The sequence below is a fragment of the Schistocerca serialis genome, chromosome 9 (genome assembly GCF_023864345.2).
Source record: "Schistocerca serialis cubense isolate TAMUIC-IGC-003099 chromosome 9, iqSchSeri2.2, whole genome shotgun sequence".
Lineage (NCBI taxonomy): Eukaryota > Metazoa > Arthropoda > Insecta > Orthoptera > Acrididae > Schistocerca > Schistocerca serialis.
Window position 1 is genome coordinate 406,682,931 of NC_064646.1, and position 466,946 is coordinate 407,149,876.

The 466,946-nt window shown below is 40.8% G+C and overlaps 1 protein-coding gene across 1 annotated transcript; it reads right to left on the reverse strand.

The window, feature by feature from the left end:
- Positions 1-37,453: 37,453 nt before the first annotated feature.
- LOC126418683 (uncharacterized) lies at positions 37,454-450,387 on the reverse strand. The gene is made up of 29 exons (XM_050085576.1): positions 450,291-450,387; positions 434,220-434,350; positions 422,321-422,578; positions 380,717-381,071; positions 372,069-372,177; positions 346,280-346,423; positions 335,216-335,313; positions 311,094-311,523; positions 303,687-303,739; positions 288,491-288,637; positions 275,712-275,852; positions 271,352-274,324; positions 259,331-259,453; positions 230,676-230,725; positions 219,968-220,114; positions 186,816-187,017; positions 182,265-182,476; positions 178,622-178,821; positions 177,293-177,474; positions 171,559-171,622; positions 168,729-168,850; positions 157,346-157,494; positions 139,226-139,421; positions 133,460-133,627; positions 114,849-114,991; positions 90,977-91,154; positions 74,328-74,460; positions 42,599-42,747; positions 37,454-42,185 (listed from the first exon to the last, which is right to left on the reverse strand). The coding sequence occupies exons 4-29, from the start codon at positions 381,044-381,046 to the stop codon at positions 41,979-41,981; spliced, it is 7,050 nt and encodes a 2,349-aa protein (XP_049941533.1). The 5' UTR covers positions 381,047-381,071; positions 422,321-422,578; positions 434,220-434,350; positions 450,291-450,387; the 3' UTR covers positions 37,454-41,978.
- Positions 450,388-466,946: the final 16,559 nt, after the last annotated feature.

The following is a 466,946-nucleotide window of genomic DNA, read 5'->3' on the forward strand; positions in this document are numbered from 1 at the left end:
CTTTCAATAATCCTCCACTTTTGCATCTCCTGCAACTCTCTTTCCTCAACCTGTCTTCTACAAACAGGAACTGAATAAGGTTTTATAAAGACAGGCTGGTGCTCTTCAAGCCCTAACTTACATGCATAGCTATTTACTCTACCTGGTTTCTCACTAAATATATCTTTATAGGATCTCAATACTTCTTTCAGTTCTGACTTTTCATCTCCAATATGCTTCTCTGCTTCTTTTACCATTTCAGCTTCAAGTTGATGAAAATACCTATCAGTCGTACCATTACTTGATAAATCATCACCATCTATATAGCCTCTTCCTACTGCAATGTCAAAACCATATATTTAATTAGCAGATGTGTCACCAGCTCTTAAGTGTAACCTAGTATAACAAAAAAAAAAGTGTATTGTTGTTAGGAAAATTTACTCTGAACTGTATCTAGTCAAATATTACAATGTCTTTCAATATCAAATCCATGCCTAGCAATATCTCCTCATTCAGATCACTGACCATGAAGCATCCTTGCACAAAAACTGCATTGTCAACATGAAATGTAATTAAGGCTTGTTTGTTTACAACTTTACTAAACTTATTTGTAGCACCTTTAATCCTAAATCCCATTATAGGAAATTCAATGTAACTCAGAACTCTGCTTAACTCTAACACTGAACTTTTCAGAAATAGTAGAAATTGCACTGCCTGTGCCAATCAAACAATAACCATGCCAGTCGCCAACTGCGTTTTTGATGTATGGTCTACCATACAAATCCTCTTGTTTGCTAATACACTCCTGGAAATTGAAATAAGAACACCGTGAATTCATTGTCCCAGGAAGGGGAAACTTTATTGACACATTCCTGGGGTCAGATACATCACATGATCACACTGACAGAACCACAGGCACATAGACACAGGCAACAGAGCATGCACAATGTCGGCACTAGTACAGTGTATATCCACCTTTCGCAGCAATGCAGGCTGCTATTCTCCCATGGAGACGATCGTAGAGATGCTGGATGTAGTCCTGTGGAGCGGCTTGCCATGCCATTTCCACCTGGCACCTCAGTTGGACCAGCGTTCGTGCTGGACGTGCAGACCGCGTGAGACGACGCTTCATCCAGTCCCAAACATGCTCAATGGGGGACAGATCCGGAGATCTTGCTGGCCAGGGTAGTTGACTTACACCTTCTAGAGCACGTTGGGTGGCACGGGATACATGCGGACGTGCATTGTCCTGTTGGAACAGCAAGTTCCCTTGCCGGTCTAGGAATGGTAGAACGATGGGTTCGATGACGGTTTGGATGTACCGTGCACTATTCAGTGTCCCCTCGACGATCACCAGTGGTGTACGGCCAGTGTAGGAGATCGCTCCCCACACCATGATGCCGGGTGTTGGCCCTGTGTGCCTCGGTCGTATGCAGTCCTGATTGTGGCGCTCACCTGCACGGCGCCAAACACGCATACGACCATCATTGGCACCAAGGCAGAAGCGACTGTCATCGCTGAAGACGACACGTCTCCATTCGTCCCTCCATTCACGCCTGTCGCGACACCACTGGAGGCGGGCTGCACGATGTTGGGGCGTGAGCGGAAGACGGCCTAACGGTGTGCGGGACCGTAGCCCAGCTTCATGGAGACAGTTGCGAATGGTCCTCGCCGATACCCCAGGAGCAACAGTGTCCCTAATTTGCTGGGAAGTGGCGGTGCGGTCCCCTACGGCACTGCATAGGATCCTACGGTCTTGGCGTGCATCCGTGCGTCGCTGCGGTCCGGTCCCAGGTCGACGGGCACGTGCACCTTCCGCCGACCACTGGCGACAACATCGATGTACTGTGGAGACCTCATGCCCCACATGTTGAGCAATTCGGCGGTACGTCCACCCGGCCTCCCGCATGCCCACTATACGCCCTCACTCAAAGTCCGTCAACTGCACATACGGTTCATGTCCACGCTGTCGCGGCATGCTACCAGTGTTAAAGACTGCGATGGAGCTCTGTATGCCACGGCAAACTGGCTGACACTGACGGCGGCGGTGCACAAATGCTGCGCAGCTAGCGCCATTCGACGGCCAACACCGCGGTTCCTGGTGTGTCCGCTGTGCCGTGCGTGTGATCATTGCTTCTACAGCCCTCTCGCAGTGTCCAGAGCAAGTATGGTGGGTCTGACACACCGGTGTCAATGTGTTCTTTATTCCATTTCCAGGAGTGTATTACTTTCTGTGAGCAAATCATCCTCTTATACGTCAGTAGCTCATGGCCTAGTAGCTAGCGTTTCTGACTCTGGACCACGGGGTCCTGGGTTCAACTCCCAGCTGGGTCAGAGATTTTCTCCGCCTGGGGACTGGGTGTTTGTGTTGTCCTCATCATCTCATCATCATTTCAGGAAGTGGCGAGATTGGAAATGGAAAGATTGGGAGGTTGTATGGGGACTGATTACCATGATGTTGAACACCCCCACAAACCACCACCACCACCATCATCATCCTCTATATCTTCAAAATATAAATCTTTCTGCAAATGGATCTCATTATCATTAGATAGCTGTATAGGGAAAAGTGGTACCTGTGTGCTTGTGTCATGAATAACTTCTAATGCTTTATTGCATTTACAAGTTGGACTTCAATAGGTGTGCTCATTAGTGTTTCAAGTAAAATCTGGGTGGGAATGATCAATAGACTGACTACCCAAACTGAAATCTGACACATCCTTTCCAACATCTTGAAATGTCCAATAATCCTCTTATTTACCACAAAATGCTGTGTTCTAATGTCCTGGCATTCACACAAAGTATCACTAATGTTGATTGGAATAATGTGACTCTCGTGAGCCTCATCACTGGTCCGGTCATGATCAATTACTCCAACATAAACCATACCATCCAGCTCTTCTAAATTAAGTGTATCAGCTTCATTAGTACTGACACCACTCACCTAAGTGTCACACACTTCCACCAGCACTGACTCAGGATAAGCCCCTCCTCCTCATCACAATTAGCTACAGATATCTCCTGTTCAGGGTACATTAAAATACGAATACCAAAGTAATCACTATCAATATCTGCATCTTCCACATAACATTCAAAGTTAAACAATTTTAGAAAAACTCCCTCTTCAAGTTCATAAGGAGCCAGAGTATATTTTTACCACTATATGTCTGTTTAATTGTAACATCCCAAAACTTACTATCAAAAATCAGTTGCTTTAACAAGATAGTTAATACATTCTTATCATCACACTCCTCTTGATATGAATTTGTTATTGCCTGGTCATGAAAATTATTTACCTCCTCCACCTGACAGGCTCCAAGTTAAGGTATTGACAGTTTTCCTGGTTCTGGCTACTGTGGTTTCTGCTCTGACTATTACCATTACCATTTCTATTATTACTTTTATGTTGTCTTGTTGTCTCTGTAGGCTTATACCAAGGGAGTAAGGAGAGGATGTTGTTAAGCGGCTGATATCCTCTTTCTATAACACAAACTGGACACATATATTAACTAGGTTCTTTATTCATAAGAATATAAATCACTTAACTCTAGATATTCATTGTGGTACAAGCCCTTCTGTTCTAGTCCATGTTAGCCTCACTGCTGGTGAAGTACAAGTCCACCACGTACACTGTTCTGGTCACTACGTGCTGCCTGTCACTGAGCTAGCAGCGGAGCTAACTGCTACTGTGACTCCCACTGGGCTGCGACTGATGACAGACTGGCCCTCCATTCTGCAGAGGCAATCTAAATATTAATGGCCGAGAGGGCGTTGGCAGTGCATTTCCTGTGAGTCTGTCATTGGCCTCTGTCGATCTTCTTGCAGCCTCTTTGGTGCCTGGAATTCTGGCGCAAGCTTACACCAGCACATTCCTCCTCTCCCCAACCCACCACCAAAGTGCGTAGTGAGGCTGCGTATGACAATGGGGAGGGAGGCAGGATGCTGAACATAGAGATGGGTCAGGAGCCGTAGCTTTGGAAGACAGTGTACTCCCAGCTGTACCCCACCATCTGGCTTGTGAGGCAACAGGAACATCCAGAGGAAAACAATTGTCAGGGCACACGTCCAGGCCTGAGGGAGTGTGCTGGGGCAATGACAGCAATGGTGATGGCAATGGCAATGGTGGATCCAGGTCTATGGGGTCAATGAGGAGGGACGGCGGGGGCGAGGGCACATTGTACATCTGCTCCCCATATGTGGTGCCCTGGTGGCACCAATGGACAGCTGCAAAGCTCATGCAGTCCCATGAACCTAGGGGATTAAAAGCAGCAGAATCACAGAGCAAATGACATGGGTGAATTTAGTTCTAGTGGTGGCACGGCAAACTATCGGGACCTGCAATTAAGTACATATAATAGCCAGTGCATTCCTGGATCATGCCTCTTTCCCAGCACACACTTGCTATAAACCCTAGAAAAGAACAAGGTAGTGCAGCATAAAAGTGATACTTGCAGACCATTGGCGGCACCAGATGCTGTGGTGAGTGTAGCAGCGTCCGATGGTGGTGGCCATGCAGAATTTCCACCAGTGATAGTCCGTCTCATGGGTGAGAGCGACAGGAGGCAGGAAAGGGTTGCAGCACCTGTTCCCATGTGTGGGTAGTGTGAAAGTTGGCCACCTGTTGCTTGAAAGTGCGTATGAAGCATTCTGCTTCTTCATTGGACTGTGGGTGAAACAGAGCACTAGTTAGATGACGAATGCCGTTGCGTTCACGAAACTGTGGACTGTTGTCTGACACAAGAACTTCTGGCAAACCTTCTAAGCAAAATATGGAGGACAATGCTTGAGTGGTGCTACATGATGTGGTAGAGTTCATAGGCACTGCAAATGGAAACTTGCTAAAAGAGTCTACCACTATGACCCAATGGGTGTTCCAAATGGTCCTGCAAAGTCTATGTGCCATGGTGATTGAGTCTTAGGGCAAGCTGAGTAAATTTTTTGTGGAGCGGATTGGTTCTCTGCGCATGTGAGACACTGTAACATCATCTGTTCAATATGAGCATACATGCCCTTCCAAGTATAGTGCTGGCGCGCTAGCTGTTTAGTGTTAACAATTCCCCATTGTTTGGTGGAGCAATCGCAACACATTCTTTTGCAACAATTTGGGAATAAGCACAGGTGATTGTCCATTGTCATTTTGAACTAGAATCACACCTTGTTGAGTTGAAAGGCTATGCCTACGTGCAAAATATCGTCACACAGCTGAGTTCTGGATACTGTTCAATGAAGAAGCATTGACTTGCAAAACTATTGGCTTGGAGGGGTCAAAATGCACTAAACATCTGTCACCAAGCAAAGCATTTTTGAGTTTCTGAAATGCATCTTGACAGTCTTTAGTCCACACAAAGGGTATATTTTCGCAATGCAAGTGATGCAACCAAGCCGTGATCTGAGCGGCATGCAGTATGAACCGAATGTAGTATTTCATCTAGCCTAGTACTGACTGCAGTTCAGACACATTGTGAGGAACAGGCAGTTCACAAATTGCAAGCAAATGAGATTGGAGGGGATGCACAGTCTGACTATTTATCACATGACTTAAGTACTGTAGTTCAGCTTGAAAAAAGTCACACTTCTTGAGACAACACTTGAGCCCTGCTTCTGACAGGACTTGAGAAAGAGTACACAAATTGGCAACGTGTTCCTCTTGGGTACGAAATGAGATGAAAATATTGTCAAGATAGTTTGAACAAAATGGCACTTTTGCAGTCAGCCATTCCAAGTAACTTTGAAAAATGCTGGGTGCGGAAGCACAGCCAAAGAGCAAACGCAAATACTTCAACAGTTCTAAGTGTGTATTTACAACAAACACTTTCTGTGATTCTTCATCCAATGGAACCTGCAAGTAGGCATCACAAAAATCTGTCGTAAAAAAGGAACATACTGCCACGAGTTCCTCAGGGTGAGGTAATGGAAGTGCCAACTACTGCCTGCGGATTGACTGTAGACCTGAAGTCAACACAAATGCGAAAGTGACCAGAAGGCTTAGGCAACAAAACTAGTGGACTTGCCCACTGACTAGCTTGAATGGGAGCAATTACACTGTTATCCTGAAATTCTTCCAGTTCACTGGCTGCTTTGTCTTGTAAATCAATTGGAATGGGGCAGGCTCGAAAAAACTTAGGCTGTGCATTGTCTTTCAATGTAACATGCACTAAAAAGTTATTAGCTTTTCCCACCCCTTCTGAAAATAGTTCAGGAAATTATTTAGTAAGCTAGTGACACTGTCTTTTGGATCACAAGCTGACATGGAAAATATGTTGTCGTGGATGCTAAGGCCAAACAAATCAAAGGCATCTAAAACAAAAATGTTCTCACTGTCTCTGGATTTCAACACAGTAAAATTCTAAAATGTAGACTTTCACAGCCGGAAATATCATGTCCATTGTAATTATCCAGGCTGTTATGCCGTGGTCGGTTGATGAATTCTGTGTCGATTCCCAACGTTTCGTCTCCGACTGTGGGAGACATCTCAAGGGGGTCCATAGCTCAATGGAAGGTCCAACACACCCACTGGCTCGCTACTGACTGCCGCTAAATTCCGTGTCCGCGCAGTCCCACGTCAGTGCAATTGGCCGCTGTCTGTCACCGTCGATCGCCGTTGCCACCACCCAGTAGTGGATGGGTGGTACACATCTTCTTTAACACCGGCATCCATATACCGTTTAATTTCACCCCCTCCTCCTTTCGGTTGAAATTATTTGGGTGTTTAGCGATTTCGATTGCCTCCCTGTAGAGCCTTTCGTAATATCCGCTAGCGGCCGCTAGTACTTGTGTCTCCTTGAAATGAATATTGTGGTTCCCTGGCTGGAAAGCATGCCCCGCAATAGCTGATCGTTCCATTTCTCCTCTTCTACAATTTCCCTTATGCTCTTCCAAACGTTTAGAAACAGTTCTTTTAGTGGTACCCACATAAACATCACCACAGCTTCATGGGATCCTATACACTCCAGCTTTTTCCAGTGGTTTGCGAGCGGCCTTGGCAGGCTTAAGGTATTCCTGTATCTTCCTGGTGGGCTTGTAAATTACGGTAATATTCCGCTTCGTCAAGATCCTCCCTATTCTTTCCGTTACATTTTTAACAAACGGCAGGAAAACCTTAGATTTTGCAGTAGCCTGTACGTCAGTATGATTTCTGCGTGGCTGCCTCAATGCACATTTTATTTCGGCAGACGAATATCCGTTCTTCATTAGTGCATTATGGAGATGTTCCATCTCAGCATCGAGCAACTCAGGTTCATAAATATTTCTAGCTCTGTCCGCTAACGTCTTGATAACACCCCGCTTCTGTTGTGGGTGGTGGTTTTAATCCCGGTGCAAATAACGGTCTGTGTGCGTGGATTTGAGGTATACTGAGTGGCCCATACTACCATTTTCGTTTCTAAACACAAGCACATCGAGCAAATGTAACTTGCCGTCTACCTCCTCCTCCATTGTAAACTGAATTCTCGAGTTGATACTGTTCAGATGTTCGTGGAACCGGCTTAGTTCCTCCCTACCATGTCTCCACAGCACAAACGTGTCATCCACGTATCGGAACCATACATTTGGTTTTTTGCTGGCAGTACCTAAGGCCTGTTCTTCGAATTTCTCCATGAAGAATTTTGCAATTATGGGTCTTAGGGGGCTTCCCATAGCCACACCATCCATTTGCTCATAAAACTCTTCATTCCACTTGAAGTATGTGGTCATCAAACAACACTTAAACAGTTCTCAAATATTGGCAGGAAAAATTCGATCCAGCTGTTCCAATACATCATTAAGTGGACCCATGGTAAACAGCGATACCACATCAAAGCTGACCAATATGTCCTCCGGCTGGACCACTATGCCATTCAATCTGCTGATGAAATGTGTCGAATTCTTTATATAAGAGTCCGAACGGCCCACATGTGGTTTTAGCAGCATAGTCAAAAACTTGGCTAACGAGTAGGTGGGCGAGCCAATGGCACTTAGTATCGGTCTTAACGGCACATTTTCTTTATGAATTTTGGGCAATCCATAAAGCCTCGGTGGTAGCGCAACCGAATAGCAGACACCTTTCTGTACACTCTTTTCAATGGAGGACTTTTTTATTAACCGTGACACAGTTCTGAGAACGCTGTTAGTGGGGTCCTTATTCAGCTTCCTATATGCTTGCGGATCCAGTAGATCAGTAATTTTACTCCGATAGTCGGCCACATCCACAACCACCGTTTTGCTTCCTTTGTCAGCTGGGAGAACCAAAATACTATCGTCGTCATTCAGGAATTTTAAAGCACTTCTCTCACCCACAGTTATATTACTTTTCGGCTGTTAGTCCGCGTTTTGTGCCCACGGAAGAAATTATAGCCAGTGTAGAAGCAGGAATTCGCAGTGTAGATTCTGTAACAGCTGAAGAAATCCGTATAGAAACAGTAAGAATAATAGCCAATGCAAAACCGCCGAAAAGTAATGTAACTGTGGGTGAGAGAAGAGCTTTAAAACTCCTGAATGACGATGATAGTATTTTGGTTCTCCCTGCTGACAAAGGAAGCGCAACGGTGGTTATGGATGTGGCCGACTATCGGAGTAAAATTACTGATCTACTGGATCCGCAAGCATATAGGAAGCTGAATAAGGACCCCACTAACAGCGTTCTCAGAACTGTGTCACGGTTAATAAAAAAGTCCTCCATTGAAAAGAGTGTACAGAAAGGTGTCTGCTATTCGGTTGCGCTACCACCGAGGCTTTATGGATTGCCCAAAATTCATAAAGAAAATGTGCCGTTAAGACCGATACTAAGTGCCATTGGCTCGCCCACCTACTCGTTAGCCAAGTTTTTGACTACGCTGCTAAAACCACATATGGGCCATTCGGACTCTTATATGAAGAATTCGACACATTTCATCAGCAGAATGAATGGCATAGTGGTCCACCGGAGGACATATTGGTCAGCTTCGATGTGGTATCGCTGTTTACCATGGGTCCACTTAATGATGTATTGGAACAGCTGGATCGAATTTTTCCTGCCGATATTTGAGAACTGTTTAAGTGTTGCTTGACGACCACATACTTCAAGTGGAATGAAGAGTTTTATGAGCAAATGGATGGCGTGGCTATGGGAAGCTCACTAAGCCCCGTAATTGCAAAATTCTTCATGGAGAAATTCGAAGAACAGGCCTTAGGTACTGCCAGCAAAAAACCAAATGTATGGTTCCGATACGTGGATGACACGTTTGTGCTGTGGAGACATGATAGGTAGGAACTAAGCTGGTTCCACGAACATCTGAACAGTATCAACTCGAGAATTCAGTTTACAATGGAGGAGGAGGTAGACGGCGAGTTACATTTGCTCGATGTGCTTGTTTTTACAAACGAAAATGGTAGTTTGGGCCACTCAGTATACCGCAAACCCACGCACACAGACCGTTATTTGCACCGGGTCTAAAACCACCACCCACAACAGAAGCGGGGTGTTATCAAGACGTTAGCGGACTGAGCTAGAAATATTTGTGAACCTGAGTTGCTCGACGCTGAGATGGAACATCTCCATAATGCACTAATGAAGAACGGATATTCGTCTGCCGAAATAAAACGTGCGTTGAGGCAGCCACGCAGAAATCATACTGACGTACAGGCTACTGCAAAATCTAAGGTTTTCCTGCCGTTTGTTAAAAATGTAACGGAAAGAATAGGGAGGATCTTGACGAAGCAGAATATTACCGTAATTTACAAGCCCACCAGGAAGATACAGGAATACCTTAAGCCTGCCAAGGCCGCTCGCAAACCACTGGAAAAAGCTGGAGTGTATAGGATCCCATGCAGCTGTGGTGATGTTTATGTGAGTACCACTAAAAGAACTGTTTCTAAACTTTTGGAAGAGCATAAGGGAAATTGTAGAAGAGGAGAAACGGTACGATCAGCTGTTGCGGGGCATGCTTTCCAGCCAGGGAACCACAATATTAGTTTCGAGGAGACGCTAGTACTAGCGGCCACAAGCGGATATTACGAAAGGCTCTACAGGGAGGCAATCGAAATCGCTTAACACCCAAATAATTTCAACCGAAAGGAGGAGGGGGTGAAATTAAACGGTATATGGATGCCGGTGTTAAAGAAGATGTGTACCACCCGTCCACTACTGGGTGATGGCAATGGCGATCGACGGCGACGGACAGTGGCCAATTGCACTGACGTTTTCAAAACACGTGACGTCACGCCGCGGTGTGGGAGCGAGCGTACACAGAATTTAGCGGCAGTCAGTAGCGAGCCAGTGGGTGTGTTGGACCTTCCATTGAGCTACGGACCCCCTTGAAGATGTCTCCCGCAGTCGAAGACGAAACATTGGGAATCGACACAGAATTCATCAACCGACCACGGCATAACAGCCCGGATAATTATAATGGACATGTGCATGAGTATAACTCAGAAGAAGACTTTGCTTGCTTCTCTTTTCCATCACACAATTTACATTCAGTGGATTTTCTGCACCACTATAGAGACAGTTTTGTGTCAGGCATGAATGACACTCAAAATATTAAATTTGTGAAACGATGTCTTGAAGGTGAAGCTCAATCATGGGTAAATTTAAATTTAAGTCAGTGGGAAACATGTCAAAGTTTTGAGAAAATTTTTTTAAATAAATTTTGGTCAGAAGCTGAACAGGGGAGAATTGAATTTTTGAATGGACCTATTTATAGGAATAGAGACAGTACTTTGATAGAGTTTTGTAAGGACCAGCTTAAAAAATTAACACACCTTGACAAACCATTTGACAAAATGACATTGACTGAGGCACTTAAAAGGAGATTACCTGAAAGCTTGCAGTGGGACTTAAGTTCACAGACCTGACAATTGTCTTGAACAATTTTTACGATATGTTGACAGGCTGGATAGGGCAGTAGAAAGAAATATGTATCATAATAATCAGAATGCTAGAAGTCACGAAGGGATAAATTACAGAAACAGGGATAGTGGTAACTTCTATCAGAATCAAAATGTTAATAGAGAGAGAAATTTTGAACATCAGCAGTATAGGAATAATGGGGATAACCATGGGCAATTTAATAGGAGAAACAATCATAGAAGTAACTACTCAGGAAACAGCAGTCTGCCTCAATGAAGGTCCACAGTTTTGGGGCGAGGAAACATAATTAACACAGGATCCCCCAAGTTGCACTTGCAATTAGACAACAATAACAGCGTTAATGATATGGCACATGTATCTCAAATTTAACAGAATAAATATCAAATTTCTCATTTATGTTTTGATCAAAAGTTTTGGGATACTATGTTCAATTATAGTGATGTAACTGCTAGTCACAAATTGGACTGTGAGAGTAGTGAGAATTTTGATACAGTATGTACTAATGATCTCTTCTCTTGGTCACAAAACAGTGTTATTAGTGTATGTAAATCAGGTGATGACTGTATTGGATCTGAACTAGGTGGTATTTTTTATGTAAATGTGAATCAGAGCTGTGAAATAATGGAGATTGGTAAGTCTGAGACTGGTAGCTTCTTGCAAATGAATGTAGATGAGGTATGTGACTTTGACAGAGATGAGACTTCTGTTGTTAATGATGTTGTTGATGAAGTAATTTTGGAAGAAAAAGATGATAATGATTATCAAGTATTTGTGGAGTTTAAGAATAATGAAGTTTCAGAGTTATTTGTGAATGATGTTGACCATACAAATAAAGTATGTGATATGTAATACTGTAAGTCAAATTCATGGAATACCAATCCAGTCAAAGCAGTTTTTCATTAATGTCTTAATGAATAATGATCCAAACAGTAAAGGTGTGGTATCTATAAACCTAGAGAATGAAGGTGAAAACTTTTTGAAGTTTGTTTGAGACTAGATTGACGATAACATAGATAAATGTGAATTTTGGAATAAGTTAGCTGTGGTTAGTCTGAATTTGTATCCCAATTGGTGGAATGAATTGAAAGAAGATCTAAGCAAGAAGTGTAATACTGGCATTAACATATTTTGTGTTCCATCTGTAATAAGTGATATTAGTGGTACCATGGAGTCCACTCATTGTGTTCAATATTTACCTGACAACATGAGTAACCAAAGTAATTCTATGATAGCAGTAAAGTTGGTAAAATGCAGTAAAAATAGTGTGGATCTACCATTTGATGAAGTTGAAAGTGATCTTTTACATGAAGTGTCTGACAACAGAGATGATGATTCAGATTTTGGGTTTTCTTGCATTAAGATTAAGATTTATCAGTGTGAAGAGAATTGTTTGCTTGTTACGGGAAGCCTGATTTGTGGTATATCTGAACAATTTTAGAGATGAGCTCCAGTATAGCAAGAATTTTTCTGAAAATGCCCATTGTAGGTGTAAAGATAAGAAGAGCTACTAGTAAGCAAAACAAACTGGTAAAATGTCAAGTACTGTTAACTTTTAGTATACAAGACAAGACGTTTGAACATGGATGCATAATGATCCCAAGTCTGCACAAAAATATACACTATGTTTGCAGATTTATACAATTATGTAATTGTGTTTTATTTATCACGAATGTAATATGTAAGATGATGTGATTTCTAAAGTTCTGTCTTATCTAATGACTGAGTTTAAATCTAAGATACACTGTACAATTATGTTTTGTAATAGACTTGTGCTTCAGAATTTGATACGTTTATGCCATGAGATAAATGAGTAGATCCTTTTGCAATTTTCAAATGGGACAATGTTCATAATTTTTACTGTAAAATTAGGAATAGTATCTTAGTATATCTGTTTGTATCACTTTATTAGTTCATTTTTCACTGCATTTGTAGCACTTTATTAGTTCATTTTTCATTGCATTTAACCCTGTTTACTAAAGTTTCATATGTGAACACTTTTTAATCCTATCTGACGTAAACCCTATATACTTGCTTTTGGAATATAAATAGAGAACACATGAAGTGTGATGTGAATGCAAGACAGGAAGTTACCTATCTGTTGGAGCATATGATGACAACTCTAGGGAGGAAACTGAAAGATGTGAATGGATCCACTCCCCCACACTGCTGAATGGCTGTAACCTCGATGGTCCAGTCAACTTACAAGAGATCATAGGTGCTGGGTAACGTACTCAAGCATCTGACAACTACATCAATGTTGTAACTGAGATTTGTAAATTGTTATCCAAGACTGCAAAAGACAGTGTTATTCCACAGAAATGTATTTTTTTCAGATTTGGAACTCCTAAAGGAACTTAGTTCAGCCAAATTTGTGCTTAGAATCATTGAAAAACTTGGGGAGAGAAATCAGTGAATTGACATATTCTGCATATCTTCATTCAGTAACATCACAAGGAATAATGTTTTGGGGTAACTCAGCTTTAAGAAAGAAAGTCTTCATTGCACAAAAATGTGCTGTGAGAATAATATGTGGTGCTCACCCACAATCATCTTGTAGACATCTGTTTAAGGAGTGGGGCACTCTGACTACTGCTTTACAATATATTTATTCCATCTTGAGGTTTGATGTAAATAACCCACCAGAGTCTAACAGGAACAATGAGGTATATATTTATAATACCAGAAGGAAAAAGACAGTCATTACTCCACATTAATATTGTCTTTAGCAAAAAAAGGGGTCCACAATGATGCAACAAAAATTTTTGACCACTTACCTACTGACTTCAGTTGGTATGACTGGAATGGGCAACATTATAGGATAGGACAAAATCTTGATCATGTATTCTTTTTTATATGTTACACACTATATCAGTTTATTAGTTGAATAATGTTTCTGTCATTTCCTAAATTAAATATTGTTAAGTGTTGCTTTACAAGTTAAGCCCTGAAAGTTGCCCTAGGGATAAAATACCACTTGTAGCTATAAATACCATACTTACCAGAGTAAAAGATGACCCTGAATATAAATAAGATGTCCCCCAATTTTTTTTTTAAAGAAATTCCTCGAGAAAAATTTATTTTTAACAATTTACGACTAACCAAAATTACAAACAGTTTTACTGATATAAAGGACCTACCCAAAAAGTTAACCTAATATAGACTTATGCCATTCATTTAACTATCTACATCTAGATAATCCAAGGAGAAATAAAATAAACAAAACAAAATGATTTACACAGATTTCTATCTTCCCTAGCTTTCTCGCTTTCTCAGCCTCTTGTCTGTGTTATCTATATTTTTTATCATCACAGCACAGATATGAAATTATATCTTCATTGTCATAAATATTTGGCTGTTTCTTCTGAACATGTTGTGATTTCCGTGATTGTGGTTATGGTGGCAGCTGAGAACACAACTGTTTTTTCCAATTGTATAATGCATTTTATTTTTTTACTAGCACGACAGCAATGTCTGTTGCTTTCAAAGATATCATCTGCCTGCCGCTCTCTCCTCGGCTGCATAGAACCAGTAATTATAACGCTGCTTAATGTTACCACTATACCTCATGAGTGTCAACAACATTGCTGTATAAAAAATACAACAAGGTCATTAGAGATGGAGCACAAGTTCAGATTAGGGAAGGGTGGAGAAGGAAAGCAGCAGTGCCCTTTTGAAGGAAGCATCCCAGGCATTTTCCTTAAGCGATTTAGGAAAATCACGGAAAACCTAAACCAGGATGACCAGATGCGGGTTTGAACCATCGTCCTCCCAAATCCAAGTCCAGTGAGGTGTAGAGCTGTGCTTGAACAACTGTGAAACACAGACTGCAATATCTTCTAGAGTGCAGGTCATATGTGACAACAGCAACTAAAACATAAATAAAAGATAGCAATCACGATTCAGTCCCATTCTCAAACTTTCATTCACTCCACTATCTAATGACATCTGTTGGCACTATCTCCATGATGGGTTTTGCTGCTGTAATTTCTCCTCTTGATAACAACTACAGTCAGTTTATTTCATTTGTTAGGCATTTAATTAAGGATCAATTTTCTTTCTTGGTTCATCTAAATATTGCCATCTTGTTCTAAAGCCAATTAATCACTGGTAATGTTTTTACCCACTATTATGATGCATGAACAGCAACCGAATTTCTCCTTCAGAACCCAGCTTGTAAATCATTACAGTCTCTCATAACCCAATAAAATGTTGACTTGGGTTCACAATCAAGTAATGTTTTTAGAAGGACAACATTTTCACCATTGAATGTTACCCTTACTTAAAAGGCTGCACAACTATTTGTATGTGACAGGGCCAGCCACAGCATGCCAAACTTCATGTGGGCTGGCTGCATGGGCCAAGGTTCTTCCTGTCTTGGTTTTGCTTGTTCCTTCCTGGAAGTACCTGGTACAGCACAACAATTCATTCAGTATTATAGTGTGATATTATTTCGTCAGTGCAACTCACTTCAGCTTGACAGAATTGTGGTGTCAGCACTGTTTACCTGTCTATTTGTTAGTCATACAAAGGATGCTCACAGGTCCAATGGATGTCTGCACAAAAAGAAACAATCTAGCAGCACATTATCACAAGCAGAGGCAGCTCATGAGTATACATTCTGGGTGTTCATAAATTTTTAGATTCAGGTAAATTTGAGATTGTGAAATTAATAGCATCTGCTGTAGAACAGTTATGCTTCTCAACAAGTTTATACAGCTACAGCCACTGCCAATGACAACATCAATGGCAATAATAATAATAATGATTATTATATGTATAACTTACTTGACAAAAGGAAGAATTGTTTTGTGGAATTTTGTTCAAAAAATGGCTCTGAGCACTATGGGACTCAACTGCTGAGGTCATTAGTCCCCTAGAACTTAGAACTAGTTAAATCTAACTAACCTAAGGACATCACAAACATCCATGCCTGAGGCAGGATTCGAACCTGCGACCGTAGCGGTCTTGCGGTTCCAGACTGCAGCGCCTTTAACCGCACGGCCACTTCGGCCGGCGGAATTTTGTTGTTTTGAACATAATTAAGTACACGTTATGGCAATAATGACACAATGTGCAAGCTTTTGCAACTTTCCATTTCGTATTTTTGAGTAAGTGGGAGTTTTTGTGCTTTTCCATTTTTTTGGACAAATGTACAAGATCCCTAACAAGTTCAAATGGTTCAAATGGCTCTGAGCACTATGGGACTCAACATCTTAGGTCATAAGTCCCCTAGAACTTAGAACTACTTAAACCTAACTAACCTAAGGACATCACACACACCCATGCCCGAGGCAGGATTCGAACCTGCGACCGTAGCAGTCCCGCGGTTCCGGACTGCAGCGCCAGAACCGCTAGACCACCGCGGCCGGCCCCCTAACAAGTGTATTAGTTCACGAATTTACTTCCGGACGGAAAATCAGATATACTTATGCTGCACCCACACAACAACTTGTACGAACTATACATTTCCTTGTTACGTTTGCTTGTAGTCACGCTTATTTGGTTTTGTCATTCTCTCAATCGAATGATCTGTTCTCGGAGGCTAAAGTTCCTTTGGGGCGAACTTTTCTTGGTAATTTACTTTTATGTTCCCAGAATGAGATTTTCACTCTGCGGCGGAGTGTCCCGATATAAAACTTCCTGGCAGATAAAAACTTTATGCCAGACAGAGACTCAAACCTCGGACCTTTGCCTTTCGAAGGCAAGTGCTCTACCAACTGAGCTAAGCAAGCACAACTTGTGACTCGTCCTCACAGCTTTACTTTTGTTTAGCATTTAAAATAGATTCAACATAATTCATGTTTACACTGCACACAGACGCCAATTCCTGCACAGTAAACAACCAACTACAAACACAAAGTGTTATTTGTAGAAATGATTAAACTCAAGTATTAATGTCTACCAACATGGCCACTTGACTACAATACAAATAAGGCACTGAGATCCATAAGTGCCTAAAGCACACCACCGTCAATCCAACATTTAAGCCAATATCGGAGAAACCAGTGATACAGCTTTTCATGAATTTTTATATATACGCTGTGGGTCTACAGTACCGATAAACCTGACTCACCATAAGATCAACAGATTTCAGAAGCATGAATAAATGCTACAAAGTCACAATCGACTGTGATACGCTTTAGGCCCTTTATGACTCTCAGCGCCTCAAGTGGATTACTGTATGATAAAATTCATAACTTAATATACTATATAACTCATTCAGAAATCCACAAAATAGGTTTACTGTCAGTACAACTTTAACACATACTGACATCCAATCTAATTTTACAACGGCATACAGTGAATGAATTATCATATCTGAGGATTAACACCGAGCAAACGAAAAGTCTGCTGCAGTGTAAACTTCTAGATGAGTGGGAAGGGCTAGTTGTGCACATCGTGGACAGTGCACATTGTTTATCAAATCCATATGTATTTAGTCCATTTTGTCATGTGAGTTGTGCATGCGCAAAAGCTGCGTAAAATCTGCACAACTGAAGGTGTGTTCGTGACCCTGATGCCATGTTTCATGGAGTCTAGAGGAGGAGTAGTGTAGTAGATTTAAATGTCGTATCTTTCAGATCGCAGAATCAGTGTTATGTTGAACAGCATTCAAAGAAAAATAATCAATAAATCCGCAGGTTCCCAAAAGTTAGGGTGTTCACGTGCTATTCTGCTCTTACACAGCAGTTGCCACTGCGCATAAGTGACAGGTAGTGCAAATTTGGTATGAAATAATATTACAATACCATGTAGACAGAATTTAAAAATTTAACTGACAATGAAAGAGCAAAAGATTACAACAATCAACAGACAAGTTCATTGTTCTGTACATCGAGAAAGACTTAGTACTAAATTTTCAGGCATGCAGCACATAAAGAAATTAGTGGTACTGTGGCAAAACAAGCTCTGTATCATTTGAGAGATACAGAGGCGATCATATATTCATAATACCAATTGCCATACCTTCTACCCTACCACAGGTGTTCCCTAGGACGCAGTCTTTTCTCCTTATCTACATATTCTGTACACTGCTGATATGCCCAGACCATCCCCACCCATCCAGAATGAATAAAAATCTCACATTCAACTGCGACAAGCTTTATGACCTTATGACTCTCAGTGCCTCAAGTGGATTACTGTATGACAAAATTTCATAGTGTAATATACTATGAAACTCATTCAGAATTCCACAAAATAGCATTATGCTGACGACACCACCTTCCTTGTCCTTTATCCTGTCCTTTAATGGTCTCAGCACTCCTTCCAACCCATCTAAACAAGTTTACCGCTTGGTGCAATCAGTGGCTCCTTTGAATAAATCTTTCCAAAACCCAGGCAATCATTATAGGATGAACCAGCCCCTCCTTCCGGATTCATGATTTCTACCTCACCAACTATGCCTGCCCTATCCAAATTACCCCCACCTCGAAATACCTTGGCCTCATTCTTGACCATCACCTCACCTGGACTCCCCATCTCCTTACCAATCAACACAAAGCCCACAGTAGACTCCGCCTCCTAAAACTCCTGTCCTGCCGGACATGGGGATTCCACCCTTCCGCCATCCTTCATACCTACAAATCCTTGATTCGTACTTTGTTACACGAGTGTTGCCTGGATCTCTGCCCCTCCTAAATTCTATAAAGCCCTCCAAATCCTTGAACACCTCTTGCTCCGCCTCACTTTCTGAATCTGTCTCCTGTCCCGACGAGGATCCTCTATGCTCTCATCCCCTTCCCACATCTCCGCCTCTTCTGTGAACACATCTGTATCCTGTTCACCAACCATCACTTCTTTCCACATTACCCACTGGTGTCACCTTTCCTTTCCATTCCCTGCCTGATATTTAACCTTCCTTCCAAGCTGTAAAATTTCTGCATCTGTCCATATGCTGACAGGTCATACCACATAAAAATTACTTTATGTCTTCAGCATGCCAAAAATAATTGAGTAATACTGAAAATTTGTTTTGTTTGTGATCTATGTCATTGCAAAATGTGGGATGTTTGCAGTTTTCCACTCCTTGCAGTCTGACAGTGTGGTGTTGGTGATGGGGGAAGTGTGCATTGCAGCTGAGTTCTACAGGGTGCGGCAGAACTGACTAAGCAGTTTCTATCAATTACCACTGGGGCTGTGGTGGGGATAGGCAGTTGCATGTGGTCTGCCTTTGTTCAGTCATTGACCCCATTTCAGCAACCAACAAAGGTCTGGACCGGTGAACATCGCAGTTTTGCCATTCACGCTTATTATGAAAACAACAGATCTGTCATCACTATATGAGCTTTTCGGTGACAGTTGAACATTCCACGCAACAATGCTGTTCCTAATGCAAACACAATTCAGTCCTGGGTTCGTAAGTTGAGAGGAAACTACACTCCTGGAAATGGAAAAAAGAACACATTGACACCGGTGTGTCAGACCCACCATGCTTGCTCCGGACACTGCGAGAGGGCTGTAGAAGCAATGATCACACGCACGGCACAGCGGACACACCAGGAACCGCGGTGTTGGCCGTCGAATGGCGCTAGCTGCGCAGCATTTGTGCACCGCCACCGTCAGTGTCAGCCAGTTTGCCGTGGCATACGGAGCTCCATCGCAGTCTTTAACACTGGTAGCATGCCGCGACAGCGTGGACGTGAACCGTATGTGCAGTTGACGGACTTTGAGTGAGGGCGTATAGTGGGCATGCGGGAGGCCGGGTGGACGTACCGCCGAATTGCTCAACATGTGGGGCGTGAGGTCTCCACAGTACATCGATGTTGTCGCCAGTGGTAGGCGGAAGGTGCACGTGCCCGTCGACCTGGGACCCGACCGCAGCGACGCACGGATGCACGCCAAGACCGTAGGATCCTACGCAGTGCCATAGGGGACCGCACCGCCACTTCCCAGCAAATTAGGGACACTGTTGCTCCTGGGGTATCGGCGAGGACCATTCGCAACCGTCTCCATGAAGCTGGGCTACGGTCCCGCACACCGTTAGGCCGTCTTCCGCTCACGCCCCAACATCGTGCAGCCCGCCTCCAGTGGTGTCGCGACAGGCGTGAATGGAGGGACGAATGGAGACGTGTCGTCTTCAGCGATGACAGTCGCTTCTGCCTTGGTGCCAATGATGGTCGTATGCGTGTTTGGCGCCGTGCAGGTGAGCGCCACAATCAGGACTGCATACGACCGAGGCACACAGGGCCAACACCCGGCATCATGGTGTGGGGAGCGATCTCCTACACTGGCCGTACACCACTGGTGATCGTCGAGGGGACACTGAATAGTGCACGGTACATCCAAACCGTCATCGAACCCATCGTTCTACCATTCCTAGACCGGCAAGGGAACTTGCTGTTCCAACAGGACAATGCACGTCCGCATGTATCCCGTGCCACCCAACGTGCTCTAGAAGGTGTAAGTCAACTACCCTGGCCAGCAAGATCTCCAGATCTGTCCCCCATTGAGCATGTTTGGGACTGGATGAAGCGTTGTCTCACGCGGTCTGCACGTCCAGCACGAACGCTGGTCCAACTGAGGCGCCAGGTGGAAATGGCATGGCAAGCCATTCCACAGGACTACATCCAGCATCTCTACGATCGTCTCCATGGGAGAATAGCAGCCTGCATTGCTGCGAAAGGTGGATATACACTGTACTAGTGCCGACATTGTGCATGCTCTGTTGCCTGTGTCTATGTGCCTGTGGTTCTGTCAGTGTGATCATGTGATGTATCTGACCCCAGGAATGTGTCAATAAAGTTTCCCCTTCCTGGGACAATGAATTCACGGTGTTCTTATTTCAATTTCCAGGAGTGTAGTAGCATACTAAGAATAGATACACATGGCCGGCGCAAATCCATCAGAACACCAGAAAATGTGCAGCAGGTGAGAACAGCAGTTCAACAATAGCCGCAACATTCTGCTCGACGACTTGCTGTTGCATTGGGGATTTCAGACCACAGTTTGATTTGGATTCTTCAATGCAATTTGAAGTTCCATCCTTTGAAAATAATGACTGCTCAAGAATTACGCCCAGCAGGCTATGCCAACCGTCAACATCTGTGTGAGCAAATGCTTGCTCAGTCCCTCAGAAATCTTTTTTCAATGTTGACGAGACACATTTTGATCTTAGTGGGTGAGTGAATAAGCAAAACTTTCACTACAGGGTTGAAAATAACCCCAAATTATTCATGAAAGACCGGAACATTCTCCTAAAGTGACAGTGTGGTGTGCCATATCACAATTTGGCGTGGTAGGCCCTTGCTTTTTTGAGGAGGAAGGAGTGACCGTGACAGTGAATTCCACATGTTATGTTTCAATGTTGTAAATTTTTCTGTAACACAGAATGGACGAGATTGTTGAAGGATTGGGGGACTTGTAGTTCCAACAGGATGGACCTACTGCTCACACTGCTCAAATTTCACTTGATATTTTATGAGAAATGTTTCTGGGACGCCTTGTCTCTTTGAGTGGTGATGTCGGGTGGCTGGTGGGGTCACCAGATTTGAGCATTTGTGACTACTTTCTTTGGGGATACCTGAAGGAAAAGGTTTTCAAAAGCCACCCTGACAACCTACCAGCGTTAAAAGAGTGGATTATTGATGAAGTGAATGCCATACCGTGTGATATGTAAGCAAGAGCTGCTTGAAACTTCAGGGATCGTCTACAACATTGTATTGATGCTAACGGCTGCCATCTTGAGGACATTATTTTCAAAACTAAATGAATGTAAAATGATATATTGTACTAATTTAGAAAACAAAAATATCTTTTCTCTATACATCCAGATTTACTTTTTACTGCTCCTTAAAACTGCTTAGTCAGTTCTGCCACACCCTATATGATACTCGTGCCAGGGCGCGACTTGTGAACCAAATTCTTGGCTGCCCCTGATACACGACATCCATACATGTATGAGAACTTTTATTGAAAACCTGTTAACATACAACAAGAGTTTGTATGATTATGGTATTTATTGCTATTTCTTCCTGTGTTTTACAGCATTGACAAATTTTAAGCAGAAAAATAGACTGTGGTAACTAGTTCATAGTTTCCTGCTTATTCCGTATGCTGGACGATTCAAATGATTGTTCAAGCAAGGTGGATATTGCATCAAGTGCTTTGGTGTATCGGGAAATCTCAAGCCTTTAAGTACCACTTGCCCAGCCCTACCCTTCCAAAGTCTTCAAAATATGGGGTGTCTCAAAAGGTACTCCACAACTCCAGTGTGTTATAGCACCCAAACGAAATAAGAAATTTACATCATGTTTGGCTTATGTGACAAAAGTCATAAAGTTTTGTTTGTGTGCATTCCAGGTTGTCAAGAGTGAAGCATAATGACAACAGTTCAAAAAAGGCTCAGTTTGTGGATTAGTTTATTCAGACACAGAGGTTCAAAGGAACTTCCAAACACAGTATAGGAAGTACCTATGCTTGAGTATGTCGATATGCCAATGGTATAGAAATTTTACAAAAACAGGAATCGTAGATTTCAAGCATCACATCAGATGGCCTGGAACATCAGAACCCAACACAGAATGGTTATGGTTGGCTTTTCAGCGTTCACCGTAGAAGTCTGATCAGATGGCGTTACAGGAGCTGCTGATCTCTACGGCAGCAATGCACTGAGTCCTTCAGAATCAGTTGTAGATGTATCCATACCCACTGCAACTGTGCAGGCATTGAAACTTGGTCACAAGCCACAAGGTATGTAATTCACTGTGGATAGTCTTCACCATTTAGGAGAGGATGGAAATTTTCTAAACAATCAAGTATTTTCTGCTGAAGCGACATTCCATGTGTTTGGTAAAGTAAACAAACACAATGTTCACATCTGGGTCACAAAAAATCCACATGCTGTCACAGAAGAGGTACGTGACAGCACGAAAATGAAAGTGTGATGATATTTCATGGTTGATCGCATTGTAGGACCACTTTAAAAAAAAAAAAGGTCAATCCTGTCAGGGACAGAGTCTACCAAACACATGTTAACTACATCAATGATGTAAAGAACCAAATCATTGCTGCCACTGTTACAGATGACATGGATATTCTACACCGAGTGTGGGTGGAGCTTGAATAGAGACTGAATGTTGTGCATGGTACTAAAAGTGCACATGTTGGAATTGATTGAATGGCATAAAAACTTTTTGAGATAGTGTGTCGCATATGACAAACATGGCGTGAATATCTTTTAGTTTGGGTGCTATAATAGATTAAAGTTAACTGAACCCTTTGAGACACCCTGTAAATCTGCACTTGGCCTCAATAGCCAAAGCTTCATTTGTAAATGTTAAAACGACTCCGATATAAATCTATTAAATGATGTAAAAATGATGATCCGTGATTATATGATGAACCTGTTGTTTTTTAAAATATAGTCCAGTCAAATAGTAGATACACCTTGCAAAAGGTGGGGTAGAAGAGTTTATTTTTTCAACTCGTTCATATGGTTGGAAAGATTAGAAAACCGAGTTTTACCAACAAAATTTCGCTTGGGAAAACTTTCTGCAGTCAAAAAACTTGGAAAATTTTGGCCTTTTTTGTTCTTTCAAAATATCTCAGTTTTTTTGCTCCTATCACTTTAACGTCTAGTTTCTTTTTTAAAGAGCACAAAATTCTCTACAAATTTGATTCTTGCCATTTTTTTTTCTACTCCCATTATCTAAGGCGCTACAGCGCCTCAAAAAATATCAATTTTTCAAATTTTGAGCATTGTGGCAAGGTACATTATTTTTTAACACTATTTTTTCAGTTTCTGTTTGTGTAGTATAAATAGATTATAAATAATGTTATATTTTGGAATTAACCACCTCACTTTCAGATATTCAATTTCTCTGTATGCAACATGAGGATTGCTGGGCACCCAACTATTGTGATTCTTACATCACTACTTGAAGTTGACTATGGGCCAACTCAGCCCTGGTATTTGTAAAACTATAAATATAAATATACATCATTAAGACACACACACACACACACACACACACACACACACACACACACAAAATAAATTGTCTCAGGATACTGAACTATTATTAGCTGCAATAGGCAACCTAATTAGGTAGGTAATTATTCTTGTGTATAAAAGCCACACAGTTGACATTAAAAATAAGTAGCATTATTACAATTAAAATGCATTGTCAGTTACTAAAAAATGTTGACAGTTCTGAGTGTGTAATACTAGTAATATCGCACTTTAGCGCACTTAAGACAGATATGAGTATCACTTCCAACGTTTTGATGGGCCAGCTTCCTCAGTGTCACCAGAAATACCTTGAGCTACGGATTCAGGGTCTGTACATAAGAGTTGATCCCAGATTGACCTCTTCTGTACACAGCGAGTCAGCCTCAGCAAGTTCGTTGATTTCGTCAGCGGTTTCCTCAACATCCTCCACATCATCTTCTTCACTGTCTTCATATAAAGATTTTGGCACGTTTTCACAGTTGACCCCAATACATTTCTTGCAAATTGAAGAACATTTCAAACCCGCTTTTCTGCAGGAGCACGCTCCGCCACAGTTCAGCTTGCATGAACATGAAACAATGTGAAGAAGTGCTTCAGGTGCTGGATCTTGGCTCATTATAATGGGTATTGGACTGTGGTCACTGTGATTCCAACCCCATTTCTCAGGAGGTTTCTAGTTTCCAATCCAACTTTGGACTTGTTGGTAAGTCCACAACGAATGATGTTGTGCAGCATCTTGTGTAGGTGGCAACCGTGCAAGATTCAGTTTGCTTTTTGTGGCAGACTTGGCGAATAGCTGGTACTGCAAATGGTCTAGTGTGTGGGAACTGCTGACACCTCCACTATACAATGCGATAGTAACCTGTTCTCCTGCTGTTATTATTTCTTCACGGGTAGCATGTTGAACATGCAAAGTGCTGAGGTTAGGTGTTCATTTTTCGCAACAATATTGCAGCACTTAATTTTTCCTTGACCAAAAAAAGCAGATGATGTATCGCATCCGCTAAAGGCGTGAGTGAACAGAATATATTCACTGTCAAACTTGTAAGATGCAGTGGAAAACCACTTGTCTTCTGCATTTCCTCTTCCTGGCTTTAAGAAAAATAAGTTTTCAATGCCTTGCCCCAAACCGGTCATGAGCACAAGCAGGTCAACATCATCTCCTACAATAACACTTCCAAAATCTTTGGTTCTTGAAATGGCAGATGTTACAATCATAACGTCAGCATCTTCTTGTGCCTGGTGCACTTCAATGCTACACTCCAGAAATTCTCTTTTAAGTAGTGTGATCAAATGCATCTTGTTTCATTTGTTGTACATCAACTTGTCCTGTGGCACTTGGTTCACCATCTCTGATTCAACCACAACGTCAATTGAAGAATGTTTTTTGGACCTACGAATCCTCTCAGCACTCTTTGTCCTACATTTGTCTCCCTCACATGGATACCCATCAAATACAATAGCAAATTGAGATCCAAAATGACATTGCAGGTAAGAAACATAGCTTTGGGCTATTGACTTGAAGCAAACATTTCGAGTCCAAGTCACTTTGTGGATAAGGTACCCTCCATCACTGACAAAAAATTTACTCGGTCCACCTGACTTCACATCTTCCACTGGAACGAAGGCATTATAGAATGAAGATTTTGGTCCTTTTCGCATGCCTTTTTCTGAGAATAGGGACATTGGGTAAGGAGCAAGTTCATATTTCAGAAAGGCTTTTAACTCTTCTTCACTTTGTTTCATTAAACAAATCCTTTGGAAAAGAATTAAAGGATCAACAGGAATAATTTTAGTGCTCCCAGCTTTTACAGAATTGAACGCAGAAAGGAGAGTCACAACTTTATCTTTTCTACGGAACTTTACATCATGGAAATTGTCACCAACTATTCTTTTCATGCCGTTTTCCTCCCTCTTCGTGACACATATGACAATTAACATCCTCCGTTCCGACAACACCATTGCTGATAGACATTATAAAATCACTTTCAGGGAAGGGAGGGTGCACTGAAAACCAATCACGCAGCTTACGCAAGTCTATGCCATCTCATTCGATGTGACAAATTCTTGCATCTACATGCTGTTATGATGTAACTGCGCTCACTCCGCAATACAACTCAGTTTCTTCACAAATGTTCTGTGTGTGAATCATACCCAATTTCCATCTGGTTAATACACTATCCGTAATTCCTCGGCCAGAAGTAAGTCCTCCAGAACTCTTCATGGTTCTCATCAACATTTGTTCTATAGTCATGTCAGAAGGAACCCCTGACCAATACTTTTCTGATCACCGGATTGTAAAATGTCCTTTGTGAACTTCTCATATTCTGATAAATCCATTTTTTCCTCGAGTCTCAACATATCTTGTAAGCAGAGGTGGCCACTTTTTCTTATAACTGATCATCAACGTCAATCAAGTGTAGAAAATGTATGGCACCTGCATGCAATCGCATTACATATTGTAACACAAATAAACTTCACGCAATCTGACGTGAGTGTGTTCATAGTTATTGAATATGATGCTGTTTGTCCTGGCCCTGCAGCAGAGTGAGATGGTAAATTCCAATGAATAACATGATGAGTAGTATGTTTATACGACACAAATAGAAACTGAAATAACAGTGTTCAAAAATTAGGTAATTTGCCACTTTGCTCTAAAGTTGAAAAATTGGTATTTTTTGGCGCGCTGTAGCGCCTTAGATACTGGGAGTAAAAAAAATGGTAAGAATCAAATTTTCAGAGAATTTTGTGCTCTTTAAAAAAGAAAATAAAGCCCGAAATTTTCGAAGTTTTTTGATTGCAGAAAGTTTTCCCAAGAGAAATTTTGTTGGCAAAACTTGGTTTTCTAGCATTTCCAACAATATGAACGAGTTAAAAAATAAAATCTTCTACCCCACCTTTTGCAAGGTACCGGCTTTTTTTCTGACAGTTTCACTGGACTAATTAGTGAATTTGGTAAAAAACCTCATCTCATAATTAGGTAAATATGTTAAAAAACTTTGTGAGTGCAGTACACAAACAGGCCAGAGAATTAAATGTCTCTTGTAGAAGAAAACTAAATTTAGGCACAAAAGTATGCCTAATACCATGGCCTATTTCCCAAAAACCACACTTCAGCACAGAAGTAAACACAGTCCATAAAAGCCTGAAATGTACAAAAATATGAGTTTGACTAATGGCACTAAGGGGTTTTACAAACAGCTTTTTAGACAGCATTATCATTCACAACACTGCTTAATCTTGCTTAATTTATTTTAGCAGTATCAAAAGGAAAATACACTCAAGAAAACTAGAAAAGTTATGAACCTTAATTACTTGTCATCATATACTTCAGAAAGCAAAATATTTGTTACTGTTGAAAGTTGTAAATAATGATGTCATAACATGTTGCAAAATTAAAATAATTTAACTTTCCTTACTGGATTTTAGTTCTACTTTTACTTGATGAATTTAATGTTTTTTTGTTACATTATGTAAATTCTGTGTACTGTTCAAAGCAGACATTTTTAATAAAAATTTTAAATATTGAGGAATGAAGAAAGTTAGGACTTAATCACTCATCAAGAAAGAGATGGAGCACAAACTCGGATAGGATATGAATGGTTAGTATTATATTCATGAATGTTACTGTTGTCTTCAAGCTTTCATCGGTTGTTCACAACAGTCAACATAAGGGAGTATGGGCACCACACATTGTCTTTTTGACAAGCTTCTGTGCAACAAATATTTTTTCCTCAATGACGAATTACCTCAGGATATGATGACGTAGTGAATGGAAAGTAAGTCAACTTTTACATCCAGTGTTATCCATGACAAAAAAGTTGCAGTGAGCCAATTATTAATTTTCAAGAAAATGTTATTTACATGTTCATGTGTCAAAGTTAATGCACTAGGCTTGATTATAATTATGGCATCATAATGAAACATCACTATTTCTGCTTCTTGGATATACAGGATGCATCATAACTAATGGTGTAAACACATACAGTTGAAAGTACACAACACTAGAGGCAAAAAAGTCTCAGTAAACATAGAGTCGAAAATGCATACCTTAAGAGCTACGAGCAATGTTTCATCTTCAATGCTGCAAAACAAATCTCTTCTACTGCAACTTCTTTGCTTTCCATATTCTGGGAACAGGTAGTATGGACCAAAACAAGAAAAAAAGGTCCAATAAACATGTGCTCCAAAAAGCATTCCGTAAGAGTTATGAGCACTTGTTCATCTTTGCTATTTTGAAACACATCTCTACTAATGATCAAGGGTTGGTAACTTTTAAAGTATGTGTTTTAGAACACATGTTTGTTGGACATTTTTTTCTTACTTTGGTCCATACTACCATTTCTCAAAATATAGACAGCAAAGAACTTGCAGTAGAAGAGATTTGTTTCAAAGTATCGAAGATGAAAAATTGCTCATAGCTCTTAAGCTACACATTTTCAACCCTGTGTATAATGAGACTGTTTTGCTTCTAGTATCGTGTACTTTCAACTGTATGCATTTACGCCATTGATTATGATACAGCCTGTATAATGAAAGACTATTTATATGCTACATGTACAAGAGTGCACCTAATATCAGTCTCTGAGGAACACTCATCAGGAAGATGCTGTTTTGCTGAGTACACTCACTGAGTTTCTTAATGCAACACTCTGCATCTTTTTAGTTAGGATGAAAACTAATTACAAGCAAGATTTCTGATTTCATATTTGACCTTTCTAGGAGAATTCTGTGAATTGCACAATCAAATGCTTTTGACAGTTAACAGAAAAAAATTAGACAATAACTGCTCATTCAAATTGTGCATGATCTGATTTGTGTATTGAAAAGTAGCATGCTATGTAGTGACTCTTTTGTAAATCACATGGAGATTGCCTAAGTATCTTATTTTGGGATATGTGCATTACAGTTTCAGCATACATAATTTTTACCAGTATATTCAGGAAGGAGGTAAGTAGTGAGACTGTTCAATAGTGATTAATATCTATCTTTCTTGTAAAGGGGCCGGGTAATAGTATTTTTCGTGTTGTCTGGAAATATCTCCTGTGATTGTTAAGTGTTACATACGCAGCTTAAAACATTGCTTGTATGTGAATAATATAATTTTAGAACTTTAATTAAAATATTATCAATTCCATTAGAGTTTTTGATTTGAGATAATTAATTAATTTCTTTATTTGTTTGCAAGAGCACAAAGTAATTGTAATTTGTCCGTATATATGAGGCATTGCTTCTTGCGTATATTCTACAGCTTGAACTGTCCATGCCCGTCTTCTGAGCTATTTCAAGGTAGTAATAAGGGTTTCTCAGTCAGTTAAAAGAGAAACCCTTATAGGATCGCTCTGTTGTCTGGCTGTCAGTATTTTTGTCCGAGTGTTAAGGCCTGTTTTTCTCAGGAATGGGTAGACATATCAAGTTGAAATTTATGTCACACTCTGAGGTCTATGGTCCCTTGGCAGTGCAGAAAAAGTAATCTTCTAAGTCAATGAAATCAAAAGATCGGCGATTTATATACTATATTTTGATAGTCACCTATCAAAACCCATAGAGTACATCCTTTTGATCTACAATAATGAAACTTGGCAAGAAGCTAAGTTTCACAGTACCTGTAAGGGGAAAAGAATCCAAAAATTGTTTATCTGTAATTTAAGCACACACAAAAAGGTCATTTGTTATCTGATTGTCTGTCTGTCCATCTGTTAAGATCACTTTCTCCCAGGAATGGTTAGACATACCAAGTTGAAATGCCTATCACACACTAAGGTCTATCATCCCTTGGTGGTGTAGAAACTGTTAAGCTAAGCTTGTAAGTCAATGCAGTCATAAGACTGGGCACTTACGTGACATATTTTGGTATCTAGCCAGTATCAATATCAATAACAGTCAAAAATCACTGGAATTCTTGACTCCTGGGATGGATGAATTATCTATATACAGAATTTAAGTCTGAACAGAACCCTCCATGTGTGAGTCCTAGTCACACTTACCCAACTTTTTTCTACATACAATCACTACCTGACTACTATCATTTATTATTTGGCTGTTTTCGTTAACAACAAAGTCCTGACATTTCTTGGCTGATTTTGCAGTTTTTCTTTCAACTATGGACCATATAGATTTATTTTGTTATCAAAATTATTGAGTCTAGATAATATACAGCTACCTTAAGGCAATAGAGTATTTCCTTTAATATGTAATAGGTCCCATACTTATCCTAACCATTTCAAACAATTTCTGTTTCTTTCCACATAGTATTTTGATTTCTTTTGTAATTCAGTGACTATTTGATATAACAACAAAAACAATCAATTTTTCACAAAATAATTTAACTGGATGGATACAAAATCAACTCACTAAGTGGCAGCAGAACACACACATAAAAGAAAGTTGTAATCAGGCTAGCTTTCAGATCCAGTCGCTCCTTCTTCAGGCAGAAAGGTTGAAGGGAAAGGAAGAGGGGTGAAGGAAAAGGACTGGAGAGGTTTCGGAAATGGGGTAGATTTTGGGAAAGTCACTGACAACTGTGGCTCAGAGCAGATTTACGGCATGGGATGAGAAGGAAAGACTGATTGTTGGGGACCTCATCAGATGAGATTTAAAACCTGAGAGCTTAAAGGTGGAAGACAGGGTAATATGCAAGACAGAGATTACTAATTAAACATCATGCATGAGTCAATAAGAGCGAAAAGCTAAGTACATTGTATGTAACAAAGGTGAGAGGGGGCGGTGAAAAATAGACATTAAGACAATAAAAGATGTAGAAAACTAAAACGTAGTGAAGAAAAGAGTAGTTACAGTGAAGCAGTGCTGAGACGGAAGAAATTAACATAATTGCGATGTGGTTAGATAGAACCAAGGACATGTTACAGTGCTAGTTTCCACTTGCAGAGTTCTGAGAAATTGATGTCTGGGGGAAGAATCCATGTGGTGCATGTGGTGAAACAGGCATCGAGGTCTGGACTGTCATATTGTAGAGCATGCTCTGCAACAGAATATTGCTTGTTGCCAGTATACACCCTCTGCCTATGCCCATTCATCCTAATACATAATTTGGTGGTAGTCATGCCGATGTAAAACGCCAAACAGTGTTTACATAACAGCTGGTGTAAGAGTGGTGGCTCTCCCTTCAGCAGTACATGTTTTGCCAGTTACAGGGCTGCTGTAGGTGATGGTAGGAGTGTGCAAGAATACTGTGGAGATTGGGAGGGTGACGAAAAGCTATTCTAGAAGTGGTGGGCAAAATTTCAGACAGGATTGATCTCATTTCAGGGCATGATTTTAGGAAGTCATTGCCCTGCCAAAGTAGGTGATTAACACATTCCAAACCCAGAAAATACTCAGTCACCAGTGGCGTACTCCAGGGATGTGCAGCAGTACCAGGATTGGATGTGATGTCCCGGGAAATCTGCTTTTGAACTGTGCTGTTGGGGTAATTATGTGCAAAGAAGATTGAGGTGAGAACAGCGGTTTATTGCTGTAAAGAGTCTGTATCTGAACAAATATGTTTGCCTTGGATGCCAAGGCTGTATGGGAGGGAACATTTGACATGGAAAGGATGGCAACTGTCAAAATGTAAGTACTGTTGTTTGTTGGTAGGTTTAATGCGCACAGAAGTGTGTAGCCGGCCTTCGGTGAGAACAAGATCAACATCAAGGAAAGTGACAAGGGATTCGGAATAGGACCATGCGAAATTTAATTGGTAGAAGGTATTCAGAGATTCCAGAGATTATAACAGGTCAGCCTCACCATGGGCCCATATGGTAAAGATGTCATCAATGTACCTAAACCAAAACTGAGGCTGAAGACTTATGGATCCCAGGAAAGCCCCCTCCAAGCGACCCATGAAAAGGTTGGCATAGGAAGCCATCACGGTTCCCATGGCCTTACCCCTGATCTGTTTGTATATCTGTCCCTCAAAGATGAAGTAATTGTTGGTAAGTATAAAGTTGATTGAGGTGAGTATGAAGGATGTCATTGGTTTGGAATCAGGCGAGTGCTGACAGAGGAAATGTTCAGCAGTGGGCAGACCATGTGTGTGGGGGATGTTGGTGTATAGGGAGGTGGAATCAATGGTGACAAGCAAGGTGTGAGGTGGGAGTGGGACGGACATGGATTTCAGACAGTCTAGAAAATGGTTGGTGTCTTTGATGTAGGAGGAGAGTCTTTGTACTATGGACTGCAGGCACCGATCAACCAAGGCAAATATAAGTTCAGTGGGTGCTTTGAAGCCAGCAAGTATACGATGGCAGGATGGTTGGGCTTGTGGATCTTAGGAAGAAGGGGGTTCGTGGTATGGGTGGGGTGAGAAGCTTTATGGATTGAGGTGTTAGTCCTTGTGAGGGGCCTGAGGTTTCAAGGAGTGACTGCAGGTCAGTTTGAATTACAGGGATGGGTTCTTGATGGCAGACACTGTAGGCAGAGGTGTCAAGACACTAAGAAACTCCTTTCCATCAAGTACTACAGTGATAGATCCTTGAAGTCATCAGTTTGTAGGGAATGTAGAGCCTGGAGTTCTGTAGAGGACAGGTTAGGGTCATGTTGTATGGACCTGAGGAAGGATTGTGAAGCAATGCTGGATGTGAGGAGTTCTTGGAAGGCTTGTAAGGGATGATTTTGAGGTAGTGGATCAATCCACCAATTCCAATCTCCGCAATATTCTTGTCAGATCCTATGCTCCTCCTGCACCCATCTCCCCATCCTAAGGCTCCTACCCCTGTGACTTTCCCCACTGCAAGACTTGCCCTATGCACCCTCCTACCACCACTTACAGCAGCTCTGCAACTGCCAAAACATATACTATTAAAGGGAGAGACACCTGTGAAACAACACGTCATATACGAGATGTTATGTAAACACTGTTCAGCCTTTTATATCAGCATGACTTCCACAAATTATCGATTAATATGAATGGACATAGTCAGAGGGTGTATACTGGCAACAGGCAATATCCTGTTACAGAGCATGCTCTACAACATGACAATCCTGACCTTGGCGCCTGTTTCTTCACCACATGTGCCATCTGAGTTCTTCCCCCAGACACCAATTTCTCAGAACTCCACAGATGGGAACTAGCACTACATGTCCTTATTTCTCACCATCCACCTGGCCTTAATTCACATTAATTTCTTCTGTCTCAGCATTTCTTCACAGTAGCTACTCTTTTCTTCGGTCCGTTTGTTTTATACATCTTTTGTTGTCTTACCCATATATTTTTCACTATGGCTTACATATTTCCCTTGTCTTCAATCTTTAAGCTCTCAGGTTTTCAAATCTCATCCGATGCAGTCCGCAGCAATCAATCTTTCCTTCTCTCCCCATGCGGTAAGTCTCCCCTGAACCATGGTTCTCGAGGACTTTCCCAAAAGCTACACTTTTTCCTAAACATCTCCAGTCCTTTTCCTTCATCGCCCTTCCTTCCCCTTCCACCCTTCTACTTGAAGAAGGAGCCACTGGCCCTGAAAGCTTGCCTAATTGCAACTTTCTTTTATATATGCCGCTGCTTGGTGAGTAGATATTTTTATCCATCCAATTAAATTATTTTGTCAGAGGCTATTTGGTGTATTATTAGCCACATACTTTGTTTTCTTGTGAAAACTGACGTTAAAGCCTGATAGAAACTCATCTTTAAATGCACTGTATTTGGAACTAATGTCTGTCACAATACACACATCCCTACAGTCAGCTTCCTGTAATGTTGCCTTGAAGTTTTCCACTGTATATTCATTAATTCATCTGTTTTCATTTATGCAGCTTCAGATTAATCAGATAAGATGTTTAATTGGTTAGTAATATGACAAGGTCACAGAGGCCATTCGCTACTTTACATCACTGATTAAGTATTCTACAAAAATGCTGTAGTGTACATTTTTCCGTGTAATTCTGGCAGGAAAAATTAACAACAAAACACATGTTGTGTTAAGTAACACTTAAAATTGTTCCCTTTCCTTAACCTTTCAGAAAACTAATATTCAAATCTCCACAGACTATCATTTGCTTTCTTTTTATGATAGGTGGTATATAATAAAGACCTAAATTTTTGTAAGAACAGTTGAAAATTTTGCAGTGGTATCTGTTTACTGTAACAATTACAAATGACTTTGCAAGCACAGACATCCAATTACTGATCTAAGCAGAAAGTACTGTTATCAACAGATTTTTAACTTGATTTTATTTACCAAATTCATGGCAACTACTCCTTTCCCTACATAAATCAAATTTATGGTCCTCTATGTTTAACATATGGACTCCTGTACTAACATGGTGCTCAGACAGATATTATACATCAACTTCCTTTTGACATTCTAGATCACAGGTAGGCAACCAGCACCCCATGGGCCACATCCAGCCCACGACTGGTTTCCATTTGGTCCACAGAAGAAATTTGTGGGAGAGAGCAAAGCACTGCACTATTTTGCAACAGAAGTTTTTGTAAAATGTCATAAGTAAAGAAAACAAACAATGGAAACTCCAGGTAGGAATATCAATAATGTAGGAAAAGACAGATCGCTACTTACCATAAAGAAGACATGTCAAGTTACAGACAGGAACAATTAAAAGATACTTACATAAATCTTTTGGTGACAGCCTACCATCAGCAAAAGAGAAACACACAGCAACCATACACACAAGCAAGCACACCTCAATCACACATGACCACCAACTCCAGCATCTCAGGCTGGAATATAAGTATCACTTGGGATGCAAGCAGCAATCTGGAGAGAGTGGGGAAGGAGAAGGGGAAGGTGAAGGGATAGTATAGGTGTGTTGGCAGAGGGCAGCAAACAAAGAGGGTGGGAGATGAGAATGATAGGACAGAGGGGGTGGAAAATGTTGGTTGGAGGGTGTGGGGACTATATGTTAGTGTGGGTTGAGGTCAGAATAATTACGAAAGTGGGGAATGTGTTGTTACGATAACTCCATTATACAAAGTTCAGAAAAGCTGCTCTTGGGAGGAAAATCCAGATGGCTGGGGTAGTGAAGTAGCCATTGAAATGAAGCAAGTAATGCTCAGCTGCATGTTGTGCAACTGGGTGGTCTACTTTGCTCTTGGCCACAGTTGGGCGGTGGTCGTTCATCCTGGTGGACAACTGGTTGGTACTCATAAAAATGTAAAAAGCTGTGCAATGATTGCAGTGGAGCTGGTAAATCATATTTCTGCTTTCACACGAGGCCCGGCCCCAATGGAGTAGGACAAATGTGACAACGGGACTGGAACAGGAAATACTGCGTGGCTGGACTGGGCAGGTCTTGTACCTGGGTCTTCCACAGGGATATGATCATTGTGGTATTGGGAGCAGCATAGGGATGGAGTAGGATGTTGTGGAGGGTAGAAGGCCAACAGACCACCACTTTAAGAGGGATGAGAAGTATCTCAGGTAGGATGTCCCTGATTTCAGGGCATGGCAATAGGGAATCAAAGCCTTGGCGAAGGATGTGGTTCAGTAGTTGCTTCAGTGTGGGATGTGCTGAGTGCCACCGGGGGGGGGGGGTCACTCCTTTGTGGCTGATTCTTGGGAGTGGTGAGGGGAAATGACATAGGAGATCTGTTTGTGGACTAGGTCTGGGGCTGGGGGATAGTATCTGTATGTGGAGGTCTTAGTGAGACCCTCAGTATATTGAGCAACGTAGTTCTCATCACCTCAGATACACTGCCCCTGGGTGGCTAGGCTGTATGGGAGACATTTTTTGGTGTGGATGGGATGACAGTTGTCGAAATGCGGGTACTGTTGATGGTCGGTGGGCTTAATGTTGACACCTTAACCAGACTAGAGGCTTGGAGTTTTGGGAGGCTAGGAAGGTCTCATCTAAATGGCTCATAAGCAGGTTGCCATAGGATGGTGCCATGCAGATGCCTGTGGCTGTCGCACAGATTTCTTTGTATACCTACCCTTCAAAGGAGTAGTTGTTTTGGGTTAGGATAAACTTAGTACGGTGCATGAGGAATGAAGTAGTGAGTTTGGAGTCTGAAGAACATTGTGAAAGGTACTGTTCTATAGTGTTAAGACCATGGGCATGATGATGCTGGTGTATAGGGAGGTGATGTCTTTTTGCTTATCTGGAACACCTATTTTGCCCATTTCTCCATCATTCCCACTTCCTTTACATCATTCCTGCTGCAATGGACCCCTGCTCCATCTTTCTGCACCAATTCAGAAAAGTATCCCTTTTCCCGGCTAAAACCCAGTCCCACATCCCACTTCTCAAATGCCGCCTAAACCATCCTCCCCCCCTTCCCACCCAATCATCCACTGGTCACCTTCCAGTAATTCCTTACTTCCAACCTAGCCTCACTATCTTTCCCCAGGTCCCTTCCAACCCTTCAGTAAAAGAAAGAACATCCATACATAGCATCAAAACAAATCCTGACCTAATCATCCTACCTGCAGGTGACGGTTCTACCATTGTTGTTACGAATCGCAGTGACTATCTGGCAGAAAGTCTCTAACAATTATCTGACACCTCTACCTATAAACTCTGTGAGAGTGATCCCATCCCAGTCATCCAACACAATCTCCAATCCCTGCTTAAAGCCTTAGGCCCTTCCCAGAATCCATTTCCCTCTTCATCCCTAAGACACCCTGCACACCCGCCTTCTACATGCTCCCCAAAACCCACAAACCCAACAATCCTTGACAACCCATTGTGGTTCGTTATTGTGCCCCACTGAAAGAATTTTGGCCCTCATTGACCAACACTTCATCCAATTGCCCGTAATCCAGCCTCCCACATGAAAGACACCAACCACTTCCTTCACCGACTCCCCACTAACGGCCTTTTACTTCCTGGATCCATACTCATCGCTGTTGACACCAACTCTCTCTACCCCAACATCCCTCACGTCCATGCTCCTATTGCTACTGAACATTAAAATCCCCAATGTCCTTCAGACTCCAGACCCACTACCTTATTCTTCATGTATCTTACTAACTTTATCTTAGCCCACAGCTACTCCTCCTTTGAAGGGAAGGTATAAAAACATATCCATGGTACAGTCACAGGCACCCTCTTATTCCAACCTGAATATGGGTCATCTATAAGTGACCTTCCTAGTCTACCAAAATGCCAAAACTGTAGTCTGATTCAGGTTCACTGATGATGTCTTCATGATTTGGACTCAGGCCAAGGTATGCTATCTTTGTTCCTCCGCAACTTCAACATCTTCTCTGCCATCCGCTTCATGTGGTCCTCCTCAACCCAGTGTGCCACCTCTCTATATACTGACCTCCTCCCGTCTGATGGTTTCATCCACACCTCTGTCCACATTAAACCCACCAAACACCAGCAGTACCTGCATTCCAACAGCTGTCATCTCATCTACACCAAAAAATGTCTCCCATACAGTCCCGCAACCCAGGGACAGAGTATCTGAGGTGAATCAAGCCTGTGGGCCACCAAAGGCTGCCCATGCCTGTCCTAGAAGGTGTAAACAATACCCATTTCATGAACTTCGTTCTTTTCGAAACAGCCATCCCAGCATTTGCCTTTAAGAGTTTCAAAAACCATGAAACTGTTGGACCTGGATGTCCAGAAAGGGAGTCCTTCAGGAGTGCAATGACTCTGCCACAGCATTTTCATATATCAGTCAACACGGTGATATATGATCTTTGATGTGACAATAGAAACAATTTGATTAAGCACTAAATAACAATAAATTCAATTATTTTTTAATTTTATATTTATTTTGTATAGAAACCCACCAATATCAACAAATGCACAATAAAAAACTGGCAAAACAACCATTGCAAATTTCTCTCTCTCTCTCTCTCTCTCTCTCTCTCTCTCTCTCTCTCTCTCTCTCGCGGGTGCGCCCACACACACACACACACACACACACACACACACACACACACAATAAATAATACATCAAAGACAATGAAACCCAGATTTTATGCAATGCAAAACAAGAAAGTAACATCCAGCTGGAAGTAGTAGAACATTATAATGCAAAGTTATATATCAAAATACTTGCACAGAATCCTTAGAGCAAATGTTGCCATGTACTGATTACAAACACCATCTTTGTCAGTTTCTGCTAAGGTTAGTGCAGGCTAAAACAAGGACTTATGACACAAATTCAATAATGTATGCTATTTAAAGCATGTAACAAAATTAAATAAGTAGTCACAATAATTTAAAACTCAGACTGTAAAAATGTTTCTTGGAGCTTACTGCTTGTCATGAGTTGTTAACAATCAACTGAAAACACTGGATGATGACACTGATATCACCAGTCCTTTTAGAAACACAGATAAGTGACAAAACATAGATGTGTATTGGCCTCTGATAGTCATCCAATTGATGAATTCAATGGGCTAAAATTATTTGTCTGTGCAGCTTACTCATAGATATCATTTCAAAATCCACCTACAAGACATTGTAACTTGGGCATCTGATAGGCAAAAACATCAGTGAACCACATACAATGCATTAATTTACCATTTTGAAAATGTATGAATACAATAATCAGTTCATCTATGCCACAACATAATGACCCATTCAAATTTTTATTTTTTGCACCTAGGGAATAACTTTATTATTAAATTAAGTAAATTTCCAAATCTTAAATATTCTTATTATGAATAAAAGTACTGTAAGAATGTCAATGTATCTTAAGCAAGGACTGGATACAGATATAGCTTAATTGCACATAAATTAATGGGCAGAAAATAGTATAAAAATAAATCATTCAAAAAAATGTAACACACAATATCATAAAATACAGGTTTCATGTTATTACGCAGATCAACCTTATAGTATTTTGTACTTAGAGCTTTTACTTCTATTTTTATTACTTTCCAAGGATTTTTTTGTTGCCCCACAGTGCTTGTTTTCATACTCAAGACCTATTCCCATTCATCCCGAATACTTCTTGAAACATTTATTCTAATGCTGTATTCACTCACTTGTTAGATGAACGATAAGAAAGTCTTAGTACCCAACATATGGTCTCTTGTTATTGTTATATTAATAAGAAAGATATTGTATCAACTTTGCTTTTTCAAAGACAAGTATAATAATTTCTGCTGCTAGCACTGCAAATGTCAAAGATGAATCAAATTTCACTCTCAAATGTCATACTTTTTTGAGGTATTACAATATGGAGAACTTAGGAATTATCTGTTTTTAACATCAAACTAACCGCTGACTAAAATGGAAGTTTGAGGGGAAGGAAAGAAAGAAAGAGAGAAAGAGAGAAAAAGAGAGCTGCACCATTGCGACACCAAGGGGCAAATATAGGTTTCTATTCTATCTGTGTAGTTCAAGTGTCTCAACTATGGAATATGTTGAGAAAAAAAATCTCTGCAACAAACCATGAAAAACTGAAAACTCTTAAAGGACAACACAGAAGGAAAGTGAAGAGGGTAGCTGAGCTGTATGCCTACAGGTGTCCTAACAGACTGAATGATAGTTCAACTAATGTGCAAAAAATTGTTATTGGGAGGCCACTGGAATGCTTCACAAAAGGTAAGGGGCATCCTTACAACGAATAAAGTGAATTAAATTGATTTTATGCGCACTGATGCTCTATGCAAACATTAGCTCCAAAGATATTGTGAGCATATCTGGGGTATGTCAGTCCAGCATTGCCTGCAATATGCATGCAGTTTCCATGTGTACAATGTGTCACTTAACTGGAGGTTTAACCAACGTAAGTAATTCTGCTGTTTGTTCTAATGTGACACCAGGGTGGGTAGTATGTTCTTTCTACAAAATTTTGCTATACCAATGAATAAACCTTTAAAAATAATGAAAAGCTGAATGTAAGAAACATGCACTGTTGCAAGAAATATGCACTATTGAGGTACTGATAATCCACACTTGCTAATGCTTGTACAACATCAGAGGCAGTGGACTATGAATGCCTAGAGTGGGGCTATTGGAGACTACGTAATACGGCCTTACTTCACTGAAGAGACCTGAAAACATAACAGGTATACACAATTTCTTACAGAAGCACTATCAGCTTCTATAGAGGAAGTAATGCTTGAAATATACAGCACAGCAGGTACCCAGCTGAATACTCACTTGTGACTACAAGCTGCTCACACAGTTCTTTCTCAATCCCTGGACGAGATGAGTAGGAGTTATGTAATTTTACAATGTAAGTGTGTATCTCAAAATATTTTTTTTCATGCAGTGTTCTTATTTAACATTCTTTAGACCTCAATTTCATGTTTTATAAATTCATTCATTTGTAACACATACCTGTCTTTCAAAACTCTGGCAGCAACAACAGCAGAACTGTTACCGTAATTAAAGCATGAACTATTCTTCCATGCCACATCCTTTGCCTTCCTGGTGTTGCATTGGTCAAACAATATGTATTGTGAATGGTACCAGTTTCAAATTAAACTTGTTTCAATGATTACTAATTAGTAATTACACTATCTTAGCTTTGCCATAATGGAGCACCGTAACAGCTGAATGTAATATTTCCTTATGACAACATTAACTTTCACATAGGACAGCAATCGGTTTGATGGTTCCAAAACTATAGACTAATTTTCAGAGAGTGAAATGCAGTTAACTACAATATTTGCAACAGTAATTACCATACTTCCATTTCAAAAAGCAAAGTTAATACCAGTACATTTGTAATTATTATAGCTATGGCACTTAATGATGACTTTCTTATGATTAATCTGGGTGCAGACAGTTTAAGATGAACAGTTTAGTTGAACCATCCTGTACATGTGCAGTATGCAATATTTTTATTGTTACCATGTATTTGTGAGGACAATAACTTTTTCATAAATTCAATGCACAGAGCAAAAAGCATTAATAGTCTAGGCTAAATAAATGGTTAAACGGTAGTGGATGAAGCTGACAACAATGAATAGAAACATGAAACTCTGCAATGCTATTATAAAGTGACATACATACTGTTAACACACAGATAAATGTTAAGGCACATGATATAATTCAGCACACTCAACACACAACATTATTCAGAATTTGTTATTTTGGTTTCATACTTATCATCACAGCCATTAAATTCAGAGTGACCTATTTGATACTTCAATAGCAAATTCCTATTCACTTACAACAATCTATTCACTGCAAAAGACTATCATAATTTTGTATGAAAGGCTCTCAGTGTTTTACCTACATCAACTGCAAATAATACTCAATGTTTTCAAAAGTACCATCATCCTCTCCACCTAAAAGAAGAATATTATTACTTCTATTTATACTCTACATCACTGGCTAATTACTTCCATTTGGTGACAAGGTGAGGGACCAATTGTCACAACAAGATTTAGATACAGGATGATAAAACATATTAAGACCTCAGGGAATAACTTCCATGGTACTATAGAGGTCTGTAAATGGCAAAAGCTGTAATAAGTCAGTGACTGGAATGTATACAATAAATAACTGAGGACTCTGGATGTAACAACATCTTTGACATGAAGAGGTTCACATAGGTGAGGATGTAAAGATGGACCAAATCAAACCAATTAGAAGAGTGATGACAAAAAAGACATGGATAGTATCAGCAATCTATCATTTTATTGCTGACAATGAAAATAGGATAATTCTTGAAACATTGAGCGAAAATTCACAATTGATATTGCTAGAAAACTGAGTATGTTTTATACAATAATGCTTGCAGCAGAAGATTTCTTGAAATCCTCAAAATTTTAATCGTGTTGAGCACACTGCTACATTATGAATGCATTGTTATACAAACTGTTTACTACTCATTTCACAGTATCAGTGGTAAATACATAACACATTTTCACAGAAAATGTATGGATAAAGTTACATACACATTTGAAAAGCCCATTCATTTAATTTCACTGAACACAAAGGTGGCCAAATGCGTAAAAGTAATGAGATTTTTAACAGCTTTCAATAATAACCTATGCTAACAATGTACAATACAACACAAAGTAATACACAATGAAAATACTTATAAGCATTCAGTCATCGTATTTTCAAAGTCAAGACAGGTCATGTGATAAAATGTAGGAATCTTTGTTTCTACAGCTAACTACAAAGATAAAGCTGTTTCTGTTACATGAGTAAACTAATTAATCAAATGATACTGAAACAGTTACACATAAATATTTGTTCATTTTACATTTAAATTTGGTGAAATAATAATCACAGAATTCACTTATGAACACATTACTCAAAATATATATACATATACATATATTTTTAAAGAGAGCGAGCTCCATGTGACCGGTTATCTTCACAGCATAATACTGCAGTTCTTTATAGCAACCTGCCCTGACAATTTGTCTCACCACATTTACAAATGATTACTCTCTCTGGAACACTGTCCACATCATAGCCATAGTTCCATGTTAGCTCTGTATTGGCTGGCACAAATGAATTAGTAAAAAATGCTACCCATGGGAATCTCAGATCATGCGTGTCCACAAAGACATTCTGGGCAAACAGGTTTGCATTACACGAATGCTGCAACATGGATAATAAACAGAAGTTTATTAATAACAAGTCACTTAAGAAGCACTTCACGATTAATATTAACAGCATGGCTACAACCCCTAAAAAGAGGTATAAGACAGACACACAAAAAACTTGTTGTAGATTGCCTTAGGGGCATACATCACACTGTTCTCCACACAAAAGCCAATAAACAACAATATTGCTCTCCGCGCACTTCCACATCAAAAATCTTGTTAACAACAATTAACAGCAAATTATGCATTCTCTCAAATTTACGTTAAACTGGAATCAACATAAAAAATTGCAACACTAACTGTATTAAAAGGCAGCAAATTATTTCATGTTATTATGTAATTCTATAGACAGTGATGCGATTCCAAATTATTGGTTTTCACTGATAAGAAGAACGGATGACTACTTACATTGATAAATCGACCAACATTCCCACAAGTTTTAGCATCCAGGATATATCTTCCATTCCGGCCAAACAGAATTCTTGTAGAGGGTGCCATTATTTTATGCTGCTTCCCAGTTGGCTTCCGAGAAACTGTGGTTTGTCCTCTGTGTTTTGCTAATAAAGAGCATATTGTGTTTTTATAATGGGATAACGGTAGAAAAAGTGAGTAATGGGTTTTAATTAATTAAATTCTAAAAAAATTTAACACTTAGTATAATTAATACTGTATTACCTATTACTCCTGCTTTCTGCAATATTCACACACCAGATAGCTGAAGATACAGTGTATTTTATTTATAAACATATTTAAAACACAGACTGCTCAGTTTTTACATTTTGGTAGACTTCTTTATGCCACATAAATACCAATGCACATCCATGGGAAGTAATTTGACAGGGTCTTTCGGCACAGTCATTACAAACTTTCAGGAGAGAGAGAGTACACCTAGATGATGGAAAATCACATAGCAATGCATGGTCAGAAATGCTTTCCTGGTGTGGTAGTGACAACACAAAACACAAGTAACTAAGGGAAGGAACAGGGTTAAAAACATGTTTATTATGCTTCGTGCAGCAGAAACCAAGAAATAAGAACGAAAACAAACAAGGATCATTATCAACAAAGGTGTTTGAAATTACAGCTCGAGACCATGGTGAAGGCCTCACATCTCCGGCGCAATGAAGAACATCAGATCTTCCGTGCACTGGAGATGTGAGGCCTGCATCACGGTCCGGGGTTGTATTTTCAGACACCTTCTTTGATGACAATTGTTGTCTGTTTTTGTTTTTCTTTTCTTGTTTCTGTCGTTGGTTGGTTGGTTTAAAAGAGGGGGGAGGGACCAAACTGCTAGGTCATCGGTCCCTCGTCCTAGTTAAAATACTTCCACAAAGGTGGGAGCAAAATAATAGACACATACACAACACAGTTAGAAGAAAGGAGAAAACCACAGGAATGAGAGAAGGGCAACAAACACTAAAACAGACAAAATCAGACAAGAAAACCACTGAGACTCAAGAAACATGTACAAGAGATCAAAACAAATGAGCACATTATCATGGCTGGCTGACCATGAGAATAAAAAGGAGAAGCCAGGCACTCTGCAACACATCAAAACCTCCACCCTAAAAGTGCTAGGGTGGAGGACACAGAGGGACAAAGGACATGTACTAAAACTTTCATCAAATGATAAAACCCACCTTCACAAATAAATTCTAAAACTAAAGCTGCTGCTGCTGAGACATTGTCATCCAACACCAAAGGTCGGGTGCTGGGAAAGTTAAAAAGTCCGCTGCAGAGCGGCTAAAAGTGGGCAGTCCAGAGAGAGGTGGACGACCATCATTTTTGAGCCACAGCAACACGGAGGTGGGTCTTTGCAACGGAGGAGGCAGCCATGGGCAATGTGGAACTGGTAGAGGGCAACTGATTCCCTGCGAGAGGACCACATGGAAGACTTCCACACTTTCACAGTCTCCTTAATGACAAACAGTTTGTTGTGCGTTATGCCATTCCGTCTCCCAAAGCCAAAAAAACCCCATGGCATAAGACAGAACGCAGGTAAATTTCAGAGATGCCCATCTCCAGAATTGGTTTCCGCGTAGCCTGTTTGGCCAGCCTGTTGGCAAGTTCGTTGCCTGGGATTCTGATGTGTCCTGGGGTCCACAGTCCACACAAACATCCCTGAATGGCGGGACTGTTCCAGGGCATAGATGGACTCCTGAATGGACAATACCAAAAGACAGCGAGGGTAGCACTGGTCGATAGCTTGTAGGCTGTTCAAGGAGTCAGTACACACAGGAGGAATGACTCACCAGGAAATGAGCAGATGTGCTCAAGAGCACGAGATATAGTCACCAGCTCTGAAGTGAAAACACTGCAGCCATCTGGCAACGAGGCTGTTCAATATGTCCTCCATGAACAGACACAAAGCCTAAGTGACCATCAGCCATTGAGCCATCGGTGTAAACCAATTCATGGCCCCGGTAAATGCTGAGAATCAAGAGGAAGTGATAGTGGAGAGCTGCAAGGTTAACGGAGTCCTTAGGGCCATGTGAAAGGCCCAGAAGAATCTGCGGCATAGGTGTACATCATGGAGGTGTACGTGAATGGACCTTGAGGAGAGGTGGTAACGGGAAGGACTCCAGTTCAGACAGAAGGGACCGGGCGCGACTGCAATCGTAAGCCCTGACCTGGTCCGCCGATGCGGGAGATGAAGTGCAGTAGTTGGGAAAAGGAGATGCTAATTCGGATACACAGGAGAACTATGAACGTGTGCAACGTAACTGGCGAGCAGTTGTGCATGCCTAACCTTCAATGGAAGGGCTCTGGCCTCCACCAGGACATTGGCCACCGGACTCGTTCTAAGCTCCTGTCGCTAGGCGAACTCCACAGTAGTGCACTGGGTCAAGTAAACACAATGCTGAGGGCGCCACCGAACTGTAAACCAGACTCCCATAGTCAAGGCAGGATTGAACAAGAGCTCCGCAGAGCTGCAGAAGCCTAAAGCGATCTGCACCCCAGTTGGTGTTCCTCTGGCAGTGGAGGGCACTGAGGTGCTGCCATCACTTCCGCTTAAGCTGGCGAAGGTGAGGGAGTCAAGTCAACCGGGCGTCGAAAACCAGTCCTAAGAATCGGTATGTCTCCACTATAGTGAGTGCATCGTCATTAAGGTAAAGTTCTGGTTCTGGATGAACGGTGCAATGCTAACAGAAATGCAAGACACACGAATTCACAGCTGAAAACTGGAAGCCATGGACTAGAGCCCATGACTCAGCCTTGTGACTGGTTCGCTGTAGGCGCCTCAGTAACACCAGTAATGGAGGAGCTGTACGAAATGCAGAAGTCATTCGCATACAGAGAAGGTGAGACTTACAACCCTTAAGCTGCTGCTAGACCATTAACAGCCACTAAAATAGAGAGACACTCAATACGGAGCCCTGCGGAATGCAGGGGGAACTAGGGGAGGCACCGACTTCGACATGGAAAGTATGGGGTGACAGGAAGTTTCGGATAAAAATTGGGAGCGGGCACTGGAGACCCCACTCATACAATGTGGCAAGAATATATGATGTTGCCAGGTCATGTCGTATGCTTTATGTAAGTCAAAAAAGATGGCAACCAGATGTTAGCATCGGGAAAAGGCTGTTTGGATGGCAGACTCAAGGGACACAAGATTATCAATGGTAGACGGACCCTGGCAGAAGCTGCCCTGACATGGAGCCAGTAGGTCATGTGACTCCAGGACCCAACCCAACTGTTGACACACCATATGTTCCAGCAGCTTACAAAGTAAGTTGGTGAGGCCGATGGTCAGGTAGCTATCCACGTCACGTGTGTTTTGACCGGGTTTGAGCACCAGAATGATGGTGCTCTCCCGCCATTGTGAATGAAAGATGCCATAGTGCCAGATCTGGTTGAAGATGATGAGGAGATATTGCTTGTAGTCAGATGAGAGATATTTAATCATCTGACTGTGGATCTGATCCGGCCCAGGAGCTGTGTCGGGTTTATGTGAAAGGGTGCTGAGGAGTTCCCACTCTGTTAATGGGGTGTTATAGGATTCACTGTGGCCTTTAGTGAACGAGAGGACTTTCCTTTCCATCTGCTGTTTGAGGGTGCGAAAGGCTTGAGGGTAGTTCTCCGACGCAGAGGCTCCAGCATAGTGCTCAGCAAAGTGCTCGGCAATTGTGTTTGCATCGGTAGATAACACGCCATTGATGTTAATGCCAGGGATACCTGTTGGGGTCTGGTATCCAAAAAGGCACCTGATCTTCATCCAGACTTGGGAATGTGACATATGGCACCCAATGGTCAACACGTACCTCTCCCAACACTCCTATTTCCATCGTTTTATAAGCTGGCGAACGTGGGCACAGAGTGGCTAAAAGCCTATTAGGTGCTCTATGGAAGGGTGCCACATATGTCACTGCAGAGCTCGCTGATGCTCTTTAATTGCTTCAGCGACTTCCAGCGACCACCAAGGGACTGTCTTTCGCCGGGGGCACCCTAAAGAATGAGGGATCGCATTTTCTGCCGCAGGAACGATCATTATAGTGACATGCTCAACGACAACATCAATGGCACCATGTGGGAGAGATTCAGCAGTGAAAGCAGGGGTGAACGCTTCCCAGTCTGCCTTGTTTAAAACCCGTCTGATTAGATGTCCATGGAGTGACAGGAAGATGGGGAAGTGATCTCTACCACACAGGTCGTCATGTACTCTCCAGTGGATAGATGGGAGAAGGCCACCAGGACTGCAAACTGAGAGATCAATGGCATGGCCGAATACGTGCCATGTGCCTCACTGAAATGTGGGGGGTGCTGGGTGGGGTGTTATGTGCGTTAAAATCTCCCAAAAGTAGGAAAGGTTTAGGGAGTTGATCAATCAGTGCAGCCAATACGTTCAGGTGTATTGCACCATCTGGAGGAAGATATACATCGCAGACAGTTATTTCCTGTGTCGTCCTTATCCTGACAGCCACAGCTTAATGAGGGGTTTGAAGGTACACAAGTTCACTGCATACTGAGTTCAGGACATAGAGGCAAACTCCACCTGACACTCTATTATAGTCGCTACAGTTCCTGTAATATCCCTTACAGCTGTGGAGGGCAGGGGTCCGCATTGCCAGGAACCAGGTTTATTGGAGGGCAATGCAGAAAGTAGATGTAAAGCTCAACAGCTGCCGTAGCTCAGCCAGGTGGCAGAGAAAACCATCGCAATTCCGCTGGAGGATTACATGATCGTGAGACTAGGAAGGCATGAAACATTCAATGAGGCAGTCTATGCCTCAGGGTCACCTACTGCCACCTGATGAGTACCTGTGCGATCAACATTCAACATCCATTGTGTCTGAGGATCCAGTGAGATCTAGGTCCTCAGCGGATGCCAGAATCTCCACCTCATCCTCAGACACAGAGCTTGTAGGTAGTGGTGATGTGCGTGCCACTGCTGCCTTGGTTCTTGGGGGTCTTTTTCTTTTTATGTTTCTCTCGCTGTTCCTTAGGTTTGTCCAGCTGGGAGGGCTTCACTGTTTCAGTCTCAGGGACTTAGGAGGACCATCAAGCCCTACAACCAGCTACCTGTGGTTGCTTCAGCTACTGGCGGGTGTCAGCTTTGCCACTGGTAGGAACCTGGGAGGGGAGTGACTCAAGGGATCCCTTCCTGGCAAGAGGAGCCAAAGAAGACTTACGCTGTGGGGACTGCCGTCCCCGATGGTTGGAGGGGTGTTGCTCCTGAAGTAGGTTATGCAGGAGCAACAGGGAGGGAAGTGCCCCCCCACCATCAAAGGGGCAGATGGAGTCTGAAGGCTCTGAGAGTCAACTGTACACAGAGGAACAGAAGATGGTAGAACTGTTGTTGTAGTGGCGGCATAGTCTGACTTCATATGTACAGGATGTAGCCTCTCATATTTTCTCTTAGCCTCAGTGTTGGTCAGTCGGTTCAGGGTCTTGCATTTCATTATTTTTCTTTCTTTCTGGAGAATCCTGCAGTTTAGCGTGCAAGACGAATGGTGCTCTCCGCAGTTGACACAGGTGGGAGGAGGGGCACAGGGAGTATTGGGATGTGAAGGACGTCCACAATCCCGACAGGTGATGCTGGAAGTACAGCAGGAAGACATATGGCCGAACATCAAGCACTTAAGGCACCACGTAGCGGGAGGGATATATGGCTTCACGTCACACAAAGGTAGACCATCACCTTGACCTTCTTGGGTCATCCTCGAAGGCCAAGATGGAGGCACTGGTGGCAACTTGGTTATCCCTCAGACCCCAGTGGACGAAATGGATACCTCGCCGCTCTAAAATGGCGCCCAGCTCATCGTCAAACTGCGAAGGAAGGTCCTGGACCATATTTAAGCTCTTATGGGACGTGATGGAAACAGAAATATCCCCCAGCTTGTCACAGGTGAGTAGTGCCCGTGACTGGGCAGTGGATGCTGTTTTGATCAAGACCGACCCTGACCACATTTTGGACAAGCCCTCCACCTCCTCAAACTTGTCCTCTAAATGCTCCACAAAAAAACTGAGGTTTCATTGACAAGAAAGATTCATCAACTCTCGTACATATGAGGTATCGGGATGAATAAGCTTCACTGCCATCCTTAGCCTGACGTTCCTCCCATGGTGTGACCAGGGAGAAGGGGGAGGGGAGGGGGGGGGGGGGATGGGATGATTTGGGGTCGTTATTTCATAGCACTGAAGTTAGATCTTGATCGCTTAGAGACTGCTGGTGTTTGACCACCAGCAAGAGATGACTTACTATGCTTGATGGTGCGTCATCCGTCCTGATGCCACCAACTCCGACCAGGGGCCCTCCCCACAGGCTCCACCCAGCCACAGCAAAGGTCACCTGTCAGGATGGCCATTGTCGGGAGTCCCGATGCCCCTGGGTGACAGGCAACTACTCCTTGGCACAGGCATCAGCAGAGCGATTCCTGTGTGGTCAGGGGGCTACAACCAAAAGGGTATGTGGCGGCCTCACAACAATGGACTGGCTACCATGCTGGATATCATGTGCAAATGAGCTAAGAAGTCCATTATCGTTGACAGCGCAGAAAGCAATTCTGCACAGAGGATGGAGGGTGACCTCGCCCAACAGCTGGAGAATGAGCAAAAGTGCAGATCCACGCTGACGAAGGATGCGAGAGATCTCAGCGCATGATGACACTATGCACCATGTAAGGCGTCCTTCACCAATTGGCTCGCTCTTCAAGAAAGTTTTGAAAAATGAATTCTTTAACCTGTTTGTGTCCTCTTATTTTGTTTTGTGTCATTACTACCATGCCTGGAAAGTGTTTCCGACAATGCATTGCTACTTGATTTTCCATCGTTTAGGTGTATTCTATTTCTCCTTAAAATTTGTATGCTGTGATGAACCACGGGCTGGCTACAGCTGCCAGAGACTGTGGGTTTTGTGTGCGCACAGGCGTGTGCGCACGCATGTGTGTATCATTTTTGACAAAAGTCTTGTTGGCCGAAAGCTAACTTTCCGATAGCCTTTTGTTGTGCCTTTCTGCGACTCAGCATCTCTGCTATATGGTGAGTAACAAACATTCTTTTCATAATATTTTTACATTCCATCCTGGATTTTCCATTGTTTTACTATACACATGTTGTAGAAACAGTTCATAAGAAGAAAAAAGGAGATGTATATTACCTGTAGGAAACAATTTGGTTGCATACTACAGTAATAAATATTCTGAGAAGAGCAAACATCATGAATCAATACAGAAAACTAGCTATGTAAATTCGTGATATGTTGGGTAAAGTAAATGAAGTAATCAAATGGTAATTTTAAGAAGTAGGAAAAAAACATGTAAAAATCATATACCTTTAGCGAACAGGTATGTTACACAAGTTAAGTGACATCTTGAACTAATTTATAATGAACAAGAGGGAGGGGAGGTCTTAGCAATGGATCCACTAAGACGCTTGTCCAATATACATGGTGGCGCATGAAATTTGTTACCAATTGTTTCTTTCACAATTTACGACGCACATTAGATATCCCACTGGGATCTCTACAGCAGTACCAGCAGAGCTTGGAAATACAAATGAGTTACGAAATGACGTGTAATTCACGATACTGCCGCTACGAGACTGGTAAGCAGTAATGGCTAACAATGGAAGACTGACAACACAGCAACGATTGGCAATTGTGTTCTTTTTCATTAAACGAAAAGTATTATTGTGACTCAGAGGCATTTTCGACAACAGTTTAACACATGATGGGTCCCTTGCAAAAAGACCATCCATAGGTTGTATGATAAATTTGTACAGGAAGGAACAGCATTGGAAGCGAAGCGACCTCCACCTAAGCCTGTTTGTTCGCCAGAGAATACTGAAGCGGTACGAGTTGCTGTACAGAGAAGTCCCGGGAAATCGTGTAGAAAGGCAGCAGTGCAACCGGGAATATCCAGACACTCCGTTCAATGCATTCTTAAAAGTGACCTCCATACAAGATAACCTGTGTACAGAAGCTCACTGAAGAACACAAGCAGCAGTGGGCGGAGGATAGGGAAGAAACCCTCAACAACGTTTGGTTTTCAGACTAGGTGCATTTTCATTTAGATGGTGTGGTTAACAAACAAAGTGTACTCTTTTAGGCCACTTAAAACCCACAAGTGCTTCATGAACGACAACATTATGCTCCGAGGATTACAGTGTGGGCAGCAATTTCCAGTCACGACTTACTGGACCGTTTCTCTTTGAAGAAACTGTGAACAGCGAGCGTCATTTGAGCACGCTTCGCAATAGCTTCATTCCACAGCTTCTTGCTACTGCCTTGCCCTTCAACACGCAGTGGTTCATACAAGATGGAGCAAGGCCACATACTGCAAACACTGTGTTGGAGTTTTTACACGAGCATTTCGACATGTAGATCATTTCACTCAGGTCTCCAGGTCGCATCAATGATGGACAAAATTGGCCCCACAATAGTCCAGGCCTCAATCCATGTGACTTTTTTCTTTGGGAGTACCTAAAGGAAAAAATTTTCCCGAAATGTCCACGTGATTTAATGGAGCTCAGAAGACTCATTCTTCAAGCTTGCAGTGAAATTATGGAAGACATGTGCCGTAGGGTAATCACTAACTTCAGTTTTCGTTTGAAGGAAGTTAGGAAACTAAATGGTGGCCATATTGAGCATGTGCTGAGTTAGAACATATCTCCATAGACGGCTCTTCATTGTAGTATACGTTCCTTTCAGATTGTATTGACAATAAAGTTTATATTCAAAAACAAAATGGTAACACATTTCGTGCGCCACCCTGTATATGAAGCAACCCAAAGACAAATTTTCCATCAAAGAATGTTACGCAATAAAATTCAGTATCAACAGTTTACCAGTTGTAACAGTTTTTAATAATGATTTTCTATTGGGAACACAGAAAATTGGTTCATTAATACCATGGATAAGAAATCTTATCAATGTTACATCCAGCACCCTACATAAAACTACAGAAAAAGTAATGCCTATTAGGAATATACTCGCAACAAGTGAGTCAATCAGAACTTGGGGTCTGAGTGATCTGCTTCTGCTTTCTAACCTTTCCAAAGCCAACCTTCTTTCCTTCTTGGGGCAGGATTAATGATTCCAGAAGCTTGGTATAGTTTCTTCTACTTTTACATGTTAATGAAAGTATCTGCCTGGAGTGTAGCCTTAGAATATGGAAGTGACGTGCTCATGATAAACAGTTGAAACAAGACAAAAGAAGCTTTTGAAATGCATTGCTACAGAAGAAAGTTGAATATTAGATGGGTAGAGCAAGTAACTAATGAGGAGGTGCTAAATCTAATTGGGGAACAAGAAATTTATGGCACAATTTGACTAAAAGATGCGATTGGTGGATAGGACATCATGAGAGATAAAGGAATTGTCAGTTCAGAAATACGGGGAAGTGGAGGTAAAACTGTAGATGGAAATCGAGGTTTGAACACAATAAGGAGGTTAAAATGGATGTAGCTTGCAGTACTTGTATATTTTCTTCACTGAGTGTACCACAGCCATACACTTACTGTTAGCCGCCCCCCCCCTCCCCCCCCCCAAAAGTTCAGTTCAGGCTATTATTTATTAGATCCTTTCTTTTGTTTCACAATCAGTAGTTTTGGTTTTTTAAGCCATTATCCAGTGATTATCTTTACAGAAAAGAACACTATATAGCCAACGCAACAATGTAACACAGTGTGCTTTTGTATACAGCTAACTGCTTAAAAAGCAACAACTGGTTGTGAAACAAGAAAAAGTTTAAATAAGTAACAGTCACAGTGCAAAAATAGCCGCATTTGTTCACTGCAGTAGTTAGGCAGGGATGATGAGGCTTGGACAGGATGAACTAGCATGGGGAACTGCGTCAGACCAATGACTGGACTAAAGACAGCAGCAGCAGCGAATGCGAATGCGACAGCAGCAGAAGCAGCAGCAGCAGCAGCAACAACAACAAATTTGCTGCATCAGTATTGTTAGGAATTTCACCTCCGGAATGCAGTTCTTATAATTTTACAGTTTTCTGAAGCAAATTTTCATTATGATATACAGTAGGGAAACATGTCGATCCCATGCAGGCATTAATGTGCTTGCATATACAACCATGTTCTGAGTTAGCTGGCTAGCTACTAGGTTATTCACACACTTTGTTGGGACCTCTATGAATGGCTTCCCAGGAAGTTTATGTGCTGATTACTTTTGTCAGTGCTGGTAAGTTTTTGAATGAGTTTGTTTGACAAGCACCAGAAATGTGCCTTAATCTTTTTTCTTCAATGAGATGCATTTGGTTTAGAATGGCACTGAAGGTAGAGAAAATTGGGAAAACTGAGTTTTTGATTGTGATCTCTATCAGTCTCTCAAATGTTACACACTACAGAAATCATACAGAGGCTTTTTGAAAACAATGTATGCTAAAGTTTCGGTGAATAGTAATGTAATGAGGTCACACTGAAAGACCGTGGATGGATTTGCATCATATGATGATGTTAAGTTTTGTATAATTACAACAAAATTGGAGAATGAAGGCACCTGAACAGGACAGCAGAAATTTCTACAAACTTGAGAGTATTTATTCACTAGTGAATACGGCAATGCTTTGCGGTTGCTACCTATGTATGGGAATTGTATATACATCCTAATTACCTTTTCCTCCCGTTCTCTATCCACCTCCTCCCCCGTCCCCCTATTTTTCCATCTCTCTTTCTCATCCCCCCTATCTCTATCCACCATATGCTCTCTCTCTCTCTCTCTCTCTCTCTCTCTCTCTCTCTCTCTCTCTCCATCTCCTGCTCCCCATTCTCTCTGCCCATGTCCTACTTCCCCAAGAATGACGTATGAGAGAAATCTGTGCAGCTGCTGGCTGGATCTGTCAGGATTCATTCAATGCCAAAACACCCATATTATTACATAGTGTAACCTCCATGGGTGGCATGTGCTGACTCTAGCATCCAGTCAATCATACACATGGCGAATTCTGTCCTGCCTGCTCGACCTGTTCACGTAGTTCTGCAACAGTTGTTGGTTGACGAGTTGCACATGTCACTTCTTGTCCCATCATATGAGTCCTGGGATCATACTGGGCAGGCAAGCTGCTGCACGTCTTGTACAGGACGTTGAGTTTCACAGGCAGTATGTGAGCGAGCATTACCCTATTGGAACAACACATCACTTTCCTGTTTTCAAGAACGGCAACAGAACAGATGTGATAACATTCTGCAGATACAAAGCACTGGTTAGCAACCCCTCCAGAAACACTAAAGGTGAATGAGAGTTGTAGCTTATCACATCTCAGACCATAAGGCCTGGGATGAGGCGAGTGAGTACTGGATGCATGCACTCTACGTGACAGCGCTCACAAGGTCTACATTGTATGCAAAAATGACCATCACTTGCATGCAGGCAGGATCTGCATTCATCTCTGATCACAGCATGCCACTCCATCTTCAAAGTCATCCTGTGACAGTGCCAGTTGAGCTGTGTATGTTGATGCTGTAGCATGAGTGGAAGATGGGCTATAGGTGTGTGTGCCTGTAGTCCCACTATCAATAACCTGTTCACAACAGTTCGTGTTGAAATGTCTCAGCTCTCAAGGCCTCTTATCTGTGCTGTGACAGCTGTACAATCTGCCACTACTGTCCTTCCAATATGACAATCCTGGCAGGCATCTGTGCTGAGTAGACACCCAGAAACTAGTCTATGTGTGTGAGAATGTTCAAATAGCCACTGATACCAGCACCATTGCACAACTGGCACAGCACATGCAACTTGTATGGCTGTTCTCGGAAAGAACCATCCTGCCACTCAGAAGGCCATTATTTGACCCCTTTCAAAGTCGCTCTGTTGGTTGTAGAAAACATGACTGCATCTCTGTGGCTTGGTTGCCCGGTTGCTTCACATGTTTGCATTACACTGAGCCTTCTGGCTGGGAGCATTCCATATTTTGGGTAGACACGGACGTTGCTGTGGTAGCTAGTCCGCTATGCTATTTGTTGGCAAATGACAATGAAACCATTATCAGTACATCTGCTATACCCAAGGTGGCATAAGCTGTCATCAGATAAAAATTGACGTCATCTTTCCAGGTGTACTAATTTTTTTCCGGCAGCATATATGTGAGAAGCAATTTGTCAAGGGTTGAAATGCTCTGCTATCATAGTTAAAATGGACTATGAGAAAGAAAATGAAACTGTGCATTTTCACAGCACAGCCTAAGTCTGTGAAAATGTTTATTAGAGTCTCATGTAAAATTATGAAGTAAATCGATGAAGAACTTTGAGACTTTTGCTAACATTTTCCCTTTATATATTACATATCTATTTATGTACCACATATATTTAAGAAATATGCAACTTATGCCATCCCATGTTTATTACAATAATGTGTAAAAATCCGAAGTAAATCGATCAAGTTTTCGAGATTTCTGGTAACAAAATTAGTCCTTTATATATATAAGGACCAGAGTGTAGAATGTTAGACCCCAAAATCAGGCAGATAGGATAGAAAATTTTAAAAGGGAAATGGATAGGTTGAAGTTAGATATAATGGGAATTAGTGAAGTTCAGTGGCAGGAGGAGTAGGACTTCTGGTCAGGTGAATACAGGGTTATAAATGCAAAATCAAATAGTGGTAATAATGAGTAACAAAACAAGAGTGCGTGTAAGCTACCATGAACAGTGTACTGAACACATTATCGTTGATAAGACAGACACAAAGTGCATACATACCTCAGCAGTACATGTTTACATGCCAACTAGCTCCGTAGATGATGAAATTTAGTTGTGATGGAAAAGTAGGAAAAGGAAGAGAAGGAAAAATACTAGGTGACTATGGACTGGGGGAAAGAAATGAAAGAGGAAGCTGCCTGGTAGAATTTTGCACAGAGCACACTTTAATCATCAATAACACTTGGTTTATGAACCATGAAATGAGGCTGTGTACCTGGAAGAGACCTAGAGACACTGGAAAGTTTCAGACTGATTACATAATGGCAAGACACAGATTTCAGAAGTTGATTTAAAATTGCAAGACATTTCCAGGGACTGATGTGAACTCTGACCACAATTTCTTGTTATGAGCTGTAGATTAAAATTGAAGAAACTGCAAGAAGGTAGGAAATTAAGGAGATTGGACCTGGATAAGTTGGAAGAACCAGATATTGTTGAGAGTTTCAGAAGTTAACTAGAACAGAGGAAAGGAATACAGTAGAATATGAATGGGTAGCTTCAAGAGATAAAATGATGTAGGCTGCAGAGGATCAAATAGGTAAAAAGAAAAAACCTAGTAGAAACCATTGGATAACACAGGATAAATTGAATTTAATTGATGAAAGGAGAAAATATAAAAATGCAGCAAATCAAGAAGGTGAAAGGGAATACAAACATCTAAAAATGAGATTAGAGGGCAAATGTAAGGAATTATAATCATGTTTCACTAGGGGAAAGATAGATAATGCCTGCAGGAAAGTTAAGGAGACTTTTGGAGAAAACAGAAGCAGCTATATAAATATCAAGTGCTCAGATGAAAAACCAGTTCAAAGCAAAGAAGGGAAAGTTGAAAGGTGAAAAGAGTATATAGAGGGTCTGTGCAAGGGAGATGAACTTGAAGGCAATATTATAGAATTGGAAGATGCAGACAACTGATTGACTGATTAATTGAGAGGAGTTATGGGACCAAACGGCGATGCCATCAGTCCCACAATTCGGAAGGTAGTCAGAGAAGAAAGAGGGTCCGCTAAAAGCGGACAGGTCCAATCAGGGGAATCAAATTATAAAATAATGAACATTAAACACACACAGAAAAAGTCATAATGGGTAGAACCAAATCCAAAAACTGGAAAAAAGTAGGCGGTCATGGGGTCACAGACCGAGAAGACTGGGAAAAAAACCCACAACCAACCTGCCCCTAATCCAAGACAAAAGTAGAACCTTATACCTGGAAATAAAAACCACTTTCACGGAGGAAACTGAGGACCAGTTCAACCACCCGTGGATTGTCTGCTAATATTAAATTTAAGGAATCGGAAGACTATACTTAACACAAAGGGCCAAAAGAAGGGAACATTCCTCCAATATGAGGGATGTCGTCAGTCTGGCTTCACAACCACACTGTGGGGTTGGGTCACTATGTAGGAGGAAACAATGGGTGAGCCAGGTATGACCAATGCATAAACAGTATAACAAAGTGGACTTCTTCTGAGAGGAGCAGAAGGAAGAGTGCCAAACTGCAGTAGACTCCTTGATTGCGCGGAGTTCATTAATATGAGCAATAGCGCTCCAGATGGCATTCCACTTTTGGGCAAAGAGAGATTTGATGTAGATCACATATCTGCAACTGGAATCGTGAAAGGGAATGGGGGCTAAGTATCTGCTTCTCTAGCCCAATGCTCAGCCAGTTCATTTCCTGGGATGCCCATGATTTGGGACCCAGAGAAAGACAGCTGAGCAGGCGGCACACTCAAGGGCAGAGAGAAGGTCATGGATAGCAGAGACCATAGGTTAACGAGAGTAAGATCGGTCAATAGCCTGCAGGCTGCTCATTAAGCCTGAACAAAGTAAAACACTGTGGAGGGAGGCCTGAGGAACAAAAAGGAGGGCCCTGTGAAGGGCTACAAGCTCTGCTGAGAACACACTACATGAGCCCGGCAATAAATGGTGTTCTAAGCCAGTAGGAGACATGAAAGCATATGCCACTGTATCAATTGTCTTAGAATCACTAGTGTAAGAGATGGTGGCACCCTGGAACTCTGATAGGATGGCACACACAAGACGCTGGAAAAGCATAGGAGTGACAGAGATCTTAGGACCCTGGAATAGACCAGTCCTACTCCATGGTCTAGGCACCATCTGGGGGGTGGGGGAGGGGGGGGGGGTTATGAGAGGAAAAACAAGGGGCGCAGTCCAGTGATTGGAAGTGGAGATCCTGGCAGAGGGAAGTGAGACGCATACCAACCAGCAATCCCACTCAAGGGCGGGTATTAGATGGAAGACATCCCTCACTGGCAAAGAGCACAGGGTAACAGGATGGTCAGGGAATTGGCGAATGGTGATTACATAAGAAGAAAGGAGTTGGCTACACCGTATGTGTAAAAGGGGAATCCCCACTTCTGCGAGGAGACAATCAATGGGACTAGTGCGAAAAGCACAATAGCCAGATGCACCCCACAATGACGGACAGGGTCGAGCAGTTTCAAAGTGGAAGAAACTGCTGAGCCATAAACCTGACTACCATAATCTAGTCTGGATAAGACCAGAGCACGGTAAAGATGGAGAAGAGTGGAATGATCTGCACCCCAAGATGTGTGGGCCAGGAGATGGAGAGCATTAAGCTTCTGCATACATGTACTCTTTATGTGGCGAATGTGGGGCAGCCATGACAGTTTGCTACCAAAAATAAGGCCCAATAAATGGGACTTTGCTACAACATCGAGGAGCTAGTTACCTAAAGAAAGTTCTGGATTGGGGTGTACTATAGGTTGACGGCAAAAATGCATAACCCGTGTTTTAGAGGGAGAAAATTGGAGGCCATGGGAGGTGGCCCACGCAGAGGCCTGTTGGATGGCACCTTGGAGCCGGTGCTCAGCAGATGCTATGGAGTGGGAGCTGCACCAGATGCAAAAATCGTCGATATACAATGCCCGGGGTTGGGGTGGGGGGTGGGGGGGGGGGGGGGTGGGGGGGGGGAGTGTGACACTTAGTACAGAACCTTGTGGGATACCATTCACCTGAATCCGAGGGCGCTGAGTGAAGTGCCAACTTGAACCTGGAAGAGCTGGTGAGATACAAACTCATGGATACAAATCAGAAGGGGACCACAGAAGCCCCAGTTATGGAGGGCAACTAAAATGTGATGGCGCCACACCATCTCATATGCCCTATGTTGGTCAAAGAAGACTACGAGAAGGTGCCAGCGGTGAGAAAGCCTGTTGGATGGCTGATTCCAATCTGAGTAAATAGTCAGTTGTAGAGCATCCTGCCTGGAAACCATACTGTTATGAGAACAAAAGGCCCTGAAATTCAAGTACCCAACATAATCTGAAGCTGACCATCCTCTTGAGCAGTTTACAAAGTACATTCGTCAGGCTACTTGGGCGGTAGCTGCCGAGAGACATTGGGTTCTTCCTGGGCTTAAGGATGGGCATAACTATACTGTCTCGCCAATGTGACAGTAAAGCACCTGCGAGCCAAATGCAGTTGGAGACCCTGAGGATATGTTGCCTCTGGGGAACGTCCAAGTGTTGGATCATCTAGTTGTGGAAGGAATCTGGGCCTGGGGCCGTGTATCAGGAAGAGGTAAGAATCTGCAAGAATTCCCATTCAGGGGTGCGTTATAGAATTCAGCTTGGTGTGGCATGAAACAGAGGGGGATCTGTTCATCTCTGTGTTTCTTCTGAAGAAAGGTAGTAGGACAGGAATAGGAAGCCAATGCCGTCGGGAAGTGTATCGTGAGGTGTTGCGTGAGGACCAATGGATCAGTGCCCAGGGCACCTTGGAGGTTAGGACCCTGGACATGTAGCTTGGACCACACCTGCGATGAAGAGGCATACGTCTCCAGGGAGGAAACAGAGTGCTCCCAGCATTCATTTTTACTCTGCTTAATAAGGTATTGCCTTAGAACTGAGACACTTAAAACCGAGGATGTTTGCCTGTGAAGGGTGTCGCTTAAATCGCTGCAGCACCTGTCGGCAGTCCTGGACAGCGACAGCAACATCCTTGGTCTACCATGGTACCAGTCAATGATGAGGGCACCTGTGGATAGGGGGATAGCAGTGCCAGCACCATGAAGAATTGCGGCAGGGATGCCTTGCATGTCTACATCAATGGAATTCGAGAGGGAGATGTCAAAGTGCACAGTAGACATACATAAAGTCCAATTGGCCCTGCAGGATGCCTGGTGGCAGCAGGGGAACAATAGAATCACCTGAAAGTGGTCACTTTCACAAAGGTCATCATGGGATGACCAATGTAGGGAAGCCACGAGGACACGGGAGGAGATTGTGAGATCGATAGCAGAGAAGGTGCCATGAGCGGTACTGAAGTGGATAGGGGAACTGTCATTGAGGAGAGACAAATTGAGGTCTGTGATAAGTTGGTCAATTAGGAGACCTCTGCCCATTGAAGAGACACTCAACCACAGTGGGTGGTGGGCATTGAAGTCCCCAAGGAGGGGAATCAGGGGCAGGAGTTTCTGGATTAAGGTAGACAGTTCAACGTAAGGAAGTGACCTGCCTGGAAGTGATTGCCAGAGTTGTTCGGACTTGAATCATTATTGCTTCCAAGTTGGTATATAGGGGGATCCAGTCACTAATGACATTGGAGCGAAGCAAAGTGCAGCCTCCACCAGATGCTACCTCAGTGCCGGCATGATTCCAACAGAACGTCCGATAACCAGGAAATGTTGGAGACTGGTCATCAAGGAAAAGTGTTTCTTGAAGAACAAGACGGAATGCAGAATAGGAGGAGACAAAACGTTGCATTTCGACTGCATGATCATGTGGCGAGAGTCCAAGTTAGACATAAAGGTCAGTACCCATCACCAACAAGGATGGGGTGACATCCATAAATCCGTCAGACTCAGGTTGTGAGGAGTGAGATGGCACCTCCAGGGGCATCGGGGGTGCCTTGTCTTCGGATTTATGTTTTTTCTTCTTCTTCTCTTTCAGAGGTGGAGGAGGGCAAAGCACAAAGGGAGTACAGGCATCTGCAAGAACTGGAACTGACAGAGAGCGGGTGACCTTCGGGCACACAGATAGTGCGTCTCGTGGCCAAGTGGTGGCAGGAGTCATCCAGCCTGAGACACACCGGGGAGATGAGTCCAGGAGGGATCCCTATCACCGGCAAATGCTGAAGAAGGGGGGCACTTCTTTGATGAGGTGAGGGGGAGGGGGAGGGGAGAGGGGGATGGGACTGGGGTAAGGAAGAAATAGGAGGAGGAAACAAAGTAACAGAGACAAAAGTTGAAGATAGTGACTCTAGATGGAGTCTCTCACACTTTTTGCGAGCCTCAGGATAAGACAAGCGATCTAGGGACTTGTATTCTTGGATCTTCATTTCTCTCTTGTAAGCAATTTCTCTCTTGTATGCCAGGTAATCCGGTGAGCAAGAGGAGTGGGGGTTAGCACAATTGACACACACAGATGGTGGAACACAGGGGCTTCCCTCATGGATTGGGTGTCACAGTCACTATGCAGAGGGTCTGCCATACAAGTGGAAGACATATGCCCAAAACACAAGCACCGAAAGCACCGCATAGGTGGAGAGACGTACAGCCTCACGTCACATCTGTAGCATATAACCTTGACCTTCTCTCGGAGGGTATCCTCCTTGAAAGCCAGAATGAAGGCACCAGTGTTGGTGTGGTTGTCTTTGTGACCCTTCTGGACACGTCGAACAAAATGAACACCAAGCCACTCCAGTAATAGACACCAAGACATTGCCAAGATGATTACAGGCATGAAGAGCTGCGGAATGGGTGGCAGAAGCAGCTTTGATCAACAGGGAACCCAACTGCATCTTACTGAGACTCCATTTCACCAAACTTGTCCTTGTTATTTTCCAAGAAAAACAATGGCTTTGTGGCGATCTGTGTGTCCCCATCCGTCCTAGTACAGACGAGGTAACAGGGACAGGGTTTCATCCCAAGACGGCGACCCTGGCCCTCCTCCCATGGTGCAGTCAGGGAAGGGAAGGTTGCTGGGTCATACAAAGCAGCATTCAATGATCCTTCACCATTCAAAGTGATGGCCATTTGAGAACGGCCAGAATTTTGCAGCTTTATGCGCCAAGCCTCTGCTCTCATACCACCCACTCGGACCAGGGACACTTCCCATGGGCGCCACCCAGCCACAGCAAGGGCCGTCTGGCACGACGGCCAATGTCGGACGTTCTGATGCTCCAAGAAGATAAGCAACCACTCCTTGGCATACATGGGGAGGGAACAGCTCAAATATCAGTAGTGTGATCCCTGTGTTGTCAGAGGGCTCAGGCATATGGGTACATAACAGTCCCACCACATGGACTGGCTACATGTGCTGCAGGGTGGAAGGGGCTACAGCGGAGGAGAGAGAGAAGGAAAGGAGAAGAAGAATCCAAACAGTAGATGCTAGGGTGGGAGTTCTTCCCCAAATGGCTCACACTAAAAACAGCAAATTTTGAAGTGGAGGTCAAACCTCAAGTGGGGACCTAAATGCCAAAAAGGACGAAAGAACAGGCAAAAGGAACAAAATTTTAACCAATACAGGAAACCAGGTGGATAGGCAGGTCAAAATAAATCAGAACATTGAGAGATGCCAGTGTTTTTTGTGGAAAATATCGAGGACAAGTTTGGTGAAGTGGAGTCTCCCAAGTAATATGCACTCGAGCTGCCTGTCGATCAAAGCTTCTTCTGTCAATCAATCTGCAGCTCTTTGTGCCTGTGATCATCTTGGCAATGTCACGGTGATTATTACTCCTCACCAATCCCAGAATATGGTCCAGAGAGTGACTTTTCATAGGGATCTCATCCTGCAAACTGATGATGAAATCCGAGCTAATCTGGAGCGGCATGGCGTTCATTTTGTTCGATGTGTGCAGAAGAAGTGAGGATAGGGAGGGAGGACACGGTGAAGGGAATGCAACCGGGGGCCACTTGTGCGCCACGCACGAACTTACAAAAGAACCGTGAGTCATCTGGGTGGTAAGATGTAGACAATGCTGAAATGGGAGACAGGATACTGTGAGAAGAATTTTACAGAGCACTGAAAGACCTAAGCAGAAAAAAGGCTCAGGGAGCATGAAAGGGAAGCAGTGATTGAGAAGGGAGTGTGAGAGGTTTGTACCCTATCCCTGAAGCAAGCAGCAAAGTAAACCAAAGAAAATCTGGAGTAAGAAAGTTCTGGGAGAAGAAATAAAAACTTTGATGTTCACCAACAGCCTTGTTATTCTGTCAGACCTAATGATAGCCTTGGGAGAGCTAGCCATGACAAAACTCTTTCAAAGGTGTGCAAGATGAGTGAGATTGACGAAATAGCCCCAGAATTCAACTACAATATAATAATTCCAATTTCAAATCAGGTACTGACAGGTGTCAATATTCCGAACCGTCAGTTTAAATAGTCATTGTTGCAAAATACTAAAACGAATTCTTTACAGAAGAATGGAAAAGCTGAACTTCGGGAAGATCAGTTTGGATTCTGGAGAAATGTAGGAACACATGAGGGAATACTGATCCTATTGACTTATCTTAGGGGATGGATTAAGGTAAGGCAAACCTAAGTTTGAGAAGAAATAAAAACTTCGACATTCACCAACAACATTGTTATTCTGTCAGACAGAAAAAAATTGACTTGGAAGAGCAGTTGAATGGACTGGACAGTTTTTTTAAAAGGAGGATATAAGATGAACATCAACAGAGCAAAACAAGGATAATGGAATGTAGTCAAGTTAAATCAGGTGATGCTGAGGGAATTACATTAGGAAATGAGACATTTCAAGTATTAGGAGAGTTTTGCTATGTCATCATCAAAATAAATGATGATAACCAAAATATAGAGCATATAAGATGTAGACAGCAAATGGCAAGAAAAGTGTTTCTGAAGAAGAGAAATTTGTTGACATTGAGTATAGACTTAATTGTTGGGAAGCCTTTCTCAAGGTATTTGTCTGGAGTACAGCGATGTTCAGAAGTGAAGCACGGACAATGAGCAGTTTTGACAAGAGGAGAATAGAAGCTTTTGAAATGTGGAGCTACAGAAGAATGTTGAAGATTAGGTGAATCGATCATGAAACCAATGAGGAGTTACGAAACAGAACTGAGGAGACACAAAATATGTGGCACAACTTGACTAAAAGAAGGGATCGGTTGACAGGACACATTCTTACACATCAAGGGATCACCAATTTTGTACTGGAAGGAAGTGTGAGGAGTAAAAATCGCAGAAAGAGACCAAGAGATAAATACAATAAGCAGATTAAGAAGGTTGCATTAGTTATTCGGAGATGAAGAGACTTGAACAGGATAGACTAACACGAGGAGCTACGTCAAACAAGTCTTTGGACTCAAGACCACAACACATATATATTTATGTATCATATATGTTATAAAAACAAACAATGGATAATCCAGGATGGAATGTAGCAATATAATGAAAAGATAAGTTGCTAATCACCATTTAGCAGAGATGATGGGTCGCATATAGGGCACAACAAAAAAACTGTCACAAATAAAGCTTTCGGCCAGTAAGGCCTTCATCAAAAGTCACACACACACACACACACACACACACACACGACTGCACACAATAAGTGGCTTCAGTTACCTGACACTGCAGTCGTGTGTGTGTGTGTGTGTGTGTGTGTGTGTGTGTGTGTGTGTGTGTGTCTTTCTGTCATTTATTTTTGACAAAGAGCTTACTGGCCACTGTTGTGCCTATCTGCTACTCAGCATCTCTGCTGTATGGCAAGTAGCAACTTTCCTTTTCATTACATGTTATAAAATGTAAGACTATGTCCAATCAAATGTCTATTTGAGCACCACATGTACTGTGCAAAAATTGAAGTAAAGGGGTTAAGAACATTTCAGTATTTTTGGTAACCTCATTAAACATCAACATGTCTTTATACAGTAATACAGATTTGGCGAGGTGTTAAAACTGTAATGCAGAGGGTGTGGACGTACATGTCCACTTCCAAGTCACTTGCAGGTCTACAACATTCAATTTTGAAAAACTGAGAAGTGTTTAGCATGACAACACATTATACATGAGGTTGTCCTACAGCAACTGCACACAATGTGAATGCCATAATTTTATACGAGTTTAAAAGTATCGCGATAATCACTGACTTGTTTAAGCCGGGAACCACCATCAGGATTGCCACAAGTTTCCCAAGTGAAATTCCCTGATATTTCCCTGATTTCCAGACAAGTTTTAGCATTTTTCCCTGACAAATTTTGAGATCTCAAGTGTAAGTTAAGACGTAAGTTGACAATCTGTCTTTGTAGTTATCATAAAAGAAACAATAGTGCAAGTGAGGAAATATTTAATAAAGCTAGCAATCAGATTGGGTTTCCTGATGTGAACAAAAATCTCAAGCACTAACATCAACATCTTATGTAATGAACTGTTTTACATGGAGAAAGCAAGCCAAATAGTATGTGTGTTTCATTAAGACCACTGAACGTTATTTTAATTCAATAAAACAAAACATATTTTGTGATAAAAATATGCATTTCCTTGGAATCACGAGACAGATTTAAAATACCTTCACCGATTTCAAAAATAACTTCGGGGAAAAAAATAGGACTCTTGCAAGAAGTGTATAAGGGGGGAAAGAATTGTGGAAACCAGCACAGCAGGTGACCACCAATAAAATGTTGGCTCTACTATGTTCGTTATTGTCGGTTATTATCCACTGTGCTGTATCTATTATTTTAAAGGTATTAATATAATAGAGGGAAACATTCCACGTGGGAAAAATATATTTAAAAACTAAGATGATGTAACTTACCAAACGAAAGCGTTGGTAGGTTGATAGAAACAATAACAAACACAAACACACACACAAAATTCAAGCTTTCGCAACCCACGGTTGCTTCATCAGGAAAGAGGGAAGGAGAGGGAAAGACGAAAGGATGAGGGTTTTAAGGGAGAGGGTAAGGAGTCATTCCAATTCCGGGAGCGGAAAGACTTACCTTCGGGGGGAGGGGGGGGGGGGGCAGGGTGGAGGGGGGGGGGCAGGACAGGTACACACACACACACACACACACACACACACACACACACACATCCATCCGCACATATACAGACACAGGCAGACATATGTCCGCTCCCGGGATTGGAACGACTCCTTACCCTCTCCCTTATAACCCACATCCTTTCGTCTTTCCCTCTCCCTCCCTCTTTCCTGATGAAGCAACTGTGGGTTGCGAAAGCTTGAATTTTGTGTGTGTGTGTTTGTGTTTGTTATTGTTTCTATCAACGTACCAATGCTTTCGTTTGGTCAGTTACATCATCTTTGTTTTTAAATATATTTTACAGGTATTGTGTGATTTGTCTTTCAAGAAATATATGAGTGCATAGCATACAAATAACCAGCAATTGACAATTTTCTTCTTCTTACTTTCCGTACTTTCTAACATATAAACTGCTTTTGAAGTGCCATAATGAACTAGTACAAATAAAATGTCTATAAAATGCTGCATTGTACAACATACTTGTGGTGAGACCGTCACAAATCCTGAAATCCATCGCTCATGCTGAGGAACACCACAGTCTTGGGTCCATGAATAAACCATGAAAGTCTGCTGCATTACACCACACACAGACAGACAGGCAAATTGGTGAGACTAGATGCAATGGGCAGGGCCTGCATATTAGTGGGAACCAAATGGCTTTAGATTGACAGGCCCGATCCATTAGATATACCCGCAGAGACAGCCTGTGGTTTCAGCCCATTTCAAAAATTCACTCAAGTGGTCAGCTATTCACGAGCCACAGACAGCTAGTTGATGAAATGAGACCATGGTGATCAATCCATGCAACAGATAACTTGTTCAAATACTCTGAGAATCAATAACAATGAGGATAAGTAGCAACTCACCATAAAAATGACTGCTGAGCTGCAGGCAGGCACGTAGAAAAAACAATCACACTCTCACAACTACAATTTCAGCCATAGCATTTGTCAGAAAACGAGAGCACACACACATTCACACAATCACTCAGACACAACTCAATCTCACATAATCACCGTCTCCAGCCACTGTATCTACAGTCTCTGAGAATCAGAGCCAAAAACACCACTCCTCTTGCCTCCCTGGCTCTCATTGGCAGCTGCTAGGCTAGTGGTAAAAAGTGGTGGCAGCACTAACTGCGAGCTGAGGAGAGTGGTGGGAAGGGGAGAAGCAGTAGGAATGAGGGAGTAGGGAAGTGGAACACATACTGAGCTGCACCCAGCCAGTGACAATGCATGACACCACAGTAAACAAACTATTTCATCTAATGAGACATGTGATTCTTCGTGTGTGTGTGTGTGTGTGTGTGTGTGTGTGTGTGTGTTTCTTTTTTTCCATATTTCCTTGATTTTTCTGATGCGTTTGAAATTCCCTGATTTCCAGAGCCTGTGGCAACCCTGATTATTGCTGGTGTGTATTATACGAACAGCAAATGGAGCTGGTACTTTTACAGGACATCTGATCTAACTATAGCTCCCACATTATGATATGTATGTCCTTTTCTCCAGTCTCTGAGTTACATGAATAGAGACATTATTTCTTTGATTTATCCACCATGCCAGATGACTTCCAGACACATGGTTGTAGAAAAAGGATACAGAAGAATCATACTCTCAGATTACATACTAAATAAGTCAAATGAATTTCAGGGATATTAAATATTTGTGACAGCCCCCCAAACAAAAAATGTAGAATCACCAACAATAATTACAATACTGGCAGAAAATATTTTCTGTAATTTCTGAATAAATTATTTGCTAACAGCACTGTATAGGAAGTACAGAAAGGGCTTGTACCTGACCATCATAGCAGATGCAATAATTGGGTTTTTGATCTGCTTACTTAACTGTTTCATTACCTGTCTTATTTTCTGTCAAATGAATCAAATACATAATCACTTTATTAAAGAGCTGTATCACAGAGATAATTATTCAAAATGTCGTATTTGGCTCAAAGTACAATGCAGTCACGAACCATGGGCCACAGCTCAAAAAACAACAAGTCAAATACTATGAATAGAATTTACTGAGAACATAAACACAGAGCAAATACACAGTACATCCGAATAAAAACACATAAAAGTAACTTTTCTGTTGTAATAAATCAGGCCTGAAAATTCAGGCTAATGAACATTTAAAAGCAACAAATTTTTCGGATTGTTTTATGCCTATGTAGCATTTCTACATTGTTAACCTCTATTGCCATATCATTAATGTCTATTACATAGCATTAACTGATGCTATAACGATGGATATGAAGAGGGAATCTGTTTACCACACGTTCCTAATGCTGATTCTGGAACTGATCTGAGAACATGATCTTGCAAAATTTCACCTACATCATCTACTAAAGGCCATATAAATGTTTCACTTACTCTTCCCTTTCTTGGAAATTTCTTCAGTCAGATCTCAATAATTTAAAGTAACAATCTTTCCCATGAAGTGCTCTTTTTTCCCCCTTTCCCTCCCATTCTCCAGAATTAGTGCTTTCTGTAAGCCTTTGCCAATATCAAATGAAATATCATCCAATTTATTTTCTTCTGTCTCACTCTGCAATAGGAAGCCATTCAAACTCATGTTGCTTTCACTATCATCACACATATCAACTGGACTGGAGTCACTTTCTGAAATAATTTTCTATAATTTTCTTCTTAGTTTTCCTTCTTTTTGGTGTTAAAGTTATTTTGCACAATGTTGATGAACAATGCAGCATCATGCCTATTAAAACTTGTTGAATGAGCTAGGCTCACTGCTTCAGGTGTTCTTAGGTTCATTTGTTCACAGCATTTCAAGAAGTCTAGGTACCAATGTTTACCAGCTTCTCCATTTTGTTCCCCAGGATAGAGGCTTGCTTTTATTCAGTGATGTACCAAAATGAAATATCAATTTTCATAACTCTATTCAAGACAATCCATAGTGCGCTCTGAAGGCAATTATGAGGTACTCAACCAATTAATTTTCATCCTGAACAATTTTTGTAAGAAGCATAATCAGTTTTTTTTTAACATCTCTGTAGAGTGGCTCTTGAAACATCAAAGTGTTTTGCTCCTTTTCTCACTGACATCCCAGCCTTCATAACAGCTGCAACTTCTGTCAGAGCTCCCAAAGTAGTTGGTGGTCCTGTCAACCCCTCTCCCCTTCCTCCCCCTTTATCCTTGGCAACTGTCAAAATTAACAGGACAGCTACTGTGACAACGTTTGTTATGTACCTAATAATGAACTGCACCTTGGGCCATGATCATGGTATGATACCACCAAATGGCTCAACTTATAATTTTCCTCCCACTTTAATGGAAGGTTTGTTGTTGCTGCTGTGGTCTTCAGTCCAGAGACTGGTTTGATACAGCTCTCCCTGCTACTCTCCTGTGCAAGCTTCATCTCCAAGTACCTACTTCAACCTACATCCTTCTGAATCTGCTTACTGTATTCATCTCTTGATCTCCCTTTACAATTTTTACCCTCCACACCGCCCTCCAATACTAAATTGGTGATCCCTTGATGCCTCAGAATATGCCCTACCAACCGATCCCTTCTTCTAGTCAAATTGTGCCACATATTTCTCTTCTCTCAAATTCTATTCAGTACCTCCTCATTAGTTACGTGATCTACCCATCTATCTTCAGCATTCTTCTGTAGCACCACATTTCGAAACCTTCTATTCTCTTCTTGTCTAAACTATTTATCGTCCATGCTACAATTCCATGCTGGACTGCTCTCCATACAAATACTTTCAGAAAGACTTCCTGACACTTAAATCTATACTCGATGCTAACAAATTTCTCTTCTTCAGAAACGCCTTCCTTGCCACTGCCAGTCTATATTTGATATCCTCTCTACTTCGACCATCATCAGTTATTTCATCTTCATCTACATCCTCTTCCATTTCCATCATATTGCCCTCAAGTACATCGCCCTTGTATAAACCCTCTATATACAGGGCGTTACAAAAAGGTACGGCAAAACTTTCAGGAAACATTCCTCACACACAAATAAAGAAAAGATGTTATGTGGACATGTATCCGGAAACGATTAATTTCCATGTTAGAGCTCATTTTAGTTTCGTCAGTATGTACTGTACTTCCTCGATTCACCACCAGTTGGCCCAATTGAAGGAAGGTAATGTTGACTTCGGTGCAATCGCGTCATCAACACAGATTTTCTGTGAACGTTTGGGCAGGCATTGTTGGTGATGTCTTGATTGGGCCCCATGTTCTTCCACCTACGCTCAATGAAGCACGTTATCATGATTTCATACGGGATACTCTACCTGTGCTGCTAGAACATGTACCCTTACAAGTACGACACAACATGTGGTTCATGCACGATGGAGCTCCTGCACATTTCAGTCGAAGCGTTCGTACGCTTCTCAACAACAGATTCGGTGACCGATGGATTGGTAGAGGCGGACCAATTCCATGACCCCCACGCTCTCCTGACCTCAACCCTCTTGACTTTTATTTATGGGGGCATTTGAAAGCTCTTGTCTATGCAACCCCGGTACCAAATGTAGAGACTCTTCGTACTCGTATTGTGGACGGCTGTGATACAATACGCCATTCTCCAGGGCTGCATCAGCGCATCAGGGATTCCATGCGATGGAGGGTGGATGCATGTATCCTCGCTAACGGAGGACATTTTGAACATTTCCTGTAACAAAGTGTTTGAAGTCACACTGGTACGTTCTGTTGCTGTATGTTTCCATTCCATGATTAATGTGATTTGAAGAGAAGTAATAAAATGACCTCTAACATGGAAAGTAAGCGTTTCCAGACACATGTCAACATAACATATTTTCTTTCTTTGTGTGTGAGGAATGTTTCCTGAAAGTTTGGCCGTACCTTTTTGTAACATCCCGTATTCCTTCCACCTTCCTGCTTTACCTTCTTTGCTCAGAACTGGTTTTCCATCTGAGCTCTGGATATTCATACAGGTGGTTCTCTTTCTCCAAAGGTCTCTTTAACTTTCCTGTAGGCAGTATTCACCTTACCCCTAGTGATAAGTGCCTCTACATCGTTACATTTGTCCTCTAGCCATCCCTACTTAGCCATTTTGCACTTCCTGTCAATCTCATTTTTGAGCCGTTTGTACTCCTTTTTGCCTGTTTCATTTACTGCATTTTTATAGTTTCTTCTTTCATCAATTCAATGCAATATCTCTTCTGTTAACCAAGGATATCTACTAGCCCTCGTCTTTTTACCTACTTGATCCTCTGCTGCCTTCACTATTTCATCTCTCAATGCTACCCATTCACCTTCTACTGATTTCTTTCCCCCATATTTGCCAGTTATTCTCTAATGCTCTCTCTGAAACTCTCTACAACCTCTGGTTCTTTTAATTTATCCAGGTCCCATCTTCTTAAATTGCCACCTTTTTGCAGTTTATTCAGTTTTAATCTACAGCACATAACCAACAATTGTGGTCAGAGTCCACATCTTCCCCTGGAAATGTCTTACAATTTAAAATCTGGTTCCCAAATCTCTGTCTTACCAATATGTAATCTCTCTGAAACCTTTCAGTGTCTCCAGGCCTCCTCCATGTATATAGCCTTCTTTCATGATTCTTAAACCAAGTGTTATCTATGATTAAGTTATGCTCTGTGAAACATTCTACCAGGTGGCTTCCTCTTTCATTCCTTACCCCCATTCCATATTCACGCACTACTTTTCTTTCTCTTCCTTTTTCTACTATCGAATTCCAGTACCCCATGACTGTTATATTTTTGTCTCCATTCAGTATCTGAATAATTTGTTTTATCTCATCATACATTTCTTCAATCTCTTCGTCATCTGTGGAGCTAGTTGGCAAATAAAATTGTACTACTGTGGTAGGCATGGGTTTCGTGTCTATCCTGGCTACAGTAATGTGTTCACTATGCTGTACGGGGCCTGCGTTCCTATTTTTTTATTTATTATTAAATCTACTCCTGCATTACCCCTGTTTGATTTTGTATTTATAGCCCTGTATTCACTTAACCAGAAGTCTTGTTCCTTCTGCCACTGAACTTCACAAATTCCCACTACATCTAACTTCAACTTATCCATTTCCCTTTTTAATTTTTCTAACCTACCTGCCCGATTAGTGATCTGACATTTCACACTCCGATCTGTAGAACTCCAGTTTTCTTTCTCTTGATAAAGATGTCCTTGTGAGTAGTCCCCACCTGGAGATCCAAGTGGGGGACTATTTTACCTCCGGAATATTTTACCAAAGAGGACGCCATCATCATTTAACCATACAGTAAAGTTGCATGCCCTCAGGAAAAATTACAGCTGTAGTTTCCCCTTGCTTTCAGCTGTTCACAGTACCATCACAGCAAGGCTGTTTTGGTTAATGTTACAAGGTCAGATCAGTCAATCATCCAAACTGTTGCCCCTGTAACTACTGAAAAGGCTGCTGCCCTCTTCAGGAAGGTTTATGTAACATAAAATAATAAAAGATGTGAAAATTCACAGTATGAGAGAGAGAGAGAGAGAGCTGGAACGACAAATTAAGAAGAGAAAACTTATTTTAAGGAGACAAAAACAATGATATACGTAGGAAATTGAAATAGTTGCTTCTGGCTCCCGTAACAACAGCTGGCAAAAACTGAAGGTAGAAACTAAAGAAGATGTATAATATTGGTTCAAGGTACATGCCAGCTCAGGGTACAAGCCTCTCCCCTATTGTCCACAGAAATGCTTGGATAATAAAGACTTTACAAATACATTAGTGAACAGTTTAGTCAAATTCTAGAGTGATAAAATATTACCAGAAACATTATTTTAGGAAATACACATTCTGAATTGTGAAAGGGATTGGCAACTGAAACCTCTAGCTTCAACTTTCTATAGATTTCTGATAGTTAAATTGATCTAGATTATCTCACATGCAGACTCTATAAAACTTACTAGGCTTCACTACATTTTTGACAACAAACTCAAAAAGCCCCAAGACATCATATCTCTAGATCGTATTCCACCAATGCTGGCCATCTCACAGTAGCTATTTACGGTACCAAAAAGAAACTTCAATTATGAAATCTATAAAATTATGAGCAGTTACTATAGTCAGTAATTCTGTGTTGTATTTTTATAGTAGCTATTTAGAAATAGTTCCAATGAACTTTCCATGCCTATATAGGCATTGCTGTATTTAATTATGGAACGAAGTTCAGGAGCATTCCCACAAACACACTATTGGGTAAGAAAATTATTTTTCTCAGCTAATCTAAAGACACAAAATATTTGTCTTCTGTAGTAAATTAATTTTCTGCAGAGACTTAAAGACTGGACAATTCCTCTCACAGCACACATATCTTGCTTCCATTCTACTAAAACTACATTAGACGATAGTTTGATAACTATATGTATGTCCATTTGCTAAGCGATCTTACAGATCCATGCAACAATACTGCAACATTGTGTGGATTAAACTGTGTCCACAAAATATTTACACACCAGAAGTTGATCATAATCCAAAGCATCATTTTATGGTTGTGGAGAGAAATCCGGCTGATGAGGCACTTTCAACAGCACTATGGAGGTGTATGTTGTCAGATTCAAATAGTTCTTCTTTATGCTTAGTGAATTGCCAGATGAATTCTCCTTTATGTAAAGGCACTCCACAGCTCACAAAATGTGGTGTCTCATGCACTTCGAAGGGTTCCATCTGACAGACGATAATGCCTCCACACACAGGGTTTACTTTGTGAACATCCTGTCAACATCAAACTTCTATAGCTGCTGACTTGTCTCCTGGACAGACTTGTATATCGTAAAATAGGGATGGGAGACATTCCAGGCCAGTCTGTCCCCATGAACATGGGCATCTGCAAGCACCAGTCAGCTTGTCCACGGACAGTTGCAAGTAATTTAGGCTACCCTTTAGACTTGCTGTTGGCATGATCCACAGTACAAGGAGTCATTGTACAACCTGTACTGTCATGTAGGGTACAAAATCTTGTATTTACAGTCTGTCACTGATAGAGGGACACCATGCATGGTAAGCGTCACCTATAGCCAATTCTCACAGTATACTTGTCAAGTGTCACCACATTACCTTTTAACATATACATTACAGCCACAGCTTACTGATGGTGGATTTTTAAGATCTGCCAACTTATGGGCACAAATATGCTACAGTAATATGGCAAGATATTTGCAGTCAGGGTGGCAAGCAGTACAGTATGAGGAAAGTGCCCTGTGCGCATGCTCAACATGAGTCATGAAGTTCTTGTGGCAAACATCAACCGTCTCATTGGTGGAATGGTAGGAGGGCAATGCCGGTAGTTTTGGCTATAGCATTGGCTCCAAATAACATATCTACAAGTTGTTACACATTTTCTTGTGCATGTACTGTACAATAGAAAAATTTGTATAACTAAGTCAAGAAGAATGTACGACTTTTTTTAGTTATATATGACACCATCACCTTAGGAGATTCACTATTTTTAAAAGATATGTTTTTATGAGTTCTGATCTAGTCATACTTTATATGTTGTAATGACTCTTCATCTATGACACATTATGAAAACTAATATTTCTTGACAGTTTACATGTAGCCATCTGCCCCTGGAAACAAGGATTTTCTTTAAGATTCAACGTTTTTATTCTTCTCATCCATTTGCAAACAAGCACATTTAAAGAAATGTTTCTGGCAATTATTTACCTCCAATTAAAATGACAGTCCATGTTTTAAGTTTACCAATGATTTTACTTCTACTTTTGAATGTTATATAATCTAAATTTGTCGCTTTTCAATACACACTGTAACATAATTTTAAACTTTTTCATGTCTGAATAATGTTCTCTAATTCACCTTCAGATTTTTTGATGACTGTATGACTATCCTCTTTTCATTCAGCATGCATATTATACAAACACTGGACGACATGAAAAAAATAATTTAATTTTCATAACTTTTATTGTTAGGATCCATATATTTAGTTTTCAGGTTCAAGTACTTAATTTACTGCAATATATTCTTTTACTTTAAGTGCTGATTATGTAGGACCTACAAAATTACTTACAATTCTGCTTCTTGCCACAATCTTCTTCTAATTCACTTTCGTATGCATTCTCCTCATAGTCTTCCTTTACTTTTTCTGCAGATTCTATATAATCCAAGTCAGCTTGATATTCATCACCAACCTGTTTTGCCAACTAGACAAACACAAAATTTGTAAATAAGAATACTACAATAATTGTATACAAAACTATGACAACATTCTCTACTCACTGTCAAAAAACATTGAGCTGCCAATAACAACACATTAAAGAACTTCAGTAAGAGAGAGACAGAGAGAGAGAGAGAGAGAGAGAGAGAGAGAGAGAGAGAGAGAGAGAGACTACATGGCTGCAAGAACTATTGCTACCTAAAATTACAGCAAGGTGAAAAGTTATCTGTGAGTCAGCTTAAGATGGACAAAGACAATTATTTTCTGACATAATAGCCTTTAAATCAATCCAGTCTACCCAACATTTTTCTAGATATGGACATCCCTGACATGCATACCTCAATGTCTACAAAATTCCCAAATATGGCACGCTATATATTCCACTTGACTCAAAATTTTCTTTCCAGGCACAAATTTCTTCGGAATAAGTGGATGTTAGGGTGCCAGATTTGGTAAATAAGATGTATGTTGCAATAATTTGAACTTTTATTACGGCACAGTATTCCAGTTTATCCGCATGAAAAGGAGATATTCAACATCGTAACTACTTTAAAACATAGCACAAACAAAACTATTCTTCGTATCAAGTCGACACTTCTCCTACTGTTCTAACCCATGAACACTGTCTGTAACTTCATTAAATGAAAAAGCATAAACACATGAGAAAAAAAATACACCACAGACAACACCGAAGTGGCTGGCGGAGCCCTGCGTTCTGGCCTATGTAGTAATTAGTTCGAATAAACGGTGCAGCAGACAGACTTCGCATGCAACTGTTGCCATACTAGCAGGTCAGTTGGGCTATAGTGGCCAAACCAAGAACAAAGTTCATACGTGAACTATGTCAGTTGGCCTACAGTGGCCAAACCAAGCACAAACTTCACACGTGAACTATGAAGTACCACACACACAAATTTAATACTTGAAGCACTAACATTATTGCATAGCATGTACCAACACAAGAAAAACGAATATTTGTTGGTATGGATACCATACTGGTGTGAGGTGGATAACATACTGGTGTCAGGTGGATAACCTTTCACCTTGTTCTCATGCCTGTTACTGCAAAGGTTACAGACTCAGCTCACAAGACAAACTTAATATTCTTTTGCATGACAGTGTATTACAGCCACATGTAAAAGGCAAATAGTATTTTTCAAAATCTGTTGCTATGTAATGAATAAATTTTGTATTCAGGGCACTTCATTACTTTGTCCCTAGTCCACAATGTTTCCATTGGGAGATGAGTTTCTTTAAAATAATAAAATCAAACAATGAATATCCAGGATTGTTACACTGTTTAAAATATCTTTGATCAAATTGGGAAAGTTACTCAGGATGCAAACACATACAGTCAACATAAGTTAAAACCTGAATCTTTGTGAAAATTTACACTATGGATTAAATGGTAAAAACAGTCAAAATATTATCATTCCTTTTGTATTTAAGATTATTAGCTATAATTTGGTTTTCTGAATTTGAGGTTCTCAAAGAAACATATTAATTGCACCATTTTGATGAATTCAAAGACCTTTAAATTGTCCATAATGTTAAACTGTCTAGCATACACAACCATAAATTGTGTAAGTGTAACAGTACAACACAAAGGGCTCCTGGTTATGGAAGAAAGTGAGATTTAAACAAAATAATGAAGGAGTACTATGTCTACTTAAATGATGTCAAAGTATGCTGCAATACATAAGATGTTTTATCACATGATATCATATGGAATACGAAAGTACAGGAACAAATCTAATATTTATGTAAAAATAGAGGGTGCCTTTTCTTTTTGGAGAAAAATGATCTATCCTTGGATACACATTTTACAGCTTAATATAACATACTTTGCATGTATCATCCAATTTAAGAACCAATAAATTGTACATCGAACACAGAGGCAAACTGGAAGATACATCACAGTAGGTACTAAAATGATTAATAAACTATACTGTTTAAGAAAATTTCAAACTAAGAGTAATTTTTTCACAACAGAATTGCTATGTAGGTGGGTGGAAGATATCTACTTTTTGTCAGCTGTTATCTTCAGTTGTGATTCTGGATATTCTGAACAGTCTGTCTCACGGAATTGATACAAGGACTGTCTGGACAGTAACTCCTATTGAACAACGAACAAAGTAATAGAATGATTACAGCAAATTTATTAGAAAAATCTTAAAAGTAGAAAATGGTGTTATTTTTCTGAAGAATCACTATTCAGATTTATGACTATATCTTATCTCTTAATAGTTGACAAATTCCCTCTGGGTAAAATACTGTCACTTAAGATTGCTGTGGACCTTTAACGTTCTTCACTAAAGGACTGGTGGAAAAACAAATTTTTCATGTGCACGTCAAGGAGGAAAAAACTTTAGTCACGTGTAGGATGTTTAGAAAGTCCCATCTGAAATGACACACTAATTATATGTGCTGGTCAGAGCATGGCCAAACACGTTTGCGCGAAAACATGGCACCAGTAGTGAAAGGATTACATTGCTTGCTTTGAATAGATCTCCTCAGTTTTCTTTACCACAACAGGCTTTAGAATTTACTGTCCTTACACATAACACACTAACAAGAATCGTTTCGCATTCAAAAAATAATAGCTATAATCTGTCTAGTTGACTGCTGTTTTATTTCTGTATGAGCATAGAAAATCGTCACATCACCAGCCACAAGCATTTTCAGTAGGGATTCTCCTTCCACGTTGTAACAAAAGAGAAAATCTGAAGAAGCAGTTATCTGTTGAGTTTTACAATTTTTGGGTCAGTGTTATGGAACACAAAGAACATTGAACTTATATTAGTAGGATTTTATTTTAAACTCTCAGGGAAATCTGTAGAAAGTAGTCTGACAGCTGAAATACTGGGAAATTTTAGGTCACAAGTCTTTTTTCTATCTATTTTCTGTCAGTTTTTTGTTGACTACAGAAGGACAACCACTTCTGTTACTCTAAAACAAATGGCAACACCAAAGCACAAGTTCCTTACCTATCACATTTGGTCCATACAAAGCACAAATTTCATGATGAATGTTAACAGCTTTGAGATCTTTTGCTATTAAAAACCATACCATGAATCTTGAAATTTTCTCAGCACACTGAACACACTGCAATTTCTCAGGAGTTCAGTCAGTCATCGTCTTTTATCAAGCACAGTATTTCATCTGGGCAACTGCCAGCATCTACAGGTGAGCCATCAAATACTGATATCATCTACCTATGTGGCATAGTTTATTAGTATGTTGTACATGTTTGCACATCCATCATGATCATAATTCCAAGACAAACCACACTGTCAATCAGCAGCATTCTTCATGGCAGAACTGCAACACTCAGCTATCCAGTGAGTTGTCATTCACTGTGACCCTTGGTTGTTTTTGCTGAGAGCAAATCAAGAAGATAATGGGATTCCATGCATTACCTAATTGAAGGCCTACCATTATGGGTGACTCTAAACAATACTGGTGCGCCTGCAGATGATTTAATTATGGTTTGAAAATGTTCGCACCACATCTAACTTGGCAGACTTCATCAATAGATCTGGAGCACTTCATCTAAGCAATCAGGTTACTTCGTGAAATGCTTCTGGAGATTGCTGTGACAGTTTTGCTGTGTAATACCACATGTTAACTGTACGGTAGGTTTCTAATGTCAAAAAGCCTTTTTTTTATTTACCTGCGTCTTGATTTGAAAACTCTCTCTCTCTCTCTCTCTCTTTAAATCAGCATCCAGCTATAAAGTGTATGCCTCATATAGTTGACTTCTTCATCTTTTTGGTGTGCCATCGCATGCTGAAAATTTGACAACAGACCACTTCTCTCGCATGCTACTGAATGTGACAATTTTCTTCTTTCATAAACTACATCAATTAAACAACTTTTTTCATTCAGGAAACAACTTCAGACAATTCTCTGTCTGCTTGATAAGTGCACTTCAAATATACACTCCTGGAAATGGAAAAAAGAACACATTGACACCGGTGTGTCAGACCCACCATACTTGCTCTGGACACTGCGAGAGGGCTGTACAAGCAATGATCACACGCACGGCACAGCGGACACACCAGCAACCGCGGTGTTGGCCGTCGAATGGCGCTAGCTGCGCAGCATTTGTGCACCGCCGCCGTCAGTGTCAGCCAGTTTGCCGTGGCATAAGGGGCTCCATCGCAGTCTTTAACACTGGTAGCACGCCGCGACAGCGTGGACGTGAACCGTATGTGCAGTTGACGGACTTTGAGCGAGGGCGTATAGTGGGCATGCGGGAGGCCGGGTGGACGTACTGCCGAATTGCTCAACACGTGGGGCGTGAGGTCTCCACAGTACATCGATGTTGTCGCCAGTGGTCGGCGGAAGGTGCATGTGCCCGTCGACCTGGGACCGGACCGCAGCGACGCACGGATGCACGCCAATACCGTAGGATCCTACGCAGTGCCGTAGGGGACCTCACCGCCACTTCCCAGCAAATTAGGGACACTGTTGCTCCTGGGGTATCAGCGAGGACCATTCACAACCGTCTCCATGAAGCTGGGCTACGGTCCCGCACACCGTTACGCCGTCTTCCGCTCACGCCCCAACATCGTGCAGCCCGCCTCCAGTGGTGTCGCGACAGGCGTGAATGGAGGGACGAATGGAGACGTGTCGTCTTCAGCGATGAGAGTCGCTTCTGCCTTCGTGCCAATGATGGTCGTATGCGAGTTTGGCGCCGTGCAGGTGAGCGCCACAATCAGGACTGCATACGACCGAGGCACACAGGGGCAACACCCGGCATCATGGTGTGGGGAGCGATCTCCTACACTGGCCGCACACCACTGGTGATCGTCGAGGGGACACTGAACAGTGCACGGTACATCCAAACCGTCATCGAACCCATCGTTCTACCATTCCTAGACCGGCAAGGGAACTTGCTGTTCCAACAGGACAATGCACGTCCGCATGTATCCCGTGCCACCCAACGTGCTCTAGAAGGTGTAAGTCAACTACCCTGGCCAGCAAGATCTCCGGATCTGTCCCCCATTGAGCATGTTTGGGACTGGACGAAGCGTCGTCTCACGCGGTCTGCACGTCCAGCACGAATGCTGGTCCAACTGAGGCGCCAGGTGGAAATGGCATGGCAAGCCGTTCCACAGGACTACATCCAGCATCTCTACGATCGTCTCCATGGGGGAATAGCAGCCTGCATTGCCGCGAAAGGTGGATATACACTGTACTAGTGCCGACATTGTGCATGCTCTGTTGCCTGTGTCTACGTGCCTGTGGTTCTGTCAGTGTGATCATGTGATGTATCTGACCCCAGGAATGTGTCAATAAAGTTTCCCCTTCCTGGGACAATGAATTCACGGTGTTCTTATTTCAATTTCCAGGAGTGTATTTGCAACTAGAGTTACAGTTCATAGCATATCCTACTAACTCTAATTTCTTTTATTCCACAACTTTTACATCCACTGTCACAGCTATCTTCCTCCATGGAGGCTGGTGCAACTCCAAGGTGGGGATTCGCTGTTTGGAGAGAACACAAAAAACAGCAATCAAGCCACACGCATTCCTCCACCAGCATGTCCCCACTTTTTTTAAAAAAGCACCACACACACACACACACACACACACACACACACACACACACACACACACTACATAAATTTTCTTCAGCAGTCATGATCATTTGTTGGCCCAAAACACCAATAATAATAAAGTGATTTGTATAAACAGGGAATAACTAGTTAAAGCGAGAAATCAGCATTCAGACAAGAAGGCAAAAATAACACCCTTAATACAATGGCAAACTCCACAGCTTTTCTGCTATTTGTTAGCAATGTATTATCCAAGCTAGACAGGATTCTCTGTAAATTACAATTTAAAGTGGTTTTCCATTCAACATCTAAGGTAACACACCACCTTGGATTGATGAAGGGTAATTTACTGATACTGAAAGCTGGAGTATTCAGTATGAGTCAGGAGAAAAGGTACATGCTTTGAGAGCTGATAAGTCTTAGTGAGTCTGAGCAAAACCTTCATATGCACATATGCCCTGTTCCGAATGGTTTCCAAGATAGAACATATTTAATATCACTTTTGAACATTTCTCTTGAATAACTTGAATACCGCACCCGTCAGTGAAAACGTGTCACAGTACAAAATCAAATTACATTAAATTTCTTCAAGAAAGGTCCTATTCATTTTTTTCTAGGACTAATAGTTTGTGTGAAGAGGCACAAGAACATCAAAAATCTCGTGTGACATGCATGCATTGTACCTTAGGTAGTTTTTGCAGGCCTATTTGAGGTAGTTTTCCAACTTGAAAGACCACAAGTGTCCTATAAGGAACTATCCATCTCTACTGCCTCTACACTACTGTGGTATACTATAAACAATGACAATGTTTGAATAATGGAGAAAATAAATAACAATGCACATTAGATGTGTTCTCTCTAAGAAACCATTTGGAATAGGACATATGTTTCTATGAAGCTTTTTGTTCAGGAGCATTAATACCATTATGCCCCCCCCTCCTTCCCTGCCCCAAGAGCATGTACCTCCTGACTCACCCTGTACAAAGTTTCATGCCAATGTGGTATAGCTTATGTAGGTCAGACCATACCCATATACACCTTTTAAAACCCACAAAGTCCCCCATCCACCAGACATACAACGGAATATGATAAAACAACAATTTTAGACACTGCTAATTATTTTGGTTTTCTCTAGGTAAAGTGTCGATGGCGACCTACACGGCAGAAAAATTTGTTTACTGAGACTGTGCCTTTCAATTGGTTCTCAGTAAAGGTATAACACTTCACTCACTCACACACACACACACACACACACACACTGGTGATCTCTGAGCCAGTTTCTGTACTGGAACTTCCCATTTGCTATCCTGAAAAACTGAGTCAGCATCCCTCCACAATGAGATTTACTCCTCGTATACAATACTTTTTTTTACAAATAATTTATTAAATAATGTAATGCCACACTGTTCACTCGTATCTCACTATCAGTCACTGCACACACTATATACACGTTGTTTCATAACACTTCACTCACTCACTCACTCACTCACTCAACCCCCCCCCCCCCTCCCCCACGCACACGCGCGCACACGCACACACACACACACACACACACACACACACACACACACACACACACACACACACACTGGTGATCTCTGGGCATTTTCTGTACCGCAACTTCCCATTAGTATTGTGCTATGCATAGCTTGGGGGTAAGTATTTCTAGAAAGGAAAAAAGAAGGAAAAAAGCATAATGTGAAGGTTTTATGTGGAATGTTGTATATTTTATTATTATTATTATTATTTATTTATTTGTATAACATTTTTTATCAAACCCCTACTCTGTTTTAGCTAAGTAATCCTTCAATGTATAAAATGTATTGCACAACAGGTACTTTTTAGCTGCCTTTTTAAATAAGTGTATTTTTGCAATTTCTTTAATCTCTTTTGGTGATTTATTGTACAGTTTTATTCCTTGGTAGAAAATGTTGTTTTGATTTTTATGTTTATTTTTTTCTTGGTAAATGTAATTTGAGTCTATCACTTGTTGCATGGTCATGGACAGAGCTGTTCTTGCAGTAATTACCAATGTTATTTTTGATGTGTACAACTGACTCGCAAATGTATTCACATGGAGCAGTTAAAATCCCCAGTGTTTTGAACAGATCTTTACAATGAGCTTGACTAGTATTTTTGGTTATTACTCTTATGGCTCTTTTCTGGAGTTTGAAAATTGTGTTCATATTTTGTGCATTTGTTCCCCAAAAAAGAATTCCATAGCTAAGAATTGAGTGTACATATGAATAATATGTAACCAAAAGACACTGCATGTTACACACTGATGACAGGATTCTAAGGGCATAACATGCTGATGACATTCTGTATGCAAGTACCTTCGTGTGTTCACACTACTTCAACTGATAATCAATATTCATTCCTAGAAATTTTGCATTTGTTACACAGTCTATAGAGGTGCCATCTACATTTAATTTAACATCGTCATTTTATCTTCTTCAAACTGAAATTCATGGCATTCGTTTTCTTTATGTTCAATGTCGCTTTACTGCTTATTGAACAATCATAACTTCCTTGAGAGTTTCATTTGCTTTTTCGGCAAGAAGTTCTCTTTTTTTCTCAGTGACTATAAATATTGCTGTCAACAGCGAAGAGAAATTTTTCACTGTCAGTAACACTACTGGGAAAGTCACTGATGTGTATCAGGAACAGTACTGGTCCTAATACGCTACCTTGCGGAATCCCTATATTAATGTATTTTGGTTCTGATAGGTTTACTAAATGCTTAGATCTATTTGAAGTATATGTTATCTCTACTCTTCGTACCCTATCTGTTAGGTATGATCTAAACCAGTCATTAGCTACCTCCCTTATTCCTAATGCTTCTAATTTATTTAATAACATCTTGTGGTCGACAGTATCATAACCCTTAGAAAGATTCAAAATATGTCTGTGACACACTCATCTTTATCAAGAGCATCACGTACAACTTTTGTGAATTCTACTATGGCTGACTGTATTTTTGCCACTTCGGAAACCAAACTGTGATTTGCTTAAAAGATTGTATTTATTCAAGTAATTCATTACTATGTCTTTCATAATTGCTTCTATTATTTTTGAGAATGGTGACAGTACGGAAATGGACCAGTAATTTTCTACGTCTTCTGCATTACCTTTCTTAAGCAACTGTACAACACTTGCCTTTTTTAACTGCTCTGGAAATGTCCCTGATGTGAAGGATTCATTTATTATATTTGTTAAGGGGTCTTGTATAATCCCTATGCATTGTTTCAGTACACACACTGGTATTTCATCAAAGCCTACTGACTTTTTTATTTTTTATTTTTCGAACAGTTTTATTGTCTTCATCCTCTGTGGTTGGAAGTAACATCATTGTATTTAGTGCAACATTATTTACAGTTGTTATATTTGTTTGGGGGAAATTTTGCTGTAACTTCTCTGCAATATTTGAAAAATGCTCATTTACATAGTTTGCTAAGTGTTGTGGATCATTTATTACCTTATCCCCCTCCCTTAGCAGTATGTTATTCTGCATTTGTTTGCCTCTCCCCATTCCCTTTTTATGACATCCCAGTTAGATAGTTAGTACTATTATTTACCCCATTCCCTTAAATGGCACATAATGCATATACTATATTTACAGTTTTATTTATTCATATTCAAGAATTCATCTACGGTAGAGAAGGAGTTGCCAAGGAGATATGATTTCAATTTATTTTTGAAGCAATTACTGTTGTCTGTCAGACATTTTATTTCATCTGGTAATTTGTCGAAAATTTTTATATCAGCATATTTTACCTCTTTCTGTGCCAAAGATAGGTTGAGTAAAGGATAGTGTAAGTCTTTCTTTTTTTCTGGTATTATAATCAAGAATGTCACTGTTGTTTTTAAACTGGTCCATGTTGTTCAGAACAAATTTCATTAGTTAGTAAAGGTACTGTGAGGCTGTTGTAATAATTCCCGATCTTTTAAAAAGATGCCTACAAGATGGGCTACTAAGAACCTCACACACTATTCTAACCACTTTCTTATGAGCAGTGAATACTTTTTGTCTAAATGTTGAGTTACCCCAAAATATTATTCCATACAACATCAGAGAGTGAAAGTATGCAAAGTATGTTAGCTTACTAATTTCTATATCCTCAAAATTGGCAATTATTCTGATTGCAAAAGTTGCTGAACCTAGTCGCTTTAGAAGATCCAAAATATGAATTTTCCAATTAAGATTCTCATCTATATGTACACCCAAAAACTTAGTATGCTCTACCCTGTCTACTGACTTCTGTTGATGTGTTATATTTATTGAAGAAACTGTACTTTTTGCAGCAGAAAATTGGATGCACTGTTTTATTTGTATCATTTTCAATTGGAGTTTCTTTTACTGGATTAATAATTATGCTTGTATCATCAGCAAATAGTGTCAGTTCAGCTTCCTGTTTCAGATAGGAAGGGAGGTCATTCACATATATCAAGAACAGAAGGGGACCCATAATTGAACCCTGTGAAACACATAATGTAATTTCACCTCAGTTAGATGAAGTGGCAAACTTATTTAAGTCACTTGACCAATATAAGGAAACTTTTTGCTTCCTGTTCTGTAGGTATAGCTTAAACCACTCATATGCTATTCCATTTATGCCATAGAATTGCAATTTCTGTGACATAATGTCATGGTTCACACAATCAAATGCTTTGGACAAGTCACAGAAAATTTATGTGGGTGGCATTTTACTACTTAAAGACTCTATTATGTGGACAGTGAAACTGTATATCACTGTCACAGTATTTTTGAAATCCAAACTGTGATTTACTAAGTATCCCATTACAGTTGAGATGGCTAACCACTCTTGAATACATTACCAGACTGCTTTGCTTTTATTCTCTGCATTAGATATTATTTGGTCATTAAATGACTTTTTTTGCAGCAATCAGCACCTTAAGAATTCTGGATCATTGCAAATCTTTTTCGTGGAACTGACGTGTTTAAGTGTTTGGAAGGACTTCTTAATACCTGCCGTCATCCATCTGTTTTTGTGAGATGTTGCTATAGACATGCACACTTTTGGAAACGCCTTTTCAAAGTTCAATTTAAACAATGTGGAGAATTTAGAGAAATTCATATTCACATTGGTTTCCTTATACACTTCATTCCAGCTTTGTTCTTCTAGTCCTTTTGAAAAATCTTTTATTTTGATTTGAAACAAGGTCAATTACTGATGAAGTCGTCGTAGTAACCCTTATTGCACTATTGACCAATAGTGACAGGTCAAAACTTTGAAAGATGTTTATGAAGGTGCTGCTGGATTTATTTAGTGTTGATGTTAATGTCCCCACAGAGAATTGTGTTGACCTTTGTACTTGAGACTTTATTTAGAACCTCTGTTAACTTATTGAAAAAAGTATCCACACTACCACTGGGAGATCTATACACACACAAAATGATTAATTTCTTGGTGATATCAAACCCTGTTAATTCAATAGCTGACATTTCAAAGTGTTTGTCTTCACTTACTGTACTGAGGTCATGTCTTGATTTGACCTGTGTTCCTTTTCTGATATAAATGCATGATCCTCCACCTCTTGAAGTAGTTCTGCAGTAAGGGCTTGCCTTTTCATACAATGATAATACTACATGTTGGATTTCTGTCTCTACACCAGTGCTCAGTAATACAAACTACTGTGCAGTTCAAAGATGGAGCTCAACTTCTAATAGTTTTATTTTATTTTTTATTGATTGCATTTTTTGATGGAGAATAGTTAAGACTGTGAAATGCCTCATGTTACTCATTCCAATGGTTTGTTTTTCTTTGTGACTGGTATATGTGATATTTGAGGTGTTAAAATCTGTCTTGTGAGTGATTGTTTCAGTATTTTTTAAAGTGCTGGAGATACTCTTTCGGCAGGGGACCTGTTGTCTGGATTTATCCTAAAAAAAGACCTACTTTTCCTATCTATGACAACAGGTGTTTGACCATATGTGGCCCGAGATCCACTCCCTATACTTTCATATCATCAATGGAGGGTATTTCCTCAAACTCACAGAAACATAGCATTGTTCGACTTCAATATAATGAAGGTGACTTCATGGTTGTCATTAACTACCACTTGTTTCTCTCTCTCTCTCTCTCTCTCTCTCTCTCCTCGTAGTATTAACCATTTATTTTTGAAAATGTGATGTACACAAGGGTTGTGAAATCTGCTGTGAGATAATGGTATATTTGGTCAACCAGTTTGGATTTCAAATGGGATCCTTTAATGAGATGGCTATTTATGACTTCACTTAGGACTTCTCCCCAATGATATTTTAATGATGTCTGTCATAACATTCCACTATAGAACTTATGATTTTTATGCAATACAAAGTTCAGCAAACGTTTGGTTTTGTTCTTATTCAAGAAGTAAGATGCCGTAACTTACAGCACACTGTTGAAGTATTTCACAAAGGGACACACCATTTGCATGGTGAAAAATTACACTGGACATTCCATGATTCTTGCTCTATACTAATAAAATAATTTATTTTATTTAACCTGCTCAGCTAGAACGGTCTGTATGGAGCTGATACAAGCATTCAAATAATTTCATTTTGTTGGCAAATGAAACCATTACAAATGTAGCACAGAATATAGTATTTCCCCCACTTCCATGGAGACCGGTGCAACTCCAAGATGGGGATTTGTTGCACGGAGAAAACATTAAGAACAGCAGTGAAGCTAAATGCAGCCCTCCACCAGTATTACCCCATCCAGAAGCAATGATGTCTCCACTGTGATTCAATCAACATCCACATACAGAGAAACACTATGAAACATACAAAATTAATGACCCAGGGTGCCATCAAACCAAATATTGCTGTGCAGGGTGTTTCTCAGAACCCACACATAATGGTGCATGTTTCTGTTGCTAATGTCCATATGACTGAAATTACCTAGTTATGGCAACATATAGATATAATTTGTTTCAAGGCTAAATGTTGACTGTTATAAAAGCTTTTCAGTATTTATGCTGAGAAACTAACAGAAAAAGCTTTAGAAAAGTACAAGGCATAATAGTAGGATGAGAAACAATAAAGAGAATTAAGTTTGTAGATGATCAAGTAATACTGACTGAATCAGAAGAAAAACAGTTTATGATGGAGAGGTATGTAAAAGTGGGGAAAAAGAGCAATGAATGAGGACAGCGGTAAGAAAGACCAAAGTGTTGAGAATCAGCAAGTATGAGGTCTGTGAAAACATGATAACAAAGAAAGACCTTGGAACAGGTAAAATCTTTTAGACATTTGAGAGTTTGGTGACAGAAGATGGAAGCTATGTGGAGGAAATAAGAAGAAACATGACCTATGCAAAAGCAGCAAATTCAAATGATGAAATAAGCAGCAAAATATTTATGGGTAAAAGGTTTTAAAAATATGCCAGGTTCCTTGACAGCAAAAACAATACTGATAGAATTAAGAAAGATATTTGGTTGGGGTGTAGTATCAAATGGCAGTGAATAATGGACATTCAAAAGGAAAGAGGAAGAATACTTGGACAGTTTTAAAATGTGGTTGTGAAGAAAGTTAGTAAAAGTTGAACTGTGTGACAGAATGATGAATGAAGAGGTAATTTTAAGAATAGGAGAGGAAAGAAAGCTAGTGGAACTGATGAGAATGAGAAAAACATCTTGGCTAGGACATGCACTGCAAGGACATCGCCTTCAATGAAGAGCCGCAACAAAGAGTACCTGAAGGAAAGACAGCAGGTAGAAGATGACTTGAAGTGTTGGGTGAACTAAAAATGGTCAAAGTTACCAGTAGATTAAGGGAGAGGCACAAGACAGAGGAAAGTGGTGAGCATTCACAGGTGCTATGTGTCTTTCAGATTCAGATTCTTTATTAGTCATTCAGCATTATTACATGCAACAGACTTCGTCAGTTCACTTAACATATTAATTTTATAAAATACATTTTTGCATATTTAAGTTGATACTGGGCATTTATAAAGATTCTTCTAATGAACAGACTGGATTAGTTAACAAGAAGTTGTGTAACTTTTCCTTAAATACTTTGATTGGCTTGCTTGCAGCATGTTTAGACAATTTGTTATTATGTTAATTGCCATGTACTTATGACTATTGTTAGTTTTTGCTAATCTGTTTTATGGTAAGAGCAGAGAAGTACAGATTCTTGTATTGTAGTTGTGCCTTTGATTAGTTACATCTAAATTTGATAGTTCAGGAAATATATAGTTAACACTGTCAAGAATATATAGATTAATAACTGTTAATAGTCTATATTTAATGAACAAGTATACCAAAGAAAAATGTCAGAAATGATAATATGTGAAGAACCATGTCCAAGATACACATGAATGGAAAGGCTGATACAGGAACTAAGGCACTTTCTTTTTAGATACGTCTATGTGCTTCCCTTTGTAAGACATCTAAAACTCAAAAAGCTTTTACCATGTATTCTTAATGCATGTATCAGCTTCAAGTATATTAATGATAGCATCTTTCTAAAGAATATACATTGCTGTGTGGAATCACGTTAGATATCATTTTCTTATTTCTGTGCTTCTTCCAAGTCATTAGAGTTGGTCACCCCAGCCTTCAGGCTTGCTCGTAGCTCATTACTGCCTTGAGTCGTACTCGCAGTCACGATGAGCAATGGGGCCAGGCGAGCCTGCCATGACTCGCCTGTATGAGTTTCCACTGCATTTATGAGACTTGTCAACACTCCAGCGTCATTTCTCACAGAGCAATGACAGTGAAAGGGGACAGCAGACAGAGTGTACTTTCTGCTGGGCATATCCGGAACAAGCCAGTGTAGTTCCTGCTGGGATAAGTTCAAGCACCAGTTTAATTTTATTAGGAATTTGTGTCTTTTCATGTTAGATGAACAAGATGTCCACAATAATAATATCCGATTTTTCTGAAGTTTATCATCACAGCCATGTCAAACAAGAGTGCTCAAGATTTACTTTCACATCTCTTATACCTTCTGAACAGAGATGGATTAACACTTGTAGTATATTATTAGAGCTTTCAGTTTATCTGCGAATGTGAATACAAACTTTGTGCACCCATAACAGATATCCTTTGCAGGTAAGTGAACCAAAGATGCCATGCTCAGTTAAAACTTTTCTATTGCACACTGCTAATTGCTTCCACTTGCTGACAGAAAAATCTAATAAAACTAATTTTCATTTGATCGCTTACTTACTTCCAGTGTTTGCTTCGTCTGTTTAAGACCTCATAGTAAAGGTGCGATCTGTTTTTAATAGTGGAAATAAATCAGCGTGTACTGAATATTTTGAAGGCATGATTTAAATTATCATATCATCACGTAAGTTATATTAATTAATGATGTACTTCACTGAATGTACAGTTTTTTGAAGGGCTATAAGCTCCCCTGAATGAATGTTTATCAAAGATCCTCTTGCTATTAAAGTCTAAATTTCCTGAACTGCCTTCTGCTTTAATGGACTAATACTAATGTGGTGTGTAATGCAACATTAATTTATACATTACAATAACATGACACAATTTAGAAACTGCGCTATGCTTTTATGGGTCTAATGCCAAGTTTATTTCAATTTCATTCAAGCTTTAGAAAACATGATTAATGCCAGACAGTCAGGACGTTGGATGTGCACACTAAAAATTATAAAAACAGATTCATTTCTTTAACTCATAGTCTAAGTTAACTCAGCTCCACATAAAGCTGAAAAAGTCAGTCATGGACAAAGGTTGCTGTTAAAAATTAAAAATAAAATAAAATGGACAAAACTTTTTATGAAAGAAATTAGAAATTGTGTTCCTTTGACTTCACTGAGAGTCGCACACGCATGTGCTTTTGTGTGTTTTTCTTCATCTGATGAGAAATTTGTCTGATGGCTGAATAATATCCAACAGATTACTTCTAACTGAGCCTATCTGCCACTCAGTCCTCTTGTAGCTGTCGAGTAATGGACACTGACATGAAAAGATTTGGTCTGATTTTTTGGGAATTTTCCTTCTTTTTCTGTGAAAACAGCTTCAAGTGTGATGTAAACTGGAATACCACTACTCTGTAAAAAATATTTCCACCAGATTGGAGTGTGATATTGCTCTCCTTTCAGCAAAGTGTGGCGCAATTCTTAATTTACCACACTCATAACTACTATGGCCAATAACGAAAATATACCTAGTTCATTATACAGCTGCAATTCCACACTATAAGATGCAAAGGAGTAGAATTTTTTTAACTCAATAGTTATTTTCCAATTGCTTGATAGGCATTGTGAATGTGAAAACAATAGTTTTCAATTATCTGTACAGAAGTGGAAATGTTTACAAAAATACTAACTACCGGATCAGATGTAGCTTTGATTTTTTTCCATGTGATTACTTTTATAGTGGCAGAACAGATAACACAAAAATTAACCTAAATTTGTCTCTTCTCTCAACACCCGCACAATCTGCTACACCCCGCAAGACTCTGTAAGCATATCAGGAAAGAGAAGTGATTTGCAGCCAATCACTTCTCTTCCTTGAGATGCTTACTGAAACGTAAGTCACACAAAATTATTTTACTGAACTATAAATGCCCTTATCATTTCTTCCAGTAAATAGTTAATTACTGGTATGTAGTAAAAGTCCATTATTCCTTATTTCTGCAGCTACGTGCTTTCGGTGGCTCTGAACTATGTTGTATGAAAGAAGTATAATCAAACTTGTTATTACATGTAAAAAATGTGACATTAGAGCCAAAATAAAAAGTAATTTTTCAGTTTGTTCAACGCACAGCTACTGCCTGAAAAAACATTATCATCAAAAAACAACAGCAACAACAATTCTCTCTCTACACACACACACACACACACACACACACACACACACACACACACACGCACACAGTACTCAGAATAAGTACCTGAAAGATGCATTACAAGAGAGTTTGAAATGATTCTGTTTTAGATTTAAGAGCACGTTACTTACGGCATCTCCCACTTTTTCTGGAAGTACATGCCCAGCGTATAAACAGATGAAATTGCCTTTTGGTATGTCATGGAGAGCACGTATTCCCCATCCACGGTTAGGTGTCATGAAAACCTGAATCTTGCACTTCATGGGAAGTTGAACCAGCCTGTTCAGGCAAGTTGATGAGCATTTACACCTGAAAATAATAATAATAATAATAATAATAATAATAACAACAACAATAACAATAATGAGAAATTAATTAAATGAAAACCAAGATATGACATTAAAAGAATTCAAGATTCAATGAATAAAAAAGGGGGACTGGGGGAGATAACTGAGAATGTGAAGAAGAGAGACATTCACGAATTTCAGTGGCCCTTACTACTCTAACTCTGCTTATGCCTTTCACTTGGAATGAAGCATTGTTCAAATACAAGTAGCATAAGAAACATATTATAGGGTTTAACATTTTAATATTAAACACAAGTAGCATGAGAAACATATTAGAGGCTTTAATATTTTAATAAAGACAAAGCTTACTTCAACAGTCTTTCATATTTCCCAGTAAAGTGAGATTAATTCTGAATGAAACACTTTGTCTATATGATACAATAATGGGTGTTGCATATGTCAAAATGGTGGTGGTGCTTCTAGTAATGAATGGATGTATTCTCATGCACTAAGATACAATTGTGAATATTTCTGTCCTAAAAAAATTCATCATATTTTCATAAGACCTTTGAATACCATTAACACTTGAAGTGCCTCAGGAGCTGTACCAATAGATGAAACACCAACTGAGATGGCGTGGCCATATCATACACATGGACTACAGTAGACTTCCCAAAGCAGTATTCTACTCAGAACTCTCGTGAGGAAAGCGGCTGCAAGGTGGCCAACACCTGCGATATAAAGACACCATCAAATGCCACCTCACAGCCTGTGACATTCCGAGCAAATGTTGAGAGGGGCTCGCATTGCACCGATCACAGTGGTGCTCAACTGTACACAAGAATGTGGAACAATCTGAGCATATCCACCTAAGGAACCTGGACAAAAAACGAAAGCTCAGCAAATCTAAGCCCAAGCCTAATTACACCTATACGTATAACTCCACTGGGCAACTGTATTGCAATTTGTGCAAATGGATCTTCAAAGCAAAGCTCAGTTTTGCAAGCCACTTCCGAGCCCCACCACAATACGGACTAAATGACTGATGGAGTCGCTGTCACTGGACACGCAAGGAGGACATCATGTGTGGGAATTGGATGCGTTTGATAGTCTCCTCCTTTTCCCTCTGTCTCCATCTCGTGTTCCCCCTCTTTTTGTTCATCTACTCATCCTCCCCCTTCTCCCTGTCCATCACCCTCCTCCTCACTCTCTCTGCCACCTCCATCTCTCCCTCTCTCTGTACATCTCCTCCTCCCCCTCCTCCTCTTCTTCCATCGCCCTCTCTCCATTTCCTTCTCCTCCCCCTCCTCTTTCCATCTCTTCCTCCCCCACTCTCTGTCCATCTCCGCCTTTCCCCCCTCTATGCAGAGATGCTAAGTTTGGAAAGAGTTTATCAGTAATCGAGGAATGGGGGCTCGGGACTTCAGAAGCAACTAGTCACTGGCTAGCCGTCGACAAGTGAACACATGCTAGTGGTACTCTTCAGATTTTGTGTTGTGGGAAAAGGACAGAAAAAGTGGAACTATGTAATTGCATCAAGTTTTGTTTTATGCCTGATGATTCTCAAGTTGAAACTATCTGCAAGATTCAACAAGTGTTAGGGATGAAGCAATGGGTACAACACAGATAAAGAAGTGGTACAATTGCTTCACACATGGCCACTCATAAGTGAAGAGTAAAGCACATTCAGGCAGGCACTCAACATCCACAAATCAGGGTATTACTGATCACATAAGGACCCTGGTGATACACGATACACAAATCATGATCAGAGAACTTGCGGATGAGATTAAAATTAGTATTGGATCCATACATTCCATTTTAATGGAACAGCTGGACCTCAGGAGGTTCTCAGCAAAATTTGTACCATAGTTGTTAACAAATCAGCAGCAGTAACTTTGTTTGGAAATCACACAAGACCTTGATACTACAAACAGTAACCCCAACATTCTTAACACAGTGATCACTGGTGATGAGTCCTCGAACAGGTATGACCCAGAAACAAAGTTCTGTGACCACAATGAAAGCATCCACATCCTAGAGACCCAAAAATGCAAGGCAAGTCCACAGTAATGTGAAAGTAATGTTGACCATTATTTTTTACTCCAATGGTGTAGTCCATCACAAGTACATCCCAGAAGGTATTAATGTCAATAAGGAGTACTACCAAGAGGCTCTGCATTGCCTTTGTGAAGCAGTGCAATGCAAATGCCTGGACTTGTGGGTAGCAAGCAATTGGCACCTCTGCCACGATAACAAACCTGCTCATCATTCTCAATTAATTCACGATTTTTTGGCCAAACACAACACAGTTGTGGTTTATCAGCTCTCTATCCCCCTGACCTAGCACCGAGTGACTTCTGGCTTTTCCCTAAACTGAAAAAGACTTTGTTTGAATGGGGCTAGATTTCAGAACAGACAAGACATTATGCAGACCATAGCTGCACACCACAGCAAATGAGGCTTTCCAACGATGCTTCCAGCAGTGGCAGCATTCGGAGACGCACACAGAAACTGAAGGGGGCTACTTTGAAGGGAACTAGTGTCAAACAACTGTACCTGAATAAAGACTGCTTTTATACATAGAACTCTGATACTTCTTGAACAACCCTCAAACAACTTTTTTGTCTTCTGTGAAAACAGACTGCGAGGTAGAAAACAAAACAGCACAGTGTTGCGTAGGATATACAATTTTTGTTCAAAAATACATGTAACAAGAAAGAATATGTATGGGAGAAACAATTTTTCTTATGACTTAAATGCCTTACTATGATAGTTAAAATACACATATCTATGGCAGAGTAAAGTACAGCATTTTCTTTCTTACAGTCGGTTTTAACAGAAAAACTGTACTTGTAGTTTAAAAAAAGTATGCAGTATATGTCCCTATGAATGTTTGTAAGCGAGTTCCATAAAAATTTGAAGTGAATTGGTCAAGAACTTTTCAAGTTTTTTGGTCAAAATGTTTCCCCTTTATATGTTACATATATATTTATATGCTGCATATATTAAAAATATATAGCCAATGTCCATTCCAAAGTTCATTAGAGTATCATGAAAAAATATGAAGTAAATCAGTTGATAACTTTTTCCGCACTTCAGTAGGTATACAGGATAGTCTGAAAATGTATGAAACATCTGTAAGGCTGTTGCGGAGTAGTCTGTGCTGAGAAATTATTGTTGAGAAAAAAATTCAATAAACTGCACAGTTTTCGAGTTGATTAACACTGAAGTTAACCAATCAGGCTGTTTCACCCACAAATTGCAGCAGCTTTCTTTGTTTGGTTTCCTAGAACCAAAGAAGAGAGTGATACAAAAATTGGATGTGGGATGGTAGCAAGGAGTGAACCTGAACAAAGGCTGAGCCATCTCAAGCACTATCACCTACGCTATGAGAACAACTGACACTAATTGCATCTGATGGTATGCTTGAATATGTGCACACAATGGTCTGACTGGCTAACTTTGATGCTAATGAGCTCAAATGGTGTAACACATTTAATTACTTATTAACAATTATTTATCAGCACAACCTACTCTGCAACACCCTTACAAGGTTTTCAGACTGTTTCTGACCAGCGTGTATAAAAACGATCACATATTTGAATGCACTATTGTACCAAAATTTCAAATCAATTGGTGAAGAACTTCGAGACACGTAAGATTTTGAACCAAAAAGGTTTTACACTTTAATTTTTATAGAATAGACGGTTACTTGTTAGCAAATAGCTATTGCAGGAATAATACTGGTGGCAGTGCAGAAATTTATGTTAGTAAATGTATAGTAGCTAAAAAAAAACCTCTTCTTGAACACCACACCACACCACAGTATGTCCGGTAAAAATGATATGATGGTGTGCTCCACATGAACAATTTCAAATTAGCTAAGCATAAAGTGATTGAGTTATCTTATCACCCACCAAACAAAGATGTTACGTACTTTATGGATAGGCTTAGTAGGATAGCTGGCTAGACTGGTTCTAAAGATCTTTCTGTAATTGGTCACTTTAGCACAGATGCAAATTCTAATAGTACAATAAATTTTAAGCTCACTGATGTATTAAGTTAGCATAATGTTGTAAATATGGCAAGCTCAGATACTAAAGTAATGGACACTTATTCTACTAGAATATATTATGTTTTAAACAATAGAAATATTACAGGTAAATTAAAGTAGCCTAGATTTTCATTACTCTGACCACTTTTGTAGGTGACAGAGTACATAAATTCAGCTGTGCCAAAAAGAACAAAGACTGTTCTGCAGAAATTATCAGATGTTAGTGCCTTTAAAGACAAACTAGCACAGGAGAAATGGGATCTATGTTCCAGGTGAAAGGGATTGATGACAACTCTATTGCAACATTATAACTATTGCTGCCTTGTCAGAGAAACTCGAAAGGTAGTTAAGCACTGCTAAAATGGAGGTAATCTACGACTGCAGATCCCACCAAGTCTGATTGGGCTCAGGCAGAGTATATATGATCTAAACCTACTGTATAAAGCTACACTACGGGCTTTTAATAGAAATACAATAGGGCAAAGAAAACTATTAAACTGGAATTGCTGACTTCTGGAAGCAGAGTAACAGCAAAGGAATACACTCTGATGATAAAACTAAAGCTTCCTAGGAGTTAATTGACAAATCCTGTAAAGGTCTCAAATGGTGAACATGGAACCATTCAGCATTAAGTCAGGATGGTAATACAGTAAAAAACCAAAATACTATATGCAATATTTTAATAACTATTTCACTACTCCCACTGACTATTCAATCCACACTACAGACGCACACCATATGACTTTAAGCCACCTAACTGAATGTACCAATTTTGAATTTATGAAAGTGTATGAGCATGAAGTTGACAAGGTAACATGCATACTAAAGAAAAAAAATTCATCTGGATGGGATGGCATATCCAGTGCAATTACTAAGGAGTGCTTAAAAGAAATCTAAAAGTCTCTTACCTATCTGATTAATTGCAGCATTAGAGAAAACATGTATCCAACTGTACTCAGAATGAGTATTGTGAAAGTAGTGCACAAAATGGGAACTACTAATTCCCACCTTTAGTAAGATATTCGAAATTATTATCCCACCCCAGCTAAGTTCCTTTTTCATGAAAACACAAACTGCTTATAGATTCTCAGCATTGCTTTAGAAAAGAGCTATGCAAGACCACAGCAGTTACAAAGTTCTTCCATGAAGTGCACTTCGTGTTGCAGCAGAGGACACAAATGCAGCTATATTTCTAGATCTGACAAAAGCATCTGACACAGCAAACCATAGCTTACTTCTACAAAAACTGAAGACATATCGTATAGGGACACCATCCATGCATCTTATAGCAACATGCCTCTTGAATTGTAAACAATGCACTGAATTGAGATGCAAATTACATGAAAAAATTATGAGCTTTCTATCCACCAGTGAAACAGTAGTGCAAGGTGTACCTCAGGACTCGATCTTTGGTATCTTTCTCTTCCTCATGTATCATGCTGACCCAAATATATGACACACTTTTTCTCCAAATTTCACCTTTGATAAGTTAGGGTGGGGCTTACACTTTTTATCCAAATTTCACCCCTGATAAGTGACAGTGCAGCTTATACCATCTACTACCTTGTCTTTTTACAAACAATTGCTGTGCAAACTTTAAGCACATATGTAACAATGCAACTAGTGTCTGAAGCTGAAACTGGCAACAAGGCATTTTACTGCATAACAATGCACTTTTATCGATGTCTTATTGGCACTAACATTGTATAAGTCTGCCAGTATTGTTTCGTTAGCTTATAATCCAGCTGGTAAGACAGCCTGATTTATGACCATTTAGAGTTTACATGAAAAGCATCATCAAGCCAAGGAATTTGGTGCAATTACAACCCAAGTTTCAACCTTACAGTTGTGGCAAAACCATAACCAACAGAGATCATAAGAAAATATGGATAAGACGAATCTAATGTGCAACACTGGGACTGCTATAAAGGAGGAGTCATAGTACAACCTTTACATAATCAGCTTTGGAAGGCAGAAGTAATTATTTTATTCTTTTCTTTGTTATCCTCTGTTTTCATGCCATTATGATTAACAAGCTACTTGGCAGATGACTATGATTCATTCACCTTCTGCTTGTTGACAGAGCAGAAGGTAAATGAATTTTGACAAGGTTTGGCTTTCTTTAAATATCTGATGAAGCTCTTTATTTTATCACAGTAATTTCTGCATGTGGCTATTGAACCACTGTAGATATTTCGCATCCCTAACAACCTTGTATGATAAACACTTGTCTGAAGTGCATTGTTCATTATTCTTTGATTCCTTGTGAACAATCCCTCACAAACTTGAGTGTGAGTTATTGCTATATTTCCCTATACTTAAAATAAAATAATTATTTTATCTAAACGGGAAACTTTTTCTACAGACTTGACAGTGCTGCACAGCTATTTGGTCTTCAAAGTGCACGTGTGGGCTTTCAATAAAGTGGTTAAATCAAAGTGTAACTGAACAAAAGCAATATCCTCACATTAACATCACTTCTGCATTCAAACAGACTAACATCAAACACCACACTAATTACATTTTCAAATAACAATATTGGTATGCTAATGCAAGACTCCACCATTTGGCAAACATACTGTAACGTAGGCTTGCACTTTGATGCAGAAGGTTGACTGTTGCTGGCTTTCAGTCGTGATATGCAAACTGCCGAAGGTGAAAATAGCATCCACCTATAGAGGAGCGAAAACACTGAGGCGTAGCCATAGAGTCGTTTACAAAATTGTGTTACATTATTGCCTGACGTATGTGCGAGAAGCTGCCACACCCAGCCCACTGCAACTGTCAGGGATTAACTTAGGTTAACTCAACTATAAATTAATTATGCTTCTTGTGTAGGGCTTTTATTGCCAAAGAAGTACACATCAAGATTTTGGCAATATTTTGCTGTCTTTGTAGCAATATCTTGAGTGTAATATCCTTGTGTGAAAAACTTTCATGTGATAGAGGACACACATCTTTATGGCCTGCTCAAGATCACTCAGCAACAGGCTCTGCACATTGTTGTATGCATTTCACTAAGGACTGTACTTAGAAAAATTCTCATATGTTTCTTCATTGTGTTTACACTTTACTTGCCTCCATACTTATGTGCTTCTTTGAAACATTTGGGTCAAAAGTGCTTTGTGAACCTCTAAACTAGTTATAGAGCTTGTTAATTAATGTACCCCTCACTGTAAAATCCCATCAACTGTACAGGTGTGTGTACAGACTGCAACACACCAACTGTATTTTTCTCTCCTCTATAAGAGAGTGTTTACAATGAAGACATTTCATAACTGAATTGACATTGGTCACTGTTCCAAACATTTTCTGTGTCACACTCCACTCTGTTACATATTTCTTCACATCCTCCACACACCCTTAAGACTTCTGATGAATAATATGATGATCTTGTAGGTCCTTATATGTGTATGTGGCAAATGTAGGAATATGGTTGGAAGAAATGCTGTATTCAGTATTAAGTTTGTTGATGAAAGTAATCACAGTTCTGAAATTGTCCAGGTCAACCACTTTGACACTTACATATGCCACCAGTGAACAGGAGATCCATAAGGTCTAGCCCTATCAAATTGTGAATTTACATACTCCTTTCAAGTTTTTAATTGCAACAGTCCATTTCCCTTGAAGTAAGCTCGATCTCACCTTCTCCTAGTCACATAATCTAATAACCTTGTAATTTGATTTGCTTCATATGCACTTAAAGCACTTTGGAAGTTTGCTACAGGAGTTGAAGCTACAACTGTAATAGTCTTTGTATTTTTTTTCCTGCACGTCATCAATGTCTTACAATATACTGGCCCTCAGCATTTTGGGTGAAAATGGTTCACACTCAGTGACAGCTGAAGATAGCCAAGTCTTGTACTTCTGGATGAGACAACTTCAGATAGGGTGTCTTCCTGTCCAAAATAACTATACCCGTCTAGCACATTTTCTTGCAGTTCTGTGTCATCTCCATTGTAATTGTTACTTTTTATCCTAAATAAGATATTCAAAAACTCCATATCCCTTACTCTGATTACATTTCCATATTCTGCAAGTCGCAGCTTTGCTGCTAACAGTTTGGCAACATTTGTGAAACTAATTTGCATCACGACACCAATGTACACTCTTTACACTGTAACCCACAAACTAAAACCCCAAAAGAAGACCTCCTACTGCAGCTACACTATTCGTACAATTAGAGCACTTGTTAGTGCAGGCACAATGCGCCACCAACAAATAGAGCCAGCAAGCAAAAGATGCATTTTGAATGTGAATGGCTTATATAACCATTTATGATATGAGCAATTTACTGTATTTACCCTATGATGATAAGACAATGTTTTTCCCCAATTTGTCATTTGAAAAATATGGGCTGTCTTATATTCCCTTCTGAGATCAATGTTTTTACAATGCTTAATACATTAATATAGGGCTTGTCTTACATCTATAGATGAAGCTTTGGCTGTTGAGGTTTCATACAAATTTATTTTGAACAATCCCAAAGGGTAACACAACACTTTCTCTTGACCAGGCTCGAGATTTCCTTACACACCAAACCACTCGATACATCACTGGCCTTGGTCAAACAATCAAGTGACATTTGACTCATGGCACTAGTGGAAGGGATATGCAAGAGACTATGAACTGACCTCTACAACAATTTAATGCTCTGCTTGAAAATTGACAAATCTGTGAAACAGGAGGAAAAAACATTGAATTCTGTCAACTTCCAAACTTTTGTTGTATTGGAACAGATTTGTACTAAAAATTCTAACATACGTACAGATATCGTACATATACATTTACGCTGCTTTTTAAGCAAAGGTAACATTCAATTATGAATATCTTATCTTTCAACCCCCCCCCCCCCCCCCACCCCCCACCAAATGAACCATGAACGTTACTGTTGGTGGGGAGGCTTGCGTGCCTCAGCGAGCGATACACATAGCCATACCGTAGGTGCAACCACAACGGAGGGGTATCTGTTGAGAGGCCAGACAAATGTGTGGTTCCTGAAGAGGGGCAGCAGCCTTTTCAGTAGTTGCAGGGGCAATAGTCTGGATGATTGACTGATCTGGCCTTGTAACACTAACCAAAACGGCCTTGCTGTGCTGTTACTGCGAATGGCTGAAAGCAAGGAGAAACTACAGCTCTAATTTTTCCCAAGGGCATTTACTGTATGGTTAAATGATGATGGCATCCTCTTCGGTAAAATATTCCGGAGGTAAAACAGTCCCCCATTCGGATCTCCGGGCCGGGACTACTCAAGAGGATGTCGTTATCAGGAGAAAGAAAACTGGTGTTCTACAGAACGGAGCGTGGAATGTCAGATCCCTTAATCGGGCAGGTAGGCTAGAAAATTTAAAAAGGGAAATGGATAGGTTAAATTTAGATATAGTGGGAATTAGTGAAGTATGGTGGCAAGAGGAACAAGACTTTTGGTCAGTTGAATACAGGATTATAAATACAAAATCAAATAGGGGTAATGCAGGAGTAGATTTAATAATGAATAAAAAAATAGGAGTGCGCATAAGCTACTACAAACAGCATAGTGAACGCATTATTGTGGCCAGGATATACACGAAGCCCACGCCTACTACAGTAGTACAAATTTATATGACAACTAGCTCTGTAGATGATGAAGAAATTGAAGAAATGTATGATGAAATAAAAGAAATTATTCAGATAGTGAAGGGAGACGAAAATTTAATAGTCATGGGTGACTGGAATTCGGTAGTAGGAAAGGGGAGAGAAGAAAACATAGTAGGTGAATATGGATTGGGTGTAAGAAATGAAAGGGGAAGCCGCTTGGTAGAATTTTGCACAGAGCACAACTTAATCATAGCTAACACTTGGTTCAAGAATAATGAAAGAAGGTTGTACACATGGAAGAATCCTGGAAATACTAGAAAGTATCAGATAGATTATATAATGGTAAGACAGAGATTTAGGAACCAGGTTTTAAATTGTAAGGCATTTCCAGGGCAGATGTGGACTCTGACCATAATCTATTGGTTATGAACTGTAGACTAAAACTGAAGAAACTGCAAAAAGGTGGGAATTTAAGTAGATGGGACCTGGATAAACTGACTAAACCAGAGTTTGTACAGAGTTTCAGGGAGAGCATAAGGGAACAATTGACAGGAATGGGGTAAAGAAATACAGTAGAAGAAGAATGGGTAGCTTTGAGGGATGAAGTAGTGAAGGCAGCAGAGGATCAAGGAGGTAAAAAGACGAGGGCTAGTAGGAATCCTTGCGTAACAGAAGATATATTGAATTTAATACATGAAAGGAGAAAATATATAAATGCAGTAAATGAAGGAGGCAAAAAGGAATGCAAACGTCTCAAAAATGAGATCGACAGGAAGTGCAAAATGGCTAAACAAGGATGGCTAGAGGACAAATGTAAGGATGTAGAGGCTTATCTCACTAGGGGTAAGATAGATACTGCCTACAGGAAAATTAAGGAGACCTTTGGAGAACAGAGAATCACTTGTATGAATATCAAGAGCTCAGATGGAAACCCAGTTCTAAGCAAAGAAGGGAAAGCAGAAAGGTGGAAGGAGTATATACAGGGTCTATACAAGGGCGATGTACTTGAGGACAATGTTATGGAAATGGAAGGGAATGTAGATGAGGTTGAAATGGGAGATATGATACTGCGTGAAGAGTTTGACAGAGTACTGAAAGAGCTGAGTCGAAACAAGGCCCCGAGAGTAGACAACATTCCATTACAACTACTGACAGCCTTGGGAGAGCCAGTCCTGACAAAACTCTACCATCTGGTGAGCAAGATGTATGAGACAGGCGAAATACCCTCAGACTTCAAGAAGAATATAATAAATCCATTCCCAAAGAAGGCAGGTGTTGACAGATGTGAAAATTACCGAACTATCAGTTTAATAAGTCACGGCTGCAAAATACTAACGCGAATTCTTTACAGACGAATGGAAAAACTAGTAGAAGCCGACCTCGGGGAAGATCAGTTTGGATTCTGTAGACATATTGGAACACGTGAGGCAATACTGACCCTACGACTTATCTTAGAAGCTAGATTAAGGAAAGGAAAACCTATGTTTCTAAAATTTGTAGACTTAGAGTAAGCTTTTGACAATGTTGACTGGAATACTCTCAAATTCCAAAGGAAGCAAGGGTAAGATGCAGGAAGGGAAAGGCTACTTACAATTTGTACAGAAACCAGATGGCAGTTATGAGTCGAGGGGCATGAAAGGGAAGCAGTGGTTGGGAAGGGAGTGAGACAGGGTCGTAGCCTCTCCCCGATGTTATTCAGTCTGTATATTGAGCATGCAGTGAAGGAAACAAAAGAAATGTTAGGAGTAGGCATTAAAATCCATGGAGAAGAAATAAAAACTTTGAGATTCACCGATGACATTGTAATCCTGTTAGAAACAGCAAAGGACTTGGAAGAGCAGTTGAACGGAATGGATAGTGACTTGAAAGGAGGATATAAGATGAACATCAACAAAAGCAAAACGAGAGTAATGGAATGTAGCCGAATTAAGTCGGGTGATCCTGAGGGAATTAGATTAGGAAATGAGGCACTTCAAGTAGTAAAAGAGTTTTGCTATTTGGGGAGCAAAATAACTAATGATGATTGAAGTAGAGAGGATATAAAATGTAGACTGGCAATGGCAAGGAAAGTGTTTCTGAAGAAGAGAAATTTGTTAACATCGAGTATAGATTTAAGTGTCACGAAGTCATTTCTGAAAGTATTTGTATAGAGCGTACCATGTATGGAAGTGAAACATGGACAATAAATAGTTTGGACAAGAAGATAATAGAAGCTTTCGAAACGTGGTGCTACAGAAGAATGCTGAAGATTAGATGGGTAGATCACATAACTAATGAGGGGGTACTGAACAGAATAGGGGAGAAGAGGAGTTTGTGGCACAACTTGACTAGAAGAAGGGATTGGTTGGTAGGACATGTTCTGAGGCATCAAGGGATCACCAATTTAGTATTGGAGGGTAGCGTGGAGGGTACAAACCATAGAGGGAGATCAAGAGATGAATACACCACGCAGATTCAGAACGATGTAGGTTGCAGTAGGTACTGGGAGATGAAGACGCTTGCACAGGATAGAGTAGCATGGAGAGCTGCATCAAACTAGTCTCAGGACTGAAGACCACAACAACCACAACAACAACAACATCTTTCAAAAGCCATTACTTGATTCTGAGCCCAGGTCAATATTTTATTTCATTATGGTTTACCAAGAGGGTTGCAAATGAGAAATTTGATCGATGTACACGCATCAGAATACCAGCGAAAGTCTTTGTAATCAGATTTAGAACACAATGATGACATTCAGATGAAACAAAAAGGAAAATTAACTCTGAATGAAATGTTTAACAAATGAAATAAATCATTTTAAACAGGGTAACTGTCATTGTCCAAATAAATTACAGCAACCAGACCCGTTGCGGAGATAGTATGAACAGATGTCACTAGATCATGGGACAAGCGAAAATTACGGAATGGGACTGAAAGTGATTGCTATCTTTCATTTACATACTAGGTGTTGTTGCTCATACGACCTGAAGCCTAGAAGATATTGCTGTCCATGTTTTACAGTCAGTCAAGCATAGCTATACTGAAAGTTGGTAGGGGAACAGCACCCAGCATGGCTGAGAACTAAGATGAGTGTGGGGAGGGGAGTGTTGGGCAGGTAGAAATTTCATCGTGCAGCCAACCATGTGAATGTATTCTACATACTTAGGCTTTCTATAAACATCTACCATGCTTCAACTGCAGTTTGTCTGAATCCGTTTGCACTCAGAATCGAACTGATTTTAAAATCGGACAAACACTCAACAATAACATACATTTTTGCAGGACACGCTAAAAGTCTAGGTGGGAGCCAGTGGTGTACTTATGTGTTTCGTGCAGCAATGTTGTCAACACTCACTGTGAGGTATGGCGGGAATGATTGGGGGTTTGTCAGCTGCTGGTTCTACACAGCCAATGAGAGAGTGGCAGGCAGACAACATGTTCTGAAACAAGGGTCATTGAAACATTCTCACATCAGGATAGAAGCAAAATCCACTGTGTGTTCACAAAAAAACAGATATGTTCTCAGGTCCCACAGTATCCACAACCTCAGAAATCACAACATATTCGGAAGAAACAGCCAAATATGTGTGACAACAGAGATTCACAGCAGTCCTGTTAAGATGACGACAGTGATGTCTAAAAACAGTGATACCACAGACAACAGGATAAGTAAACCAAAAATGCAATGAAGATAAAATTTCTTTTTGTTTATTTCATTCATTCTTGTATTATCAAAGTGTAAACAATAAATGGTATCAATTTAGAATAGGTGTAATGTTAACTTTATGATAGACATACATTAATAAAAGTTTGTAATTTTGATCAGTCAGTATGTGTTAAGAAATATAATATTCTCAAGGAGCCTCTCAAAAAACAGGGGAGGGTCGTCTTGTACTCCAGTAAACACGGCATATTCCAAGTACATTTTTGTGAGGTTCTGAGTGTTTGAGGTCATACACTTCTCTTATAAGTAAAAATACTGTTTTATTTTCCATAGCATCCCTTGCACAATCACATGTATGAGACCAATGCTGCTAGTGTGTCTCTAATGTGCTTCTATACAGTAGCTGCAACCAAATGATACTGGTCTGTTTGGCATGATTTACAGCTGGCTGGGTTCAGTGCATCCAATACCCAACAGTAGAGCTTCATTCATTGTGGTATCGATAGCAACGATGCCATGGCATAGTTTCAAAGGTTGGCACTACACGAGACACCAACGACAGTGCCCTCTAACTGGTGCTGTGCAGCTCTACGAGCTCCGCTACAGATTCTGCTCATTTTCATCAGATGCAGCCAGCCAGGAAACTTCACTTCAGCTTTGCTCTACATACGATGGGTCTAAGACTTCACATCTGTACAAAGTTATGTATTCTTTCTTGCACCAGTAAACCATTTTTACTCACTGCAGTACCAACGTATTTTTCCTGCTCCTGCTCCTACCCATGCGCCGCCTTCCAAGCGGGATACAAAATTCATATCTAAGAAAAGACCCACCCATTAACATATTAAATGGCTAAGTTCACTAGAAAGAGAAACCTAATGTCATTTGATACTCTGCAATTGCTGATCACTAGCATGTGGTGGGATGAGGTGTATCTTCCAGCTTAGAATATCATACAGTATCTGGTATCTGCATAACATGTCTCATTATCATCAATTGCAAACTGCCATATCACATGCTGTAACAAAGAAACACAGGTCATGTACATGAAAGAACTGAGAAATATTTATCCCTGTACTTGTATTATATTAATATTTAATAACTGAAAAAAAATCTACAAGTGTAGGATGCATCAACAAATTCAATTTTATTCTATACATAAAACAGAAATTAAGAGTCTACTTAATTTAATAGTTGGGTGCTTGTTTCTGTTTCCCTTGTATTAACTAAATTGCACGAAATAGCTGACAGAAAAATACAGCAAAATACATCAGAATGAACTCTTACATTTAGCTACAGGGAAAGATAATACCAAATTTGTAAGAAGAAACTGTCTGGATACAGTCTCTAGAAAATATTTTTATATCACAACAATGGCTGCTACATATTACAAGGTGTGTCAGTCCCTATTCAGGAACTAAAATACACTGTGGTATAATATTCTCACTTCAAGCTATCAAATACAGTTTACTGTCAGTACTTTCTTATTCTTTTTCTTTTTTTTTTTCAAACATATTGCTATGTGGAAGCCAGAATCAATTTTTATTGTCTGCCATTTAGCATTACTTGAATTTCTACATACTTCTGATTTATTAATGTAACAAGATCATTAATGTAATGGGGCATTATTATTATGAACAGCACTGGCAGTACTACTCTGCTGCTAACTGCTGGTTACAATTCTGAAGTCCCCATCCAAAACAATAGGAAATTTTATTTGGTACCTCTGATTACCATCTGCTATGATAACATGTTATTGTACACATTGATTTCAGTGTTTTTTTCTCTCTATACTCTGTTTTATTCTGCACTGAAATTCGTCTCTCGAGAATTAACAACAATCCATACAAAATATTTATAAATGCAGTAGTGCACCACACAGCAGGAGGCTTTTCTGTACTACAGCTGTCAACATCTGTATGCCAGAATAAACCAAAGAAGTTTATCTTAAGTATTTTTTTAACTAATCCCACTGCAATGAAAGGCATACGGCAAAATGTTAAATAGTAAGCTAATTAGAATTTTCTTTAAATATAGATTCTCTGGATGCACAGCTCCACCTCTGCCTCATTATACATCAGATAACAACTGTGTTCCACATTTAATAACATACTTAATACGAGGTCTATTCATAAAGTAAATCCATTTACCTTTCTTTCTTTCTTTTCTTTTGCTTTTTTTAATGTCAATGAAATTACAGAATTTGCTTGTGTCTCTGTGCGCGCGTGTGTGTGTGTGTGTGTGTGTGTGTGTGTGTGTGTGTGTGTGTGTGCGCGCGCGCGCGCCTGTGTGTGCGCGCGCGAGTGTATACATGTCCTTTTTTCCCCCTAAGGTAAGTCTTTCCGCTCCCGGGATTGGAATGACTCCTTACCCTCTCCCTTAAAACCCACATCCTTTCGTCTTTCCGTCTCCTTCCCTCTTTCCCAACGAAGCAACCGTTGGTTGCGAAAGCTTGAATTTTGTGTGTATGTTTGCGTGTCTATCGACGTGGCAGTGCTTTCGTTTGGTAAGTCACATCATCTTTGTTTTTAGATATAAATTACAGAATTTGTTTTATATACTGTGAAAGTACACTAACATAAGCTAAACAGTGTCCGAACAGGCCTCAGAAGGTCCAATGTTCAACCGATCACAGTATCATCCTCAGCTAATCCGGTCGTTGTCAGTTTTCATGACTGGAGCTGCTACTTCTCAGCCAAGTAGCTCCTCAACTGGCCTCACAATGGCTAATTCACCCCACTTGCCAAAAGCATTCAGCAGACCCATACGGTCATCCACCTAAGTGCTATCCAAGCCTGACAGCGCTTAACTTCGATGAAGCAACGCAAATCTGTGTTACGGCTGCGGCAAGGTCGCTGGCTGTGAAAGTACACATTCTAGTTTATTTTTCCACATACTTCCAGCCACACTGTCTTTTTGTTATAGCATTTGACGACATTTGAAATTCCACTATCATAGAATTCTGCCACCTGAAACTGAAGTCAATCTATGATGCTGGTTTTCAAGCCTTCATCATTGCCAAAGCTCATTGAGCTAAGCCAATTCTTCAAGTGCATGAAGACGAAGTTGACAGTCAATAGGCATCAAGTAACGGCTGTAAGGAGAGTGATTCAAAACTTCTCATTTGAACTTCGGCAGTTTTGTTGCAGTATGTTGTGCTGTATGTGGGTGGGAGATGTCATGCAGGAAAATCACGTTTTTCGCACCAAGGTTTCTGGTGACACTTTGTCAGTTTTTCCAGTGAACTAGTATAGTCATACTGTCTTGACTGAAGTTTTGTTTTTGCATTCACATACCGCACACGTCTCATCTCCTGTTAGAATCTGGTCGAGTAAAGCTTCAACTTATCAATCGTAATACACAAGACAGCACAGTGCTACTGCCATACACTGAGCCTTTTGTTCTTCAGAAAGGAGTTTAGGCAAGCACTTGGCATTAAATTTCCAGTAGCCCAAATCTTTGGTAATCATTATGTACAGAAGAGTATGACTAATGTGTGGAAAAATAAATACAAAGCTCTGAGATGGTGACTCTCCAGTTTTCTCTTAGGTTTTCATCAACCAAAGGAATCAGATCTTCATTCACTCTTCTCTTCATCACCAGTTCAACCATTTTTGAACATATGACACCATTGTCTTACACCACCTTTACACTTGACCCCTAAACTACACCAAGTTTGCAATGGGTTTCACCTGCATATGTTGATGACTCAGTAATGAATGGTAATGAACAAGTTGATAGGATGGCCAGTCAGGGACGATGACTCCACTTGTTGGACAGGAACCTGCCTCCACCATCACTAGGTCAAAGGAAAATCAAAACTACATAACAAACTGCCTATTGGCTTCTGTCTCGGGTTCTTTGGCCAACGTTCATCTAATGATTTTTCTAACATTTCGCCAGCACGGGTGGCTGGCATTGTCAAAGCTTCACCCTCCATTGCCGGTGGTGAACTGGAGCCGAGCTCGTGGGCGCAGACTATATGTACCTGGCGCGCCAACGTCCGAGGGCTTCTCCGCGGTCATTTCTGGTGCGGTTCTCCTCTTGCTACCTGCGACGGTCGTTCACTGCAGTACGGGAAGCCAGGATCTGTTTACCTTAAGGCTACATAGCTGGATCAGGAGGCAGCACACAGAACAGAGGACTAAGATACAAAAACAAAAAACATGACAAGCTAATGGTGCTGAAACCATGTTTTAAGAGAAGTTAATGCAATCCTGGGCTCGAACAGGAGGCATACTAAACTCATGGAAGGTCTACTGACTGGCCATTATAACTACAGAAAACAATTGTACACAATGGGTATGGAGAAAGATTCCCCCAGGTGCTAACTATGGGATTTGGTGAATGAAACTACACCACATTTAGTATTTCAATGTGAAGCACTGGAGGCTAAAAGGCACCAAATATTTATGTAATTAATTCATAAAGAGATTGTATGTAACTAAGACCAAGTAAAAGGGCTTCTACTACTCTTCAAAGATACTCGCTGGCTACACTAGAATGCCAAGGACATATCCCACACAAAAAACTTAGTTTCAATATGGCCAACAGAGTGTTAAGTCTACTGCTGTTTTGTCTACCTAATGAATTAAATAAAATCAACAAATACCAACAAGTTGCCCAGATAGCCACACGCATTAGCATGCCACTTCCGAGATTCAGGAAGGCATACTGGTCCTGGATTGAATCTGCTTGGCAGATTAACAATGAGGGCTGCAGTGCTGGCCAGTCTAGATGTGGTTTTTAGGCAATTTCCCACATCCCCACTAGGTGAATACCAGACTGGTATCCACATACCACCTCAGTTACACAATTCACAAACAATCAGAAAACATTATCACAATTTCATATGAGATACCACTGATGCAGACAAATGAGGTACAAAAGTCACATTCTGAGGGGGGGGGGGGGGGGGGGGCAGCAATGTGACAGAAACCCTCTACAACTAATATTGCCAAATTAAATAAATAATATGCCAATCCGGTGAAGATAGGGGGACAAGGCCAGGAAAAAGAATATGAAGAAAAAGACTTAAATTTTCTAGAACATATACTACCTATGGGGCCATAGTTTTTAACATCTAACTTACATGAATAGATTTTCTGCAATGCCCAACATTATGGACAGTATCATGGAAATGACAGATTGGTGTCAAAATTTGACTGCTGCTATTCTCTCCACACCAAAAATTCCCTCCTATATGGCCTGCCCAGCCAGGGATGCCATATCTACTGGACAGGAATTCCCTTGTCCAGTATGCTGAGGGCCTCACAAAGGCCTTCACAGACAAACACTATACCCCAAGACATAGTCTGCAAACAGATTTCTTGTTTCATATCTTCACACTCCAATCCTCCCACTGCTCCCAAGGACCAACAACAGAGGAGTGCCCCCCTTCATCATCCAGTACCACCCTAGACAGGAACAACTGAACTGCATCCTCAACAGGGCTTTGGTTATATATCATCATGCTCTGAAATGAGGAACATTCTACCCCTCCTAAAGTGGTGTTCCATTGCCCATCCAATTTCCACAACATTCTAGTCATTCTGTATGCCACTCCCAATCCCAACCCCTTGTTGCAGAGCTCATATCCCTCGGGAAGACCCAATCCACCAATCCAGCTCTTCCTACTCCATTCCTATCACAACCTCATTCCACCCCATCAGAGGCTATGCCATCGGTGAAAGCAGACATTTCATATACCTCCTCTGCTGCAATCACTGCACATCTTTTTATATTGATACGACTAACAACCAGCTGTCCACCAGGATGAATAGCCACCACCAATCTGTAGCCAAGAGCAAAGTGGGCCACCCTGTGGCACACCATGCAGTTGAACATAAGGCACTTGTTCAGTAGCTGCTTCACCACATGGGCCATCTGGATCCTCCCCTCCACTACCAGCTTTACTTAACTGCACAGATGGGAGCTGTCCTTACAACACATTCTCCACTCCTGAAATTATTGCAGCCACAACCAATGGTAACTGACTGTCCCCAAATCCTCCACCCAACAATTTTCACCCCCTCTGTCCTATCACTTCCTCACAATTCGTGTCCCCTCACCTTCATAGTGTACTGCTCTCTGCCTGTGCACCCACTAGTCTTTTTCCCTTCTCCTGCTCCTCTCCTTTTCCACACCCCTCCCCCACCTACAGCCTCCCAACACTACATCTGGCAGCCTTGTCCTGCCGCCACTAGTCCCATGCACACCCCACCAGACAGTGCTGACTTCTCTAGACCCCACCGTACTCTGCTATCCCTCCTCCTTCTCTGCCCCTCACAGGAAAGCTGCTTTTGTTCAACGTGGCAGTTGCATTCTGGCCACAGAAGCCAGAGATAGCAGTCATGTATGTGTGTGTGTGTGTGTGTGTGTGTGTGTGTGTGTGTGTGTTTTTCTGAAGAAGGCTGTGGCCAACGCTAAATGTGTAATAGTCTTTCTTTGTGCCTGTCTGCAACTCAATGTGTCAACATTACAGTGAGTAGCAGTCTACCCTTTTCATACCTAGTTAGTTAGTTTCATATTTCATGCATAATTTTGCACAATAAATTGCAATGATGTAGAATGAGTCATTTTATATTCCACTGTAAATTAATTTGTAAATATCGCTATATGCTCAACATTTATAAGTTAAAAAAAAAAAAAAATAATTTACAGTTGGAAGTAGATTTCCTACCCACCATCTTTTACACATTCTAATAATCAAAATACTAAAGAATGAAAGGAGTTCTCATGGAGAAACTTTTTCTATTTGTTTTGTAATTTTACTTTGCTGTCTGTCAGACATTTAAATCACTGGGTAACTGACCAAAACTTTTTGTTGCAGCATTGTGTACTCCTTTTATGCCAACGACAACCTTAATGTGGAGGAACGTCACATTTCCTTCTAGTATTGTAATTACATACATCATTGTTCCTTTTTAAATGGAGTGGAATATTTGCAATAAATTTCGCAAAGGAATAAATATACTGTGAAGCAGTACTAAGAATGCCCAACTCCTTAAACAGATGTCTACAAGATGATTGCGGGTGAGCATCACACATTATTCTTACTACACATTTTTGAGCAACAAAGACTTTCTTTCTTAAATATGAGTTACCCCACAACATAATTACAAACAACATTATTGAATGAAAGTATGCAAACCACGTCAACTTACTGATTTGTCTCTCCTCGAGATTTACAATGATTACCAAGTGCAGATGCGGCTGAACTAAGTTGTTTTACAAGTTCCAAAACGTGATTTTTCCAGTTTAAATTATCTTCAATATGCACACCAAAGAATTCTGAAGCTTCCACCCTATTTATTATTTTCTCATCATGTGTTAAAATTATGACTGGTGTAGCACCCCTAAATGCACAGAACTGAATATGCTCTGTCTTTTTAAAATTGAGGGGGAAACCATTTGCAGAAAACCACATTGATGCCTTTAAGAACACTGTTAACCATTTCTTCTGTTTCTGTATGTACACTCTTTATGTATGATAGATCCCAAAAAAGTCACTGTGTTGCACAAAGAAACGTGCTTGGATATCTTCCAAAAACTTTGGATTGCCGTGGTAACAAACATGATGTCTTCTTAGACAGAATCATCACTGGTGATGAAACATTATCTACCATTATGAGCCAGAGAGTAAATGGCGGAGTATGGAATGGAAACACCCAGAATCATGCTGCGAGAAAGTTCAAAACACAACCCTTGGCAGGAAAATTGATGTTTACCGCTTTTTGGAATGCACTAGGCTCAGTATTGGAACATTATCAGGAGAGTGGCACAACAATGAACAATGCATATTACACTGAGTTGCTTACCGACATGCTAAAGCCAGCAATTCTAAGCAAATTCTGAGGACTGCTGTCAAAAGGTGTTGTGTTGTGTTGTTGCTCGACAATTATCATGCATATACCGCTACCCACACTGCTGAAACACTCTGGAAACTCAAGGTTGAAGTAATGGCTCATCTCCCGTGTAGTCCTCCACTTGCCACCTTCCAACTACCTATTGTTTTGTCCATTCAAATAGGCATTAAGGGGCCCCTGATTCACCTCGGACCTAGAAGTGAAGGACACAGTGCACGAGTGGCTCGCTGCTCAACCAAAAACCTTCCTTTCTGAGGGTATCAGGAAGCTTGTGCAACGGTGGACCAAGTATGTTGAAAAGCAAGTGGAATATATTGAAAAAGATGTGAACATACATGTCCTATTTGTACTGCAATAAAAGGTATCGCTACATCAAGGATAATTTCTGACTTACCCTTGAACATATATGAGGAACAATAGTGGATCTAAGATTGAACCTTGGGGAACCCCACACAATTTCTCCCCATTCTGAATTGAGTTCCTGGACCATATTGGTTGAATTACTAACTACAGCTTTCTGCATTCTTTTAGTTAAGATATCTACTATCCACTGGTTGGCTATATTGTCATCCCACAAACCTTCAAACCTTCCATATAGAAAAATACTGTTATTCAGAGTCAAATGGCTTAGATAGGTTGCAGAAAATACCAACTGGCTCCGTTTTATTATTTAATATTTGTAAAATTCTGTGAGTGAACATGTAAGTGGCATTCTCAATAGAGCAGCTCTTCTGAAACCCAAACTATGATTTTCTGAGCAAAATACTGTTGCTAAGATGAGATACTATTCTATAATATATCACCTTCTCAAAAACTTTGGAAAATGATGTCAGCACCTAAACAGGTCAGTAAGTAAGGTCAGTAGTCACTGGCATCTCTCTTACCATATTTCTTAAAGAGGGGTTTAACAATGGCATATTTCAATCTCTCTGGAAAAACACCTTGGGTTATTGATACATTACATATTTCAGATAAGACCAGGCTTATTATATGGGAACAAATCTTTGGTACTCTATTGGAAACACCATCAAAATCTGTTGAGCTGTTATTTTCAAGAGAATGTATAATTTTCTTAATTTCAGATGGAGAAGACATTCAAATGATTTAACTTTCTGAGTGTTTCTTTTTCATTATAATGCTGTGATTTTTCTCTTGATCTGTCTGTCCCTATAATTCTACTATATTTAACAATACAGGGTGATTCAAAAAGAATACCACAATTTTAAAAATGTGTATTTAATGAAAGAAACATAATATATCCTTCTGTTATACATCATTACAAAGAGTATTTAAAAAGGTTTTTTTTCACTCAAAAACAAGTTCAGAGATGTTCAATATGGCCCCCTCCAGACACTCGAGCAATATCAACCCGATACTCCAACTCGTTCCACACTCTCTGTAGCATATCAGGCGTAACAGTTTGGATAGCTGCTGTTATTTCTCGTTTCAAATCATCAATGGTGGCTGGGAGAGGCGGCCGAAACACCATATCCTTAATGTACCCCCATAAGAAAAAATCGCAGGGGGTAAGATCAGGGCTTCTTGGAGGCCAGTGATGACGTGCTCTGTCACGGGCTGCCTGGCGGCCGATTCATCGCCTCGGGTAGTTGACGTTCAGGTAGTTACGGACAGATAAGTGCCAATGTGGTGGCGCTCCATCCTGCTGAAATACGAATTGTTGTGCTTCTTGTTCGAGCTGAGGGAACAGCCAATTCTCTAACATCTCCAGATACTGTAGTCCAGTTACAGTAGCACCTTCGAAGAAAAAGGGACCAAAAACTTTATTGGCTGAAATGGCGAACAAATGTACAACTAAATGAAACTTTATAGCTCCCTTAATTCGCCGACAGATAGTGCTTAGCTCTGCCTTTTGTCGTTGCAGAGTTTTAAATTCCTAAAGTTGTGGTATTCTTTTTGAATCACCCTGTATTGTTGATACTCCAACCTGGACTTTTCATCGTTATGAACGTCCGCCCCAGTAGCTGAGTGGTCAGCGTGACGGATTGCCGTCCTCTGGGCCCGGGTTCGATTCCCGGCTGGGTCGGAGATTTTCTCCGCTCAGGGACTGGGTGTTGTGTTGTGTTCCTCATCATTTCATCCCCATCCGGCGTGCAGGTCGCCCAATGTGGCGCCGAATGTAATAAGACCTGCGATATGGCGGCCGGACCTGCCCCGCGAGGGGCCTCCCGGCCAATGACGCCAAACGCTCATTTCCATTCCATCGTTATGAACAATAGACAAAAATATCATCATATCCATTTATACTGCGCAAAAGAAACAAACACTCATATCACTAGCCTAGATAAAGTAGATAAAATTTTTATTAAGTATCAATTAGCACATTTGTCAATTTCAGAAACTAATAAATGTTCACACTAAATTATGTGTCTGTTTGCTTCTATTTGGCCCATTTTATCTATCTGAAGACTCTTCACAATAATTCAGCAGAGTTTCTACACAACAAATTCAAAAAATTAATTTTGTAAGCCACTGAGGATCCCTCCACCCCCGATTCATTACTGGATAACAATAGGAGTCACTGTTAAATAAGAAAGTTAATATTCTTACCGTGAATTACATTCATAGATGCCTGTTACAAGTGGTTCATACAGTCGCTTGTAGTAATAACCCTCATGGTTGGGTGACTCACTTTCTGGGCCATATTTAACTCCTTCCATTGTCTGTTGCCAACATGCACATTTTTCCTTGTCCTATAAAAAAGCATTATGAAAGAACAATTATTAAAGTGGAAGGATGAATGAATTTATTAAAGAAAAACAAGAACAACAATTTCTTTATGGACTGGCAGCATAGTGCATGCTATCAAGTAACAGTGTCACTCACATCCTCTCAAACAAGTGATGTGCTAGTAACAATTCAGAGCACAATATTATTTGGCAAGAAGTCAAAGGCTGCTGAGAAAAATAAATGACAACAATTTGTCCCTATTATATTTCATTTAAATGTTTGTATGTAATTTAACATTACAACGAGACAGAACAACTGACCAGTACTTATCTTTAGACGTCAAAATGCAATGTGCTCCTGACCCACACATTTAAAAGTAGAAATAATTGTTCCTTGCTTTCGAAACTGTTAGTTTCTTTGCCAAAGACAAAAGCGGGATATCTTGGGGTACTTATAATGGAAGGCCACATCATTAGGACCCAAGGTTGAGACGGATCCATATGTTGTGAGAACAAGGAGAGAGCAAGATGTATGGAGGTGTGTGTGTGTGTGTGTGTGTGTGTGTGTGTGTGTGTGAGAGAGAGAGAGAGAGAGAGAGAGAGAGAGAGAGAGAGAGAGAGGGTGGGGGGGGGGGGGGGAGGGAAGGAGAGGGGGAGAAGGTCAAAGAAAGCACTATGCCAGCTTCAGTACAGAGATGACACAGCAAGACGTTAAGACGGATTACAAGGAAGAAAATGAGAAGTGAAAAGAATAGAATTAAAGAGCTAAGATGCAAGTGGAAAAGGAGACTGAAAAAATGTGGCAGTGAAAAGGGGGGAAAGGGGAGGGGGAGGGAATATGAAGATGATACAGCAATACCACCACTATCACCAGCACCACTGGTTTTCCAATAGAGTTGCAGTGTGTGGTTTACAAGCACTCTCCACTTGTTTCTATCGACATACGTGGTCCAGTCACATAATGTGGTCACCTGTCAAAAGCCGGAATAATTTTGCAGTGCGGATCACTGCGAGATGTGCAGGAACAGAGCCTGTGAGGTCTGAAAGGTACTGACAGGTACGTAGAGCCATGCTAACTCCAGTGCCATGACCAGCTGTGCTTTGTTTTTCAGCTGAGGATCCATGGAAAGAAAAGCCTGATCAAGGTAGTCAAACAGGTTCTCCATTTACTTTAAATCCAGGGTGTTTTGTAGCCAGGGAGTGTGGTGAGCTCATCCTGGTGCTGTTTAACCCATGCACGTCCAATGCAAGCTGTGTGACACATCGCATTGTCCTGATGGTAGATGTCATCATGCCAAGGAAAAACAAACTGCATGAAGTGGTCGAAATGGTCCCCAAGGATAGATGCATAACTGTGTTGATCCATTTGCCTTCCAGAATGACCAACTAACATAAGTGAATGCCACAAAAACATTTCCCAGATCATAATGCTCCCTCTTCTGGCCTGAACCCTTCCGATGATTGTTGCAGGGCCACACATGACAATGGTCTTCTGTTCAATGGAGCATAAAATCTGAAAAGGCCACCTGTCACCACTCAGTGGTCATCAAGTTGCAGTATTGGTGTGCAAACTGCAGCCTTCACTGCCGATGAACAGCAGCCAGCAAGGGTGTATGAAGCAGGTACACGCTGCAGAGCATCTTACGCACCGTTTGTGGAGGAGACACTGTTAGCAGCCCCTTGTTCATATGTGCAGTCAGTTGCTTAACAGCTGTATGTCTATCCACCCGTACACCTTTCCACAGCTATCGTTCATCCCGTCAGCTATAGCCCATGGTGGACCACAGTTGCCTTGGCACTGATTTTGGATTTTCACGTTTTGCTATGTAGGAAATATTTTAAGCGTGGCAACATGCGAACCATTTACAAACTTAGCTATTTTGGAAATTCTTTCATCCTTGGCCAGACGACCAACGATCATGCTCTCTTGAACATCATATAAATCTCTCCATTTCCACATTACAACAATGACTGCTATGTTTTCCGTGTCCCCCTGACACGCTGTATACACCCTCCACTGATATTGTTGACACCTGTTGGCTGTGAGTGCATACAGCATGTTGACATTGCATTGAACGTTGGCAGTGGTCACATTAATGTGACTGGACCACACACTACTATTCTTTCATATTGTTTTAAGAATGTATACATTCCAGCTTCTATCCCTGTTTTTTTTCCACTTCTTAGTCTATCTTCCCTTGTTTTCTGGACTATAGGTCCTACGAACTTCATTTCTGCAGCTTGTAATTTGTTTGTCAAACTGCTTGATTTTTGTGCAGATTTCTGAGTCATAAGTTATTTTGGGAATAAAGTAAGACTGAAGGAGACAGTGTTTCGATCGTAGGGGGATTGCTCATTCCAGAGCAAATTCCAAATCTGATGATACAAGTGAGCTGATTTTTTAGTTCAGTTATTGATCTTATGCTGTATATTGTTAGTGCCTGAAATGATGTACCCAAGATATTTATACCTGTCTGGTGTTTCTAGCTGTGTATATCCCATCCTTATTTTTCCTTTCTTTTTCCGTTTTTGGATTGATATTCAGCCAGTTTTTTATTTATTTACTGTTAATTCATGTGTCTGAGATGGTAATTGCAAGTGGTCAGGTTCTCCTCTGCTTCTTGCTCTTACCCCCAAATTGTCTGTAAATGCAAATGTGTTGGTGAAATCATTGTCTTGCTTCATTTCTCTCATGATTTCATCCATAACAGTGATAAAAGGTAACAGGGGAAGGGCACCATCTTGTTGAACTCTTCTAATTATTTGGAATGATCCAGAATTATCATTTCCTATCTGTATGCAACTGCAGCAGCATTCATATAAATCATTTTAACTTCCTGAATTAGCCCAGTGGATAAATTTTTCTTTCTTAGGCCCTCCCATATTGTCTTTCTTGGGATACTATCAAATATTTTTCCAAAAACTAAGTTTTAAGTCCCTCCCCCTTTCCCTGTGTTTCTCTAGCAGCTTTCTTAGTGCAAATATGCAATCTATAATTGCACAGCATTCTCTGAATCCATACTGCTCTTCCTGTAGTTGTGGATCTATTATTTTCTTTAGCCTTTTCTCAAGTATTTCGTCCAATATTTTACATACTATGAGACACTTGTGTGTTTGCTCTATAACTATTACATTTCTTTCATCACTTGTGTGCATTTTTCATCACTTAGGTGCAGGAGATGGCAGAGGTTAAGTCAAAACAGAAGGGACAGATAACATTTCCCTTGAATTTCTAAAAAAATCACTGTGGGAAATTTCAAATGGATGTTTAACTGAGTCAATGTGCAGGATTGTCATGCAGGAGAACACCATCCATACAATCCTGATAACCTCATGTATTGATTAATCCAAGAAGCATCACACAATTAGGTTGACAACTCATGTATACAGAAAAATCGGAAAGAAAATTGAGCATCTGTAAGATGAAGATCAGTTTGGCTTTAGGAAAGATACAGCCATCAGCAAGGTACTTCCACGCTATTCTCCATTATGGGAGCAAAACTAGAGATAAGTAAAGAGCTGAGATTAAAAAGAATGTAAGGTAGGGATGCAGCATCTTCTATATCACTCAGTTTGGGTATCAAAGAAGTAATGAAGGAAATAAATGAAGGTTCATAAGTGGAATTAAAATTCAGTAGAGTGGAACCTCGCATAGTGAGTGTAATTCGTTCTGGACTCTTATCTGTAGTGCTAAACACTCATCAAGTGAAACAATTTATTACGTATAAATCAATGTAAAATAAAATAATGCAGAAAGAGTACTAAAAATTTTATCTCATTCACGCCATTTATTCAAACAAAATTATACATACAGTATTATGTTCTTTACTACTCACCCTACATAACAAACTCTTTTCTATTAGAAAGTTATCCATCGTTATTCATTTCTGCTGACACTTCAACAATTGGCAAGTTTATGACACAACATTACTGTCAGATAAATTTGTAGCGTGCATAGCCACTGCTTTATTGGGGTGATGATTTTCAATGTAAGATACAACTGATTCCCATGCTTACAGAATTTCTCTTATTGTGCCAGAAGATTGTTGCTTTGCTGTTATCACCTCTTCCTCCTCTGTAGAACTCCTCTCCACAACTTCCTGCTGAGAAACACACTGCAACTCCAAAAGCTCTTCAGTGGCCATTCCTTGGCTGTGATTTTCCACAAGGTCATCGATGTCATTGTTATCCACTTCTAGTCCCATCTCTTGGCCAAAGACACAATCTTGTTGACTACAGGCTCCACAGGTACTGATTCAAATGCCTCAGAGTCACATTCAACAGTGCACTCCAACCAATGCTTCTTCCAAGCAGAAGTGAGAAGTCTCTTGGTAACCCCTTCCCACACCTTTTTGAACACCCTGATGCAGACAACAATGTTGAAGTGATATTTCCAATGAGAGTTGAGATTAGTAGTTTCAGTCAACTCAAAGAAATGCTCGAAGAGTGTTTTAGCATAGAGCTTCTTAAAGTTAGAAATAATCTGCTGGTCCATAGGCTGGAGAAACCGAGTGGTGTTGGGAGGTAGAAATTGGATCTTGATGAATTGAAATTCTTCAACAAGGTGGTCTTGTAGGCCTGGAAAATGGGGAGGAGCATTGTCCATAACAAGCAAGACATGGAGTGGCAGACTGATCTCAAGCAAATATTTTTCCACCAAAGGTCCAAACACTTACTCGATCCAATCACAATAAAGAGCACGTGTCACCCAAGCTTTGTTGTTGAACCTCCACATCACATTTAACCTGCTCTTCTGAGCTTCACACTTCGTGAAAGCTCGTGGAGTTTCTGAAAGGTAAACAAGCAGCAGTTTAATTTTCGAATTGCTGCATGCATTGGCTTGTAACTGTGCAATGCATTCTCCTCGGCAGTTATAAAGGCATGCTTCGGCATCTTTTTCCAGAACAGACTCGACTCGTTACAATTAAAAACCTGTTGCGACAGATAACCCTGAGACTCTATGAGCATGTTGAAGTTGCTCATGAAATTCTCTGCAGCCTTTGTGTTGGAGCTGGCTGCTTCACTGTGCTTCACAATGCTGTGGATGCTGCTTCTTCTCTTAAACTTCTTGAACTACTCACTGCTTCCCTTAAACACTTCTTCGGCTGTTGATGATCCTGGTGGCATCTTAACGCGGTTGGTGAAAATCATTCTTGCCTTCTCAAAAATGATGTTCTCAGTAATAAAATCAGCTTGCCATTGCTTTTCATTTATCCACATAAGGAGCAATCTTTCAACATCAACCAGAATACAAAACTGTTGTTTAGATATTCTTGTACCTTTGAAGCATCTATCTCCTTAATCTTGTCCTTGTTCTTCAGGATAGTGCAAACAGTTGATGAAGACTGATCACATGTGTACGCTAAATCAGCAACACTCACACAACATTCACATTTTTCAATGATTTTACATTTCATTTCTAAGATCATTTTCTTTCTCTTGGTTGTCTTCTTGCAGCTTTAGCTTCGAGGACATTTCTACAAAGGTTATTAAAATTTGCACACGAAGAACCACTATACGATTACAAGTTACGAAAAATGTGTGATCACAAGCTGCGCTACGAAGACAGCAGAAAGAGTATTAAACCCAAACTGCAGTATGTATTAAAGTCATTATTCATATGCTGCTGCCGACAATAAACGGTGTTCATATTGTTGAACATTTCTCTCTCCACGTGCGTACAGCTGGTGATGTCACACTAAATCGTTGTCATTTGTTATGCGAAACATCACGCTTCAAACAAGTAATTTATTACAATTTGTTTTGCTCGTTGCATGAATTGTGCATTGTGGGAGGTGCTCATTAAATGAGGTTCCACTGAATAAATTTACATCAATGATAAGATTTGATCTTTCTTTTCATTGGTAGAATTTCATTATTTACTCTATTACTTTTTCTCCTTAATTTTTCTTCTGTTTCCATTTTTATTTTTTACCTGTGTCCAGTTCTGCTCTGTTGTAAGTACACTGTTCATTTTACTTCTAATTATTCATCCTCTTAAACCGTCTTTACTTCCTATCCTCTCTGAGCTGAAGGTGGCACAGTATTTCCCAATGAGCTATCTTTGACCTCCTTCTCTGTCTTATGCTTCCACCTTTAACTTTGTCTACCATTGTCCTCACAACAAATGGGTCCCTCTATGGCCCGTCTTTCCAATCTTCCCAAACCTGTCCACCTTTCCTACACATGAAACAAACTAACAGTTCCAAAAACTAGATCTTATTTCTACTTTTAGACATCTCTACTGGCAGTGCATAGATGTTCGTTTCTTATACTGATCAATCATTACATCTCCTTCCAATTTTAAAGTTCTGTCCACTGAATTTCCCTTTTTGTAATGCTGCATGTGCTGTTCATAAAATGATTCTATTCTTCAATATGGTATTGACTGAAGTATCTATGGATGCCAATTGTCAGGTGTTATATCAAAGAAATTTTACAAGTTTCAAATAGTGCCACGTGATATCCTGTCCTGTGGAATATCCGACAATTACCTGAGCTCCTTCGGAATTTCTTTAAGAGTATATATACATGTACATGATTACTCTACAAATGAAAATAATCAATTTTTGACAATATAATGTAATTAGATGCATAAAAAAATCTACACACCAAGCAGCAGCTGAAGAAAATACAGTTGTCCACAACTGTGAGTCAGGGTAGTCTTACAAGATGGGATGAGAAGGAAAAACTGATTGTTGGGAACTACAGCAAATGAGATTTGAAAATCTAAGAGCTTAAAAGTGGAAGATGGGTAAAAAGCAAGAGAGATATGTGACAAAACATTGTGCATCATATGTCGTAGTGGGGGGTAGAGTTAGAAGGGGGGAGGGGAGGGAGTGAAGAAATGAATAGTTACTGAGAAGGGATGGAAAGATCGAAGAAATTAAATAAAATAACTAACGTAAATTATGGCCAGGTAAGCGACAAGAACCAAACACATGTTTCCACACGAGTTCCCAAGTGCAGAGCTCTGAAAAAGTGGTATCCGGGGGACGAAGCCAGATGGCACATGTAGTGAAACAGGCATCAGGGTGACAACTGTCATGTTCTAGAGCACGTGTGTTCCCAGTATACACCCTCTGTCTCTGACCATTCGTATCTTGGTGGTAACTTCCCCACCATGTTATAGTTCCGGGTGGAGAATTTAATTTGCCGGATATAGACTGGGAAACTCAAACGTTCATAACGGTTGGCAGGGACAAAGAATCCAGTGATTTTTTTTAAAGTGATTTATCTGAAAACTACCTTGAGCAGTTAAACAGAGAACCGACTCGTGGCGATAACATATTAGACCTTCTGGTGACAAACAGACCCGAACTATTTGCAACAGTTAACGCAGAACAGGGACTCAGCGATCATAAAGCGGTTACTGCATTGATGATTTCAGTCATAAATAGAAATATTAAAATAGGTAGGAAGATTTTTCTGTTTGGCAAAAATTACAAAAAGCAGATTTCAGAGTACCTGATGGCTTCGTACAATATGCGTTAGATGAGTATGTGCCAAGCAAGATCGTAAGAGATGGATAAGAGCCACCGTGGTACAACAAGTGAGTTAGAACACTGCTGGGAAGCAAAGGGAACTTCACAGCAAACATAAACATAGCCAACGCCTTGCAGACAAACAAAAATTACGCGAAGCGAAATGTAATGCGAGGAGGGCTATGTGAGAGGCGTTCAATGAATTCGAAAGTAAAGTTCTATGTACTGACTTGACAAAAAATCCGAAGAAATTTTGGTCTTATGTCAAAGCGGTTGGTGGATCAAAACAAAATGTCCAGACACTCTGTGACCAAAATGGTACTGAAACAGAGGATGACAGACTAAAGGCCGGAATACTAAATGTCTTTTTCCAAAGCTATTTCACAGAGGAAGACTGCACTGTAGTTCCTTCTCTATATTGTTGCACAGATGACAAAATGGTAGATATCGAAATAGACGACAGAGGGATAGAGAAACAATTAAAATGGCTCAAAAGAGGAAAGACCGCTGGACCTGTTGGGTACCAGTTCGATTTTACACAGAGTACGCGAAGGAACTTGCCCCCCTTCTTGCAGTGGTGTACTGTAGGTCTCTAGAAGAGCATAGCTTTCCAAAGGATTGGAAAAGGGCACAGGTCATCCCCGTTTTCAAGAAGGGACGTCGAACGGATGTGCAGAACTATAGACCTATATCTCTAACGTCGATCAGTTGTAGAATTTTGGAACACGTATTATGTTTGAGTATAATGACTTTTCTGGAAACTAGAAATCTACTCCGTAGGAATCAGCATGGGTTTCGAAAGAGATGATCATGTGAAACCCAGCTCGCGCTATTCGCCCAAGAGACTCAGAGGACCATAGACACGGGTTCCCAGGTAGATGCCGTGTTTCTTGACTTCCGCAAGGCGTTCGATACAGTTCCCCACAGTCGTTTAATGAACAAAGTAAGAGCATATGGACTATCAGACCAATTGTGTGATTGGATTGAAGAGTTCCTAGATAACAGAATGCAGCATATCATTCTCAATGGAGAGAAGTCTTCCGAAGTAAGAGTGATTTCAGATGTGCCACAGGGGAGCGTCGTAGGACCATTGCTATTCACAATATACATAAATGACCTTGCGGATGATGCTGTGGTATATCGAGAGGCTGTAACAATGGAAAATTGTACTGAAATGCAGGAGGATCTGCAGCGAATTGACGCATGGTGCAGCGAATGGCAACTGGATCTCAATGTAGGCAAGTGTAATGTGCTGCGAATACATAGAAAGAAAGATCCCACTCCATTTAGCTACAATATAGCACGTCAGCAACTGGAAGCAGTTAATTCCATAAATTACCTGGGAGTACGCATTAGGAGTGATTTAAAATGGAATTATCATATAAAGTTGATCGTCAGTAAAGCAGATGCCAGATTGAGATTCATTGGAAGAATCCTAAGGAAATGCAGTCCGAAAACAAAGGAAGTAGGTTACAATACGATTGTTCGCCCACTGCTTGAATACTGCTCAGCAGTGTGGGATCCGTACCATATAGGGTTGATAGAAGATATAGAGAAGATCCAATGGAGAGCAGCGCGCTTTGTTACAGAATCATTTAGTAATCGCAAAAGCGTTACGGAGATGATAGATAAACTCCAGTGGAAGACTCTGCAGGAGAGACGCTCAGTAGCTCGGCACGGGCTTTTGTTGAAGTTTCGAGAACATACCTTCACCGAGGAGTCAAGCAGTATATCGCTCCCTCGTACGTATATCTCGCGAAGAGACCATGAGGATAAAATCAGAGAGATTAGAGCCCACACAGAGGCATACTGACAATCCTTCTTTCCAAGAACAATACGAGACTGGAATAGAAGGGAGAACCGATAGAGGTACTCAAGGTACCCTCCGCCACACACCGTCAGGTGGCTTGCGGAGTATGGATGCAGATGTAGATGTAGATGTAGAACCCTAACCTACCAAAATCCAAAAATTAACATATGTTATAGAGACAGTTGCAAATATGACATTGTTTTAATTTATGTTTGAATTTATGGATTTTTACAGAATCCAACCTGATGCCAATAGGAAACTTGTTGAAAACTACTGCTTTTGAAAAAAGCATTGTGTTTATCATCAATCTTTTGAGAACTAAGATAAAACTTCTCAGCCTAGCACAGGGAGATGTTGATATCAATAACTTTTTTTTCTCTTCTCAACTGTTACTTGATCTGCAATATAGTTTTGCTTTGACAGTGTTTTGAGGTAGCTGTGCGCATTTCACTGGAATACCAAGATGCTGAATATTCTTTGTTTTTAGACTGTTAATTCCCAACCAATGAATTCAAAATCAGTAACCATTTGTAAGAAATATGCTAATTTATTCTGAACATCTGAGAATTCAGTAGCTCAGTTCAAATACGGCCACACTTCTCTTGAAGATGATACTCGTCAATGTTGTCCCAAAACTGCAACCACGTGTGTAAGTATCAACAAGGTGCAATATAGTATTGGATGATCAAGGATCAACACTGTGTCAACTACCTGGAACATCATAAAAGGTATCTGTACATTTTTCATGAAGAATTCATTACAAGAAACCTTTAAGAAAACAAATAATGGAAAATTTGGGGTGAAATAACAACAATGAAATAGGGCAGATTGATACTCTCGACACAGAGGAAGAACTGAGTGGCAAACACACACATTTGAAGTACATTTCAAGGTAGACTAAGCTAATGAACAAAGAGTCCTTCCTCAGACATAGAAAACAACAACAAAACTACACACACACACACACACACACACACACACACACACACACACACACACACACACAAATATTCAAACGTGCACAACTCATACTCACATGGCCATTGCGTTCTGTGTGTGCTGAGACCGGAATACAGTTATAAATGATCTCGGCCAGTGTGGATAGTGGGGGTACAGAAGAAGCTTGGGATGGGAAGGGGAGGGATATCAGGATAACTGCAGCATTAGTAGTCTGTGCTTGGGGGAGGGACTGGGGGGTGGGGGAGAGGAAGGATTGTAGGAGGGGTTAGCAGGCAGTGTGAGACAAAAGTGGGAGCAGCAGAGGGGACAGAGGCAAGTGGGGACAGGGACTGGCAAAGATTGTGCCCAGAGGATTATGGGAACAAAGAATATATTGTAGGCAGAGTTCCCATCTGGACAATACAGAAAAGCTAGATAGCAAAGGCTGTACAGCAGTCATTGAAGTCAAGCACACTCCCACAGGTAGCACTACGTATTCTTCGCTCATCCCTACCCTGCTAGCCCGGTCACTTCCTGCCTCACACCATATCTGCATTCCCACTACCCACCCCAGCTGGGATCGCTGCTCACCGCTTTTGGGCCTCAGTGCCTGGAGTATGTGTGTGTCATTTGTGCATGTATGAATGTATGTGTGTGGCTTTTTATGTCGAGAAAAGACTTTGCCTGATAGCTTACTCTACTTTTGAATGCCTTTTTACAAGCTTTAAAAATTATGTGGTATTTAAATTTCACCACAGTGCTAGAACAGTTAAACTGTATAAAATAAAAATAATAGCTGGCAGATACCACTACAGTGTTATGGAGCATCAGGATGAAAATTCATTTGAGACACCCAAACTATAACAGAAGAAAATTTGCTCACAAAAGTTCTTTTGAAACGGAAAACATGAGGGAATATTAGTATAATGGATTAAAATATCCCTCCTATTCACTAGATTTAGCATCCACTGATTTCAACATGAGAAACTTGTGGCTTGAAATCATTTTGTGATACAATAGTTGTAGATGAGTAATTTGCAGACTTTTCAGAATTGCACATCAAAGACAGAATCTACACACTGGAAAAATACCAGACAAGTGTGATGCCGTAAGATAGGACTCCAAAATATAGTTCTGCTTATTAAAATTTTATTCATAAATATAATATATGTTACTGGAGATAGTGGAAGAACTAATTCAATAAAGCTCCGCACTACATTATAGTGTGTTAAATAGTGGTATCTGTGGCCAAAATATAATGAGCATCTTTCGAATTGCAAAATACATGTGGTCTGGTTCAGTGTGAGATGCTACCATCAAGTTGAAGCTTTCACTCAGCCCTCGAGGTGTGTTTATAGGACTTGAATGGCAGAGTCCTGCCTGTAACAGACAGGTATTTGGGGTTTAGTCCCAACTTGTTCACAATTTCAACTTGTGACATTTATTATTCACACAGGATACACTCTGTAAAAAGTAAAATAATTCCATCTTGAGATTAAGTTCACAACAACTTACAGGGAACAACTTACAGGGACAGCAGTGTTGAATAAAAACACACACAAAAACTAAAAATTATTTTTTTATTATTTAGCTTGGAAAACCATTGTAATTATTTGCCATAAGACAATGAGAGTGACAGTGATCTAAACTTCACAGAATTTCAACACGGGCTTACATCTGCCCAAGAAGATTTCATCAGCAGTATACATTGGAAACTCTACATTCACATGTTTTAATTCCATTTCAAGGATGGAACATTCAAACTTAAGGCATAAAAATCTTCACTTTGATTTCAATAATCTATTCATTGCTCGGAGCTAGTTTGCAAGGGAAAATTTTTTATGTTACAATACTAATAATACATAACACTTGCCTGCATGAGCTCAAATGAATTAATTTCATATTAGCATCAAAGTATTAACGAGAGAGATTCTAACTAGTGCTGACATTTTAATGCTACTCATCTCGGCATTTGCCCTTTGTCAAAAGCACTTACAACAGAATACCTGTTTCTCTGTAAGCCCTGAAGATTGAATGCATTCTCTCCATACCTGAACTTAGGCCTTTCTTACCAAATTCCATTACCTTTGAGACATAGCAAGCCAAGTGTCCTTAACCATCTACTATGTTCCTTCCTTCCAAAAACAGCCAATTTTTTTCCAGACTTATTATATCTTTGATAGAACCCCGAAAGTAATATGTTGTATGGATATAATGCCAACCCATAATTAAGCCAAATTCTGCTCAAATTCATTAATCATTACATTCTTTTGGTTACTCTGAATCCATTAGTATATACAGTTTGCCTAAAGACCATGTTAATTACAAAATATTAGTTTTGTTATCATTGTTCATATATGAACATATACAAGTTTACTGCCATCGAGATAAAGCTGATGAAAAAGATGCAGAAATAAATACGGTATTGATACGATCATCAATGAAAATATGTTAACACCACCTGTGCTCAATTAATTCCCAAGTACTTAACACCTTTAGGTAAAAATTTGTTACCGACAAAGAACTGCATATTTATGCAAACTAACCAAAGTAATTCTACATCTACATCTACATCCATACTCTGCAAGCCACCTGACGGTGTGTGGCGGAGGGTACCTTGAGTACCTTTACCGGTTCTCCCTTCTGTTACAGTCTCGTATTGTTCATGGAAAAATTCAATAAAATTATCACTGCAGCTGGAAATTCATATTTAAACAAATCTCTATCCACTATTCAATTACTCAGAAATGTATACCTTTAATTGTAAATTATGAAAATCTAACATACAAGAATACATAAATTCAGTTTAAAATATTGTATATAAGAAGCAGGACAGTTTTAGACCAGTCTGCGGTGAGTTTTGAAAGGAGCTAGGTCTATGTCTGCTAATAAGAGGAAATGTACTGCATTGCAAGTTGGGGAAATGTAACGTGTTTTATCCGAAGTTCCATGTCTGGGAGTTTGCCCAATGATTCAGTGATTGTTTTTCATGATCGACTGTGAACTCATAACTATTTTCATTGAATGTATAAATCTTCCAATAATGGCTAGTGCGCACTGTAACAGTAATCATCAGGCTATAGACAATATTTTTTCCAAATGAAATTTACTGCACACATCTTGTTTGTACTGATATGATTATTTGATCTGAAGGACAGTGTGTTATATGTTTCCTTGCCGCACATTAATACTTGTGTTTAATTACATTATGGTTAGGGTATTGCACTCAAACAATATTGCATTGATTTATTGTTCTATCAGTTCTTGGTACAATATTTTATACACTGTGAATGAAACACACACAACAGTGGTGTAATATTCTACAATATTTATTATTTGTTTCGTAAACTGGTTTTTGTATGTTATGGCAGCATCACATACAAAGATAAGTGGTACAGTGAAATTTTATGGGATCAAAGATATTAAACTAGTGCATCTACAGAGTATCTCCATTTCCAGAGATGAAAAATGTTAATATCAGAATTAGGAATAAAACAAGAATGGTTATTTCAGTGTAAATGTGATGTCAGATTATTTAACTAACATAAAATATGAGTCACTTTAACTAATGAACTATAGACAAATTACAACAATTGTTCACAGAAGAAAGTAACTCAACAATTAACTTTGGTGACATATTCCAAAGATGTGGCTGAACGAAATAATCTGTCTTTAATAGCTTCTGAATTACAAACAGGTAACAAACAATAATGATGTTAAGCAGGTGAGTGAAACAGTTGTGATTACACTAAGTACACTTTTTTAAAACAGTGAGAGAAATTATAGTAACTGAAACAATGAAAATGAGACATGTGAGTAAGACAGATAATTTACAGCATGACCTGAATGGAATTATGAGTCGTATCTGCAGTTAGAAGTGGTGAGGAAGGGAACTGTGTCTGGTCATTCAGTATTAAGCTTGGGCTCTTGGACATATGTTTATTAATTTCCATTATTTCAAGATAAGTCTGCCCCTGGTTGCTGTGTGGTCAGTGCAACAGAATGTCATGCCTAACAGCCCGGGTTCGATTCCCAGATGGGTCGGAGATTTTCTCCACTCAGGGACTGGGTTCAAATGGTTCAAATGGCTCTGAGCACTATGGGACTCAACTTCTGTGGTCATAAGTCCCCTAGAACTTAGAACTACTTAAACCTAACTAACCTAAGGACATCACATACATCCATGCCCGAGGCAGGATTCGAACCTGCGACCGTAGCGGTCGTGCGGTTCCAGACTGTAGCGCCTTTAACCGCTCGGCCACTCCGGCCGGCTCAGGGACTGGGTGTTGTGTTGTCCTTATCATCATCATTTCATCCTCATCTACACATAAGCCGTCCAAGTGGCATCAACTCGAAAGACTTATCACAATCACAAGTAATTTTATACATTCCATTCTTTTCAAAAGCTGGAATGCTGTGTTTACCATTGGACAAAAAGTGTCCAACAGGGTTGGGCACATAAAATGATGCTTTTACGCTCCTGTATTTATGATCTCTGGCTACATCCAGTGAGACTTTTCCTAAATTGTGCACCATTAATTGTGTTCCTGTAGTGGGTCAAGAATATGGTAAAGAAGAGAGTACATCTGTTGTTTCTGGTTTTTGTGCATTATGGAGTTGACTAAGCTAGGAGGATAGCCACGTTTGATACTGTTAAGTTTGAATGTGTTTAATTCCATTTGGAAGTTGTCTTCACTCACAGGAATGGATGTTAGATGATGTATCATTGAATGTTTATGGGTCACTGGGGGTTGAGAATTGGCCAGCATTAGCATATATGTCGTGGTAAGTTTACTATAAAACTTGAACATACCACTACAGTCACCGTTGTCTATGGTTAAATCCATGTAATTTACACAATTACCCCAAACTCCATTGTTAGTTTTATACTGTTTTGTTTAGGATTTAGCTGCTTGTGGAATTTTAGAAGTTGTAGTGTGGTAACTGTCCATAAGCACAACACAGAATCAATCTACACAAACCAGTATCCAACCTAGGAAGAGAGTGTATTATTTTCCAAGAACTGTGTTTCAAAATTGTCCATGAAAACTTCAGTAAGGACTGGACTGAGGGGAGAACCCATAGCTAGACCATCCAACTACACTACTGGCCATTAAAATTGCTACACCACGAAGATGACGTGCTAAAGAAGCGAAATTTAACCGACAGGAAGAAGATGCTGTGATATGCAAATGAGTAGCTTTTCAGAGCATTCACACAAGGTTGGCACCAGTGACAACACCTACAACATGCTGACATGAGGAAAGTTTCCAACTGATTTCTCATACACAAACAGCAGTTGACCGGCATTGCCTGGGGAAACGTTGTTGTGATGCCTCGTCTAAGGAGGGGAAATGCATGCCATCACGTTTCCGACTTTGATAAAGGTCAGATTGTAGCGTATCGTGATTACGATTTATCGTATAGCGACACTGCTGCTCGCGTTGGTCGAGATCCAATGACTGTTACCAGAATATGGAATTGGTGGGTTCAGGAGGGTAACACGGAATGCCGTGCTGGATCCCAACGGCCTCGTATCACTAGCAGTCGAGATGACAGGTATCTTATCTGCATGGCTGTAACGGATCGTGCAGCCACGTCTCAACCCCTCAGTCAACAGATGGGGATGTTTGCAAGACAACAACCATCTGCACAAACAGTTCAATGATGTATGCAGCAGCATGGACTATCAGCTTGGAGACCATGGCTGCAGTTACCCTTGACGCTGCATCACAGACAGGAGTGCCTGCGATGATGTACTCAATGATGAACCTGGGTGAACGAATGGCAAAACGTCCAGGTTCTGTTTACAGCATCATGATGGTCACATCCGTGTTTGGCAACATTGCGGTGAACACACATTGGAAGAGTGTATTCATCATCGCCATACTAGCATATCACCTGGCGTGATGGTATGGGGTGCCATTGGTTACACCTCTCGGTCACCTCTTGTTCGCATTGACGGCACTTTCAACAGTGGACGTTACATTTCAGATGTGTTACGACCCGTGGCTCTACCCTTCATTCGATCCCTGCGAAACCCTACATTTCAGCAGGATAATGCACGACCACATGTTGCAGGTCCTGTACGGGCCTTTCTGGATACAGAAAACGTTCGACTGCTGCCCTGGCCAGCACATTCTCCAGATCACTCACCAATTGAAAACGTCTGGTCAATGGTGGCCGAGCAACTGGTTCATCACAATACACTAGTCACTACTCTTGATGAACTGTGGTATCGTGTTGAAGCTGCATGGGCAGCTGTACCTGTGCACGCCATCCAAGCTCTGTTTGACTCAATGCCCAGTTGCATCACGGCCGTTATTACAGCCAGAAGTGGTGGTTCTGGGTACTGATTTCTCAGGATCTATGCACCCAAATTGCGTGAAAATGTAATCTCATGTCAGTTGTAGTATAATATAGTTGTCCAATGAATAGCCGTTTATCATCTACATTTCTTCTTGGTGCAGCAATTTTAATGGCCAGTAGTGTATTTGTACATCTTGTGATTGAAATGGAAATAATATCGTGTTAGACAAGTTTGTGTAGCTAACCTTATATCATCTGTGACAACTGGGTTAACTCTTCACTTTAGATAAGTCTTTGAGAATGTTTAGTGAATAAGTTGCTAACATCAAAAGAAACTATCTTGGCACTAGGTGGAATTTGCATGTCTTTCCAGTTGTTTGTTAAGTCAACTGAATTCCTCAAGCAACTAAATTCTAAACACAACATTATATAATTCAAAATGGAGTTTGGGGGTAATGGCATAAATTATTTAGATCTAACCACAGACATTAATGACCATATTCATACTTTCAAGAGTTATAGAAAACTTATCACCACAGGTATAGTAATACCGACCAATTCTCAACACCCAGTGAACCATAAACATACTGTCTTTCATTCAAATCACCTAACGTCCATCCCTGTGAGTGAAGATAACTTCCAAATGGAATTAAATGCATCCAAATAAATAGTATCAAACATGGCTACACTCTTACCTTAGTTGACTCCATACTTCACAAAAAGCAAAAACAACTCTGCTTTACCATGTTCTTGACCCACCACCTCAAGAACACAATGAAAGGTGCACAATTTAGGAAAACTCTCACTGGATGTGTAGCCAGAGAGCATAAATCCAGGAATGTAAAAACATCATTTTATGTGCACAACACTATTGGACACTTTTTGTCCAATAGTAAAGACAGCATTCCAGCTTTGGAGAAGAATGGAATGTATAAAATTACTTGTAATTGTTATAAGTTATACGTAGGTCTATCTGGCAGGGCAATATGTTCCCACTTGAAGGAACTCCATGGAAGTTGGAAACTTAAAAGGGGATTCTTATTTGCAGACCACCTGCTTAAAAGAAGACCATAGTTATAAGATGAAACATTAAGTATTACATCACATCTACAAAGGAATGAAGATGAACTACCTTCGAATTAATAAACATATGTCCATCAGCCCAAGCTTAATACTGAATGACCAGACACAGTTCCCTTACTGACCACTTCTAACTACAGACACTACTCACAATACCATTCAGGACATGTTGTAAATTACCTGTCTTACCCATATGTCTCATTTTCATTATTTCAGTTACTATAATCTCTCTCTTTGTTTTATAAAAATTTACTTTGTATAATCACAGCTCCTTCACTTAACTGCCTAATATCACTACTGTACCTCATCTGTTTGTAATTCAGGAGCTATTAAGGACATGTTTATTTTGTTCAGCCACATTCTTTATATAAGTCACTAAAGTTTATTGTTCAATTATTTTATTCTATGAACAACTGCTGTAATTTGTCTACAGTTCATTAGTTCATGTGAACATATTTTATCTTAGTTAAATAATCTGACATCACATTTTATCGTAGAACATAAAATGAAGCACAATATGTGTTTACTCATTTATCTGTGCATAATTAAAGTAAATAAGACTCGAACCGATCTTAAACAGTAGTTCATTCAGCATCCAACTGCAAGGAAACTGTCTGAACTGCAATTTTGATGAGGACTACATTGTTAACAGTAGACTGTTCCCACCACCAACTTTTCAGCCAGTCCTTACAGAAGTGCTGCTACCAAGGAAAACTGTGCAGAGAAATTGGGTAAGCTACTCTATCATGTGACCTACTCATAGTAAATCCAAAAATGCAGAGGTGGCCATAATTTTCTGCTTGGAAGCTCAAAACTATTTCAGTTATGTTGTGCTTAATAAATGTACTAAAAATGATTTACAAAACATACCAAGCAATCATCAGTGCACTCACAGCATACGAGAAATTCTGGGTCAGTTTCGATGTATGTACCATTTGTAGGTACATGCTTGGTGACATATGTAATGTCATCTGGCTTTCTTGAATCAACTGTATTAATACACGGGACAGGAACGGCCTCTACACCATTAGAGATATCCTATAGCAAAGACAAAGATCATTGTGATTTGTTAATAACAGTAAAAGCAAATACTTTCTGAAAAATAAAATGAATGTCAATATAATTATATGAATCTGTCACTAGATCTGTCACACTGTTACAACTGGCACAGTAATAAGAAGGAGCATTTGAAGTGTAAGATAATTTTTGTATCATCATATTTTTGCCAACAAAAGTATATTAGTATGGAAGAAAGACATACATTGTCAAAGAAAACATGTTTTGAATCAAGAAATTCTTCAGGACCAGATCAACTCATAGGAATGTAATTAACAATTTCTAGTAAATCACTGTATGTTTTCCCAAATGTTTCCTTAGATTGTGGCCACAAGATTCAAGAATAATTCACAATTACAATACGGTTCAATTATACAAATGTACAAAGTTAAATGTTTGTATAATCAACACTAAATAAACAGATTTTATGCTCAGTAGATATGCACAGAGAATAATATAATCCTTCAATTAGGCTTCTTGGAGGTCAAAGCACAACCCGAACCTTTTTTCCTTTGATTCTGAGCTCCCTGGCCCACAAACCATGTGATCCATTGTCATTAAACACTTTTTATTACGAATAGGTCACAACACTACTGTTTGATGAATGTTACTCTTTACTTGCAGTGCTGCATTTCTAGTAATTTGAGACAAAAGTATAAAGCAGCTCCAAACCCCCCCCCCCCCCCCCCCCTCCACCCAGAAGCACCACCAATATCTTTTCCTCTAAAAGCAGCTCCCATTCATTGTTATATTTCCAGCAAAGGTGTATAGTAACAACAACCTAGGTTTGCAGTTTTTGGAAGCTACTTTTTTGGTTTATACAGGCCTACATATGGTATGCAAGATAAGCACCCACTAGTAGCAACTGCAGGCTTCTCACTGTTCAGGCTATTTCATTAAATGGAGACTGTCACCTGTGAGACAATCTTCTCAGAGCTTTGTCCCTGCTTCACTTAACATTTTTAAAAAGAAGTATGTGAAGTATGGCTTCACAGTATATGTTTGGCCCTAGCAACACATCATATCTCAAATTAAATCACACTTTTCTGTTACTTGACACATCCTTTCTCCTCTGTGCCTCTCTCTCTCACTTCATTTCAGCTATTGTTTTTCCACTCCCATAGCATTTTTTGCTTTCTGTTTTTATATCTCTTCTACATTATGATCCTTTACCGTCTTTCTTTCACCCTTGGCTGGCCTCCCACTAACATTAATTACTTCTTTTCTTTTATACCTACAGCTGCCCATTTTTATGTTAGTTATATATTAATTTTCAAATTTTCAGACTATTCTTCCCTAATCTCTGTCTTTTCAACAACATTCTCTACAACCTCTCAGATTTTAAAATCTGATCTGTTGTTGGTATTGGCTATAGATTTCATTCTACTATTCTGTCCTGCTGTCTATTTCTTAGCTCAGAGTGCTTGATAATTATCCTGTTTCCTGTATACTCTTGATTCCTTGAACCTTTGATTTTCTTTTGTAAAACAAATTAGCCCTGTGAATCTGGAAAGGAAGTTCATTGTGCTCATTATTTTTCTTGTAAACGTTTAAATAAACAGTTACTGTCATAACAAAACTGCTCATTGAGCATTTCATTTGCTGTATAAAAAATTCCATGTTCCATCATCCCGACACAAACTGTTTGATTACAAAAGTAGTTACCAACACAAACAATTACCTGCCTAAGATTTTTATAGATGTCTCAATGTTTTCACTTTACTATCACATCAACATGATGAATAATTGAGGTATATGTGACTGAGTACAAACACAGACTGGGAAAGGAAATCAGCCATGTTCTTTTCAAATGAACCATGTCAGCATTTGCTTTAAGCAATTTAAAGAAACCATAGAAAAACTAAATCTGAATGGATGGATTGGGAATTGTATCTTGATCCTCCAAAATGCAAGTCTATTGTCTTAAAAACTATGCCACTTTACTCAGAAAAACTGTGAGGGTTTGGTTAAACTGGCTTCAACACATTTATTGCATATATGTAAATCAGTAACTAAACTACAACAAAGTCTCAAAAATGGGCATGGGCTACAAACATTTTACAGACCTCATACTACATGCAAGATCTTAGTTCATGTATGTCCAGGTAATAAATAGACACCTTTATAAGGCCACATAATTATAGCATAATCAAAAATTAATACTTTCAACAATATTATGAAAAGAATAGACTTCTACTCACCAAAGAGGAGGCATTGAGACATACATGCACAATGAAAAGATTGCTAAATGTTTAAGCTTTCAGACAAAAAAGTCCTCCTTCAGAAACAGAAAACACAAACACACACACACACATTCAAACAAGCACAACTCACACACACATGGCCACTATGGCCCAACTGCGGACTGTGACTGTATATAACCAGAGCAGCAATCTGGTATGGGTTGTGGGCATAAGAGGGAGAGAGTGCATGGTATGGGAGGGGAACTGTGCTACTTGTGAGAGGGTGCAGGAATGTGGTGGGGATGTTCTAGGGCTGCTGGCTGCAGAGTCAGGAGGCTGTGTGGGGGGAATGGGGGAAAGGGATAGCAATAAAGGGAGACGGAAGAGGTGTGAAGTAGAAAAGGTTGTATGTGCACTGGCGGAACAGAAGGTGTGTGTAGTGCTGGAGTGGGACACGGAAGGGGCTATGTAATTGGAGGACAGGGATTAGCAAAGGCTGAGGCCAGGGGGGTGAGGGGAACGAAGGACATGTTGCAGAGAGAGTTCCCACCTGCATAACAGACATATGTCTGCTTGTGTCTGTATATGTGCGGATGGATATATGTGTGTGTGTGTGTGTGTGTGTGTGTGTGTGTGCTACCTGTCCTTTTTCCCCCCTAAGGTAAGTCTTTCCGCTCCCGGGATTGGAATGACTCCTTACCCTCTCCCTTAAAACCCACATCCTTTCGTCTTTCCCTCTTCTTCCTTCTTTCCTGATGAAGTAACTGTGGGTTGCGAAAGCTTGCATTTTGTGTGTGTGTGTGTTTGTGTTTGTTAGTGTCTCTATCAACATACCAGTGCTTTCGTTTGGCAAGTAGCATTTTATTTGTTTTTAGATATATTTCCCTAATGTGGAATGTTTCCCTCCATTATATTCATTACTATGAAACTTTTCGCAAAATTTAAAAAGCCCAAATGGTTTGTTTATAATACCAAGATTTCCATTTTCAATTGTTCTCAATAAAAAAATTAATCTATGATTCAGCACACTATAAATCTGATTTTATTGTTGCCTTACTACAGTACATAAACAATGTTAACCCTTTGACTGCTATGCACAACACTAGCGATCACGTCTTGTGTGCTGCATTGTCGCGGTGCTCGCCGTGCACTGTGTGCTGAATACTTCCGGTGCGCTCACCACTTGCAATGCTTACAACAAGCTTGCTGTTTTTCAGTTTTCTATTTTGTTCTGGTCTTTAGTCTGGCTTTGGAAGAAATGGGGGTATTTATTTACAATATTTACACTTCATTTTCAAGTGAGGGGTATTTTTATTATTACGTATATACAAATAAAGATGTGTACAATAGTGACATGATTCTATGCTCTCTCAAAACAGGGTTTAATGGTTTACATTACTGAAATTGTGTGTGATAAGTTTTGTAGCAAGGATCAGCACAAAGAGTTACATTCCATTCCTTACAGCACAATTTAGTTTGTTTCCCGACACCAATTCAAGCAGAGGCTATGCATGTCTTGTACTTTTCCCACTGATCCGGTAAATGTGATGACATGTTTAGTCTTGTAGAGTACTCTTGATGTTTAACACCACTTGCTGCCTTGGTATCAATGTAAAAAGTTGCAAAACTTTCTCTAATTACATTGAGATGAAACTTTTCACAATTCACTTTCATCCCACATTTCTGGTATTAGCAAAAGGCATTGAACATGCAATCAAAACACGTAAATTCATTACACAAACACAAGTGAATAATAGACAACTGATGTCTTAACGAAGAATAGTGTCTCACAGAAAGGTGTGAAACTACAGTTCGGCAGAAATCACAGTAGCGTCATGTTGTGTCTAAAGCAAATTACTCACACAAGTGCTGTGAAGGTCCGCCAAAAGCACTGATATCGACTTATGTAGTCATGTTCAACATATTGAAACGTCACCTGTTGCGGTTAGAGCAAATGATAAGGTGTGGCGCGAGTCCGCCAGTAACGCTGCAAACAAACAGACCTCTTATTCAGGCACAGCTAAACAATAGGCAAGTGGACGTCTCAGAACTTCTACAGCAGCTGGCAGCACCTAGCACACAGCAGCACTGAACTGCTGTGGCAGTCAGCCGCACCCAAGGCACGGCACGCTCAGACTGCTGTAGCAGTCAGCCACAGTCAAAGGGTTAACGATGAAACTTCCTGGCAGATTAAAACTGCGTGCCACACTCTGACTTGAACCCAGAACATTGCCCTTTTTTGATCTGCCACATACTTTTAATTTGCCAAGGAGTTTCAAAATAATGCAAGCTAAACCGAAAAGTTAAAATTTATTATGGAAATGTCTGAATTTGCTCACTCCATTACTGAAAATATTTCTGTAGTGGTTTTTAATGAAGATGTGTATGAGCTCCATCTTTTCTGCCTCCCACCACAGGATATGAATACATCTGTAGTTAACTGCACATCCACTGCCACAGAGTTGATCAATTTTGGTGGAACTATTCACAATGACAGGGTTCAGATCATGAGCAAGACAACTACATACCAAAAATTTAATTGGTAATGCAAGCAACCTCACTTCGTTTGTGCTGCAGTACAGTTCTGCAGTGGCCCACCAATGATGAAGTCATTACAGTGAAGAACAAGCTTAGACTGGACAAGAATAGCTAACATAAGTGATTATCATTTTCTAATCAGCTGCTACTTCAAATCATTATCCCCTCAAAATTGGATGTTATTACAACAATTCAAGCTATTGCTAGCTTCTTTCACATTTCAAATTCTCCAGGTCTCCAGGAACCCACTTCATAATTCTCCTCCTACAATTTCTTCCCCTTTATTTTGTCACTGTATTATGTCTGTAGACTAGGCTGTTCCAACACTGCCCCATGGGACAAGAGCACCCATTATCATGCTAGCAATCAGGTGCAAGTTGTGCAGGGTACTCTCTGATTGACCTATTGCATGTTTTCTGTGCACATGTGAGCTGCTTGGCTGCTCCTATCCATGTGCACTCAGCCAAAGCAGTACAATCGGGTAACTGCAGCTCGTCTGCAAGACTGCCCATGCTTCAACTGTTTTCCCATCCCTGCCCAACTGTTCTCAGACCACTTGGCTGCCACAGAAGCTTAAACAGCCTGCTGTAGACCATCCTTACTTTTCTCAACAGCTCAGAGCATTTTCAGGTACCATGACAGGATGAAATTATAAAGTTTTTCCTTGTAGCGTAATTGTAATTTGCCCTTCCCCTCACCCTGCAGACTGAAAAATAAAAATACATCCCAGACAAGCAATTACATGTAATTACTACTATTACTACTACTACTACTACTACTACTACTACTACTACTACTACTACATATACTAGGTTTCATAAAAACAACTAGCATCACTTAGGAAATAAGTGCACCATACCTCAATTTTTACGAAGTACTTTTCATTAATTCCTTCAGTGAAGCACCTCACCCAATGGTCAAAATCAAACTGGTCAACAGTTAACTTGGATTTAGTTAACAACAGATATTTATGCAACTCTTCAATATTACGCAATCTGCGTTTGCAAGGAGCTCTATAGTACACAGAGACATAGTCTGAATGTTTCACCTTCTCCCTGTATGAAACAAATAATAATGATAATTTCCTTAAATAAAATTCAACAAAAAAATAAATTTCAATTTTGAACAATTCCTAACTGAAATACCTTATTTGATTGAGTACTTATTCCACAAGGTATGACAGAGAGTTAGAGAGAGAGAGAGAGAGAGAGAGAGAGAGAGAGAGAGAGAGAGAATAAACAGTTGTATTGCACACATTAATATCTGTTGGAAGGAAAACTGTGAATACCATTAAAGCAGAGAAGCTAAATTACTTTTTTAACAAAAAAAGAAAAAAAGGCTTCTTAACTATTCTTTAACATTTTAAGTAAAAGCAACATCAATGGTAATCCAGTCACAAAAATGGACAAATAAAGGGGCTGCTGTTCACTTGTTGAATTCTTTAACATTCAACCTCCAACCCCTCGAAATGATATTTTAAAGTAACCTCGAAATGATATCTAAAGTAGCCTATTGTATATCTTTTGAATTATTTCCTCATGTGACTGCTTCATGATACAATAATGGTTCATCATTGTCTCTTCTTTTCATAACACTTGTTTGTGCTTCTTCAGTAATGCCTTCCGTTTGGAATGAAGTGTCATTTTCATGGAGTCCTGTGTGTTTCAAAAGTTCCTGATTACTAACAATTAATAAAAGAACTTCTTCCAAATTGTCTTCCAGATGTGAAAAACGATAAACTTCCTCTTAGTGCTGAAATCTTCTCTTTCACTTCCACTTTTCATCTTCAATACTCGGAAATGGTAATGCTTCATCATTAGACAGTTCAATAAATTCTTTCTGTTTACTATTTTCTGTTGAGCATCAGCCAATCAAAAATTCTTTGAATTCCTCAACCTGTTTTGTTTCTGGCATCCAGATCCTGTAACCATGGCCATGTAGAGTGTATACAATAAGAATGCTTATTCTACCCTTCTGGATAATTTTGAATGATGACTTTGTTTGGGTATGTGACTGAAAACTACGCATCCCATCACATGTAAATGTCATACACTAGGCTTTCCTCCTGCTCACAATTCATAAAGCATTTTTTCATCGTTGTGGTTATTTGTAACACGATTTTTTTTTTTTTAATGTATGTTGAATTGTAAATCATCTCAGCCCAAGAAATATTTGGTAAATCACTTCGTAGCACCTGTGACCTTACCATATCTATTAACATTCTACTGAGACATTCAGATATAGCCATTTGTGGTGGTATATGTTACATACTTCATGGTGAATTCCTTCAGATTCAAAGAACTATGACAATTTGCATGAACAGAATTCTATGCCATTGCCAGTGCAATTCTCTTCAAGTATTACCTGTTTGTTTTTCTGTTTGAATCTTCCATTTCCTAAGTTCTGAAATATTTCATCCTTATTTTTTAAGAAACACACAAATATGTATCTGCCTGTATCATATAAGGTACTCATCAATTACCTATTGCCTCTCAAACCACGAATATCAAAGGTCCCATGAGGTCACTATTAGTCATGCACAGTGCTGGTACGAGCCAACCTAACACGTGTCTCGCGGCCTGGCCCGTACGAGCCATGGCGGCCGCCTGGCCCACTGGGCTGGAAATCTAAGAACAGGCCGCTGGACCACAGGCAGTGAGTTGTCATGGCCTGGTGGCCCATCTCTTCCCCAGCCTGTCGGAATGCACGCAGTGCTTAAACACTGGTCCAGCATTTTCTTTGCTTCTGCTGTGTTATGGTCATAGACACGATGTCCACCAACACGGTGTAGCAAGTGATATGGTGCATGTACAGGGCTATTACAAATGATTGAAGCGATTTCATAAATTCACTGTAGCTCCATTCATTGACAGATGGTCACGACACACTACAGATACGTAGAAAAACTCATACCGTTTTGTTCGGCTGAAGCCGCACTTCAGGTTTCTGCCGCCAGAGCGCTCGAGAGCGCAGTGAGACAAAATGGCGACAGGAGCCGAGAAAGCGTATGTCGTGCTTGAAATGCTCTCACATCAGTCAGTCATAACAGTGCAACGACACTTCAGGACGAAGTTTAACAAAGATCCACCAACTGCTAACTCCATTCGGCGATGGTATGCGCAGTTTAAAGCTTCTGGATGCCTCAGTAAGGGGAAATCAACGGGTCGGCCTGCAGTGAGCGAAGAAACGGTTGAACGTGTGCGGGCAAGTTTCACGCATAGCCCGCAGAAGTCGACGAATAAAGCAAGCAGGGAGCTAAACGTACCATAGGATGGTGCTCCACCGCACTTCCATCATGATATTCGGCATTTCTTAAACAGGAGATTAGAAAACCGATGGATCGGTCGTGGTGGAGATCATGATCAGCAATTCATGTCATGCCCTCCACGCTCTCCCGACTTAACCCCATGCGATTTCTTTCTGTGGGATTATGTGAAAGATTCAGTGTTTAAACCTCCTCTACCAAGAAACGTGCCAGAACTGCGAGCTCGCATCAACGATGCTTTCGAACTCATTGATGGGGATATGCTGCACCGAGTGTGGGAGGAACTTGATTATCGGCTTGATGTCTGCCGAACCACTAAAGGGGCACATATCGAACATTTGTGAATGCCTAAAAAAAACTTTTTGAGTTTTTGCATGTGTGTGCAAAGCATTGTGAAAATATCTCAAATAATAAAGATATTGTAGAGCTGTGAAATCGCTTCAATCATTTGTAATAACCCTGTAGTTGTGGGAACAACTGAATGAAAACAATCGATTCAATCATTGCTGGAAAACAATGGACTCATTCATTTGTAATTTTACACATCTGATAAATTATTAATTCATTCTTTCGGCTAAATCCAATCTATGGGTGTAACCCAAAGAACTTGTCTGGTGTAGTCTTGCAAATCGACAGAATTATTCATTGTTTCTTTTCAAGTGAAACCAGTCTGTAGGTTTTCTGTCAGTCGACACATGTATTCCTTCTTTCACCTCAAACTATTTTTTAGTGTTTCACGTCATTGAGCTATCCACTGATTCTTCTGAGTGAAACCAGTCTGTAGAACTTTCATTAGTTGAACTAAAGCACTGATATATAACCGGGGTACACAAACCACCGGAGGATAGCCCTACCCTTCAGGAGAATGTGGAGACAGTTCAGGGGGAATGCCAAAGTTAAAATAAGCACTATACATATTCATTTTATTATGTGCTGAATAGATTTATTATCATTTAAGACATATTACTATATTGCTATGGATTAAATTGTTTCAGATGTGATTAACAAGGATCATTGAGGGTTCTAATTTGAGCATGAAAGTTCTCTTTGGGATACATGGAGAAAAATGGAACACTGTCAAATGTTAGCAACTCTTTGCATTCCATTTTGCTGAAAAAAAAAATGTGACATCCACTAATTAAAAATAATATGAATTTAGCCTTTAAAAACTTATTCAGCCACTTTTTTTGTGGAAGGTAAACAGATCGTGCAGAAAATTACATTACCGCTATGAACCTACAAATCATACCCATGCACCAGAAACCTGCTTACATTTTATAGCCTTTGAAAAGTAGGAGGTATAGTATTTACCTATGTCTGTGTTTACTTCCTAATACGTAATACTGGGAATGCGGTTCTGCCTTGAGTAAACACAAATTCTTCTTGTTTAACAACCAAACCTGTTTTGGTGAAGTTTCACCATTCTCAGTGCGTTCCCTAGTCATCTTAGCGATGTTTGTGTGGCACTCACACACTTGCAGCCCAGATGATACAAGTATTTTGCTCATGTTTGTAATTTTTCATTAATTTTGTTTTTTCTTGCCTGTGTAGTGTGTGTAAAATGTCCTTCCTAATACACACTGTGTCACTATGTATCAGATATTCACGCATTTTGAAGTATATTTGGGTGTTAAAGAAGAACAGTTTGTGTTTGCTCACAGCAGAACCACATTTCTGTAATTAGCTCCTATTGAGAACCCTCATTAATACCCCAGAAAGCAACACAGACCTACAAATGATTCTATGGTATTGAGACTTTGGGTCTATAGTTCCTTTTTTAACCCAAATGGAGCATTGTCTTCGCAGTACAAAGTGTTTAGGTAGCTGTGTACTGAAAGGATCTGATATTACATATGGCTAACCAGCAAAAAGATTTGCAAACATGTTTAGTAGAAAACATTATGTACTTCTAATCACTTCTGTATTTCTTTCTGTTCCAAAATTTCATTCGCTTCATTTCAAATATTACACCTGCCTCTGGTATTCCGATGTCAATCCTTTCCCATTCTTATATCTTTTGTGCTCATGTTGTTCTATTCATAACTGTTGTGATTGTAAACATATGGATATTTGACTTGTTGAGTTCTTGGGTGTCCACTCATGTCACATCGCAATTTCTCCACAATATTTTGGCAAACATACGCATTGCCATTTTCAGACAGCCCCTGATAACTGCTGCAGGAACCATGTGAAGTTGGCAATGTGCCTGTTTGCCAAAATAATGTGGGAAAATTACAATGTGACCTAGGGGACACCCGAGAATTCTACATGTTAGAAGTATGCCGGGAAAACATCAGATCGTGTCACATAGATATTTCTCCATCAAAATGAATACTGAACTCAAGATTGTCCCTCATTTTCCTGGGTACAGAGAGAATTGCACCGCTAGTACAGACTTAAGAGTATGTCAAAAGTGGAGCATGCCTTATTCCTCTAGCAAATAACGTGGTATGCCAGATGACTTATTTTTGTCACATCAGTCTGTTAGGTTCTGCCCCATTACACTGTGTTTTTCCATCTGAAGTTGCAAGCCAGGTGCAAACATTGTGCCACGGCACGTGCCACATCATTCCAGTGGACGCCCCCATCTAACAACTCAGTGTACGTACAACTCATGACCACTCTTAGCAACAAAGAGTTTTTGATAACTCTGTATGCTGAGCTTCACCTGCAGTTGCCATCCTCGACTTTGACATCTGTGTGAACATCACCCGCCATGTGATTTTGTTTACTGCTTCAAGAAATGATCACCAACTTCAATGTCAATCAGGCACAAATGTGTTAAAAGTGAAAAACTCTTGAGGCTTGGAAACATCCCAGCAATACCTTCACGAACAAAATCTACTGTTGTTAGTAGCTGTGTTCGACTGTGTGCCCAGGCCCCACATACCTATAAAATCATTAAAGGTGAAGGGATCAGTAGCTTATGCCAGGATCTTTTAGACAGGTGCACAGTATGCAAAATCTGCCCCCGTCAATGTTCACGATGCCCTTCCTCATCTTTCAACGATTTCACAAAACATTTCCAAGCCAGCTGAAAAAAGATTAAAGGAATATCGAATTCAAAATAGAATGGTATGATTGATAATTATAAGAAATATAAAAGAAAAGAAAATGGTAATAGTAAATTCACGACAAATACGAACTGAACTGAAAGGAGCATTTATGTAAGTCCCAAGAGCATACAAAATGACATAGTATCATATTTAGCAAACATAAAAGTTAAGTTGAAGAGTTGTCTTATTGTAAATGGGTTAAGAGTTCTTAAAATTAAGGTAAGAAGCACGACATCCTTCATCCAGGGTGTATGTGCTGGTAAGAAAAAACACATTTGGGATTTTTTTGCAGATTTTAGGTTAAAAATACACTTTTTTCCAGGTGAAAATAAACTTTTCCTGTGTCACTTTACGAAATGAAATGCAGCATAAAAACAATGTGTTTTGGGGAAATCTTTGATGCGCAGCAACATGAATGCTGTGTATTTTCTTATTACGAAAGTACAAATATTGATTCCGCCTAATACAGCACATTAGTTTCCAAAGGTTGGAAATTTAAATGGCAATGCACTTTTGTCAGACACTCATAGCTCATGTCATGTGATCTCGCCAGCCAATAACAACAGATACTTAGATCATACAACACATGATGTAGGCAGACAATAGCAACATCACTGTTAAGTAGCCCAAACATACAAATACGAAAAGGTAATGGTTTAAATCAATATACAGGGTGGTTATAATTAAAGTTGAACCTTAAAAACACTGTAGAAATAACACCACTGGTCAGAATCATGTCAAATTGCAACAGAATATTATCGGAGAAGGGAGAAAACATATGAAAACAAAAGTGCAAAAATTGATCAGCAGATGGCGCTGTATGTGTCAGAGCACGTAAATGACAACACCTGTCATTCGCATGACACACTGAAGTTGGTATAAACACGCTGGGTACACAGCTTTTCCTCCTTTCGTGTCTGTGATGTTTGCCATGACTGTCTCAATGCATGATCGTGCTCTGCTTGTAAAGCTGTATTACAAGAATGATGACTGTGCACATGTTGCTGTGCAGAAGTTCCGGACACTGAAGGGTTTAAAGAAAGGCGTTGATCCGATAACTGCCGTGGGTCTAGAGAAAATGATTCGGAAATTCGAAAAGAGGAGTTCTTTTGGAGTGCAACCTGGTAGAGGGAGGTAACTAACTGATTTGACGTCAGTGGAAGCAGTGGCCACAGTAAACCAGGAGGAGACGAGTGGTGATGTGCAAACGTGTAGTGCACGGAGAATTGCTCGAACATTGGACATGCCTGTGAACGTGGTGCATAAAATCCTACGAAACACCCTTCTTTACAGTCCATTCCAAATTACCCATGTGCACAAGTTGCTTCCTGTTGACCTGCCAGCAAGAGAGACTTTTGCTTTAGAACTTCTTGCTCACATGGAAATGGACAATGATTGGTCGTGGAAGGTTTTGTGGACAGACGAAGCCTACTTCCATCTCCCAGGATACGTCAGTACACAGAATTGTCGAATATGAGCAATGTAAAATCCACACGCAAATCAATTAGAACCACTTCATCCTGAAAAGGTTACTGCGTGGTGCAGATTTATGGAATCAGTTATCATAGGGCCATGTACCTGCATCAAACCAGTCTCTGGACTGAAGACCACAACGACAACAACAACAACAACATGCAGTTCTTGGCCTCAGGACAATAAAAACTGATGTGAGTGATGCTTTTTATGTGGTTTTTAGCCTCAGGACAATTAGAAACAGATTTTACCCAGCCAATGTGATATGACCTTGACTTGTTAGATGGGCTTACGTAACTAACAGTATCATACCTGAACATCCATGCACACTGCCTACTACAGTTTGTTTAATGTCAAACGTACACCTTAGGCATTGTTGTATGATTCATTTGTCATTTGTAGTCGAGCACTATTATGATGCTTACAGTGCCATCTATTGTTACATTTTGTAACTATTTATTTTTCTTCTGCCATACAGTCTCCCTTCTCTGATAATATTCCGTTGCAATTTGACATCATTCTGAGCAGTGGTGTTATTTCTACAGCAGTTTGAAAGTTAAACTTTAATTATTATCACGCTGTGTATACCGTATAGCATAGCTACAAGCAAACCTAAGCTTTCCTGCACAATATTGGTCCTTCTTGGCATGTGTTACCCTTTAAAATATATCAAATACAAATGTGCCAGCATAATTTTTAATAATGATATAAATGGTTGCTCTTCAGGGCCCAGAGTTTATGTAGGTGGCTGGTTTTCAGAGTGTTAAGTTCTGAATGATAGACAAATGCTCTGTGATTTAAGAAATTTATAGCACATTTTCACACTTAATATACTTCATCTTGGAGAAAAGGAAATTTACTCTGAAAATAATGCTTTTCAAATCCACTATTCACAATATTTTCCTTCAACCTGTTACAAATAAGTTAGTTTGAGCAGTTGCCACCAGAGAGCACCAGGAAGCAGTTGTTACTGTGCATGTGCAGCTACGCTTACAAAGCAAGCCCATGCTCAGTGTCTGCTCCGCTCATACGCTTTTTTGCATTTCTGTTTGGAATTTCATGCATAGTTGGGCATCACATGACTGTGCAGTTCAGTGACATGTTGTTCAGAGGGGCTGTAGGGAGCTATTGTACTCAGGGTTATCGTTTTATCATATCCTATCCAGATAAGGATTTCAAAACAAGGAAGCAGTTCTTGGCATAATACACACACTAAAAAAAGTTTTGCATCACCTCGGTTCCGAGAGTTACGGAACCTGTACAGAAAATTGGAATAGAGATCAACATCATTTCCGCCCTTTTTATTGCTCATGAAAACCACACATTGCATGTTGTACCCCCATACAGCGAGACCTTCAGAGGTGGTGGTGGTCCAGTAGCACGTCCTCTAGCATAGATGCAGGCCTGTATTCGTTGTGGCATACTATTCACATATTCATCAAGGCACTGTTGGCTCAGACTGTCTCACTCCTCAATGGCGATTCGGCGTAGATCCCTCAGAGTGGTTGGTGGGTCACATCGTCCATGAACAGTCCTTTCCAATCTATCCCATGCATGTTCGATAGGGTTCATGTCTGGATAACATGCTGGCCACTCTAGTTGAGTGATGTCCTTATCCTGAAGGAAGTCATTCACAAGACGTGCATGATGGGGCTGCGAATTGTCATCCATGAAGACGAATGCCTCACCAATATGCTGTCGATATGGTTGCACTATTGGTTGGAGGATGGCATTCAACTATCCTACAGCCGTTCGGCGCCTTCCATGACCACTAGCGAGGTACGTCGGTGTCACATAATGCCACCCCAAAACAGCAGGGAACCTCCACTGTGCTACACTTGCTGGACAGTGTGTCTTAGGCATTCAGCCTGACCGGGGTGCCTCCAAACACATCTCCGACGATTTTCTGGTTGAAGGCATATGCAACACTCATTGGTGAAGAGAACGTGATGTCAATCTTGAGCGGTTCATTTGGCATGTTGTTAGGCCCATCTGTACCGCGCTGCATGGTGTCGTGGTTGCAAGGATGGACCTCACTATGTATGTCAGGAGTGAAGTTGCGCACCACACAGCCTATTGAGCACAATTTGAGTAGTAACACGACGTCCCGTGGCTGCACAAAAAGCATTATTCAATATGGTGGCATTACTGTCAGGCTTCCTCTGAGCCATAATCCATAGGTAGCGGTCATCCACTGCAGTAGTAGCCCTTGGGCAGCCTGAGCAAGGCATGTCATCGACAGTTCCTGTCTCTCTGTATCTCTTCCACGTCTGAACAACATTGCTTTGGTTCACTCTGAGACGTCTGAACACTTCCCTTGTTGAGAGGCCTCCCTAGCATAACATAACAATGCGGACGTGACTGAACCCCAGTATTGACCGTCTAGGCATGGTAACTACAGACAACACGAGACATGTACCTCCTTCCTAGTGGAATGACTGGAACTGATTGGTTGTCGGACACCATCTGTCTAATACTCTTTGGGCGGGTTTAGTGACATCTAAAATGGTTCAAATGGCTCTGAGCACTATGGGACTTAACATCTGTGGCCATCAGTCCCCTAGAACTTAGAACTACTTAAACCTAGCTAACCTAAGGACATCACACACATCCACGCCCGAGGCAAGATTCGAACCTGTGACCGTAGCAGTCACGTGGTTCCAGACTGAAGCGCCTAGAACCACACGGCCACATCGGCCGGCTAGTGACATCTCTGAACAGTCAAAGGGACTGTGTCTGTGATACAATATCCGCAGTCAACATCTATCTTCAGGAGTTCTGGGAACCGGGGTGATTCAAAACTTTTTTTGATGTGTGTATTTATTTCAAAACTAGTCTCTACAGCTCAAAGTACCACAACATTGTGCAATGTGGTGACTTTAACACAGTTTTTCTTTATAGTCATACTATGCAATAGTCTTATCTAGCATTTCCAATCAGCATCAACACAGCACTGAAAAAAGCTAATAAGAAGGAATGTAAATTTCTTGCAAAAATAAACAGCTGTTTGCATAGGTCGGAACTAAGGACAATAAATTTGTCATGACTTTTTTCAAATGTTATAAAAAATTACCAAGGTTATCTGTGAAGTCAAGAACCCGTATTAAAGGCAGATTATATTGTATTCCAGGAGTAAATATAAAGCCTTTTGCAGAGTTACAATGATAAAATATGGTTTGCTGCCAGTCTACAGTTTACCAAAGAATGGCATTCTGTAAATTTAAGATGTAAATAACACAAATTAAGAAACAATGGCAAGCCCAGATGAGGTACCAGACAAGTGGTGAAACACATCCAGTGATTGGGAGACACTGTGTTTCACAGAATGCAGATTTGTAAAATTCTGCTATAGCTAATAATATATTTGAAACAAAACATTACATTCAATAATCCTGACCACATTTTAATCCTGACCACATTTGGCCAATTAATCATCTTCCACTGAACATTTATTTATGTTCATACATTAACAGATCTTACATTATGTCATAAAAGAAAGAGGACATCAGAATACTCAAAGAGCATTGGAATTTCGTAAACCATACGAAAATACATAATTTGGCTTAAAGTGCACCTTTGTATGCCTAGATTAACACTGAAGTAGGCCACCACCTTTTATTAAGCTTTTCAGTGTGGTTTTTGGGATGCCGGTTTCTTGGAATACCAGTACTGAACTACCTCATGTTTGGGTCTTTGTTGTGGAATTATGCCATATATGCCAAAAGATGAAAACATGCACCTGAAATACAGCATGCAGTTTAGAACAGCCAAGAGTGGTGAATGAAACACTTCATTTAGAAAAAAAATTGGCTGCCTCTATGGAAAAGATTGCAAGACGATTAATGCTCGGTTGCCAATAATGTGGAAATAAAATAAAACCAGAAAGAAAACTAATAACATTTTTTAGTCTTCCATAATTATCTGAATGTATTTTAGTTCACTTGATATCTCCCGGCCACAGAAATCAGTTTTACTGTCATTTGACGTGATAGCTGTAAACAAGAGAAAACAGCAAACTCATGAAAGATAAATGCTGGTCACATGGAGCTTTTACCCCTACTCCCACTACAACTAAGACTGCTCTGCATATGCATGAATCTGGCAGCTCAGGTACACTAGTAAAATGTTTCTGGCTAACATGTGGCTGCTTGCTGCTATTACTGATACAGCTAACAGCCACTCTTTAAATAGCCAGAAGCGGAAAAAGATGTTGCTTGTACATGACTTCACTTCTGAACAAGTGCATGAAGCTGCTGATGTCATGCTCATCAAATGCAGATTTTGTTATGAAGTATTGCACAGTTTTCATCGTAAAGCCTTTGAGACATTTTCTGTCGGCAGATGCTTGTGTGTGCACTGTGTTTTGTTGTAAATGGTATATTTTCCTTGCAATTTAAGTTTCATTTTGGTATTTTTCTTTTGTTTATGCTTTTCTGTTGCAGTATTATTCTGCAGTAGCAGGCTAATGTAAAATTCTTTGTTAGAGTACAAGTTCTTATCAGTCAAAATTACAGTAATTTATTTGAAAAGTAACACAATGAAAAATTCTCAGAATTCTAAAAAATTCCAAGGTTTCCCCAATTTTCTCGCAGATGAAAAACTTCCCGGAGTGTATACCCCTGTTCTCTCTCTCTCTCTCTCTCTCTCTCTCTCTCTCTCTGTGTGTGTGTGTGTGTGTGTGTGTGTGTGTGTGTGTGTGTGTGGTCATTCTGTAATGAGGTGCCCCACTGCCCTGCACTCTGCAATAGATGCATACGAGTTAAGTTAGTTACTAAGCAGGAAAAACCGCTTTCTCAGGAGGTGTTTCATGGTCTACACAGATCAGAGTTACATCAATCCCAAGCTCTCAGCAAGAGGTTAATATGAAAATGAGGAACCACTGCAGTTGCTGACATGGTGGAGTACAGGAAGAAGTTCCCAAGGTTCTTCAGATGAGCTCGATCTTTGCTCATAATTCCCATTACAAGTGCACCTACAGAAAGCAATTTTAGCCAAGCAGGGTTGATTGCCAATGAGAAAAGATCAATGACCAGTCCACAAAGCATTAATGAGCTGCTGAATCTGCGTAACTTCTATTTGATACAGTTAATTCTGCAGAAACTGTTTAATTTCCAGGAGTGCTTCACTTAAATGGCGCAGTCCTTGTTTTTGCACAATAATTCATGGTATCTAATGCTTTATTCTTACTGTTTGTTTTTAGAAACAAAAGAGATTGTAACAGCCAGGAAGTTCCACTCGGCAAACATTGCGATTTATTTTATAGTGCAGCAAACTGGTGTTCATAAACTGGTTTGTCAGCATATTATTTTCCGTGATACAATTTCAATAAATCTGCAACTCAAAATGCAGTGATTTCACTTTTCTAAAAGTCTGCACACAAATTATATTCACCATTTCAGGAGAAAGAATCCGATCAACTGAACATCAAAATAATGTTCTGAATTCTGAGTTCTTCAGAACTGAATACCAGTACTGGACTTTCACTGCTCATCCATTTAACTGACTAATGTGTTGGATTACAGCATTTTATCTATTCATTTTATATGCAAACATCATGAAAGAAAATACTCTATCTATGAGACAACTGCAAGTTTCCCTGTAATGCCAGCTTTTATTTATTTCCAGTCTGTTACAGTATCCGCACATGTTATAGTTATAAAGAGTATTTGTGACACTAGTTAACATTATGGAATATATTTACTGTGGACGCATTCTTGCAATCATGTGCCTTAATATCAAACAGTGGAAATCAAACGTATGTTGACAGAATTAAAGGCACTGCAATCTCACAGGAGGAGTCGTTGACAATCACAATTATTCTAATAACCAACTGACTCATGGTAGCAATAACACAGCACAGAATGTGTATTAGTGATTCTCTCCCCATAAGTCTTAAGACATTGAAAACAAACCCAGGATGCACAACAGCACAGCCAACGGAATACAGCAGTGAGTACATCAAACAGAGCACATGGCACAGCAGGCTGTCTCTGGGCTGGCCGGCTGCTTTCAGCTCATCAGCCATGTGGGCCAGCCCATATCCCATAAGGGCAAGGCTGCAAAACATGGGCTGAGCAAGCTGAAACTAGCACTGCGAACAACTCTAGTCACTATGAACAAACAAGTTCTAAAGTGTTTACTCTTTCTTTCTTTGTTTTGTAAATTGCACTCTTACTGATCTGCATCTTTCAACGATGCCACAAGTCTAGTGATTTTATGTTAAATTCATTATCTCTCAATACGTTTCTTAATCCTCTGTTATTTGGCTGTATATTTATGTAATATAAAGGACTCTTCTGTTATGTTGTAATGACAGTTTTCCAGATTCGTTGTAGATCTTGCAATTTTCTGTATTGAAAAAACCTTTCTATCATTTTAACTGAGCTGCTTTACGAATAAGATTGCTTGATTGATCTCAAGTACACGTAGTGTGTTTTTAGCAACAAATTCTTTAGCCAAACCTTCAATGTTAAATATCTTCACCCTTATTGTCCCTTTCCCCATGGTTTCAGTTGTCTGCCATCAATAATGTTATTTTTTCAATTAAAATATTTTTATCAACAGCAGATCAATAATTTTCATTCAGAACCACGTGATGAGTTGTCCCATAATCCACTAGCCAGCTGTCACTATTCAATGTAACTGTGGCACAGGAAGTGCTCACACTGCCAGTACCTCTTTTCTTTTGCTCTCCTTTAAATATCTCTTTTCAAGGCAATTTCTAGATATGTCACCCCTCTTGCGACAGCTGTAACAAACAAAAGTATCCTCTCAGTTTGCTTTTTTTTCCATTTGTAATATTGTTCTCAGGGTGTATACGGGGACAAAGAAAAAAATTCACAGATAATTCTCGGATTTCTCCTGGCTATCCCGTTTAAAAAATATGCTTTTTCCCAAGCGAAATACACTTTTTCTGTGCTAAGTGAACAGCAGGTTTTCTGTAGATTTTCCCTCAGAACTGTAAAACTTATGAATCCTTTGAATCGTTCACGTTTTATACAATCGCGTAGAACTTCTCGAAAAAAAAAGTAAAGACGGGGGAGAGAAGTTTTGGAGAGACTTTTGATAAAAAAAGGAGAGAAGTTTTGGAAAGACCTTTGACTTGCAGCAACATATACGCTGCATATTTTCATATTATGAAAGTATAAATTCGAATTGCACCAAACACAGCACATTAGTTTCCAGAGCGTTGAAACCGAGGTTGCGATGTCCATTTGTAAGCCAGTCGTATCTCAAGCCACGAGATCTCGCCAGCCGATGACAGCAGCTATTCGGAGCATAGGACACATGTTATAGTCAGCCAATAGCAAGATCACTGGTTACATCGCACGAACACACAAGAGGAAAAGTTAACGGTTTACATTAATGTACACAGTACCGTTTACAAGAAAAGCTAAGCTTTCACATATTATATTGGTCTCTAAGATTAACACGCTACAACAGAAACTAAGCTTTCACATCTAATATTGATCTTTTTTGTGTGGGTTATACTTTAAGACACATCACACAAATGTGCCAATAAATTTAAAACTATGACATAAATGTCTCGGCTCGAAATTCTTGTAAGTGGCTGGTCCTCAAACTGTTCAGTTTCGAATGCTCTGTGATTTAGAAATCCATCCCACTTTCTCACACGTAGCACAATTCATCTTGCGTAAAAAGAAATTTACTTTGAAAGTAACACTTTTGTAACCATCATTCGCAATTCTATCAGGAGACTCTTAGAAATAGGTTTGATTAACCAGTTGCCAGAGAGTGCCAGAAAACAGGCATTATTGAGCATGTGCAACTGCAGTGGTGTAGGAAGCCCGCATGTTAGTGTGTATAAAGCACTAAGAGAGCTTACATTACACCATAAAAGAAACAGGGCATCAGAGGATACTCCAAAGCGCATCGGAATTTCGTAAACCATACTAAAATGCACAATTTGGCTTGAAGTGCAAATTGGCTTTTTCCAGTTTCACTATGAAGTAGGTCCCATCTGATATTAAGCTTTTCAGTGTGTAAATTTTCTTGGAGTACCATTACTCTACGAACTCATTTTCGGTTCTTTATTATGGCATAATGTCATACATGGCAGAAGATAATAACGTGCACTTGAAATTGTACTTGAAATTCAGTAAACATTTGGAACTAGCCAATACTGTAGAATGAAACATTTCGTTTCAAATAAAATGATTGCCTCAGCGGAAAGATTAATAAAGCTAAATTTCATTAGCAAACTTGCAAAAATAACTTCACTGCTCTGCAACTAACTTGGAAATAAAATAAAATCAGAAAACTGAAACTAATAATATATTTTTGCCCTCCATAATTATGTGAATGAATTTTAATTTACTTGATAGCTCCCGGCCACAGAAATCTGTTTTGTTTTCATTTGACATGGGAGCTGTACATGAAGAGAAGCTGCGAAATCACTTAACGTAAACACAGGTCACATGGAGATTAACCCCCTCCCCACTACAACTCAGACAACTCTGTGTATGCGTGAATCTGGCAGCTAGGGTGCGCGAGAAAAAATTTTTCTCGTTTGCATCTGGCTGCTTGCTCCTACTGCCGATACGGCTAACAGCCAAACTTCAAGTAGCGGGGAGCGGGAGAAGGTACTGCTTATATGCGAGCGAACTGCGCATGCGCAACAGCCCGCTGGCAACTGGTCAAACAAACCTAATGTTAACAGTTGTGACGTCATTCTCATAGCAAGCAGTTTATTGTTACGAAGAATTACATAGTCTTCGCCCTACAGCCTTTGACATATTTTTGCTATTTGCAAACGCTTGTGCGTGCACGGTGTTTTGTTGTTGTAAATCGCTGCAGTATCATTCTCCAGTAGCAGGATACAGTAACATTCTTTGCTAGAGAATCAATTCTTAAAAGTCAAAATTACAAAAATTTAACTGAAAGCTAAAACAACGAAAATTTCCCGGGATTCCAGAAAATTCCCGGTTTTCTCCGGAATGAAAAAGTTCCCGGGTTTTTCCTAGATTTCCCGGTTGTCCCGGGTCGTATACACCCTGGTTCTACAAGTGGCATTGATAAGTACTTTTCGTTACTGGTATTAGTTTTCAAGGGCATTTCAGAATGTTTATCTTCTTTACATTCATGATGTATAACATGGTGGGCAAGCAAATGTATTTTTACTGTAGCACCTAACCCCTGCACTGCAATTGTTTGGAAGTCTATGTAGAATATGCATTACTACAGCTCCTTCTGGAATTTCAGCTCTGTCAGTCAAGTTAATTCCCACAGATTCACAATTCTTCATTTTCAGCGAATTCCATCTCAGTTACACAGAGCAGAATTTGCTATCCTTTGGGTTGTATAGTGTTGAAACACTTGTCACACTATGACACAAGATGGTGAATGGCAGTCTCATAAAATTCTGAGGGTTGTGATGTGAACCAGTTCCGCACATACAGTTGGACTTCATAGTCCACACGAGTGCAAGAAAAGTTATACTGACATTCTTTTTCGATCAAGTTGGCCGCCTTCTGATTCACTTCCTGCAGCAAGGGACAACAGTGAATGCCCAGCATTACTCGCAAACCTTGACCACCTTTCACCAAGCGATCCAATCAGAACGACCAGGGAATCTCACCCGTTGGGTCATTCTGCTCGACGACAATGCAAAGCCTCATACGGCCAACACAGTCGTGGCACTCCTGCAGAAATTCAAATGGGAGGTTCTCAACCACCCTCCTTACAGTCCGGACCTCTCTCCCTGTGATGATGCCATTTTTGCTCTCCTTAAAAACGCTCTTGAGGGGCAAACGATTCACCTCAGATGATGACATCCAGCTGTGCGTGCAGAATTGGTTCACACCACAGTTCCGGGAATTTTATAAGACAGCCATTCACCGCCTTGTGTCACAGAGGGCAAGTTTCTCAACAGCCAGGGTCAGTACTTCTTACATACAGATACTGGTTTCTGAAATTATGCCTCTGGCTTGTTTCTTTTTGAACGCCTCTTATAATTTTGTATGTGCTTTTGCTGCTCCCTGCATATGAAAAATATAATTTTTGCTAGTGGCTTACACTGTGATGCTACGTATGCCTTTTTATCAGCAACTGATGTATCTTCACCTGTTTCCCTCTCACCAGGTTTGATTATAGTGAACAAATCAGAATGTTTTAGAATCATTTTCTTTTGGTACAACCACAGAGCATCATTCACTCCATGCAGTTTCTCAACCCAGTGTCCATTCTCTGTTTTAAAGAAAGAATACATTTTCTTTCCTATGAAATTCACAAACACAGCTCTGCGTCACTTAATGTTTTCAAAAGGTGTCTCACAAAAATACTTGATCTGATAGAAAAATGTTTCATCTTTCCCACATGTGCAAGTTTTAGATTAGCTAACTCACATTAAACACTGTTTTCCAGTACTTTTTTAATAGTACGACTTGGCCCCTAACCATTGTTGAAGTGGTATAAACAGCTGTATCGCACACATTAATATTTATTGAAAAAAAAAGCTGTATATACCTTAAAGCAGAGAAACTAAACAACTTTTTTTGAGTAGTCATTGTCTTTTTAAGAAACAATAATGACACAGGTAATCCGGTCACAAAAACATAACAAATAATGGATATGTTGTCCACTCGCTTATATCTTAACATTCAACAGGTGGCATAAGAAAATTATAATGAGAAAGACTACTGTATGAAGTGAGAAAAATAATAAGCAAAATGGCTTCTGCTATTCTTACTTAATAATCATCCTGTGGAACTTGCACGGGAGTGATTCAGTAAGACATCCAAGAACAGTAACCAAATGAGAAACAGACAAATGTCTTGAAATGCCTTTTACTCAAATATTAGCCCACGGCAGACTTATTGGAAAATATTAAATGGCACAAGCCACTAGCACATCCTATCTACTAATACTGCAAAAGAGTTGCTAGATTTCACAGCAAAGAAATAGCTGAGATGTAACATATTTCCCCAACCCCACCTCCTCTCTCCACTCCCTGTCTCTATGGCCATGAAATTACTGCTCCCTCATTTCCTCCTTTCCCCTTCCGTACACAGTATGTAAATTACTTTATTTACTAAAAAAAAAAAAAAAAAAAAAAAAAAAAAAAAAAAAAAAAAAAAAAAAAAAACCATCTTCAATCCAAAGGCTGACAGTCTTTACTGCAAGGAAAAGGGGAATGACAAGTAGAGAAACTACACTTATTACTTACCTCGTCCAGCCATGTAACATGGGTTCCGACAGATGACTTAGAAGGTTTCGATAATTGGAAAAATCTTTTTCTGAACTTCCAATCACCAGACATGAAGGCTTACACTTGTGTGTACTATAGGTCACCTGAGAATAGCATGGGTAAAATATCTGCAAATGCAAAGAACAAAACTTGTAAGTGTTATATTTATGAATTAAAATGTCACTTAGAGTCAAGTAGTTCATCTGACTGGCATAACTGATAAAATTATATCCGAAAATATATACTGACAAATGACATTGACCAGCATAATTTACTGAAGTCAACAATGTGCAAAAACATATCATCCAAAGTGAAGCACAAATAGTAGCACGAATAGTAGGCAGATAGGTGTAATTTGGTTTGTGTGTGTGTGTGTGTGTGTGTGTGTGTGTGTGTGTGTGTGTGTGAGAGAGAGAGAGAGAGAGAGAGAGAGAGAGAGAGAGAGAGAGAGAGGTAAGCTATACCACACTACAATAGAAAAACAGCAGGTTATCTTCAGAAAAGACAGGAGCATTACAGGATAACATGACACACTCAACCTAAACAGCCAGTTAGTTAGTACAGTTAATTTTGGTACAAAATCTGGGGATATGTGCTAACAATTTACAATAACAATGAATCCTTCTTAACATTGTTAATTGTGGAAACAGTACTTCTATTACACGTCTCCACTTACACCAAAACCTCCAGATGTCAGAAAGTCAGATCAGCCCCAAACATTGTACATCAACAGAGTATCAACCAAAACTCTGATATATTTTGTGCAATGTGCTGTCGTCTAGGAGAACATGCATAAATGGGATTTAATAGGTAACATTTGACCCATGGAGCAAAGGAAAAGCATAGCTGTGAGCGTGTGTTACCTAGAGTTCCCGTGTAGAGGTCAGTAGAGCATCAGTTGATCGTACCAAGAGACCTGAGTTCAAGGACTGGTTACACCAATTTTTCTGCTTTAGCACATGTAAAACTGTTATATGGGACAACATATTCCTGAAATGTGAAAGGACTGTTTGGAGTTTATAGTAATGTTATATTGGCAGTGCGCTTTCACTTCATTTATTTGAAAGTGGAAAACCTATAGAGTACCTTTGTAGTTTCATAGAATAAACATAAACAAATCGTACAGAAGAAGAACAATTGCATCACACATGCAAAAATATTAATAGTAATAATAATAAAAATAACAATAACAGTAATAATAATTATTATTATTACTATTAACATTTCCACATGGGTGAAGCAATTCTTTCTATATTTTTCTGTTCTGATTGTTTATGTTCATTCTCTGAAACTATAAATGTACTGAATAAGTTTGCTGCTTTCAAATAAATGAAGCGAAAGCAGACTGCCAATAGAACATTGCTATAAAATCTGAACAGTCATTTTACATGTCAGGAATATGTTGTCCCATATAACAGTTTCACACGTGCTAGAGTACAAAAACTGGCATAACCAGTACTCGAACTGGGGGATATTTGGTACAACAAACTAATGCTCTACCGGCTCCCCACAGGAGCTCCAACGACAGATGCCCAGAGTTACACTTTTTGTCTACTCTGTAGGTCAGGTGTTACTTATTACACATGTTCTGCTGGACAATAGCACATAGCAGAAAATATATCACAGTTTTGGTTGACATTCTGTCAACATACAACTGTTGGGGCTGATCTGTCTGACACCTGGAGGTTTGGGTGTTAGTATTTTTCCACCTGTCTGCACTGGGTGTTATAAATGTCACATTCCTGACTACAACAGCCTTTAGTAGCACTACATTTTGTAATCTCCATAAAAATTTTTAGTGTATTTTTAGCTGCTTCATTAGCGTGGTTTACTTATGCAGTGAATAGACTAGAACATTTTTAATGAGTGTGACAATGGCTGGGGGAGCCTATGCTCTCACATATTTTTTAACATTTGTGCAAACTCTGAAAGATATATGAAAATGCACCTGGTATAAAATATTTCATGTCAAACAAGGTAACTTTGTGGTTAAGTGTCAAACTACAAAGCCAAAGGTTCAAGGTTCAATTCCTAGGATTTTTTTCTTTCAATTATCTCTTCTTTCATCTCTGGAAATGAATTGTGCACAAGAAAGATACTGAACTGCACCATAATTTGTAGTCCAGATTCAACTACAGTTCCCCTTATAATGGGCTGGTTAAGTCAGCTCAAAAGTTGGAGAAGGCAAGAGCATAGCACCTCCAAGGACCATTCTAGTAAAGCTCGGTGGCATTCAAAGCAATCACGATGTTGAAGTCAGTCATACCAGCTTTTAGAATGGGATGTAGCAAAGCCAAGCATAATTTATGCAGCTGTTTTCAGTACATAAAAGACAGAAACTGAAGCCTCAAAAGTCTTCTATACAACAATAACCACTTAAAAAATCATTTGTAAAAGTAAAAGTAAAGTATGTGGTGCAAGATCATGATAGGGTTATAGACCTGACCGCACAGGCAGCATGCATCCTTTCTTCCCTGCAGCACCAGAAGGGGGAGGGTTGCAGGCCCACTGCCCCAGCTGTCTTTTACCCGCAATAAAGACCCCCGGTGTTCTACGATAGCAGGCTGAACGGACCTGTGGCCACTCTGGAAGGACTTGTATGAGGGAAATTCTTGCCCCTGTCCAGAATTGAACCTGGGAACTTCACAGCCAGAGTCTAGTGCTCTACCTGCTAGACCACCACAGCAACAAGAAGTAACTTTTAATGGAATATAACAGAAATAAAATTCAAACAGCAGTGATTATTATAATAATGAAAACAATCAATTATTGACATAATTATTTAATTGGATTCATTAAAAAAATCTACTCAGCAAGCAGCAACAGAACACACACATAAAAGAATGCCACAATTGGCAAGCTTTTGGAGCCAGTGGATCCTTCTTCAGGCAGAAGTGTTGAACGGGAAGGAAGAAGGATGAAGGAAAAGAACTGGAGATGTCTAGGAAAATGGGTAGATTCCAGGAAAGTCACCCACAACCATGGATCAGGGGAGATTTACCATAAGGGATGACTCAGTCTTTCCTTCTCATCCTGTACAATAAGTCTCCCCTGACCCACGGTTCTGGGTAACTATCCCGAAATCTACTCCTTTTCCTAGACCTCTCAAGCCCTTTTCCTTCACCCTTCTTCCTTCCCCTTCAACACTTCTGCCTGAAGAAGGAGCCACTGGCACCAAAAGCTTGCCAATTACAAAAGTCTTTTATGTGTGTATCTTGCAGTCGCTTGGAGGGAAGATTTTTTACTTATCCCATTAAATAGCTGTGATTATTAGGAATATAGGAAAATTCATACAAGTTGCTTTAATTACTAAAGTCACAGATTGTGGCTGCATCTGCAGATTGGCTGCACTATGTGGAGGAGAAGGACCATACGTGTTTCATTCCTTCCTTCAACCATACTGTGTTGAATATTCCAATTCTGTCAGAACTGTAATGAGGAATCAATGACTCCCCTCCTCAAAACCTTACACCCTACACCAGGCTGTTCCAGCTCAAGTGCCTGAGCACAGGAGGCCAGATGCTGTGTCTCTTGGCAAAGCATCTACAGGTAGGTGTGGGCAAATGGTTCATGCATGTGAAACAAAGGCATGAATATGCTCCAATAGTGCTGCCTGGCAGGTAATACTTGCGATTGCAAGAGGTCACCTGCAAATCTCAGGTTGTTAAGACAATTCACATTGATTCTAATTCCTTTTTATTCTCAGTTTAATTCAGTCACTGTTATTTTCAGAACAGCAGAGAACACCTTGGCAGAGAAAGGAGCACCATGTTTTGCTCCTCTGTGAACTGGAAACTTTTGAGTTAGTTCCCAGACACTAACAAATGTTGTTGAAGTTTTGTATATATGGTGCAGGATTTTAACATAAGCCATCTCCAACCCTTGCTCAAATATGACTTGCACAGCAGCAGGCTGGCTAATTGAATCAAGGCCTTCTCAAAATCTACACACAGAGATACTTTGCACTAGTCTCCTCTGCTTATTAAGTCCCAGAGAACAAAAATATCAAATACAGTGCTGAAGCTACTATGGTTCCAGCCTGATCAAATAGTTTGAGCTGCATCAAGGATGGGGCTGACATAATTTAATAATATGCTTGTAAAAGTTTTGTACAAAACACAACTTAGGCCTGTAGGACGATAGTGATAGTTTTTTATGAACAAAACTGCCGATCATAGGAAATGCTGGGAACTGTGACTTTGTTGGACCCATCAGTTGCTGTCAAATGTCTGCACATGTGTATCTCCCAGAGGCTCTGACCCAAGTTCCTCACAGAGTCATTACATTTCAGTGAGAGAAACGAGCTGACACATTTAATGGAAAGCTGAATGTAATACAAAATGGTGCTCAACAATAAACAGCATGTATTCATTATCAAACAATTCACAGAAAATGTGTTAGTAAAAGAGTTTAAGACCTCAAGTGTTATAGCAAAAACATCTGCAATACAAGACTTGTAAGGGAACATTTCCAAGTGTAAATAAACTATCTTGATGAAACTTAATTTCGTTCATCATATTAGATGTTTCAGAAAAGCCTGAAACTGTATCGTTCATGATTTAAGTAATGAAAACAGCACAAGTTACTTATTCTCTCTCTTACCCCCCCTCCTCCGTGACACCTTTAGCGCAACGTGTTTCGAGGATTTATTCTCATTTTCAAGTGCATTTGTTAACATGAATATGTCTGCATGTGTGATTTTCTACCTCCTTTGCATCTTTTTGAAGTTAGACTGCAATCGGAAAATTGGACAAAATAAATCTTTGAGTGTTTTTAAATGCTAATGTTAGAGGTGGTATTTTTGTTTGTCTGCTTACAGGTATTGTGTCTCCTCCACTATACAGAATATCACACACAGGCAAATCATCATTTACACTGTTTGTTTAGAAAACATGCTACAAAGATGATATGACACTATGGCTTCTCAAAGAGTTTGTACAGCGAGTTGTTACAGTGTTTAAGAATCAAAAAATAAGTAACTCACGCAGTTTTCATTATTTAATTTGTTACAGTTATCATATGCAGAAGAAACATTTTAAAAAATTAACTGATTCAGTATCTAGTTTGTCATTGATAATTTTTTCTCTTTGCTTTTTGTGGTGTACAAAAATTCAAGTTCTTCTGTTACCCATTTCTTCAAATGTTTCTCCTGCATATGACAACTGTAACAACTTTCATAAATATGTACATTTCCTCATTAGGAAGAAAGTAATCAATAATTTAGTAGTCAACAGCGGCAAAAATACATTTCATAATTTACAACCTTATACACATAGATAATGTAATCCAAAAAGAATGTAACAACTGTGACTGTATATAAACTCTTTGTGAAGACATACTTTGTAAACAAAAAGCTGTGTGTATGTGATATTCTGTATAATGGAGGAGGCACAATACCTGAAACTAGAAAAACAAAAATACTGTCTCTAACATTAGCATTTATAAACACTCAAACATTTATTTTGTGTGATTTTCCACTTCCAGTGTAACTTAAAAAGACACAAGAGGGGCAGAAACACTCATGCAAACATCACCAAACACACTCATGTACACAAATGCACTCGAAAATGACAATAAGTTCTCAAAACACATTGTGCTAAGCATAAAAAATAAGTAACTTGTGTAGTTTTCATTACATCTTGATGAAACTTGGCTAGTGTGTAGAGGGGCAAAATAATGCAATATGTATTTTTTTGTTTGTGTCCAATTTCACTTAAAAGTGGGGAAACACACTCCAAATGGTAATTTGGCATATTACGTTTAGAGGGAATATCTTCGACATGATGACATATAAAAATGTTTCTCATATAAAAGTTGGTACATAACATTTTTGATAACTCTTAATCAACTTTTGTAATAATTTGGAATTTTGCAAAAAACTTCACCACCACTAACTAATTTTGAAAAATGGAAACTTCTGTTACAACATAAATGAAAGAAGCTCTCGACCTAATACATCCATGTATACTAAAGCTAATTTCTGAAATACCATTTTTGGAAAATAAGCTGTACACGATGTGTTGTCAGAATATTTTCAACATACCTAATCAAAATCTAAACATTTATTATTATTCTAATTATTTATTTTACTTTTTGTGATTCACATATTTGTTTTTCATTCACTGAAAATAATAAGTAACTCACTATTATGATATAAAATCATTACAATAATAATAATCTGTAAAAAATGCTTAAAACATATTTTTTACAGCATGCACATAAAATGAATGAAATTTCTTCAGATAACATACATGACAGAGAACATAATATAAAACAAAATTCTGCAGGATTTCAAACTGTCATGGGTGATTCTAAATATCCTGATTTGTATCAGGTATATTTCAGTAGGTTTGTAAGCAAAACATTGAATGCCACATATGTCCAATTGCTGTACCTGTCCTGTCGAGCCAAGTGAACAAGTTCCTTCTCCTCAGGTACAATGCTCAAAATGGTTATTTCACATTGACCACCTCAAGAACATAACAGTAATACAGATTTTTCTCCCACTCTGGGAAATAAAACTTCTCTCAAAGATCTCCTCACAAGGGCAAATGTTAGTTTACCAGATTTTGATAATGTCGCAAGGTCATTTGGGAACTTTAAAAAGAGATTTTCGAATTCTCAGTCCAAAGTCATCATTATTTTCTTTTAAAACTATAAAGAGACAGGTGGCCAGTGTGTAAAAACTGTTTTGAGCATTGCACCTGAGGACAAGAAACTTATCCATCTGATCATCTCAAAATGCTCAAGGGCACAGTTACAGCCACAGAACTCAGGTGACCTTTGATGCTGGAAGAACTTTGTGGGAAGATCAATAATTACGAAAAGATAGACTGCTACTCACTGTAAAAATGACACACTGAGTTGCAGACAAACACAACAAAAAGACTGTTACACATTAAGATTTCGGACAAAGACTTCATCAGAAAAGAAAAAGACACATATGCTTTCACACAAGCAAACACACATGCATCCACACTTCACACACGACTGCTACCTCTGGCTGCTCCTCGGGCCACACTGAAACTAAAGTGCATTGAACAGTAGTAATAATCAATAGTGGAGCAGGGAAGGGGGAGGGATAGCAGGGTACGGGTGTGGCAAGAGGAAACAGTGCTGTCTTGTGGAATGTACAGGGGACTAGAGGTGGCAAACAAGGCTACCTGGCACAGTGTTGGGAGACTGTGGGAGTGGGGTGCGGGAATGTGGGGCGTGGGAAGAAGGGAGTGGAAAGGAGATAAGCAGAAAAGGGGAAAATATTATGGGTGCACCATTGGCAAAGAGCAAAGCACACCAGGGTTTATGGGAGTGAGTTGGGGTGAGGTGATAGGACAGAGGGTGCAGAAACCAAGGGGATGGAGTGTGTGAGGACAGCAGGTTATTGTAGGTTGAGCCAGGGTTGGTTTTGGGAGCAGAGAATGTATTGTAAGGATAACTCTCATCTGCTCAGTTCAGAAAAGCTGGTGGTGGAGGAGAGGATACAGATGGCTCGGCTTGTGAAACAGGCACCGAACTCGAACATGTTATGTTCGGAACATGCTGTGCTACAGGGGTGTCCTCTTTGCTCTTGGTCACAGTTTGCCAGTGGCTATTCATCCTAGTGGACAGCTGGTTGGTTGTCATACCAACATAAAAAGCTGAGCAACGGTTGCAGCAGAACTGGTACAACACAAGGCTGCTTTCACAGATGGCTCAGAATCTCATGCAATATGATAAGTCTGTGACAGGACTGGAATAGGGTTTGCTGGGTGAGTGGATTGGGCAGGTCTTGCACATGGGTCTTTTCCGAGAATACCATCCCTGTGGCAAGGGGTTGGGATTTGGAGTGAATCTCATTTTGGTATGATTACCAACCAGTTATCCACCAGTATAAATGGCAACTGAGAAACTGTGGCCAAGAGCAAAGTGGACCACCCTGTTGCACAACATGCAGATGGGAGTTATCCTTGCAAAACATTCTCTGCTCCCGAAATTACCCCGGCTTCAACCTATGTTAACCTACTATACCAACATCCTACACCCAACAGTTTCCACCCCCTCCATCCTATTATCTCCCAATTGAGGTCCATTCACCTTCATAGTGCACTGCTCTCAGCCAATGCACCCACCTGTATTTTCCCTTTTTCTTCTTCTTTCCCTCCCATTCACTTCTTTTCTCTTCCTTTCCTCCCCCATGGCCTTCTGACACTGCATAAGGTAGCCTCGACTGCCACCTCTAGTCCCTGCACGTTCCGTCAGGCAGCACTATTTCCTCTTCCCCACCCGTACCCTCCTATACCTCCCCTTCCCTGCTCCACAACCGATCGTTGCTCCTGTTTGACACATTTCAGATTCAGTCTGGCCTGAGCAGCCAGAGACAGCGGTCATTTGTGCATGACGTGTGCTTGCTTGTGTGAATGCATGTGTGTGTGTGTTTTTTTTTTCTTTTCTGATGAAGGCTTTGGCTGAAAACTCAATGTGTAACAGTCTTTTTGTTGTGTCTATCTGCAACTCAATGTTTCATCTTTACGATGAGTAGCAATCTATCCTTTCCATAATTGTTAATATTCCAAACTGTCCTTTCCATTGTTTGTGAGAACAATTTCAGATTTAGTTCTGATAAATGTTTATGATGTCAGTCTCCACTTTAAATACAATATAATCAAGCTGCAGTCACTAGTACATAATCAGTTCTCTTTGCCAAGGCTTACCAATGTACTGAAATAAGTATGATACAAATCACAATACGTACAGTATCACCGACGATATTCTGAAATCCTGCTGAATTTTGTATTATATTGTGTTCTCCATCATGTATACTATGCGAAGAATTTACACTCACGTTACGTGCATGGTGTAAAAAAACACGTCATGTTTTAAGCTTTTTTTTTTACACATTATCAAATTCTGCAATAATTTTGCATAATAATTAGTCACATATTACTTTCAATTAACGAACCCTACATATGAAGGAGGGAAAAATAAATACATAAATAAAATGGAAAATAACAATTTAAAACAGAAAACAAATATAAGTAAAATAAATAATTATAATAATAATCAATATTTAGATATTTTAATTGGGTATGCTGAAAATTCTTTGACAGCACACTGTGTACAGCTCTTCTTTTTCCCCATGAATGGTATTTCAGAAACCACCTTTATTACACGTGGATGTATGTGGCTTGAAAACTTCTTTAATTTATGTTGTCAAACGTCTTCATTTTCAAAATTAATTAGTGGTGGTGGGGTATACCATAAAATTTCAAATGACTACAAAAGTTGATTACAGAGTAATCTAGAACGTTAATTAAATATCAATTTTTATAAAACATAATATGTCAAATTATCTTTTGAGGCATGTTGTAATCCTTAAAAGTGGAACTGGGCACAAACAAAATAATATGTATGACTTTACTCTGGTCCCTCTACAAACCTGCCAAGTTTCACCAAGATGTTTATTTATACTTGGGAATGTTGCCTTGTTAGTGATAAAATCATGGCCATTTCCAGCATCTTCTGTGTTGTTCATTACCAGGGATGAATTGCACAGCAATCTTGTTGTAATTTATTATTAACAAGTTGAGCCTCTATGGAATGTGTGGTAACAACCAAATTAATTTTTAGTGTCTAGGTCTTGTTCTTGTTCCAGCTTTGACTTCCTGCCAGTATCTTATGAGCCCAGCAGGAAGTGCCTGTTTATGCTCTTCGGATAATGGTCCTCTCTGTCTTTTGGACATTGATGCCATTTTAAAACCTTGGTACATGTTCACCAATCTTCTAAATTTATTCCTGTCAGGAATTTCTCTTTCTGAGATAGCAATCTGCCAAAGCTCTTTTTCACATTCTTCAAACCATCTTGACCTTGTTTTCTTAGATTGGCTGAAACTCCATATTCTTTTAGTTAGTCGGTCACAGCCAATCCTCATGAGATGACGTAAAATAACAATCGTCTCTTCTTAATGGATGCTGTGACAGGTTCTGTCTCACTGTACAAGTCCTCATTTGCTCTCATTCGCCATTGTCCATCAACCTATCTATTACCTAGGATTTTCCTTAATATCCTACGCTCTTGCCTTTCCAGCCACTCAGCTTGACCTAGAGTCTATTCATGATCAAAGTTTCGGACGCATATAAGCCCTCAGGTTTGACAACTATATAATAATGTCGGAACTTGGCCCCTATACTCATAGACTTTTTGTTACAGGTATTCTTTGTCAGTTGGTATGCTTGGTCTAACTTCCTCATCCTGGCATTAATTGCTGCTTCTTCTAATCCATTCTCCTGGATGACTTCACCGAGATACCTGAAATTCTTAACTCGTCTGATATTTCCAAGATTGGTGATCAGCCATTCATGTCCATCACAGATGTTCGTCATATATTTTGTCTTTTGAATAGAGATCTGGAGTCGGACTTTTTCAGCAATTTCTGACAGCCTATTGATCTTGTTGACTGCTGACTATGTTATTATCAAAAACGGCCAGATCATCCGCAAAGGCCAAGCATTCAATGTACACCCATTTGTTCTTAGGACCAAGTCTGAACCGCTCTTCATTTGTTTCTTCTTGGGCTAACAACTTTCTCCACTCTCGAATGACCTTTTCCAAGATGTAGTTAAAAAGGTGTGGGGATAGTCCATCTCCTTGTCCTATGCCTGTTCTGATTGTAAAGGGTTCTGATATCTCACCCACAAATTTTACTTTTGACACTGTGTTAGTGAGAGTTTGTCTGATCAGCTTTCTTGATGTATCATCTACCCCAAGCCCTTCCAAAATATGCAGTAATGCCTGTCGGTCAATGGAGTCATATGCCTTCTGAAAATCAACAAACACAACCATGTAGTTATTTCCTCCAGTTTTTTTGCACCTGATGTTTTTCCTCAGATTAAAAATCTGTTCTGGGCAAGAATGGCCCTTTCAGAAATCAGGTTGATATTCCCCAATCAGTTGGTCAAGATGACCTTCTATTCTGTTCTGTATCGTTTTGGAGAGAATCTTATATGGGGCAAATTGTTGTAAATATTTTCTGGAACAGTTTTATTTTACATTAACAATACTTATAATACACTGAAAATGGAGAAAGACAAAAAATGTTACTTTTGCAGAGGTCAGCAAGCATGCGTAGAAAAAGATACCTCTCTGTTCCATAAACTTACAAATGGGAAGAGTTCAACCAAGCTAAAAGTAAAGGATTAAATAGCAAAGTCATCCAAAACCACACAATTTGTATGTGCTTCCTAACCATTTACTTCACTTTTGGAATTTACAGCAATACAATAGTAAAAAAATAAATAAATAAATTTACACCACTGTAATTTAATTACAGTACTACAGCTGGAGTATCTTTTATTGTACTTGTGTTAGAAAAGATGCCAGACTTACCCTTTTTGGAGCTTTTACTGAAGATGATAAACGTGGATACTGGGCTGTTATCTGAGAAGTGCTCTTACGAGCTGTGGAACGATGGGTAGGCTCAAAGTCCTCTGTGACTGCTTCACGATCATCTGCACATAATTTTAAGAAATAGATCATATTCAAAAGAAAATGCAGTTATTAAATGTTCAAATTTAATTTCCTCAAATGTCATATTGTGTGAGTTATCTGTATCTCTATCTGTCATCTCCCAATCTGATTCCCTGTCCTGCAAGTTGGCAGAGTTGGCAAAACTACACTTGCAAACAAGAGAAAGAACAGTCAGCTTTTGAACTGGGCTGTTCCGCACCAATAATGATATGGGAAGGTAGAATATCTCTGAAAGCAGAAAAAGATATGATACTCTCCAACCAACAGCATTTCTGATACTTTATAACTATGCTTACAGTTTGACTGGAAGAAGACCAGGCAAAGGAAGACTGTACACAAGTATCAAATGTCCTAAGTCTTTTGTTTTCTGTTGATTAAAAATAAGAGAAATAAAGAAATATTGCCAACATTGCATATAGTGTAACTAGTCCTGATGTTCACCACTTCAAAGCACCACAGCTAAGGAGGGTGGTTACCACATGAAACAATTCATGGAACAGGTACATTCCTTCCAAACTTAAGGGGGTCTCCCAATTATTACAGGGGCCTGGATGATTTGGTGATAGGTGAAAGCATAGGCAATAATCCTGTCCATACTCCGCAAGCCACCTTATGGTGTGTGGTGGTGGTTACCTTGTACCTCTACTAGTCATTTCCTTTCTCAATCCACTCATAAACACAGCTTGGGAAAACAATCATCTATATGCTTCCATGAGAGCCTTAATTCCTCTTATCTTCATGGTCCTTGTGCGAAATGTATGTTGGCAGCAGTAGAATCATTCTACAGTCAGCTTCAAATTCTGTTTTTCTAAATTTTCTTTATAGTGTTCCTCAAAAAGAATGTCACCTTCCCTCCAGGGGCCCCCATTACAGTTCCTGAAGTATCTCCATAATAACAGTTCCTGAAGTATCTCCATAATACTTGCATTTTGATTGGCCCTATAAGTAAAAAATCTAGTAACCCACTTCTGAATTTCTTTGATGTCTTCCTTCAATTCGACTTAGGTGATATCCCAAACACTTGAGCAGTGCACAAGAACAGGGGAATATCCCAAGCACTTGAGCAGTGCACAAGAATGGGTCACACTAGTGTCCTATATGCGTTTTTTTTTACAGACCAAACACATTTTCCTAAAAGTCCACCAATATACTGAAGTTGACCAATCAGCTCCCTACAATTCTTATGTACTAGCGTCTTTTCATACTGTTTTGTCTACATATTTGACTGTCATAACTGTGTCAAGCAACACACAACTAATGCTCTATTCAAACATTATGGGATTGTTTTTCCTACTCATCTGCATTAACTTACATTTTTCTGTGTTTAGAGCTAGCTGCCATTCATCATGCCAACTAGAAATTTTGTCTAAGTCATTTTGTATCCACCCGCAGTCACTCAATGATGACACCTTCCCGTACCCAACAGCCTCATCAGCAAACAGCTGCAGACTGCTGCTCACCCTAACCCTCAGATCATTTATGGATATAGAGAATAAGAGCACCTCCCTGGGGTACTCCTGATGATACCTTGTCTCTGATGGACACTCACTACACTGAATTGGACACTCTGGTCAGATGAACACTCACTCTACTGAATTACTGTATTTTACGGACTAAAAGACACACTTTTTTCCTTGAAAAATTGCCTCTAAAATTTGGATGCACTTTATATTCAAAATTAATATAAATTGTCCAGTGTTTGATTTAAAATTTCTGCCAGTCTTACAAATGGCCATATATTCAATGCCGTGGGAAACCTATCTCTATCTGGCAACAATGGAGTCAACTGGCAGCAGCAATGCACTGATGGGACGAACATGAGCTGCAGGGTTCAGGGTGTACACGGGGCCGAGGAAAAAAAATTCCTGGATTTTTCCTGGATTTCCCAGTTAATAATACCATTTCACCTGGATGAAAACACATTTTTTCCATGTTAAGTAACAGTATACTTTTTCTCGAAACCGTAAAACTTATCAATCCTTTCAATGGTTGTGGTTTTATACACCAGCGTGGAATTTACCGGCACTTTAGAAAACAAAACCCGGGGGGAAAAAACACGTTTTGGAAATATGTCTGATGTGCAGCAACATGTACACTGCATTTTTCGTATTACGAAAGTATAAATTCGAATTCCACCAAACACTGCATGTTACTTTCTGAAGGATTGAAATCAAGACTGCGATGCGCTTTTGTAAGCCAGTTGTAGCTCATGTCAAGTGATCTCACCAGCCGATGACAGGGGATATTCAGAGCATAGGACACGTGATGTAGTCAGCCAATAGAAACATCACTGTTAAGTAGCGCGAACACACAAATAGGAAAAGGAAATGGTTTAAATTAATATTCATAGTATTGCTACAAGAAAATAAAAGCTTTTACATATAATATTGGTCTCTAAGATTAATAAGATGCAAGAGAAGCTAAGCTTTCACACATAATGTTGATCTATTTTGTGTGTGTTACACTTAAGATACATCACAGTCGTCCTGAAGCCTTTGACACATTTTGCTGTTGGCAGACGCGTGTATGAGCACAGTGTTTTGTTGTTGTATATGGTGCATTTCCTTTGCAACTTAAGTAGCAAGAAATATGCCATCAAATAATATAAATGTAACTGAGTAATATTAAAGAAGCTAGTACAACAACAACTTTTTCTTACTTTCATGTGTATGAAAACGTTTTAGCATACCTTTTATCTCTTTGTCCAATTCTTCTTCCTCTTTCAGAGTGTACTGAATATATGGATCACCTCTCTAAAAAGAAACAATACAGAAAATGAACAAAAGATATTAAATAACACATGGCTAGGGACAGGAAAAAATCATTTTATTTTGTGGACAAAGTCAGTATTATCTTTTTCCAGATTTTTTTTTGTTTGTTTTATTCAACTGTAATTCTTTGCCAAATTCACTGTTTTTACCAAACATGGTGTGGTTTTGTGTCAAATTCAATTTATTTTTGCCAAATTCAGTTTTATTATTTCCAAGAGTTGTCATTATTTTTCACATTCAGTTGGTTGGTGGACTGGTGTGTGTTGGTGGTGGAGGGGGGGGGGGGGGGGACGAACAGTGGTCATATGTCCCACAATCCAATCTGGCAGAAGTTAAGGGAAGAACAACACCAACAACACAGTCCAGTCCATGGGAAAGAAAAACAAGCAAACAAAGAAGCAGAAGGAACATCAGGGCAGCAGAAGGAATGTCAGGATGGTAGGAAAAGTAAAGAAAGGGAGGGGAAAAGGGACGAGAAGAGGGGGCCACCCCAGACGCACTACATAATCCATCCCAATCCCAACATCATACCATGATCATGACACAATGGGGACAACACTAGGGGAAAATGTCAGAACAAACAGGGATAGCACAAAAGACTAGGCAAAACACATGGGACATGGAGGCAAGACCAAAGGCCTCTCAAACCAATGTCAACGCTAACTGAGGGACTCCGCCTCCAGAAAGAAATTCAGGTGCTTAAACTGGGAAGACAAACCACTTTCGCATAGAAAACTGAGGACGAATGTAACCATGCAAGTGTTAGCCATTAACACTCGGGACCAAGATGCAAGCGCCATCCATTAACACTCAGGACCAAGAAAGTGGGAGAGCACATTTAGTGCGAAGGGCCAAACCTGTCCAGCGACATGTGGATCATTGTGAGGGAGTCCCCGCAACTACATAGGGGGTTGGCTCATTATAGTGTATTTAAAAAGAAACAACGTGGGTCAACCTGAATCTTCGAAAATAAAGTAGCAAATGATTGTAGATTCCCATTTGGAGAAGCAGAGGGAGGAGCGTCATGTAACAGGAGTCTCCTTAATCACATAAGTTTATTAGATGGGCAGGTCAGGGAGTGTGGGAGAGAGTGGGGGGGAGGGGGGGGCGGCAAAGAATTGGCCCAAAACTTAGCGAAAAGGGATCTGACATGATGCCACAAATCCACGCACAAGGGGTGAGCATGGGAAGACCAGATATCAAAGACACAAATAACCAGGAGCTGGGATAGCCAAACCACAAGGAGGGATCGCAATATCAACCGGAATACTATCGACAGGGCTAGTACGAGAGACACTGATAGCCAAACAGAAACCACGATGATGGACCGAGTCCAAAAGAAGCAGTGTGTAAAGGACAGCTGAGTCTTAAACTTGATAACCATAGTCCAAATGGGACGGTCGTAAGGCCCAATAAAGGCAGAAAAGAGTTGAACGATTCACACCTCAAGAGGTGTAAGCAAGGAAGCTGAGGACACTGGGTTTAGGCAGACACCCAATCTTTGGAAGGCAAAGCTTGTTGTCAAAAATAAGACTCGAGATACAGAAATGGGGGACTATGGTCTGGTCTTGGGCATCAAGGTAGAGATCTGGATCAGGATGGACCTTAGTACAGAGACAGAAATGCACTGCTGGTGATTTACAGGAGCAGAATTGAAAACTGTGTGAGAGAGACCATGCAGAAGCGAGCCCACTGCCATCCTGTAACTGCTGCTTCGCAGAGGCTACTGAGTGGGAAGTAGCCCACATACAGAAATCATACACATATGCAGGGGAAGCCACAAGTCCATTAACAGTGATGAGTAAAAGGACACTTAATACAGAACCTGTGGAATGCCATTCTCCTGCGTCCATTGAGAGCTGAGAATGGTGCAAACCTAAACTCAGAACAACTGGTGGGACAGGAACTGACAAATAAAAAGACACAACTTATGGAGTATAGTAAGATGTAATGGTAGCATGCCGTGTCATAGACCTTATGAAGAGCAAAGAAAACTGTGACAAGATGGCGTTACTGTGACAAGGCCTGCCAAAGCGCTGTTTCCAACCACAGCAGATGATTGATCAGAGGCCATCCCTCCAAAAACCACAATGCTAAGGAGACTAAAGGTCCCATCATTTGGGACCCAAGCTGACGAGCCACCATCTGGTCAAATAACTTGCAGGGGACATTAGTCAGACAGACTGGGTGGTAAACATCAAGTATGATGGATCCTTACTGGGCTTCAAGAAAGGAACCACAATACTGTCTCTCCACTGAGGGGGAAAACACCTTGGAGCCAAAAATGTTTAAATGCCTAATGGAGATATTGTTGTTGTGGTGGATTGAGGTGTTGAAGCAATTGGTTTTTAGGGATGGAATCAAAGCCAGGGCTGAATCACAGGGAAAGAGGAGATGATCAGAAGCAGCTCCCATTCAGTAAAAGGTTCATACAAAGGCTATCTGGGAGGGCAATGTCCAGGATGGATGGAAGATGGCTGTTGGCCACCTTGGAGGGTGCAGAGCATAGTCCACAACTGTGGCGAAGGGACAGAAAAATCTAAGGAGGAGGCAAAACATTCACAACACACTCACTTTCTCTGCTTGATTAAATAACAGGCTTTGGTGAAAAGGCATTTAAAGGTAATAAGACCGGCAGAGGACAGATGCTGCTAATGCATTGTAAGGCTTGATGGCAATCAGAGACGGTGATCACTATGACTGGCAGTTTAAGCGGTACATCGAGTTTGGGACAGCAATGCAAGCAGTGTGAATAATCATATCGGATATGTCACAGACAACTTCATCAATACAACCTGATAAAGAGTGGGCAACACAGCGTGATGCCAATCAGCACAATGGAAAGCCCAGAAAGGTAACCTGGCCATCAGGAAGTGGGAACAGAATAAGAGAATTAAATGATAGTAGCCACTATCGCAGAGGTCATCGTGCAGCAACCATTGTAATGAAGTGGAAGGTGAGGGGAAGAGAGCGAAAGATGAATGGCAAAGAAACTGCCACAAGTAGCACTAAAATAGGTACGGGCACCATCACTAAGAAGGTACAGGTCATGTCCCACAAGAAACTGGTCTCTGAGGAGGACCTGAATAGATGAAAAAGCATTGACGCAAAAGAGGTGATGGGCATGAAAATCCCCACGGAGGAGCAAGCAGGAGGGAAGAGTTGCTGAATGAGGGCAGTTAGGGCTGTGGGCATAGATAGCCTGTCAGGAGGGAGACAGAGAGTCCAAACTGTGGCAGCAGGGTCCAAGTTGAATAAGTAAAATGAGATTCCTGGAGAACAATACAAATTGTGGAGTAAAAGGAAATAAGGAATTGCAACCTTGGAAGATGGTGGTAGTATCCATTACAATTCTACTGGATAAGCAGGGAACGGGGTTCCAAATGGGAGGTGAACAGGCCAATGCTGGTCACGCTGCTGGGTCACCACCCATCAAGTCATCAGAGGTTGGTATGGAGTAATAGATGCCACATTGTTGCCAAAGTGGTCAAAGACAGGAAGGGCCGTATTTTGGGTGGCAGAATAAATTTTGATCAACAGCGGACCTGACTGCATCTTAACTCCACGGGTCTACTTTGCCAAACTTGTCCTTCATAATTTCCATGAAAAATAATCAGTTGGTGGTGGTGAAAGCATCCCCGCCAGTCCTGGTGCAGACCAGGTAGGGGGAAAAGGTTTCATCCCAAGCCATCGAGCCTGGTCCTCCTCCCAGGGAGTAGCCAGGGAAGAAAAGACCACAGCATCATAAAAAGCTTCATTAAAAGATCCATTCCTAACTTAAGAGACATCCATAGAAGAATAGTCTGTTTTTTGGAGCTTAATGTGTTTCATACACAAAGGAGTTGCCCTGATACCACCCACTCCAATCAGGGGCTCTCCCTGAGGATGTCACACAGCCACAGCAAGGTCAGTCTGTGATGGTAGCTGTAGACAGCAATCACTCCTATGCATGGAAAGTTAGCAGTTCATGTATCAGAAGTGTGATCCCTGCGTTGTCAGAGGGCACAACCAAAAGGGTGCCTACGATGGCACCACATGGACTGGCTACTGTACTGGCTAGATAGAGCTAAAGGACAATGGTGTCAATGAAAAGATGGGAGAGGAAGTAAGACCACATGTAAAAGATGCTAAGTAAGGTGTTCTTCCCCACCTGATCCACACTACGGAGACAAAATTAAAAAGAAACTCCAAAAGGAGACCAAAAATGCCAAAAAGGCAAGTTTAAGGGACAGGGACAGGGACAGGGACATGGACATGGACATGGACATGGACATGGACATGGATGGATGGACACACACACACACACACACACACACACACACACAAGGACTAGTTGATGAGGTTGGAGGGAGGGGTCGCTGGGGAGAAGCAAAATCAGAGGTCCATCCCCCTCCCCCCAAATGCAGTGGTAAATCAACCATTATTTTAAGATTATACACAAACTTCGGCCTTGAGGAGATTATAACATGGAATGTAATTTTATCATTTAACAACTACCACTTACAAATATTAGTACACCACCCTCCTCTTAATTACAACATTTTTATACAGCTAAATTGCAAATTTCAATATATTTTGTAAAAATCACTGATTTTGCATTATTCTGCTAAAAACATAATTTTGCCTCATTTTCCTTATTAGCATTTTTGCGAAATTTTCCAGCACTACACACAGCCTCTTTCTCTTGTAAACACCTTATAAGTTAAAACTTGAGAATAATTAATCACTGTAAGCTGCAACATAAAATTAATTCACAGTCAATACGACTTACAACTTTACTGATTAAAATTTAGCATATTTACCATACAGGAAGGGGCAAATAAAAGTGGCCTGGATGAGCGACTACAACTGGATGTGAATGTATGCATATAACCACACCATGTGAAACACACACCATTAGCACGCCCACCACGTGATCTACACTAGGTTCAGAGCATAGTGTGGGCGGTGTCAGTGTGAGGGGCGCAGTGTAAAGGGGACAATGGTACTCACAGTGGAGCAATGGGTGATCACTGTCGAAAGTTACGGGAGAACAAAGTCACACAAACGTGTGGTCAGCTGTTTGATGGCAAGTTTAATGGTATCAAAGTGCAAGCAAAGAGTGCCATGCAATGCTTAGTCCAAAAATGGCATCAGGCAGGATCTGTATCAAACAAGTCAAAAAACATTCCAAATGGAGGTGGGAAAGACCTACAGTTACTTCCAACAGGATGGAGCAACTGCCCATACAGCCAGCCGAACGTTGGAGACATTTACACAATCTTCACGTCTGACAAAGTTGGTAGCAGGGGTCAGTCTGGTTATGGCCCTGGCTGGCTAATTAGATCCCCTGGTCTGTCAGTGTGCGATTAATTTGTGTGTCGCAACAACCCTCATAATCCTCAAGAAATGTGGCAGAATGTTTTGGATGAGACAGCAGCAATTCCAGCAGTCCAGCTTTGATTTGTCTTCAGCAACTTGCTGAACATGGCCCGAAAGTACTAAGAGATGAATGGTGATCATTTTCAGCACATGTTATAGTCATGTTAGTACTGTATTTCCTTTCCTCTGCTGTGTTTCTTTGTTCCCTGGAATTCCAGGCCACTTTTATTTGCCCCACCCTGTATTCAGTGTCCGAAATATTTACAACAGTAGGAAGAATACACTTATTACCTTCCTCGCAAATGCTTTTGAGCGAGCAAACTGTTCCTTACAAGTCCTGTTATGTGCCTCAAAAAGTGGGTAAAAGCGAGCAGAGCCCCTGTAAATCCACTCTACATGTTTTCCATAAGGCGGGAAAGACATTCGAGCAAGAGATGCATCTACTTCTAAGACTTTTGCATTGTACCACCTCCCTAGAATTTTTAAAATACAGGTTCATGAAAAAAATAAGGCACAATATTTTATGATTCATTCATGTTTCAAACATCTTTTGCATTCTATAAAAATTGACTCCACAATAGTGTGAGAAATCACAAAGGAATCATTAAAAATGAATTAAATTTAGTCTACATGAGAGATAGTGACACAAAGCTAAATACATAGAGTTATAACTTTATTACATGCCATAAATTAGTGTTTGTTGAGGACACTACATCGAGTAAAAAGTCTACATCTCAAAGCATCAAATAAAATCAAATTGAGCAGGACCTAAATAGACCTCTATTTCACCACAGTTTCCAGTCAAGTTCAAAATTTAATTATGTTGGCAACTGGATCAACGTGTCATGCTAAATGATAACCATTTTTCTGTTCTGGAGAGATTTGTTTCAATTTTGACTACAGCCTGGTCAAGTACAATTGACATTTGGTAGAGGATTAGTATCCTTTTTTGTGTGCCCAAGGCACCATTGTGTACCTTTGCAGTCCCTGAATTCTGTATACTCTCCACAGCAATTGCTACAGCAGGGATGCCATAAAGCAAAAATGCATTTTAACTGACTGACATCCACATGATGCATGAGATTTCACGATTTCTTTGCAAGACAGATAAAACATTTTCATAATTGACCTACAAAGATAACAGGGGTTCTGTTGATCAGCAACATACTGGATCTCAGTTTTAGAACAATATGATGTTCAATGCTTACAGATGACAATTGCACTCACAACACTCCCCTTTGATTTCTTTATGCATATTCTGTTGCTCTCTATATGGAATAATGTAACTTGTGCCTTGCTTTAAAAGTTGTATTAAATTCACACAAAGTAAATGCTTCATTCAAAATGCTATAATAGCTTCATTACAACTGTGAAAGCTTTACTGTATACATACAAGAAAGAGTTACAGCACATTGCTTCTCACTGAGGTGTAACTGTAACAAGACAAATGCTCTGTAACTTATTTATCAGATTTTCAAACTCATTCTGCAAATTTGCAACACATATGGCTGCAATGAAAATAAACAATAATAAACATTAATAATAATAATAAACTGAACATCAAATGATATAACTATGGTTGATTGCATACCAATTACTAGATGTTCAAGGATTACTTACTATTCCACTCAGTTCTGACATCTTGTCCTTCTTGCACCTTAAGCAAAGCTTTTTCTGGGTACTTTTCCAAATAATTCTGAACAAATTCTCGAATCTCAATATGAACATCCTCCCACACATTCTGAGAACTTTCCACAACAAGACGTATATCTTCATGTTTAACATACTGAGAGCCACCATTATCAAAGAAGATGAGATACCTAGAAATTGATACAGCACACTTAGACAAGGCAACTTCTCCAATATGACATCTGCATCATCAGGCTACAAACACCGTAACTACATTTTTTGACAATTTCCTTACAAATTTATACCAGCTCGTCTAGTTCTTAAACATGTGTAACTTTAAAGGCTCATTTAGCACACAAACCGACCTCGTAACAATGTAATCTCTATGTTACTAATTCCTTTCATCTTTGGATTCTCTGCTAACTTGCCTTTAAACATAAAGTAGATGGGGGTAGGGGTACAGAGTGTTATACGGAATAAAACAAATGCCATATGGATTACTTGATAGATGGGCAAAGATTTTGTGCAGCAAATAATTTAACTAACTACTGATAGCTCGCTCAGAATTGTCATGCCTGTTTGGTAGTCTTCTGGCACAGTTCACATTGTCATGAATGAACCACTATATGCACAACTTTTGTCAATGACAAGGTAACAGCTTTGGTGGAAAAACTAAGGACTTCTACAACTGTGGATACAATATGACGCGTGTATGCACACATGCACATGCACACAGATACTGATGGGTCCTAAAAGTAAGTTTCCAGGGCTGTGTGGTACCAGATGTATACACACAAATTACGCAACTCATCATAAATAACAGGGTAGTGGTTTGAGAGTGTGGAGCTGGCGTTCAATAGCATCCAAAATGTGTTGCATAGGGTTCAGATCATGGGAATTTGGTTGCAAATCTATCAACATGAGTCCATTATCATGCTCTTCAAACCACTGTACATGATTCTGGTCTTGTACATGGACAGTTGTCCTGCTGGTAGATGCCAAACCCATCAGTGGAGACCTCAAGCATTAATGTATGCAGATGTTCTGCAATAATGTTCAAGTAGCCCACATCTACCATGGTGCCTCTGATTACTGTCACAAGTTCCAATGGAACATCAAGTGAATGTTCCCCATATAGCATAATACAGCCCCCACTGGCATGCATTCAAGGCATAGTGCACTTTTGAGCAGACATTCACCTGGATGACAGCATATTTGAAGACGATCATCAACCTAGTGTAACAAGAAACATGATTCACCAGACCAGGGAACAGCTTTCCACTGGTCCAATCTCAATGGTCTCGTGCTCACTGCAATCTTAACTTACAATGTCCTTGTGTCAATGCGGGAACAAGGAGGGGGCATCCAAAGTGGAGTCCTATCTTCCAACAGTATCCACTTGGCAATATGCTCCAAGTCACTTGTCACTGCATCAACACTGCTGTAGATCACTGACAATCCTGCTTTACAGTGTGTGCAAGCCTCCAACTTCCATGTTCCGCGATGAGGCATGGACGTCCAACACCTTGTCACCCACTAACAGTTTCACCATTCTCCGACCAATTTCCATAGAAGATCACGACAGTAGCACACAAATAGCTGGCCAGTTTCATCATTTCTGAAATGCTCCATCCCAGGTGCCAAGCCATAACCACCTGACAGTTTTCAAATAATGAAAAATCCGGAATGGAATAAGAATAGCAATATGAATTAAGATAGACAGCTCCTTACCAAACACAAATACAACACAGTCTAATGGATATGAAAGACAAACCATATATACGTGGCAATAAATTATTAATACCATGTTATGACATGAGCTATGCTAATAAAACTGAGACACGCAATAGGCAAGAGAATGATCTTAAGTTCAGAAGAGATAATAAGACTGACACTGGAACAACTGCCAAAATTTTCCTTTGGTTCTTAAGAGAGGTACCAAGAAATCAAAAATTCAATCAGTTTTTTGATTGACAGTAGACATCTGTCTTCTGCAATTTTATTTGCCTCAACAGGAAAAACAGTGCACAAGTAGGGTTAAAAATACCACGTACCATGCTGTAGGTTCCAAATTCCACAATGACTACAAACTATAAAAGAAGGATACAGTTTCTTTGAAGAGTATTTTGTCTAAGTTTGTAGGGATTGCCTAAATACAAAGTTAAGCACATGTGTGGTATTCTATGAAAACTTAGATCTAAGAGACAGAGAAGGGAACACCCAAGCCTTCAGTGTCTATAGAAGATACCAGAGAAAAAAAAAAAAAAAAACTTATGTATACCTCCCACAAATGTACACAGCAATACCCTGGCCCATATCCAGGTAAAAGAGAACAGCACAGGCTCCACACATGTACAAGACCTTTTACACTTTGTATAGCACATGTAGAATACCCATTCTGTAGCTACAAAAGTATCTGAGATACTGCTGATGAAATATACGACTGACCCTATTAACTTTAAAAATTAATAACTTCTTAACGACTTAAGTGATCTTGAAGACCACAAAGTTCACAGATAGCACTTTAACAGCTTCAGTATTTTCTTAATGCTATGCAAATTCATATAAGAGTAGGATTGTTGATCCTGAGGATTAAAAAACACATTTCAATGCAAAATGAACTGCAAAACAATAAGTTAGCAGCAGTATTAGACAGTAAACTAGAATAACCAGCAGCAGACGCATCATTTTCTTTACATCTGATAGCAGACAATAGCAGATATTGGTAATATTAAATATCTCACCGATAAAAATGTAAACAATGCAAAAACCAAGTGCCCCATTCATGTGTAATATGTGTGATAGTAATGGAGCACAGACACAAGTTTGGTACACACCATACGGCAGAGATGCTGAGTTACACATAGGCACAACGAAAAGACTGTTAGAAAGTGAGCTTTTGGCCAACGAGGTCTTCATCATAAACACACACACACACACACACACACACACACACACACACATTCATGCACATGCAACTAGCACGAACATGACCACACACTCTGCCTGATGAGGACCTGTGTATGTGTGCCTACTTCCGACAAAGGCCTTGTTGATCAAAAGCGTACTTTCTGACAGTCTTTTTGTTGTGCCTATCTGCAACTCAGCATCTTTGCTATATGGTGATTAGCGACTATCCTTTTCACAATATTGTTACATTCCAGTCCGGATTTCCCATTATTTGATTTAGATACTACTTTGGTGCGGAATTACTAGTTAATGGCTTTATACCATGAGAGTGCTGACTGTGCCTAGCAGTGGGTGACATGCGCAACAGTCCTTTCCCATGGAAGTAATGAAATGCAATCTCTTGCTCTGCCTCCAACACTTCTTACTGACCTCCATCACACATTCCGTCCCTGATCTATGTCAATGATTTGCCAATCAATGTTAACAATCCTTCCATGGTAATGTCTCTCGTTTGCTACACATGAACCTTCTATTGAATGAAATTTATTTCCATTACTGACATAGTACACATACAAGTAAGTATACAGTGGCATATTACATTATTAAGAAACACTGTATTTGTGAGCCTCCATTGGTTTTTAAATTCATGAAACACAATTAATAGAAACTACAAACTGATTTTCCCATTACATAAATTTTACACTCATTAACAAATGCAACTCACCTGTAACGGTTTATAGACTTGGGTGGCTCTGCAATCACACCAGAATAATACTCTTCATCTGAAATTCCATCCCGAAAGATAGAGATAATGCGATGACCGACAGAGAAACGAAAATTTTGCACCTGGGAATAGGCTAGCTGAAAGCCTGCAACTTTTTTTATTTCCTTCATGTTCTTGTTTTTAGAATTCAAGAACTCCACAGCGTACAATGTCTGAAAACAAAACTGTCACATGAAGTAAGCATGATAGCATGGAGCCTTAATAAAAAACATAACTATGAAATAACCTGATCACCACTACTGATAATGACAAAGAACAACTAGATAAAAACATCACAGGACAGTCTTGGGTCTAGTCATTGCTATTGCAGTATTTTTACCATAAAGGTAAATTCACTGGTGTAAATTTCTACTACTTCAACAACATAGAGTGATGTGTCAGTTGTTTACTTTCACTTGCATTCTTAAAAATGAGGTGGATGAATTTACTTCGCTAAAAGTAATTTATTCTTCACTGTAACATTAACACCCAATGCTCCAATCTAACGTCCTCCTAATCACAGTCTACTTTTATGCAGTAACTAATATAAATATTCCACAAACCTTTTAGTTCTTTAGCAAGATTTGCAAGCTATGACACACATTAAGACTCATGAGGCCAAATAATGACTGGGTATGCCAGAACAGGCAACGGCAAAGAGCAATGAGGTTTGAGCATTAAATGATGCAATGTGCATGTGTACTCTTGGCTCATTAAACGATTCATTCTGGAGCTAGCATAGTTTTCATTCTTTTCTGTGTGCCAGTTGATGAAGCAATGCTTCTACTATTTGGTGAGTGGTCTCATTTACTACTCAATTACATAAATCCTGCCAGGACTTTTCTTACAATATGAGCCATTAACAATTCAGAGTAGTATGGTCTAAAATACTGAGCTCTTATCACCCTTCCAGAATCTATAACGCTTAGAAAATTAAAGTTTACAATGTGACCACCCCAAACCAATTCTCCGTAGATTATATCACGACAGGCACAAAAACGGTCAAAAGTTCAGTTACATGAGACTTATGGAACTGCGCCAATGTGGTGTCACTAGTGACAATAGTTACTGCCCGCCATCCACGTGGAGCTCGTATTGGTCACACCACGGACTTCTAGTACTCAGCCACACACAACTGATTTCATCAAAATGTATGGGCCTGAAGATGGCGTTAATGCAATGTCGAAACTAGTTGCCAAATAAATATAAAATCTTAAGTACAGCTGGAGGAGTTTCATTTTTAATAAAAACAAGTAGGTAAAAAGACAAGGGCTAGTAGAAATCCATAGGTAACAGAAGAGATATTGAATTCAATTGATTAAAGGAGAAAATATAAAAATGCAGTAAATGAAGCAGGCAAAATGGAATACAAACATCTCAAAAATGAGATCGACACGAAGAGCAAAATGGCTAAGCAGGGATGGCTAGAGGACAAATGTAAGGATGTAGAAGCACATATCACTAGGGTTAAGATAGATACTGCCTACAGGAAAATTAGAGAGACCTTTGGAGAAAAGTCAACCACCTGTATGAATATCAAGAGCTCATATGGATAACCAGCCCTAAGCAAAGAAGGGAAAGCAGAAAGGTGAAAAGAATATATAGAGGGTCTATACAAGGGTGATGTACTTGAGGGAAATATTATGGAAATGGAAGAGGACGTAAATGAAGACAAAGATATGATACTGCGTGAAGAATTTGACAGAGCACTGGCACTGAAAGGCCTAAGTAAAACAAGGGCCCGGGAGTAGACTACATTCCATTAGAACTACTGATATCCTTGGGAGAGCCAGCCAACACAAAACTCTTGCATCTGCCGAGCAAGATGTGTGCGACATGAGAAATACCCTCAGACTTCAAGAAGAATAAAATAATTCCAATCCCCAAGAAAGCAGGTGCTGACAGGTGTGAAAATTACCTAACTTCAGTTTAATAAGTCACACTTACAAAATACTAACACTGTTTCTTTACAGACAAATGGTTTGTATGGAAGCTGACCTCAGGGAAGATCAGTTTGGATTCCGTAGAAATGTTGGCACATGCAAGGCAATACTGACCCTACAAATTATCTGAGAATGTAGGTTAAGGAAAGGTAAACCTATGTTTCTAGCATTTGTAGACTTAACGAAAGCTTTTGACGATAATGACTGGAATACTCTCTTTCAAATTTTGAAGATGGCTGGGGTAAAATACAGGGAGTGAAAGGCTATTAACAATTTGTACAGAAACCAGATGGCAGTTATAAGAGTTGATGTTATTCAACCTGCATATTAAGTAAGCAGTAAAGGAAACAAAAGAAAAATCTATGGAGAAGAAATAAAAACGTTGAGGTTTGCTAACGACAATTTAATTCTGTCGGAGACAGCAAAGGACCCGGAAGAGCAATTGAACGGAATGGAAAGTGTCTTGAAAGGAGGATATAAGACGAACACCAACAAAAGCAAAACGAGGATAATGGAATGCAGTTGAATTAAATCAGGTGATGCTGAGGGAATTAGATTAGGAAACGAGACACTTAAAGTAGTAGATGAGTTTTGCCATTTGGGGAGCAAAGTAACTGATGATCGTTTAAGTAAGGAGGATATAAAATGTAGACTTGCAAAGGCAAGGAAAGGGTTTCTGAAGAAGAGAAATCTGTTAACAGTAAGTAAAGATTTAAGTGTCAGGAAGTTTTTTCTGAAAGTATTTATATGGAGTGTAGCCATGTATGGAAGTGAAACATGGGCAACAACTAGCTTAGTCAAGAAGAGAATAGAAGCTTTCGAAATGTGGTGCTATAGAAGAATGCTGAAGGTTAGATGGGTAGATAACATAACTAATGAGGAAGTACTGAATAGAACTGGGGAGAAGAGGAATTTGTGGCACAACTTGACTAGAAGAAGGGATCAGTTGGTAGTACACATCTGAGGCATCAAGGGATCACCAATTTAGCATTGGAGGGAAGCATGGAGAGTAAAAATCATAGAAGGAGACCAAGAAATGAACAAACTAAGCAGATTCAAAAGGATGTAGGTTGCAGTAGTTATTCGGAGGTGAAGAGGCTTGCACAACAGGATACAGTAGCACGGAGAGCTGCATCAAACCAGTCTCTGGATTGAAGACCACAACAACAACGACTTACAGAATGAGTGTCTATTGTTAATGATATCATCTTATTTAATATGTCTTCAGTTGAGTTGCCTCTGCTAAGTCTTTACTTCAGAGGACTGATCTCATGTAGTAATCTATGACCTTGTAAGTTTTTGCATAATAGGTATCAAATACCTTATTGAGAACTTTCAGGAAACAAACTGGTCTTTAGGAGTTAGGAATCTTGTCTTGCTCTTTACTAATAATCATCAGCTCAGCAGAGAAACTTGCTGTACAGCTCACGCATTGGAAATTTTTCTTTTTCAATTTTAAAATTGTTTGTAGAATTACTTGTTGTGTGAATGGGTACAAAAGATGATTATTTTTATATTTTTGCCATACGTTGTTAGTAATCTGCATTGATACCTGTTTTGTCTCTGGCATCATCAGGAAGCAGTGTTTCCATTAGCGGGGCAGCTGCCTGTAGTCAGCATCTGTTACTGTCCCATCATTTCCTTTGAGTGTGGACAAGACTGTTGACGGTTGTATTTTCTTGCTGACTGTTTTGTATGGTATTCTCCAGTGATCAGTTTCTAAGTTCATTTGTATGAATTATCTCCATCATTACATTTTGGCTTTCCAAATTCTTCCTTAAAATGTTTAACCTGGTTGTATCTATGCAGCATTTGGATTCTTTCCTCTTTTGGAATGCTAATCTGATAGAGCTTTCCGGGTCTCCTCCTTTCATATTCTAATTTTTGCTATGTCCTAGAATAAATTCAAGGTACTCCTCTCCAACGACCTCTCAGAACAGGTATTGACACCTCTATTGGTCTACTATCCACAGCCATTTTATTTTGTTGTGCTTTACTGTCTACATCATCACCCAGTGATAGGCTTCCTGGACAATGGAACACCCTTCCCAATTCTTTCCAGTTAGCTTTCTTGATGTTGCAGTTTGCTGATATAAGCACATTATCTGTGGTGTCTTGTTGACCACTATGTCATTCCACTGTCAGCCTTCCAGCCTTTCCCACAGCATGTCACTGTCCAAATCTGCTAGTGTGACATTTATGTTTTAAGTTGTTCCAATTCTCTCTCAGTATGTTGGTGGATTGTGAGGTTTATTCAATACCTCTGTGTTGAGTTCTATCATAGATTCTTTGTGTTGTCTTCCACACTCATCAGTTAGGCAGCTACGCCACAACACTGATTTGGCATTTGCATCAATGGATACACAAGAAGCTTAGTTTATTCCAAGTGAGTAACATCTTTCAGCCTTAGTAAATACTCATCAATCTTGCCATTAAATTGAAAATAGACAAAAACCAAGATGCAGTTCTGCTTTTATACCTGGTGCAGCAAATACAAGTCCCCTCTTACTTTACAAGTCTCTCTTACTTAAGTGAAGACCGAGAATTAATATGGGTGCAATTAACTGACCTGATTGTTTGGTGACACAATATCTTTCACTGTAGCAAGAATCCATGGACGTTTTATATCATTCATGATATACATAGAATCTCCAACAGCCACAGGAGGACGATTTACCAGCCCCAAAGGAGGGAGATTGCTTTCTTTGATAATGACATTTCCAACAGGAACAACATCCTTCTCTGCACACACACCAATGGAATCTGAAACACTGCCAGAAAATATGTGACACACAATGATTGTGTACAAGCAACATAGTTTCTAGTAACCTGATGGGTTACTTGCCTCCAAGTGCCATAGATTATGTTCCAGATATCTTGTTGTAATGTGTAACATGTGAGATGATTAACAAAGTGAACATTTCCAGTATTTATGTTCTACATGACATGAGTGGTTGTCTCACAAAGTACATTTACAACACATCTGATTAATGTATAGAAGAAACAAAAAGGAAGATATATGTACCTGGACAATCAAAATAAAACAAATGACTAACAACCATACCGTAACACTAATATTTGATATAAAAACACATAAAAAGGAAGATTAGGGTTTAACTTTCAGTCAATACTGAGGTCATTAGAAATGGAGAACAGGCTCGGTAAATCTCAAGGATGGGGAAGGCAATCGCCTCTGCCGTTTCAAAGGACTCATCCTGGAGTTTGCCTTGAGTGATTTAGAGAATTTACAGAAAACCTAAATCTGGATGGCCAGACAGAGCTTTGAACCATTGTCCTCCTGAATGCGAGTTCAGTGTGCTAATCACTGCACTGCTCAGTATAGAGCAAGTAGATAATGATGTTTACAAAATTAGACAAATAATAAGCTATTTGCTGCTCAAACATCTGCTTATTCTTCATCCCCCCCCCCCTTTTCCCTACACACACACACACACACACACACACACACACACACACAGCTTGTAAACTGTAAAAAAACTATTTAAACAATGGAAACTCCAGCTTGGTATATCTGCAATGTAGGCAAATATAGATTGCTACTTACGATAAAGATGACATGTTAACTTGAAACAGGCACAAATTATAAGACACTTACATATAAGCTTTTGGCCACAGCCTTTGTCAGAAAAAGAAATACACATCATTCATTCACACAACCAAGCACACCTCACGCAAAAACAGCCACCAACTCCTGCAGCTTGGACCATAATGCAACTGTGGCATGGAACAGAAGCAGCAACCTCGAGAGCATGGGGAAGAGAAGGGATAGCAGTGTATGTGTGGGGAGAGCGAGCAGCACTGTCTGGCGGAATGGGCAGGATCTAGGCTGCCAACAAGTGCAGTGTCGGGAGGTTGTGGGGCAGGGACCTACCGATGCTGTGCCTGTTGGCAGTCTAGACCCTGTACACTCCGTCAGGCAGTGCTGCTCCCCCACCCCTATAAATACACTGCTATCCCCTCCCCTTTCCCACCCCCTCCAGATTGCTGTTTCCATGCCATGTCACAGTTGTATTCTAGCCTGAGCTGCCAGAGTATGCAGTCATGTAAGTGTAAGGTGTGCTTGCTTGTGTGAATGAATGCTATAAGTTTCTCTTTTTTTTCTGATGAAGGCTGTGGCCGAAAGCTTATCTGTAAGTGTCTTTTAATTGTGCCTGTCTACAGCTTAAGATGTCATCTTTACAGTAAGTAGCAATCTATCTTTTATAAGTAGCAATCTATCTTTTCTATGGAGCAATCTATCTTTTCTATGGAGCAATCTATTTTTTTCTGCATTGTTAGAAAAAAGTATTTCATTGTTTTAGAGCTGGTAGTATGAACCAATACAATAATAACAATAAAAATAATTTTAAAAAAACGTAGACATGGGCTCAAGAATGGATAACTTTGAGTGTTGTGAGCAATTGTTCATCTTTTTTACTGGAATCTCTTTGCTATTATGGTAAACCAACAAAAGCAGTGAACAAATGAGGACGCATTCCATTGTTGTTGTACATGGATACAGCATACAGTAAACATATGTTAGTGTTGTTACTGTTAACTGTATTCAGAGTTCTGAGTGTCATTTACACATCAGTTCTAATGGAAACAGTTTGTCTTTTGATAAGTTTGTGAAATGCTCTTACATTGTAGTTTTGTCTTTGCACTTATCAGCACAAAGGGAAGCATAATATTTTACATGTGAAATATGTGAAATGGCAGACATGATATTCTGTTATGGCCTGGCAAAGGAAAGCAATCATCAAGCCCATGTACTGTGTGCTGAAAACTGTTGCATGCATGGTGTATACATGGACAATAACAGAAGAATGTGACTTCATTTGTTTATCGCATTCTGTAGATCATTTGAAATAGGAAAATCTTTGCAACAAAAGAGATGTGTTTCAACCAACAAATAAGTGATCAAAGCTCTTAAAGTGTGCATTACAGCACATGTTTACTGGATGTTATTGTTGCATTTTGGCCAGTCAACCAACTTTCAATTTACGGAATTCTTTTTTAAGTCCACCCCCCCCCCCCCCTCCCCAAGTATCAAGTTCATTTTCTCTGGTGTTTCAGCAGGTATCTGCAATTTCATTCTTGCAGTGCGCAGGTGGAGTCATCCCAAACAAATACTGCTAATCAGGTGCTTCATGCTCAGTGTCGACAAAAAGCATTGGTTTTTTTCCTGTTATAAACAAAATTATTTTTAAAGCACAATGTTACAAGTCCACTCAATAGATTGGTTCCAAATTAGTATAGTGCAATATTCTGTTTAGCAATATGCGTTAACAGGGACAGTAAAACATAAAGAATGACCAGTACAGGATGCTGATTGGAGGGATTGTGTATAATTTGACAGATGTTAATTCCAGATGATATATATTTGTTTCTTTCAGTCTTTAATAGCAAATTTACATATAAGTAAGTATAGCACTAACAAGGTACCAAAAAAGTCTTGGATCACAAAAGGAACTAAACATCATGTGCGAGGAAAATGAAATTGTATGAAACAGATAGGACAAACAGAGAAGTAGGATTGACTAATAGTATCGATTTCATAAATAAATAAAAAAAAAAAAAAAGAGTAAATCAGTTTTAAAAATGTGAGGACTTTGCTATTATAGGAAACAGCGAATAACAAATTACAGCACCCAGGTAGCCACATTTTAATAATCACTTGACAATACATTAAAGATGCAATGCCATATTCATAGAGGAAAATCATTATTATTCCATGCTCTGCCAAAGAAATTAAGAATGTAAATGAAATCAACAAAAGTAGAAATGCCCACAGAATTGATAATATCTCAAGAAACTTAATAAAATTCTATTTTCCATATATATATGTAATGTATACACTCACATATGCAATATGCATCACCATCACAGGGGATATCTTCAGACAGACCGAAATATGCTATTTCGGACCCCTTTACAAGAAATGTAGTTAAGACAAATAATATTTAATATTGACCAGTCGTACTAATTAAATCCTCCTCGGAGGTAATAGAAAAAGAGTATGTACACAAAACAATTCTCTGAATCTGGATTTCAAAAGGGTCTCTAAATAGACTGTACCCTTTTCAATCCACAAATATGATTCCATAAAATTTTTGAGACAAATACTGTGAACAGTATTTTCTATGACTTATCAAACGCATTATTTGATTGTGCAGCCCACAGTACTCTCTCAGAGAAGCTCAAATATTATGGTATCAGGAATCTTGCTAGTAACTGGTTTTCACATCTAACAAAAATGTTGCAGAGTGTGTCATTAAAAACTCAGTGTATGCACAATGAAATAATATTTTCAGAATAGAAAAGAAACACTCATGTTTACCACAGGGATTGACATTAGGTCCACTTTGTTCTTGTTATACATAAATGATCACTCATCATATATACGAGAAGCAGAAACGGTACTCTTTGTTGACAATGCAAGTACTACAATCAAACATTATGGAGAAACTCGACACCTGAAAATGTAAATAAAATTTTCTTGAAAATTATTAACTGGTTCTCTGCCTATGGACTGCTGCTGAAATTAGATGAAACAAAATACGCGAAATCCTGTACTGCACAAGGCCTCACTGCACCATTAGAAATAGTGAATGAGTAATAAACCAATAAATGAAACAGTGTATGATATGATGCGTTTTCGAGCCAACAAATGATGATTACCCCATTAGATAATCTAATTTTTGGATATGTGTTTTATTTATGCGCATGTAACATGAGATGAATGGATCCAGTGTATCTGCAAGCCGGAGTGACGATAATCATCATACCATGTTTGCAGTACCTGCTGATTGGGCTGTTTATTCCATGTCATCGGTTCATGCCTTGGAGATATAGTGTGCACAACAGAGGAAGAGCAGTCGTGATAATGCCTATGAAGTCACAGATACAAGAGAAAATTTATTATGGGGATGCATTCAATTGGAGTCTATTAATTAAGACAGAACTGTTTAGACTTTGTCCTTATCAGTGTTTTTGCAATTTTCCAAATGTAACACAGCTATTATCAATAATAGCACAATATACAAGATGTTGTTAATGAGAAGCCTCTCATTTATTTCCAGAGTTGGATGGTGGATTTCTACTTGCTACTTACAGCAATAGTTGCAGCACTTTGAGAAAAGAGGTTCAATCAGATCAGGTAAGTGAATGTGCTGAAGTAACATTGTGAGCAAGATTAAATAACAGGAAGTCTTAGCTCCCAATCAGACTTTACTTTGACACTCGATAGCACAGTAAAGAACCAGTAGAATATCACAAAATTCTAAATTCTTCACTGTTTGTACTGATAATAACATGAACTGAAAGTCAAACGTTGCAGATATTAAACATCTAAGCTCTGCAACTTCTGTGTTCTTGTAAATATCTGAATTTGGAGTTGAAAATGCCAAAAAGTTAACATAAATTTTGCTATTTTCAATCACTTACATTTGCTATTTCGTTCACTACAGTCTAATGGCAAGCTGTTCCAGCTCAAGAGCCCACTCATGCACAGCTGACTGCCTGTGGACACGTGTCATATCATTATAACACGTCGTATTCAGGATCTGTGGAGCGAGCACTCATGTAATGTAACAATGGCAGGTGGTGAGGAAATATTTAACGAATGGGCAGTCAGGCAACTGGATCGTAGCTTGTTGTTGTTGTTGTGGTCTTCAGTCCTGAGACTGGTTTACTGCAGCTCTCCACGCTACTCTATCCTGTGCAAGCTTCTTCATCTCCCAGTACCTACTGCAACCTACATACTTCTGAATCTGCTTAGTGTATTCATCTCTTGGTCTCCCTCTACGATTTTTACCCTCCACGCTGCCCTCCAATACTAAATTTGTGATCCCTTGATGTCTCAGAACATATCCTACCAACCGATCCCTTCTTCTAGTCACGTTGTGCCACAAACTCCTCTTCTCCCCAATCCTATTCAGTACCTCCTCATTCGTTATGTGATCTACCCATCTAATCTTCAGCACTCTTCTGTAGCACCACATTTTGAAAGCTTGTATTCTCTTCTTGTCCAAACTATTTATCGTCCATGTTTCACTTCCATACATGGCTACACTCCATACATATACTTTCAGAAACGACTTCCTGACACTTAAATCTATACCCGATGTTAACAAATTTCTCTTCTTCAGAAACGCTTTCCTTGCCATCGCCAGTCTACATTTTATATCCTCTCTACTTCGACCATCATCAGTAATTTTGCTCCCCAAATAGCAAAACTCCTTTACTGCTTTAAGTGTCTCATTTCTTAATCTAATTCCCTCAGCATCACCCGACTTAATTCGACTACATTCCATTACTCTCGTTTTGCTTTTGTTGATGTTCATCTTATATCCTCCTTTCAAGACAATGTCCATTCCGTTCAACTGCTCTTCCAAGTCCTTTGCTGTCTCTGACAGAATTACAATGTCATCGGCAAACCTCAAAGTTTTTATTTCTTCTCCATGGATTTTAATACCTACTCCGAATTTTTCTTTTGTTTCCTTTACTGCTTGCTCAATGTACAGATTGAATAACATCAGGGAGAGGCTACAACCCTGTCTCACTCCCTTCCTAACCACTGCTTTCCTTTCATGTTCCTCGACTCTTATAACTGCCATCTGGTTTCTGTACAAATTGTAAATAGCCTTTCGCTCCCTGTATTTTACTCCTGCCACCTTCATAATTTGAAATAGAGTATTCCAGTCAACATTGTCAAAAGCTTTCTCTAAGTCTACAAATGCTAGAAACGTAGGTTTGCCTTTCCTTAATCTAGCTTCTAAAATAAGTCATAGGGTCAGTATTGCCTCACGTGTCCCCATATTTCTACGGAATCCAAACTGATCTTCCCTGAGGTCGGCTTCTACCAGTTTTTCCATTTGTCTGTAAAGAATTCGCGTTAGTATTTTGCAGCCGTGACTTATTAAACTGATAGTTTGGTAATTTTCACATCTGTCAACGCCTGCTTTCTTTGGGATTGGAATTATTATACTCTTCTTGAAGTCTGAGGGTATTTCACCTGTCTCATACATTTTGCTCACCAGATGGTAGAGTTTTGTCAGGACTGGCTCTCCCAAGGCTGTCACCAGTTCCAATGGAATGTTGTCTACTCCCGGGGCCTTGTTTTGACTCAGGTCTTTCAGTGCTCTGTCAAACTCTTCACGCAGTATCATATTTCCCATTTCATCTTCATCTACATCCTCTTCCATTTCCATAATATTTTCCTCAAGTACATCGCACTTGTATAGACCCTCAATATACTCTTTCCACCTTTCTGCTTTCCCTTCTTTGCTTAGAACTGGGTTTCCATCTGAGCTCTTGATATTCATGCAAGTCGTTCTCTTTTCTCCAAAGGTCTCTTTAATTTTCCTGTAGGCAGTATCTATCTTACCTCTAGTGAGATAAGCCTCTATATCCTTACATTTGTCCTCTAGCCATCCCTGCTTAGCCATTTTGCATTTCCTGTCAATCTCATTTTTGAGACGTTTGTATTCCTTTTTGCCTGCTTCATTTACTGCATTTTTATATTTTCTCCTTTCGTCAGTTAAATTCAATATTTCTTCTGTCACCCAAGGATTTCTACTAGCCCTTGTCGTTTTACCTACTTGATCCTCTGCTGCCTTCACTACTTCATCCCTCAAAGCTACCCATTCTTCTTCTACTGTATTTCTTTCCCCCATTCCTGTCAATTGTTCCCTTATACTGTCCCTGAAACTCTGTACAACCTCTGGTTTAGTCAGTTTACCCATGGTCAGAGTCCACATCTGCCGCTGGAAATGTCTTACAATTTAAAACCTGGTTCCTAAATCTCTGTCTTACCATTATATAATCTATCTGATACCTTTTATTATTTCCAGGGTTCTTCCACGTAAACAATCTTCTTTGATGATTCTTGAACCAAGTGTTAGCTATGATTAAGTTTCGCTCTGTGCAAAGTTCTACCAGGCGGCTTCCTCTTTCATTTCTTACCCCCAATCCATATTCACCTACTACGTTTCCTTCTTTCCCTTTTCCTACTGCCAAATTCCAGTCACCCATGACTATTACATTTTCGTCTCCCTTCACTATCTGAATAATTTCTTTTACTTCATCATACATTTCTTCAATTTCTTTGTCATCTGCAGAGCTAGTTGGCATATAGACTTGTACTACTGTCGTAGGCGTGGGCTTCATGTCTATCTTGACCACAACAATGCGTTCGCTGTGCTGTTTGTAGTAGCTTACCCGCATTCCTATTGTTTTATTCATTATTAAACCTACTCCTGCATTACCCCTATTTGATTTTGTATTTATAACCCTGTACTCACCTGACCAAAAGTCTTGTTCCTCCTGCCACTTCACTAATTCCCACTATATCCAACTTTAACCTATCCATTTCCCTTTTTAAATTTTCTAACCTACCTTTCCAATTAAGGGATCTGACATTCCATGCTCCGATCCGTAGAACGCCAGTTTTCATTCTCCTGATAACGACGTCCTCCTGAGTACTCCCCGCCCGGAGATCCGAATGGGGGACTATTTTACCTCCGGAATATTTTACCCGAGAGGACGACATCATCATTTATTCATACAGTAAAGCTGCATGCCCTCGGGAAAAATTACGGCCGTAGTTTCCCCTTGCTTTCAGCAATTCGCAGTACCAGCACAGCAAGGCTGTTCTGGTTAGTGTTACAAGGCCAGATCAGTCAATCATCCAGACTGTTGCCCCTGCAACTGCTGAAAAGGCTGCTGCCCCTCTTCAGGAACCACACGTTTGTCTGGCCTCTCAACAGATACCCCTCCGTTGAGGTTGCACCTACGGTACGGCTATCTGTATCGCTGAGGCACACAAGGCTCTCCACCAACGGCAAGGTCTATGGTTCATGGGGGGGTCGTAGCTTATGTGATCGTATTGTCCTAGCTGAGAGCCCGCTGACAATCATGTCCAAGAGGCTCACATTTGCATGGAATACATGCCTCAGGCAAGCCTAGATGTGCCCATTCTACAAGGGGCAGTGCTGGAACAGACTGTCTTATCACATCACAATCTATAGTAACTCATCATTGAGGAAAGTATTTGTTACACACAAGTGTGTAACAAAGACAACATGTAATGGCCACTCTAGAGTCTCTTACAGACAGTTCTAAACAGTTCGGCATACTGACGACGTCCTCACCATATATTTAATCCCTTGTGAAGTTTGCTGTCAACAGTCAAGCACAGTTTGAAAACAACAGTTTGGTTCACAAGTAAAATATTAGAATTGGAAGTAACTTATACAATCCGTCACTCAATCTTAGTGCAACACAGAAAGTAGTGAGTTATGGACCCATAAAAATATAAGAATTTATTACATAATAAAATTAATTTCAAACCAAAACTAAAATCATATCTGCTGGAGAACTTCTGCTACTCCATAGAAGATTTTCTGAATGTTTAATAAGTGAGTGTGTGCTGTGAGAATTTGAGTCACAGACTCCACTTAAATATAATACACAGTCACAAATGTGGTCAGAGATATATTTTACATTGGATTAATGTAGTGAATGCAACCTCTGTAGCTCGCAGATGGGACATTGGTCAAGAGGAGCATGGAACAGCTCTGAGAGTGTGGAACATTCATTCTTTTGTTGACAGCTGTAAAGGCAAATGTTTGTATAGCGTGGGACTAGCCAACATGTATCTGTACAAGTTTTATTTGACCTATAAAGTTAAATATACAAATATTTATATTGTTATTTTAAAAGCTATTCTAATATGCATGAAACCAAAGGCAAATCTAAAGTCATGATTTAGATAATGAGTGAAGTTAGAACAGTATTCAGGCAGAGAGAGATTCAAGATGTGTATGGTGTACACTGAAAGTCATCTAAGATTTACGATAACGTCAGTAGCTGTGGCAGGTGCCATTCCCTGAGCAACAGCGACAGCATTCCACACCAGGCAGTTGGGAACACAGTGAGAGATGGCTTTGGCTGTGTGTTGGCAGCTTCATATGTCTTGTGGGAAGCAACAGGGCTCCAAAAGATAAGTTTAAACAACAGAAAGTGAACGATCTTGTGTGGAGGTGTGTGCGCTGGTGTACGTCTTCGCTGGCAGACCGGTCGGCACTAGGAAACATTGTATAGCAGCCACTGTAGTATGCGCACTTATGACAAGCGAAGAGCAAACTTGCCCCTAGGCTACGTGCCAAGAACACGTCCTGGGCAGTGTGCATACAGGCCATCACAGCTGACCACGCTGTCTCAGTCTTTCATTCTCAGTACGTCGCATCAGGACTTAGTTCCACTGCACCTCAATTTGTCGCACTATGCTATAGTCTTCCACAGTGATAGTCGTCACCTCACACCTTAGCTAGCTGTGAGGGAATGTTAGTCATTATATATAGTTGTGATATGGCCACAGACAAGATTCAAGAATTAGTACATGGAAGTTGATTGCTGTTAACCACAGAACTTTAGACTGGACGTCATTGAAATTAAGTACTCAATTGGTTCTTGTAATAAAGTGTATTTTAACCGCATGTGCAATTTATGTTGTTGTGAGAGGAAACCAGTCTCTCGTCTATCATACCACACTCTCCTCATCCAGCCAGGAACCACAACACATTACAAGATAGCACAGCCACAACAGTGTGTTTATGAAATTTTTGTTAATTTATTGAGATTGAATAAATGAAAGTAAACTGTTTAAACACAGTCATCAGTCATTGCAAATCTGCAGAGAATAAAACGGGTGTAGGCACACTGAATAGCTCCGAAATGAAAGTGGATCCTGTAAATACAGTATTGCAAGCCCCAAGAAAAGCCAATTAGGTGAACTTAAACCGAGTATATAAAACCAAGGAGCTGATTTTAAGAAAAGTGCCCAATCAATACGAAATATTTTGTGAAAGGGAGAAACTGACACTGAAAACACGTTGAAGTCAGAGATAGAAAGTAAATAGTCAGAAGCTTAATGTTCCACATTAGAGCAAGGTAATATCTGCAGCAGTCAAATAAACTGAATGAGAGAGAGAGAGAGAGAGAGAGAGAGAGAGAGAGAGAGAGAGAGAGCAGGGGGTAATGTGCATACTGAAGTAGATCAAAATTCTGTAGTTTCACAAGTAAGAAATATTTTTTATAAATGTAAATCTGATTGTATTTATGTTGGTGACAATATTATTTGCTAACAATGAAGTAGATGGAAATGACATTTCAATGGTGGAGTTGGCAGTAACTCAGAAAAAAATTGTGCTGAGTTTTTTGATAACGCAGAATATTTTGACAGGGCAAGATCTTTCAAGCTGTAAAATCAGATACAACAGCTGAGAAAGAAGTATATGTTATCATGGAAGCAAGGGGATTAATATCAAACATGGATGATCTTGGTAACTCTGCACAATGTCAAGTAAATAACACCAGATGTCACTGAACTGACGGAAATGGGTGATTTTTAAGAAGTAATTAGGAAGTTGCAAGGAGGAGATGACACTAAAGTAGGGGATAATTGGCTTTGCAACGATTATTATTGCAGGAAATGGAAAGAATTTGCCTATCTATTTTGAATTATTGGAAAGTCAATAAATTAAAATTCTCCAGGTAGTTATTATGCAAAGGCAATGAGAAAAGTTCATCGAAGTAGACATATAAAAAATCATTTGGTGGTGATTTGGAAACAGAGTCACTCGAGAAGTAATGCAGAAAAGCAAAAAATACAGCCAGCTGCTTCTTCGAAGGAGACATATAAAAAATCATTTGGAGGTGATATGGAAACAAAGTCACTGGAAGAGTAATGCGGAAAAGCAAAAAATACAGCCAGTTGCTTATAAATACATCTTTTTACGAAATTCCTTATGAACTGTTAATGTTAAGAAATGGGCTGCAGGAACGAACAGAGAACATATAAAAAAGGTAAAACAGACCAAGTTTGAATCGAGACAAAGTCTTAACTCAAATTAAAGAAAGACATATATTTTATCTTTAGGTTTTTGAAAGTCATTTACCATACTTACCCGAGTATAAGATTACCCTGAATATGACAACCCGCATTTAAGATGACCCTGAATATGACAACCCCCATTTAACAGGCTCCTTGAGAAAAATTAATTTTTTAACATATTCTAATTAAAAGTAAAAACTTTTGTTGAAGTATGGTATCTGCCTGAAAAGCTAACATAACACCTATTCTACAGTTATGCCATTTATTATTGTCTACATTTTGGGAAAAAAATGGTATACATTAATTTTTTATCTTCATTATCTTTTTTGTTTACTTAGCCTACCATCTGTGGTATCACTATTTTTAATCATCATCATCATCGTCATCATCCTAAACACATAGTGGATTTAACTTCTATGCTGACGTGAGGATATCACAATGTCTCTTGCTTCCAAACATATCATCTGCCCACCGCTCTCTCATTGGCTGTGTAGAACCAGCAGCTGACGCCCCCCATTGTTTCCATCATACGTCATGGTGAGTGATGCAACATTGGTGCACGTAACATTTAAGCATGCCAGCGGCCCCAATCTAGCCTTCTAGTGTCTCTTGCAAAACTGTATGCTGTTGTTAAGTATTTGTCCAATTTTAGCGCCAATTCATTTCTGAGTACAAATGAATTCAGGCAAACTGCAGTTTAAACATGGTAGATATTCATAAGAAGCCAAAGTACACAGTATAGGTTCACACGGTTGGCTGCACAACAAAATTCACTGGCTGCTCGACAATCGCCTCCCTGTACTCATCATATTTCCAATGAAAGAGGTGTCACTGCCCTCCCCTCCAACCTTCCCATAGTGCTGTGCTTGAGAATGTAAAAATAAAAGCTTGCAACCATGATTCAGTCCCGTTATTGCTTGTTGATACTATCTCCACAGTGGATCTTTTCGCTGTAATTTATTCTCAGAACAACAGTTACAGGTCATGTTAATATGATTTATTTTGTTGCTTAGACATTTATTTCTGGATTAATTTTCTGTCTCATTTCATCTGAAGGTCATCATCTTAAATGCAAGTATTATTTGCTAAGCCCTATCTTTCATGATTATTCAAAACAATTTGTGCAAAACCTCAGAAGCCAAAGCTTCCTCTGTAAATGCAAGACGAGTACTGTATTAATCTAGGAATCAATGCAAAAATGTTGACCTCTGCAGCAACAATAACGGTCAATTTATGACGACCCCATAATTTTCGAATGACAAATTTGGAAAAAAGCCTCATCTTATAATCGGGTAAACAAGGTAATTGGCTGAGTGTATGCTGAAGTGTCTGAGTGTGGATGGACTGTGAATGAAATACAATTAACAGTTTATTGATGTGTGTCTGCCTGACATCATTTTATTAAGTGGAAGTTCACTTAACATTTTTTTTTTTTTTTTTTTTTTTTTTTTTTTTTTTTTTGGAGGGGGGGAGGGGAGAGGGGGGGGGGTGTTTAGTGGCATTTACTGTTTTCATAATTTTAAGAGTTATAATGATTTGTTTATTCTGGAGTTATGTAAAATGTGACAATTAATTGCGTGTGAGACTGAGATACTTGCGTGAGCTTTATGTGTTATGACTGATGAGATATAGGGGGCCCTATTTGTGTCAGTCATGTAGATGCCAAATTTGTTTGCTACCATGCAGAATACGTAATGTATATTATATAACGGTTGTCATTCTTGATGACACAAAACTCAATAAAGTAGCTACACTATTTCATTGACCTGATAACCAGTCATGTAGTAGAAAAGCACTTAAAACTGTTTGTGTTTGTGTGTGTGTGTGTGTGTGTGTGTGTGTGTGTTCTTGCACCATCTGGAAGTTTATACCTACATCAACAGTGAAATGCTTTGCCACAATAGTTGTTGGATCATTTGTGTATAGCAATCTGATGTATCTTAATGAAGTAAACTGTAATCAATATCTACACATATGAATTTGTTTCGTCTTATAGTGTCATTAAAAAAAGCTTGGTTTGGTGACAGCTAGGGAGGAATCTTCAAGCCCCTTCCTGCTCCTCTCCCCTTATGGGCTTTTCTGAATCTACTCTCTTCTGATTCCATTGTGAATTTAATATTTTGATGGACCTTGTATAAAAGTGCCAAGGATATACAGCCACTCATGTGATTTGGTCAGGAATACATTGGACAAATGCAGAATATGTCAGATGTGTGTTTCCTGGATAGAGAGAGATATCAATTTTGGGCTGGGAGGGGGGGGTTACACACTCAACAAAGAACACTTATTTGATTTTGAATATAACAATTTGCTACCCAGTGGCAAATGCTACTGGAATAGTATCATAAATTAATCAACAGAGAAGGATTCACAACACTATTGTCACTAGGGGTAAAGGCTTTCAACTTAGTTCACAATGGTACCCACATTAGAAGCTATATGCCTAGAGACTCCGCAGCACATCAACAACACTCACAGGAAGAATAACCCTTTGGCCTTGCTAACACTCATTTTCCTGTCCAGTTCACTCTGTATCTCTGCACCCACACACAGGGGAAGTGGCCAGCTTTCTGACACATATAGACAGTGGGACATCCACAATGTCTGAACACTTCGACTTAAAATGATGAGAATGATGTTTGTCCAATCATCACTGTTTCTCAACAAAGCCACCACCTGCCAACCTGAGCGCTTTACTTAAATTAATATAACACCCAGCATAACTGTAAGAAGTACTAGCCTTATCACATAATATAATTTGCATAGAGATGATCAAAGAAATTTATCTTCTATTGCTGCATTATTTTCAATAGGCAATGCACAGCTACAATATATTGTATTAAAGTCATGTTGGAAGATAAAGACAGACAACACTTAACAGACCTTTCATTTTGAGCTATCTATTTTGATCTGGAAGATATCTCAGGCCATATATCATCTTGTTTAGCATCACCTTAGCATACGTATTCCACCATGATTCCATTAATGACCACTTTGCATGTAAGATCAAACCAGTTCTGAAATTTCTACCTGATGTTTCAAATATAAATTTCAATGCAGATTTGACTTTTATTTGTTTTGGTGAGGTGAAATTTTGCAAGCTGATTATGATATTTCAGATCGATACTCACAACAAAATACTACAAAGATTCGCTTATCAGTCATTTTTACGTCTTTGCTTTGAAATCTAAGAATATAGCATATTCAATTTCAAGCTCCACAAAACTTATTGCTGTCATTAAAACTAATGAGCACATACGAATGAATTGCATTTGGAGAATGTTCAAACCTTTTGTGTTACATATTTATGGGAATATAATGAGGAACAATGAATTTGTGGATTTTTTAAAATAGTTATAATAGAGGGAAACATTCCACGTGGGAAAAATATCTAAAAACAAAGATGATGGGACTTACCAAACGAAAGCGTTGGCAGGTCGATAGAAACACAAACAAACACAAACATAACACACAAAATTCAAGCTTTCGCAAGCTACGGTTGCTTCATCAGGTAAGAGGGAAGGAGAGGGAAAGATGAAAGGATGTGGGTTTTAAGGGAGATGGTAAGGAGTCATTTCAATCCCGGGAGTGGAAAGACTTACCTTAGGGGGAAAAAAAGGCAGGTATACACTTGCGCACACACCCATATCCAACCGCACATACACAGACACAAGCAGACATTTGTAAAGGCAAAGAGTTTCGGCAGAGATGTCAGTCGAGGCAGAAGTATAGAGGCAAAGATGTTGTTGAAAGAAAGGTGAGGTATGAGCGACGGCAACTTGAAATTAGCGGAGGCTGAAGCCTGGCGGATAACGAGAAGAGAGGATATACTGAAGGGCAAGTTCCCATCTCCGGAGTTATGACAGGTTGGTGTTAGTGGGAAGTATCCAGATAACCCGGACGGTGTAACACTGTGCCAAGATGTGCTGGCCGTGCACCAAGGCATGTTTAGCCACAGGGTGATCCTCATTACCAACAAACACTGTCTGCCTGTGTCCATTCATGCGAATGGACAGTTTGTTGCTGGTCATTCCCACATAGAAAGCTTCACAGTGTAGGCAGGTCAGTTGGTAAATCACGTGGGTGCTTTCACACGTGGCTCTGCCTTTGATTGTGTACACCTTCCGGGTTACAGGACTGGAGTTAGGTGGTGGTGGGAGGGTGCATGGGACAGGTTTTACACCGGGGCGGTTACAAGGGTAGGAGCCAGAGGGTAGGGAAGGTGGTTTGGGGATTTCATAGGGATGAACTAACAGGTTACGAAGGTTAGGTGGACGGCAGGAAGACAGTCTTGGTGGAGTGGGGAGCATTTCATGAAGGATGGATCTCATTTCAGGGCAGGATTTGAGGAAGTCGTATCCCTGCTGGAGAGCCACATTCAGAGTCTGATCCAGTCCCAGAAAGTATCCTGTCACAAGTAGGGTTCTTCTGTGGGAGGTTCTGGGCTTGAGGGGATGAGGAAGTGGCTCTGGTTATTTGCTTCTGTACCAGGTCGGGAGGGTAGTTGCGAGATGCGAAAGCTGTTTTCAGATTGTTGGTGTAATGGTTCAGGGATTCCGGACTGGAGCAGATTCTTTTGCCACAAAGACCTAGGCTGTAGGGAAGGGACCGTTTGATGTGGAATGGGTGGCAGCTGTCATAATGGAGGTACTGTTGCTTCTTGGTGGGTTTGATGTGGATGGACGTGTGAAGCTGGCCATTGGACAGATGGAGGTCAACGTCAAGGAAAGTGGCATGGGATTTGGAGTAGGACCAGGTAAATCTGATGGAACCAAAGGAGTTGAGGTTGGAGAGGAAATTCTGGAGTTCTTCTTCACTGTGAGTACAGATCATGAAGATGTCACCAATAAATCTGTACCAAACTTTGGGTTGGCAGGCCTGCTCTAAGCGACCCATGAATAAGTTGGCGTACGAGGGGGCCATCCTGGCACCCATGGCTGTTCCCTTTAATTGTTGGTATCTCTGGCCTTCAAAAGTGAAGAAGTTGTGGGTCAGGATGAAGCTGGCTAAGGTAATGAGGAAAGAGGTTTTAGATAGGGTGGCAGGTGATCGGCGTGAAAGGAAGTGCTCAATCGCAACGAGGCCCTGGACGTGCAGAATATTTGTGTATAAGGAAGTGGCATCAATGGTTACAAGGATGGTTTCCGGGGGTAACAGATTGGGTAAGGATTCCAGGTGTTCAAGAAAGTGGTTGGTGTCTTTGATGAAGGATAGGAGACTGCATGTAATGGGTTGAAGGTGTTGACCTACGTAGGCAGAGATATGTTCTGTGGGGGCTTGGTAACCAGATACAATGGGGCGGCCGGGATGATTGGGTTTGTGAATTTTAGGAAGAAGGTAGAAGGTAGGGGTGCAGGGTGTCGGTGGGGTCAGGAGGTTGATGGAGTCAAGTGAAAGGTTTTGTAGGAGGCCTAAGGTTCTGAGGATTCCTTGAAGCTCCGCCTGGACATCAGGAATGGGATAACCTTGGCAAACTTTGTATGTGGCGTTGTCCGAAAGCTGACGCAGTCCCTCAGCCACACACTCCTGACGATCAAGTACCACGGTCGTGGAACCCTTGTCTGCTGGAAGAATGACGATGGATCGGTCAGCCTTCAGATCACGGATAGCCTGGGCTTCAGCAGTTGTTGTGTTGGAAGTAGGATTAAGGCCAGACTTTTGAAGGCCAGACATACCAACAATTAAAGGGAACAGCCATGGGTGCCAGGATGGCCCCCTCGTACGCCAACCTATTCATGGGTCGCTTAGAGCAAGCCTTCTTGGTTACCCAGGCCTGCCAACCCAAAGTTTGGTACAGATTTATTGGTGACATCTTCATGATCTGGACTCACAGTGAAGAAGAACTCCAGAATTTCCTCTCCAACCTCAACTCCTTTGGTTCCATCAGATTTACCTGGTTCTACTCCAAATCCCATGCCACTTTCCTTGACGTTGACCTCCATCTGTCCAATGGCCAGCTTCACACGTCCGTCCATATCAAACCCACCAAAAAGCAACAGTACCTCCATTATGACAGCTGCCACCCATTCCACATCAAACGGTCCCTTCCCTACAGCCTAGGTCTTTGTGGCAAAAGAATCTGCTCCAGTCCGGAATCCCTGAACCATTACACCAACAATCTGAAAACATCTTTTGCATCCCGCAACTACCCTCCCGACCTGGTACAGAAGCAAATAACCAGAGCCACTTCCTCATCCCCTCAAGCCCAGAACCTCCAACAGAAGAACCACAAAAGTGCCCCATTTGTGACAGGATACTTTCCAGGACTGGATCAGACTCTGAATGTGGCTCTGCAGCAGGAATACGACTTCCTCAAATCCTGCCCTGAAATGAGATCCATCCTTCATGAAATGCTCCCCACTCCACCAAGAGAGTCTTTCTGCTGTCACCTAACCTTCGTAACCTGTTAGTTCATCCCTATGAAATCCCCAAACCACCTTCCCTACCCTCTGGCTCCTACCCTTGTAACCGCCCCCGGTGTAAAACCTGTCACATGCACCCTCCCACCACCACCACCTAACTCCAGTCCTGTAACCCGGAAGGTGTACACGATCAAAGGCAGAGCCACGTGTGAAAGCACCCACGTGATTTACCAACTGACCTGCCTACACTGTGAAGCTTTCTATGTTTTTTTTTTTTTTTTTTTTTTTTTGTTTGTGGTTTTAGGGCGCAAAACTTCTATGGTCATTAGCGCCCAGCCCGTGACGTAGAAAACAGGAAAAAAACGAAATTTAAAATCAGCAGCAATGGAAACATAGTCAGAAAATTGGAGAAACTAAAGGCAGAAGGAATGCTTAAAAGTCCACTATAGAAAGGGGTTGGTTGTCCACAAAAAAAAAAGCTTCAAATGACTGACGTCATTTCACTGTCACTAATAAACTGTAGAACGCGGTCAGCTGAGCGCGTGTCATCTGCTAAAATCGACGATAGATCAGGCGATAGCTGTAGACGGGAGCGTAACGGATTAAAATAGGGGCATTCAATTAAAAGGTGTCTGACCGTCCACAGCTGAGAGCAGTGGGGACAGAGTGGGGGAGGATCACCGCTTAAAAGATGTCGATGACTAAAAAGACAGTGCCCTATCCGGAGTCCAGCTAAAATTACCTCCTCCCGACGACGCGTTCGGGAGGAAGAGGTCCAAGCGCAAGGAACGGCTTTCACTTCCCGCAATTTATTGTGGGGAAGTGTTGACCAATGCGCATGCCATAAATGAGTAACTTGGCGACATAAACCGCTCCGTAGATCGGTAAACGGAAGAGACTGAAGAGCTGGCCGAGGAAGAGAGACTGCAGCCTTGGCCGCTATATCGGCCGCCTCATTTCCACAGATACCAGCGTGTCCCGGGAGCCAGAGGAACGCCACTGAGACGCCCCCCAGGTGGAGCAAGCGCAGACAGTCCTGAATCCGGTGGACCAGAGGGTGCACAGGGTAAAGAGCTTGGAGACTTAGGAGAGAGCTGAGAGAATCTGAGCAGATTACGTACTGTATCCGCTGATGGCGGCGGATGTAGTGGACAGCCTGGAGAACAGCGTAAAGCTCTGCAGTATAAACCGAACACTGGTCGGGAAGCCGAAAGTGATTTGGGGTGTCGCCAACAATATAGGCACTCCCTACACCTAACGATGTTTTCGAGCCATCGGTGTAAATAAATGTGGCTTCCGTCATTTGTGCACATAGAGCAGCAAATGCCCGACGGTAAACAAGTGTAGGGGTACCATCTTTGGGAAATTGACATAGGTCTCTGAGCAAGTCGATCCGGGGACGGTGCCAAGGCGGTGCTGTACCCCAAGTTGTCAAGAAGGTTTTAGGAAAGCGGAAGGAAAGAGAATGGAGCAGTTGACGGAAGCGGACTCCCGGGGGTAGTAGGGAGGAGGAGCGGCCTGCATACCCGACATCAAAGGAGGCGTCGAAAAAAAGGTTATGGGCTGGATTAGCAGGCATGGAAGACAGATGGCTAGCATAACGACTCAGAAGGACTGCCCGCCGATTGGACAGCGGAGGTTCAGCAGTCTCAGCATAAAGGCTTTCCACAGGGCTGGTGTAAAAAGCTCCAGACACTAAACGTAATCCACGGTGGTGGATAGAGTCGAGACGCCGAAGAATAGACGGCCGAGCAGAGGAGTAGACTATGCTTCCATAATCCAATTTCGAGCGCACTAAGGCGCGATAGAGGCGGAGAAGGACCACCCGGTCCGCTCCCCAAGAGGTACCATTCAGGACACGGAGGGTGTTAAGGGAACGCAGACAGCGAGCCGAAAGATAGGAAACGTGGGAGGACCAGCACAGTTTTCTGTCAAACATAAGACCCAAGAATTTAGCGACGTCGGAAAACGGAAGGTTGACAGGACCTAGATGTAAGGAGGGCGGAAGAAACTCCTTACGTCGCCAAAAATTAACACAAACGGTCTTACTGGGTGAGAAACGGAAGCCGGTTTCGATGCTCCACGAGTAGAGGCGATCGAGACATCCTTGAAGACGTCTTTCAAGAAGGCTGGTCCTTTGAGAACTGTAGTAGATCGCAAAATCGTCCACAAAGAGGGAGCCCGAGACATCAGGAAGGAGACAATCCATAATTGGATTAATGGCGATGGCAAACAGTACAACACTCAGCACGGAGCCCTGGGGTACCCCGTTTTCTTGGGAGAAAGTACGGGAGAGAGTAGTGTTCACCCGCACCCTAAATGTGCGCTCTGCCATAAATTCGCGAAGAAAAAGGGGCAGCCGGCCTCGAAAGCCCCAAGAGAACAGTGTGCGGAGGATGCCTGTCCTCCAACAGGTATCGTACGCTCTCTCCAGATCAAAAAATATTGCTACCGTTTGGCGTTTCCGGAGAAAATTGTTCATGATATAAGTGGAGAGAGCAACAAGATGGTCAACAGCAGAACGATGCTTTCGGAATCCGCATTGGGCTGGTGTTAAAAGACTGCGGGACTCCAGCCACCAAGCTAAACGGTAATTCACCATACGCTCCAAAACCTTACAGACACTACTCGTGAGAGAAATGGGGCGATAGCTAGAGGGGAGATGTTTGTCCTTTCCAGGTTTCGGAACGGGAACGACAATAGCTTCCCGCCATCGCCTGGGAAAGGTACTGTCGGTCCAAATTCGATTATAAAGGCGAAGGAGGTGACGCAGGCTATGGGTTGATAAATGCAGCAACATTTGGACATGGATACCATCCGGTCCTGGGGCGGAGGAGCGAGAAGTAGAGAGTGCATGTTGGAGTTCGCGCATGGAGAAAACAGTATTGTAGCTTTCGCGATTTTGAGAGGAGAAAGCAAGATGCCGCACTTCTGCTGCACGTTTCTTCGGGAGAAACGCTGGCGGGTAATTTGAAGAGCTCGAAATCTCAGCAAAGTGCTGACCCAATGAGTTAGAAATTGCGACGGGGTCCACTAAGGTATCATGCGCGACAGTGATCCCAGAGACCGGGGAGAAACTAGGCGCGCCTGAGAACCGTCGAAGCCGACTCCAAACTTCCGAGGAGGGAGTGAAGTTGTTAAATGAGCTAGTAAAGAATTTCCAGCTTGCCTTCTTGCTATCGCGGATGACGCGACGGCATTGCGCACGGAGCTGCTTATATCGGATACAGTTGGCCAAAGTTGGATGGTGACGGAAAATGCGAAGAGCACGTCGCCGCTCACGTATTGCGTCACGGCAGGCCTCGTTCCACCAAGGAACTGGAGGGCGCCGGGGCAATTCGGAGGTGCGTGGTATTGAACGTTCCGCAGCTGTGAGAATAACGTCGGTAAAATGTGTGACCTCATCGTCGACGCTGGGAAAGCGACGGTCATCGAATGTCGCTAGAGACGAAAAAAGTGTCCAATCGGCTTGGGCAAACTTCCAGCGTCGCGAGCGCATATATGGCAGTTGAGGCTGCAGTCGAAGAACACATGGAAAGTGGTCACTCGAGTGTGTATCATCAAGGGCGAACCATTCGAAGCGCCGAGCTAGCGGAACAGTACCGACCGCAAGGTCCAAATGGGATAAATTTGCCGTGGAGGCAGACAAAAAGGTAGGGACCCCAGTGTTGAGGCAGACTAGATCCGCTTGGTGGAAGACGTCTAGCAATAGTGAGCCACGTGGACAAGGATGTGGAGATCCCCAAAGCGGGTGGTGGGCATTGAAGTCCCCAACCAGCAAATAGGGGGGTGGAAGCTGATCAAGAAGATGAAGGAGATCAGCTCGTGCCATTGGTGTAGACGATGGAATGTATACCGTACAAAGAGAGAACGTGTATCCAGAAAGGGAAAGACGGACGGCGACAGCTTGGAAGGAACTGTTTAAGGGGATTGGGTGATAATGGAGAGTATCATGGAGCAGAATCATGAGTCCTCCATGGGCTGGAGTGCCTTCAACTGAGGGGAGGTCATATCGGACGGACTGAAAATGAGGGAGAACAAAGCGGTCATGGGGACGCAGCTTTGTTTCCTGAAGACAGAAGATGACCGGCGAGTAGGATCGTAAGAGGATCGACAATTCCTCCCGATTGGCGCGAATGCCGCGGATATTCCAGTGGATAATGGACATAGGGTGAACAGAAAATGGAGGAACGGCACCAAGGGTGCTGTCAACTCAACGACTGCTCAGAGCTTGCGACCGACAGCATGGAATGGCATTCAGTCGAAGGCAGAAGATCCTGATCCATAGGTTGGTCAGGAGCAGCTCCTGCCACCAACGATCGGCCAGTTGACCGGCCACCAACAGTGCGCCTCGGCGACACAGAAGATGGCCGAGGGCGATTTCCGCCAGGTGGTGCTGTAGATGGGACACGCCTTGGCGGAGAAGGAGAGGAACTGTGTTTCTTCGTAGCCTTCTTGGAGGTATGTTTAGATGAAGGAGGAACCGATGGTTGTGAAGTTGCAGTACGTAAAAACTCTTCACGAGAATGCTCTTTTTTTGTAGACTTGGCGTCTGACTTTTGGGCTCGAGATTTAGCAGAACCCGACGAAGGGTGAGCCATAGAGTGGGCAGGCGAAAGAGGTGAGGTTGAACGGGCGATCTTTGCGCTGGCCGATCTGACGACCGTGGTACTAAATGTGAGGTCGCAAGTCTGCGTGGCCGCCTCCTTTGTTGGCCGAGAAGAAGCAAGGACAGCGCTGTATTTTCCTTTCTGAGGCACGGTGGGCTGTCGACTGGCGAGTAACTTTCGAGCAGCAAAGGTCGACACCTTTTCCTTCACTCTTATTTCCTGGATCAGCTTTTCGTCCTTAAAAACAGGGCAATCTCGAGAGGAAGCAGCGTGGTCACCCATACAGTTGATGCAGCGAGGGGATGGAGGTGGACAAGCACCCTCATGGGCATCCCTGCCACACGTAACACATTTGGCCGGATTGGAACAGGACTGGCTGGTGTGATTAAACCGCTGACATCGATAGCAACGCGTAGGGTTTGGGACATAAGGGCGAACGGAAATTATCTCATAGCCTGCTTTGATTTTTGATGGGAGTTGAACTTTGTCAAAAGTCAAGAAGACAGAGCGGGTTGGAACGATGTTCGAGTCAACCCTTTTCATAACCCGATGAACAGCGGTGACGCCCTGGTCAGACAGGTAGTGCTGAATTTCTTCGTCAGACAATCCATCGAGGGAGCGTGTATAAACGACTCCACGCGAGGAATTTAAGGTACGGTGCGGTTCCACCCGGACAGGGAAGGTGTGGAGCAGAGAAGTACGCAGCAATTTTTGAGCCTGGAGGGCACTGTGTGTTTCTAACAACAGGGTACCATTCCGTAATCTGGAACAAGACTTTACAGGACCCGCAATTGCGTCGACACCTTTCTGAATAATGAAAGGGTTGACCGTGGAAAAGTCGTGACCTTCGTCAGACCGAGAAACAACAAGGAACTGTGGCAACGATGGAAGAACCGTCTGTGGCTGAGACTCAGTGAACTTACGTTTGTGAGCAGACATAGTGGAAGGTGAGGAAACCATTGCGGAAGAATCCCCCATGATTACCGGCGTCTCCGATGGCGCGCTCCTCCCTTGTGGGGGCCCTCACCGAGGGCACACCCGCCTTAGGTGATTGTTCACACCTCAGGTCACACCTCCCGACATACGGACGGAGGGACCAATCGGCACTTTCGGAAGGTATCAGCTCGGGTAATCACCCCTCCCTGGGCCTGGCCTTTACCAGGGGGTACGTACGTGTCCTACCTGTCTACCCGGGGCGGGGAATTACGCGTTACCCCGTCACCGGCTACGCATGGAAGTGCGTGGGTCGGCCTTCAGACACGCACAGGGAGGAAGAAAGAGAAAGGGAAAGGAAAGAAGAGGGGGTCTCAAACGCCGCAGCGGAGAAAAGGGTAAAGAGAAGAGGTAAGGAAAGGAGATGGACAAAGGAAGGAAGAAGACATACAAGCAAGGAAGAAGAAGAATGCGGTACATTTACAAGCGTCCGTCTCCGGACGTAGGCGCAAACCATACTCCCAGAGGGGGAGAAAGTGAAGGAAAGAGCAAGAGGTGAGGGGGGGGGAGGGGGGGGGGGTGAAGACAGGGGATGGGGAAGGATGCGGAAAGGGAAGGTATGCAGCCCGGAAAGGAAGGAAGGCCACATTAGCTCGGGGCCCCGTGCTCGCTACGCACGTATCCACAAAAGAGTTGTGGATCCCCTGGGGGGAGCTTTCTATGTGGGAATGACCAGCACCAAACTGTCCATTAGCATGAATGGACACAGGCAGACAGTGTTTGTTGGTAATGAGGATCACCCTGTGGCTAAACATGCCTTGGTGCACGGCCAGCACATCTTGGCACAGTGTTACACCATCCGGGTTATCTGGATACTTTCCACTAACGCCAACCTGTCAGAACTCCGGAGATGGGTGGTGGTTGTTGGGATGATTAAGGGGGACTAAACAGCGAAGGTCATTGGTCCCCCATCCCAAAAACAGGCGAGCCGAAAATTTGCGGAGCAGGTAAAAACCAAAGGGGGGAGGAGACTCCCCCACCCCCCCAGGCACTAAAAGAACACAAATGCAACAACAAGCACTACAGACTAGAAGAGTACAGATGGACACCAGACAGAAAGAAACAGAAGAAAAGAAGATGGCCGGAGACTGGTTGACTGACCACAAGAACAAAAAAAAAAAGGGAAAGAGTCAACCATCCGACGACACACCAAAACAGCAACAAATATTGAGAGACGTGAGGACAAAAGACACAGAAAGGGAAAGGTGCAGGATCGCCCTAAATGGAACCATAAAAAGGACTGCCACGGATAAAATTTAAAACGTTGTCAGCCATGGAGGCATCGTCACATAAAACCAAAGGCAAAGTGCCCGGGAGATTAAAAGACTGCCGGAGGGTGCGCAGTCGGGGACACTCCAGCAAAATGTGGGCGACCGTCAGCCGGAACCCACACCGACACAGGGGGGGTTCCTCCTGACGCAAAAGATGACCGTGCGTCACGGAGCTATGGCCTATGCGCAGCCGACACAGGATGACAGAGTCCCTGCGAGAAGCCCGCAGGGAGGAGTGCCACACAACGGTCGTCTCCTTGACAGCGCGCAGTTTATTTGGGGATGTCATGCCACGTCACTCAGCAGTCCACATCCCAAGCACCTTACGGCACAACACCAGCTGCTGATCGCGAGCCGTGAGGCCGATTTCCAAAGCTGGGGCATCGATCGCCCCTTTGGCCAGCCTGTCGACACGTTCATTCCCCAGGATGCCAACGTGATCTGGCGTCCAAATAAAGACCACCGAAAGACCAGAGCGGGTAATGGCAAAAACAGACTCCTGAATAGAGGACACCAGAGGAGAAGAGGCATAGCAGCGGTCGAGGGCCTGGAGGCTGCTCAGGGAGTCACTGCAGATGACGATGGACGTACCTGAGCAGGAACGCATATGCTCAAGAGCGCGCATTATAGCAACCAGCTCTGCAGTAAAAATACTGCAGCCAGCCGGCAAGGAGTGCTGTTCAACATGGGCAGCATGAGCAAAAGCGTAGGCAGTGGGACCATCAACCAGGAAACCATCAGTGTAGACAGTCTCACAGCCCAAAAAGGAGGCGACGAGCGCAAGAAAACGGCGACGGAGGGCCACAGGCGGAACCGAGTCCTTGGGTCCCTGCGCCAAGTCCAGACGGACGGACGGCCAGGGCAAACACCATGGAGGCGTAGGTGCACGGACCCGGAAGGGAGGCAGAAGAGGGAATGACCCCAGTTCCGACAGCAGGGACTGGACGCGGACAGCTATGGAAAGCCCAGACCTAGGTCGCCGTTCGGGCAGATGGAGGACCATGGCAGGGAAAAGCAGGCGATGATTGGAATGGCCCAGCAAGCAATGCACGTGGACAGCATAGTCGGCGAGCAGTCGATGGCGGCGAATCCGCAGCGGGGGAACTCCGGCCTCCACCAGTAGACTATCCACGGGGCTCGTACGAAAAGCGCCAGTTGCAAGCCGAACCCCACAGTGGTGTATGGGGTCTATCAACTTCAACACTGAGGGTGATGCAGACCCATAGGCCAGGCTCCCATAATCAAGCCTGGACTGCACAAGGGCTCTGTATAATCGCAACAGCGTGCAGCGATCCGCACCCCAAGAGGTGTGGCTCAGGCAGCGGAGTGCGTTGAGGTGCCGCCAGCACGTTTGCTTCAGCTGAGTAATATGAGGAACCCACGTGAGCCGGGCATCAAAGACGAGTCCTAAGAAGCGGCAAGTGTCCACCACGTCAAGCAGGTGGCCGTCGAGGTAAAGTTCAGGATGAGGGTGGACCATCCGATGCCTGCAGAAGTGCATAACTGCAGAGAACTGAAAACCGTGAGTCAGAGCCCATGATGCTGCCTTGCGAACGGCTACTTGCAGCCTGCGTTCGGCGACTCCCGTAGTCGTGGACCTAATTAGGATGCAGAAGTCGTCGGCATACAAAGAAGGAGACACCGACGACCCCACGGCTGCAGCCAGACCATTAATGGCCACTAGAAATAAGGAGACGCTCAACACCAAGCCCTGCGGGACCCCATTTTCCTGTATATAAGATGAACTAGAGGCGGCACCCACTTGCACCCGGAAAGAGCGGCGCAATAAAAAGGTTTGAAGAAAAGCCGGGAGCTGACCACGAAGACCCCACTCATGCAACGTAGCAAGGATGTGATGCCTCCATGTGGTGTCATATGCCTTCCGCAGAACAGAAAAGACAGCAACGAGTTGCTGACGTCAGGCAAAGGCCGTACGGATAGCAGATTGCAGCCGCACCAAATTGTCCGCAGCAGACCGGCCCCAACGGAAGCCACCCTGGGATGGAGCAAGGAGACCGCGCGACTCAAGGACCCAACACAAACGCCACCCCACCATACGTTCGAGCAATTTGCACAAAACGTTGGTGAGGGTAATGGGACGAGAGCTGTCCACCGCCAGTGGGTCCACACTGGGCTTCAAGATGGGGACAATAAGACCCTCTCGCCATTGCGACGGGAACACGCCCTTGCTCCAAATGCGGTTAAAGATGGTGAGGAAGTGTCTCTGGCAGTCCCTGGAGAAATGCTTCAGCATCTGTGTGTGGATGCAGTCTGGTCCTGGTGCCGTATCAGGGCAGTCGGCAAGGGCAGCGAGGAATTCCCTCTTGCTGAAAGGAGCAATGTATTTTTCAGAACGACGCGTGTGGAATGATAACGGTGTCTGCTCGGTTCGCTCCTTTAGAGAGCGAAAGGCGGGGGGATAAGTTGCAGTCGCAGAGCTCTGAGCAAAGTGTGCAGCAAGGTGTTCAGCAATGGCGGCAGCATCCGTGCAGACAGCGCTGTCCAAGGAGATCACAGGGACACCCATAGGGGTCTGGTATCCATAAATCCGCTGGATCCGGGACCACACGAGCGAGGGGGAGACACGGGAGCCCAAGGATGAGACATACCTCTCCCAGCACTCCTGCTTACGTCGTGCGATAAGGCAACGGGCCAAGGCACGGAGCCTCTTAAAGGCGATGAGGGTCTCTAGAGACGGGTGCCGCCTATGACGCTGGAGAGCCCGCCTACGGTCGCGAATAGCCTCAGCAATCTCCGGTGACCACCAGGGGACAGCCTTCCTCCGAGGGAGTCCAGAAGAGCGGGTGATGGCAGCCTCGGCCGCCGAAATGATTGACGTGGTTAAGACACGGACCACCTCGTCAATGTCACCCTGTGGGGGAGACTCAATGGTTGCAGCGGAAGTAAAAGCCGGCCAGTCAGCCCTGTGGAGAGCCCAGCAGGGCAGGGGCCCAGAAGAATGACACTGAGGCAGTGACAAATAGATGGGAAAATGGTCACTACCACACAGGTCAGGATGCACTCTCCAGTGGAGGGATGGGACAAGTCTGGGGCTGCAAAGAGGGAGATCGATGGCCGAGAACGAGCCGTAGGCCACACTGAAATGTGTGGGAGCACCGGTGTTCAAGAGGCTAAGGTCGAGCTGAGCCAACAAATGCTCCACGGTACGGCTGCAGTCATCAGAGACAGTCCCACCCCATAGAGGGTTGTGGGCATTGAAATCGCCCAGCAACAAGAAAGGTGGCGGCAATTGGGTTATCAGTGCAGCCAGGACAGGCAGCGCGACATCACCATCCGGTGGAAGGTAAAGACTGCAGACGGTAATAGCCCGCGGCGTCCACACCCTAACAGCGATAGCCTCTAAAGCTGTTTGTAGAGGGACAGACTCGCTGTGAAGAGAGTTAAGAACATAGAGGCAGACGCCACCAAACACCCTTTCATAAGCTGCTCGGTTCCTATAATAACCCCGATAGCCACGGAGGACGGGGGTTCGCATTGCTGGAAACCAAGTTTCCTGCAGAGCAATGCAAAGGAAAGGATGAAGGCTGATAAGTTGGCGGAGCTCAGCTAGATGGTGGAAGAAACCGCTGCAGTTCCACTGGAGGATGGTATTGGCCATGGATGGGAAAGGTGTGAGGGGACTGGGGAGGCAGATTACGCCTCCGGGGCCCCTGCTGCTACTGAGTCACCACCTGTACAACAGCAATCGATTGCGTCCGAGGGACTGGCGAGATCCAGGTCCTCAGCGGACGCCAGGATCTCCACCTCATCTTCGAACGCAGAGTGAGAAGATGGCGGTGGGACAGGTGCCACCGCAATGTCAGTATGCTTGGGAGCCTTTTTCTTGGTCTGCTTTGCGCGCTGTGCCTTAGGTGGTTCTGGCTGGGAGGGCCGCACTGGGTCAGTCTCAGGGACTGAAGACGACCGTGACACCCTATGACCAGCGACCGGTGGTTGTTTCAGATACTTGCGGGTGTCTGCTGCGCCGCTGGTCGGAACTTGCGAATGGAGGTCCCCAAGAGACCCCTTCCTTGGGAGAGTAGCTGAAGAAGTCTTACGCTTCTCCGGCTGGGAAGGGGGAACTGATGTCCCCGATTGTTGGGGGGGTGTTGCTCCTGAAGTAGATGGAGCAGGAGCAACAGGTTGTGAAGTGCCCCCCACAAGCAAGGGGGCTGGTGGATGCTGACCGATCTTAGAGTCGAGTCGGGATGATGGAAGAACCGTCGTTGCAGCAGCGGCGTAGGTTGACGTCATTGACACAGGATGGTGCCGCTCGTATTTCTGTCTAGCCTCGGGGTAGGTCAGGCGGTCCAGGGTCTTATATTCCATTATCTTCCTTTCTTTCTGGAATATCCTACAGTCCGGCGAGCAGGGGGAATGGTGTTCTCCGCAGTTAACACAGATAGGAGGCGGGGCACATGGAGTATCAGGATGCGAAGTACGTCCACAATCCCGACACGTGATGCTGGAAGTACAGCGAGATGACATGTGCCCGAACTTCCACCATTTAAAACACCGCATCGGAGGAGGGATATATGGCTTCACATCACAACGGTAAATCATCACCTTAACCTTTTCGGGTAAGACATCACCCTCAAAGGCCAAGATGAAGGCACCGGTGGCTCCCTGATTATCCCTCGGACCCCGATGGACGCGCCGGACGAAGTGAACACCTTGTCGTTCGAGGTCGGCGCGTAATTCATCGTCGGACTGCAGAAGAAGATCCCAGTGGAATATAATACCCTGGACCATGTTGAGACTCTTATGCGGCGTGATGCTAACTGAAACATCCCCCAACTTGTCACAATTGAGCAACATCCGGGACTGGGCAGAGGATGCCGTTTTGATGAGCACAGAACCAGAGCGCATCTTGGACAAGCCCTCTACCTCCCCGAACTTGTCCTCTAAATGCTCCACAAAAAACTGGGGCTTGGCTGACATAAACGATTCCCCATCAACTCGCGTACACACAAGGAATCGGGGTGAATATTCTCCACTGCCTTCTTTTGCCATACGTTCCTCCCATGGAGTGGCCAGGGAGGGAAATGATCGTGGTTCGTATTTCCTGCCGTTGAGGTTAGACTTCGATCGCTTAGAGACTGCTGGTGAAGGCCCACCAGCGAGAGATGATGTACCACGCTTCATTGCGGGTCATCCGCCCTGATGCCACCTACCCCGACCAAGGGCCCTCCCCACGGGCGCCACCCAGCCGCAGCAATAGCCACCTGGCAGGATGGCCATTGCCGGGAGTCCTGATGCCCCAGAGAGATGGGCATCTACTCTTTGGCATATGTGGGGAGTTAACGGTGCAGGCATCAGTAGAGCGATCCCTGTGTTGTCAGGGGGCTACAACCAACAGGGTACATGGCGGCCCCACCACAACGGACTGGCTACCATGCTGGATCTTAGGTGCAATAAAGTCAAAGGTCGTTGTCGCAGTTAAAAGCAACACTGCAGAGTGCAGCGTGGTAATCGTACCCAAGAGATGGAAAATGAGCGGGACACCACTGCAACAACGAAAAAGCCGGCTAAAGGTCTCAATGCATGACGGATACAGTGCACCATGTAAGGCGCCCTTCCCCAATTGGCTCGCTCTTCGGAATAATTTAGAAAGATGGAGGTCAAACCCGAGAGGGGACCATCACATAAGGCCGAAACATTTGAGACTCCTTTTAGTCGCCTCTTAAGACAGGCAGGAATACCGCGGGCCTATTCTAACCCCCGAACCCGCAGGGGGACCGGAGATGGGAACTTGCCCTTCAGTATATCCTCTCTTCTCGTTATCCGCCAGGCCTCAATCACCGCTAATTTCAAGTTGCCGCCGCTCATACCTCACCTGTCTCTCAACAACATCTTTGCCTCTGTACTTCTGCCTCGACTGACATCTCTGCCGAAACTCTTTGCCTTTACAAATGTCTGCTTGTGTCTGTGTATGTGCGGTTGGATATGGGTGTGTGTGCAAGTGTATACCTGTCCTTTTTTCCCCCTAAGGTAAGTCTTTCCACTCCCGGGATTGGAATGACTCCTTACCCTCTCCCTTAAAACCCACATCCTTTCGTCTTTCCCTCTCCTTCCCTCTTTCCTGATGAAGCAACCGTTGGTTGCGAAAGCTTGAATTTTGTGTGTTATGTTTGTGTTTGTTTGTGTGTCTATCGACCTGCCAGCGCTTTCGTTTGGTAAGTCACATCATCTTTGTTTTTAGATATTTTTAAATAGTTAAGCATATTTACCTATGTCATAACAATAACAACCAATTTTATGTACACAGAATAATATCATTATTGTTATTATTGTCATCACTATTATTGTTATTACAATAATAATAATAATTATTATTATTACTATTATCACTATTAGTAGTAGCAGCTGCAGTAGTACAAGCACTGCCAGTATTAACTTTATTAGCTCATAGTATTATTTACTCACATTGTCATTTCAGACACTAAAATTATTTTCATACTATTTGCCGTATTAAAATCGTTATTTCTTAAGTTATTATGAGATATTCATATATGAAATCTTGGTCTGATGTAAGAAAGGGCCTGATGGCCTCTATCAGATCAAGTTAAATTAATTAATTAATTTCTACACCTCTCCTTTTTCACTTCCCATTTTTCGACCACACCCCGTGTACAGACAATGTGCCTAGCAGTCTCTACTAACCTGCACACCCTGCCAGACAGCGCTCTTCTGTCTCCCCGCCCACACCCTGCTATCCCTGCCCCTTCCCCACCCCACTACTGACTGCTATTCACGTGACAGTCACATCTGGTCGGAGCTGCTACTGATAGCAGTCACTTGTGCGTGAGGTGTGCTAGCTTGTGTGAATGTGTGTGATTTCTTTGCTGAAGAAGGCTTTCACCAAAAGCTATAGCATGTAACATTCTTTTTGTTGTGCCTGTCTGCAACTCAACAGGTCATCTTTACGGCTAATAACAATCTGTCCTTTTCCTAATATGTAAATAAATAAATACGTATTCCGTATTCCGACTACATCCAGTTATGCATACCATACAGTTTAATATTTTGGAAGAACTCCACAAGGCAAAACGGATTCAGTTGGACAAAGAAAATTACAACTGCATCTAAGTTTTGAATGGATGTGTGTAGATATCCAAGAATCTGAAAAGCAACCTCACAGCACTTTAATTCACTGATTGTTATTGCCAACCCTTTTCAATTTGGGAGGAACTGTGACATACACAATAAGCATGCTGGATGTAAATATAAAAAAAAAATATTCATAGCTGTAATTTTCAGCAACTTTAGTGTAGTCCATGAGACAAGCACGAATAAAATAATTGGTTTGGAATTGCCTGAACATTTTTTGTTTCCCCATACCTCCACAACAGGTGGGCCATCATAACTTGGAGTCTGAGTAACCTGTTTTCCCTTTTAATATTTCTGAACCCTGTCTCTCCTCCATGAGGAGGGAACTAATACTTCTAGCAACTGGTATAGTATCTTGTACATTTGTTGAGTTTATCGGCAGTGTCGCACGCTTCGCCCTCTGAAGGTAATTATGGCCAGTAACTCTGTCTCACAATTTCATAGAAATATAATTATAAGCACATTAAAAACAATGGAAGGAGGACTGTTTTATCTGAAAACTTAAATGTTTAGCAACCTTTCCATTGCACTTATCTGCAACTCAACACCTCCTCTTTGTGGCGAGTACTGCTCTATCCTTTTCATATTGTTGTTATTACATCCTGGTCTTTGCGGTTTGTTTCACAAATATTTTTCTTTGACAAGCCATCCTATGTCATAAATGAGTTCTTTAATAAATGTAGTAATTTTCTAAATCTTTGTTAATAGCTAAATTTTAAGCAAATATGCACAATTTATACATGAATAATACATTTCCCATCATAATGTTGATCATCAATATATATATATATATATATATATATATATATATATATATATATTAATAGAGGGAAACATTCCACATGGGAAAAATATATCTAAAAACAAAGATGATGTGACTTACCAAACGAAAGCACTGGCACGTCGATAGACACACAAACAAACACAAACATAACACACAAAATTCAAGCTTTCGCAACAAACTGTTGCCTTATCAGGAAAGAGGGAAGGAGAGGGAAAGACGAAAGGAAATGGGTTTTAAGGGAGAGGGTAAGGAGTCATTCCAATCCAGGGAGCGGAAAGACTTACCTTCGGGGGAAAAAAGGACGGGTATACACTTGCACATGAGTGTATACCCGTCCTTTTTTCCCCCGAAGGTAAGTCTTTCCGCTCCCGGGATTGGAATGACTCCTTACCCTCTCCCTTAAAACCCACATCCTTTCGTCTTTCCCTCTCCTTCCCTCTTTCCTGATGAGGCAACAGTTTGTTGTGAAAGCTTGAATTTTGTGTGTATGTTTGTGTTTGTTTGTGTGTCTATCAACGTGCCAGCGCTTTTGTTTGGTAAGTCACATCATCTTTGTTTTTACATATAAGTTAATTCACAGTCAGGTTGACACATAGTACACAATAACACAGGGATAGCAGAATATAACGCAGAGCATAAATGAAAAGAAAATGAATGCTAATACTTGATTAATAAAAGGTGGAACAATTTCTACCTGATATCAGAGTCTGTAGAACTCAGAGTGGAAGGAGACGTACACATCGAGCTTTTTGTTGGAGTGGAAAAGGGAGTTAAGCTGTCTAGAGGGGACTGGCACATGGATTCTGTATCTGATATTTCATTCCCATCTTTGTCAGGCAACCTGTAAAATCAAACACAATATGATGCATCTCAAATCAAACAGCACAGAAAAGCAAGTTGGACACAGTGGAAGGGGACTGGTGGAACAACACCAAAACACACACACAAACACACACACACACACACACACACACACACACACACACACACACACAGAGAGAGAGAGAGAGAGAGAGAGAGAGAGAGAGAACAAATAATATTTGAGGGACAGTCAAATAGTGAAGGATATGTTGACCAGTGGGTGGTAATCTAGGGTACAAACTTTTCATGGTGCTAATGGGTAGCTTGTGACAAGGCATTGGGCCTGGAGAGGCTGGGTTTCATCAAACTTCTAACTAAGAAACCAAACCACTAAGATCATTGCGTAGCCACTGTGAATTCAGAAAATACAATGAATTCAAACTAGGACAAAAATAAATGCTTACTTTGAAGTCATTGAATGTTTCTCTTAAGCAACAGAAGATAAAAACATCTAAAGAGAAGCATTAAATTTTTTATCCTATACAGGCATGGCATTCATTGTTTCTTATAAGAGTTTTAACTATTTGTCAGTTTCTCATTGTCAGTGACAAAACCGGAACAACACGGTTGAGTTTTACAAATAAAACTCATCTGCTCCATCATTACGCTCTAGTTCCAACAGTAGAATTTTTGAAGTATGTTGTACGTTGTAAGAAAGAAATTTTTGCTAATTTTCAGTAACCATAGTACGTGACTAGTTATGAGTGCTGTCCATGAAGCAACCTGTTTCCATGAAGCAAGGGAAGCAGTGGCAGGAACAGAACAGTCACTATGCTAATTCACACATTAAATCATTGTGCTTAGAGCTGGGATAAAGAAAAGCCACATTGCCCCCCACTAATCTTCATCAATTATTCAAAACGAATACTGCAATTGAATATACTGCCTAATCTGAACTCGATTCGAAATTTTTTTTTTGTAGCAAAAAAATCTCAAAACTAGTAGACATTTTTAACAAAGATTTGTGTTGTATATGAAGATAAATGAAGAAACTGTGTGAGAATAGTATCTTTTGTTTGGTAGTGGAAAGACAAACATCCACGATTCTCCCTAATGATGGATAATCACTTCTGTCTTCAGCAAAACACTACAGAAAATTGACAAAAAAAAATTAATGAAAATCAGTTTCTCAAGATATCTCAGCCATTAGACAATGTTCCTGAGATTTCTCAGAGTGACTAAACAATCATGGTCAACCAAGTTTCTGAAATGCTAAAGAAATATTGTTTGTGGCCAAGGGGCACACACACAGTCAGTCAAGTCTGAAATACACTGTGAGCCACTCAAAACAAGTGACATAGACTCTTGACTATTGATATCATGTTTCTGCACATTGCGTTCCTGCACAACTTGGCCATACTCAGCTCAGAAAACAGAAGAAGTCTGGCACCACTTTTAAAATGCTTTTTTTGAGAGAGATCACTGAAAGGTCCAAACTTAGCTCCCAGTCATTTCCATTATTAATGCTTATGAGGAAATGAACTGGTTCCCAAAGCTTTGACTCCAACGAAGAACGTCAGTATGCTACCACTGACTATCTGCAATTTCAGGTGGTAGAATTTTATGCAGAGAGAATTTGTCAATTCTTTAAGAGGCATGATAAATGTTTAAACCTGAATGGAGATTATGTAGAGGCATAATTCCAAAGGATATTTTTCAGACTTATCTAGTAAATTGGTTCAATACTTTTCACATTTTACTTGTGGCCTAATGGTGGTTACATTCCTGATAATCCTCACAAATGTAAGCATTTTCTAAAATTACTGTTAAGAGTTGTATGGTGTTTTCCTCCTAACTCAGAAACTAGCTGTATTTGAACCACAATCAAGTTTTCTCCATTATATTTCTTCTTAACATAAATAGAAATTCACTGATCATGAGTCTATCAAAAAAGGATGAAATGTTTCAATCATATCCGAGATTGGACACACTTCAACAGCTGTTTTTCCATATCGCTGAGTACGTAAACGTTTGTTTGCCGCTTGAAACCAGTAATTCCTCAGCTTTTCTAAGACCTAGTCTCATGTTCCTCATTGTTGGGGCTCTGAATTCCTACTCTGCAGGAAGATGTTCAGTCTCCGGTCGAAATTAGTTAATGTTAGTCCTCTTGTCTCATTATCTTTGCTTTCTTCTTGGCAGGAATACAATTTCTGTTCTTTGCTGGTGCTAAAACCTTAAGGCCACATAATTTCATTACTATCATGATCTGTTGTATTTGTGACTTATACATAACCTTGTTTATATAAAAGAGGATAAGTGCTTATTCACAAAAATAATGTGTCAGCTAGTGGTAGGACATACAGATACATCCACCGACTACCACACAACCGGAACGCCAGAGAGTGATTTATTAGCCTGTAGGGATCTTTGTACACATAAAAGAAGCCAAATGAGAAATTTTTAGTCATCTTTATTCTGCAGCTGAGTGTGCTCAATTCATGTCTTTGCTTAGTGTCTCTGTGTAACTGAAAATGTTTGCCACCTGGGATACACAGTCTCTACAAGGCGGCATTTATTGCACTGCAACAATAGGTTACTCAACAATTTTCAGGACATTTATTCATTAATTCTACAGATAAAATGGGTACTTTGTGGCTGTCCATATAAGTGATTTCCCCAGGTGACTCTTTTTATGTGAACCAAACACATCCATTGTACAGCATTTTTCAGGTCATTTATTCATTAATTCTACACATAAAATGGGTACTTTGTGGCTGTCCATATAAGTGATTTCCCCAGGTGACTCTTTTTATGTGAACCAGACACATCCATTGTACAGCATGTAGTTAATAAATTAGGTAATCTAGGTCTTCAAACAGATAGACTGAGAGCATGCCACTTAGCCAAAGTTCTTATAAACAGAAAAAATTGCTGGTGTCATAAAATCCCTTTTCAACCAGCCCTCCCAGAAAATTTCTCAACCTATTCAATTAATTCAATACAGGGTTGCTTACTTGGTGGACAGACATCTATGGGTGTATTTCTTTGTACTCCTCTTTGGTCAAAAAGTATGAGTTTAAGGTTTATTTCTTTCTTTATAGTCTAGTTTTATGTTTTCTATTTTTTTCCTAATCATATGTTTTCTATTTTTTTTCCCTGCTGTCAACTGCCTACAAATGCTCACCAGAGAAGGTGAACCACCGAAACACGCAACATCAATAATTCAGAACTGTGAAGACTGAAAAAAAGAATTACTTCCAAGGGATAAGACTTGTAGTAAAGCCCACAGAAAGCATTTGCAACTAATGATTAGTTGGCATGCCTCTGCTGTCAGTACTACCACCTACATTATCCTCATTTTAAAACATGTAAATGATATTCTCACAAATAACTACATAGTTTTAGCACAATTCACTGATACTAAAGCATTCCTAGCATGCTACAGAAACCATATCAGAAACAAAATATATGGTCAGAAAGTTATCTAATGAAGAAATAGTGTAAACAAAACAAGATAAAAAAATTAGCAGTAATTTATTTTAATAATTTTAATAATTAAAATGCAGTGTTTACATACACCACTAACTAAAATAAAACAGTGAACTAATTATGAGTGATTTTTGAATAGATAATACCATTCAAAATATATATACAGAGAAAAATGAATAAATCATTAGGAATGTCATAACACCTATGTCCACCATCCTTGAGTGCAACGAAACTTACACTTTACTAAGCAACTATGTCACCTGAAACAATACATAGCAGAACACTATCGAGACTGAACTGTGATAGCTGGCTGAAATCCCTGGATGTGGTACAAAATTATTGCCCCATGTGGATTTCAAATGTTACAATCCTCATCACAAAAACAGACCTTCACAACAGTGAAATTAAACTCTATGAGAAGGAATTATGGAAATACCTAGGCAACTAAACAACAAAATAAACTTGTTATATACAGCAGTAAGGCATATATGAGAAAAGAAAACAAGTGTGTCAAACACGACACACTTTTAAAGTTCTCAAATCCCCTTTGGTAAAAAGAATTTAAAAAAACAGAAACACTCATCTTTTGAAAATAACAATGGGGAAGGCCAGTGGACCAACAGTGACCTACAGAATACGTATCCAAAAAATATTTACCCTCTACAATCAACCCACAAAAATTCTGACACAAAATTTCTACAGCTGACAAGTCATTGTACAAATAGGATATTTAAAAATGTCTTGCAAAACTTTTCATTCTCTGGTGTCAACTAATAAATTCTGTATCCTGCATAGCTTCTTCAGTGCAATTCATGTCAAAAATTATACACCAACAACAACTTCACAAAGCAGTATGCATTATCCACAAATATTCTTCTTTGTTTTTTGGGAAAACATAAAATAAAAGTCAAATCTAGAGAATAATACAAATGTACTAATAATAAGCCTTCTGTGTAGCTCAGGGTATCAACGTATCAAGCAGCAGTATATGAGGATTAACCGTCACAGTGCAGTGGCAAATGACCATGTTCCACCCTTTGTCAATGAATTTTCCACTAACTGAACATAACTGAATGAGGGAAATCTTTGATGCTGTGTGTTATAATCACTGCACATCAAATTATCAAGTGACAATGTTCCACTGTACATATTTGTAAGTCAAAAGATTTTGCAAATTATATTTTCCTTGCTGACAGACATGGGTTATTGGAGGAGTTATTACCAATTTCAATCAATTGTTGTGCAGGATTTTGGGAAAGCATTCCAAAAGGCTAATTGCCTGAAGGGAGTGCAACAACCTTGCCCAAATCCACAAATAGCACAGCTCTCAGGAATAGTTTCACTACAGGTGGTATTAAGAATGTTTCCCATGACATGACAGGAATTTTTTTGATTGTTATCTTGCCAAATATGGCACTAAGTGTGATAAGGTTATTAGGTGCAGAGAGAACTGAATCCATGATAATGTTCTTTCGGACAGAAACAATTCAAGTGTCCTGCAGCTACTGTACTGTTTGTGTCAGAAGCCTAAACAACGAATTTCAGACTGGAATTCATGAAAATGGGTGTTAGTTGCAGATTGTCCAACAGGGAATAAATTAGAGTCATTGGGACTTGGGTAAGAACTTTATCATAGTTTTGAGTACTACTTTGGTTTTGCTTTATTAATAGTGGCCCCTCAGTTGTGAATTCAGAGATCAAGTGTACAAGCATCTAAGTGAAGCTGATATTGCTTTTTTGTGATAGATTTGTGTTAGATAAGGGAGCTTAACAGTTGGTTACGGAAATAGGCTTGGAAAGGTTTATCAAAGTGGAAATAAATTGGTGTTTCTGTGGAAACTGGAATGGTGTAGTACTGTAACCTCCTTACCTTTTAAGTGTTACCCTGATTATTTTGGGGGGAGGAAGGGGCGGGCTAAGGTTGTTGAGCGCAATGGGAAGAGCCGGTGCTGAAGAGAGACTGTTAATCATATATGTTTTCAGTACTTTGGTCAGAATTTGGAATTTGCCTGATTGGTGTCAAATAACTATGGAGCAGTAATCACACGTATCGAGAGGGATGACTTAAATAATCTTGTCTCTGCAATTGTTGAAAGGATGTCTGGTGTGTGATATGTACAGGGCTGGCTTTCAGGTGTAGTAGTCTATAACAGAGTGATTTGTGTTTTTATAGGAGTTCAACTTGCTTGCAGCTGTTATAATTTTATTTTGCACTTTCAATTTTGGCATTAAGCTATTTTCAAGTGTCTACAAAACATAATACAACATAATGAGAACAATTTACAGTGAATGATTTGCTACTGTTCTTGGGTTAAGAAGGGTCTTCCTAAAGTTTGAAATGTTCATTCTACTAGGAGCATATAACAGTGACAAGTCAAATCAGTGAAACGAAGGATAGATGCTGAAAGATAATACTTGAAGATGAAAGCAAGATGAAATCCTTTACAAAATTTAAAGAAGCTGTGTTCCCATACTACAAGAAAATACCTGACCAAGTGGCATCTTCTAATGATACCCTGTTTCAATGTACTCCCTGTTTGCCACTGACACTCTCCCATAAATAGTTTTTGATGTTGATATGTTATGGCAGGATTTAAGACATCCTCACATAGAATGCTTCTGATCTGTGTTGCCTATTTGTGTTCAGAATACAATTCTGGTGTTGTCTCTCAGATGTAAGTATACTTTCAATCTCTATAGACCAGCTTTGAGTATTATCTTTCAGCATCTATCCATGGTCTCACTGATTTGACTCATCACTGTTATGTGCTGCTACACTCCTGGAAATTGAAATAAGAACACCGTGAATTCATTGTCCCAGGAAGGGGAAACATTATTGACACATTCCTGGGGTCAGATACATCACATGATCACACTGACAGAACCACAGGCACATAGACACAGGCAACAGAGCATGCACAATGTCGGCACTAGTACAGTGTATATCCACCTTTCGCAGCAATGCAGGCTGCTATTCTCCCATGGAGACGATCGTAGAGATGCTGGATGTAGTCCTGTGGAACGGCTTGCCATGCCATTTCCACCTGACGCCTCAGTTGGACCAGCGTTCGTGCTGGACGTGCAGACCGCGTGAGACGACGCTTCATCCAGTCCCAAACATGCTCAATGGGGGACAGATCCGGAGATCTTGCTGGCCAGGGTAGTTGACTTACACCTTCTAGAGCACGTTGGGTGGCACAGGATACATGCGGACGTCCATTGTCCTGTTGGAACAGCAAGTTCCCTTGCCGGTCTAGGAATGGTAGAACGATGGGTTCGATGACGGTTTGGATGTACCGTGCACTATTCAGTGTCCCCTCGACGATCACCAGTGGTGTACGGCCAGTGTAGGAGATCGCTCCCCACACCATGATGCCGGGTGTTGGCCCTGTGTGCCTCGGTCGTATGCAGTCCTGATTGTGGCGCTCACCTGCACGGCGCCAAACACGCATACGACCATCATTGGCACCAAGGCAGAAGCGACTCTCATCGCTGAAGACGACACGTCTCCATTCGTCCCTCCATTCACGCCTGTCGCAACACCACTGGAGGCGGGCTGCACGATGTTGGGGCGTGAGCGGAAGACGGCCTAACGGTGTGTGGGACCGTAGCCCAGCTTCATGGAGACGGTTGCGAATGGTCCTCGCTGATACCCCAGGAGCAACAGTGTCCCTAATTTGCTGGGAAGTGGCGGTGCGGTCCCCTACGGCACTGCGTAGGATCCTACGGTCTTGGCGTGCATCCGTGCGTCGCTGCGGTCCGGTCCCAGGTCGACGGGCACGTGCACCTTCCGCCGACCACTGGCGACAACATCGATGTACTGTGGAGACCTCACGCCCCCACGTGTTGAGCAATTCGGCGGTACGTCCACCCGGCCTCCCGCATGCCCACTATATGCCCTCGCTCAAAGTCCGTCAACTGCACATACGGTTCACGTCCACGCTGTCGCGGCATGCTACCAGTGTTAAAGACTGCGATGGAGCTCCGTATGCCACGGCAAACTGGCTGACACTGACGGCGGCGGTGCACAAATGCTGCGCAGCTAGCGCCATTCGACGGCCAACACCACGGTTCCTGGTGTGTCTGCTGTGCCGTGAGTGTGATCATTGCTTGTACAGCCCTCTCGCAGTGTCCGGAGCAAGTATGGTGGGTCTGACACACCAGTGTCAATGTGTTCTTTTTTCCATTTCCAGGAGTGTAGATGAAATGATCATTTCCAACTGTAGCAACACCCTTCTAAACTTAAATACCACTACAAACTACCTACTTGCAATATACCTGCAAAGAAAACTGACACATTGCTTTATTCATAACTCAAATGGCCGATTTACCAGTACGAGATAAGAAAAATGTTTGAAAAACAAAAATTAGCTATGAATATAATAGAGGGAAACATTCCACGCGGGAAAAATATATTTAAAAACAAAGATGATGTGACTTACCATACGAAAGAGCTGGCAGGTCGATAGAAACACAGACAGACACACAAAATTCAAGCTTTCGCAACAAACTGTTGCCTCATCAGGAAAGAGGGAAGGAGAGGGAAAGATGAAAGGAAGTGGGTTTTAAGGGAGAGGGTAAGGAGTCATTCCAATCCTGGGAGCGGAAAGACTTAACTTAGGGGGAAAAAAGGACGGGTATACACTCGCACACACACACATATCCATCCACACATATACAGACACAAGCAGACATATTTAAAGACAAAGAGTTTGGGCAGAGATGTCAGTCGAGGCGGAAGTGCAGAGGCAAAGATGATGTTGAATGACAGGTGAGATATCAGTGGCGGCAACTTGAAATTAGCGGAGATTGAGGCCTGGTGGGTAGCGGGAAGAGAGGATATATTGAAGAGCAAGTTCCCATCTCCGGAGTTCCGATAGGTTGGTGTTGGTGGGAAGTATCCAGATAACCTGGACGGTGTAACACTGTGCCAAGATGTGCTGGCTGTGCACCAAGGCATGTTTAGCCACAGGGTGATCCTCATTACCAACAAACACTGTCTGCCTGTGTCCATTCATGCGAATGGACAGTTTGTTGCTGGTCATTCCCACATAGAATGCATCACAGTGTAGGCAGGTCAGTTGGTAAATCACGTGGGTGCTTTCACATGTGGCTCTGCCTTTGATCGTGTACACCTTCCGGGTTACAGGACTGGAGTTGGTGGTGGTGGGAGGGTGCATGGGACAGGTTTTACACCGGGGGCGGTTACAAGGATAGGAGCCAGAGGGTAGGGAAGGTGGTTTGGGGATTTTATAGGGATGAACTAACAGGTTACGAAGGTTAGGTGGACAGCGGAAAGACAATGCCACTTTCCTTGACGCTGACCTCCATCTGTCCAACGCCCAGCTTCACACGTCCGTCCACATCAAACCCACCAACAAGCAACAGTACCTCCATTATGACACCTGCCACCCATTCCACATCAAACGGTCCCTTCCCTACAGCCTAGGTCTTCGTGGCAAACGAATCTGCTCCAGTCCGGAATCCCTGAACCATTACACCAACAACCTGACAACAGCTTTCGCATCCCACAACTACCCTCCCGACCTGGTACAGAAGCAAATAACCAGAGCCACTTCCTCATCCCCTCAAACCCAGAATCCCCCCACAGAAGAACCACAAAAGTGCCCCACTTGTGACAGGATACTTTCCGGGACTGGACCAGACTCTGAATGTGGCTCTCCAGCAGGGATACGACTTCCTCAAATCCTGCCCTGAAATGAGATCCATCCTTCATGAAATGCTCCCCACTCCACCAAGAGTGTCTTTCCGCCGTCCACCTAACCTTCGTAACCTGTTAGTTCATCCCTATGAAATCCCCAAACCACCTTCCCTACCCTCTGGCTCCTATCCTTGTAACCGCCCCCGGTGTAAAACCTGTCCCATGCACCCTCCCACCACCACCTACTCCAGTCCTGTAACCCGGAAGGTGTACACGATCAAAGGCAGAGCCACATGTGAAAGCACCCACGTGATTTACCAACTGACCTGCCTACACTGTGAAGCTTTCTATGTGGGAATGACCAGCAACAAACTGTCCATTCGCATGAATGGACACAGGCAGACAGTGTTTGTTGGTAATGAGGATCACCTTGTGGCTAAACATACCTTGGTGCACGGCCAGCACATCTTGGCACAGTGTTACACCGTCCGTGTTATCTGGATACTTCCCACCAACACCAACCTATCGGAACCCCGGAGATGGGAACTTGCTTTTCAATATATCCTCTCTTCCTGTTACCCACCAGGCCTCAATCTCCGCTAATTTCAAGTTGCTTCCACTCATACCTCACCTGTCATTCAACATCATCTTTGCCACTGCACTTCCGCCTCGACTGACATCTCTGCCCAAACTCTTTGTCTTTAAATATGTCTGCTTGTGTCTGTATATGTGTGGATGGATATGTGTGTGTGTGCGAGTGTATACCCGTCCTTTGTTCCCCCTAAGGTAAGTCTTTCCGCTCCCAGGATTGGAATGACTCCTTACCCTCTCCCTTAAAACCCACTTCCTTTCGTCTTTCCCTCTCCTTCCCTCTTTCCTGATGAGGCAACAGTTTGTTGCGAAAGCTTGAATTTTGTGTGTATGTATGTGTCTGTTTGTGTTTCTATCGACCTGCCAGCTCTTTCGTATGGTAAGTCACATCATCTTTGTTTTTAAATATAAAAATTAGCTAGGAGTATTTATGACAGTTACTAGATTCATCATAAAGGGAAACATAGCATATAGATATCTCATGAATTAGATATTTAAGTTATGACAATCATATACCATTTACTGTAACGTGTAAACTTGTCCTTCATGTTAGAGGTTTGTGCTTGCAACACTTTCGAAACCACTTTCTTTATAGACATGCTCCAACTGGGGTCAACAAAGGACTAGGTCTTGCATGAGTATTCACCGAACTCACAGCATACTGCATTGAAGTTTCCATTGTTTGATTTTACATAAGTTCCTGCTACACAAGGAATTTGGCACAGATCTTACATAATGAAGAAGATTAGAAAGTGAAAGTGCAACATTTGTGCACATTAGTTGTGGGACCTATTTTTACTTAATAAGCTATAAAGTCACATTAAAAATATTATGTAGCCTACTTTATAGACTATCTTACCTTACATTACTTGGATTTGCTGTTGTCTTTGAATTTTTCTCCTGTGATGACTGAAAAATAAAAGACAATGAGTAATGTAAATCATAATTTGTGATGACTGAAAAACTAAAAGGTAATAAGTAATGTAAATCATAATTTGTGAAATAGGTTAATAAATATCCTGATGCTGCATATAATGTATGTCTCATTTTAAAGGTTCACTGAATTCAAATTATACTACACAAAGTGAAGAGTTTTGGCACCATCATCAACACAAAGTGATGTGAGTTTGATCTAGCATCTGAGAATACTTGCATCGGATGAGTAAACCAAGTCAAATAATAAGCGACCTGCAGCAGTCTGTCTGTATATTAGGGACCAATTGTATAAAGTGGTTAATCCAAGTTTAGCACGAAAATTACCTGGATCAAGCTGAACTCAGAAACCTTCATTGTTTAAGCATTACGCTCATTTTGTTTGGGTATGAACTAAGATCAATTTTGACCAGTAAAATTTTGTGGTTTAAGTAAAATTCAGTTGCAGTCATCATTTACAACCTAGTGAAATTAAAATAAATGTATTTTGTATTGCACAAATACAAGCTTAAAAATGTAAAATATAAATAAGTTATTAACATTCTCACATGGTTAAAATTAAAATCCTTTTTTCAATCTTTAAAGGTTAAGTTAAATAAAAAAAACCGTGATACAGGTAACGAGTGCTGGTAATTGATTCCATATGAATTTTTTGTAGACACCTCATACTTTACATGAAAAAGTTTATACATATTTCACATATCTTAACAGCAGTGTAAGAAGGACAAATAAGAACCATTTGCAGTGCACAGTTAGGCATATGGAGTTCAACTGCAGCCAATACTGCATAAACATACCTTACAAAAAAAAAAACTCAAAAAATAAAGATGCTGTTACTTACAAAACAAAAGTGTTGGTATGTTGATAAGAGACAATAAAAAACACACACACACAAATTTCAAGCTTTCGCAACCCAAGGTTGCTTCGTTAGAAAAGAGGGAAGGAGAGGGAAAGACGAAAGGATGTGGGTTTTAAGGGAGAGGGTAAGGAGTCATTCAATGTCTGCTTGTGTCTGTATATGTGCGGATGGATGGATGGATGTGTGTGTGTGTGTGTGTGTGTGTGTGTGTGTGTGTGTGTGTGTGTGTGTGGGCGCGCGCGAGTGTATACCTGTCCCTTTTTCCCCCGAAGGTAAGTCTTTCCGCTCCCGGGATTGGAATGACTCCTTACCCTCTCCCTTAAAACCCACATCCTTTCGTCTTTCCCTCTCCTTCCCTCTTTCCTAACGAAGCAACCTTGGGTTGCGAAAGCTTGAAATTTGTGTGTGTGTTTTTTATTGTCTCTTATCAACATACCAACACTTTCGTTTGGTAAGTAACAGCATCTATATTTTTAGATATATTTTTCCCACATGGAATATTTCCCTCTATTATATTCATTTACAAAAAAGCTCTATAGACTTGAATAGTAAACTTACAAAATTTCCATTAAATCTGTAACTACTGAATACCCATGTGTGCTTAAATTGCTATGGATAGTAATTAAGTAAAATGAGTCTATAAAAATCAGAATTCTCTTCATGGAGTTGATGGACAGAAATAGTAAGACATGTAGATCAATTAGTTAAGTTCCTTTCGTAAGCCAACTAGAAAATGAAATGGTGTTCCGTGGCTTAGTGGTATGTGGCCGGTTGTGAAACAGAGGGTCCAGGAGTTCATCCCATGCCAATCACAGGACGTATATCTATCTGTCTCTATATCTCCCCCTCCCCTCCCCCTCCCCCACCCCCACCCCCACCACCCGTCCCCTCTTTGTTCCACTTCTTTTGCTTCTGGCAATGTTTGTTAATATGTGAAATTCTGAATTACATTGTGGTTTGGAATCCAGATTAAGAGATAAGCTCCCATACATCTCAATGAATCTGTCTGTTTGAAAGTCTAAGGAAGACAAGGGTATAATCATCTCCAAAGTGACCACGACCAGTAAGTTACTGTGGTGTCAAACTAACCTTCATGTTTATAGCAACTCTACTTTAGCAAACAATGAAAATCTACATCTCTGCCACACTCTGCATTGATAGTTCCTTTCACACTGAATATTAATGACTTCAAAACCTGTGAATTACAGAAACTTCAGTCAATTTTGCCTTAAATCCATGACTAAAGATCTATAATATGTAAGTTTTGATCAAGTCCAGCAACACTGCATGTTCGCAGTAAACTTAGTTGCACCAACTAACAACCAGCACCAAGTGACCCTGAATTAGAAGCTGCCAAATGATGTTTTCTTTATGGTACTGGGTAAAAGATGATGTTACAACACAACTGTTTGAAACCATATCATCTAAACATGCTACTTGCTATTTTTAAAGTGTTCTGGGCTACTGTGGTGGACAGCTTTTTGTGTTCAAGAGCACTAAGCACGAAGAATTATATAGAATTATATTGTTTCCTTACATCTACTTGGAGGATTTCTGATTATTTCGATGTTATTTACCCATGGAAAAGTGTCATCCAGTTACTTTCCTCCTCCTTTACAACAGAAAAGTTTCAATACCAAATACTCTGTATCTACAATGTACAATTAATATCTGCAGTTGATGTGTGATAATCATGCTGACAGCTGATTTAGCAGTATATTGTACTGATTTGGATCAACACTGAACTTCATTTAGTTAGTCCAAGTGTAGTCTTATACAACATAGCGAATAATGTTTTTTTTTATTTAAAAAAATATGATTCTATACCTATTAATTCAGGTTTATATTTGTTAATAATTACGGAAATGTAAACTTTTATGGCCAGAAATGTCACAATTAATAAAATTTTCAGACTATTACCCCGTGGTTGGATGAATTTCAAATTAAATTCAATGTTTGGTACCCATCTGTATAGGACAGTTTCAAGGGGGATCATAACTACTTTAAGCGTCAGTTTCACACTCTGGATACAGACCAACTACAGAAAAATTCTGTTTGCACATGCTATCATGCAGTGGCGTGACACCACATGCTATGAATACCTGGGCGCAATTGGCCCTCATTGGTTGCCACTGTCCACTGTTGCTATCACTCCATGGACTCCATGTGCTCACCTACTCCAGCACCCGCGTCTAGATGTCATTCAATTTCACATCCTCCGCCTTCCTACTGAAATTCCTGGGGTGTCTCCCGCTCTCTATGGCCTCTCTGTACATCCTTTCATGACATTCGGTTGCCAGTATTTGACTCATATCAAAATTAGTGTGGTGGTCTCCTGGCTGCAAAGCACATTCTGCAACAGCTGATCTGTCAATCTCTTCCCCTATACAGTTGCCCTTGTGCTCATCTAGCCATTTTTTTAGCATTCTTTTTGTAGCATCCACATACACCTCCCCACAACTACGAGGAATTCTACAGATTCCTGCTTTTTCCAGCAGTTTATGAGCACCCTTGGCCAATTTTATCTGGTCCTGTATCTTCTGGGTGGGTTTATCACGAACAAGCATCTCAATGGGATTAATCTGAAGATCCGGGTTACCGTTGAAGAGGAGACAGGTGGAAGATTAAATTTTCTTACTGTGCTAGTTTTCAGGAAAGAAGATGGTCACTTAGGCCACACTGTTTACCAAAAACACACGCACATCGACCATTACCTACACTGAGATGGGAAAAATCACCCTCAATAGAAGTTAGACGACACAAAAATGTTGGCGGACAGAGCAACAAACATTTGCGAACCAGAACTGCTTGAAGCGGAATTAAAACGCCTCACCAATGCATTGCTCACGAACAGTTTTTCATCTGCAAAAGTAAAAAGAGCATTAAGACTTCTACGCTATCTGCTAATGTTTTGATGTTATCTCGTTTTTGTTGACAGTGATGCATCACATCCCGGTAATGGTGTGTGTGTGTGTGTGTGTGTGTGTGTGTGTGTGTGTGTGTGTGCTTTCTTGAAAACTAGCACACAAATGAAAAAGTAATCCTCCACCTGCCTCCTTCTCCATGGTAAACTGAATCTTCAGATTAACTCCACTGTAACAATGATGTACTTCTTCTTTGCCATGCCTCCACAAAACAAACATATCAGCTATATAGCAGAACCAATTTTTTTTCTTTTTTTGTTGTTATTGATTTCCAATGCCTGCTCCTCAAATTTCTCCAGACAGAAATTCACCATAACTGGGCTTTCAACAGGCTCCCATCGCCACACCACCACACACATTTCTCAGAAATGTTCCTCTATTGAACAGAGCATTCTGAAAGGTCTGTTCAATTCAGATGTGTTAACACCAAAATTTCATGGGTTGCCTAAGGTGCATAAAGAACATGTTCCTCACAGACCTGTAGTGAGTGCCATTGGTTTGCTAACCTATTAGGCTGCTAAGTTCTTGACAACATTATCATCACCAAACGTGCACCGGTCAGACTCCTATACCAAGAAATTGCCACATTTTATCAGTAAATTAAATATCATAGCAGTCTAACCGGAGGATACGGTTAGTTAGTTTTCAGGTTTTTAGTTTACTGTGGTTCATTCAATGAGGTGTTGCACCAGCTGAAACTGATTTTTCCTCCAGATATAGTAGAACTATTCAAAATTACCTCACAACCATGTATTTCAAATGGAATGAAGAGTTCTATGAAAAGATGGATGGTGTGGCTATGGGAGCCTGTTAAGACCAGTTATGGTGAGTTTCTTTTTGGAGAAATTTGATGAGCAAGCAGTGGAAACTGACAAAAAAGATTATCCACTTCTGGTTGGCTATACAGCTGATATGCTTGTTTTGGAGGCACAGCAGAGAAGAATTACACTGTTTTCACAAGCATCTCAAGGGGATTAATCTGAAGATTCAGTTTGCCATGGAGGAGGAGGAGGAGGAGGCAGGTGGAGGATTAAATTTTCTTAGTGTGCTAGTTTTCAAGAAACATGATGATCACTTAGGCCACACAGTTTACCGAAAACACGCATGCAGTCCATTGCCCACTGGGATTTGAGCCACCACCCAAAACAAGTGCAAGATGAGAAAAATGTTAGCGGATAGAGCAAGGAACACTTACGACAACAGAGCTGTTTGATGCTGAATTAATACACCTCACCAATGCATGCTCAAGAATCATTATTCATCCACTGAAGTAAAAAGAGCATTAAGACAGCTACGCAAAAATCTTAGCAATGTACAAGTGCTTGTGAAAATGAAAGTTTTGCCGTATAAGATAAATCTTGACAAAATGGATCATCTTGCTAATCTACAAACCCACCCAGAAGATACAGGATCACCTAAAATTGGCCATCATTGCTCACAAACTGCTGGAGAAAGAAAGAATTTATAGGATTCTGTGTAGTTGTGGGGAGATGTACATGGGTACTAAAACCATAGTCAAAAAACAGCTAGAAGAACACAAGGGCAACAGTAGGAGGGGAGAGACTGGCAGATCAAGTACTGCAGGACATTTGATAGGACTCAAGTACTGGCAACTACATATGGATATCACAAAGGGCTACACAGAGAGGGCATAGCAGTTGTTTAAAACCACATGAATTTGAATAGGAAGCAGGAGTGTGTGAAATTGCATGACATCTGGATCAATGTGCTGAAGTAGATGTGTATGTATCTTCCACCATGGGGTGATAGCAACAGTGGATGACGGCAGTCAGTCACTAGTGAGCCAGCGTTTGAATTGGACACTCAAAGAAGCTATGATTCGCCTTGAAAATGTCCTCAGCACCTGAGGACAAAATGTTGGGCTTTAATGCGAAATCCATCTGACCATGACATAATAGCCCAAAATATTTTTTAACTGTGAACAAACATGGGATTAAATTTTTAAAAAAGCATGCTACTAGCAAAATCCGAAGCACTGACTTTACGATAAAATCCCATTCTGGTACACATTGACTTACCGACAAATTTGTTAATCTACAAATTTTCAATAATTAACAGTCATTTGGAAACCTTTTAACTTCAAAGGCAATTTTTCAGTGTGTGTGTGTGTGTGTGTGTGTGTGTGTGTGTGTGTGTGTTTTAGGAAACTGATATTTGGGCACTGATCTTTAAATCGTGTAAATATGAGGAAAACTGGAGAGGGCACACAATACGGTCCTATTCTAAGATCAAAACAGATCTCCAGTCAGTAACGTTTCTACTGCTGGCTCCAACTGTAGCTGCCAACTGTATAATCTACAGCTGAATAATATACTGCTTGAAATATGACTTAACAGGTCAAGAACTGATTCCTGTATATATTACTCTGTTGATAAATCAATAATGTTATTCTTTTCAGTGTGGGTGGATGTGTACTAATTCTTGCTAGGCATCAGCAAACTAAATCAGAAATCGAAGAAAAGTTAAGAGAGAAGTTTTGCATGACCAGTATTGACGAAGTGAAGCAACACATTGGCATGAGTGTAACCACAAATCACAAAATAGTGGGATTATGCTAGACCAAAAGTAATGCAATCATTGGAGTAATACATAATTTTGGAATGTCAGATTGGTGACCTGTCTGAACTCCCACTGAAGTGAATGCAAAATATGATAAAAATCTCTACTATTGGAGAAAGAAAGTACCCTATAGACAAGCGATACGAGGTCTATCTAGAGGTGTACAAATTCCCCTTGCAGCCTGCTTGCCCCTAGCTCCTCTGCAACCATTCATGCAGGTCAGCCTGCCGCGACGTAAACACAAGAGTGTGTGTGTACTGAGGCATAGTGGGTAATGCGGCCGACTTGGGTTCCCCCAAGCCCGGGCTACCTGGATTCCCGCAGGCCTGCCAAGCTTCACGGGACCCGCTCAGCTTGCTGCGCCTGACAACAGGTTGAGCTGTCAAGCTACCGTGATTAGAGTATCCAGGTAGTTAGCCCGCAGTTCATTTATCGCAACGGTGGGGGCAGCATAATGAATAGGTCGAACATTAGTGAGATTGAAAAAAAATTGACAACTGTCGAATACATGCCGGTAACGAAACAGAGCACAAGTGCCGCACGGGAAACGTTTTCGTGTGTTTATGAGGCCGCTTCAAATAAATCGGTAGGTGTGTCTCAATGCAAACTATGTAAAAAATCTCTTAAGTACTTATTCGGGAACCTCCAGTATGTTACGACATGTGTGCAAATTTATCAAGCAGTTCCCTCACTCCGTAAATATCTTGAAAGAGGACAAAGATTTAGTGGCCGAAAAGTGCATCGAAATGTGTGCTAAGGACTTGAGACCATTTAGCAGTATAGAGGGAGAAAGATTTCATGGTAACCCGCAAACGATGTCAAAATCTTTTGTAAGTTACTCTATTCCATGCACTGTCTGAAATATTATGTAGACAGTGATGTTCCTCTTGATGGTTAAGTGTGCAAAATTCCTTCAAGATCGGAATAAAACTGTAGGTTGGTGTAGAAGTGTGTAAGTAAAGTACCCTCCCCCATGCACCATTCAGAATTTTAAGCAGACATCGCCCTTCATTCTGCTTTGAATATCAAGTGTGCCAAATTTCATCAAGATCGGAATAAAAACGTACAATTTGTCTAATTCCGTTAGGTAAAGTAACCTCTGCCATGCACCCTACAAAATTTTATGTAGACTGTGACCTTCCTTTTGGTTTCAAGGTATAGTGTGCAAAATTTCATCAAGATTGAATGCAATACAAACACACGGACACAATGAAAACGCACTTTCAGTTTTTGTCAAATTTTCCAATTTTTCGGTCGATTTTCCAAAAATTTTATTTCATAAAAACCTCGTGAAATATACGTGTAAAGGAAGAATGTACAAATAAAACCCAATATTTTTTGACCTACCTGAAATGTTGGAGTTTATCTTTTGGTGCTCAGGTAAAATAAAAACTTTTAATTAACATTCATAATACGACAATGACGAGCGCAGACTAAACGGCTGCATAGCGCAGCTAAGCGGTAATATGGGCAGGCAAGCAAGTTTCCCGCAGCCTGCCCGGGATGGGTTCTGCTTGGCTTGGCTGGGAGTGAAGCAGCCTGCCCATTCTGTTGACAACGCGTGGCGGCCTGCCCGCCTGGCCACCGGGCAAGCATGAGCGGGTTAAAAGCGGAACGTGTACACCACTGGCTATATCTTGCACCAGTGACAAGACCTGATATTTCATATAGTGTAAACAATCACAGAAATAGCTGAATACTGTGTGTAGAATGGGTTAGTGATCATGTAGATAGATCGTCATGTACTGGCATCAGTAGTTCAGGAAGCTCTGTAGCTTCGACAGCTTCAAACTGAACTCAGTAAACAAGGAGATAATGTGCTATTCTTACATTGCAACAAACAATGTCCAATACGTTGCCACCTACAAACTGCTATCATTCAAGGCTGAAAGATACATATTCATCTGCACTTCATTAGAGATGGTATAAGGTCAAAAATGAAGTTTGTGTGCATTATAAAGTGTGACAAGGTGACTGAAAGTTTCACTAAAGATCCGAGTTGCTGAAGATGGCGGTCGTATGTGCATGAGGTGTGCTTGCTTGTGTGAATGAATGTGCGGGCTTTTATTTTATTGCAAATAACCACACAAAATTTCCTGCAGACACTAATAAAAATCGATACAAAGAAGTTCGCCTAATGCCACCAACAAACGACTGAGGACACATACGGAAGAATTATTTAAAGTTTAACTTTCTGTCAAAAATTGTGTCATTATAGAGTTGGGGACCAACTTCAAATAGAGGAAGGTTGGGGAAAGAAATTGGCAGTATCCTTTTTCAAAGGAACTGTCCTGATTTTCACTCAATTACTTCAACAAAACAATCTAAAACCTGCCTATTGGCAGTCTAGTCCCTGCACACTTCATCATACGGTGTTCGTCTCTCTCCTCACCCATATGTTGCTATCCCTTCACCTTCCCCTTCCCCGCCCCCTGCAGATTGGTGGTTGCATCCCATGTGATGTTGCACTCTGACCCGAAAGCTACCATGTGACTGTCTTTTAATTGTTCCTGTCTGCAATTTGTCATGTCTTATTTATGGTAAGTAACAATCTGTCTTTTCCTACACTGTTAAAACCTCAATAAAGATGACCAGATAAGGATTTGGATTCCACTTCTCCCAAATTTGAGTCCAATATGCCAATCACTGCACCATGTCTCACGACGACTCAAAGATGAATTCTTGTTCACTTTTGTCTAATCACCAGTTTTTTTAAGTCACTCCTGTCATCTCATGGAGAGGGTGCCTGGGTTGTCCTCAGATAGACAATTCAGTGCAGTGGGCTGTCCCCTGCCCTCGCTGCAAGGAGAGGTGGGAGGGACTGCACTCAAATCTTGGCACCAGATTCCACCTCATATGCCATTCGAATATAATAATTCCAATCCCAAAGAAAGCAGGTGCTGACAGATGTGAAAATTACCGAACAATCAGTTTAATAAGTCACGGATACAAAATACTAACGCGAATTCTTTACAGACAAATGGAAAAACTGGTAGAAGCCGACCTCGGGGAAGATCAGTTTGGATTCCGTAGAAATATTGGAACATGTGACGCAATACTGACCCTACGACTTATCTTAGAAGCTAGATTAAGGAAAGGCAAACCTACGTTTCTAGCATTTGTAGACTTGGAGAAAGCTTTCTACAATGTTGACTGGAATACTCTCTTTCAAATTCTGAAGGTGGCAGGGGTAAAATACAGGGAGCGAAATGCTATTTACAATTTGTACAGAAACCAGATGGCAGTTATAAAAGTCGAGGGACATGAAAGGGAAGCAGTGGTTGGGAAGGGAGTGAGACAGGGTTGTAGCCTCTCCCCGATGTTATTCAATCTGTATATTGAGCAAGCAGTAAAGGAAACAAAAGAAAAATTCGGAGTAGGTATTAAAATCCATGGAGTAGAAATAAAAACTTTGAGGTTCACCGATGACATTGTAATTCTGTCAGAGACAGCAAAGGACTTGGAAGAGCAGTTGAACGGAATGGATAATGTCTTGAAAGGAGGATATAAGATGAACATCAACAAAAGCAAAATGAGGATAATTGAATGTAGTCGAATTAAGTCGGGTGATGCTGAGGGAGTTAGATTAGGAAATGAGACACTTAAAGTAGTAAAGGAGTTTTGCTATTTGGTCGAAGTAGATAGGATATAAAATGTAGACTGGCAATGGGAAGGAAAGCGTTTATGAAGAAGAGAAATTTGTTAACATCGAGTATAGATTTAAGTGTCAGGAAGTCGTTTCTGAAAGTATTTGTATGGAGCGTAGCCATGTATGGAAGTGAAACATGGACGATAACTAGTTTGGACAAGAAGAGAATACAAGCTTTCAAAATGTGGTACTACAGAAGAATGCTGAAGATTAGATGGGTAGATCATATAACTAATGAGGAGGTATTGAATTGGATTGTGGAGAAGAGAAGTTTGTGGCACAACTTGACTAGAAGAAGGGATCGGTTGCTAGGACATGTTCTGAGGCATCAAGGGATGAACAATTTAGTATTGGAGGGCAGTGTGGAGGGTAAAAATCGTAGAGGGAGACCAAGAGATGAATACACTAAGCAGATTCAGAAGGATGTAGGTTGCAGTAGGTACTGGGAGATGAAGAAGCTTGCACAGGATAGAGTAGCATGGAGAGCTGCATCAAACCAGTCTCAGGACTGAAGACCACAACAACAACATGCCATCTGAATTAGCTCAAAGTGCCTTGTTGCCAGTAACAGGTCTCAAGCAGAATTTACTTGGTGGCCACCATATGTATTTATGAGGTTATCATTGGTTCTAATTTTCATGATTTCATTTATTATGCTTTCTCAAAATCCACTTGTACTGCATTGCAATCTATTCTGTTCAAAATTGAACACATGGCTTCTTTAATGATGTATGCAACAATCACTGATTTGTCTTTCTGCACCAAGCAATGCTGCTGAACACAGTGTTGTTTCTGCCCAATGTACTGCAGCCCACACTCACACACATGCTAAGTGTGTGCAATCCCACGGGATCCTTGGCTGAGCCAAGTAAGTCTTTATTCTTCTGTAGTGGTCGAAAGATTGTTTTAACATTGTATTTCTGACGGTACCTTGCGATCTTTGCTGTAGGTGGTCCCACATAATGCCAGTCATTTCCCCTCTTCCCGTGTTATTTTGGAGCTGCATATTGCCCTCTCAATTTGTGTATCACTGCAGCCGCTCCTCTGGAAGACATCCCTCATGTGTTTCAGTTCTGTAGAGAGGCTTTTCTGGTCACTTAACCATAGCCCTGTGAAGTCCTGAACAGCGCTGTTTTTGGCCATGTGGTCCCAGTTAGAGACATAAAAAATACAGATCAGTGTGTGTCGGTTTCCTATATAGTGAAGTAATCTGCTGTTTTGTTTCTCTCTCTCTCTCTCTCTCTCTCTCTCTCTCTCTCTCTCTCTCTTCCGTACCCAAATGTTTGGATGGTAGACAGCTGATTTTTTTCATCTCCATGGTGAATTTCACCTTCTCTTGGATGACTGTGACCAAAAAATTCGTCAAGGGCTTCTTTGCCATGTGGTTACAGAACAAAGGTGTCATCCACCTATCTGTAGGAGTTCGAGGCACACAATTTTCACAAAAATTTCGTAAAATTATTTCATTTCCTATTTCTTTCTGCCCCTTTTGTCCAATTCATTTTTTCATTTTCTTGTTTCATCTAGCAATTTTTACCACGTAGTAAATGCTAAATGTGGAAATGGAGGAAACTCTCAAATTTAAGAGTGTCACCTTGCATACTACACTCATGCTCATAAATTAAGGATAATGCTGATACATGGTGAAACACCTCGGGGTATGACCATGTGGTGCATTTGAACTGCGGTCATCGCACGGTGGCGCTGTCCACATACGCAAAGGTGTTTTGGTGAATGTCAGAGTACGGTGCAGCGAGTAAGTCTGCAGATATTTTCAGACATGCTAATGGTGACTGTGTGTTGAAAATGGCTCAAAGAACACATATTGATGACTTTATGAGGGGTAGAATACTAGGGCGACTGGAGGCTGGTCAAACACAGCAGGTCGTAGCACAGGCTCTCCGTGTGCCACAAAGTGTGATCTCAAGATTATGGCAATGATTCCAGCAGACAGGACATGTCCAGGCACTACAGTACGGAATGTCCACAGCGTACAACACCACAAGAAGTCCGATATCTCACCATTAGTGCCCGCATACAGCCACGGAGTACTGCAGGTAACCTCGCTCGGGATCTCACCGCAGCCACTGGAACAGTTGTCTCCAGACACACAGTCTACAGAAGACTGAACAGACATGGTTTATTCACCTGGAGACCTGCAAGGTGCATTCCACTGACCCCTGGTCACAGAAGAGCCCATAAAGCCTGGTGTCAAGAACACAGTACATGCTCATTGGAGCAGTAGTCCCAGGCTACGTTCACAGACGAGTCCAGGTATAGTCTGAACAGTGATTCTCGCCGGGTTTTCATCTATCGTAAACCAGGAACCATATGCCAACACCTAATGTCCTTGAAAGGGACCTGTATGGAGGTCGTGGTTTGATGATGTGGGGTGGGATTATGATTGGTGCACGTACACCCCTGCATGCCTTTGACAGAGGAACTGTAACAGGTCAAGTGGATTGGGATGTCATTTTGCACCAGTATGTTTGCTTTTCAGGGGTGCAGTGGGTCCCACCTTCCTCCTGATGGGTGATAATTCATGGCCCCATTGAGCTGCCATCGTGGAGGAGTACTTTGAAACAGATGATATCGGGCAAATGGAGTGGCCTGCCTGTTCTCCAGACCTAAACCCCATCGAGCACGTCTGGGATGCTATCGGTCGACGTATTGCTGCACGTCTTCAAACCCCTAGGAAACTTCAGGAGCTTCGACAGGCGCTGGTGCAAGAATGGGACGCTATACCACAGCAGCCTGCTTGACCACCTTATTCAGAGTATGCCAACCCGTTGTGCAGTCTGTGTACGTGTGCATGGTGATCATATCCCATATTGATAGCGGGGTGCATGCATAGGAATCAGTGGTGTTTTGTAGCACTTGTCTTTCGGGACAGTTTTCTCAACTTAGCACCAATACCGGGGACTTACAGATCTGTGTCATGCGTGTTCCCTATGTGCCTATGCTATTAGTACCAACTTTGTGTAGTGCCACGTTGTGTGGCACCACATTCTGCAATTATCCTTAATTTATGAGAATGAGTGTATATACGCATATTGATATTTGAAACGACAAACCAGTGTTATAGCCAGAAAGCATACAGTCAAGGGCTGAAGGTGAGAGTTACAGGAACTTGTGAATGTAGGCTCTCCCAGCGAAATACAGTGACATATTCTCAGCATGTCAGCTGAGTAAGATGGTTGATGAGAGCAATGTTATGGTCAGTTCATTTGGCTGATATCTCTAGAAGAGATTTGGTTGGTTGGTTGGGTTGGGTTGTTTTTGGGGAAGGAGACCAGACAGCGAGGTCATCCGATTAGGGAAGAACGGGAAATGAAATCGGCCGTGCCCTTTCAAAGGAACCATCCCGGCATTTGCCAGGAGCGATTTAGGGAAATCACGGAAAACCTAAATCAGGATGGCCAGAAATGGGATTGAGCCGTCGTCCTCCCGAATGCAAGTCCAGTGTGATAGCCACTGCGCCACATCGCTCGGTGGACATTTGGTGTTGCAGTGATTAAAATCTTACAGCTTCGTGTAAAGCAGATGCATCCAATACCCTTACCACCCCAAGCGAAACAAATGTCTACAATAATGGCAAAGTTTAGGTGAAGAACACCATCAAACAATAAGAACAATGTCAGGCAAACTGAAAAAAATAGACATATGTAATTACTTAAACCACAGGGAGGCTGTATTCACTGGCTTTGCAAGAAGAGCAAGCAATGCTATGTGTACATATTTATGTTAATCACTACAAATCTTCAATAAGCCAACATACCAAGTCACATTTTCAGAAGTCACACATTTAAAACAATTGGAAAATCTGCAAATTTATTTAGAGTTAAAACATATCTTGGGAAAAAAGGTTGCCATTACTTATGAAGGAACTACTTACAAGAACTAATTTCAGATTAAGGAAAATTTTTAAAAAATGTCTTTCTTTGTGTACCATATTTTACGGACTATAAGATGCACTTTTTTCTTTAAAAAATTGCCTCTAAAATTCATTTCATCTGTTAAGTCCCATAGTGCTCAGAGCCATTCACGTTCATCTTATACTCAAAATTAATATAAAAATGTCGAGTGTTTGATTTAAAATTCCCACCAGTCTTGAAAACAGCCATATATTCCATACCATGGGTAACCTATTTGTGTCCGGCAGCATTGGATTCAACTGGCAGCAGCAGTGCACCAATGCGACAAACATGAGTTGCGGGGTTTCACAAGCTGGCAAACATTGTCTCCCTTCTGTCCCGCCATCACAAACCCAGAACACTGACTAGCCTATGATGCATCATTGCCATCTACAGTGCCAGTGAACTTCAACTGAAAGTGATTTGTGTTATTGGTAACAGGACAATATTTTTGTTAGTAGCTAGTTTTGTAAGGGAAGTAAGTAAAAGGTACTCATAATGCAGGCTACAGAGCAGCTGAGTGGCATTTCAGGCCTCCACCAACAGATAAAACTATCCATGATCGGTGAGTGATAAACATAACTGTAAAAAACAAGAAAGACTCGCCAAACATATAAATAGAGGACTGAATGCAAAATGGCCAAAGTTAGAAGATGATATATTGAAATGGATTCAAGGACACTGTCAAAATGGCACTGGAATTAATACAAAAATGATTTGAATGCACACTTGCAAGCTAGCGCTACAGTGGAAATTAACAGACTTTAAGAGTAGATTTGGTTGGTGTTACAGGTTTATAAAGCATCATAAAATTTGCACATGAACCAAAACCAAAATATCTCAGAAAATGCCCCAAGAAGAGAAAATATTATCTTTTCTTTGCTTTATTATTCAACATCGAAAGAAAACCAGTGTGGAACTAAGTAAAATAGCAACCATGGACAAATCTCCTCCGACACGTGACTGTGTCGAGTAACAGAACTGTTGCCATGAAACGTGCTGAAACTGTAACTATAAAAACAAGAGGACAAGAAAAAATGCACTACACTGTCATCCTTTCATGTTGCGCTTACAGTATTAAACTTAATCCAAGGATCATTTTCAAGCACAAAACAGTGCCAAACCCTTCTGAAATACTGCTGGGTGTTGTTCACATAGATGACAAGGGTTGGATGGGTGGGGCTGGTATGAAATTACGGATTAACAAAGTGTGTGAGAGAATTAAAAGTGCTTTGCTGAATATGAGTTCTTGTCTTTTGCTAGATCAGTTTAGAGCTCATTTGAAAAATTCTGTGAAAGAGAAATTGAGACAAGGAAGCCCAGAGCTTGCTGTTATTCCAGGATGACTTGCTTCACAACAACAACCTCTTGATATCCTGATAAATAAACCACTTAAAGTGAATATGAGCGAGGAATGGAACAAATGGATGACGAATGAAACCAACATGAATTCAAGCCAAAGGGAGCTTTAAAACGAACTACAACTAAACAAGTGTGTCAGCGGATAAAAGAGTCGTAGTCTAGAATGAGAGAAAAAAGTATTGTTAAATCTTTCAAGAACTGCGGCACAAGAAATGCTCCCAATGGCAGTATGCACCAGCTTTGTACAAAGAGGACAATATTGATGACAAAAAGGAAGAGGAAGAAGAAGGAGGAAAGTTCAGATGATGATTTTCAGGGATTTTAAATGTCAGTTTAATTTTATAATACAAAAAATTTTTATTTCTAAACTAAGAAGATTTTAGTCTGGCTTGGTCATCTAATAATAAAAATGGTAAATATGTTAACTTTTTTTTAAAAATAAATGGTTAAAAATTAAAGTGTTTCTTACAATCCGTAGCATCCTATATTCAATAAAACATGGTATTTCAGTGTCTTGTTTATACCTGACAAATTGTATTACCATTAGTACAATGTGGTATAATTATTACAATTACTCAATCATTCAATAATTTTTATGAAGTACCATTGGGACTAACAAGGTCTCTGATTACATTTACTGTTATATTATTATGTCCGAGATAAATTCTTAAGACATCATATAAATTGTAGGACTTATTATAGTAATATAATAGAAGGAAACATTCCACGTGGGAAAAAATTATATATAAAAACAAAGATGAGGTGACTTACCGAACGAAAGCGCTGGCAGGTCGATAGACACACAAACAAACACAAACATACACACAAAATTCAAGCTTTCGCAACACACTGTTGCCTCATCAGGAAAGAGGGAAGGAGAGGGGAAGACGAAAGGAAGTGGGTTTTAAGGGAGAGGGTAAGGAGTCATTCCAATCCCGGGAGCGGAAAGACTTACCTTTGGGGGAAAAAAGGACAGGTATACACTCGCACACACGCACATATCCATCCACACATACAGACACAAGCAGACATATTTAAATATATATTTAAATATGTCTGCTTGTGTCTGTATGTGTGGATGGATATGTGCGTGTGTGCGAGTGTATACCTGTCCTTTTTTCCCCCAAAGGTAAGTCTTTCCGCTCCCGGGATTGGAATGACTCCTTACCCTCTCCCTTAAAACCCACTTCCTTTCGTCTTCCCCTCTCCTTCCCTCTTTCCTGATGAGGCAACAGTGTGTTGCGAAAGCTTGAATTTTGTGTGTATGTTTGTGTTTGTTTGTGTGTCTATCGACCTGCCAGCACTTTCGTTCGGTAAGTCACCTCATCTTTGTTTTTATATATAACTTATTATAGTAAGTTAGATACTTAATAAAATAATATTGAAATTCAATCATATGGTGTTTATTTAAAATTCTCAAAATTCTACTCATCTCTAAGTACAAAATTTCCATCTGAATTCTTAAGTCTGCAGGCAGAATTTCATCCCAATGGATACTGCCACACCACATGTTCAGAAAGAGAATCTTTCTTGTGATAAATACCAATGAAAAAAAGATTCTATAAAAAATCATAGAGTATTGCTGTCTTGCGCAGTAAAACATGTTCTGTGGCACATCTATCTAGCAGCTTGCTCAGTGAGGAGACTGTGATCAAAGTCCAATGAATCTGATTTCACATCCTAATCGATACCCAAGACTACAGCACATCATTTGACTGATTGTCTTTCTGTTCTCCATGTTGTTGATGTCGTCGTTTTCAGTCCAGAGACTGGTTTAATACAGCTCTCCATGCTACTCTATGCTGTGTAAGCTTCTTCATCTCTGACTAACTACTGCAACCTACATCCTTCTCAATCTGCTTAGTGTATTCATCCCTTGGTCTCTCTCTACAATTTTTACCCTCCACGCTTCTCTGCAATACTAGATTGGTGATCCCTTGATGCCTCAGAACATGCCCTACCAACCGATCTCTTCTTATAGTCAAGTTGTGCCGCAAATTCCTCTTCTCCCCAATTCTATTCAGTACTTCCTCATTAGTTACTTGATCTACCCACCTAATCTTCAGCATTCTTCTGTAGCATCACATTTTGAAAGCTTGTATTCTCTTCTTGTCTAAACTATTTATTGTCCATGTTTCACTTACACACATGGCTACACTCCATACAAATACTTTCAGAAAATACTTCCTGACACTTAAATCTATAATCAATGTTAACAAATTTCTCTTCTTCAGAAACGCTTTCCTTGCCATTGTCAGTCTACATTTTATATTCTCTCGACTTTAACCATCAGAAGTTATTTTGCTCTCCAAATAGCAAAACTCATCTACTACTTTAAGTGTCTCATTTCCTAATCTAATTTCCTCAGCATAACCTGATTTAATGGGGCTAAATTCCACTATCCTCATTTTGTTTTTGTTGATGTTCATCTTATATCCTCCTTTCAGAACACTGTTCATTCCATTCAACTGCTGTTCCGGGTCCTTTGCCATCTCTGACAGAATTACAATGTCATTCTTCTTCTTCATGTGCCGTCTCCTCTAAGAAGGTTGGCTGTCATCATGGCAATTTCTGATCTTGATTTGGCTGATCTAAGGAGTTCTGACGTTGAACAGTTGTACCAATTTTTTAAATTGTCAATCCAGGATGTCCGTCTTCTACCCCTCGTTCTCTTCCCACAAATTTTCCCTTCTAGTATTATTTGCAATATTTTGTAATTTACTCCCCTAATAACATGGCCTAAATATTGTAGCTTCCTTACTTTAATAGTTTTAATTAATTCTTTTTCCTTTCCCATTCTTCTTAGGACATCTTGATTAGTAATCCTCGACACCCAACTAATTCTAAGTATTCTTCTATATGCCCACATTTCAAAAGCTTCTAAACTGTTCATGTCCTTCTTTTTCAATGTCCACGCTTCCATTCCGTATAATAATTTTGAGAATACATAGCATCTTAGCAACCTCATTTTTGTGTTTAAACAAATGTCTCTCGAACAGAATGCATTTTTCATCTTATTAAAGATAGTTCTGGCCTGTCCTATTCTCGATTTAATTTCTTCTGAGCTTTCAATCTCCTCATTTACAATTGTTCCGAGATATTTAAATTTACGTACTTGATCGACTCTTTCCCTATTGATTGTAAGATTTTCTTGTTGGTGTGTTTTAGATATCACCATGAACTTAGTCTTGCTTACGTTAAGAGTCAAGCCAAATTCTTCACTTTTTTCTGCGACTTTGTCAAGAAGTAATTGTAGATCTTTGAGGTTGCCAATGTCATTGGCAAACCTCAAAGTTTTTATTTCTTCTCCGTGGAAGTTAATTCCCACTTCACCATGGATTTGAATTCTTACTACAAATTTTTCTTTTGTTTCCTTTACTGCTTGCTCAATACACAGATTGAATGACATCGGGGATAGGCTACAACCCCGTATCACTCCCTTCCCAATTACTGCTTCCCTTTCATGCCCCTTGGCTCTTATAACCGGTTTCTGTACAAATTGTAAATAGCCTTTCGCTCCCTGTACTTGACCCTTGTCACCTTGCTAGAAAAGTAGGTTTGCCTTTCCTTAATCTGTCACCTAAGATAAGCCGCAGGGTAAGTATTGCCCCACGTGTTCCAACATTTCTACGGAATCCGAACTGATCTTCCCCGAGGTCGGCTTCTATCAGTTTTTCCATTCATCTGTACAGAATCCATGTCAGTATTTTGCAGCCGTAACTAATTAAACTGATGGTTTGGTAATTTTCACACCTGTCGACACCTGCTTTTTTTGGGATTGGAATTATTATATTCTTCTTGAAGTCTGAGGGTATTTCGCCTGTCTCATTCATCTTGCTCACCAGATGGTAGAGTTTTGTCATGGTTGGTTCTCCCAAGGCTATCAGTAGTTCTAATGAAATGTCGTCTACTCCTGGGGGTCTGTTCTCCACATGCCCTTCCAATTTTCAGGATCCAAACCCCAGTTAGCTATCAGTAATTTTGGCTGCTGCAACAAGCCTGTCAGGTGATAATATAAGGAGCAATCAAAAAGTTTCCGTATGAGAGAGTTGCTGCAGCATATAGGCAACACAGTGCAACCCCAATGTGGGTGTATAATAACTTGACATGTAGGCAAAGGATCTGTGTGCGGTTCATGTATTTCCAACATGTGTGCAGTAAATGCAGGAGCAAGAACTATGGTAATGTTATTAAGAAATGCATCCAAACAAGATGAGCACACTGCTATTCTTTTCTCAGCTGCTAAAGAATAATGACAATAAGAGGTATCCATCAGAGAACAAAGTGTGTGTATGGGGTAGCAAGGTCTTTTGAAACCACTATTGTGGAATACTGACAACAGGTTCTGTTGCTTCATGACAATTCACTTCCCCATATCGTGAAAGTCGCAATGCAGAAATTGTGCCAACCCAAATGGAAGACACTACACTACCCTACCTGTAGTTCTGATCTCTTCCCATGGAATTATCATGCCTTCAGTCCCTTAAAAAAGGAGGTGAAGGGTCAACGATTCCTGTCGAACGAGGAAGCACAGCACACAGTTACAGACTTTTTCATGCAGCAGGACAAGGTGTTTTACCACAAAGGTATCTTCAACCTGGCCCATTGGTGGGATGATTGCCTCGATGATTTTACCAGATTAGCATACGTATTCTGGATTGTATGACCTTCGAACAGAAACCTTTTGATTATCCCTGTACATAAACATGCCTTCATTGTCATCTCCATAACAAGTAAAAAATCACCCAGAAAGGTATACTTACACAGAAGTGCTGCTGGGATGGGACATCTGCCACTAAATCTCATAGGAGTTCCCCACAGTGTAGTATAAAGAAGAAATAAGCAGCATGTGAATCTGTAAGATGTGATGACATTCATGGTTTGCCAACTGACTGATTCAAAACCAGAAAAAATAAGCCTTTATCCCACTCATTTAAAGATTTAAGAAGCTGAAGTGTGATGTGCCACTACTGCTTACAGAAACACACTGAAGAAAAATTTCAGGCATAAGACTCCATCTTGTGTCAAAATGTCACAAGGCAATAGGGAATTGTGCACATGTGATGAACCATCAAAGATTATTCTCCACTTAGCTAGCTAATCCAGTGCTTCCATTCTGTATTGTATGATGAGAAGGAAAAAATACACTCCAGGAAATGGAAAAAAGAACACATTGACACCGGTGTGTCAGACCCACCATACTTGCTCCGGACACTGCGAGAGGGCTGTACAAGCAATGATCACACGCACGGCACAGCGGACACACCAGGAACCACGGTGTTGGCCGTCAAATGGCGCTAGCTGCGCAGCATTTGTGCACCGCCGCCGTCAGTGTCAGCCAGTTTGCCGTGGCATACGGAGCTCCATCGCAGTCTTTAACACTGGTAGCATGCCGCGACAGCGTGAACGTGAACCGTATGTGCAGTTGATGGACTTTGAGCGAGGGCGTATAGTGGGCATGCGGGAGGCCAGGTGGACGTACCGCCGAATTGCTCAACACGTGGGGCGTGAGGTCTCCACAGTACATCGATGTTGTCGCCAGTGGTCGGCGGAAGGTGCACGTGCCCGTCGACCTGGGACCGGACCGCAGCGACGCACGGATGCACGCCAAGACCGTAGGATCCTACGCAGTGCCGTAGGGGACCGCACCGCCACTTCCCAGCAAATTAGGGACACTGTTGCTCCTGGGGTATCGGCGAGGACCATTCGCAACCGTCTCCATGAAGCTGGGCTACGGTCCCGCACACCGTTAGGCCGTCTTCCGCTCACGCCCCAACATCGTGCAGCCCGCCTCCAGTGGTGTCGCGACAGGTGTGAATGGAGGGACGAATGGAGACGTGTCGTCTTCAGCGATGAGAGTCGCTTCTGCCTTGGTGCCAATGATGGTCGTATGCGTGTTTGGCGCCGTGCAGGTGGGCGCCACAATCAGGACTGCATACGACCGAGGCACACAGGGCCAACACCCAGCATCATGGTGTGGGGAGCGATCTCCTACACTGGCCGTACACCACTGGTGATCGTCGAGGGGACACTGAATAGTGCACGGTACATCAAAAACCGTCATCGAACCCATCGTTCTACCATTCCTAAACCGGCAAGGGAACTTGCTGTTCCAACAGGACAATGCACGTCCGCATGTATCCCGTGCCACCCAACGTGCTCTAGAAGGTGTAAGTCAACTACCCTGGCCAGCAAGATCTCCAGATCTGTCCCCCATTGAGCATGTTTGGGACTGGATGAAGCGTCGTCTCACGCGGTCTGCACGTCCAGCACGAACGCTGGTCCAACTGAGGCGCCAGGTGGAAATGGCATGGCAAGCCATTCCACAGGACTACATCCAGCATCTCTACGATCGTCTCCATGGGAGAATAGCAGCCTGCATTGCTGCGAAAGGTGGATATACACTGTACTAGTGCCGACATTGTGCATGCTCTGTTGCCTGTGTCTATGTGCCTGTGGTTCTGTCAGTGTGATCATGTGATGTATCTGACCCCAGGAATATGTCAATAAAGTTTCCCCTTCCTGGGACAATGAATTCACGGTGTTCTTATTTCAATTTCCAGGAGTGTAGTTTGTATGTATAAAACAATGAACACTGAGATTTTTATTATTCTCAAATGCTGTGTTATATTGAGAGGAAACATTTCGTGAAATTGGTGACTATTAGTGAATTTTCTTTGTAATGAATCAAAACCTCTTTCTGGCACTTTTATTATACAGGGTGATTCAAAAAGAATACCACAACTTTAAAAATGTGTATTTAATGAAAGAAACATAATATAACCTTCTGTTATACATCATTACAAAGATTATTTAAAAAGGTTTTTTTTCACTCAAAAACAAGTTCAGAGATGTTCAATATGGCCCCCTCCAGACACACGAGCAATATCAACCCGATACTCCAACTCGTTCCACACTCTCTGTAGCATATCAGGCATAACAGTTTGGATAGCTGCTGTTATTTCTCGTTTCAAATCATCAATGGTGGCTGGGAGAGGTGGCCGAAACACCATATCCTTAACATACCCCCATAAGAAAAAATCGCAGGGGGTAAGATCAGGGCTTCTTGGAGGCCAGTGATAAAGTGCTCTGTCACGGGCTGCCTGGCGGCCGATTCATCGCCTCAGGTAGTTGACGTTCAGGTAGTTACGGACAGATAAGTGCCAATGTGGTGGCGCTCCATCCTGCTGAAATATGAATTGTTGTGCTTCTTGTTCGAGCTGAGGGAACAGCCAATTCTCTAACATCTCCAGATACTGTAGTCCAGTTACAGTAGCACCTTCGAAGAAAAAGGGACCAAAAACTTTATTGGCTGAAATGGCGAACAAATGTACAACTAAATAAAACTTTATAGCTCCCTTAATTCGCCGACAGATAGTGCTTAGCTCTGCCTTTTGTCGTTGCAGAGTTTTAAATTCCTAAAGTTGTGGTATTCTTTTTGAATCACCCTGTACATATGAAAGACCTTTTTTGTTTTTTAAAGTGATGCTACTCCCAATTCATATTTTTCCTAGAAAACATCGTTGAATTCTTCCAAAACGACAGTATATTTCAGTGAGTGTGACCTCTGTGTTGATCTCTGATCGCCATTACTTTTAAGTCCCAGAATCAATGCTTTCCTTCATCTGACAAAGAAGATTTTTCATGACGGGACATGTCATTCACTGTAATATGACTGACATTAACACCAGACATCTCCCCATTTCAAATACACCAAAATCTTGAGAGAATGAGGACTGCAGAATATGAGAGACGTATTGATAGGCTGTCCTTTAGTATCTTCCAGTACTGGCATCCATCTATTAAACTATGTATTAATCTTGGAATCCAGCAAGCTTGCATCCAACAAGTTCATATCCAGCATTCCCACATAATGACTACATGGGGAATGTGTTCTCAATTTCACAAGCAAAAACAAAGTCAGCGTGCCGTTTGTCCAATCTCCTGTAGGCTTAAACCTGACAAAGGTATGATTTGTAAACATTAAGTATAGCAACTCAAATCCTGTAACTGCTTAAGGTTTGTGTGCAATGACTTGCGATCATAGGCTGTTACCTAGTTCCATGCCGAAGTAGCTGGATTGGTTTACAACCTCAAATAGTGTGTGTGTGTGTGTGTGTGTGTGTGTGTGTGTGTGTGTGTGTGTGCGTGTGGTTTTTTTTTTTTTTTTTTTTTTTTTTTTTTAAACCAGCAGAGTTTGAAGACGTGTGTAATGATACAACCGCACATCCATGTTGCCCACTTGCCGTTCTCCACTGCATATAGACATGTGATGGGTTTTCTTGATTTTTAGAAAGGCCTACTTTTTTTTTCTGCAATCCTTGATGTTGCGCCCCCTTTTTTGACACAGCATGAGGCCTTAAACTTGTTGTTTGTTTCCTCGACATTCAGCACTTTTGAAAAATATTGCATCCAATGGAGCTGAGTGTCACAAAACATACAATATTCCAAATAACCTCTTTTAGCCTTGCTGTCATTTCTTGGTATTTTCATATCCGCATACAGTATGGTGGCTTAGATATGAGTATGTCTGAAGTGATACTGTCTCAATTCTGGCTCTGTCCAATTCTTCATTCAAAAATTCTGTTAACTTTGTGATATGACTTTCAATTCCTTCTGCAAGTGTAGATAACGCAGCAGCTAACAACATTTTCAGGCACCCATGCACAATCTTGGATGCCAACATGAGACAGTAATCGTTCATATTCTTCCACAAAGATTGTAAAGAAGTTAACTTCCAAAAGCCACTAGCAGAAGCTACTTGTACAAGTTATTAGCTGTGGAAACACCCCCATCAAGTTGAATTCTACAAGTTTTATCAACTCACAGAAGTAGCTTCTACAAGTTAGTGGCAACAGTTTCTTGCATCTTGTTGCAATTACTTGCCAAACTTTCCCAGTCGCTAGAAGTTTTTCTCAGACTTTTAAAAGCTTTTTCTGTTCAAAACCATTATGAAAATGTCAGTGTGGAAAAGAAGAATGGTACAATGAGAGACAGGCTAATCAAATGTACCACTGGAATCACTAAAAATGTAGTTCACCACCACAGCCGAAGACGTGTGAAATTAATTTACAGATTACTTCGTTTCAGCAGAAGGAAAGGTAGCATCACAGTGTAGATGACTTTACATTTTAGTTGATTTTTTTATGTTAGCCTAAACATAAATGCATTATATCTCTAACAAAAGTAATAAACACTACTGCAAAAAATGAAGAGTAATTGCAATGCCTTCTTTCGGTGGTAGAGCCTGCCACATTTTTTAATCCTGTTTATGAATATCTGATTGCACAACAGACAAAATACTCGAAACTAACATGTGACAATAAAAATCAATATTACTATATCAGAATCTGGCAATGATTTCTCTCAACTGCAAAAAAAACTGGCACTTCGTTACCAACGTAAGTTACCTAAAAATCCATGCAGAAGATAAAAGTTTTGACATTTCCTACCACAAATATAAATTCAACCTCCTTGGGGAATGTTTCTAATTTGATGTTCCTTCCAGTCTGTTTGCTTATCCACCACATGAGTTTCTCCTATATGATTTAACGAACCTTCCCCCTTGCCCCTCTTCCACCATTCATGGCATAAGATCCATTTCCGAAACCTATATTGGTTGTCCCCCCCCATGAACCATGGACCTTGCCGCTGGTGGGGAGGCTTGCGTGCCTCAGCGATGCAGATAGCCGTACCGTAGGTGCAACCACAACGGAGGGGTATCTGTTGAGAGGCCAGACAAACGTGTGGTTCCTGAAGAGGGGCAGCAGCCTTTTCAGTAGTTGCAAGGGCAACAGTCTGGATGATTGACTGATCTGGCCTTGTAACAATAACCAAAACGGCCTTGCTGTGCTGGTACTGCGAACGGCTGAAAGCAAGGGGAAACTACAGCCGTAATTTTTCCCGAGGACATGCAGCTTTACTGTATGATTACATGATGATGGCGTCCTCTTGGGTAAAATATTCCGGAGGTAAAATAGTCCCCCATTCGGATCTCCGGGCGGGGACTACTCAAGAGGATGTCGTTATCAGGAGAAAGAAAACTGGCGTTCTACGGATCGGAGCGTGGAATGTCAGATCCCTTAATCGGGCAGGTAGGTTAGAAAATTTAAAAAGGGAAATGGATAGGTTGAAGTTAGATATAGTGGGAATTAGTGAAGTTCGGTGGCAGGAGGAACAAGACTTCTGGTCAGGTGACTACAGGGTTATAAACACAAAATCAAATAGGGGTAATGCAGGAGTAGGTTTAATAATGAATAGGAAAATAGGAATGCGGGTAAACTACTACAAACAGCATAGTGAACGCATTATTGTGGCCAAGATAGATACGAAGCCTACACCTACTACAGTAGTACAAGTTTATATGCCAACTAGCTCTGCAGATGACGAAGAAATTGAAGAAATGTATGATGAAATAAAAGAAATTATTCAGATTGTGAAGGGAGACGAAAATTTAATAGTCATGGGTGACTGGAATTCGAGTGTAGGAAAAGGGAGAGAAGGAAACATAGTAGGTGAGTATGGATTGGGGCTAAGAAATGAAAGAGGAAGCCGCCTGGTAGAATTTTGCACAGAGCACAACATAATCATAACTAACACTTGGTTTAAGAATCATGAAAGAAGGTTGTATACATGGAAGAACCCTGGAGATACTAAAAGGTATCAGATAGATTATATAATGGTAAGACAGAGATTTAGGAACCAGGTTTTAAATTGTAAGACATTTCCAGGGGCAGATGTGGACTCTGACCACAATCTATTGGTTATGACCTGTAGATTAAAACTGAAGAAACTGCAAAAAGGTGGGAATTTAAGGAGATGGGACCTGGATAAACTAAAAGAACCAGAGGTTGTACAGAGATTCAGGGAGAGCATAAAGGAGCAATTGACAGGAATGGGGGAAAGAAATACAGTAGAAGAAGAATGGGTAGCTTTGAGGCATGAAATAGTGAAGGCAGCAGAGGATCAAGTAGGTAAAAAGACGAGGGCTAGTAGAAATCCTTGGGTAACAGAAGAAATATTGAATTTAATTGATGAAAGGAGAAAATATAAAAATGCAATTAATGAAGCGGGCAAAAAGGAATACAAACGTCTCAAAAATGAGATCGACAGGAAGTGCAAAATGGCTAAGCAGGGATGGCTAGAGGACAAATGTAAGGATGTAGAGGCCTATCTCACTAGGGGTAAGATAGATACCGCCTACAGGAAAATTAAAGAGACCTTTGGAGATAAGAGAACGAATTGTATGAATATCAAGAGCTCAGATGGAAACCCAGTTCTAAGCAAAGAAGGGAAAGCGGAAAGGTGGAAGGAGTATATAGAGGGTCTATACAAGGGCGATGTACTTGAGGACAATATTATGGAAATGGAAGAGGATGTAGATGAAGATGAAATGGGAGATACGATACTGCGTGAAGAGTTTGACAGAGCACTGAAACACCTGAGTCGAAACAAGGCCCCCGGAGTAGACAATATTCCATTGGAACTACTGATGGCCGTGGGAGAGCCAGTCCTGACAAAACTCTACCATCTGGTGAGCAAGATGTATGAAACAGGCGAAATACCGTCAGACTTCAAGAAGAATATAATAACTCCAATCCCAAAGAAAGCAGGTGCTGACAGATGTGAAAATTACCGAACTATCAGCTTAATAAGTCACAGCTGCAAAATACTAACACGAATTCTTTACAGACGAATGGAAAAACTAGTAGAAGCCAACCTCGGGGAAGATCAGTTTGGATTCCGTAGAAACACTGGAACACGTGAGGCAATACTGACCTTACGACTTATCTTAGAAGAAAGATTAAGGAAAGGCAAACCTACGTTTCTAGCATTTGTAGACTTAGAGAAAGCTTTTGACAATGTTGACTGGAATACTCTCTTTCAAATTCTAAAGGTGGCAGGGGTAAAATACAGGGAGCGAAAGGCTATTTACAATTTGTACAGAAACCAGATGGCAGTTATAAGAGTCGAGGGACATGAAAGGGAAGCAGTGGTTGGGAAGGGAGTAAGACAGGGTTGTAGCCTCTCCCCGATGTTGTTCAATCTGTATATTGAGCAAGCAGTAAAGGAAACAAAAGAAAAATTCGGAGTAGGTATTAAAATTCATGGAGAAGAAATAAAAACTTTGAGGTTCGCCGATGACATTGTAATTCTGTCAGAGACAGCAAAGGACTTGGAAGAGCAGTTGAATGGAATGGACAGTATCTTGAAAGGAGGATATAAGATGAACATCAACAAAAGCAAAACAAGGATAATGGAATGTAGTCTAATTAAGTCGGGTGATGCTGAGGGAATTAGATTAGGAAATGAGGCACTTAAAGTAGTAAAGGAGTTTTGCTATTTGGGGAGCAAAATAACTGATGATGGTCGAAGTAGAGTGGATATAAAATGTAGGCTGGCAATGGCAAGGAAAGCGTTTGTGAAGAAGAGAAATTTGTTAACATCCAGTATTGATATAAGTGTCAGGAAGTCATTTCTGAAAGTATTCGTATGGAGTGTAGCCATGTATGGAAGTGAAACATGGACGATAAATAGTTTGGACAAGAAGAGAATAGAAGCTTTCGAAATGTGGTGCTACAGAAGAATGCTGAAGATTAGATGGGTAGATCACATAACTAATGAGGAAGTATTGAATAGGATTGGGGAGAAGAGAAGTTTGTGGCACAACTTGACCAGAAGAAGGGATCGGTTGGTAGGACATGTTCTGAGGCATCAAGGGATCACCAGTCTAGTATTGGAGGGCAGCGTGGAGGGTAAAAATCGTAGAGGGAGACCAAGAGATGAATACACTACGCAGATTCAGAAGGATGTAGGTTGCAGTAGGTACTGGGAGATGAAAAAGCTTGCACAGGATAGAGTAGCATGGAGAGCTGCATCAAACCAGTCTCAGGACTGAAGACCACAACAACAACAATATTGGTTGTTTCCGTGTTATATTTTTCAGTTACATCACAGCTTCTCCAATTCATTGAAAGCGTGGTGACAGAGATCTAAAACATTTTCTGAAAGCAAAATTCCTAGGATTTTTACATAATCCTGAAATTCTACAGGTGCAATTACTGCTGCATATTTCACACATATCTTACAGTTCTATTCCAAAAAACACTGGAATGTAAGGAAAGTGCAAGAATGTAGCTGCACAGACAGTTGCTGACAGCAAAACAATTCAGAGATACTTTGGAGATTCCTTTAATTTCGCAATGTTAAATTTTGCAGGATCTAAGTTAATGTGTGATTAATGAGTTAGAGAGTGCATTTCAAAAGAAACTAAGATTCTATTTTTGTACTTACATCAGTCTTCATTGTCGAAGAACCAACTTCTGCCCGAGTAGATTCTTTCTGGCACTGTTGCTGCACCACTATAGGTAAAAACCGTGACAAAATATGACAAACAAACCCCAGCAGCATTGTCACCTGCAAGGTAAACAGACTGTTCAGATGGCTGTGTGTCAATCATAAAGGTATGGAGTTGTTTAAGAAAAAAAAGTAGCACAATTAAAACTTTACTGGAAACACAAATTATCACTTGCAAATCATGTTTCAGTCTTGCACCTGCAACATAGTATGTATTTAAATTCAATAACACTTCTACAGATTCAATAAATTTAGAAGAAATTACTATCCAAATCCTCAGTGTAATATAAGCTTGAGTGTGTGTGTGTGTGTGTGTGTGTGTGTGTGTGTGTGCATACACTAATCAGTCTTTGAAACAAAAACATTTCCTTGAGGATCTCATTAAATTAGGGAAAATACCCTAACCAATACAAAGCTACCACAATGTTTGTCCTGCCCTCAGAGAAAATTGGTGGCAGGACCATTGAAACTCTATGGGCTAGCACAAATATACAAATTTCAGAAACCACACATAGATAGGCCCCCTTATCTATGGATTTATCTGTGAGCCACGAGGCTAAGATCTGTTTTGTGTGTAGTCAACATCACTTCAGTTTTTTGCTCATGAGGATATCCATCACAGTCTAATGGTTTATTGACTGCAGCGTCTTGCCCAACATTTCCAATTTCTCTTCTTCCAAGTGTCACAAACTTTCTTCTCATAATGACACCTGGGAAGATGGTGCTATCCTGATAGGCAATACTGGATGCCTGCATCCCAAAATCATTTCCCCTAACAGAAAGACGCATACCTCGCCAGACTTTTAATTCTGAGGATATGTTCACTTCATATACTGATTTCATTTCATGTGTGAACTGGTAGACACAAAGTACTTTTTGGATTGAGTTCCTTGTCATGTATTGTACAAATTTTGGAAATATAGACCTTCAAATCCCCTTCTATTAATAATAACAAAACAGTAAAGGGCATCCACCTCCTTGGCCCCATTGGTATACAAAGTAAATCATCTAACGGAAATGGAAAGTGCTACTGATGTGTGGTTTTCACAAAATGGGTTGGTAGTGAGACGCTTGTATTGTTACACAGTAAACAGATTGTAATAATTCTTAGAAAGTGTATTTTTTGTGAAAACATACACTTTTTTTGAATGGAACAATGCCTATTCACATTAACAAACTAAAAGTAAATTAGACCATCAGTTGCAGCATTCTAGTGGAAGTTGTTTACGAGATACTGTATTTAGAAAAGTTTCCACACTGACATTTGTTTGTGGCACTCAACCTGCGTAGTTGCAACTAAGTAGAAGTTGTTACGTCTGCTTAGAGAGAGAGAGAGAGAGAGAGAGAGAGAGAGAGAGAGAGAGAGAGTGTGTGTGTGTGTGTTCACTTAGTACAGTGCAACTTGTTAGTCACTTAGTGTGTGACAGTCTAAGCAGAAGATCGTGAGTGGATGATAGGATTCACCAACGTAGAAATAGCTGACGTGCTCATGGTGTATCGAGAGAGTAGGATGAATGCAGTTTGTTCTAGCACAGTGTATGGGGCAAGATATCCCAATAGATGTCAAACATCTCAGCAGTTATTTATCAACCTCTTCGGCCAGTTACATGAAAGTGGTAAGTCTAACACCCAGACAATGCAAGAGAAGGAAACAAGTGGTGACGCATGTGGGGGAAATTAATGTTCTTGCTGCTGTTGCAGCTGATCCATATATCAGCTCCCGTGCAATTGCATGAGGAACTGACACGAGTCAGGAAAGTGTCTTATGCATTCTCCATCGACATAGGTTCCATCCCCATCACACTTCTCTCTATCAAGAGCTGCATGGAAACAATTATGAGAATCATGTTAACTTCTGTACATAGGCATTAAGAAAGGATACTCCAGATGTATCACTTATCTTGTTTAGCGATGATGCCACATTTACCAATCGTGGCCAGCTAAACCACCAAAACATGCACTATGGGTCTGTTGATAGACCCTTTGGCTTTGTCAGGTGAAACGTCGGTAACCCTGTAGTGTAAACATGTGGTGTGGGATAGTGAACCATCATCTCATAAGCCCATGTTTAGTAGATAGAACACTGAAAATGCACAAGTATCACAGCCTCCTAACAGACCATCTTCCACAGATGCTAGAAGATGCTCCTCTGCAGAATAGGAGGAACCTGTGGTACCAATACAATGGCTGTCCAGCCCAAAACGCACGAAGCACTACAGCACATTTTCACAAATTGTTTCCAAATCATTGTATTGGACCAGAGGACCTGTACTTTGGATGGCCTGTCCTCCAGATATGACGCCTGTACACTTTTTTCTGTGTGGAAAGCTGAAAGACGCTGTCTACAAGAACATATCAACTACACCTGATAATACGCAATGATGTATTACTAGAGCCTGTTCAGACATCTCTGCTAAAATGCCAGCACGTATGCAACAGTTGTTCCATACTACTATGGAAGTGTATATTCCCATTGCCAATGGTCATTTTGAACGTAACCTGTGATGTGCGACAGTCAACTGTCTCATAACTGGTCAGAATCCACTAGTCTATGCACTTGTGTTGTTCTTTACTGTTTGCTACCATAGGTATTGTACAAGTGTCGGTGTGGGAACTTTTCAAAATACGATATCTTGTAAACGACTTGCAGTAGAAGCATGCAACAAATACCACTGGGATTCTAATTTACCCTACCTTTAGTCTGTAAATGTCAATAGGTATTGTTCCATTTAAAATAGTGTATGTTTGCACAATCTGTTTATTGGCTAACAATATGAGCCCCTGACTACCAATCAATTTTGTAAAAACCGCACATCAACAGCACTTTCCATTTCTGCAATATTTGCAGGATACATTTCACATTATTCACCTAAAATGTAATTTAAAAGAGATTTACAAACTGTTTTCACGAATGAGTGGTGTCTGTCCAAAAGAACAAATACTAGCGGTATCCACCTTCAATTTACACAACCTTTTTTTCATTTTTATCATTTCTACAGCTTCTCTGAATAAGCATGTGTGATAGTTCTTCTCTAAAGCAAAGGAAAGCTGTAACACCTGCTTGTTCAGAGGAGCTGTATGAAAGCAGAAACATGCCAATAGCTTCAACAAGAAAGAAGAAAGCCTCAGGGTCAATGGATCTTGCATTCCTATGCTGCAGCAAATAACCGTTGTAAGTAGCAAGGTGAGAACCGCAGCAGAAATGCCTACAGAAAAGCCCTCAGATGTTGCCGCGCGAGGTACATATAATCTGAGGCCATGAGCTCGACTCCAGTCCACTATCAACACCACAAGGTGAAGATCTGACAATGCCAACCACTCATGCTGGCAAAACATCAGCAAAATCATGAAACAAACATCAGCTGAACAACTAGAGACAGAAGCCAACAGGCAGATTGTCAACAAGTGGTCATGGAAGTCTTAACAATTTTGTATTGTTTTAGGATTTCACTGCATGGCTTTCCAACATAAGCCATCCATAATAATCAACCAAATACTTTGTAATATGTACGTTGTAATATGATGACTCTGCAATTGTTTTGTTTTATTCTTAGAGGCATAAAGTTTAATCTATGACTAACATTCATGTTACCAATAATGTTATCTTTGATGCATGGGTGTTTCCTCCACAGTGTAAAGTGCTTTAAAAATCTTGCAAGTGACTCGCCCTGAGTACAGGTGAAAGGTTGTCCACTGAAATATCAATAAAAGAGTTAATAATATTCCGGATGCACTCTCAAAAAATGATGGAATATTAGCTTGCATTGTTCGTGAAGTCCAAGACGTTCTTGAATTTGACTCTCAAACGTTTCTGTTTAGTTGCCAGTTTTTGAACAGTTGATCAAATTGCAGGCTGGTAACTTGATTATTCAATGATTGCACTGGCGAAAATCTTGGAGCATGCCTAACATGAGGAGATGAGACCTGGATGGTGGCCTTCTTGCCACATTTCATGGAATGTGTATCAGGCTGGATAGACTAACAGCAGTCATCAGTTTAATCCAGTCATACAAACAACAACAGTACATACCTCTCATCCTGTTTGCCAATGCACTTCCAAGATACTTTCAGGCAACTAAATCTCAGAAGTCTAGTAGCCAGGTAATCATAAAGTAAACCCAGCAACCAATCTTTTAAAATTTAAAATGATTCCCACCATGTGGAGGTCAACTAAGTTAAAAAGATAAACCTGAAGATTAAAATACATGCAACTCTGTGTACTAAAAATTTACTACTACTGTTCTATATCCCTTAATAGTCAAACATAGCTGACCAATGTACGTTCTAGGTCTCAGAGAAGAACAGAAAAATTACAAAATCACCTACAAAGAAAGAGAAATAAACTAGACCCTTCACAGTGGATAAAATGCTTTTGATGGCCAAGAGAAAGAGAATGATATGCTGTAAACTTATTTTGTAGTGACCTCATCCTCTTGTAATAAGTAGTCTGATAGAACACTCCTGAAAATGGTTTTGACATGTTGCCTGTTGGTGCTCATCTTGAGATCTTCAGCAAACAGTCGTTAGTGTTTCCAAACATTTCACCAATACAAGGACACAGCAATCCAGTGTGCAATCAGTAATGGGAGATGCATCTTTGATAATGTTACCCACTTGTGCTGGTGAAAGCAAGAGGGGAGAAAAAAAACACCTGCCAAACAACTACTGGGGGGAGGGAGGGGGGGGGGGGGGGAGCAAGCATCATTTGGCTACTTGTCAATACGTGGAAATGAAAGCGTGAACACTTTTGTGAAAATCAGCTTTATATTGTATTACAAGGAAAAGGCATACTGTAAAACCCCACAAACTAATGCACATGTTTTGTCTGTATCATATTATACAGGTTTTCCCTTTTCCAGTATCAAGAGAATCAAGAGAGCTGAAAGTGTTCTCTATAAAGTTATGTAATACCAGAATGAAGTATTACTCATTCAACAACGTTTTCCAAACAAATGCAGACACCACTTTGATAGCAGCTAGTTAGCCTTTTCTAGATTTAGGATGAGTATTGAAATTGCCTCCCTCCACAAGTCAAGAGTTGTGGGCCTCCATTTAAATTCTGTTGAAGGAATCATTTTTTCTCTTTTAACTGCAAGTTAAAATACTGAAGCATAATCCCTAAGTCTTATTGGGCTCAGAGGAAGTACTGAGAGAGACTAATTCTACTTTCCACATTGTGAGTGGACAGTTGTATTACTCAATGGAAAACCAGTTCTTTATATAGTTTCATTATACAGCCTGTAAGGAGGACTTTGATTGCCGAGTCGGTAGTTATGAAATGAGTTTTGCCATTTTTATTATAGTTGCCTCTACAGTGCCATTTTTCAACACAGAAATGAACAGATATATTCAGTCTCTCATGTATCCAACACTAGTTGGGAATGGACACCACAACAGTTGGGAGTGGACGCCCCGCCCCGATTCTATCAGATTAAGAGTGTGCATCTTAAACTACACTATCCACATTGAGCCATTGGGATAAGCTTTTTACTGTTGTTATACTATTTTCTCAAATAAATGGACTACTAATAATACCTCCCAATTGGGAATTTTATTGGAGGATGTTTTAGAGGACAGCTCTGACATTTGCGTTCCAACCACAGAAAATTTGTAATATCCTGGTAATAAAGGCTTGAGTTGTCATATTTTGGAACACATCACACAGTTACCAACTCCTCAACAAGCATTTTCAATATTAATAAGTACAGGAGAGAACTTACATAGTGTACTGGACAAAAATAGATAAATGATGCACAAATGGCTAATTACTGGTGTCAGGCTAACCAGCTGTGCATAAATCAAACAAAAACAGAAGAAATAATATTTAATCTCAAAGTAACTCACAATGAAAACAAAACAGTGAAACTACTTGGACTAATCATAGGCCAAAAGCTATCATGGGAAGGACACACCGATTATCTATGAAGTAAACTAGCATGAGTACTTTTCTTATTGTATAAATTAAGAAACAGTGTGAGCAAGCAATTGCTACTCCACTCATACTATGCTTTTTTTCATTCCCAACTGCAATATGGAATATTGCTTTGGGGTAACTCCCCAGGGGCTGAATGTATTTTCAGATGGCAGAAGAAAGCAATCAGGTGCATGGAGGGGTTAGCACCCAGAGAGTCCTGCAGAAATTATTTTAAATCTCTTGGTGCAATGACAGTGCCAAGCATGTACATATATAACTGTCTAATATATGCCCGAGAAAATCTGAAAAAATTGAACATGAGATGTGATGTGCATGCACACAGTACAAGAAACAGTCACCTGCTGGACTTGCCTTCCACAAGACTTGCTGTAGTCCATAATAACTATAAGCACTTAAGCATAAATTTTTTCAATAAGTTACCATGCTCAGCTCGTACAGTAACACTAAATAAATATAAGAATACATTGCAAACCTGGCTAAAAAACAACGAATTCTATACAACTGAAAAATTCTTAGAAACTAATCATCAAAATATATGTTTTACCTAAGTTATGAAGAAAATGTTTTGATATTATATAAACTAGTTATTTACTGTGATTCTTTTCTTATGTGTGTATTTAATTACTGTATAAAACATTGTTTTACATAATGCTGAAGAAAAGGTCTATAGTTCCTTTTCTCCCCTTTCTGTAACTATTTGAATATCGTACTGAAACTAAAACCCTCTGTAAACTTTGACGAAGCCAATTGTATGAAAAATACTGAAAGGCTAATAAAAACATTCTATTCTATTGTTCAGTGAGGTTTGACAATGATGACACCTTAACTGCCATGACCTCACTATCATCATTCAGATTATTGGGTGCTCATGAGCTGTCTACTCGTTACAGCTGGCTGATGTTTGTTGTTCAGTAAACATCTGCTGTCTTGCTCATGGATGACTGTGTCTCTCCTCACCTACCCTAGCAGCTACTGGTGAGAGACGATAACTTGTTTATGGAGTGGAGTTCTCATGCCCACCTCACTCACATTTGAGTGCCTAAGTGCCATAGTTGCCTAACCAACGACTCTTAAAAATTGCTGCTTTGTGATATACTGGACTCGAAACAATTGCCTTAATGCATGCCAAACCTGCCTACAACTTTTTCATAGTTTGAATGGTGCTGATACCTGGCATCATTTTTGGCAACTACTAGATGGCTGTTTATGACTGCGCCATATGTGCATACTCAACATCAATTATGATTCGAATTCTAATGATATTGAATCTTCAGGTAAATATAAAACAATGTATGTAATTATCATGTTATGTGATAACCTTGATATTTTAGAAAATAGCTCTGGAAATTCTAGTGGGTTAGCCATGTCAGGCACTACATAGATTTTTTAAAACATGAGCACATTTTAATAACATACAATTTTCATTGTAATTTTATAATAATTGGTTTTGAATTACAAATGGATACTATTGTCAATTACAACAGCAGTTATTTGACCATAGGTAAATTAACATACTTATCCCATTTCCACAGCCATGAGTTCAAATATTTGCTGGCTAGGCAAGTACGGTTCCAAATTTTTTACAGATCAAGAACACAAGCAACATAACCTTGAGATCATCACTCCAATGAGGAGAAGGAAAAGATTAAGAAAACTTGAAACTCACAAAAAGTTTATTAGAAAGTACAAGCAAATCATAGTGAAGAATACATATCAGTATCTGGTAAAAAGTGCATAAGAAACAATGTTTTTTTGGATCCTTGTGGTTGCCAATTGTAGTGTCATACTATGATTTCTATGCAAAGGAGACAGCAAATTTTTGACAGTTGTTACAACAAGACTTGGGCTCTAAAAATACATTTATATGTTGACAAGTTGAAGTACAATATTTTAAGTGCAGATACAATAAAAATGATGTTTCTTGACGCAGTAAGACAAGCATGTACCAGCTTCAAGATGAAAATTATGAAGAAAAGATAGTATCGAAAACATTCTTCCATCATTCAGGGAACGCTACCAGTGTGCGATGGCAATATAACTAATGCACTTAAGAGGAAGAAGGTATATAGAACAGCAGAAAGTGACAAAAGAGGCATACGTGCGCCGCTTAAGAAAACCAAATCTACATATGAGGAGTGGGTATATAAGTTTATTTGAAAAGTTTCCCACACACAAGGGCCATTATTCTTGCCGAGATAGCTCACGCAAATATTTATCACCAGATCTCAATATGGCTATAATGTTTTAAGGTATACAAGGAAGAGTGCAATCTGAAAGTCACAGGGCAGTTCCACAGTATCATATTTTCAATACAAGATTCAACCTGCATTTTAAATGACAAAAAAAGGACACCTGCCAGACCTGTGATGAACTTCAAGCAAAGATGACAGGCATATCAAAAAGCCCTGAAAAAAATGAACTGGTTGTGCAGCATGAACTTCATTTAAGGAAAGCAGAGCTTTGGAAGAGATGAAGAAGAGGCACGTAAGTGAAGCAGCTGAGTCTAATGGTACAAAACAAGTTCTTGTTTCTGATCTACAGAAAACACTGCCCACACCAGTACGAGTGTAGCTTACAGCAAGGATCAGGTATGGGTCTCCAGTGTTAGTAACAATGGTCATATGTACATCTGGGGTGAACATACTGCTCCCCGTGGGTCACAAGAAATTGCCTTTTCTACCATATCAGAAATCATCTCCCACTAACAACAAAAGAAGTAATACTCTAACAGTGACAGCTGCGATGGCCAAAACGGAAACATTAAAATGGCACTGATGTTAAGCTATATTTTACAGAAAATTGAAATTCAACAGCTACAACAAAAGTTTTCTTCTTCCTGACCACAGTTTTTCTATGTGTGATAAATATTTTGGCATTATTGAAAAGGAAAAGAAATATCATCCTTATATTTTTCACCCAAATGACTGGTCTATGTTGATTGAAAATGCAAAGAAGAAGCAACCAAAATTTGTAGTTCATAGAAGACTAAAGATTTATATTTCAGTTCGAAATCCTTGGAAGAAAACTGTACCAATGGGAAAACAAATATGGAAAGTGACAAAAGTCGAATGGTTGAGAATACAAAGGCAAACTATTCCCAAAGAACATCCTAAAATGATATTCTATACATACAACTGCTTCGAAGGTGTTTGTTTCAATGCACTAAATACTGCCAAGAAGCTGAGTCGAGGACGTCCTAGCCCGCGAATTCCCAGAAAGTCTACAACTATTATATCCTAAGGGCAGAAAAGTATCAAAGGAAAAAATCAAAGCTTTGCAAAGTCTTTTGAAATTTGTGCCACCACAACATCATGAATTTTACATGTCTCTTCAAGATACAGTGATGTGACTGGGCCAAGGCAAGAGAGATGAAGATGTGTCACGTGGAACAAAGCAGGCATGATGAAGATACAGTGACACAAGAGGACAATGTAAGAGAGATGAAGACTCAGTGACGTGAATGGGATAAATGTGTTAATGGGGTTTCTAAGAATTACTTGTTCTTAAATAAGTATCTGTGATCTTATAAATATATTAAATTTGTAGAAACAAGTTCTATTTTCAGTCTGTCATTTTTCAGCACCAGAGTTGACTATCATTTTTTTTATAATAAACTGAAACGCTAATTTTTTTTTATTTTGAGATGTGAAATTACGTGAAATGTGCCCTTTCTGTTGCAATAAATATGTAACTTCTGCGTTCATTAATTATTTTCTATACTGATATGAATTGTAACTCAATATACCTCAAAACTACATAAATGTAGGTTATGCACCTCTGGCACCGAGCCACTCATTTATCAATTGACTTAAGTAATGTGGCCTGAAAATGTAATCCTGCTGAATCTGACATCTGTTGAATCCTTATTGGTTGGATGTTTTCTTCTTCTTCTTCTTCTTCTTCTTCTTCTTCACAACAATTTTGCATGGGCTGCCAAACAACAATGAATTCATTACCACAAAGAATAGTGGCAGCTTCTGGCTCATAATTCATTTGTCTAGCCTAACAATTAAACTGCCACTTCAAAGAACACTGTCTTCTCATCCAATATCCACAGCCGACTGCAACAGATGTTTAGTCACACTTCTTCACCAGTATGGGTTCTGTTATGTATTTGCCAACCAATTCAAGAGACAACACAGTAGTCAAACCTGCCAATGAGCTGACGATTAATTATCTGCCCCTAGCTGCCTTTCCACGATGATGTGGCTGGGATAGAATTGTTTTATATCATCATCTTCATACAAAAAAGTAATCTGGAACATCAGTACCGGGTACAAGTTCAGGTATTGGTTCTGACTGAGTAGAGTTTGTACCCCTTTGCACGCAGGGGCTTGTATTACGCTTTACTTACATTGTGCACAACACAAACTATATAAGCTTTCCCTGGGAAAAAATGCTGACTTCGGCAAGACAGTGCAGCACAGATTTGTCCACTCCGTTATTCCCAAATGAAATGGGAGGGGAAGCATGCCCAAAGCTTATATTTATAAAGACTAATAATAGTAACTTTTATTAACTCAATAACAATATGTTAATCAAACCAGATCTCCACCATAATCTTAGCTCCATGAGGTGTTCATCATTTGGCATGATCTAAGAGGCATATACAACTTCCTAAATGCGCTCGCCACAACACATCTCATTACAACAGGAAAACCTAAATCATCAAAAATGGCAAAAAAAAAAAAGGATAATAAACAGTTTGTAAGATTAATTCCAACAGGAGGAGTTACACCAAGTGAAACCTTATGACGAACAAGATTCTGTTTTCAGTTCTCTCCTACACTATGTTCTGGCTTATAGTGTGTGAAGTAAATTTGAGCAAAGTAATAAAAATTAGCAATATGAATGAAAATTATGCATAGTTTTGTGTAAAAACTATGTAAATTAAACAACTAACTGGATGATAGTTTAAGTAAGCTTATTATTATAATGCAAAATTCTAAGAGAAATCATGAACAATATGAGTCAAACATCGTTGAAACTGTTGATATTAGAGATGGTGATGGGGGGGGGGGGGGGGAGAGGGAGAGGGACAGGGAGAGGGGGGAGAGAGATAGAGAGAGAGAGAGAGAGAGAGAGAGAGAGAGAGAGAGAGACTAAGTCTAGACATTCAAACAGATGACTCTTGTTCCCACCAAACTCTACAAGGTATAAACGGCAAACTTATGTGAAGTTTGGAGAAAAGGAGAATGGTATTGGCACAAGGAAGGCTATGAGGGCAGCTCTTGGGTGGTGCCTAGGTAGGTCATGAAAGGCAATTTCTAGGTCCAAGTCCTAGTCTGGCAAATACTTTAATCACCCAGAAGTTTCAAATAATTCACACTCCACTGCAGAGTAAAAATTCATCCTGGAAGTTGTAGCACTGATTTAAGCTGCTTTCATAATTGGACACCCTTCAGATAGTTTATCAAGGAAAATAAGGTGTCTCATATAATGTAATTGGATGGATAAAAGTCTACTTGCCTAATGGTGACTACAAAAGTAACAGAAATGTGCAAGCTTTTGGAGCCAGTGGCTTCCCAGTCCTTTTCCTTCATCTCTTTCATCTCTCTTCCCTCTCCTTCATCTCTTTTGCAAGGAGGAGCCATTACCTCCAAAAGCTTGGACATTTCCTTAACTTTCATAGGCATTTTCTCCTGTCACCACTTGGTGAGTAGATTTATTTTTATTTTTCCAATTATAATATATTTTTTAAAAATTGATATTTGCCACATAACAAAAATTTGTTTGAATGACACATATACATGTCTCTCACCGACACCACACTATAAAAAACTTACTTCTGAAATAAAAGTAACTTATCACTTACATAAAAACTGTGTATCAAAAATGTTTTACTATGAATGTGATATCTGGAACATGAAACTAACATATGAGAGATAAAATTCAAAACACTGTTGGACTGTGGGTTAGTAACAAAGAAAATACTAATTATTAGATGAGCGTAAAAGGGCTGAGAAATTATGAGTTGATTAACAAGCATACACTAATACTGTCACAGACATACAGATACAAACCTGCTGCTGTTGGAGCATTACAAAGAGATTTCCTGGGAAAAGAGATACAACTGACTGTTGAGACACATTCGCTGGTATGAGCTGGTTATTCGTGGTCAAAGAATTGGGTCGTTCAGAAACCACCTGTGAGACAGGAACAGAAGAAGACAACTGCTGGTTAGAGTGGTGAAGACTTCCTTCTTTGTTAGATGACTCTGACTTCTGCAGTGGAATCACTGGCTGCACTTTCAATTCAGTTTTTTCACTTTGTTTATTTTTCAAATGCTGTAGTGGCTGGGACATATTCTGTAGAAAGTCTCCATCACTGAGGGACAGGTGTGTTCTTTCTTCAGGTTGCTGCAAGTGGTTTTTAGGACCCTGTGCTTGTGTTCTTGAGATTGCTTGATGGGAAACAGAACCAGACTCTGTAAGTGGTGTAAGCTGCTGGGGCTCTTGTGAATTACTGCTTGGCGTATAATTCTTCTGTTGCTGCTGCTGCTGTTGTTGTTGTTGTTTTAATCCAAGTTCTGAAACAATAGGGATCTGTGACTTAGGAGGAGCACTTTCCGTGTTTAAGCTCTGCACAGTTTTTGGAAATATCAATGGGTTTCTTGGCACAATTGATTCACTTGGTCTTTGCAGAGAGCTTTCTGTTTGTCTTCTGTTTGTTACCTCCCCTGTAGGAACCACATGTGACATAACTTGTTGTTTCTGCTGCTGCTGAAACTTTGACAAATTTGATTCACAAATTTCTTGTACTGATTGTGACGTAGTATGCTGCTGATTACACAGACCTGAAATTTGGACCAAATTCTTCCCGCTGTGCTGATTTGGAATTTGCGAGACCGTCTTTTCACCTGAATTATGTGAAATCTGTGGAACAGGCTGCCCATTTTGTTTCTGTGGACTCTGGGCTCCCCACTGTATTTTAGAAACCTGAGAAACTTTTGCTGTATGCTGCCCATTGTTTTGGCATGTTGACAGCATGTTATTCAGCCCATTCAGTTGTTGTTGTTGTGTTTTAAGTGAAGTATCCTCATTCTTTTTCTCTTGACTTACAGCCACGTTTTGTGGTTCTGTCAAAATGGATGATCTAGTTACCTGTGGCTGAGACACAGTTTGCACTGTTTGTCTAATTCCTTGCTGTGTAGTCACACTCAAACTTGGTATACTAGGTTGTGAAGAAGATGGGAGGGACTTCACACTGGAATTCTGCAGTGTTTGAAGAGACAAATGTCCACTTTGTTGAATACAATGATTTGTCATATTCTGAACAGTGGGTTGTAATGTTCGCTGTGTTGCATTATTTTCAACAGAATGTTGGACAATATGGTTGGTCAACTGAGGAGAAAGAGATGCATGCTTTACACTTGACTGGGTTGGTTTCTGGGATTCACTCTGCACACTTGAATGATTTGTGGACTGGAATAGTTTCTGGGCAGTGTGCTGAAGTGGGGCCAGTTGTAAGTTTTGCTGGGCAGCTTCTTGTGGGCTTCGTAACACACACATTGCACTCGACATATGGGGAACTTGTAGTGAGGCTTGTACAGCAGGGTGCTGGGGAGTCTGACACTGTTGAGGTTGGCCAACACATTGGGTATCTGGCTGCAGATGAGTGCGAGTCATGTGTTGTTGGTTGTTTTGACACACTAAATGGGATTCTCTCCGCTCACTGGCCTGCTGTAGAGCAACTTGTGTTTTTGGAATGCATGTTTTCTGCTCTTTGAGGGCTGAACTACGTCCATTGTGTGTTGTGCTTAATGCTCCCGCATTCTTAGATTCGGAAGTAACAAATTCATTTGGTTTCTCAGAACAATTTTTAAGTCCTGAGCCTGTAACTCTATCAGGAAACCCCTTTGGTTGGGGCGGTACCTGCCCTGATACCAAATGTAAGCTTTTCTGCATATTTTGATGCACTGTAGCATTAGCCATTCTTGGAGTGTGTTGTGTTATAGTTTGTTCCCTAGTTATATTTTGTACAGCTGGTGGAGCTTTTAGTGAAGATGTTTCATTTGGAATCTGTAACGTAGATACAGTGTTCACAACATTGGGTTTCTGTATAGTACGAGCTCCACACATTGGGTTTCCTGTTGAAGGCTGGGATATATCAGGTTGCTGCAGAGCTTGTGTCACTTTCTGGCCACCAGGTTGCTGTGAAGGCTTGTAAACATGATGACCACTGGACTGTTGCTGCAGGAGTGACTTATACCTGCTATCAGATTGTAGCTGAGGTTGGACAACACTCTGGGGATGATGGGTCATGGACTTTACACTGGTCTGCTGCAAAGACTGGGGAATGTACTGAGCACCAGGTTGCTGCACAGGCTGAGAAACATGCCCACTAGGCTGTTGTTGAGCACTGGCTATTGACTGTCTACCAGGCTGTGGAAGTTGGATGACGGGCTTCTCACTAAGGGGTCGAGCAAGCTGTGAGGCAGTCTGTTGGATGGACTGTTTCGGAGTGTGGTATATATTTTGTGCACTACTGCTCTGAGCACCTGAAACCACATGCTGTCCACTTTGTTGCAGTGACGTAAATTGTATGCTATTTTGCTGTGCACTTTGTTCAGTTGAGAGCTGTTGTGGCCGGCACACCGATTGACTAGAATGATGAGACAGTTCTTTTGATACATTAGGTTCACTATGGCTGTTCATAGTCTGAACTATGCTTTGATCATTAGTGTGTTGTGGAAACTGTGGTCCACACTCCTGCAAAATACGAGACGAGAGCTGCACATTAGGCTGGGGTTGAGTACATACAGTGGATTGGGATGGAACTAGCTGAATGCGCTGTTCACTCAAACGCTGCGAAGGCTGTGACACTAGATGGCCACTGGACTGCTGGTGTGTTTGTGATGTCTGCTGTCTGTTATGTTGGTGAACTGTGTTCTGAAGGATCCTTATTTTGCTGGCTTGCTGCTGCATACTTGGAACATTTTCTACACCCTGCTTGTGCTGTGACGCAGGTGCAGTGTGCCCATGCAGTCGATGTGCCTGCAACATTATAAATAGCAGCTTTGCAATTTTTATTTGTGGAGCTTAAACATAGGAAAAGAAAAAAGTGCTTTCATCTTTCTTTAGAATGTAGCTGGTGACAAGAGGAACAAAATAAAAATCAGTATTACTTATGGTTGATTTTGACAGTAGTGAGAGTCACATAGCACAATCACTGATGAAACAAAACCTAGAAACTTAACTGTAAAGGAAGGCCGATTGGTTCTGGACTAAAGAATTCGTAAAATTTGAAATATAAGTTACACAAAACAAGTTGGCACAAGAAAGCCCCTATAGCAACCTAAGCATGATGTGTGAGAAATTAATAGATGAGATGTGACCAAATCAGCCAGCCGGAGTGGCCGTGCAGTTCTAGGCACTACAGTCTGGAACCGAGCAACCGCTACGGTCGCAGGTTCGAATCCTGCCTTGGGCATGGATGTGTGTGATGTCCTTAGGTTAGTTAGGTTTAATTAGTTCTGAGTTCTAGGTGACTGATGACCTCAGAAGTTAAGTCACATAGTGCTCAGAGCCATTTGAAGCAAATAAAATCAGAGTAAGGAAGAAAGTGCAAAATGGACTGGGACTCAAACATTAACATTTCAATAATGAATTTATAGAGGGCTCAAGGATGGTATGAACTAGTCTGAGGAGATGGAAAGCCCATCATTTCATTTAAAAAAAAATTACGTACACGAGAAGGGCACATTAGAGTTTTATAAGAAACATTACACTTAGAAGAAAACATTTGTCTTAGTGTACCTATTCAACTTGTAGCTTTTGCAAGGAAGTATCTTTATGAGGAATTTGCAAGCAAAATCTAAAACATAAAAGGAGACAACAAGGACAGATTCAATTACATAAATCTTCATGTATGTCCTCACACTACGTAGACTACTTACTCATGAAACAACCTTTATAATATAGTGAATGTTACACAAATAAATAAGCTCCGTGAATTTCAAATTATATGAAATGCTGAAGCATAGATTTATAAATTAAAAGTAAAATGGAAGATAATACAAAAAAACTATATGCTTACTTTCAAGAGTATTATGCACAACAAATTTTCTTTTGATGCAACAGTAAGCAATCTACAGATTCTAGACACACAGCATAAAAAATTAAAATTGTGAACAATCACTTCTTAATATTTTCTTGTATTTATCTTAATAGCAAATTTGCATTATGTAAAAGAATTTTTTCAGAGAGAATTGTATTTTTCCTTCCTATCAGATTGTTTGCTCCAATGTCTTTGATCCAAATTACAGTGTTTTAAACAATGTTAAGTATCCTTGTAGTTGTAAAAAAAAAAAAATAAATAAAATAAAAAGTTTGTTTTTAGTGTTTGCTAACATACGTCAAAACTGCAGTAGAATAAATATACCTCGTGTTGTTTCTCTTGTGCACAAGTAGTTTCTGTTGATGGGTTCAGCACAGAAAATCTCTGTTGCAGCCTTGTATGTAATAGTGCAGATATCTGCTGGTTTGTGTGTTCTCTTGGAATCTGAGAGGATGGCTGCTGTTGCTGAAATAAGCGCAACATGAACAATAATTCTATGGAAAAATGCAACAATCTTGGACATTTTTATCATACAGAATACAACTGTTCTCCAACATAGAAATATAAACAAATAAAAACAAACAGGGTATGTAAATAATTACTCTCTGGTCTCACCGGACAATGGAAAATCTAGGATTGAATAAAACAATATGGAACGGATAGATTTCTACTCACCAAACACGGAACACAGTGTCACAGACAGGCACAAGGAAAAAGAATGCTAGATAATCCAGATTGAAACCCTTGCCCTCCAGGAACTAAAGCTGCACACACAATGCCACTTTGCAAAACTGTCCAATCTATTCTTATAAGAATTGGGCCTTGGTATCATAAGCTCTCCTCCCAATAATTTTAAGTGAACTGACACTCGGAGTGGAGACTTACAAAGGCCACAACTGCATAGAAAATTCAACTGCCTCTTAATTGTGCTTCACGTATCTGCCTTCATTTACTACAAAATTAAACATAAAAGATGGCAAGGCTCTTATGTAATGAAAGATGATGTCCTTTAATGTATTTTATTCAAGATTCAAACAAAAAGACATCTAGCCATATCACACCCACATACTTTGACAAAACTGACAAATTCTAAAATTCATTCACTCCAAAAAAGTTATGCACAATTTGATATTCCTACTTCAATTAAATAGTCCTCTCAGTGCAATATTAAACACTTTCTATCTTAATTTCTCACATTCTTGTCTCTCAGATTTGCCAATAGCTGTTTTCTCAACCCACTCTCCCCACTACTCCTTCACACCCTTGCTACTGACTCTTACTGTCAGCACAACATGACAGTGCCCTGTACACAGAGAAAGATGGGACACAATAAAAAGTTTTAAAAGATAAGACTCTCCAGCTACTGCCTGCTGGTAGGTAGCTCATTGGTGTGGATATTGATCATTGTACCCTTACATTCCCACTCTTAACTGTTTCATACAATGCAAATTTCAGCAAACATAACAGCTCGAGTTCCCATGACGGTTACAAATACCCCATATAAATCAAAAAAATACACTAAGCACAGAAACACTGAACCAAATGCCTGTGACTTTATTATACATAAAACTTGCACACCTCACATACTGGTGAATCATCTCAAGTCCAATTGCTTGTTAAGTGGCAACAGTCTCAAAATAGTGTTATTCAAGATCTTTGCAAAAAGGTGTGGGCTGTGAGATCTGTATTGAATGTGAAAAGGAATAGACAACCATCAGTGAGGACCCCAGAAACTGTTGGCAGAATTCGCATGTACATTAGCGAGAAATCACTGCAAGTCAGTAACGAGGTTATTGTGGTGTGGTAGGTACATCTCATACATCATGTCATCGTATACTAAAAGATAAGAAATTAAAATCCTATCATGTGCGTGTGATGCAACAGCTGAAAGTAATGAACAGGAAAAGAGAGCTCATTATTGTAACTGACTGTTAACATTGATTGCTAACATTTACTTGCCCCTTGCTTTACTTCATGTCAGATGAGGTCTGGTTTCATTTGTCACATTATGTAAAGTCCCAGAATTGCAAATACTGGTGGCAGGATAACCCACACACTCTACATGAAGAACCTCTCCACTCAAAGAAGATAGGCTCCTGGTTTGCGTTGTCCATCATGTGCATTATTGGCCCCATATCTTTCAATTACACCTTAAACAGTTGCAATATCTAGAGATCTTTTACTCTTTCTATGCACAATAACAGACGCAAATAAGCCGTATGCAGCATTCCAACAAGATGGAGCAACTGCTCACACTTCAAACTAAAATATGTTGCAAATCACCAATGTGTTCCTTGAAGACAGACTTGTCAGTAGAGCCCTCTGTAACCCAACCTCCCCATACTTAACATCATGTGATTTTTACTTATGGGGTTTACTAAAAAGCAAGGTGTAATTCTGACAATCCTCACACAATAGACGATCTTAAACAAAACATTACTAAAGAAATTAACAACATTACACCTGCAGTATTACAGCATGTAGCTGATAACGTCATTGCAAAAAGTCAATGGTGCCTGGATGCCCATGGCCACCATTTACAGCATATCTTATAAACTGGTAACTAAATGTTTTATCTATTCTTTTTTTAGTCAGTTCACTGTTACTTGAATCTCTAGTGAGAGGTGTACCGGTTTTATGTGGGACATCCTGTATTTTTCAATACAATGACACTCCAGCTCAGTAATTTACAACTATGACTTGTATTAACTATGGTACTGATCTATCAAAATGTCGAGCAACTATTAAACACAAAATATCAAACAAATCGGTTACATGACAAGCATACAGCAATACTTAACTTGATAAAAAGTAAATAAGTATAAGGAAGCACATTAAGCAAATAATGAAAGGCGTGCCTCTGTAGAAGTTCAGTTATCCCTGATAATCATTCAAAAGTAAAAATTTGCTAAGTATTTTATGTACACTTAGTACTTTCAATTTCTGTTCACCAACATCAAGTATAAATAATCAAAATCAAAAGTTAATGTAAGTAAGCAGCACAAACATTTGTTTAAATCTATTGATCACCCAACAGACTTTTCTATCCTACTCTGTATATGTAGAACACAGTTTGTGATCACTTTCACTCGTGGCAACGCAGAGACCAGTCGAACATACAGTCAGTTCCCAAGGTCAATGACAGTGGAGTTCACGAAGTGAACAGCTAACCAAAAACAAAGTTCAGAGTATAATGAAGTTGTCATAAGCAAGCACAAACTGCCAAGGGAGCAATCTCAGTAAGGACATAATACTGGCAAAGTCAATAACTCTATTAATCGATGGCACATATGAAAGGATTCAAGGAATTAGAGAGACTGACTGGTAAGTGCAGGGCCACGGTATTTACGATACACTCGCATCAGTGAATGGGCCTGTGTAATACGCCTGAAACTGCAGTGTGGGAGGAAAGCTGCAGCCTGTGTATCAAGTCGCAAGTATCTCTGACCTGTCTTGCATATCAATACTTGGAGAGAACTGGGAATCTGAATCACTGTTGGATGCTACATAAACAATGCCCAGAAATCACGTAACACAAGATTAGACACCTACGTAATTTTCCTCAACTTTTGTTGTTCCTGTTAGAATTTTTCCAATCAAAATGCCATTGCTAAACAAGACATTATACAAATAACAATAAATTAGGCTTGCACACTCACCTGTATTATTAATGCTTTGCGCTTTTTTAAACACTGCACTTTGCTCACATTCATTGCACTGGCTAATACTCAATTTTTCTAGCACTGGAAATGCTGATGTGCAGAAAGGTGCAAACAGCAGCCCCCCCCCCCCCTCCCCCTCCCTACACTGACTTGTGGTGGCAGTGTTGAACCTCTGACCTGTCAGCTGTGCATCATTATGTTGTTGTGTTGAATCAGTGCAGTGACCTCATGGTATGGTGGCTACCTCATGAGTGGCCCCACTTTCGAGTTTTGCTGACATTTTCATGAGCAAGAGCACCCCCAATAATACATGAAAGGGGGCACTGTCAGCCTCTGTCGATGTGCTCGGTGAGCTGCCACTGATAGACCTGTGTTGTTGGTAAATGTGTGCATCTGGGAAGCACTAATTATGGACAGTTGTTGTTCCATGTCTGTCTGCTTATATGACCATTGCACACATTCCAGGCACCTGACATCATCTTGCCCCTCTGCTGGACTCAACGAACCACCATGACACCGGCTCATTGATACATGATGCATCGCTGTGCCTGGCTGCGTGGGCTTGGACTAGCCAATGCACACATGCACTGTAGAACCACCACCTCCGTTGGTCTCACAGCATCCCCATGGAACAGCTGAAATACCACAAACACCAGCTACTGTGTAAACTTGGCACCTGTAAGCACAGCATTCTATTAGCCTACTTCCAATGGGCCTACAGATGCAGTTAAAAAATAAACACCTATATCACTGACAACATCTGCAGAATCCAATCACTGTATAGTACGTTCCTAATCTACAATAGCCCAATGCAGCACATCTGAAGCTGGTCACCTGTTGGCATACTAGTGTTATGGGTACCTTATGGCAAGTGATTGAAGGGTGGTGAAATAACAAGTAGCCCATATGGCACTGGACAACCACATCTCATCACAAAATGTAGATGTCAAAGGAGCCCCTACTGTGCAAACCAGGATAGGCAGCAACCCATAGCAGATCTGACAACAGATTACAATGCTGGTGCAGACACAAGTGTTTTGGAGAACACCATTGAAACGCCATTGTTGATCTCAGAGCTCCACATCACCTGACCCCTACGTGTTCATTTGTTGACCCAACGACATAGTCAGTTATGATTGCAGTGGGCACAGTATCACTGATTTTTCACTGTGGATCAACAGATAGTACATTCCTAACCTACAATGGTCCAATATGGCACATCCGAAGCTGGTCACCTGTTGGCATACTAGTGTTATGAGTACCTTATTGTGACACGCCATCATCCAAGCGAATGGCTGGACGAAACATGCACTGTGCCACAGATGCTGAACAGTGAGGGCAGGATTATGCTATGGAGTACACTTAATTAGGTTTCCATGGAATCTGTGATAGCAATGAAAGGCATCATGACAGTAGTGAATTACCTGACAGCCTTATTGCAGACCACCTGCATTGCTTCATGTCTGAAATCTCCCCCTAAGGAGATGACATCTTCCAGCAGGGTAACAGTCCATGCTGCAAGGTTAGAATCATGCTACAGTGGTTTGAGGTGCATTTTAGTGAACTCCCATTGATGTCTCAGCCATCAAATGTGCTTGATCTGTATCCTTTCGCTTTCACTTTTGCCTTTGTCCTGCAGTTTCGCAGGGTCAGCATGGCCACAATCTGATTTGGCATGATTAATTTGAAGGGGTGGCTGGATGCCCTTCCTGCTGCCGCCCTGTATCCCCCAGGGTGGAAGCAGTGTACCCCAGCTGTCTGTGTCTGGCGTAATTCATGAAATAGTGCAAATGTGTCTCAAATGTCTGTGAGTCGTGTAACTGAGGCAGGATTTGGGACCAGCACAGTATTCATCTAGTGGGATGTGGAAAACTGCCTAAAAACAACATTCAGGCTGGCTGACACATATACCGGCTCTCATCGTTAAGTGCCTGATCAGTACTCATTAGAACATATATTGGGCACCATCTGCATGCCCGTGAACCACCATCCTGTAATTCGCAGGAACTGCTTGATCCGTGCATATGTAACTGGTACCATATACTTCTGGAATCTTGTTAGGACTTGTAGAATCCATGTCACACAGAATCTCTGCTGTACTATGTCTGAAAAGTGGAACAACGTGCTATTAAAAAGTGATCATAATGTTTTGGCTCATCAGTGTATTTAATTATTGTGACTTTTCTAACATGCCAACCACCGAGCCATCTGCTGTCTATTATATACTCACAGGTCAGTTCATCCAACAACATCTTGCGTCTCCTGTGACAATGTGTCTCTATTAAAACTTTTTTCACACTTGTACATCATCCTACCTAAATTTAGGTAATCTGTTCAGTTGGCTTCACATTCATCCATCTGTCTCACTGCAAAATGTTACCTTTTTTTGTGTCACACCATTTTTCGGGGATTGATCTGCACAAAAATGTCACTGGCTGTAGTCTCCCTCCCAGTCGAAATCTGTTGCAATCCCTACTGAGAACTTCCAATTCTTCCAAATCAGTTAATGCTATGTTGTTTACTCCTGTATTGATGTCCCCAGTCTCTTTTTTTTGTGAAATACCCATTATGAAGTTACACAAGTTACCATTGGTAGAGGTTACAATGGCAGCAGCCATAGTTAATTACATCTTGACCTTGGCAATTTGTATCTCTCTTTATTCACCAATTTCAGCTACTTTTTCTACTATAGCTTTTGCCTTGTCTTGAACAGAGATTAACTGTGAGCTGAGCTGGCTACAATTCTCAGCAACATTGTTTGCTACCGCCACAACCTGCGTAATTGTTAGTTCATGCACACGACTCGTTTCCTCATCCTTTGTTATTTTTTGTCATATTTTTCTATCCCCTCATTCCATTTAGCGATAAATTTTTCATGCCGAGTTTTTATTTGGCTCGTTCGGGCTGCATTTTCCTCTATCTTCTTCTCCATTCCAGCTGCATTTTACCTGTATTTTCCTTCAAGTCTGATAATGTTCTATCCATTAGTTACTTAGTGCTTTTGTTCATAATTTCCATTAGTCTTGCTATGTGCACCTACATGTCTACCTCTTTCTGGCCTCCAGTACCTCTCAATGTTGATTTTCATTCTATCTTATTTCCTTCATTTTGTAAATCATCTTGCCGCAGATGCGAAATTGATGTACTACTGTCTTGCTCATGAAATAAGAGTCTGCTGCGCTAGTTCCAAACATTTCTGCAATTCCTGAATCTGGATCTACATTTCTCTTGCCCACGACTATTTCATTTCCCAAATTGTATAACTTAAATTACTTTAACCATGTAGCTAAATATTTTCCTCCACAACTTTAACTACTATATCCCTATCACAATGATTCTCACTTTCAGACATAGTACATTAGTTTATTTACAACACAAGAGCAAAATACACTTCTATTTCTACTAAATGATGCCTATGCCATAATGGCACATGCAACCTACTATGCCAATAACCTTTTCACGATACATGATTATCTGCTTGAGAACACAGCTCACTGCGCTGCCATCATCAATGCATCGTGATTGCATTGTCTGATACCACTTCAATTCATCTTCTCTCTGTTTGATGATGGTGTCCGCTGTTTCCCATGTATGATACATCTCCTGCACATGTCAGAAATTGCTGCTGTTCACACTAATTATGTTCCTGTTGTTACATTGCATTGCTCTGTACAGCTCCTTTCCACAAGTATCGAACCATAAAATAGCAACATCATACAGAATGCCATGAGTATGTTCTTGCCCCATACTTTTGAATGAACCAATGGTGTTCCTTAAAATTTGCTATCAAATCTTTGGGGTGGAGACTTACAACAGCTACGATCACGCATGCCTAATCATACCACACTCATTTACTTTGATGAACCTGACAAAGTTCAAAAATAATTCACTCTGAAAAAGTTACAGATGATTCAATATTCCTGTTGTTGTTGTTGTTGTTGTGGTCTTTAGTCCTGAGACTGGTTTGATGCAGCTCTCCATGTTACTCTGTCCTGTGCAAGCTGCTTCTTCTCCAAGTACCTACTGCAACCTACATCCTTCTGAATCTGCTTAATGTATTCATCTCTAGGTCTCCCTCTATGATTTTTAGCCTCCACACTGCCCTCCAATACTAAATTGGTGATCCCTTGATGCCTCAGAACATGTCCTATCAACCGATCTCTTCTCCTAGTCAAGTTGCGCCACAAATTCCGCTTCTCCCCAATTCTATTCAGTACCTCCTCATTATTTACGTGATATACCCATCCAATCTTCAGCATTCTTCTGAAGCACCACATTTTGGAAGCTTCTATTCTCTTCTTGTCTAAATTATTTATTGTCCATGTTTCACTTCCATACATGGCTACACTCCATACAAATACTTTCAGAAACAACTTTCTGACACTTAAATCTATACTCGACGTTAACAAATTTCAGAAATGCTTTCCTTGCCATTGCCAGTCTACGTTTTATATCCTCTCTACTTCAACCATCATCAGTTATTTTGCTCCCCAAATAGCAAAACTCATGTACTACTTTAAATGTCTCATTTCCTAATCTAATTCCCTCAGCGTCATCTGATTTAATTTGACTACATTCCATTACCCTCGTTTTGCTTTTGTTTATGTTCATCTTATATCCTTCTTTCAAGACACTGTCCATTCCGTTCAACTGGTCTTCCAGGTCTTTTGCTGTCTCTGAGAGAATAACAATGTCACTGGATAACTTCGATGTTTTTATTTCTTCTCCATGGATTTTAATTCCTACTCCGAATTTTTCTTTTGTTTCCTTTACTGCTTGCCCAATATACAGACTGAATAACATCGGAGATAGGCTACAACCCTGTCTGACTCCCTTCCGAACCACTGCTTCCTGTTCACGCTCCTTGACTCTTACAACTGCCATCCGGTTTCTGCAGAAATTGTAAATAGCCTTTTGCTACCTGGACTTGACCCCTGCCACCTTCAGAATTTGAAAGAGAATATTCCAGTCAACATTGTCAAAAGCTTTCTCTAAGTCTACAAAAGCTAGAAATGTAGGTTCTTAATCTAGCTTCTAAGATAAGTCGTAGGGTCAGTATTGTCTCATGTGTTCCAAAATTTGTACAGAATCCAAACTGATCTTCCCTGAGGTTGGGCTCTAACAGTTTTTCCGTTTGTCTGTAAAGAATTTGTCTTAGTAGTTTGCAGCCGTGGTTGCAAATTAAATAATTAAATAAAATTTCAATTAAATACTCCTCTCAATGTACTATCAAAGATTTTCTGTCTTAATTTCACATATTCCTACCTCTCGACCCATTCTATCACGGTATCCTTACAGCATCTGGAGAAGACAACAGCCATGTGTGTGAGAGATGTGATTCTGTGAATGTTTGTGTGTTTTCTGCATCTTTAGAAGGATCTAGGCCTAACCTGAACATGTCTAGCATTTATTTTCATTGTGGTAGACTGTAGCTGAACATCTCCTCTGTGTATTGAGTAACAATCAATTACTTCCATGTCTGGTTTTCTACTTCAAATTTTCCCCATTTCTTCATTGACTGACTAATTTCCAGCACCATATAAGCTCTTTTTAACTATATTCAGATCATGGTGTATATGGAAACAAGGTAAAAAAATTCCCAGCTATCTCAGTCAAGAAGACACTTTTTCCCAGGTGAAAATTCACTTTTTCCATTTCATGTGACAGTATACTTTCCCTTGGAACTAGGAAACGTCTCAATCCTTTGAATAGTAAAGGTTTTATATACCAGCGCAGAATGCCCTGGCACTTTAGATAATAAAACCCAGCAATTTAGATAAAAAAGGGCATGTTTTGGGAACATCTTTGATGTGCAGCAAAATGTGCACTGCATTTTTCATATTACAAAAGGATAAATACAAAGTCCACCAAGCACAACACATTAATTTCCGAACTACTGAAATCTAGACAGCGATGCTTTGTTGTCAGCCAATCACAGCTCACATCACGTGATCTCACCAGCCAATGACAGTTGATATTCAGAGCAAAAGACATATGATGTAGTCAGCCCACAGCAACATCACTGTTAAGTAGCTCAAACACACAAATAGGAAAAGTTGATGGTTTAATTTATATACACAAGAGTCTAGGTATAAGAAAAGCTGAGCTTTCACATACGATATCACTCTTTTTTGCTTGTGTTATCCTTTAAGATATATCAAATACAAATGGGTCGGTAAAGTTTTAAATAAAGAAGTAAATGTCTGGTCTTCTGCACACTAAATTTTGCTAAGGGGCTGCTCCTCAAAGTGTTAAGTTTTGAATGAGAGTCAAACACTCTGAGATCTAAGAAATTCATCTTATGTAACACAATTCAACGTGTGTAAAAGGAAATTTACTTTGAAAGTAATAGTTCTCAAGCCACCATTCACAATATTTTCCCACGACCTGGTATAAATGTAAACAGTTGTGACGTCATGCTCATCGAAAGCAGTTTGTTGTTATGAAGTATTGCATACTCTTCATCCTAAAGTCTTTGACACTTTTTGCTGTCGGCAGAAGTTTGTGTGCACAATGTGTTTTATTGTTGTAAATGAATCATTTTCTTTACAACTTAAGTTTTATTTTGGTGTTTTTCTCTCATTTATGTTTTACTGTTGCATATTACTTGGCAGTAGTGAGCTAAAGTAAAATTCCTTGTTGGATTAGTAGTTCTTACCACAGAAAATTACAAAAATTTAACTGAAAACTAAACCAATGAAAAATTCCTGTGTTTTTCCCAGTTGTCCCAGGGCATATACACCATGTCAGATGCTCTGTTACCAGAAAATGAATTACTTCAATTCGTTGGTAGTGAGTAAAATTCACTGGAGGGAAAAATCCATCTGTGTAAAGAAGCCAAAGCGCCTGAATATGATTTACATACAAGTTAACACCTGCCTCTATGCCATACTGTCTATAAATAGGTATGTTGGTCAGATATCTATATTGAAGGAAAAATAAAGCTATGAATTCAGTTACTACTTATGAGGGGAGCTAAGACAGACTTTCCTTTACTCATTAGATTAATCACTGATGGAATCAACCATATAAGTCAATGATATTACGGTGGTTCTGTACTGTAGACATAAATAGTATGCATAAAGTGAAGAGAAAACCAACGAGCTCTATATGGCCACAATATAAAGGGTGATTCTCAATTATCTGTCTCGAAGTAACGTTAAATAACATAAGAGATTTTCTTACTTGAAATACTTTATTCTCAGTTACAGGACTGACAGGATAGCAAGTTTCTTTCTATAAATGTTCCATGTGGCTTCCGTATCATACAGCCAGTATGCCATCTGTACAAAATTTCTTCCCAAATGCATGAGAGCATGCTACTCGTAAGCAACCTTGACCTTTCTATCAATGTGCCATGCAACCTGTTTCCACAAAACGATCATACAATGCTTTTATAGTCTTTGCCTGAGGCAGTGCTTTGTGATTCTCTGTTCTGAAGCATTTTTTTACAGCTGGTGACTGTGTTTCATGGCAACATAAGCAACACTTTGCACATTCCATCGCACTATAAGTCTCCATTGTTACTGCGATCACGCACTGCTTCCGCATTTCAAATAAATGGAGTGACATCTGGAGGTGTAGGATTCAAACTCGAGAACAGCAGGGAGGTTTGAAGTGCTCCCAGAGAATAATCAGTCCATGGTTGCCAAATTATTTTTGTACTTTTAGTAACCAAATTAGAATAAGTATGTAGTTGGTAGAAATGGTTAAGAGAGTCATATTCAGCATCCATGAGGTACTCTGCAATGCATTTTCTACAACTGATGCTAAAGGACATCTTCATTGCCAAAAAATAATAATGACTTGACATAGAGGATATGCCTTTCCTCAAATATAAAGGCTGTGCAAGTTTGAGGCTAGGATCAACAGTTAACACTATTTATGCCTTTAGATCAGTGCAGGGATTCTGCAACATCAGTAATGCTTGAAATAACAGGAAGTCTGTATAAATCCCCCGCTCCGTGAGGTATGATATAGAGTCTAATGTTTTATTGACCTGAATCATCTTCTCTTTCTTGAAATAAGAGAACTCTCAAAATTTGTGATAGTTTTGAGAGCCCAGCAATTCATACGTACACAATAAGATGAACAAAAAATGGCTCTGAGTACTATGGGAGTTAACAGTTGAGGTCATCAGTCCCCTAGAACTTAGAACTACTTAAACCTAACTAACCTAAGGACATCACACACATCCATGCCCGAGGGAGGATTCGAACCTGCGACCGTAGCGGTCGCGCGGTTCCAGACTGAAGCGCCTAGAACCACTCGGCCATAAGATGAACAAGTGCACTGTCTACAAAGATGGGTAAGATGAGCTAATCAAATGCATTATGCCAGATCTTAGATACTTAAAGCAATGCAAGGATATAAATCTTTACATTATAAATATGGAAATGGAAACAGGTGGAATTTAAATAATAGGAGTAAAAGTAATAACTCATCATATAGTTCTGGTATTGAGTTGTTGGCAGGCAGATGAAAAAGACTCAGAATGATGCTAACTTTCAGATGAATTCTTCTTCTGAGCTAATAGAACACACAAACATACAACTACACAACAACATTGTTCTGGCTGGCTACGTTGTGCCAGCACTGCAGCTCAAACACGCTGAGGGATTGTGTTGGGTGGAGTGGACAAGAGGAGACAGGAGATGGGAAGTTGGAGGAAGAGTTAAGAAGGGTTGACATCTGGCAAAAAGAGGCAGTGGTCACCCTTCCACTACCTCTACATCACAATCATATACCATAAAGTAGACAACACTCCGTAAAATAATTCATTCATTAATTAAGGCGAGGCTGAATGTATCTACTCAAACATTGTTCGGTTTCTGCATTAAAGCTATTTTATGGTCCCCACCAAATTTTTCACCTTTTCTTGATGGGGAACCTATCTTCCTTTCATCCAAAGACATGCCGCCGCTGTTCCAGCTACCTTGCCTTTCAATTGCAGCAAATTTCTCAGCTAATTTAGCAAAAAGTTTTAATACCAATGGTAAGAAGTGTTATATCACTGCGCTCTTCTTTTAAAGAGTTTTCAAATGCCATTTAAAAAATATGTCATTTCATTTGAAAAATAAAAACAGTTCCCTCAATATACAGCTGATACAAGAGTTAACAACATTAACTGTGCTATAAAAGCATGTGCTCTTCTACAAATTATTATTTGTCAATAATGTCATTTCTGGTATCCCTCTGGCAGTGAAGTACCTGGCAGTTTTGTTCAAAATCATATGTATCCTAAAAAAACAATTTTTTTTTAAATTCGCGTGGGTCATTACTTCTACTGAACTATAGTAAGATTTGATACATTTTGATTATATCATGTCCACAGTTACTAAAAACCTACAATAAATTCATGCAATACTTAAGGACTATGTTTTGTTCAATATAATACCAACACAGTATGAGTGTGTGTTAGACTGCTCTTAATGGATATACCTTGCGTTGTACTTTCTCTTGCTTGTTTGTGGCTCCTGGCTGTGCACCAAGTACTGATAAACCTTGCTGCAACAGTTGCTGCAGAGGCACACTCTGAACTGGAGCAGATTCAATTACAAACCCTTCACTGGATGTCTGGTGTTTTTGCTGCAATAAGACATGTTGGTGTAAAAGTAGTCAATAATACAATGACAAATAAGTAATGGTAAAAGAAAACTATACTCCCTAGTTTTTATTTCCAATGACAAATAATTGGTGGAATTTTTGATACCAAAAGAACAAGTTATTTCAAGCAGTTTGGACAATTATTGAAAAATTTGCATGACGGTGATCCAACAGTGTCCAAAACAAATTGATCATCTTTGCACTGATGTCCCAAGTTTTTCCACACTCTTCAAACCCTGGCAGGCAAGTGTACAAAAGGTAGGATTGTTAAAGGCCCTATAGCCACTTTCAAATTCCTGTAAGATTGGTATTCTGACCACAGTGAAAGAATATTCGGAATAATGCACTGGATTCAGAACATGACCAGGTACTTCTGGACCTGCAACTTGCTGCAGATAGCAGGACTAAATAGACAACATTCACATTAAAAAAATTGCTTCTGGCATTTTTTTTATTTAGGAAGAATAAATGACAAAGTGCTAGAAAGTCATTATACGTTAAAGAAATTGGAAGAGGAATTAAATAATATCACAGGGGATTATAGCATGATCGTCTGAAGTACAGCAACAATGACAACCAGAATTAAAACCAGAACATGTGTTTAGACACAGAGAAACAGGACATGGAAGTAATTCAGACGCAATCTTTATGCTAAACTAGAAAACAAAATCAATATTTTGGATTGAAGGACTCTTAAGAGAACAACTACACTTCTTTAGAAATAAAAATATTCCACGGAAATCATTCAGGTTCATGCATCAACATGCTCACAGTCTCATAAAGAGTTAGAAGACCTAAACAAAATGAAAGCTAATCTCATGACAAATATGTTAATTGGGGGCTGAGGTACGAGGAATGCAGCTTTGGCAGCAGCGCCAGCAGCCTTGTTTCCTGTCACACCAACACGACCTGGAACCCACATAAACATCACAGCTGCTCCATAAAGAGTGAGCAAGTGAAAGATTTTCTGGACCCATTGCACTAAGGGATGGACGATGTACAGAGCACAGAGACTTTGAAGGGCACTGCGAGAGTCTGAATAGTGACACAATTGAAAAGACTGTGTCGCTGGATGTACTCTGTGACTTGGTACAGGGCAGACGATAACAAAAAATGTTGGTGCTGACGGCGAAGGCACACCCAACACAACGGTCAGTCCGAAAGCCACCAGTGTACACAAAGGTACTATCGCAAAATTCCATGCGCAGGTCATGAAACTGAAGGAAATAGAGCAAGCCTGGTGTAGTGTCCTTATAAAAGTGAATGAAGGCCAAGGCGAACACAGGCCGCCGCACAAAGCCAAGGTGGTGAAGGCTTCACACCCACCAGGAAAGCTGCAGGGAGCATGAAGTTAATCTGCTGGAGCAAGAGCCAAAAGTGAACTCCAGGAGGTAACAGAGAAGGCAGACACACCCCATACTGACAATCAAAGGAGTCATTGAAGGAGAAGGCATAGGATGTGTGGCCACGCATGGCAGTCAAATGACATGCATATCTGCTGAGGAAAAAGTCACAGCAGTTGTATAGTGGTAGTTCGGCAGCTTCTGCATACAGACTCTCAACCGGGCTAGTGTAAAAGGTACCAGTGGCCAAACAGATGCCACGATGGTGGACAGTATTGAGACGGCATAAGAGGGACAGATATGTAGAAGCATAAACAAATCTCCCATAGTCTAGTTGCGAACATACAAGGGACCAGTACAAACGGTGAAAAATGGTTCGATCTGCACCCCAGGATGTACCATTGATGACATGCAGGACACTGAGGGATTGCGTACAGCGGCTGCTAGCTAAGATGTGGGAGCACCAAGATACTTTCCTGTCGAGCAGGAATTTCGCAATTTAAACAAATGAAAGAGCAACAGGCCCAAGATGTAAAGATGATGGGAGAAACCAACTGTGCTGCCAGAAATTATACAACCGTTTTTGTCAGTGGAAAAACGAAAGCCACTGTCGATGCCCTATAAGTAAAGGTGATCAAGATATTACTGAAGATGCTGCTCAATGAGACAGGTTCATGAAGAATGGCAATAGATGGCAAAATCATCAACAAAAAGGGAGCCGGAGATGCCCAGCGGAAGACAAGCCATTATTATAGGGTTAATGTCGATAGCAAAGAGGATGATGCTCAGGAAGGAACCCTGAGGCACACCGTTTTCCTGGATAAAGGTTTCTGACAAGGCAAAACCCACACGTACCTCGAAAACTCAGTCTTTTAAAAATTCCTCAATGAAGTAGGGCAGGTGGCCACAGAAGCCCCACGTGTAGAGAGTACAAAGGATACCAGTCCTCCAGCAAGTGTTGTAGGCTTTCTCCAAATCAAAAAACAAAGCCACAGTTTGGGATTTCCATAGAAAACCATTCATGACATGGGTAGACAAAGTGATGAGATGGTCAACTGCCGAAGAGCATGCTCTAAATCCACACTGTGCAGTGGTTAGTAAATTGCAAGACTCGAGTCACCATACCAGCCAGGCATGAATCATATGTTCTATCACCTTGCAAACACAGCTAGTGAGAGAGATGGGGCGATAGCAAGAAGGAAAGTGTTTGTCCTTACCAGGCTTAGGTATGGGTACGACAGTGGCTTCGTGCCAGTGTCTGGAAAACATGCCCTCTGCCCAGATACGGTTGTATGTGTTAAGCAGGAAGAGCTTATCTGCAAGTGAAAGGTGCCGCCACATTTGAAAGTGAACAGGGTCTGCCTCAGGACAGAGGATTTGGAAGAACTGAGAGCATGATCTAGCTTCCTCATAGTAAAGGCAGCACTGCAACACTCACGATTCTGAAAAGATAAGGGTATCACCAGAGCCTCCTCTGCTCATTTCCAATGGAGGAAGGCAGGGTGATAGTGGGAGGAGCTTGAAATTTCTGCAAAATGGCAGCCCAAGGTGTTGGAGACATAGGGTACATAATGACACAATCTGCTACTGTCAGGCCAAAAATTGGGGAATGGACCTTGGTCCCAGAGAGCTGTTGGAGGTTGGCACACACAAGAAGAGGGGCTGGAACTGTTAAAAGAACTAGTGAATGAAATCCAGCAAGCTTTTTGGTTATCCAGAAGAACACGAACTGTGTTGCATCATGCCTCAGCCCACCAAGGGAGCAGGACATGGCGTGGTAAAGAGGAAGTGCGAGGAATGGAATGCAATGGTAACGATAACGTTTGTAAGATATTCCACCTGGGCATCACAAGAGGAGAAATCTCGTTCATCGAAGGTCATCAGGGAGGAGTAAAGTCTCCAGTCGGCCTTAGTAAGCTGCCATTTGGGTGTGCACAGAGGCGGGGTAGGAGTCAGAAAATGGAAAGCACACAGGAAATGGTCGCTCAAGTAGGTGACAGAAAGGACCACTCAAGATGATGTGCAAGATGGGCAGTGCAGAAGGATAGGTCCAAATGGGAACAGATGTGCGAGGAGTCTGAAAGCAACATGGGTGCTCCTCTGTTAAGATAGAAAAGGTTAAGTTGATTAAGACGGTCAGCCAAGAGGGCACCTCTTGGACAGGTTCAGGAAGAACCGCAAATGGGATGGTGCACATTAAAAAGTCATGGGTGAGGTAGCTGCCCAATAAGCTGGAGGAATTTGGCCCTGGTGACATCAAATGATGGAGGGCTGTAAATGGTACAAAAGGAAAATGTCAAGTGAGGAAGGAAAAGGCAAACTGCAACAGCCTGAAGACAGGTAGTTAGGGAGATAGGTTGACTATGAACATCATCTTGTATGAGCAGCATGACTCCCTGATGAGATGGAATGCTGACCTCGGGCGAAAGGTCAAAACAGACACGGAAGAAATGCAAAAGCTCAAAGCAGTCATGAGGACGCAATTTTTTTCCTGAAGGCAGAGTACAAGTGGACACTGCGATTCTTTTAAAAAAGAGCCATAAATCCTCTTTGTTGGATCAAAGGCAGCCAACGTTCCACTGGAGGAGGAAAATATGAAAAGGTGTCACCTCAGTGGATACCGAGTGCCAGCCTGTGAAGACTCGAAGCTACAGGGCACAGAGCAAGAGGATCCTGCTCCACGAGGTCCACAGAAGTGTCGGCTTTCTTCTGTTGTTGGACTGCAGAGTCCAGGGCAGAAGAACAGTTGATGGTGTGCACCAGCGACACTACTGAAAATGATCTTCGAGTCGGCAAAGGAGAAAACTGTTTGCCTTTGTTGGACTTCTTTGAGCCTTCTTGTTTAGCAGAGGAAGACTTGTGTTGGTTGGCTGGAGGGACGTAGCAAGTCTTCATGTGAGTCTTCCTTCTGTCCTTTCCGGCCTGCCGGTTGTGTAGCTGGTGATGTGAGGCAAGAGTCTGATGGCTTGTTACACAGCTGGATGAGGGGACTGCAATGCTACCATGACACTGAACGATTTCACAACCTCCAAGCTAAATCTGAGGTCGTACGTCTGTGTGACCATGTCCTTCATGGGGCGAAATGTAGCAAGAACAGTATTGTAAGTGCCAGGTGGTAGAATGCAGGGTTTGCAACTAGCCAATAACTTGCAAGCAACAGGGTAAGGAACTTATTCCTTTACCCAGATCTCCTATACTGCCCACTTATCGAGATACATGGGACAATATCAAGAGGTGGCGGCATTGTCACCAGTGCAGCTGACGCAGCAGGAAGAATGAGGCGAACAACCTTTATCACAGGTTACACATTTGGCCAGGTGTTGACAAGACATCCGAGTGTGGTTGAATTGATGACACCGGTAGCAGCGCAACGGGTTCAGAATGTACAGTCGGTCTGTAAGAATCTCACAGCCTGCTTTGATCTTAGATGGAAGAACCACTCTATCAAAAGTGAGAAGGAGAGTGCATATGGGCTCTACATAAGCATGGACTTTTTTAATCACCCAATGGACTGCAATGACACCCTGATCAGAGAGGTACGTATGGATTTCTGCCTCGGTCAGACCATCGAACTGCCCACTGTAAATAACACCACAGGAAGAATTCAGCATTTGATGGGCCTCGACAAGAACAGGATAGCCATGGAGGAGCGAAGCTGCAAGCAGTTGTTATGCTTGAGAATCCGAAGTAGTCTCCAAAAGCAAAGTGGCATTGTGTAAATGAGAGCACGATTTCACAGGGACAGCAGTTGCATCGACACCTCACCTTTCTGAATAATAAACTGATTTGCCGTTGTGAAGGACTGACCGTCTTCAGTTCATGAAACCACGAGGAACTGTGGTGCTGCTGGGAGGGTTTTTGAATCGTCAGCCTCATTCTGTTTACATTTTGTAGATTGTGATTGTGAAGATGATTGGCTCACTGCGAGAAAATCCCCCACGATTGCCAGCGTCTCTGATGGCATGCTCCTTCCAACTGGGGGACCCCCTTCACATGGGGGCATAACCACCTTAGGTGATTGTTCACACCTCCATAACACCTGACAGAAGGACCAATCGGCAATTTGGGAAGGCAGCAGCTCAGGAAATTACCCCTCCCTGGGCCTAACCTGTACCAAGGTGTATGTGCGAACCCTACCTTTCAACATGGGGCTGGGAATTATGCTCTACCTAGTCACCTGTTAAGTGTCAGACATTTGGGCCTGAATTCAAGAGTGCACAAGGAAGAAAAAGAAAAAAAAAAAGAAGAGCCTCAAATGCCAAAGCAGAGGAAGGATATGAGAAGGTGAATGAAGAAAGAAAAAAGGAATGAATGATAGTGGCGAGACTGTTCTAATGTCAACTACAGACAGTGAAGAACATTCCCAAAAACACCCTAGACATGTTCCCCAAGGGAGGGGGAAAAAGAATAGCAAGAGGATAGATATGCAGCACAGATGGGAAAAGATGCTGCTAAGGCTGGGGCCCCGTGGTAGATTTCTCCCCTGTGTGAGCAAAAATCTTAAGTAGTAACATCAACATCTTTTATAATTAACTGTTTTGAGATAGAGAAAGCAAGGTAAATGGTACGTGTGTTATATTAAGACCACGTTGTTATTTTATTTCAATAAAATGTAACACATTTGTGACAAAAATACGCATTTCCTTGGAGTCACAAAACAGATTTAAAATACCTTCACTGATTTCAGAAATAACCTCAGAAAAAAATAGGCCTCTTGAAAGAAGTGTAAAGCATGGAAGAGTTGTGTAAACCAACAATGTAGGTGACCACCAAGAAGATGTTGGTTCTGCTATGTTCTCATGGTCAGTTATTTGTCACTGTGTCATGTCTATTATTTTACAGGTATTGTCTGATTTTTCTTATGAGAAATATATGATTATATAGCATACAAACCGCAACTGACTGCCACAATGTTCTTGTTATCGTCCATACTTTCTAATATATAAATTATTTTCGAAGCGCCAAAATGTACTAGAATAAATAAAATGTCTATAATATGCCAGCCACACTGTAGAATGTACTTGTGGTGAGATAGATGCAATTCCTGAAATCCATTGTTTCTGGCCTGGCAAGGAGCACTGCAGTCCTGGGCCTGTGGATAAAACACGAAAACCCACCATATTATTCCATACATAAACAGACCCAGACTGCAGGCAGATTGGTGAGACTATATCCGATAGACAGGGCTTTCAAGTTAGTGGAAAACGATGGGCTTCAGATCGGCAGGCCCAATCCGTTAGAGATACCCACAGAAATGGCCCATGATTGTGGCCCGTCGTGGAAGTCCATTCCTGTGACCAGCTATTCGCGTATCACAGACACAATGTCGACGAAATGAGATCTTGTTGATCAATCCATGCAACAGATAACTTGCACAAATACTATGAGAATCAACACTAATGAAGATAGGTAGCAATTCACCGTAAAGATGATCGCTGAGTCACAGACAGGCACACAGAAAAGACAATCACATTCTAACAGCTAAATTTTCGGCCCTACCCTTTGTCAGAAAACAAGAGCATACACATACTCACACAGTCACCAAGACACAACTCATGCAGACATGACCACCATCTCTGGCCGTTGCATCAACAATCTCTAAGAATCAGATCCAAACAACCACTCCTCCTGCCTCCCTGCCTCTCGTCGGTAGCTGCTAGGCTAGTGGCAGGAAGTGGTGGCAGCACTGGCTCCAAGCTGAGGAGAGTGGTAAGAAGGGGAGAGGGAGTAGGAAAGAGGCGCATGTACTCAGCTGCGCCCATCCAGTGACAACACATGATATCTTGGTAAACAAACCATTTAATATACTGAGACAAAAACAAGATTTTCCCAGTGTTTTTTTTTTTTTTTTTCAAATTTCCCTGATACATTTCATATTCCCTGATTTCCAGAACATGTGGAAATCCTGAGATTATATGCCAATTAGGTTCATTTCACCTAATTTCATTTGAAATAATCCAAAATAACCAAATCCTGTTAACCTCATGTCACAGTAGTATGTAAAAAATTAGCTACAGAAGGCATATAATGAAAGATAGCAAAATACTTTTTCCTGAATGTTTTAATCAAAATTGTAGCTAAGACATAATTTTGGAATTCGGTTTATTTTCACAGACTGGCGTTTGTAGAAAAGGTGAGATAAAAGTTTGCAACCACTATAAAATTTTTATGAATAATTTTATACAGCTTCATTGTATAGATAAAAGGGCCACATAACATATAAAATTATTCAAACACTATAATTATGCATGCAAATATTTACAAATTATAATGAAAGTCATTTCTCAAGATAATTTTTCTGCTAATTTTGAAACTTTTGTTTACCAAAATCAAAAGTTTCACCATCTTCATTTTTGTTTCTCAGCATCATACTTTACAACATGAAAAATAATCAGAAGAGTGTTTGTTCTCTTTAGTGATTCTAAACTGAAAGAATATAAATAAAAATATACTTGTTTCATTTGTTGCTCTTGGCTGGCTTACGTAAATTTGCATCTCTATGTCCTCCACTGATCTCTATAATTTTTCCAAGTCACCATTAGTTATCACAGAGAGCTCTGTTGTACATGTTTTTTCTTTAATAGTGATAAGAGGCCTTGTTTTGAAGCCCAATATGAACTTGTATGCATTTAGCATATGATGAAATATGCTCTATCAGCAATCTGTTTTCATTCAGTCATTTGGAAAAAATCATTAAGTCTTGTCCCAGGAATGGTAGAACCAGACTCACATCATTGTTGTAATGTATTTGTGAATTTTGTTACCTCCTTTGTCATAATATAAAACGTCTGTATTCCTGGAACATAGACTTTACAATTGTAAACATATCTTTTGGACCTAAAAGGTGACCGTCAATGGGTATCGTATACTTGCTCTGGTGGCTAAATATTTGATAGTACCACCAGCTCTATCACACGCATTTCTGCCATGACTAGTGGCAAAAAAATTCCATTCTGCATTTAGCCCTGCATCTAGCTTGTTATGTTACAAATTTACTAAGTTCTTAAAGTTTTTATAGTGTACAGTGTGTGGTATTTGTTAAAGTACATAGATGAGAGTGCAGTTTTCTGGAAAACATAGAATGTTTTTGCATAGCATTTTGGTAAAGGTCTACATTCTACAGGGTCGTTGTTGCTGTTGTTGTTGTCTTTTTTTAACAAAGCTTCAGCTAAATTTCTCTTGGAAATTTTTGATTTAAAGTACTACAGCCTGCATACTCAGCACTGCCATGTTCTTCAGACAAATTTTCCACTGGAACATGAATCATTACTGATGCTGCTTGCTGGAATTTTAATGCTAAGACAAGACTAGGATCAAATATATTCTGGGCAGCTGTCTTGTGTACTTTGGTAACTTTAAATTGTGACAGTTTAAGTAATTCATAACTTTCAATAAATTTTTCTGGGGTTGTGGATGGACCTGGTATATACACTGGCTCTTCGACATCATATTCATCCATCCCTGGCAGGCTATATAATGCAGGAAACAAAATTGGCTTACAGCATGCTATACAAAGCTTAATGGACTAAGCCCAACACTTTTATACTTTGTTACTGTGATAAACTTTCAATGATTTCTGAACAGTCATTTTCCATGCTACTTCGATGGTTCACAGTAATTTCTTTAGCTGTGTGTTCAGTCTAATAAAAAGAATGAACACTTTCAGTGTTTTCACAATGCTTCGTCACTTCAGTAATTCAATATTAGTTCGATTCAGATTGGTCGTGTCCATTAAATCAATCTCTTTGCTACTATTACTTTCCATCTGGCACACCTCTGCAGAAACAAAACCTACAAAACATTTGCTTTACATCATGATTTCTACATCGAGTTTGTAAGCTGCAATAAAGAGCAGGACCATTTATACTTTTTCTGACACACTAATTAGTCAAAGCAGCATTATGAAGAATGTGTAAGGGGAAACAGGAAAGAGTCAGTATTTTTCATTGTTGTTTCAAGTATTGTTGTTTAGTCTCAGAATCAACAATCATTATAGCTTTATTGAAAAAAGTAATAAACCTAGCAAGAAAGGAGAAACACCTTCTCATTTCCGTTAGTTGAAAAGCATAACAACAGGCATTATGGCATTATGTGAAACAAAAGTTATGATAGTGGAGCATTTGATTTTCATGAAAAAGATTCCTAAAATTAAAAAAAAAAAAAGAAATTTTAGAAATGACTTTCATTAGTGATTTGTAAATATACTCTAAGAAAGGAAACACACACACACACACACACACACGCACGCACGCACGCACGCGCGCGCGCGCGCGCGCATGTATTCACCACAGAGGAATTACCCAAATGGGATGGAAATCAGTACATGTGATACACATGATGTGGAGACAAATAAACGATTACAAGTTCAGGAAAACTGTATGATTTATTCAAGAAAAAGAGCTTCACAAACTGAGCAAGTCATAATGCAGTGGTCCACCTCTGGCCCTTATGCACACATTTATTTGGCTTGGCATTGACTGGTGGAGTTGTCAAAATCCTGAGCTGGTTGAACAAATAGAAACCTTCACCATGTGCAGGCAGGCTTCTTGCTGAAATGAAGTCAAGGATTGTCTACCGCTTGTCTTCATGCTCACCAAACCCTACCTTGCCTAGCAAGGTTTCCCGATCTCTTCCCCAACTGAGAACATCTGGAGAATTATGGGTTGACACTCCAACCAGCTCAAAATTTTGATGGTCTAACCCGCCAATTGGACTGAATTTGGCACAATATCCCACATGAGGATATTTGCATAAGGGCCAGACGTAGACCAATGCATTATTGACATTTTCAATTTGTGAAGCTCTTTCTCTTGAATAAATCGTCAAATTTTTCTGAAACTGTACTCTTTTGTTTGTCTGTATACGTATGTCACATCTACTGATTTCCATCCCACTCAGATAATTCCTTCGAGATGTGTTTTTTTTTTTTTTTGTCTTAAGAATGTATTTAAATGAAAAATTAACAGTACTTAATATTTTTAAGATGTAGCTGACTCCCATATCTTTCCAATGACATAAAACTGAATAAAATTTATTCATAAATAAAAAAATGTTATGGTGTTTACAAACTTACGTGCCACCTTGTCTCTAGACGCCAGTTTGTAACCATGACCCATGCTTCAAATTGGCCTCTTAAGTGTAGTCTGGATCAAAAAATCCTGGAAATATTATTACAACCCCCTTTCATTATGTACTTCTGTATACCAAATTTTCATTTGTGATATGAGGGCAATGGCCACTGTATGATTTCATGTAAAACAGGCCCTTCATAAACTGCTAATACAATAGCTCCACTTGGCAATCGTATTTTTCCATTCAATCATCAAATGATCCATACCTAAAGATTGGAAAGTTGCACACGCCACACCAATACTCAAGACAGGAAACAGGACTCTGCTGAATTACAGATCATATCACTGACATCAATTTGCAGTAGGATTTTGGAATATATACTGTGTTGGAATATTATGAATTACCTCAAAGAACATTATCTAGTTACATAAGGTCAACATGGATCCAGAAAATATTGTTCTTTTGAAGAACGACTAGGCATTTATTTGCACGAAGTAATGAGTGCTATCAACAGAGGATCTCAAATTGATTCCGTATTTCTAGATTACCAGAAGGCTTTCAACACCATTCCTCCCATGAGATTTCTAATCAAATTGTGCGCCTATTTTGATCAAAAATTCTGGAAATTTATTGTAATCCTCTTTCATTATAAACCTTTTTACGCCAAATTTTCTAAAACATCTGTGAGATGAGGACAATGGCCACCGGATGATTTCACATGAAACAGGCTCTTCAGAGCATGCTAATACAATTGCTACACACTTAGCAATCATTCACTGGATTCATGATTTCCTGTCAGGAAGGTCACTGTTCACAGTAACTGACAGAAAGTCATCAGATATAATAGAAGTGATATCTGGCATTCTCCAAGGAAGTGCTACAGGGCCTCTTCTATTCCTAATCTATATAAAATATTTAGGAGACCATCTGAGCAGCCCTCTTAGATTGTTTACAGACGATGAGCGTCATTTACCACCTCATAAATTCATCATAAGATCAAAAACAATTGCAACAGGATTTAGACAAGATATCTGTATGATGTGGTAAGTGGCAACTGGCTCTACGGGAAAAGCGTGAAGTCAGCCACATCAGTACTACAATGAATCCGTTAAATTTTGGTTACCTGATAAATTACACAAATCAAAAGGCTAGCAGTTCTCCTCAATACTTAGAGATTACAATTACAAACAACTGAAACGTGGAACAATCACATCGGTAAGTTTGTGCGGTAAGCAAACCGAAGACTGTGTTTATTGGCAGAGGAATTAGAAGATGCAACAGAACTAAAAAAATGAGACTGCTTGCACTACACTTGTCCAGCCTCTCCTGCAGTGTTGTCGCAGGGTATGGTATCCACATCAAAAAGGATTATATATAATATCGCAGTGCCTGTGTTATTCTGATTACAATGTAAAGTTCATGCGACTACAGAGATTATTCCTCTGAAACAGGACAAGCAACTGCATCTGGCTCAGGATCTTTATCAACAGCAGATAGCATCTGAAACATGATTGTCAAATGAACCTGGGAGGCATGTCAATCATAACCCCCTTGCAAAAGTCTTTCTCTGCCTATTGCACTTTGGAAAGACCTCTCACTCAATCAAAGGCAAGCGGTCAACCTCAGTGTGGGCACTAACCACAGCAGCCACTTTAGTAGACTGATCAGGAAAACATGTGACATGCTGCACCTCCCTTGGATCCGGGTATCCCCCCCCACACACACACACACACACACACAGTGACATCCATGACATCCATTGGCATAAACCACAAGCTGCATGACCAATACCAGCGCCGTCTGAAGCTGTGAACAAAGGGTCGCTGACTCAGCCTGCATCTGACCACAGCATTCACAACTACTATCCATACTGATTGTGTCTCACACACACAAAAAACTGCAAGAATTTACTAATTAAACAACTAAGCACACACGTAAATGAAAATAAATTGTGTATAGTTAAAGGGTTGTACAAATATTTCAGAAACAATTACTTTACTCTTCTGTGGTGGTGTTAAAACAGGAGCTGCCACAATTCAGAATGAATAACTGTCTTTCTTTTATCAAGGGACGATACGGCGCAATTCAATGATATATTTTATACCATTTCATGATGTTCAGCATGCATATAACCTGTGTTTTTATATATTATGACAAAGATGTTTGTTGATTAGTTATCACACCTGAAGACAGCAATAAACGGTCAAAACTGATAATGTGAATACTGCAATAATTAGGAGATACTGACGTAACAAATGTTCATACAAATCTGCACGGCTTCATTGCATATCTGTTTAAACAGCTAACTGATACCAATCCTTTGGGTCCTATGGAGACTGAGCTTTTTTATTCCATATAATGTTTTGTACAAGAAGTTTTAGTTGCTGTTTTATATTGTTAATGTGTGTGCAACAAATTACTTCATTTCAATCAGAAAATAGCTGTAATTTGCTCTGCTGTTTGCACAAAATGATTATGAAATAGTTACAATGTCTGAAATAAATAGAAATAGATACAATGCTCAACATGTTGGAAGGAAGTAAGGAAGATTGAATCACGAAGTTCCTTTTATGACAAGTTCAAATGGTTCAAATGGCTCTAAGCATTATGGGACTTAACATCTGAGGTCAACAGTCCCCTAGACTTAGAACTACTTAAACCTAGCTAACCTAAGGACATCACACACATCCATGCCCGAGGCAGGATTCAAACCTGCGACCGTAGCAGCAGCACGGTTCCGGACTGAAGTGCCTAGAACCACTCGGTCACAACGGCCGGCCTATGACAAGTTCACTTAAGCCAGATCATTAGAGATTTGGACTGGATAGGTGCAGGGCAGGAAACTGTGACCTTATTCAAATGAAATAACCTGCTTTTGTCTTACTGTGTTTTAGGGAGACAGCAGAAAACTTCTCTGTATGGCAGACTGCATATTCAACCCTGCTCCTCCACTGCCTTACTGCATCTGGATAAGAAACCAGTGGAAAAACTAGAGGTCAATTACAATGCCCATATTCAGTGTCAACTCTGATTGAATGTCTACAAATATCTATGACTGAGAACGTGTTACAAAACACCTTTTCAAAAAATATTCAGGAGTCGACTGACTGCAATCAACATTTCAACACCCCACTACACAGAAATATTACCAATGCACAAGTCATTACCAACTGCCGTCACAGGAACAACTTAAGTGCGGTTTGCATACCCAGAAAGGAAAGCTTGTGTATCAAGCATTAAGAATGTTCAATTCTTCTTCTTCTTCCTCTCTCTCTCTCTCTCTCTCTCTCTCTCTCTCTCTCTCTCTCTCTCTCTCTCTCTCACTGTGCGTGCGGATGGGTGGGTGGGTGTGCGTGCACGTGCGTGGGGGGCATATGATCAGAAGAAAAGGAAATTACCCATCAAAACCTGCATCAAAAGAAACAGAATCTGAAACAAAAAGGGTAAAAGGATAGTATTATTGTTTTACACTTCTTGTTTTACACCTTGCAGTCAAACCTTGTGTCTGTATACTTTCTCACACCTGTGCAAAATACCCCTCCCTGTTCCACATCTGTTGAAGAATTCAACCCACGTTTCCTAGAAGACAGCGCTTCCATTATGACATTGCAAATTAAAAAAGCTTTCCAGCGCCTGGACTAGAAAAAAAAAGAGATTACAGAAAGAATTGTCTCTGACACCTACTTAGAAGTACAGCAGCCTAAGTGCATCCTAAATCATTCTCCTTTTATTGTACAATGAGGTTGTCCTGTATGTTTTGGATCATTTTCTGTGCCACACATTACCCATAGCACTTGTAGGGTCATTGAAGGAATCAGAACCCACATGAAATTTCTTTCCTTAATAATGTATGCTTCAGCACCTTAAAGATCCCATGGCATTTTACAGTCAGTACAGTAAACTTCTGCAAAGTCAAAACTTGTAGATGTAGTCAGGGAGGACTGCTGAGCAACCTAGTGTGTCTTCTTGTTTTGAGCCATCTATGTACACTGTGGTACATTGCCATGTTTATCTAAAATATAATTTAAAAATATGACTTAAAAGTTATATTCTACACATGATGATGTGCTAACCATGTGCCACGCCGGACATCCAATGATGTCACGGGACAACATGGGAGTCAGTCAGTAACATGTGATCCCCCTAATCTGATCTTGTGGGGTGTGCTGTCAGAATAAGAAGATAACAGCCCAAAAGATAATATCGGGTGCAGAACTTTGGATGAAGTCAAGCACAGGGTCAATAATTCCTGTTTCTGTCATAGAACTTAGTAATTCAAATGGTTAATCTGATAAAACAGAAATAAACTGGTATGCTGAAACAAAAAAATATAAACAAAATACATTAACACATTGCAACATCTGTGAGTAAGTGGGAAACGATGAAAATTCATGGAAAGTATACGTTTCCTGCTACCTTTATTTACATGTACATTTTTTTAATTTATGAAAATCTTTTAAAAGATAACTGAAATATGTATCTAACCATGTTACATTTGGTTGCAACACATTTTTACAAAAAATGAAACCTCTCCTCCTCCACTGATTTTGTTCTCTAATATACATAGCTTTTTTTTCATATTTTGCACGAAAAATGTTTAAACCAAAACTACTTACAGCTGATGACTCCTTTCCTGAAGCCTTTGTGTAGCTACCTCTCACCATTTCACCTGAAACAAAAGAAAATGCGCTACATAAAACACACAATGCATTTCTTCACAACCTCTGTAATAACTTTGAATAACAATGAAGATCCTGCACGCATGCATAAAAATATTCTGCATCAAAAAAATATGAGGTTCATTCAAATGAAACCTGGTCAGTGCATCTACCTTTGCCTTAAACGTGAGGTGGCACCACGTAACTGTAGGTATGATGGCGCAATCTATTGGTAGAGAGACTGACGTGTGCACACTGTTTGGTGTTGCATTGTGCTAGTGTGGTTTCACGCCGAAGAAAAGATAGTCACACAAGTTATCGTCCACTACTGAACATGCAGGTGAGTAAACAGGAACAACGAGGAGTCATCACACCGGGAATGGTTGCGGAAGTGAATGCTTTTAGTTTTGGACTCCTGCAGAATAGCCATGGATGAAATCCATCAGTTAATGGTTATTGCCTTAGGCACCACCTACACCAAAATGCATCAACACTTGAACTTTCGAAAAATCTGTGTGCAGTGGGTTCCCCACCAACTGACCACTGAACAGCACAATACTCGAATGGCGCTGTCTTCGAGTCATCTGCAACGTTGTCATGAGGAGGAATACGGCTTCCTGTCATATATTGTTACAGGTGATGAAACATGTCACCATTTTCAACCGGAAAGCAAGCGTCAGAGCAAGCAGTAGAAACATGCAACTTCGCCACCTCCAAAGAAATCCAAGGCCACACACACCAGTTCTGGTAAGGTCCTTTTTTGACCACAAGGGCCCACTCCTTGTCGACTTCCTGGAACGGGGAACCACCATCAATGCCCAGCGTTATCAAGCCACTCTACAGAACCTTAGATGAGCCATCAAGTCAAAATGCCGAGGCATGTTGTCCAATGGCGTCATCCTCCTGCATGATAAACATGAAAATTGATCACAAAAAGTTGGTCAGCACCTCCAATCACATAAAGCCTCCCATTCTATAAAAAAAAAAAAGGCACAAAAGTTGCAGTGGTTTCAGTGGAAAATGCTGGAACATCCACCGTACAGTCCGACCTTTTTCCGTGTGACTTTCATGTGTTTGGATCTCTAAAACAAGCTATTCGTGGATATTGATTTGCAATGGACAACGAAGCTTGTGACTGGCTCCAGGCCTGGATCTGACAGCAGCCTACTAGCTTTCTTCAAGGATGGTGTCAACCAACTAGTGTCGCAATGGGATAAATGTGCCTACAGTTTTGGCGGCCATTTTTTAGTAATGTGTACTACATTTTTGAGTTAATAAAATCGTTACCGTTACTTTACACTAGAGACCAGGTTTCATTTGAATGCCCCTTATATATCACCTGAACTGAAAAACTTTATAGCGTTCCATAAATTTACAATAACAGATGATATTTACGTTTCTCAGATCTTTGAGAGGAGTGAATCCTTCTGTTACGGCATCACAGTATGTTGAAAGCATTTCATAAAGGAAACAATTTTTAATGTGTATGTTAATTCCCCTCTTTCCAAATAATAAATTTTCTTCTCGGTATGAGTAACCTACTAATGCCTGAAAAGTTATACCTGAATAGACATTTTACATTTCTGACAGTTAATAATTACATAACCATAAAATGGTACACAGTTTTATATTTATGTTGATTAAACCTGATGTACCGGATTTTGACAACATAATATCAACAACTTGATATAAACACTTTTTAACAGAAATTCTACTCCAACTTATTTGTAATAGTATCATATTTTTGTCTGATAGTGTTACAAGTTGCCACCATGTTTCTGATAATTAAAGTGTTGCACAATCACATCCAAAAGCTGCTCATGTTACTGCTGTGCCTTACAGTGCTGCTGTACATCATATAATGTTCAAGGATATTATCACAGTTGAGTCGTAAAACAAGATACTCCACAAACATAAACAATTGCCAGATACTTTAAACTAGTCAAGCTAGGATAAAAATTTGGGTGACGAACATGGGTAACAGTAGATGTTTCTCAAAACAATTTACGGAATGGTATCTTTTCTTTATCACAGTCTCAATTCACAAGGGACGTCTGAGGGTCTTGCAAGAAGTTCTGCGCCACAATTAACAACTGAATGAAAGTACCCTGGCAAGTTCAAAATCATCTGAAGAGTACAAATGGGAAATCTAAGTGCCAAATCTATAATTGCCAGTAAAATGAAAAAAAGAAAAAAAACAATGTATCTCTGTTTGTACATAGTTGATCTGATCCAAAAAAACTCAGAAGGTATTCCAATACCACAGAATTACTCTACTCTCCATATCACCACCAAAAAAAAAAAAAAAAAAAGACAAATTGGAAAATAAATATTTTATTAGAAATAAGTCTTTACAAGACAGTCTTTACACTTTCATTTTTGCAAAGAAGAAAACAGCAACCAGTATCTGTGTATTATTAACACTGCCACAATATATATGCAGAGGAATCAATATGTTGGTTGACTTTTCCAGGAATGTTCATTCTTGGAACTTTAACAGTAGACCATACAGTTATGCAGAACACCTCTCTTGTAGTGTCTGCCGTTGGAGTTGAGTGAGAATCTCTGCAATGCTTTCATGCTTACTATATGAACATGGAATGTGTTCTTTGGATTTTCTCTATTTCCTCTATCAATCCTATCTGGTACAGATCCCAGATTGATGTGCAATATTCAAATATTGATTGAACAAGTGTTTTATAAACTACTATCTTTGTTGACGGGCTACATTTCCTAAGGATTCTTCCAATCAATCTCAGTCTGATATTTGCCTTGCCTGTGATTAATTTTATGTGGTTGTCCCACTTAAAACTGTCCCATATACATACTCCTGGATATTTTATGGAAGTAATTCCTTCCAGCGTTTGTTCTGCAATCGTGTAATCATCGAGTAAAAGTTCTCTCTGCCTGTATATTGATAAAACGTTACATTTGTTGATATGAACATTTTCCATATCAACTTTTGATCTGACATTGTGAAGGGGGGGGGGGGGGGGGGGGACAGGGCTTCTGCTGGACATTCACACCATTCTCACAATTCTCACACAATATTTTGATGGCATAACTTGCTGTCTTCTTCAGGTGCTTTCTCAGGAGGTAAGCGGGAACAACACAAACATCCGGCTAAGTCCCGTTTTTTTCAAAATGTCAACAGAGTGCCGGAAAGCCTGAAGAACTTTCGATCAATTTGTCACCCACTCACCAATGTCAAGTGAAGGCTGCAATGACGAAGTGAGATGTACTAAGTAAAAATGAGAAAAAATGTGCAAGGCACCTCTTCAATGTGGAATTTGTGAATCACACCCTACGCAAACAATTGCTGAACAAAATCTTTCACAGAAAAGAAATATTTTTCTGAATATAAGTATCCAACAAAGCTGAATTTGAGATCAAATATAAAGAAATAGGTAGTATTTCACTCAAAAAGGAACTTGTGTATGAAGAATGTACATTTACCACTCATTACTCACAGCAGCTGAATACTGATCTGATTATGGATATCTCTAAACCAGCAGAAATAAATGATGTTGAGTACAAATTAGCCTGTTGATATCATCCTGTTCCATTTAAAACACCTGTATGCCAAAAAACAAGCATGTTGTTCTAAAGCTATAAGAAAACGTGGAAAATACCCTGAAATAGTATTTCAATGATGATTGGGAATTTGGACAGTTTCACTGGCTACCTTCTGTGCTGCTGTGACTGATACACTATATGATCAAAAGTACATGGACACCTGGCTGAAAATGACTTACGAGTTCGTGGCGCCCTCCATCAGTAATGCTGGAATTCAATATAGTGTTGGCCCACCCTTAGCGCTGATGACAGCTGCCACTCTTGCAGGTATACATTCAATCCGGTTCTGGAAGATTTCTTTGGAAATGGCAGACCATTCTTCATGGAGTCCTGCACCGAGGAGAGGTATCGATGTCGGTCTGTGAGGCCTGGCATGAAGTCAGCATTCCAAAACATCCCAAAGGTGTTCAATAGACTTCAGGTCCGGACTCTGTGCAGGCCAGTCCATTACAGGGATGTCATTGTTGTGCAACCACTCCGCCAAAGGCCGTCCATAACAAACACGTGCTCAGTCCTGTTTTGAAAGACACAATCACCATCCCCAAATTGCTCTTCAACGGTGGGAAGCAAGGAGGTGCTTAAAACCCTGTGATAGTGCCATGCGAAACAACAAGGGGTGCACAAGGCCCCCTCCATGAAAAACACGACTACACAATAACACCACTACCTCCGAATTTTACTGTTGACACTACACACGCTGCAAGATGACATTCACCGGGCTTCGCCATACCCACATCCTGCCAGTGGATCGCCACATTGCGTATCATGATTTGTCTCTCCACACAATGTTTTTTCATTGTTCAATCGTCCAATGTTTACGCTCCTTACACCAAGCGAGGCATCATTTGGCATTTACCGGCGTGACGTGTGGCTTATGAACAGCCCCTCAACCATGAAATCCATGTTTTCTCACCTCCCACCTAACTGTCATAGTACTTGCAGTGGACCCTGATACAGTCTGGAATACCTGTGTGATAGATAGATGTTGCCTATTACACATTACGACCCTCTTCAACTGTCGGGAGTCTCTGTGAGTCAACAGACAAGATCGGCTTCTATGCTTTTGTGCTATACATGTCCCTTCAAATTTCCACTTCAGTATCACATCGGGAACAGTGGACCTAGGGATGTTTAGGAGTGTGGAAATCTCGCATACAGATGTATGACATAAGTGACATCCAATCACCTGACCACGTTCGAAGTCCACGAGTTCCACGGAGCACCACATTCTGCTCTCTCACAATGTCTAATGACTACTGAGGTCACTGATATGGAGTACCTGGCAGTAGGTGGCACCTAATATGAAAAACATATGTTTTTTGGGGTGTCCGGATACTTTTGATCACATAGTGTATTGACTTCACTTGTCAGTCTACACATCACTGAAAAATTGAAGAAAAAACTCAGATGGTAAATATTAACTCTCTGATTTTTTTCTTTCACCATCTAAAACACGTGCACATTAAGAAGTGCAATCACCATGTATCTTATGTTGTGTAGACCAAGGCCCTTGATTCAGTTCATTATGATTTGAGCCCAAAAGACACCAGAAATACAAAGAATCAACTGTTATCTTTATGTCAAAACTGAAGTCATCAGGATAATTTCTTTTACAAGGGAAATATTCCTGGGGAACTCATTATTCCCTTTGTGATTCTGCTTGATCTTAAATCCTCTGTCAACACTATTGAAAGAAAACAGAAATTGGTGCAAAAAGAGAAACCATAACTGTATTATTCATTTATTGCACATATATCATGTTATATAAGCTGCAATCTTTGATAACAGGAATAAAAAATTTACTGACAATATCAACATATCACTTAGATTCTCGAAACATGACACACTGTTAATACTCACAAAGGCCAACAAGTAGAAATAGCAAATGATAAAGTTGAGATTACTGATGATTTGGTACTGGGATAGAAACATAAATATTTATGAGTACAACAAAAAATGAGAATTGATCACAAAAAGTTGGTAAGCACCTCCAACCACATAAAGCCTTCCATTCTATAAAAAAAGGCACAAATCACTTACTGGGAAATCTCAAATCAATTCCTATCCCTCTTACCCTTGGTATCCTCCTTGTTACCATCACTGCAACATCAATTAACACACGTATCTCTCTCTCTCTCACACACACACACACACACACACACACACACACACACACACAATCACACACACACACACACACACACACACACACACTTCACAGCCCTAAAAACACTACCTCTCCCAGGGGCCAACTGAATGTCTTCCTAAAACCTCATTTACTGTCACCCTAGCTAAGTTAAACGACCCAGAACTACTTCATTTTTCACTTCTAATGATCAGACCCACAAACAAAGCAGGTATATTGCTATAGGAACCAGGAAGGTCCCATCCTGTGCTAACCTTCCCATAGGTCATATGGAACACAACCAACAACCAGCTTAGAGACAGAATTGATGACACTTTCTGCAGGACCTGACCATCATTTTTCAGGGCCATGCTCAAGCACATACAGTGCAAGCTGTTACCGATTTGATTGACTGACGGGACTGCGAAGTGCTATACCACCTACTGCAAACCCCTGACTTCAGCCCTCGTGTGTTCAACTCAATTTCTAAACTGAAGGAAATGCTTCACGGTATTCGCTTCAGAACAGCTACAAATTTGTCAGGCAACAGACCACACTGCTAGAAATGTCAACACAAATGGCACTGCTAAGAGTATCCTACGACTTCCACAACACTGGCAACGGGCTATACACAATGCTAGTGACTACTTTGCAGGTCAATAAAACTTTGAAACATGTATCTATTCTGTACGAGCTGTAAATAAATGGTTGCCACTATTAAAGTTGGGAACAGCCTTGCCACAGTGGATACACTGGTTCCAGTGAGATCACCAACGTTAAGCGCTGTTGGGCGTGGTCGGCACTTTGATGGGTGACCATCCGGACTGCCATGCGCTGCTGCCATTTTTCGGGGTGCACTCAGCCTCATGATGCCAACTGAGGAGCTTCTTGACAGAATAGTAGCGGCTTCGGTCAAGAATACCATCATAATGACCGGGAGAGTGGTGTGCTGACCCCACGCCCCTCCTATCTGCATCCTCCTCTGAGGATGACATGGTGGTCGGATGGTCCTGGGAGGCCACTCAAGGCCTGAAGATGGAGTGTACTATTAAAGTTCCAACCCTCTTATTAACATTCACTGTAAACGTGATGTTCTCTTATATTATCGTAACAAAAGCACAATATTACTTTTATTGGAAGAAATACTTTCTATCATCATTTATTAGGAAGTTGAGGTTTGACAACAGTTTACAGATTCCCAAACGAGAGCTGTTGCAGGGGTGAGGGAGTCCACATCAAGAAATAACTACCTGGTTTGTCTGAACAGTATTAAATGAACCAGCAGTTCAAAGTGTAACACTAACAGCACTCACAATCTGAACACATGCATTATTTCAGATCTATAGAAACCTTCACAATGCAACAATTAACTTGTTGTGAATTTAGCCAACTGATGTGTGGTGTGTAGACAAATTTAGTAGCTTGGAGACTTACTAAGTTTTGAGTTAATGCTCTTCTTCTAGCTTAACAACACACTGTCCCACTCATAACCACAATGTGGTAGTTAGTATGAAAGTGTGTACTTAAACCAGACGATGAGCAGTAGCTCAGAATGTATTAAAGTTCATTTGCTGCTACCAGTGTAAGTACCCATGAACCACTCATCAATAGAACCAATTTGCAACATGAAATCTTTCATGTGTCATTACTATGAATAGTCTTACCTGTACCAGCTGCACGCACTTGAACTCTTTGCACTTCACTGTTCCTTTTATCAAGGATACAACCATTCACTACATCAGTTTTTGTATTTGAGCAGCCTGAATTTCCTCCTGAGAATTTAACAATGGTTCTAAGTTCACCAAAAACTCTATGGTTTGTTGCCGTAGCAGGGGATAAATCAGGTTGACTGGTTTGCGCTACTGGTGTCTGTTCAGTGACAGACTGCTCATTTGGACACACTGAATGTGGCTGACTGTTTGTTGATGAGGTGTTCTCATTTAAGGCTTCGGGCAGATTCTGTAATGATCGGACAGATTCCACAACTATAACATCATCACCATCACTATTATCATCATCAATGATGACTTCTGCTGGTCCACAATCAATCTCTACTGGTGGCAACTCACAATCAATCTCTACTGGTGTCAGCTCCTGGAATAACAAAGATTATTTGTTTGAACAATAACAAAACAACACAAGTATAATAACTGAAATATGAATAAGCATTAAGGGAAAAACAAATTGTCCTGTTACATTTAAGAGCTCTACTACTGAATCAAAACCCATATGAAAATTAGAATGCAGAACAGAAAATTATTTCTAAAATACTATTTATCAGCTAAAGACTCAAACCATACTGAAAGAAAACTGACTCCAAGCTATTTGCTTTTTTTGACAACTTAATGCATTTAACAAACATCAATATATTGTCTTTAAAATCATCATCATCATCATCAAAATCATCATTGCCATCATCGTCAACAACGTTTGGACCTTGATTCAATGGGAGCAAGATGGATATACAAGGTAACTGAGCTGTAGCAGCTTTTCTTTATCTTTGGCACTGGTATTGTGTTGGCTCTTCCATTTGGCTTGTCTCTACTGTGGCATGATTGGCTGTGTGAAGCTTTAATGGACATGCTACAATGGTCATTAGTTCAGTCAATTTGCAGTGAGGTTGGAGAGAGTTATGGGGATGACTAGGATAGGACAGTACACCTGCATGCCAAGTGGCTACACAATTGTGGCTGGGGCCAGCAGTCAGCATTGATGCATGGCGGGGTCACTAGTGGATTGGCATGATGGAGAAGCTGGATAGGTGAATGGGACATTGCAATGTGAGACCTTGGTGTAGCAGAAATGAGGTTGGCAGTGTCCACAGTGGAAACTGTGGCTGTCGATGGCCAGTTTACACCTACGAACGATCATTTCACGTCCTGTGGCATCGTGCGGTCTGCTTGCTGCTGCTGCCGACTGCATCTGTTCCTGCAGGTGAGCTGTTTGCTGCTATAAGTACTGTGCCACAAACTATTAAGTTGTTGTTGGTCCACTTCCTGCTAGAAACCTTACTGTGCTGTGATTGCACTGCCTTACTGTTCTAGTTCAACAGTGCCCAAATTCTGTCTACTTAAACCAGCTGGTTGTGCCTGCTGATGAGGTCAGTGTTAACAGTTGTGCCTTTGAAGTGGTTTGGCAATCATTGTGGAAGGCATGTACTATCAGGGTGTTCGTGTGTGAACCCAGAACAAGTTCCCACTAACAGTAATTCTGTCATTATTTCTAAACTGCTTTCAATTCATAGTTCCCCACTGTAATCTACATCTATATCCATACTCTGCAAGCCACCTGACGGTGTAAGACTCCAAAGATATATGCTTCACCTTACAGCAAATTGGTGGTGCTTAGGCTAGTCAGTTTCTTAATTATCTACAGCTTCCATGAATTGTCTTATGTAATTAACTACCGATCTGCTGCCTGCTCTGCTTGTGTTGATTTTGGTTGGTGTCTCAGCATGTAGCGCCATACTTAGCAGTGAATTTATTTATTTATTTATATGTTGCACAGTGGGACTTATTTTGCCTGAGTCGTGTTGGGCACTGCCTCATACACTGTCATCGTCCTGTGCAGTCATGAGAGCCTGTGATCTCTGAAGGGTGCCACAACGGAATCCCACCACAATTGATGTATGTGTATGATGTTAAGAAAGTGCTTTCTTTTTTACATTATAGATTGAAAGTGATACTTTTTTTTTTTTAACTGAAAGAGTACAGAGTTCTGATTATTCTGGGCCCATCTGGATGGAGGTTTGATAAATTAACCTGTTGCCTAAATGATTTAGAGATTAGCAATTTTCATTAATTAAATTTTTAAATCGTGGTTTGTTTAAAGCACCCCTTTTTGGAGGGGTTTGTTGAATCCAGTGTTAGTAAAGATCCCTCAGTGTTGTCCAAAGTACTAGGGCTGCAGGGCGAGGTTGAGGCCTTACAACTTCAAAAGTTAAAATCATCAAACAGTTACTTGCTGTTGGTGTCATCTGTCCTTCTGTCTTTCCTATATTTCTGGTTCCTAAGCCTCATTGGGAGTGGTTTAGACCTGTAATTGATTACCAGGTGTTAAATCAGATGTGCTGGAATCTGTCCCATTCCTGTAATTACACAACTACTTTACATGGTTTGTGGGGAGACCAAGGTATTTACAGTTCTGGGCTTACACCGGGCCTACTATCAGATCCCTTAAGTAGAATAGCCGAAGCCTGTAATGCCGTTCTGAACCAACTACAACCTTTTGGAATTTAATAAGGTCCCTTTTGGGCTGGCCACAGGTGCGGCAATCTTGTCGCATCTATTGCATTCAGTTTGAGGGGACTTTAAGTCCAAGTTTGTTTTCAACTACTTGGACAATGTAGACATGTACAGCACTAGTTTCATAGAGCATCTTGACCACACCTGCCCAGTGTTTGGGCACCTGAGGTAAGTAGGTCTGACTGTTAAACCAATCAAAGTAACCTTTGCCTGGAATGAGATATCCTTTTTAGGAAACATCATGTCTCAAAAATGGGTCACCATCAACCACAGCTGGACCCAGGCTAGTCATTCGTTTCCAGTCCACAAAGGCAAGAAGGCCATCATTCGTTTTAAAGGAATGGTGAATTTCTTTCAAAAGTTCACACCAAATTTCACCCAGATAGCGGCTCCTATTAACCAATTACGTAGGATGAGCAAAAAACTTGAATGGTGTGAATCTCAACAAGCTGTCTTTAATACAGCAAAACCTCCTGTAAGCATGGCACTGGAATTAGGGATCCCTGATTTTAACTGCCCGTTCATCATTCAAACTGACACTTTCTATGTCGGGTTGGTGGCTGTTCTATTACAAGGCAAGGATGGAGAGAGAAGGTTGCATACACATCATGGGTGTTGTCGCCAGCTGAAACCCTATTTTCAGTATTTTAACAGAAAGCATTGACCACAATGTTTGCACTAGAAGAATATTAGTTTTATTCGGAACATCATGGGTTTGGCTTGGAAACTGACAACCAGGCCCTGAGCTGTGTGTTGCCTCGGCCACGCAAGACGGGGAGCATAGAACAGTGGGCAGTACAGTTCTCCGCTTTCCAGTTGGATGTTTGCCATAAAGGGAGGTAGAACCAAATTGCCAATACATTGAGCAGAATGTTTCAAGTGGACAATGTGGGTGAGGAGCCCAAGGCTAATGGGCAGCTTGACTTCAACATGGGAATCCTGACCGAGATTCTGCCCATGTTTGCCAGTCTCAAAAAAGAATAACAACAAGACCTAAAACTGCAATTTGTTTATAAGAAGTTGAAAGCTGGGGGAACTGTTCCAGGATGTCCCCTGGAAAAAGGTTTCTTGTGTTTCTGATCCAAGGAGGATGTGGGATCCAAATCTGTGCATCCTGCAACCTAATCCCCTGAGTGTTTAGATATTTCCATCATTCCTTGTGCGGAGATCATTCGAGGTTCCATAAAATGTGGCTTACAGTGAGCCAGAAGTTGACCCGGAGAGGTCTGGACCAGAATGTTCGTGGGCTGGTCACTCAATCTGAACAATGCAAGGTGGGTAGATCTGACAGTGGCCCTAGGAGGGGTTTTCTGCAATCAACCTCCGAGTTTCAACCAATGGACTAACTCAATATTGATTACTTGAGGCCCTTGTCCTGTCCCCAAAGAGGAAAACATTTTGTCTTGGTTGTGTTCAACACCATCACTAGATTTGTCTGGTTGATCCCTAGCAGTGGCACCACTGCCGCTATTAGCATCGAACATCGTGAGATAATTTCTGCCAGTTTTGGATCCCAAAAACCTTCGTTAGTGATAATGTACCAGCCTTCATGTCTAAAGAGTTCAAGCAGTTCTGTTTTGATCAAAGGATACTGGATATTTACCATTCCGGATCCTAGAGGTAATGAGACTTCTTGTTGAATTGGCTATCTTTTGCCTTCAATACCACCAATTACGAAGCCCACAAGACCACTCCTGCAAAGTTCATAAAATTCTCCACTGGCCAATTAATGGAGGTTTTCACAGAGGGCAGGGAGGTTCCATGAAGGACTGAGAGGCTCTGCGGAGGTGGCGAGGCTCTGTGGAAAGGGTGAGGCTCTGCGGAGAAGGTGAGAGGGCCGAGGCTCCGTGGAGGGGTTGAGGCTCCGTGGAGGGGCCAAGGCTCCACAGATGGGCAGAGGCTCTGTGTAAGGTCAGAGGTTCTGTGGACGGCAGGAAAGGGGGTGGGGGTGGGGGGTGCGGGGGGGTGGGTGCCAGGGACTAAGGGGATGACTTTGTGTTTGCCTTCCGCACCTATTTCCATGTTTCTCTCACCATTCTCGCAAAATCACGGACTGCACCTTCTTGCCTTAATCATGTCAAATGGTAATGGCATTGTCATGCCATATAATACCTTGTATCAACATAATCCCGTATTAATGTGGGCCTTTGTATTATACAACATGACAGACGAGAGATATCTGTCTTAGTCATTATGGTGTCAATTTTCATAGTAGTTTACCATTCTTTTGATTTTTCAATGCAACTATTCTGTCCTAGCAATCATCTGACAGACCAAGAAAAGTGAATTTGTTGCCCCAACACGGAGAAATTTTATTGACATATTCTTGAGGATGTATACAACACATGATCACATAAGCAGAGTGATACACATATGAGTACAGTCAACAGAGCATGCACAACGTCAGTGACAGTACCGTGTATACCCTCCTTTTGCAGCAATGCAGGTTGAAATTCTCCCGTGGAGACGATCGTAGAGGTGCAGAATGTAGCTTGTGGAATGGTCTGCCATGCAATTTCCACCTGGTGCTTCAGTTGGGCCACAGTTCATGCCAGGTGTGCAGTCTGCACAAGATGATGTTTCATCCAGTCCCAAACATGCTCAATGGGGGACAGATCCGGGGGTTGTGCTGGCCAGGGTAGTTGACATACACCTTCAAGAGCATGCTGAGTGGCACAGGATACATGTGGTCATGTATTATCCTGTTGGAAAAGCACATCACCTTGTGGTTCATGAACAGTAGCATAATGGGTTGGATGATGGTTTGAATGTATCACGCACTGTTCAATGTTCCCTCAATGATCGCCAGAGGAGTACGGCCAGTGTAGGATATCGCTCCCCACACCATGGTACCTGGTGTTGGCCCTTTGTACCTCAGTCATATACACTTCTGATTTTGGTACTCACCCGCACGACGCTACACACACATACAACCATCATTGGCACCAATACAGAAGTGACTCTTCGTCACTGAAGATGACACGTCTCCATCTGTCCTCCTATAAATGCCTATCGTGACACCCCTGGAGGCGGGCTGAACGATGTTGTGGCATGAGCGGAAGACAACTTAACGGTTCGTGGGACCGCAGCCCTGCTTCACTGTCCATAGGTTGTTGCGAAGTGACGATGCGGTCCATTATGGCACTTCGTAGGATGCGACGGTCTCAGTGTGCATCTGTGCGTCGCCACTCTCTGGACCCTGGTCAACAGCATGTGCACCTTCTGCTGACCACTGGCGACAACATCGATGCATTGTGGAGACCTCACGCTCCAAGTCTTGCGCAATTCTGAGGTACGTCCACATGGCCTCCAACAGGCCCACTACATGTCCTGCCAGCATGCTAAAAATGTTGCAGACACAGACAGAATTCCATACGCCACGGCAAACTCGCTGCCACTGGCTAAGGCAGTGACCAACCGCGAGACAACTAGCAACATTCCATGGCCAATAGTGTGGTTCCTGGTGTGTCAGCAGTGCTGCACGTTTGATCATCGCATGCACTATCCTCTCATAATGTACAGTGCAAGTATGGTGGGTATTATTCACTTGTGTCAATGCATTTGTTTTTCGTTTTCCACAAGTGTATTATTGTCAACACAAAAATAATTCCCCATGGTACTCCAATTAAGCATCAATGTGTTTGTTTTTCAATTCCAGGAGTGTATTATTGTTAACACAAAAAAATTCCCCACTGGACTCCAATTAAATGGTTTTTACATATCCATTCCAATCATTTCAAGGAGCTTCAAAAAAGTATCTTTAATAGTATTCATCTATCACAGGTTGCACAGTGTGCACACTGCACACAATTTCTAAAAATACTGATCCATATCTCCCTTTTTTCCCTTTCACCAACATCTCTCAGCCATCCTTTGCTTTGTTGCTCTGTCCCCTCCATGAGTGATCAACAGATGATAACGCACCTCTCTCACAACTTTCTCCTTTAACTTAGCAGCAACCACTGCCGGTGGTCCTATTCCGCTCACCTTACACAACAGACCATCACACATGCTGCACTGCAGTTTCGTTTTGTGTAGCTTGTAGTCATTGACAGTGTTCTGCACAGCTTGCCCTCCAGCTAGGCCATGATCCATTACTTGTATTGCTGCTACTTTTCTGCTCAAATCATCTGCATTTCAGTGTTCTTTCCCTGGATTTTGCACCGCTAGATAGTCAAACTCACTGAGTATTAATGCCCATCTTGTTAGTATGTTGGAAAGGTCTTTCTACCCCAATAACCATTTCAAAGTGACAAGATCGGACTCTACTTTAAATTTCTTATCATAAAGATAACACAAAAATATGTGACTCCACATACAAGGCTAAGCATCTCTTTCCCTATGGTAGAATAGTTTTTCTCTGCTCTATTAAGTTGTCTTAATGTAAAAGCCACAGGATGCCCCTTGCTGCTCACTTCTTGTCACAGAACACACCAAGTGTCGTCAGATGTGTTACACAACAGTATAAACTCCTGCTGAAAATCTAGAAAAATTAAAACTCGATTTGATGGTAAAACATTTTTAACTCTTCCCACACACAATGACATTCCTCTGTCCACAAATATTTTATACCTTTCTTCAAAAATCTGTGTTAGTGGTCACTATGTATCACCAAACCCACCCCCCCCCCCCCCCCCCCCCCCATGAATTTCCTATAATAGTTAGAGCACCCCAAAAGCAACTGTAGCTCTTTACATAACTTAGGAACTGGGAAATATGTTACCACCTGCACAAGTCTTCAATTCATTCCTACTCCTGCTCTGCCAAGTACGTGCTCCAAGTACCCTACTTCCTCCAGAGCAAAATAACATTTTTCCGTACTTATCATCATATGTGCAACCTGCATCCTTTTAAAATACTTCTCTCAGCTGTTGCCTATGTTCTTCCACGTCTTTTGAGCATACATGCACAGATGAATTAGACCGATTATCAATGGTAGCCATGATTTTGGCTATGGGGTATGTGTCTGTCACTGTCTTACTATCAAGGTGATGGTAATCACAGCAAAACCTGTACTTCTCAGAATCATCCTAATACTCGAAGGTATCACCACAATTCCTGACCACCTTGGACTACCGATCCCTTATCTTATAATACAACTGCTGGTTGATAAACTCATACATAATAAGTTGTAAATACTGAGGAATCCAATATGGTTTACGGTACACTAGTGCCTCACTTCCTGCCAAAATTCGGTGCTGAGTAATAGTTCTCAATGACCACAGACCCTCAAGAAAAAACAGATTTTTTAACTCAAATAATAACTCCTCTATTTGCACTCTCTCTAGTGCCTTTATATGCTCCAACTTCTTACATAATGCAGTGTTAGCAGCAGCTCATTGTGTACACCCTCCCTGCACAAAGCCGCCTTCTCTGAAACGTCCAAACTTATTCCCTGCATCCCCTTCACCATCTTCACCAGTTCAGCTCCAAAATTATCCAGATTCATATGTACTATGTTCTCACAACTACTCTTCTGTAGTACAAAACTCTTAACAGAACAATTCACTGAATCCAAAACAACATTCCGTTCCAGCATCAAAAATAGACAACACACACAAACACATAGGCGCATGTGCTTGCGCACAAATGTAACTCACACGTACATCACTGCAGTCTCTGGTAACTGCGAGTAGCAGCAGCGCCATTGCGTGATGGGAGTGGCGACTGGTTAGTGGTTGGGAGGAGGCTGGGGCGGGGAGGGGAACAAAAATAGAGTAGGAGTGGGGGACATGAAGTGCTGCTAGGGAGCACGCAGAGCCGAGGTGGAGAGAGTATAGGGCAGCTATGTGCAGTCGGGAGGTAGGATGGGGGGCAGGAGAGATGTAGGAGGGGGGGGGGGGGGGAGGGGGGGGGGGGGAGTCGGTAGCAGAAAAGGAGAGAAGTAAGAAGACTTGGGTGGAATGGTGGAATGAGGGCTGTGTACTGCTTTAATGGAAACAGGAAAGATGCTGGTTGGTTGAGAACAATCGCTAACAAAGGTTGAGGCCAGAAGGGTTATGGGAAAGTTCCCACCTGAGAAAATCAGAAAAGCTGGTATCGGTGGGAATGATCCATACAGCACAGGTGGTGAAGCAGTCACTGAAATGAAGAATGTCATGTTGAGCACTGTGTTCAGCAACAGGGTGGTTCAGGTATTTCTTGGCCACTGTTTGTCGGTGGTCATTCATGGGGACAGACAGCTCGTTGGTTGCCATGCCTACATAGAATGCAGCACAGCAGTAGCTGCTTAGCTTGTAGATCATGACTGGTTTCACAGGTAGCCCTGCCTTTGGGATAGGTGATGTTTGTGACTGGACTGGAGTAGATGGTGGTGAGAGGATGTATGGGACAGGTCTTGCATTTAGGTCTATTAAAGGGATATGAGCCATGAGGTAAGGGGTTGGGGACATGATTTTGGTAGGGATGGATGAATATATTGTGTAGGTTCGATGGACGGTGAAATACCACTGGGAGGGGGGGGGGGTGTTTGCTGGACAGGACATTTCTCATTTCAAGGCACTACAAGAGGTAGTCAAAACCCTGGCAGAGAAGTAATTCAATTGCTCCAGTCTTGGGTGATACTGAGTTAGGTGGGGAATGCTCCTCTGTGGCCGGATGGTGGGACTTTGGGAGATGGTGGAAGGCTGGAAAGATATGGTGTGCAACATCCAGAGACACTGCACATCACCACAGATTCAATGACCAAGGATGGCTAGGCCGTATTGTAGGGACTTCTTGGTATGGAACGGGTGGCAGCTGTTGAAGTTGGAGATATTGCTGGTGGTTAGTAGGTTGATATGGAAAGAGGTACTGATGTAGCCATCTTTGAGGTGGAGGTCAACATGTAGGAAGATGGCTTGTTGGGTTGAGTAGGACCAGGTACAAAAAAAAATTAAAAATAAAAAAAATAAAAATAAAATGGGGGAGTAGCTGTTGAGGTTCTGGAGGAATAGGGTGTTCTCACCCTCAATCTCAATCTCAATCACAAAGATGTCATCAGTGAACCTGAATCAGGTGAGAGGTTTTGGATTCTGGGTGTTTAGGAACGATTCCTCTAGGTTGGCATAGGATGGTGCCATGTGGGTGCCCACAGCCGTACCACGGATTTGTTTGTAGGTGACGCCTTCAAAGGAGAAGTAACTGGGGTTGAGGATATATAGTTGGTCATGGCGACTGGGAAGGAGATTGTTGGTTTGGGTTCTGACGGGTTTTGGAAAAGGTAGTCTTCAATAGTAATAGGACCATGGGCATTACAGATGTTAGTGTAAAGGGAGGTGGCATCAATAGTGACAAGCATGGCACCATTTGGTAAAGGAACAGGAACTGTACGGAGTCAGTAAATGGTTGGTATCTTTTATATAGAAGGGTACGTTCTGGGTAATAGGTTGAAGGTGTTGGTCTATAAGAGCAGAGATTCTCTCAGTGAGGGCATGGTAACTGGCCACAATGGCCACCCTGGGTGGTTAGGTTTATGGACATTAGGAAGCATGTAGAAGGTAGGATTGTGGGGAGTGGTAGGGGTGAGCAGAGAGATGGACTCCAGGGAGAGGTTCTGGGATGGGCATAAGGATTTTGAGGAGTGACTGGAGATCCTGCTGGATTTCTGGAATGGGACCATTGTGGCAAGGCTTTTAGGTGGACTTACCTGACTGCTAGCAGAGTCCTTCTGCCAGGTAATCCTTGCAGTTCAAAACAACAGCGGTGGAGCCTTTGTACACAGGTAGGATTATAAGGTTGGGATCAGTTCTTTGATGGTGGATTGCAGTTCTTTCTGCGGATGTAAGGTTAGTGTGCATGTTGAGAGAATCTCTGCTCTCATTGACAAACACCTTCAACCTATTACCCGAAACCTACCGCCCTATATAAAAGATGCCAACCATTTCCTCTACCGACTCTCCACAGTTCTTGTCTCTCTACCACACGGTGTCCTGCTTGTCACAATTGATGCCACCTCCCTTTACACTAACGTCCGTAATGCCCATTGCTTTACCGCTATTGAACACTACCTTTCCTAACACTTCATGGAAACCAAACCGACAACCTCCTCCCCAGTCGCCATGACCAACTACATCCTCACCCACAATTACTTCTCTTTTGAAGGTATCATCCACAAACAAATCCAGGGTACAGCTGTAGGCATTTGCATGGCAACAACCTATGCCAACCTACTCATGGGTCATCTAGAGGAATAGTTGCTACACATCCAGAATCCTAAACCTCTCACCTGATTCAGATTCACTGATGACATCTTTGCGATCAGGATTGAGGGTAAGGACACCCTATCCACATTCCTCCAGAACCTCAACAGCTTCTCTCCCATTTTTTTCGCCTGTTCCTACTCAACCCGACAAGCCATCTTCCTACATGTTAACCTCCACCTCAAAGACAGCTACATCAGTACCTCTGTCCATACCAACCTACTAACCACCAGCAATATCTCCACTTCAACAGCTGCCACCCGTTCCATACCAAGAAGTCCCTTTGATACAGCCTAGCCACCCGTGGCTGTCGCATCTGTGGTGACGAGTGGTCCCTCTCAAAATATACCATGGCTCTCACTAAAGCCATCACAGACTGTAATTATCCTCCCAATCATGTACAAAAACAAATATCTCACACCTTATCCCTCCAGTCTTCCACAACCTCCAAAAGTCCCACCATCTGGCCACAGAGGAGCATTCCCCTCCTAACTCAGAAACACCCAAGACAGGAGCAACTGAATTACATTCTCTGCCAGGGTTTCGACTACCTCTTGTAGTGACTTGAAATGAGAAATGTCCTGTCCAGTATCCCCCCCACAGTGGTATTCCACCATCCATCAAATCTACACAATATATTCACCCATCCCTACTGAAATCCTGTTCCCAACCATTTACCTCATGTCTCGTATCGATGTAATGGACCTAAATGCAAGACCTGTCCCATACATCATCTCACCACCATCTACTCCAGTCCAGTCACAAACATCACCAATCCCATCAAAGGAAGGGCTACCCATGAAACCAGTCATGTAATCCACAAGCTTAGTTGCCACGACTGTGCTGCATTCTATGTGGACATAACAACCAACAAGCTGTCTGTCCCCATGAATGGCCACTGACAAACAGTGGCCAAGAAATAACTGGACCACCCTGTTGCTGAGCACACTGCTCAACAGAACATTCTTCATTTCAATGACTGCTTCACAGCATGTGCTGTATGGATCCTTTGTACAACACTAGCTTTTCCCAATTTCGCAGATGTGTTTCCCTGCAATATATGCTATGTTCCCATAACCCTTCTGGCCTCAACCTTCGTTAGCCATTGTCCTCAACCAACCAGCACCTTCCCTGTTTCCATTCAAGCAGTACACAGCCCTCATTCCACCATTGCATCCAGGCTTCTTACTTCTCTCCTTTTCCACTACACCCCCACCCCACCCCTCACCACCGACTTCCCTGCCCTCCGTCCAACCTCCCGACTGCACATAGCTCCCCTATACTCTCTCCACCTCGGCTCTGCGTGCTCCCTAGCAGCACTTCATTGTCCCCCCACCCCTACCCTATCATTGCTCCCCCTCGCTGCCCCAGCCTCCTCCCAACCACTACCCAGTCGCCATTCCCATCACGCACTGATGCTGTTGCTCACAGTGTAGCTTCAGTTGCCAGAGACTGCAGTCGTGTGTGTGTGTGGGGGGGGGGGGGGGCATGTGTGTGTGTCACCTATTTATGACGAAGGCTTTCCTGCCGTGTGGGTGTCGCCTATTTATGACGAAGGCTTTCCTGGCCTAATGCTTATTCGTAACAATCTTCTAGTTACGCCTATCTGTGACTGTGGTGAGTAGCAACTTCAACTTTCCTTTTCATAATATTGTTACATTCCATCCTGGATTTTCCATTGTTTGATTTTATGTGGTTTAATTAGTTTGTCTGATAGGGTAGATACAACTTGCAATAGCTCTACACTGGTGACAGCTTCACTAATTGGAATTTTTCCCCACTAAGTTCCACCACACATCACCAAAGATCAATTTTGGAATGACATTGATAGAAAAAAAACCAACAGCAGGATCATGCTGCAACCTTCTCTTACATGAGATACTATTTCCACACAATACTTACACTGAAGAGTTTGCACCTGAAAAACTATCTCCACTGACCCCAATGGCCACACATCATTATCTCTGACCTCACGCAGCCTGTAGTATGTTGGATACCATCACCTCTGCTCCACTGGTCTCTACAAAAATCAATATTTATTGCCTCTTACTATTGCACATTCGCCTCTGCATAGATACTTACTACATCTAAGTATAGCGGAAATGCCTTCTGGTGGACTCAGGTTCCCTCTTGCATTTAACAGCTGCTTATTCCACCCCCTCCCCCCTCCCCCTGTCCAAACCTATGACCGTTACCAAAATGCCATTGCTGATACACATTAACTATAGCCCAATGAGTATGGTGCACTGCCTTGGCAACAACCCTGTCTGTCCACTTCTGTAACACCTTACAATTTGTGGAGAACATTCCCCACCTATCAAGTACGCCTGTTGACATACTGATCTCCTCACATTCCGCTGCTAACCTAACAGCAAAATAAAGATTGTTTGGAGCACATATGGATATCTTCCTACATATATCAGGTGGTAAGTCACTTGCGTATCTATCGAATGGTCTCTGCTCACCTTCCTGCAGCAAAATTTTATTTGCTTCATCACTCTATCACCGAAGTCCTCTAAGGCATCCCAATGACTCTTTGTAACAGTACTCAATTGCTCCCAAAAGAACCTTGCACTGTTCTATTTCTTTCCTTTGCAGAAGGCCCTGCTTCTACGGCTGGAACATCTCCACATTCCTCAGTACCTCTGCACATCTTACAAAGACTTTTGCCTCTCCACTACATCTACTTTTACCATCCATAATAACTGACTGTCGACCCAAACATCCATACTTCTTGACGTCACCACGTCTTCCACAAGTAACACATCATCCTCAGATGACCTTCCAGAAAAGGGAATGATTAGGCTAGTGACAGCTGGATCTGCCATATGGTCTGGTGCTTGGAGCAATGCTATTTGGTCACCCTTAACTGCGATTACCCCTCACAATTCTGTACTATCTGCCAACAGCTGTGTTGTCTTTTCCGTCAACAAATATACTGCCTCTGACTCCAAAACACCATGCTTCTCTGTCTCTTGTCCTGGTGACACCTTTACACCTCAGTTACACACTATAACCATAAACTCACAGACTGAAAATAAGCAACAAATCATACTTAATGTCTTATTATTAGCCATCTACACTCCCTGCATTGCCTCGCAACATGACCATAAAGAAGGCATATGAAACAATTTACAGAAACTTACTACGTGCACAGCGCAGTAAGTTCAACAAGGTTATTCTAGAGCTTCCAAAAGGCTCCAAGTACTTCTCTCTGCAGCTACCCCAAAATTCAGAAGATCAGCCAGTTCTTCTGGCTAAATCAAAGTAACTTTTAAGTTACAGTAACATTCCTGCCTAGATCCCATGTCTGTCACAAACTGCTAAAATAACCAACAGTTCTCTCATTCATCCCACTGTGTTTGACACTGCAGATGGTGGTCTTGAGAACATGCTGTGTCAATGACAAACCACTTACTGCCCACTGAAGACAATGCCACCATTTCTGACACCAACTATAGCTGACCACAAGGGAGGAGGTGTGGCTATGATGCAGGATGGCAGGCAGAAGAGGGCTGAGACAGGATAGCAGCCCAGTGAAAGCTCGCAGAGACTCGGCTGTCTAAATAAATACTTTCATTTTACTCATACATTTGTGCTATGTCGGTGCAGGGTAGTGACCAAGCCCCATTCCATGTAGAGAGAGTCAGGTGACCGGCAAGACAACAACCAGCATTAATCAGCTGACTTGCAATACAGTTGCCGAGCTTTGCTGGTGCCTGTACTGAGTATGGTAAACAACCTATGATGCATGAGTAGCACCACAAACACCACATATCAATGGCGCACAATGACCATCAGTAATCTTGCTATGGCAGCCAGCTCTGGGAGAAATGACTGCATCCCAGCAGCTGTTGGCATGCGGCATGCACACCGCAATGGCGAAAGGTGGCTGCTGTGTACAGGATATGACCTGCTGCTTCTTGTATAAGAGTCCAGTTTGCTGATGGATTAAGTCTGGGGGTGGTCCACTGCAGAGTGGTACTAGGTCAAAATGGTGGACTTACTGCTATTTGGGAAAATAGGGGCCTAGAACCCAAAAGTCTCAACAGAAGACTGGAGAGTGATCAACCAGAATGTTGCTCCGGAAGGACGAACCCTGGTGGTGGAGTCCCTGAAGGCAATGCAGCATCAGGACCTGAAACTGTTTTTAGGGTTCTCGCAGTTCACCGTCAGGGTTCTCGGAGACCTCAGAGATGGCAGCAAGACGGAGCCTGGAGGTGCTGCCCTGAGTTGCTGCCTGGGGTGACAGGAAGTGGTCGTGGCCCTGATACAAGAACCATATTTATAAAAAGGGGGTGTATTGGGCCTCGGTGGCACTGGAGGTCAGCTGATCTATGCTAGGTATCTAAGAAACTCCAGAACATGCATCTATGTAAGAAATGGGATTTCTTTCATGCTAATGATGGATTTCTGCTCTAGGGACTTCGTGACCATTAAAATGCACCAATGTTAGGAACGTATCATGAGAGAAATTACTTTGGCCTCAGCATACCTTCCTTACGAAGACAGCTCTCCTCCCCCTTTGCAGGCAAGGAGACTGGTAGAGACTTGCCAACAACAAGGTGATCAACTGCTGGTGGTATGCGACGCCAATGCCCACAACCTAGTGTGGGGCAGCAAGGACAACAACAGTAGAGGTGAGTACCTTCTTGAATTTCTTTTAGCTAACAACTTAGAGGTCCTGAATAGGGGCAATGAACCTACATTCAGGAATAGCACAAGGGAAGAAGTAATTGACATAACCTTTGGTTCCATGACAATGGCATGTGGTGTTGGAGCCATCCTCATTGGACCACATGTATATCAAATTCAGGGTTGAAATGGGAATCAGACAGAGAATGACCTATAGGAATCCCAGGAAAACAGACTGGGAGACATATAGGAGGGACCTTGACTTAGGCTTATCAGAAATGAAACTTCCATAAGGAATCCAGTAGAATTTGACGAAGTAGCAGAGGATGTTACCTCTGCCATAGTGACCTCATATCAGGGCAACCGCACAATCACCAGGAAGTGTACAAATAATAGTGTTCCTTGGTGGAATAACAAACTGGAAATCCAAAGAAAACAGGTACGGAAACTGTTTAATATTGCGAAACGTAAAGGACAATGGGCTAAATATCGTGAGGCCTTTGTCAATTACAATCTTGCAATCAGACATGCAAAGGAGGCATCCTGGAAGGAATTCTGTGAGGAAGTGGAGGGCACGGCTGCGTAAGTCATACTTCACAAGATTCTCACTAGAGTTCCAACCAATCCAGGAAGTATGTTGAGGAAGGAGGATGGGGAATATACAAAGACAGCACATGAGATGCTGGAATTGCTCCTCAAAACTCACTTTCCTTAATATGCTCTGCCGGACAACACAGACCAGTATGTGACCCCAGCGAGACAATGGTTCTCAGGCACTCGAAGAGAGAACTGGGAATCGGCCAAGGAGTGTGTGAACTTCAACAAAATCCAGTGGGCGGTGGGAACATTCCAACCATTCAAGTCACCTGGCCCAGATGGAATTTTTCCAGTTCTCCTGCAACAGGCAGGAGGAAAGCTCATAAGAGTACTATGCAGGCTGTTCAGGGATACTTGGAGGGCAGTGAAGATTGTCTTCATTCCAAAGCCAGGGAGAATTGATCATACCAAGGCCAAGGATATGAGACCAATCAGTCTGTCCTCCTCCATTCTCAAAACATTGGAAAAACAGGCTATTGTATATGTTGGGGAGAGGAGGCTAAGTAGGGTCCCTCTACACTCGAATCAACACGCATACCAACCAGGTAAATCATATGAGACAGGTCTCCACCAACTTATTGGGAAGGTGGAAAAAGCATTTCAGTTCCAAGAAATAGCCCTCTGCATCTTCCTGGACATCGAGAGGGCCTTCAGTAACACGACCTTCGATTCCATGGCAAGGGCAGCAGAGGTGCATGACCTATGGACCACTATATGTAGGTGGACCAGGGCCATGCATAGTGGAAGGAAGGTAGAAGTTACCATGATGAACAAAAAGATGGCAATTAAGACCACTAGAGGCTGCCCACAAGGAGTAGTTTCATCTCCTCTATTGTGGAATCTTAGTGGTGAACGAACTCATTGAGGAACTAAGTTCTAGACAATGCTTCTGCCAAGGATATGCAGATGACCTTGTCACAGTAATACTTGGCAAATTTACTGACACAGTTAGGAATATGGCACAAGGAGGATTGGACATTGAGCAAAAATGATGCATTAAACAGGATCTGAGAGTTAATCCTAAGAAGACTGTTGTGGTGCCATTTACGAAGAGACATATTCAACACTCAAGTTGGAATCTAAAGCTCTTCGATGAAACTCTACCTGTGAAGGGCATAGTGAAATATCTAGGGGTAACCTTGAATGAGAAGCTAACTTGGACCTCTCACATTAAGAGAATCTGCTCCAAGGCAAAAAGTACTCTAGTGAGTACTAGGAGGGCCTGTGGCAAAAACTGGGGCCCAAGTCCCAGGGGTTGGGTGGTTGGTTTGGGGAAGGAGACCAGACAGCGAGGTCATCGGTCTCATCGGATTAGGGAAGGACGGGGAAGGAAGCCGGGGGTGCCCTTTGAAAGGAACCATCCCGGCATTTGCCTGAAGCGATTTAGGGAAATCACGGAAAACCTAAATCAGGATGGCCGGACGCGGGATTGAACCGTCGTCCTCCTGAATGCGAGTCCAGTGTCTAACCACTGCGCCACCTCGCTCGGTAAGTCCCAGGGGAATGCACTGGATATACACCACAGTGGTTAGACCTAGGATTTCCTACGGGTCTGTAGTGTGGTTGAAGAAGGTAGAACAGCAGGTTGCTCCTAAGGAGCTTGCTAAGGTGCAGAGATTGGCCTGCTTAGCCATAACGGGCGGAATTAGCAGCACACCAACCGCTGGAATGGAAGCCATGCTGGATATGCCTCCACTTCACCTTTGGGTCAAGATGAAGGCAGCAGCTGGGGCACACAGACTTAAAACTGGCAAAAACTGGGTCTCTTTCAGATATCCAGAATCACACACTAACATAGTGAGTGAGGTAAACATAGGAATGACTGGGGAAATGCCTGCCAACTATATAATAACTCCCAACTGCTTCGACAAGCCTTACAACATAATAATTGGAAGTAGGGAGCAGTGCCAAAAAACAGCCAACACTGGAGAGCATCATCTTGCTAGGAAAACTGGCCTCTGTATTCGAAGCTAAAATTACTGCAATCAGGGCATGTGTGGAGGAGAATATGCATAGGTGCTACAATGACCATAGCATCTACACCTATTCAGACAGCCAGGCAGCCCTGAAATCATTAACATCTCCTGCAATAAGATCTAAGATTGTTGCAGATTGCCACAGGGCTCTGGTGGACCTAGGGGGAAGCAATAGGGTAAACCTAGTGTGGGTCCCTGGCCACTCAGGGATCTGTGACAATAAACAAACCGATAAGATTGGCTAGGATGGTGGCAACAACTCCATTTATTGGACCAGAACCTGTCCTGACAATCACCAAGGCGATGATATAATTAGAACTATGGAACTGGCTTAGGAAACAGCATGTAGGATATTGGACTAAGATCCATAAACAAAAACAGGGTAAGGTAATGATGCCAAGCCATGTTTTATAAGAAGCTCTGTAATCCTGGGATTGATTGAACAGAAAAGAGATCAAACTCATGACTGGACTGATGATCGGCTATGGGAATTTCAAAAAACACCTACACATAATGGGTATAACGCAAGAGGACCCTAAATGTAGGATCTGTGATGACGGTGAAGAAACTGCATCACACCTAATCTTCGAATGCATGGCACTGGAGAGTAAAAGATACAGAATCTTCGGGACAACTAGACCTGAAGAAATTGTGTCTCACAAAAAACTGGTAGAGGGACTCCTTGTTCTATTTAAGGGCACTGGTTGGCTTTACTAGATATACAGGGAGCGATACCGCACAATAAACCTAGTTTCAGTGCAGGCAGTGGCAGGTGAGACCTAAGTTGTTTTAGCTTCCCTGTTAAAAATCAATCAATCAATCAAACAAATCCAGCTGATGATAATGGTGTGACATGCTCAACTGATGTAAATAAAGAGACAATGTTACAGCATATTGTTATGGATGTTCTAAGCTGTAAAAGAAGTTGTCATTTAGAAAACTTAGCAGCATTTCAAGCATTGAGGTGTACAAATAAGTTTCAAAATTGTGTAGATGCTTGGACAATATCGGATTCTCATGGATGGAGTTGGCAGTTTTCAGAGACTTCAATTAGAGATGTTAAGATCAACACTGTAGTATTCGGACTCCTCTATATCCAAACCAAGACATAAAAAACAAAAACCATAAGAAACAGCAATGTACCCAGAAAGATCTACTATAGGACTATGGCATGCCAGAGAAAGATTTTTGGATTAATTCATGTTAATTGAATCATCATTGTATGTCATACACAAACAAACTTTAGCAGACAATCACGAGGTTCCTGAAGCTGTGTCTGAGAGCATCAAAAGTATTGCATCTAACAGATGTACACTCCTGGAAATTGAAATAAGAACACCATGAATTCATTGTCCCAGGAAGGGGAAACTTTATTGACACATTCCTGGGGTCAGATACATCACATGATCACACTGACAGAACCACAGGCACATAGACACAGGCAACAGAGCATGCACAATGTCGGCACTAGTACAGTGTATATCCACCTTTCGCAGCAATGCAGGCTGCTATTCTCCCATGGAGACGATCGTAGAGATGCTGGATGTAGTCCTGTGGAACGGCTTGCCATGCCATTTCCACCTGGCGCCTCAGTTGGACCAGCGTTCGTGCTGGACGTGCAGACCGCGTGAGACGACGCTTCATCCAGTCCCAAACATGCTCAATGGGGGACAGATCCGGAGATCTTGCTGGCCAGGGTAGTTGACTTACACCTTCTAGAGCACGTTGGGTGGCACGGGATACATGCGGACGTGCATTGTCCTGTTGGAACAGCAAGTTCCCTTGCCGGTCTAGGAATGGTAGAACGATGGATTCGATGACGGTTTGGATGTACCGTGCCCTATTCAGTGTCCCCTCGACGATCACCAGTGGTGTACGGCCAGTGTAGGAGATCGCTCCCCACACCATGATGCCGGGTGTTGGCCCTGTGTGCCTCGGTCGTATGCAGTCCTGATTGTGGCGCTCACCTGCACGGCGCCAAACACGCATACGACCATCATTGGCACCAAGGCAGAAGCGACTCTCATCGCTGAAGACGACACGTCTCCATTCGTCCCTCCATTCACGCCTGTCGCGACACCACTGGAGGCGGGCTGCACGATGTTGGGGCGTGAGCGGAAGACGGCCTAACGGTGAGCGGGACCGTAGCCCAGCTTCATGGAGACGGTTGCGAATGGTCCTCGCCGATACCCCAGGAGCAACAGTGTCCCTAATTTGCTGGGAAGTGGCGGTGCGGTCCCCTACGGCACTGCGTAGGATCCTACGGTCTTGGCGTGCATCCGTGCGTCGCTGCGGTCCGGTCCCAGGTCGACGGGCACGTGCACCTTCCGCCGACCACTGGCGACAACATCGATGTACTGTGGAGACCTCACGCCCCACGTGTTGAGCAATTCGGCGGTACGTCCACCCGGCCTCCCGCATGCCCACTATACGCCCTCGCTCAAAGTCCGTCAACTGCACATACGGTTCACGTCCATGCTGTCGCGGCATGCTACCAGTGTTAAAGACTGCGATGGAGCTCCGTATGCCACGGCAAACTGGCTGACACTGACGGCGGCGGTGCACAAATGCTGCGCAGCTAGCGCCATTCGACGGCCAACACCGCGGTTCCTGGGGTGTCCGCTGTGCCGTGCGTGTGATCGTTGCTTGTACAGCCCTCTCGCAGTGTCCGGAGCAAGTATGGTGGGTCTGACACACCGGTGTCAATGTGTTCTTTTTTCCATTTCCTGGAGTGTATTTTTAATTTGTTGAGTATGAAGTGGTAGTCATGCACAAAGGAAGGAAAAACTGAAACTTCATGTATACAGCAAGTGATTTTGGCTTGTGTTAATGATTGGTAAGAGCATCTTCAACTTCTGAAGTCAAGTTTTCCTCAGTTGCGTGTAATATTATGGTATATTGATAATTTTTACTTTATGCACTGTCTGACTACAACTGAATGAAACACAATTTTCGTGCCATACCCATTTCGCCTTTATTCTCTGCAAAGCATCTTCAGTGGCATGGAATATGTACATATTTTTGCAGAATACAAGAGAACTCACAAGTTGCAAACTTACAAACACACTCAACAAACACACACAATGACAACACCACTCAGAAAAGAACCAGATGGTACATCATGACTTACACACACAAATTAACACACAGAGTTGCAAACATCCTAAAGAGACAGGGCTTCCAAATAACATGTAAGACTAGGTAATCCAATCGCACCTAAGCCAACCAGCTACCAAGAGGGACAATTCCAACAATCAGGAATATATAAACTTGAATGTCAAAGTTGTGATGCAGTATACATAGGCATGACATGCAGGAATTTTAAAACAGGATACAAAGAACATATCAGGTGTTGGAAGTACGGAACAAACAATTCCACATTTGCAGAACATTTAAAACACCATAATCACCTTCTACAAACACGGAACAAGAAATGAAAATAATGAGAATAAGCAACCATGACATATATAAAAATGTAAGAAAACTTCAACATTAGGAAAGCCATCGCTAAAAACAAACATAAGATAAATGAACAAACACACATCAGCACAAGCTCCCTACTACGCTTAATAAAAGAAATGATACGATAAAAATCATTCCTCTCACACAACCAGGAAAAAAAAATCCCCACTCCCCTCCCATTTCACCTTCTGGAGACACACACACACACACACACACACACACACACACACACACAAAAATGGATACACAAACAGATCAGATACTTCAAAAATTACAATCTAAAGTTAGCAATAACGTCTGACAGTGGGCAACCCAAACCAAAACATTACACCAAAACAAGTGTGCAGCTCCTAGAGAGAGAGAGAGAGAGAGAGAGAGAGAGAGAGAGAGAGAGAGAGAGAGAGAGGGGGGGGGGGGGGGGGGGGGGAGGAACGACACCAAAAATGGAACAGGTGTGTAATATGTAGAAAATCATCCATGCAATCTGTAAGTATAGTTCAAAATATTACTGCATTATATCAAAAACCAACCACCAGAATGGTTTGTAACATGTAGGTACATTGATGAAAATGTAAACTAAATAGCAAAAATATGTACATGTTCTAGGCCACTGAATATGCCTTCCAGAGAATAAAGGTGAAATGCATACGGTATGAAAATTGTGTTTCATCCAGTTGTAGTAAGACGGTCCATAAAGTAAAAATTATCAATACATCCTAAAATTGGTAAGTGCCTTCCTGAATATGGTGAGTCACAATTCCATCATACAGCCAACTCCATTTTCTCTAAGTATACTGGACAAATTCCCAGACATATCCAATAAAATCACTTAATTTCAAGCTGTGCAGATTTATGTCTCCAACTGTTTTCAGCAAGAGCAATGTACCCTCACTGCTTCAGACAATACGAACTCCGTCATGATAAATTTCAAACGAGAAATTTTTCTGATCATCTTGACTGAAGAAACAAATGATCATCACAAGCAAGTTAAATGAACTTTGCACTCCATGCCGCAATAAGGAGGTGTGAGAAATACGTATTTGTCAAACGATAAGCATATTGCTCTTAAATTTACAACATGAAGGTCTATTAGGATTTAACATCTCACCAATGATGACTTCATTAAATGTGTAGCATTAGCTTGGCTAGGATAAATATATGGAAGGAAATTGGCTGCAGCATTTTATAAAGAATAATCCCAGCATTTACCTTCATTTTGTGAAACACAGAAAACCTACATCTGGATGGCTGGATGTACGAGGGTTGGAACTTTAATAGTGGCAACTATTTATTTACAGTTTGTACAAAATAGATACATGTTTCAAAGGTTTACTGACCTTCAAAGTATAACCCATTGCCAGCGATGTGGAAGTCATAGGATACTCTTAGCAGTGCCAGTTGTGTTGACAGTTCGAGTGGCGCAGTCTATTGCCCGAGGAATTTGTAGCAGTTCTGAAGCGAATGCCGTGAAGTGTTTCCTTCAGTTTAGAAACTGAGTTGAACTTACAAGGGCTTAAGTCAGTGGAGTGCAGTAGGTGGTATAGATAGCACTTAGCAGCCCCATCAGCCAAACAAATCAGAAGCAGCTTGCACTGTACATGCTTGAGCATTGTCCTGCAAAATGATGGTCAGGTCCTGCAGAAAGTGTCATCACTTCTGTCTCTATGCTGTCCATTTTTGGAACACAACCTACAACCAGCTTAGAGACAGAAGTGATGACACTTTCTGCAGGACCTGACCATCATTTTGCAGGACAATGCTCAAGCACGTACAGTGCAAGCTGTTGCTGATTTGCTTGATTGATGGGGCTGCTAAGTGCTATACCATCTACTGCACTCCCCTGATTTAAGCCCTCGTCAGCTGAACTGAAGGAAATACTTCACAGCATTCGCTTCAGAACTGCTACAAATTCATCGGGCAATAGACAAAGCCACTCGAACTGTCAACACAACTGGCCATGCTAAGAGTATCCTACAACTTCCACATTGCTGGCAACGGGTTACACACAATGCTGGTGACTACTGGGAAGGAGGTCAGTAAAACTTTGAAACACGTGTCTATTTTGTACGAGCTGTAAATAAATAGTTGCTACTATTAAAGTTCCTACCCTTGCAGATTTGTGCCCAATGGTTTCCAAACATGAGGCCACTGTCTTAACCATTCCACCATCTCGCTCAGATGTACCGTTCCGTTAAAGTGTGCAACAAATTGCATGTCTCATGTAATTGATACTTTTAAAAAAAATTAATATTGTAACCAATGAAGGATCAGAGTAAGGAAGGATAGAATTTAACATACTACTGACATTGATGTCATTAGAGGTGACACTAGTTCAGATGGAAAAGGAGAGGGAAGAAAACATCCAGTATGGTGATGAAGGGCCATTCCGAAATGTGTCTGAAAGGAGTTAAAGAAATTGCAGAAAACTGAAATCAGAGCTGCTGTTCATTTATCTGAACACCACTCCAACAAATTTTAAAATCCAGCTTATTCACAACTGTGTCACTCACTCATGTACCAATGGATTACTGGATAATTGTGGTGCAAAAATAACAAAATACAGTCTACAAATTTTCCTCTTCGTCAAGCACGTAAATTTAATACAAAATTAATTCCGACTATTTTATAGTACAATGAAACCAGTAAATCACCAATCACACAAAAGTTTAGATATGTAATAATGGTCAGAAACCTCTCTGCTGGACTCATGCTCCTTATAAAATTCATCACAGGAAGTACGGAATGAGGAAGTTACTTCCTCACATGATTTTATTTGAGCCTCTATTTCACCTGGAATGAAAAGAAATAGTAACATTTAAGGGCCTAAATACAAAAATTAGTAACTAAATTAAATACATTATAGCAAAACAAAAGAACATAGTAATTCATCATCAATATACAAGGAAAGCAAAGTGGTCTTGTTTTGATAGTATTAAAAATATAATAACAATAGCCTACTTTTGTGTGGAGGAGGTGAAAAACAAGGAAATATATTTTCTCTTGGATGATGGTAAGGTAAGTAGCTGAACAATTATAACACAACAATGCCTAAAAACAAGTGAAATGTTACTACACTTCTACAGCACATACTTCCAGAGCAGAAGAGAATTAAAAGCTAGCAATAAAACCAACTTTTTGAGAACAACAATTCCCTGCTCACGAAAAGACCACATGGGAACTGGATTTTTGTAATCTTAATCAGGACTCAAATTTCAATCACCCAAAGCTGCTCAACACAACTTTCAAAAATTCTTCAGAAAATCAACGGTAATTTTTTTATGAGTGTCTTTACATACTAAAGTAAAGTTGATTTTTCTTGACAAACCGGATGGCTCTGTGGTAGAGTGCTCAACTGTTATGTAGGAGTCTTAGGTTCAATTCCCTGCCAACGCAAATTTTTAAACAGAGGTGCATGTTCAGCTTGCATTTCTAAAAAGCACAAAATACTTTAAGATGGATAAAAATCAGTACTGTTAAAGGCAGGTAATTGGTGCTTTGAGTCTTGTTTCGGTCATTACTTCTTTCCTTTACTTTTTTTTCCATTCAGTTGAAATACCTATAAACAGCTCAAACAAATACACATACATGCAGAACACATTTTTTATGAGGACAGGACAGGTGATCAGCCATGGCCTTGCTGAAGGAACCATCCCAGCACTTGCCTGAAAAAATTTAGGGAAAACCACAGAAAACCTAAATCACAATGGCCAAACAGAGCAAACTCCATCCTCCTCAACATAAAGTAAGTCTCTTAAAATATTCAGGTGGTCCCTATCTTTTAAAGTTCTTTTCATCGCACACAATTTTCACCATGTAATCTACAATCTAAAACATTAAAAGCATTAACTAAGAGAAAAATGTACTTTCAAATGCTACTGTGTTATTACAATATTAAGTGAGTAGATGATGAATTTCACAGTTCAAAAATGTATCACCTGCTCCAGCACTCTCGCAGCACCTCTGTAACAGAGAGAACATTTTGGTGGGAAGCAGATCTGAAGACATGATTGGAGTAAATAATAGAAAAGCCAAGGTGGTCCTCACACTTAGATCCACCAGTGTAGACATCCAAATAGTTGCAGAGCTCATTTATGACACTCTAAAACCTTAACTTTAAAAGGTAATTTGTGTGTTCTGTCCATTGAAGTCAACTGTTAACTCCCTCAGCATTTACAGATTGACTGATTACTGGGTTAAGGAGGACTAAAAAGCAATGTCAACAGTCTCTTCCCACTCTAATAGTCAAATCCTAAAGGATCCCTTGAGGACAAAAAGGTGGACACCCAAGTTGATCTTTTGCAACAGCTCCTGAGGAATAAAGCTAGGCCCAGGATAGACAGAAGTAAAAACAGCTGAAGTAAAAAAGTGCAGTGAAGTGGAAGTAGGTGTGCCAAACAGAAACAGCAAGAGGCCTTCTGGGAGACTCCTGGCAGGAAGTCCACATCAGCCCACCGACTGACAGACTCCCAAGTCACTGGAGAATACAGGCAGTGTGCTCTTGCCACAGAAAAGTAAAAAGGCAAAATAACAAACAAATTATGGGAACAAGGACAAGCATAAATGCATAAAGAATTTGAAAAGGCGCCATGTCAGGCCAATCTACTGCTCAGGGGCAGCTTGATAGACGATTCAATCTTTAGCGATTTCATTTGACTTGCAAAACATCAAAGCTTCAGTGTTCATTGCTAAGCAGTGAACAACAAGATTTTGACTACTAACATAGGGGCATCATGACAACGACTATGTTAGTCCTTTTACTAGAGGATATAACATCAAGTTAGCCAGGTGTGACTGACATGAAGTGTGCATAAAATAGGTCTAGATACTATGGTCACGGTACACGACATTCGCCATCAAAGAGGTGAGGGGACACAGGAAGAGAAAAGTTGTCTGTCCACATTGTTAGTGTTGTAAATGGACCAACAATGGTAGCTCAGGCTGTAGCACTGGCTTCAGCTGACATGCCTAGAAGCTGTTGCAATTTCTCATTGCGCACTTACAGCAATTAAAACTTTGCAAAATGAATGTTTTTCAGGGAGTTCTTGTTAGAGTGATGTACTGACAGCATCGAAGGTGTGAACATGAGTTGTGAGTCGTGCCCAGGTAATAGAGTCAGCAACAGTACTGCCCGTGAAAGGTGATGGTCTGTGTTCAAGTCCCACTTTTGACTTATTTTTTTAATCTGTTCAGATGTTTCATAACTCAAAGTTTATTCATACTCTCATTTCAACGTGACATGGCCCAGGACTTATACTCCAGTGTTTGTATAGATCTGAAATTTCTACCCCCCCATACTTACCTCCGCTACTAAATTGATGTTTCCCAGATGTCTCAGAAAGTGTCCTATCATCCAATCCCTTCTTTTAGTCAAGTTCCATCACAAATTTTTCTCTCTTCAATTATATTGCAATCTATCCATCTAATCTTCAACATTCTTCGTAGCAACATACTCAAATTCCCTTCTTGTCTGAACTGCTTATCATCCATGTTCCACTTCTGTACAAGGCTACAATTCAGCCACCTTCAGAAACGACTTACTAACACTTAAATGTATGTCAACAAATTTCTCTTCTTCAGAAACACTTTCCCTGCCACTGAAAGTCTACATTTTAGTTCATCTCTGCTCAGCCACCATCAGTTACTTTACTGACCAAATAGAAGAACACATCTATTACTTTCGATATCCCATTTCCTAATCTAAATCCCTCAACGTAAGCTGATTTAGTTCTAATGCATTCCATTAGCTCTGTTTTGCTTTGGTTAATGTTCATCCTACATCTTCCTCAAGACACAGTCCATTCCGTTCAACTGCACTTCCACGTCCACGTCCTTTGCAGTTTCTGACAATTTCACATTGTCAACCATAAACCTCAAAGTGCTTATTTTCTCTCCCTGCACTTTACTTCCACCGACAAATTTTTCTTTGTCAGGAAATATGAAAAAAATGCTAGAGGTGCACTGTTCTGGCCTAAACTGTCAACATTGCATATTCCAAATTGTCCTGAGAATAGATCGATATCTGGTGCATGATCAGTAGTCGTCCAATCTTCCTCAGAATCGGTGCGGTGCGCACGTCTCGGCTTCCCCTCGCCGTTAGTCTCACTCGTTCTTCAGGCACAATATCGACGGGATTACTTGCTGCTGAAGTGCTTGGACACCTGCCCTCCTCTTCTGAGTCTATCAGAAGAGTAGTATTTGCAAATAAAATCATAATTACGTACTGAGAGTTTTTTCAGTGAAAATCTGAGCAAAAATAATAGATGTTTTGTTGTCAGAATTCTTTACCTGAACTGCCACAAACTTCTTCTTGAACATAGTCCACATGATCATCAGAGTCATCTACAATATCTTCCTCTGACAAATCAACGTCAATTTCTTCTAAATCGCAATATAACTCACGAGCAATTTCTTCATCCGTCAAGCCACACTTCCCTATGTCGACGCTACTGAGACCGCGCGGGAAAAAAATCGCTGCTCACAAAACCCGACAAATAAAAAGGGAAGCACAACCTTCCAGAGCATGCCCACACTATCTAGTGACCAATACTCGAACTACAGTCCATGCAGCACATCCCAGACAAGCGGGAGCCGTAAGAACACACAAAGGAAAGAAGGGGAAGAACGAGAACACGCACCCGTAAAATTACAGGCGCCGGACTTTCGGGCAGGTCGCGCACGCCCGTATTTTTATGGGCATCGGTGCCTAAGTGTTAACAGATTCAGAATGTGTTAATTTTGATAGAGCTGGTGGCTCTTGATGTGGCATGCTGATTTTGAGAGCTGGATAGATATCATTTGGACTCATATTTACTCCATTGTTTACTTTTTGTAAATCAAACTCCTGGTGCACTGCAAAGTCATTGTCTCTAAGTGCATGCCTTTTACATGGTGAAAGTACTGCATTCCAGAGGCCATTTTTTACATTTACCATTACTACTGTTCTCAAGAAGACCACTTCAAATGGCAGTAATAAAAATTTGAGGTTACTACTTGAATTGGGTTATTTGCCCACCAGGCTTCTATTTCTTGGTGCTGGGGGAGGGGATAATGTGTTTTATGAGTGGAATGGAGTGATAAACAAATGATGTGGTCATGGTTTTCTCTTGCTTTGCCTATACACAAATGTTATACAATGTCCATCAAGTATTAGCACAACTGGATCACACCAGATGGTTTCACAAAGTTCACAAAATTTTCAAACTAGTTAGCAAAAGTATGAGTCTGAATCCAATTACTAAGGTGGCAAGCTGAAGTTGTCCCAATAAGAGATAACGTGTCCTACAATGTGATACTGTCATATATTAGGATACCCATAGTACTGCATATTAGGAGTATGCCATCTTGCACTAGAAACATAGTCTCACAGTTATGCTGCTCAGTTCGAAGGACAATTCATTACAGTGAATGCATGGGTACTTTAAGAAGAATATAATCATATAAATATTTCTGCAACAACTAGTCAACTTCAGATATTAAAGCACTATAAGCACATACACTCAAAGAACTTGAAATTCAACACTTTTAAAATCTTGGAGTCTCGGCAACGTCCAGCTCCACAATGGTCTTTTTTTCACTGCCCTACACCTCAGGTGCTGTCAGAACTAAATTCTTATACTTCCCAACAGAGCTGCACAATTACTTTAGTCAGAATCTAACTATGTCACATCAGCAAGCTCTCCCACAATTGACACCTTTCCTCTGTATTAAAAATCATTTTCAGTAATGATATTATCATTTGCTACATTAAAAAATGACAAATAAGAGCATAAACAGTCATTTTCTTTCCAGTTGTAGTAAGGCATAGTGTAGTGCATTCTGTCATCTGCAGTTTCATACCAGCAGACCACTGAAATTATTGGTTTTGTTTTACTCGAACATCAAGGAGACATGAACTATAATTTCCACTAGAAAAACATTCCTGTTTAGGTCATTATAAATGTTCAATCAGATTTTAATAAATATTATCTGACAAAATTTAAATGTCCTATTCAGAATTATTAAGCTAAATTGTTGAACTTATTTTTCCCAGTAAATCTGTAATTTTACTTTGAGAACAAAATTTATAAGTTCATTATTAAACATCTATTCTTCCTTACCCAGTTTTGTCTTAAGGATTTTTTTCTGCTGCATCTGTTTTTCTGTTCTGTTTGTTGCTTCTGCAAACAGCTTTAAGCATACTGACAAAACTTTCTCTTTGGCAACTTAATACGGCACTGATTGCATTTGAAACTGTGAGTGATAGTGAATTTTAGAGTTCCCGAAAAAAAGCGCGAATGGATTGCTGTTGAACTTGCTGCTTGCATTTGAGTGAGTAATTTCAAGTGGTTGGGAGAGAGGTACAACATTACCAGTTTCATTCATTCCGAAGAACTGATTAAATCTTCGATTAGATACTCTCTCCTAAGTTTGAAATATGAGCTTTGTAAAACATTAAGTTTTGCTAGAAGTCTGACTGACATAAAATAAGTTACTTCTCAAAACAACAATATTCTCTGACAAATTTTGTTTAAATTTTGAGAGTTCTTTGATACAGTTTTCCTTGGGCCAGTATTACACTATCAAATTTCTTTGTCAAATATCTTTGTCCAATATCTTTATCAAAGATATTTGATGGTGTAATAGGGAACTTTGTCAAATGTCGTCGAATATTTGATCAAATCTAGAGCCTGTAGATTTGATCAAAGAAGTTGCTTGTCTTCCGTTCACTGCAATGTGACATGTTACCACATGCAACGCTGCATTCTGTAGTGTTTTTATAAACATTTTGGGCAAATACAATTGGTGTGTGCCGACAACTACAAAATTAATAGAGATGTATGAAGCTGATGAGGTGCTTTACAATGTGAGGCACGCTGAACACAAAAATAGATTACGAAGATTGAAGACCTGATCAAATATTCCATGAAATATATTTGACAAAGATCTTTGACATAGCGCTAGAAGGGGTATTACAATGTCATCATATTTTTCGTCAAAGTTCAAGATGGCTGACAACAACTTGTTATTAACCGCAGCAGTTGCATGTACCACAATTGCACTGTGTGCATATGTGGAAGAGAAGCGGGGGAAAAAAAGGAAACATACGTGGGTGAAGCCGTGGGTTTTATGAGGACACGATAAAAGCATTCAACAAAGCTTGTTACGTGAGCTTACAGTGGAGGAGGTCACGTTGTACATCAATTACTTAAGAATGGGTGAGCATACATTTCTGCATGTGCTCAATGAAGTGTATCCTCATATCACAAAGCACAATATTCACTTAAGAACTGCAGAAGACAGGCTCACTGTCTGCTAACTGTCTGCTAACCTAACCTAACCCTCTCCTGTAGCAAGGAATCGAGTGTTACAGTGAGCCTCTCTTCTGCAGTTCTTAAGTGAATATTGTGCTTTGTGATATGAGGATACACTTCATTGAGCACATACAGAAATGTATGCTCACCCATTCTTAAGTAATTGATGTACAACTTGACCTCCTCCACTGTAAGCTCACGTAACAAGCTTTGTTGAATGCTTTTATCGTGTCCTCATAAAACCCACGGCTTCACCCACGTATGTTTCCTTTTTTCCCCCGCTTCTCTTCCACATATGCACACAGTGCAATTGTGGTACATGCAACTGCTGCGGTTAATAACAAGTTGTTGTCAGCCATCTTGAACTTTGACGAAAAATATGATGACAGTGTAATACCCCTTCTAGCGCTATGTCAAAGATCTTTGTCAAATATATTTGATGGAATATTTGATCACATCTTTGATCAAATCTTTTACAAAGAAATTTGATAGTGTAATACCGGCCATAGCTTGTACTACAAAAGAGTCTCTTAAAAAGATTACAAGTGATATGCACTAGTGTTGTATTCATTAAGACATGAGATTCTATGACAGATGGGCCATTGGCACTGCTGCGTGCACAGCTGTTATTTATGCAACAGCCACAGACTCCAGTGTGGTGGCTCCATCCTCTCCTCCATGTGGGAAAGGAATGTTGTAACCTTGACTGTTGCATATGTCACAGCCGCCAATTACACGAGACAGTTATCCAGTGTTCTCCATAGGAAAGCAGGATGTGGTATCCATGGCTGGCACCTTAAAATCCGACCAACAGCTACCCAGCAGAGCGCCACGGGTTGTTGCACTGCCGAGGTGTCTGCAACTCGACCGCAGCTCATCACGTATCTGGCAGCCACTGCGGTATCTGGTGGCACCACTTATGCTGGATACTGTGCTGTTTTCACCAGCACTAGCTCACCTTTGCAAGCCGTAGGACAGAAGCACAAATTCCAATTATTCCTCTGCCAGGCGGCTTTGTGAGATGCCACTCAGCAGCTCAGAAGTCAGTCTGTGAGTGTGTGAATCCAACTCTAGTGCATGAATTCAGTATTGATATTCAATGAGTTCAGTTTGCCAGAGCACATGCTAGTCGGAACCAAGAAACCGATAGGTAGCAGATACTGACTTTGCTTATGGCAGTGTTTCTATACTGTGACAGACCGTCCCCTTAAACAGTACCTCAATAAATGTTATCATACGAGCACAATCTTTCAGTTGCATTCATTTAGAATTTGTTCAGTTGCTATTCAGAGTCTAATGTTAGTATGTATTCTCTGTGTCAATAATAATTTTCTATTTTTATTGGTTATCTGGGCACACCTCTCTTCTTGTAGCATGCATAACCCACAACGGGATCCAAAAGGCACCTATCATGGCGGGAACATAACAAAATACTGAACGCTGACAACCAGGCTATTCAATTGTAAGCTACTTGCACAGTGACGCTACTGCCTCTTTCGGACTACACACGGTGCTGCTGGTCATAACATTACATATTTCCAAATTGCTGTTGACAGCCTATCCTTCCAAGGATAATGTTTTACTGGTATTAATTACCGGTGTTGTGTGTAGTATGCTTTGCTGGTATAATATGTTGCTGTCATAAGCCAAGATTGGCATTAAGGGGAGTTAGAACAAAAAAAAATTTCAAATTTTCGGATTTTTATCTCATTATAAAATTTGCAATTTTCTAAATAAAATGATTATATATATATATATATATATATATATATATATATATATATATATATATATATATATATATATATATATTACCAAACGAAAGCGCTGGCAGGTTGATAGACACACAAACATACACAGACTGCTTGTGTCTGTGTAGGTGCAGATGGATATGTGTGCGTGTGCGCGAATGTATACCTGCCCTTTTTTCCCCCTACGGTAAGTCTTTCCGCTCCCGGGATTGAAATGACTCCTTACCCTCTCCCTTAAAACCCACATCCTTTCGTCTTTCCCTCTCCTTCCCTCTTTCCTGATGAAGCTACTGTTGGTTGCGAAAGCTTGAATTTTGTGTGTATGTTTGTGTGTCTATCAACCTGCCAGTGAGATTTTATATAAACAAAGATGATGTGACTTACCAAATGAAAGCGCTGGCAGGTCGATAGACACACAAACAAACACAAACATACACACAAAAATCAAGCTTTCGCAACCAACGGTTGCTTCATCAGGAAAGAGGGAAGGAGAGGGAAAGACAAAAGGATGTGGGTTTTAAGGGAGAGGGTAAGGAGTCATTCCAATCCCGGGAGCGGAAAGACTTACCTTAGGGGGAACAAAGGACAGGTATACACTCGCACACACACCCATATCCAACCGCACATACACAGACACAAGGAGACATTTGTAAAGGCAAAGAGTTTGGGCAGAGATGTCAGTCGAGGCGGAAGTACAGAGGCAAAGATGATGTTGAAAGACAGGTGAGGTATGAGCGGCGGCAACTTGAAATTAGCGGAGGTTGAGGCCTGGCGGATAACGAGAAGAGAGGATATACTGAAGGGCAAGTTCCCATCCCCCGAGTTCCGACAGGTTGGTGTTAGTGGGAAGTATCCAGATAAACCGGACGGTGTAACACTGTGCCAAGATGTGCTGGCCGTGCACCAAGGCATGTTTAGCCACAGGGTGATCCTCATTACCAACAAACACTGTCTGCCTGTGTCCATTCATGCGAATGGACAGTTTGTTGCTGGTCATTCCCACATAGAATGCATCACAGTGTAGGCAGGTCAGTTGGTAAATCACGTGGGTGCTTTCACATGTGGCTCTGCCTTTGATCGTGTACACCTTCCGGGTTACAGGACTGGAGTAGGTGGTGGTGGGAGGGTGCATGGGACAGGTTTTACACCGGGGGCGGTTACAAGGATAGGAGCCAGAGGGTAGGGAAGGTGGTTTGGGGATTTAATAGGGATGAACTAACAGGTTACGAAGGTTAGGTGGACGGCGGAAAGACACTCTTGGTGGAGTGGGGAGCATTTCATGAAGGATGGATCTCATTTCAGGGCAGGATTTGAGGAAGTCGTATCCCTGCTGGAGAGCCACATTCAGAGTCTGATCCAGTCCCAGAAAGTATCCTGTCACAAGTAGGGTTCTTCTGTGGGAGGTTCTGGGCTTGAGGGGATGAGGAAGTGGCTCTGGTTATTTGCTTCTGTACCAAGTCGGGAGGGTAGTTGCGAGATGCGAAAGCTGTTTTCAGATTGTTGGTGTAATGGTTCAGGGATTCCGGACTGGAGCAGATTCGTTTGCCACGAAGACCTAGGCTGTAGGGAAGGGACCGTTTGATGTGGAATGGGTGGCAGCTGTCATAATGGAGGTACTGTTGCTTGTTGGTGGGTTTGATGTGGACGGACGTGTGAAGCTGGCCATTGGACAGATGGAGGTCAACATCAAGGAAAGTGGCATGGGATTTGGAGTAGGACCAGGTGAATCTGATGGAACCAAAGGAGTTGAGGTTGGAGAGGAAATTCTGGAGTTCTTCTTCACTGTGAGTCCAGATCATGAAGACGTCATCAATAAATCTGTACCAAACTTTGGGTTTGCAGACCTGGGTAACCAAGAAGGCTTCCTCTAAGCGACCCATGAATAGGTTGGCGTACGAGGGGGCCATCCTGGTACCCACGGCTGTTCCCTTTAATTGTTGGTATGTCTGGCCTTCAAAAGTGAAGAAGTTGTGGGTCAGTATGAAGCTGGCTAAGGTAATGAGGAAAGAGGTTTTAGTTAGGGCGGCAGGTGATCGGCGTGAAAGGAAGTGCTCCATCGCAGCAAGGCCCTGGACGTGCGGAATATTTGTGTATAAGGAAGTGGCATCAATGGTTACAAGGATGGTTTCCGAGGGTAACAGATTGGGTAAGGATTCCAGGCGTTCGAGAAAGTGGTTGGTGTCTTTGATGAAGGATGGGAGACTGTATGTAATGGGTTGAAGGTGTTGATCTATGTAGGCAGAGATACGTTCTGTGGGGGCTTGGTAACCAGCTACAATGGGGCGCCGGGATGATTGGGTTTGTGAATTTTAGGAAGAAGCTAGAAGGTAGGGGTGCGGGGTGTCGGTGGGGTCAGGGGGTTGATGGAGTCAAGTGAAAGGTTTTGTAGGGGGCCTAAGGTTCTGAGGATTCCTTGAAGCTCCAACATTTTACACCACCACACTAAAACACAGCTCCACTTCCCACGATATTTTGTTTTGGTTGTATACTCTTCCATGAACTGATATATTTCCAGTTTCTAGTCTTGGTGAAAAAGCGTTAACACAAAAGTCAAACTACAGTCTTGGAATATTCCTGTGTAAAAATGTTAAACATGACTCGAAAATTGTTGGGTATTTGTCAGACAAGAAGTATCACTTAAGATGTAAGAAATACCGAAGCATTTAAAAGGAGATGCATTCAAAAACAAGATGAAGATATAGAAACAGTACTTACTCTCAACCTTTTCATATCCTTCAAGAAGCTTTTTGACTCCCTCTTCCAGTTGGAAATTAATGTCATACTTCTCGAAAATGGTGTTTATCATATCTGAAGCACAGTTTGACATGAATTCTGCCACTGTGTCATCCAATGGTTCCTCTGAGAAAAGACAGGAGTTTTTCAATCATTCAACTACTAGCAACTGAAGAAGAGTCTACAAAACAGAAGTTGTAAAGAAGTAAATGTACTGAATGAGAGCATAACAGAATGTAGCTTCTTCATTAGAATCATACTGTTTACCTACAAGAAATTTTAAGCTTGCATGTTGGTAGAAATTCAAAGCATACCAAAAAAATTGAAGAAAAAAAATTAATGCATAGAAGAATAACTGTTCCGAAACAGAAAATTTGATACTTGAAGACCTGAAGCATAAATAGGAAGTACAGCAACAGAATATTAGATACGTGCTTTCTGAATAAAAATGTTAGCTCCAAAGAGGAAAATTGCCACAAAGAACCTATGCACCTGAAGTAAAGGTCGGGTAAACAGCCAAACAAGAAGCACAGCAAATGAAGTTCATGCAACTCAACAAGCAGTAATGGCTCTCATTAATTTAAGAAATATTTGTCAGTGAAAGTATATAATAAGTGCACCCTTTTGTTAAAAAAATAAAAGAAAAAATGTTCCGAGAAGCTGAAGAAAATCAAATCAAATCAAATCAAATCAAAATTTCCCAGCTGAAGCAAAGAAAATCAAAATTCCCCAACAATAGTAATCAAAAGTAGAACCAAAGTGCACTCCTCTCACAGAAATAACATTAAACATCATAAGTACAGAATGTAACGCTCAAGCATTTCGATAAGTTGGTAACATTTTACTGTGTGAAGATGAGACATATTTAAGCAGCACAAACCTAGAAAAACTGTTTAGTACCAACACCTACATCACAATCTCTTCATTTTAAGGATTGTACACAATACTCATTCATGACATTTCTTTTGCAGTCATCTTAAATTTGTGTGTCCTTGGACCACATGCAATTTCAGTTTGACGTCTATATAACATTAATTTTTTGTTTCACCTTCAGAGTTTGAAATGCTTCCACCCACCTAAAATGTTTTAATTCTTCTATATAACTGGTGATTTTATCACAGACAGTAAAATATTTAGCTCTTGAAAATTTTATTTATTTCTTATTTTATCACGTCTTGTAACATCTCTCATAAAATGTTAGAAATCTCAATTTTGCAGCCTGGTGTTCAAACTTCTTTCCTAATACTCAATCTTCCATTTTAAACATAACAAATGGTTCAGTCATTGTTACATAACATTTTAACGTCATTTCATTTTATTTTATTTTATAAAGCATTCTTATATAGCGGGTAGTATATGTTCATTTTATTCCATGGTATCCACCCCAGCCTTAAAAAATGCTACTCCAATATAACTGAAGAATGATACTCATGTATGTAAATTACATTTGTGACTGGGATGTTTTTGCATACTTATGTCTTGGATGGAGAAATTTAAAAATATGTTGCCAACTGTACATGCACAGTGAACAAAAGCTTGCAGCTCATTTTTTTTTATTCTCAGGTGTTATCTGAATGCCTGCAAATAAAAGAGATTCTTCAAATGTCTAACATTAAGTTAACGATGTCTTTATTTCCACTTAGTTAAAATAGGTATTACAACTAAGAGTGATAAAAGTAATCTTTAAATATCCTACATTCTCTGTCATTTTTATAATAATTTACTACAACACCTGAGTTGGTACAAGAAAAAGTGAAAGGTTCCTGCACCACCATCTGTTCTCCTTTCTGATGTACTTGTCAGTTTCATTTCTCCCTTTGTCTGAACACACTTCGCTATAGTCTATTGTATTGATCTTGTTTGTAGTAGTCCATACATACACAAAATAATACTGAGAAAACTGCAAATTGCATGTAACTTCACAGGAGACCCTATGATAGCAAGTTCTTTTATAGACTGAACAATGGAAAATCCAGGGTGGAATAATGACAGTATTGTGAAAACTATAGTTTGCTACTCACCATACAGAGGAGATTTGAGGTGAAGACAGGCACAACAAGAATACTGCCCTGCATTTAAGCTTTTGGCCAAGAGCTCTTCTTCTATAGTAAAAAACACATGCACATTCACACAAGCACAAATGACACACACATGACCATGGTCTTTAGCCACTGAGACTGGACTGTGAGTAAATATGGCTGATGAGAGAAGCAATCCATAGATGATGAGGGCTTACTGGTGGTTTGGGTGCAGAGGGGGATGGATAGCAGGTAGGGATGGGGGAGAGAGTAGTGCTGCCTGTAGGAGCATGCAGGGACATGGGGGGGGGGGGGGGGGGGGGGGAGGGGGGGGGAGGAGGGGGGGGACTGGGATGCTAGGTGCAGTCAGGAGGTTTGAAGGTGGAAGGGGAGTAGAAACATAGAGGAGGGGAAAAGATTAGGATCAGAAGGCTGTGTAGTGATGGAGTGAGAGCAGAAGGGAATGGGATAGCACTTCTTTCCTTTTCCACTTGCCTTTCCCCTGCCTCTCCCTATCAAGAAACCACCCAATTGCACCTAGCAGCCCTACCCTGTCCCCACCATGTTCTTCATGCTCCTACAGGCAGCACTAACCCGCCCCCCTCCCCCCCCCCCCCCACACACACACACACAGCAAGCAACCACTGTTATCCCTCTGGCTCCATGCCCCAAGCCACTTCCTTACCCCACCATCCACAGATTGCTTTTCCTATTGGACATAGTTGCTTGCAGTCCAGCCTCAGTGGCCAGCGACAATGGTCATTTGTGTGTCAGTTGTGCTTGCGTAAATGTGTATGTCTTTCTACTTTAGAAGAAGGCCAAAAGATTAAATATACAGCAGTCTTTGCAGCAGTGCCTGCCTGCGACTCAACATCTCCTCTATATGGTGAGTAGCAACCTAACCTTTTCAAAATACTGTCTTTTTTATATTGCATTTACTTTTCATACTTGCAATTCTATTACTAAGTAGCACACTGATTCATTTCATTTTACATTTATAAGTCTCGAATCATGCAGTGGTCAAAGAAATTAGTACAATAATCAAACACCTCACCAACATAAATGAATGTGAGACTACAGCTCACATCATGCTGGAAGACTGCCCTATTTTCAGCTGTTCTGCCCAACCCCCCCCCCCCCCCCCCCCCCCCCCATTAACTGCTAGTAGCCAATAAGAGTCAATCTCTTTCCGAGTGGCTAGCCACGAGTTACAAACTGGACTGCGAAAATCTCTCTCCCTTTTGCTGCGCTGTTGCCGTATTTTGCAACAATGCAGTTTCATTCACATAGCGACCAAATTATTCATTCAGACATCAATGTTACTTTCTTGTAACAGTATAGCTGTGAATGTGTATCTGTTAATGGTTTAGTGCAATTTCCAAATGAATATGTCATGTGACAGCAATAAACATGAATTTCCACACAAGCAACTTTAATTAAATTGCATGTCTATGAAGTATCGTCTTAGGCGTGCGACTGGTTTTGTGATTTCCTGTCAGAAAGATCACCGTACGTAGTAATCAAGGAAAAATAATCGAGTAAAACATAAGTGATAGAAGTGATACCTAGCATTTGCAAGGGAGTGTTATGGGCGCTCCTCTGTTCCTGATGTAATAAACAATTTAGGAGACAACCTGAGCAGCCCTCTTAAGACTGTATGCAGGTGATTCTGTGATTTACTGTCTTATAAAGTCATCAGGGATTAAAACAAATTAGAAAATGACTTAGACATGATATCTGTATGGTGAGAAAAGTGGCAACAGACTCTAAATAATGAAAATTACACTAAATAATGAAAATTACTAAAAGGAATCCCTTAAACTCAGTTTACAGGATAAAACACACAATTCTAAAGGCTGTAAATTCAACTAAATACTTAGGGATTACAATTATGAAGAACTTAAAATGCAACTATCCCACCAATAACATTGTGTGGGAAGCAAACCAAAGACTTCAATTTATTGCTAAAACACTTAGAAAATTCAACAGGTCCTCTAAGGAGACTACTTGCACTATGCTTTTCCACCTTCTTCTGGAGTATTGCTGTCATGTGTGGCATCCATAGCAGATAGAACTGATTGAAAAAGGGCAGCTCATTTTGTATTTTCACGAAATAGGGGAGAGACTGCCATGGATATGATACGCTAATTGGGGTGGCATCAAAACAATGGCGTTTCTCGTTGTGGCTGGATTTTATCATGAAATTTCAGTCGCCAACTTTCTCCTCACAGTGTGAAAATACATTGTTGGTACCCACCTACATAGAGAGAAACGTTCATCAGAATAAAATAAGAGAAATTAGAGTTTGCAAGGAAAGATAAAAGTGTTCGTGTTTCCTGCATGCTGTTCGAGAGGGGAACGGTAGAGAAACATCTTGAATGTGGTTCTATGAACGCTCTATCAGGCACTTAATTGCGAATTGCACAGTAATCTTGTAGATGTAACTGCCTTACAAGCAGTTGAGGAGGTTTATGTCCATCATTTATAACTTCTTCAAATTTGAATCTGAAACCGATACTTCTATTTTTGTCGTTTTCAAAACTCAGGAACGAACTGTAGAAGCACTTGTTGGCAAGAGAAATGAACAGAGAGCAGTAAACAAAAGTGTCAGAGCTGTAGAAAACTGGAAATCATCGAAATTGCAACCAACCTTTAACACAAATAGATGGTTTTGACAAAGATGCTTTAAAGCACTCCATGTTTGAAATGTACATAAAAAGGGAATACCCAGCATCACAAAAACTTGTTACAATTATGCCTGAGCAAATTGCCTTCAAAGGTAGCACTTCGTCAATGTAAAGAATTTTAAAATTACATTGGTTTTAAACATGTTAAGACGATAGTTTTTAATTTAAAGAAGTGACATAGAAGCAGCACGAAGCACACCTGTTAGAAAGATGCATGATACAAGAGGAGGGGGTAGTTCTACAGTGTATTACCTTGATGAAACATGGGTGAATCAGAATCATTCCATGAATACCTGCTGGAAAATGAGCGATGGTACTGGTGGTTTTAAAGTTTCCTTAGGAAAACATTCTTGGATACTTATTCTGCAAGATGGCTCTTTTTCTGATTTGGGTCCTGAGAGTTAATGTGTATTTAGATGTAAGAAAATCAGTAGTGACTACCATTTGGAAATGAATGCTATCATTTTCAAGAAGTGATTCACTGAACAATTCTTGCCATACCTAGCTTCGAAGTCAGTCATTGTAATTACCGTGCCAGTTATCATTCAACTGTTACAGAGAAATAACAAAGTACAAGCATCAGAAAAGGGGATATAGTGCTCTAGCTAAAAAATAAAAACATTCTGGACAATGTAAGCCAGACTTGTGCTGAACTCTTGCAGCTCGTTATTTTATAAAAGTCACGTGACACAATGTACAAATTTGCCTTGCTTGTATGTGAATGTGGTCTCACAGTTTTGCGTTTACTCACATATTACTCTCAGTATAATCCGAAAGAATTAATTTGCACACAGGTTACAAGCCGTGTGGGAAAAAAAAATTCCAAGATAACAGACACTGAAAGGCTTGTGCTTGAAGCAACAGATAGCATCCCCCTTCAGTGTGGGCACACTGTGTGTCACGCTGGAAAGTTTCATAAATAAGACTTTCACAGGGAGGTGCAGATGGATAAAAGCCTTGAACGTATCATCCTACTTTTACAGTCAGGTGGTTCGGACAGGAACTCAGACAGTATATGGTATTATGGTGTAGAGCTTGAAACAAAGCAATGATCTTTCTTGGTTTTAAAGAATCATGGTTTAAAAACGTTTTTATCAACATATCAACTGTATGCACTGTACACGAGAACTTCGTATCTTTTATTGGTTACGAATATGTAGCCTACGAAGTATTCGGACTATTATGTTCAACACACTGCCCAAGGAGAAGTTAAGCTTTTCCCATGCTGTTGTATTACTTTCGAGAATGCAGCTGGATAAATTCATCAAAAACTCCACTATTTCAACATGTAAACCACTGTCATTTTCATGCCACTAATTGGAAAATGCCTTAAAATGAAAGGCGAGGTTCCCTGTCGAGACATCGGCGGTTTTCGATGTTATCGGTCAGCATTCCATCACATTATTCACAGAAGATGGCTAATGGTTAGCTTGTTCAATGGATCATAAATGCGTTCTCTCACTGTAATGTCGAATGAAGTTGAAAAATATGATAACATACTGACAATTGTTACAATAAGTCTTTTGCACTAGTGTTTGCTACCAGTAATTCTTTTTTACACATAGTGGTTTACATTGAACAGCGGTGAAACACACTCACCTAAGCGTATTATGAACGTTTAAAAAATTATATGGAGTAGAAGCAGTTGTCAAACAACTATAATGACTTCAGTTTGAGCTTGAAGTTCATTTTGTTATATATTACATTTTCACTTATAACAAAGTCCAAATTGCAATAAATGGCAATTATTGTAACTATTTTCGATGATCTTGTCGTCAGACAATCATCATTTTGAGAAAAATTGCTGTTGATGTCTTCACAAAGCTGTACCAGCTGTTCTCGTCTTCTGACATCACACAGAAAATTGCTGTGGAGCAGTGGGCACAATCTCGAGACACAAAAGTAAGATTTCTCTCATGTAGACGAATGATCGAAATTGGTTTTAGAATGTATTATTCCCTCATAGATTTGAACATATATTAAGATGTACCGAAGGCAAATGAAGGTGATTGTTGTCTGTAGCAACACAGTTTGGCAACATGGACTTCGTTTGCCTGCTCTCTGCCGCCACGCATGCACAAACCCATCCCCTCCATGCCTCCGTATCACTCTGCTTCTATGTGCATAAGTGCCATCTTATGTGAAGCAGGCTGTAGACCCACATCTTCCTGAAACAATGCCAGTTGTGGCTGACTGTCTAGTTAAAACCAATCTTACTCAGTTTCCTCAGAATTACACACACAATCAGATACGTACATCTCCTGCTAGGACCACAAAAAGAAGTTAATAGAAATCAGGGCTTCTAAAGAAGTGATTTTTCCTTTGATTTATTTGTGAACAGAACACAAAAGGAAATGACTAGCAGTGGTATAAGGTACTCTCCACTATGCACCATATGGTGGCTTGCGAAGTACATATGTAGATGAAGATTTTACGGCCACCAACATGGACAGTACAGATGGTGATTAAAGGTCTGCCTCATCACGTGAGTACTGAAAGTATGCTGACATCAGTACCAAGAAGACATAGTTTGAAATAAAGTCTTCAACACTGCTTTTAATAGTCTGCATCTTTGTATCTTCTATTTCCAATTCTGAATCTCTGTATGAAAGAAATATCTGTGATCTCTGACCCTGTTTGCTTGCAATAGGCTATTTCTTCCTTCGTATACATCAGCAAATGAACTACAAAGGAATATCTCTTTGTAATTCTCAAAACTGCCATTAGAGTGAGATGCTAGGTAAGCACAGTGCCCTGGCCACTGATAAAGAACTGCTTCCACACTGCAAGACAAAGCAGCTTTGGCGACATGCTTAACAACCCTCATGTGGCAGCTAAAGTCTCACCCATATGGAATACAGATGCCATCAGTAATTAAAGGATGTGTGTGTGTGTGTGTGTGTGTGTGTGTGTGTGTGTGTGTGTGTGTGTGTGGAAGGGGGGGGGGGCACACAGCCCCCCCCTCCCCCCCCCCCCCCTCGATATAGCAGTTCAATGGAAATGAGCCGAGAGACAAACTGATGACAGAAATGGTGCTTTCCCACACTATTCAACTACATCCCTAACGTACCTTTGTGACAGAAAATGTTCCTTTGACCGCTAATCCTACTTCAAACGAGGAGAGCAACCTATAACACAAACCATATCAAACACCAGCCAGTGAACAAAGACTGCTCACCTTTCAACACCGATGTAATACCTTACAGCAGTCAATCTGAATGTGCATATACAGACACTAGGAAATATGTCCAAAACAATAACAAGGACCTTAGTACTTAATTTCAGGATTATTTTCACACATTACAAAATTTACTGAACACCATGAATTTCTTTCAGATCACTGACCTAATTTCAACTTATGCTACTAATCACTTGTTGCTGCTGTGTTGCTGCCACCAACTTCCTTCTAACTTGCACCCCCCCCCCTCCCCCCAACTCCAACTTTCCATGTTTCTGATATACTTATGAGGTTAATTTACTTTCTTTCCTTCCCTTCTCATTCACTTTTACTACTCGTTCATAGGTTATTTACTTATTTTTACTTTTTACCCTGTCATCTTCTGTTACTGCTGTTTTGCGGCTGTCACGTTGTAAAGGTTTTTGCTGACAAATTTGGAGAACAGCAGGACACACAAAAATAATCTTTTTTTTTTATGAAACCGATTCTAAGTTGTCGTTCCAGGGTTGCTTGCTAAAGGCACCAATAAGATTCTGACAATAACATTTTTACACATTTACATTATAGTAAAATGTTTACAGCAGGTATTCAGACAGTCTAGCTATGTGCTTGATATCTTGACAACAACCACTACCCAACTCTTAAGCATGGCAGGGTTCTGTCTCATCTCACAAAACACATCACCAACTCAGGTAACCAGCTCAGTTATGCTGGAAATTGGAATAATGTCAATCAAGTGTTCCCACTGATCATTCAACAGATCCTGATCAATGTTTGCCACAGTATTCAGTCATATATGCTCACATATCATCAATCCAGAAAATTCCTGGTGCTTATTAATTCTGGAATCAGAGTTATTTAATTGGATAGATAAAAAATCTACTCACCAAGCGACGGCATATCACACAGTTACAGGGCTGTTATAGATGGTGGTAGGTGGGCAAAACACATACTATCAAAGGGAGAGTCACCTGCGAAACAACACATGTCATACACCAGCTGTTATACAAACACTGTTTCGCCTTCTAGGTCGGCCAATTTATAAATTATGACGGATGTGCATAGGCAGAGGGTGTGTACTGGCAACTCACAATATCCTGTTGCAGAGCACGCTCTACAACATGACAGTCGTGACCTCGGCTCCTGTTTCATCACATGCGCCATCTGGATTCTTCCTTCAGACACTAGTTTCTCAGAACTCCGCAGGTGGGAACTAGCACTACAACATGTCCTTGGTTCTCGCCAGCCACCGAGCTGTAATTTACATTAAATTTCTTCTGTCTCAGCATTTCTTCACTGTAACTACTCTTTGCTTCATTCTGTTTTAGTTTTCTACATATATTCATTGTCTTCCCCCTCCCCTCCCACCTCTGTTCCGTACAATGCACTTAGCTTTTCACTCTTATTAACTCATACATGATATTTAAGCAGTAATCTCTGTCTGCATATTAGCCTGTCTTGCACCTTTAGGCTCTCAGGTTTTCAAATCTCGTCCGATGCAGTCCCCAACAATCAATCATTCCTTCTCATCCCGTATGGTAAGTCTCTCCTGGCCCACAAGTCTGGGTGGCTTTCTCGAAATCTACCCCTTTTCCTAGACCTCTCCAGTCCTTTTCCTTCACTCCTCTTCCTTCTGCCTGAAAAAGGAGCTACTGGATTGGAAAGCTTGCCAATTACAACCACCTTTTGTGTATGTGTTCTGCTGTCGCTTTGTAAGTAGATTTTTTATTAGTCTAATTAAATAATTTTGTCAATAATGGAATTAGAGTTAGCTACACACAGCAAGTGGTACTGTATGCAGCTGTTCCATTAGTGTGATAAGCAGAAATAAAAGTAATTTGCATGGCACCACTTCTAGCATTTTGATTAAAAGTACCTGCACTTAATGAAGGTATTGCACATGTGGCTTACCCTCCTGCAAGACCCTCCTCATGACCTGTGCTCCAAGTACTACTACTTGAAGGCACATTAACTGTACTACACATAATGATTACAGTATCCTCAAAAGTCAGTAGCCTCACATCACATTTCCTTCTGTAGGGTGTGAATATTCCATAGCGAAAAGTATTGAAAAAGTACAGTAGGTTCCCATTACAAAATAAACGCCTCCACATGTGACAAGTCTCTTCTGTTGCCAATCACCTCACATTTAATAAACATGTCAGTGAGTGTACATAATTTGTGCCCTTATGCTGAATCCAGAACTTCACATGTAAACTGCTAGTAAGATTCACTGCAGGATTTGAAGCAGAACTACAACCAATTACAAATTGGCTACCGTGTGCCGCATACCCTGACCAGTGTCTTTCACCTATGCATTTAACTTGAATGATAGATTGGAAAGGCTATGTATTGGGATGTAATGAAATATCCTTCCTGTATTCAATTTCCACCCCCCACCCAAAAGTATTTCTCTTCAGACAGCTATGCTCACACACATCTTTATTACGAAATATTCCCCATCTGTTTAACTGACTTTATTTTGCAGTTCTCAGGCTTTCGAATATCAACTGTTGCAATCCTTTTTTGTTATACATATCATGCTGCTATGTCTTCCCTGGCTCAGATAACTGGTAGACATTTTATGTCTTATTACTTCAAAACTTCATCTGGCTGGAATCCAAAAACATGGAACACACTGACAATCCCCAGGTACTAAATTCAAATGAAGACAAATAAATTGCGCTTGATTTTTTTTTTATTGAAGTTATTAATTTTATATCATACAAAGTTTCAGATAAGATAGGTAACTATCTTTCGCAACAATTTGCTAAAAATAAAAGTTTTTTTGCAAGTGATTGTCAAGGTATTGTACGCTGCCATGTTCACTTTCCAGTAATTGTTAATGCATTTAAAACATCATTACATGTCATTTGTGTTTTGTTTACTAATAATGATGAATGCTGAGAGGGAAGCTGCAGATGTTAAGCATTTCCACCCAGGTCTTACTACTCACAACCATAAAAGGCATTAGTGAGAAGCATGAAAAGGTACGCACATGGGATAGTAAGGAATATAAATCGTATACTGTAGAAACGTAACAGCAGTTTAAAACTTATCGCTTACTTTGTCATTTCTGCAAAAAGGCTAACAGAATAGCAAAGAACAGTCAGCTGTATAAGACCCGCACATATTGTTTCACAGCAACAGGCAGGAGTAAACGTACATTTTCATACTATAATGACAGCCATAGCACGCAGAACAACAACACATCAACATTCGTTGAGGAGCAGATATATTTATCTTTTCCTTTCCACAGCTGTCACTAGACATGAATCTAATATGCTTACATTTTTTGCTACACAGATCTGGTTTTGGTTATGTCCACTGAAATGATCAAATGCTGATAGTGGAAACAATACGATGAAGTACTGGGACTTTTTCCATTTTTATAATGAAAAACTTACTGAATAACCTTTGTATTACTTTGTCATTTCACTCAATGACAATCTTCACACTCAATGTGCTCTTCAGTTAGTGCACCCTGTAATCATTTCTAGAATAGATTTAATGATAATAACAACAATGACAAGAATTCTCATTCAGAAGCCAGCAAAAACGCCCTGAGGAAGGGCAACAGAGGCCCAACCATCAGAGAGTTTTACATATTGACAATGCAGTCACGTAACCTGATTATTTTTATTGACAAATCACTACTTGTTAGAAATAAAATCTAATGAGTTGTTACAACTTTTAACTTCACAAGAAGACTATGTTCCACATATTTGAAAACTTAGCATATAACAACTTTCGCTAAACTCTAGCAAATAAAAACTTTTGACAAACTTTCAAAGTATCTACTACCAACGGTAATCTATCATGTACAGTAACACGAATGATTCGTTTTCTTAAAACTGTGATAGCACAGCAATGAGAACATTTCCAAATTTTATAACTGCCACTGATCCTGTGAAGGCAACAACCCCCCCCCCCCTCCCCCCTGTGTGTGTGTGTGTGTGTGTGTGTGTGTGTGTGTGTGTGTGTGTGTGTGCGCGCGCTTGGGGGGGGGCAGGGGGGGGGGGAGGAGGAGGCACATGAAATACCACAAATGTACATCACAGCAAAGGTGACACAATATTTCACCATCACCTAGGTCAAAGATCAGGAATGCAAAAATACAAATTCCTCCAACATATCCATATACTAGGCTTGGAAAGACAGCAAAGCTTTCCTTATATGAAGAATGACATGATTTGAAACCCGCAATAAGCTAAAGGTCTGTTATGCTGTCTATTATACCTGGTTAATGAGTAAAGGATAAGCACCGAAATGGCACTTAATTCAGTTGTCTATTTTGTCACCTTATTCAATACATCCCTTTTGTAATGACAACATGACAATAGTAACTAAACTAATCCTACGTTTGTGTATTTATTACATGCATAAAATGAAAAATTAAATTAAAAATTAAGAAAGTTGTTAAAATCACAAAGAGACAGAAAGACTGGCTAGTACTTCCAATGGGTGCAACTCGCTGCATTGCTGAAGAACAAATTAAAACATTAAATAATACTCTAGATTACAGTACTGTACATTCCTTCTTCAAGAAGAAGAGAGTGATTGGTTGGGGGGTGTTGGAAAGGATGGCAGGACAGTCAACATGCACGCACGCACGCACGTGGCTGATTCCCCCCCCCCTCCCCCCCCCCCCCTTACTGGTGTTTAGGCAGAAGGAACAAGTCAGCCTTTCACCAGACTGGTGTGGCAATAGAATACAGCAAAAAGAAAATCTGAAGTTTTAAATTTCGCATTTAAGAAATCATTCTCACAGGAGAAACGTACAAACCTAGCACCAGCTGACTGTTGCACAGATTCCCATATGAAGGACATGATAATAATCATCCCTAGCATACAGAAGCAACTGAATGAGTGCAAAATAAGTCATCATATCTGGATGCAATCCCTCTTCGGTTTTACTGAGAGTACTCCATGGTACTGACACCTTAATTAGCTTCCATTTATAACGAATCTCTCACCAAATGTGAAGTCATGAGTGACTGGAAAAAAATGCAGGTGACTCCTGTATGTACGAAGGGTAAAATAATGGACCTGCAAAATTACAGACCAATATCCTTACCATAGGTTTACTACAGAATTCTTTAACATAGTCTGAGTTCAAATACAATAAATTTCCTTCTGATGGAAAAACTTCTGGCCACAAATCAGCACATTTTTAGAAAGTATCACTTGTGTAAAACTCAGCTTGCCCTTTTCTCACATTATATCCTGCGAACCATGGACGAAGAACAACAGGCAGATTCCATACTCCTAAATTTCCGGAAAGCGTTTGACATGGTGCCATACCGAAGACCATAAAGCAAGGAACAAGCACACAGATCAGGTTCCCAGATATAAGAGAGGCTCTAAGACTTCTTATGTAATAGAATCCAGTATGTCATCCTCAACGGCAAGAGTTCATCAGAGACAAGGTTATTATCAGGAGTGCCTGAGGGAAGTGTTATACGACTGCTCTTAATCTCCACACAAATGATATGATGGAGAGGGTGAGTAGCAATCTGCAGCTTTTTTGCTGATGATGCCATTGTACGGGGAGCTGTCATTGTTGAGTGACTGCAGCAGAAGAGATGACGACTTGATGGAGTTTCTAGTTGGTATGATGAATGCCAGCTTGCTCTAAATGTAGAAAGATGTACGCTAATGCAGATGAGTAGGAAAAACAATCCCATGATGTTTGGATACAGCATCGGCAGTGTCCTACTCGGCACAGTCACTCTGTTTAAATAACTAGGTCTAATGTTGTACACCGATTTGAAATGGAATGAGCACATAAGAGTAGTAGTGGGGACAGTGGATGGTCAATTTCAGTTAGTCGGGAAAATTTTAGGAAAGTGTAGCATAAAGCAGATAGGATATAAAACACTAGTATGATCCACTCTGCAGGGTGTGGGATGCCTATCAGTTCGGATTAAAGGCAGACATTGGAGCAATTCAGAGGCAACCATTTAGATTTGTTACTGGTGCATTCGGCCACACGAGTAACGTGACGATGCTTTGTGAATTGAAATTGGAATTCCTGGTGAGAGGATGACATACAAAGTATCCTCTATCATCCATGCATAATATGGAAACTTGAGGAGTATTTATGTAGATATAGATGTAGATTAAATACATAAACACGAGTTGTTCGAAAGCACACCAAACTTTGGAAATAGTACGTCAACCGACAGGGGGTGAACACTGTTGTTACTAGGCTCACCTTGCAGCAGGTTTAGACAAAAAAAAACTGCCATTAGCCTTGTTTCGGTGAGACAGTTAGCTGTTGCACTACAGCTGCTGAAATAAGCATGTGCACAAGTTGCTCATCAGATTAATGACAAAGTGACAATTAAAAAACTTTAAAAACAACATGAAAACTTCCTTACGAATGTCACTGACAAGGAGTGAGACACTGATTTATGGCTATGATGTTGAAACAAAGATGCAGATGCATTGGGTGGGAAAAGTGTCTCCTTGTCCAAAAAGAGAGTCTATGAGTCTGTCAAAGATTAAGGTGGTGATTGTTGGTTTTGTTTTTTGAATGCAAAGGGACTGTCCATAAGAAATTTGTACCATCTGGTCAGGTGGTAAATAATAAAGTCTATTAGCGAATTTCAGTGCGTTTGTGAGATGCTGTGTGCACATTGTGGAGAAACCAGACATCAGTGTTGCATCATTACAATATGCCGAGTCACACATTGCTCCCTGTCTGCAACGATCTGACAAAACATTAAACTCCCATTGCGCCCAATCCATCATATTCTCTGGACTTAGACCCAGCAGACTTTTCCACTTTCAAACCACAGAGGAAATTCAGGGCAATGCAGCAAGAAACCTGCACACTATTCCAAAAGTGTGTTCCTGGTTCTCCAAAAATGGAGGAAATGTTGGGAATGACATATTGTCAATAGAGGAGACTGCGTTGAGGAGGACAGCATTCAAATGTAGTACAATGAGCAATAATGATGTTATAAGCAAAATTCAATCTTTTCTTTGAAAGCTCCTCATACTATGGTAAAAATTACTTGTGATTTCATTCCATACTGCTTCAGCTTCTATTCAAAATGATGAAGTTATCTCTTTTGTAACAAGAACAAATGCAATGCTCTTAGATATACATTGAAAAACGTTGGGAATGAAAATACAAAGGTTTGTTGGTCATCAAAGGGTATCCACAAAAAAGTTGTGACATTTTTGACCCAGTTATAACATTTTTTGAAAACAAAGTTGATAAGTAAGAGAGAATTTATTGATATTTCACAATGATATACGTTAGTAACTGATTTATGTAATAAATTTAATGAGAAATCGGCTGGTGCAAGAAGACAATTTTAAGTGAATCGAAGCAAAAAGAACTATTTCTGCATTTGTGTCAAAACATTCCTTGTACAACCAAAACTCTTATCAGTTTCCAAATCTTTCCTTTGTGCAAAACAAATAACAATGACCTTCTACTATCTTGCCATAATTCAGAGTTTTTTAAAACAGATTTACAAATAGATTCCAGGAAGTCTTTAACATGATCATTTCACACTGGGTCCTAGAATCTTTCTCAACAAAAAAAAAACAGATTTACCAAAGCAGGACATAGGTCAGGAATTAGTGGAAAGCTGTATCTGAAATTTAAAAAAACTGATATCTGGACTTTTGGCTTCAAAGGCAAATTCCTATATGGGTTGCAGCAAAGAAGTTTTTCTTTAATACATTTCCGTCACATTTAACCAAAATAGTACAGTTCAGAAGTTTCCTTAAAAAATAATCAACTTTAATCTTGAAGTTTTGACAGTATAACGAATACTCCATTTCCTGGGATTGTTGCTAGCTGTCATCGTCCAATGCCATGCCCAAAATTTCACCTGGGCACTTGCATCTGCCATCAGAGGATGTCTAGCAGGTGTCTAGATGAATGTTATAAGTGTCATAGTGAATGACAATTGACTACAAACAACCAAGTATAAAACAAAATTAATCTCTCACTCTGCAACAGGTTGAGTGCTGTTTTTTGGATGGGAAAAGAGGAAAGAAGTATTGGCAGAAGTTAAGTTGTGAGGATGGGTAATGAATGCTGCCTGATTAGCTGAGTTGGTAAAGAGTATTGACTAAAAAAAAGGTGGTGTTCCAGGTTAAGAGTCTCTACAGCACACAGTTTTACTACGCAATGAAGTTTCAGGTAACAAACCCACTGTCAACAGCAGATGATAGCATGAGACTGTTCATAACAAATATAACACAAAATATAAAAAATCTGTGTTGTTAAACTCACTCAGCCTGCTCCTAACTATTATTATATTATTTTCTTAAATAATGTATGTTTGTTAATCAAATCTTGAGTAATAAGCAAAGAGTTTTAAAATCTTTTGATAAGTAATTTTTTAACTGTCTACTTGTCCACTTCTTTTCAGTGCCATCAAATCACAGTTTGAAGTAGCATGCTATGACACACAAAAATCTGAAAACTTTGTTAAACTACTGATTTTAAAAATGAGTGTCAGTGTACTTTTTTCATCTGTTGGGCCCAAAAATATAAGGAATCTATTCTCTAGGCACTTGAGTACCTGTATAACACTCTGGCTATAGGATCATCCCCCCTCCCCCACCTTATGATGATTAGGTACTCCATATTTGTTCATTTACTCTCTCTCTCTCTCTCTCTCTCTCTCTCTCTCTCTCTCTACTATTGTCATAGTCATCATCATAAAAGAGATACAACGAAATTATTTTTTGAGAGGCATTCAACCCCAATACCATCATGTCTATTTTATAGCATACAGCTAGATATTATTATTATTATTATTATTATTATTTCGCGGTTAATCTCTCTTTTCAAAACTAAAAAGAAAAAAATTGAGGGCATTATTTTGAGTCCTCAAAAGTGCTTTTGTGTGTGTGTGTGTGTGTGTGTGTGTGTGTGTGTATCTACAAAGCATTCCTGAACATCGTTCCTAAGGAATAAAATCATGGAGTCTTCATGAAGTGGTTTGAGATGATATATTTAAATAAGAAACTCTGAAGAAATAGCAATAATGGCTTAATATCTGCGCCACTTTTCAAAAATTAATTTTTGTTAATTGTTTTACTCATTCACTGTGTACAACACATGGTCTTGTAACTGTATTATAACAACATAAATACTTCTTTATACTCTGCATAATTTTCAACACTGGGCAGTGCTATCTTGAACAGTCTATAGCTACTGAATCAACTGTTAATCCAAGAATAATGACAATGCAGACCTAAGCAATATAATCTTGTAAAATGCAGAATACTTTGTAGTGGCCATTAAACAATGACCACAGAAGTTAATTGTTATGATGGAATTAAAGAATAATGAGGTAGATAAGTTTTAAAGCTCTAGGACCTTAGCATCTGAACAGACAAGTGGTGCAAAAGAAATAACATAAAAGACGTGATGATGATGTCTGGTTTGTGGGGCGCTCAACTGCATGGCCATCAGCACCCTTACAAAGTCCCAATCTTCACGTGGTCCAATTTAGCCACTTTCACAAGTGATGATGACGAAATGATGAGGACAATACAAACACCCAGTCCCTAGCAGAGAAAATCCCCAACCCTGACAGGAATCGTACCCGGGACCACATGATCAAGAGACAGCAATGCTAGCCGCTAGACCACGAGCTGCAGACGTAAAAGCTGTTTTAAATGTTAGCTCACTGACACAACTCAACTTGTATCAGTATAAAAAACAAGGAAACCTAAAACCTATGACTGGTAGTATGTAAATGATTCTTCAAAATGACTTTACCTAACCTTGCCACTGTGAAATAACACACTGTTAGAACTTCAAGTTTAACACATATAATTAGGAACGACACATCAACACATATAAGTCACAGAGTAAGTTGACATGTGAACACGTTAGCGTTCGAATAAGCACTGAGTCTCAGTCTAGCGGCCGCTGGTCGGCTGGCCGCTTAGGTGGCGCAGCTGCTGCATGGCTGGCAGACAGCGCCGCACGTAGAGGACGTGCGTAATTGCGCGGCGGCACTTTGAATGATCGGCGAGTCACAACACTTTTCCCCCCTTTGAAATTGTTGCACTGGTGATGGAGGTGTCCTGGAGATGGCTAACGTCCATAGGCGTTGTTTGACTCGCCGTAAAGTCTCGAGGAGGAGGCTTCCCGTACGGACGGAAGTGTCCCCGATGATAACGGGTCGAGATGACAGGAGACGTAGGGGTCGAATCTGCTGGGGCCCCATGCACCAATCTGCCCGTTGCGGCAAGTCCCGTTGATATGACAGGAGACATGGGCGACGTGTCAGCATCCGTTGGAGGAGGAGGCGAGTAGATGTACTCTGACAGAGGATGGTCCGCCGGTTCCTGCATGGGCACGTCTCCTGGTGGCGTCCGTTCTGGTGCTGGCATCGCGATGACGGTGAGTGGGGTGCTTTGTGAGTATTGAGAGATGCCAAGATCCCGAGCATCAGGTAGAGCCAAAGGTGGTGTGGCGGCATTCGGAACAGGCGTTGCTGGCACCCGAGGCCGAAGCTGGTCCAAATGACGCACTGCAACACCCGTGTCCGTCTGGATTTCATACAGGCGTCTGCCACGGTGTCTTAAGATGCGGCCCGGGCTCCATTTTGGCCGCCTGCCATATCCCCGTACCCAGACGAGGTCGTCGGCGGTGAACCGGCCAAGTGAAGGCACCCGCGGCTGTGAGGTGGGAGGCCGCAGAAGATGAAGTAGCGTGCGGGGCTGTCGGCCATGTAAGAGCTCAGCCGGGCTGTGATCGCCCATGGGGGTGAAACGGTAAGACGCCAGTACCTGGAGAAGCGCATCATCAGCAGCAGAAGAAGTCAGAAGTTCCCGCATCTGAGCCTTAAATGTGCGGACCAGTCGTTCAGCCTCACAGTTGGATTGTGGATGGAACGGCGGGGCCGTGACATGCGTAACGCCATGACGAGCACAAAAATCCGCAAAGTCGGAAGAGGCAAATTGCGGATCATTATCAGTAACAAGAGTAGAGGGGAGGCCTTCCAAAGAAAAAATGCGGGCGAGAGCACTGGTGGTTGCCGCGGTGGTAGGTGACGTGCAACGGACAATGAAAGGAAAGTTAGAGTAGGCGTCAATTACGAGGAGCCAATAAGTACCTAAAAAGGGTCCCGCAAAATCAGCATGAATGCGCTCCCAGGGCTTCTCAGGCGAAGGCCACAGTGACAAAGATGACTTCGGGGCAGCGGCCTGTGACGCACAAGGGCCACAGGCAGCGACCATGTGTGCTATTTCAGAGTCGATGCCAGGCCAGTACACATGACGGCGCGCCAGAGATTTTGTGCGAGACACACCCCGGTGCCCCTGATGAAGGAGCGCAAGACCGAAGCATGCAAAGACGCGGGGACCACAAAACACGGCAAAGCATTGTCAGTGGAGAGGAGGATAACACCATCCCTAGCCGTGAGGCGGTAGCGCAAAGTGTAGTAGTTCCGCAACGGATCAGAAGTCTTAGCGGACGGGCGATCTGGCCAACCCTTCTGAATACAGCGTAAAACCCGGGAGAGGGTAGGGTGTAGCAGCCGCCAGCCTGTCCCCAGTGATGGGGAACCCGTCCACAACCCGCGGCTCGGTAACATCCAGGTGGAAACACAAAAGTTCGTCCCTATCGAATGCCTGATCAGGACCCATGGGAAGGTGAGACAAAGCATCAGCATTCGCATGTTGAGCCGTTGGCCGGAAATGAATCTCATAATTGAAACGGGACAAGTAAAGAGCCCAACGCTGGAGGCAGTGTGCAGCCTTGTCGGGAAGTGACATTGATGGATGAAACAAGGAAACAAGTGGTTTGTGATCCGGAACAAGATGAGATTTTGAGCCATAGAGAAAAACACCAAACTTATGAAGAGCATAAATGATGGCGAAAGCTTCTTTCTCAATTTGAGAATACTTTTGTTGGGCATCCGTGAGCGTTTTGGAGGCATAAGCAATGGGTTGTTCCGAACCGTCAGAAAAACGGTGCGCAAGGACTGCCCCAACCCCGTATTGAGAGGCATCTGTGGCAAGAACAAGATGTTGGCCAGGTCGATAAGTGGCCAGGCACGGGGCCTGTTTCAGCATAGTCTTTAATTTCTGGAAAGCCGCGTCACATGACACGGACCAGTGAAAAGGCACGTTTTTATGCAACAGGCGATGCAACGGCCGAGCCACCGACGCCGCAGACGGTAAAAACTTGTGATAGTATGCTATTTTCCCCAAGAAGGCCTGCAGTTCCTTAACAGATGTAGGGCGAGGAAGGGCATCGATCGCAGCGACAGTTTGTTGAAGCGGACGAATACCATCCCGAGAGAGTTGAAACCCCAAGTATGTGATAGAGGCCTGAAAAAATTGTGATTTCTGAAGATTACACTTAAGACCGGCAGTCTGTAAGACATTAAAAAGTGTGCGGAGATTTTGAAGATGTTCTTCAGTGGTGGAGCCAGTGACAACAATGTCGTCCATGTAATTGATACACCCAGGGACAGGTAGCAATAATTGTTCCAAGAATCGCTGAAAGAGAGCAGGGGCGCTAGCAACCCCGAATGGCAAGCGTTGGTATTGATAGAGGCCGAAAGGCGTGTTAAGGACCAGAAACTGCCGGGAAGCAGCGTCGAGAGGAAGTTGATGATAAGCTTCTGACAGGTCAATTTTAGAAAAATACTGTCCTCCAGCGAGTTTAGTGAACAGTTCTTCAGGACGGGGCATAGGGTAAGTGTCGATGAAGCATTGAGCATTTACAGTGGCTTTGAAATTGCCACAGAGACGAATATCACCATTGGGCTTAGCAACTACAACGACAGGAGAGGACCTCTCACTGGAAGTGACAGGAAGCAAGACCCCTGAAGTAGTGAGACGATCCAACTCCCGTTTTACCCGATCACGAAGGGCCACAGGAATGGGCCGAACCCGAAAAAACTTTGGCCGAGCAGTGGGTTTGAGCGTGATATGAGCTTCAAAGTCGTTAGCACGGCCTAACCCAGGAGAAAAAAGGGACGAAAATGTCGTCGACAAGGAGTCCAGTTGAGCATAAGGAATAGCGTCAGAGACAATATTGACAGAGTCATCTATGGAGAACCCAAAAACGCGAAAGGCATCGAAACCAAAAAGATTTTCTGCGTTGCTCTGGTCGACCACAAATACGAGGGCCGTTCAGAAAGTAACCTCCGGTTGATTTAAAAAAATACACCAAGTTAAATAAAAATATTTTAATATATACATCTTACAACTACATCTTTGCACTATTTTTCTACATAGTCTCCATAGCGATTGAGGCACTTATCGTATCTCTTCACAAGCTTTGAAATTCCTTCTGCATAAAAATCACCCGCTTGTGCCTGGAGCCAGCCTGTGACCGCATCTTTGAGCTCTTCGTCGTCATCAAACCGCTGTGACCCGAGCCATTTCTTCAAATGCATGAAGAGGTGATAATCACTTGGCGCCAGGTCTGGGCTGTAAGGTGGATGGTTGATAACGTCCCACTTGAAGGACTCAAGAAGGGCCGTTGTTCTGCGAGCAGAGTGAGGACGGGCGTTATCGTGCAAAAAAAACGATACTGGAAGTCAGCATACCACGGCGTTTGTTCTGTATAGCCCGTCGTAACTTTTTTATTGTTTCACAGTACACGTCTTGATTAATGGTCGTACCACGTTCCATGAATTCAACCAACAACACCCCTTTGGCATCCCAAAACACCGTTGCCATCAGTTTTCTGGCAGAAAAATCTTGCGAGGCTTTTCTTGGTTTGGTAGGCGAATTTGAATGTGCCCACATCTTTGATTGTTCTTTTGTCTCAGGGTTCATGTACTTAATCCAGGTTTCGTCACCGGTCACGATTCTGTTTAACAATGGTTCTCCTTCGTCCTCATAACGTGACAGAAAGTCTAATGCAGAGGCCATTCTTTGAGTTTTGTGGTGGTCGGTAAGAATTTTGGGCACCCATCGTGCACAGAACTTACGGTAACCCAATCTTGCTGCCACTATCTCGTACAAGAGAGTCTTAGAAATCTGTGGAAAACCAGTAGACAACTCCAACATTGAGAAACGTCGATTTTCACGAACTTTTGCATCAACTGTCTGAAAGAGTTCGTCAGTCACCAATGATGGCCTACCACTCCTCTCTTCATCATGAACGTTTTCTCGTCCACTTTTAAATAAACGTACCCATTCACAGACAACTCCTTCACTCATAACTCTTGGTCCATACACGGCACAAAGCTCACGATGAATAGCTGCTGCAGAATATCCTTTGGCTGTAAAAAACCTGGCACGCACTTCACATTTGGCGGGGCTTTCTATTGCAGCACACATTTCAAACTGCCACAAAAACTAAACTAGCGCAGGTACGACGTTCACTCGACCACGGCTTGATGCCGACTGACCTGTTGAGTGCGTGAACGCACAGATGGCGTCACTACTCCCCCCACAACCCGCACTGTGACCAATCGGAGGTTACTTTCTGAACCGCCCTCGTATGGGAACAGTGCGAACGACGGATTTGTAAGATACCACAGCATTAAACTGTCCCAAGAGAGAAATCTTCCGTTTATTGTACATCCGTAATTGCCAAGTGACAGGGGACAGGAGTGGAGAACCCAGCTGAAGATACGTCTGAGAATTAATTATAGTGGCAGCAGAACCGGTATCCACTTGCATGCGAACATCTCTACCAAGGATTTGGACAGTGAGGAATAACTTCCCTGAAAGGGAAGAAGTGCAATTGACAGACAACACAGAATCAGAATCAGCGTCATGTTCATGAACATCATGTATGCGGTCGGATTTACAAACGGAAGACACATGACCTTTCTTTTTGCAATTGTGACACACAGCCCAACGTTGGGGAAAATCCTCGCGTGAATGTTTCGTAAAACACCGCGGACATGAAGGAAGTTGCCGGGGATTTTGCTGCAGTTTCTTACTGGGTTGTTTACTGCTAGGCCGAGGCTGCGCGTGGGAGCACACTGCGGCCACGTCGGCCGGCAGGGACGCGCCACACGCGTCGTCAACAGCGCACAGAGGTTGTATTTCCCCAACATCACCCCACACTTCTATTTGCGCCCCAGCGGCGCGAGAAATTTCAAAAGACTGCGCAATGGAGAGAACTTCATCTAGAGTCGGATTCGCCAACTGAAGGGCACGTTGCCGAACTTCTTTGTCGGGCGCCGACCGGAGAATAGCATCCCATACCATGGAATCGGCATAGGATTCTTTGTGAACGTCAGTAACAAATTGACACTTTCGACTGAGGCCGTGAAGTTCAGCAGCCCTAGCGCGATAGGATTGATTTGGTTGTTTTTGACAACGATAAAAGGCAACACGAGAGGCTACCACATGCGTTTGCTTTTGAAAATAGACAGACAGAAGTGAGCACATTTCAGCAAAGGACAAAGACGCATCATCCTTCAAAGGAGCCAATTGTGACAACAACCGATACATTTGAGGTGAAATCCAGGAAAGGAACAGAGACTTACATGGTTGTTCGTCCGTGACATGAAATGCCAAGAAGTGCTGTCGAAGACTTTTTCATAATCAGACCAGTCTTCCGCCGTCTCGTTGTAAGGAGGAAAAGGAGGTACAGCCAACGACGAGAAACGCCCCGCATTTGACGCCACGACGAAATCGCGAATCGCCGCTGTTAGAAGCGTTTGCTGTCCAAGGAGATTTTGCAAGAGTTGCTCGACAGTAGCCATGGAACCCTGTGAGTCAACGGTGAAAAGGAAATATCCACTACCTCGTCGCCAATTGTTAGAACTTCAAGTTTAACACATATATTTAGGAACGACACATCAACACATATAAGTCACAGAGTAAGTTGACATGTGAACACGTTAGCGTTCGAATAAGCACTGAGTATCAGTCTAGCGGCCGCTGCTTGGCTGGCCGCTTAGGTGGCGCAGCTGCTGCATGGCTGGCAGACAGCGCCGCACGTAGAGGACGTACGTAATTGCGCAGCGGCACTTTGAATGATCGGCGAGTCACAGCACACACACTTGCATATTCATTGTTCATAAACTTTACTGTCCCATAAGATACATCCAGTGATCTACTGATTAACTTTCTATGGTAAATGTAATTACATATTTGTGCATCCATTTGCATAGCTTGCTAATTACATAAATACATATTTCATCATGTGTGAGTTGAAATGTAAAATAAAACAGCGATCAGTAGAGATACATACAAGACAAGGCAAGTATGAAATGTAAATACAGAGGAATAAACTCAAGTCACACGTTTTTCCAGAATCCAGATTTAACTTTTATTGTTAGTGCAAATGATGAAGGCTACGTTCCCTTGCGTGAATTTTAAATGTCAGAGCTCATTCTCAGCCTCTGTACAAGTAATGTAAAAGCACCAAATACACTGCCTGAAAAAAAAGTGAATCACCCAAGAGACATGGATTGATCTCAATATAACTTTGTATATGTGCACACCATTGACAGGTATGTACAAATGATAAGAGTTGCAGTTCTCTCTGACAGGCAGAACAATCACGGGAGTAAATTAGTGTTGTTCATGTTTAGCATTGTTACCAGTATTCGTAGAATATACAAGTGTCATGAAGAGTGTCAGATGTACAGTGGTCACTATAAAGGAAATGCAGATACTCTGTACTTCTGTGAGGCAAAATTATCACCACACGACAGATTTTGAAAGAGGCTTCATTATTGGTCTCCATCTGGTCAGCTGGTTTAACTGTGCAATATCCAGATTTATGGGGCATCTGGGTGTTACAAGGCCCAATGTTGGACTGCATGAGACTGTGATGGCACGTACATTTGATGTCTGGGTTCCAGTCGACCACGTCTGACAATCACAAGGGAAGATTGTCATATAGTACACCACATGCATCATAAACCCTTCGCATCATAAACCCTTCACATCATAACCCCTTCACATCTGCACCTCCCTTCCCAGAACAATCCTCTGCAACATTCTATATCATCCTGATCCTTCTCAAGAGACTGGCAGCAGCCAGAATACGGTATTACTGTCCCAAGCATAGGCTGTCATTAACACAACAAAGATGGCTGCATTTGGATTTGTGCTGGACTGCTGACGAATGGCATCAAATTGTGTTCGGAAAAGAATCACAGTTCTGCATTAGCCAAGATGACACTCATCAGTGAGTATGGCAGCTATCGGGGAGAGGTCCCATTCTTCCAATGTTTTGGGAAAAGCACAGCAGTATTACTCCCAGCATCACAGAATGAGGGACCATTAAGTATGACTTCAGGCTACAGCTAGTCATGATTGAGGGAACTCTGGCGGTAAAACGCTATGTCATGGACATCTTTCGGCCTCACGTATCACCTCTCATGTAGCAGTATTGTGACACTATTTTTTAACAGGAGAATGCTCATCCATACATGGCATGTGTCTCTAAGAACTACCTGTGTGGTGTTGAGATATTCGATGATCTGCAAGATCCCCAGATCTTTCCCCTATAGAACACATGTGGGACCAGCTCGAACATTAACTCTGTCTCAGTGCCAGTATCTAGGGTACCAAGAACCCATTACAACAATTGTGGGTCACCTTGCTTCATGAGAGGGTACAACAGCTTTGTAAAGCCTTGCAAACTGAATCTGTGCATGCATCCAGTCCTGAGTGGATGGAGAAATTAACTCGTACTGTCAAGTTCTTTGTAATAACTGAAATAACATCACATACTATCTAAGTTGTGAAGTTTCATTTCCTCCTCCCCTTATGAATGTGCTTCCATGTCCGTCTCCCCCCCCCCTCCCCCACCGCCCTCCCCTCCCCCAAAAGTTGTATATTTGCCCTATTTCCTGTACCACAGGTTTTAAATAATTTGTGATGGTTTAAAGAAATAAATCTGCATTGATGCTAATAAAGCATTTATGCACACACAATGTAACACCAATATTAATTTAACTTACCATCATCATCATCGGTAGAATCTTCTTCTTCTAACGCAACCATTTCACCATAAAATGGGTACTGACCTCCCACAATTGGCACACGGTTAATAAATTTATTTTTCAATTTCTGTTGGCAGAAAGATGCATGTATCACCAAACAAAAATGACTTTCCTGAATATTGGTAACAATAGCTGCCCTTTAAAAGTATAACTATTCCATGCATTTCTGTAATATATCACACAGTAGTTACACATTGCACCCAAATTTCAAAAGGAAAAGAGCTTAAATGTAAGGCCATAAACATACAAGTCCTGTTTTTAACAGCCAATATAAAACCTGAGGAAATCTATGAAGTATATTGACATAAAATTATATTACAAAAACAAGTAGTGAAATAAAATTTGAACTTTCAATTTGAGTCATTCCAGAACTTCTGCTATTCACTTATAATACTGTAATTATTCTATATATTGTTCGATTCCTCCACCACACACCATGCCTCTGCTCAATTTACTACTGCTGTTACAGTATTACTACACTAACCATTATCCCCTCAGTCACACTGTACACAACTCTTAGACTGTACGCCATCACTGTATCTTAGAACCAGCAGTAAGCTCTTGATAAGCTTAATCAATTGGTAGTTTGAAAATTATTGTCCGCAACAATTATATGGATAGATCTCTTTCCCCACATTACATTAACCCCTTAACATATTGATTTTTTATAAATTATGTCCCAAAAAAATAATATTTTTATTAGTAAACAACATCCTATAATGAACAACATTACATATATACATAAAGATAGCTTTAAAAAGCTCAAAATTTTGAAGAATACGAACAATAAAATCCCGAGTAGACTCACACACTGGACTTTTACTAAAATATCTTGACACTTGGAAGTCTTTTTCTGGTGTATATGTAGCTACGAAGTCTAAACATGTATTTCACAATGGATTCCCATGAACACAAATCTTTGAAGAGATGGCTGGAGTGCAGAGGATGTATTTTATCTCATACCACAGGTACACTCAGCTGATGAACTGCCATCATTTTTTGAAAGCACTGCCTAAACAGCAGTACTGGAGAGAGATTGAAAGTAAGTGAGCGTCAGCAAAATAAAATAAACAGCTAGATAAGTGAGAAAAAATTTACGGTCAGTGCACAAAAATGACCCAGATTACAAGCTAGCAGCACAATCCCACAACAAGGCAGTTGTCTATGAGATAATGAGTACTCGAATATGCAGATGGCTAGATCTACTGCAAATGCGCTGTTTAATGCTTCAAGTGGGGCATTACTGTGGGGTAAGACTTGCCGCCACAAAAGATTGATGTAATGAAAGTTTATTTTATTATTACTTAATTATCCAGTGCTTTAGCTCATGTTATGTATGTTTGTTTAACCACTGTTTAATTAAATTGAGATTAAACTGTGATTTTGCTCATACATGATTACCTTTGTAACATAAAGACACGTTCTTGACATGTATACGAAGTACGCCAGGGGCCCACTTGTGTTACGAAAAACAGCATGCCCAATCGAGGCTTAATTTCTTCCTTAGGTAGGAGGAGAGGAGCAGATACAGGGAAGGTTAAAAAGGAGCTGGCAAGTCACTTAGATCCATGATTTGCCCTTTTCTTTCAATCTTCACCAACCTAATCTGCTCTCCTACAGAGGACAGAACTAATAGTTCAGAAACCTAAGATAGTGGTGAGTTCTTCTGAGTGTTTTGACTGCACAAAATACTTTATATTCTGCCTCATAATTTTGTAGTAAGGTGCTTTAACTGTATTTGCAGTACCGACGTGTTTTACCTTTTCCTGCTGCTACTACCCACACGCCGCCTTCCAGGCAGGATACAAAAAACTGTTGGATGTAAAATAGCTTCTAAAACTAAATAATTAGTGTATTTCATTCATTATCTACGTGGAGTCCACATGCTGTTTCTTATATATCTGACTGATGGGCACAAAAATAATATTCAATTAAAGCACCAATAAGCATTAAAAATAGAGTGGTGGATGACCAGTTGAAAATGAACTGGCTAATGCATCATCCAAATTAATTATGTCATATACAGAACAGAATACAACTACTTACAAGGGTAGTTCTCCGCAGTGGGATGGAGTTTTTGAAACCGTGTATACTGTGAAGTAGGTAAGGGTCCACAGTTTCACACTGTGCAGCCACTCACCCTAGTGAGCCCCTCGTTTGCAAGTAATCGTGAAAAAAAATTTTTGAATTTCAGGTGACGGTTTAAGAACCTTAAAAATAGGTGTATTTTAGAGAATGGTAATGGTTAAAAGTGTGTTTCTCACATGTGAAAGGTTGTAAGTTCAAATCTTGTAAGGCAGTTTGAAACTTTATATTTTGAAATCTTCATCGACATTACTTTGATCATTAACTTTATTCAATTAATTGACTTAAATGTATTTTTTTTTTTTTAATTTCTAAACTTTTGTTATATCATTTTAATTATAATATTCAACTTCTGATTTGCTCTCAGTTTTTATTATGTTTTTCTATTTATAATCTATCCACATGTGAATTTGATTACTTTTATCATGATACCTAAACATTTGAAAATTCCAATATATCGGTTAAAAACAAAAGATGAAACCATCATTTATATTGATTGTGTAACAGTGTCAAAAATGTATTTTTTGTTATTTGATGTACATTTTTTTGGACGGCATTTGTCACACAAACATTTAGTGATCACCATCACCCTCGAAGTAGTTCCCATCTGCGTGTACACACTGGTCCCAGTGCTTATGACACTGGTCAAACGTTTTCTAGAAGTCCTGATCTTTGATGGTGTTTATCACCGCCAGTGATGCTTCTAGAGTGCTCTAGCATGTCGAACCGACAGCCTTTCAACTTGAGTTTTAGTTTTGGGAATAGCATGAAATTGCAAGATGCCAAATCTGGCGAATACGGTGGGTGGGGTATAACCACATTGTTTGCCAAAAAGGTCCTGCTGAGCAAGGACATATGACACGGCGCGTTGTCGTCATACAGCAGTCAGTTCCCTTGACATCATCAAAGTTCGGGCCATCATCACCGCACGTTTTCACGGAGCTGTCGCAAAACGTTACAGTTGTACGTGGAATTCACTGTTTGGTTGACTGAGATGAATTCTTTGTGCACAATTCCCTTGGCATCAAAGAAAATGATGATCATACTCTTCACTTTGCTCTTCACCTGTCTTGCTTTTTTGGGTCATGTAGAGCCCGGGCTCTTCCACTGGGACGACTGTTACTTTGTCTCTGGGTCACAACCATAAATCCAGCTCTCGTCGCTGGTGATAACCTGTGACAAGAAGGTTGGATCATCAGATGAGGTCTGACGAAGGTCCGTGCACACTTCAACATGCTCCACCTTCTGATCAGCAGCCAAGATCCTTGACACAAATTTTGCGGCAACACGATGCATGCCCAATTCATCAGTCAACATTCGTTGACATGTCCCACAACCAATACCCACTTCATCCACAAGGTCTTGAATGGTTCGATGTTGATCCGCACAAACCAATTGTTGAAGTATGGCTAACGGGCCTTCCAGTGTAAGCATCATCTTCGACGTCTGTACGGCCGGCCCTGAACCGAGCATGCCACTCAGACACACGCATACGGCTCGTGCTCTGTCTCTCAAACACTTGCTGAATAACTGCAAAGTTCTCCGTAGTACATTTCCCGAGATTCACACAGAATTTGATACACACGCGCTGTTCCGTTCTCGGATCCATCGAAAAATCGACATGCACCCAACACAGAGTATTACAGTAATCACTGAGGACACGCAACACATCCTCCCAGCTGAATGCCACTCTGCACACTGACTCATCAGATCTGTAGCTCTCGCCACCTAGCGGTGCAAAGATCTTCTACTACTACTTTCCAGATGACAGCAACAGGCCCAAAAATTTCGGATTCCATCTCGTACTATGCTGCCATGCTATATGGTGCTACAATTCATCACATTCTAGTCCCTTATGTGAAATACAATTACTTGCAAATGAGAGCCCATAAGATCGGACAGGTGAGGGTGTGATACCTGGGACCCTGACCTGCAGTATAGTATAGGTGGTTTCAAAAAACTGATCCCACTTCTGGAGACCTCTCCTTCTTAGTTTGGTAAAGCACATGTAAAACTTAGCTCTTGTCGAGAAAAAACAATGGTGACAGGAAGGTGCTTACATTAGGAAAAGGCAAAGACCTTGCGATACAATTCAAAGTAACCTGACCTGCTACAAAAGTTTACAACACGTTTATTGTAAGTTGATTTTCCCATGCCTGCCTACTTTGTTAACAGGACTCCAGTACATGCATGTGAATAAACTCAGGGTGCATACGTGGACAAGGCAAAAAAATTCCCGGATTTCCCAGTTAAAGATACACTTTCTCCCGGGTGAAAATACACTTTTTCCATGTTATGTGACAGTATACTTTCCGTCGGAACTGTAAAACTTACCAATCCTTTGAATGGTTATGGTTTTATACAGTGGTGTAGAATTTCCCAGCACTTTAGAAAACAAAACTCACGGGAAAAAACACGTTTTGGAAAGATCTTTGATATGCAGTAACATGTAAGCTGCATATTTTCGTATTATTTAAATTAGAATGCCACTAAACACCGCATGTTGCTTTCTGAAACATCGAAATCAAAATTGCGATGCTCCTTTGTAAGCCAGTCATAGCTCATCTCACGTGATCTCGCCAGCCGATGACAGTTGATATTCAGAGCATAGGACACGTGATGCAGTCAGCCAATAGCAACATTACTGTCAAGTTGCGCGAACACACAAATAGGAAAAGTTATGGTTTAAATTAATATACATAGTGTTGCTACAAGAACAGCAAAGCTTTCACATATAATATTTGTCTCAAAGATTAATAAGGTGCAAGAGAAGCTAAGCATTCACATATAATGTTGATCTTTTTTGCGCGTGTTACATACACAAATGTGCCAGTAAAATTTTTAATAACGACATAAATGTCTGATCTTCTGGGCTCGAAAATCTTCTAATTGGCTTGTCATCAAAGAGTTGATTTTTAAATGAGAGTCAAACACCCTGATTTAAGAAATTCTCACAAATGGTTCATATTGCGTAAAAGGAAATTGACTTTGAAAGTAACGCTTCTCAAACCACCATTCGCAATATTTTCCTGCGACCTGTTAGAAACAGGTTTGTTCCAGCTGTCAGAGAACGAGATAGGCATCACTGGGCTTGCGCAGCTACAATGACGTGAGAAGCCCGTATGTTCGTACGTGTAAAACATTGAAAGATCTTATTTTAGTCATAAAAGAAATAAGACATCAGAGGCTACTCCAAAAGCATCAGAATTTTGTAAACCAAACTAAAATGCACGATCTGGCTTAAATGCACATTCATATGGCCAGATTCCCAATGAAGTAGGCCTCGACAATGAAGTAGGCTTTTCAGTACGCTTTTCGGGATGTAAATTTCCTCATGTTTGGTTCTTTATTATGGCATAACACTGAAAACGTGCACTTGAAATGCTGTGAACAGTTGAAACTAGCCAATAGTGTCGAATTAAACACTTCCTTTCAAATAAATTGCCTACCTCAGCAGAAAAGATTAATAAAAGCTAAATATCTGTAGCAAACGGACAAAAAACTTCATTGTCCTGCAAGGTGATTAATGCTAATAACACATTTTAGCCTTCCGAAATTATGTGAATGTATTTTAATTCACTTGATAGTTACCGGCCACATAAATCCATTCTGTTTTTATTTGACGCGAGAGCAGTAAACAAAGACAAACAGCAAAATTGCTAACCGTAAACACAGGTCAGGTGGGGACGACCCACCTACCCACTACAGCTCAGATTGCTCTGCACGGATTTACGATATTTCCAAACTGGGGCAATACTAGATAGTACCCCTACCCCCTCTTGCAAGCGTTTGAGAGAGGACTTTTCAAAAATATGTGCTTTTTGTAGCACACATATTTCTGAAGAGTCTGATACATAAAACATATATGTACGAGGACATGTAAGACATGTTATTTTGTCTTAGGTGTACCAAAGTGCAGCATCATCCCCCTTCACACAGCATTATTCTTTTGCACATCACTGAATTTCGCTCTGTGGAATTCAAACGTGTATATTTTGTAATGGATGCCATCAAACTATATTCAGGACGGTTTTGACATCCTACCCCTCTTTAAAAAAACCTCGCAATAAATTCTGAATGGCATGATTTGTAACCGGGAGAACAATAACTCTTCAGAAAATTTGCACTTTTATTGCCTACTAGCTAATAACTTGCTGTTTTGTGTGACATAAAATTAAATATAGAATACATAAAAACAGTAAAGGCAAGAAACACATAAGACAGTATACATTTCTTCAATCCTTAGGTCCTAGCTATTTTTTCTCTCTATCTTGCTACAACTACAACTGTACATGGTGTGCTTTCCTTTCTGCGAAAGAATCTATTACCTCATCAAAGTTCGTCAAATGTTTTGCTACATGAAAAATCGAAATATCGTTATCTAATACTGAAAAGCTGTTAATATAAATAGTACCCACGACTGTTGTGGTTTCTCAATCTGATTACGTCTATTTTGTCACTGTCTGCTAGATAAAACGAAATAGGCCTTTCTAATATTGCACCCATTGTAGCATACATCAAATTAATGAGACTGTTTTGGCACAAACAGTCATTTCTTATAACACGACAAAATATAATTCAGGAAGTACCAATATCAAATGCCCCCGCCCCCTAGATCCAGGCCTTTTGTGCATGGGTGCATTTGGCAGCTTCGGCAGCTAGTAAAATTTTTCCGGGTAGCATCTGGCTGTTCGCTGCTGCTGCTCGTACAGCTAACAGCCACACTTCTGTACCCAGAAGCGGGAGAAGGTACTACTCATACACGACTCAACAGTGCATGCGCAAGAGCGCGTTCGCAACTGCTCAAACAAATCTAAGGTAAACAGCTGTGATATCATGCTCATCGGAGGCAATTTGTTGATACATTTTGCTGTTGGCAGATGCTTGTATGTGTTCTGTGTTTTGTCGTATATGCGCATTTCCTTTGCAACTTAAGTTTTATTTTTCCTCTCATTCATGTTTTATTGCTGCAATAATATTCTACGGTAGCGAGATACAGGGATATTCTTTGTTTTTAGAGCATCGGTTCTTACCAGTCAAAATTACAAAAATGTAACTGAAAACTAAAAGAATGAAAAATTCCCGGAATTCTAAAAAATTCCCAGGTTTTTCCCAGTTTTCTCCCGGATGAAAAAATTCCTGGGTTTTTCCCAGATCTCCCGGTTGTCCCGAGTCATATACGGTTGTCCCGGGTCATATAAAGCCTGAAACTGGTCCACACGGACAGATAAAATTTAATGGTCAACAAAACTTAGCAAAATATAAGAAGCTGATCACAGGTTTTGAAATGTATTTTCTATATACTGCAGCATTCAGACATTCACCTGCAATTCACATTTTTTCAAAGTACATGTGACAATGCTAACTGGAACTTAAGCATTACTGTGCAAACTGGTGCACTCAAAACTTGACCACTAAACAAATATTACATTCAGCAACAAGGGCATAATATAAAAAGAGGGGGAAAAATACTCCGACACCAAACAACAAATTATTTCCAATATCAAATAAAATATGGTAATTACAAAATGGAATCTATTTCCACTGAAATTTTAGACTCAGATAATTCATTTACTTTATGGTGCCCCACTTTCTTTATTACACACTATGACTGATTAACTGTGGAGCACCCTTAAAATTATTTTTTGTACGTTTCTAATTACACCAAATTATTATTTTAGATCCCATAGATGCAGTAGACAGCCAGCCTACTGACACTGTGCAGACCCTGAGTTCTGACGAACCCCTGAATATTCACGTGGGTGCGCGCAGCAGTAACCACCATCAAACTTATTTAAAAGGACTATACTGATGTTAATATAATGGCCCTTAATTAATAAGAGCTTGTGTGGAATGAAAATGAATGTAGACCCCCCCCCCCCCCCCCACCACACACACACACACACACACACACACACACACACACACACACACAATCAATCACCCACTCAAATCAATTCTTAAATGAAACTTCACCTGATGTTGTTATGTTTTCTACATGATGGTGTGTCAAGAAAGCTGAACAGAAATAAGACCAGAACATTTAGGATGTCTTCAAACAAAACAACATGATATATTACAATAACGAAAGTGTTTACTGTCCTTCATCTGACACTGTAGTGTGTACAGAGACACTGCCACATGAGATAGACTGTTTGGTACTTCTTGTAACAATGCTTGATCTTACATTAAGCTAAAATTCTCAGTTTCTGCAGATCCTACAGAATAATGTATCAGGTGCCTTTAGGATTAAATAATTTACAAAGAACCAACCATATAATTTTTTTTTTTTAATTTTACACATTATATAATTCAAGTCCTGGTAACTTCAGTTGTGCATCAAATTTTGGGTTTCAATAAAAAAAAAAAATAAATAAATAAAAATGAAAAAAAAATCTGAGAGATATTTTAGCTCCTTTAGAGAAACTGAGAATAATCTGTAATAATGGTAATATAAACACTGCTACAACAATTTATATGAGCTATAGTAAACATATAATAAATTCCCATGCATAACTTACTCCTAAATGTTCTTCAGCCCTTGAATGGCATACATCACAGATCTTCCATGCCCGGCCTTTCCTGTATGAGTGCCCATAAAAATCTTGAACACGCCTGGAAGCTTTCTGAAGTTTAGTTCCTTCAGGTGATAGGCAAGCAGCATTTTGACATCTTCCTCTCCTTATAGTGATTTTTTCAGCCACCACAACACAGTCACCATCGTCCACTTCACAGTCACTGTCCACACAAAAAATTTCTTGAGGGTTATTTTCTCCAACACGTGGGCATTTCTCCAGCCTTCTGGTCAGTGATAGGCTCTGTTTACGTTTTCTAGGAACATGTGATTCCATTTTTATTCTGACATAAAATCACAACCTAAGGAAGACGTTTTTCATCAGTGAACTGGCAAACTTTTTTCTTAAACATGAAAATATGACTGCTAAATAAGTATTATAAGGAACAGAATAGTACTGAGACAAACAGTGACATGGATTACAGTTCTGCTCTATAATAAAAGTGTTATTAAAAAATCATACCTTCTTCATACAATGTCAGATTAATGCTCCCAACAATAAAATTAAAGTCATGTGAGGAACACACAAGGCCTGCTTTTTAACATTTAACAAAGACAACAACAGAGAAAAATTCTATACACAACTAATTCATTTCTCAAAATATTCTCTTTTAAAACTTATCACTTTCACATTATGGAACATTTTTTCTACTTTGATGTTAGTAACTCAAAGCACAGTCATTTTTTAAGAACTCTGTAGCTTCCTGAGGTGACTAAAGTCATCATCCATATACTTTTTGTTCGATATTATAGGGAAAAAAAAGTCAGGTGATAAATCACATGAATACATGCAATGAGACTAAATTCAGCATTGTCCTTTGCCAAATCAATTCTTCTGTGCTATGTAACAGATGGCACTACAATGATGAACGATGTGCCATTCTTGGTGGTTTTCCCAATTTCATCAATGTCTCATGGCAAACAAATTGTTATAACCATTCTCCACTGAATGTTCTTCGATCCTCTGAAGACACTGTGGTGTTACCCAGTCTAACTGAAGAAAGAAATAATAATTTTGTTACACAAACCAAATTTGCTGGTTTTGATATATATTGGAATATCCGAAAAACTGATTGCTGGTTAGTTTCTGGCTTGTACAAATGTATTAAAGTTTAATATCCTGTTACTTCGTAATTTCCTTTGCCGAATTTTTTGAACATTTCCTTAGGCCATTTGATGCGAAGGTTTTGAGCTATGTTCAAATTATGCAGAATCGATTGGAAACAGATTGTTTTCACTACTAAATGATCATGTAAAATCAAAAGTACTGCTGTTTTCAGTATGACTTTGGATACATCTATCTCACAGTAAGTCACAAGCCGGTCACTTTACAATTTACAATTGAGTTGTACAAAGCATCGATATTTTCTTGGAACAACTATCTATTTTGGACCATCCCCACAAAACTCATCACTGATGGAAACTCAGTACAACACAATTTTGCAACCAAATTATTAACAGTATTTTCTGCAGATGACTGGCTACCAAAAGCTGAACAACATGATGAGGTATTAGTGTTGAGGTAGGCCAATACGAAAATCATAAAAAATTATCCAATGAAAACCTTCAAGTGAAATTTTGACTTTCGCATAACACTGTTTCCTTTCATTCTCACCGTAAACAAACTACTCAGCCAGTTTCTGAGCTGCCATTTGTTGTAACAGTAACAAATACAATTTTTAATACCACAGTAGTGTCATACTGTAGTATTTCAAGAATTTCCGCTTAAATTCTAGAACCACTTGGCCTTTGACCATCTAGAAAACACACAATATTTTAAGCATAAGTGTGAGAGAGCCTATCTACTGCGCGTCGCCTGTCTGTGTGTGTCTGTGTGTGTGTGTGTGTGTGTGTGTGTGTGTGTGTGTGTGTGTGTGTGTGCGCGCGCACAGGTCCGAATTGTGTAGTAAGAAGACTGTAGACACAGTGGTCAAACGGCGCTGACAAGTGATTGCCAGTCGCGCAATGGAAGTTTCATGAAAGAACACGGCAGACTCAAGGAACTTCTGTGTTATTCCATACTGTTTTATAGCTGTGACTATTGTTAGTGACAAAAGATCATCATCATCATCATCATCTAAGACTGATTATGCCTTTCAGCATTCAGTCTGGAGCATAGCCCCCCTTATACAGTTCCTCCATGATCCCCTATTCAGTGCTAACATTGGTGCCTCTTCTGATGTTAAACCTATTACTTCAAAATCATTCTTAACCGAACCCAGGTACCTTCTCCTCAGTCTGCCCCGACTCCTCCTACCCTCTACTGCTGAATCCATGAGTCTCTTGGGTAACCTTGCTTCTCCCATGCGTGTAACATGACCCCACCATCTAAGCCTGTTCACCCTGACTGCTACATCTATAGCGTTCATTCCCAGTTTTTCTTTGATTTCCTCATTGTGGACACCCTCCTGCCATTGTTCCCATCTACTAGTATCTGCAATCATCCTAGCTACTTTCATATCCGTAACCTCAACCTTGTTGATAAGGTAACCTGAATCCACCCAGCTTTCGCTCCCGTACAACAAAGTTGGTCGAAAGATTGAACGGTGCACAGATAACTTAGTCTTGGTACTGACTTCCTTCTTGCAGAAGAAAGTAGATCGTAGCTGAGCGCTCACTGCATTAGCTTTGCTACACCTCGCTTCCAGTTCTTTCACTATGTTACCATCCTGTGAGAATATGCGTCCTAAGTACTTGAAACCGTCCACCTGTTCTAACTTTGTTCCTCCTATTTGGCACTCAATCCGTTTATATTTCTTTCCCACTGACATTACTTTCGTTTTGGAGATGCTAATCTTCATACCATAGTCCTTACATTTCTGATCTAGCTCTGAAATATTACTTTGCAAACTTTCAATCGAATCTGCCATCACAACTAAGTCATCCGCATATGCAAGACTGCTTATTTTGTGTTCACGTATCTTAATCTCACCCAGCCAGTCTATTGTTTTCAACATATGATCCATAAATAATATGAACAACAGTGGAGACAGGTTGTTGCCTTGTCTTACCCCTGAAACTACTCTGAACCATCAACTCAATTTACCGTCAACTCTAACTGCTGCCTGACTATCCATGTAAAGACCTTTAATTGCTTGCAAAAGTTTGCCTCCTATTCCATAATCTTGTAGAACAGACAATAACTTCCTCCTAGGAACCCGGTCATATGCCTTTTCTAGATCTATAAAGCATAGATACAATTCCCTGTTCCACTCATAACACTTCTCCATTATTTGCCGTAAGCTAAAGATCCGGTCCTGACAACCTCTAAGAGGTCTAAACCCACACCGATTTTCATCCAATTGGTCCTCAACTAATACTCGCACTTTCCTTTCAACAATACCTGAGAAGATTTTACCCACAACGCTGATTAAAGAGATACCTCTGTAGTTGTTACAATCTTTTCTGTTTCCATGTTTAAAGATTGGTGTGATTACTGCTTTTGTCCAGTCTGATGGAACCTGTCCCGACTCCCAGGCCATTTCAATTATCCTGTGTAGCCATTTAAGACCTGACATTCCGCTGTATTTGATGAGTTCCGACTTAATTTCATCCACCCCAGCCGCTTTATTGCACTGCAATCTATTGACCATTTTTTCCACTTCCTCAAATGTGATCCTATTTCCATCATCATTCCTATCCCATTCTACCTCGAAATCTGAAACATTACTGATCGCATTTTCACCTACATTGAGCAACTCTTCAAAATATTCCCTCCATCCATCCAAGGCATCCACAGGATTCACCAGCAGTTTTCCTGACCTGTCCAAAATACTTGTCATTTCCTTCTTACCTCCCTTTCGAAGACTGCTAATTAACTCCAGAATGGTTTTCCAGCAGCGTGACCCATAGTCTCCAACCTGTTTCCAAAGTCTTCCCACGATTTCTTCTTGGATGCTGCAATTATCTGTTTGGCTTTGTTTCTTTCTTCAACATAACTTTCTCTGTCTACCTGGGTTCTGGTATGTAGCCATTTTTGATACGCCTTCTTTTTCCTTTTACAGGCTGCCTTGACTGTATCATTCCACCAAGCTGTTTGCTTCATCCTACTTTTACACACTACTGTACCAAGACATTCTTTACCCACTTCTAGTACTGTGTCCCTGTACCTTGTCCATTCCTTTTCCAATGACTGTAATTGACTACATTCAACTAACTGGTACCTTTCTGAGATCGCTGTTATGTACCTGTGACTGATTTCCTTATCCTGAAGTTTCTCCACTCTTATCCTCCTACATATGGCCCTGACCTCCTGCACTTTCGGCCTCACAATCCCAATTTCACTGCAGATTAAATAATGATCAGTGTCATCAAAGAATCCCCTGAATACACGTGTGTCCCTCACAGCCTTCCTGAATTCCTGATCTGTTATTATATAGTCAATGACAGATCTGGTTCCCCTGCCTTCCCAAGTATACCGGTGAATGTTCTTATATTTGAAAAAGGAATTTGTGATTACTAAGCCCATACTGGCACAGAAATCCAAGAGTTGTTTCCCGTTCCTGTTGGCCTCCATATCCTCTCCAAATTTACCCATAACCTTTTCATACCCTTCTGTTCGATTTCCAATCCTGGCGTTAAAATCACCCATGAGCAGAACACTGTCCTTGTCCTTTACTCTAACAACTACATCACTGAGTGCCTCATAAAAACTATCCATCTTATCTTGATCTGCCCCTTCACAATGCGAATATACTGACACAATCCTAATTTTCTTGCTAGACACTGTCAAATCTATCCACATCAGTCGTTCGTTTACATACCTTATTGCAACTACGCTGGGTTCCATTTCTTTCCTGATGTAAAGCCCTACACCCCATTGTGCTATTCCTGCTTTGACTCTTGACAGGTAGACCTTGTATTCTCCCACTTCCTCTTCTTTCTCACCCCTTACCCGAATGTCACTAACAGCTAAAACGTCCAGCCCCATCTTACTTGCAGCCTCTGCCAGCTCTACCTTCTTCCCAGAGTAGCCCCCATTGATATTAATAGCTCCCCATCTCATTACCATTTGTTTGCCAAGTCGTATCTTTGGAGTCCCTGGTTTGTCAGTTAGAGGTGGGACTCCGTCACCTCCAAAGGTCCGAGGCATTTTGCTCTGATTGTTGCCAGCATCATATTTAAAGTACCAGGGAAGCAGGTTGCTAGCCTTACTTGCCTTGAGTCCCATTGGGTTTTACCCCTAACGGCTGAGGGACTAACCGGTGGATTTGGTAGTCTTTGCCGTATGAGCACAAAGGTGACCACGACTCAGAATATGTCCGAGATGCCCAGCCTTATTCCAAAGTAACTGGTATCCCGACTGTCAGGACCACTTACTTGGCCACTCATATGTTGCCCGTGGTTCATGAACTAGGACATGACTACAGGAACCCACACCATGAACCACGCGAAAGAACAATTGAGCGGAAAAAGATTTTTAGTAACTTTTAACTTGAACTTGCTAGAGGCAAGACATGTGTATGATTCCTGTATTAACAGAGTCGTGGTTATCTAGCCAACTCTGTTGTAAATGTAACTTAATTGTTTCTAATGTAAAATGACACTTGTTTATGTGAGAAGTGTGAATTTTGTTCTTTGTGGAAGTTCAAATACACTGATAGTTGTTGAAAGTATTCTGTGAGGACCTAATTATTTCACAAAGAGAGAGAGAGAGAGAGAGAGAGAGAGAGAGAGAGAGAGAGAGAGAGTCATATATATTCCTTTAACTAGCATCATTCTTCAGAGAAGAAGTTTTTGGAGACTGACATAGCCGGCTATCCAGAGAAGAAGATCGGCTGTGCATACCAAGTAAGTGTACGCGTGTAAAATGAGTGAGAAGGTTGGAATCCAACGTCGCACATTCTTGTCATCAAAAACATTAGACTATCTCAACAGCTTCATTGAATGCTTACTTAAATAATCTTAAAAGGTGGCCCTCTTAAGAAGAAAAGCTGAAGATGGTCAAGAAACAGTATGATCCTGTTATTAAAAAAACTAAGCAAATAAAACATAACAGACCAAATCCAGCAGGTATTTCCAACTTACCAGCCAAAGAGCATAATAAAGAAAGTTCAAGAAGCCATCTCAAAAGAATAGGCACTGTGTTATGAACAAGGAACAGTAGTGTCACAAGTATTGGCTTCATTGTTAGGCTTACTTCTTCTTTGGAAATTAAGAAAGCACAAGAGGTATTGAGAAAGTATGTTCTGTAGGTCAGTAAAAAAAAATGTTAAATGTAATGTATCACAAAATTTCATTATAAATTGAAGTAGGGGGCTAAGACTATGAGCATGGATTGAGAAGTTTGACAAGAAGCAGAGAAACCAACTTTTTTCTCCTCAAAAACTAAAAATTATTTCTCAGCATGAGACCAGTGAGGGTAAATACAGCTGCTCCCACAAGACACCTACTTCTTTACTCCGACAAAAGCAAAGTGTTGTTCTCATTTAACATAATATTCATTTACAAGTCTGTACTTCATGATTTTTTCCTTCTACAAAGCACTTCCTACAGATACAAAACAGAAAAATGTCACAAGGTGTCAGATGTGAGGAATAAGGAGGGGTGGGAGACTATTTGGAGACCAGTACTCACAATTTTGTCATTTCACTGGCAGATGTGTGGATCATTTGACAATTGTGTAAGAGAACTTTTTTGTGCTCTGATCATGGTTGTTTCTATTTCAACTTACTGTGCAAACAATCCAACAATGGTGCATCTAAGAAAATCTGTTTAATCTTTCCCAAACAATAATAATGGCACCTAGTGAATGCTAAACACCAGACGCCACCAATCTTCCACTTGAAAATGAGAGCTTATTTCATCCCATAAGATTTTCACCTTCATCAACCCTTTCTTCTGACCACTGTTTCATCTCTGGTACGTTATGGTGGATTCGCTTTAGTCTACAGTCACATAATAGTCTCAAAATGACTTCAAATTGTGTTTTAACTTTCCAAAAGAAGAATTTGAAGTTTGCTTCCTCAGGTATTTTTTGTCTCTCATACATAAATGTGATACCCATCATGTATCCTGCGGCTGGAGTCCACACCGGTAGCTCTGGGCAGCGTGTGCAGCCGCTAGGTGGAGGACCAGATTCGATTCCCGGTACTGCCAAGTCCCTTTCCTTGGTGGCAGGATTGGATGAAGGTTGCACTCAGCCTCGTGATGTCAACTGAGGAGCCTTTACCACAGCATTCTCACTAATCTTAATGTGACAATCTTCTATCACAATGTAATAAATTTCATCTCTCCGAAATCTGAAATGTGCCAAATCTGCAGATCTCATGTTACTGTTCATAAACTTATTTTTTAACGTAACGCTCAGTTTTGTGTGTTGTTGCAGAGTCTTCATAGATTTCATTTAATTTTTGTCTGTGCCACATCCTGGTGATGTCCCATACTCCAAGGAGTGTAGGGGACGATGCGGGAGACTCACACTGCCGACTAGGCAAGGTTCTAGAGGAGGTGGTTTGCCATTGCCTTCCTCCGACCATAATAGGGATGAATGATGATGATGATGATGATGATGATGATGACGACATAACAACACACTGTCATCTCAAGGCAGGGAAAATCGCTAGCCTCACCGGGAATCGAACCCCGGATCCCGTGCACGGAAAGCGAGAACACTACTGCAAGACCACGAGATGCAGACTACTTTTAAAAAATAAAAGTGATTAATTGTCTTACCATGCCGATCTTCATCAGTTTGCATGGAATATGTTCCACCAATCATTTGAGGTAGTATCAACAAAAAACTGTGTGTTGCATATATTTGGAAGAGAATATTACAAGAATGACAAGGACCAGTACACTGCTTAACAAAATTTCCCCACTGTTTTGCAGGAACCTATATTTTCAATACATCAGAATTAGCTCACAAGATAAAACATAGGTCATCCACTTACAAGAGAACACTGATTGTTATGGAGCTTTGTAGATGGTACAGAACTGTAATAATTTGCCGGTTACAACACTTACCGCCAACAGCACACGTAAATTGGGGCACTACGGCAAGCGTAGCACACACCAACAAACAGCATGCCCGCAACTACCCAAGATGGCCACCAACACCTGTCCGGTGACCGACCGCCACTACCATGCCCGCTGCACGTGTGCAGCACTACACCAGTGACACCTGATAGGGATAGCATCTTTATAATGGCATGTATAAGCCTCTGAGCTTATTGAGAAGTGTAAACTACTTCGACTGTAATCTTGCTGATGTAACCCTGTGACACAATGGCTCAGTGTTTCCTTGTGCTCCTAGTTCGAAGACAGGCGGTGATGAGGATCGGATGAATTTTCATGAGTTTCGGAATCTGTGATCTCTCCTGCTGTTCGGCTCTTCCTTTGTAGTACAAAAAGCAGCTTCGCCAATATTTCGTGGCATTCCGCGTGGTCAACAAGAAGATCTATAAGACTCTTACCTTGGATACCCCCTAATATGTATCACTTACTGTGCTGGTTAGCTCTCCTGTAAGAGATTGTCGCTTTCTTTTAACAGTATGCGTAGTTACTAGCCTCTTATCAGTGTAAGCATGTCATTGATGCACATGTTGAATTCTACCAATCACAAACAGCAACAGTAATCATATTGAGCTTGGGCAGCTGAGCTTCACAGTTTACATTGAAAGTGATGGTTCATCACAGCTAAGTCTCAAGAGTCTTATGCAGGCACCATAGTCAGAGACGCAATCATTTGTTCAGCCCCAGATAAGGCAGTGCGTGAACGTGCCCTCCAGTTTGAGGACCCCGAGTTAAACAAGGTCTTGAATACTGCACACTAGTTCGATGTCCTTCCACGCCACAGGCCACCAATTAAATGCTTGTAATGATGTTGCCTTTGCTGGCAGCGAGCAGCCCTGGTGCATGGAGCTTAGGACGTTGTGGGAAGCGGTGGTTGCCAGGCACAACCAGCTCAACCAGGCCGACAAAACAAACATACTGGTAGCAGAAGGAACAGTGAATACCACTTCCTTCGTATTCTCTTGTTTCACACAGCCTCCGCGAAGCAGTGATCCTCTTGTCATAAAGGAAAAAAAGGAGAAGGGTACTTAGCAATGGTATGACATCTCAACTCCCCTATCCCAGGAGTCGTAGGAATCACTGGACACTGATATTCATACTGTTTTGTGTTAAGCTCAAAATTGTCTGCAAATTAGATCAAACTTTACACTGGTTTGTGGTGGATAATGATGCAAGTACTGAAAATTTGTTTGAGTAAGATGCCTTTGTTATTTTTTGTTTTTCTATTGCAGGTGTAGTGCATCTAGTGTCAGAACCAAGTGCCTTATCATGAATTGGATTCCTTGTGTTCTGAGTTTTCAGATTTGTTTGCTCTAGGTTAAGTTACGCAGACAATTTCAAGGCACATATTACACTCAAATCCTCTGCCCATTCTCACTTTTTACAGGTGTGGCTCGTGCAAGTACACATACATATGCACATCACAGAGAGGGATTAGACTGATTTCCTCAAGTGAATGGGCTACACCCTTAGTGATTGCAAAGAAGCCATCTAGTTAGCTACAGCTCTTTAGCGACTTCAAGATCACTGTAAATGCATCAACATTTACCCCCTACTCATCCCCATGAGTTGCTCACAAAGTTGGCTGGGAGGCAGGGGGTGGGCAGTTAAATTCATTTCGAAAATCAACTTGACCAAAGCTTACCTTCAGATTCCCCAGCAAAGTGGCACACTGTCACAAGTTTATTCCCAGAGCAGCTTCTATCACCCATCCCTTACATTTGTTGTTTCTTAAAACTGCTCCATTTTTTTGGTCTGAAGCCTGTGAGCATGGTTTTTTGCAGTTTGAAAACGGTCTTCACTCTGTGCCAAATCTTGCAATATTTCAGCCTGGCATACATATGTTCTTGGCTATGGCCCAGTACGGGGTGGGAGCAGTTGTGGCTCATCACCATTCAGATAGCTCTAACAGCCTATTGCCTCTGCATCAAAAACACTAAACTCAGCAACATTATTCCAGGTGGAAAAACAGGCTCTTGCTATTGTCTATGCCTAAAAAAAATTCTTCTATGGTGCAAATTTCATTTAATTACCAACAATAAGATCTTGGTTTCCCTGTTTAGCCCCGGACCATCTTCAACTTTGGAGCAATTATGAGATTCATTTTCATCCCACATCACAACATCCAAACGTGGATGCTCAGTCCTGTCCCCATGGGTCCTTACCCCTTGTTTGACTATGAGGAACTGCTTTGTTTTCAACTGGGCATGAAGGCGAGGCACATGGTGGATAGCTTTCCCACTACCATTTCCCATACTGCCTCTGCTGCGGTGGCTGACCCACTGCTCGAGCACGTTGTACGAATGATACAACATGGGTAGCCCAACCATCTGCCACATAAGGCATCAAAACCGAATCAAAATTTTTCTGTACTGCGCCATCACCTCTCACTCTTGGATGACTTTATTCTCCTATCAGCAGAAGAATTTACTCCAAAGGCCATGGTTCCAGTGGTTCTGTAGCACAAAGTCCTCTGCTTATTACATCAAGCTCATTGGAGGATATCTTGCATAGAACTGTTGGTGCGTCGTCATGTGTTTTGACCAGGCATTAATCGGGAGGTGGAACACCTTGTCATGTTCTGCCGCAAGTGTTCAGGTATGTAGGGGACACCACACACTCCTTTTTTGCCATGGCCAGCACTTAGACAGCCTTTGTAAAGACTCCACATTGATTTTCATTCTTTTTTAGTTACTTTCTGGTTATTGGCAACTGATACTTTTTCTCGTTTTCCTTATGTTGTTTGTACTCCTCAGCGACAGCAGACGCAACTGTCAAAGCCCTGTCGAAAATATTCTCCAAAAAAGGTTTGTCTTGTACCCTGGTTTCGGACAAGTTCATGATGCAACCTGTTTCGGACAAGTTCGTGATGCAACCTTTCAAGGACTTCATCGACTTCCTCACCTAGCACATCAGTCTGGACCAGGGCATTTGGATGGTACCTGCAATGGATTCGGGCCAACGTGCACAGCCAGTGTGGTTGCCACGTCTTTGTGGTTTGCAGCGAAGATCGCCTCGTGACAAAACACTTGTAAATGTGGACGGCACACTTGGTGCTGCTGCATCTACAGGTAAGGGGAAGAATGTTGTTAGGGGAGTAGGTAAAACTGCTCAATTTCTACTTTTAAATGGGCCTACCTTGTTTTGTGGCGCGAGGTTTAATTTTTCTTTAATGAAAAGTACCACCTCTTCCAGTCTTGGTAATGGTTGGATTACTGTTGCTTTTGTTGCACCCTCCTTAGGCCATGGACCCCAACATCTTGTTCTTGGCTTGCCCTGGCTCCTCCAGGGACAGAGCAGCCCAGGTCGTGCCACCGGCCCTGTCCATAGGTTGCCCCTGAATCTACAACTGCAGGGATGCCCTCGCCTGTAGTGCTGGTCTGGGTGGGCCAGAAACTTCTCAAGCCTTTGGCTGCTGCCCCCAGCATTGCTACAGACACCAAGAACATTCTTTCAAGGAGTCGTGCAGTAACTTTCCTGTTACTATACCTACCAAACACAGTGGATATAAGTTGGGCCACTACGGCAAGCGTAGTGCGCACCGACATTCAAATGTCAGGTCTGCAACTACCTGAAGTCACCCACCACCACCACCACGAAGTCCTATATGCATGTGCAGCACTACACCAGCGACACCTGAGAGGGACAGTGTCTTTATAAGGGCACGTATGGGCCTCCAGGCTCTCAGTTATTAATGTATTCAACACATGTAAACTACTTTCATTATATTCTTGTTGATATCACTCCAAGACCCAGTAAATTACCTCTCTCTTACGGCTTTGTTTTTCCTTATGTTGTTAGTTCGAATAAGAACTGGTGCCAGGCTATCACATCTACCGATATAATCATGGTAGTAGAGTGCTGTGTATGTGCCAGTCCCTTGTATGGAATCAACATGATAAGATGGGTCAACATGAAGACACAATAGAGCTATTATGTTTGGACATGTCCATGATTGTACCATAGCATGGAGATGGGACAAAATGACAAAAAGTAACTAATATGTTTGGACGTGCGCATGACGGTGGCACTGTGACTGAAGTTGTCAGATTTGTTGGTGTATCAATGTGGAATGTGCACCATGTCTACAAGGAATGGTATATCCCCAGAAACCATGTAACATGGTATAAGAATAGTGGTAGCAAAAAGTTCCTAGGCCAAATGTCACACTTTGACAACAGTAATTGATTTCAAATCCATAAGGAATTGCTGCTGTCAGTGAATGCAGGTCCACCTATACTGGTGTCCCAGTTTCCAAGGGCACATTGCTAAGGATCCTATATGTAATGGACATCTAGAGTCAAATAGGCAAATAAAACTTCATGTCTTCAACAGGCCAATAAACATCATGTCTTCAACAGGCCAATAAACACATAAATTGGACAGTAGCTGACTGAGGTACATAGAGATACCCGACGCGTCATGATTTTACCTCTTTTCAAACGACGCAACATTATTTGAATGATGGTGCCATTAAAGCATGTGTGTAGTTCAGGCTGGTGGTGGTTATGTGATGTTTTGAGGGTGTATTTTGTAACAGGGCTTCGGTCTTCACATTCAGGTTACTGTGAACATTTCAACATTCTGGATGACCACGTTATGCCCAATCTTCTACATCTTACCACTGGCCCACCATATCACTCCCACAGAAAACATCTGGGGCTATTTGGAACAATAAGAAAATGTAGCAGTTGATGTAACTGCAATTCTACATCTACAACTACATACATACTCTGCAAGCTACGGTACAATGCATGGTGGAAGGTATCCTGCACAACTAGCAACCATTTCCTTTCCTGTTACACTTTCAAACAGAGCAAGGGAAAAACAACTGTCTGTACGCCTCTGTAAAAGCCCTAATTTCTCGTCTTATCTTCGTAGTCCTTACGTGAAACGTACATTGGTGACAGTAGAATAGTTCAGCAGCCGCAAATGCAGATTCTCTAAATCTTCTCAATAGCATTCCTCGAAAAGAATGTTGCCTTCCCTCAGGATTCCCATTTAAGTTATTGGAACATTTCCGCAATACTTGCATTATTCTTATTTTATTTACATGTCAAGTTCCGTAGGACCAAATTGAGGAGCAAATCTCCAAGGTCACAGAACATGTCAGTACATGAAATTACAACATGAGAGTAATTACAGATAAAAATAAAATGTTTATGAAAGTCAATCTATAAGTTTAAGTAAACACAATCAACAATACAACAAGAATTGGCCTAATTTTTTAAGAAACTCCTCGACAGAATAGAAGGAGTGACCCATGAGGAAACTCTTCAATTTTGATTTGAAAGCGCATGGATGACTGCTAGATTTTTGAAGTTGAGCGGTAGCTTATTGAAAATGGATGCAGCAGTATACTTCACACCTTTCTGCACAAGAGTTAAGGAAGTCTGATCCAAATAAGGGATTTCTGCCAAATATTAACTGACTGCAGGCTGCTTATTCTTGGGAACAAGCTAATATTGTTAACAAGAAATGACAGTAAGGTATATATATATAATATATATACACACGCCAATGTCAAAATACCCAGACTCATGAACAGGGGTCGACAAGAGGTTCATGAACTTACACCACTTATTGCCCAAACCACCCGTTTCTGAGCAAAAAATATCCTTTTAGAATGGGAAGAGTTAGACCAAAATATAATACCATACGACATAAGCGAATTAAAGTAGCAAAGTAGACTAATTTTCATGTTGAAGGATCACTCACTGCAGATACCATTCAAATAGTAAAAATGGCAACATTAAGTCTTTGAACAAGGTCCTGAACGTGGGCTTTCCACGACAGTTTACTATCTATATGAACACCAAGAAATTTGAACTGTTCAGTTTCACTAATCACATGCCCATTCTGTGAAATTAAAAAGTCAGGTTTTGTTGAACTGTGCGTTAGAAACTGTAAAAACTGAGTCCTACTGTGATTTAGCATTAGTTTGTTTTCTACAAGCTATGAACTTATGTCGTGGACTGCACTATTTGAAACTGAGCCAATGTTGCACACAACATCCTCTACTACCAAGCTCGTGTCATCAGCAAAAACTGATCCCTGGGGCACCCCCCACTTGAATGTACCCCACTCAGACCCCACATCACAGCGATTCCCAACATTGTGAATAATGACCTTTTGCTGTCTGTTGCTAAAGTAAGAGGTGAACCAATTGTGAGCTACTCCCCGTATTCCGTAATGGTCTAACTTTTAGAGCAACATTTTGTGAACAACACAATCAAATGCATTAGTTAAATCAAAAAATAAGCCTAGCATTCGAAACCTTTTGTATTTCAGACATCAATCTCGGAAAGGCATTTGCCAAGAAAATTATATGATTCCCTGTATAAACTAAATTTTTATTCAATTCATCAGCGATGCTCAGAAAATGATTGTTAAATACTGTACATATATCTGATTTATCAGTAACAGAAATATTTTTACTACAAACTGACTTTAAACTGTCGACCTTGTGCTGCAGATCAGACACTTCCTTCACAACTGACCACATGGTTTTAATTTTATCCAGTGAATTAGCTATCCTATTTGCATACCACATACTCTTTGCCTTCCTATTAACATTTTTAAGCACCTTGCAATACTGTTTGTAATAGGCTACTGTAACTTGAATGTGACTACTTCTAACATTTTGATGTAATTCCTGCTTTGTTCTACATATCCTTATCCCACTAGTCAGCCACTCAGGATGCTTATTACTGCTAGTACCCGGTTTAGAACATTCTAATGGAAAGCAACTCTCAAAGAGCATGAGAATTGTGTTAAGGAAAGCATTATATTTATCATATATGTTATCGGCACTATCAACATCCTGCCCCTCTTACACGTTCCTCGACAAGGTTTAAAAAACTCCCTATTGCTGTTGGATTAACTTTCCAACATGGTTTGTAATTATATGTGACATTTGTTTGAGCACAAAAGTCTTTTAGTGTTAAAATTTGTGCATCATGGTCTGAAAGGCCATTCACCCTTTTACTAACTGAATGCCCATCTAGTAATGAAGAATGAATAAAAATATTGTATATGGGAGTGCTACTGTTCCCTTGCACCCTAGTTGGAAAAAACCTTCTGCATCAGATCATATGACTTTAGGAGATCTACCAAAATCCTTTTTCTTGCACCATCATATCGTCAATGAAGAAACAATACCGCGTAAATGACAAATTGCTAATTTTTTGTTTTTAAGTCAGATGATGTCGTTAAACGTACGCGCATCTGCTCTTAACGCCATAGTTCCGAATTTTTAATTATTTACCACAAAAAAATTATCTAAAACAATACCGCGTATATGACACAGCAAAGAAATAGATAGCAATACTGCAGAACTATAGATACTTAAATAAAGCATATCTACAATCTATGGAAACTGTAAACAATACCGCATAAATACAAAAGCGCGCGCAGCCACAGCACATTGTTACTGCATTATTACTTACTTAACAGTGCTCGAAAGTGGTTCCTTGCTTGTAGCTCCATTCGTGATAATGGACAGCGATATAGATGATGAACTTTTTACTGAAGAAGAAATTCTTCCTCAGCTGAAATCAGCTTATGAAAGAGCAGAATTGTTCCTGAGGGTGACTGAACAGCGGTAAGAAATTGTTATATTATTCACCTTTGAATGTTAGTAGCACTGCAAGTGTCTTATTATGATATAAATCAGATTAGCCCCACCTCACTCGTTCTGTGCTTTATTCATTTCTGCCAAAGGTTTCTAGACTGTCCACTTTCTTGTAGGGTCTCCCATAAATTCACAACAAACAACAGGTGAGAAAAGTCATAACGCTGAAGTTACATTTACTGAAGAAGAATTAATTTCATATATGGGGTTCTCGGTTACTGTTCCTGCAACATCTAATGACGCAGGTAAATTTTCTTGGGATTATTGTTAATAGTATTACTGATGCTGTCGTTCTCATAAATACATTAATTTGAGCTTCATCTTTGTCTGCTTAAATTAATTTATAAATATTTTTCCATCTAGAAACTTCAGTGGCTGTATCCAACAATGCTCAAAATGAAACCAGAGTCACAGTTTCCACTAGAGACGACAGTACTTCACACGCATTGCTACGCGATGGTGCTCATTGCTGGCCAATAAATTACTGGAAGATCATGGGAACAATAATGATTCTGACAGTGAAGGCCAAGAACATTATGGTGACGTAAGCAATGACAGGAAAAGGAAGTCTAAACCACATCCTGAAGATTGGAAGAAAAATGCCAATAAAATTCTGAGAATGCGTGGACAGGCGTATATTACGAGGGTTGTTTTTTAAGTAAGGGCCATTTTTATTTTTAAAAAAAGATACAAATACTTTTGTAAAAAAACTTTTATTTTCTGATTCTACACACTTTTACCTATTTTTCTACATAGTTGCCTTGTTTATTTAAGCACTTGTCATGCCGTACAACTAAGTTTTTAATTCCCTCTTCAAAGAATTCAGCCTCCTGCTCCGACAGCCAAGAGTTCACGGCCGCTTTCACTTCATCGTCGTCATTCAAGCGCTGCCCGCCAAGATGGTGTTTCAGGTACCGGAAAAGGTGAAAATCGCTAGGAGCAAGGTCGGGGCTGTATGGTGCATGGTTCAAAACTTCCCAGCCAAAAGAATCAATCAAATCCCGAGTCTTTTGAGAGGTGTGAGGCCTAGCGTTATCGTGCAGGAGCAAAACTCCTTGTCAGGATGCTGCGCCTTTTGTTTTGAATTGCTCTGCGGAGCTTCTTTAGAGTTGCACAGTAGGCATCTGAGTTGATTGTCGTTCCTCGTGGCATAAAGTCCACTAGCAAAACACCGCGCCGGTGCCAGAACACAGTTGCCATAATCCTGCGCTTTGACAGCGTCTGTTTGGCTTTGACCTTGACGGGTGAGGCTGTGTGTCGCCATTCCATCGATTGTCACTTGCTTTCGGGAGTGATATGGGATACCCATGTTTCATCTCCAGGGACAATTTGACTCAACATGTCATCCCCTTCTTCCTCGTAAAGAATCAAAAAGTCCAATTAAGTGGCAAATCTCTTCCCTTTGTGGTCCTCTGTGAGGAGTCTGGGTACCCACCGAGAACACAGTTTCTTAAAGTTTAGGTTTTCAGACACAATTTTGTGCCAAACCAATCTTGAAACTTGTGGAAATTCCAAAGAAAGAGTGGAAATTGTGAATCTTCTGTCCTCACAAATCTTTGTTTCGAATGCAGCCACCAAATCATCAGTGATCACAGAGGGCCGGCCTGAGCATTCTTCGTCATGGACGTTTTGACGGCCATTTTTAAACTCTCTAACCCATTGACGCACTCTACCTTCACTCATTGCATTCAAGCCATAAACTTCTGTTAACTGACGATGAATTTCTGCAGCTGATAGTCTTCTCGCAGTCAAAAAACGTATCACTGACCGTATCTCACACGCGGCGGGCGATTCAATAATCGTAAACATTATGAAATAGCACAGCGATGCGTACACGTCAGCTACAGAGCTGCAACTTGCATCAGTGTGAACGGGAAGGATGCCGGTAAGTGGCGTGGTGGCTTGTTGTGGCGTTCGCGCGAACTACAGGACCATACGCGCGAACGGCCCTTACTTAAAAAAATAACCCTCGTAGATACAAAAGAAGTCTAATTGGTAAAATCACTCATGATACTCTAAGAGAGGCACGAAAATTAGGTCCAACATGTGCTTCAAAGATGTGCCAGAAATCTGTTCAAAGGAAGTGTCATCAGTTTTGTGCTGATGATAAGCTGGCAGTATTTAAAAATTTTGGGAAACATTGTCATGGGATCAGAGGAAGGTTTACGTTATAACCTTGTGGACGTAATTCCAACCAAACGTCCAGGGAAGAACACTGGCGAACTCAGGAGAAAAGGGACGCTCATTTCTCATTTGAAAAATGAGCTGGGGAAACATAAAGTATGCAAAAAGATGTTTCTCAATACTCTTGGGATTAAAGAATGGACTGCCCGATATTGGCTGGGTAATTCCACACATGGGATGAGTCCTGATACAGAATCGTCACGACCTAGAATCAAACAGACGAAGAAGAAAGATGAGAGAACCTTCATGAAAGAATTCCTGGACACTCCTCCGAAACTTCCGTCGCATTGCTGCAGGAAATCCTCCTCGAATTTGTACCTTCAGTCTATTCTACAATCCAAACAGCAGCTGTATTGATTCTATGTGAAAAAATGTCATGAAGAGAAGGTTTCACCATTAAGTCGGGCTACTTTTAACTTGATTTTAGAAGATGGTAATATTAGCTTATTTTCCCCCAAAAAAGACCTGTGCAACTTGTGTTGTAATTACAGGCTTGGTAACTTGGGATAAGACGTGTGGAAGCAACACACAGAACGGAAAGAGCAGGCAAGGATGGAAAAAGATGCTGACAAGAAATGCTGACAAGAAAGAAGTCCAGCAGAAGCTCTTCTCAGTGTACATCATAGACTTACAGGGCATGAAAGTAGCTCCAATGTTAAGTGCAAGTGCAGTTTATTATAAAACAAAGTTGGCTGTTCATAACTTTATAATGTATAATTTAGAAAGTCGTGATGCAGTACGTTACTGGTTCGATGAAACACAAGGTGATTTGGTTGCATCATGCTTCCTCATGCATCGTGGACACGCTATCCAGACTGATTAAGGAAAATCCCGTTGAAGTCATTGTGTACTCTGACTGCTGCACATATCAGAACAGAAATGTGATATTATCAAATGCTCTTTTAAGATTAGCAATTGATGCACAGTATTGATTACACAAAAGTTTTTGGTGAAAGGCCACACTCAGATGGAATGTGACTCAGTTCACTGTTCCATTGAGTGCAAGCTTAAACGATGTGAAGTTACACTTCCTAGCAAATGCGCTATGATATCTAAAGAAGCGAGAAAAAAGCCAAAGCCAAACGAAGTCCATTACCTAGATTATTTCTTTTTCATCAACTACGCAGATAAAAGTTTGTAGCTGTACGACTCAATTAGGCCTGGAAGAGCTGTAAAAAGTGAGTCTACAGTTACCCATCTGAAGGCGCTACAGTACTGCCCAAATGGTATTATTTACTACAAGTGCTCTTTCAGCGGGGTGTGGCAAGAACTACCGAGGTATCCGAGGAAAATTCTTGGAGATGTTTGCTTCCCGAAACTATGCAGGGAAAGACTGAAAATCAAGAAAAAAACTTAAATCTGTTCTTCCTAAAGATTGTCATAGTCATTATGACAACATTCCTTATGAATGAAAATTATCGCGGAGGTAACTATGTGATGAGTATCAGTGCAGTGTAATTCTCTATTGCTGCTTTGAGTGACGTTTAGGATTTTTCTTGAAGAAATGTGCAGACCTTATCGGAACTATGTACACAGTATATTTATTTAAAATGTTTCTATGAAATCTTTCAATAAAACACGATTAATGCTCCAAAATGTGTTCTTACAAGCTTTCTCAGCACCAAATAGCAACGTAAATGTGTCAAATCGTGCCGGGAGACTGACAAACAAATACCGCATAAGTAACAGATCATGGCATAAATGCCGAGACAATTCCGCGTATGTGCCTTAATTAAGCTTTCTAAACAGTGTGTGTGTGTGTGTGTGTGTGTGTGTATATATATATATATATATATATATATTAGAGGGATACATTCCACGTGGGAAAAATATATCTAAAAACACAGATGATGTGACTTACCGAACGAAAGTGCTGGCAGGTCGATAGACACACAGACAAACACAAACATACACATGAAATTCCAGCTTTCACAACAAACTGTTGCCTCATCAGGAAAGAGGGAAGGAGAGGGAAAGACGAAAGGTAGGAGAGGGTAAGGAGTCATTCCAATCCCGGGAGCGGAAAGACTTACCTTAAGGGGAAAAAAGGGGTATACACTCGCGCGCGCACGCGCACACACACACACACACACACACACACACACACATATCCATCCGCACATGTGTCTGCATATGTGTGGATGGATATGTGTGTGTGTGAGTGTATACCCACCTTTTTTTCCCCCTAAGGTAAGTCTTTCCGCTCCCGGGATTGGAATGACTCCTTACCCTCTCCTACCTTTCGTCTTTCCCTCTCCTTCCCTCTTTCCTGACGAAGCAACCGTTGGTTGCGAAAGCTAGAATTTTGTGTGTATATTTGTGTTTGTGTGTCTATCGACGTGCCAGCGCTTTTGTTTTCTAAGTCACATCATCTTTGTTTTTAGATATATTTTTCCCACGTGGAATGTTTCCCTCTATTATATATATATATATGTACGCTTGTGTCTGTATATGTGTGGATGGATATGTGTGTGTGTGTGTGTGTGTGTGTGTGTGTGTGTGTGAGTGTATACCCGTCCTTTTTTCCCCCTAAGGTAAGTCTTTCCGCTCCCGGGATTGGAATGACTCCTTACCCTCTCCCTTAAAACCCACATCCTTTCGTCTTTCCCTCTCCTTCCCTCTTTCCTGATGAGGCAACAGTTTGTTGCGAAAGCTTGAATTTTGTGTGTATGTTTGTGTGTCTATCGACCTGCCAGCGCTTTTGTTCGGTAAGTCACCTCATCTTTGTTTTTTTATATATATATATATATATATATATATATATATATATATATATATATAAAATAGAGGGAAACATTCCACGTGGGAAAAATTATACATAAAAACAAAGATGAGGTGACTTACCGAACGAAAGCGCTGGCAGGTCGATAGACACACAAACAAACACAAACATACACACAAAATTCAAGCTTTCGCAACAAACTGTTGCCTCATCAGGAAAGAGGGAAGGAGAGGGAAAGACGAAAGGATGTGGGTTTTAAGGGAGAGGGTAAGGAGTCATTCCAATCCCGGGAGCGGAAAGACTTACCTTAGGGGGAAAAAAGGACGGGTATACACTCTCGCACACACACACACACACACACACACACACACACACACATATCCATCCACACATATACAGACACAAGCAGACATATTTAAAGATAATACATATATATATATATATATATATATATACACACACACACACACACACACACACACACACACACACACACACACACACACACACACACGGATTTTATTTTCAATGTATAGGTGTAGGATTAAGCGGGTGAGGGCTATGGATTGTGCAGTTTGGAACTGGTATAGGGACTGATGGAAAGAAGGATTACAGCCAGAGATGGGAACTTTAAGTGTGAGGCCTTTGGGGGTAATGCCAAATGTCAGACAAGCCTGAGTAAATAAAATATGGGAGCATAATCTGGCTAGGGTGAAGGCATGTTTGCGGAGGGAATGTAAATAAAATTTAATGGGGTCGTTGTAGGGATGGTGTGAGGTTGACATGGTATTAGAAGGTGGAAGGGTAACATGAGGCTAAAGTGAAAATAAAAAAAATAATATATAGGGAGAGATAAAGGTGTGAAAAAAGTCGAAAAAAATATATATATTATTATTTTCACATTTTTATTTGATCCAATACTTCCTTGTAGTGCTACAATGCAAATTTAGCGCCGCTGTGAAATGTATTAGGCATTTTAGACAGTTTTTTGTCTCTCGTGTAAAATTCTTACCCTGCTACTTACGCGGTATTGTTTCTTCACCGACGATATACAAAATTTATATTGAAGTCACCACATACAGCAAATTTCTGGTACTTCCTACAAAGTGGATCAAGAATTCTCTCTAGCTTGAGCATGTTGTTTGAACCTATCTGTAACAAATCTAACAGCCCACCTCTGAACTGCTTCAACATTTCCCTTTAATCCAATCTGGTGCAGATCCAAAACACTCTAGCAGTATTCAAGACTGGGTCACGGTAGTGCCTATATACTGTCTCCTTTACAGATGAATCACACTTTCCGAAAGTTCTCTCAATGAACTGAAGTCCATCATTCATCTTCCCTATTTCAATCCTTACACGCTCGTTCCATTCCATATCAATCTGCAACATTACACCCAAATATTTAATTGACATGACTGTGTCAAGCAGCACCCTACTAATGCTGTATTCAAATATCAGAGATTTGTTTTTCCCATTAACCTGCATTAACCTACATTTAGAGCTAGCTGCCATGCATTACACCAACAAGAAATTTTGTCTAAGTCATCTTCTATACTCCTACAATCACTCAATGGCAACACCTTCCCGTACTCCGCAGCATCACAGTAAACAGCCACAGATTATTGTTCACCCTGTCTGCCAGGTCATTTATGTACATAGAAAATAACAGCAGTCCTATCACACTTCCCTGGGGCATTCTGATGATATCCTTGTCTCTGATGACCACTCACCATTGCAAAAAATGTACTTAGTGCTGTTACTGTTAGTTTTTGACACACTCGCATATTGGGGAACCTATTCTGCACATTCGTACTTTTGTCAATAGTCTGCCACGTGCCATCATGTCAAATGCATTTTGGAAATCTAAGAATATGGAATCTGCTTGCCGCCCTTCAACTGTTGGTCATAGGATATCAACTGAGAAAAGGGCAATCTGAGCTTCGCATGATTGATCATCATCATCATCAGGATTTCCTTCCAGTGAGCCAGGTAAGAACTTTGTGAACAATATGCCTCCATTGGTTTCTGTCCTGGTATAGCTTTTCCCTCTCCACTACTTCCCATGTTACTCCTCTCCTCTTGAGATCTTCCTTAACCTGGTCTGTCCATCTCTTTCTAGGCCACCCAACTGGTCTTCTTCCTGATACCTCCATCTCCAAATACTGGCGTAGAATTCGAGTCAGGTGCATTCGCTTCACATGATTGAACCACTTCAATATCAAAGCACTCATCCTCTCCTCTATAGTCAATGTCACCTGCAGGTCTCTCCTTATATAATCATTCCTGACTCTGTCTCTACTAGTTTTTTGTAGAGCTGACCTAAGGAACTTCATTTCACATGCTTGTATTTGACTCTCTTCTGTCTTATTTATGACACAGGCCTCTAGACTATACATCATGATTGCCAGGATATAAGTTTTTTACATGGTCTATTTGGCTCTTTTAGGGACTTCCTCGTCCCAAATTAGATTTTGTACTTGGTGAAAGAAGCTAGATCCTTTTGTTATTCTGTTTAAGACTTCTAGTTTGGAACTTACACTGCGTGATATGATGCTACCCAGATGATTGAAGCTTTTCACACATTCAACCTTCTCCGCCTCCAGTATGATGTTGTAACATTACGAGTCAAGACAGCTGTAACGGAACTTGAATAGCGTAAAGTTATCGTTAAAAACGCACGCCGCGCGATTTGTTACGATTTGGTCGGTCATAATAGTAGTAACATGCTTTTGAATACAATTAAAATATAACGGCGATACCTGTTTAGCGTTATTGGAAATAATATGTAATAAATTAATGAGTAAGGTAGCCGATCCTATAAGAAGAGGTAAAATTGGGCATATTAAGGTGTTTTGCTTTATATCGACTAAGCCGATGATACGGCGTCTTTTTTTTTCCCGTTTACTCTTAGAAGAAAAAAAAAAGAAAATAAGTAACGAAGTGCTAATTGTGCGTTGTGAAAAATATAGGGGCGAATTTTAAATAGCTACAGTGTATAATCAGATTAACAAATGGACATTCAGTTACGCGAAATAGCCGACAGTGAAGTGTGGTCATTAAATTGAGTACACCTACAGGGCGGTCAATTCCAGGATAAGTCTGCTCGCGTCTCACGAGGCACGCGGTATTGAGACCGGTTTTTTTTTATTATATCATGGAGAGCGGGCTTCAATTTATAAAAAGGAGAAAAGCTGTATCATTATCATTGACTGTTGGTGTTAAGCAACCAAAACTGTTCATCAAAGGGTTTCGGTGAATGAGTGGTGAATGCGAAATGAAACTGTGAACGAAGTTATGTTAAATAAAGCAGAAGAGACAAGACAGTTTGGTCGTATCTGTTATTATTCCATAAACCGTAACATGTACTCTCGTTGTACGAAGCCTTTATAGACGATCGTATGACAATTTGCTTTGAAGGGATCTCGTTACGAGTTAAGTTTTGGGGACCTGGTCAACAGGGGATAGTTCGTAGATCTTAACTACAGCAGCTATTCTGGAATCAGGTGCTACTGTGACCGTTGTGTGTTGTCTATGGCTTAAGGTCATCATATCTCATGCTCTAAGATCGACACGCCTTTCCTCTTGGTATAACGGTGTCTCACGGTAACCACGACAACGCCGACGGCGAAGGAAGATATGGTAGAAGTGGCGCCACAACGTGCGGCTCGATCGAGGAGGATTGCTGCATCGAGTCGAGTGTCATCCGGATTCACGAACCCTAGAGTTGGAAAATATTGTAGCAGCCAGTGAGTCTGTCCAATGAAAGAGATATTCTTCAATAATCGCTAAAAGTGAGCGATACTACCAGGTATGATTAAAATAACTGTATAATTATAAAAAAAAGGGAAGTTGAGACTTGTGATTTCGGTAGATAAATATATATAAATACATAGTGAAAATAAGTGTAAGACTTGGTAGTGAATAAACATGTCAAAACGAACGAAAAGAATACATGATAATGTGCAGTTGAGTAGAGTAATGAGTAGAGAGAGAGAGGAAAGTGAAGAGGAAAGGGATGATGCATCCCATGAGCTCAATGTGGGACAGGAGACATGTACAGATAATAATACAGTTATTGATTTAGAGCCGTTAGGAGATTCAAATACAATGATAAGTACGGTAAGCAGCGTGGGAGAACATAAAGATCTTGAGGTTTCGGAAGTAGATCAGCAAGTTTATCCTCAAAATGGAAATATTAATCAAAAAATGTTTGATATGCTGGTATCAATAAATACTCAAATGGGTGTAATGAATGGAAGACTTGGTTCACTAGAAAAAGATAATAAGCAATTAAAAGAGGACAATCAAAAGTTAAATGAAAAATTTGAGGCCAAATTTGGTTCATTAGAAGTTAAAATGGATTCTTTGGAAAGCAAACTGAACACCTTTGATTATAAACTGGAAAATACTAAGAAAGAATTAAAGGCGGACAGGGAGACTCAATTAAATGCGAAATTTGGAGAACTAGATGTAGAGTTTTCTAACACCTTAGAAAAGCAATATAATAATTTAATGGGAAAACTTCATGACGTAGAAAAGAAATATGAGGTAGTTTCGAAGAGTTATGATGGCCTGTCCAATAGGATGGTTAAGTGTGAAAGCAGCTGTTTCAATGCTAGCGCACAGATAGAAGAGCTTTCGAAACACATAGTCGAGTTTGAGTCTGATGCTCGTAAGGGGATTGACAAGTATTTAGTAGATCAAACTAAAAGACTTGACGAAGATCTATCTGAATGGATAGAAATAAAAGGAAATGAAATTGTAGACAAGGTTAAGACTACTATTGGATCCCAGCCAAATGAAAATATCAATGAGCACCTGAGTAGAAATGATGAATTAATTAAGCTCTTCACTAGCGAATTTCAGAAAATAAAAGACAAAATAGTTGATGAGTTACCTAAATGGCAAAAGGAAACCAATCATAAATTGGCGGAGTTAGAACGAAAGTCATCACAAAATTTGTTGACAGAGGACGAACGTTCGGAGAATAGGTCGAAAAACAACCGAACATGTGATAATACGAAGTACAATTGTGGTGAAAATTTGCATTGGGAAGTTGATGATTCGGTTGGTAAAGATGATGATTCTTTTGGTCAGCGAGGATATTTGTCTTCTTTAAAGGTGGAGAACAGCATTTTTAAAAGTAGACAATTCCCAACATTCTCCACTGAAAAGAACAACCTGCATCTGAAAATCTTTATCAATAATTTCAAAAGAATATTTCTGCGTAGCTGGTCAGAACACGACCGACTTCAATTTATAGTATCCAAAATTACCGGAGAAGCCGCATTATGGGCTGCCGAAGTAAGTGAAAGTTGCCATACTTGCGCTGAGTTTGAACAACTTTTTTTGGCTAAATATTGGTTGTCGAGTAAACAAGAGAAATTAAGAAAAGAGGTTTACCAACCTGAGTATTTTAACAGTAAAAGGAGTACTTTAAGGCAATATTTTGAAAAGTACATAAATAAGACACGTTATTGGAGTGATCCAATTTCTCACAAGGAAGTGATCAGAATTTTGAAGGGAAGGTTGCCCATAAATATACGTGAAAAGTTAATAAATGTTCCTGACCACGACGTACAACAATTCTTGTCGGTGATTGACTCTATAGATATGATTATGGAAGACGCAAGACAAATGAGTAGTAATCGAATGTCGACTCACACTCATAGTAATACAAATAATTATAATAATAATTTAACGTATGATAATAATAATACCGAAAACCAGGTCAAACCCGCATCACAGGAGCGTGGACAATCTTCATCCTATGGTTGCAATAAAAACAATGATTATAATAAATATAGAAGAGATACTTACTGTACTAGAGGTAAACCTCGATGTGGTGACGCGAATGTGCATAGTAGTGATATTAATAAGAGTAACAGGTACCCAAGTGATGAACCCAATAGCATTCGACCTTGGGAAGATAATTCGAAGCATAATGTTCATCGGCAGGATGGAACAAATGCCTCGAGTCCTCATCCAGCACAAGGATGTTATACCAATGGGCGAAGGAGCCTCCAATGTGCGACGGGGTGAATACCATAACTCGGATCATACTGTACGGATTGTGGAAGTTCATGAACCCCCACCGATGACTCAATGAGATAGATTAAACTAATATCAGTCACCAAATGCCTTCCTAGGATGACTGGAAAGGAGAAGGAAGGCAGGCATCAATTTGAACTGAGAGTATTAAGGTACAATAATGATCAGGATATAAGGAATGAATTAATTGAAGAAAAACCTGAAGTTTCTAATAAATGTGGACAAATTTTACAGGCAATAATTCCAACAAGTATAAATAATGTTGATGTTGAAATATTAATTGATACTGGAGCAACTATTAGTGTCATGACGTTGGACTGTTTAAAACAGATAAGCCGAGGGGTAAAAATGCCCACTTTTCCTATCACAGGATGTACCGTGTCTGGCGCGTTCAGCGCAAAAATGCAAAAAGTTGTGAAACAGGTACGTGTTGACGTTACAATACAGGGGGCTCAAATAGAAAGTACATTCCTGGTTGTTCCTAAAATGACAGTACCATGTATCTGGGGTTTGGATTTTTTATGTGAGACCGGTGCAATCATTAATTTAGAGAAAGGTGAATGTATATTTAATTCCAATGGTAATGTTTTGACAGCCACCCTGAGAAAGGGCCGAGTAATTCCAAATCAATTGTGTATGAATCTAATGGTAAAATATGTCAGTATTGATGATGAAAATGTGTATGATATATGCCTTATTGAATGTTCTGAAGAAATGATGGATAAAATGTCATTGCAGGAAAAGGTGTTAGAATCAGAATATTTATCTGTTATCCAAAGGGATGAACTGTACTACTTGTTGGAAGCATATCAGTCAATTTTTAGTAAATGTCCAGGTATAATAAAAGACTTTGAATACCATATAAAGACGTATGCACATAAACCCTTTTGTCGTACTTCCTATTCTATCCCATGGACAAAGAAAGAAGTAGTCAGAAAGGAAATCAATAAAATGTTAGAATGGGGTATTATTGAGCCCTCAGATTCTGAATATTGTAACCCTCTTGTGGTGGTAATTAAACCCAATGGTGACATCAGATTGGTGTTGGATGCCAGAGAGATCAATAAGATCATTATACCTGTACAAACGCGACCGGAGAACCTAGAAGAGTTAGTACAAAAGTTTTATGGTGCCCGCTTCTTAAATTCTTTGGATATGCGTAGTTCATATTGGCAAACTAGAATATCGAAAGAATCTAGAGAATATACTGCATTCGTTTTTCTGGGCCGAAGTTACCAGTTTACTGTCATGCCATTTGGGTTGAAAATAAGCGGTGGTGTTTTCATATCGGCATTAGATACCGTACTGGGCAGAGACCTTTTGAATGAAGTTACTTTATATGTGGATGATTTGCTAATTGCTTCTGAAACTTGGGAGGAACATTTGGACTTATTAAGAAGAGTTTTTGCGAAATTTTTGGAATACGGAGTTACTGTAAATTTGAGCAAATCCAAGTTTGCTCATAACCAATTGAAATTTCTTGGACATATAATCACTCCTGAAGGGATAAAACCAAATCCTAAAAGATGGATGCGATTAACAGATGTGCTTATCCAAAGAATAGAACGGAATTAAAGCCATTTATCGGCTTAGTTTCATTTTTTCGACGATTTTTACCCAATCAGTTAGGAAGCCAAGACTGTTTGTTACGGCTGTTAAGAAAAAATGTCATGTGGGAGTGGAATTCCGAATGCACGCAAGCTTTTGATAACATCCGCAATGCTTTGACTAATGCTCCACTGTTACATCATCCAAGACTTGATAAAGATTTTTATATTGCTGCGGATGCTTCTGAAACAGGATTGGGTGCCACTCTTTTCCAGATGGACAATCCAGAAGATATCAGTACCATCAAGATAATTGGGTTTGCCAGCAGAACACTCTCTAGCTGTGAACGTGCATATTGTACTACTGAATTGGAAGTACTGACCGTGGTCTGGTCACTTAGAAAGTTTCGCTATGTTGTATATGGAAAGAAGATCATTGTATTCTGCGACCACAAAGCTTTATCTTTTATTTTAACAGGAAGGATGTTCCATTGACGTTTAACCCGGTGGGCCTTGCTACTGCAAGAATATGATATTACGTTCAAATACATCAGAGGGAAAGACAACATCATAGCCGATGCTCTTTCAAGATTACCGAAAAGAAAGAATGCTGACGAGTGTGAAGAACGGACTATTGACTTTAAAGTCATGAATTTATCAAGGCAATATTGTGAGAGGCAGATTTCACAGCTATCTCGAAGTCTTCCACAACTGCAAGAAGATGATAAGTTGTGGAAAGCCATTAGGCATGCTGTTGAAATCAAAACGCTAAGTCACTCTCAAGAACAGTATCAATTAAAATCCGGAATATTGTATCGGAGGAAGGATGAAGAAGATGTTTGGAAAGTTTGTGTTCCAAATAAATATTTAGAATCACTAGTATGGTACACTCACTTGAATTGGGGTCATTTTGGTGCCGCTAAATGTACAGCCAAAATAGCACAATACTGCTATCATCCAAATTTGGGACGTATAGCTACAAATATTATTAAGAAGTGCAAAATATGTCAGAAGGCGAAACCCATAAACTATTGTCGGAAGATAGAATTACATCCTATCATCCCACAACAACCTTTAATGTTGGTGTCATGTGATGTCTGTGGGCCATGTCCCGTGACACGTGGACGGTTCAAATATGTTTTGGCTTTCTATGATCTCTTTTCAAAATATGTGAAATTATATCCTTTGAAAAATCTCCACGTTCGACCCATGTTACGCAAATTTATCAACAACTATATAACTGAGCTTGGCAAACCTATAATGATCTTGACGGACAACGCTGCTTATTATACAAGCAAAGTATGGAGAGACACTATGAAAGAACAAGGAATCCAGCACATTTACATCTCAAGATTTTACCCTTGTGGAAATCCGGTTGAAAGAATCTTCCGAGAGTTGAACCGATTTTTACGGACGTACATACCCAAACAACATTATAAATGGATCGATTGGATTTATGAATTTGAGAAAGTGTATAATGACTTACCACACTTATCGACAGGTTATTCACCTAACCAAATAGTATTTGGTGAAAGTATTGTGCCAGAATGGATGAAGAAATTACCTGCAATAGAACAAAAGATTACCAAGAAAGAAGATATGGTGAAGAAGGTATACGAAAACCTGAAGCATCAAGCACAATTGAGAAAAACCCGTTTTGATAAAAATGTGAAGAAAGTAGTCACATATGATGCAGGGGAAGAAATTGTATTGAGAAATCACCCAAAAGCATCAACCAGGAAAAGACTGAATAAGAAATGGCAATATTTATATACAGGTCCATACAAAATAATGAAAATACCTCATGAAGGGAGCTACCTCCTGGCAGATTGTGATACTGATGTAATTAAAGGCTTGTTCCCTCACATAGACCTGAAGAAGTATTATCAATAATGAGCAAAATATAGATTCAAGAAACACTGAATGATACCAAGACTACACTCAGTGGATTAAATAAAAGCACCAATGGATAAATACGTACTTATACTACCGACGATTTCCATGAGATACCTTCTTGGTATCAGCAACAATGACAACGCTGAAATACGATTTATCCTCTCACCGAACAGCGAGGATGGATGATTTAAAAGTGGAATTAAGAGGAAAAGAAAAGGACCAAATCTCTCTGGTTAAACAAGTGGCCTGATAAGGGTTTTGGCCTAGGATGCCAATCGTCGAATCCGGCTGTGATCCCTGCCTTGCACAGTCGGTTGAAGAACTGAGGGCTTCATCCAAGAAGAAAAAAATGTGGTGTGAATATGAAGTGATTAGTGCGAAGTGCTTCTAAGACAACCTATAAACAAATGTGGAATTTAGTTAAGGGCATTTTGTCTAGGCCCATTAACTCAACTTAAATATTGTAGAATGTATGTACTGACTTGTTGAGTGAATCTGAGAGTGAGTGTATTCGCCGAAACAAATACCCTCTCCTGTCACAGTACACAAAAAAAAAATAAGCCTGTTCTGTCTGGAACCCTCTTCAAGACATCACAGTCTGGGGGGCCGTGTAACATTACGAGTCAAGACAGCTGTAACGGAACTTGAATAGCGTAAAGTTATCGTTAAAAACGCACGCCGCGCGATTTGTTACGATTTGGTCGGTCATAATAGTAGTAACATGCTTTTGAATACAATTAAAATATAACGGCGATACCTGTTTAGCGTTATTGGAAATAATATGTAATAAATTAATGAGTAAGGCAGCCGATCCTATAAGAAGAGGTAAAATTGGGCATATTAAGGTGTTTTGCTTTATATCGACTAAGCCGATGATACGGCGTCTTTTTTTTTCCCGTTTACTCTTAGAAGAAAAAAAAAAGAAAATAAGTAACGAAGTGCTAATTGTGCGTTGTGAAAAATATAGGGGCGAATTTTAAATAGCTACAGTGTATAATCAGATTAACAAATGGACATTCAGTTACGCGAAATAGCCGACAGTGAAGTGTGGTCATTAAATTGAGTACACCTACAGGGCGGTCAATTCCAGGATAAGTCTGTTCGCGTCTCACGAGGCACGCGGTATTGAGACCGGTTTTTTTTTTATTATATCATGGAGAGCGGGCTTCAATTTATAAAAAGGAGAAAAGCTGTATCATTATCATTGACTGTTGGTGTTAAGCAACCAAAACTGTTCATCAAAGGGTTTCGGTGAATGAGTGGTGAATGCAAAATGAAACTGTGAACGAAGTTATGTTAAATAAAGCAGAAGAGACAAGACAGTTTGGTCGTATCTGTTATTATTCCATAAACCGTAACATGTACTCTCGTTGTACGAAGCCTTTATAGACGATCGTATGACAATTTGCTTTGAAGGGATCTCGTTACGAGTTAAGTTTTGGGGACCTGGTCAACAGGGGATATTTCGTAGATCTTCAACTACTGCAGCTATTCTGGAATCAGGTGCTACCGTTACCGTTGTGTGTTGTCTATGGCTTTAGGTCATCATATCTCATGCTCTAAGATCGACGCGCCTTTCCTCTTGGTATAACGGTGTCTCACGGTAACCACGTCAACGCCGACGGCGAAGGAAGATACGGTAGAATGTGACACGGTGTGGATGTCTGTTCATCTTCATTCCCACTGTCGTGTTCCTACTCACAGGTAATTTGAATTTTTTAAATTTTGTGTTCCAGTAATCTAGTCTCCTCTGAACCTCCATTTCCGTCTCTCCCCAAATGGCGATGTCATCAGCAAAAACAAAAGCGTTGATATCTTCATTTTCTTCTTCCTTGATTTCTTTCATGATTGTGTCCATAAGTGTAATGAAGAGCAAAGGGGAGAGCGAACTGCCTTGCTGAACACCTCTTTTTGTCTTAAGCCATTTTGATCTTCCATCTCATACCTGTACTCTGCTCTCACAACCATCGTACAGCATCTGGACTTTTTTAATTAATGAAATCAGGAACATTATGTTTTCTCAAGCATTCCCATATTTTATCCCTTGGTACACTGTCCTATGCTTTTTCCAAATCCACCAATACAACTATCAAGTCCTTTCCTTTTTCCCAATATTTCTCCATTAACGGACGGAGGGAGAGAATAAAATCTATTGTTCCCCTATTACTTCTGAACCCATGCTGTTGTTCCTCTAGCTGGTGTTCTAAAATTTTCCACAATCTTTTTTCTATGATATTTTCCATTATATTAAGGCAGTGTGATAATAGTGTGATTTCTCGGTAGTTGGTGCATTTCTTTCTACTACCTTTCCTGATCAATGATATTATAATTCCTTTTTTCCATTCATCCAGCACCTTGTTTTCTTTCCATATCACCCCCAGCACCCGATGTAACCCTTGTATTCCATGGATTCCTGCAGCTTTAATCATATCCGCTGTCAGCTCATCTACTCCAGCCACCTTCCCACTTTTCATCTCTTCCAGGGAATTCTCAGTTTCTAACCAAGAAATTGGATCCTGCTCTTCCTCTAATTAAATGACTTCGGTGTCACTTTCTTGTCCAAGATTTCAAAATAATTTTTCATCTGTTCTCTGATACTTTCCATGTCCCTGATAATATCCCCATCCTCTGTTTCAATCGCTTTTATGTCTTCTCTATCAGATCTTTTACTTTTCAATAACCTATACAGCAGTTTTTGGTTCCCTCTGCTATCCTGCTCTAGTTTCTGGGTAAATATTTCCCAACTCTTCTCCTTTTCTTCTTTCACAATTCTCTTTGCTTGGAGTTTCTTTTGTCGCTAATCCTTCTCCAGTGTTGTCACCTTATGTTCATCTTTAGGTACCAGTACCTAATTCTGATATCTTTTTTCAAACTCCATATTTTTCTTTGCCATTTTATGTTTTTTAATTGTATCTTTCACCCTATTGTTCCATCAACTGGTTTCTTTGTCTTTCACTTTAATCTTTGTTTTGCCGCATATCTGCACAGTACTGTTAACTATTGATGTTTTAAACAGGTTCCACTCTTCCTCTACACTACCCCTTTCAGTTTTAGCAATTTTTGTGCTACTAGATTTTGGAAACTTTTCGTATTTTCTTCTTCTTTCAACCTCCGCTCCTTAATTTTTGGCATTCTTTGTACAGCATCCTCATATCCATTTCTATCCGTGCCGATCTGAGCATTCAGATCTCCAATTATCATCATTATCTTCAAAGAATTTCATTTTTTCTTCCTCGCTGCACCCTTGCTGAGGTGTGTACGCTTGGAGTATAGTAAAACTATTCTTTCCCAAGTTCACTCTTGCTCTAATTATCTTTCACTTACATTAGTGATGCTTTCTAAAATCGCCCTGATTCGCAGACAAAAGATTTTCCATCCAATGGAAATTTATTATATTTGAAATACATTTCCTCCAGTTGCTTGGGACTTTGTGCTGGTTGAGATATATGTGATAAATGCAACCTAAATAAAGGGCTAATTCCATTAAGTAATCTTCGTAAAACAAAACTGCAATTCCATTTGAACCTGGCATCCTTATTTGCTATCAGCTCTTTCAGACATTTCTTTAGACCAGGGATTTTTATTACTATGTCATCCACATTTCTCTACAGCAGATATGCTTATTACTATGTCATCCATGCAGGAATCTGTGTGACAGTCAATCAAAAGTACGTTTGTACGATTCTCCTGTGCGAACAATTTCTTAAACACAAAATCTAAAACTTCAGCTTTACTTTTCCTATCTTCTACTGTGCCACCAGACTGGTTGACAAGTGACTGGATAGTAACCTTAGACCTACTTAGTGATTTTATATAGGGGGAAAATTTTCTTGGGTTCTCGGACAGTCTTCTGTTAACGTATGATGGTGGCAACTGTATGCTTCGCGCATAGATCTTTTTACAGCCACATGAATTCTACTGGTTTTTGGCTGTCATCATTTGTGTGTTCATTTTTGAATCAAGACTGAAACAGATTATGTTCCCTCAGCATTTTCCAAATTTTATTATTAGATCACAGTGGGTCTTTTCAGTCAATGCACTTACTCATTACATACATCTCCTGAGCACAATTTACAATTCCTCTATGTACATCATACTGGAACTAAATGATGTCCAACCACTGTTTGAGCGGGATGCTAACAACTGCTTATCTGCTCTTTCTGTCATAAATATTCACCTTGCCTTCTTGATTGATTATCTTTAACAACTCTAGTCATTATGATGACATCGTGGTCACTAATTCCTCTCTCTATACTGACGCCATTGATAAGATCACACATGTTTGCAACTACAAGGCCTAAAAAATTAATGCCGCTACATTAAAAACCAGTATAACGACCAGAATGTTGAATGAAAGCTTGTAAATGTGCATGCATTGTCTTGTACAGGTGCCAGATGTCAGTTTCAGTTTGTGGGATGGAGTTGCATGCCTGTTGCACTTGGTGGGTCAATACAAGGATGGGTAATGCTGGTTGTGGATGACACTGGAGTTGTTGTCCAATACTGTCCCACAGGTCTTTACTGGAGACAGATCTGCTGATCAAGCAGGTCAAGGCAACATGTTGACACACTATAGAGCACGTTGGGTTACAACAGAGGCTTATGGTTGAGTGTTCTGTTGGAAAACAATCCCTGGAAGGCTGTTCATGAATGGCAGCACAACAAATCAAATCACCACATTGATAAACAAATTTAGTCAGGATGCTGGGAAAACCACAAGAGTGCTGTCACACAAAATCACACCTCAGACCATAGGTGTAGGTGTAGGTCTAGTGTGCCTGCCATGCAGACAGGTTGGCTGCAGGCTCTCAACTGGTTCCCCTCGAAACAACAAACAGCCATCACTAGCACCGAGGCAGAACCAGCCTTCATCAAAAAAGACAACAGACCTTCACTCTTTCCACTCATCCCACTCTCAACTGACAGAACCAAAGTTGCAAATGGTGGTAGTTCGGGGTCAGTGGAATGCACATTAACGGGCATCTGGCTCTGACCTGTCCTTGAAGTAACCAATTTGTAACATTTCATTGTGTTGCTGTGTTGCCAACTGCTGTTCAAATTGCTGCTGCAGATGCTTTTTTGAGCCTATGCAGTGAAATCAAGAAAACATGAACATTTCTGTCATTACTTAGAGAATTAAACATTTCATATTATGTGCCAGCTTCACATAAATTTCCTCAAATGTCATGTGAACAAAATTCCTTTATATGAGAAAACAAGTCAATGTGTAACAGAATTAGCACCTATTAGTTGGACCTGAACTGTTAACAACAGTCCTATGCAATGACAGTGATCAATGGAAATAATTCCAGAAAAAATGCAGAAAAGAAGTACATACAATTTTTATAAAGTATCAGCTGTTAAGATATCATTCTGTGGAATAATGAGAGTTATGTAGGACATGTATACACGATAAGTGTTAACATTAATGAAACTATTTTTTTAGTCCTACTTATGAAACAACATTTAAAAACTACTTTTTTTCACCAGTTACCAGGTTTTAAACAGAATTTCATCCTTGGAATAAAAAGAGTTGTCACTAGAAACGATTTTGGATTAGATTTAAAACTATGTCTATCAGACATTTTATATTATAAGGTAAATGATCAAAAAATTTTGTTGCTGCATATTGAACTCCTTTCTGAGCTACTGACAGCTTTAATAATTGGTAATAAAGGTAATTTTTTCCTCTAGTGTTAGGGTGAGGACACCACTATACTTCTCAAATTACAATGGATTATTTATTACAAATTCCATTACTAAGTATATGTATAGTGAAGGTGCAATTAAAATTCCTCACCTCTTGAAGCAGTACCTACATGGTGATCAAGGGTGAACATAATGCATCCTTACTGCTCACTTTTGTGCAATCAATACTTTCTTTTTAAGTGATAAGTTACTCCAGGAAAGTATTCCATAAGACATTACTGAGATAAATATGCAAAATATGTCAGGTGGTTGATTTGTTTGTTTCCAAGACTAGTAATCATAAGAAGAGCAAAGAAAGTTGTACGAAATGGTTTGAGAGTCAGTTATACGCATATTCCACTTTCAGTTTTCATCAATATGCACACCTAAAAATCTGGATCACTCTACCCTTTTTACTTACTCTTGTTCATGTGTTATATCAATTGTTGGTATGACTATTTGTTGCACAGTATTGTAGGCAGTGTGTCCACTCAAAATTTGGGAAAGTCCATTTTCAGAGAACCACTTAATAATTATTTGAAAAATATCATCATCACTCTCATCAGTCACTTTCTCTCTAATGAGACTTTTTATAACACATCATCTCCAAAAGTACCAATTTTGCTCGTTGAATGTTAAGTGGGAGGTCATTCAATTACACAAGGAATAGGAGTGGACCCAACACTGAACCCTTTGGGACTCCCTTTGTGATCCCCCCACTGCAGTCACTAAAATTTTCTACCATCCCAACATTGTTTGGATTATTCAACAAAACTTTTTGCAATTTGTTTGATAAGTATAATTCAAACCATTTATGTATAAAGTCATAAGCCCATAAAACTTGAGTTTTTCTAAGAGGGTAACATGATCTACACAGTCAAAAACCTTGGAAAGGCCACAAAAAATACCAACAGGCAATATTTTATTATTTAAGGTGAGTGATTGTATAAGTAGCATTCTCTATCAAGTAAACCTTCTGGGAACCAAACTGTGATGGCTAAATGTACTGCTCCTACTTAAATGAGCGGCTAATCTTGAGTACATTACTTTTTCGAATATTCTGGAAAAGATGTCAGTAAGGGAAATGGATGATAATACTTAAGTCTTTTGTCACCTTCTTAAGAGATTGATTAACAACTGCATAATTTAATCTGTATGGAAAAATTACCTGTCCCAATGATGCATTACATATATCACCAAAGACATTGCTTATTAAGTCAGAACAACTTTTCAGAGCTCTGTTTGAAATTCTATCAGCACCATATGAGCTTTTGTTTTTCAGAATTTTTAGAATTCTATTAATTACTGTGAAGATGTTAATGCCACTTCTAAGTTGCTTACAGTTTTGTGGAATGATATTTTTAATATATTGTGTTGTTTCTTCAACTGAACCATTTAATCCAATTCTTGTTGCTGTGTTTAAGAAAGTGACCGTTAAAAGTACTCACAACTTGTGAATTTATTAGTCACAACACTGTCATTTAGTTTAATTACTACTTACATATGATTTGATGATCAGCAGCTGTATGAAATATCATTCCAAATTATTCAATGAATGAATTTCATGACAGCTGCAATGGGTATAGGTGTATTATCCAACTGTGACATGTAACAATTTGCGATGGACCTGGACTCAAACCTGGATTTCCCACTTATCATGAGTGGGCACCTTAACCATTTTGGCTATCCATGCACACTCCCTGGCTCGTTTCAATCCTGCATATGTCACTTTCCACTTCCTTATGTCATGGTCTTATTTACTTATACTCATATGTCGCAATTGGGTATTACAGCTAAACCCATTGCAGCTGATGTCACGAAATTCGCATTGAGCAAGTAATTTAGCAAAAATATTTCATACAGCTGCTGTTTGTCAAAAAAAATCTTAAGTATCATATGCTGAGACAGGGCATACAACTGTAAAACTGGCCTCAATTCCATGTGGTAGTGTCACTGTGTCTGAGCAGGAACCAAGTAATGTTGCGAGCTTAAAGGCAGCTGTACGTAAGACTACAATCTAAGGATGTGGAGACTGACATTTGGAGGTTTGGATCGGGCCAGGGAGCGTCAACAGATAGCTGACATGGTTAAGGCAACCACTTGCAATAAGCAGAAAATCCGAGTTTGAACCCAATCCAGCACAAATTTTCATACATCACAATTGGGTAATATAGCTATAAGCCCTGCAGCTGAAACAAAATTCACATTCAGAGAATAATTTGGAACAACAGTTTAATTGTTATGGACTCTTTACATCGACTGGCTGTCCTGTCCTCCAACTGACAATATCTCATACAGTTTTGATCTTATTGTTTGCATTATTAATTTCTGTCAACACATGCATACTTCTTGACATTTTAATGACTTTCCTTAAAATATTACAGCATTTTCTGGAGTGTGGAACTAATGTTCAATATTGACTTATTCTGGTCATTATATAAATTTCTTTCATCCTGTTACATGTGATTTTAATTCCCTAGTTACCCATTGCTTACTAATTTTTTATGAAAACTACTTTCAAAAAACTGACACAAATTTACTAAGAAATAAATTGAATTTGACATGGGCATCACTTTCTATATATACCTAATCTGATACCACCTCTTTTAAGTTACTCTTAAAGCAATGTATCCTGGTATAATCAATAAGCCTCACTGTTTGTATGAACCTGCCTCAAAGCTGTAAGATGCTATAATGTTTATTTCCATTAATCATGCATCATGATCTAATAGTCCATTAACAACTGGGTACAAATCACCTGTTTCAGTCTCAGCACTGTCTACAAAAAATCTTACCAATCATCTTCCTACCATCTTGCTGCACAAGTTGGAAAATTAACTACAGTAATTAGATTGAAACACCCAAGTTGTGATTCCAGTTCATTTTTCCTGTTCCTACCTCTTAAGAAACCTACATTGAAACCTCCACAAACTACTAACTGTTTCTTCTTGTCTCACAGGTAGCCCAATAATGCACAAAGATTTCTCATGCAATAATGCACTAAGATTCCTCATAAATAGTTGAAAGTTTGCTGGATGTGATCTGTACACTTCTGCATTTACAACAGAAGTATTCTGCAGTAACAACTCAAAAGCCCATGCTTCTAGGTTCTGATCTACCTGAGAACAATTTGTTTCAATATTGTTGACTTTGTATCCAAATTTTATGTATGTTGCAACAATCCCTTTTTCAGTGATAACTCTACACAAAAAGGATGGCACGAATGACATAGCACTTATCCCAGCTGCACAGTTACCTGACTTTTATAGTTTCATAATAGGAAAAATGCCCTTCACGCACATATGTTGATCGAAATATTGTAGCACTTTTGTGACATCATTATGCAGATGTGTAAACACTAAATGAGGAAAACAAGACAGATGTCCTGGACAGCTTTAATGTAAAAGAATTTGCATTTTGAACAGGAATTACACTGCATATCAATTAGTAACCTCTGTACCTGCACAGGGGCACTGGGAGCTTTTACTGAAACAGCAAATGGTCCCAAAAACGGCTCAAAATGTTTAGAAAACTGCCCTTGTAAATCTTCCAAGGCCACAATGAATTCTTCAAACCTCACATTTTCTTTGTCAAGATTTGTCATTTTCACACATGATTTTCTTTTCAAATGTATCCTCATCCAAGCAGAAATAAGTTGTTTCTCACTCTGCAATGTCTTACTGTGGGCAGCGGGTAGTCAAGTACTCTTCAAATGTGAGGTCTGCACTCTATTCCAAATGTTCTAATATTTGTTCCTGCTCTCCTTTTACCTTCATAAATTCAACAGTAATGGGTTTAAATTGAAAAATTGTTCCAGTCATGCCACTTGACTTAACCAACATCCTTTGAAGTGATGTATAAAGTTTCAACACTTATCATTCACTTGCATTCAAAACTATTGGAACTGACAGGGGGATAATGAGTGTGACATCAGAAAATTTACTGTTTGTACCACCAATTTCATCATGTGCTCCATGCCTGCAAATTTAGCACAAAGTGCTTCTTGATGTACAGCACAATGAATCCAATTTGTCAATCATTATAACTTTCTGCTCTTTCATCACCCTTTAAATTCTTTCTGTGTGGTATTGTAATGTTGTTCAACAGCAAATCTGCAGTCCCCATTGATTATGTGGCAGTGTATCACAAAAGAGATACCGAGAATTCTTATCTTTCTCTTCTGTTCCTTTTGAAGGCTTGTGGAAATAGGCCACTAGACTGCATGTTTTGTGTAAACAGCCACTGGACCAGTTAGCTTCTTTTGCGCCACAAGCAAATAGCGAAGGGTAAACAGTGCTGCCACCACAATTCTGCCAAACTGAAGAGAGTCGTGCTGCCGAAAAAATGCCACACCGCAATGCTAAATGAAACGTTGTATTGTACTGAGTACTTCTGAGAAGTACCGAGCACAGCTGGGACAGCCCAGGCTTCTGCCCACACATCGTGCTCACATGAAGTTTGGCATGCCATGGCCGACACTGTTCTAGACATGCATGAAGCTCAACTATCTTGGTTTTCAGCTCCCTACTATTCAGACGAAACAAATTAATTTTACTTTTCTCAATTTTCTTATACATATTATAGTTCTGTTCTGTTCAAATGTCTTTCAAGAGTGTGTTTATAACCTGACTCTAACCAAAAAAATGTAACCTTCTGACTCACATCACAAAAGGGATTTTGCCTTGTGCACTTCTGGTTGCCATTACAATTCCTGCAAGGTGCTTGGCTAATCCGTCCTTCCATTTCCTATTCAGGTGCAGGTGCTGTTCCTATTTGCTTCATGTCACCTTTAATACTACACCCTTAATTTTCTAGCCACGCTGTTTCCTGCTCCTCCTATTTTTAGTATCTGATCTTCATCAACATCTCTCCACAAAGCCCCTATGTTCCCTGTCACCTGGCTAAGCTTGGCACTAGTTTTAGGATGCTTGGGACCTGGTATTCCACATTTAGCTTTTGCTGTAGCATTTGGCCTACACCTCCCATGACTGCTACCACACAGGAGGACTCTTTCCCTACCTACTTGAATTTTCTACTGACCTAGGTTTAAAATTGCTCCTTCAGATCTGCTGCACTTAAATTTGCTCAAAAACTGGTTGAGCCTCTTTTTCCATTTCAAATAACAAGTCAGATTGATTGAAATGTGAATTCTTACATTTTCTCCTTTGGCATATTGCTTGTCACCTTCTCCCAGTACCCATTTTCTCTTTCTCTCTTCAATCTATGTAATTCAAAAAATGCCATTTCTAATTCTGCATGAAGGGCACAAATCTTTTTTCCCTGTTCCATAAGTCTCTTTTCTCAACTGTACAGACTACTACTCCATGGGAGATACTGATACTGTACTGGCTTCCCTGTTACAATCACCCCAGTGAAACATCAACCCGCAGTCCTATCATGTTTCTTCCATATTAATCAACCTTTGACGGCATCCACATTTATCATACATGATGCTACTTTTAGAGTAAACCAAAACAATTTATCTTCCAATGAGTTGCACAGCCAACTTTATCTGGCAAGTGAGCATAAAACACAACACTGTAAACATCACACAAACATTCACTGTATGTACGTTTAGGTAGCATTAGACACAAAATGAATGAAACATAAAAAGCTTAATATTTTTAACAACAATAAACAGACAGACATTATCTGGAAAATATGGAAAGCACTGCAATGTATTATTAAAAAAAAAACAGCAGCTGTTTCCTTTCCTAGAATCTAAGTAAACTGCATACTCACTAATAAATTCTGGAGTCACAGCAGCCTCAAGACTAATGACACACAACATATGACATAGCCATTACCACTAACCTCTCCACATGGGACTGTGAGATGGCAGTGATGCATCCCTGGTGTTGACAACTATGACTTCCTTCAAATTCAGGTATGACATGTCCAGAATCCGTATTCACAACAGAAACAAATTACAATTCGTACACGAACATAAGTTCTGCAAACAGAGCAGAATTCACCTCAGTGAACTCTGGATCATGTGCCATCATCCTTACTGGTGTGGTCAGGATCACAGAAACAACCAGCTTCATACTGCTCAACCATCTGGATCGTAATCTGTCAACAAATTACAAGTATGCCTCCATTGTATATAGCAAAGTTTTGCTTATGTGTGTTGCCAAATAGTGAAAGAATTTTACTGTATGTAATGTATTTCCTAATTTCAAAAGTTGTTGGAAAAAAAAGGTCACACTATATGTCACGATACAGAGCATATTGACTTATAATCAGTGAGAAAGTTTGAAGTAATATTTACAGAATGACTATGTATGCAGTACCAACTGTTTGCCATTATACTACATCTGCATAATAATTTCAAACTCTTGTATCAGAATACAAAAGTTCTAGAGCTACAATTCACTATTTACTAGAAAATGGGTAACAAACAATGATCAGCAAGCCAAGTTTCAAAATCTCGACTCAAAATACTTGATTCCTTCAGTAAAGAAAAGAAACTTTTTATTCACAAAGACTTTCAATGGAAAAAGTGAAACACTCACAACTATGCATTGGTGGAACTTCTGCACTCATAGCACCTGAAATTCAACTCTCAGGAGGCAATAACCAAACATACCTCAGAGAAATGTACAATTCAAGCACTCCAAGACAGACAGACAGCACGGTGGCTGTTAGCAATACCAGAATCAACAAAGGTTACAAGACAGTGTAGGATTTTAAACTGATATTCATTTGTTGTATACATGGAATAACCCTGGAGATAATAAAAGGTATCAGATAGATTATATAATGGTAAGACAGAGATTTAGGAATCAGGTGTTAAATTGTAAGACATTTCCAGGGGCAGATGTGGACTCCGACCACAAAATATTGGTTATGAACTGTAGATTAAAATTGAAGAAACTGCAAAAAGCTGGGAATTTAAGGAGATGGGACCTTGATAAACTGACTAAACCAGAGGTTGTAGAGAGTTTCAGGGAGAGCATAAGGGAACAATTGACAGGAATGGGGGAAAGAAATACAGTAGAAGAAGAATGGGTAGCTCTGAGGGATGAAGTAGTGAAGGCAGCAGAGGATCAAGTAGGCAAAAAGACGAGGGCTAGTAGAACTCCTTGGGTAACAGAAGAAATATTGGAGTTAATTGATGAAAGGAGAAAACATAAAAATGCAGTAAATGAAGCAGGCAAAAAGGAATACAAACGTCTCAAAAATGAGATCGACAGGAAGTGCAAAATGGCTAAGCAGGGATGGCTAGAGGACAAATGTAAGGATGTAGAGGCTTATCTCACTAGGGGTAAGATAGATAGTGCCTACAGGAAAATTAAAGAGACCCTTGCAGAAAAGAGAACCACTTGTATGAATATCAAGAGCTCAGATGGAAACCCAGTTCTAAGCAAAGAAGGGAAAGCAGAAAGGTGGAAGGAGTATATAGAGGGTCTATACAAGGGCGATGTACTTGAGGACAATATTATGGAAATGGAAGAGGATGTAGATGAAGATGAAATGGGAGATACGATACTGCGTGAGGAGTTTGACAGAGCACTGAAAGACCTGAGTCGAAACAAGGACCCGGGAGTAGACAACATTCCATTAGAACTACTGACGGCCTTGGGAGAGTCAGTCCTGACAAAACTCTACCATCTGGTGAGCAAGAGGTATGAGACAGGCGAAATATCCTCAGACTTCAAGAAGAATGTAATAATTCCAATCCCAAAGAAAGCAGGTGTTGATAGATGTGAAAATTACCGAACTATCAGTTTAATAAGTCACAGCTGCAAAATACTAATGCGAATTCTTTACAGACGAATGGAAAAACTGGTAGAAGCCGATCTCGGGGAAGATCAGTTTGGATTCCGTAGAAATGTTGGAACGTGTGAGGCAATACTGACCTTACGACTTATCCTAGAAGAAAGATTAAGGAAAGGCAAACCTACATTTCTAGCATTTGTAGACTTAGAGAAAGCTTTTGACAATGTTGACTGGAATACTCTCTTTCAAATTCTAAAGGTGGCAGGGGTAAAACACAGGGAGCGAAAGGCTATTTACAATTTGTACAGAAACCAAATGGCAGTTATAAGAGTCGAGGGACATGAAAGGGAAGCAGTGGTTGGGAAGGGAGTGAGACAGGGTTGTAGCCTCTCCCTGATGTTATTCAATCTGTATATTGAGCAAGCAGTAAAGGAAACAAAAGAGAAATTCGGAGTAGGTATTAATATCCATGGAGAAGAAATAAAAACTTTGAGGTTCGCCGATGACATTGTAATTCTATCAGAGACAGCAAAGGACTTGGAAGAGCAGTTGAACGGAATGGACAGTGTCTTGAAAGGAGGATATAAGATGAACATCAACAAAAGCAAAACGAGGATAATGGAATGTGGTCGAATTAAGTTGGGTGATGCTGATGGAATTAGATTAGGAAATGAGACACTTAAAGTAGTAAAGGAGTTTTGCTATTTGGGGAACAAAATAACTGATGATGGTCGAAGTAGAGAAGATATAAAATGTAGACTGGCAATGGCAAGGAAAGCGTTTCTGAAGAAGAGAAATTTGTTAACATCGAGTATAGATTTAAGTGTCAGGAAGTCGTTTCTGAAAGTATTTGTGTGGAGTGTAGCCATGTATGGAAGGGGAACATGGACGATAAATAGTTTGGACAAGAAGAGAATAGAAGCTTTCGAAATGTGGTGCTACAGAAGAATGCTGAAGATTAGATGGGTAGATCACATAACTAATGATGAAGTATTGAACAGAATTGTGGAGAAGAGGAGTATGTGGCACAACTTGATAAAAAGAAGGGACCGGTTAGTAGGACATGTTCTGAGGCATCAAGGGATCACAAATTTAGCATTGGAGGGCAGCGTGGAGGGTAAAAATCGTAGAGGGAGACCAAGAGATGAATACACTAAGCAGATTCAGGAGGTGGGTTGCAGTAAGTACTGGGAGATGAAGAAGCTTGCACAGGATAGGGTAGCATGGAGAGCTGCATCAAACCAGTCTCAGGACTGAAGACCACAACAACAACAATTCATTTGTTTCAGGTTGCTACCAACATAGCCCAACATACAATGCAGTGTGTACAGGCACTGTCATCATTGTTCTGTGTTGTTTTTGCTGTGCTGAGTTTTGCTTCATGTATTGTTCACTCCAGGTGCCATGTCTGCTTTCATACATCAAAGATTACTCAATGCTTTCTGCTAAAGCAATCAGTGCAAACTGACTGTGACAGAAAGGCATTAATGCCAATCATGAACCTTTGATTTTTATCGACTGAACTATCCTCGATCAGCAACCGCGCCAAGTGCCTTTTCAGAGTGCATGAATAATATATAACCACATGCATTCTTCCACAGCTTGCATGTATGATCCACTGAAATCAGCATACAGAGGACAATTATAAAACCAAAGCTAAGTTTCTTATAATTTTAATATTGTTCAATGAATTACAGTCATTTCTAACAACACTAAATGAGCTCAACAGCACAATAATAATTTATTTTCACTTGCTGTTTTTGAGATTATTATCCAACTCCAAAATACATTCAAATGGATGTACAATATTGCAAGAACTCATCACATCTGACAATTAACTAACAAATGGGAAGAAAATTTATTAAATGCTTCTACGTAACTGAATTTCATTTCATGATAACAAAGGCAACAGAAGCAGCAGACGACTTTTGTCGCAAGACCCGCAGCAGTATAACTTCTTTTTATAACTTACTGTATCCATCTGTGCGGAACTGATTGAGGTCAGTGAAGTATTATAAATTTATAAAATAACTGTTACAGCTTCATTCACCGAAGTAGTAAATATTAATTCAGAAGTGAAACATACTTTTTTAAAATAATTGACTTCACCTCGACAATGCTATCCACATTCATCAGATACAAAAGGACGAGACAAGTGTGGTATCATTTTAATCTTCTGTATACTTTCTAAACTCATGCTCAAATTTCCTTTACAATATGTGCATGGATTCTTTGCCTTTTGGCCCAATGAAATTATTTTCCAGTCAGGTGCTCCTGGAGCATTAGCATTATCAGGCAACAAAAGTTCTGATTCTTCTCATTTTGAGTAGCTGCACACATCCTCTGTGTGTCTCAGTATTCACAAGCTCATCTGGATTCTGGTCTATAGGAGTATCATACGTGATTCCCGAAAGAATATAACCAGGATTCTTTTCACAGACTGTTGTATTTTGAATTCTATCAACAGGTTCTCAATACACAGCCAGTGCACTTATTGTACAGGCTAATCACATTTCATATCCTATAACAACAGTCATCCTCAACACTAGGTGTGGCAAGCACCAACCAGGAGTAAGTGAAACTAAAGTAGTAATTCACTAAGAGAGAAGGAAATCGGCGACTTCCGGTCAATAGTACTGAACTAAAGGAGTAAACTTCTCCAGAAGTAAATTTTTCATTTACTTCTGAAGTAAATTTATTTACTCCATTACTGCTGGAGAGCACCACTGAAGAGTACATTACTATGTTAGTAACTTAAGGAGGAAATTTACTCCTAGGCCAAAATTTACTCCTAGGCAGTAGTAGGAGTATAGTACGAGAGTAAGGTGCGATCTTTGAGTTCTGTGAGTTAAGTGTCGAATTCTATGGATTACCTGGACTACGAAGAATATATGGAGATGGAGGAGAGTGAACATCCCAAAAATGAGGGTTGTAATGGAGAGAAGAGACCCATTTGTGATGTCAGGAACAGTAATTTCAAAGAGCGGTTTGGGTTTCGTAAGGAATCTTTTGAGTTGCTGCTTGGTATGCTGGAGCCGTTAGTGCAGCATAATCCTGATAGGAACCGTGCGTGCTTTGTCTCCTAGGCTGCAACTTCTTTGTGGACTGCCAATCTTTCGCACAGGTATTTATCAAATTGTAGCAGGAGATCTCATTAATATCCATCGTACTACTGCTGGAAAAGCTTTCCACAGTGTGATGAACGCTTTAATTGCCTTAAAGCCACTGTATGCATCCATGCCACAGAGCCAAGAAAATATATCAAAGAACAAAAGGGAATTCTATCAAACTGGTGGAATCCCAAATGTCATAGGGGCCATAGATTGTGTACATATTACCCATACTTTGTCCTTCTGGAGCACAAGCAGAACTATAAAGAAATTGTAAGAATTTCTTTTCTATTAATACAAAAATCATTTGTGATGCCAATATGAAGAATTTGATTGTGGTAAGCCGTTAGCCAGGTTCTACGCAATATGCATGCATTGGGGACAATAGTAGAGTTGCTCCAAAATTTGAAAGTGGATAATATGACGGGTTGCTTGTTGGAGATAGTGGATGTGCTGTCTCCAAACATCTTATGATGCCTGTGTTCTGAGCCCACACAGGAGCCAAACGGCACTACAATAGAGCCTATATTGCTACCAGATGTGTAGTAGAGGGAGCATTCAGTGTTTGGAAGAAACATTTCCAAATTCTCACTACAACAATGCAATTTAAACCAAACAAGTGTGGGAATAAATGATAATTAATTGCAACCCTCACCTGCTATTTCGAGAATAGTTACTATCTTCATATATAGTTAAATGGCTACTCGGCCATTGACCTTCGTCTGTGCGAGTGCACACAGGTTGCCCAAACTCTTATGGGAATTGTCAACTTAAGTGGCCGCAAGTAACGAATGCATGGGCAAAGTATCTATTAGAAACATTATGTATGTAGATTGTGGACATTTGGGAATGTGGACCTCACGGGAAGCGTGCACGGGGTAAGTCCCTGCAGTCACGCTATTCGTCTGTGTCCTCAGTGACTCAGATGGATAGAGCGTCTGCCATGTAAGCAGGAGATCCCGGGTTCGAGTCCCAGTCGGTGCACATATTTTCAGCTGTCCCCATCAAGGTATGTCAACAACACCTGTCGGCAGCTGAGGGTTTCAATTAACTATCATTTATTCTAGAGAAGCTGCACGGTCATCGATGGTATCTGTTCTTTCGAGAACAGTTACTATCTTCATATAAAGAGTGGTAATGTTATTGTGGCTGCTGCAGTTCTTCACAACTTTGGAATAAAAGTTAGAGATGTGTTTCATCCTGATGCTGTGGCGGTGAATGACATCGAACAATATGTACTTCAGCCAGAAGCAGATGCTGCAGTTATATAGTTTATAGTTATGTTCTTTCTTTCTCATTTTTTGGCTAGGGGTTAAAATTCTCATTTTATTTCTTAATTGAGTATACAAAGTCATACAATGTTTCAATTATTTCCCTAAAAAAGACTCCTTTTGTAATGTCCCAAATTCAGATAAATATTAGAATGTGGAATTAACAAAAATTTGCATTGAATCTGAAATGATAAACAAATATTATGTCGTACAAGAAATAAGAAAATATTAACAATTTGAAAAAATATCACGGCAATAAAAAATGTTTTATACATATGAATATTTTCTTATTCATTCACAGAAACCCAAATTTCTCAACCACATTGAATGAAGAACTGGAACGTGAAGTTTGCTCCATTATGTTCTTGAACTTATTCATAACTTCAATTTTAAAATTTTAAGGATATGCTCTTCTTCCATGATTTATCTTTGTCTTTCTATTAATAACATTTTTGCATTGTATTCCTCTCACATTAAAAGCATTTTTAAGAAATGAAGCTAGTTGGCTTTCTTTCAACAACTCTTGGTTCTTCACTACAACCGCACATTCTTTCCTCCTTTTGCTGGGCACATCTTCTGATAAGCTCCCATAAGAGAGTGCAGGCTGTGGTTCATGACTGTGGGATAAAGTTCCACCTCCAGCAGTTTCATTGCTGCCTTCAGAGTAGTTATCATCATCGAAGTTGCTTGAAAGTATCACATTATCTTCAGATGTGTCATTGTTGTTAACTCCAGCTATCGCCTCGAAAACTTGTGGGATCATATCAACAACCATTTGGCTTATATCGTCGATCTTTGTCTCACCTACTCCACTGCCAGTTTGAAACTGTTCTAGATTACATTTAGCTTTGATTTTCTTTGCTTTCGCTTTCATGTCCTTCCAAACTACTTTAAGCTGCTCTTGTGATCTTTGTGTAAGAGCTTCTGGATTGTAATCAACGTGTATTTTTTCCGAAGCATCCTCTTTTCTTTTTAGCATATGACATCGTGCTTTTTAGATTCAACAGTAGTTATGTACTTTTTCATTATTTCAGCAGTCTGCTATTTTTCATTTTCTGGTATGTTTTTTGAATGTTTCTTGGCTACCTCCATGTTGCTGCTAACTCGTATCTCAAACGGGCGCTTAAATTAATACGCCAACCAACAATGGTGGGGTTAATAATAGATTCATCCATTAACAGCAGGTTTCGTTTTCATAATACACAGATCTTATCATTAATTAGTACAATAGCAATCAGATTTTCCCCTGTTGATAATTCAATTTAAAAATCCTTTCTAGCTTCGAAAATTAAAGCAATGAACATAAATCACCCAAAAGGTAATGCAATAATGTCTGCCAACAATCAATATTCTACAAGAGAGAATGTAATGCACATGCCAGCAGTGTGCAGAAATGGCTTACTTCTTTAGTAAAAAGGCATTACTGCTTTAGTTACAACTAAAGCAGTAAATAGAAACTGAGCTCTCCAACAGTTACTAAAAGAGTATTTACTAAAGAAGTAATTTACTAAAGTAGTCCAGACTAAAGAAATAGGAGTTGCTACTAGAGTAATTTATAGTAGTTTGGTGCTCGTCACCCCAGGAGTTAAATGTCATAAGGGTTACATCCAATTAGCCTAATAACCTCAAAAGTGTGTATTCAAAACTAATACCATTTGTTCTCATCATTTTTTCTTGTCACTCCCTCCATATCATGAGTAAAGGGGCTATAGGTGTCCTAACTTGAACAGTGTGTTGCTCCTTCCCCACCTATACGACAATGTTTTGGTTTTCAGTCTAAAGACTTGTTTGATACAGCTCTCCAAAATAGTTAACCAGTGTAAGTCTCTTCATCTGTGAGTAACTACTGCAAGCTTTATTCACTTCTACTTGTTCATTGTATCAGGCTTAATCCCCCCCACTGTTCTTAGTTCTTACCACATACATTCCTATTCCAATATGTCTTGGTGTGTATCCAATCAACCTATCTTGTTATTTAGTCAACTTGGGCCATAAATTTCTTTTCTTCCTAATTTGGTTCAGTACCTTTTAATTAGTTACCCAAGACCATCCAGAATTCTCCAGCAGAACCATATTTCCAAAGCAATTCTCCTCTTCCCTCATGTAGGATCACACACCAAAAAAATATTTTCTAAAAGTCTTCCCAATATATAAAAAGCAGAGTGTATGCATTTGTCTGTGATCTCCTTACAAATCGCTGGATAGATTTAAAACAAACTTGACACAGAAACAGCAGGCCTTACAAGTATCAACACTGTAGGGTTTATTATCTCCTAGCTCCAATAAGAGTGAGGATACCAGCAAAAATATGTTTCTTCCAGCCCCTGGTGTACAGGGTGCCCTGCATGACAGGCACGTTGTGTGAGAATAGTATCGGCATGCCAAATCAACCTGCTTTACAGGGTTGCCTACATGTCAGCGACAAGAAATGGTTCTCCGTATGTTTGAGTAGTATCGGCCTGATTTATGCACAAGCTTTGCATGGCAGCCTGCACATCAAGGGCAAATAAATTGTTTTCAAATCTCTGATGTGTGGCCTGCCAGCATGACAGGCATGTTGTGGGCAGTAGCATCGACTTTATATATACTCCTGGAAATTGAAATAAGAACACCGTGAATTCATTGTCCCAGGAAGGGGAAACTTTATTGACACATTCCTGGGGTCAGATACATCACATGATCACACTGACAGAACCACAGGCACATAGACACAGGCAACAGAGCATGCACAATGTCGGCACTAGTACAGTGTATATCCACCTTTCGCAGCAATGCAGGCTGCTATTCTCCCATGGAGACGATCGTAGAGATGCTGGATGTAGTCCTGTGGAACGGCTTGCCATGCCATTTCCACCTGGCGCCTCAGTTGGACCAGCGTTCGTGCTGGACGTGCAGACCGCGTGAGACGACGCTTCATCCAGTCCCAAACATGCTCAATGGGGGACAGATCCGGAGATCTTGCTGGCCAGGGTAGTTGACTTACACCTTCTAGAGCACGTTGGGTGGCACGGGATACATGCGGACGTGCATTGTCCTGTTGGAACAGCAAGTTCCCTTGCCAGTCTAGGAATGGTAGAACGATGGGTTCGATGACGGTTTGGATGTACCGTGCACTATTCAGTGTCCTCTCGACGATCACCAGTGGTGTACGGCCAGTGTAGGAGATCGGTCCCCACACCATGATGCCGGGTGTTGGCCCTGTGTGCCTCGGTCGTATGGTCGTATGCAGTCCTGATTGTGGCGCTCACCTGCACGGCGCCAAACACGCATACGACCATCATTGGCACCAAGGCAGAAGCGACTCTCATCGCTGAAGACGACACGTCTCCATTCGTGCCTCCATTCACGCCTGTCGCGACACCACTGGAGGCGGGCTGCACGATGTTGGGGCGTGAGCGGAAGACGGCCTGACGGTGTGCGGGACCGTAGCCCAGCTTCATGGAGGCGGTTGCGAATGGTCCTCGCCGATACCCCAGGAGCAACAGTGTCCCTAATTTGCTGGGAAGTGGCAGTGCGGTCCCCTACGGCACTGCGTAGGATCCTACGGTCTTGGCGTGCATCAGTGCGTCGCTGCGATCCGGTCCCAGATCGACGGGCACGTGCACCTTCCGCCGACCACTGGCGACAACATCGATGTACTGTGGAGACCTCACGCCCCACGTGTTGAGCAATTCGGCGGTACGGCCACCCGGCCTCCCGCATGCCCACTATACGCCCTCGCTCAAAGTCCGTCAACTGCACATACGGTTCGCGTCCACGCTGTCGCGGCATGCTACCAGTGTTAAAGACTGCGATGGAGCTCCGTATGCCACGGCAAACTGGCTGACACTGACGGCGGCGGTGCACAAATGCTGCGCAGCTAGCGCCATTCGACGGCCAACACCGCGGTTCCTGGTGTGTCCGCTGTGCCGTGCGTGTGATCATTGCTTGTACAGCCCTCTCGCAGTGTCCGGAGCAAGTATGGTGGGTCTGACACACCGGTGTCAATGTGTTCTTTTTTCCATTTCCAGGAGTGTGTGTGTGTATATATATATATATATATATATATATATATATATATATATATATATATGGCAAGGGCTACAGGTGCTGCTGATGAGGATAGCTGAGGACAGTTTAAGATGGACAGAGGAAGGGATGGACAGAGCGAGGGGGAGGAGGAAAGACAAAGAGAGAGGAAGAGATGGAAAGAGAGAAGAGGAGGAGGATATGGTTAGAGGGAGAGAGGAGGAAGATATGGTCAGAGAGAGGGGGAAGAAGTCATGGTCAAAGAGACAGGGTGGAGAAAATGGACAAAGAGAAGTGGAGGAGGAGATGAACGGGCAGAGATAGAGGGGGAGGAGACCAATACAGGTGTGAGGATGAGGTAGACACAGAGTGTGGGAGCAGGAAGCATGTTCAATATATGTGTCAAACACATACCCGGGCCAAGCCACAAGGAAAAGGCTAGTAATCACTATACTGAGTTATGGTTCTGTCTGTAGTGACAAGGATATAAAAAACAAACTTTCTTAGCTTCTGTACCTGTGATACGATGATGTAGTTATGTTCGCAAAATGTGCATTGTTGATTGCCATCTAATCCAGCTTTGGACTTCAACCTTTATGTTTCAGGGGAAACTACAAGTGTGCCCCACTGTCTGTACAGCACTCTATCATTTCTAATATAATATAAATGGATAGATAAGTAATCTATTCACCAAGTGGTGGCAGGGGAAAACACACACACACACACACACACACACACACACAAGGATTTAACTTTTACAAGCTTTGGGAGCCAGTGGCTCCTTCTTCTGGCAGATGAACTGAAGAGGAAGGAAGAGGGGTGGAGGAAAAGGACTGGAGAGGTTTAGCGAAAGGGCCAGAACCCCAAACCCAGGTCAGGGGAGACTTACTGGATGGGATAAGAAGGAAATATATCATTTCTGGTACAGGAGGATATTATTAAGGATTTACTATCTGATTGTGTCACTTACTCCTAGAAGAAGAAGAAGAAGAAGAAGAAGAAGAAGAAAAAGAAGAAGAGAAAAAGCTAACATGTCTCATCATTTAAATGTATCTAGATATTACTAATCATCCATCTTCACTGTTTGTTCCCATACAGGAATTACCATTATCATCATCAAATCACCACATGATCCACAGACGAAGTCATCCTGAAACTTGGCCTATTTTCGATATAGTTGTAAAATATATTGATCCATGTTCTAATTCCCACTCTGACTAAACTTTCTCTAAATAGAAATTTAGTTAAGTAAGTCTGGTCAGGGCGACAAATCATATAAGAATACAATGTTTTAGGTGTTGAATCCTGCCATTGGCTAGTCATTGTTGCAGTTCATAGTGACATAAAGTGCTGTTGCTTCTCTATTCTTTATTGGCATTTAGCTAACAAAGCATTTTTGTTAGGATTGAAAGTAACACACACACACACACACACACACACACACACACACACACACACACAGTAATTTAGGCCTATTAACCAAACAGCAAAAGCACTTAGATTTATTAAAAAAAGCTATGAAGTCTACATGATATTGCTCTCTCATGTACACATTAGCAGTTGTCTGCCTTTCTTGAAGTGAACTAGGGCAAGAATACTCACCACTGTGGTGCTTCAATCAGAAGGGCCTACTGCCAGACACCAATAGCAGAGGAGTTAGCAAAAGCATCTGAAGTAATGGGAATATGCCCATTCAGCTTTAATGTTTATTTGTTGGAGTGGTGTGCTCCTTCCTGCAAACAGTGAGACACAAAACTGCAGCTCAGATCACTGAATACAAAACAAGACTGGAGGCACCAGCAAGCATAGGAAATCCAACCATGAACTTTCCTGGGATTACTAGAATTAAGTGCCACAAGTGCGCACACCCATTTCTGGCATCTGCCTTTGGCCGAAATCATCATCAATTGACAGAAGGACACGAAGGGCACAGAAATTGGAAATCCTATCATCACTGCTGGAGAATTCTCTCAAACAGAAACAAAAAGATAAAAAGTAGAAGGAAAACATAAGGGAAGAGAGGAAAAAGACAACTTTATCATCTAGATCTGAATAACATTCTGCAAAAAGAATATTGTTCCTAGCTCCTCATAAAACGGGTTCAGCAAAAAGCATTTCCTCAGGGTGTGACTGTTATTTTAATGATGACAGTGTGATAAATGTACATAATGGTGGCACGAGGACTATACAGATTAGAAAGGTGCAGGATGTTACAACGTGTCACTTGTTATATAGCTATAACTTTTATTAACTGCAGCAGAACTGCAACATCAATATAAAATGATATTTGACTTCTACCCACTTGTTCAATATTTATAACGAACAGTATAATGCCAACAGTCATGTGGACTCATTCATGTACAGTAAAAGTATATTACTGAAGCATGTTTGCGTACAGTTGCTCTAAGCCCTGCCAAAATCTAGTTGTAACTAACTGTATTAATGTGAAAATTATTGCTAGTGGCAGGCATTCTTGACCCTTGATTAACTGACTAAAACACTGCTGGATCCAAAAAACCAGCCACAGTTAAATATCTGATCCATGTCTGCAAAACATAGCTTGTTTTGTAGCCAGAGGTGAGTCTTGCATAACAATTACTGCCACAGCCATTACTTAAGTGCTGCTCTCTTGTGGCTAAATAATTTCAGTGGTCTTCCGCCTTTGTGCAGCGACCGGAAAGAATTAAAATATACAGATATTGAACAAGTACCAACTGTTTTCAGTTCTGTCATAGTGCAATGATCAGAACCACAAGAAAATTTTATTTGGTATTTTCTCAGCATGGAATTACTTCTGCTTTGATGATTTTTTTTTTCCACAATGGTTATTTTTTACATATTATAAATTAACTCTGTTTTCGAGTTTGCTAAGAACTATAACTAACATCAAAACATGTTGAGAAACCAGTAATTTTTACCACAGTTTTTTGTGCTGTCTTCACAGAAATCTAGTTTCGTGTATTTGTTTCAATTCATAAATGGAATTAGCAAACTTTTTAGCTCAACAGAATAAAAGATAATCAGCAGGTTTTATTTAAAGCTATTTATTCACTGCCTTGTAATATATTGCAGCAGTCAAAATGCAGCCCCACTGTGAATGTTTTCTCGAACAAGGGAGGAGTTGGCTGACATTTGTAAGCATCTGGGCATCACCCTATCTACTATCAAATGATTGGCAGCTGCTACGAATCAGTGTGCTGGAAGAGCTCCCGAGAGCCACGTACCTGTCATACATGTACCAGAGGTGTCTCAGATACTATTGTCTCCTGTGGGTTCAGTCTTCTTTACAGAAAATACAGAATCTGTAACTACCGTCCATTTGACTGCGAGTAGTGTGTCAATGGTAGATCTAGGCATCCCGTACAGGGTGGACGGGAACCAGGGAGGACTCAGAGCGTTAAACTGATTTCCCCCTAATCAACAACTCTAAGGTGCTGTCTTTCACTGAAACCGAGCCTGAGCCAGTGAGACTCACTTCACTTGTTTTGAGGAAACCTGTTTGTCCGGTATCAGGAGTGGGCAAACACTAAAGGGTGGAGGTCTATTAATCGTCTGCACTTCAAACGTACTGTGAATAATGGTATCCCTAAGGGAAATGGCAGCAAGGGAAAGGAAAGGACACCAGATCCACTCAGTGTGTATGCCTGAGGGCCTCATTAAACTCCAGCAGTCATTGAGGGAACAGGGCACAACCCACTGTAGATTGTGGCATGTGTTGGAACAAGTGACGGCTCCATGGTCATTCTTGAGTCATTCCAGTGACTGGCAGAGGAGGCTGAAATACCAGCCTTGGCATGGAGTTTCAACGAAGCTCACAATTTGCAGCATTGTCCCCAGAACTGGTTTTGGCTCTTTGGTTCTGAGTCGATTGAAAGGACTGAACCTGAGACTTCAAAGGTTCTGTGACAAGTTAGGCTGTGACTTCCTGGACTTGCGCGATATGGTTGAGAACTGTAGGGTCCCCCTTAAAAGGTCAGGTGAGCACAACACATCAGAGGCTGCTACTCAGGTAGCTGACTGTGTGTGGGTTGCATGAAAGGGTTTTTAGGTTAGGCAACTCTCCATCCAATTCATATAATGATAGCTGTAGGAAACCCACAAGTATCAGTGTGATATCGAAACAAATGCCTCACACAGGAGAGTGTTCCATCCTAATTGTAAACTGCCTGAGGCATTCACAAAAAAGTGCCAGAGTTTGAAGCGCTTATGAGAAGCAGGCAAGTTCACATAATACTAGGCACAGAAAGCTGGTTGAAACCTGAAATTGATAGCAGTGAGATTTTTGGGAAAATTTTAAGTATATATCAAAAGGACAGGCAAATGGAAAATGAATGCAGTGTATTTGTCCCAACAGACGAGAAACTCAAGTCCACTGAAATAGAAATTGAAGCAGCATGTGAGATTGTTTGAGCAAGACTCAGTATCAGGGGGTGGGCATAAAATGATAACTGGGGTCTTTCTATCACCCACCAGACTCATCTCCTGAGGTCACTGAAAACTTTAGAGAAATCCTCAGTTCACTTGCACGTAAATTCCCTAATCATACAGTAATCATCCAACAATTTTCTTGGGAAAATTACTGTTTTCTTAGTAGTGACCGTGGTAAAACATCCTGCAAAACTTTATTAATTGCCTTCTCTGATAACTACCTACAAGGGTGGTTTGAAAAGTTCTTGGAACGGAATAGAAAAAAAGTACTTGCATCACTGAAACTTTTTTTTATTTTTCAATGTAGAATAATGCACTTGGTCCAACAATGTTCCAGTGCCTTGATCCTATCTCGAAAGTGAATTTCCTCCATGCCTGCAAAATAGTTGTCAACTCCGGCTATTAATTCTTCATTTGAGTGAATCTTCGTCCACCAAGAAAAATTTTCAGTTTTGGAAAGAGACGGAAGTCTGGCGGAGCAGAATAAGGCAGGTGTGGCAACAATTAATACCTTAGTTCATGTAATTTTGCCTTTGCAACGACACTTGTGCGGACAGGTATTGTCTTTATGGAAGGTAACTTTCCTCCTAGCTAAACCAGGCCTTTTTTCATGTATCTTTTGTTGTAATTTGTCCAGGAGGTTAGCACAGTATTCTCCAGTAATTGTTTGCCCAGTGGGAGATAATCTACTAACAGAATCCCCTACATATACCAAAACACTGATGCCAAGACCTTTCCTGCCAAAGGAATTGTCTTTGCTTTCTTTGGTGGCGGAGAAACATCATGTCTCCACTGCTTTGTCCGTTGTTTTGTCTTTGGGGTATAGCAGTGCACCCAAGTTCCATCTGTGGTCACAAACTGGCACAAAAAAATCTTGTTCGCTTCTCCTAAAACGGGCCGAACATTGTTCCGAATGTCCTTTCTCACGTGTTTTTGATGCAGCGTCAAGAGCCGCGGCACCCATGTTGCAGATAATTTTTTCATTTCTGATTCTTCAGTTAAAATGTGATATACCCTTTCAGATGACATCTGGCAAGCTTGAGGAATTTCACACACTTTCAATCAGCTATCCTCCATGACCAATTTGTGCACTTTTGTAATGATTTCTGGAGTAGTGACACATCCTGGCCGACTACTGCACAAATAATTATCTAAGCTCTCTCAACCAAATTTAAATTCATTTTTCCATTTGGTAACAGTTGAATATGAAGGAGCAGAGTCCCCCAGTGTATTCTGGAAATTGACATGAATATCCTTTGCTTTCATATGTTTCTTTATGAAGTACTTAATCACTGCTCGAATCTCAATTTTTTTCCATCATCGCAAATAACTACTCGGGAACAACAACAGTGCCACGTCACTGCCACAACTCTCTTCCAAGAGCACTAACATGGCATGCATTTACAAGCAACAGTCCAATGAATATCACTCGAACAACTCGTTGCACTAGCACTGACCTCTCACGGTAATTCTGACAACTTTTCAAACACCCTCGTAGAACATATAGTTAGGAACCCCACTCATGATGGAAATATGCTGGATCTAATAGCAACAAATAGACTTGACCTATTTGATGATGTGCACATCGAAACTGGTATCAGTGACCATGATGCAGTTATGGCAACAATGATTACCACAGTGCAAAGGGCGACTAAAACAAGCAGAAAGATATATATGTTCAGTAACGTAGATAAAAAAATCTGGTAGTGTCATACCCCAGTGAGGAACTTGATACTATCAGCATGGGGCAGGAGCATGTAGAGGAACTCTGGCTCAAGTTTAAAAGAACAGCTGACCATGCACTGGATAGATATGTACCCAGTAGAGCAGTTCACAACGGAAGGGAACCTTCACTGTACACAGTCGCCGTAAAAAAAAAAAAAAAAAAAAAAAAAAACTTCTAAAGACACAGAGATTACTGCAAACTAGGTGTAAGACAAAGCACAGGGCTGTAGACACAGAAATGCTGAATGAATCCTCAAAGTCAACCGGCATGGATTTCGAAAACATCGATCATGTGAAACCCAACTTGCATTTTTCCCACATGACATGCTGAAAGCTTTGGATCAACCTGCAGATGCAGTATTTCTTAATTTTCAAAAAGCATTTGACTCAGTACCATACCTACGCTTATTGTCAAAAGTACGACCATATGGGGTATCTAGCAAAATTTGTGACTGGATTGAAAACGTTTTGGTAGAGATAACACAGCATGTTATCCTGGATGAAGAATCAACATCAGATGTATAAGTAACTTCAAGTGTATGCCAGGGAAGTGTGTTGGGACCCTTGCTGTTCAAGTTGTATAATAATGACCTTGCATACAACATTAACAGTAAAATTAAGCATTTTTTGCAGAGGATTCAGTTATCTATAATAAATTACCATCTGAAAGAAGCTGCATAAATATTCAGTCAGATCTTGGTAAGGTTTCAACGTGGTGCAGAGATTAGCAACTTGCTCTAAACGTTAGAAATGTAAAACTTTGCACTGTACAAAACAAAAAACCGTAGTATCCATTGACTATAATATCAATGAGTCATTGTCGGAATCAGCCAGCACTTTGTAGGGATATGAAACGGAATGATCACATAGTTTCAGTCATGGGTAAAGCAGGTGGTAAACTTCATTTTATTGGTAGAATACTGGAGAACTGCAATCAGTCTACAAAGGAGATTGCTTGCAATCACTCACGTGACCCATCCTAGAATACTGCTCAAGTTCGTGTGACTCAAACGAGATAGAACTAACAGAGGATAAGGAACGTATACAGAATATCTATCGCTTATATATGGATCATAAGGATAATTTTAGAATAATTCCTGCCCACACAAACACATTAAATCATTCTCCCCATGCTCCATACATGAATGTAATAGGAAGTAAGCCAAATAACTGGTACAATGGGACATACCTTCTGCCATGCACCTCACAACGGTTTGCAGAGTACATCTACATGTATGTTAATGCTTCTGCGCACAGAATGAGATTAGTTGAACTCAATTCTTTTTCCACTAACACCTAAAATCAGTAAACTGTAGCTGTATTTAATCCAAATCCAACTCCTTACCCTCTCCTTTAAAACCCACTTCCTTTCGTCTTCCCCTCTCCCCCCCCCCCCCCTCTTTCCTGATGAGGCAACAGTTTGTTGCGCGAAAGCTTGAATTTTGTGTGTAAGTTTGTGTTTGTTTGTGTGTCTATCGACCTGCCAGCGCTTTTGTTCGGTAAGTCACCTCATCTTTGTTTTTATATATAATTTTTCCCACGTGGAATGTTTCCTTCCATTATATATATATATATATATATATATATATATATATATATATATATATATATATAAAAATAAAAAAAATAGAGGGAAACATTCCACGTAGGAAAAATATATCTAAAAACAAAGATGTAGTGACTTACCAAATGAAAGTGCTGGCAGGTCGACAGACACACAAACAAACGCAAACATACACACAAAATTCAAGCTTTTGCAACAAACTGTTGCCTCATCAGGTAAGAGGGAAGGAGAGGGAAAGACGAAAAGATGTGGGTTTTAAGGGAAAAGGTAAGGAGTCATTCCAATCCCGGGAGCGGAAAGACTTACCTTAGGGGGAAAAAAGGACGGGTATACACTCGCACACACACACATATCCATCCACACATATACAGACACAAGCAGACATATTTAAAGACAAAGAGAGAAACTCGCACACACACACACACATATTCATCCACACATATACAGAGACAAGCAGACATATTTAAAGACAAAGAGAGAAACTCTTTGTCTTTAAATATGTCTGCTTGTGTCTGTATATGTGTTCTTTTTTCCCCCTAAGGTAAGTCTTTCCGCTCCCGGGATTGGAATGACTCCTTACCCTCTCCCTTAAAACCCACTTCCTTTCGTCTTTCCCTCTCCTTCCCTCTTTCCTGATGAGGCAACAGTTTGTTGCGAAAGCTTGAATTTTGTGTGTATGTTTGCGTTTGTTTGTGTGTCTGTCGACCTGCCAGCACTTTCATTTGGTAAGTCACATCATCTATGTTTTTAGATATATATTTCCTACGTGGAATGTTTCCCTCTATTATATATATATATATATATATATATATACATATTAAAAAAATAGAGGGAAACATTCCACGTGGGAAAAATTATATATAAAAAACAAAGATGAGGTGACTTACCGAACGAAAGCGCTGGCAGGTCGATCGACACACAAACAAACACAAACATACACACAAAATTCTAGCTTTCGCAACCAACGGTTGCCTCATCAGGAAAGAGGGAAGGAGAGGGAAAGATGAAAGGATGTGGGTTTTAAGGGAGAGGGTAAGGAGTCATTCCAATCACGGGAGCGGAAAGACTTACCTTAGGGGGAAAAAAGGACAGGTATACACTCGCACACACACACATATTCATCCACACATACAGACACAAGCAGATATGTCTGCTTGTGTCTGTATGTGTGTGTGTGCGAGTGTATACCTGTCCTTTTTTCCCCCTAAGGTAAGTCTTTCCGCTCCCGTGATTGGAATGACTCCTTACCCTCTCCCTTAAAACCCACATCCTTTCATCTTTCCCTCTCCTTCCCTCTTTCCTGATGAGGCAACCGTTGGTTGTGAAAGCTAGAATTTTGTGGGTATGTTTGTGTTTGTTTGTGTGTCTATCGACCTGCCAGCACTTTCGTTCGGTAAGTCACCTCATATATATTTTTATCATATGTGTATACAACTGACTGCTGGTCTCATATGAATGTCTCAGCACTGGGTTAAGTTACAACATTGCAACTAACATGATTGTTTTCAGAAAAGTATCCTCTACAACATTATCTATTACACAAAATACCCTTAATTCAAAAACAACCAGTCAAAATTACCTCCAAAGTTTGGTATCCAAATTTTCAAAAATCCACTTTTTAGGCCCAAAAATAACAAACAAGGAGTAATTTATGAGTGTCTATTTTTTTTCCTATAGTTAGATATCATACACTACTAGCCTCATATAGAGCAAGAACACTTACAAATGTTTCCTCAATTTTTTACGAATTTTTGAAATCTGAAAATTTTCATTTTTTGTAAAGTTTGGAGTTAGTTATCACAGGTGGGACTGAATATAAAAATATGATTTCTGCACAGTTTGTATGCCTATATGATAGCAACATACTGTAAAAATTTCAACATTGATATCTGACTGTGAACAAAGATATGAATTTTTGAAAATGATGAGATAATTCACATTACTCTACCTGATCTTACGGCTTGGGTAGCTCAGTTGGTAGAGCCCTTGCCCGCGAAAGGCAAAGGTCCCGAGTTCAAGTCTCGGTCTGGCACACAGTTTTAATCTGCCAGGAAGTTTCATATCAGCGCACACTCTGCTGCAGAGTGAAAATCTCATTCTGGAAACATCCCCCAAGCTGTGGCAAAGCCATGTCTCCGCAATATCCTTTCTTTCAGGAGTGCTAGTTCTGCAGGGTTCGCAGGAGAGCGTCTGTAAAGTTTGGAAGGTAGGAGACAAGGTACTGGCAGAAGTAAAGTTGTGAGGACGGGGCGTGAGAACTGCTTGGGTAGCTCAGTTGGTAGAGCACTTGCCCGCGAAAGGCAAAGGTCCCGAGTTCGAGTCTCGGTACGGCACACAGTTTTAATCTGCCAGGAAGTTTCATATCAGCGCACACTCCACTGCAGAGTGAAAATCTCATTCTGGAAATTATCTCCTGCACTTTTCCAGTGTCACACGATCTTATATCGCTAACTACAAACCTCTCCCCACCCCCATACTTTCTCCGTTCTATGCCTGTTCGCACCCACTAAATCCACCTCATCCAGTCACATCTGCCGTCCCCCTTACGCTTATCCGCCCTCAAATCTGCTACCCACAGTAATATACATATATTTATTATTGATTAGTTATTCTCGACTTGACCCTTCACTTCACGCCAATTTTAGTGAGTTTTCGCCTTCCACTATCAACTTCTTCCTCAGATTTCATCTCGTCCCCCCCCCCCCTTGTGTACCCATTTCATCCTTTTCGTACTTTTCACATGTATTTGGGTGTATTTTTGTGTAATTTTTCGGACGTAATTCTACTTTCTTACGTAATTTTTCGGATTTTTTGCACCACCATGGATCCTTGCTCCTTCTACCTGCGTCAATACAGAAAAGTTTCCTTATCCCTAGCCAGATCCCAGTCCCACATACTGTTTTGCATTGTTGCTTGGTTCATGAAATCCCCCCTAATGGCCTTACCCATCTCTGGTTGCCACCCCTCCTTCCACAATGACCTCCACCTGCTCAGATTCTGCTAATCCTTAGACCTCACCAACATAGTAATGGAAAACCATATCAACCAAGCCCAATTCTCCTTGCAGTACCTTCTCTCCATCCGCAAAATTCTCCTGCTATGTAATACCAAATTCCTGAAACCCATAACTCACATTGAAACTCTTGCCCTGCAGGAACTTGAGCAACATGTACAATGCCACCTCAAAAAGCTCTCCATCCTACTCACTTCCTACTCTCGCCTCGGAGTACCGCTGTCCACCACTTCTACAACCTCCAAACCTCCCCCATGCCCCCTCGTAGCTGACAAACCCTGTCTCGCTGACCTACTACACTTACTCCACCCTCCAAAACTTCCTCCCACCACCACACAGAACCCAGAGCCTAAACAGACCCTTCAGAAGCCTTAGCCTTACAGAAATATCAGACCTTTCAAAAGGCCACACCTTTTGTCCCACTCCCAAATTCAACCATGCCGGACTAGTTAAAGACCTTCTCTTCTTCTCCCGGACCCTACAGTGGAAACACTTTTTCGCCACCAACCCGACCAATCACACTCAACCAAAGACCAATATTGAACCTTGCCTAACTCCATTCACTCCTCCATCCAACCGGAATCCACCCCACTGCCTCCAAACCACCCCCTGTTAACTTTCCAGAATTTCTTAACCTCGAACCTTGCATCCACATCATTCCCCAAATCCCTCAACATGCAAACTAGTCTTACATCTGCAGAAAGAACCGTAGTGCACCATGTAAAAACAGATCCCGACCATATAAACCTAACTGCTGACAAAAGCTCCACCACCGTTGTTTTGGACCGCAAGAATTACGTGGCGGAAGGACTCCATCAGCTGTCAGATACTTCCACCTACAAACCATGCCACAGTGATCGCATTCCAGTAATCCAAAAGGATCTCCAGTCACTACTCAAATCCTTAGGCCCATCCCAGAACATCTCCCCAAAGTCCATCTCTCTAGTTACCCCTACCACTCCCCGCACTCCCACCTTCTACAGGCTTCCTAAAGTCCATAAACCCAACCATCCAGGACATCCCATGGTGGCCGGTTACTGTGCCCCCACTGGAAGAATCTCTGCTCTCGCAGACCAACACCTTCAACATATTACCCGGAACCTATCCTATATCAAAGATACCAACCATTTCCTCAACCGACTCTCCACAGTTCCTGTCCCTTTACCACACGGTGCCCTGCTCGTTACTATTGATGCCACCTCCCTGTACACTAACATTCCTAATGCCTTACAGCTATCAAACACTACTTTTCCAGACGCCCTATGGATTCCAAACCAACAACCTCCTTCCTAGTCTCCGTGACCAACTATATCCTTACCCACAATTACTTCTCCTTTGAAGGCATTACCTACAAACAAATCCGTGGTACAGCTATGGGCACCCGTATGGCACCATCATATGCTAACCTATTCATGAGCCACCTAGAAGAATCCTTCCTAAAAACCCAGAATCCTAAACCCCTCACCTGGTTCAGATTCATTGATGACATCTGTGCTATCTGGATTGAAGGCGAGGACACCTTATTCACATTCCTCCAGACCCTCAACAACTTCCCCCCATTTGCTTCACCTGGTCCTACTCAACCCAACAAGCCATCTTCCTAGATGTTGACCTTCACCTCAGAGATGGCTACATCAGTACCTCTGTCCATATCAAACCTACTAACCACCAGCAACACCTCCACTTCGACAGCTGCCACCCATTCCATACCAAGAAGTCCCTTCCGTACAGCCTAGCCAATTGTGGCCATCACATCTACAGTGACGAGCAGTCCCTCTCAAAATATACCGAGGATCTCACTGAAGCCTTCACTGACCGTAATTATCCTCCCATCCTTCTACAAAAACAAATCTTCTGCGCCTTATCTTCCCAGTCTCCCACCAACTCCCAAAGTCCCACAGTCCGGTCACAAAGGAGCATTCCCCTCGTAACGCAGTACCATCCAGGACTGGAGCAACTGAATTACATTCTCCGCTAGTGTTTCGATTACCTCTTGTCGTGCCCTGAAATGAGAAATGTTCTGCCCACTATCGTTCCCACCCCTCCTACCGTGCTATTCCGCTGTCCACCAAACCTACACAATATACTCATCCATCCTTACACAACCCCTGCTCCCAATCCCTTACCACATGTCTCATACTCCTGTAATAGACCTAGATTCAAGACCTGTCCCATACATCCTTCTACCACCACCTACTCCAGCCCGGTCACTAACATCACCTATCCCATCAGAGGCAGGGCTACCTGTGAAACCAGTAATGTGATTTACAAGCTAAGCTGCAACCACTGTGCTGCATTCTATGTAGGCATGACAACCAACAAGCTGTCTGTCCGCATGAATGGCCACCGACAAACTGTGGCCAAAAAAACAAGTGGACCACCCTGTTGCTGAACACACTGCCAAACATATCCCTCATCTCAATTACTGCTTCACAGCCTATGCCATATCGATCCTTCCCACCAACACCAGCTTTTCTGAATTGCGCAGGTGGTAACTTTCCCTGCAATACATCCTAGTTCCCGTAACCCTCCTGGCCTCAACCTTCGTTAGTCACTGTCCTCACCCATCCAGCCTCCTCCCTGTTCCCATTCCAGCACTACACAGCCGTCATTTCACCGCCACACCCAGTCTTTTAATTTCTTTTATTTCTCTCCTTTCCACTACTTACCCCCTCCCGCACCTTCTCTCCTGCCCTCTGTCTAAACTGCAACACTTCACTGTCCGCCACTCCCAACATATTATCCCTCCCCCTCTCCCCCACAGCCTCCTCCTTACCCCCACCCAGTCGCCACTCCCATCATGCACTGGTGCTGCTGTTCGCAGTGTGGTTTCAGTTCTCTGAGACTGCAGATGTGTGTGCAAGTTGTGTGTGTGTGTGTGTGTGTGTGTGTGTGTGTGTGTGTGTGTGTGTGTGTGTGTACTGCTGACAAAGGCCTTAATGGCCGAAAGCTTTAATTGTGTGAATCTTTTTGTTGTGCCTATCGTGACTCAGCATCTCCGCTATATGGTGAGTAGCAACTTTCCTTCTCTGGTATTATTACAGTCCATCCTGGATTTTCCATTGTTTGATTGTAAAGCCACAGTCAGTTTGCTTTTTTCCATTCTTCTGAAAATAATTTGTGTCGGTATTTCGCAACCATGACTTATTAAACAGATAGTTCAGTAATATTCACAGCTGTCAGAATTTGCATTCTTTGGAACTGGAATTATTACAAATTGTTTAAGTCTGAGGGTATTTCCCCTGCTTCATAGATCTTTCAAACCAGGTGGAATAGTTCTGTCATGGTTGGCTGTCCCAAAGATATCAGCAGTTCTGATAGAAGGTAGTGTAGTCAAGGGGCCTTGTTTCGGCTTAGGTCTTCTTCTTGCAGTATCACATCATCTACCTCATCTCCATCTACTTCCTCTTCCTTCTCTATAATATTGTGTTCAAGTTTATTTCCTTTATATATAGGCCCCTGTATAGTGTCTCAATTTTATCATCACTTATGTAAATGTCAAAATATCAACAGCTTCTTTGATAATTCTGCAGGAAGTTGTTCTTCATTGCGTTTTTTTTGGGGGGGGGTTGGGGGGGGGGGGGGAGGGGAAGAGACTGTCATAGTCTAGCCCACAATCCTGATTGTTGACAAGAGGTTACCAGTGTCTGGGAGAAAAAGAAGAATGAAAACGTGTGTGTCCACGTAATCATCTTTTATGAAGGTCTAAATAGTTCCCAAGCTGTAAGCAGTAGTCAATCAGAGTTTGGTCACATCATTTGACTACTACTTCATTCACTCTCACTTTTGAGGCTCCTAAATTGCTTAATGTTAATTGCATAATGGGTCTTATGGAATATAACAAGGCAATATCTTGAGCTTTTTTTGTCCACAATGGCCCCATTGTAAGTAAAAAATTAAACAATAACCTGTCTTTCACCTAAAGATTCAACTGCCATTCGGAAGTATGCCCTTACATGCAGTATGTAAGATGGCTCAGGGTGCAGTGCAGCTGACGTAGAATCTGCACTACTATCTTCACTGCTTTGTCAATACCAATCTAAACTTTTCAGTTGCTTTAAGTTTTCTGTGTTACTGGTGTTTACGATTTTTCCCAATTGATCAAAATATTGTGTAAAATACCTGTACAAACAAAGGTCTTCACAGCAACCATTTTGGAAAGACAATAATTAAACACAGATGAATAATGAATGACTTGGAGACAGCTACCATGGTAACCACTGAAGTGACTGGCAGAGGGTGCTTCCACTTGTGCTACATATTAGGGTGTCTTCCCTTTCCACTTGTGTATGGTGCACAGGAGAATAAATGCCTCTTTGTGTGCTTCAGTTAGTTGAATCTTGTTTCCACATTCCCTATGGGAACAATATGTAGAGTGGTGCAGTATTATCATAGAATTCTCAGTTAATACTGGTTTTTGAAACACTATAAGCACTCTTTCATTGGATAATCACCTGAAGATCCCATTTGTCTTAGTTTAGAAGGCAAGTTCTATTGTTATGCGTTCGCCAATTTAGCTTTATTGTTGAATTTTTTAAGGAATTCCAATATGGAAGTTTGTGACAGTATTGTATGTTGCTGGGAAAATCAAGGTCCTCAGTACAGGAAATTACATGCATTTGTGGGGTATAAGTGAATGGTTGGACATTTTTGCAGATATGATATGTGGTCTGATCTGATGACATCACTGTGTTCATTCATTTTTGACTTACAATATTTATATGCACTTAGTAACATGATCTATGAGTGAGGATGGGAACTTTTCAGACCACCACCATTAGAATTTGTTACAGAATGACAAGAGCTCAGTTTATTAATGCATTTGCTGTGCCTATTTCTGTGTACTATGAACAATGTCTGTCAACCTCACTGAAGGTCAATTTGGGGTCCTGAGAAATGTTGGAATACGCGACGCAATTCTGATCCCACAACTTATCTTAGAACATAGGTTAAAGAAGGACAACCTACATCTGCAGGTTTTGTACACCTAGAGGAAGCTTCTGACAGTGCTGACTGGAATACACTCTTTGAAATTCTGAGGGTGTTTTTTGTTGTGGTCTTCAGTCCTGAGACTGGTTTGATGCAGCTCTCTGAGGTTAGCAGCGGTAATATACAATCAGTGAAAGGCTTATACAACTTGTACACAAACCAGACACCAGTCCAGCATGAAAGGGTAGCACTGGCTGAGAAGGGAGTGAGATAGGATTGTAGCCTATTACTGACATTGTTCAATCTTTACATTGAGTAAGCAGTAAATAGAGGCAGAGAAAAATCTGAAGAAGCATTACAGTTCAGGGAGAAGAAATAAAGCCTTTTTAGGTTTGCTAGTGACACTGTAACTCTGTCAGATAACATCAAAAGACTGGGAATTGAACAGACCTGACAGTGTCTTGTAAGTAAGCTATGAAATGAACATTAATAAATGCTGAACAATGGTACTGGAATATAGCCAAAGTAAATCAGGAATTGTAATAGGGAATGAGAAACAACCCATAGATGAATTTTGCTATTTGGGCAATAAAGTAACTGAAGATGGGCAAAATAGGAAGGACATACAACATAGACTTTCTACGGCAACAAAAAGATTTCTGAAGAAGAGAGATTTATTAACATCAAATATAAATTTAACTGTTTGGAAGTTTTTTCTTAAGGTATTTATCTGGAGTGCAGCCTTGGATGGAATTGAAATGTGGACAATAAGCAGTCAACACAACAAAATACTACAACCTTAAGAAATATGACGCTACAAAACAACAATACTGAGGAGATACTGAATAGAACTGGCGTGAAAAGAAATTTGTGTCATAAGGGACTGGATGACAGGACACATTCCCACATTCTGAGGGACACATTTACGCATTCTGAAATATCAAGAAAACATCAATTTAGTAGGGACACAGGTGTGTGTGTGTGTGTGTGTGTGTGTATGTGTGTGTGTGGTTGGGGGGGGGGGGGGGCGCTGGTAGAACAAGAGACATGTCCAGTAAGTAGGTTCAAATGTATGTGTGCCAACAGTTATTTCGAGAACAGGTTTCCACTGGATCCAGTAGCATGGAGAGCTGCAACATAGCAGTCTTCAGACTAAAGACAAGAACACTAAATTTCAACTCAGTGACGAAAGTTTTCGGTCATGGAGTATGTTTAAAAACATTTCTTTGCGAGGATGAAAACAAGTAGGGCACCCAGCACTTCCCAACTTTGGCAGCCTAGGTGATTGGTTTATTGTCGCCTTTTACAGAGAACATAACTGTCAAAATTTATCTCCGACTGATTTCGAATATTTCTTGTTAAATACTCCAATAGAATGCTAGGGACGAGTCAAACAGATAGCCACATTTTAAAATTCTGTACAAAATATGAACAGAAATACATACGAAAAATAATACTGCCACGTCTATTTGAGACGTATGGGGATCCCAAACTACGAGCCTGCATTAAAACACAGCACTAACACAGGCAGATAAGGTCATTTTCTATATATATTATAAACTATTGCAGATAGAAAGGAAACATTTCTAGTTATTTGCATTTTCTGTGGAGCATAACCGCAATCTCTTGTTAAGCTGTGGAATGGGGCAGTTTAAAGTTTTCATCCACTTCCGCAGGGAAAAATATGGGAAAATGCTGACAATAACTTACATTATCTTAAGCCACAATAAAAAATATTTCACTGTTTTCCGTGGTCCGAGTGGTCTTCGTCGAAGGCGTTAACGGCACTTCACGCTCACTTTATGACAGGCACACACATACAGACACATGATCTCTATAAGTGTGTTTAAAACAGCTGCAGAATAAAGAAACACAAGAACCTACCACAAACAAGTATAACAATTTTGTTGTAAGATCAGATGTTTTCGAAATACACGCACAGAACCAATTTCTCTAACTTCACAAATAAATTGTAATTTACAGCACAATAAGACTTTTTCATTAAATTACTTACCGCTTTCCAACGTTTTATGGCATTTAAATTCATTTATGTTTCATACAAATTTGTTTGGTTTTCCCAACAACACATAACACTGTCACAAACATATGGGTTGGAATATCTTTGAGAATCCAACAATAAGACTGTGGCAGCACAACCATTGAAAACTGGCACAAATGCAAACGACATAACTTACTTTCTCGAATTAAGTCCAATTCAAACACAAGTTTGAGTTAGCTGGTTAGTCAGTCTAATACTTCTCTACTTTGTGAATTCAAAAAGTGCTTTAGGGAGTTAATTTCTGAATTTATTGACATATATAGAAGTCACACATATTTGTAGAAAATTAAGGCCAAGGATTACAGCGATCCAGATAATAAGACAGCTGCCCATAAGATTTTAATACAAAAAACAAGAGCTGTTGACAATACAGCAAGCTGCACCTTAAGGGAGGATAACGTCATTGTAAATTTAACCAAACCTGCCTGTTCTATCTGCTTTGCACTTAGAAATCTCATTCATTACATCGCTTGCATAAGGGATTGCTATCATACTTTCACCGTTATATGTCATAATATTTTGAGGCAGTATAGATTAAACGAAAATGTATTTATTCTGCAGAAGAGTGCAATCAGAACATTGCAACAGACTTGATAATGTCGCTTAAACCTCCAACTTATATTTGCACAATTCCACACAACTACATTACTTCATGTATGCTTCACAAAAAAATCACCACTGTTGCAGTGTCTGAAAGTTTCAGTCCATTTCTTTATGAAACATTACAAATGCCTGACAAGATACAAATAAATTATATTTACTAATCAATCTGATTCTTCCCACAGTACTTTCTTTCACTTCAAGTTACAGCCATATTGCAATCTATTTCATTGAAATACATTGAAGAGCCTTTTCAGTAGTTGCAGGGACAACAGTCTAGATGATTGACTGATCTGGCCTTGTAACAGTAATCAAAACGGCCTTGCTATACTGATACCGCGAACGGCTGAAAGCAAGGGGAAACTACTGCCATAATTTTTCCCGAGAGCATGCAGCTTTACTGTATGGTTAAATGATGATGGCGTCCTCTTGGCTAAAATATTCCGGAGGTAAAATAGTCCCCCATTCGGATGTCCGGGCATGGACTACTCAGGAGGAGGTGATTATCAGGAGAAAGAAAGCAGGCGTTCTATCGGTGGCTTAAGTTAGGTATACTGGGAATTAGTGAATCTCGGTGGCAGGAGGAATAAGATTTCTGGTCACGTGAATACAGGGTTATAAATACAAAATCAAATAGGGGTAATGCAGGAGTAGGTTTAATAATGAATTTAAAAAAATAGGAATACAGGTAAGCTACTACATACAGCACAGTGAACGCACTATTGTGGTCAAGATAGATATGAAGCCCACGCCTACCACAGAAGTACAAGTTTCTATGCCAAATGGCTCCGCAGATAACGAAGAAATTGATGAAATGTATGATGAAATAAAAGGTATTATTCAGATAGTGAAGGGAGACGAAAATTTAAGAGTCATGGGGGACTGGAATTCGTTAGCAGGAAAAGGAAGAGATGGAAACGTAGCAGGTGAATGGGGTTATGGGATGGGGTAAGGAATGAAAAAGGAAGCCGCCTGGTAGAATTTTGCCCAGAGTATAACTTAATCATAGCTAACACTTGGTTCAAGAATCATGAAAGAAGGCTGTATACATAGAAGAAGCCTGGAGATACTGGAGGTTTCAGATAGATTATAGAATGGTGAGACAGAGATTTCGGAACCAGGTTTTAAATTGTAAGACATTTCCAGGGGCAGATGTGGACTCTGGCCATAATCTATTAGTTATGAACTGCAGATTAAAACTGAAGAAACTGCAAAAAGATGGGAATTTAAGGAGATGGGACCTGGATAAACGGAAATAACCAGAGGTTGTAGAGAGCTTCAGGGAGAGCATAACGTTACAATTGACAATAATGGTGGAAATGAATACTGTAGAAGAAGAATTGGTAGCTCTGAGAGATGAAAGAAGGTAGCAAAGTATCAAGTCGGTAAAAAGACGAGGGCTAACAGAAGACCTTGGGTAACAGAAGAGGTATTGAATTTAATTGATGCAAGGATAAAATACAAAAATGCAGTAAATGAAGCAGGCAAAAAGGAATACAAACGTCTTCAAAATGAGATCGACAGGAAGTGCAAAATGGTTAATCAGGGATGGCTAGAGGACAAATGTAAGGATGTAGAGGCGTACATCACTAGGGGTAAGATAGATACTGCCTACAGGAAAATTAAAGAGACCCTTGCAGAAAAGAGAACCACTTGCATGAATATCAAAAGCTCAGATGGAAACCCAGTTCTAAGTAAAGAAGGGCAAGCTGAAAGGTGGAAGGAGTCTATAGAGGGTCTATACAAGGGCGACGTACTTGAGGACAATATTATGGAAATGGAAGAGGATGTAGATGAAGATGAAATGGGAGATATGATACTGCGTGAAGAGTTTGACAGAGCACTGAAAGACCTGAGTCGAAACAAGGCCCCGGGAGTAGACAACATTCCATTAGAACTACTGCGGCCTTGGGAGAGCCAGTCCTGACAAAACTATACAGTCTGGTGAGCAAGAGGTATGAGACAGGAGAAATACCCTCAGACTTCAAGAAGAATATAATAATTCCAATCCCAAAGAAAGCAGGTGTTGACAGATGAGAAAATTACCGAACTATCAGTTTAATGAACCACAGCTGCAAAGTACTAACACGAATTCTTTGTAGACGAATCGGAAAACTGATAGAAGCCCACCTCGGGGAAGATTGGTTTGGATTCCGTAGAAATGTTGGAACACAAAAGGCAATACTGGCCCTATGGCTTGTCTTAGGAAATAGATTAAGGAAAGGTAAACCTACGTTTCTAGCATTTTTAGACTTAGAGAAGAGAGAAGCAGTGGTTGGGAAGGGAGTGACTCAGGGTTGTAGCCTATCCCTGATGTTATTCAGTCTGTATATTGAGCAAGCAGTAAAGGAAACAAAAGAGAAATTCGGAGTAGGTATTAATATCCATGGAGAAGAAATAAAAACTTTGAGGTTCGCCGATGAAATTGTAATTCTGTCAGAGACAGCAAAGGACCTGGAAGAGCAGCTGAACAGAATGGACAGTGCCTTGAAAGGAGGATATAAGATGAACATCAACAAAAGCAAAACGAGGATAATGGAATGTAGTCGAATTAAATCAGGTGATGCTGAGGGAATTAGATTAGGAAATAAGACGCTTAAAGTAGTAAATGTGTTTTGCTATTTGGGGAGCAAAACAACTCACGATGGTTGAAGTACAGAGGATATAAAATGTAGACTGGCAACGGCAAGAAAAGCGTTTCTGCAGAAAAGAAATTTGTTAACATCAAGTATAGATGTAAGTGTCAGGAAGTCGTTTATGAAAGTATTTGTATGGAGTGTAGCCATGTATGGAAGTGAAACATGGACGATAAATAGTTTCAACAAGAAGAGAATAGAAGCTTTCGAAATGTGGTGCTACAGAAGAATGCTGAAGATTAGATGGGTACATCGCATCACTAATGAGGAGGTATTGAATAGAATTGGGGAGAAGTGGAATTTGTGGCACAATTTGACTAGGAGAAGCGATCGCTTGGTAGGACATATTCTGAGGCATCAAGGGATCACCAACTTAGTATTGGAGGGCAGCGTGGTGGGTAAAAATAGTAGAGGGAGACCAAGAGATGTATACACTAACCAGATTCAGAAGTATGCCGGCTGCAGTAGGAGAAGGGATCACTTGGTAGGACATATTCTGAGGCATCAATGGATCACCAAGTTAGTATTGGAGGGCAGCGTGGAGCGCAAAAATAGTAGGAGGAGACCAAGAGATAAATACAGTAAACAGATTCAAAAGTATGCAGGTTGCAGTAGGTACTGGGAGATTAAGAAGCTTGCACAGGATAGGGTAGTATGGAGAGCTGAAACAAACCAGTCTCTGGGCCGAAGACCACAACAACAACAAAACACTGAAGAGCCAAAGGACTGGAGTACCTGCGTAATATCGTGTAGGGCCCTGGGAGCACACATAAGTGCAACAACACGATGTGGCACTCAACTAATGTCTGTAGTAGTGCTGTCATCAAGTGTCCATGAGTGGGCCCTCATCTCCGAAATCCCTTATCGATGATGTTTCGTTGAATAGTTTGTATGCTGATGTTTGTTGATGGTACAATCTCGAAATGGTCATACAGAAGAAACCCATTCATCGCTACCTCAGAGATGCAGTGTCCTATCGCTCGTACCCCAGCTATAACATCACATTCACACTCACTTAACTCTTGGTAACCCATCTAATAACTGCGCCAGACACTTGTTGTCTTATATAGGCATTGCTGACCGCAGCACCATATTCTGCCTGTTTACATACCTCTGTATTTGAATATGCATGCCTAATCCAGCTTCTTTGGCGCTTCAGTGTATATTAAATACGGTACCAGTACGTATAAAAATCCACTTCATAAATGTAGTAGATGGCAAGCAATTTAATGTTCCCATATTGTACAAATCAGACTGCTGTCTCAGTATTTCAATTAATCTTTCGTCATTTATTACAAAAATTATTAGTTTTAACAAAAGAAATAACAAAACGAAACAGTTTATAATAAATAACAAAAATAACAAACAACAAACAACTGATATCAACTCCAAAAACGATGACAAAACGAAATAGGGAGATGTGCACATGGCCATGTATCAGGAGGAAATGAGCTTGGGGGTCACATGATCAACAACAAACAAATGACGTCAGTTATCAAAACTTCCTTCCCAAGAAATCCTGACGGTGTCATGACATGATGTGACATGATGAGATCGTCAGTGTGGATGCCACCATCTGAAATATATTACAGAACGTTTTAGTGAGATGCGACATGAAGTGAGAGCCAGTGGGAATTGGCCTTACCCCCACTGTAATTTTGGCAGATACGTGCAGTTGTGAATCATGCAGCTTTGGAGCGCCAGGAAAATTTCTTTTAGCAGAATTTGACTTCTTCTTGCTACTTGCTACCTGCTGTTCAAACAGCTTATGCCACACTCCAAGTAGCCAGCATCGGGGGAAGGTGCTGCTCAAGTACAACTCAAGCTTTCTGCAATTACCTGAGCCTGCTGGTAGCTGCCCAAATAATCTCATATCTTCCAGTGTACTCTTCAAGTTTCCACCACCATTCGGCGCTTCAGCCACCGAAAAATCAAAAATGGTGGTGGCAGTAAATTGCTGCGTGGTTTAACTAAATGAGATGAAGATGGGAAATTTAACAATGCAAGATGGTAGTGGTGGAAAGTTTACAAAATGCAGACTGGTGGGGGTGGGAAACTTAAAAATCCAAAATAGTGGCACTAGCCCAGTTGTGCTTAGTGCACACTTCTACAACCCTTCCCCTTTCCTCTACCCCTCCCCTCTCCTGAAAGTCCTATAATAATATTAAAATGAGATAGTAAATCACTTTAATTCAATAAAAAAGGTGGAAAGTTCCAATACATGTACTATTTCTGAGAAAATTATGTACATTTCATTTGAATTGGCGTCATATTAAAAGATATTTGTCTATGAAAGCGTTATATTCAGAGATAATTGCCACTGAATTGCCTAAATTGGCACTATCTCACACACACGTTTCATAATATTCCACCTCCACAAATACTGTACTGTCTCAATATTAAAAATCATCTCACATGTGTGTACAAAATATTTCCACATCTGTCTCATCATCATCCTCCCACTTTTTCCATCTCTACCTCACCATTAAATCTCATATGTACATGTACGCAACATCAAAAAATATCTCCATATTTGCCTCATCATCATCTCTCTAATTTATATTCCACAATAAATTTCTCATTTCTCTCTCTCTCTCTCTCTCTCTCTCTCTCTCTCTCTCTCTCTCTCTCTCTTCACCTCTGTCACATTATTAATTTTCATCTCTTATGTATGTGTACACAATATCAAAATTATATTTCCACATCCTCCTCGTCATAATCATAATGCTTACTTTAAAAAGGTAACAACATTATAATATATTACATGTGGAAAAAAGGAAAAAATACCAAACAAAAAATGCTAAATAATCACAAATTTTACTGTAACTTTTTTCAGTAGAATAAATCACAGCGAACTTTGACTTGCAGCACAAACCATTTGACATTTTATGCTGTCACACACAGTGGAAACAAATGAACTTAATACACATTCCATGTTAAACATCTCTCATGTATTGCCAGATGGTACTTTCCAGAAGGTGCGACATCTCGGTAAACTGACTTCATGCCATCCTTACTAGTTTCTGAAGATGGATTGTATTCTGCTGGGTGCCGCCTTTTTATCACTGCCCACCTCTGACCCACAGCATGCAGCATGCTGGGCGAGAACCTGACACCAAGTGTTGGAAGAATACTGGCAAGGGATGTGGTAGAGACTCGATTTCTGGAAATCTAGGTCATTGTTGACTGATCCTAACTGGGCTTTCATCTTAGCAGGTCAGCGGAACATGCACTTGACGTTATATTTTCGAAGTATTCCTCCGATTTTTGCTGACGTGTTCTCAACATATGGGATAGTCAGTATTGCAATAGGTTTCTTTTCATCCTCACCAAGCTTTGTTCACGGCTTCTTTAATCCTAAGGCATGTTGTATCTGGTACTTGCTGTAATCATTTATATCGAACATGGTCTGTAGGTGCTGCATTTCTGCTGTGTGCTATCATGTTCCGAGATGTCACATGTTCAGTGGACTTGTGTACTTATCACACATTGTGAAGGGGTATGACAGCTGGAGGCATGCAAGTGCCCATATGTATGTGTCAGTTTACAGTAGACACTGTGCTCCAGTGAGCCGTTTGATCTTCGTTTGACAGGCACATTTATAAATGGAAGTTGATTATTTTATTCCCTCTCCACAGTGAATTTAATCTTCTGGTGGAGGGAATTCAAGTGTTACAGAAAGTCTTGTAGGTGACATCTGTGTCACCAGATTATGAACCTATCATCTACATACCGAAAAATGCATGAGTGCTTGTAGACTGCTGACTCCAGGGATTCTTTTTCAGATGTATTAATAAACATATTGGCCACCACTGTCCGTAGTTGGCAGTGCATTACTACTCCATCTTTTTGTTCATAGTAATTTTCATCGAATAGAAAGTAGGTTGACATAACCAAGAATTCAAAATTTCATTAGTGCTATCCCAAACTACTCCCCTTTGCGATTTAGGAGGTATCTTAGAGATGCCCTCATAAAGAGAGATACCACGTTGAAGTTCACCATGAGGTCTGCTAGGCTCAGGCGGAAATTCTCGAACTGCTAGATGAAACGCGCCGATCTCTGTATGTGCCACTGGAACTTGCTCACAAACGGCTGAGCATCACTCTTAGGCGCTTTGCTAATTCATATGTTGGTCGCCGATTTTGCTATCAATTGGGGGGAGTGGCATTCCTTCCTTGTGGACTTAATGCAGTTGGTAAAGACTACACGATGCAGCTACTCATGGGCAAAGCCTCTTCACTGGCTTCTTATTCTGGAAAATGTTGGAGAAGCTCCACAGTCTTCCTCTTCACTTGCTTGGTAGGTTTGTCTTCAGTTCTTCCGTAGAACTCATCCTCTAATAAGTCATACAATTTTTACTTGTGTACTTGATATGGTAGCAGGACTGTAAATTCAATTTTTTCTGCTGGGAGGATGACTTTCTCAGAATCTTCTCAGAGCCATTTAAGCGCTTCCTCTCTTCCCTACAGATGTATGACTTCGGTGGAACAGCCCTAGTATGTGTACATCATGCTTCACATAGTATTTACTCTGCAGCGTCCCATAGAAGTGGACGAGCAACCTTTTCCAACACGCTGATAAATTCATCCGTTGGTAGCGTCGTCGGTGTTGGTGCGAAATTTGGCGCTTTTCCTAGCACAGGTAAGGTAGCATCCTCTATTATTTTCTCTGTACAACTGATTATAGTTCCATGAGGTTCTACTTGCGATGGTTTAGCTATAAGGCATTCGTATTTAGCGGCTTGTCTGCAAGTGACTGACAACCATGCTCTGTTGGCTTGGGGCCAGTTAACTTCATTTATCCACTCCCACAAGTCAGGGGAGAATATTGACACGAACTGCAGGTGGACTGCAAAGAGTTCTCTTAAGGTCTAATTCAATCTGTGTCGAGTGTACTGGATCCTCTCCCTTACTAGGGCCAGGCTGCTCTTCTGGTGATCTGGCTGGTGGCTTGACCTCTGATGTGATGAACGACCTTCGCTAAAGATAGTGTAAAGACTACGGCCCCTCGGCATGTCCGCAGAAAGACAAGAGAGCCAGAGTGCACGCCTTCTGTTAAAAATTTTGTCAACCATCTTGCAAATTCTGCTGTGCATCTCCTCCTCAAAGAGCAGTTGGAGTTTGAGTCTAGGTTTTTTGAGTGTAGGAAAATTTTGAGTGTGTGTCTCGTCATCCAGAGGCGCAATATTTCCGCTAGTTGACTTCTTGCCATCTTCAGGCGTTCCTGATGACTGATTGTCTTCTGCTGGGCGCCGCCTCTACATATATCCTACGACTGGGCCAAGAAAACCTCATGGCAAGCTTCAAATTGGTATCTCTCTTTACAATGGTCCATCTAAAAGACTCCCTTAGCCTCAGAGGAGATAAATTTTGGACAGTGCTAACTAAACTGTTTGGATCCGTGCTTACTTCAACCAACTTTCTATTCGATGGGAATTACTATGAAGAAACAGAGTAGCGATGGATTGCCCCTTATCGCCAGTGGTTGTTGTATGTTTATGTAAGCATTTAAAGAAGACACCCTGGATACAGCAGTCTACAAGCATACGTGTTCTTTTCGATATTTAGATGAAACATCGTAATCTGGCGACATGAACCACGTCACCTACAATACTTACTATAACACATGAATTCGCTTCACCAGGACATCAAATTTGCTACTGAAATAGAAGGAAATAGTCAAATTCCATTTCTGGATGCGCTAGTCAATAGTAGATCAAATGACACACTGAGACACAGTGTCTATCATAAACCAGCATATACAGAATGATACTCCACGCCTCCAGCTGTCATGTCCCTTATAATGAGGTGACCTAACCACACAATTGCACAGAGTACCTGACATGTTGGACCATGATAGTCTAGCAGCCGAATTGAAGCACCTGTGGTTCGTGTTCCATACAATAACTACCAGATATAATATTCCTTAAGACCAAAGAAGCTGAGACCGCAACCTGCTGACGACATAGAGAAACCTGTTATGACAGCGATAGTGCCATACATTGAACTCAGAAGAATACTACGTATTGTAAAGTGTTTGTTCCGCCCACCATTCAAGACAACAGCATTATTGGGCTCAGCCATCGACGACCTAGCAGTCTGGAAACCAAGAGTCTACCACATCTCTCGCCAGTGTGGGAAAATGTATGTAGACAAGACTATCCAGAACATCCATGAGAGGTGCATTGAGCATAAAGCCACACAGACCTACAAACTGTGGACAAAGTCTTCTGTGGCAGAGCACTGGATCAGTAGTTACATAGCATCAGTTCTAGGGATATTTATCTAAAGAGAATTGGATTTGAATGGACATTATACAAATGGATGTGATTTAAAGCGACAGTAGTTATAAAGGGTCATTGGGCTGAGATAACAGAAACAATCATACCTCACTGATAAGGACTTCCAATATTAAGTTAGACTCTTCAAGGAATATTTAAATTGTACCTTCAGATTGGTGGGAAAATGTTTAGTTCAGGGTAAACCGATTTTGCTTTAAAATTTGTTTCTATGTGGGCTCATCGCTATTTAAAGTTTGGAGAACAGGCGTTACCTATGTAGCGAAAGCAGAACCATCTGCACACAGCAGAGCAAAGACATGTGTACAAGCGAAAATACACACAAAGAAAACCAAAACAAATGGCTCTGAGCACTATTGGACTTAACTTCTAAGGTCATCAGTCCCATAGAACTTAGAACTACTTAGACCTAACTAACCTAAGGACATCACACACATCCATGCCCAAGGCAGCATTCGAACCTGTGACTGTAGCGGTCGCGCTGTTCCAGACTGTAGCGCTTTTAAAGAAAACCAAAGTAAAGAAAAGTCCGAGTGTATTGTTCTTTTTTTTAGAGGCGAGTTTCTATATTTATATGTCATTGTAGAAAAGATTTTTGTAAATTTGCATTTGGGGTCATAGTAAATTTATGTTAGCATTTCTTCATGAATGTTAGCTAGAAGCACGGCAGAATTAGTGAGTAGGGAGAATGGGAAGATATATGTCAGAATGGACCAAGCACACGACTATGACAGAAGTGGATGAGTCCGAAAACGAATTGATCAACTTGCTTGCACAGCAGTTAGGAGGTAGTGAAATCGATCTTTCGTGGGCAACCTCAGATTGCAAGGAATTGCTTGGAGCATCTGATAATAGTGAGAACGAAGGGGAAAGTAATCAAGGACACATAGGTGCAGTTGTTAGTATACAAAACGTGACAGACCGAAAGAGTGTGAGATTGGTTTCGACACCAGAGCGACACAGTGCGGTTAGTGCATGCCCACTTACTCAACAGTTGGTAAAAGATGGGAACACAGAAAACAGTACTATTATAGGATATCTCAGATGGATAGAAAACCAAACAAAGAATACAGAAGACAGATTGCATAAGGCAGAAGTGAAAAGTGAGAAGGACAGTAAAGTAAACAAGGAATTGCTTAAACAAATTGAAGATAGAACACATGAAGCACAAGAAGAAAGGCAAAAGAAGTGTAAAGAAGATGAAGAGGACAGGAGGAAGTTTTAGGAGCCAACCAATTGCTGACTGATACAAAGAAAGACATTGGGGTAGCTCGCATCAAAGCTTCTGTTGCCAGAAAAGAGGCTCGAATTACAAATATATGGGCCAAACGAGCAAAAGTTAGTCAGTCAAGGAAACTTATAGCTACACTACAAAAATGAATGTAGGAAACCGTAAAAGACTCAAAGGAAAAGATGTAACGAATCTCGAATATGTTGACGCAATTAGAGTAACAGCAGGAAGAAATAAATGAAGCACTGAGGAATTAAGATTAATATACGGTAAAAAAAGAGACGACCAAAGAAAACTGAGGAAGATTTCCAAGGCAATAAGAATATTGTATAGCATGAATGAGAGGAAGAACACAGTCAGATAGGACGACATCAGTATCATGCAGTTGCTGCTCACTCTTCATCAATAAACACACCACGAGTAGTGAGGTATGACGTGTAATGCGAACAGCAGCACAACTGTGTAGCGTTGTGGAAGTGTGTATCGCACCTTTGCGACGCTAACAGTACAGTAACTTGCAAAAAGTCATTAGCACAATGACATCACTCATCAGAAAGAAGAGCTTCGAATTTTGTATACTTGAGAACGAGTACCCGAAAATATCGATGTGGGATTTGATCATTAGCATTTCCAGTCAGTGCAGAACTTCCAGAGTTATCTGGGTGGTAGTAAGTCATTGCATCGAAAGCCAAGGGTAACGCAGTTCGATAATCATTGCTCTCGTCTTGGCCACTATGATATAAACTCGAATTTCTTTGTCGACACATGGCAGGATCAGTCACAGAAAGAGTGTGCAGCATTGCTGACACCTGCCAAACATACCAGGAGTTTAGGAATGTTCCTCGCCCGTTATCGGTCATTGCAAACGGAAGAGAGGATGAAACGAGATTATAATGTGCAGGGATTTAGAGACATCAGGTTCCCAGAGCCCAGTCAAAGTGTCTCTTAATGAAAAAATGAATTAATTCTTGAACGCACCGTGTAACAATAGCGACATCATAAGATTTTGTGACATGAAGCTCTCATTCAGCTATCAACAGGTACTGGTAGGAAGTCGTGGAGATAACATCAAGACATTCAAAAGCATTGTCTGGGAACTGGAGTTTGCATACAATTCACATAATGCACAAGAGAGGAGGTGGAACCAGTATGGCAACTTTCAGGGGTAATCGAAATAGCAAAAGAAGAAGTAACAATAAAAGTAGTTCAGTGTCAGGAAGACATGATTACAAATGAGTTCAGACAGATGGACCTCCCACAGAGAGATGGAATAATGGCAACCATTTTCTTGCAGTGAATGGGAACCGATATTTCGATAGGAACTGTTGAGAACCTGATAGAAGCAACCATCAGTAGAAATCGTCGAAGTGAGATCGCCTAACCTGAGGTAAAAACAGCATAACAGGCGCTCATCACAGAACTGACTATCAGAAGGAGTGGAGCAAGCTCAATACACATCTGCAAAATCAAACGGGCTGAGCCAAATTAAATTGCTAGAATACAAGGATATCAGCTAGATCTTGTTAGAAGAAAAGGAAGAGGACACACTCCATGATACAAGCAAGAGGCATATCCAACAACAGGACCTACGTAATGACCATTTCTGAAGCCACATATAGAAGGTGTTCAGAACCTCAATGCTTGCCTGCCCTGTCAAGGAGGAAGACATGAATAAAATGTGGGCTGCAGGGGGAAACATGCAGAGGCACTGCTCCAGACTCACATTAAGTATAAGTGTCAAGGCCGCACCTTCTAGAGAAACGATTTGATCAGGCTGAACTTGGAAATCAATCGGATACTGTGGATAGATTTCTTGAAAGAGCAACAATGATATTAGACACAGGAAAGGAAGCAATCCCTTTGCATAAGGACACAGTCAAGCAAATTAGATTGTTAGAACATCTAATTGAGGCACAGACCTCTGCTTCCTGTGTGATATTAAGCAACTCAGACAGATGAAGACAAACAGAGGTGCTATGAAAAAAAGGCCTGTGACGAACAAGAAGAAGAGAGGAAGAAGGTACAGAGTGTAATAATTGAAAAAAAAACGCTCGAGACAGTCGGACTGGAGCCACCTTAACTGACTCATTAACAACATGACAGGGGTCCATCTCATAAAAAAGCAGTAGAAGGTGTGGGACAGAGCTGGAATGTACATGTGAGAACAAACAAGCCGAATCATGTTTATAGGCTGCAGTACGAAAATGCATTCAAGAAGCCAGTCAAAGTAAACGAAGTATCCATCAGTAGAAATAACAATAGTACTTCACAGATCAAGATGAGAGATCCTTGATTTGAAGGCATTTCCAGCAGCAGTAGTGGCATAATGGCCATATATGAGTCGATATATCTGAAGTATGGAACATGTTACCTCTAGTCCAAAAAGAAGACTAGAATAAGGGGAGCCTTGCCAGGAGTGCATAAACAAAATGCCAGAGTCACATTGAATTTAAATGCCAAGTACATACATTTGAGGCAGACTTTCTTGCCATACCAGACTTAGGACCTGACCTAGTAGTAGGGCAAGACTTCTTGATAGAACAAATGGCTACAACGGATTTCAGATCACCAAATAAAAAGATGGTGTTAAATACTGAAATTTTAATGAACGTGCCACCAGAACGGTGGTTCCCTGCAATTGTCTGGCAATAACTGCCACTGATGGGGAAGAAATAGATGAATGAATGGTGTCACGAAGAGAGAGGAGACAAATCAAAGGTAAAGTCGAAAAGTATCGTCAGAGGGAGTTAAATTGCTGGGAAAATATTCACCAGCGAAATTTTGTCACAAACAAGATCCATGATGAACTGAAGAAGGCAGCAAAGGATGTAGGTCTGTGGAGGAAACAGGAAATAAAAAGTAGATTAAGAATACTTTGTTTACGTTTAATTTATTATTGTGAGGCATGTGGTTACCTCTTTACTTGTTATGTGTGGCATCTTTAGTTTGCAACGATTAGTCTGGTGGCATTCAAAAAAATGTTTCAAATGCCTCTGAGCGCTATGGGACTTAACATCTGAGGTCATCAGTCCCTTAGAACTTACAACTACTTAAATATAACTAACCTAAGGACATCACACACATCCATGCCCAAGGCAGGATTCGAATCTGCGACCGTAGAGGTCGCGCTGTTCCAGACTGAAGCGCCTAGAACCGCTCGGCCACACCGGCCGGCGCGGTGACATTCAAGTTGGAAAACCTGGTATGTGAAACATGTGTTTGTACCTGCTCGTCTCGTTGTATCAGAATTTTGAGAGAGAGCATGGTACAACTTCTTACAGGGCAATTTAGTTGCAAAAGATCGTCAGTTGCAACACTTGGAGAGTAGCGCTTTCATGTCTTCTGTCGTTTTTCATATCAAATTTGAACGTCTATTACTCAACTCCTACCTTGGAGTATTTGTGTTGTAACTATCCATAAACATGGTTATCTACAAACTTGATGTTCTCACCCTGTGTGTTTTCGCTGGAATCAGATGCATTTGGCGATATCATAGATGTATGTTTGTCGACATTTCCGATTGAAGCATTTGTACGAGGTCTCGCCATAGTTGCGTGTGTACCTACACTCCTGGAAATGGAAAAAAGAACACATTGACACCGGTGTGTCAGACCCACCATACTTGCTCCGGACACTGCGAGAGGGCTGTACAAGCAATGATCACACGCACGGCACAGCGGACACACCAGGAACCGCGGTGTTGGCCGTCGAATGGCGCTAGCTGCGCAGCATTTGTGCACCGCCGCCGTCAGTGTCAGCCAGTTTGCCGTGGCATACGGAGCTCCATCGCAGTCTTTAACACTGGTAGCATGCCGCGACAGCGTGGACGTGAACCGTATGTGCAGTTGACGGACTTTGAGCGAGGGCGTATAGTGGGCATGCGGGAGGCCGGGTGGATGTACCGCCGAATTGCTCAACACGTGGGGCGTGAGGTTTCCACAGTACATCGATGTTGTCGCCAGTGGTCGGCGGAAGGTGCACGTGCCCGTCGACCTGGGACCGGACCGCAGCGACGCACGGATGCACGCCAAGACCGTAGGATCCTACGCAGTGCCGTTGGGGACCGCACCGCCACTTCCCAGCAAATTAGGGACACTGTTGCTCCTGGGGTATCGACGAGGACCATTCGCAACCGTCTCCACGAAGCTGGGCTACGGTCCCGCACACCGTTAGGCCGTCTCCCGCTCACGCCCCAACATCGTGCAGCCCGCCTCCAGTGGTGTCGCGACAGGCGTGAATGGAGGGACGAATGGAGACGTGTCGTCTTCAGCGATGAGAGTCGCTTCTGCCTTGGTGCCAATGATGGTCGTATGCGTGTTTGGCGCCGTGCAGGTGAGCGCCACAATCAGGACTGCATACGACCGAGGCACACAGGGCCAACACCAGGCATCATGGTGTGGGGAGCGATCTCCTACACTGGCCGTACACCACTGGTGATCGTCGAGGGGACACTGAATAGTGCACGGTACATCCACACCGTCATCGAACCCATCGTTCTACCATTCCTAGACCAGCAAGGGAACTTGCTGTTCCAACAGGACAATGCACGTCCGCATGTATCCCGTGCCACCCAACGTGCTCTAGAAGGTGTAAGTCAACTACCCTGGCCAGCAAGATCTCCGGATCTGTCCCCCATTGAGCATGTTTGGGACTGGATGAAGCGCCGTCTCACGCGGTCTGCACGTCCAGCACGAACGCTGGTCCAACTGAGGCGCCAGGTGGAAATGACATGGCAAGCCGTTCCACAGGACTACATCCAGCATCTCTACGATCGTCTCCATGGGAGAATAGCAGCCTGCATTGCCGCGAAAGGTGGATATACACTGTACTAGTGCCGACATTGTGCATGCTCTGTTGCCTGTGTCTATGTGCCTGTGGTTCTGTCAGTGTGATCATGTGATGTATCTGACCCCAGGAATGTGTCAATAAAGTTTCCCCTTCCTGGGACAATGAATTCACGGTGTTCTTATTTCAATTTCCAGGAGTGTATGTTTTCGCTGGAAGCCTATGAGTTAGGCCAAGCTAGTAGCATTAGACCCCATCTTCATAGTCATTGTGCATGTGCAGGGTGGTTCTACATCTACATCTACATAGATACTATGCAAATCACATTTAAGTGCCTGCCAGAGGACTCATCGAAACACCTTCACAATTATTCCAATTTCGTATAGCGCGCGGAAAGAATGAACACCTATATCTTTCTGTTCGAGCTCTGATTTCCCTTATTTTATCGTGGTGATCGTTTCTCCCTATGTAGGTAGGTAGGTCGGTGTCAACAAAATATTTTGGCATTCGGAGGAGAAAGTTGGTGACTGGAATTTCGTGAGAAGATTTCATCGCAACGAAAAACACCTTTCTTTTAATGACGTCCAGCCCAAATCCTGTATCATTTCTGTGACACTGTCTCCCATATTTCGCCATAATACAAAACGTGCTGCATTTTTTTGAACTTTTTCGTTGTACTCCGTCAGTCCTATCTGGTAAGGATCCCACACCGAACAGCAGTATTCTAAAAGTGGATGGACAAGTGTAGTGTAGGCAGTCTCCTTAGTAGGCCTGTTACATTTTCCAAGTGTCCTGCCAATAAAACGCAGTATTTGGTTAGCCTTCCCCACAAAATTTTCTATGTGTTCCTTACAATTTAAGTTCTTTGTAACTGTAATACCTAGGTATTTAGTTGAATTTACGGCTTTTAGATTAGACTGATTTATCGTCTAACCAAAGTTTAATGGTTCGTTTTAGCACTCATGTGTGTGACCTCACACTTTTCGTTATTTAGGGACAACTCCACTTTTTTCACCATTCAGATATCTTTTCTAAATCGTTTTGCAGTTTGTTTTGATTT

Coding starts and splice junctions, on each gene's coding strand:
- LOC126418683 (XM_050085576.1), bottom strand. CDS start 381,046: ATGGAATCACATGTTCCTAGAAAACGTAAACAGAGCCTATCACTGACC. Junction 259,454..271,351: donor TAATGCTCCAACAGCAGCAG/GTTTGTATCTGT, acceptor TTTACCTTGCAG/GTGACAATGCTGCTGGGGTT. Junction 171,623..177,292: donor CAAAAGCATTTGCGAGGAAG/GTAATAAGTGTA, acceptor GTTTCTTTTTAG/AGAGGTGATCCATATATTCA.